The sequence below is a fragment of the Bufo bufo genome, chromosome 2 (assembly GCF_905171765.1).
Source record: "Bufo bufo chromosome 2, aBufBuf1.1, whole genome shotgun sequence".
Taxonomy (NCBI): Eukaryota; Metazoa; Chordata; class Amphibia; order Anura; family Bufonidae; genus Bufo; species Bufo bufo.
This window is the reverse complement of record NC_053390.1, coordinates 417,965,928-418,542,643: the sequence shown is the minus strand read 5'-3', so window position 1 is coordinate 418,542,643 and position 576,716 is coordinate 417,965,928. Positions and strand designations below refer to the sequence as shown.

Genomic DNA, 576,716 nt, shown 5'->3' with positions numbered 1-576,716 from the left:
ATCAAAGCAAAAGGTGGCTACTTTGAAGAACCTAGAATATGACTTATTTTCAGTTGTTTCACACTTGTTTGTTATGTATATAATTCCACATGTGTTAATTCATAGTTTTGATGCCTTCATAGACATGAAAATAAAGAAAACTCTTTGAATGAGAAGGTGTGTCCAAACTTTTGGTCTGTACTGTATATATATATATATATATATATATATATATATATATACAGTACAGACCAAAAGTTTGGACACACCTTCTCATTCAAAGAGTTTTCTTCCAACAGTCTTGAAGGAGTTCCCAGAGATGCTTAGCACTTGTTGGCCCTTTTGCCTTCATTCTGCGGTCCAGCTCACCCCAAACCATCTCGATTGGGGTCAGGTCCGAAGACTGTGGAGGCCAGGTCATCTGGCGCAGCACCCCATCACTCTCCTTCATGGTCAAATAGCCCTTACTTTCAAAGTTTTCCCAAGTTTTCGGCTGACTGACTGACCTTCATTTCTTAAAGTAATGATGGCCACTCGTTTTTCTTTACTTAGCTGCTTTTTTCTTGCCATAATACAAATTCTAACAGTCTATTCAGTAGGACTATCAGCTGTGTATCCACCTGACTTCTCCTCAACGCAACTGATGGTCCCAACCCCATTTATAAGGCAAGAAATCCCACTTATTAAACCTCACAGGGCACACCTGTGAAGTGAAAACCATTTCAGGGGACTACCTCTTGAAGCTCATCAAGAGAATGCCTAGAGTTTGCAAAGCAGTAATCAAAGCAAAAGGTGGCTACTTTGAAGAACCTAGAATATGACATATTTTCAGTTGTTTCACACTTGTTTGTTATGTATATAATTCCACATGTGTTAATTCATAGTTTTGATGCCTTCAGTGTGAATCTACAATTTTCATAGTCATGAAAATAAAGAAAACTCTTTGAATGAGAAGGTGTGTCCAAACTTTTGGTCTGTACTGTATATACATGCAAAAATGTATACATCAATATAGATATCAGTAAATTATACACAGGAAGAATACTAGTGAGGTTTTTAGTCAGAGAAAATCCTCCTATTGCCCATAGTTGGTAAATTTAAATACACAGTGGTGTCCTCGAGCACTATTATTCCCTTACATCCAAACAGCAGCACAACTGGGGTATTACTGCCCCTGTGAACAATCAGGACAGGTGGAACTTTTATTAATTAAGTCAAAACAAAGTGGTAATTAACCAGGAGTGCCCCCTATAAAGCCCACCCCCAACACACAGACTGTGCGTTGTGAGGACCCCCTGGGCTCCCACAGCCTCCCCCCTCCCCATTTTTTTCCTTCCTACCCAGCGGGTTTGGAGACGAGCAGCTACTCCTCTGTCTGGCTACCATAGCCTTTTTGGTACGGGCTGACGGGGTCAGGTGCCTCCATGCATCACTAACATCACCTCGGCGTTCTGTGTAGTAGATACTTCCGGTAAGTCTCTGGACTGGAGGCCGTAGGGTAAGTTGCGCCGTCCGGCCCTGGCAGTGAAAGGTCGAGTCCGCTTCCTTCTCGGCGTCAGACTCCAGTGATCCTCCAACTTCCGGTCGCCGTCGGACCAGAAGCGGAGCGGCACAAAGGGTTAAAGAGTCTGTTTTCCTTAGTTCCAGCTAACAGGTAACTAGGAGCTTTTACACTTTTTTGACAGCTGTAGGCACTAATTTTCTTCCTTCCTCTGTTGGAACTTGAAGCGTCAGTAAAAGTTGGCTCCTCCCCTCTTACCTATTTAAGTAGCCCTTCCCTTCAGCTGTCTCTCAGCCACCCTTGTGCTAAGAGTTGCTAACATTGGTGCAGTCTAGTGAGTACTACAGACGGTTACTCCCCGCTACATTGTCCTTCCAGCCTCTGCTGCTTTAAGCATCCACCTTTTATTTTTTGCAGATGTCCTCTTCAGGCTCTGGCGAAATGCCCTCTTCAGGAAGCAAAACTTCTTCCAAACAGACACCTGTCATGTTGGGAATGTGACTCTCTGCTGCCTGACAATTATCTCTATAATAGGTGTCAGAGTTGTCGCCCCCCTCCTAAGACTGAGACCCAGTCTCTGCATATGATATCCTGGGTAAAGGAGTTTGTAGGGAAGTCCATAGCTGATGCATTCAAATAAAATAGGCGAAAAGTACAGCTTCCAAATAATCGTGGTAACTTTATTAATTCATCCTGTCATAAATAAGGATCAATACTACAAGATCCGAAACGCGCAGACATGGACTGTCTCTGGTTTTTAATGCACTGAATTAATAAAGTTACCACGATTATTTGGAAGCTGGACTTTTCACCTATTTTATTTGGATATCTGCCTTCACGCCTAGGTTCCCGGCGTTGTCCGTGCCTCCTCCCATCTCATAGCCAGGTGAGCGCACCGCCTTTGTTTTTTCATAGCTGATGCAATGGCCCAGAGGAGACCTAGACAGAGTTCTCCTAGGAGATCGTCGTCTCTGGGAGAAGACGATGATTATCGATGAATTTCATTCCTCTGCTTTGGATAGTGAGGAAGAGGAGAACACTACCACCCAGATATTTCCGGTTGAAAAGGTGCAGCAACTTTTAAGATCCATCAGGTCAAGGGACAGGATGTTGATCAAGGGGAAGCTTCTGCATCCACCTCTAGGGGGCCTAGGGCCTTCAAGGTAGAAAGGTCGCTCAGGAGTCTGATGACAACTGAATGGAAGCATCCTGAGAAGGGACCGGTGATATCTAAGAGATTCAAAACCTTATACCCCTTAATCCAGGACCAACTGGGCGACTGGGGTCCGCCTCCTAAAGTGGATCTAGCCATAGCCAAGCTGTTGAGACACACCGTGGTCCCCTCTGAGGATGGGTCTAATCTCCAGGGTCCACTAGATAGAAGAGTGGAATGTACTTTAAGAAGAGCCTATTCTGCCGCTTCCGCCTCCACCTCATTTGCGGTTGCATCATCAGAGGTTGCTAATTTTCTAAGAAAAAAGCTCCTGGAAATTCAGGCAGATTTAGACTCTGGCGTAGCTAGAGCTGGCATCAGTTCCCAGTTCAGGTCTGCTCTCTTAGGTGCGGATTTTCTGTCTCAACAACTTAAGCTGGCTTCTAAGTCCATGGCCCTTTTTTGTAGCCAGTAGAAGGCCCCTCTGGCTTAGACCCTGGAAGGCAGACAATGCCTCCAAATACAATCTTTGTGGTCTCCCTTATAAACCTGGTAGACTATTTGGATCCGAGCTGGATAAGATAATGGAGGGATTCTCCAATAAAAAAGGGATGTGTCACACTTCAACGTGTGCGGTATCAACCCTCCCATGGCTAATGGGCTCTTCAAGCCAGACGTCGTCACACTTGTCCTTCTCTGCTCATCATACCTTTGCAACTTTAGCATCCATTAGTCGTGCGACCTCATTGATTGACCCAAAAGGCCCTCTGGTGCCGGTCACTGACCACCCTAGTTTCCCTCCAGGGCACTCTTCCAAACATTTTCTTCAAAGCTCAAGATCCCGACCGATCAGGTTCTATCAAGTTCTCTCTGGCCCTGCACTAAAACCCTTGCCCCAGATTTTAGAGGCTCCACTAACTCGCAATTCCTTTGAATACCTGCAGCTCCAACATTTTCACACCTCTCTAAGTAGAACTCACACTCTGGCCAGGAAACTCACTGAGTTTGAAAGGATGTGTGTCTCATCCTCAGCGATCTTACACCCCATATCCTCAGTATACAAACTTCTGATACATCAGCGATCCTCGTGCCTTCCTCCATATTGTCAAGCCTGGGAGCGGGATTTGGGGGATCATTATACCCCAGCCCAGTGGAATAGATGCTTCCTTCTAGCACATAAATCTACGGTCTCGGCCAAAGCTCAGGAAACGAGCTACAAAATTATATCTAGATGGTACAGGGTACCTGCGCTACTTCATAGATGGTTCCCGACGGTATCGGACCGTTGTTGGAGATGTCTTACAGAGGAAGGCACGATGATTCATGTGTGGTGGAACTGCAGCGGCTTAAGGCCTTTCTGGAATTTCGTTCATAAAATTATTAAAGAGGTCACGGGTATCCCTATCCAAAACTCCCCAGAAGCTCTCCTACTCTTTGATAGTGTCCTGAATGTCCCAGCATACAAGAAATCCCTTCTAAAATACATGGTTCAGGCAGCGAAGGCGGTGATCCCCAGGCATTGGAAATCCCCTTCTCCCCCTTCGTCTGAGGAGTGGTTTGACGAAATTGCCTTATATCAGAGGTTGGAAGATCTCATTAGCATTACGCCCTCAGACATCACACGATATGTGCAGACTTGGGGCCCCTGGGAAATCTTTCGCTCTTCAACCGCATTTCGTGATGCGCAGGTCTAACCGCTTCAGTAGAATTGTACCCTTTCCCCTTCCTTTCCCTCCCCCTACTCCCCTGTCCAATGTCTTGTCTGTCTATATGTTACTGAGATTTCACATGTCCATTTAGATATGTCTAACTCATATTTTCTCATGAGCCATACTATGTGATAATGGGTATCTACCCAACACAGTTTTGTAGACATGATGTTTAAATTGTTAAACGCTTTTTACATTTGCATATGTCTTTATTTTGGCTGTACCGAAAAATTTCAATAAAAATCTTAATTGGAAAAAAAGGGATGTGTCTCCCTCAGCAATCCTCTAGAGGGAGAAGTAGGCAATTTAGAGGATCTGTTCCCAATCCTACCGTAGATCTCGCAGGGGACAAGGCTTTCGCGGCAGAGGGAATCCGTGCACCCAGGAGCCTAGAGAAAAGAAGCCGAGCCTTTGAGGCCATCTCTACTCCTCTGGCAGACCTTATTGTGGACCTGTATTTTCCCCCCGGCTTGATCACTCCGGTAGGCGGACGTCTCCGCCACTTCCAAGGAGTTTGGGAACACAAAATTTTGGACCTGTGGGTCCTTCAGGTCATAAGAGAAGGGTACAGAATAAGTTTTTCAGCTCCTCCCCCTTCAAGATTTGTGAGGACCTCACTTCTTTCCCCGCTAAAACAAGCATGTTTAGAGCAGACCATCCTTCTTTACATACAGAAGGAAGTGCTGCAGGAGGTACCTTCTCCAGAGAGAGGCTTTGGAGTGTATTCACCAGTGTTTCTTGTTCCCAAACCGGACGGGAGTTGGTGAATGATTTTAGACCTCCACTATCTGAACCAGTTTTTAACTCAAAAGCGATTCAGGATGGAGACTATTCGCTCGGTCATACAAAGTCTGCAACCAGGGAATCTCATGGTCACTATAGACCTCAAAGATGCGTATCTTTATATACCCTTGCATCCAGAGTTCAGACGATACCTACGCATTGCTTTCTCCCTCAGGGGCACTGTCAGACATTTTCAGTTTGCTGTCCTGCCTTTGGAATCTCTTCTGCCCCCCACACCTTCACAAAGGTTGTTGTTGCGGTAGTGGCAGCCCTGAAGTTAGAAGGGTTAGAGATCATACTGTACCTAGATGACTGGCTACTAAAGGCTGCATCTTTAGAGGTCTTGCAGAACCATCTTCATCCAGCTCTTACTTGTCTCCAGCAGTTAGGCTGGATAATAAATTGGGGGAAATCCGAGATCGTGCCGGCAACATCAAGAAGATTTTTGGGGTTCATAATAGACTCCTCTCGGATGACTCTTTCCCTCACTCCGGAGAGGTGCCGAAAGGTAATCAAAGCCGCACAGTTTCTAATGGTCCCCCGTGTGGTTTCCATCAGAACCTTGATGAAGATGTTGGTTCACATGTCAGCAACTGCAGAGGCAGTGCCTTGGGCCCTAGCACACTTGCGCCCTCTTCAGTCAGAAGTGTTGGTCCTGTGGAACCGCAACCCTACTGGGTGGGACAAGAAATGCACCCTGTCTCCTCTAAGTCGCCACTCCCTTGCGTGGTGTAAACAGCTAAAAGATGAGAGGTCATTGATTCCCGGGAGGTCCTTGATTCCACCCCGGTGGATCATGTTGACCACAGATGCATCTCTCTAGGTTGGGGAGCCCATCTGGAAGAAGTTCCAGTACAAGGTACTTGGACTCCCCAAGTGAGCCAGATGTCAAATTTAAGAGAATTGGGAGCGGTCCGGTTGGCACTCCTGCACTTCGCGCCTCAACTCTAGGGCAAAGCAGTGTGTTACATAAACCGACAGGGAGAATCTCTCCAACAGGAAATAGGATGGATCCTAGCTTGGGCAAAGAAGAACCTTACCCACTGGACCGCAGTTCACATCAGAGGAACGCTCAATGTGGTGGCTGATCACCTAAGTCGAAACCTTCCGGAGCCAGGCAAGTGGTCAATAGGCCAGAAGGTCTTCTGTCAGATTACACAATGGTGGGGAACACCAGAGATCGATCATATGGCAACAAGGTTCAACGCCAAGATAACCAGGTTTTGTTCCCTATACAGGGAGGACAATCCCTGGGCAGTGGATGCTCTGTCCATTCCGTGGATGTTCAGGCTGGTCTACATATTCCCTCCAGTTTCCATGATGCCAACTGTATTGATGAAACTCAGGCAGGATCAGACCTCAGTGATCACCATAATACCCTTCTGGCCGAAGAGGTCTTGGTTCACCCAGCTCATGCAGATGAGCCAGGGACAATATTGGAAGCGTCCCCGAGGGAGGACCTAGTTCATCTAGCTGGGTCCTGCCTAGACTTGAAGAGTCTCAACCTGACAGCCTGGAGGTTGATTCCCCCCTTCTAGAATCTAGAGGGTTTTCGGCAGGGGTCCTGAGGACTTTATCTCATTCTAGAGCTGAGTCTACCAACAGAGCCTATTCCAGAATCGGAAGGATTTTTCGGCAGTGGTGTGATCTAAATATGGTGTCTTCTGGGGATCCCCCTGTTATGTCCATAACCCAGTTTCTACAGGATGGATTAGACAAAGGTCTCAGACCATCGACCTTAAGGGCACATACCTCAGCTCTGTCTGAAAATTTGGGGAAACCATTTTCTCAGGACCCTTTAGTAAGAAGGTTCCTTAAGGGGGCCGAAAAACTACATCCCAGGATCCTGAGCCCTATACCTCAGTGGGATCTGTCAGTCGTGCTCAGGGGGTTATGCTCTCCCCCTTTGAGCCCCTTCAGAGTGTGGATTTAAAGTTTCTATCCTGAAAAACCTGTTTTTTGCTGTATGTTACGTCAGTAAAGAGAATCTGAGAATTGCAGGCCTTGGTCGCGGTGGAGCCATACACACTCTTCTTACCGGATAGAGTCCTCCTGCGTTTTCTCCCGACCTTTGTTCCTAAGGTTCCTTCCTTCCACAACGTAAACCAGGTAATTTATTTACCGGTTTTCTATCCAGCTCCAGTATCGGAGCAAGAACAGGTGCTTCAGACCCTAGATGTTGCCAGAAGCATGAAGGTATACTTGGAAAGAACTAAGGACTTTCGGAGATCCGAGAATTTGTTCATTCTCTTTGCCGGAGGGAACAGCGGTCTTAAAGCTTACAAACCGACATTAAGCCGCTGGATCAATGAGGCAATCAGAGTAGCTTTTGTCGCTCAGGGGTTGACTCCCCCGGCTTTTTTCCACGCTCACTCTACGAGAGCTGTCGCTGCCTCGGTGGCTGGGAGATACCTAGTACCATTGGAGCACATTTGCGCTGCGGCCTCATGGTGTTCCCATGGTACATTTGTAAGCCATTATAGGCTTGATCTAAGAAGTTCAGAACATGCCGCTTTTGGCAGGTCTGTCCTGAGTTCAGTTCAGCTGAAGGACCCTCCCTCATAGGGTTTCTTCTTGCTAAATCCCCAGTTGTGCTGCTGTTTGGACGTAAGGGAATTGTTAATTTCTAACTATAATTTGTTTTCCCTTAGTCCTTACAGCAGCACACGTATATCCCACCCTCTAGATTTTTCTTGTTAATACTTACTATTATGTACAGTATGTGTGTTGGGGGTGGGCTTTATAGGGGGCACTCCTGGTTAATTACCACTTTGTTTTGACTTAATAAAAGTTCCACCTGTCCTGATTGTTCACAGGGGCAGTAATACCCCAGTTGTGCTGCTGTTAGGACTAAGGGAAAACAAATTATCGTTAGAAATTAACGAGAATGCATCAGGCTCATCCCTACTTATATCAGAGGGCCCAGTTCTGAATTTTGATTTCTGTGTACGCCTCTTTTCTAAAAACAGATTAGAGAAAAATTAAATTTGTCACTAGCTGGTTTTTAACTGGCAGAAAAAATTATTATCGGTGACACATTACCTTTAACTTGTCATACATGTGCAACAGACGGGTTACTACCATGGGTCCCTTAACCCCTTAGGGACTTAGGGCGTACCGGTACGCCCTGTTTCCCGAGTCCTTAAGGACTCAAGGCATACCGGTACGTCCTAACTTTAAATCGCGATTGTGGCGCGGCGGGGGTTAATCGCAACAGGATGTCCGCTGAAATCATTCAGCGGGCATCCTGTAACAACGCCGGGAGTGTCGCGTGACCCCCCTGTGTCGGCGATCGCCGCAAACCGCAGGTCAATTCAGACCTGCGGTTTGCGGCTTTTACCTTATCCGGCGGGCGGCGATGCCATCGGGTCCCCATGCGGCTGTAAGGGGGACCCGATGGCATGGAAGGCAGCGCGATGCTTTCCTTAGGCATCTGTGCTGCCTTCCGGTGACGAGCCTGTGAGATCCAGCCCCCTGGATCTCACAGGCCGGAAGCTGTATGAGTAATACACACAGTATTACTCATACATCCAATGCATTCCAATACAGAAGTATTGGAATGCATTGTAAAAGGGATTAGACCCCCAAAAGTTGAAGTTCCAAAGTGGGACAAAAAATAAAGTAAAAAAAACGTTGAAAAAATAAAGTTTTCCCCCCAAAAAATTTAAAGTTTTAAGTAAAAATAAACAAAAATGTCATTTTCCCCAAATAAAGTTTAAAAAAATAGGGGAAAAAAAAAGTATACATATTAGGTATCGCCGCGTCCGTTTCGACCGGCTCTATAAACATATCACATGACCTAACCCCTCAGATGAACACTGTAAAAAATAAAAAATAAAAACTGTGCTAAATAAACAATTTTTTTGTCACCTTACTTCACAAAAAGTACAACAGCAAGCGATGAAAAAGGCGTTTGCCCACCAAAATAGTACCAATCTAACCGTCACCTCATCCCGCTAAAAATGAGCCCCTACCTGAGACAATCGCCCAAAAAAAAAAAAAACTATGTCTCAGAATATGGAGACACTAAAACATCATTTTATTTGTTTCAAAAATGATATTATTGTGTAAAACTTACATAAATAAATAAATAAAAAGTATACATATTAGGTATCGCCGCGTCCGTATCGACCGGCTCTATAAAAATATCACATGACCTAACCCCTCAGATAAACACCGTAAAAAATAAAAACTGTGCTAAATAAACAATTTTTTGTCACCTTATATCACAAAAAGTGTAATAGCAAGCGATCAAAAAGTCATATGCACCCCAAAATAGTGCCAATCAAACCGTCATCTCATCCCGCAAAAAATTAGACCCTAACTAAGATAATCGTTCAAAAACTGAAAAAACTATGGCTCTCAGAATATGGAGACACTAAAACATTTTTTTTTTTGTTTCAAAAATGAAATTATTGTGTAAAACTTACATAAATAAAAAAAAAGTATACATATTAGGTATCGCCGCATCTGTGACAACCTGGTCTATAAAAATATCACATGATCTAACCTGTCAGATGAATGTTGTAAATAACAAAAAATAAAAACGGTGCCAAAACAGCTATTTCTTGTTACCTTGCCTCACAAAAAGTGTAATATAGAGCAACCAAAAATCATATGTACCCTAAACTAGTACCAACAAAACTGCCACCCTATCCCGTAGTTTCTAAAATGGGGTCACTTTTTTGGAGTTTCTACTCTAGGGGTGTATCAGGGGGGCTTCAAATGGGACATGATGTCAAAAAAACCAGTCCAGCAAAACCTGCCTTCCAAAAACCGTATGGCATTCCTTTCCTTCTGTGCCCTGCCGTGTGCCCGTACAGCGGTTTACGACCACATATGGGGTGTTTCTGTAAACTACAGAATCAGGGCCATAAATATTGAGTTTTGTTTGGCTGTTAACCCTTGCTTTGTTACTGGGGAAAATGGATTAAAATGGAAAATCTGCCAAAAATGTAAAATTTTGAAATTGTATTTCTATTTTCCATTAATTCTTGTGGAACACTTAAAGGGTTAACGAAGTTAGTAAAATCAGTTTTGAATACCTTGAGAGGTGTAGTTTCTTAGATGGGGTCATTTTTGGGTGGTTTCTATTATGTAAGCCTCGCAAAGTGACTTCAGACCTGAACTGGTCCCTAAAAATTTCTGAAAAATTTCAAGATTTGCTTCTAAACTTCTAAGCCTTGTAACATCCCCAAAAAAATTAATATCATTCCCAAAATGATCCAAACATGAAGTAGACATATGGGGAATGTAAAGTAATAACTATTTTTGGAGGTATTACTAAGTATTATAGAAGTAGAGAAATTGAAACTTGGAAATTTGCAATTTTTTACAAATTTTTGGTAAATTAGTTTTTTTCTAAATAAAAATGAATTTTTTTAACTTCATTTTACCAGTGTCCTGAAGTACAATATGTGACGAAAAGAACAATCTCAGAACGGCCTGGATAAGTCAAAGCGTTTTAAAGTTATCAGCACTTAAAGTGACACTGGTCAGATTTGCAAAAAATGGTTCTTAAGGTGAAATAGGGCTGAGTCCTTAAGGGGATAAAGTGAAAGAGTTTTGTCCTGACGCCAGTTGCATTTCAGCAACAGGAAACTGAGTCCCCTTAAGTAGATGGTGTTGGTGATAGGTGGTACCCAGATGTAACAATGCTAGAGTGGGGCAAGTGTAGCCTATAATGTCCCTTTAGGTGTTGTGGCTGGATATCCTGGAACCCCAGGTGTTGTCATCCGGAGCAGTGCAAACAGTGGAAATAGTTGAGGGATTTGTAGAAATGACTGAGTCCAGACTTTGTATATAGGTGAAAACAGTTTTACTTAATTAAACTTGCATCAGAAAACAATCTTCCAACTGTCTTGGTTACCATCAGGTTTTGGCATAAATTCTGGCAGGCAAACACATCAGGATTAAGTAGAAACTTTTCCTTTCTGCTGAATTTAGCTTTCTGTAGTCTGGTCTGTCTTTATCTTTATCCAGGGAACTTTATTCCTGGCTTGTGAGGCTTACAGTTTGGGCCTCTATGCCCAGCAGAGCTAAAGGTGTGCTCTGCTGGCTTGCACACACCCTTCCCCTTACAGGGGGTAAGCTAGACTGACCTTCAATAACTAAAACTCCTCACTCTCCAGAGTGGGCTAGAATGGCAAGACACGTTCCATTCTCTGTAGGGTAGCTCTGCCATAAGTGCCGCCATCTGCTGGTGCACCAGGTACATTACACTTAAACATCATAAAGTAAGAAATTCAAATACACATTATGTAGGACCTGGAAATAAATACACATGATGACATTACATCAACCATAAAAGATAGTAGAGAGGTGCAAGAAGGTGGTAATGCCAATCTGGGGCGTTACACATATAGCCATAAGTTTTGCACTATGAGGTTAGTAGTATGAATTTATTTTTTCACAAATCAAACTTTCATTCTTACCATACATCCTAGAAATCTATTAAAGGGATTCTGTCACCAGGTTTCACCCCCTCCAGATAAAAATATGGTTATGTTCAGGGAGCTTTAACCATTCCTAATGTGGTCTTATAAATGTAATCTGTAGGCTCATTTTGCTAAAAATACGCTATTACTAACCTGTCATTCATAAAAATAAGGTGCCCAAGAGGATGTAAATGGCTCCAAGGTGCCGCCCGCACCTGCTGCCATTCGTGCCCAGCGCCGCCTCATAATCTTCTGTGACGCCTCCTGCTCTCCCTCCCCCCCTCCTCCTCCTGCTGTAAGATTGCTGTGACGTCTCCTGCTCTCCCTCCCTCCCCCCTCCTCCTGCTGTAACATTGCGATGTTACAACCGAGGTATGCAGCAAAGCATTTGTGAAGCCATAACACGCACAACCTTGAGGCGGATGGGCTACAACAGCAGAAGACCCCACCGGGTACCACTCATCTCCACTACAAATAGGAAAAAGAGGCTACAATTTGCACGAGCTCACCAAAATTGGACTGTTGAAGACTGGAAAAATGTTGCCTGGTCTGATGAGTCTCGATTTCTGTTGAGACATTTAAATTGTAGTGTCCGAATTTGGCGTAAACAGAATGAGAACATTTATCCATCCTCTGATGGCTACTTCCAGCAGGATAATGCACCATGTCACAAAGCTCGAATCATTTCAAATTGGTTTCTTGAACATGACAATGAGTTCACTGTACTAAAATGGCCCCCACAGTCACCAGATCTCAACCCAATAGAGCATCTTTGGGATGTGGTGGAACGGGAGCTTCATGCCCTGGATGTGCATCCCTCAAATCTCCATCAACTGCAAGATGCTATCCTATCAATATGGGCCAACATTTCTAAAGAATGCTATCAGCACCTTGTTGAATCAATGCCACGTAGAATTAAGGCAGTTCTGAAGGCAAAAGGGGTCCAACACCGTATTAGTATGGTGTTCCTAATAATTCTTTAGGTGAGTGTATACCTGACCATGTCCCAATGCTACCGACAATGAGAGGAATGCCCTCTTGAGTAATTGGCTGCACCTTTTTTTTTGCGGGACAAGTTGTACTTTCTAATGGCAACATTTACAGTTGCATACAAAGTAGTGGGAAACGGGAAAAAATTGCAAATGGAGTGGAATTGGAAAAAAACTCAATTCTGCCAGTTTTATGGGGGGATTTTACAGCATTCACTATGCGGTCAAATTGACCTGTTACTTTCATTCTCCAGTTCAGTATGATTGCAACAATACCACACTTGTTTAGTTTTTCTTGCATTTTAATACTGAAAAAAATAAAAATCTTGAAAAAACATGTCATCACCATTTTCTGACCCCTATAATTTTTTTGTAGTTATGTGTATGGAGCTGTATGAGGGCTAATTTTTTTGCAGGGCGATCTTTTCAGTGATACTATTTTGAAGTTTTTTGGGGAGTTGAAGTGACAAAAAATGGCAAATTGTCCGTTACTTATTTATTTTTTCCCGTTACGCCATTCGCCGTATGGGATTAATATTGTTATATTTTAATAGTACAGGAATTTTACACGTGGCGATGCCCATGTGTATTTTTTTTATTTATCGTTATGTATTTTGATTTTGGGGAAAGGGGGGGTGATTTAAAAGTTTATATTTTTTAATTTATATTTTTAAAAACTTTTTTTAAATTTTTTTTAAGTCACATTGGGTGACTCTAACTGGCAATCAGACTGCCCTTTGTGTTCTGTGATGGCTATACAGCCATCATTGAGCACTTCATTTACAATATAACTATACAGTGCTGCCACCTGCTGCACTGTATTAGTAATAGTTACCGAAGCCTGCATGAGGCTTCTGGCTATTATGCTTATGTAACAGGTTCCCAGACCTTATCCACACCTTACCCTCCTCTCTGTACTTCATGTCTCCTCATGAACTCCTTTCCTACAGAGATTCAGCTGAGGATCTTATCATCTTGTAGATTGTAAACCCTCTTGGGAAGGGTCCTCTCTCTTTCTGTACCAGTTTGTAACTCGTCTTGTTCATGCTTATTGCAATTGTTTGTATTATGTATTTATACCCCTTTGCATATGTACAGTGACATGGAATGAATGGCGCTTTAATAATAAATAATAATTACCAATAATCTGTATTCAGGATCATAATCCCTGACAAGTACAGCAGAGAGGAGGATAAGTCAGCTCTTTGGTTCAGTGTAGTAAAGTAACTTGTCCTGCTATGTGATTAGGACAGGTTTTGTGTGTACTAATAGGATGGCGGCTATTTTACGTATTTCCCCGATGCTAGCTCCCTATGCAGTGGCCGTTTTTGGGGTGGCCCCAATGCTACATTGGATCCCCCGGACACCTTTGAGGTGTCACCACGTGTTGCTGCTCTCCGGAAGGGATGGTAAGGTGTGGTGCACCCCAATGGTAAATAAGTCCAGAGAATCAGGGTCTGCAGTAAACCAGTGTGCTTCTTTACTGGAGAGATTCAGGTGCAAAACAATACAGGCAAGGCATAGGGCTGGCTTCTCCAGTCTCCTCGCTGGCCATTGTGGCCAATACCTTTCTACCTTATGATTGGTTGCTTAGGCATTGCAATATCTACAGAAATTGCAGTCGACAAGATTGACATAGAAGATGCTCGTTGGTTCACTAGAGAACAGGTTGTAGAAGCCATAGTCAAAGGAAACCACCAGTACCTCGTAGTGCCACCAAAGCATGCCAGTTGATAAAGCACTGGATTGGTATGAATGCTAATTTATAGTGTCAAGAAAATTACCAGCTTCTTATTCAAAGTCCCAAAAGTAACTTAGTATTCATTAACCCTTTCCACAGAGCCTCGCAAATACAGTGCAAATGAACAGGATATATGAAAACATGTATATAAAATGCAGTTACACAGTATTAAACTGTGCACATTAACCCTTTTAAGTGAAATAAAGTTATAAGTTTATATCTTTGCATAGGGGAAACGGGCAAATGTCCACAAATGTCCAGACTTCATAGTACCCCTGCTCCAGGGCACTACACTCTCCCCTACTTTAACTGTGTCGTCCCTGACACAGTCAGGACTACAAAAGAAAGAAAATTTGTGCAACAGGCACCAACTTTGCACATAGGGTTTGAGATAGTCCATCTCTAGGGGGGCCTTCAATCTTCCCCTAGGGTGCAGGCTCTTAATTGTTACGAACTAGATTAAGCATAAACTTAGTAGTCAACAAGGTTTGTTTTGTTCCACTTCAGATTGCTAGGCTGTTGATGTTTTAATCTGTCTGGCAACTGCTGATGCATCCTGGTAGCTGGTTCTATGGAACATGAGTATAATTGTGCACAAGATATATACATAAAGAGGGGGTTGTATATATGTATATAAAAATGTGTAATAAAAATATATATAGAAAAGTATGTAATAAAAATATATATTAATATAAATGTTAAATTATATTGGACATGTAAAAAAATATATAAAAAATATATCTAAAAAAAAAAAAATATATATATATATATATATATATATATATATATATATAAAATTATAGGGTATATATTAAGGATGTGTTGAAGAAATAGTAAGGATATATAGAAAAAATAAATATGTAAAGCTATGTAAAAAATTATATATATGAAAATATATATGTAAAAGATATACATATATACAGTAAATTTATATTGATTGTAATAAAATGTATGGGGATCCGTATTGGTGTGTTGGAATGAGGATGGTGTGACAGAGGATGAACGTGGAAAGAGTGAATGTATGTGGTAATGTGGGTGGGTGGGTGTGTGTGCAGGGTGGGTTGAAGGTGTTTACAATGGATATATATAAACACATGATAAATTATAAAGATGATGTGATGAGTGTGTAAGGGTGTCAGAGATGGTGTGTGTGATGGTGTGGGTGATTGTGTGATGGAAAATGTGTGTGGGTGCACGTGTGTTGGTGAGTGTTGTTATGGTTGGGTGTGGGTCTGTGTGGGGTGGCTTTAAGGCAGGTGGCGGAGGGGTGGGGGGTGGAGGAGGAGGGGGATGGGAGGGGGGAGGGACTAGTGTTGTTGATTACTGATTGGGAGCTGGTGGTAAATGTCCAATGGTATGTCAGTAGACAAATGTGTTGATTAATAATTGGTATGTTCGAGCATTTCGTTGAGGCCGAAGGGTGTGAGGGTGTTAAGGCGATATATCCAGAACATTTCTTTCTGACAGAGATGTTGGAACGACGATGTTACTTGTTCAAGGGGGGTTACTCTAAGACCTTCATGTACTAAAGAGAAGTGTCGTGATATGCTGTGTGTTTGCATTTTCCTGGTGATGTTGGATCGGTGTTCGTTCATACGTTCGCGGAGGGTTTGTGTGGTGCAGCCGACGTAATAGTTGGTGCAAGGGCATTAGAGCAGATATATGATGTTTCTGCTGCCGCAGTTCATGGATTGTTTTAGGTGTAGTGTTCCTATGGGTTGTGGAAAGACAATTTTTTCTTCTATTGATGTATAGATCATGTGGCAGCATTTGCATTTGCGGACACCACATTTAAACGAACCCCTTGGTTCTGTCTGTATGTTATGATTTTTTGGCAAGATGGGGTTCTGGATCTTTGGACAGGATGGGGCTAACAGATTTTTTAGGGTTTTTGCCCTGCGGAAAGTCAGTTTTGGTTGTTTGGGTATTGATTTCCCTAGAATCGGGTCCTTAAGTATTACAGGCCAGTGTTTTGTGAGAATTGATCTGATGAGTTTGTGGTTCTGGTTGTATCGTGTTTTGAGACCGGGTATGAATAGTTTTTTTTTGGGGTTCAGGGTAGTGGTTTTTGGTTGTAAGTTCATGTTTTGGTCAATTTGTAAGATCCTGGTTCTGGAGGCTTTGATGAGTTGGGGAGGGTAACCTTTGTCGATGAATCTTTTGCTGAGGGTATCTAGTTGTCTGTGCAGTTGCGTCTAATTCTCTTCATCTGACTGAACGGTATGTTAGTCTTCCATTTGTGGTAATGGCTACTTTTGAAGTCCAAGAAGCTGTTGGCGTCTACTTTTTTTTAAATGTGTACATGTGGATATGGTATTATTGCAGCTGATGAGGTGTAGGTCGAGAAAAAGGCTTCTGTGGGATGGGACTCAGAAGTAAAATGTAGGTTCCATTTGTTTTGGTTTAGTGTCTTGATGTATGTGCAGAGGTCAGTGTTGCCTCCCTGCCAAATTAAAATTATGTCGTCGATGTATCTTTTGTAAAAAACGACATTGGGGTGATTTTGTAAGTTGAGTGGGCAGTGGCTGGGTTTGGGGTGACCCCAACGCTACATTGTGTCCCCCAGACACCGTTGAGTCGTCACCATGTGTTCCTGCTCTCCTGAAGGGATGGTAAACTGTGGTGCACCCCTATGGAAAATAAGTCCAGAGAATCAGGGTCTGCAGTAAACCAGTGTGCTTCTTTACTGGATGTATTCAGGTGTAAAACATTACAGGCATAGGGCTGGATTATCCAGTCTCCTCCCTGCCAGAAAAAGGGTTTGATGCTGAGGAAAGGCTTAAGTTAGCTGTCCCTCTGTCTCTCACTCAGAAGGCTGGTACCGTGGTCAAAGGCCCATGGTCTGTAGCTCAATAGTCCGGGTGGCTCCTTCGTCACAGGTCTGGTCACCCATGGTCTGTGGCTCAGCATCCCCATTTTAGCATCTTCTTCTGGTCACTCATGCAGGCTGACATGAGTTTCCCCTCCAAGCACTGGTCCCTAATTGCAGAACACTAGGGGCACTGACTGCTCTCCTTATATTGCAAGAAAATTTAGACTACCACATCCATAGTCACAGGTGCACCTCCATAAAGCTAGCATGCAGACACAAAAAAAAAAAAACGTATGGCAGCACACCATTACACATGCAAACAATAGAACTAAGGATTAGGGATTATTCTGGATTAAAGTGGTACAATACCTACTATACATAAAAAGTGGATGCTCTTTACGCACATTTTTGATCAAACGTGTGTCGTGTGCTGCCATACATTTTTGTTTACTGTCTGCATGCTAGCTTTATGGATGTGCACCTGTGACTATGGATGTGGTAGCCTAAATTTTCTTGCAGTATGTTTGGAGGGTAGCTCCCTCCTTTAGATTGAGCACTCCCCGCCCATCTGCCCAGGGCTTCTGAGCAGAGTATAAATATAGCTGGTTCCTACACCACACTGAATATTGTAGGCTTAGGTTAGGCCCAGGAGAGGCAGTTCTGTTAGTGTTAGGCACCCATCTGCGGAAGCCACCTTGATGCCGGTAGATGGGCCTGACACACGTTTGATCAAAAATGTGCACAAAAAGCTTCCACTTTTTATGTATAGTAGGTATTGTACCCCTTTAATCCAGAATAATCCCTAATCCTTAGTTCTATTGTTTGCATGTGTAATGGTCTGCTGCCATACGTTTTGTTTGCTGTCTGCTCTCCTTATATAACGTTTCTAGCTATACTGGAACCTTCTAGTGGGGGCGGTGGAGTGGAGAAGTTCAGCACAAACAGATACATTTTAACACTTTCTGTCTCTCATAGATTTACATTAGAGCTTCAGTGATGCTCTATGGCAATTTTACTCATGCAGATACCACTAGAAAACCTATTGTGCTGAAGTGTACAGTAGAGTTGCGGTGGGGGTGTATATCTCAACCGGTTTCCAGTTTAGTTAGGTGAGGTAGACAAAATCCAGAGATATGTTTTGCCTGTAGCAAGGCAAAGCTTGCTGGAGATCTTTTGTTAATTTATATGGGCTGGATTTCTTCGTACTGGGAGATAGTTTGGTAGTGGGAGTCTCTCAGTCCACACCCTTAGTCCACTACAGGCATTCCCCTGGCACAAAGTGAGGCCAGTTGCGATAATCACGGAGTGATAAATCAATCCTCAGTGTGTGTCAGTGCAGGAATTAGGAATTGAGAAGGGAGCCTGCAGAGGCTCCGTGTGGACTAATTCAGGAGGGCTGGGGGTCACAAGGCTGAGTAAAACCTGAGTTTGGGGGGCCTGGTGATGCCTGGGACCATATCTCCTCAAGGTATAGCATGGTCACAGTCAGGAGGACTGGTGGATCGAGACTCCAATGTGTCGTGTTGGTCACAGCCGGGAGGCTGCTGGACCGTACGGCTGTGTAAAGACAGATTTCCCATTGTGAACAGCGAGCTTGTTTGATGAGTAGTCTGTCATCGCCGCCCCAAAAAGAGAGAGAGATCCGTACAATATTCTAACATTTAAAGACACATTGACAAATTATATATGCACAGACACTGACAGCATAGAGTCTAGCTTTTATGACTATTTAAAAAATCTTTGTAGAGCGAACCCTATAGATATGACAGCTATTTCGCAGACAATAAAGTGAATGGGATGAGTAGTTGTAATTACATTGTGCCACCTCTAAAAAGGAGACTATGCGTAGGGCGCCATTGCCCATTGCAGAAGATAGAAGGGGATTCTGGGAGTCAGACTCCTTGCAATCTGATATTGATGACTTATCCTGAGCATAGGTCATCGATATTAAACCCTTCCTGACATGGCATTTTCCATTTTAGTTTTTTACTCCCTGCCTTTCTAGAGCCATAACTTTTTATTTTTCCATTCACATAGCCGTAAGAGTGCTTGTTGTTTGTGGAACAAGTTTTATTTTGTAATGTCACCATTTGATACATACTGTATAATGAAGTAGGAAGCTGGAAAAAAAATCCAAATGCTGTGGAATTGGGAATAAAATGCAATTTCACCACAGTTTTATGGGTTTTGTTTTTGCGGCCTTTAATATACGGTAAAACTGACCCATGCCCTTCATGCTCTAGGTCAGTACAATTACAATAATACCACATTTATATAGTTTTCTTGTGTTTTAATACTGAAAAAAATAAACTTTTTATATTTTTAAAAACTTTTTTTAGACCCCCAAGTGGACCCCAACATGCAGTCATTAGATTACCTTTTGTATAAAGCAATGGAATTTTATCCATTATACAGTAGATTACAAAGATCAGTCAGTTCCAATGCAGTGCTGCCACCTGCAGGCCTGCATTTGAATATTACAGTAATAGGCCTAGAAGCCATGTACTATGGAACGCCTTCCCCGATCTCAGCCACAGCATCTGAGGGTTTAAATGTCCACGATCTGTGTTATCGCTGATCACAGACATTAGCCCTGGAAGTCTGCTATGTGAAACAGCAGGCACCCAATAGCTATGGCACTCACTCAGCATTAGAGCGGGCGCCAGATTTAAAGACCTGACATCTGCCGTACTATAACAGCAGATGTCGAGAAGAGGTAAACGCACTGCACAACCCCTTTAAGTATAGAACAGATCTCACTAATTGGGTCTCAAACCAATCCCCGTTCTGTCTATGCTCCAGAACAGGTGAACTTGTCAGGCTACGCCCTCTCCTACCTCTTTGTCTGGCTTCAGGAGTAGATACTGTTATTCCAACCCAGGAGGGTGTCCAATACACAGAAAAGGCACAAACATTTCTATTACATTTTTTCTCTGCAGGGTCCTCTACTGGTTTTGGCTTAAAATAGTGAGGCAAAGTACTAAACAAATACTGACCATGTGAAAGCGGCCTAAAAGGTTGGTTGATGCAGCTTTTCCAGAAATAGATAACACTAAGAAATAGTTTAGTATAACTTTTAGTGCTAGACTGAAGACTGTTATATATGTATTTTTTAATCTAAACTAGAATAACTCTGGTGACAACTGGATTGTTTCACACTGGTAAGCTTAATGTTGTCTGTGATCCTTGCCAGGGTCATACCATGCATTCCCATGAATCTCTAGCACTTTCGGCTGCTGTTCCGTCTTCCCAGACTTTGCCTTAAAAGGTATTTGAATTTATTCAGCAAAGAATGACAACCATTTCAAGTGCCCAGGCTGTTGGGAACAGATGATTGCAAATCTTTCTCTTGGTCTCTGGTGAAAAGACCCTGCTATCACACTTATATCATCACCCTCAGTGATAACGAATAGCTAAAGCATCTCTGAAGCCACATGAATAAACAAAAACCTCATGGCTCATGAATGGACAAATACTTTTAAGACAAGGGTCTTTGAATTTGTTTAGGTAAAGCACCAGTATCAAGCCTCCTCACATATTTCTATTATATTCCCAATGGAGTTACTCCCAGCAAGGGTCTATTTTTGGTTTCCATTACAAACAATGTTATCCCAATCACTCGAACACTGCAAACCCTCTGAAATATTCACCATCTCACATAACAAGCTGTTACAACCCACCCAAGTTTTGTCAACATGGCAAACAAAGCCAAACTAAGTATTATGGTGCAAATTACCGTCATAACTTATCCCAGGTACATGTTTCCTCTGGGCCCGTGGAAGTTTTAAAATGACACTTTAAAATTTTTTTTTGCTTGTTAACAGATTTATCACAGAAAAAAATGTCATACAACTACAATAAGTAAATGGTGATACAGCATTATTGTCAATAGTGGAGTAGTAGTATGTACAGGTGAAACAAAAAAATTACAATATCCTGCAAAAGTCCATTTATTTCAGTAATGCAAATTAAAAGGAATTGCATTAATGCAGCTTAAAATTTTAATTTTTGTGAAAAGCTTCAATATTTTAGGCTCAAAGTGTCACATTCTAGTCAGCTAATTAATTCATACCCCCTGAGCAAAGGGTACCTGAGATTGTGACTTTGGGGTTTTCATAAGCGGTAAGCCATAATCATCCAAATTATACCAAATAAAGGCTTGAAATATCTCGCTTTGCATGTAATGAGTCTCTCTCATATGTTAGTTTCACCTTTTAATTTGCATTACTGAAATAAATAAACTTTGCACGATATTCCAATTTTTCGAGATTCACCTGTATATTGTAAGAACTACAGGGCACATTTATTAAGACTGGTGATTTAGATGCCAGTCTTAACAAAACCCTGCACTGGTAGTGAATCCGCTGAAGTTATGAAGAGGCGCCAGCCTCTAAATAACCAGCGCATCCACCGCCGCCTCTACGTGTAAGACAGCTTTCTAGATGTCTTACATTTAGACCATTTTCTATGCCTAAAACAGGCATAGAAAATGGTAAATGAGACGGGCCTGCCAACCTGTCCCCTTCCCCGCCCACGACACGCCACTTTTTTAGACCTGGTGCGAGTGGGGAAAAGTCTGAGATTGCGGCGCAAAGAAATACGCCTAATTTAGGCTACTTTCGCACTAGCATTTTTAATTCCGTTGTAGAGATCCGTCATAGGATCTCAATAGCAGATGAAAACACTTCAGTTTTTTCCGCATTCATTGTCAATGGGGACAAAATTGAACTGAACAAAACGGAATGCTCCAAAATGCATTTCGTTCCGTTTGGTTGCATCCCCATCGCAGACAGAATAACACTGCAAGCAGTGTTTTTCTGTCCGTGATGTGGTGCGGAGCAAGACGGATCCGTCCTGACACACAATGTAAGTCAATGGGGACACAACAGAAAACAGATCCGTCCCCCATTGACTTTCAATGGTGTTCAAGACGGATCCGTCTATATAAGACATAATACAACAGGATCCGCTCATGACGGATGCATGCAGTTGTATTATTGTAACGGAAGCGTTTTTGCAGATCCATGACGGATCCACAAAAAACGCTAGTGTGAAAGTAGCCTTGGGCTACTTTCACACTGGCGTTTTGGCTTTCCGTTTGTGAGATCCGTTCAGGGCTCTCACAAGCGGTCCAAAACGGATCAGTTTTGCCCTAATGCATTCTGAATGGAAAAGGATCCGCTCAGAATGCATCAGTTTGCCTCCGTTCCGTCTCCATTCAGCTTTGGAGGCGGACACCAAAATCCTGCCTGCAGCGTTTTGGTGTCCGTCTGACGAAACTGAGCCAAGATGGATCCGTCTTGAACACCATTGAAAGTCAATAGAGGACGGATCAGTTTTCTGTTGTGCCAGATTGTGTCAGTGAAAACAGATCCGTCCCCATTGAACTAAAACTAAGAAAAAATGGGAAGGGGAGAAGAAAGCGAGGGAGACTTTTTGCTGTCTTTAATATGAGTGTACTTAAAGAGGACCTTTCACTACAATAAAAAATCTAAACTAAGCGTAGAGACATGGAGAGCGGCGCACAGGGATCTCCCTGCACTTACTATTATCCCTGGGCGCCGCTCCGTTCTCCCGGTATAGGCTCCGGTATCTTCATATGTTTGGCTCAACTGGGTGGAGCCTGCCGGCGTCTCCTTCTCCCAGGCTGTAGCGCTGGCCAATCGTAGCGCTTAGCTCATAGCCTGAGAGTTTTTTTCTCTTTCAAGCTATGAGCTGAGCGCTGCGATTAGCCAGCACTCCAGCCTGGGAGAAGGAGACGCCGGCAGGCTCCACCCAGTTGAGCCGAACATATGAAGATACCGGAGCCTATACCGGGAGAACGGAGCGGCGCCCAGGGATAATAGTAAGTGCAGGGAGATCCCTGGGCGCCGCTCTCCATGTCTGTATGCTTAATTTAGATTTTTTATTGTAGTGAAAGGTCCTCTTTAAATACAATTGAAAAGGTATTAATTTTGTGTATTATATCCAAACCTCAGGCATGATATTAAAGTCAAAGTTATGGGTGAGCACTCAGCATATGGTCTTAATGATAAAAGTTTAATTAAACCACAAAATACTTATTGCATAAGGTAAACACGTGTATAGCATAAATATAAAATACAAGTAAAATACAACTAACTTAAAATCGCATAAATCCACAGAAATTAAAATTCGCAGGTAGGGATGGTCCCTTATGTCCACAATAATTCGCTGAAGATTCTGTACTACTGCAAAGTGATAAAGTGCTTTGCAGTTAATCAAGCTCGAATAAAATGTATAAATATGCACACATATAGACATATAGTCTGGTCTCTGGTTTGCAGACTGTTTCAGATAATAACCTTGCTCCACATGGTATTATGCATCTGTTCGTTTCAGTCTATTGCCAGTGATTTCTAAGTTTTTGTGAGTGAGATCTTCTTACCTTCCTTTCTGTTCTTATCGTTCTTTTATATCTGTATTAAATTTGGCGAGGGTCGAGCGGCGCGGGGCAATGTCGGCGTCTCGCTACGCACTCCTCAAGCCAACTTACCCGGGTCTCGCGGGAATTGAGGCGATATTTCGGCTTTACCTAGCCCAGGTGATTTCCGTCCGGCACGGTAAGAGAGAGAATATCTGTCTCGATTTTTTGATCTCGATTATAATCATTTAGGCATTCATATATTTCAATCTTTCAGCATGGCCATGCTTATCATTGCGGAGGTGCTTCTTCACAGGTGTGCGATCCAGATGATATGAAAGTCAATTGGTTAGAAGTCAGGGCATATTGTATTATTTCTTTTAATTATGAGTGTAGTAACAACATTATGTCAGTGTTATGCAATACATTCCAGACCTCTAAAGGTTACATAGCATCAGAAATCGATATAATGCTATGCGCCCCCGTTAGTGCTGGGAGGTCAGGACTAGTGCTCTCGCTGACACACGCTGCGAGTCCAATGCGTGGAACTTGCTCGTGTGAAAGAGGCCTAATAGCCTAAGTGGATCTTTCACCAGAATATACAGCAGTGTCCTATTAGGCATGTTATCGGGACAGATCCACTAGACAATTTTTAAAATAATTTTTGCCTGTTTTTCACTTTGGCAGTACTATGCAATTGAAAATTAAATACAAAATATTGTCCTTCTGTAGCAGTCATTACAGAGATAAAACTCCTTTGATAGGGAACCCATTGTTAGTTTACTGCTGCTGTGAAGTGGATATGTTATCTGCAAGTATAATAGTAGATTAAAAGAACAGGTATAACAGTATGACAGCTCTGTTGTTTTCTGGATGGGCCTAGATAAAGATAATCTGTACATACAAACTGTGTATAATTATTCTGCAAAGACTGAAAACTAAAACTAAAAATGTATTGCATGCAAAATTGAAGTGAAACCCTCCTACTACATAGATATGCAAAGAGTAGGTCATTTTGGTTGACTTAGCTGACTTAGTTGGCTTAGAGTGAGGTCACACATATTTTTAATGGTGTTTTTGTGTACCTTTGCTGTTTCAGAGGCATCTTTTGCACCTGTTGTTTTGGTGTGCTTTTTGTGGTTAGCTTTATGGGAAATATGAAATGAAAGATACACAAGCATTTTTTTCTTTTGGCATTTTAGTTAATTAGGTGGCATTTGGGGCTTCATGTTTTTTGAAAAATGCAGCATGTTGAAGTTTTTGCAATTTTTTCTAGTGTTTTGATAGGAATTTCCTTCTCTACAGGAAAAGAAATGGCAGAAGAAAAAAACTGTTCACACTGTTGCATAGAAAAAACTCACTAAAAACGCCATAAAAACTACATGCAGGATGAAAAAGAAAATGCAAGTAGTTTCTATGACGTGATTTCTATGCCACAAGAAATTTGTGTGTAAGGTGTCCTTACACTTTACTTTAAAGAGGACCTTTCACTACCATAAAAAATCTAAACTAAGCATACAGACATGGAGAGCGGCGCCCAGGGATCTCCCTGCACTTACTATTATCCCTGGGCGCCGCTCCGTTCTCCCGGTATAGGCTCCGGTATCTTCAGATTTTCGGCTCAACTGGGTGGAGCCTGCCGGCGTCTTCTTCTCCCAGGCTGGAGTGCTGGCCAATTGCAGCGCTCAGCTCATAGCCTGAGAAAAAAAAAAACTCTCAGGCTATGAGCTGAGCGCTGCGATTGGCCAGCGCTACAGCCTGGGAGAAGGTGACGCGGGCAGGCTCCTCCCAGTTGAGCCGAAAATCTGAAGATACCGGAGCCTATACCGGGAGAACAGAGCGGCGCCCAGGGATAATAGTAAGTGCAGGGAGATCCCTGGGCACCGCTCTCCATGTCTGTATGCTTAGTTTAGATTTTGTATTGTAGTGAAGGGTCCTCTTTAAGGTAAACCCTCTGGGTATGGCCACATGGTCAGGTTTCCTGATGCGGTTTTGGAAGCCAAAATCAGGAGTGGATCATAAAGGAAGGGAAGGTATAAAGGACAGATACTTCTCTTTTTTCACTCCTGGCTTTGGTTTCCAAAACTGCATCAGGAAACGTGACCATGCGGTCATATCCTATGTGTAAATAGTACAACTATATGCAGTACTTCAGGTTCCAATACATGCTGGCTGTGGTAGAAACATCAAATCTATCATTATTTCAGGCCACTAGTTGAAGCCTCTATAAGTAATAAAAATAAAAACTGGGCACTAAGACAAAATGTGTTTGAGCTGATCATCTAATCTTCTTAATTCCCTAAAAAAGAGCACCATATGTGTGAACAGATTGAACAATTGCTAAACAATTTATTTTCTTCTAGTGTCTTCTGTATGTAGGTTTATTTTGCGGGGGAAAACAGGGGCAGTTTCAAAAAAGAATTCAGCAATTAGCACATATTATCTACAGATGCAGTTTACTAAGGCTAGTGTCACACTTGTGTTTATCGGATCCGACAGGCTGTTCTGGCAGAGTAAAGCCTACCAAAGTTCACTGGATCTGGCCTAGCTGGATACTGCCGTTGACCACCAAAGCACATTGACTATGATGGGATCTGGCTGCTTTCCAGACAGACAAAACCTGCTGCATGCACTCATGCTGGAAACCTGCCGAATCCCATCATAGTCAATGAGGTCCAGCAGGGAATGTTTTTAGCACAAAATATATGTAAATCAGTAATAGAAAGGATGACTCATAAGTCTATAACTATGTTAAGATTCAGTCTACTTTCACATGAGCGTTTTCAATTCCGCTATTGAGATCCGTCATAGGAAAACGCTTCAGTCCCCATTCATTTTCAATAGGGACAAAACTAAACTGAATAAAACGGAATGCACCAAAATGCATTCCGTTCCGTTTGGTTGCGTCCCCATCGCGGACAGAAAAACGCTGCAAGCAGCGTTTTTCTGTCCGCAATGTGGTGCGGAGCAAGACGTCCTGACACACAATGTACAGTACAGACCAAAAGTTTGGACACACCTTCTCATTCAAAGAGTTTTCTTTATTTTCATGACTATGAAGGCATCAAAACTATGAATTAACACATGTGGAATTATATACATAACAAACAAGTGTGAAACAACTGAAAATATGTCATATTCTAGGTTCTTCAAAGTAGCCACCTTTTGCTTTGATTACTGCTTTGCACACTCTTGGCATTCTCTTGATGAGCTTCAAGAGGTAGTCCCCTGAAATGGTCTTCCAACAGTCTTGAAGGAGTTCCCAGAGATGCTTGGCACTTGTTGGCCCTTTTGCCTTCACTCTGCGGTCCAGCTCACCCCAAACCATCTCGATTGGGTTCAGGTCCAGTGACTGTGGAGGCCAGGTCATCTGGCGCAGCACCCCATCACTCTCCTTCATGGTCAAATAGCCCTTACTTTCAAAGTTTTCCCAAGTTTTCGGCTGACTGACTGACCTTCATTTCTTAAAGTAATGATGGCCACTCGTTTTTCTTTACTTAGCTGCTTTTTTCTTGCTATAATACAAATTCTAACAGTCTATTCAGTAGGACTATCAACTGTGTATCCACCTGACTTCTCCTCAACGCAATTGATGGTCCAAACCCCATTTATAAGGCAAGAAATCCCACTTATTAAACCTGACAGGGCACACCTGTGAAGTGAAAACCATTTCAGGGGACTACCTCTTGAAGCTCATCAAGAGAATGCCAAGAGTGTGCAAAGCAGTAATCAAAGCAAAAGGTGGCTACTTTGAAGAACCTAGAATATGACATATTTTCAGTTGTTTCACACTTGTTTGTTATGAATATAATTCCACACGTGGTAATTCATAGTTTTGATGCCTTCAGTGTGCATCTACAATTTTCATAGTCATGAAAATAAAGAAAACTCTTTGAATGAGAAGGTGTGTCCAAACTTTTGGTCTGTACTGTAAGTCAATGGGGACGGATCCGTTTTCTCTCTGACACAATAGGAAACGGATCCGTCCCCTATTGACTTTCAATGGTGTTCATGACGGATCCGTTATGGCTATAGAAGACGTTCATGACGGATGCATGCGGTTGTATTATTGTAACGGAAGCATTTTTACAGATTTATGACGGATCCGCAAAAAAACGCTAGTGTGAAAGTAGCCTTAGGAATTTAATTTATTGCTGACTTGGTAGCGTATATATACAGTAACAGTTTGACCTAAATGAATACCAGTCCACAGTAAAATGGGCCATACTAGAGAACAGCTAACCAAGAACACAAACTTGACAACGTGTGTTTCCTATTTTATACTATTTTATTTTTCCTGGTTCCCATCTCAATGTCCGCCTCGATGCTGAGGGATATTGTGACAATGATCTTAGAAGTAATCCAATTTGACCATTATGGATTATTATATTACCAAAGCTGCTACCCATACTTGACTAAGAATTCCTCACCCCACTCACAATACAGCAGGATCAATTGCATCGTTTCTGATTCACAGAAATTAACTTATAGATTGTCTGAGAAGACAAATAAATTCAGAGGCGCTACAATTCACCTGACCAACACCAGACTGGACTTACCACATACCATCCACTATTTCCCAGGATATTCCACTCTATTAGAAAACTTGTGTCCCTCTCAGGCCAAGCCGATCCATTCATACTGGAATTTCAATCCCCCTCTCTCACATGTTATAAGAGACCATACAACAGAGTTAGGAAGCAAGATCGCCTGTTTTTCCATATGCAGCGTATGACATTATTCCAGCTAGTCTCCATCCACTTGCTCAGAAAGAAATTATAGACAGATAGAAAGAGGGAAAAAACTACTAAAAGATGCCAGATACAAGTCATATAATGCCCCAAAATAGTGTTATTCCTCATGTACAAACACAGCAGTTTCTTCTGAAAAAATTACCAGAAATGACAGTAACACTTTAAGGCCCTATTGACACAACCGTGGGACTGCCGTGCCTGTGTTGCGGACTGCAATCCGCAGGTCAACTTACCTGGATCGGTCCGCTTTCCGCAAGATGTGGTGAAAGACATGTTCTATCTTTTGCATCTCAGAGGCAAAGGCCCTTCCATGTGTTTCCATGTGCTTCTGGGTCCATGTCTCCATGTTGCAAAAATAAAAACAAGTTCTATCTTTCGCTGTATCTTGTGGATAGCAGTGGGTCCTCACTGCTATGCAGAGTGCACACGGCCGGTGCTTGTATTTTGCAGACCAGCGGAGTCGTGTGAATGGGGCCTAAGGCAGATAGTTGCTTGTACGGCAGCATGTGTGATTGTTCACTATTTACAACAGATCATGGGGACATTTGCTTCCATTACTGTCAGCAGCATATAAACTGTTTACACAGGTAGATGTACTGCTGATAAACAACAATTATTATGCACATCAAACCGAGATTAGCCAATCAGCATTTGCTCTTTTGACGGCTCACCGCTGGGCATGCATACATAGGGCAACGATTGGGAATGAGCTTAGTAACTGTTTACCCGATCATCTGCCTTACAGTAAGTTGCTTATACAAACTGTACACATATATTTTCTAGAAAACATGTTTCTATAGCTGCAGCATACATAGCAAAATGTATTTATCTAGAGTGCAAAATCTTATTAATCAGTTTGTGTGTCCAAAAGTGGTAATCCATGGGGAGACGCTGTTAGAGGTGGAATGAACATGACCACCTGCCAATGCAACCTTTCAAGGGACCACCCTGGCAACGCTCTGACATGACATGGATGGTGCCTAATGAAGACTTGCTGGGCAGGGGCAACGAGGCTGAAATTCCTGGCCAACTTTTTTATGTGTATAGCCAGCATTGGTTTATGAAATGTCATGGCAACATAGAAGTTTCAAGGATTTATAAATGCAGCTTAAGTATTTAGAAAATGTATACCTTTTACAAAAATACTTCTGAAAGTTTATCTTCTACTTTACGTTAGGTCTGCAGCAGACACCTCAATTTCCTATAGACATTTATTAACTGACCTCCCATGCACAATCCATAACACTGTATTTGGAAAGATGGTCTATAAATCCTACAAAATTAAAATGTATGTATTCTAATGAACCTGAATGAAATATATTCAACGATTCAAATACAACAGTGTAATGAACCATAATGTTTGTAAGTAAAATGTTAGTGGGAGACCATACTGCAGTTCCTTCTCTAATTTTCCCTGTAGCGTAACGTCATGCTCAAGTCAGTAGGAGGCAGATTCAGTCATTGATACTGTGAATAATGTAAAGCAGTAGGACTTCTTCTGGTGAGTACATATATTTATGCTACCGGTCACACTTGTTCTTTCACTGTTATCTTCCATTAGGGTTTAGCCACATGGTCAGGTTTCCTGATGCAGTTTTGGAAGCCAAAATCAGGAATGGATAGGAGAGAAAGTATAAAGGACAGATACAACATTTGCTCTTCTTTTAAATTCACTCTTGATTTTGGATTCCAAAACTGCATCTGGAAACCTGAACCTGCGGCTGTATCCTCACAGATAATTCTGAAGTGGGGTTTCCAAAGGAACAAGCTGTTTCTTCAGCTCTATTCACTTCATACACTGATCTGGAATAGCCGTGTCTGTTGCCATACAGCAGTGATTGACAAGAGAGTGGTGCTTACTTCACAGATTCATGACCTCAGTGCGCTGGCTTCTTAGACATTTCTGGCAAAGTGAAGGGTACACTACTCAATTACTGTAATCACAGCTGTCCACAATAATTATACTTCTTAGGGTAAGTGTACATCTGCGCCACAATTCTGGTATTCTGTACCAGATCTTGCATATGCTAGACACTGCTGATGCCCAACACATCCCTATAGTGGGGACCATCAGGTGTCCAATGTGCATAATTGCCATTTTGCTGGACAAAATTCTGCTGCATGCAGCGGTATTCAGCCAATTTTTAGGCTCCTCCTAGAACCTTATGCTGCAGATGTGAACCTAGGCTTACTTAGGTTTTTTGCAGAAATATGTTTGTTATATGTTCTTTTATTTACTAATTGAAATGACATGTATACAAAACTGTAAGACCGAAAAAAAAAAACATTAAATTGTGTAATGTGTCCAAAAGCAGAATACTCAACTTTAGCCAGACAGTCAAACTCTTAAACTATTATATATAACTAATAGAAGTAATATATGGTCATACTGCATAAATTATATATAACTAATAGAAGGATAGGGCCACTGAGGAACGGTCTGTGGATTTGAGGCCAATAAGTGCTATACTATATATCAGTGATACATCGCATAAACTGTATATAATCTATAGAAAGACCAGGCTTCGGGCCAAACTAGTTGGCTATAGAACTAAGCCCACTCGTGAATTACGCGGCTGGTGGGGCTATTGGCTAGTTAAACTATCTATACCCAGTTTGGGGTGTATATCAATCTTTCATCTTGCACATCTAAGACTTATAGTTAATCTGTGTTGTGTTTTGTTTTTTTACCCATTATCTCTCCCTTGATGAACCTTTACTAGGGGAAACGCGTTGGGAGGTTTTAGGGTCATATGAGGAAAAGTTAGGGCAGGTACGAGACCACAGGCCATCCACCATCAGGGTGTTCCTGTGGGTTAAGGCACTAGTGAGGGTCCTCGTAGGGATAGCATGGTCCCTCTCGTGTCTTCTCTATCAGTCCTTTCCCTTAAATTTAATCAAGGTGATAAAAAGATTTGATGTCATAAAAATATTTGTTTCTATGTATCTCATAAAGTGGTTGGATTTATTAACATTAAATATTAAAAGTTACGTTTTATTCATGCCCACTGTGATCCAATTATATATACTGCAGTAATTGACAATTATCTTATATGCATATCCTCGGAGAGGTTAATTAGTAAATCTAAGTTCTCCCCTACGTCCACAGAAGATCTGTGGTTAGTCCTCCAAGATGTTTTTAGAAACCTCCCTGTGTAGAAGTGCACCTAGAACTGATGCTGTGTTGAAGGCAAAGGGTGGTTACATTCACTTTGCATTTTGTTGATTGATAAAATAAACTATTTACACTTCTATTTTTCAAATCATTCTGAATTTGTAGCATTTTCCCCACACCTAAAACTTTTGCACAGTAGTGTATAAAAAGATTATCATTAGTAGTAGTAATAGTCTTATACGGTGTATTCTTTGGCAACTGGCTTTGGGAAGCAGCATCTATAATTAGATAAAGGGGTCTGGCCTGATCCTATTTGAGTCATTAGTAGCTATGTTCCCATGTGAACTCACATGTGGAAAAAGCAGGATACACCAAGCCTAAATACACCAACAAATTCTTGTGTCATTGACATCTGATAAAGCTTTAGATACGAAGCAGCTAGCTATCAAGTAACATAGCAGATATGTGAGGGGCACGTAAAGCAATAACAGAAAACGCAGTGAAGACTTCTTATGCTTCAGTGTTCAAGTTTAAAAGGCTATCTGTCGATACCTATCCAGCTATCTATCTATATGAATCACTGTGAAAAATGTTTATCCCTTTAATGACCAGGACCGAAAAGGCCTTAATGACAAGACACTTTTTTGTGGTTTAACTTTTTGATATTTTTTACTATAAAAATAGTTTTTGTAACATTTTTTTAAGTGACACTTAGAGATTTTTATTATGTTGTTTAGATAATTTTTCCTTCTTTTGTTTTTTTATTGGAAAACTGCAAAAAAGTTTAAAAAATCTTTTTGTTTTCAAACTATAGATTTGTATTTTTTAAATATGCAAACCTAAACCAAAATAAATGATTAATATCAGTTAAATCATTTATCTTCATTTTGTGTTGTTGTTTTGATTTACAGTATAATAGAATAATTTCACATGAAGGGGTCGACTATGGCAACAGTTTTGGTTGTCTGTGCCTTTTTTATTATTATGTTTTCTTTTAGTTGTAATTTATTTATTTTTATTTTTTTTAAAATTAACTGCCACTTTTTATGTATTTTTTTTATTTTTTCACTGCAACTGGGCCAAAGGAGCCACAGTTACAGCGAAAAACATCCCCGTGGGGGAGGGGGGGGGGCAGGGGGCATTGTCCACAGATATAGCTGATTAGGGTCTTCTAAGACCTAGCAGCTCTGTTCTGCCCAAGACACCAGGCAATCACTTCTTCCTCTATTCACTGCATTGTGCTCATTGAGTGGTAGTAAATTACTTCTGTCTTCTCCTCAGAGACCTAACCAGCTCCTGCTATATTGCAGAAGCATTAATCCCACACTGTACATGTACGCCATACATGTGTGCTGGAATTAAAGCCCAGCACCAAGCGCCGTATGTGTACAGCACTTGATCATTATGGAGTTAAAAGGGTATTCCAGTTGTTAAAAGTTATCCCTTATCCACAAGATATGGGATAACTGTTAGATCAATGAGGTCCTACTGCTGGGACTCCCACTTTTATGAGAATTGATACCCCCTACCCCTTGTATTACTCCAGCGCCACTTACTACAGGGAGCCAGCTACAGATTATAGACCGCTGAAGTAGGCCCTGACAGGCCGAAACGTCCGGTCGCCATATTGATTTGTATATGCCTGCCTTATGCCTGCCTTATATACCCTGTAACTGCACTGGATCATGATGATCATATGATTATACAAGATTAAAACATAACCTAACAGCAAAGAAAAATACTGTGTGCTGCAATTTTCTACTACTTGATTACGACTAACAAGTCCTTGTTGGCACCAGCAATAACGGTGTGCAGTACTCCAAATCCTCCGCTCTGGACTTGCAGGAGCGCACGGCATTATCATGATTTATAATGCTATGTGCTTCTGCTTGACCTTATTTCTACAGAATCATACTGACAGCTTTATGTCACTATGATCCTGTGGAAAAAAGGCCATGCAGAGACACATTATAAATCATGATAATGCCGTGCGCTCCTGCAAGTCCAGAGCGGAGGATCACACTCACACACGGAGCGTGATTCCCGCAATGGACTCGCTTGTGTGAAACAGCCCTAAAGCTCCTAATCTTACTTTATGAAATGTATTTCATTTTTAGTATATAAGTACTAAATTTTTCAAAATCTGTTTTATCCATATCCATCTGATTTTTCTTTTAATCCTTTGAGTGCTATAACAGATGCATGATTAGTGAAGCATAAGAAAACATGTGTAGATGCTTCAACTATCTGATTTATTGGAATCATCCCTATGAGATACATTGACTTTGACATACAGGAAATGCATTGAGCACAAAATCAAATATCTAGCAACTGAAGCATCTTATTCATTACACTGTTCATTGTCCTGGCTCACATAAGTATAAAACAAATAACACAGAAAATACACTCTCTGTGTAATAATATTTAATGTTTATTTATGTATTTATAATTCTGATATAGTTTATTTTAAGTTTAAATATAGTGACTCAAGATGCTAATGTATTGTGGTACTGTGTACGGTAAAGTGATGGAAGGCGTGTATATCTCAACCAGGTTCCTCAGCTGGGTAAGACAGATGAAATCCAGAAAGCTGCACTTGTTTCAGCAAAGCATAGTTTGCTGGAGCTGTTTTGTTTAGATTTCATGGGCTGGATTTCATTTGGACTGAGAGGTAGGATTGGCAGAGGGACCTCCCAGTCCACACCCTTCCACTACAGGTATTCCCCCTAGTCTGAGGGATCCTAGGTGTAGGTTGCTGGAATCATTAGTGAGGAATAAAAAGAAATCCCAGACTGACAGTCTGGGGGATTGAAGCCTGGAGAGCTGTGTGGTCAGAGCCTGGAAACTGGCTGACCGTGAGGCTGAGTGAAGCATGATCTCCCCTGGTGTGAACAGGACTCTATAGGTGAGACAGGAATCACCTGTGTATTAGGTAGAGCCCAGACGGGCAGGTATTTATCTTTGCTGGTGCTATAAACGTCACCTCACCAAGTGACGCTATAACTTGTATGCTAACCTGCTATGCTGAAGTGACCAAATAAAGCACAGTTTGGACTTTGAAACCCGCTGTCTCCGTGTAAATCTGTCATTGCCGACCCCACTGCGAGTACAGATCCCTATTGATATGTTTAAACCTGTTCCCTATTCCCTATCTATCTATGCACATGATTAAGTGGGCATGGTCTGCCAAAACATTGCGCGTGATGAGGAATGTTAGCATTCTCTACAGTTGTTATTAAAATGATTATTCAGTAAAAGTAATTTGGATACAAAAATGGAAATAAAGAAATTAATGTACTGTATTGTACCGCAGGAATCATGAGTAAGAAACACTTGGCTCACTCTATTCATGTATTGATTAGCTTTGTGGACTGTGTTTAGACTGTGGATCCTGCCTCTTTACCACAGTCTCTAAGACTGACTGCATATAAATCTTCCCTTAACTGGAGGATCAGAGGCTTTATTACAACTTTTTCCCTGCTACCTTCTGCCAAGATCATATCCACTGGAACACATTTACTATTCTGATTGCTCTTAAATTGTGTTGTATTCTATGCCAACTTTTTTTGTGAAAAAAAATCTGTTGCAATTTATATAAAACTGACTTTGGTATAAAACATGTCTAAGTTCTTGCAAGATGTGCAAGATGTATCACACAGCATTGGCCACTATCCTAAATCTAGCACATCTTTTGACTGCCTGGTATAAGTTTACTCTCTCTAAATATTAGGTAGCATTAGTAAATGTAGGCCAGTGCATAAACCATCCCATATACAGTGTGACACAGTGAAGGGTCTGGTCTGGGAAAACAGGTATTTTCCTCCCAGCGTGTGCTGCTGGGCTGATTTGCAGCCAGGTGGGGTCAAACACTGGACTGGATTTTAAGTGCCAGTCCGGGTTTTGAAGGCACCTAGCTGTCCTTAAAAGATAGCTGGGCTCAGCAGCAATGTGTGTACTGGGATCTGAGGCTTGTGCCATGCTGGAGGGCTGAGACCCGTGTTTAGGGGAAACAGGCCCCCTAAAAGCCTGCTATAAACTGCTGTAGAACTGCCAACAAGGTGATTTTTGCTATGTGGACTTTCCATTGTGTGTGAATTAACACCAAGACTGCAAAGTGACATTTTGTTTTTGCCTTATGTGTGAATAAACACAGAAGTTTGATTTAAGAACTGGTAATTTGCCTCTGTACTGCGTCCCCATACCCTTTCTACCAGAGCAAATTTCCACAATTGGTGGAGGATGCGTGCACGCACCGAGAGGCTGGCGTAAGAGGGGTACGGGTACGGGTTCGGGTACGGCTGGATATCCTGGATTAAACCAGCTAAATTCAAACCTGTGTCACATGACAAAATGGAGGCTGTAATGAAAGCTCTTGTGGAGGCTAACCAACACCAGCAAGAAAAAAACCAGTTACAACACGTGATGGCTTTAAAGACGGCAGGAGCGTCCCAGAGTGTCCATGATGTCTGGAAAGCGGTCCATGCGGCGATCCTCAAGATGACACACTCAGATGACATCGAAACCTACCTGGCGATGTACGAGAAGGTGGCAACAAGGGAGAATCTACCCTGAGATCAGTGGTCGGAGGTCGTCGCTCCGTTCCTGGCATCCGATTCCCAGCGGGTGTATTTCGACTTGCCAGACAATCAAGCAGCCGACTACCAGAAAGTCAAGGGTGAGATTTTGGAAAGAATGGGGGTGAATGTGTTGGTCCGGGCCCAGTGGGTGCATCAGTGGGGGTTCAACCTGGCTGAGCCCATGAGACCCTAGTATTACAACTTACTTCACCTATTGCAAAAGTGGCTACAGCCTGACGTGCTGAGCCCCATTTCTATGTTGGATCGTCTGTTAGCTATGTTCTGGAGGGCTTTGATACCCCCTCTCCAGCACTGGATCGGCCAGATGTCTCCCGGCAATGCCCTTGAGATGGTGGACCTGGTGGAATGAGGCTACCAGGAATCTAAAGGGGGTGTTCTTTCGGGAGGGGGCCAGTCAAACCCCAGAAATCTCCACTCCAGGCCCGGAAGTTTGAGCCGATAAAACCCGCCCAGGATGAACCCACTGCGGACCTGGCTCCCATAGTCTGCTGGCAGTGTCAGAAACCTGGCCATGTAAGGGCTGACTGTCCCTATCGGGTTGAGCCCATGGATGCTAACTATGGCTACCGTCAGTCGCTATATGCCAGGAAGCTGTGTGCAACAGGTACCCCAGAAACTCTAAATCACTTGTGCCAGGTAGAAGTGGGAGACACTCCAACGCAGTGGCGAAGAGTGGGTTGCCAGCACCCGGGGCAAGCAAAGTATTGCGCCCCCCCCCCAACATGTGCCCACGCACATACCTCTTAGATCCAGTAATGTCTCCTTTGATGTAAATGTTCTTTCCTTATCTTCTCCTTTCAGACCAGACCACCATTTTTCAGCCATTTCTTAGTTTACTACTTTTCCATCATCCTCCTATCTTCTGTAAAAGTCATCCTACTGTAATGACCGGCGTCACGCACAGGGAGGGAAAAGGGAAAGCCCTGCCCAAGGGAGAGGGAAAGGTGGTGACCCCTGACTCACCTTGCGGCTGGCACCTGACTGCCCTGACGTCCCTAGACGGGTTCCTCACCCGTGCGGCGATCACGTGCCTAAACCCTGGCTTTCCCTAAAATGAGCCCTAGATAGTGAACGGGCCGGTGGGATCGCTAGTCCGCACCACTGACACTAAGAGGGAAACACCAGGGAGAGGACAGACAATACAGACAAACACATACACCCAGGTGGGCGACCACAGCAGACCACAAAGGTCCAACAGGGATCCGGAGGGTAACGTTCTGGACCAACAACCAGAGAACGCAGCAACACAGCTCCAGAGGGTCATCAGAATAGAAGTCCAGGCAGGAAGCTCTATATCTGGCAACCAGAGAAGTGTGAGAGGGGAATATAAGGAGGTTGGGAGTGCTGGACAAGGAACAGCTGAGGAGAAGGAGCTACGGATCCCTGAGTGAGCCAAAAAGGGTTGCAAAGCAAACCCAGAAAGCTACCATAAGGAAACAGCCCTATCTTACATAGAGCGCGCAGCCAACCGCTGCGACTTCCTGACCCCGGGTATAACGGAGTCAGGCGTGGTTCTTGACACCCTCGTGACAGTACCCCCCTCTCTACGAGGGGCCTCCGGACACTCAGGACCAGGTCTCTCAGGATGAGAGGCATGAAAAGCCCGAACTAGCCTGTCGGCGTTTACCTCAGACGCAGGAACCCACATTCTTTCCTCGGGACCGTAACCTCTCCAATGCACCAGATATTGAAGAGAGCGGCGGACCCGACGAGAATTAACAATTTTGGATATCTGAAACTCTAGATTACCATCCACAACAACAGGAGGGGGTGGCAGCGGTGACAGTTCTAGAGGTGGAACATATTTTTTGAGTAACAACTTATGAAAGACGTTATGGATTTTAAAAGTCTGAGGTAGCTCCAGACGAAAAGCCACGGGGTTGATGATGGCTACAATTTTGTAAGGACCAATAAACCTTGGACCCAGTTTCCAAGAGGGAACCTTCAATTTAATATTCCTAGTAGACAACCACACATAGTCATTCACTCCTAGGTCCGGACCTGGCGACCGTCTCTTATCAGCCATGCATTTGTATTTACCTCCCATATTTTTCAAGTTAGCTTGCACCTTCTGCCATACCGATGAAAGAGATGACGAAAACCGTTCCTCTTCGGGAACCCCAGAAGACCCCCCCTCTTTGAAAGTACAGAATTGGGGATGAAAACCATATGCACCAAGAAATGGTGACTTGCCAGTGGATTCCTGACGACGATTATTTATGGCAAACTCAGCTAACGGTAAATATGATGACCACAACTCTTGGTTTTCAGACACAAAACATCTTAGATATGTCTCCAGGTTTTGGTTGGTACGCTCAGTCTGTCCATTCGACTGAGGATGGAAAGCTGAGGAAAAGGACAAGTGTACCCCCAAACGGGAACAAAAAGCTTTCCAAAATTTAGAAATAAACTGGGTACCCCGATCCGAAACAACATCGGAAGGGACCCCGTGAAGCTTCACGATTTCACTGACGAATACCTGAGCAAGAGTCTTAGCATTAGGTAGTGGGGTTAACGCAATGAAGTGTACCATTTTGCTAAACCTGTCCACTACTACCAAAATAACTGTTTTACCCGCAGAAAAAGGTAAGTCAGTGATAAAATCCATTGACAGATGTGTCCATGGTCTATTGGGAATGACGAGTGGTAATAGAGACCCTGCAGGACGTGTATGCAAAACTTTTGCGCGCGCACAGGTAGAACAAGAAGACACAAAATCCAATACATCCTGACGCAACCTTGGCCACCAAAAACGACGAGACAATAGCTCCAAGGTTGCTTTACTACCCGGGTGCCCAGCAAGTGCCGAATTATGATGTTCCTTAAATAATTCGAAACGCAGGTTCAACGGTACAAACAATTTCTCTGAGGGGCAAGAGACCGGGGCGTCCCCCTGGGCCTCTAACACCTTCCTCTCCAGAGCAGAGTGTACCGCAGAAACAACCACTCCTCTTTGAAGAATGGGTACCGGATCACTCACATTACCCCCTCCAGGGAAACAACGAGATAGTGCATCAGCCTTGGTATTCTTTGCCCCAGGACGATAGGTAATAACAAAGTTAAACCTGGTAAAAAATAGCGACCACCTAGCTTGTCTAGGGGTGAGACGCTTAGCTGATTCGAGGTACAGAAGATTTTTGTGGTCCGTAATCACAGTGACGGGGTGGACTGCCCCCTCTAAAAAGTGGCGCCATTCTTCAAACGCTAGTTTAATAGCTAATAGTTCCCTATTGCCAATATCGTAGTTCTTTTCTGCTGCAGATAGTTTTTTAGAAAAGAAAGCACAAGGACGCCATTTCCAGGAGACGGACCCTGAGACAGCACCGCCCCCACTCCCACCTCTGACGCATCGACTTCAACAATAAAAGGCTGAGAGACATCAGGTTGGACTAGTACAGGTGCCGAGCTAAACCTCTCTTTTAGAGAGGAAAAAGCAACTTTAGCGGCGTCAGACCATTTAGAAAAATCAGTCCCCTTCCTAGTCATGTCAGCAAGGGGTTTTACAATAACTGAATAATTTTTAATGAATTTCCTATAGAAATTCGCGAAGCCCAAGAACCGTTGCAGTGCTTTGAGGTTCTCAGGAAGATCCCAATCTAAAATTGCCTGGACCTTCCTAGGATCCATACGGAAACCTGAAGCAGATAAAAAATAACCTAGGAATTGTATCTCCTGAACGGCGAAGACACATTTTTCAATTTTAGCATATAATTTATTCGTCCGTAGGACCTGCAGTACTTGTCTGACATGCACCTCACGTGTTCTCAGATCAGACGAATAAATTAAAATATCATCTAGGTATATTACCACAAACCTGCCGATTAGATGACTAAAAATGTCATTAACGAAATGTTGAAAGACGGCAGGAGCATTGGTCAGACCGAAAGGCATAACTAGATTTTCATAATGCCCCTCAGGGGTGTTAAAAGCTGTCTTCCACTCATCCCCCTCCTTGATACGAATCAGATTGTAGGCCCCCCTAAGATCAAGTTTGGAGAACCACCTAGCACCCGCAATCTGGTTAAACAGGTCAGGAATGAGAGGAAGAGGGTATGGGTCTCGGATGGTTATCAGATTTAATTTGCGAAAATCTAGGCAAGGACGCAGGCCCCCCTCTTTCTTTTTATCGAAGAAAAACCCTGCAGCCACGGGTGAAGAAGAGGGTCTGATGTGTCCCTTAGCCAAGCTCTCGGAGATATAATCTTTCATGGCTTGTCTCTCTGGACCCGAAAGATTATATAACCTGGTCTTGGGTAATTTTGCGCCGGGAATAAGGTTAACCGGGCAATCATAAGGACGGTGAGGTGGTAACTTCTGACAACCCTTTTCAGAAAAAACGTACTCAAAATCCGAAATAAATGTAGGTAGGGTAGTTATGGAGGCGACTAAGCAATTGTTATTTAAGCAATTTTCTCTGCAATGCTCACTCCACTCCGATATCTCCCTGGCCTGCCAATCCACCACTGGATTGTGCGCTACCAACCAGGGAAGGCCCAGCACTACCGGAGTGGGAAGCCCCTCCAGAACATAACATGAAAGCATCTCGTTATGGTGGTCCCCTACCCGAAGGCGTAAATTATGAACAATGTGGGTGAGGTTTCTCTGAGACAGAGGAGCAGAATCAATAGCGAATATGGGAATAGGTCTCTGTAGCGTACAGAGAGACAAACCCGTAGTGCGGGCAAAATGGGCATCTATCAAATTTACCCCTGCTCCACTGTCTAGAAAGAAAGAAATAGTCTCCGTCTTAACACCAAAAACAATAACCGCTGGCAACACAAATTGCGATGTACGTATGGAGGAAACATATACCCCCCGGCTGACATCCTCCACACAGCCTGGGGTTAGTAGTTTTCCGACGGTCTTTTGTTTCTGAGGAAAGAAGGACAGACATTAATGAAATGACCGCTCTCCCCACAAAAAAAACAAACCCCACGCCTACGGCGAGCCTCAGGAGGACGGACCTGACGAGTAGTTCCTCCTAGCTGCATAGGCTCGTCTAAGTCCGTACAGACTAACTGCTGCTTGGGAGGGGTTACCAATTGCTCCGGTTTTTTCACCCTGTCCCTAAGGTGTCTATCTATTCGGATAGAAAGGGACATAACCGCATCAAGGGAAAAGGGGGTCTCATATAATGCAAGCGCATCCTTAACCCTTTCGGATAACCCAGAGCAGAACTGACTCCTGAGAGCCGGGTCATTCCATTGGGTATCCGTAGCCCACCTACGGAAGTCAGAGAAATACTCCTCTACCGGCCGCTCTCCTTGTAGGAGTCTCCGTAATCTTGATTCAGCCAGTGCGACTCGGTCAGGGTCGTCATATATGAGACCCAAGGCCCCGAAACACTCATCCACTGACCGAAGAGCCTGGGAATCAGTGGGTAAAGAGAACGCCCAGGACTGTGGGTCCCCCTGCAGCAGGGAAATAACAACCCCCACCCGCTGTTCTTCATTACCAGAGGAGTAAGGGCGCAGTTTAAAATATAATTTACAGGCCTCACGGAATGTCAAAAACTTGTCCCTTCCCCCAGAAAATCTGTCAGGGAGAGGGACCTTGGGTTCCGCAACAACTTGGTTACCAGTAGCAACCGCTGGGCTTGCGGTCAGTTGTAATTGCTGCTGTTGCTGGAGGACCGACGCCTTCAATCCTGCCACCTCCAAAGACAGGCCATGAAATTGTTTGGACAGAGCAGCAATTGGATCCAATTGGATTCTAAGTAGGTAAAAAACTATTATTTTTTTTTTACCTACACAAAATAAGGGCCAGATATAATGTAATGACCGGCGTCACGCACAGGGAGGGAAAAGGGAAAGCCCTGCCCAAGGGAGAGGGAAAGGTGGTAACCCCTGACTCACCTTGCGGCTGGCACCTGACTGCCCTGACGTCCCTAGACGGGTTCCTCACCCGTGCGGCGATCACGTGCCTAAACCCTGGCTTTCCCTAAAATGAGCCCTAGATAGTGAACGGGCCGGTGGGATCGCTAGTCCGCACCACTGACACTAAGAGGGAAACACCAGGGAGAGGACAGACAATACAGACAAACACATACACCCAGGTGGGCGACCACAGCAGACCACAAAGGTCCAACAGGGATCCGGAGGGTAACGTTCTGGACCAACAACCAGAGAACGCAGCAACACAGCTCCAGAGGGTCAGAATAGAAGTCCAGGCAGGAAGCTCTATATCTGGCAACCAGAGAAGTGTGAGAGGGGAATATAAGGAGGTTGGGAGTGCTGGACAAGGAACAGCTGAGGAGAAGGAGCTACGGATCCCTGAGTGAGCCAAAAAGGGTTGCAAAGCAAACCCAGAAAGCTACCATAAGGAAACAGCCCTATCTTACATAGAGAACGCAGCCAACCGCTGCGACTTCCTGACCCCGGGTATAACAGAGTCAGGCATGGTTCTTGACACCCTCGTGACACCTACCATCCCCAATACTCTGCCTGCCGTGCTCCCCAATATTATACTGCAGAAACAGATAAACCCCCTGATAATAGTAGTACCATGCAGATAGTGCCCTTTAATAATTATTGGCATACAGTGCCCTAAAATAACTGCTCCTAGCAAATAGTGCCCCTGACACTAATAGTGTAAACCTAACATCCCCCAAAAATAATTGTGGTAAGCTGATACTGTGCCAAGGTGCCCCCACAGTAATAGTGCTCCCAAAAGTCCCACTAATAGGAATAATTCTCTGCTAGAGCACACAGGGTAGTAATAGTGCTCCTACAGTGCCCCCAACATGTCCTCACTGTGTCCCAGAAATAATAATGCTCCCATAGTGCCCATACTAGATTATGTTCCCCCTAGACCCCCAGTAGTAATAAAGCCCACCATAATGCCCCCAGCAGTAATAATTCTCCTTATAATGTGCAAAAAATACCCCCTTTTAATGCCCCCAGTTGAGCTAATAACCCCATAGTGCCCCCATAATGTGCCAGTATAAAATACCCCATAGTACTCCTCTCCCCCCTTCCTCCTAGTGCCCCCCATAATGTACTAGTATAAAATTCCCCATATATAGTGCCCCAGTAGATGCTCTCCGTTTCCCCCATAATTTGCAAGTATAAAATACCCCTTCTTAGTGCCCCGTAGATGACATGAGGTCATGAGGGAACTGTCACGGTCCCTCCTGTGAGAGAGGTGAGAAGATCGGATAGACTTGCTGCACGTGAGGCTATCTGACAGGTCTCTCCATTTTTCTCTATGTATGTTGTTGTTTGGCAGGATCTCACCCCTCCTCAGGTGCTGCTCGTTATCAGTGATGAGGCTCTATTTAGATCCGCCTCACACTGCTGACCATGCGGTTGATAGTTTCTGCTTGGAGTTATCTTCTGCTTCTCCATACATCTCTATGCTAAGTACTTGTTGCCTTCACTGTTTCTCATTATCTGGTGTGCGTTGTTTCTAGGCCTCAGGGAGACGCAGGTTCCTTCATTCTGGAAGAAACCAGCTGTCTCATCCCCTGCTACCTATCCTAGGGCTCGTCAGTTTTAGCAGGGCTTTAGGTATCCGGTGTATGAGTATTTCCACCATCAGGATCAGCTCATACTGGCAGGAGTTAGGGAAAGGCCTAGGGATTACTAGGAGGTCACCATCCCTCTTCCTTAGCTTTTGAGGCCTAGATTGTTGTCTATTCATTGTGGTGTGTATTTAGTGTTTCCCTTCCCTTTAACCTGTGACAGGAACTCTGTAAGTTGCTGCATATCAAACAGTTACGGACGTCCGTGTACCATCCGCAAACAGACAGTCTGGTAGAGAGGTTTAACAAAACATTAAAAAAACATGTTAAAAAGGGTGGTGTCTAAAGATGGGAAGGATTGGGACCTTTTTTTGCCCTATCTCATTTTCGCTGTGCGAGAGGTACCCCAGGCCTCTACTGGGTTCTCCCCCTTCGAACTGCTATATGGCAGACATCCTTGTGGTTTGTTGGATGTAGCCAAAGAGGCGTGGAAACAGCAACCTACTCCACACAAAAGTGTCCTTGAGTAAGTTACCCAGATGCAAGAAAGGATAGAGACAGTGTTACCTCTTTTAGGGAGCATATGGAGGCAGCTCAGCAAGCACAGTCGGATCTATAATTGGCAGGCCCGGGTCCGGATCTTTAACCTGAGTGATCGGGTTTTGGTTCTGGTACCGACCGTGGACAGTAAGTTTCTGGCTAGGTGGCAGGGGCCCTACGAGGTACTCAAGAAAGTTGGAGAGGTAAATTGCAAGGTACACCAGCCAGGGCGGCGAAAGCCGGAGCAGGTCTACCATGTTAATTTACTAAAACCTTGGAAAGATAGGGAGATCTGTACTGAAAACAGACCGCGGCCTGGTTTTCTAGGAGTAGAGGTACCGGCCCCTTTGCTGATGTAAGGGAATCGGTTGCCACAGTAAAAATTGCTGACAGCCTCTCCTTTAAACAGGCTCAGGAGACCAGGGAGTTCGTTAGTTGGAACACGGATGTGTTCTTGGACCTCCCTGGATGCACTTCCGCAATCCAGCATGACATTGTCACTGAGCCTCAGGCAAAAGTACGGATAAAGCCATACCGTGTACTTGAGGCTCGGCGACAAGCCATCTCGGAGGAAGTGCAGCTAATGTTGTGGCTAGATGTCATCGAGGAGTCTAAAAGTGAGTGGGCCAGTCTTAATACCCAACCCGGACGGGACGTTACGGTTTTGTAACAATTTTCTTAAGCTGAACAAGATATCTAAATTCGATGCATATCCCATGCCCCGGGTGTATGAGCTAATCGAACCCCTTAGTTATCAGGACTATAAAAGGAAACCGCGGCACTCCAATTTCTTCAATGTTTTCTTTTGTTTATTCCACTTTGGTGGAATAAACAAAAGAAAACATTAAAGAAATTGGAGTGCCACGGTTTCCTTTTATAATCCTTCATTTATTTAAAGCAAGTATTTAAAGCAAGAGTTTTATTTAGCATTTCACTATATCTACAACATATTTGGCAAAGTCTGTCGTGTTATGGCTACATGCATACAAACGTTGTCTGTTTCTGCGTCTGTTTTTCGCGGATAGGATGAGTACCCATTAATTTCTATGGAGCCGTGGAAAATGCGGTGTAGTCAACCGTTTGTTTTCCATATCCGCTGTCCGTGGTTCCCTTCCGCGAAAAAAGTAATGCATGTCCTTTTCTTGTCCGCAATAAACGGTTTGCGGACCCATTGAAGTCAATGGGTCCGCAAAAAATGCGGATGACCAACGGAAGCAATCCGTATGCCGTCCGAAACCGCATTTTTTTGCGGACGGTTGCTATGAAACCCCACAAGGCCCGTGAATTTGTACAGGAAGTTGAAACTGGCTTTGGCCAGACCGTTTGGAGATACTATCCAGCTTGAAGTTTTTGCCAAGTGCTGCTTTCAAAATGCCCTGCTGGGATGTAGAAAAACTCATAACGCTTGTCCAGGAACGCCCAGAGCTCAAGGACACCAGGACCAATGTACATCATGATAAAATGAAAAAGATGCGTCCTGGGAGAAAGTTGTAAGAAGGTTGAAGCCTGGCGAATGGGACTGAGAAGACAGCAGAGGTCATGCGGATTTAGGTTCGTGCACGCTATGTGGTTTGGTGTCCCTGCCCTTTTGTCCCTGCCCTTGTGTTCTCCATAACTATTTAGAAATCACATGAGGTAATATTGTTCTACATACTTCTGTTTTTCCCTGTGCATGTTTGACATTCATTATGTGTTTTCAAATGTCTGAAGACAAACATGTTTAAAGGGGTATTCCCATCAGCAGTTTTCATACTTACCTGCGGCGAGCGCGACGTTCACTTCCTGGATTCGGCTGGGCGGGCTCAGTCAGCTTGATTGACGTCTTCTCCCGGCCGGGCCGTGCTTGCGCAAAAGACTGCGTTCAGGACATTGCGCCGTCCGGCCGGGAGAAAATCTTCAGGATTCGACAGGCGAGAGGTGGCCGTAACCAGGGGAGACGAAAGACAACAATCAGGTAAGAGGGGACTTATTTTCTCAAAAAGGGTGGGAATTGTGTAATAAAATGTATTTACAAAAATGATCACTGTCAAATCATTAACAGATTTAATAGTGATCATTGTGATGGGAATACCCCTTTAATGCATTTCACCTTTGCTCCAGCACACAATAGTGATGGATACACAGCGTGCACCCTTTTCCAGTTTTGTACATATGTGGGCCTGTTAGAGTTGATATTGATACATCTGTCCCCTTTCCAAACATATTATTATATTATTAAAGGCCTATACACAATATTTACCTCCTTCATCCATGTGGTACACATTAGTATCCATTGGTCCACATCAGTACCACAATATACTGTCCGCCATTGCCCTGGTGTGTATTTTCATAGGCATTTCATGTTAATGTACGTTTTCAAAGACCTGGCCCAACATGTTTTAAAGGACATTATTTTGCTGCTGGGGAGTTTGGTCTGGTGAGGTGACAGTGTAAACGGCGACAATATTAATCCCTGCTAAACGAGGTTGAAAAGCATTAGCTGTGTATACAGACCTAACTCAAACTGGGACATGCCTGGGCCATGTAGTTACAGTGGCCAGCACAGGGACATTTGTGACCGATATGTAGGCTGCGGCCTGTTATTGAGCTATGCCCTACTGTACTATGTGCTATTTATTATCCCCTTTTTAGCATGTATTTCAAGCTATTTCATTTTACGGTCATCAGTTGATGTTACTTTGAATGTGTATTTGTATTTTTACACACAACTTATCTAATGTATTGTTTTTAATGTTTTATGTTTCCACAGTCAAAAAAAACAAGACAAGGTGGAACGGTTGTAGAGACCAGTTCCGGCGGGGAACTTACTGAGAAGGGCCGCAATGGTGAAGCGGGGTGTGATGATGGTGGTGTATTAATATAGTAAACAATAGCACAGCGCCATGATGTTTCGCACACACACAGCCATCTAAATTCAGCTGCATTTCAGGGACAGTGATGTACACTTGCCCCTTGGGAGTTTTAATCTGTCTGGGGAGTTTTAATCTGCACCAGACTGGCAGCCATTTCAGTAAGAGTTTGGTTACCTAGGCAACCTGTCAGAGTCTGTGTGAGCTGGATGCAGGAAGCCATTTTGGTGTTCAGTTGAGAGAGCAGCATTAGAGGAGAGAGCTGTGTGGTAGCAGCTCTGACAAGATACCAAATGTGTGCAGGACTCTAGACATAACCTAAGAGCCTAGATAATACTCATTTATTTTTTTCAATGTTAAACCCCTTTTGTTTACATTTCATGCCCTATGTCTTGTCTACCATTTTTTCTGTAAATCTTTGAAAACGCATCTTGTTATGACTGACTTTGTTTCATTAAAAAGAACTATTTATTTTTAATTATCTGTTTCCTTTTGCTCTGAAATATTAACAGCTTGAGAATCCAACTTCCTTCAGGAGAGAATTGGTATATTCCAATGTTATGGTTAAGATTTAATTGTATGACGATTGTATATGTATGGGGACTGTCCAATCAGATGTGGGTCATTTGAGATGAGATTATTGTGTCCAGGAAAGTGACCAATAGGTCTTTTGGTATAACACCCAAGTGTTACAGTGCAATAGGTCATAGGATATCGATAAGATATCGATCGGCAGGGAGCAAGTTGATGCTTAATTGACGGTAAATTGGCAATTACAGTAGCAAAATCCCTGATCCTCAGGTTTATTGTGGTTCTCTTTAAGAACCTGGTGGCAGCAAATATAGGGTGTGGGGAGTTAATACTTTGATTTATTCTCAGCACCCATTTATTGTCACGGCCCTGTTACACGGACAGGCACTTTGTGTTACCAGTAGCAACTGGAGGTGGTTGCGCCGGAGTTAGTGTCACGGATGGTGTACAGGAAACAAGACAATACCATATAAACAATGTCTCTCTGGATCCACAACTAAGGAACAAAGGGAGACCCCTGCAATAGACCTGCCGCTCTCCCTCACTGCTCAGCCTATGCGAACACCCCAAAGGTGGATGGCCGCATATCCACGTTCCTCGGCTATCTATTACCTGAAGACCCTACAATAGTGAAGGGACACGACCACCGGCTCCCTACACTGACACGGAGGGAGTCAGGGTCACCTGGATCCAGAAAAGACAAAATCATAAATACATAAACAGCACTTATCTTGCAGACGAATGACGACTGACGACTGGGAACAGGGAACTGGGAACAGCATGCACACACACTCCAGGAAGTTGTATCAGCCGCACACTACTGCATTATGGGGAGGAACTAAAAGGGTAGCGATCAGTCCAACTGCATGACAGCTGAGATAGACTAACGAGATGAGAAACTAAACCAAAACAAAGAAATTCAAGGAGGAGGATCTGAGAAGCTCCTGTGAGCGCTTCTCAGCTGTCTGGCTGTGACAGTTAGCTTGACTGTGGGCACGGTTCGTGACAGGGGGTCACATAAAAGCCCTATTTGTATACAGAACAATTGAGGTTCCTTAGACCAGTGATGGATTTAAGGCCATAAGTTTTGATCATCAATCCTAAAGCATGTTTGTAACTGTTGGCAATTGGCCACTATTTGTCGATTTCAGGGATGGGCAACCTGCGGACCTCCAGATGTAGCTAAACTACAACTCCCAGCATGCCTGGGCAGGCTACAGCTATCAGTCTACAGGAGGTCATTGTGGGAGTTGTAGTTTTACAACAGCTGGAGGTAAGCAGGTTGAGCATCCCTAGTCTATGTAAATACCTTTCATAGGGATGTGGTATGAAATCTATGATGGCTTTGGCCTACCCATCTGATCATTTATTATTTTATAAAAGAGGATGCACAGTGTGGTTTAGTGCTCACTTGTACTTGATGATTGCCAGGTATTTTGAATGTAGGATTACAAGCCGTCTGCGCCCAAAAAACACGAAATAACGGTTTATCAAAGTATATATCAAGCAATCTTTTTGGCCCTATCCCTTTATAATAAATAATAAGGTCTCTGTACAGGATATTTGTCCCCTCAAGCGCTGCAAATCCTAGGACAATGTGGGTAAAAAAGTCCGCCAAATAAAGTGAGAGAAAGAAGGATTGCGCTGCAGGAGAAGATTCTTTTCTGTTTAAGTAAATTCTCTTTCCTTTATATTCAAATAGGTCTTCAGTTAATAGAACCACATACACACGACAACTCTCAACAGTGGCATGGAAACCTGAAATGTTGTGAAAAAACGCACTATGGTGTAGTATGCTCCAAACACCTATCGCGCCTTGTGAATGCTATATACTCACAAGACTCCACTTATAAGACGCGTGTATGGAGATCTCATTCGTGTCTTCAATAGGAGAGCTCTGTTGGTAGAGCGGGCATAAGCCGGGAGCCGTCGATTCAGCAGGTCTTGATCCAAACCGCGATCCCACCAGTGAAGTGCCACTTGTAGAGAATAACACCAGACTCCCACTTCCAAAGATCTCAAAGGAAGGAGGGCGCAAGAATAGTGAAGTACATACCGATGTATCAGATAAAAATAATTTAATATACTCACAAAAGTACAGGTATAAAAGCGTGTTAAAAACAATCTGTGTTGCCCGACCCGGGTTTCGCCATAATGCTTCGTCTGGGGCGTTGATTACTGAGTGGATACCACTGAGTTTAAGTTCACGGGGAAACCTCCCCTTGTATGCGTCATAATGACATCTAGATCTCTTGGAATATTTAGTGATTAAAAAGGGGAAACGAAAACCACAAAATAGGTATTCTAACCACACATGTATACAACAGATACAAACAATCTTGTAAAATGGATTAGGTATGGGGATGGGATATAGTAAATTAATGGACCTATGTCTCCTCCTATCATATAAAAGACCCTAAATGAGTGCTTAGACTATACAGGCATTAACATCACATTCAATATTTAACCCCTGAGGCTGAATGGTGTTAAGAAGGTACATCCACTCCACCTCCTTTTTGTTTAATAACGCAATAAAATCTCCTCCACGTATGGGGGTATGCACCATCTCAATACCAGTAAAACGCAGACCCCTAGGTTTTTTTTTTTTGGTGACGAAACTTAAAGTGCAGAGAAACACTGTGCGTCTCAAGCCCTTTTTTAATATTGCGGATATGTTCCTGGACTCGAGTCTTGAGGCTCCGTGTGGTTCTTAGACTTCACAATTAAATGGGTAGCTTATTTGAATTTTAAAACATAACATTTATTAATGTTTGTAGATAAAATAATGGGCCCTACTATACTTAACAATACTAAATAATTGCCACTAGTTACACTGTTCTCCTATAAAAAATGGGCGGAGATGGGAAGGGACCAAAAAGGGACAGTGTTAAAGTAACCAGATAGGGTGAAGGGTAGCCAGATACCAAGGTAGAAAGACACAGCGCTTGGTCAATATCCCTAGACAGCCCTGTCTCTCACTATATCCTCCCTCCTATCTGCCACAGTATCCCTATTTGCACCCTCCCTAGTTGTGGACTGCCCAGCTTTGCCCACGGGACGTTGCTACCAGTTGAATATTTACATTCTTGGTAATTCATGATTTATGATTATATTTTATTGAATCTGCTGAGGCATCACAGGTAACGCTACATCGTCAATTTGCCTGTTCTTGTTTCAGCATACTCACCTTTTGCCAGCTTTCCCTTCCCTTCCCCTTGTGGTTAAGGATACCATCTTCAGGACCATATTCTGGCTATCGGGCAAAGCTGGGCAGTCCACAACTAGGGAGGGTGCAAATAGGGATACTGTGGCAGATAGGAGGGAGGATATAGTGAGAGACAGGGCTGTCTAGGGATATTGACCCAGCGCTGTGTCTTTCTACCTTGGTATCTGGCTACCCTTCACCCTATCTGGTTACTTTAACACTGTCCCTTTTTGGTCCCTTCCCATCTCCGCCCATTTTTTATAGGAGAACAGTGTAACTAGTGGCAATTATTTAGTATTGTTAAGTATAGTAGGGCCCATTATTTTATCTACAAACATTAATAAATGTTATGTTTTAAAATTCAAATAAGCTACCCATTTAATTGTGAAGTCTATTAGTTAATTAAGGGTTTAGCCATATGGTTTCATTATAGTTTGACCAACTACAATTGGTTGTGTAACAATAATCCGTGTGGTTCTTCCCACATATTGGAGGCCACACGGGCACTCCAACAGATAGATGACACCCACATTGTTGCAAGAAATGTTGCCTCTTATTTTGAAGGTTACACCTTTTCTTTTTTTAGATGGTATGATGTCCACAGACCTTTCCCGATCCTTTTGAATGCGGTTTCTGCATGGTATGCAAAAACCGCACCATGTGAATTTGCCCTTGTGGGCAACTGTGCATTTTTTGTTGGTTGCAAAACTAGCGCTATGGACCAATCTATTGGTGAGATTGCTGGCTCTCTTGAAGACTACAGGGGGTTTGTCTGGCAAATCCTTACTGAGAACGGGATCATTCTTGAGTATATGCCACTTCTTATTAATCATGTTCTTGATATAACCCACTTTTTTGTTGTAATTTTTTTGCTGCTCCCTCTTTTTGTTTGTTAGGGGCTTATTAACATCACACTTTCCTTCTACCTCTTCTCTACAGTGGTCTAGATATTCTTCCTCATACCCTTTTTCTAGAAAACTTTCTTTGACCATCTGACCCTGTTCTCTATAGTCTTCTATTTTTGGAGATCCGCTAAAACTGGCTTTTAGGTATGTTCTTAAGCCAGGATGGATGATGGCAACTGTTTAATTCTATATATGTGTTCACGTCCACAGTCTTAAAAAAGGTCTTGGTTTTGAGTCTGCTATCTTCTACAAAAATAACAAAATCAAGGAAATCTACGGAGGTGGCGCTTATATGGCTGGTGAACTTAAGATTGAAATGGTTTTTGTTAATGTCCGCTATGAAGGCCTCTAGACCCTCCTTCTCACCCTGCCAGATGAGAAGGCAGTCATCTATGTACCTTCGCCATACTATTAGTTAGATCTTTGTTGAGGACCGTGTCAATTCTCTCTCTCTCCCACATGGTCATGAACAGGTTGGCGAGGCTGGGGGTGAATTTCGCCCCCATCGCCACACCAGAAGGCTGGAGATAAAAAGAATCGCTGTAGAGAAAATAGTTGTGGATGAGACAGAAAATCACACAGTCCAAGACTAAGTCTTTTTGATCCATCCCCATTTGAGGGTCACTATCTAGTGCTTCTTGGACCCCATTGATACCCAAATCCTGTGGTATACAGGTGTAAAGGGAGGACACATCCACTGTGGCTAACCACATGGTCCCTGGATTTCTCCAATCTCCTCTATAAGATCAATAACACTGGAGGAATTTTTCAAATAGGAGGGGGCCACTGTCACATATTTCTGCAAAAAATAGTCAATATATTCAGAGACTCTACTGTTCAGGGAATTAATCCCTGACACGATAGGTCAGGGATCAATATATATATACAGACTGCCCGAATTTCCACATTTGGTTAGCTCAGGAATGTTATTACATTTCTTAAACTCTGACAGCTCTAAAGACCCATGAAACGACATAATGTTCTTTGGCTATTTTTGTGTTTTATTTCAATTTTTCCAGGCGAACATTTGTAATCCTTCTTGATTCTGGGCAGGCTCACCTTAGATGGGGGACATGCAGCACTATTATTGCCAAAAAATGCATTATATTTGTAATGCTAGTTATGGCTAATGTCCCATATATTTTTTTTCTGATTTTTGCTACAGTACAGTGGACAGCTTGGATGATCCCGAGCAGGAGGACTCGCAGGCGTCTGATCTTGGAGGTGGGGAAACTCCTGCTGTATTTTCGCCAGCATCCAGTCCCAACCCCGGCTGATGAACCACAACCGCAGACAAGTCAAACGTCACGGCCTGCACAAGTTAGCCCTGCACCAGTCCAAAGACCCAGGCGAAGGAGGGTTTGCAGTCATCCTTCTTCTGGTCTAGCTAGTCGGGAACTAATAGATTCCCAATTTGTGGACTACCTAGCCCGGAAGAGGGATGATGTTTAGGAGGAGATCATAGAAACATAGAAACATAGAATGTGTCGGCAGATAAGAACCATTTGGCCCATCTAGTCTGCCCAATATACTAAATACTATGGATAGCCCCTGGCTTTATCTTATATGAAGGATGGCCTTATGCCTATCCCATGCATGCTTAAACTCCTCCACTGTATTTGCAGCTGCCACTTCTGCAGGAAGGCTATTCCATGCATCCACTACTCTCTCAGTAAAGTAATACTTTACTATTACTTTTAAACCTTTGCCCCTCTAATTTAAAACTATGTCCTCTTGTAGCAGTTTTTCTTCTTTTAAATATTCTTTCCTCTTTTACCTTGTTGATTCCCTTTATGTATTTAAAAGTTTCTATCATATCCCCTCTGTCTCATCTTTCTTCCAAGCTATACATGTTAAGGTCCTTTAATCTTTCCTGGTAAGTTTTATCCTGCAATCCATGTACCAGTTTAGTAGCTCTTCTCTGAACTCTCTGCAAAGTATCAATATCCTTCTGGAGATATGGTCTCCAGTACTGAGCACAATACTCCAAATGAGGTCTCACTAGTGCTCTGTAGAGCGGCATGAGCACCTCCCTCTTTCTACTGGTAATTCCTCTTGCTATACACCCAAGCATTCTGCTAGCATTTCCTGCTGCTCTGTGACATTGTCTGCCTACCTTTAAGTCTTCTGAAATAATGATCCCTAAATCCCTTTCCTCAGATACTGAGGTTAGGACTGTATCACTGATTTTATATTCTGCTCTTGGGTTTTTACGTCCTAGGTGCATTATCTTGCACTTATCAACATTAAATTTTAGTTGCCAGATTTTTGACCATTCCTCTAGTTTTCCTAAGTCCTTTTCCATTTGGTGTATTCCTCCAGGAACATGGTGCCGTTGCTGCGGTGTGTACCTCCTGAACGCCAAAGTTGTTGTGTGTCCTCCATAGCTAGTGTCCTCGAAATGTATGCCTCCCCATAGCAAGGGGACATACATTCCTTAATTGATACCCTGCGGTGCCAGGTTATCTTGGCCCCCAGTCAAACCCCCCCCCTTCCACCTTGCCAGCCACCAGTCAGAGGGCCTTCGGTACCACCACAACATTTTCCCGTGCCCCAAAACAGAAACCCCCTCTTCACAACCCACTTTTCAGGGCCATTACACACCAGTGCCCCTGGATCAGGGGAATATTCAGCAGGGACCCTCTTATGGACCAACCTTGTTTACGAGGGATTTTTTTTTTTTTTAACGTTATTCATGTATCTGAAAACATTACTGACATTGTTTATTTTTGGGGCATTTGAGTTTTATTGTATAAGTAAAGAACCTATGTTAAAATCACTTGGCTGTTGGTCTTGCTTGTAAAATCAATTATGTAATCATTTATACCCATTTTAACATAAGAGACACACACACAATATATCAAGTACTATTAGTTTATTAATTCTCAGACTTTATAAAATAATTCTTCTTTCAATGAGGTATTAGAAGTTTTTTTGGCCAAGATTGAAAATATATATCGTGATGTATTACTAAGTACAGTTTGAACTGCATCTGTAGTAATTTAAAGCAGATTTTATTTTTTATTTTTGTGGCCAAAAAAACTCAGCCCACAAGCCCACATCAAGGGTCTACACTCAACTACAACATAAATTCAAGAAGCTATCTATAAAAAATAAAATAAAATACCAAGCCCAGAAGATATCAAACCCCGCCACGAATAGCGTCCAACTGCCAGGGCACGGCCCCCTCTGGGCTGCTGAAATAGTCTGCGTACATTTCCCGAACTGCAATGCCTGCAGTACCAGGTCGTCTATGCAGGGTGAGATCCAAACCCACACCTGATGTGGGAAATTGGTTCTGGTCAACAGCAGAGAAAGGATTGTGCATCCTGGTGAAGTTGTGTAGAACAACACAAGCTTGAATCACCAGGGCAGCATTCTCCGGATCCATCTGTATGGATGAATTAAACACCCTCCACTTGCAGAGTATGCCAAAAGCACACTCAACATACCGACAGGGCATGAGTCAACCGGTAGTTGAAAATACGCTACCTGACATCCAAACCGCTTCTGGGGAAGGGCCGCAAAACATGGGGAGTCAATGCAAACCCTTCATCAGCCACGATGACAAATGGAGCCGGCGGACCTCCATATCCGGGCAGTCTTCTGGGCTCATGCAGGGCAAGCTGGTTGACAAGAAGCCGCTCACCCAATCTAGAAGCACTAAAGATGCGAGCATCTGAAGTGCTTCCATAGGCCCCAATTTTAACCATTATAAACCGGTAGTTGGTATCAGCCAAAGCCAAAAGCGCTACCGAAAAATATTGTTTAGAATTGAAGTATCGGCTGCCAGAGTGAGGCGGCTTCTTAACACGAATGTGCTTGCCATCCAGTACCCCAATGCAGAATGGAAACTGCGCACATTCATTGAAGCCGTCAGCAATCAGAACCCAATCTTCCGCCTTGGGCTGTGGCATCACCGCTGTTCGGAGTTTATGCCAGATAACATGACAAGTATGACACACAATCCGAGAAATCGTTGAGGTTCCCAAAAGAAACTCAAAATGCAGGGATGCAAATAAGTTCCCAGTTGCCAAGAATCTGTGAGAAAAAAAAAAAAAAAAAAAAGGAATAATAGGGGTTAGAAAATTGTTGGTAGTAGACAAAAAATCTAACCATTTGATGTCACTTTTTAGTACATAATTTCATACCAAAAACATTTACAATACAGCTAAACACTACAACACAAATGTTGTTCTGGGCCCTACTCTGACAGACTTTTTTTTACACCTAGTGTGGTCATGGCATTTTCATAATAAATGTATGGTCAACGCAGGATAATGGGAACAGTCTAGCTAAATGCTGTTGCCATCGCCAGACTTAAACAAAAAAATCAAAAAAAAAAATGATTTCCATTTCATTAGCCTATTACAATTACTAACTATATAAATGAAAACTAGCACTAATAAATAAGGGACAAAGAATAGTAAGTTCAGTTTACATTACCACGTGTAACATCATGCACTTAAACAACCATGAAAATAATGACATAAGCCCTATACATTACTGGTAGCAATAAAATAACATATTGCATACCTCAGCGTGACGATGAGCCTTTCCTCTGGAATAATGCTGCGCCTCATATTGGTGTCCTGGAATCTGAGGACAGTACGTAGAGACAACAGCAGGCAATCAAATGTATCTAGACACTGACATCCGACAGAACGACCAGAACTTTTCAGGATGCTGACGAAGATCAGTGTAGAGGGTATGGAAGTGGCCTTTCGTGTACCATTGGGAAATAATGGGATGGACCCAAAGTCTCCTCTTTCTCCTCGGTTCCTCGTCCAGCAGAAGGGACTGCTGTCCGACTCGTAAAAAGCCAGTACACTATGGCCTCATCCTCAGAGTCATCTGCCATGGCAAAACCAAGACATGGCTCTCAAAGACCTGTTACTGTGCCTTTAAAAAGTCCACCTCTACTCCACTCATTAATCTAACTTAGTAGCACCTGTCTGAGCTCTTTAAAGACCCCTGTCCACCCCACAGTCAGTCAGACACCAACTACTACCATGGACAAGACCAAAGAGCTGTCAAAAGACACCAGAGACAAAATTGTGGACCTCTACAAGGCTGGAAAGGGCTACGGGGCAATTCCAAGCAGCTTGGTGAAAATAGATCAACTGTTGTAGCAATTGTTAGAAAATGGAAGAGGCTAAAGAAGACTATCAGTCTCCTTCAGACTGGGGCTCCATGCAAGATCTCACCTCGTGGGGTATCACTGATGATAAGAAAGGTGAGGAATCAGCCCAGAACTACAAGGGAGGAGCTGGTCAATGACGTGAAGAGAGCTGGGACCACAGTTTCAAAGGTCACTGTCGGTAGAACACTACGCTGTCATGGTTTCAAATCATGCATTGCACTGAAGGTTCCCCTGCTCAAGTCCTCACATGTCCAGGCCCGTCTGAAGTTTGCCAATGACCATCTGGATGATCCAGAGGAGGCATGGGAGAAAGTCATGTGGTCAGATGAGACCAAAGTAGAACTTTTTGGTCTAAACTTCACTCGTCGTGTTTGGAGGAAAAAGAAGGATCAGTTGCATCCCAAGAACACCATCCCTACTGTGAAGCATAGGGGTGGTAACATCATGCTTTGGGGGTGCTTTTCTGCAAAGGGGACAGGATGACTGCACTGTATTAAGGAGAGGATGAATGGGGCCATTTATTGTGAGATTTTGAGCAACAACCTCAGTCAGAGCACTGAAGATGGGTCGTGGCTGGGTCTTCCAACATGACAACGACCCGAAGCACACAGCCAGGATAACCAAGGAGTGGCTCCGTAAGAAGCATATCAAGGTTCTGGAGTGGCCTAGCCAGTCTGCAGACCTAAATCCAATAGAACATCTTTGGAGGGAGCTGAAACCCCGTGTTGCTCAGCGACAGCCCCGAAACCTGACAGATTTAGAGGAGATCTGTGTGGAGGAGTGGGACAAAATCCCTGTTGCAGTGTGTGCAAAGCTGGTCAAGAACTACAGGAAACGTTTGACCTCTGTAATTGCAAACAAAGGCTTCTGTACCAAATACTAACACAGATTTTATATCAAGACACGGAGGCTCCTATTGCTTAAAGGGTTTCTGTCACCCCGCAAAACTCATTTTTTTTTTTTTAAATAGTTAGATTCCTCATAGTGCGATATAGCAGAATATAATGCTCTTACTTACTTTCATGCGGCCGATTCTTTATAAAACGAACTTTTATAATATGTAAATGAGGGCTCTACCAGCAAGTAGGGCGTCTACTTGCTGGTAGCCGCAGCAGCAATCCGCCCCCTCGCCGTGTTGATTGACAGGGCCAGCCGTGATCTCCTCCTCCGGCCGGCCCTGTCAGTAATTCAAAAATCGCGCGCCTCGCGTCATTCGGCGCAGGCGCTCTGAGATGAGGAGGCTCGTATCCTCAGCACTCCCTCAGTGCGCCTGCGCCGATGACGTCTTCTCTTTCGGTGATGTCATCGGCGCAGGCGCACTGAGGGAGTGCTGAGGATACGAGCCTCCTCATCTCAGAGCGCCTGCGCCGAATGACGCGAGGCGCGCGATTTTTGAATTACTGACAGGGCCGGCCGGAGGAGGAGATCACGGCTGGCCCTGTCAATCAACACGGCGAGGGGGCGGATTGCTGCTGCGGCTACCAGCAAGTAGACGCCCTACTTGCTGGTAGAGCCCTCATTTACATATTATAAAAGTTCGTTTTATAAAGAATCGGCCGCATGAAAGTAAGTAAGAGCATTATATTCTGCTATATCGCACTATGAGGAATCTAACTATCCCAAAAAAAAAAAATGAGTTTTGCGGGGTGACAGAAACCCTTTAACCCTTTATTTACTGAAACCACATTGCAGCAAAGAGAAAAAAGAAACAAACGGTAACCATGACAATAACTCAGTGTCCCTGTATATATGGACCCTCTCAACTGGGATCCTCCTCTTTCTTTGCTGCTGCCACCCCAGATAAGTACACTCTTGTTATTTTCTCTTGGCGTTTGTCCCCATCTGCTACCTTTATTGTTTTCCTACTCATACAATTGTGGGATATACATGGGGTAGCTTAGGGAACTTTAGTTTAGTTCATTTACTATATAATGTTATTATAGTTAATGGTGTATAATTTTTGTCCCACAGTTTCTGTATTCCCTACACCTTTATCGGAAGCTCCTTCCTTCCCTTTTGCCTGGGGGGGGTTTCCCCTCGCGGTTTTCCTACAACAGCTGCGGCCTCTCAGGCCCCTCCCCCACAACTTAGTTACCTCTGTCCTCCCCGTCTGAGTATGGGCGCCATCTTGCCTGGAACTCCATCTTCTTCTCCTTCTCCACTGCGCCATTCACCGGGCCCCGAGGTCTCGCGTTCTCACGCAAGATTCTCAGACACCATTTTTTCTTCTATATGACTCAGATGAGGATCTGGTAGATATCAGGGTGGATCCTACAACAAAAGGGGACCCCCCTTCAGGTTTGCTGCCTGCTAGTTCAAACCCTGATTTCCCCTTGGGTTCATCTGCTTCCCTTATGGATCCGACGGGTGAACCCTTATTTGATCCAGACACACTGCACCACCCTCGATCCTCTGAGTGGCTCCCCGCCACTCATGTGGCACGTTATCTGGAGGCTATGATCCGTGAGCCCCTCAGTAAGGAATCCCGCAGTAAATTACGAGCAGAGTGCCCACGGCCACTTATCCCCAAAAGGTCTGTGAGACCCCTGTGGTAGATCCTAAGGTGGTACAATTTTGGGCAAAAACGGGTTTTAACCCCTGTAGAGGGTTAGACTCAGCCCTATGGGCCTGCAAAGACAAGCTACTGGACATAACAGGTCCTTTAGCAAAAATATTTGATATGGCGGAGTCCGCTAAAACAAGCAGCGAGCAAGGTGACCCTGACGAACTAAGAGGATGGGTTCAAAGAGCCCTCTGTATTGTGGGGAACGTTAATACGTCCTTAGCTATCGAAAGACGTAAGGCGATCCTTATGAAGATCGACCCCAAGCTGTCTAATCTGGCTTTGACCGAGACGGACAAAGACGCCCAAGGTCTTCTATTTGGTAATTCTTTCATCAAAGAATTAGGCAAATTTGTGGGTGCCTTTACGGCCCTAGACAAAGCACAGTCCTCTATGCGCAAGGTGTTTAGCAACCATTTTTCCTCCAGGGACGGCAGTTCAAGGGGCCGTCTGTCCGTCCGGTCATCTTTTCAGACCCGTGGTACGGGTCGAGGCTCCTTTGCGCACAGAGCATCTCTGCAGGACCAACGGCACCAACCTTCATTTTTCCCTTCCCGAGGCGGAGCAGGCCGATCCAGAGGCTTCAGAGGAAATCCGGCTTCCAGACGACCATACGGTAAGTCCTCATCCTCTTCTGAATTCTTCTGTTGTTCGCGTAGGAGGCAGACTCCATATCTCTTTTCTCATGTTTGGTCAAAGATCACCTCCGACCCCTGGGTACTGTCAACAGTCAGAGGCTTTCAGATAGACCTTGTAACCTCCCCTGTAAACCTGCCTCTCCCACACCCTATGATCCTGCCCGAGCCAGCACGCTCCCTTATCCACACGGAACTGACGGCACTGTACCAGAAAGGGGCAATAGAACTAACCTCCCGTTTACACACAGGAGTTATCAGCAGCATCTTCTTGGTGCAAAAGAAAGGGGGCAAATTGCGGCCTGTGATCAATCTCAAAGCCCTGAGCGCCTTCGTTCGTTACCGCCATTTCAAAATGGAAGGCATCCATCTCCTAAGAGACATGCTTCTCCCAGGGGACTGGATGGTGAAGTTGGATCTCAAGGATGCCTACCTAACGCTTCCGGTATCACCCGATTTACTCCGGTTCTGTTGGAACGGTCAGGTCTGGCGCTTCACGTGCCTACCATTCAGCCTTTGTTCCGCCCCGTGGTGCTTCACCAAGCTGATGCGCCCAGTGGTGGCCTGGCTTCGCAGCAGGGGGGTACGATTAATCATCTATCTGGATGATATCCTCTTCATGGCCCAAAGTCCTTCCGTCCTTCAGGAACATTTGAAGATGTCCATGCCGCTTCTTGCCAGTCTCAGGTTTATCATCAACAGAGAGAAATCATGTTTGAGTCCGTCCACTTCCATGGAATTTCTGTGTTTCACCATAGATTCGATCGGACAAACTCTCAGCCTCCCTCAGAAGAAGGTTCGGGCTATTCACAAGGAGATAAGTGACACGCTTGCTCTTCCTCAAATTTCCCTTCGACATCTGGCTCGAATAATTGGCCTGTTAGCTTCTTCCATTCAAGCTATTTCCCAACGCCTCAAAATCGCTCACCTCTGAGCGGGGGCGTCTTACGCCGATGTGCTCACTTTGGACACGGAAACCAGACACGAGCAAACGTGGTGGATCCACAATCTCTCGGTATGGAATGGCAAGGCGATCCTTGGGCCTCATTGCAATGGGGTCTCTACCGGAGGCCCATGGTCGGCGGACGAATCCCAGCTCCATATCAACGCCTTGGAACTCCTCGCAGGGTCCTTCGCGATGCAGAGTTTCGTCAATGACACAGTCAAAGCTTGCATCAGACTCCGCATGGACAATGTATCAGCGGTCCAGTATGTCAACTGCATGGGCGCACTCGTTCCACCGTTTTAACTCACCTGGCAAAGGATTTTTGGACCTTCTGCTTGGCCAACAACATCACAGTAGTGGCGGAATACCTCCCAGGCCTCCACAACACCCTCGCCGACTGGAGTTCACGATATTTTTCCAACTCCAGCGATTGGAAACTAGACGGGACAATGTTCTCTACCATCTAGTCTCTTTGGGGACCATTCTCCATCGATCTATTTGCGTCACGGTTGAACACCCAACTACCCAGATTCTACAGTTGGCGGCTGGACCCGGAGGCGGAAGCAGTGGACGCCTTTCTCCAACAGTAAACAGGATCCCTCATGTACGCGTTCCCACCTTTTCGCGCTGATCCCTCGAGTGTTAGTCCAGATTCGCCGTCAGTCAGCCGACCTGGTTCTGATTTTACCTTTTTGGACAACCAAATCCTGGTTTCCCCCGTTGTTGGAACTGCTCGTGGAGGAACCCCTTCTTCTACCCTCTTACCCGGAACTCCTCATGGGTCCATCCAACCAACCTCATCCTCTGCTTCAGGAAGGATCCTTGCGACTCCTGGCATGCAGAGTGTCGGGGGTTCCTGGGACATCACGGGCGTTTCGGAGATGACTAGATTCCTATTGGGGAGTGCATGGGCCCACGGTACCAGACGGTCCTATCGAGCAGCCTGGGAAGTTTGGTCTCGCTGGTGCTTCGTTCGGAATCTGGATCCCGTTGACGCTTCTGTGACCTCCGTGTTACAATTCCTTACATCCCTATTCAAAGAAGGTAAAGCTTATCGCACTATTAATCTGTACAGTTCAGCAATATCTTCTAGACATCAGGGTTTTGATGGCTGCCCGGCTGGGCAGCATCCTCTCGTGTGTAGGTTGCTCAGGGGCTCTCGTCTTTCACGACCGCCAAGACCTCGTTTTTCCACGACATGGGACGTCTCGGCTGTCTTACATTTTCTGATCGCCTGGCCCTCTAATGAACAGCTATCGCTTCATCAATTGTCAGCGAAGTTAGTCACATTGTTCTGTCTGATCTCTTGCAAAAGAGTGTCAGATGTACGCACCCTAGATCATGATGCCCATTCATTTACCCCAGAAGGGGTTACTTTCAATATCTCCCATCGAACAAAAACTGATATTAGGTCAGTTTCTTATCCCAGTTTTCCTTCTTCTCCGCAGTTGTGTCCAGTCGCCTGTCTACGGGAATACGAAGCTCGAACGTCTAGTTTGCGCTCGCAAACTCTACCCCAATTGTTTATCTCATTCCGTCGACCTTTTGCCCCGGGTACCAGTGTTACTCTTTCACGGTGGGTTAAGGAAATCCTTTCCCTTTCAGATATAGATACGGCCATATTCACCACGCACTCAGTCCGCAGTGCGGCGGCCACCTCCATGACGGTGTCGGGAGCTCGTTTGGAAGACGTTATGAAATTGGCGGATTGGTCTCGAGTTTCCACCTTCCGGGAATATTATTTTCGACCGGAGTCTCATGCCTTTTCTTCGGTGGTAGCTTGACTTTAAACTTGCCATAGGAGCCTCCGTGTCTTGATATAAAATTGCATGATTTTCCTATTTTATGACGTAAAGTCATGATTTTATGAAAAGACAGATAGATAGAGGCGAGTATTGCCCCACCCGACACCCGCCCACTTATTGTTCTCTTTCCTTTAAATATATTGATATTTGTTGCATATGATTGGTTTACGTTGTTACATATCTCAACAGTTTCGTTTCTATTTATGTTTTACGTTGTTATCTTCTTCAACAGTTTAGTTACGATTTCCCGCAGTCTCAGACACGTATACACAAGGCCTGTTCTTCTCCTTTTCTCCACAGGTTGAAAATACTTGTTGCGGGGAGCAGAATATTACAGATCTCCACCAGTGTTCCAGTTTTCTTCGGTTGCTACGCAACGGTTGAGGTCTAGCAAGTTCAGATTGCACCATTTCTTCCGTCATTGTGTTGGATGGAGTTCCGGTTATCAACAGTTTGGGCGTTTCGTCTAGTCGGTGTCAAGATCACAAAGAAAGAGGAGGATCCCAGTTGAGAGGGTCCATATATACAGGGACACTGGGGAGGAGTTATTGTCATGGTTACCGTTTGTATTTCTTTTTTCTCTTTGCTGCTATGTGGTTTCAGTAAAGAAAGGGTTAAGCAATACTCGCCTCCGTGTCTTTCATAAAATCATTTAAAGTATATATCCACGGCACACTCGTTTATGCTGGTCAAAAAATTGAATTTATTGTATAATCGGCACCAACTGATTGTAGTACATAACAATAGGGATAGGGCCAATGTTTCGGTCCAACCTGGACCTTGATCACGGCCTATAAACAATATAAAGAAAATATATATATATATTACAACAATCGGGTGCTGAAAAGTATAAGAAATAAGAATGGTAGAAAATGAGTAGTCCACATTTATATAGAAATACAGTAATGGTCCACAAGGGTGGGATAGTCTGGCAAGGAACAAAGTAGAAAAAATAATCATAAGAAAGATAAGCAAAATAGAAGCTGAAAGAGGAGTCTAGTCGAATGTATATCATGTATCATATCAAAACTTAGTAGAAAATCCCAATCGAAAATAGGGGATTAGATAAAATCTAATCAACAATGATAGCGATTCTAGTTGTAGTGTAATCACATAAAGAGACTGACTCCAATTGCAGCTCCAATATTCTATCAACAATAGAGTATGCATATAACAAATGGGTCCAGTGAAAGTAAATTGACATGTAAAAGTAAATAGAAGGTAGATCAAAGTATCAAAGCAACCAAAAGAAGATTAAGCAAGAAACATTAGTTCATAATATCAAGAGTATTACCTGATATGTCCGAAGCGATGTGTACTCGTTGGTGGTATAGGGAGAACTGACTGAGAAGCGCCAGTTATAGTAAGTTTCCCTCGTGTTAATCGGCGTCTAACATCACTGTTGGGCGCCGGATGTAGTATTTGGAACGCAAGCATGCGTCGAACTTGTCAGTGGAACGCAAAAGCGTCCCGCGCGCATGTAGATGACGTCAGAGTGATGCGTCTAATAGCGGAATGCAGCGCTAGTCTCTGTGTTTGAAGAATTGGCCTCTATATCACCAACGAGCATGCGCTTCACTAAAGAATATAATAATAACTATAGAATTGTTGCAGGTTAAAGCATCTCATGTGGTCTAATGAGGAATAAATAGATGAATAATATGAAATGGGCATTGTGCTCTCTTCGGATCTCACCAAAGGATCTATATATCATAGATCACATGTCATAATGACAATCATCATTCTTCTGATTATAACATTATCCATCTTGGTGGATGTTGCGCTACATGATGTTGATCTTCTGTCAAGTTGCGTTTCATACTAACAATTATCATCCATCTTGTTAGTCAATCATAATTAGTTACAGGATTCAATATAGACGAGATTAGTATGAATTAGAACATGGAGAATAGTGAATTAATAAGCATACCTGAACCTATAGTTCAGCGTGTCTGAATAGAGAGAAAAAATAAATTTGTTGAAAAATTAATAGTTGATCATAGCATAGAGATAATATAGTTATTACAATTGTTGTAATATTATACAGTATAATGAGTCATGACTAACATTATAGAGAAAGACATCATATTTACATATTATATTCATAATAGTAGATCAAATTCACGGTTTAATCCATATGGTGAGATCGTTTTGAGCTCATAGATCCAGAAGGACTCTCTTTTTTGTAATAGAAGCTTACGATTGCCACCACATCTTGGCATGGGTACATGGTCTATAATTTGAAATTGTAACTGGCTAACAGTGTGGTGCATTTGCAAAAAATGGTGGGGAATAGGAAGTTCTGATTTTTTACATCTAATATCGGACTTATGCTTACTTATCCTATCACGGATAGATTGAGAGGTTTCACCGATGTAAGCTTGCCCGCAGGGGCATTTAATCATATACACCACATAAGATGTTGCACAAGTGTAGTATCCTTTGATATTATAAATTTTACCAGAGTGAGGGTGAGAGAAGGTGTTACCTTTTTTGACATTAGTGCATTGAGCACAATTTAAACATGGAAACGTACCATTTTTCAAAGGAGCTAGAGTGGGTTGGATAAATTTGGGTTTAAATGAGCCGACATCGGCATGTACTAGAGAATCCTTCAGATTTCGTGGTCGTTTATAACACATTCTCATAGGATGTGAAAATTCCGAAATATCGGGATGAAATTTATTGAGGAGAGGCCAGTGTTTACGAATAATTTGGTGTATTTTAGGTATAAATGAATGATAAGTAGTAATAAATGGTAGACGTGGAGGAGAAACAGGTTTAATCAATTTGTCTGTGCTAGTAGTTACTTTTTTAAGCTCGGTGTCTAGGAGTGATTGTGGATAGCCGCGTGCACGGAATCTTTGAGACATTTCTCGTAGACGAATCTCCCTGGTGTGGGGTTCACTCACGATTCGGCCGACCCTCATAAATTGAGATTTAGGCAATGATGTTTTAGTATTCCGAGGATGGTTACTTGAAAAAAGCAGGAGAGTATTTCTATCAGTTGGTTTTTTATAGAGATCTACAGTAAGTCTGCCATCCGAATTTTTTGTTATTACCGTATCTAAGAAATGTACGGTATGTTCACTGATAGTTACAGTGAATTTGAGGTCAGGTATGATATTATTCAAAAAATGAAAAAATTGGTTGAACGAATCGCGAGGGCCCTCCCACACCAGGAAGATATCGTCAATATAACGACGCCATGTTTTACAGTGTTGTTTAAAGCCTGAATGAGGGTATACATGTAATGTCTCAACGTTTGCCATATAGGCATTAGCATATGGGGGGGCTACATTAGCCCCCATTGCTGTGCCCTTCCGCTGAATATAATAGTTATCGCCAAACATAAAGTAATTCCGCCATAGTACCAACTATAATAATTCGATACAGAAATTCTGTTGTTCAATTGATAATGTCGAAGATTGGAGTAAGCTAGATACTGCCTGTACACCCCCATCATGAGGTATGGAGGTGTACAGGCTAGAAACATCCAGTGTTACCAGAAAGGCCTCGTCCGACAATGGGCCAATTTTGGAAATAATATTTAGAAAATGGCTCGTGTCTAGCAAAAATGAATCTGTTTAATCAATGGAGTTAGAATTTTTTCAAGATAAATCGATAGGGGTGATAATAATGAATTAGTAGAGGCCACAATCGGTCGGCCAGGTGGCTGATCTAGATTTTTGTGTATTTTTGGCAGTGTATATAGTACTGGCATTATAGGATGTTCATTATGTAAATAATTGAATGTGGCTTTATCAATAATACCCTGCTGTAGTGATAAATCTAGAAAGGAATTAATTTCCTTTTGAATTTTAAAAGTGGGATTAAAGGAAATTGGCTCATAGGTTTCTGTATCTGAAAGTTGACTCTCTATTTCGTTAATATAGTATTTAGTGTCCATAACGACTATGGCGCCGCCCTTATCGGCGGGTTTAATTGTAATATTGGCATCCTGCATTAGCATGCGGAGGGCTGTAGCTTCTATGCTAGATAAATTACCTGTTGTTGGAAATGTACCTTTCTTCTGTGCATCTAATGTTTGACGTATTTCTCTGTCAACTAAACCAATAAATGCTTCAACACTATGATTAAATTTAGGAGGCATAAAGTTGCTTCTGGATCTAAGGCCCAAATTCGAAATGGATAGGCTATCTTGACTAGTAACTCTATCAGTAGAACCAGATGAACAGAAGTGGACTTTCAACCGCAATGAACGATAAAATCTATTTAAATCTTGCATTAGGTCAAAATGATGTAGAGAGGCAATAGGACAATAAGAGAGTCCTTTGGATAGAACCATTATTTCAGCAGGAGATAGAGTTCTAGAAGAAATGTTGATTACGAGATCACTACCTGTGACCGGGTCTGCATGGGAGGTGTCTCTGTTTCGATTGGAATGTCGTCCCCTCCGTATCCTCTTTGTTTGCGACGGGAGCGGTTGCCTCGCCGATTGAAAAAACGTTGTCTGCGGTATATTGGTTTCTCGCTGCCAGAGGAAGAGGACGCATAGTCCGCATATGAGTAGTGTCCGTAAGTATTCGGTTCTTGCCATTGCCACCTATAGACACGGTTCAGTTGATAGTCTTCTGTATCACGAATATATTTGGATCTTTTGGTCTGTTCTATATATTTGCGATGATCCTCTAAGATTTTTTCAGTTTTGTTTTTGAGGTCAGTGAGGTCCTGGGGAGAGATGGTTGCTGAAAGTTGGGTTTCAATGGCCACAATTTTCTCTTTTGATTCAAAAATAGATTTCTGTAAAAAATCAATGCTAAGGACAATGATGTCCATAGAGCATTTGTTTAATATTGTTTCGAATTTGTCACAATAATCTTTGTTGGTAGAAAAGAGATTAGGTCTTAGATGAACTCTCAGGCCTCGTGGTATCATTCCACTTTTGTAATATGTATTTCTTATACTTTTCAGCACCCGATTGATGTAATATATATATATATTTTCTTTATATTGTTTATAGGCCGTGATCAAGGTCCAGGTTGGACCGAAACGTTGGCCCTATCCCTATTGTTATGTACTACAATCAGTTGGTGCCGATTATACAATAAATTCTATTTTTTGACCAGCATAAACGAGTGTGCCGTGGATATATACTTTAATTGATATAGTGTCGTGACTGTCCCTCCATTGAGCACCTCTCTCTGGGATTTATATTTCCCTCATAGAAACGGTGTGCCTTCCAAAAATTGAATTTATCTATATTTTTTGTGGAATTGTGCACCGGTCCTTATGTCTACCACAACTTTTGCTTATGACAATGCCACAGCAGACGGGATCGTCTCTAAAGTAACAGCCTCCAGTGATTTTTTACACATCTCACACAGTGAGGTTAAATCCAGGGACCTGGAACGGGAATCAAAAAAGCTCATTGGTTCCGAACTTCATTGTGCCACATTGGCCGAATATTACAAAAGTGGACTGATACCACGAGGCAGCGAGAAACCAATATACCGCAGACAACGTTTTTTCAATCGGCGAGGCAACCGCTCCCGTCGCAACAAAGAGGATACGGAGGGGACGACATTCCAATCGAAACAGAGACACCTCCCATGCAGACCCGGTCACAGGTAGTGATCTCGTAATCAACATTTCTTCTAGAACTCTATCTCCTGCTGAAATAATGGTTCTATCCAAAGGACTCTCTTATTGTCCTATTACCTCTCTACATCATTTTGACCTAATGCAAGATTTAAATAGATTTTATCGTTCATTGCGGTTGAAAGTCCACTTCTGTTCATCTGGTTCTACTGATAGAGTTACTAGTCAAGATAGCCTATCCATTTCGAATTTGGGCCTTAGATCCAGAAGCAACTTTATGCCTCCTAAATTTAATCATAGTGTTGAAGCATTTATTGATTTAGTTGACAGAGAAATACGTCAAACATTAGATGCACAGAAGAAAGGTACATTTCCAACAACAGGTAATTTATCTAGCATAGAAACTACAGCCCTCCGCATGCTAATGCAGGATGCCAATATTACAATTAAACCCGCCGATAAGGGCGGCGCCATAGTCGTTATGGACACTAAATAATATATTAACGAAATAGAGAGTCAACTTTCAGATACAGAAACCTATGAGCCAATTTCCTTTAATCCCACTTTTAAAATTCAAAAGGAAATTAATTCCTTTCTAGATTTATCACTACAGCAGGGTATTATTGATAAAGCCACATTCAATTATTTACATAATGAACATCCTATAATGCCAGTACTATATACACTGCCAAAAATACACAAAAATCTAGATCAGCCACCTGGCCGACCGATTGTGGCCTCTACTAATTCATTATTATCACCCCTATCGATTTATCTTGAAAAAATTCTAACTCCATTGATTAAACAAACAGATTAATTTTTGCTAGACACGAGCCATTTTCTAAATATTATTTCCAAAATTGGCCCATTGTCGGACGAGGCCTTTCTGGTAACACTGGATGTTTCTAGCCTGTACACCTCCATACCTCATGATGGGGGTGTACAGGCAGTATCTAGTTTACTCCAATCTTCGACATTATCAATTGAACAACAGAATTTCTGTATCGAATTATTACAGTTGGTACTACGGCGGAATTACTTTATGTTTGGCGATAACTATTATATTCAGCGGAAGGGCACAGCAATGGGGGCTAATGTAGCCCCCCCATATGCTAATGCATATATGGCAAACGTTGAGACATTACATGTATACCCTCATTCAGGCTTTAAACAACACTGTAAAACATGGCGTCGTTATATTGACGATATCTTCCTGGTGTGGGAGGGCCCTCGCGATTCGTTCGACCAATTTTTTCATTTTTTGAATAATATCATACCTGACCTCAAATTCACTGTAACTATCAGTGAACATACCGTACATTTCTTAGATACGGTAATAACTAAAAATTCGGATGGCAGACTTACTGTAGATCTCTATAAAAAACCAACTGATCGAAATACTCTCCTGCTTTTTTCAAGTAACCATCCTCGGAATACTAAAACATCATTGCCTAAATCTCAATTTATGAGGGTCGGCCGAATCGTGAGTGAACCCCACACCAGGGAGATTCGTCTACGAGAAATGTCGTATGGCTATCCACAATCACTCCTAGACACCGAGCTTAAAAAAGTAACTACTAGCACAGACAAATTGATTAAACCTGTTTCTCCTCCACGTCTACCATTTATTACTACTTATCATTCATTTATACCTAAAATACACCAAATTATTCGTAAACACTGGCCTCTCCTCAATAAATTTCATCCCGATATTTCGGAATTTTCACATCCTATGAGAATGTGTTATAAACGACCACGCAATCTGAAGGATTCTCTAGTACATGCCGATGTCGGCTCATTTAAACCCAAATTTATCCAACCCACTCTAGCTCCTTTGAAAAATGGTACGTTTCCATGTTTAAATTGTGCTCAATGCACTAATGTCAAAAAAGGTAACACCTTCTCTCACCCTCACTCTGGTAAAATTTATAATATCAAAGGATACTACACTTGTGCAACATCTTATTGTAACGGTCACGTCCACACACACACAGGGGGAAGGGTAGTGACCACTGCGCTCCACCCTCACCCCTGGCCCTGCCTACTTGCCTCACGAGTCCTGATGACAGGGGACAACTGGACGGCAGTCCCTAACTTAGGATATGTGCAGGGAAGACAGAGAAGACAAAATACGGAACATGAACGGACCGGGTCAGAACCAAGAGAGCTACGCAGTACAACGGATAAAGCAAAGAATGGTCAGGAGAAGCCGGGGTCAAATACCAGGAGAGTAGCGAAGTACAAGAGGAGTCCTAAGAGAGTAGTCAGGTGGGAGCCGAGGTCACAATACCAGGATGTATGCGCAGTACAGGAGGAGCAGGCAGAGGATCGTCAGGGAACAGGATCAGGTAAATATTCAGTAGTCCAACAAATAGCCAGGAACCTAGAAATTAACAGGCAACCTGTAGCCAGCAGGCTGCCTGTATTTATAGTGGGGAGTGAGGGTCATGTGACGTGGCCAGCGTCACATGACCGACAGACCAACCAGTCGAGCACCGAGTGATCAGCTCGGCGCTCAAGGCAGACTAGGAGCAGGGAGCCACCCAGCTAGTAAAGCCGCTCTGGGAATGAGGTCAAACACAGAACCTCATTCCAAAAGCTAAGCAACAGTTCTGCGGGCAATGGGGGACCGAGTGCACCTTCGGAACCCCGTGACAGTACCCCCCCTTTTACGAGGGGCCACCGGACCCAAGACTTCATGCGATGGCTTTTCAAGGTGTTCTAAATGAAATTTACGAACCAGTCTAGGAGCATGAACCTCCCTGGCAGGTACCCAAGATCTCTCTTCAGGTCCATTTCCTTTCCAGTGAATCAGATACTGCAAGGAGTTACGCACCTTCCTGACATCCACTATTTTAGACACGACATACTCGACAGCATCATTAACAAGAACCGGCGGAGGCGAGGCTTTCGATGGTACTACCGGTTCAAAATATTTTTTAAGTAGAGACTTATGGAACACATTATGAATGTGGAATGACTCGGGCAGCTCCAACCTAAATGATACCGGGTTAATCACCTCCGTGATCTTATATGGACCAATAAAACGAGGAGCAAATTTTCTAGAAGCTACCTTGAGAGATAGATTCTTGGAGGACAACCATACTTTATCCCCAACCTGAAAGTTCACCCCCCTTGAACGTCTCCTATCGGCCTTGAGTTTTTGAGAACTTTGAGCCTTTTCTAGGTTCGATTGAACCCGGGCCCAAACTGTGCACAGTTCGGAGGAGAGTTTATCAGCTTCAGGGTTAGAGGAGGAGACGGACGACCCAGAATGAAAACGGGGATGAAAACCATGGTTACAAAAGAAAGGGGAGACCCCAGCAGAAGAATTGACACGGTTATTCAGAGCAAATTCAGCCAACGGAAGGAATTTGACCCATAATTGCTGGTCATCAGCAACATACAACCTCAGGAATTGTTCCACAGACTGATTAAGGCGTTCAGTCTGCCCATTACTCTTAGGATGGTAGGCGGAAGAAAAAGACAACGAAATTTTACATCTTTGACAGAAGGCCCTCCAGAATTTGGACACAAACTGCACACCCCTGTCCGAAACAATATTTTCCGGAATGCCATGTAAACGAACAATCTCTCTCACAAAAATAGACGCCAGGGTCTTAGCATTCGGAAGTTTAGACAGGGGAATGAAATGAACCATCTTGCTAAACCTATCGACCACTACCCAAACCACAGTCTTACCCTCCGCCAGCGGTAGGTCAGTTATAAAGTCCATCGAGATATGGGACCAGGGTCTACTGGGAATGGGTAGGGGTCGTAGGTTACCAGCAGGGCGAGTCCTAGGTGTCTTAGACCTGGCACAAACCTCACAGGCTGACACGTAGGACTTGACATCCCTGGTCAGAGTGGGCCACCAATAAGATCTAGAAACCAGATCCTTAGTGCCCTCAATACCCGGATGTCCACAAAAGGCAGAATCGTGACACTCACCCAACAGCTCGAGACGAAATTGTACGGGAACAAACAACTTATCTGTTGGGGTGGATGCCGGTGCCAGATGTTGTTCAGCCTTAATGCGAGCCGAGATATCCTGGGTTAGAGCCGCTAAGAAGATGTTTGCTGGTAGGATGGATTCAAGCGGCGTCTCAGTGGGTTGAAAAGCATGGAAGCTCCGAGATAATGCGTCTGCCTTCACATTTTTACTTCCCGGCCTGAACGTAATGGAGAAATCAAAACGGGTAAAAAACAGAGCCCATCGGGCTTGTCGGGGATTCAACCTCTTAGCGGACTCGAGAAACATTAGGTTTTTATGGTCAGTGACAACAGTTACTCGATGCTTTGCCCCCTCCAAAAAATGTCTCCACTCCTCAAATGCCCATTTAATGGCCAACAGCTCCCTATTCCCTATGTCGTAGTTTCTCTCCGTGGGAGAGAATTTTCTAGAGAAGAAGGCACACGGTCTCAGGTTAGTGAGGCTAGCAGGACCTTGTGAAAGGACTGCTCCTGCGCCGTCCTCGGACGCATCCACCTCCACAATAAAGGGTCTCTCCTGATCAGGCTGGATCAGAATGGGAGCGCTACTAAATGCCTTTTTTAATGTTTCAAATGAAGAAATGGCCTTGGTAGACCAATTCTCCAAATCCGCCCCTTTCTTAGTAAGGTCGGTCAATGGCTTAGCAATTACAGAAAAATTCATGATAAATTTACGGTAGTAATTAGCAAAACCCAAAAACCGTTGTAAAGCCTTTAAGGATGAAGGCCTTACCCATTCCTTAATTGCTAAAACCTTACCAGGATCCATCTTAAAGGCGTGAGGAGTCAAAACATGCCCTAGAAACAGTATCTCCTGTACACCAAAGACACATTTCTCTTGCTTAGCGGATAGCTGGTTCTCCCTCAACACCTCTAATACTTGTTTGACATGGGACACATGAGATTCGAAATCAGGAGAGAATATCAAAATGTCGTCAAGATAGACAATAATAAATTTACCTAAGAACTCCCTAAGAATATCGTTCATTAAGTTTTGGAACACAGCTGGGGCATTGCTGAGTCCAAAAGGCATCACCTGATATTCAAAGTGTCCTATCGGAGTATTGAACGCTGTCTTCCATTCGTCTCCCTCCTTGATTCGGATTAGATTGTATGCCCCTTTCAGGTCAATCTTGGAAAACCAGTTTGCCCCCAAAACCTGGTTAAATAAATCCGGAATCAATGTGAGAGAGTATCTATTTTGGACAGTGATTTTATTCAATCTCCGGTAATCAATACAAGGCCTAAGACCACCATCCTTCTTTTTAACAAAGAAAAACCCTGCTCCCATAGGAAAGACTGAAGGTCTAATATGCCCTTTAGCAAGGCTCTCCTTAATATAATCTTCCATAGCCTTGCGTTCGGGCCCTGAAAGATTATAAATTCGACCTTTAGGAAATTCGGCACCCTCAATTAGCTCTATGGCGCAATCATAAGGTCTATGGGGGGGTAGAACCTCTGGAGTAAGGGACGAGAACACATCAGAATATTCCTTAATAACAGAGGGTAATGTATTAGACCTTACTGAAACCCCAGCCTGGACCACGGACAAGCATGAGTCACACTTAGGTCCCCATTTCACCAACTCTCCTTTGGACCAATCAATTGTGGGGTTATGTAAACGGAGCAAAGGAAACCCTAGTACCACCTCAACCGGTAGGTTCTCCAGGACTAGAAGAGAACATCTCTCAGAGTGGCACACACCCACGGACAGAGAAATTTCAGAGGTACATGACCTCACCGTACCACCAATCAGGGGAGTAGCATCAATAGCCATGACATGGATAGGTGTAGGTAAAGCAAACATTGGAATACCCAATTTACAAGCAAACTCAAAGTCAATAAAGCTGGCCGCTGAACCGGAGTCAATAAAGGCCTTACCCGGCCACTTATTAACCACCAGAGAAATTGTTATGGGTACCAAAAGCTTACCTTTAGAAAAATCAGGGTGTACCTGGTCTTTAGGTTGTCTTGCCTTAGAAGACTTGTCAGAGAGGTCCCTCTTAGGACACTTGTTGATCCAATGGCCAGAATCTCCACAGTAGAAGCACTCTCCGCGTCTGCGACGAAGATTACCCCGGGTCATGCCAACCTGCATGGGTTCCTCGGTGGAGACCTCAGTGTTGTCCCTGGAAAAGGCCTCTGGCTGGACCACCATCTGAGAACAGAACTGTCGTTCTTGTCGTCTCTCTCTAACTCGTCTGTCAAGTCGGACAACTAGGGTCATCATCTCCTCTAAGGTCTCAGGAATTTGGTAATTGACCAATAGATCTTTTAAATTATCAGATAGACCAGACCTAAACTGACTCTTCAGGGCTGGTTCATTCCATCCTGAGGGGACACACCACCGTCTGAATTGGGTGCAATACTCCTCCGCAGGGAGATGGCCCTGAACCAGTGCCCTAAGAGCTGTCTCGGCTACCAGGGCCCTGTCTGGTTCGTCATAGAGGGTACCCAGGGCCTGAAAAAACCCTGTAGTAGAGAAATGATAATCCCCACGCGTTGGCTCTCGGGACCGGAGGACACGGGCGCAAACGGAAGTAGAGTTTGCAATTCTCCTTAAAGGAGAGAAACCTCTTCCGGTCTCCAGAAAAGGGTTCTGGGAGCTTGATCTGGGGTTCAAAATATGGACTGGAGGACAGAGGAGTGGAAGAACCTTGCCCTAACTCACAAGAACGGAGTTTCTCTCCTAACTCCTGCACCCTCTGTGTCAAGTTAGAGACATGGTCAGTCAGGGTAGTAAGAGGATTCATGATACAGTGGTTATTGGGCCTGTTAATCTGTAACGGTCACGTCCACACACACACAGGGGGAAGGTTAGTGACCACTGCGCTCCACCCTCACCCCTGGCCCTGCCTACTTGCCTCACGAGTCCTGATGACAGGGGACAACTGGACGGCAGTCCCTAACTTAGGATATGTGCAGGGAAGACAGAGAAGACAAAATACGGAACATGAACGGACCGGGTCAGAACCAAGAGAGCTACGCAGTACAACGGATAAAGCAAAGAATGGTCAGGAGAAGCCGGGGTCAAATACCAGGAGAGTAGCGAAGTACAAGAGGAGTCCTAAGAGAGTAGTCAGGTGGGAGCCGAGGTCACAATACCAGGATGTATGCGCAGTACAGGAGGAGCAGGCAGAGGATCGTCAGGGAACAGGATCAGGTAAATATTCAGTAGTCCAACAAATAGCCAGGAACCTAGAAATTAACAGGCAACCTGTAGCCAGCAGGCTGCCTGTATTTATAGTGGGGAGTGAGGGTCATGTGACGTGGCCAGCGTCACATGACCGACAGACCAACCAGTTGAGCACCGAGTGATCAGCTCGGCGCTCAAGGCAGACTAGGAGCAGGGAGCCACCCAGCTAGTAAAGCCGCCCTGGGAATGAGGTCAAACACAGAACCTCATTCCAAAAGCTAAGCAACAGTTCTGCGGGCAATGGGGGACCGAGTGCACCTTCGGAACCCCGTGACACTTATGTGGTGTATATGATTAAATGCCCCTGCGGGCAAGCTTACATCGGTGAAACCTCTCAATCTATCCGTGATAGGATAAGTAAGCATAAGTCCGATATTAGATGTAAAAAATCAGAACTTCCTATTCCCCACCATTTTTTGCAAATGCACCACACTGTTAGCCAGTTACAATTTCAAATTATAGACCATGTACCCATGCCAAGACGTGGTGGCAATCGTAAGCTTCTATTACAAAAAAGAGAGTCCTTCTGGATCTATGAGCTCAAAACGATCTCACCATATGGATTAAACCGTGAATTTGATCTACTATTATGAATATAATATGTAAATATGATGTCTTTCTCTATAATGTTAGTCATGACTCATTATACTGTATAATATTACAACAATTGTAATAACTATATTATCTCTATGCTATGATCAACTATTAATTTTTCAACAAATTTATTTTTTCTCTCTATTCAGACACGCTGAACTATAGGTTCAGGTATGCTTATTAATTCACTATTCTCCATGTTCTAATTCATACTAATCTCGTCTATATTGAATCCTGTAACTAATTATGATTGACTAACAAGATGGATGATAATTGTTAGTATGAAACGCAACTTGACAGAAGATCAACATCATGTAGCGCAACATCCACCAAGATGGATAATGTTATAATCAGAAGAATGATGATTGTCATTATGACATGTGATCTATGATATATAGATCCTTTGGTGAGATCCGAAGAGAGCACAATGCCCATTTCATATTATTCATCTATTTATTCCTCATTAGACCACATGAGATGCTTTAACCTGCAACAATTCTATAGTTATTATTATATTCTTTAGTGAAGCGCATGCTCGTTGGTGATATAGAGGCCAATTCTTCAAACACAGAGACTAGCGCTGCATTCCGCTATTAGACGCATCACTCTGACGTCATCTACATGCGCGCGGGCCGCTTTTGCGTTCCACTGACAAGTTCGACGCATGCTTGCGTTCCAAATACTACATCCGGCGCCCAACAGTGACGTCAGACGCCGATTAACACGAGGGAAACTTACTATAACTGGCGCTTCTCAGTCAGTTCTCCCTATACCACCAACGAGTACACATCGCTTCGGACATATCAGGTAATACTCTTGATATTATGAACTAATGTTTCTTGCTTAATCTTCTTTTGGTTGCTTTGATACTTTGATCTACCTTCTATTTACTTTTACATGTCAATTTACTTTCACTGGACCCATTTGTTATATGCATACTCTATTGTTGATAGAATATTGGAGCTGCAATTGGAGTCAGTCTCTTTATGTGATTACACTACAACTAGAATCGCTATCATTGTTGATTAGATTTTATCTAATCCCCTATTTTCGACTGGGATTTTCTACTAAATTTTGATATGATACATGATATACATTCGACTAGACTCCTCTTTCAGCTTCTATTTTGCTTATCTTTCTTATGATTATTTTTTCTACTTTGTTCCTTGCCAGACTATCCCACCCTTGTGGACCATTACTGTATTTCTATATAAATGTGGACTACTCATTTTCTACCATTCTTATTTCTTATACTTTTCAGCACCCGATTGTTGTAATATATATATATATTTTCTTTATATTGTTTATAGGCCGTGATCACGGTCCAGGTTGGACCGAAACGTTGGCCCTATCCCTATTGTTATGTACTACAATCAGTTGGTGCCGATTATACAATAAATTCTATTTTTTGACCAGCATAAACGAGTGTGCCGTGGATATATACTTTAATTGATATAGTGACGTGACTGTCCCTCCATTGAGCACCTCTCTCTGGGATTTATATTTCCCTCATAGAAACGGTGTGCCTTCCAAAAATTGAATTTTTCATAAAATCATGACTTTAAGTCATAAAATAGGAAAATCATGCAATTTTCTCAGGTGTTCAAATACTTATGTTCAGCAGTGCAAGACAAATAAATTCTTTAAAAATCATACAATGTGATTTCCTGAATTTATTTTTTTAATTCTGTCTATCAGAGTGGGAATGCACCTACAATGTGAATTTCAGACCCCTCCATGATTTCTAAGTGGGAGAACTTGCAAAATTGCAGGGTGTTCAAATACTTATGTTCCTCACTGTATGTACTGTTACTACATGTGTCATTATAACTACGGGGGACATTGTGGCATTATAAGTATTAGGGCTACTACACAAAGCATTTTAAGTACTTGGAGCTACCGTACTACAGGGGGAATTATAACTACTGGGCCACTATAGAGGGCAGTGTAAGGCCTCCTGCACACGACCGTTGTGTGCACCCGTGGCCGTTGTGCCGTTTTCCGTTTTTTTTCGCGGACCCATTGACTTTCAATGGGTCCGTGGAAAAAACGGAAAATGCACCGTTTTTCAGCCGCATCCGTGATCCGTGTTTCCTGGCCGTGAAAAAAATATGACCTGTCCTATTTTTTTCACGGCCAACGGTTCACGGACCCATTCAAGTCAATGGGTCCGTGAAAGAACACGGATGCACACAAGATTGGCATCCGTGTCCGTGATCCGTGGCCGTAGGTTAGTTTTTATACAGACGGATCCGAAGATCCGTCTGCATAAAAGCTTTTTCAAAGCTGAGTTTTCACTTCGTGAAAACTCAGAACCGACAGTATATTCTAACACAGAAGCGTTCCCATGGTGATGGGGACGCTTCTAGTTAGAATACACTACAAACTGTGTACAAGACTGCCCCCTGCTGCCTGGCAGCACCCGATCTCTTACAGGGGGCCGTGATCAGCACAATTAACCCCTTCAGGTGCGGCACCTGAAAGGGTTAATTGTACTATCATATCCCCCTGTAAGAGATCAGGGCTGCCAGGCCCCCCCCCCCCTCCCCAGTTTGAATATCATTGATGGCCAGTGCGGCCCCCCCCCCTCCCCCCTCTATTGTAATAATTCGTTGGTGGCACAGTGTGCGCCCCCCCCCTCTATTGTAATAATTCGTTGGTGGCACAGTGTGCGCCCCCCCCCCCCCTCTATTGTAATAATTCGTTGGTGGCACAGTGTGCGCCCCCCCCCTCTATTGTAATAATTCGTTGGTGGCACAGTGTGCGCCCCCCATCGGCCCCCCCTCCCTCTATAGCATTAACAACATTGGTGGCCAGTGTGCGGCCTCCCATCCCCCCCCATCATTGGTGGCAGCGGAGTTCCGATCGGAGTCCCAGTTTAATCGCTGGGGCTCCGATCGGTAACCATGGCAACCAGGACGCTACTACAGTCCTGGTTACCATGGTTACTTAGCAACAGTACAATAGTCAAAGATTCATACTTACCTGCTGCTGCGATCTCTGCGTCCGGCCGGGAGCTCCACCTACTGGTAAGTGACAGCCTCAGGTCTGTGCGGCGCATTGCTAAATGAACTGTCACTTACCAGTAGGAGGAGCTCCCGGCCGGACGCAGAGATCGCAGCTCCCAGGTAAGTATGAATCATTTACTATTGTACTATTGCTAGTAACCCACTGCCACCAATGATCGGGGGGAAGGGGGGGGGAGAGATGGGAGGCCGCACACTGGCCACCAATGTTGTTAATGCTATAGAGGGAGGGGGGGCCGATGGGGGGCGCACACTGTGCCACCAACGAATTATTACAATAGAGGGGGGGGGGGGGGGCGCACACTGTGCCACCAACGATTTATTACAATAGAGGGAGGGAGGGGGGGGGCACACACTGTGCCACCAACGATTTATTACAATAGAGGGAGGAAGGGGGGGGGGCACACTGGCCACCAATGATATTCAAACTGGGGAGGGGGGGGGGTCTGCCCCCTGCTGCCTGGCAGCCCTGATCTCTTACAGGGGGATATGATAGTACAATTAACCCCTTCAGGTGCGGCACTTGAGGGGTTAATTGTGCTGATCACGGCCCCCTGTAAGAGATCGGATGCTGCCAGGCAGCAGGGGGCAGTCATGTACACAGTTTGTAGTATATTCTAACTAGAAGCGTCCCCATCACCATGGGAACGCCTCTGTGTTAGAATATACTGTCGGAAATGAGGTTTCACGATCTAACTCATATCCGACAGTATATTCTAACATAGAGGCGTTCCCATGGTGATGGGGACGCTTCAAGTTAAAATATACCATCGGATTGGAGAAAACTCCCATCCTATGGTATATTAACTCCTGACTTTACATTGAAAGTCAATGGGGACGGATCCGTTTGAAATGGCACCATATTGTGTCAACGTCAAACGGATCCGTCCCCATTGACTTGCATTGTAATTCAGGACGGATCCGTTTGGCTCCGCACGGCCAGGCAGACACCAAAACGACTTTTTTTTCATGTCCGTGGATCCTCCAAAAATCAAGGAAGACCCACGGATGAAAAAACGGTCACGGATCACGGACCAACGGGACCCGTTTTTGCGGACCGCAAAAAAATACGTTCGTGTGCAGGAGGCCTAACTATTAGGCATACTATAGGGGTGCTTTATAGATGGGGTGTGCACACGGTTTTAGATGTCTGTATTATGACATTTTAAATTTGAGGATCACCTTTCATTTTCCAAAGGAGCTGTCCAAAATGAAAGGTGGAATCTGATTGGTTGCTATGGGCAACTAAGCCAGTTCTACTTCACACCAATTTGATAAATGAACCCATATATCTATTTGAAAATACCATTTATCTTAGATTTGGTTCCACATGAACTCTAGTAACCAATTAACAAAAGATGTAAAACACATGATTTTTACTTACTTCATTTTAAAAAGAACTCCATCCAAACTCAGAAAATTAAATTTGGGGAATGTCTTGTCTTGCAAACAAGTACTGAAAAGAGAATTCCCAGTGTCATTTTTCATTGATCCTTTCTTTCAGGCTACCATATTTGCTTCGCAAAAATAGCCACCTGGTTTGACTTGCCTCTCAAGCTAGAGTGATTATACCGGTACTATGATAACTGATGTGACCTCAGGTTACTAGATTCTATCTACTGCACAAAAATAGAAGTGGTGGTCTGAAACGTTCCTCGTAGACTCTACTGGCACATGTACATGACAGATGTTTCACTAGTGTAGGGAAGTGATAAATGGAAGACTCATGCAATGTCTATTGCTTCTTAAATGCTATCACATTTCACAGAATGTTACCTCTGCTGAAACAGGTAAATGCTGCCTCTAACAGACATGTAGTGTCTTGGATTTAAATAGATGTAAACCTAAATCCAGCTCTGCCCCACTCCGCTTCTTGCTCTAGATCCTCTGCTTCCTTTGCGTGTTGGGTTTCAGTGGCAGCAGTGATGTCATGTGGGCATGTATTTATACCTGCGGCACAATCCCAGTGTAAAAATCAGTCTTCCAGTCTGAGCCGCTTTGATAAATCTGGTGCAGGTCTAGACAGTCTAAGTTTACACCATCCAGCAGTGATGGCTAACCTCCGGCACTCCAGCTGTGGTGAAACTACAACTCCCAGCATGCTCCATTCATTTCTATGGAGTTCTGAGAACAGCCAAGCAAGTGTACATCTTGGGAGTCGTAGTTATACCACAGCTGGAGTGCCGGAGGTTAGCCATCACAGATCTATAGGAGTAGTAAATCTGGGCCACTCTCTAGAGGGCAGGTGGTCACTGTGATTCTTTCTAACATCATTGAGTTTGAAAAATAAAGGTGTAAAACCACAGTTTTTCCTTTTCCTTCTATTTTAGCTTTCTATGTGAGTTGAATGAAGGGGAGGGAGTGGGATACTGGAATTAACTAGAATTAACTGTCACTCTTGAATTTAAAGTGACCCTCTGGTTCAAGAATAAAATCACATTAAATATTGAACAAACAGAACACTTACCAGGAGCCCTCTTTTTCATATTTTTAGCTGCAAATCCACAGATTCCCAGGCTCCTCTGAGGTCATCCAAGATGGCTCCACCGCTTTTCAGACTACCCGATGCACACTGTGGGAGTCGTTTACAAACATTATTACGGCAGTTTTTGGCATTAAAAAAAAGTCACAAGACTGCTTTTTGTGACTTTTTTTAATGCTCGTACGGCAATATTTTGTTGCACGCCAGACAGGAATGGCAAGGGAGTGGCGGGGGCTGGGCTGGGAAATGTACGCTCGGAAACAACTTCCTGTTCCTGTGGACAACACATACCAAGAAGCAGTGTAAACCGCCACTATACAGCATCTTGCTTCATGTTTGCTCTTTTTTTCATGTTGGCTATTTACTTTGGGATATAAGGTTAGGGCCAAACAGGCTGGTTTTATGCAGTTTTGTAAACCAAAATCATGATTGGACCATAAAAAGAGAAAGTGCTAAGGACAAATATCCCTTCTCCTCACTCTACTTCTGAGAGTAAATTACAGCTATACTTGAATATTCAGCTTTTTGAATGGAATACTTTAAATATGGAAAAGCATATGTAACAGTGTTATTCCATATTAGGGTGCATTCACACAGCACAGATGCTTTGTAGAAATGTATGCAACAGAAAAATCTATTCCAGCAATCTAAGGCCCCTTTCACACGGGCGAGAATTCCGTGCGGGTGCAATGCGTGAGGTGAACGCATTGCACCCGCACTGAATCCGGACCCATTCATTTCAATGGGGCGGTTATTTTTACACATCACTTGTGCGTTGCGTGAAAATCGCAGCATGTTCTATATTCTGCGTTTTTCACGAAACGCAGGCCCCATAGAAATGAATGGGTCTGCGTGAAAATCGTAAGCATCCGCAAGCAAGTGCGATTTTCACGCATGGTTGCTAGGAGATTATAGGGATAAAAGCAACCTCGGACCCCATTAAAGTAAATTCACTGTATTATTTTCCCTTATAACATGGTTATAAGGGAAAATAATAGCATTCTTATAACAGAATGCTTACTAAAATGTGGCTTGAGAGGTTAAAAATGTAAAATATTTAACTCACCTCATCCTGTTGTTCGCGCAGCCAGCATCTTCTTCTTGCTTCTTCTTTCAGGACCTGCAAAAGGACCTTTGGTGACGTAATCGCGCTCACCACCTTCTATCTTCATTCAGCAGGACCTGCGCTGATGTCACCACGTGGTGAGCACAATTACGTCATCAAAGGTCCTTTTGCAGGTCCTGAAAGAAGAAGCAAGAAGAGGATGCCGGCTGCGCAATCAAGTGAATGAGGTGAGTAATTTTATTAATTTTTTAACCCCTCAAGCCACAATTTAGTAAGCATTCTGCATTAAGAATGCTATTATTTTCCTTTACAACCATGTTATAAGGGAAAATAATAAAATGAATAGAACACCTGGGTCTGGGTACCACATTCAGTTTTTCTCACGTGTGTGCAAAACGCATTGCACTCGCGCGGAAAAAACTGAACATCGGAACGCAATCGCAGTCAAAACTGACTGCAATTGCGTACCTACTCACGCGGTTTTCCCGCAATGCACACGCGACGCATCCGGAGCAAATCCGGGACGCCTGTGTGAAAGAGGCCTTAGGCTCCATTCACACGTCCGCAAATGGGTCCGCATTCGTTCCGCAATTTTGCGGAACGGGTGCAGACCCATTAATTTTCTATGGGGACGGAATGGATGCAGACAGCACACAGTGTTCTGTCAGCATCCGCATTTGCGGAGCATGGCCCCGATCTTCAGGTCCGCAGCTCCGCAAAAGATAGAACATGTCCTATTCTTGTCCGCAGCTTCCGGACAAGAATAGGAATTTCTATAGGGGTTCCGGGCGGGTGTGTTGCGGATCCGCAATTTGCGGGTCCGCAACACACCACGGACGTGTGAATGGAGCCTGAGTGAGGCAAGCACGATGTTTCTGTAAACTCCATTGATGTGAAGGGATTTCTGCAACAAATCTGCCACATGTAAATTAACCCTTTGCATTCTGTTGCTCTAGAAATAACAATATGTAGGACACATAGAGGGAAATGTTGCCTATGGATTCATGTCTATGACTGCAAATTAACCAATTCAGACATCTAGTTAGACGTGACTGGCCCATATGTATCGTATGGGAGCCAAACCAAATATCAGAATCTGGTTACACTTAAAATACACCAACGAACAGCTGTCTTGTGTTCAAAGTGACATCATTAAAAGAAATCTCATTTTATATTGTTTATGCAGGTGGCATGACATCGGGTATTTTATTATTAATCAGAATGTCTAAGTAAAAAAGCTACTCACCGGTAAGGCTGCATTCACATGGCCGTGGGTGACAGGTACATTTCTGCAGACTGACCACAGCTCATGTGAGCTGATCCCACTGCATCATCGCGATTAATGATGCTATGAGTTCCAGCCCAACTGCGGATCTACTGTCCTGTAGTCAAATGATGCTGCGAGTACAGGACACTAGACCTGTGGAACTTGGGCTGGAACTCACAGATCATTATGATGCAGTGAATTCGGCTCACATGTGCCGCTGTTGGTCTGAGAAATGTATTTACTGGATCACACACAGCCATGTTAATGCAGCTTTAGGCCCCATTCACACAACTATATTTTTGGTCTTCATCCAATCTGCATTTTTTGCAGGTTGGATGCAGACACATTTATTTCAATGGGGATGCAAAAAATGCAGACAGCACACCGTGTGCTGTCCCCGTCAGTATGTCAAGTATGTCTGTTCCACCGTCTCGCAAAAAAGATAGAACATGTCCTATTCTTGATTGTTTTGTGGACAAGAATAGTCATTGTTACAATGGGTCCCCCCAAAAAAACAGATGCAACATGGACTTCATATGGACACCATCCATATTTTTTGCGGATCCACGTTTTATGGACCGCAAAATACATATAATCGTGTGAATGCACCCTTAAATAAGATTTTTCAAGATTTTTATACCAATGACCTCTCCTCTGGATAGGTCATCAGTATCTGATGAATGAGGGCTCTACACCTGGGGCCCCCACCCATCTCTCAGCTTTTCCTAGGCCGATTGACGACACGTTAATCTGTTATGTGGCCTAGGCGCAGCTCAGGCCCATTCAAGTGTATGGGTCTGAGCTCGATACCAAGTACACAGCCGCTATGCAATGTACGGCACTGTGCTTGGTAAGCATAGAGAAGGCAGCGGGGCTCACAGGAGTCCTGGTGCCTTCTCAAAACAGCTGCTCAGGTGTCGGACCCCCACGGATCCGATCCTGAGGATAGGTCATCAGTATCAAAATCTTGGAAAACCCTTTTAAGATATAGCTCTTTAAAGTATAACTGTCATTTTTTATTTTTTTTTGGAGTATTGGATTGTGGTGATTAATATCTCCTTGGTGGCCCTATTTCAACTTTTCACTGTGTATTCAATTACCCCTTAATTCCACATTTTTGTTCCCTGTACTGCCTACTTTTACCTGTGCTTAAAATAAGGTTGCTAGGCATGGTCCGTCTATCCGTTGAAGGACGGAGGACGCAGAAGGACGCAGCCTGCAAGGTCAGATTACAGACAGCCAGGGACTGTAAGTAAATGATTAAAGCCAGGTCCTCCCCAGCAGCTGATAACAGTGTGCACTTCTCCCTGTCCCTGCGCTTGGCAGACGCTCCCTCACTCAGCAGAGCTGGAGAAGCAGAGTTGATGCAGCGCAGACCAGGGAAGGGAGATCTGCCGTCTGCTCAGTGTATAAATGAAAGCAACATGTGGTAAGAGGACCCCTTTGTGCTGCAGGAGATTAACCCTTTAGGGGGAGGGCTCTGGTTACTGACACTTTTGGGGGGCTATTGTTACTGGCTAGTGAGGGCAGGCGGGATTAGCCTCAGGGTAAGGGCAGTGGCGGCCATCATAACTGAATAGTGAAATTGCAGTTTTATGCAGACTGGTTGCTAAGGGCTGAATCTTATTAAATATGGGGTAAGTCAGTCTAATAGTAACTGATTCTGGAATATCATGTTATTAGTAACTACATATATGAAAATTTAAATTAGGGTCTAAGTGTGACAGTTATCCTTTAAGTGTTGCAATGAAGAGCTGGGTTCAGCATTAATAAATTTTACTGCAGTATTTCTACAACTTTTTGAGGAGTATATAATAAGACTAGCCTTTCATATGTAAGTCTTAACCCCTTAGTGGCCACAATGCGCCTTTTTACTGTGGTCACTACAAGGCCTCAGACTAAGTAGCTACCTTTTTACTGCATCTCGTCTAAGCGCTGCACGGGTCTCCCAAGCAGCGAAAAGCAGGAGCCTAGATGTCTGACAGCTGGGCTCCTGCTCTAACGATCCAGATTGGCAGAATCGCTAAGCCTGGCCATTTAACCCCTTAGATGTCACGATCAATAGTGACCGTAGCATCTAAGTGGTTTCAGAGGGAAGGGGCTTCCTCTGTCAGTCATCGGCACCACCACGAATGAGATTGTGGGGTGCAGATGTCTGTACACCGCAGCCAGGGGTCCAGTGAAGGCCACCAGGTCTGCCTTCAGTGTATGCCTTTAGAAAAGTAGTACAGTGTATTATAGAAGTAACCAAAGGATTGCATGTTAAAGTCCTCTTATGGGACTAATAAGTGTAAAACAATGAATGAAATAAAGTTTTATTAGAAAAAATCTCCAAGTTAGATAATAAGACACCTTTTTCCATTAAGAAAATTACTTCTCAATGGAAGAAATTGAAAAAATAATAACCCCTCCACATGTTTGGAATCGCCACAACGAGAACATAATTTATCCCGCATGGGGAATGCTGAAAAAAAAAAAAAAAGGTAAGAATTACTGTTTTTTGCTTATCCGCCACCTAAAATAGTAAAAAGCAATCAAAACATTGTACCGTATGTACCCCCAGAAAACTACAAATTGACCTGCAAAAATCAGGCCCTCACACAGCTCCATACAGAAAAAAAAGAATAAAGTTATGGGTCTTCAGATGTTTGATGCAAAAATATTTTTCTTTTTAAAGGGGTTTAAAGGGGTTTTATTGTACAAAAGTAGTACAACGTAAACAAAAAAGACTATACAGTACCGTATATATCTGGTATCTCTGTAATCATACTGCCCTAGACAGTAAAGTTATCATGTTATTTATGTCGCAAAGTGAATGGCACAAAACAGGCAGGTCACTAAGGGGTTAATATGAAGTACACTGGAATGAGATGTAGCAAATTAGTCTGCCTGAAAAGCAAAAGCAAACCAGCTATAAACTGCCGTAGATTTGTGCTATAAGCTATGCTATGCCTTCCACTAAGCCCTACTTTTTGGTGGAAAAAAAAATCTAGTGGTGAAAAAACCCCAAAAGGCATGATTTCTGTTTGCAAATAATGCTTGCACAAAAGTTGGAGAGTTTTTGACACCTGAAAGACAAAGGCCAGTGGTTTACAGCTACTTCTGTGCTATGATTTTATCTTAGGGTATCTTCAGATTCTGTGCTGAAATCTGTGTGGTATCTGCTCAAAATCCGCCTTTTATTGTTGTCAATGGGAAATCTTCAGAAGACTTGCATCAATCCTTTGCCGCAGTTTACTTTTCAGACTATAAGACATACTTTTCCCCCCAAAGATTGGGGGGGAAATGGCCGTGTGTCTTTATAGTTTGAATGCTGATGACTGCTTCCATTATGGAAGTGATCATTAGCAGGTGGGAGGCACGAGTAGGTGAGGCACCTTCCTTGGTCTTCTTCCGGGTCCCGCTGTGGTGTCCTGACCGTGTACATAGGCACACACTATGACCTGACGCTGTGCGTTGTCAGGTTACAGTACGCATCAGTACCCGGAAGAAGCGATGGAACAGTGTATCCTGGATATAAGGCGCAGTCCGTAGCAAGCGAGGTAAGATTATTTTTTGTAACATCTAATCTAAAGGCTGAGTGGGGCAGGGAGTGCGATCTGAGGCTGATAGGGTCTGATTGGGGGTCTAATGTGAGTCTAATGGGGGCTGGGGGATCCAATCTGAGGCTGGTTGGAGGTCTGATTTGATTGAAAAAAGACTAGAAAGATGATAAAGATAATCTACACGTACCAAATTAATTTAGAAATAAGTAGAACCTAACGTGCTCATTAAAACAATACCTTTATTATTAGCTGGGTTATGGAGCAAAAAATTGTTTCTCAAGTGATATCCTATATATAAGAGATAGATACTCTAAAAAATACTCCTACTATAGATAGCATAGTCATTAGATAGGACCAATAGAACCAATGTTACCAAAGGCAGGGGATAGTTAGGTTAATATATAGGAAATAAATATCTTTCCCTGGATAACCCTATGGGTCTAATAACCTGTGCACAGGGATACCCCCTGATGGTGGAGGTACCCTGCCCCCGTACCTAGGTCTCTCTATTGCCCTAGTAAAGCCCTACTCACATAGATGGATAACATACACTGCTCAAAAAAATAAAGGGAACACTTAAACAACACAATGTAACTCCAAGTCAATCACACTTCTGTGAAATCAAACTGTCCACTTAGGAAGCAACACTGAGTGACAATCAATTTCACATGCTGTTGTGCAAATGGGATAGACAACAGGTGGAAATTATAGGCAATTAACAAGACACCCCAATAAAGGAGTGGTTCTGCAGGTGGTGATCACAGATTACTTCTCAGTTCCTATGCTTCCCGGCTGATGTTTTGGTCACTTTTGAATGCTGGCGGTGCTTTCACTCTAGTGGTAGCATGAGACGGAGTCTACAACCCACACAAGTGGCTCAGGTAGTGCAGCTTATCCAGGATGGCACATCAATGCGAGCTGTGGCAAGAAGGTTTGCTGTGTCTGTCAGCGTAGTGTCCAGAGCATGGAGGCGCTACCAGGAGACAGGCCAGTACATCAGGAGACGTGGAGGAAGCCGTAGGAGGGCAACAACCCAGCAGCAGGACCACTACCTTTGCCTTTGTGCAAGGAGGAACAGGAGGAGCACTGCCAGAGCCCTGCAAAATGACCTCCAGCAGGCCACAAATGTGCATATGTCTGCTCAAACAGTCAGAAACAGACTCCATGAGGGTGATATGAGGGCCCGACGTCCACAGGTGGGGGTTGTGCTTACAGCCCAACACCGTGCAGGACATTTGGCATTTGCCAGAGAACACCAAGATTGGCAAATTCGCCACTGGCGCCCTGTGCTCTTCACAGATGAAAGCAGGTTCACACTGAGCACATGTGACAGACGTGACAGAGTCTGGAGACGCCGTGGAGAACGTTCTGCTGCCTGCAACATCCTCCAGCATGACCGGTTTGGCATTGGGTCAGTAATGGTGTGGGGTGGCATTTCTTTGGAGGGTCGAACAGCCCTCCATGTGCTCGCCAGAGGTAGCCTGACTGCCATTAGGTACCGAGATGAGATCCTCAGACCCCTTGTGAGACCATATGCTGGTGCGGTTGGCCCTGGGTTCCTCCTAATGCAAGACAATGCTAGACCTCATGTGGCTGGAGTGTGTCAGCAGTTCCTGCAAGATGAAGGCATTGATGCTATGGACTGGCCCGCCCGTTCCCCAGACCTGAATCCAATTGAGCACATCTGGGACATCATGTCTCGCTCTATCCACCACAGACTGTCCAGGAGTTGGCAGATGCTTTAGTCCAGGTCTGGGAGGAGATCCCTCAGGAGACCGTCCGCCACCTCATCAGGAGCATGCACAGGCGTTGTAGGGAGGTCATACAGGCACGTGGAGGCCACACACACTACTGAGCCTCATTTTGACTTGTTTTAAGGACATTACATCAAAGTTGGATCAGCCTGTAGTGTGTTTTTCCACTTTAATTTTGAGTGTGACTCCAAATCCAGACCTCCATGGGTTAAAAAATTTGATTTCCATTTTTTTATTTTTGTGTGATTTTGTTGTCAGCACATTCAACTATGTAAAGAACAAAGTATTTCATAAGAATATTTAATTAATTCAGATCTAGGATGTGTTATTTTTGTGTTCCCTTTATTTTTTTGAGCAGTGTATAAATCCAGAAAAGCAAAACACATAAAGATGCCTATATGTATTAACAGAAACTCCAACGCGTTTCACCTGCACACGGCAGCTTATCAGGGGGTGATATAAAGTAAATAAACGTAGGGAATAACAAAAAATAAAGGGATAAATATAGAGATAGCCTGTATGATGTACTGATGATGAGAAAAAGACTCTGTCATTAGATGATTAATCGATCAGAGGGGCCCTTTAGGCAACTAGAACAGGCATCTAGGAAGCTGGAAGGTCTGATTTGAGGCTGTTGGGGGTCTGATGGGGCGGCTGATCTTAGGCTAATGGAGGCTGGGGGGGTCTGATGGGGGTCTGAAGAAGAAGGAATGGCAATACAAGTAGGCAGAGACAACAGAAGTGGGCGAGGCCAGCAATACTGTAGTGCTGCACAAAATACCGCCTCAGCAGAACCAAATACCACAGTGCAGCACAGAATACTACTGCATTTGCTGCAGTATTCAACTGTATCACCATCCTGAGGATTCAAATTAAGGAGAGCACTTGCGGCCGCCGGCCAAGTGCATAAGTACACGATACTATAACTTTTTTTTATTGCTGAGTGCATCAGATCATAATGTACCTGACCTGTGGCATAAGGAGGGCTTGGGTGGCCCCATGGGCATCAGCCCACCGGAGAACTTTTCCTGTAGGATCTATGGCCAGTCCTATATATTGTGCTGCACTGTGGTATTTGGTTCTGCTGGGGCAGTATATTGTGCTGCACTGTGGTATTAGGTTCTGCTGTGGCGGTATATTGTGCTGCACTGTGGTATTTGGTTCTGCTGTGGCAGTATGATGTGCTGCACTTTGGTATTAGGTTCTGCTGGGGCAGTATATTGTGCTGCACTCTGGTATTTGGTTCTGTATGAGTAGTATATGGTGCTGCACTGTGGTGTTTGGTTCTGTTGGGGCAGTATATTGTGCTGCACTGTGGTATTTGGTTCTGCTGGGGCAGTATATTGTGCTGCACTGTGGTATTTGGTTCTGCTGGGGCAGTATATTGTGCTGCACTGTGGTATTAGGTTCTGCTGTGGCGGTATATTGTGCTGCACTGTGGTATTTGGTTCTGCTGTGGCAGTATGATGTGCTGCACTTTGGTATTAGGTTCTGCTGGGGCAGTATATTGTGCTGCACTCTGGTATTTGGTTCTGTATGAGTAGTATATGGTGCTGCACTGTGGTGTTTGGTTCTGTTGGGGCAGTATATTGTGCTGCACTGTGGTATTTGGTTCTGCTGGGGCAGTATATTGTACAACACTGATACTTGGTTCTGCAGGGGCAGTATATTGTGCTGCACTGTGGTATTTGGTTCTGCTGGGACAGTATATTGTACAACACTGTGATACTTGGTTCTGCAGGGGCAGTATATTGTGCTGCACTGTGGTATCTGGTTCTGCTGGGGCAGTATTTTGTTCTGCTGGGGCAGTATATTGTGCTGCACTGTGGTATTTGGTTCTGCTGGGGCAGTATATTGTAATGCAATGTGGTATTTGGTTTTGATGGGGCAGTGTATTGTGCTGCAATGTGGTAATTGGCTCTGCTGGGGCAGTATATTGTGCTGCACTGTGGTATTTGGTTCTGATGGGGCAGTGTATTGTGCTGCAATGTGGTAATTGGTTCTGCTGGGGCAGTATATTGTGCTGCACTGTGGTATTTGGTTCTGCTGGGACAGTATATTGTACAACACTGTGATACTTGGTTCTGCAGGGGCAGTATATTGTGCTGCACTGTGGTATCTGGTTCTGCTGGGGCAGTATTTTGTTCTGCTGGGGCATTATATTGTACAACACTGATACTTGGTTCTGCAGGGGCAGTATATTGTGCTGCACTGTGGTATCTGGTTCTGCTGGGGCAGTATTTTGTTCTGCTGGGGCAGTATATTGTGCTGCACTGTGGTATTTGGTTCTGCTGGGGCAGTATATTGTGCTGCAATGTGGTAATTGGTTCTGCTGGGGCAGTATATTGTGCTGCAATGTGGTAATTGGTTTTGCTGGGGCAGAATATTGTGCTGCACTGTGGTATTTGGATCTGCTGGGGCAGTATTTTGTGCTGCAATGTGGTATTTTGTTCTGCTGGGGCAGTATATTGTACTGCACTGTGGTATTTGGTTCTGCTGGGGCAGTATATTGTACTGAAATGTGGTATTTGGTTCTGCTGGGGAAGTATATTGTGCTACACTGTGGTATTTGGTTCTGCTGGGGCAGTATATTGTGCTGCAATGTGGTATTTGGTTCTGCTGGGGCAGTATATTGTGCTGCACTGTGGTATTTGGTTCTGCTGGGGCAGTATATTGTACTGCAATGTGGTATTTGGTTTTGATGGGGCAGTGTATTGTGCTGCAACGTGGTAATTGGCTCTGCTGGGGCAGTATATTGTGCTGCACTGTGGTATTTGGTTCTGCTGGGGCAGTATATTGTGCTGCACTGTGGTATCTGGTTCTGCTGGGGCAGTATTTTGTGCTGCACTGTGGTATCTGGTTCTGCTGGGGCAGTATTTTGTGCTGTACTGTAGTATTTGGTTCTGCTGGGGCAGTATTTTGTGCTGCACTGTGGTATCTGGTTCTGCTGGGGCAGTATTTTGTGCTGTACTGTAGTATTTGGTTCTGCTGGGGCAGTATTTTGTGCTGCACTGTGGTATCTGGTTCTGCTGGGGCAGTATATTGTGCTGCACTGTGGTAATTGGTTCTGCTGGGGCAGTATTTTGTGCTGCACTGTGGTATCTGGTTCTGCTGGGGCAGTATATTGTGCTGTACTGTAGTATTTGGTTCTGCTGGGGCAGTATTTTGTGCTGCACTGTGGTATCTGGTTCTGCTGGGGCAGTATTTTGTGCTGTACTGTGGTATTTGGTTCTGCTGGGGCAGTATTTTGTGCTGCACTGTGGTATCTGGTTCTGCTGGGGCAGTATATTGTGCTGCACTGTGGTAATTGGTTCTGCTGGGGCAGTATATTGTGCTGCACTGTGGTATCTGGTTCTGCTGGGGCAGTATATTGTGCTGCACTGTGGTAATTGGTTCTGCTGGGGCAGTATATTGTGCTGCACTGTGGTAATTGGTTCTGCTGGGGCAGTATATTGTGCTGCACTGTGGTATCTGGTTCTGCTGGGGCAGTATATTGTACTGCACTGTGGTATCTGGTTCTGCTGGGGCAGTATATTGTGCTGCACTGTGGTATCTGGTTCTGCTGGGGCAGTATATTGTGCTGCAATGTGGTATTTGGTTCTGCTGGGGCAGTATATTGTGCTGCAATGTGGTATTTGGTTCTGCTGGGGCAGTATATTGTGCTGCACTGTGGTATTTGGTTCTGCTGGGGCAGTATATTGTACTGCAATGTGGTATTTGGTTTTGATGGGGCAGTGTATTGTGCTGCAACGTGGTAATTGGCTCTGCTGGGGCAGTATATTGTGCTGCACTGTGGTATTTGGTTCTGCTGGGGCAGTATATTGTGCTGCACTGTGGTATCTGGTTCTGCTGGGGCAGTATTTTGTGCTGCACTGTGGTATCTGGTTCTGCTGGGGCAGTATTTTGTGCTGTACTGTAGTATTTGGTTCTGCTGGGGCAGTATTTTGTGCTGCACTGTGGTATCTGGTTCTGCTGGGGCAGTATTTTGTGCTGTACTGTAGTATTTGGTTCTGCTGGGGCAGTATTTTGTGCTGCACTGTGGTATCTGGTTCTGCTGGGGCAGTATATTGTGCTGCACTGTGGTAATTGGTTCTGCTGGGGCAGTATTTTGTGCTGCACTGTGGTATCTGGTTCTGCTGGGGCAGTATATTGTGCTGTACTGTAGTATTTGGTTCTGCTGGGGCAGTATTTTGTGCTGCACTGTGGTATCTGGTTCTGCTGGGGCAGTATTTTGTGCTGTACTGTGGTATTTGGTTCTGCTGGGGCAGTATTTTGTGCTGCACTGTGGTATCTGGTTCTGCTGGGGCAGTATATTGTGCTGCACTGTGGTAATTGGTTCTGCTGGGGCAGTATATTGTGCTGCACTGTGGTATCTGGTTCTGCTGGGGCAGTATATTGTGCTGCACTGTGGTAATTGGTTCTGCTGGGGCAGTATATTGTGCTGCACTGTGGTAATTGGTTCTGCTGGGGCAGTATATTGTGCTGCACTGTGGTATCTGGTTCTGCTGGGGCAGTATATTGTACTGCACTGTGGTATCTGGTTCTGCTGGGGCAGTATATTGTGCTGCACTGTGGTATCTGGTTCTGCTGGGGCAGTATATTGTGCTGCACTGTGGTATCTGGTTCTGCTGGAGCAGTATATTGTATGTTACTAATAGCCATAGCCCTTGCTGTGGAGCCCAGAGGCTGAGGGGCCCAATCAGGTGCCAGGCCATCGCTCCTTTTTATGGCCGGGTTTTTGCTATAATGTGGGTTTTCAGCTAATTATTCCTGTTTATGCTGCTGTTTTCATGATTTCCCACTAGGTAGTGGGGGCCCCATCTTATTATAGAGTCATATTTCTTGTGGTATAATTTGTATTTCTAATTTTCCCAGACCTGTACCATTCATTTTTCTTCCAGGAGTAACAATAAGAGTACTAGTACTATGAGGTGAAGGCTGTATTTGTGGTTGCCTGCTTAGTCATCGGGCATTGCCAGCCTTCTCCGTGCTGAACCATCTGTAGGAGTGAGCTGCTGATGCCAGGGTCCTCTGGTGACTTGACACCACATAGGAGGAGCAAAGACGTCGAAGTGGCGCAGTGAGCGCTGCCAGGGGGCATGACGGGCCACTGTGACTACAGCAGCAGAGGGATGGGAGGCAGCCCGTCAGTGTGAGGGAGGCTCTCCGGCGCACAGCTCCTCACCGCACACTCTTCTCCCGGGACCTGAGGATGGCGGAGGCAGAGCTGCACAGGGAGCGCCTGCAAGCCATAGCGGTAAGTCAGTGCTCGTACAGTGTGCGGGAGCTTCCCTCACAGCTCCTCCGTAGTAACGGTGCTGAATGGAGGCAGCTTCTCCTGCTGCAGGCGGCGGCGCCTCATCTACTGCTCCTGGAATCATGTACAGGAAATAACGGGCGGTGCAGCTGCTGCAGAACATCTTCAGGCTGCTGTGGTGTATTCCTGGGGGCATGTCTCACCTCTCACATGCCAAGAATAAAGTTGTGAATGGGTGCAGAAGGCGTATACCCCTACCCAGCCTGCGTCCACCCTTACCCATCTATTAGGTGGTATTGTCCATGCCCTATGCAAAGTGTGCCCCTGGTTGGCAGTGGTGGGCGTCTAGCTTTGGTGGGCTCCGGTTTGCCACATACACAGAGATTACTTGATGCCGCCAGATAATTCCTACGCTGAGAGCCAGTTGTTAGGTTGGCGAGCACAGATGTGCGGTCGGGCTATGGTTGGTTGTGTTATTGGCACTCAACGGACGGCTGTTATTTCTGGGGAGCTGGCCATGTGTATAGGACACCGCCAGGTCCTCCAACCTTACAGCCATTATTTGGCTGATAGATGGGTGTCTGGAATGGGCAACCCCCCTCTATTACACACAGAGGTACATATACATGCATTTTCATGGGTACCCAATATATCGATATGGGTACTTACCTGTATTACGTACTTACATCCATATGGGTTACACCCATCTGGTACATCTGTACATCTGTATGGGTAACCCCCAATTACCCTCATACATCTGTATGGGTAACCCCCAATTACCCACATACATCTGTATGGGTAACCCCCAATTACCCACATACATCTGTATGGGTAACCCCCAATTACCCACATACATCTGTATGGGTAAACCCTGTCTATTACATACATAGATCCATATGGGTAACCCCCGTCTATTGTGTACAAACATCCATATGGATACCCCCCCATTATATGCATACATCCCCCATTATATGCATACATCCATATTGATAGGCCCCCTCTTTTACATATATTCATCCATGTGGGTGATCCCCTTGATTACATCCTTCCATATGGGTAACCCCCCTCTTTTACATACACCCCTCTTTTACATCTGTCCATATGGGTAGCCCCCCCTTCACATCCATCCATCCTTATGGGTAACCCCCCCTTTACATACATACATTCTTATTGGTAACCGCCCACTTTTACATCCCTCAATGTGGGTGACCGCCTCTAATACTTACCTCTATCCATAGGGGTGACCGCCTCTAATACTTACCTCTATCCATAGGGGTGACCCCCTCTAATACTTACCTCTATCCATAGGGGTGACCCCCTCTAATACTTACCTCTATCCATATGGGTGACCCCTCTAATACTTACCTCTATCCATATGCGTGACCCCCTCTAATACTTACCTCTATCCATAGGGGCGACCCCCCTCTAATACTTACCTCTATCCATATGGGTGACCCCCTCTAATACTTACCTCTATCCATAGGGGTGACCCCCTCTAATACTTACCTCTATCCATAGGGGCGACCCCCCTCTAATACTTACCTCTATCCATATGGGTGACCCCCTCTAATACTTACCTCTATCCATAGGGGTGACCCCCTCTAATACTTACCTCTATCCATAGGGGTGACCCCCTCTAATACTTACCTCTATCCATATGGGTGACCCCTCTAATACTTACCTCTATCCATATGCGTGACCCCCTCTAATACTTACCTCTATCCATAGGGGCGACCCCCCTCTAATACTTACCTCTATCCATATGGGTGACCCCCTCTAATACTTACCTCTATCCATAGGGGTGAACCCCTCTAATACCTCTATCCATAGGGGTGACCCCCCTCTAATACTTACCTCTATCCATAGGGGCGACCCCCCTCTAATACTTACCTCTATCCATAGGGGTGACCCCCTCTAATACTTACCTCTATCCATAGGGGTGACCCCCTCTAATACTTACCTCTATCCATAGGGGTGACCCCCTCTAATACCTCTATCCATAGGGGTGACCCCCCTCTAATACTTACCTCTATCCATAGGGGCGACCCCCCTCTAATACTTACCTCTATCCATAGGGGCGACCCCCCTCTAATACTTACCTCTATCCATATGGGTGACCCCCTCTAATACTTACCTCTATCCATAGGGGTGACCCCCTCTAATACTTACCTCTATCCATAGGGGTGACCCCCTCTAATACTTACCTCTATCCATAGGGGTGACCCCCTCTAATACTTACCTCTATCCATATGCGTGACCCCCTCTGTTACATATATACATAGACGCCTGTAGGGCACATGGATAAAGTTCCCACAGTCAGACAATCCCTGTAAGTTGCCCGTTTTGTGCTTTTCCGCCAGGCTGCTTCCATCATGGTATCAGGGGTTGTTTTTGTTCCTATTACATGCTTTTAATGGTTTACATGTGTCACTGTTCATATTAGGAGGTCTTCTGCGTATCGCTTAACTGTGTGTCTTGGCAGCAAGTAAAAGCATCAATAATGCAGGCTGAAAGAGTGCGAACAATAAGCCACACAATTGCAGTCTTGTCGAAATGTGATACGTCAGAAATCGCGGACAGAATGGACCATTGTTGTGTCTGTCAGAGCTGTGCCATGACAGTCGTCAGCGGCATGTGCTCGACTCCAACCGCCGCTGCCCAGAGAAGGCTTTACATGGCGACTGCAGAGAAAAGTGGAAATTGCCATTGTTCATTTGGGAATCCATTAGCCTCATTAATGGGTAATTGTGCGGCTCTGCCATGTGTACCCTCTTTGATAAGAATAAGATGTGGTGTGGGCACAAATGATGTGTGTAGTTGTATCAGGCTGATTCAGGCCTCGTTCAGCGAGCTCCATGCCGTCTGTGCACGTGGATGTCGCCCATGTGCGGACTGTTTTTTGCAAATAAGTTCCCTAGAATGGGCGAGTTTTGTGAGGAAATTGGACTTAAGTGCACACTGCATGTGGAAAATGGCGCAGGTGAATTGGCCCATTGAGTATGGTGCTCAGTCCAGGTCCCGTCTGTTCTACGCTTGGACAACACCCAGACGTCAGGCCCTTCATGCTACTTAATGGAGCCATGGCAGGTACAGTAGGGTGCACCTAAAAGAACCACAAACAGGGGGCGCTTCATGGGACATATGATTACTACCCTTCACCTTCTAACTTCGTCCTCACCTTCATAGGTAACAGGGCATGTAATAAATATTCTTTTCTAGTAAATTCTGCAACTGTTTAGGTGCCTTTAACAGGGGTATCTACCATTCATGGAGCTCCAGAGAACACATGAAACCAAGAAGGACCACAGAGCGCTCCTGGTGTGGTGCTGGAAGTGTAGACAAGTGTTCAGGAGGCTCAGGCTCCCAGCTTTTGTGTAACCCATTGCCTGTACAAGTTTGGAGTGATTCCCACAGACAGTAGTCAGCTGGCAGGTTACTTTCACACTAGCGTTGTTTGAAACCGGCGTTCAATTCCGTCACCGGAACTGCCCGCCGGATCCGGAAAAACGTGTGAAAACGGATTACATTTGAATCCTGATCAGGATTTTGATTACAATGAAAAAATGCATTGGAAAAAACGGATCCGCCATTTATGGACTTTAACTTTTTTTTCAAATTTTTCGGGTTTAACATGCAAAAGCCGGATCCGGTTTGACGGAACACACAGCGCCGGATCCGGCGTTAATGCAAGTCAATGGGGAAAAAGGCCGGATCCGGCGTTCAGTCAAAGTGTTCCGGATTTTTGGCCTGAGGTAAAAATACAACATTCTACGGTTTTCTGAAAAGCCTGATCAGTCAAAAAGACTGAACTGAAGACATCCTGAACGGATTACTCTCCATTCAGAATGCATGGGGATAAAACTGATCAGTTCTTTTCCGGATTTGAGCCCCTAGGACGGAACTCAGCGCTGGAAAAGAAAAACGCTAGTGTGAAAGTACCCTAATGCCATCAGTTGGCATACGTTTTGCCAGATCCGGCAGGTAGTTCCGGCGACGGAACTGCTTACCGGATCACTCTGCCGCAAATGTGAAAGTAATGCGTTTCAGGTTGGCTCTTTACCCTTTCCTTAGATGAGAGACACACACTGAAACGTGTTAGGCTCATGTTCATTATCTCTTGTCCATGTCAATTACTGACATTGCCAGTAGACCAGGGTACAGTCAGATGTTCAGTGGCTGCTCCACCTTATTACTTTTCTGTAGCGGCTGCTATATATTGTATCCCACACTGTGCCCTTTAGCAGATTCGCCAGTCTTAGTAAATCCCGTCAGTGTCGCCAACATGAGCTTTATGTTACAGATGTGTTTTAGACTTTGGAAATCCTTTCTGTGGTCACCTTACATCTCCAAAGTTAGATGTTAAAATGTTAAAGGGGTTATCCCACAAATTTAAAATGCGTTTTTAAAAACTCTTACTTATCTGGTGGACCTTCTTTCCTTTCTGTGGGGGAGCAGCAGCTCATCATGCACCTTCATCTCCCAGGATGCATTGCAATTAGCTCTTGTTAAAGGGGTTTTCCAGGCCTTTAATATTGATGTCCTGTCAGATTGGCGGGGTCCTATACTTGACACCCCCGCCGACATGCCTTCTCCCGTCTCTCCTTCTGCCCCCTGCTGCTATATCTATGGTAAGCCGGAAGAGAGAGATGAGAATGCGCATGTGCCTTTTCTTCATAGAGCTGATTGGCAGAGGTGTCGGGTATCGGACCCTTGCCAATCTGATATTGATTACCTATCCTGAGGATGGGTCATCAATATTAAAAGCCTGGACAACCCCTCTAACCCCTTCCTTCCCTGCATAGAAAATAGTCCCTCACTTATAGCTCCAGAGATACGTATGGTATATAATGCCTCACAATTTCCTTCTCCACTGTCTAGAGGGAGATATAGCTGTATATTTCTATGAATTTAGAAGTAGGGATGAATAGATGAAAGGCGCCTGGAGGAGACGCTACTGAGCATGTCAGTCCACCACTGAATACAGAAGAAGGTGGACCAGTAGGATAAACAGCATAAAAACCTTACAATATCTTTATTTCATGTATATTTCAGAAGTGCCCTATTCATTGTGTAGTAATGCTTTTAGTCGGAGACCTCCTTTAAGACCCGTGTTACGGAGACCTCTTATTACCTGTCGATGACTGTATTTCTTTCTGTTGTAGGCGTACTTGCAGATCAGGCTGCGGCATGGGGGGTTATATTCATAAAGAAAGAAAACTGCGGTTTTCTTGTGTTGATTTAGGTCTCCAGTAGTGCCGTACTGTAGTTGGGTTCCACCCCAGCAGTATATTAGGTGTAGATACAGATTTTGGTTTCACCCACGCCTTATTATTTCTATAGAGCTCCATTGACACAGTGGGGGACAGCGCAGAGAAAAAGCAGTGGCGTTGCTATAGTGACAAATTAGATGCTTGCATGCCTTTTCTAACCCTTCCTAAGAAAGTTGGACTCTGGATGGTTTCCATAAGCAACACTTGATTTTTGAGCCATTCTGCTGATTATTGCTGCCTGCTTGCTGTGATGTCCTGGTGGGCAGCGCTGAGCTGAGTGGACGCAGCTACATGTACAGTCAGCAGAGCACCCACCAGGATTTTGACCTCATTCAGCGGTGGGTGTTTGCCTTGAGAGGAAGTATTTGCAGGAAATAAAGGTGCCTAAATAAATCAAAAAGAGTGTCCCATTTGGTCCATTTTACTAAACACAGAAAAGCAAACTGCTAGTATGATATTAGAACCATTGCCTCCTTAAACGGGTTATCTCATGAGTAACATAAAAAATAGAGTGTGGGCTTTCAGATTGATGACCTATCCCTCAGGTAGGTAACCCTAGGAGAGAACATCAATATCAGCAGTTCAGCAGCTGAAATAGGGGCCAGAACTCCATTACTTTGTTATTGAAGTAAATGGGAGCAGCACTGCAGCAACCAGCAATCTCCGCACAGTGGATGGAGCTGTGTAGTTCTTGCCCCTATTTCTTGCCCTGCAGCTACTGCAAAACAGCTGACGGACAAGGGTGCGAGGTGTTAGACCCCTCTAATCTGATATTGATATCAATTGTTAAATCTTGGAGAACCCCTTTAAGCACAGGAACATCTTGATGACAAGGTGTAGGGTTGATGAATTCTTGTGCATTGATGGTTCGTCAGAACGGGTGCAGAGCAGTTTATTTTGTAGATTTGCTACTTAATGAATTATTTCTATTGAAGGAGTTCTCCGGGTTCAGGACTGTACCCAGATATGAGCTCTTCTTTATTCTTTTACTATATATGAATGGGGCATCGCAGCATTTCCTTACTCCCATGCTCCCTCTTGCCTTGCGCCGGTCTGTTTACTGCCGGTGACATACCGGGCTTCTTCTCATTATGTTAGGCGGAGACTTCTTCCTAGCAGTGAGCCCGGTGATGTCACTGGCACAAATGGGCGATCTGTAGCACTGACCTAGGCTGTTTTGGAGGCGTGTACTGTGCAAAGTAGTATAGTAGGACAAGATGCACTTTCTAATGGCACCATTTACTTTTTTTTTACACCATTTCCTATGTGGTAAAACTGACCTGTTACTTTTATTCTCCGGGTCAGTACGATGACAACGATACCACATATGTATAGTTTTCTTGTGTTTTAATACTCAGAAAAAAATTCTAAACTTTATAAAAAGAACTTTTCCTTTGCATCGCCATAATCTGACCCCCATCACTTTTTTATTTTTATGTGTATGAAGCTGTGTGAGAGCTCATTTTTGAGGGACGATCTGTCCTTTTCATTGATACCATTCTGGGGGTGTGTATGGGGTGTAATGCAGAAAATTAACAACTATTCACAAAACAGCTTAAAGGCTATGTACACCTTTGGAAGATATTTTTTTATCATTGCATTTTACTCATTTTGAGCTAAAAATCATTTTGTGGTCTTTATTAAAATGTTTCAACCACTGTCTTTGTGCTGCCTCTAGTAGCAGGATCTGAATTTTTTCTCTGTTCCATCAGCTAGGTCACCTGACCTCTGACCTGATCTCTGACCTTACAAACACTCATTATAGCTCAGGTCTTATCTTACTGATAATAATGTGTCTTTATTATGTGTTTATGACCTTTTAGTAATTTACAGAGTTGAGGGCACAAAGTGAAAGTACCAGTCACACAGCTAGAAAAACTGTTAACCCTTTGTGACAGAATGGCTCAATATTTTTTTTTTTTTTTATAAAGACCAATTGAAAAAATGAATTTAGCCCAAAATGAGTAAAATGCAATCATAGCCTTTAAGATACAATATAATAACAATGATAGATGTAATTTTATTTTAGGCCTCATGCACATGGCAGAGTGAATGGAGCCTTCATGGCTCCTTAGTCACACAGTCACATTTGTGCTGCCTTATGAAGCACTGCTATGCTATAAGTATGCAGGTATTTTCTCCCAGGAGCATTGTTTCTAAGGGGATGCTGTAGGACATAAAGCATTCAAAGGAGTATGCCAGAAGTTTTCATTCCAGTATCAAACAGAAAAATCCTTTGTATGATTCCGAATCAAATCAGAGGCATATGACTTACAGATTTGTATGAACTTAGAGGTTGAGGGGAGCTGTACTACGCCTGTGTACATAAGCCTTACTTTGCTTATGTGTGCATTGTAACACTGTGTATGGTAACTAAAATTGTGTATGGTAAGTACTGGAGGGAGTGTATATCTCATCCAGAGGTAAAAGAATCCAGGAAAGCTGTTGTTTTGGCAAAGTGTAGTTTGCAGAGTTACTTTTCTTTGAAGTATTGGGCCTGGATTTTTATAGAATGGTGGGTGGGTAGGTAGAGGGACTTGCCATTCCATCCCACTCCGTTACGGTATTTCCCCCTAGCCTGAAACGAACCCAGGTGTAATGGCTACGCCCATTAGTAGGGAATAAAAACAAGCCCAAAAGGCTCATTCAGAGTCAGTACCAGGAAGTTGCACTTACTGTGGAGGCTGTGCAGAGCCTAATCCCTCTGTGTTTGGACTTGTAATACATAGGTGAGGTAACCTAATGTATAGTTAGCGCTGATATGGGTAACGTGTTTTATTTTGTGTATGTCACATGTCAATGCTTCAAAAAGTGACTAATTGTTTTTCATGCCACTGTCTTGTGTTGGATGGAAAAGAAAATCTGTTCGGACTATTAACCATCTAAATTTGTGAGTCTGCCATTGCCAACCCCACCACAAGTACACAGACTCGCAACAATTGGTGGAGGATGCGGGCAATGACAGACTAGCATATTTCAGGGGTTAAAAGTCCAAACAGCTTTTATTTTCCATCCAACACAAGACAGTGGCATGCAAATCAATTAGTCACTTATTTACACATCCATACGTGTGTGACATACACAAAATGATATACACCCCCTCCAATACTGTACCATACACAGCGTTACAGCATGTAGTAATGTTTCCATGCATTTTGGCTACATAATGGGGGAGATTTATCAAAACTGGTGCAAGAAAAAGGTGGCTTAATTGCCTATAGCTATCAGATTGATCCTTTCATTTTCCAAAGGAGCTCTGAAAAATGAAAGGTGAATTTTGATTGGTTTTCCCTTACACCAGTTTTTATAAATTTCCCCCAGCGACTTTATATACAGGGACACTAAAGGAGGACTTTACCTATATTTTATCACATTTCTCCAGTCCATCAATAAGCCACCGTTAGGCTTCTTTCACACTTGCGTTTTTGCCTGATCCGGCAGGATTCAGCAAAAACGCTTCCGTTTTTGATAATACAACCGGCTGCATCCATTATAAATGGATCTGGTTGTATGATCATTAACATAGCAATGACAAATCTATCATGAACATCATTGAAAGTCAATGGGTGCCGGATCCGTTTTCTATTGTGTCCGACAAATCGGATCTGCCACCATTGACTTGCATTGTGTATCATTCCGTTTTGCACTGCATCCCATGACGGAAAGAAAACTGCTGCTTGCAACAGAATGCATTTTGAGGCATTCAGTTCAGTTCCGTTTTGTCCCCATTGACAGGGATCTCAATACCGGAAAAGTTAAATGCAAGTGTGAAAGTAGCCTTAGACAAATGTAGTTGATGACATAGAAGATTTGTCACTTGGGAGCTGTTGGGAAGTTTTGCTTCTAGAAAGATTTTCTCTAAAGCAATTTTTCTATGTTCATAGCTCCTATGCAGACGTATGTGTCTCCATGGTAACAGACTAGGGTACACTTTTCTGACTAAGAGACTGCAGGATTAGAATACACTGGGTTTGTTTATTCTCTATTAGACTAATAGACTAATGAAGAATATTTGCAAAGTTGCATAATTGTATTTAAAATGCAAAAAAAAGAAACAAAAAATGATTATCCATTGTACTTATCCTTGAATGGGGTTGTGCCATGATCTACAGCACTTTTCACTGTAAAGTGTATTTTCATCAGTTACTCTAGCACTCAGTTTTCTCTTATCCCCCATGCTTGAATCATATGCCCTTGTTTGTCATGTGACTGCTGTTCCCTTAGGCCTGAGGGCAGTGAGATGTATCCTGACATCAGCAGATCATGTGACACTAACCATGTTTTTACCAATGACGTTCCCTATGTCCTACATTACAAGGCTACATTGCAGGACATAACCTACAGGAACTGAATATCAAAACTGATTTGCCACAGGGTGCAATGGCAGTCTAATGACTGTAGAATAAGGCTGTTTTGATAAATGGTGGTATTTGTGGACAGTGATATCTGTAAAGATACATTTATATTAGTGGCACCACCTCTTTACATTTTCCTTTTTATTTAAGTTGTAAAAAATTCTCTGCATATATTCTGAGTTATTGCTTTCCAGGAAAGGCAAGTTGCAACCAATATTAGAATAGTTAGCACAAGGTTCTTAAAAATCACCTGTCACCTCTCCTGGCATGTCTTTCTTAGTAACTACTTGCATTCCCCATGTAATAGTAATTTTAGAGCATCTTTTCACATAACTGTGTTGTGCCATTCCTCTGTTATTCCTTCTAGAAGTTTATGAATGAATTGCCAGCAGGTCTAGCTGGGTGTTACCAGTTGGGGGGCATGTCTTTGAATAGTGATGGGACTGTGCATGGAAACACCCAAGCAAGTTACTAACACAGACACATGAGGTGATAGGTCCTCTTTAAAGTGGTTGCCTCATTAAGATAACCCTATAAAACATATACTTTATTACAGCATGTGGACATCATAGAGCCAGACTGAAGCGTTGCTCTGCAAAAGTAGGTCCCACATTGTGTGTTACAAGGAATCATCTGTATAGCTGCCAAGTAATACTAGATTTCTCCTGCAGGGGTCGCTGCAGGGGAAATGATAAGCAAGCCACGGATTCCTGCAGGGACACAAGCTGATCGCCCCAGTGGCCACTTTTGGAGATAGTTTGTTGCCAATGGAGTATCTCTTTAATGGAACATATATCAAATTATACAGCTTTACATCCAATACCCTTGAAGAGCAGTAAAATTGGACAGATTTTCCTTGCAAGCATGCGAGAAAGCAGGGTGGTAACCCCACAATTGAGTAAAAATGCTACATTTCTGATAAATTGATACAATAGCACGTTTTATTTTAAGGAGTACAGTGAGGTTTGTATAATTCTTCACTAAGTGTACATCCTGCAGACTAAAGCTACTTTCACACTGGCGTTTTGGCTTTCCGTTAGTGAGATCCGTTCAGGGCTTTCACAAGCGGTCCAAAACGGATCAGTTTTGCCCTAATGGATTCTGAATAGAAAAGGATCCGCTCAGAATGCATCAGTTTGGCTCCGTTTCGTCCATTCCGCTCTGGAGGCGGACACCAAAACGCTGCTTGACGAAACTGAGCCAAACGGATCCGTCCTGACACACAATGTAAGTCAATGGGGATGGATCCGTTTTCTATGACACAATCTGGCACAATAGAAAATTGATCAGTCCTCTATTGACTTTCAATGGAGTTCGTGACAGATCCGTCTTGGCTATGTTACAGATAATACAAACGGATCCGTTCATGACGGATGCATGCTGTTGTATTATCTCAACAGATCCATTTTTGCAGATCCATGACGGATCCACCCAAAACGCGAGTGTGAAAGTAGCCTTAGTGGTGCTGTATCCTGCTTTACTTCAAATACAAGTATGGTTGAAAGCCAGAACTATAAAATTGTAAGGGAAGGCTCAGCGACCCTGAAGAAAGCTGTATGCTTGGCATGGCGAAAGGAAATATATACACTGTGCATTGTGTGTGTACTCGTTCTATTCAAAAAGTCATGCAGCTATATACATGGTTAGAGTTCAAAGCAATAAGCATTTTAAAATGTGCAGCATTCTATATTACAGGACATGTACATATATTAATAATTTAGATCCTTATCTTCCTTGGTTTCTGTATTTTGTCCGTATTTGGGACTACACTTTCAAGGACAATATGCAATGCAGACATGAATAATACAGGACTGACATAAATACAGGACAAAACACTACTGCTGCATAAAAATTACAAAAAAATGGAAAAAAAAAATCTATATATAACACACATGGTTTTACTGTGGTTTGAAGTATTTGGTCAGTATTTTTTCCATCAGTATTTATAAGCCAAAACCAAGCGTGAAACGGAGAATAAGATTAATGGAAAGATTTGTGCCGGTTCTGTGTATTGGACCCGCTGCAAAAACAAGCCACAATGTGTTCCTCTGGTCAGACTGAAGGGGAAGTTCAGGCAGAAGTCATCATACAGAGTGATCTGCTGCAGCGTGATCTCACAAGGTATGCCTAATCTCCTGAGACCATGGTGTATCCTGACCTCAGCCTGGACCTTACCTTCAGGCAGGCTTGAGGGACACCCTGCAGCCAACCAGAAGGGCCTGTAGCCTAGGCTTCACCAGAGACTACAAGGCCGAGGAGAACCTCCAGTACAGCTATGAGCATCCGTGGTGTGGGAAACAGCAGGCCAGTCTGACGCTGACCTCAATGACTGGATACGGTCAGCAGGGAGCATAGTTCTGCTTATAGAGAAGTGAATTGGTTGCCATGCACATGACATTCCACCTCCTATTTTCATGTAGAATGCAGTAAATTTTGGGGAACAACTGCCGTACTGAGTACACAAGAGGGAATTGGGCTACTATTATAAAATGGTGACCGATCCTCTTTAAGCCCAGTTTTACACAAACCTGTTTGGTCTGGAAAATATGGTCTGCAAGATGGCCACATTTCCCAGACTGCCAAGCTGACCCTTTGACTTTTTTTCAAAGGTTGAATATTTTTTATTTTTTTTAAGTAATAAAACAAAATAAAAACTTTGCATGTTTGGTATCGCCATAATCGTATTTAGCTGCAGAATAAGGGGTCATGTTATTTTTACCGCACAGTGAACACCCTGATGTCAAAATCCCAAAAACCTTGTCAGAATTGTTTATTTTTCAATTTTACCCCACAAAGAATTTTTTCCCCATTTTCCAATACAAGATATGGTAAATTGAACGATCGCATTAAAAAATGCATCTTGTCCCGCAAAAAAAGCCCCTAAGGCTATGTTCACATCAGCGTTCAGCCTTTCCGTTCTCCTGCTCCGTTATAGGAGCAGGAAAATGGAAAGGACGGATTCGGCTCATAACTGAGCCGAACGGAGCCTACGGACCTCATAGACCCCGATAGACTATAATGGGGTCCGTTAGGTTTCCGCTCAGAAGATGATTTTGGAGCGGAGACAAAAGTCCCCTTTGCGGTTGAGGCAGAATCATGACCCCAGTAAATGTCTGGGAAGTTAAAATCTCCCATTAAGACTACTGTACCAGCCTGTGCCGCCCGCTCTATTTGGTTATCCAGTTGAGCTTCTGTCTCCTCTGTGATGTTAGGGGGTCTATAGATTACACCGAGTATTATTTTTTCAGCGTTTATATCCCTTTGAAATTCCACCCATATGGTTTTCACATCCTCACCCACAATTGCCTCTTTCACACTTGTCTTGAGATCACAGATCACTCCTCACATGCAGGCACACGCCACCATCTTTTCTATTGACCCAGTCTTTCCTAACTAGTGTAAAACCCACAATATTAACAGCCCAGTCATGCAAAGAGTCCAACCATGTCTCAGCCACACCAACTACATCTATGTGTTCTAGTACCATAGCCTCCATTTTGCTAGCTAGACTTCTGGCATTTTTGAAAATACATTTTAAATTACTATTACCTGTAAAGTGAATATCTGGGATTGTTGGTTTACCTTGGTTGATGTTTGTATGTAACAGGTTCTTGTTACCAGCAGTTCTATTTTTCATCGGTGTATAGTTCTGCCCAGTCTTCTCCCTACTTTCCTCACTAACCCCAGCCCCCCCTAAATCCCCACTGTCCCTTCCTTTATCCCACTCTCTATCTACCCCTTTATAAGTAGGACCTCCCACCAGATTCTAGTTTAAAATCTCCACCTGCCGTCTAACCATTTTTCCCCCCAGGGCAGTTGCACCCTCTCCATTAAGGTGCAGCCCATCCCTACTGTAGAGCCTGTAACCGACAGAAGTCGGCCCAGTTCTCCATGAACCCAAACCCTTCCTTCCTGCACCAGCTTCTGAGACACTTATTTAAATCCCTAAGCTCACGTTGTCTCTCTGGTGACGCTCGTGGCACTGGTACCCTGTTTCCCCAAAAATAAGACAGTGTCTTATATTAATTTTTGCTCCAAAAGGTTCGCTAGGTCTTATTTTCAGGGGATGTCTTATTTTTCCATGAAGAAAAATACGGTACACATTTATTGTTGAACAAAAAAAAAGGAAATCAGGGTGGGGAGGGGGATCACTTAAAATGGCACAGGGGGATCAGAAGGGGGAATCAAAATGGTACAGGAGAATCAGAGGTGGGGGATTACTATAGCATTTTAGTACCCCCTTCTGATCCTCCTGTGTCATTTTGATTCTCCCCTCTGATCCCCCTGTGCCATTTTAAATGATCCCCCTGTGCCATTTTAAATGATCCCCCTGTGCCATTTTAAATGATCCCCCTGTGTCATTTTGATTCCCTTCTCTGATCACCCATGTGTCACTTTTAGTCTCCCTCCCCCCATCTTCACCAGACATCCCCCACCTTCCATCAGATATTCCCCCCCTACCTGTCACCCCGTCCCCTGTGTGTCCGTGCCAGCCAAGTTGTGAGACTCCATCAGGGCAGAGCGAGCTGCGAGCGGAAGAAGGCGGCAGCATGTCCTGGCGGCGGCTGCGGCCAATCAGTGAGCTCCTTACATTCTGGGGTGGCTTGCTTTATAATCGGGGAGGCATTATGTTCGGCCGATGCTTTATAATCGGGGAGGCCTTATTTTCGGGGGATGCTTTATTATCGGTGAGGCCTTATTTTCGGGGGGATGCCTTATATTACAGCGATAGGCAAAACTAGAGGTAGGTCTTATTTTTGGGGGATGTCTTATTTTCGGGGAAACAGGGTAGTATTACTGAAAACACTACCTTGGAGGTCCTGGACTTGAGCTCCCCTACTAGTTCCCTAAAATCATTTTTAAGGACCTTCCATCTCCCCCTGACTTTGTCATTGGTGCCAATGTGTACCATGACAGCCGGGTCTTCTCCAGCCCCACCCAGCAATCTGTCAATCCGATCTGCAATATGCTGAACCCGAGCACCACGAAGACAACATACTGTTTGGTATTCATGGTCTGTCTGACCTTTGCTGCACTCCTTTTCCAATCCTCCCTGCAGGGGGCATCCTCCTGGTTGCTAGAAGTAATGCCCTACTGCAGTGTTGCTGGCCCTGGGCTTTCATCCCTAATATCAGCCAAACAGGCATATATTTACTAGGGCGTTCCAGCTCAGGACAAGCCTCCCTGGCACTTTTCCCTCTACCCCTTCTTCCTACATTAACCCAACTGCTGACTTGGTAGTCCTGAACTTGCCCCCCTCCTCCCATCTCCATTTCACTGACCCCAGTCAGTGCCTGCACAGGGAGGTCTAAGCCTTGCAATTCCCCTAAGTATTTCAAGCTGCTTATTTAGATCCGGGCTTCCAAATATGCAACATGATTGCATCTAGTGCAAATGTATTCACCCTCAAATGGCTCTTCAAGGCACGCATACATTGCACAGGACACACACTTAGGCTTCTTTCACACTAGCGTTGTTTAAATCGGCGTTCAATTCCGACACCGGAACTGCCCGCCGGATCCGGAAAAACGTGTGAAAACGGATTACATTTGAATCCTGATCAGGATTTTGATCACAATGAAAAAATGAATTGGAAAAAACGGATCCGCCTTTATTTGGACTTTAACTTTTTTTTTCACATTTTTCGGGTTTAACATGCATGCAAAAGCCGGATCCGGTTTGACTGAACACACGGCGCCGGATTCGGCGTTAATGCAAGTCAATGGGAAAAAGGCTGGATCCGGCGTTCAGTCAAAGTGTTCAGGATTTTTGGCCGGAGGTAAAAATACAACATGCTACGGTTTTCTGAAAAGCCTGATCAGTCAAAAAGACTGAACTGAAGACATCCTGATGCATCCTGAACGGATTAGGCTACTTTCACACTAGCGTTGTTTTAATCCGGCGTTCAATTCCGACACCGGAACTGCCCGCCGGATCCGGAAAAACGTGTGAAAACGGATTACATTTGAATCCTGATCAGGATTTTGATCACAATGAAAAAATGCATTGGAAAAAACGGATCCGCCATTTATGGACTTTAACTTTTTTTTCACATTTTTCGGGCTTAACATGCAAAAGCCGGATCCGTTTTGACTGAACACACAGTGCCAGATCCGGCGTTAATGCAAGTCAATGGGAAAAAGGCCTGATCAGGCGTTCAGTCAAAGTGTTCAGGCTTTTTGGCCGGAGGTAAAAATACTGCATGCTACGTTTTTCTGAAAAGCCTGATCAGTCAAAAAGACTGAACTGAAGACATCCTGATGCATCCTGAAGGACTGACTCTCCATTCAGAATGCATGGGGATAAAACTGATCAGTTCTTTTCCGGATTTGAGCCCCTAGGACGGAACTCAGCGCCGGAAAAGAAAAACGCTAGTGTGAAAGTAGCCTTACTCTCCATTCAGAATGCATTAGGATAAAAATGATCAGTTCTTTTCCGGATTTGAGCCCCTAGGACGGAACTCAGCGCCGGAAAAGAAAAACGCTAGTGTGAAAGTACCCTAAGTAGCATTTTCCATGGAGCACATGTTTAAATGGGGATGAACAGTAAAGATGGAAAACATTAAATATGAGGTAAGATTTAGACCCTGTCTGCTGTAGTTGGAGGACTAGCTAGAATCAAGGCAACAACACACAGGGAAAATCTATCAAACCTTAGTTTCTTGCTCCTTATCTTAAAATCCGGTTCTTTAAACTCCACTTATTCACAAGACCACTTAGTACAGGAAGCCCAGTAGAGCGAGCTCAGGATGAGTCCAACAGTGCAATTAATACCAGGTACACAGCAGAAAAAAATGGGTTTAAATGTAAGTACCAAAATGCAAGCACTTAAAGGGGTTGTCTCATCATGGACAATGGGGTATATCGCTAGGATATGCCCCCATTGTCTTATAGGTGCGGGTCCCACCACTTGGACCCGCACCTATATCGAGAACGGAGTCCCGCAAGTGAAGGAGGCTACGCAAGCGCAGCCGCCCTCCATTCATTTTCTATGGGGCTGGCGAAAATAGCTGAGCGCTTGGTGGTGGCCGGACTGGAGTCCTCCAGCCACCACCTTGCGGGGCTCCTATAAAACAATGGGGGCCTATCCTAGCAATAGGGCTCCATTGTCTATGATGAGACAACCCCTTTAACTCTCAAGGACCTTTGCTATAAACTATATACAGCTTTTTGCAATCACTCCCACAAAATCACACTCAGCACCAGCACTCCGGTTCTTTAAACTTCACTTCTTAACAAGCCCACTAAGGCTACTTTCACACTGGCGTTTTGGCTTTCCGTTTGGGAGATCCGTTCAGGGCTCTCACAAGCGGTCCAAAACGGATCAGTTTTGCATTCTAATGCATTCTGAATGGAAAAGGATCCGCTCAGAATGCATCAGTTTGCCTCGGTTCAGTCTCCATTCCGTTCTGAAGGCGGACAACAAAATGCTGCCTAGAGCGTTTTGGTGTCCGTCTGATGAAACTGAGCCAAACTGTACACACAATGTAAGTCAATGGGGACGGATCCGTTTTCACTGACACAATCTGGCACAATAGAAAACGGATCCGTCCTCCATTGACTTTCAATGGTGTTCAAGACGGATCTGTCGTGGCTATGTTACAGATAATACAAATGGATCCGTTCTGAACGGATGCAGACGGTTGTATTATCTGAACAGATCCGTCTGTGCAAATCCATGACGGATCCGCACCAAACGCGAGTGTGAAAGTAGCCAGTACAGCAAGCCCAGTAGAGCGAGCTCAGGATGAGTCCAACAGTGCAATTACTGCAAGGGATAAACACAGAATAATTACCATTGTTATATGGAGAAATGTGAATCCAATGTGCACTGGTATACATTTCAACCACAACAGAACCAGTATCTCATGCATCTATTCCTTTGATAATTCAGAAAAGAGGGAAGAAAACAAATGGAAAATAATATGAAAGAGATTTGATTCCACAATCATTATGAAGACATGTCTTTTAAATGATGTAGTGAAGTTTCTCTGCGATGGCCACCTTCTGTGGTAGTGGTCACTATGTATAGTGTATGATGTAACTGATACCGGTCACAGGAAATCTGGTCTAGATAGGTGGATCGTCTGGGGAGGTTTCTTAGTTTGTGAATTAAAAACACCCCACTGCCTCTACCTCTAGTATTTCCGCGATAGTAAGGGTGGTATCTGGGTAGCAGTAGTATCTTATCTGGTAATCATTTTCAATGCATACTGTATATGGATGAGATTGTGAACAGAGGCTTAGATTGAAGCTCTTTTGTCTGTGTGTTAATGATCTACCTGGGCTTCTATCATCTTTGGCATCATGCACAGCTGGCCTCTTGTTTCGGTGTCAAATGTTTTGCTTCTCAGGATTGCAATTTTGTAACTTTATTGTTTCCTTGCTGATAAATGCTGTGAAACTTCACCCCCTTCAGACCAATGATCACATTTTTGAGCAAATTATTTAAATTGGGAACACCTTTGAAAACAAAACATACGGTGGAGATAAAACATTAGAATGACATGTTGCCAGCTGTGCCATTGGACAGCAGAGATCAGGGTCATGCATCATAACAGAAGAGGAAGAAGACGGAATGAATAGCTCACTGAATGGGGGCAGTTCTTCAAGTTTAAAGCGTTGAGATTACAGTACAGTCCATTGCAATCTGCCTAATCTGCAAACCTAACACATTTATTTTTCCTCCGATTATACTGCCAAAGTCACAAGGAGTGTTTTGAGGGACTTATAGCCACCTTCAGACCAAAGATCTGGGGTTTAGTAATGAGAGAGGAAATATTACTGAGGACTAGAAATGTGAGGGAGGCCTGCTGACGACTAGGAATGAAAGGTGGGAGGATTCTGGGGACTAGGAATGAGAGGGGAGGAATGCTGTGATTGAGGAATGAGAGGGGGAACCATGCTGGGGACCAGGAATGAGAGGGGGAGCAATGCTGGTGACCAGGAATGAGAAGGGGAACCATGCTGGGAACCAGAAATGAGAGGGGGAGCCATGCTAAGGACCAGGAATGAGAGGGGGAGCCATGCTAGGGAACCAGGAATGAAAGGGGGAACCATGCTGGGGACTAGATATGAGAGGGGGAGCCATGCTAAGGACCAGGAATGAGAGGGGGAGCCATGCTAGGGAACCAGGAATGAAAGGGGGAACCATGCCGGGGACTAGATATGAGAGGGGGAGCCATGCTAGGGAACCAGGAATGAGAGGGGGAACCATGCTGGGGACCAGGAATGAGAGGGGGAACCATTCTAGGGACCAGGAATGAGAGGGGAAGCCATGCTAGGGAACCAGGAATGAGAAGGGGAACCATGCTGATGACCAGAAATGAGAGGGGAAGCCATGCTGGGGACCAGGAATTTTAGCGATGCATGCTGAGGACTAGGAATGAGAGTGGAAGCCATGCTGGGGACCAGGAATGTGAGCAATGCATGCTGAGGACCAGGAATGAGAGGGGAAGCCATGCTGGGGACCAGGAATGTGAGCAATGCATGCTGAGGACCAGGAATGAGAGGGGAAGCCATGCTGGGGACCAGGAATGTGAGCAATGCATGCTGAGGACCAGGAATGAGAGGGGAAGCCATGCTGGGGACCAGGAATGTGAGTGATGCATGCAGAGGACTAGAAATGAGAGTGGGGATATTCTTGGGACCAAGAATAAAAGGGGAGAAATGGGGGGTGACCAGGAATGAGAAGTGGAGCCATGCTGGGGACTAGGAATGGGGGGGTCCAATGATGGGAACCAGGAATTAGAGACATGATAAAAGATGTGTCTTTGTGGTGTTTCACCATTTGTGTTTCTTTTTTTGCAGTACAATATTGCTGACTCATATGGAACATGTTAAAAGGGGTTGTCTCACTTCATCAAATGGCATTCATCATGTAGAGAAAGTTAATACAAGGCACTTACTAATGTATTGTTATTATCCATATTGCTTCCTTTTCTGGCCTGATTCGTTTTCCATCACATTATACACTGCTCGTTTCCATGGTTATGACCACTCTGCAATCCAGCAGTACTTTTTTCCTATGGTTGTAACCATGGAAATGAGCAGTGTATAATGTGATGGAAAAATGAATCCAGCCAGTAAAGGAAGCAATATGGACACATCACAATACATTAGTAAATGCCTTGTAGCAACTTCCTCTACATGATAAATGCTATTTACTAAAGTGAGACGACCCATTAAACCTGGTCATTTTTGTGTGTAAATGTGTGGTGTCATCTCAAATAGGCTTCACTTGTGACTTACGGTATGTCAGCAAAGTATATGGAACTATTCACCCTTTTCAGTCAGCGTTTCATAGCGGCACCTATTTAGCTGCTAGAGTTTGTGTGCCCTTTTCAGCTATGATAAGTGGACACTGTAATTTTTCCCATTGTGTTGGCAAACTTTCTAATCTCTGGCATGTTACGTAAGGGATGTGGGTTATTTCCCAGTTATTTCTGGTCTCGCCACAAATGATCGTGTGTCTTGCGGTTTGAACTATGACTTGGTCACTCCACTACGATAACATGGCTTTATGTTTGGGGTTGTTGTCTTGTTGGGAAGGACATTTTTTTCTTAATTACAGCTATCTTTCACTAGAATTGAGACTCCCACATGCCTTTTGTCGAGCGGTATGTAGGGCTGCAGTAAACGATTATTTCAGTAATCGAGTATGCTACCGATTTTCTTTTACGATTAATCGAGTAATCTAATAAAAATGAATTAATAGACTGTTTTCCTTTATAAAAACTCATCAGACCCCTGCCATCAGTCCCCAACACCCTTCATTCCCCCTGTGCGATCAGCCCAAGTGCATCAGTTTCCCTAGTGCCATCAGCTCCCCCCACCACTGCCATCAGCTCCATTCCTTCAGTGCCTTCAGCTGTCCCCCACCCAGTGCCTGCAGCTGCACTGCCACAGTGCCATCAGCCCCTCCATGCCATCCATTGCCATGTCCCCCATTCCCCCAGTGCCATCAGATCAACCGCTCCATGTCCCCCAGTGCCATCAGATCAGCCCCTCCATGTCCCCCAGTGCCATCAGATTAGCCCCTCCATGTCCCCTAGTGCAATCAGATTAGCCCCTCCATGTCCCCTAGTGCATCAGATCAGCCACTCCATGTCCCCCAGTGCCATCAGATCAGCCCCTCCATGTCCCCCACTCCCCCATTGCCATCAGATCAGCCCTTACATGTCCCCCAGTGCCATCAGATCAGCCCCTCCATGTCCACCACTCCCCCAGTGCCATCAGATCAGCCCCTCCATGTCCCCCAGTGCCATCAGATCAGCCCCTCCATGTCCCCCACTCCCCCAGTGCCATCAGATCAGCCCCTCCATGTCCCCCAATGCCATCAGATTAGCCCCTCCATGTCCCCCACTCCCCCAGTGCCATCAGATCAGCCCCTCCATGTCCCCCAATGCCATCAGATCAGCCCCTCCATGTCCCCCACTCCCCCAGTGCCATCAGATCAGCCCCTCCATGTCCCCCAGTGCCATCAGATCAGCCCCTCCATGTCCCCCACTCCCCCAGTGCCATCAGATCAGCCCCTCCATGTCCCCCAGTGCCATCAGATCAGCCCCTCCATGTCCCCCAGTGCCATCAGATCAGCCCCTCCATGTCCCCCAGTGCCATAAGATTAGCCACGCCATGTCCCCCAGTGCCATCAAATGAGCGCCCCTCCATGTCCCCCACTCCTCCAGTGCCATCAAATCAGCCCCTCCATGTCCCCCAGTGCCATCAGATTAGCCCCTCCATGTCCCCCACTCCCCCAGTGCCATCAGATCAGCCCCTCCATGTCCCCCAGTGCCACAAGATTAGCACCTCCATGTCCCCCACTCCCCCAGTGCCATCCGATCAGCCCCTCCATGTCCCCCAGTGCCATCAGATCAGCCCCTCCATGTCCCCCAGTGCCATCAGATCAGCCCCTCCATGTCCCCCAGTGCCATCAGATCAGCCTCTCCATGTCCCCCCGTGCCATCAGATTAGCCCCTCCATGTCCCCCAGTGCCATAAGATTAGCCCCTCCATGTCCCCCAGTGCCATAAGATTAGCCACGCCATGTCCCCCAGTGCCATCAAATGAGCGCCCCTCCATGTCCCCCACTCCTCCAGTGCCATCAAATCAGCCCCTCCATGTCCCCCAGTGCCATCAGATTAGCCCCTCCATGTCCCCCACTCCCCCAGTGCCATCAGATCAGCCCCTCCATGTCCCCCAGTGCCACAAGATTAGCACCTCCATGTCCCCCACTCCCCCAGTGCCATCCGATCAGCCCCTCCATGTCCCCCAGTGCCATCAGATCAGCCCCTCCATGTCCCCCAGTGCCATCAGATCAGCCCCTCCATGTCCCCCAGTGCCATCAGATCAGCCCCTCCATGTCCCCCAGTGCCATCAGATCAGCCTCTCCATGTCCCCCCGTGCCATCAGATCAGCCTCTCCATGTCCCCCAGTGCCATAAGATTAGCCCCTCCATGTCCCCCAGTGCCATAAGATTAGCCCCTCCATGTCCCCCAGTGCCATAAGATTAGCCCCTCCATGTCCCCCAGTGCCATAAGATTAGCCCCTCCATGTCCTCCAGTGCCATCAGATTAGCAACTCAATGTCCCCCAGTGCCATCAGATTAGCCCCTCCATGTCCCCCAGTGCCATCAGATCAGCCCCTACATGTCCCCCAGTGCCAACAGATCAGCCCCTCCATGTCCCCCAGTGCCATAAGATTAGCCCCTCCATGTCCCCCAGTGCATCAGATTAGCCCCTCCATGTCCCCCAGTGCCATCAGATCAGCCCCTCCATGGCTCCCTCTCCCCCAGTGCCATCAGATCAGCCCCTCCATTGCCCCCAGTGCCATCAGATCAGCCCCTCCATGGCCCCCAGTGCCATCAGATCAGCCCCTCCATGGCCCCCAGTGCCATCAGATCAGCCCCTCCATGGCCCCCAGTGCCATCAGATCAGCCCCTCCATGGCCCCCAGTGCCATCAGATCAGCCCCTCCATAGCCCCAGTGCCATCAGATTAGCCCCTCCATGTCCCCCAATGCCACCAAATCAGCCCCTCCATGTCCCCCAGTGCCATGAGATCAGTCACTCCATGTCCCCCACTCCCCCAGTGCCATCAGATCAGCCCCTCCATGTCCCCCAATGCCATCAGATCAGCCCATCCATGTCCCCCCAAGGCCCCTGTGGGGGACATGGAGGGGCTAAAACACACAGGAGGAGGCCTAAAACACACAGGAGAAGATTTATCAAAATTGCTATAAAGGAAAACTGGCTCATTTGCCCATAGCAACCTATCAGATTCCACCTCTCATTTTTCAGTGCTCTGTTGGAGAATGAAAGGTTGAATCTGATTGGTTGCTATGGGCAACTGAGGAAATGGACTCTTAAGGACTTTTCAGATGTGTTTATATTATCACTTACATCAGGAAATGTACTCACCTAAAGAATTATTAGGAACACCATACTAATACGGTGTTGGACCCCCTTTTGCCTTCAGAACTGCCTTAATTCTACGTGGCATTGATTCAACAAGGTGCTGATGGCATTCTTTAGAAATGTTGGCCATATTGATAGGATAGCATCTTGCAGTTGATGGAGATTTGAGGGATGCACATCCAGGGCACGAAGCTCCCGTTCCACCACATCCCAAAGATGCTCTATTGGGTTGAGATCTGGTGACTGTGGGGGCCATTTTAGTACAGTGAACTCATTGTCATGTTCAAGAAACCAATTTGAAATGATTCGAGCTTTGTGACATGGTGCATTATCCTGCTGGAAGTAGCCATCAGAGGATGGATACATGTTCTCATTCTGTTTACGCCAAATTCGGACTCTACCATTTGAATGTCTCAACAGAAATCGAGACTCATCAGACCAGGCAACATTTTTCCAGTCTTCAACAGTCCAATTTTGGTGAGCTCGTGCAAATTGTAGCCTCTTTTTCCTATTTGTAGTGGAGATGAGTGGTACCCGGTAGGGTCTTCTGCTGTTGTAGCCCATCCGCCTCAAGGTTGTGAGTGTTGTGGCTTCACAAATGCTTTGCTGCATACCTTGGTTGTAACGAGTGGTTATTTCAGTCAACGTTGCTCTTCTATCAGCTTGAATCAGTCGGCCCATTCTCCTCTGACCTCTAGCATCCACAAGGCATTTTTGCCCACAGGACTGCCGCATACTGGATGTTTTTCCCTTTTCACACCATTCTTTGTAAACCCTAGAAATGGTTGTGCGTGAAAATCCCAGTAACTGAGCAGATTGTGAAATACTCAGACCGGCCGTCTGGCACCAACACTAATGCCACGCTCAAAATTGCTTAAATCACCTTTCTTTCCCATTCTGACATTCAGTTTGGAGTTCAGGAGATTGTCTTGACCAGGACCACCCCCCTAAATGCATTGAAGCAACTGCCATGTGATTGGTTGACTAGATAATTGCATTAATGAGAAATAGAACAGGTGTTCCTAATAATTCTTTAGGTGAGTGTATATTCCTATTGAGCTATAACAGTAAATGTGAGTGGGCGACACTCTTTTCAACCACGTCAGTTCTAAAAGAACAACAGATCTCTCTGCTACCACAAAAAAAAGTAGACTGTCACAATTCCAAATGGCAATGTTAGTAATTCTAGAATTAAATATTTATTATGTTCATTCATGAAAAACCAACTATAATGGCTGTACCATTCTCCTCTGCTTGCATTCCCAATGTGAGAACTGAGAGCCCTTCTGTGCCTGAATCCCTGTGATGACTTCATGTTATATTATTTGTATAAGACAGACTTGCCACATAGTGTTGGCCATAGCGCTGGAGCCACAGAATTCCAGACAGATTAGCAGCACTAACTGCCAGACATTTAACACTTACGGGGACATCTGTATGTTATACAGGATATCGGGTTCCAGGGGTGCCATACTTGGGTCTGTTCTGGGTTTTTGTGCATCATGTGACCATTTATTATACCACTTTGAATGTTGCCTGTTATTATTTTATATGCAATGTATTTTAAAATATCCACAATAAATAAAATCTATAGTTCTATAATATAGTACCAAATGCTATTTTTTAACCCTTAGTAAAGACACCTTGTTATAAGCCCGTACAGAGGATAGACCTCCATGCAAGCCTGAAGGTTGAATTTCTCATTTGGCCATTTTTTACCTGTGCTGAATGCGCTGTGAAAGAATCTGCAGTAAAACCCATTCCAAAGTCTGCCTCAAGAACATCAAGGGAATTTGCAGCATGAAGTGAAAATCTGCAGCATCATTTTGGATGTGAGGTTTTTAGCCACAGTACCTTACTATTCCTCATTCTGAAGGACAACATTTCAGTAAGTGCTGCAGTATTATTAGGAAACTTTCAGCACACAGATAAAATGGCAGTGAATGTACAGATAGCATTTGCAACTGGGCCCTAATATCTGCAGACCATACTTATATGGTGGAGGAGACACGTTATGATCAGACACCCCTAAAGAGCTGCTTATCTCCTGGCAGAACAAAGGATCATCCATGTTGAAATCCAGCATCCTCAGTCCTCATTTACTAAATTCAGAAGACTTACGCCAGGGGGGATTAACCATAGGTGGACCGATAACCAGAGGGCCCCCTGATCCCACCTCACGGCCATAGGCCAGGTACATAACAATCTGATGCTCTCATGCTAGGACTAGCAGGCACTTATGCACCTGTCCAATGGCTCACTGCCCTCAGGACAGTGATACAGTTGAATACTGTGGTGAGGGTGGCATTATTTTATGCTGCACTGTGGTATTTGGTTCTGTTGGGGCAGTATTTTGTGCTACACTGGGGTATTTAGTTCTGTTGGGGCAGTATTTTGTGCTGCACTGTGGTATTTGGTTCTGCTGGGGCAGTATTTTGTGCTGCACTGGGGTATTTGGTTCTGTTGGGGCAGTATATTGTGCTGCACTGTGGTATTTGGTTCTGCTGGGGCAGTATATTGTGCTGCAATGTGGTAATTGGTTCTGTTGGGGCAGTATATTGTGCTGCACTGTGGTATCTGGTTCTGCTGGGGCAGTATTTTGTGCTGAACTGTGGTATTTTGTTCTGCTGGGGCAGTATATTGTGCTGCACTGTGGTATCTGGTTCTGCTGGGGCAGTATTTTGTGCTGCACTGTGGTATTTTGTTCTGCTGGGGCAGTATATTGTGCTGCACTGTGGTAATTGGTTCTGCTGGGGCAGTATATTGTGCTGCACTGTGGTAATTGGTTCTGCTGGGGCAGTATTTTGTGCTGCACTGTGGTATTTGGTTCTGTTGGGGCGGTATTTTGTGCTGCACTGTGATATTTGGCTCTGCTGGGGCAGTATTTTGAGCTGCACTGTGGTATTTGGCTCTGCTGGGGTGGTATTTTGAGCTGCACTGTGGTATTTGGCTCTGCTGGGGCGGTATTTTGTGCTGCACTGTGGTATTTGGCTCTGCTGGGGCAGTATTTTGTGCTGCACTGTGGTATTTGGTTCTGCTGGGGCAGTATTTTGAGCTGCACTGTGGTATTTGGCTCTGCTGGGGCGGTATTTTGTGCTGCACTGTGGTATTTGGCTCTGCTGGGGTGGTATTTTGAGCTGCACTGTGTTATTTGGCTCTGCTGGGGTGGTATTTTGAGCTGCACTGTGTTATTTGGCTCTGCTGGGGTGGTATTTTGAGCTGCACTGTGGTATTTGGCTCTGCTGGGGCGGTATTTTGAGCTGCACTGTGGTATTTGGCTCTGCTGGGGCGGTATTTTGTGCTGCACTGTGGTATTTGGCTCTGCTGGGGTGGTATTTTGAGCTGCACTGTGGTATTTGGCTCTGCTGGGGCAGTATTTTGTGCTGCACTGTGGTATTTGGCTCTGCTGGGGTGGTATTTTGAGCTGCACTGTGGTATTTGGCTCTGCTGGGGCAGTATTTTGTGCTGCACTGTGGTATTTGGCTCTGCTGGGGTGGTATTTTGAGCTGCACTGTGGTATTTGGCTCTGCTGGGGCAGTATTTTGTGCTGCACTGTGGTATTTGGCTCTGCTGGGGCGGTATTTTGTGCTGCACTGTGGTATTTGGCTCTGCTGGGGCAGTATTTTGTGCTGCACTGTGGTATTTGGCTCTGCTGGGGCGGTATTTTGTGCTGCACTGTGGTATTTGGCTCTGCTGGGGCAGTGTATTTTGTGCTGCACTGTGGTATTTGGCTCTGCTGGGGTGGTATTTTGAGCTGCACTGTGGTATTTGGCTCTGCTGGGGCGGTATTTTGTACTGCACTGTGGTATTTGGCTCTGCTGGGGCAGTATTTTGTGCTGCACTGTGGTATTTGGCTCTGCTGGGGCAGTGTATTTTGTGCTGCACTGTGGTATTTGGCTCTGCTGGGGCGGTATTTTGTGCTGCACTGTGGTATTTGGCTCTGCTGGGGCAGTGTATTTTGTGCTGCACTGTGGTATTTGGCTCTGCTGGGGTGGTATTTTGAGCTGCACTACAGTATTGCAGGCCCCACCTACTTCTGTTGTCCCTGCCTACTTGTGATTCCCCACCTTCCGTCAATTTGGGGCCATCTACAACATGGGTTCAATTTTAGTTTATTTTTATTTATTTTTTTGCAAGGCCTTTCTAAATTCCCAGTCTGCCCTTGGCTTACACACACATTAGATCAGGGATCAGCAGCCTTCAGCACTCCAGCTGTTGTGAAACTACAATTCCCAGCGTGCTCCATTCATTTCTATGGGAGTTCTTAGAAGAGCAGAGCAAATATGCATGCTGGGAGTTGTAGTTTCACAGCAGCTGGAGTGTCGGAGGTTGCCTACCCCTATATTAGATTGTTGGCAAATCAGTAAAACGTAGAGGTGGGACGACGAATCCACGAATCCCTCGAATCCCAACGTAATTTAGTCAAATTCGAATCCGACGAATCCCCATATCCGCCGCCATGCCGCACAGCGCGGTGGGCGGGTGTATCAACAGAGGGAGGAGGGGCTGGGGGCCGGCATCTGAATTAGGAATGACAGTGGGGATCGGTGCAGTCCCTATATTCTAATGCACCGGCCCCGCTCACCAGGGGCATAGCTATAGGGGGTGCAGAGGTAGCAGTTGCTACCGGGCCCAGGAGCCTGAGGGGGCCCAAAGACCCTTGTGCCACATAAGAAGACACACAACGCACTGAGGGAAGGGGGGCCCAAGCTGAACTCTTGTACCAGGGCCCATAAGCCGCTAGCTACGCCCCTGCCGCTCACTGTTGTATAATTAGATATGAGTCTTTTGAGTGTATCATCATTTGATGATACTGCTTCCAGGGCATAACATTTGGCCAAACACTTGTTCGGCTGCCAGCCAATCTTCCTGGCTTCCCGAGCTGAGCTTGTGTTCTCAATGGCGGCTGCTTATTTCCCTTTTATAGCAAAATGATCAGGCTTTGATATTCAACATGCCTGATCCTTCTTTCTTCCGACATAATCTGTTGGTGGAGAATCTGCACATTTGCCTACGTATAATTTTCTGTTCTTGCTGAAATTGGCAGGTTTGGCCTACTTTGTTCTTAAGGCTCCATGCACATGACCATATGTTTTGCGGTCTGCAGATCACGGATACTGGGCGTGTGCACGCTGCCATTTTTCCCACCTCATGTAGAAATGTCCTCCAAATGGAGAAGAATAGGACATGTTCTATCTTTTTTGTTGACATAGGGACTGTGTGCTCTCCGTATTGATTGCGGCTCCGTTGAAATCAATGCCTCCGCATCCAGTCTGCAAAAAATGCGGATCAGATGCAGACCAAAAATATGGTTGCGTGCATTGGACCCAATTGTGTTTCACACAACCACGTCCTTACATTGGCCATGACAATGTCTACGTTTGTGTTCTAGCTGTGTGATGTGGTATACACATATTAATGCATGCACTGCTGCTCATGTCAGCATTAAGTTCTTCAGCAAATCACAATTCAAATGAAGCCGAAAATAAAAGGCCAAAATTGTTTCTCTCATCATTTCCAATAAATATTACAGTAAGGTTTACATGAGAAGTGTCGGCGTTTCTTCTTTTATCTTCTTTTTTTTACAGTGAATCGGAGTTGTTTTCAAGTAGCTTAGTGTGATGACCTGAGCTTTTCTGGAAGCCACAGATGGAAAGCTCCTGACCACTTGCCAGCACAGCCAGACCATGTGCAGGCTGATACAATGCACAGCCAGCAATCTGAGGTGTTTACACAGATGACTTTCATTTCAGACCCTCTGCCGCGTGCCAGCATGATTTATCATCTCTTGGACAGAACACTTAAGAGGGTGGAGACACTGTCTGGCCTGAGCGGGGCTAAATATAGTGTAGCTGCCACTTCCCATGCCTGCAGTGAGTAGCATGTACATGTTGCAAGTTATTTTCATTGCTTTTTGCACAGTAAAGTAGTAAATATATATCAGCAACATGAATGAATAGTGACAGAAATCTCCCGCCTAGCTCCCATGTCTGGGAAGCCTACCGGCCGGAATATACAGTGATGTACAAAAAAGTATATATACCCTTAGGATAGGCCAGCATGTGTCATTGCTGGGGGTACAATCCCCATTCCCTCTGGCAACCAGCAGTACAAGTTACCATTGGTGGCCAAGTGATATTACTGGCCATATCTTTTGTACCAGGGTCCTGGAGTCCCAAGCTACAGTTCTTCATTGAATAGAAGAAAGAAACAGATGAATAAAATAGTTTCCTTTTGCACTTTTACTAGCCTGATGAGCCTTACAAAGGTCTTTACCATACTGTACCTTAGGCTATTTTCACATCTGCATTTTCCTTTCCGTCAGATGTGAGATCCGTTAGAGGAGAAAAACGCTTCAGTTTTGCCCCCACTCATTGTCAATGGGGACAAAACGGAACGGAGTGCACCAGATTGCATTCCATTCCCAGGGGCGTAGTTATAGGGGAAGCAGGTGAAGCTGCAACTTTGGGGGCCCTGACCCAGAAGGAGCCCATCCAGGAGGAGGAGGACTAAAGGATTTTGTCAGGACCCCCTCAACAGTATTACACAATGACATTATATACAGTGGCAGTATAAACAGTGTATAAAACGGAAGGAACAGCTGCCGGGCCTGGTCTGAGAGAGCGATCTTTACTAGCCACAGGAATGGGGGCGGCATGAAAGGAAGGGGTTGTGAAAAAATTACTGAGGGAGGGGGGCCCCATTCAACAATTTGCTGTGGGGCCCAGTCATTTCTAGCTACGCCACTGTGCAGAGCTGTATACCTACATACATCTGCATATAAAGAAACACAACTAACCTACAGTACTTTACTCCATGGCAAATAAACATAAGGAAGTGTAGAGGTCGTCTTATTTTGCAGGGCAGAATGAAGCTTTGCAATGCAAAGGACTGCAGGAGGATAGAAATCCCACCCTACTTGTCCTGTCATAGGCACAGTTGCTTGATTTACCGGTGAAAAGGCTATGCATGAACATTTCGGCTACTTACACATCTGCGTTTTTGCTAGATCCGGCAGGGGATCAGCAAACACGCATCTATTTGAATAATTCAACCTTCTGCATCCGTTCAGAAGGAATCAGGCACTAAAACCAAGTCTTGTCCAAAAAAACGGATCCAGCATGAAACACAATCTAAATGCTGCCGGATCAGTTTTTTTCGGACAAGACTTCGTCTTGATCAGTATCCCATAACGCACACAAAAACACTGCTTGTAGCAGTTTTGTGTCCGGCCTTGGAACGCAACAAATTGGAATGAACAGTGGCGTAGCTAGAAATGACTGGGCCCCACAGCAAATTTTTGAACGGGGGCCCCCTCCCTCAGTAATTTTTTCGCAACCCCTTTCTTTCATGCCGCCCCTAATTCCTGTGGCTAGTAAATATCGCTCTCTCAGACCAGGCCGGGCAGCTGTTCCTTCCATTTTCTACACTGTCTATACTGCCACTGTATATAATGTCATAGTGTAATACTGTTGAGGGGGCCCTGACAAAATCCTTTAGTCCTCCTCCTCCTGGATGGGCTCCTTCTGGGTCAGGGCCCCAAAGCAATCGCTTCCCCTGCTTCCCCTATAGCTACGCCCCTGGTTCTGCAGCACAATTCTTCAGTAGGGGGCAGTGGGTTACACTGAAGATGAAAATATGTCTTCAGTTTGCTTCCACCTAGTGGCAGCCTTGTGTTGCAATAAATAAATGTTTTAGCACATATTTCGATACATACCTGTAGATATGATCTCTGTAACAGTTTATCTCCTGTTTCCTATACAACACCGATAAAGTCCACAGCACTGTACAGATATTCTTATCACATCAGTCCCTGTCTCCAATTGAGCTCACAATCTAAATTTCTAAATTGGGGAAAAATAGAAGGTGTAATGCAGCAGCAGATTTATACAGTGAATATGGGAAAACAGCTGAGTACTAGATCCTTGAGCCTTTCACTTAGCAATAGACCTAATGTGATTTAACCCTGAATGCCATTATTTGGAGAGATCTTTTTTCTTCATGTGCTTCCTTCAGGATCCATCAGCTGGTTTGCTGTGTATGGACAGTATGCATCCCTAGAGCCCAGTATGTACCGTATTCCATCTATACAGGCCGGAGTACCTGATAAATCCTATATGAAGCGCATCTTGTTTTCATCAAGGAGAAGAGCGTATGTTTCAGATTTCACTAAACTATGCCACTATGGGACAAACAAGTTAATTGTAGCACATAGTTTGATAACTGTGTTAAAAATGAATTGTCAGTATAGTCTGTGTAATACTATAAAGAAGACAGATGTGCAGAGCAAGGCTGTGACATTACAAGCACAAAAGAGCAATTCACTTGGGCAGTCTTTAATTTCACAGTAAATAAACCTACTTTAGCTTAAGGCATTTCTGGATATCAATGTAGACCCCCAGATCCCTGAAGAATTTTCCCCTAATTATAAAACCTTTCCCCAGCGCAATAGTGTGTGCTGCATTACCGTAAGCAGTGTGTGTGTGTGTGTGTGTATGTGTATATATATACACTGCTCAAAAAAATAAAGGGAACACAAAAATAACACATCCTAGATCTGAATTAATTAAATATTCTTCTGAAATACTTTGTTCTTTACATATTTGAATGTGCTGACAACAAAATCACACAAAAATGAAAAAATGGAAATCAAATTTTTTAACCCATGGAGGTCTGGATTTGGAGTCACACTCAAAATTAAAGTGGAAAAACACACTACAGGCTGATCCAACTTTGATGTAATGTCCTTAAAACAAGTCAAAATGAGGCTCAGTAGTGTGTGTGGCCTCCACGTGCCTGTATGACCTCCCTACAACGCCTGTGCATGCTCCTGATGAGGTGGCGGACGGTCTCCTGAGGGATCTCCTCCCAGACCTGGACTAAAGCATCTGCCAACTCCTGGACAGTCTGTGGTGCAACGTGACGTTGGTGGATAGAGCGAGACATGATGTCCCAGATGTGCTCAATTGGATTCAGGTCTGGGGAACGGGCGGGCCAGTCCATAGCATCAATGCCTTCGTCTTGCAGGAACTGCTGACACACTCCAGCCACATGAGGTCTAGCATTGTCTTGCATTAGGAGGAACCCAGGGCCAACCGCACCAGCATATGGTCTCACAAGGGGTCTGAGGATCTCATCTCGGTACCTAATGGCAGTCAGGCTACCTCTGGCGAGCACATGGAGGGCTGTGCGGCCCTCCAAAGAAATGCCACCCCACACCATTACTGACCCAATGCCAAACCGGTCATGCTGGAGGATGTTGCAGGCAGCAGAACGTTCTCCACGGCGTCTCCAGACTCTGTCACGTCTGTCACATGTGCTCAGTGTGAACCTGCTTTCATCTGTGAAGAGCACAGGGCGCCAGTGGCGAATTTGCCAATCTTGGTGTTCTCTGACAAATGCCAAACGTCCTGCACGGTGTTGGGCTGTAAGCACAACCCCCACCTGTGGACGTCGGGCCCTCATATCACCCTCATGGAGTCTGTTTCTGACCGTTTGAGCAGACACATGCACATTTGTTGCCTGCTGGAGGTCATTTTGCAGGGCTCTGGCAGTGCTCCTCCTGTTCCTCCTTGCACAAAGGCGAAGGGTAGCGGTCCTGCTGCTGGGTTGTTGCCCTCCTACGGCTTCCTCCACGTCTCCTGATGTACTGGCCTGTCTCCTGGTAGCGCCTCCATGCTCTGGACACTACGCTGACAGACACAGCAAACCTTCTTGCCACAGCTCGCATTGATGTGCCATCCTGGATAAGCTGCACTACCTGAGCCACTTGTGTGGGTTGTAGACTCCGTCTCATGCTACCACTAGAGTGAAAGCACCGCAAGCATTCAAAAGTGACCAAAACATCAGCCAGGAAGCATAGAAACTGAGAAGTGGTCTGTGATCACCACCTGCAGAACCACTCCTTTATTGGGGGTGTCTTGCTAATTGCCTATAATTTCCACCTGTTGTCTATCCCATTTGCACAACAGCATGTGAAATTGATTGTCACTCAGTGTTGCTTCCTAAGTGGACAGTTTGATTTCACAGAAGTGTGATTGACTTGGAGTTACATTGTGTTGTTTAAGTGTTCCCTTTATTTTTTTGAGCAGTGTATATATATATATATATATATATATATATATCTACATATATATATATATATATATATATATATATATTACAGTACAGACCAAAAGTTTGGACACACCTTCTCATTCAAAGAGTTTTCTTTATTTTCATGACTATGAAGGCTTTAAAACTATGAATTAACACATGTGGAATTATATACATAACAAAAAAGTGTGAAACAACTGAAAATATGTCATATTCTAGGTTCTTCAAAGTAGCCACCTTTTGCTTTGATTACTGCTTTGCACACTCTTGGCATTCTCTTGATGAGCTTTAAGAGGTAGTCCCCTGAAATGGTCTTCCAACAGTCTTGAAGGAGTTCCCAGAGATGCTTAGCACTTGTTGGCCCTTTTGCCTTCACTCTGCGGTCCAGCTCACCCCAAACCATCTCGATTGGGTTCAGGTCCGGTGACTGTGGAGGCCAGGTCATCTGGCGCAGCACCCCATCACTCTCCTTCATGGTCAAATAGCCCTTACTTTCAAAGTTTTCCCAATTTTTCGGCTGACTGACTGACCTTCATTTCTTAAAGTAATGATGGCCACTCGTTTTTTTTACTTAGCTGCTTTTTTCTTGCCATAATACAAATTCTAACAGTCTATTCAGTAGGACTATCAGCTGTGTATCCACCTGACTTCTCCTCAACGCAACTGATGGTCCCAACCCCATTTATAAGGCAAGAAATCCCACTTATTAAACCTGACAGGGCACACCTGTAAAGTGAAAACCATTTCAGGGGACTACCTCTTGAAGCTCATCAAGAGAATGCCAAGAGTGTGCAAAGCAGTAATCAAAGCAAAAGGTGGCTACTTTGAAGAACCTAGAATATGACATATTTTCAGTTGTTTCACACTTGTTTGTTATGAATATAATTCCACATGTGTTAATTCATAGTTTTGATGTCTTCAGTGTGAATCTACAATTTTCATAGTCATGAAAATAAAGAAAACTCTTTGAATGAGAAGGTGTGTCCAAACTTTTGGTCTGTACTGTGTATATATATATATATATATATATATATACATTATACATATGGACAAAAGTATTGGGACACACTTCCTAATAAATGAACTCAGGTGATTCATTCAGTCCCATTGCCACAGGTGTATAAAATCCAGCTCCTAGCCATGCAGTCTGCCTTTACTAACATTTGTGATAGACTGGCTCACTAAATTCCAGCGTAGCACTGTAATAGGATGTCAATGTTGTAACAAGACAGTTTATGAAATCTATTCCCTCCTAGATATTCTACAGAAACTCAGACACTAAGTAGTAAACTACGTAAAGTTACAGAGCATGCAATACTTACATCGCCAGGCATCAGATGGTGTTGTGTAAGGTATTCCACCACTGGCCTCTGGAGCAGTGGAAACATGTTCTTTGGAGAGATGAATCACAGTTGTCTATCTGGCAGTCTGATGGATGAGTTTGATTTTGGCAATTGCCAGGAGAACATTGGCTGCCTGACTGCATTGTGCCAACTGTAATAATGCTATGGGATTTTTAAGGGGGTGGCGTAGGCCTGGTGAAGGGGAATCTTAATGCTTCAGCTTAATGCTTTGTGTGCTTCCAACTATGTGAAAACTGTTTGGGGAAGGCCCTTCTGTTCCATCAAGACTGTGCTGCAGTGCACAAAGCAAGGTCCATAAAGGCATGGTTGGGTGAGTGTGATCTGCAAGAACATGACTGGCCTGCACAGAGTCCTGATCTCAACCCCACAGAAAACCTTTGGAATGAAGTAGAACAGAGATTGCAAACCAGGCCCTCTTTTCCAACATCAGCGTCTGACCTCGCAAATGCCCTTCTGAATGAATGGGCAAAAAGAAGGCGAATAGAAAAATAGATTTAAAAATATGTATCAAGGTGTGAACATTTGTGTATACTGCAAATGATCTATATAATCAAGAGCTGCAACCTTCAAGATGATACAAGTCTTTGATAAAATCTATATTTTTAAGAAAGTACAAATCATGCAGTAAAAAAAATCCAACTCAGTAATTATAAACGTACAGGCCAGTTATTAATCTTTAACCCGTAGGAAACTGGGACAGTACAGCTATGGTGCTCTGATAGGGCGGGTGCAGGAGCTGCGCCTGTCCAATCAGCTGCAGGGGTCCAGCAGTCACTGATAGCTGGACCCCTGCTGTATGCGCCGACATCGGTGAAAACACAGATGCTGGCGCATTAACCCTTGCACTGCCGCGGTCAGTGCTGACCGCAGCATGTGCGGGATCCTGCCGGGTGCGGGGTGTCTATCGGGTCCCCGCGCTGCTGTGACGGGGACCCACTGGCAGTTAGTAGTGAGTAATACACTTACAGCCAATGCATTACAATACAGAAGTATTGTAATGCATTGTAAAGGGGATCAGACCCCCAAAAGTGGGACAAAAAATAAAGTAAAAAAAGAAGTTAAAAAAAATGAAGTTTTACAAAAAAATTTAAGTTTCAAGTAAAAAAAAGTGTCCTTTTCCCAAAATAAAGTAAAAATAAAATAAAAAAAATATCCATGATCCATCACGTCAGGTGAACGCCGTAAAAAAATTAAATAAATAAAAACAGTGTTAAAAAAGCCATTTTCTGGTCACCTTCCCTCACAAAAAGTGTAATACCAAGTGATTAAAAAGTCTTATTTACCCCAAAATGGTACCAATCAAGTCATCTCATCCCGCAAAAATTTAGCCCCTACCTAAGACAATCGCCCCAAAATAAATAAATAGGGGTGTCACAAAATGGCAACACAAAAACAAGATTTTATTCTGTTCAAAAATGATTTCACTGTGTAAAACTTAACAAAAATAAAAATGATAGACATATTAGGTATCGCTGCGTTCGTAACAACCAGCTCTATAAAATATCACATTATATGCCCCCTCAGGTGAGTGCTGTAAAAAAAATAAAAAAAATAAATGCAATTTTTTTCAAATTGCCTCACAAAAAGCTTAATACCAAGCGATCAAAAGTCTTATGTACCCCAAAATGGTACCAAACAAACCGTCACCTCATCCCGCAAAAAATGAACCCCCACATAAGACAATCACTTAAAAGATAAAAACCAATGGCACCCATAAACCTATCCATCAAAATCTGCGCTGCAAAAGCCATATGGCGCTCCTTCCGTTCTAAGTCCTGTCATGTGCCCCCACAGCAGTTTGCCACCACATATGGGGTGTTGTCGTATTCAGGAGAAAATGAGTAACAAATTATGGGGTGCTTTTTCTCCTGTTACCCCTTGTGAAAAGGAAAAATTTTATTGGAAGAAACGAAACTTTTCATTTTTACAGCCAAGTGTTTCCAAATTCCGTAAAACGCTTAAGGGGTCAAAGTGCTCAGTACCCCCTTAATATATTCTTTAAGGGGTGTATTTTCCAAAATGGGGTCACTTTTTGAGGGTTTCTAGCTCTTCAAATACAAAATGGTGCCTATAATCCATTCTAGCGAAATCTGCCTCCAAAATCCATATGGGTATTTCTGTAAACTTCAGAATCAGAGTAATATATATTGAGGTTTATTTTGCTGTTAACCCTTGCTGTGTTGCAAGAAAAAATTTATTAACATAAAAAATCTACCAAAAAAGTGACATTTTGAAATTTCACCTCCATTTTCCTTTAATTCTTTAATTCAAGGGTTAAAAAAAAGTTAGTGACATCAGTTTTGAATAATTTGAGGTGTGTAGTTTCTAAAATGTGGTGGTTTCCATTATGTAAACCCCTAAAAATCACTGAATTAGTGCTTACAAAAATGGTTTTGGAAATTTTGTTGAAAATTTGAAAATAGCTTCTAAACTTCTAATGTCCTAAAAAAAATTAATGACATTTACAAAATTATGCCAGCATAAAGCAGACATATGGGGAATGTTGATTGATGACCATGTAATGAGGTATTACTATTTGTCTTAAAAGTAGAGAAATTCAAATGTAGAAAATTGAGAATTTTTAAAAATTTTGGGTAAATTTTTGATTATTTTATAAATAAAGGTGAAATATATCAACTCAAATTTACCACTGTCATGAAGTACAATGTGTCATGAGAAAAAATTCTCAGAATGGCCTGGATAAGTAAAAGCGTTCCAAAGTTATTACCACATAAAGTGACACATGTCAGATTTGCAAAAATCGGCCTGGGATTTAAGGTGAAAAGTAGCCTGGTACTGAAAGGGTTAATGGGCTGTGCAGCCTGTTTATATTGATGACCTGTCATCAGAATAAGTCATCAATATCTGATTGGCGCAGGTTCAACACCCGGCACCCACACCAATCAGTTCCATGCGAGCTCTGCTTCCTCTTCATTACACTACACGTTGTCTCCCCTATAGCGGTGGTGAAGTGTAATTACAAGCGCTTGTCCCATTCAACTGTGAGGTTTGACTGCAAGACGATGGGCAGTGTGATGAAAAGGAAGTCGTGCTCGCACCGTCGGGGTTGCCGGGTGTCAGACCCTGGCGATCAGATATTGATGACCTATTCTGAGGAATTTTTACCTGGACAGATCTGAACATTTACAAAAGACATACAGTACTCCATTTTCATATCCAAACTATAAGCTGGCATAGGCAAAAGTGTCTAACATCCCACCATTTTTACCAGCTTGTAAAGCCACGCATCCTAACAGTACTGATCAACCTGGTGTGATTGTGACTGAGCGGCGGGGTGGGCGGACATGGTGCAGCAGGGGCATCATGTCTAAGCGAGGAGGAGGGTGGCTTGGGCTCTGCATGAGGGAGGGCTTGGGCACTAGATGGAGGCGTGCCTGGTCTCCTTCAAGAAAAAATAACGCCCCTCTGGGCACCTTACTGGCTGATTTGCATACTGAACAAAGTGGCTTTTCTGAAGATAGAAAAAAAAGAATCACAGAAAGAAAGGTACATCTGGTACTGTGTACTATCATTATATTTTTACATGAATTACGATGATCCAGGTGGCAGATTTCCTTTAAATGCTCTAGCATGGGGCATTTAGAGCTCATGCACGTAGTTGTATTCAGGATGCCATGGATCTCAATTTGATGTCCTTCAGAAGATATGGGCCTATTGTACACATTCAGCAGGAGTTTTTTTGTTATAACGGAGAGAATTAAGTCCTTCACTTGATATATGGTACCAATATACCAGCTAAGGAGCTAGAAGTGCATCTATCTGCAACCTGTCCAGGAAGGAAGTGAATACAACATAGGGTTGTAATACAAAAATAATTCCGAATCACAAGATGAGTAATGTATTTACTGCTACCCAGCCTTTCAGTTACATTGTATGTGAGCTGCTGTTCCAGAAATATGCTCTGGTGATTTTATTTCATGATTTCATCATGAGGACTCTACGTATTGTATGTGTAGTAACTGTAATGTTGTCCCAACTATACTTCTTTTTGTATTTTTTATTGCAAGAACTAAAGCTTATTACAGTAGTTGATTAGAACCATTTTACTGGACGGCAGGTAAATATGCAATTTCATTTCTTCTTCTGCTCTGGGAGGGTTTCCATTTTTACCATGTCTAGCGAAAACCTTCCATATTTCCATAGCAACACATAATGTTTGCTTTGTCACCGTCAATGACAGTGGCATAACTTGCTGATAGTAGCCAGGCATCAGCTGCCTTAACTGAAACCAGGGAAATTATCTGGATATTGTAACATTGGGGACAGTTGGATGCTAATGTCTGTAAAGCGCTGCGGAATATAGTAGCGCTATATAAGCGCATAAAATAAATAAATTAAATAAATAGTTGATAATGGAAGCAAAATACCAGCACTTGAATTCATTCTTAGGGATATTTTTTTAATAAAACATTTCTTAAATATGCATTATATGGCATACATATTTCTAAGCTGACTATGTCCTTCTCCCCTATGAAATTATTTATTATTTTTAATTTACTGTATTTTACAGACATTTAATTTATGTACCAAGTCATCATTCCAAAGGCAGTTCCTTTTGGTTGAATTTTACCCCCGGTTTAGATTTTTTAGACTAAGTTCCATTATTGATACAGAACTAATAGCATTGCGGCAGACAGCGGTCCCCATTGGAGTTCTGATCATGGTGTCTGTCACCTTACTGGAAAAATGAGTGCATATGTGAACCTAGGCTAACATCATACACAGTAATTTTTTTTATATTGAGGTTTGATTCTGCTGTTACATTTTTACTTGTTTCTTCAGTCAGAAAACACTCTTAAATTTCTTTAAAAACAGCAATGGAGGTTGATCAGTACTGTTAGGCCTCTTTCACACGGGCATTGCGGGAAAAGGTGCGTTGCGGGAACATGCGTGATTTTTCCGCGGGAGTGCAAAACATGGTAATGCGTTTTGCACTCGCGTGAGAAAAATCGGCATGTTTGGTACCCAAACCCGAACTTCACTTGGATCGGTGTTCTGTAGATTGTATTATTTTCCCTTATAACATGGTTATAAGGGAAAATAATAGCATTCTGAATACAGAATGCATAGTAAAATAGGGCTCTAGGGGTTAAAAAAAATAAAAAACAATTAAACTCACCTTAGTCCACTTGATCGCACAGCCCGTCACTCCGACCATGTGATGACCGGAGTGACGTCACCACAGGTACTTTTCCTGCAATCAGCAAAGAAGGAGACAGAAGAGAAGCCGGGCTGCGCGAGCAAGTGGACTAAGGTGAGTTTAATTTTAATTTTATTTTTTAACCCCTCCAGCGCTATTGTACTATGCATTCTGTATTCAGAATGCTATTATTTTCCCTTATAACCATGTTATAAATGAAAATAATAATGATCGGGTCTCCATCCCGATCGTCTCCTAGCAACCGTACGTGAAAATCGCACCGCATCCGCACTTGCTTGCGGATGCTTGCGATTTTCATGCAACCTCATTCATTTCTATGGGGCCTGCGTTACGTGAAAAACGCACAAAGAGGAGCATGCTGCGATTTTCACGCAACACACAAGTAATGCGTGAAAATCACCGCTCGTGTGCACAGCCCCATAGAAATGAATGGGTCATGATTCAGTGCGGGAATACTCGCCCGTGTGAAAGGGGCCTTAGGAGCCATGACTTTACAAGCTGGTAAAAATGGTGGGATGTTAGACACTTTAACCTACGCCAGCTTATAGTTTGGATATGAAATCGGACTATGTCTTTTGTAAATGTTCAGATCTGTCCAGGTAAGGCTGAAAATTCTATCTGTCACTTTTATAAATTTTGTTGGAGTTGATGAATTAAATTGTCTTTGCTCTAACCTGACCACAATAAATATACAGTATCCGCTTCTCCGCTGAAACACTCCACACAGCTGTACTCCCAGTCTATCACACTTCCAGACTAGAAACCACACCACCAGCTCTCCTGGGTTTTCTCGATTATATAGGCCAGCCAAAACCTGGTCTAGATAGTTGGGAGTAGTCATCCCACCCTGCTCTTTGACTACTCCAATGAAATCCGGCCCGGATCAGCTGCAGTCAGCAGCTAAACTACTACTAACAAGTGTCAGTAACCTAGGGTTACTGACAAAACGTTACCGGTTCATTTCACGAGGTCAGGCACCTCGGTGACACGTATCTATTGTCTACTATTGCAACTTGTGCCTTCTCACAAGGCCAATTGAAAATATAATCTTTAGCCAAAAATGAGTAAAATGCAATCATAAACAAAAATTGCCTCTGAAGGTGTACATACTCTTTTCAGGCCCAGTCATTACTCTTCTCAGGTCCTAGTCATTTCTAGTTATGCCACTGCCTCTGACTAAAAATTTGTGAGTTTAGGGCATTCCCATAAAATATGTAAAATTGTACATTGTGTTGGTTCAACCGGATGTATCACAACCTTTCATTGTGCAAGTGGATGCATCCAAGGTGAGGGTAGGAGCAATTTTATCACAAGGCCCGTCACCTGGTAAATTGCGACCATGTGCATTTTTCTAAAAAAAACTCTCTCCGGCTGAGAGAAATTATGATGTTGGTAACAGAGAGTTACTGGCCATTAAGTTGGCTTTTGAGGAGTGGCGTCATTGGTTGAAAGGGGCAATTCATCCGATAACGGTGTTCACTGATCACAAAAATCTAGCTTACAAGCCAGATGGTCATTGTTTTTCACCAGATTCAATTTTACTGTCACCTATCGTCCTGGGGTTAAGAACGTCAAGGCGGATGCCTTGTCACGTAGTTTTCCTGGAGGTGGTGATTTTGAAAATCTGAGTCCAATACTGTCTAAAGGGGTGGTGATATCCACTCTCTACCCTGACCTTGAGGTGAAGGTGTTAGAGGCTCAGGGAGAAGCAACGGATTCGTGTCCCGCTGGGAAACTATTCGTGCCACCGGAATTGCGTCACAAGGTGTTTGAGGAACATCATTGTACGGTTCTTATGGGACACCCTGGGAGCAGATCCACTGCTGACCTCATATCTCATAGATTCTGGTGGCCGGGGTGGCGTAAGTGTGTTAAGGACTATGTGTCAGCCTGTACTACCTGTGCACGTGCTAAGGTGACACATACTCAGCCTTCCGAATCTTTTCTTCCGTTGCCTATCCCGTCCAGACCATGGATTAATATATCCATGGATTTTATCACTGATCTACCTAACTCTTCAGGAAAAACTGTTATTCTGGTGGTAGTTGATCGCTTTAGTAAAATGGTGCACTTTATTGCTTTGCCAGGCCTACCTAATGCTAAAACACTCACACAGGTATTCGTTGACAACATTGTGAATCTCCATTACATTCCCTCTGACGTGGTCTCAGATCGTGGGACTCAGTTTGTTCCCATTTTCTGGATAGCAATCTGTACTCGACTGGGGATACAACTGTCATTTTCTTCGGCTTTTCATCCTCAGTCGAACGGACAGACGGAGCGCACTAATCAGAGTCTGGAGACTTACTTGAGATGTTTTGTATTTAAGTCTTCCTTTTTGTCCTTGGCAGAGTTTGCCATAAACCAACCGTTGTCAGGAGTCCACTGGTGAGTCACCGTTTTTTGGGGCATATGGGTTTCACCCGCAGTTTTTCTGGTTCGGATACTTCCGGTATCCCTGAGGAAGAACGTTTTTCATCATCATTGTCATCGATATGGCAAAAAATTCTAAATAATTTGAATATGGGCAACAATTATAAAGTAGTGTTGAGCGAGCATGCTTGGCCAAATACCAGTTCGGCTCGAGCATCGCTATGCTCTGCACATGGCGGTACTCGGCCGAGTACCGCATGTGCTCGAGCGCCATGCTCGAGTCTCCTCCACACACGTTTCGCAGCTGCTAAGCAGCCAATAAACATGCAGGAAAGTACTGCCCTCACTGTAATGCCAGTAGCCATGTTGGCTACTGGCATTACAGTGATTGGTTGGCCGGAACGCGTCATCGGGTGCTATATAGCACCTAATGACGCGTGTTCGGCTTATTCGAAGTCAGGGAGAGCTGAGGTTAGGAAGGGACAGAGAGTGTAGGGAGTGTCATTGAATATAATTTGTGTAAAAAAACGTTTCAGAGACCCAAAAGTCATTGTAAGGACTATTGTGTGTGACAGCAGCAATATATGTTTGTAGCGTGACAAGCAACTTAAGCAGGGAGGAATCATAACTTCAGATGGAAAAAATGACGAATATATTCGAAAAACAAATATATAGCAATATATTAGAAATATTTGTGAATTCTCGAAGTTGCGATATTCGCGCTCAACACTAGTCCCTGGCCACAAGCACTTGTCCATGTGTCAGTCATTAAGTGGACCTTCCCAGTAATCGCGTTGGTCAGAGCACGGGTGATGTTATGGGACACATGCTGGTGTAAGGCAGGCACGGCACACCTTGAGAAATAGTGGCGGCTGGGGACTGCGTAACCCGGGACGGCCGCCGTCATCAGGCTGCGGAAGGCCTCAGTGTCCACAAGCCTAAATGCCAACATTTCCAGGGCTGCGCATTTTAGTGCTATGGCCTGTGAGTGGGTGCCTGGGTATTTTCACTTGCGTTCAAAGGCCTGGGGTAAGGACATTTGGACGCTGCGCTGGGACATGGAAGTGGATGTGGTCGCTGATGGTGCTTGCGAAGTTCCAGGTGCAGGGCGGGAGGCATCCGGGTCTGCGCCTTCAACAGGGGATTGGCCAGCATGTAACATAGGGGAAGAGGAGGCAGTGGTGTGACCCGCAGACACAGATTAAGGACCCAGGCATTCGTCCCACTTATTATGGTGCTTGGATGCCATGTGGTGGATCATGCTGGTGGTGGTGAGGTTGCTAGTGTTCCCGCCCCGGCTCATTTTTGTATGGCACAGGTTGCAAACTACTATTCTTTTGTCGTCCGCACTTTCCTCAAAAAAGTACCATACTGCGGAACATCTACCCCTTGACAAGGGGGTGCTCCATCGAAGACTTCCGCAAGGGGGTGCTCCATGGAACAGTTGCGGGCCTGTTTGTTGTGGGCCGCCTTCTCCATTTTGGCACCCAACTGCCTCTTCCAGCCTGTTGCGGTGCTGCAGATCCCTCCCCCTCTGTACTGCTGTCCTCGCTCGGCTTGCCATCTTCCCAGGTTGGATCAGTGACCTCATCATCCACCACCTTCTCTTGCACTTCCTCACTCTGATCATCCTCCTGATTTGTTGACCTAACCACAACCTTAGTGATTGCCAACTGTGTCTCATCCACTTCATCAACCTCTTGAGACATTAATTGCTGTTGACTCATTGGCAACTGTGTGTCATCATCATCCACCTCATTAAACACTAATTGGAGTTCCCCACCGTCATGTTCTTGTGACTGTGGATGCTCAAGAGGTTGGGAATCAGGGCACAAGATCTCATGTACCTCTTCAAGCGTGCTTGGCGAGAGGGCCAAATCAAGTAATGGCGATAAAAAGAGGAATATCCGAGTGTGGGATCACTTGTTTGGCCAGACTTTAAATGGTGGGAGGAAGGAGGATCAGGGTGAGGATTGTGTTGACCAGACTCCTGGCTACTGAGACTGGACTTGGTGGAAGACAGTGTGGTGCTTAACCGACTGGAAGCATGCCGCAATCCAACAAGCCTGCTCGCACTAGGTTGACTTCAAGAGTGGTGTCCTGCGCTGCCCTGCAAACTGGGACATGAAGCTAGGTATCTTGGATGATTGTTTTTCTTGTGCTCTGGCAGCAGGCACATTTTCTCCACGCCCAGGAACACAGCCTCTGCGTGCACCATCAACATCACGGTCACTTCCCTGTCCCTTACTGCTCGCCTTCTTCATTTTAAATGTGATATATGCTTGAAAGTATGCTTGAAACATTATACAGGAGATATCCCACAGGTAATGTCACTGTTCGCAATGTCTACGGAAAAAGTGCTCTGGATGTCACTGATATTTTAGGGATGCGCACACTTTAAACAGATGTTGACCCACATCTCCAATAGAGGAGAGACCGATGTTATTAGGGCATGTAGCTTAAAAGGTACCAATGAGAAAGGACCTTGAAACTTGCTTTCTGATATCAACTAGCTGTAGATAAACCATGTGTCAAAGCATAAATACATTCCCTCTGTACTATGGATAGGGAGATGACCAAGTCCTGTTCCCACTCAGTAGGTAAGAAGTAGAATGAATGTCTATGGGGGATACAGGCAATCTATGCTGGATAGGGCATGCCACAGAATACTCCATCCAGTACACATGCATTCAAAGGCCATTTTGTATCTAGTAAAACCCGACGTGGGAGATGTCTAGGTTGTGTAATTTGCCAAGCAGCAAAGGAATAGGATCACTAATTGACTTGAGAGTTTGTGCAGTCAACCACTGTTCCTCCCACAGAAAATACATGGCCCCTAGTCTGTTCGTCCTGAACAGTTCCACCAAAGGTGGAAATGCTGAGTTTCCCATAATGGGATATAACGGGGAAGTGGAAGGATAGATACCGTATCGGCTTTCGAAAAAACCTCAGAAGCAATTTTTAATGTTGGTTCAATTAAGGGATGCATATAAGCTTTCACAGGAATCCAGTTCCCCAACCATGGAGTTTTGACCAAGGGAATGGAGAAAAAGATTAATTCCATAGTCACCCATTGTTTAATCTCCCTATGCCTGCACCAGTTAACGATCCTGAGAAAGTGGGAGGCCTGATGGTAGGAAACTAAGTCCGGTAAAGTGATACCCCTTGTGTGTTTCGGGCAGAAAAGAATATGCAAGCTGGTTGTCACACCCAAATGCATGTAGTCAGGGTGGATAGAGGAGATTAAAAGAATATGTGGGGAATGTGAATCTAAGGAATAAAATCCAAGGTAGTATATTCATTTTAATTATCGAACATCTCCCAAACCAGGTGAAGGTACTAGTTGAAGAAGCAACGTTTGTCTTGATTCGCTGAAGGATGGGGGGATAGTTAATAGTATAAAGGCACGAGAGATCATTGTTCAAATACTAATGAATTCGGTAGTGTTACATTTAATACCTCCAACTTCTGATAATTAATCTAAAGTTTGACAGGGCTGAATATGTGCATATTTCAACTGTAAATTAGGAAGGGAGACTCGAGGAGAGAAAGAGAAGGGGTTCATCGGCATATGCTGGCACCTTAGGCTGTGTTTTCAATAAAGTTATCCTCCTCATGTTAGGATTAGACCAGACACGGCACTGGAATGGCTCCAGACAGATGATAAAAATTAATGGGGTTAGTGGGCACCCCTGATGCGTCCTCTTGGAGATACCAAAGGGGGATGAAAACTGCCCATTAACTTTAACTGATGCCGAAGGAGAGGAGTGTAGACTTGCTATCCAGTTCACCATACCATTCCTGAGATCAAAATATCAGAGTGTCTCTGACATAGAGTCCCAACAAACCCTGATGAAGGCTTTATATGCATCCATAGATAAAAGCAACATGGTCTTGATGAATAAGATTTTGAAGAAGCAGTGATAACTTGGAACCTAATACTTTGGAAAACAGTTTAATTTCAGTGTTTAAGTGTGGGTGGTAGTTCTGGCATTGAGATAGATCCTTCCTTTCCTTTGGCAGGATAGTGATGTGTGCTCATAAGGGAGAGTATGGAATCCTGCAGGAAGTGTAAGGAAAAGGTTCTAAGAAATAAATGAAGGACAGTGCCCAGTGCCTTGCCCGTTGAGAATTCACGAATGGCTGCAATCAGTTCAGCTGCCGTGATAAGTTCTTGTAGGATGTCGATCTCCTCTCTTGGTAGGCAACTAAGTCCAGATACCTCCAGGTAGGAGCACATCTGTTCTTGAAATTGTTCCTTCGCACAGGCAGAGCTTGGTTGGGTCAAATTATAAAGAGACTGAAAATTGAAAAGGAAGGCCTTTGTGATCTGAGATCCAAGAGATAGGCAATGATCCTGTGGAGATGAATATAGGGGATAAACAAAAATACCTTGTTTACACAGTGCTCACAGTAATGTTCTACTCAATTTATTCCCAAAAAATTCCATCGCTATTTCACCAAATTTGCCTGAGTGTGAGATACACATAGGTTACGCACTTTCTCCCTGAGTTGAGACAATTCAACCCATACAGTATCTAAGAATAATTTGTGGGTCTGTTCTAAGAGATGAATCCTGACTAACAAAGCCTTCCAAACCATTGGAGAATGAAATAGTGTCAAATGAGACTGATGACAAAAGGGACAAATAAGAATGGTGTAAAAAGAAGTAATTCAGTCAAAAGAAGGTATTACAGTATAAAGATTGATTTGTGTCATGTTGTAACGTCCATGTAAAATAATTCCTTCAATTCCTTCAAAAACTAAACCGGCATGAGAAGGAGTAATGAGGTGAGCTGTCTATGAGATGTTTCCTTTTATTGTAACACATTGGGCAGATTTATCATCCCCATACACCAGAAAATGGGGCAAAAAGTTGCAAACCCTGGTTTTGCGCCTTTTTAAATGCTATTTGGAAATATATTGTACTGCCGCCCTCTCCACTTTCCGAAAAAGGGGGCTGGCAAAGATTTCATTCTTGTGCACCTGATCATAAATTAAGTGCGTCCTCCAGCAGCGCAAGGGATATCAAGACCAGCATAGAAAATACTAGACTTGAAAACTCCCCCATTGTCTTTGGTCTAAAAAGCCAGAAATGTGATGTTTTATCTCATGAATAAAATAATCCATCTGTATACTGTAAGTAAATAAAGAAGCATTTATAAGAAGACATACGGTACATATGCACTAATGCAAATGAAAATATACACAAATATACAGTTCAACAGTCTGAACCAACATACATTTGTTGCATGTAAATTCAGCAGCAAGACAAAAGCATTGAAAATATTGGGTTGTTGGTTGGATTAGGGACAAATGATTCAGTCTATGGCAATTGCAAGAAATACATCTCTAGTAAGTCACTCAGTTTGACTATCCTATTGGGTACTTTGTACTGGACTATCAAAATGTAAGGACAAAACTTCACAAAGGCTACTAGTGACCTTTTGCCTGGAAATACTGTACATTATTGTCATCTGTCTTACCATTATAGTGCCTAGTTACATCAACCAGATGTTCTTTTCTAGATATGTTAAGTACGAAGGAATTCACTTAGCGTTGGTAGGTCTACTCCAGAACACTGTCTGGTTGTAGCAAAAGCAATTAGAAGCATATAGAGATCCAGAAATGTGAAATAGTTTCCGCTGAAACATTGAAGCCTCTGCCTATTGTGCCCTGTGGTTAGAAGTTCACATATATAAATGCATGGAATTAAGCTGCAAAGATTACACAGAAGCCCAGGAGATTGATGTATCACTTCCTGAGTCTTCGTCTTATGTGTGGATTCATTTTCAAAGGATTTAGCTGCAACAGACTTTTCATTACCAGAGTGATGTTGTGCAGACAAAGCAGCAGACACATAAATGTATGTATGAAATGAAAGTTGTCAAAAACAGGCAAATGTCTACTGATGGTACTTAAAGAAGGACTCTTACAAAAGCATAAAGTATAGGCTTTTGTATATGTCTTGTGTTTATGTACCTGTTTTAGTTGATGTGCCATTTATGGGATGTCTGTTTTGGTTGGTTCCTTCTGATATAATTCCCCAACTTCATTTTACATGATGCCTGTGACTCTTCAGAGACAGAGGAATGGGTCCTCATCACACGGTTTTTGATCTGCTCTGAGTCTTGTCAAAGGGAGAGTTCACATCACAGTTTCATTTTCCGTTCTTCTGATCCGTCATGTAGTACTTTTTTTTTCCCATCTAAAAAAACGTATCTCAGAAGCAAATGGCTTAAATGGATGCCAAATGTACATACCTAAAGCACAGGATCCGTTTTTAAAGGATCCTTTTTTTACAGGATCTGTTTTTTTTTTATAGGATCCTGTTTGTTTGCTTTTCTTTTCTTCTGACGGATCAGAAGAACGGAAAATGAGATGATGATTTCAAATTATCTAAGGGTCCATTCACACGTCCGCAAAATGGGTCCGCATCCTTCCCGCAATTTTGAGGAACCGGTGCGGACCCATTTATTTTCAATGGGACCGGAATGTGCTGTCCACATCTGCGGATCCGCACTTCCAGATCCGCACTGCCAGATCCGCAAAAAAATAGAACATGTCCTATTCTTGTCCGCAATTGCGGACAAGAAAAGGCATTTTCTATGAGAGTGCCGGCGATGTGCGGTCTGCAAAATGCGGAACGCACATTGTCGGTGTCCGTATTTTGCGGATCCGCAAAACACATACAGACGTGTGAATCGACCCTTAGGGTAGCCAGTGATAGATCAGTGACACAGTCCTTAAAATAGTTGTTGCATACAGAATGTTTGTCACTGAAATTGTGACAAAAGAACTTGTTGCAAACATGCAAGCAGCATTTTTTTGTCCGCGATGTGACACAATAGAAAACTGATCCGTCCCCCATTGACTTACAATGGTGTTCATGACGGATCCTTCATGGCTATATAAGACATAATACAACTGGATCCGTTCATGACGGATGCATGCGGTTGTATTATGGTAACGGAAGCGTATTTGCAGATCCATGACTGATCCACAAAAAATGCTAGTTTGAAAGTAGCCTTAAAGAGGACCTTTCACCAGAATAAAGTATCTAAACTGACTATACAGACATGTAGAGCGGCGCCCAGGGATCCCCCTGCACTTACTGTTATCTCCGGGCGCTGCTCCGTTCTCCGGTTATAGCCTCCGGTATAGTCATAGTTAGGCTCCACCCAGGGGAACCTGCCGGCGTCTCTTTCTCCTATGCTGTAGCGCTGGCCAATCGCAGCGCTCAGCTCATAGCCAGGCTATGAGCTGAGCGCTGCGATTGGCCAGCGCTACAGCATAGGAGAAGGAGACCGCGGCAGGTTCCCCATGGTGGAGCCTAACTATGAACATACCGGAGGCTATAACCGGAGAACGGAGCAGCGCCCGGAGATAACAGTAAGTGCAGGGGGATCCCTGGGCGCCGCTCTACACGTCTGTATAGTCAGTTTACGGTAGATACTTTATTCTGGTGAAAGGTCTTCTTTAACAGTTTATTTTTCTAGGGACCTAATATATATCACTGCATTTCTGCTCCGTTGCATAAGGCAAAAATGATATCTTTAGTAGCACTTTGCGTGTGGGGGGCACATACTGTACTGAAGAACAAGGGAGAGAGGAGCTTGGTGGGAAACAGCAATGTCTGAGAGCTACAAGGAGAGATTTGACAGGTAATGTAATCCTGTAGTTTACAGGACGTCAGCCACACAGGAGAGACTGATCTGCTTTCTACACAGTAGAGCAAGGTCTAGACTGGTGTTTCCGTCCCATGATACAGTTGCCCTTTATGAAAAGGTTCAAAATGGATGAATGCAATTGAGCTGGGATGAAACAAATGCAACATTGCAAGTGAATGTGTCTCTAAGTTTCTTAGCAGAAAAAAAATGTGCACCTTTGCAGCAATCACTAAAAAGATCTCAAAACCCCTTGGAAATGAGTACCATAACACGCAGGCAATGCTGCAGAGAAGAGGTCATCAGTAAAAAGAACTGAGAAAACCCTTTTAATGTAGATTGTACTCACAGGGACACATTTATGAAAGTTGTAACTGATACAGTTTATGAGTAGTTGTTGAGTAGATTATACATGTTTGCAACAAGTTCTTTTGTCACAATTTCATTGACATACTGTATGCAACAACTATTTTAAGGACTGTGTCCCCCAATCCAAACTGATACTAAACTAATACAGTAGAGTGAATCTGTCACCAGGGAAATGCACTGTTACAGGGAACCTGGCATCTCGTTTGTGTTTAAAACTGCCCACGGTACCTTTTTCATCCGGTTGTGGTGGTCCAGAAGTGACTCTTGAGTAAGGCTGGGTTCACATCACCGTTTATTTTTCCGTTCTTCTGATCCATCAGGAGAACAGAAAAATAAGGGAAAAAACGGATCCTCTATTTTAAGCATCCGTTATGCTCATTTATGCACATTTGGAATCCGTTTTAGCCATTTCCGTCTGAGATCCATTATTTTAGACGGAAAGAAAACAAATTACAGGATCCGTTTTTTCTAAACACTTTTATTCTTGTTTTTGCCATTTGTAAATTAACTTGTTGTAATCAAGGCGGCTGACACAAACCTTCTGGAAGTCAGGCTTTCCCTGCCTGCACCCATCCCCATGCAGCTTGATTGATGTTCTCCAGGCCAGAGAACATCATCCCTTGTTCTCACAAGATCCCTCACATCCTCCCTTCGCTTTCACTTCCAGCTAATACCCAGTGAACAGTGCTGACAGCAGCTGTAGAGAGTAGAGCGCTTTCACCCTTCGGCGCATGTGCATTGAAGCGTTGAAGCCAAGGGCTGTACAGCACTGTTCACTTGGCATGTGCAGCGAGCCCCCATGGGAGCCGGTGCAGAGGATGGGAGTGGAAGTGGCTATGATGTAATGGTGTAATGGTGTAGTGGTGTAGTGATGTAATGGTGTAGTGTCACTGTCTACTACCTCAGCCATCTCTCCCCGGTGTCCCTGCGGTAAAAGTAGAATAAGGAAGAATGAGGCCAGAGTTGAACACAACAAAGTCTTGTTTACTAGGTGCAATGCAGAATTGACACACATACAGTAGCAGCAGGCTTTGAGTGCAATTCTCCTCTGGCACCAGCTGAAGACTTATGGTGGCCGGTTGGATGGCTGCGGTTCCATACTTAGATTATACTGGCCCAGTGGTTACTCGGTAGGAGATGGGTGGCTTGACTGTTATCCCTCACCTTGCAGAGTCTGTAAGTGTTGTAACTCGCTGATCGCTCTGCAGCCTGCATTTTCAAGGCTTGTCTTGAGAAAGATTTGACGTTCTGGCAGGAGAGATATTATTCGGGTCCTGACCTGTGATATGGTTCCTAGGAGTGGGTGCTCTATGAGCTGCCTCTTCACCCCCCACTATCAGGAGAGGACCTCTCTTGTTCCCTCTCTGCCTAACTCTGACTATAGATTACTGAACTACACTAAACTTCCCCCTCCTGGCAGGAAGTCGGACCAGCCCACTCTACTAGGAGGGGTGGAACAAGGTGGTTAACCCTGTTACAACCAGCCAATACCAACCATTACCTCCCCTGCTGAACAAAATGACATGGAAGCTGCAAAATACACAACATGACATAGCATTGCATATAAAACATACAGAGAATGCAGCAAAAGAGAATACCATTGTAGTACCCGTATGTCTGGGGTACTACACATGTGCTGGAAGTGAAAGCGAACAGTCTGCATGGGATCCCATGAGAACAAGGGATGGCGTTCCCTGACCTGGAGAATGTCAATCAAGCTGCAGTGGGAGGTGGCCAGGTGGGGAAAGCCGGACTTCCAGGAGTTTTGTGCTGGCCTCCTTGACTTCAACAAGTTAAAGGGGTTTTCCAGGATTTTGATCCTGATGACCTATCCTCAGGATAAGTCATAAGTATCTGATTGGTGGGCATCCGACACCTGGGACCTCGACTGATCAGCTGTTTGAGAAGGCAGTGGCACTCCTGTGCACAGCCTTCTCCGTGCTTACCAAGCACAGCGCCGTACATTGTATAGTGGCTGTGCTTTGTATCGTGCCAAACCCCATTCACTTCTACCTGTATGGGGCTGAGCGCGATACCAATCACAGCCGCTATACATAGGATAGGTCATCATCAGTAGGGATGAGCGAAGCGACTTCGGATGAATACTGTAGGGAGCGAGCGGAGCTGTTAAAAACCTTTTACCGAACTCGGTTTCAGTTCCAAGTGGTACTTTGGAACCGAACACGAGTTCGGTAAAAGTTTTTTTACAGTAGAAATTCATTTATGAAGTTATTATGCGAAGTCTCGCGAGACTTCACAAAGTAATAACTTCAGCTCATAGGAGCCAGTACATTCTAATTCTGTACGGAGCTCTCGGTCTGTACAGTATTTTAGCAAAGTTTTATGCGACCGACTTCGGATGTTTCATCCGAAATCGATTTGCTCATCCCTAGTCATCAGTATCAAAATCCCCGAAAACCCCTTTAATTTACATACAAGAACAAGAATAAAAATGCATGTTTTACAGATTTACAAGTTACTCAAAGGAATCAAAAGTCACTTCTGGAGCATCACAACCAGATGAAAAAGGTAATAAGGGCAGTTTCAAACACATGAACGAGATGTCTTGTATGGTTAGCTCAGCTGAATGTAAGGATACCTTTAACTTAGGAATAAGGCTACTTTCACACTAGCGTTTTAGTTTTCCGGTATTGAGATCCGTCATAGGGGCTCAAGACTGGAAAAAAACCGCTTCAGTTTTGTCCCCATTCATTGTCAATGGGGACAAAACTGAACAGAACGGAAAGCTCCAAAATGCATTCTGTTCCGTTTAGTTGCGTTCCCAGACCGGAGAGCAAACCGCAATATATTGTAGTTTTCTTTCCATCCTGGGATGCGGAGCAAGACGCCACAATAGAAAACGGATCCGTCCTCCATTGACTTTCAATAGAGTTCATGACGGATCTGTCTTGGCAATGTTAAAGATAATACAACCGGATCCGTTCATAACAGATGCAGATGGTTGCATTATCAGTAACGGAAGCGTTTTTACTGAACCCTGCCGGATCCAGTAAAAACGCTAGTAAGAAAGTAGCCTTAGTTACTTATTCTACAGAATAAGTAAATATGCAAATGAGCTGTTAAGTGCACTGAGGGTGGGCCGAAGCCACTGTATGCAGTCTTGCTCCTCTACCTTCCTCTGCCAGACTCTCCCTCTCTTTGATTGACAGGGCTAAGCGAGATGAATATGCAGAAACCTGCTCCTGTCAATCATGGAGAGTGAGGGGCTAGCACAAGGATGCACAGACAATATGTAAGTGAAAGTACAGAATAGACCATTTTTATTTTATCAACACCATTAACGCCTCAAACATTTCAGTAAGGCTACTTTCACACTTGCAGCAGAGTGATTAGGCAAGCAGTCCTGTCGCCGGAACTGCTTGCCGGATCCGACAAAACGTATGCCAACTGATGGCATTTGTAAGACTGATAGGATCCTGATCCGTCTTACAAATGCATTGAAATGCCGGATCCGTCTTTCCGGTGTCATCTGGAAAAACGGATCCGGCATAAATTTTTTCTAGATTTTTTTCGATCTGCGCATGCGCAGACTGGAAGGACGGATCCGGAATTCCGGTATTTTGAATACATTTGAATACATTCCTATGGAAAAAAATGCCGGATCCGGCATTCAGGCAAGTGTTCAGTTTTTTTTTGGCCGGAGATAAAACCGTAGCATGCTGCGGTATTATCTCTGTCCTGAGCAGTCAAAAAGACTGAACTGAAGACATCCTGATGCATCCTGAACGGATTTCTCTCCATTCGGAATGCATTAGGATAAAACTGATCAGTTCTTTTCCGGTATTGAGCCCCTAGGACGGAACTCTATGCTGGAAAAGAAAAACGCTAGTGTGAAAGTACCCTTAGAGACTCATCCCCTGACTCCAATTCCTTTACTGAGATTATTATAAAAGAACACTTTTAATTGATATCCTGTTCAGCTTTGCAGGATATGGGTGTTCCTTGTCACTCCTTTAATGTAGAAACTTGGCAGAGTATTGAAGGATATTGCCTTTTACCTACTAAAATGCCACATGCATTAGCTGACTTGTTCCATACTCTGTAGGGGAATTTTTGAATTAATCTCCTTAGACTTGTTCATTGAAATGTAACCTGGTGAACCCAAAATGACAAGGTTTATAATATATTCTCTCTATTGTTCCACCATCTGTATTTTCTGGGAGGTAGTGCGACAAAATGTGCTTTCCCAATTCCTCCAGAAAATAAATATTTTATTTGACTTTGTATATAGTATATGTATTTTTTTTTTGTATATACATAGTAACATAGTACATAAGGCCGAAAAAAGACATCTGTCCATCCAGTTCGGCCTGTTATCCTGCAAGTTGATCCAGAGGAAGGCAAAAAAACCCTGTGAGGTAGAAGCCAATTTTCCTCACTTTAGGGGAATAAAAAATTCCTTCCCGACTCCAATCAGGCAATCAGAATAACTCCCTGGATCAACGACCCCTCTCTAGTAGCTATAGCCTGTAATATTATTACGCTCCAGAAACACATCCAGGCCCCTCTTGAATTCCTTTATTGTACTCACCATCACCACCTCCACAAGGAAGGGAGTGCCATAGTCTCGCTGCTCTTACCGTAAAGAATCCTCTTCTATGTTTGTGTACAAACCTTCTTTCCTCCAGACACAGAGGATGTCCCCTCGTCACAGTCACAGTCCTGGGGATAAATAGATGATGGGAGAGATCTCTGTACTGACCCCTGATATATTTATACATAGTAATTAGATCTCCCCTCAGTCGTCTTTTTTCTAAAGTGAATAACCCTAATTTTGATAATCTTTCAGGGTACTGTAGTTGCCCCATTCCAGTTATTACTTTAGTTGCCCTCCTCTGGACCCTCTCCAGCTCTGCTATGTCTGCCTTGTTCACAGGAGCCCAGAACTGTACACAGTACTCCATGTGTGGTCTGACTAATGATTTGTAAAGTAGTAGGACTATGTTCTCATCACGGGCATCTATGCCCCTTTTGATGCAACCCATTATCCTATTGGCCTTGGCAGCAGCTGCCTGACACTGTTTTTTGCAGCTTAGTTTGCTGTTTATTAAAATTCCTAGATCCTTTTCCATGTGAGTGTTACCGAGTGTTTTACCATTTAGTATGTACGGGTGACTTGCATTATTCCTTCCCATGTGCATAACTTTACATTTGTCAGTGTTAAACCGCATCTGCCACTTATCTGCCCAAGCCTCCAATCTATCCAGATCCCTCTGCAGTAGTATACTGTCCTCTTCAGTGTTAATTACTTTACACAGTTTAGTGTCATTTGCGAAAATTGATACTTTACTATGCAAGCCGTCTACGAGATCATTAATAAATATATTGAAGAGAATAGGGCCCAATACTGACCCCTGAGGTACTCCACTAGTGACAGTGACCCAATCTGAGTGTGTACCGTTAATAACCACCCTCTGTTTTCTATCATTGAGCCAGTTACTTACCCACATACAGACGTTTTCTCCCAGTCCGAGCATTCTCATTTTATATACTAACCTTTTATGTGGTGCAGTGTCAAATGCTTTGGAGAAGTCCAGATATACGACATCCATTGATTCACCGCTGTTAAGTCTAGAACTTACCTCCTCATAGAAACTGATTAAATTAGTTTGGCATGACCGATTCCTCATGAAGCCATGCTGATATGGCGTTATTTGATTATTTCCGTTGAGATGCTCTAAGATAGCATCTCTCCGAAAACCTTCAAACAATTTACCCACAACAGATGTTAAACTTACCGGCCTATAGTTTCCAGGCTCTGTTTTTGGACCCTTTTTGAATATTGGCACCACATTTGCTATGCGCCAATCCTGTGGGACATTCCCTGTCAGTATAGAGTCTGCAAATATCAGAAATAACTATTATTTTTTGTATACAATACTGTATGTACTATCTGCTGCCCATTGTATTGTGGTAGCTATGGGTATATAACAGTGGTTATAAACTATATTGTAACATACCGGATATATAGACCTCTGACATGCACTCTATACTATAGTATGTAGAATTAGTGCAGCACCGTCTTTATACTTGTTGTACTGCTTCTATATTCTGTATACATTACACCGTAGTATGTTCCAGGAGGATTCTATATACTATATTGTAACATACCGGATATATAGACTGCTGCCATGCACTCTATACTGTAGTATATAGAATTAGTGCAGCACAGTCTTTATACTTGTACTGCTTCTATATTCTGTATACATTAGACTGTAGCATGTTCCAGGAGGATTCTATATACTATATTGTAACATACCGGATATATAGACTGCTGACATGCACTCTATACTGTAGTATATAGAATTAGTGCAGCACAGTCTTTATACTTGTTGTACTGCTTCTATATTCTGTATACATTAGACTGTAGCATGTTCCAGGAGGATTCTATATACTGTATTGTAACATACCGGATATATAGACTGCTGACATGCACTCTATACGGTAGTATATAGAATTAGTGCAGCACAGTCTTTATACTTGTACTGCTTCTATATTCTGTATACATTAGACTGTAGCATGTTTCAGGAGGATTCTATATACTATATTGTAACATACCGGATATATAGACTGCTGACATGCACTCTATACTGTAGTATATAGAATTAGTGCAGCACCGTCTTTATACTTGTTGTACTGCTTCTATATTCTGTATACATTATACCGTAGCATGTTCCAGGAGGATTCTATATACTATATTGTAACATACAGGATATATAGACTGCTGCCATGCACTCTATACTGTAGTATATAGAATTAGTGCAGCACAGTCTTTATACTTGTTGTACTGCTTCTATATCCTGTATACATTACACCGTAGCATGTTCCAGGAGGATTCTATATACTGTATTGTAACATACCGGATATATAGACTGCTGCCATGCACTCTATACTGTAGTATATAGAATTAGTGCAGCACAGTCTTTATACTTGTTGTACTGCTTCTATATTCTGTATACATTATACCGTAGCATGTTCCAGGAGGATTCTATATACTATATTGTAACATACCGGATATATAGACTGCTGCCATGCACTCTATACTGTAGTATATAGAATTAGTGCAGCACAGTCTTTATACTTGTTGTACTGCTTCTATATTCTGTATACATTAGACAGTAGCATGTTCCAGGAGGATTCTATATACTGTATTGTAACATACCGGATATATAGACTGCTGCCATGCACTCTATACTGTAGTATATAGAATTAGTGCAGCACAGTCTTTATACTTGTACTGCTTCTATATTCTGTATACATTATACCGTAGGATGTTCCAGGAGGATTCTGGTGGCTTGCACGTGAGGTTCTGTAACGATCCAGGCCTGTCATTTCTTCCTAGAATATGTTGCGTTTCTTGGCAGCGTCTCTAAAATCTGGGCCATTCAGAATTCCGCCACATGGTGCATTCCTGGATTTCATCCTGTCTGGGGCACTGGCTGAGGTGAGTGCAGTGCAGCTGGAATCCAGCTGGGTTTCATTTTGTGCAGAAGAACAGGGCTTCTTTGTCTGCATCGGCACTAAGTCATCGCTCCAGTGAAATTGTAGTCTGTCTGTCTGGAGCACGTTACCATTAATAGGTTATTTTACTTTTACAGTGATTAAACAATACAGGGGACAAATGAAGTCGTCTAAAGTGAACAGGCGTTTTGGAAATCAGGATGTGATTACATCATTTCTACAGCAGCTTGTGAGCTAGCACGTGGTACGCACCGAAAACTACTTCCCCAGTCTATGGCAAACAGGCATAGAGATGTGCATTTTTTTCTTTTAATATACCGTGCACTTCTAGAACTACAGTACATTGTATACATAATATAGCATTTTTGTGATTCCTAAAGGAGTATTCCCGTTATTAAAAGTTCTCTCCATCCACAAGATATTAGATTGTTGGGTATTTGACTGCTGGGACCCTCACAGATCTCGAGAACAGAAGCCCCTTACTCCAAAATGATTGGACCAGCTAGTCGAGTATGCGCTGCAGCACTCCATTCATTCTCTATGGGACCCTGGTTAGGCGATCATTTCTTATACCCATAAGGAGATAAATTACGGTAATCATTGCTGTAATGACATGATTTTTTGTTCCATTGTAATTAATTTCGCCCTCTATGTGTAATGCTGTATAATGTAGGACAACAGTTTTCATTCAGATTTCTGGAGAACCCTAAGCTTCCACCAAGGGGCTTCAGTGTTTTCTAAAATAAAACATGATAGTAGCCAGTGAGGTTCTGGATTGGTAATCGCAAAGGGTGGCCCAGTCAGACATCCCCTACTGAAAACGATCATTGGATTGTCGCAGCTGACTCAGTCCAGCCATGTATTGGATGTGTGCAGGAAATGTGTGGCTGTGTGCAGTTTCCACTGGTGATATCAGGTCATTGGCTTTCTTTTGAGGGGGTTGTTCATGTGGGATTTTATTTAAAGGGGTTCTCCAGGATTTTCATATTGATAGCCTATCCTCCTGGGTGACATGACCTGTGCTTGCCTGCTGGGCAGATAGTCCTAGATAGGACTAAAGGGTGTATTAGACACTGAGATGCTGCTAGCGATTGTTAGGAGGGAATCGTTACTTCCCAGCAATCGCTCACTAGTGGAGGAGACCCCTGCTATTACATGCAGCAATGTCCTCCACAGCATGGGGAGGAACGATCGTTATGCTATCTGCCATGACGGATCCGCATCAAACGCGAGTGTGAAAGTAGCCTTACTTTACCTTTTATGTGGCAATCCATCCATTCATTCCAGGTCTGCGCTTTTTTTCTGTAATCTCTCATGCCTGCACTCCTTTTACAGCTGCTGTTCTTGGAAGGGCTAAAGGTACGAGCAGAGGCATTTGAGCAATTGCTTAGAAAACAAAAGTCCTTTAAAGGGTTTCTGTCATGAGAAATAACATTATGTAGCTGACTGACATTGGCGATGTGCTAATGTCAGCAGTACATAACATTATGCTTTATAACTCCCTGCCTGCCGCCGTTCTCTTAAAATAAAGACTTTTATAATATGCTAATGAGCCTCCAGGTGCTAGTGGGGCATTGCTGCAGCACCTAGAGGCTCCGTCTACGCACCCTTTGGCATGCCCATGTTGGTTGATTGACGTCCGAGTTCTCCTCAGTGTCCCATAAATCCCGCGCCTGCGCCGTCCCGTTTATTATTCGGCTCAGGCGCAGTGAGTGAAGGACGTGCTCCTGTTGCCGGCTTCCTTCCTCTGGCGCAGGCGCGGGATTTACAGGACACTGAGGGGAGCTCGGACGTCAATCAACTATACATGGGCATGCCAAAGGGTGAGAAGACGGAGCCTCTAGGTGCTGCAGCAATGCCCTAATAGCACCTAGAGGCTCATTAGCATATTATAAAAGTCATTATTTTAAGAGAACGGCGGCAGGCAGGGAGTTATAAAGCATACTGTTATGTACTGCTGACATTAGCACATCGCCAATGTCAGTCAGCTACATAACGTTATTCCTCATGACAGAAACCCTTTAAATGTCATTGTGTTTGTACAGGAATTAGAGGTGGGCTGCTGATATCCTTTAGGAAGAAGATAACTTCTTATCCATGGAACTTTCTTTCTGGTATCTGAAAGTCTTTTCATTCTCTCCTTTGCACAGTATCAACATCAGTAATGGAATTAAGCATTACCAGACTACAGGTCTTGTATCTTCAATACTGATTTGATTAGAGCAATGGATAAACTTCTCAGAAGAAAAAACAAATGCACCTAAGCGCTACAAATTGTAGAAAACCACAGAACAAGAATCACACGTACATAGGATAAATATGTGGCATCAAATCATTTCTGTATGTTGTAATTTTTATTTTATTTTTTTAAAGTTAATAAAAATTATCTGATTAAAAAAAAGGCAAAATATCATCAAAACATAGGTGTCAAGTAACACCCTGTATTAAACCACCCTCTTTTTACCCAAGTAGGCCTAGCGGGTACTTTTTGTTAGGCTGGTTGCAGCCTTAGGCCTCTTGAACACTAACGTGTGCGCCCCATGGCCATGCTGCGACCCGCAAACTGCGGGCCACAATGCACGAACACCAACCGTGGGGCACCCGCAGCGGATCGCGGACCCATTCACTTTAATGGACATGTTCTATCTTTTTGCGGAATGGAAGTACGGGACGAAACCCCACAGAAGCACTCCGTAGGGTTCCGTTCCGTGCCTCCGTTCCGCGCCATTCCGCGCCATTCCGCATCTCCGGATTTGCAGACCCATTCAAGTGAACACAAAATGCGGTCCACAATACGGCCACGGAGCGCACGCGTTCGTGTAAAAGAGGCTTAAATGGGTCTGCGATCCGGCCGTTCCGCAAAAAGATAGGACATGTTCTATCTTTTTGCGCAACGGAAGTACAGGACGAAACCCCATGGAAGCACTCCGTAGGGTTCCGTTCCGTGCTTCCGTTCCGCGCCATTCCGCATCTCCGGATTTGCGGACCCATTCTGTGATGCGGAATGCCCAGGAAATGCGGTCTGCAATACGGCCACGGAGCGCACACATTCGTGTGAAAGAGACCTTATAAACAGACAGGATGATTGTAGCTGTGGATAAAGCCCAGATTCAGGGCCGGCGTCAGCACCTGGCAAACCCGGGCAAGTGCCGGGGCCCACTGTTCCTTAGGGGGCCCACTCGTTTCCGCGGTCCCAAACATTTTGACATACTTTACTGCTGCTGCGCTGCTGCCATCTCACAGGATCTCCAGGCCTGCGAGACAGATCGGAGGAGGACTGGAGTACCGTGGTCACGAATCACAGCAGGGGCGGAGCGGAGCTGATCAGCAGTGCAGCTGCAGAAGACAGCACAGCATAGCAGCCGAGCCGAAGAAGAAACCAGGAGATTAGACAGGTGGCAGTAATATGAGGGGGCGGCTCCGCGGCAACTGACTAATGTATGGTGTGGCCTCCACTCCACTAATAGAAGAATAATGAGCAACAAAATACAAACCTCTTTGAGGGGCAATTCAGACACCCTTTCCTCCCCAGTATACCTCAGGCTACCACATACTATGTACATACATTGTGGATGAGGAAAAGAAATGCACAGCAAGCAGTAAAGCAAATATTCCAAAAGGTTCAGTCAGCATGTCCACTTGTCCAGCCTCAGTCAGCAGATAAGTTATCAGTAATGACAGACTCACTGCTGACTGAGGCTGGACATGCTGACTGAGCCTTTAGGAATATTTGCTTTACTGCTTGCTATGCATTTCTTTTCCTCATCCATATACATGGAGGGGGGGTTTCTAAGGAATCCCCCCACAAAGAGGTTTGTTGCTCATTATTCTCCTATAAGTGGAGGCTGGGGGGGGGGGGGAAATCCCTCGCCAAAAACACCAAAACACCACACCATGTAGCATTAGTACGTGGTATTTGGTAGCAGACACACACACCATGCAAACTCCTGTATGAGTCTGGTCTGGGGTCCTAATAATTTATATTTATCTGGTCTGGGGTCTGAATAATTTATCTATACATGGTCTGGGGGTCTGAATTTAGAAGACTGGGGTAAGAGTTAATTTAGGGGTTCTGGTCTAAGTTCCGAATTTAGGAGTCTAGTCTGGGGCTCTGATTTTATTTAGGATCTTGTCTGGGGTCTAAACTAATTTAGGGATCTAATCTGGGGTCTGAATATAAGGTTCTGAATTTAGGGGTCTAATTTGGTGTTTCCATTTATTAAGGAAATCTGCAGGCAGAATTTATTTTCTGTGTTGTGTGTTGTGCAAAATGCCACAAGGGGCCCACTGAGGCTTTATCGCCCAAGGGCCTACATGAACCTGGAGCCGGCCCTGCCCAGATTGCTTGCTTTCAATGGGGGCAGGGGAGGGTCGTTATTAAAAGCATTTCTGCATATTAAGAGATTCGAAATAGTAAGGGCTCTGTAAGACTCAACAGCCAGGCTGTGAAGGGAGGCAGGCAGTCAGCCGGAAGAACACACACGATAGCAAAGTCCCAACTCTACTTCTTGTAGTCTGTCTGACTTGTCTCTGCTGTTTGAAGTGGATTTGGCATGACAACAGGCAGTGGACTGCACATTAGAAGAAAATGAGACCCCTGGTGGCTGGGACTTTAAAGCATTTTTGGTAAATAAACTGATTTGCACTTTTGATACTGATCACATTGGTTATCATATGAGCTCAAGTTAGTTGTGACCATACATGAGCCAATATACGTGCAAATTACAATAATGACCAGTCCCTCGTATGAAGTGCTATAGTGCAGCAGCTGATCACAGCGCCAGGAGACACATTCAGCTCACATAGGAGGGAGGCGGACTTGCTGTGCAGCAACCCTATGACTACAAGTGTCATGCCTTCAGTGGAATAGCTGCCTCAATAGGTGCGATCCCACTCAGGAACCTTTAGTTCCTAAATTAAAGTGGTCCCTGCGGCAGTAATATAGAATCATATGTTTCATTCACCGGGTAGCTAATTGCAGGTGAAGTGGACAGGTCGAGTAGTCATACTAGTCGGGGTCAAAAACAGAGCGCAAATGGCCAATAGCAACAATGGAAACAAGCCACAACCAAGAGAGATAAAGGTACAGAGATGCAAAGGCAGGAGAGCGGCCGCTAAACAGTCCAAGGTCAAACACAGCAGCAGACAAGAAGAAGGCATAGAGTGAGCGGATAAACAAACCAGGTCAAAAAGAATAGTCACAAAATGCACAGAGAAATCTAGCACACAGGAACTATGTAGGAAATATATATAACTGGCATTGAGCAAGGATTTACATCGAGCACAGATGACAACTCTCAGACTACGCCCTCCCCTACCTCTTTGCCTGGCATCTGGAGCAGACATTGTCACACTGTATGCAAGTCCATACTACTTTCAGTATACTACCAGCACTGATATTACTTTTGATTTAGTCACCACTGTGCCTGGGCTATGCTTATCTTGGCTGACTGAATGGCTCAAGCCCTATATCTGTTCCCTTACTGAGTACTGTAGTTATTAGGCACTGATTCCATTGTAGGGATTTTTGAGGTATAACAGGGAATATGTTGTGTTGCATTATCCCTGTGTACGCCACGGACCCAGTTTCGTAAGAATGTCTAGGGGAGCACAGCTAGGCCCCATGTCTGTGCAGAGCACAGAATGTCTGTGCAGAGCACAGCTTGGCCCCATGTTTTTTGGTGTCTTGATTTTGTTTTAAAAAAGGTTTCCCATGATTATCTCCCTGGCTGTGACAGCGGAGAGCGTCACAGCCAGGGAGAAAAAAAACTCACCTTCTCCCTGGCTGTGACGCTCTCCGCTATGATTGGATCGCGGCACAGCGAGTGAGAAGGAGACACCCATTGAGAAACCCTGGCGTTTCCTTCTGCCCTGTACCAATGCTCAATATTAGCATACTGAGCTGGAAAACTATGGGGGAACACAGCGGGGCGCGGGAGCGATATTTTAAAAAATGAGACAGAGTGGCAGCATCAAGTAAAGGTATTTATCTCCGTTAATAAAAAATAAAAAAAACATGAAAGGTCCTCTTTAATATGCAATAATCTGATCACTTCTGCTGTAGACTGCAATGATTTACCAATGCAGTCTATAGGAGAATCAGTGCATTCCTATGAAACCCTGCCATGAGAAGGGCTTGATAAGAACTTTGCTATGCTATGCCTTAAGAAGACCCCAGACTGCCATAGCAACTTGATCGCTCATGTGATCTTGTCAGAAGGGAGCTATTTGGTCACCAGCAGAGCAACAGTCCTGGTAAATGACAACTCGGATGCTGTGGTCACAATTGACCACGGGATCTGAGGAGTTAGAAGTCTGTCTTCGGAGTTGTCTCTGATCACCAACTCTGCCACCGGGTGTCTGCTTTGTAAGAGAGCAGGTGCAGCAAGCCCACGTAAAGGATGGTGGTGGTAGTGGCCCTGATGTATTATTGTAGTGTCATATAGTCCTACCTCAGGCCGTCACTCCCTGGTGTCCGTTGCAGTGAAAGATTTAGCATTGAAGGATGAGGCCAGAGTTGAACGTAACAGTCTTTTTTCCTAAGGGAATTGTAGAGCTTGAAAACACATACCGTAGCAGCAGGCTTTAGTGCAGTTCTTCTCTGGCACCAATAAGGATATTGAGACAGTTTGGTTGGTGGCAATTCAGCACATAGGTGATATTGGCCTAGTGGTTGTTTGGTGATGAGGGTGTCTTTAGCCATATTCCCTCACTTCACAGCAATGTCTGTAGAAGCTGAATATAGCAGTTTACTGTGCTGTCTTTATTTTCTCAAGGGTTTACTTGAGGCAGTTTAGTAATGGTTCTCTCCGGAGAAATCTGTAACAGGAGTAGGAGCACTGCAGGCTGTAGCTACATAGGTCCTCCCCTGGCATGTCGAGCCCACTCAGTACCTGGTTCATGTCCTCCAGGCTTTGTCGAGACAGACCATAGGAATTCCCTGACCCAGTGGAAATGGAGATCACTGAATACTTATAGCGTGCCCTGCTCCTAGGATGTAGACTGGAGGAAGCAGCAGGTCTGCTGCTGTTTCCGGCTCCTTCAGCATGGTTAACTCTGCCTGTATCCCCATCGGACAGTTAATCAGGCCTGGGATATCCATTGCCGTCTGGAAGATCCCATGTCCATTCCTGGTGCAATCCGTTGCAGAGACCTGGCCTAGGTGTCACGCCTGGGCAGCCATGGCCCGATGCTATAATGAATCACGTGTGAAAGATGGTTATGCGGCTGGTCATGTATGTATATATATAAATGTGGAGTGAGGCAGAGAGGGCAGCAGCAGTCAGTGTGGAGCGTGTCTCCACAGTTAAGTAAGTAAAAGATAGGGAGCGTTACTAAGGCACAAAATGGGCCACTTTACAGCTATTCTTCTAATAGAAATATATGATTTCTGCAATTATAATACAATACAAAAATGGCCAGTATCCCTGCCAATAAACATTAAGAAAAAATAATGACAGTTATATTTTAACCCCTTAAGGACACAGCCTTATTTCACCTTAAGGACCAGGTCATTTTTTGCAAATCTGACCAGTGTCACTTTAAGTGCGGATAACTTTAAAACGCTTTGACTTATCCAGGCCATTCTGAGATTGTTTTTTCGTCACATATTGTACTTCATGACACTGGTAAAATGAAGTAAAATTTTTTTAATTTTTTTTTGCATAAAAAAATACCTCATTTACCAAAATTTTTGAAAAATTAGCATTTTTCAAAGTTTCAGTTTCTCTACTTCTGTAATACATAGTAATACCCCCAAAAATTGTGATGACTTTACATTCCCCATATGTCTACTTCATGTTTGAATTATTTTGGGAATGATATTTTATTTTTTGGGGATGTTACAAGGCTTAGAAGTTTAGAAGCAAATCTTGAAATTTTTCAGAAATCCAATTTTTAGGGACCACTACAGGTCTGAAGTCACTTTGCAAGGCTTACATAATAGAAACCACCCATTCTATAAACTACACCCCTCAAGGTATTCAAAACTGATTTTACAAACTTCGTTAACCCTTTAGGTGTTGCACAAGAGTTATTGGCAAATGGGGATGAAATTTGTGAATTTAATTTTTTTGCCTATTTTTCCATTTTAACCCATTTTTTCCACTAACAAAGCAAGGGTTAACAGCCAAACAAGACTGTATCTTTATTGCCCTGACTCTGCCGTTTACAGAAACACCCTATATGTGGCCGTAAACTACTGTACGGCCACACAGCGGGGCGTAGAGTGAAAGGTGCGCCGTTTTGTTTTTGGAAGGCAGATTTTGCTGGACTGGTTTTTTGACACCATGTCCCATTTGAAGCCCCCCTGATCGACCCCTAGAGTAGAAACTCGATAAAAGTGACCCCATCTAAGAAACTACACCCCTCAAGGTATTCAAAACTGATTTTACAAACTTTGTTAACCCTTTAGGTGTTGCACAAGATTTAATGGAAAATAGAGATACAATTTCCAAATTTCACTTTTTTAGCAGATTTTCCATTTTAATATTTTTTTTCCAGTTACAAAGCAAGGGTTAACAGCCAAACAAAACTCATTATTTATGGCCCTAATTCTGTAGTTTGCAGAAACACCCCATATGAGGTCGTAAACAGCTGTACGGTCACACGGCAGGGCGCAGAAGGAAAGGAATTTTGCTGGACTGGTTCATGTCCCATTTGAAGCCCCCCTGATGCACCCTTAGAGTAGAAACTCCAAAAAAGTGACCCAGTTTTGTTGGTACTAGTTTCGGGTACATATGATTTTTGGTTGCTCTATATTACACTTTTTGTGCGGCAAGGTAACAAGAAATAGCTTTTTTGGCACAGTTTTTTTTTTTTTGTTATTTACAACATTCATCTGACAGGTTAGATCATGTGGTAATTTTATAGAGCATGTTGTCACGGACGCGGCGATACCTAATATGTATACAATTTTTTTTATTTATGTAAGTTTTACACAATGATTTCATTTTTAAAACAAAAAAAAGTTTTAGTGTCTCTATAGTCTAAGAGCCATAGTTTTTTCAGTTTTTGGGCGATTATCTTAAGTAGGGTCTCATTTTTTGCGGGATGAGATGACGGTTTGATTGGCACTATTTTGGGGTGCATATGACTTTTTGATCGCTTGCTATTACACTTTTTGTGATGTAAGATGACAAAAAATTTCCGTTTTTATTTTTATTTTTTTACGGTGGTCATCTGAGGGGTTAGGTCATGTGATATTTTTTTAGAGCCGGTCGATACGGACGCGGCGATACCTAATATGTATACTTTTTTTAAATTTATGTAACTTTTACACAATGATTTCATTTTTGAAACAAAAAAAATTATGTTTTAGTGTTTCCATAGTCTAAGAGCCATAGTTTTTTCAGTTTTTGGGCGATTATCTTGGGTAGGGTATGATTTTTGCGGGATGAGATGGCGGTTTGATTGTTACAATTTTGGCGTACATGCGACTTTTTTGATCACTTTTACTACCTTTTTTTGGAAAGTAAGGTGGGCAAAATTTCAATTTTATCATAGTTTTTTATTTTTTATTTTTATGGCGTTCACCGTTCGGGTAAAGTAACATGACCGTTTTATAGATCAGGTCGTTACGGACGCGGCGATACCAAACATGTGTAGAAAATTGTATTTTTTTCATTTTTAATCAGTGATAAATGTGTTTTTTGATTTTTACTTTTTTTTCCCTTTTTTTAACTTTTTTTTGGACCCAGACCCACTTGGTTCTTGAAGATCCAGTGGGTCTGATGTCTGTATAATACAGTACAGTACAATATATAGTGTACTGTACTGTATTTTACTTACACTTTGTCTGAACGGATCTCTGCCTTTAGCACAGATCTGTTCAGCACCATGGACAGCAGGATGCCTGAGAAAGCATCCTGTTGCCATGGGAACCTTCCCCGTCTGCCACAACTTCGCAGACGGGGAAGGGTAAGGACGGGTCTGTCGGGGGGCTGTCTGGGGGCTCTCTCCCTCTCCATCGGGGGGCTGCAAAGGCACAGCAGCCCCCCGATGGGAGAGGGAGGGAGCTCCCTGCGCTGTTAACCTTTTCCATACAGCGGTCCGTTTGGACCGCGGTATGGAAAGGGTTAAACGGCTGACAGATGTCAGCCGTTTATACCAGGGTGCCAGCAATGTGCTGGCACCCTGGTATACCCACTGTACACCAACGATTATTCAATGGGAGGCGGGCGGGGATCGCGATCCCGCCTGCCGCACCGCCCGCCTCCCGCACCGCCCGCAACCCTCCCCCTGCACCTCCCACCAGGCTAAAATCATTCAGGGGTGCAGGGGGAGGTGAAATTTATATATTTTGGCCATTATAAAGTTTCTGATCTCCGCGGTCAGGGGCCGTGGGGATCAGAAACTGCAAAAAGCGCATCAAACCGCAGGTCTGAATTGACCTGCGGTTTGTTGCGATCGCCGACATGGGGGGGTCACGGGACCCCCCCGCGCATTTAGCCTAGGTGCCTGCTCAATGATTTGAGCAGGCACCTTGTTCCGATCACCGCCGGCCGGGCGGCAGTGATTGGAACAACATATGACGTACCGGTACGTCATGTGTCCTTAAGGACTCGGGAAACATGCCGTACCGATATGTCATGTGTCCTTAAGGGGTTAAATATTATATATTGCTCCTCAAGGAATTCCATTATTGAAGTAACATTATTGGCATATATGCCAGACACTCCTGTTCAGCACATTTACATTGTTTAGTCTATTACATACCATGTGCATTTTACTTAGGCCTGTAATTTCCTATGGTTAAAGACATTCTTCTTATACACCACATGCTTCACTTCAAAGCAAGATGGATTACTATGTTTTCCTCCAAGATGACTAGCACCGTCCATCATATTAAAGTCTTCTTTTACTATTGGGTATGTGATCCATGTTTTAATAGCGTAAATGTTACCTAGCAAGAACCTCAGAGTCGTATGCATGACATTTTGAAAGGGATATCAATATACTAAAGAATAAACTTTCTCTGGATAGTAAAGTAGTAGGTAAGCCTATGACTAGCAGGCAGTTATCTGTATAGGAACGCTATGTACATATCTTATGGGAATAAAGGGTTAAGGAACAAGAAGAAACCAATGTGGATAAATAGAACTGTAAAGAAAGCAATAAATGACAAAAAGAAAGCATTTAAATCACTAAAACAGGAGGGGACAGGAAGCACTGAAAAACTATAAGGAAAAAAATAGAATATGTAATAAACAAATAAAAGCCGCCAAACTAGAGACCGAGATATTACTTGCCAAAGAGAGCAAAACTAACCCTAAAATGTTCTTCAATTATATAAATGGTAAAAAGTTTAAATCTGAAGGTGTCGGCCCTCTACAGAGCAATGAGGAGGGAGTTGCAGAGAGCGGCGAGGAGAAAACAAAGCTATTAAATATTTTTTTCTCCACTGTATTCACTGAGGAAAATAAACTGTCAGATGAAATGCAGACTGTAAAAGTAAATTCCCCATTTAAAGTGCCCTGTCTGTCCCAGGAAGAAGTACAACAGCGACTTAAAAAGATTAAAATAGACAAATTGCCAGGACCAGATGACATACACCCCCATATCCTAAGAGAATTAAGAAATGTCATAGCCAGACCCTTATTTCTGATATTTACATAATCTATACTGACAGGGAGTATTCCACAGGATTGGCGCATAGCAAATGTGGTGCCAATATTCAAAAACGGTGCAAAAACAGAGCCCTGAAACTATAGGCCGGTAAGTTTAACATCTGTTGTGGGTAAACTGTTTGAAGGTTTTCTGAGAGATGCTATCTTGGAGGATCTCAATGAAAATAAGCAAATAACGCCATATCAGCATGGCTTCATGAGGGATCGATCATGTCAAACTAATTAATCAGTTTCTATGAGGAGGTAAGTTCTAGACTTAACAGCGGTGAATCAATGGATGTCGTATATCTGGACTTCTCCAAAGCATTTGACACTGTACCACATAAAAGGTTAGTATATAAAATGAGAATGCTCGGACTGGGAGAAAACGTCTGTATGTGGGTAAGTAACTGGCTCAATGATAGAAAACAGAGGGTGGTTATTAACGGTACACACTCAGATTGGGTCACTGTCACTAGTGGAGTACCTTAGGGGTCAGTATTGGACCCTATTCTCTTCAATATATTTATTAATGATCTTGTAGAAGGCTTGCACAGTAAAATATACATTTTTGCAGATGACACTAAACTGTGTAAAGTAATTAACACTGAAGAGGACAATATACTGCTACAGATGGATCTGGATAGATTAGAGGCTTGGGCAGATAAGTGGCAGATGAGATTTAACACTGACAAATGTAAAGTTATGCACATGGGAAGGAATAATGCAAGTCACCCATACATACTAAATGGTAAAACACTGGGTAACACTCACATGGAAAAGGACCTAGGAATTTTACTGAACAGCAAACTAAGCAGTAGAAACCAGTGTCAGGCAGCTGCTGCCAAGGCCAATAAGATAATGGGTTGCATCAAAAGGGGCATAGATGCCCATGATGAGAACGTAGCCCTGCCACTTTACAAATCACTAGTCAGACCACACATGGAGTACTGTGTACTGTTCTGGGCTCCTGTGAACAAGGCAGACATAGCAGAGCTGGAGAGGGTCCAGAGGAGGGCAACTAAAGTAATAACTGGAATGGGGCAACTACAGTACCCAGAAAGATTATCAACATTAGGGTTATTCACTTTAGAAAGTGAGGGGAGATCTAATTACTATGTATAAATATATCAGGGGTCAGTACACCCACCGCCGTTCGTGCCCAGCGCCGCCTTTCCAGACTTCTGCACCTCCTCCTAATCCTCTGTGCCGCCTCTCGCTCTCCCCCACCCCGCCCCTCCACCTGCTGTAAGGTCTCGCGCGTGCGCACAGGGCTCTGAAAGGCTGGCGCCAGAGTGCAGGTCATACCTGGGTTGAGCGAAGTGCCGGCGCATGCGCAATTCGCTTTAAGAAGCCAAATCGAGAAGTCCGCACGGGCGCATCAGGCAGAGCCCTGTGCGCACGCGTGAGATCTTACAGCAGGAGGAGGGGGGAGGGAGGGAGAGCGAGAGGTGGCACAGAGGATTAGGAGGCGGTGCAGAAGTCTGGAAAGGCGGCGCTGGGCACGAACGGCCGTGGGTGCGGCTGGCACCTTGCATCCCTTGACATCCCCTTGGGCACCTTATTTCTTTGAGTGACAGGTTAGTAAAACCTGTTTTTTAGCAAAATAAGGCTACGGATCACATTTAGAAGCCCACATTAGGAATCCTGATGAGGCCCTGAACATCAGCATATGTTTAGCTGACAGGGGTGAAACCTGGTGACAGAATCCCTTTAAGTCCTCATGGGAAGGGTCCTCTCTCCTTCTGTACCAGTTAGCTTATTCATGCTTATTGCAATTGTTTTCTATTATGTATGTACAACACTTTTCCTATGTACTTAATAGCGCTTTAATAATCTATATCATATGTAACGGAACGCCTAGCACCCCGACCGGGTACCTCCGCCGATAGGTGCTCCTAGTGCTTCCAGAGGACTCCAAGCACTCCACTCGACACCGTCAGCACTGCAGACCCCACGAACCGCCGAAGCTTGGTGGAGGTCTCGCCGTCTCCTACCCACCCTGGACCTACAACAAGGCTCCAGGCTCCAGTGGGTGAACCTCTCCTAAATCCAGAGACAGGGACCAGGAGCAAGCTCTTACAAGAGCTTATACTCAGGGGAGTATTATGATATAGCAATCCCCAAGAGTGTAGTTATCCCATGAGCCAAACATGAGCCAAGACTTCATGAAGGTATAAAACAGGAACTCTCTTTATTTTAACACACAAGCATTTTATACACATCTTCCAACAAAGTTACCACCCCAGGGTTTTGTAAAAACAGCCAATAACCACGTACAATACACTCAGACACTCCCACACAAAATCCTCCCCTCTGTCCGTGATAGAATTACCTCACACTGGGTTGATTCAATCATCACAGGCAGACGAATACACAATATCCTCTGTCATGGAGACAACCGAGAAGTAATTCAATTATCTCTCAGGACAAAGGACATCGCCAATACACACAGAGAGACAATGGAACAGACCTCCCTACTCAACGTATACAATGTCCCACCCTTTTCAATACACATAGACATTTAACATCCCAAAATGGCACAAATTAGACCAGGGTTCAAGTTAGTCCAAGTCCTTTGTGAACAAATGAGGCCTGGCTGATGAGAGGGCCCATAATCCTGGGGCAAGAGGCTAGTACCCAGGCCCCTCCAAAACCCAGTGGCGAGGTTGGTTTCGCCACACATCTCCCCCTCCCAGGGAAGACTAACCAGATACCTGACCTCACGGTCAGTACCTGAGTTAGTCTGGCAGTCCAACCACAACCCAATACTGGACCTGTTGAATTTTGTATGTTCCCAGCTGTTGAGTGGGCATCTGCGACTCCTTGCTCCCTTGTGGTTCTCTAGCTTGGAGCTGTAGGTACTTGGTGGGCAGAGGCCGACTGCGCTCTGCCCAGATGCCAGCTCTTCCGCTGGGGTAGACTGTGGGAAGTCCGGCTCTGGAGAAGAGGATAGGGGAGGGCAGAGGCCAGCGGCGCTCTGCCCTGATGCCAGCGCTTCAGCTGGGGTGCATGGTGCCAACTCCTGCTGGGTAGTAAATGAATGGTTAGGGCAGAGGCCAGCGGCGCTCTGCTCTGATGCCAGCTCTTCTACTGGAGAGGGGTCAGTGGGGTTTAAAGCCTTACCCACTACACTCAGTATTGGGCTGGGAGAGAGCTGTGGAGGGGGGCTATCACTTACCCCCTCCTCTGGATACCCCATCTGCCGCTGGGGAGAGAGACCAACTGTCTCCTCTCCCTGTAGAGTATACTGCCGCTGGGTAGTGAGACCAGCTGTCTCCACTACCAGTGATTCTGGTTGTTGCAGAGATGAGGGACCGACAATCTCCTCTCCCTGTACTCCCAGTGGCAGTTGGGGATCTTGGCTGCCTGACCAGCCACCCTGTTGGGACGGTGGAGTGACTACGGTCCCATCTCCACCTGCCGACTGGGGTTCCTCCCAGTACCAGTCTATGAAGTCCCCTACTTCCACAGTTCGTGAGGAAGTAGGGGATACCTCAGCTGTGACTTGCCAGGGGTAGGGCTGCAGGTCTGGGCCTGGTATCCAACTGTCTTGTATCTTGCACTGGGCTTGAATGGAGCGAAACAACTGTTGATAATCTTGCTCCAGCTCCCACTCACTTTGGACCAGAAAGGTCAGATCTGCCCTCACCCCACTAGTTGTAGGCCAATTGTGCAAGTCCCCCCTGTAGTCAGTAATGTCCCAAAATCTAGACTCTTCTGTGCTCCCAAAGTCAATGTCTTCAAAAGACTCCCACAATAACCCAGGGCAATTATATTCCTCACCTTCGGGCTTGGCGTACTCCTCCATCCATGGAGACTGTCGTACTGTGTCCCACCATAGTGCTTGGTAAGCGTCATCCAGCCAGGTTTCCTGCCATACCAGTGTCTCAAGCTCTGACACCCACTCCGTCAATGGTTGCTCTCCCAGTAGAGGTAGTCGCAGCGCCAATCGCATTCGCAATCTCTGCTCCTCACTGGGAAGACTCTCACCCCTCCGACGCTGCACGTCCTCCAGGGCCTGGTGCCATACGCCTTTCCGCTCTGCATCCCTGTAATCCGGGTGATCTTCCTCATGGAATGCTGTGCAGGAACCAACGGCATCCATATTGCTGTAGCCAGGGGCGCTGTACGAATACTAGCGTTGCCCTCAATATACTCCATGAACGGTGTCTCCGAGCTGCTTCTCCTCACACTAGGACGCCATCCCACTGCTTGCCACCAACGTAACGAAATGCCTAGCACCCCGACCGGGTACATCCGTCGATAGGTGCTCCTAGTGCTTCCAGAGGACTCCAAGCACTCCACTCTACACCGTCAGCACTGCAGACCCCACGAACCGCCGAAGCTTGGTGGAGGTCTCGCCGTCTCCTACCCACCCTGGACCTACAACAAGGCTCCAGGCTCCAGTGGGTGAACCTCTCCTAAATCCAGAGACAGGGACCAGGAGCAAGCTCTTACAAGAGCTTATACTCAGGAAAGATTATGATATAGCAATCCCCAAGAGTGTAGTTATCCCATGAGCCAAACATGAGCCAAGACTTCATGAAGGTATAAAACAGGAACTCTCTTTATTTTAACACACAAGCATTTTATACACATCTTCCAACAAAGTTACCACCCCAGGGTTTTGTAAAAACAGCCAATAACCACGTACAATACACTCAGACACTCCCACACAAAATCCTCCCCTCTGTCCGTGATAGAATTACCTCACACTGGGTTGATGCAATCATCACAGGCAGACGAATACACAATATCCTCTGTCCTGGAGACAACCGAGAAGTAATTCAATTATCTCTCAGGACAAAGGACATCGCCAATACACACAGAGAGACAATGGAACAGACCTCCCTACTCAACGTATACAATGTCCCACCCTTTTCAATACACATAGACATTTAACATCCCAAAATGGCACGAATTAGACCAGGGTTCAAGTTAGTCCAAGTCCTTTGTGAACAAATGAGGCCTGGCTGATGAGAGGGCCCATAATCCTGGGGCAAGAGGCTAGTACCCAGGCCCCTCCAAAACCCAGTGGCGAGGTTGGTTTCGCCACATCATATATATAAAGAAGGACGTATATATGTGTGTGTGTATGTATGTATGTTCCGCGATCACTCAAAAACGCAACCATCGATTTCAACAAAACTTGGTATCCACATCCCTTGCTACCTGGAAAGAAATCTTCTGGGGTCACAGCTCTCTAGGACGTACCGTTCCAGAGATATTCCCAAAAAATGACCTGCATTAGCCAATACAAGCCTGCAAGTCTTTATCTTCATATCCATACACACGGTCACATGTCCCTTATCAGCCAATAGAAGCTTGCAGGCCCTTAGTCTCCACATACACACAGTTTTACTTCAGGTTTCCATAACAACCCAGCCATTTTTTTTCCACTGCTGTAGGTCAGCTTTAGGCTAGGGCTACACAACAAAAAGTCGCAGGACACATAGGGCACAACTACACTGCTACATGTGTCGTGCGACATTGATGTCGCACCAATGTCGCGCGACAATTTTTATCATGATAGTCTATGGTGTTGCACTGCGGCATGTGACATGCTGCGACTGTGACGCGACAGTCGCAGAAAAATCCATCTTGAATGGATTTTTTGCAACTGTCGTGTCAAAGTCACAGCATGTCACATGTCGCAGTGCGACACCATAGCCTATCATTATAAAAATTGTTGAGACAAAATGTTGTGTGACACATGTCGTCATGTAGCCCTAGCATTAAAGGGGCAGGGCGCTGTGGAGGTCACTGTTAAAGGGGCGGGCACTGTGGAGGTCACTGTTAAAGAGGCGTTTACTGTAGATGTTACTGTTAAGGGGGCAGGCCGCTTTGGAGGTCACTGTTAAAGGGGCAGACACTGTGGAGGTCACTGTTAAGGGGGCTGGGGCCACTATTAAAGGGGCAACTGCTGTGCAGATCACTGTTAAGGGATCAGGGTACTGTGAGGTCACTGTTAAGGCAGTGGGGTACTGTGGAGGTCACTGTTAAGGGGGCGGGCCCCTGAGGAGGTCACTGTCAAGGGAATGGGGTGCTGTGAAACTCACTGTTAAAGGAGCCGGCTGCTATGAAGGTCAAAGTTAAGGGGATGGGCTGCTGTGGAGGTCCCATTTTAAAGTGGGGGTGCACTGTGGGGGGGAAGGGGGTCAGTGTTAAGGGGTGGGGGACTGTGGAGTTTACTGTTAAAGGGGTGGGGTGCTGTTGAGGTCACTGTTATGGGGGATACTGTTTATATCTTTTAATGACACACACAAACATTAAATGAAATAGATAAAATATACCCGTGTGATGCTGGGTCCTTCTGCTAGTAAATAATAATAATAATTTGTAATGATATCTGTTCAAGAACAATCACATAGGACTATAGGTTTTACACGCATTAATATCAATGTCAGACCTTTAGGTTGAAGGGTCCCCAGGGAGTATATCCAAAATGTCTCCCTCCTATTGATGTACTCCATCGGGTCAATTTTCCCCCTTGACATTTAGTTTGAGCCAATTCTATACTTTTAAACTTCAGGCCTTTTCAGAACAATTGTAGTGTTTCTTAAAGTGTGCGGAGACACTGTGAATGTCTAAACCTATTTTGTTAATATATATATAATCCTGAATTCTGCTCTTTACATGTACAGCGCTGGGAGGATCGTTAAACATGGCACCCACTTGCACGTGCAGCGGGTGTCATAGCTGGCGGGTCTCTGCTGCTTCAAACAGAAGAGGCCCTCAGGTAATATGCACAATGGGCATTAATGTCAAACGCAGTCATTAAAGCCTTTAGATGCTGTGGTCAAGCACGAACACGGCATCTAAATGGTGAAAAACCCTGATGCGAGCACTTCCTGGTTAAGACCGGCACCCCCATGCGGTGATCAGGGATGCCGGTCATTAATTCTAATATGCTGAGTCTCTCTGAAGAGACACAGTATATATGAGCTGCAGTTCCTATGTTGGCCTGCAGGTGTTAGAGATTAGAGATTTTACTATGCTCCTATGGTACTCCTATGGTCTGAAAACGCGCATACTATTAAAATAAAAAATAAAAAATTCCAATGTGGCAAATGGCTTAATGTAAAAAAGTATCAAAATGGCCGATTCACCATTTTTTCATTGCTTCTCTTACCCCAAATTTTTTTATAAGATGTGATCAAAAAGACACACTCCAAAATGGTATCAATAAAAACTACAGATCATCACGCAAAAAATGAGCCCCCACATAGCTCAGTAGACATACAGTACAGACCAAAAGTTTGGACATACCTTCTCATTCAAAGAGTTTTCTTTATTTTCATGACTATGAAGGCATCAAAACTATGAATTAACACATGTGGAATTATATACATAACAAACAAGTGTGAAACAACTGAAAATATGTCATATTCTAGGTTCTTCAAAGTAGCCACCTTTTGCTTTGATTACTGCTTTGCACACTCTTGGCATTCTCTTGATGAGCTTCAAGAGGTAGTCCCCTGAAATGGACTTCCAACAGTCTTGAAGGAGTTCCCAGAGATGCTTAGCACTTGTTGACCCTTTTGCCTTCACTCTGCGGTCCAGCTCACCCCAAACCATCTCGATTGGGTTCAGGTCCGGTGACTGTGGAGGCCAGGTCATCTGGCGCAGCACCCCATCACTCTCCTTCATGGTCAAATAGCCCTTACTTTCAAAGTTTTCCCAATTTTTCGGCTGACTGACTGACCTTCATTTCTTAAAGTAATGATGGCCACTCGTTTTTCTTTACTTAGCTGCTTTTTTCTTGCCATAATACAAATTCTAACAGTCTATTCAGTAGGACTATCAGCTGTGTATCCACCTGACTTCTCCTCAACGCAACTGATGGTCCCAACCCCATTTATAAGGCAAGAAATCCCACTTATTAAACCTGACAGGGCACACCTGTGAAGTGAAAACCATTTCAGGGGACTACCTCTTGAAGCTCATCAAGAGAATGCCAAGAGTGTGCAAAGCAGTAATCAAAGCAAAAGGTGGCTACTTTGAAGAACCTAGAATATGACATATTTTCAGTTGTTTCACACTTGTTTGTTATGTATATAATTCCACATGTGTTAATTCATAGTTTTGAAGCCTTCAGTGTGAATCTACATAGTCATGAAAATAAAGAAAACTCTTTGAATGAGAAGGTGTGTCCAAACTTTTGGTCTGTACTGTAATTATAAAAAATATATGAATATGGTGATATAAATAAAATAATTTTTTAATGTTTTTATTTATTTTTTCAGTATTTAAGCATATGAAACCTATACACATGTGGTATCAATGTAATCATACTGACCCAGAGAATAAAGAGCACAGGTCAGTTTTGCCGCATGGGGAAAGCCATAGGGACACAACTGTAAAACTGTGGAAGAATTGCGTTTTTTTCCAATTCCACGCCAGTTGGATTTTTTTCCCGCTTCCCTAAGGGTTAATTTCCTCAGGGTTCATCCCACAAACTGGAGGCTACAAGAGCACTCAGCATGTAGACGCCTGAGTGCTCACAGGAGATAGCACTATTCTATCTTCATGATCACGATTTTTGCATGGTTTGCAACAGCTCTGAACTAATCTATCTTTAATAGTGGGAGCCTTGGAAAAGCTAAATCCAATATAGGATCATTTTGTAATGTTACCCAATTATGTTTAAAAATCCTTTCCAATTCATTCACATTTTTCTTATACTTGGTAAGAAATGAATACTTAGAGCTATCCTATCCTTACAAGACACCTTATTGGTTTCTTTTCTCTGTCCAACTTCCTCAATAATTGTATGCAAATTTACAGAATCATAGCTCTTTTTAACAAATCTCTTTATAATTAACTGACTCTGGTCCACATAGTCATTCTAATCTGTGCAGTTCCTGTATATTCTCTTAAATTGACCCCTTGGGATCAATTATCCAAGAGGCATGATGACAGCTGGTAGTTTTTATATAGGAATTAGTATCCTTGGGCTTGAAATAAGTTCTAGTTTTAATATTATTTCCTAAAACAGATATCTCCAAGTCAAGAAACTGTATGGACTCCTGGCTGATCGTATTGAAGTGTAAATTCCAATCATTATCATTAATTTTATGAAGGAAGGTCTCTAATTCCTTTTTCTCCCTTTTCCAGTAATGGGGTCATTTTGTCACGTTACCCAATTACATTTAAAGGGAATCTGTCAGCTCCAAAACACCCCTAAACTAGAGTAAGTGGTGAATAGTGTAAGTAACGCTGAGTCCGGTTATGTAATTTTTATCTTAATACTCACTTGAATTTTGATGCTGTACTCCGACAAACCAGCAGTAAAATGCATTGAGAGTACTCTCGTGCTCCTACACATAATGGAGAAGACTCAAAAAGAAGTCCTCTCAATGCATTGTACTGCTGGTTTGTGGGAGCACAGTGTCAGAATGCGAGTAAGTATGATGATGAAAATTACATAATCGGACTCAGCATCATTTATATTATACATTGCATACTCTAGTTTGAGGGGTATTTTGGGGCTGACAATCCCTTTAAAGAGGACCTTTCACTGGTCCTAACATTACAATATTATTACCTGACAATGTATGACTTTATTAGGAGATGTCAGGGCGCTTTTTCTTTTTCACATTGCCTGCTCCGTTCCCATACTGTGCTCTGTTCACGGCAAGGCCGGAGTAGGTGAGCTTTTTTTTCTCCCTGGCTGTGAGCTGCCCAATCGCAGAGGAGAGCGTCACAGAAGGAGACACCCATTGAGAAACCGTCTCCTCTTCCCTGTACCGATGCTGCTAATTAGCATACAGGGTGGCAAAAGTGAACGGGGGCCACAGCAAAAGTGTGGATATGCCTTCAATATTTCAAATGGCATATGAACTATTTGTGTTTGGGTAGAACCATTTTAAAATCTTTTTATTTCCCTTATGCTATAAAAATATTTCTTAATATCTTTATATCTATAAAGGTGGAAAGAAGGGACGGTCCCCAAAAAAGTGCAGAGTGTGTAACAGGAGGGGGATACGGAAGGACACCACCTGTCAGTGTGACACGTGCCCCGATCTTCCGGGCCTCTGCATTGACGGTTGCTTCAGGGAGTACCACACTTCCATGGAGTACTAAATTTATATTCCCCTTCCCCTATTTTAATTCCATTTAGCCACTGACAATCAAAAAAAAAACTATCTTTCTTTTTGTAAAACTAACATAAATAAAAAAAGTTAACATATTAGGTATCGCCGCATCCGTAAGAATCTGCTCTGTAAAAATACCCCATGACCTAACCCCTCAGATGAACACGGTCAAAAGAATAAAATAAAAACAGTATTTTTTTTTTGTCACCTTACATCACAAAAAGTGTAATAGCAAGCGATCAAAAAGTCATATGCCCCCCTAAATAGTGCCAATAAAACCGTCCTCTCATCCCGCAAAACATTAGCCCCTACCTAAGATAATCGGCTAAAAACTAAAAAAAAAACCTGACTCTTAGACTATGGAGATGAACAATGTTTCTTTTTTTTTGTTTATAAAAGGATAACATAGTGTAAAACCTAAATAAATTTTAAAAAAGTAGACATATTAGGTATCGCTGCGTCCATAAGAATCTGCTCTATAAAAATACCCCATGAGCTAACCCCTCAGATGAACACGGTCAAAAAAATAAAATAAAAACGGTGCCAAAACAGCTATTTTTTGGCAAATTTTCCATTTTAAACCGTTTTTTCCAGCAACAAAGCAAGGGTTAACAGCCAAACGAAACTTAATATTTATTACCCTGATTCTGCTGTTTACAGAAACAGCCTATATGTGGTTGTAAACTGCTGTATGACCAAACGGCAGGGCGCAGAAGGAAAGGCAGATTTTGATGGCCTTTTTTTAGGCACCATGTCCCATTTGAAGAACCCCCTGATGCACCCCTAGAGTAGAAACTCCATAAAAGTGACTTTATCTAAGAAACTACACCCCTCAAGGTATTCAAAACTGATTTTACAAACTTTATTAACCCTTTAGGTGTTCCTCAAAAGTTTATGGCAAATGGAGATGGAATTTCAGAATTTCAATTTTTGGTAACCTTGCCTCACAAAAATGTAATATAGAGCAACCAAAAATCATATGTACCCTAAAAATAGTCCCAACAAAACTGCCACCTTATCCCGTAGTTTCCAAAATGGGGTCATTTTTATGGAGTTTCTACTCTAGGGGTGCATCAGGGGGGCTTCAAATGGGACATGGTGTAAATAAACCAGTCCAGCAAAATCTGCCTTCCAAAAACCACACTGCGCACCTTTCCCTCTACGCCCTACTGTGTGCCCGTACAGTAGTTTACGGCCACATATGGGGTGTTTCTGAAAACTATTGAATCAGGGCAATAAATGTTGAGTTTTGTTTGGCTGTTTACCCTTGGTTTGTTACTGGAAAAAATTTATTAAAATGGAAAATTTGCCAAAAAATCGAAATTCTGAAATTTTATCTCTATTTGCCATTAAATCTTGTGGAACACCTAAAGGGTTAACAACGTTTGTAAAATCAGTTTTGAATATCTTGAGGGGTCATTTTTGGGTGGTTTCTATTATGTAAGCCTCACAAAGTGACTTCAGACCTGAACTGGTCCCTAAAAAGTGGGTTTGTGAAAATTTCTTAAAAATTTCAAGTCTTGTAACAAACCCCAAAAATAAAATATTATTCCCAAATTAATCCAAACATGAAGTAGACATATGGGGAATTTAAAGTAATAACTATTTTTGTAGGTATTACTATGTATTATAGAAGTAGGGAAATTGAAACTTGGAAATTTGCAATTTTTTACAAATTTTTGGTAAATTTGGTATTTTTTTTATAAATAAAAATGAATTTTTTTGACTTCATTTTACCAGTTTCATGAAGTACAATATGTGACGAAAAAACAATCTCAGAATGGCCTGGATAAGTCAAAGTGTTTTAAAGTTATCACCACTTAAAATGACACTGGTCAGATTTGCAAAAAATGGCCTGGTCCTTAAAGAGGACCTTTCACTACTGTACAAACTAAAAACTAACTATATCAGTGGGCAGAGCAGCGCCCAGGGGTCCCCCTGCACTTACTAGTATGTCTGGGCGCCACTCCGTTCGCCCGGTATAGGCTCCGGTGTCTGCGCTCCCTCTGTTGTACTGGAGTGATTTCTTGTATGAGGCGTGTCCCTTGCTGCAGCGCTGGCCAATCGCAGTGCACAGATCAGAGCCGTACTGGAGTGATTTTTTGTATGAGGCGTGTCCCTTGCTGCAGCGCTGGCCAATTGCAGCGCACAGCTCATAGCCAGGCTATGAGCTGTGCGCTGCGATTGGCCAGCGCTGCAGCAAGGGACACGCCTCATACAAAAAATCACTCCAGTACAACAGAGGGAGCGCAGACACCGGAGCCTATACCGGGCGAACGGAGCGGCGCCCAGACATACTAGTAAGTGCAGGGGGACCCCTGGGCGCCACTCTGCCCACTGATATAGTTAGTTTTTAGTTTGTACAGTAGTGAAAGGTCCTCTTTAAGGTGAAATAAGGCTGTGTCCTTAAGGGGTTAAGGAGTTAAACCACCACTCCACCCCTTGAACACTAATGTGCACTTTATGGCAGTCTATGTTGTTTCATACATTCCCTGCCTTTCTCAAGGAAGCATAGCCAGTAACCACTGTGTTTTGGAATCCAATGATGGTAATGAAATGTGTTCAGCTAATAAATGGTCCATCTGTAGAAATGGATCTAGACTGTGCAAAACATAGATATACCGTAGATAAATTCTACAATTTCTGACAGATTTCTAATTTTACCCAGCTACAGCCACGTACATTTGTAACCACTTTACTGATCTAACTGGTTCACAATGCAATTAAAAATAAATAATTGTAGGAAAAGGAGCTAATTATAGCCACACATTTCCTTGTGCCCTTTATTTACTGCTGACGGCCAAACGATCGTTTGCATGAAGAACAATAGTTTGCTTTTTCGTTGGCTGATCACATCTTTTATGACGACAAAAATAAAAATAAAATTTCAGCAGCACATGACGTCTTGTAAATAGGGGATCTTCTGTCAACAATAATAAAAGCCATTTTTGGGGTGGTGGGAGGAGGAAGAGCGATTGTATTTACAAAAAAGGGCTGATAATTAAAATCTATAATTGCAACTAAATGAGAGCCAGTCGACTCGCTGTATCATTGATTGTCACTTGTTACTGGAAATCTTTCTGTCCATGTGCCCTTATTATCTAGAGCTTTCAGACAGTACAGTAAGGTGGAAATCATTGACAACCAATTGTGGAAATTGGCCTAGAGAGGTACTGGTGATTTGTAATGCCATGCTCATTGCTACGTGTGCCACGTTTGTTTTGGATTATGCCATTGAAGATGCAGAATACTTTCCACTGCAAACGATTTGTTTAATAGTCTTTGGAAAAAAACATCCAGCAAAATGTTTGGCCATACACGTATTTCATGAAGGAATAGAAGGCAGCAAGCCAGACCTACTGATGCAATGTAAAATAATCACATGTAGTGCTGTTTTTGGATGAAGGTATGCTGCCTGCATGTCAACTTCCCCTTTTTACTGCAAAATATAGTTATAGCTATTCGCTCTTATAAAACGGCATACAGTTCAAGAAAAACTTCACAAATTTGAATAAAAGTAAAGATGAAGGAATAAAATAAATGTAAGAAACCTTACCTTAATATCTAACACTGGATAGCGTGTGGATGCCTAAAATGATAAACTACCGTATGTGGCCAGTTCAAATGATCACAACCTGTGTGTTACTTTATGTAAAATATAAGAGTGAAACTGGATCGCACATCCTCAATACTATGGTTTTATCTAGTAACTGCTTCTCAGCATAATTAACATCGCTTCTCAGTGCAATTTATAGTATACCTATCCCTATGTTGCATACTGTACATGAGGCATTGGTACACAATTTGATCAAAAAGCATAGGCCCACTCACCACGACAAGGTTGCATCCTCAAGTGGGAACCTACTCTAAATTTGGCGCGGCGCTGTGCGGCGACCAGTATTGAGGATGTGCGATCCAGTTTCACTCTTACATTTTACATGTGTCTTACTTTACCCTTCTAGATGGGTGTTTATAAATACTGTCAACCTCCTTGTGGGTTTTCCGGTTTCTAGATATTGATGACCTGTCCCCAGAATAATTTATACCCACAGAACCCAATCAATAGGCCACTAGGCATCCACGATTTAGGCTACTTTCACACTAGCGTTAATATTTTCCGATATAGAGATCCGTCATAGGGTCTCAATACCGGAAAAAAAACGCTTCTGTTTTATCCCCATTCATTGTCAATGGGAACAAAACGTAACTGAACAGAACAGAATGCTCCAAAATGCATTCTGTTCTGTTCTCATACCGGATAGCAAACCGCAGCATGCTGCGGTTCGCTTTCCGTCCTGGTTACGACCTACAATGCAAGTCAATGGGGACGGATCCATTTTCTCTGACACAATAGAAAACAGATCCGTCCCCCGTTGACTTTTAATGGATCCCTCTTGGCAATGTTAAAGATGATACAACTGAATCTGTTCATAACGGATGCAGACGGTTGTATTATCAGTAACGGAAGCTTTTTTGCTGAACCCAGCCGGATCCAGCAAAAACACTAGTGGGAAAGTAGCCTTACCAAGGAAAAGGAAAACGTAAACTTTATTATAAGTGAAAATAAAAATCCCAAATGCTGAGTACCCCAATGGTATGAATTCCTAAAATCAGCCTGGGTGCCCCTACCTAAAGTGAAATCCCACTGTCTTTGGGAACTCTCCCTAGAACACCCTAAACTAAGTTCATTGGGATGTGCTGAACTAAAAAGGTACAGTAGTGGGACCACTGATATCTAGGAGGGTTTGAATCTTGATATACTAATCTCCTAGTAATGAGACAGAAATATACACCACCATTTAGTGTACTGATATACAATAATCCAAAATGAAACCCAGTGCCACCCCCCCCCCATTCCAAAAATGGGGTTTATCAGGAGCTGTGGTGAGAATTAATAATAAATACCCAAGGAGAAAGATATCACACAAAGCTATAATACAATGCGGGTGCAAAGGAGACACCATAGTCGACAGTAGGGATCCTTATTGTTATACAGTCCTCCACTCAAAATATAAGGGGGACTTCAACAAAGATGGCAGCCAAAAAACACTCAACCCTCAGGAATCACAATAAGGCTGTTATCTGCAGGCACTTTGTCTGCTAGTAAGGCTACCGCTGTTAAGAGGGCAGCAGTGTGGGCAGTGATGTAGGAACAGTACCGGTACCAATGATGCTCACCTTCCATTTATATAAGCTGCCCGAACAAAATGCCAAGGGTTGCGTCAGTGCGTAGCTACAGTAGTGCTGCACCATACTAAGGGTGGAAATGTCCTGCACTGTGACTGACGGTGAATCCAATCCATCTTTCATGCAGATACTACAGGGTGGGCCATTTATATGGATACACCTTAATAAAATGGGAATGGTTGGTGATATTAACTTCCTGTTTGTGGCACATTAGTATATGTGAGGGGGGAAACTTTTCAAGATGGGTGGTGACCATGGCGGCCATTTTGAAGTCGGCCATTTTGAATCCAACTTTTGTTTTTTTTATAGGAAGAGGGTCATGTGACACATCAAACTTATTGGGAATTTCACAAGAAAAACAATGGTGTGCTTGGTTTTAACGTAACTTTATTATTTCATTTTATTAAGGTGTATCCATATAAATGGCCCACCCTGTACAATCATTGTTTCTGCAATCTGCTTCCCAGAAACAACTAACCTGTATGAGGACGAGCGATGGCAGTAGCAATCATTCATCTCCATACAGTGGAGGTGATTCCTGCATGTAAAAAGTCCCTTCCTGATAATTGTCAGCTTCGTCTAAATCCACTTGCATGGAAATCCTTCTTGTGTGTTGATCCAGAGCTCCTAATATTTCTCTGAGCTTTCTGCCAAGTCTCTCATTAAAATTTGTGGTTCAGTGTAAATCAGTGCAATGTAAGATTAAATAGCAATTTCCAGCATGCATGTACAAATACAGGTCTTCATGTAGCTTTCTCCTTATGCTTATTCTGTTTTAGCCTTTTGTCTTACTTCATCCTGTTTCTTGATGTGGATAATTATATACCAGCTTTACTGCTCTATTGAATGAAGTAACTTCTTTTGTTATACTTTTGCCATTTTCTGTATTAGGATTAGCACCCACACAATTTACATCACTCTGTACAACATTCTGCACAAAGTTGAAGGAAGTGGAGACACGATAATAGCTGTGACGTTATCATTATCAACACCATTACTATTCTTGCCTTTCAGCTATTTAAAGCTGTCTCGCCACTGGCATTTGCCACGTATTGTATCTTGCTGTTATCATTTGGACCAAGTCTTATTTTCAACACGTACATTCAGTGGCCATTGTGTTAGAGTAGTTGGTGGTGCCCTACAATGGCCCCAGAACAATGAGATATTTATGTAGATAGTGACATGGAAAACAATTTTAACAATCACCAAAAATTCTAAATCACGTTTTTATGTTAAACATATTTTTTAAACAATAGATCTTTTTCTGATGACACATTCCCTTAATAGAAAGCTGTAAAAAAAAATCTCTGCACCGAGCTCCCCCAGTGGTGACTGTTGGAAAACCCCATGGATGTATGTTGTGAAGCAGTAGGAGCCCGACACAGGGGCCTCACCATGGGCCCCATAGCAATTGCCATATAAGCACACCACTAGTGGCCAAGTTCCCACATAAGTGTATTACATATGTGTAGAATACAAGTGTATGTGGTGACAGACTGACTGTTTCTAATCAATGTCTTCACTGGAGGTTCTAATGACTGCTTATGTGTTAGCATGAAGTCTTGAATAATTTAAGGGATGATATGTTTGGTCCGTTCTTAGGTGGAGGATCAGTAACATAGAACTTCTGTTTGCCTAATAGTCATACACTATAATTTTTAACATAGGGGTAACTGGCTCTATTTGCTTGTTCAAAGGGGTTTTCTCAGAATGACAACAATCCACCAGATACAGTAGGTGATAAGTATCTGATTGGTCTACTAGGCCATCTTTGGCAGTCCTATAGACTTGGGTGCTGTAGTGCACATGCTCAACCGCCTGTCACTGATTACAAGTACAAGGATCCAATGTTTGTATGTTTCTGTGCTGGCTTTAAATTTGTCCACTCAGGCCTAGATTTATTAATCGTAAAGATGGCGTAAGCTTAGACAGTTTGTCTAGACGTGCTCGAGATTTATTACAGGGGCTGAGGCTGGATAATAAATCTAGTACAGGGATAGACACTTTTCACTGACTCGATACCAACTATTGGTTGGCTTACTTTGAAACAGATTTTTATGTAAGAAATTGAATTGAGGCACAACTTTAGCACAAAATGGCACATAGTAGACCCGCCCCCCTTCCCACTAAGTTCCACCCCCTTATCGAGCATGTCGCTACAACGTGTACAAACCCTAAGGCCCTGATTCATCAAGACCGGCATCTGTGCCTGTGCTACCAGAGAAGCCATGTAATTTATGAAGTGCTACCGGAATGAAGTCTACGGAAGCTTGGAGCTGCTGAAGATTTCAGTTGTCATTCAGTCATCCACCAGTTTGACGTAAAATGATGATGAATGAGCTGGGGGTGATGGCCCCGACCACACTTCACCCTCGCCATGCTCCTTTTTTGTAAAATTAGCGAGAGTCGCTTAAGAGAATCAAGCTCTTACACAGCTCCATAGAAAGGACAATTAAAAATGATGGGTCTTAAAAAGCTTTTTTTGTCATAGTTTTATTCCGGCCGTCTCTCTACATGTTTGCCGTGCTGCCGCCGGAACTCCGGCTCGCCCCCATCATAGTCATTGGGGCCGGAGCGGTAGTCCGGGGGCACGCGTGCTGTAGCAGCAGCACAGATCCGACAGGCTGTTCACCCGCCGAAACAGCCTGCCGGAGTTCCTTGCCGCTAGCGTGAAACTAGCCTAACAGACCTGACCCAGAGAATGAAGTTGTCATGTTACTTATTGTTGAAAAACTTAAAAACTCAGCGGCAGCATTGCTGTTTTTCTCACCCCCCCCTCCAGAAACAGTTAATCAATGCAATTAAAACTACAACTTGTCCCACCAAAACAAGCCCTCATACGACTAGATCAATGGAAGAGTAAAAAAGTTTTCTAGGAATGCGACGATGAAAAGAATTGCTTGGTCACTATGGACAAAAGCAGTCTGGTCACTAAGAAGTTAAGCAAATGAAACTGTGTTGTAGTTTCTGCACAGTGAGTGGCCGAGCATCAGTTACCTAGCTCTGTGGCCCCTTCATTCTGATGATCAGGGGGCCCAACTGTTGAGTCTCCACCAATGAGGAATTTGCTAATGATATACCATCACTTTCAGTAGCAAAAAAAAACTTTGAGGGAAATTCATCATGAAGTTAATGTTTGAAGTCAGTTTTGAAGTAGTCTGTGTTGGCGTACTTTATCAGATATCACATGGTGTTTGTTAAATTTAGTGCATCTTTAAATGTAACACTTTGGTCTAGAAATGTTACTCCAGTGTTCATACAGCACTCTTGAGACTTTTTTTGCGAATTTTTAAAAATCTGGAGTGAACCTCAGTTGCATAGCTAACCTCTTCACTTAATCACCCAATTTTCAAAACTTGAGTGAGTGGTGTAAAAAGTGGCAAAATGTATGTGCAATGGACACAAAAATTTGCAACGCCTCTATTGTGTGACTTTTTAAATCCATTATTCTGGAGTGCAAGGCACGATAAATTCCCTTGGCTTCCTGTCATGGGTTAATTACTATACAGCAATAAGACTGAAGATAATGATCGTGAAAATATGATTATAGCATCAATCTCTCATGAATTGAATATAGACTGTTTCATGTAAACTAATACTAAGGCATTTTAATGTTTTTAACCCCTTAATGACGGGTAATTTTCCTTTTTTTTTCATTTTGGTTTTTTACTCCCAGCCTTCCCAAAGCCATACCTTTTTTCTTTTTCCATTTACATAAATATATGAGAAGGAGAACGGAAAGCCAGAACGGTGATGTGAACGAAGCCTTACTTTCATTGTCCGTATGATTACAATGATACTACATGTATAGTTTTTCTTGTGTTTTAATACTGAAAAAAATAAAAACTTTGATAAATCCCCCCCTCTTAGGCCTCTTTCACACGGGCGAGATTTCCGCGCAGGTGCAATGCGTGAGGTGAACGCATTGCACCCGCACTGAATCCGGACCCATTAATTTCTATGGGGCTGTGCACATGAGCGGTGATTTTCACGCATCACTTGTGCGTTGCGTGAAAATCGCAGCATGCTCTACTTTGTGCGTTTTTCACGCAACGCAGGCCCCATAGAAGTGAATGGGGCTGCGTGAAAATCGCAAGCATCCGCGAGCAAGTGCGGATGCGGTGCGATTTTCACGCACGGTTGCTAGGAGACGATCGGGATGGGGACCTGATCATTATTATTTTCCCTTATAACATGGTTATAAGGGAAAATAATAGCATTCTTAATACAGAATGCATAGTACAATAGGGCTGGAGGGGTTAAAAAAATAAAATAAAATTTAACTCACCTTACTCCACTTGTTCGCGAAGCCCTGCTTCTCTTCTGTCTTCATCTTTGCTGTGCAGTAGGAAAAGGACCTGTGGTGACGTCACTGCGTTCATCACATGGTCCGTCACATGATCCATCACCATGGTAAAAGATCATGTGATGGACCATGTGACGAGCGCAGTGACGTCATCAAAGGTCCTATTCCTCAAAGAAGAAGACAGAAGAGAAGCCGGGCTGCGCGAACAAGTAGATTAAGGTGAGTTAAATAATTTTTTATTTTTTTAACCCCTCCAGCCCTATTGTACTAAGCATTCTGTATTAAGAATGCTATTATTTTCCCTTATAACCATGTTATAAGGGAAAATAATGCAATCTACACAACACCTAACCCAAACCCGAACTTCTGTGAAGAAGTCCGGGTTTGGGTACCAAGCATGCCGATTTTTCCACGACGCATTTTCCCACGATGCACCCGCATCTTATCTGGCCCAAAACCATGACGCCTGTGTGAAAGAGGCCTTAGTTTTTTCCAAACCGGTGTAAGGTAGAACTTTGCCCATAGCAACCAATCAGATTCCATAGCAACCACTCAGATTCCAAACTCATTTTTCACATCTCCTTTGGAAAATGAAAGGTGGAATCTGAACGGTTGCTGTGAGCAACTAAGCCAGTTCTACTTTACACCAGTTTGATAAATCTCCCCCTAAATATTTCTATGCATCACCATATTCTAACCCCCATAACTTTTTATTTTTATGTGTACAGAGCTGTGTGAGGGCTCATTTTTTTACAGGGTGATCTGTACTTTTCCATTTTGAGGTGATCATTTTTTATTCACTGCTTAAAACAGCAGGCACCCCGCGGGTTTTTCACACACTGCACGCGTGAGCGGGCACCGTATTCAAAGTCACGACCGCCGACGTATATATATGTAGTATATATATGTAGGGCGGTTAGGAATGGGTTAACTGCCTCTGTTTAAACAGTATGACAGAATATTGTATTTTCATCCATTCCCTAAAATGTATGTCATATGAATTGCTCTCTTTATCAATCGATACACAGTAGCAGGGCCCCTGATGAAGCTGGTGTACTTACTACAAGTCAGGATCCCTTTTTTTTTACCCAGCTCTTGCCGGACTTATAAAATGCATATTTTTATTTCAGGCATAAAAACTTTCAGAAAGGATTATCCAGCCAATCCGACATGGATTTTCATAGTATGTACGCCAGCCTCATCAGGTCTAAGAGATCTATATAATAATGTATGCAGCTTGGATTGTGAAATCTAGAGACAGGTTCCCTGTAAATTTCAAACAAAATCTGCCTTCATCTTGTCAGGTTGCTATTCTGCTTTTTATTAGATGACGACTGGAGAAAGTACTTATTCATCTAATAAAAAATGGTCATGTTTCATGTCCAGTGTATGATCTTTAGATATTTTAGCCTCCCTTTACTGCGCAGTGATATGCAATGCACTGCACCTGTTGGGAGAGGAATACTCAGACTGGTACCTACGAAGCAAGAGTTGTCACTGTGGGAAGCCACACCCAAACCATTGATCATCACTGTAATTACGGGTTTGCTTTATATAGATTTCTTGTAGATGTGTCAATTTCATGCTTTATTGATATGCAGACCTTTGCTGCTGCCTTTTTCATTTTGCCATTGTGGTTGTAATTTAAGGAGGGCTGTAATACAGGATCATGGCAATGATGGGAAAAGTCTAGGTGACATATTATATGAATGTCCCTTTAAATTGGGAGTGCAGCAGCTATCAGTGAGAGGGAGCTGCTGGCTTCCTTTCTATGTCAGTGTGTAGCACTTAGTCTTCTTCATAGCATGTTATGTCCCTCAGCACTCAGGAACAGCAGAGCTAGCACATGCTAACAGCAGCTGATCGGCAGCCACAGCATTTTCTCATCTCTGCCTTTTCTTTCCTTCTCTTACAAAGGAAAAAAGAAAACGCCAGGCTGCAATTGAGGACAAAAGACAACAGCTTGAAGACCAAATTCTCCAACTGCAGCACCTAAAGGTAAGAGCTGGCAGCAGAGGAGAGGCACCTCCACACATCATCCATGTTATACATGATGCCAGCATGTCTTTCTCGAATGCAGCACCATACACAGCACTGACAATGGAGGGAAGGAAGCTCCTGCCTTATTCAGGATGACACTGTCAAATGTATGAGCATCCATACTATTCAGATGGCATCTTATATACACTGCTAACATGACAGATGATAGCTGTTCATTTTACGGATGTGTGTTATGTAATGAGACCAACATCAGTTTCAAGGGACAATTGAGCTGCATACGTAACAGCAACTTTTTTATAACCCGAACGCACAAATGTTTTGGGGTGTTTTCATAAAACAGCATGTCAGAGTCTATAGGGATCCTTTGAAGATGCTATGATTTCCAGGGGGATAGAAATGCTCATTATATGAGCTTGTCACCCAGACACTGTTTGAAATAATATGTATTTAAGGACGCTGTAGAAGCAAGGGCGGGTTATACACCTCTGTTAGTGGTGGCAGCTGGGTAAGAGGAAAGCTGTTTTGCACACACCAGCAGCTTTGCAGTAATGGATGTGCAGCCTAAACATATCTAGGGTGTCTGTAGCAATCCGTGATTGCAAAAATCATCTCATCTTAAATATCCAGTAGTCTAGAGTGTCTTAAAGGGGTTTTTGAGACTTAGAAATCCTCAGGTTAAGTCTTAAGTGCCGGTCCGACACCCGACTCTCCCACCGATCAGCTGTGTCGCCGTCCACCAGCACCCGATGCTTCACAGTGGACAGAGCCAGAAGCAGAAGGTTCCATCCACATTATAGTGGCTGTGCCACGGTACTGCAGCTCAGTATCCATTCAGATGAATGGAAGCCAAGCTGTAGCACGCCGGAAACTACAGTGTGTGAAACAGCTGATCGTGTCAGACCCTCTCCTGATATTCGTGATGCAGATTTCAAACAACAGCATGAATGGCAGTGGGACGCAGATTAAACATGGATTTGGGCATGGAATACGCCCCCAAAGTCCTCATGAAGAAACTGGCATGCGACAATACCTTTATTCCTACTAGTTTTTTTGGGCCCTACACTGTCTGTCAATCTGAGCAGGGATACAACCAATTGACAAGGGGAATAGCAACATCCAGTTGTCAATTGTATACATAAATTTCTAAGACCAATAACAGAGGAACTACACAATGTAGGTTAGATTATTATTTCACAGAGCATGCAAGTATTAACTAAAAGAGGTTCTCTCTAAAGGGTTTCTCCAGTCTTTTACTAAAATCCTCTAACCTGTGGAGGCAATATTGTTTCAGCAGTACTTAGCCATCTGTGGCGCCACCTATTCCACCATCACTGCTGCTCCGTGCACATGGGGACTGGGGTTCACCTGGCAATCATACATTTATTACCTATCTTGCGATCTAACGAATATTAATCTAATATGAAACAGAATATTTCCTTCCTTGCAGCAAAAGGTTAAAAGTCGAAGCCGAATTCATGTTGTGTTGTCATGGTAACTTAGATTCCCTTATTTTAAAGCTGTAATTAAGACAGTAAATAAAAAAGCATCCAAGATAGTTGTCACAAATGCTAAGCATTAGAGAAAAAAAGCAATAATCTTTGCTGAATATAGTGCTTTACCAGAGAATTGCATATTACTTTATGCATGGCAATCTATTTCTTAAAACGGTGCATGCTTATAATGTTATGCAAAATAACTTATATATATAAATGGACAAGGCCTAGACAAAACTTATCCCTGGCTATCAGTCAGGATATGAGGGCACCTTTTCACTCTAGTTGTCACAGCTGAGCCCTTCTTCCCCCCAATTGTAACATTTGTGCTCCTACTGAGTAGTCACAGTGCTCTCCAAAGCAGTCACACCTTGGGAGAACACTACAAAAGATCTAAGAGAGAGGCAGAACTCCTCATTGTAACATAGGCTGAAAAAAGACATCTGTCCATCCAGTTGGGCTGTTATCCTGCAAGTTGAACCAGAGGAAGGAAAAAAAAAACTCATGAGGTAGAAACCATTTTTTTTTTTTTTCATTTTAGCGGGAAAAAAATTCCTTCCCGACTCCAATCAGAATAACTCCCTGGATCAACGACGCCTCTCTAGTAGCTATAGCCTGTAATATTATTACGCTCCAGAAATACATCCAGGCCCCTCTTGAATTCCTTTATTGTACTCACCATCACCACCTCCTCAGGCAGAGAGTTCCATAGTCTCACTGCTCTTACCGTAAAGAATCCTTTTCTATGTTTGTGTACAAACCTTCTTTCCTCCAGACGCAGAGGATGTCCCCTCGTCACAGTTACAGTCCTGGGGATAAATAGATGATGGGATAGATCTCTGTACTGACCCCTGATATATTTATACATATTAATTAGATCTCCCCTGAGTCGTCCTTTTTCTTAAGTGAATAACCCTAATTTTGATAATCTTTCTGGGTACTGTAGTTGCCCCATTCCAGTTATTACTTTAGTTGCCCTTCTCTGAACCCTCTCCAGCTCTGCTATGTCTGCCTTGTTCACAGGAGCCCAGAACTGTACACAGTACTCCATGTGTGGTCTGACTAATGATTTGTAAAGTGGCAGGACTATGTTCTCATCACGGGCATCTATGCCCCTTTTGATGCATCTTATAATCTTATTGGCCTTGGCAGCAGCTGCCTGACACTGGTTTCTACAGCTTAGTTTGCTTTCCACTAAAATTCCTAGGTCCTTTTCTATGTGAGTGTTACCCAATGTTTTACTATTTAGTATGTACTGGTGACTTGCATTATTCTTTCCCATGTGCATAACCTTACATTTGTCAGTGTTAAACCTCATCTGCCACTTATCTGCCCAAGCCTCCAATCTATCCAGATCCCTCTGTAGTAGTATACTGTCCTCTTCAGTGTAAATTACTTTACACAGTTTAGTGTCATCTGCTAAAATTTATATTTTACTGTGCAAGCCTTCTACAAGATCATTAATAAATATATTGAAGAGAATACTGACCCCTGAGGTACACCACTAGTGACGGTAACCCAATCTGAGTGTGTACCGTTAATAACCACCCTCAGTTACTTACCCACATACAGACATTTTATCCCAGTCCAAGCATTCTCATTTTATATACTAACCTTTTATGTGGCACTGTATCAAATGCTTTGGAGAAGTCAAGATATACGACATCCATTGAGTCACCCCGGTAAGGGGCATAGCTATAGGGGGTGCAGAGGTTGCAGTCGCTACCGGGCCCAGGAGCCTGAGGGGGCCCAAAGATGCTTGTGCCACATAAGTAGACACCGGTATTATAGAAAGTGCATGCTGGTCAAGTTACACCTCTGGCTGGAGGGAAGGGGTTAGGTCAGGAATGTGGTATGGATGGGGGAGGGGGCGTTTCAATTTTTACCTCAGGCAGCATGAAAACTATGTGCTTCCCTGCCCCTGGCCACAAAGCACTGAGGGAAGGGGGGCCCAAGCTCAACTCTTGCACCAGGGCCCATGAGCCTTTAGCTACGCCCCCTAAACCCGGTCAAGTCTAGAATTTACCTCCTCATAGAAACTGATTAAATTAGTTTGACATGACCATGATCATGAAGCCATGCTGATATGGCGTTATTTGCTTGTTTTCATTGAGGTACTCCAAGATAGCATCTCTTAGGCCTCTTTCAGACGGGCGTTGCGGGAAAAGGTGCGGGTGTGTTGCGGGAACATGCGCGATTTTTCCGCGCGAGTGCAAAACATTGTATATATATATATATATATATATATATATATATATATATATATATTGTAATGCGTTTTGCACTCGCGTGAGAAAAATCGCGCATGTTTGGTACCCAAACTTCTTCACAGAAGTTCGGGCCTGGGATCGGTGTGTTCTGTAGATTGTATTATTTTCCCTTATAACATGGTTATAAGGGAAAATAATAGCATTCTGAATATAGAATGCATAGTAAACTAGCGCTGGAGGGGTTAAAGAAAATATAATAATATTTAACTCACCTTAATCCACTTGATCGCGTAGCCGGCATCTCCTTCTGTCTTCATCTTGGCTGTGTGGAGTAACAGGACCTGTGGTGACGTCACTCCGGTCATCACATGATCCATCACCATGGTAAAAGATCATGTGACGTACCATGTGATGACCGGAGTGACGTCATCAAAGGTCCTGTTGCTGCACAGAGATCAGATGAAGACAGAAGGAGATGCCGGCATCGCGAACAAGTGGATTAAGGTGAGTTAAATTATTTATTTATTTTAACCCCTCCAGCGCTAGTTTACTATGCATTCTGTATTCAGAATGCTATTATTTTCCCTTATAACCATAGTTTCCAGGCTGTGTTTTTGACCCCTTTGGGTCTCAGATGTATAGATAGTTTGCATAAAAAGCTTTGGATTCATGCAACCCACTTACAGATTTTCCTAAACACAATCCATGTGTTATATAAATTTAGTGTTATTAGTCTCAATGGTACCAATGCGCTTTGATGTAAAAACCTCTTACTCACTCAGGTAAAATTTAGAAGAGGTTTACACCTCAAAACATATTATTGCTATTGAGACTAATAAAAGTCTAACATTTATTGAACACTTGGATTGTGTTTACCAAAATCTTTTAAACTGGGTTGTCCCAAGCCTTTGCTTTTCATGCAATATACTTCCAGCGGATACAGATGTACTGCCCCTAAATATATTAACCTGTCTAAGGAAGAGAATACTGTTTTTCTTTACAAGGCTGTTTGTATTGAAGTCTATCTGTCTGATCTGTTCAAACTCCCCCTCTAGCTTATAGATGGATGGATAGATAGATATGAGATAGATAGGTAGATAGATAGATAGATTGATTGATTGATTGATTGATTGATAGATATGAGACAGATATGAGATAGATAGATAGATAGATAGATAGATAGATAGATAGATAGATAGATCACAGCTTCAAGATGCCCTCCAAGATAACTCCTTCTGGGAACTATGGAACCACCGAGGCACAAATGAGAAGAAAAACAACCTCCATATTCAGAACGGCAACATCTGGCTCCAGTATTTCAGAGACCTCTACAGAGACATCCCAAAAGGAGAATGTAACCCAGACCAAGAACAAATGAGGTCAAAACTGAAGAGCATGTAAGAGATACTTAAAGATTTCCAAAACCCGCTATACTCACCCATAACACTGCAGGAGATATCAGAGAGAATATCAACCATAAGAGGTAGCCATAGCAAAACTGTACAACTGTACATGGTGCTAAGCGCTGGCTACTTCCCCCAAGCCAGGAAACAAGGTGTCATAACCCCAATACACAAGAGCGGGGACAGGTATGACCTGGCCAACTACCGAGGGATATGTGTCAGCAGCAATCTGGGAAAACTATTTAACAGTATCCTGAACCAGAGAATGCTTTGCTTTCTCACCCAGCACAGTGTACTCAGTAAAAGCCAAACCACCGCACCACAGACCACGTCTACACCCTGCACCACCTCATCCAGAGCCATGTCCACAACACAAAGCAGGGAAAGACATATGCTTGTTTTGTCGACTTCAAAAAGGCCTGTGACTCGGTGTGGCACCCAGGATTGCTCCTGAAGCTATTGGAGAGCGGAATAGGAGGAAAGACATACAACGTCATCAAAAGCTCCTACACCGAAAACCGATGCAGAGTTAAGGTAAAAATGAAAAGAACAGATTACTTCAACAGAGCCGAGGAGTCAGACAGGGTTGCAGCCTCAGTACAACTCTCTTTAACATTTACATCAACGAGCTGGCAGCGGCTCTGGAGTCCTCCTCAACACCAGGTCTCATCCTCCATGACACTGAGGTTAAATTTCTCCTGTATGCGGATGACCTTCTCCTACTATCAACAACTGAGAAAGGTCTCCAAGACCAGCTAGTCATTCTGGAGAAATTCAGCACCACATGGGCCCTTCCTATCAATTTAAAAAAGACCAACACTGTGGTGTTCCAGAGAAGAAAAACAAAGTCAGCCAGGCCCCCTACCTTCACACTACACAACCGCCCTCTTACAGCCACCAACAGGTACACCTACCTGGGCCTGACAATTGACCAAACTGGGAGCTTCAAACCAGCAATTAAGAAGTTGAAAGACAAAGCATGCAAGACTTTATACAACATCAGAAGACGACTGTACCACTTAAAGCACCTGTGAGGGTCTGGCTTAAATTTTTTGACTCCATCTTTGCACCAATCCTCCTGTATGGCAGTGAAGTCTGGGGCCCTCACACATACCCCGACTGGTCAAACTAGGATTCCAGCCCAACAGAAATATTCCACCTGGAATTCTGTAAGCATCTCCTCCAGGTCCATCGGAGCACCTCTAACAGTGCCTGTCAAGGGGAGCTGGGCAGATTCCCTATACACTTTACAATCCAGAAGAGGGCGCTATCATTCTGGGGCCATCTACATGGTAGTAGTGAAGGGTCCCATCACCATAAAGCTTTGATACACCAAGGGATCCCAGGCTAGGCAAAGCCCCAAAATCAACTTACTGAAACCCAGCCCGACCAGAAAACTACCCCGCATCACCTCACAAAAGCCGGGATCAGGAACACAGTAAACAAGAGGAATGCGTCAGTGAATGGAGGAAAGAGGTGAGAGCATCCCAGAAGCTGATGGTGTACCAGAGCCTGCAGAGAGACTACAAACTGGCCCCATATCTGGAGAAACTAGGGTACCCCAGAGACTGGAAAATCCTGAGTCGCTACAGACTGGCCGTCGAATCCAGACAGAGCTAAATGGCCAGGTGGCCAGCAGTGCCATCTGGAGGTGGTGGAGGATGAGGCCCACTTCCTGATATACTGTCCCAAATACTCAGCAGTGAGGGACATCCACTTTAGGAGACTCTCTGATCTACTTCCAGACTTCAGCTCCATGGAGGAGGAAGAGAAACTGCCCATCCTGCTGGGAGAGGAAGAGAACACAGTGGACATAGCAGCACAATATATCAGTGCCTGCCACAGACTGAGAGGAGCGTGATATGCCATTGACTCCCATACCCTGACCCGGGGTGTGTCCGCACCCCTTCCCCCTGTCATTATAGGCCACGGACTCCTATACACCAACCCCGGGTGTGTCCCCATTTCTCAACCCCCTATTTCCCACATGCTTTGGCAATGCTAATGTATAATTTTAGACCTGCCAATAAAGCTGTATTGATTGATAGATAGATATTAGATAGATATGATATAGATAGATAGATAGAAAGATAGATATGAGAGATAGATAGATAGATAGATAGATAGATATGAGATAGATAGATAGAACGACAGATATGAGATAGATAGATTAATTATATACATATAACTCTAGTCAAAGTCTTTTTTACTCAGTTTGTGAAGGAATATACAGGAACTTACTTGACCGTTGACCTAGACCAGGGGTCTGCAACCTTTAAGACATAAAGAGCCACTTGGACCCGTTTCCGAAGGAAAAAAAAAACCTGGGAGCCGCAAAACCATTGCGACATTTAAAACAAATATAACACTGCATATATTGTTTCTTACCTTAATGCTATATACAGGATCGTGCAGTCAGCTGTCAATCTGAAGAAAAAAAGGACTTTTTCACTTAACAATGTAAAATATATTTTTGTAAATTAATAGCTAATTAAAATATTTAATTTACCTTTACCAGACCCCCCTCCAATCATGTGCCAGTAATACCAGACCCCCCTCCAATCATGTGCCAGTAATACCAGACCCCCAATCATGTGTAGTAATACAAGACCCCCCAATCATGTGCCAGTAATACAAGACCCCCCATCATGTGCCAGTAATACCAGACCCCCCTCCAATCATGTGCCAGTAATACCAGACCCCCAATCATGTGTAGTAATACAAGACCCCCCAATCATGTGCCAGTAATACAAGACCCCCCATCATGTGCCAGTAATACCAGACCCCCCTCCAATCATGTGCCAGTAATACCAGACCCCCCTCCAATCATGTGCCAGTAATACCAGACCCCCCCAATCATGTGCCAGTAATACCAGACCCCCCTCTAATCATGTGCCAGTAATACCAGACCCCCCTCCAATCATGTGCCAGTAATACCAGATCCCCCTCCAATAATGTGCCAGTAATACCAAACCCCCCTCCAATCATGTGCCAGTAATACCAGACCCCCCTCCAATCATGTGCCAGTAATACCAGACCCCCCTCCAATCATGTGCCAGTAATACCAGATCCCCCTCCAATCATGTGCCAGTAATACCAAACCCCCCTCCAATCATGTGCCAGTAATACCAAACCCCCCTCCAATCATGTGCCAGTAATACCAGACCCCCCTCCAATCATGTGCCAGTAATACCAGACCCCCCTCCAATCATGTGCCAGTAATACCAGACCACCCTCCAATCATATGCCAGTAATACCAGACCCCCCTCCAATCATGTGCCAGTAATACCAGACCCCCCTCCAATCATGTGCCAGTAATACCAGACCTCCCCAATCATGTGCCAGTAGTAATACCAGACCCCCCCAATCATGTGCCAGTAGTAATACCAGACCCCCCCAATCATGTGCCAGTAGTAATACCAGACCCCCCCCCCAATCATGTGCCAGTAGTAATACCAGACCCCCCCCAATCATGTGCCAGTAATTCCAGGGGCCCCCCCAAATTCCCCAATCATGTGCCAGTATAATACCATTATGTGCCAGACTGCCAGTTAAAAAAATAAATAATTAACACTTATACTTACCTCTTTGGAGCGATGCAGGCCTCTTCCGGCCTGTGTCCCGACTCCAGCGTTGTACGGCTCAGGTGGCGCGATGAAGTCATCGCGCCGCCTACGCCGGCCTCTGATAGGCTGCCGGCCTAGTAGTGCCGGCAGCTTATTAGAGGAACAGGAAAGGGACACACCTCCCTGCCCTGCTCATCCGCACAGCCTTCTGTTTGTATTGCTGTCCTGAGGACGGCGATGCAAACAGATCACTATGGAGATGAGCGCTTCGCTTCCACAATGGAAGCGCTCATCTCAGTGCCTGCCCAGCCGCCGCCGCACAGTGCCTGCCCCGCCGCCGCACACACACTGCTCATGCCGCACATACACTGCTCATGCCCATGCCGGAGCCGCGGCAAAGGTTCAAAAGAGCCGCATTCGGCTCCGGAGCCGCGGGTTGCTGACCACTGACCTAGACCACCACTAATAAAACTTGCAGGCAGGTCTGTATAGACACTGTTAGAGCACGTAGTCAGGACTGTCTGCAAGCAGCATACAGACCGTACAGATTGTTCTCCATGATTAATATGCTCCTTGATTCTCAGATTAAAATGTTTAATATGTAACTTGTCATCTTTGTTACAGTCCAAATCACTCAGAGAGAAATGGCTTATGCAAGGAGCACCGGCTGGCTCAGTGGAAGAGGAAGAGGCTAAAAAGAGACAATGTGAGGAGGATGAAGAGAAATTAAAGTTATTTGAAGAAAATGTCCAAAGGTAAGTGTTGTGATGTATAATGAAGTATGTGTTCTTTCATCTTCTGCTCCTGTTTTCACAGTTATAATTCTGAACCGTAAATCAGCAAGAAATCATAATATATTGTACCCAAAGTCTTTCCCTAAACTCTCCCTCTCTTTAGAGTCTACTGTGTGAACCTGGCCTAACAGATTATTTCCATTCGATGCATTTTATTGTTTCTGTTGTTTAATTTATTTGTTTTCCTTGATTATCTTCTAACGTCACCTGAATCAAGGAGTTACTAGGATCCGGTTTATATTGTGTAAGGAAAAAAGATTGCCCCGAGATAAAATCAGTGCTGAAATTAATTACTGCCAGCGGATGCTAGTGTTCACTATATGACTGTCTGCTACACTTGAAGTGCTTCAGTGAATTTATCAGCCTGCCTACATTACACTGCCCACGCCAACAAATGCCTTCTGCTAACAGCTGAATCTCTCTCAGCCAGATATGAAGGTTTGCTCCTCACCATACATATGATAGCCTCCTTGGGCACATAGTATCAGGGAGCTAAATAAATTATACTGTATAAAAGTGCACGTTGTTTGAAAGGAAGGTTTTGTGCCACATGTTCACTAGTATATCCACTGGATCAAAACTACAGTAGTAATGCTTTTCAGTGGGCATCCGTAATAGTGTTTTTATATGGCAGTCTATGCAAATCAAAGTATGCCCCCTTGCATGCTTGTACCCTCTTCTCCCCTAGGAGTTCTGTTTTTAGTTATTCTAAGGGGAATACAGTATGTTTCGAGAATTAGCAACCATTATGGAACAACATTGCTGGGCCCCCCAGCAAACACAAATAACAGAGGTCCCAAAGTGGATGTGAAGGACCACTACTCCATTCACTTCAGTGGGAATGCAAAGTACGGCACCTAGCGCCATATCTGGCTGTTCCATGGAAGTGAATACAGTAGTGGCCATGCATGTGCACCACTGCTCTATTCTCATAGGGGACTTTGGGACCCCTTTTTTCATGATTGCAGGGTTGGTCCCCCAAATATGAGACCCTTATCGTCTATCCTGTGGATAGGCATACACATAATCAGTCAGGGGAGTTTTATTACTCTTCAGCTAATCACTGTATGAACGCATCTATTATATCTCTGCACTTCTGGACTCTTATACCAGATAGAAATGATATCTCCAGTACCACATAAAGAAGAAGGGTAGAGCTAAGTGGGGAAGTGTCAGAGAGATGGATAGAGAACTCAGTCACACAGGAGAGACTGGCAACCTGTCTGCACAGGAAGGTAAGCTCTGTACTGGTGGTCAGACTGGGGATCACTTTACACAGCTGACTATATTGATAAGGTTCAAAATGTATGGATTCGGATGAGGTGGGGTGAAACAAATCACACTGCTTTAAGCCTTAGACTTTTTCCAGGGAGTCACACGGGCCGCATGACACAGCTTCGCGGGCCGTAGGTTGGGCATCACTGACCTACACCTCAGCTGCATTTATTAAAACTCTGTTTTTCACAATTCCTGACATTTAATCCTAGTACATCATTTCATCTCGGAGGTTAGTTAGGACCACTACTATATTTCAAAAATGTGAAATGTCATAATACTAGAGACAATGATTTATTTTAGCTTTTATTGCTTTCATCACATTCCCAGTGGGTCAGAAGTTTATAATAACCAAGTTGATTAGGCTTTTAAATTGCTTGAAAAAGTCCAGAAAACATTGACATAGCTTCAGAAGCTTCTGAGTTGATTAGAGGTTTACCTGTGGCATTGTTTTAAGGACTACTTGACTGTTTGCTTGACATCATAGAAACATCAAAAGAAATCAGTCAAGACACCAGAAAAATAATTGTCGACCTCCATAAGTCTGGTACATCCTTTGGAGAAATGTCCAAGCACCTGAAAGTACCACCGTCATCTGTTTAAATGATAAACATAGAAACATAGAATGTGTCGGCAGATAAGAACCATTTGGCCCATCTAGTCTGCCCAATATACTGAATACTATGGATAGCCCCTGGCCCTATCTTATATGAAGGATGGCCTTATGCCTATCCCATGCATGCTTAAACTCCTTCACTGTATTTGCAGCTACCACTTCTGCAGGAAGGCTATTCCATGCATCCACTACTCTCTCAGTAAAGTAATACTTCCTGATATTACTTTTGAACCTTTGCCCCTCTAATTTAAAACTATGTCCTCTTGTAGCAGTTTTTCTTCTTTTAAATATTCTTTCCTCTTTTACCTTGTTGATTCCCTTTATGTATTTAAAAGTTTCTATCATATCCCCTCTGCCTGTCTTTCTTCCAAGCTATACATGTTAAGGTCCTTTAATCTTTCCTGGTAAGTTTTGTCCTGCAATCCATGTACCAGTTTAGTAGCTCTTCTCTGAACTCTCTCCAAAGTAACAATATCCTTCTGGAGATATGGTCTCCAGTACTGAGCACAATACTCCAAATGAGGTCTCACTAGTGCTCTGTAGAGCGGCATGAGCACCTCCCTCTTTCTACTGGTAATGCCTCTCCCTATACACCCAAGCATTCTTCTAGCATTTCCTGCTGCTCTATGACATTGTCTGCCTACCTTTAAGTCTTCTGAAATAATGACCCCTAAATCCCTTTCCTCAGATACTGAGGTTAGGACTGTATCACTGATTTTATATTCTGCTCTTGGGTTTTTACGCCCCAGGTGCATTATCTTGCACTTATCAACATTAAATTTTAGTTGCCAGATTTTTGACCATTCCTCTAGTTTTCCTAAGTCCTTTTCCATTTGGTGTATCCCTCCAGAAACATCAACCCTGTTACAAATAATATGCAGGTTTAAACATTGTGGAACCACACAGCAATCAAACATGTCCTGTCTCCTATAAATGAATGTAGATTGGAATGAAAAATGCAAATCCATCCAACAACAGAAAAATACTTTGTGAAGATGCTGGAGGAAACAGGTAGAAAAGTATCTATATCAACAGTAAAACATGTCCTATACAGACATGACCTGCTCAGCAAAGAAACCACTGCACCGCAACTTTTGGAGAAATGTTCAAAAAAGAACTGTTTGGCCAAAATGACTATTGTTATGTATGAAGGAAAAAGGGGGAGGCCTGCAAGTCAAAGAACACCATCCCAGCCATAAAGCATGATCTTTTATGGGTGCTTTCTTCGAGGGACTGGTGCACTTCACAAAATAGATGGCATTATGAGAAAGACATATTATGTGGAGATATTGAAGCCACATCTGAAGTCATCAGCCATGAAGGTAAAGCAGAAATTCCAACTGGACAATGAACCCAAACATCCAAAGTTGTTGCAGAATGGCAACAAAGTGAAGGTAATAGAGTGGCCATCACAAAGCCCTGACAATACCATAGAAAATATTTGGGCAGAACTGGAAAAGTGTGTGCAAGCAAGGAGGCCTACAAACCTTACCCAGTTACACCACGCCTTGTGGAAGGCTACCTAAAATGTTAGACCCAAGTTAGACAATTGGAAGGCATTGCTACCAAATATGAACCTCATGTATGTAAACGTCTGAGCCACTGGGAGTGTTAGGAAAGAAATACAAGTTGAAATAAATCTTAATGTTTCTAGTATTATATATAGTAGTGATCTGGTATGTCTATGTAGTAGTCATCTGAACTGATCTAAGAAAAGGAATGTATAATAGGAGTAAATGTCCAGAATTGTGAGTTTGGTCTGGCTGAGGTATATGTAAATGTATAACTTCAATGGTATAATATTACCATTTGGTATTATATGTTATCCCTTGTTACCCTTGGATTCTTCCTTGACAGTTTACCAACTTTGTCTAAGTCCAGTACATACAGTACATTCAAGGGTCGGTACCCAGTAGACCAATAAGCATATGAGATCTAAGAAGGTGTGTAAGGAATTCTGGAAGTTATTCTGATCTTCTATGAAGATAGACAGAATCTAGATGTCTTCATCTACATTAACCAATGTAGTTCTTTGTTGCACATTTAGATATACCGATGATCTTCCAAACAATTTTATCATTGCCTTGTGTAAACATGTCCAGCAATCCTATCTATAATGTGCCGTAAAGATCATTGTTTTTCAGCAGCACAAACAGGGGATATGCTGCTTGAAACTGTACGTGGATGAGCAATCATTGGCCACCGATGACCGATACATTTACATGCAACTAAACTAGTGTCAGTCGAATTATTGTATGGACAATAAGCGCTCATCGTGGGCAGGTCATCAGGTTACCGCCACACGTTTAGGCTTTTTGATGCAGTTTTTGTAAATTAGGAGTGGATTATAGGAAAAGGAAATATGAAATGCAGATACTACTTCTCCTCTTGTTTTTTTTTAATCCACTCCTGGTTTTGGCTTTAAAACTGCATAAAAAAAACTTGAACATTTGGCCATACCCTAAGACTACACTGAGGATTTTGCACCACTTTTGGTTGATTTTAACTATCGAGTGACAGCTGCAGGCACAAGACTGGATATAAGTCAGTTTATTGCTTATTGCTTTGGACTGCAGCTCAGTGTGTTCTCTACATAGTTTAGACATTTTGATAAATTTGAAGTATGACACTGGTCCAGCAAGTCCAAGCTATAACCCTACCTTGCATTACTTTGCTCTACTTTCTTTTTCCACCTTTGCTGTCATGGATGAATAGCCCATGTATAAGCACAGCACCTACTAATACGTCTCTCTAGTAATATTACTAAATTGTGTGTTTAACAGGTGCAATGGATTTGCACTAAACAAGTTGATTGTTCAGAACTCATTGCTAATGGCTCATTTAGACAAGTAGATAATCATTCAGTCGATCGATGACATGAGTGACCTACTGACACAACACCAATGATAACGACAAGCATTTACATACAGGGAGTACAGTGTACAAATATGTTCATATTTGATTGTATACTCGCTTAAACGATGGTCGTTGATTGTGTTCAGGCAGGTCTAGTCATCGTGCCTGTCGGCGAAATGTCCCACAATGCACATTTACATTACCACAATTCATTAACCACAAAGGATAACGATTTTGCAAGCTTGAACTAGCGTTTTTAGTAAAATGTTCAATCGCCACATACATTTACATAACGCGATTATCATCCACCACAAATTTACTAGCATTCGATTCGTAACGATGATCTACTTGTCTAAATGAGTCTTCCGTTTTACCTTACAGATCTTCTTCTTCGTGGTTTGCTTTTTTTTTCACGTTGTTTTATTAATAATACCTTTAATTACACATAGATAAACATTTTTCTCATCAAAATGTCTTTAACTCCCTGGAGGAGTTGAGCTCATGTGACTAACTCAATTAAAAACTAAGGCAGATCCCTAGTTTGGCATGGTGGTCCAACATGTTATCATCTCTGAGGACGTTACTGGGAGGATTTTCCCTGACTACAGATAATAACGGCTTATGTCTAATTAACACAGATCTCTAGATAATCCTGTTTCTGTTAACATTGGAGCTGCTGGTTTAAAGGGGTTGTCTCACCTCCTATCTTCAGAGAGCCAGGCCCGGACTTCTGGTGTTCTAGGGGGCGGTGCCTGCGAACATGACGGGCAGCACAGGCCAGTGGTGCCGCGAAGCTGTAATTCCCTATGTGTCTGTGTGTGCTTGCTCCCGCACTGTGAGAGATTCATAGGACATACAGAGACAGGAGCATGGGAGACTAAGCGCGCTCACTCCCGCTATCCCGGCCACAAGAAAGGCCGGCTTTGTTTCATTTCACAGTGCTAGCACGGCCACCGCTGATGTATTTTAATGGTGGCCATAACCCCTAGAGACGAGCAGTGTATAAAGACAAGGAAAATGATTGTAACATAAAGCATATTAGGTAAGTTACTTGTATTAGGTTAGTACACATTATAAATGTCACTTTATGTGATGAAACATCTCCTTTAATGCTATTGGAACATTGTAATATTGACTATTTTCATAAATGTCAAAATCCATGAACTTTTCAAAATATCTGACAAGGGTCGCATGATGCACCATATGATTCTACAGAACCAGGAAGTCTTCTGGTCATTTAGTGGTTGCGATTGTGTAACTTTTTCAGGGCATCATACTGCTGTTATATTAAAGGTCTCTTTAAGATGGCCTTGTACCGCTGCTTGTCGCGGGGGATATGGCTCCAGGCTGGCGTTGTAACACAGTGCTATGTGCTGGACCAGATGCGCTGCATGTGTTTATGCTCTTTAATAACCCTGTTCCTTTGTAGCACTTGTTCCCTAGCAGACACGGTGCAGACACGTTCATTTGCTTACACAATTAATAATCCTCATACTGGAGTCTCATAAACTCTTTTCCTTTGAAACCTGTTTCCTTTACAGGAAGCTGAGTATAAAACAGCCTCACAGCATCCACCTTAGGAAGGACATTCTACTTTTATTATTATACAGAACATTCTCCCTTTTTCTGATGGTCACACTGGCACACAGTCCCCTGTTCACACCTGTGTTGTGGCCTCCATCGATGGTGAAAATCACAACACCGTGCTGGTTTCATCATACAATGGTTGCAGCTGCTCCCAACAGACTAATGATGGGTTCCGTCAAGATTATGTGACTTTGATGGCAGTAATCGTGCTGCCACAACACCGTGCTGGCTTTTAATTCAAATAGTTTTTTATTAGTTTTCAAGAAAATTGAACAGATTAGCGGACGCAGCCGCCCAATAGCAACATTTTCATCTTATACGCCAACAATTAGGCGTTTATACAATATGGGAGCACTTCGTTATTAATTCGTGGGTGAACTCCAGGGCATCCGCCTGGATGCTGCCAACCTGGAATTCATTATTGGTGTCTACGATCACTGAAATGTGATCGAGCTGACATCACCTAAAGCTCAGCTCCCATGCAGGAAGCATAAAGACCTTGGCAGTGAATTGATATAGTCAGATTACATATTACATTGGTGCAAAGATAATACATTATTATAATAATGTAGAGAAGTTACTAAACAACAACAACAAAGTAAACCGGTGAGGGTTAAGACCAATTTCATAACAGAGCTGGTGTTAGGTTATTGCATAGTAAATGGCATAAAAACAAAACCTGAAATGCCATGGCAAAAAACTTTTTATTTTTTTTCTATTTCACCCAAAAAAGAATATTTTTCGATACAGGATAAAGTGATTTAAATGGTACCTTTATACAATACATCTTGTCCTGCAAAAAATAAGCCCTCTTAAGTCTGTGTGAAAAGAAAAGTAAAAAAGTTATGGGTCTTGGAATACGGGGAAGAAATTATGAAAATACAAAAAGGAAAATAGCCTGGTCCTTGAGAAATGAAAGGTAGAAAAAAATATAATTAACAGTATTTCCATTTATGTGTGTCATAGTGCACAAGTCAGTTGTGAAGCTGTACCGGATAGGTAGAGCTGTTTTAGTGAACATCTAAGCTGAGATGACACAGTGTCTTATAAATAGGGTTTACTTTAGTAAACCCATTGTATTTGGAATGCACAGCTGAGGACCGGGCTTTATCGGCTTTGATGTGAGTGACAGACACCACATGGACAAATATCCTTGTGTGTTGTACCGCTTTAACCGTGCCATCTGCGTGCTGTCGAGACAGTGGATGTGCTGTGTGTGTGCTTGTTTACTTAGGAGTTGGGGTTTGCGTTTTTCCATGAACAGCGTCACCCCTGCCCATCAACTGTCTCTAGTATTACAGTTTTCCCCCACTGAATTAAATAGGTCTGAGTTTCAATACCATATAATATATGAGGTGGACGGGCACCACAACATTAGAGAAAAAAAATAAGAAAAAAAGAGCTGCTACACATGACTTTGGAGGATACACATAACCATATAGCAAAGCAACTCATAAAAAAGGCTGCACAGACAACAATTGATGTATCAACTATATTACTATACATGAGAAAATATAAGACCTGAGGGTCCTAGACAATAATCTATGTGACTCTCATGAAGCACAGATCTACAGTAAGGTTAGATCCAAGCAAGGACAAGATTCGATCTTTGCAAAGTGGACAAAACAATCACAAACATAAGAAATCATGTATAATTCCTGAATAAAGTACCTAACAATAAAGTACCTCTCAGAGATGATCGAAAGAAATGGGAGACCCAAGTGCAAATTTTTTTGCTCTTTTAAATAAATTTGCAAAAAATGTCTAAAATTCTGTTCACGTACACTTTCTCTATGGAGTATTAAGTGCAGATTGATGGTGGAAAACATTCATTTTTTTATTTTAGTACAAGGCCTCAACATAACAAAATGTAAAAAAGTGAAAGGGTCCTAACATTTCACAAATGCATTGCGTATCTGTGCCATTCTCCTGGTCACCAATAAGGCCCCTTTCACATTGCGGGTGCAATGCGTGATGTGAATGCATTGCACCCGCACTGAATCCGGACCCATTCATTTCAATGGGTCTGTGTACATAAGCGTTGTTTTTCACGCATCACTTGTGCGTTGCGTGAAAATTGCAGCATGTTCTATATTCTGCGTTTTTCACGCAACGCAGGCCCCTTGGAAGTGAATGGGGCTGCGTGAAAAACGCAAGCATCTACAAGCAAGTGCAGATGCGATGTGTTTTTCACGGATGGTTGCTAGGAGATGTTTGTGAACCTTCTGTTTTTTATCACGCGTGTGAACAGCTGAACGCAAAACTGAATGAACTTGCTTGCGAAATCGCGCATTTTTAACCTAATGCATCCGGAATGCATCTGGACCTAATCCGTATCTCTCGTCTGCAGGGGGCATAAGGGCTCCAAACTGCCGACAAACTTCCTTTACATTTACTGCAAAGTGAACTTTCACTTCATGTACTGTCAAGCACTTTCAAGGACTAATAGTTCTGTAGACAGAATTCTACAAAACTGAAAAAAATACTAAACTAACTATGAATCATATTTTGTGACTAATGGTTGACATTCAATTAAAATCTGAGCAACCAATCCTGTAAATGGAGAGCAGGCGTAACAGGTTACAGTTCACTAATGACGTCATCATGAAAATGAATAGCACAGTGTCATGGCATGTAGCTTCCACGCCGGAAAATATGCAGCCAAAGGTCTGGTAATTGGTCAGCCCTGGAAAAAAGCATTCTAATTAACCTTTTGATTACAGATTCAAATAACAGCTACAGTACATATGCATTGCATCACTGTATTGCACATAATATGTTTAGTAAAGTACATTATTTGTACTGATACTATTTAAGGTCAACCAAAGACAGGAAGACATTCCTAAAAGGATAAGGCTACTTTCACACTCGCGTTTTGGTTTCCGTTTGTGAGATCCGTTCAGGGCTCTCACAAGCGGTCCAAAACGAATCAGTTTTGCCCTTAATGCATTCTGAATGGATAAGGATCCACACAGAATGCATCAGTTTGGCTCCGTTCTGCTTGCAGCGTTTTGGTGTCTGTCTGACGAAACTGAGCCAAACGGATCCGTCCTAACACACAATGTAAGTCAATGGGGACGGTTTTTTACTGACACAATATGGCAATATGTAAATCAATGGGGACAGTTTTCACTGACACAATATGGCACAATAGAAAACGGATCCGTTCCCAATTGACTTTCAATGGTGTTCAAGACGGATCCGTTTTGGCTTTGTTACAGATAATACAAACGGATCCGTTCTGAACGGATGCATGCGGTTGTATTATCTGAACTGATGCATGCGGTAGTATTATCTGTGCAGATCCATGACGGATCCGCACCAAACGCGAGTGTGAAAGTAGCCTAACTTGTGAACATTTTCCCTTATCAGGGAAATTGTTATATCCAGCTCACCCGTATCAATCCTGTAGATAGGTGCACGGAACAGACCCAAGCAAAGATTAAGATTAAGAACAGAAGTGTTCGAAACGCGTAAATCTGGGAAGAGTGGGAGAAGGTGCCACTGTACTTGTATATGTTGCTTTTGGTGAAATAAAGACCTGGACCGGAAAACAGGTGCTGGATCGTTTTCTTTCCGCATATGAACATTTTCCCTTATCACCTGTGCTGGGACACTTATTTTTAATGGAAAGGAAGGGTGTATACATGCACTTTGGTCCAGCTTTTAGCCATTTGTAACTTTTGCTAGCAGTGTTCTCTGTGTGTTGAAAAACTCATACTCCTCTGCTCCCTAATTCTCTGTTGCGGCTCCGTGGCTCCATTTAGCAGTCCTGCGGTCCCCAATGACTGACCACAGCGGTGATGTTTCTCCTAGTGGCATGTAACCATGCATTACTCCATAATTGCTGAGTCTGTAACAAATATTGTATATAGTGACTGAATACAAAGGAGCACAGTCAGTTTTTACTATTTGGTTGGAAGTATGATATAAGCAGCCACAAGCTGGTCAGATCCCTGTTCAGATAATATGCAGTTGCAGGAAAGGGAATCCAGATGGTCTTTGGCGAACTACAGACAACCCTCAGGTTTTTTTCGTTTTTTTGAACAGTAGAGGCTTTCTATATCACCATGATTTGCACCCAGTAAATTCCACTTATGTCCACAAGGTGTCCTGCAATACTAAAAATACACCTGCTCTGTTTGTTCAGATTTTGTCTTATACTAGGTCTTCGTGGTTGTGTGTAGTATATGCTCCTTTGTTTACATACAGAATAGTTTACCTCACAATTGTACCAGTAAGAAAAAAGATAAGTAAATTGACAAAATAATGATACGTTCCATAATCAAATATGATTCATGTTCTACTCCAGTCCTCATACAGGATACTTGTCTGTCCTCATCTTTTTCCAGCTATTTTTACTAATTATTTGTGATTGAGTAGTGGGTATTCTGTGCAGAAAATCTGTTTAGTTTGTGTCCTCCTTCCTATGGGCTCCATAGCATCTGCAAGACTTCTTCTTGCCTTTATCCACAGACTATGCTTGTTTAGCATTCTGCATGTGAAACACATCAACCTCAGACATACAGACCTTTGTATCAATGATATTACTTGATTCACACTTCTGAGATTCCAAACACTTTCAGATCACATATTAAACAGTCCTTTAGGGTCCATTCACACGTCCGTAATTTGATCCGCATCCGTTTTTTCGGGATCCGTTTTTTCGGAATCCACAATTTCGTTCAGGAAAAAAATAGAACATGTCCTATTCTTGTCCGCAATTGCGGACCAGAAAAGGCATTTTCTATTATAGTGTCTGTGATGTGCGGTCCGCAAATTGCGGATCGCACATTGCAGGTGTCCGTGTTTTGCAATTTGCGGATCCGCAAAACACTTACGGACGTGTGAATGGACCCTTACTTGTGAGCATTGAAAAACTGACTTTCTCATTTAAAGAGACCCTGTCACCGTGAAATGCAGTGCAATCTGTAGGCTGCATGTTATAGAGCAGGAGAAGCTGAGCAGATTGATATATAGCTTTGTAGGAAAATATTCAGTAAAACTTGTATTTAAGGCTGTGTTTTTGCTGGATTCGTCAGGGGATCAGCAAAAACGCATCCGTTCAATAATGCAACCATCTGGATCCGGTTGTATTATTTCCAAAATGAACAAGACGATTCCATTTCCATTGACTTACATTGTGTTTCATGACAGATCCGTCTTGCTCAGTATCCCATGATGCACACATGCTTGCAGCGTTTTTGTGTGCGCCATGGGAACGCAACGGTACGGAATGCATTCTGGTCCACTCCTTTCAAGTTCGTTCATCTTTGTCCCCATTGAAAATGAATATGGAGAAAACGGAATCGTTGTGCTGCGGTTTTGAGATCCAGTGGCGGATCTTAAAGAGGACCTATCATCTGTTTAACCCTAGTCTAATTAGGGTCTTACCTTATAGGGCGGCCCCCACTGATGTCATCGCACTTTTTTTTTTTTTTTTTCAATCAGAGCGCACCGCTCATAGCCAGGGAGAATGAGCTCCTCCCTGCTATGAGCGGTGCGCTCTGATTGGATGCGCTCACAGCCAGGGAGAAGAGAACAGCTCCAGTCTCCGCCTAGTATAACCAAGTCGGCTAATTAGAATATAAGGCGCCGAAATCAATGGGGGACAACAGCGGACGAAAAAAAGTGCGATGACATCAGTGGGGGGCCTCCCTATAAGGTAAGACCCTAATTAGACTAGGGCTAAACAGAGGAAAGGTACTCTTTAAAACGGTTCAGCAAAACACAGATGTGAAAGTAGCCTTATACATTTAAACCTCTGCTGAATCTTTTCCCAAGCTATATATCAATCTGCTCAGCTCCTCCTGCTCTATAATCTGCAGGCCGCAGATTACACTGCATTTTGTGGTGACAGGTCCTCTTTACCAGCAGTAGTTTACCCTGGCTTTATTCTATGTCCCTAGATGAGAAGGTGGTGTTAAATCATTTCATCTCTATTTTGTACGTCTGGAAATAACTTTAAAGGGGTTATCTGGAGTCTAGATATTGATGATCTATTATTAGGACAGACCCTCCGTATCACATCAGTGGGGGTCCAGCACCCTCATCAATCGGCTGTTCTCCACTGGCACTGGAAATGACATAGTGGACAAGACCGAATGCAGACAGCTTCGTCCTCTGTATAGTGGCTATACCTGATTACTGCAGCTCAGCTCCCATTTAAAGAAGTTTTCCAGGACTTTTAGGGAGCATTCACACGACCGTGTTGGTTTTGCGGTCCGTAAATCACGGATCCTTGTGTTCCGTATGTCTTCAGTTATCTTTCCTTTTCCGTTCCGCAAGTCCGTATAATACGGACGTGGTGCTTCCGTGTGTCATCCGTTTTTCACGGTCCGCAAAAAACTGAAATGGGACTGAAATGGGGTTTCCTAGAATGTTTTCAGCCCAGGGGTCCGTTAAAAACGGATGACACACGGATGCATTTCCGTGTGCTATCCGTTTTTCACGGACCCAATGACTTTCTATGGGGCCACGGACCGTGATTTGCGGCCAAGTATAGGACATGTTCTAAAAAAAAAGGAACGGTCACACGGAACGGACACGGAACGGACAGCACACGGATGAGAATAAAAGGCATACCGCAATTTTCACGGACCCATAGAAATGAATGGGTCTGTGCATTGTCCGTCAAAATTGCGGAACGGACGCGGAACAGACACGGAAGAAAAACACGGTCGTGTGAATGCTCCCTTAGGGAGCATTCACACGACCGTGTTGGTTTTGCGGTCCGTAAATCACGGATCCGTGTGTTCCGTATGTCTTCAGTTATCTTTCCTTTTCCTTTCCGCAAGTCCGTATAATACGGACGTGGTGCTTCCGTGTGTCATCCGTTTTTCACGGTCTGCAAAAAACAGAAATGGTACTGAAATGGGGTTTCCTAGAATGTTTTCAGTCCAGGGGTCCGTTAAAAACGGATGACACACGGATGCATTTCCGTGTGCTATCCGTTTTTCACGGACCCAATGACTTTCTATGGGGCCACGGACTGTGATTTGCGGCCAAGTATAGGACATGTTCTAAAAAAAAAGGAACGGACACGGAACGGACACGGAACGGACAGCACACGGATGAGAATAAAAGGCATACCGCAATTTTCACGGACCCATAGAAATGAATGGGTCTGTGCATTGTCCGTCAAAATTGCGGAACGGACGCGGAACGGACACGGAAGAAAAACACGGTCGTGTGAATGCTCCCTTGATGAACTGTCCTCCGAGACTTTTATGCTGGTGACCTATTCTCTGAATAGGTCATCAGTATCTGATCATGGAGGTCCGACAACCGGAACCCCAGCCGATCAGCTGTTTGAGAAGTCACCAGAGCTTGCAGTAGCACCACGGCCTTCTCTCAGCTCACCAAGCACACTGTTTCCTTTAGTGGAGCTGAGCTGCACCTAGGCCATGTGACCGGATGAACGTGACTTCAAATGGCCTAGGCAAAGCAGCGAGTGCTGGTGCGTTCTCAAACAGCATATCAGTGGGGGTCCTGGGAGTCGGACCCCCATGATCAGATACTGATGACCTTTCCAGAAAATAGAGAACTCTCGAAAAAAAACTTTAACTGAGTCATTTTTTCATTTGGCAAAGTTTCTGAAACAAAAAGAGGAAGTGGTATCAGAACTCTTCCTACATTCATTTTTCTTGATGAGAAACAACTCAGACATCCAAGACAAATCCCACATAAAACTGTATCTTGTTCTAATTGTCCATGAAACAAACACAAATTTGTAGCTATGTCCTTTTATAGTATGCCTGCTCTGTTTTACTGACCCCCACCACCTGTGGAAATGATATTCATGCTCTCTACAGACACTCTGTAGTACATACTATACACCACATAAAGTAAAAGAACTTTTTGTTGTCTGTGAAGGAGGCTGGGATGCTCAGGCAGAGTTTTTGTCATGCTTTCAACTCACCCCAAATATTTCATGCGGTTAAGATCTGAACAGCTGTAACCAGATTTGAATTGCAGTATATGCAATAAGGCATAGAGCAGGATAGCCAGGACTTGCCTGTGTAAATCACTTGCAACATTCATTTAGTATTGCAGTACAACAATATTCTAAGTGAAACTTGGGATGTGTTCAAACAGTGCAGTGGCTCTGTGATTTGTAGCCAACGGGGGCTCTCCTAACTGGACAATTAGAGCATACGGACATCATAGAAGCGGTCCCGTGGTTTAAACTCCCTTTTGTAGAATAAAGTGGAGAGCCATTGTGTAGTCGACATGGCCCTGTAGGGAACAAGGCAGCCTATTCATTTCAATGGGTACCATATACTTCAGGGAATATTTGTGGCTCTCTGCAGCTTTCTTTTAGGGTCCATTCACACGTCCGTTTTTTCTTTCCTGATCTGTTCCGTTTTATGCGGAACAGATCTGGACCAGTTCTGTACCCATTCATTTTCAATGGGTCCTGGAAAAAATCGGACAGCACAATGTGTGCTGTCAGTTTCCGTTGTTCCGTTCCGCATGTCCGAAAAAATATAAAACTTGTCCTATTCTTTTCCGCAAAAATCGAATCCTGGACCAATACAAAGTCAATGGATCCGCAAAAAACGGAAGACATTCGTATGTCATTACGTATGTCATCCGTTTTGTGCGGATTCCGTTCCTGGAAATTAAATGGCACCTGAGGTAACACATAACTAGACTTTTATTCACTTTTTTTTTTTTTTTTTTTCAAAGAAATCCAAACAACTTTATTTGCTTATTGAAATTTATACATGTTTCCGTTTTTTGTGGATCCGCAAAAAACGGATGACATACTGAAACATTTTCAGGAACAACGGATCCGCAAAAAACGGACCGATAATCGGGATATAGAAAAATACTGACGTGTGAATGTATCCTTAGTGATAATTGTTGAGGGTTCAGCATCTGCACCTTCAACAATCAAATGGATGGAACAAAGTGGGAGCACCATACATTTGCTGCCTATTTCTCATTTTTGATACCTAAATACATTATTTGCACTTTTACTATAGCAATTGTTTTGACTTGTTTTCCTTTGAATAATTTTTTTTACCACCAATCCTATGTCTTATAAGTAATAATCAGAATTCCTAATGTCTAACACCGCAAATACTTAGTAGTATACAACCCCAATTCCAACAAAGTTGGGGCGGTGTGTAAACTGTTAAAAGAATGTAAAAAAAAAAACAGAATGCAATGATTTGCAAATCTCATAGACCCACATTTTATTCACAATAGAGCACATGAAAATGAGACATTTTACCATTTCATGAAAAAATTTATGGCAATTGATGGCAGAAACACATCTCAAAAAAGTTGGGGCGGAGCAATATAAGGCTTGAAAAGTGGTACTAATAGAAAAGCAACTGGAGGAGCAATTTGCTACTAAGTCACATGACTGGGTATCAAAAGAGCATGTTAGAGAGGCAGAGACTCTCAGACGCAATTCATTAATCTGTGAAAACCAGAATCTAAAAATTGTGGAACAATTTGAGAAAAATGTTCCTCAACACAAAATTGCAAAGACTTTGCAAAGCCAACCATCTACAGTACAAGATTCAGAGAATCTGGAGAAATCCTTGTGCGCAAGGGACAAGGCCGACATGACAATATTGGATGCTCGTGATCTACGGCCCTCAGACAGCACTGCTTTAAAAACAGGCATGATTCTCTATTGGAAATCATTGCATGGGCTCAGTAACACTTCCAGAAATCATTGTCTGTGAACACAGTTTGCTGTGCAGTCCACAAATGCAAGTTACAGCTGTATCATGAAAGAAGAAGCTACATGTCAACACGATCCAAAAATGCTGCCATTTTACCTGGGCCAGAGCTCATTTAAAAATGGACTGAGGCAAAATGGAAAACTGTTCTGTGGTCTTATGAATCAAAAGTTGAAATTCTTTTTGGAAACCACAGATGCCGTATACTGCAGACTAAAGAGGAGAGGGACCATCCAGCTTGTTATCAGCACACAGTTCAAAAGCCTTCATCTCCCATGATATGGGGTTGCATTAGTGCCTATGGTGTGGGCAGCTTAAACATCAGAAAAAGGCACTATCAATGCTGAACAGTATATAGAGGGTTTAAAACAACATATCCTCCCATCCAGACAATGTCTCTTTCAGGAAAGGCCTTGCATATTACAGCAAGATGACGGTAAACCACATACTGCATCCATCATAACAGCTTCGCAGAAGAGGAGTCCAGGTGCTGAACTGGTCTGCCTGCAGTCCAGCCCTTTCACAACTAGAAAACATTTGGCGCATAATGAAATGAAATATCTGGCCAAGAAGACCCAGGGCTAGAATCTACATGAGACAATAATGGTACAACATTCTTCTCCCAAAACCCCAATAATTATTCCTCTCACTTTCCAGGTGTTTACAGACTGTTGTTAAATGAAGAGAGGATGCTACACAATGGTAGACATGGCCCTGTCCCAACCTTTTTCAGATGTGTTGCTTCCATCAAGTTCTAAATGAGTTTTTTTTTTTTTTTTTCATGAAATGTCTCATTTTCAACATCTGATATGGGTTTCATGATCTATAAAATATGGGTCTATGAGATTTGAAAATCATTGCATTTGGTTTTATTTACATTATTTTAAATTGTACATGGCGCCCCAACTTTTTTGGAATTGGGGTTGTACTTTATAAATGAGATGCGGAGTTTATAAATGGTGCCTGCTGCGCTCGCATTTTTAACAGCAGAGGCCCGGGGCAAATATCTGTAATCTGCTATAATGCCGACTGCAGGCATTTAATCCCTCAGATGACTTGGTGACCACAGCATCTGAGGTGCCTTTCCCTCGGAGCACTGTGCTCTCGGTGCCAAAACAGCTTCTCCGAGCTGGGATCAATTCACTGCCATTTCCCTATAATAAAAAGAAACAGTGAAAAAAAAAATAATGAAGCTTATTTACACCTCCACATCCCAAAACACTCAAACTATTAAAATGTGAACAGTGTAAAGGAGGAAAAATCTAAATGGTCAAAATTCTTCATTATTTCATCACTTCACCTCATAAAAAGTGATCAAAAAGGCATACACACGCCAAAAAAGTATCAATAAAATCTACAGATTGTCCCCAAAAAAAATTAGCCCCACACAGCTCTGTAGTTATAAAGGGTCAGAATATGGCGATGCAAAACAAAAATAAGTTATTTTTTTAAGCATTAAAACACAAGAAAAAAGATACAAATGTGGTATCACTCCAATCGTACTGACCCTCAGAGTGAAGTTAACAGGTCAGGTTTACTGCATAGGGGACGCCGTGAAAACGAAACCCATAAAACTATGGTGAAATTGCATCTTTTTTCCAATTCCACCCCTTAGAATTTTTTTTCCAGCTTCCCACTACATTGTAATACATGCAATATTAAATTATGCCATTAGAAAGTACCACTTGTCCCGAATAACCAAGCCCTCATACGGTATGTAAACAGAAAAATAAAAAAATTATGGCTCCTAGAAGGTCGGGAGTGAAAACCGGAAACACAAAAACAGAAAGTTGCCCAGTCCTGAAAGGGTTAAAGTCTTGAATGTAGTAGAATTAGTCCCTGCAGAATCCCTTTCCAATTCTTAAGTCTTGCTTGACAGATGAAAAGGCCAGAGTTTGAGTGCCCAGACTCTGACAATATAGCCATACACTGGTGGATATTACCACAATAACAGGAAACCAGTGAGGGTGGATACCATAAAACCAACACATCCCACAATGTCTGATATTTCCTGATTAGGCTGATTTTCCCAGAGTCACTTCAGCTAACCTTGATTCTGTCCCACAGGAATGACACATCCCTGCATCTCTGACAGAGCAAAGCTGCTTTCTGCATTTTCTTGTACCGTTTTTTCAATTGCAGTGATTTTTATAGAATCAACAACTCACATTGCACAAGACTTGCAGTAAATATCTCTTTTATTGTATATCATGAAGGCAGATTTACACCATTTTCTGTTTTCTGTAGTCACCTTAAATAATCACATCATGTAATTACCCAGTATTGAACTTTTTAATAACTTACAGACATGACATCAGTACTGACAGTGCACTAAATATATGATGATTGTATGTGTGACTTAGTGCAATAGTCTGCAGAGCCATATTGTAAGTGCTGTGTATCACTGTCATGGGGCATACACTGACAAGCTTTGTATCATGGTATGGTTATTTGGTAATGCAGTGCACCTAAGACATTTTGCACCACGTTTTACAGGGCCATAAAATGGTAACTATGAATACAGCAGTACTATACCTTTGTCTATGTGTATCTTCAATTTCATAGAGGTATAAAGCAGATTTCCTCTGTCAAACTGCATATGAAGCTGACAGAAAATAAATTGTGGCATTCTTCGTTAGATGGTGCATTATAGAGATCCAATTAGCAATGGCTAAGAACTGTTTAAATATGGCATTTGTTAAATTCAACCATCAAAATGTAATTTGGGTCACTTGCCTCTAATGCTACATGCCATCTTGAATTCTGATTGTAAAATACAACTCTCTGCATGGAAGGACCATGTTTCCCTACAGTGAAATTTTCCAGTGGGCCGATGCCCACGGGGCCACCCAAAGCCTCCTCGTGACCACCAGCCAGGTACATAAGGATCTGATGCTCTCAGCATTAATTAATGTAGGAGCATCAGGCACTTATGCACCTGGCCAGTGGCAGCAGATGCCCTCCAGAATTCAACCGTATTGCCGTACTCTGGACGATGATTCAGTTTAATACTGTGGTTCTGTTGGGGCAGTATTTTATTTGGCACTACAGTATTGCAGGCCCTACCTACTTAAGTTGTCCCTGCCTACATGTGTGGGCCATGCCTACTTGTGTTGCCCCACCTTCTGTCAGTTTGGACCCACCTACAACATAGGGCCACATTTAGGTTTTTTTCCAGGGCCACTTTAAGTTCCCAGTCTGCCCCTGGCTCTCTCTCATGAAAGAGTCTGTCAGGAGTTCATGCTGCCCTTTAGAGTGTTGGACCCCCACCGATTTTCATTTATGACCTAGGCGGCAGATATGCCATCAATATCTGAAAGGTAGAAAGCCCTCTTTAAGTAAAGGACACGTTATGTTTTCACATGAGTTATATAGGTATTTCCTAAGGGTACTTTCACACTAGCGGTTTTCTTTTCCGGCATAGAGTTCTGTCCTAGGGGCTCAATACCGGAAAAGAACTGATCAGTTTTATCCCCATTCATTCTGAATCGAGAGTAATTCGTTCAGGATGCATCAGGATGTCTTCCGGTCAGTCATTTTGACTGATCAGGACAGAGATAAAACCGCAGCATGCTACGGTTTTATCTCCGGCCCAAAAAAAACGCACACTTGCCTGAATGCTGGATCCGACATTCAAAATACCGTAATGCCGGATCTGTCCTTCCGGTCTGGGCAAAATGTGAAAAAATAAATGCCGGATCAGTTTTTTCCGAATGACACCGGAAAGACGGATCCGGCATTTCAGTCATTTGTAAGATGGATCAGGATCCTGATCAGTCTAACAAATGCCATCAGTTGGCATACGTTTTGACGGATCCGGCAGGCAGTTCCGGCGACAGAACTGCTTGCCGGATCACTCTGCCGCAAGTGTGAAAGTAGCCTAAGTTATTAAGTAATAATGTGACTGGAAGACTTCACATCTTTTCACATCATTATACAAAAAAGTAGTAAGGATATTTGAACGTAGATTGTTCTTATACCGGATGACTAAAATGGAAGGGAAACCAAATGGCCTGTCATTACGTAATGGTTTCCATCAAGATCTCTGAGTTTCCATTTTAAGGCCCACCCTGTATGGAGACTAATGATGTAGATTACAAAGATGTCATAATGACATCATTAATTACTTCCTCTGGGAAACAGCCTTCACCCACTTATTATTACAAGGCTTTGACTAATGTGCCAATCCTAGTAATAAAGGGAAACAAACTTATCTTGCATTAAAGGAAAACCACCGAGGGAAGGCTAAACAAGCTTTTTAAAGAGAATGTGACCAATGACCCTACTGACCTAGCACAATGAATGATGCGATTCATTTGCTTTATACAGTACATGTCAGTGAGAAATATTACAATGTAGACCTTTGAAAAATCTGTACTTGTTGGATTGTTTAACCTTTTAAACTATTACTGTTTTACTTAGATGGCCTGAAGATTTTATTATTATCAAACGTGACAAAGAATATACCCCCAACAGCACTGGACAATACAAACAACACTTGTGAGCACTTTTTTGACCAATGTGGGATGGCAACAGATGGTTTAAATCTGTCACTCGAAATTATTAGAATCACTGGTTTATGGTCAAGCCATTCCTCTAAGGCTACTTTCACACTGGCGTTTTGGCTTTCCGTTTGTGAGATCCGTTCAGGGCTCTCACAAGCGGTCCAAAACAGATCAGTTTGCATTCTGATACATTCTGAATGGAAAAGGATCCGCTCAGAATGCATCAGTTTGCCTCCGTTCAGTCTCCATTCTGCTTTGGAGACGGACGCCAAAATCCTGCCTGCAGCGTTTTGCTTTCCGTCTGATGAAACTGATCCAAACGGATCCGTCCTGACACACAATGTAAGTCAATGGGGACGGATCCGTTTTCACTGACACAATCTGGCACAATAGAAAACGGATCCGTTCTCCATTCAATGGTGTTCAAGACGGATCCATCTTGACTATGTTACAGATAATACAAACGGATCTGTTCTGAACGGATGCACAAAAGGCGAGTTTGAAAGTAGCCTAAAATGAGTTGTCCTATCATTACAATACATGTCATATGATAAAAATGTAAGCCTTTGCATGCTGTTAAAAAATACATATAGGGGGGCGTGGCCTAAGAGCGCATGGAGTAGGTCGCACCGCTCACTGCTCCTGCTAGCATCCTGTTTAATCGAGTGGTAGCACTCCTCGAATCGCTGATTTAACCTTGCCTGGTGGAAGGGAAGTTACCGGAGGGTGCTGTGGTGACTTTGTGAGCTAGTAAAGTGCCGAGGTCCGACAGGCCGGAGGTGAGCCAGCATGGCGCCGATGGAGGAGAGGGGAAGGCGCTGCAGCAGCAGACGATGAGTCAGAGTGCGGCTGCTAAACTGAGCAAGTATGCTCGTACTGACAGCGGAGTGGGCGATTGGGCTGAGGGAAAGGAGACAGATATGCATACCTCCTCTGAACAGGAGGACGGATCCCTTGATGGTGAGGCCCTGGATGCGGTGAATTGGCCGCCACTGACCCCTGCATGTTCACACAGTAGGCCCTAAGGCCGCGGCCAATGAGGAGCCCACTTTGAAAGATATCATGGCCGCTGTGGCCAGCTGCAACAGCACCCTGAAAGTGCTCACAGTGCAAGTCGGCAGCCTGAGATTAGATGTGTCTATAATTAGACATGACCTACATAAGATTTCTGAGCGCACCTCTGAATTGGAGAAGAGGGTGTCCACGATAGAAGATGTAGTTCAACCTTTGCAAATGGCGGCAAAAACAACTGCTAAGGACATTGCTGCTTTATATGCCAAAACGGATGATCTGGAGAATAGGTCCAGAAGGAATAACCTGCGGATTGTGGGAATGCCAGAGAAGGCGGAGGGGGCCAATGCCACAGAGTTTGTGGAGAAATGGTTGCATCAGTTGTTCCATGAGAAAGGCCTATCTTCCCTGTATGCGGTGGAGCGGGCGCACAGAGTGCCCATGCGGCCGCTCCCGCCAGGCAGGCCTCCTCGCCCTATACTGGCAAAGATTCTGCATTTCAAGGACCAGGACACTATTCTGCGGCAGTCCAGGGACAATGAGGAGATGGTCCTGAATGGGGTTAAAGTGTCCATATTCCCGGACTATTCTAATGAGGTGCAGCGGAGAAGGAGTAGATTTATGGATATAAAGAAAAGGCTGAGAGGTCTACAAGTCCAGTATGCTATGCTGTTCCCTGCTAAACTGCGTGGGGTGGCTTTGGGATCCACCAGATTTTTTGAGGATCCGGAGGAAGCGGCGCAGTGGCTGGACGTCCACGAGCGGCAATTGAGGAGTGGGGCCCTGGACACTTGAAGGAGGCAGAGATATGGTTTCTTATGTTTGCTCTATATATGTGTTTGCACTTTAAGGTCGCTTTAAATGTTGCACCAGTTAAGAAGTGTATTATGCAATGCTACCGTATGGTAGATCCTGAGGAGGGAGTAGGTGGTTGAGAGAGTAAAATGTATTTCTCAGCTGTGGGGAGGATTCTCTACCTGAGGAAGTGTGTTGTAATCTGTTATGATTATTATAAGTTTGGGGACAAGTTGCTCTCGGATTGCCCTGTTTTAATGATTGAGGTTGATAAAAGGGGGACTGCGATCCCCAGTTACAGTAACCTGATTATGGGTGGGGGGGAAGGGAGACAGTTGGGGGGAGGGGATAGGGTCGTGAACTTTGAGTGGATGGAGTTTGAGTGGGTTGTGAGATTCAAGTATGGCTTAATGTTCTACCATGTCACAGGTGATTAGAGTTTTAAGTTGGAATGTGAGAGGGATGGCAGATGCACGGAAGCGACAGTGTATTTTCCAATACTTGGGGCGGTTTCAGCCGGCTATATGTTGTCTTCAGGAAACGCATTTGATTGGCGATAATCTCCACTGGCTGAGTAAAAATTGGGTGATTCATGCGATACATTCAACTCATTCCTCTCACTCTAGAGGTGTAAGTATGATTGTGCATAGTAGTATTAGGTATGAACATATACAGGAATGTGTGGATGCTGTTGGCAGATATGTTTGTGTCGTGTGTAAGGTGGATGGGATACAGATGGTGCTTGTGTCGGTGTACGTGCCTCCAACGTTTGCTTCGCCATTGATAAGGGAGATTATGGACTTTGTGGCGGACTTCCCTGAGTTACCGTGGCTACTGGTAGGGGACTTCAATTGCACGCTGAATGACTCCTTAGAGAGATGCCGGGTGGAAGGGTCAGGTGGTTCATCGGGGAGTGTGGCTCTAAAGAATATTATGTGTGAAATTGGTGTATATGACGTATGGAGAATGCGTAACCCTAATAAGCGTGGATTCTTGTGCAGATCAGCCACGCATCACTCGCTATCGCGCATTGATTTGGCCCTTGTTAATGATGTTATGCTGCCACTGGTTAGGGATGTTGTCTATAATCCTCGGTCGTTGTCTGACCACTCTCTGGTGCAGATTGACTTGTGCCTGGGGGTGCTCAGGCAGGGACCGAGGCTGTGGAAATGTAACTCACACTGGCTGAATGTGCTGGGTGACCTATCCGAGATTTCTCTAGAGATCAAGGAATTTTTCGCTATCAATACGGGGACGGCTTCAGTACCAGGTGTCTGGGATGCCATGAAAGCATTCTTGAGGGGAGTCCTGATGAAAGAAATTAGCAAACATAAATCTAGGTCTAGAGAGGCGGATGTTAAAGCTCATGTCCTAGTGGCTGAGGCTGAGAGGGAGTTTGGTAGATCCCCTACCCTGATTAATAGTGAGGCGCTGGCGGTAGCTCAGGAGCAGCTGAGGTGTCAGTTAGTGCAGGCCGCAGAAAGGAAGAGAAGTTTCTATCGCCAGAGATCTTTTGAAGAGGGTGAGAAGGTGGGTCAGATCATGACTAAGGACAACATCGTCCGAAACGCGTAGATCGTGGGGACAAGTGGGTCATTGTGTCACTGTCGCTGTATGCACCGATATGCTGGTGATTTGAATAAAGACCGGGAATTTTTTCATTACGTCCTTCTGGTGCTGGAGCATTTCTTTTATCGAGAAGGTGGGTCATCTGCTGTCTGTTGTTTCCCAGGCCCAGAGAGGCTCCTCTTGTATTCAGGAATTAAGAGATGGCATGGGGAACAGTAGTCAGGACACGAAAGGAATATTAGATATTTTAAAAAGTTTTTATGTGTCTCTGTATGCTTCTACTGTCTCTAGTTCTGAGGAGGCTTTAAATGCTTTTCTGGTGGAGGCACAGTTATCGGTGCTGTCAGAAGAGGATAGAGAAAGGTTGGAGGAGCCGATTTCACTTGAAGAATTGGAAGCTGCGCTTGGGGATATGGCGAATGGTAAGGCGCCGGGGGCTGATGGCCTACCGGTAGAAGTATATAAAAAGTTGCAGGGGATACTCCTTCCTGTATTACTTAAGGTGCTTGAGCACTCATTGGAGGCAGGTTCGCTACCACATTCGATGCAGGAGTCTATAATTGTGGTTATGCCTAAACCCGGGAAGGATCCCAAGTTACCGGATTCCTATAGACCAATTTCGCTTCTAACGGCGGATGTAAAGCTCCTGGCGAAGGTGCTGGCGAACAGGTTGTCCAGGGTGATTCTGACCATTGTGCACCCGGATCAGACGGGTTTTATGCCTGGGAAATCGACCGCTATTAATCTCCGTAGACTATATGCTAGTTTGAATATTCCGGCAGATAATTGTGGAGACAGGGCCTTGCTTGCTCTTGACGCCGCCAAGGCGTTTGATAGTGTGGAGTGGAACTACCTGTGGGGGGTCTTGAGAATCATGGGCTTTGGCGCGCGGTTTATTCAGTGGGTAAAGGTATTGTACTTGAGTCCCATGGCAAGAATTAGAGCTAATGGGGGGTTGTCAGACTGTTTTGCCTTGGCTAGGGGCACCAGACAGGGATGCCCATTGTCGCCCTTGCTGTTTGCTCTTGCAATAGAGCCGCTTGCGGCTTTTATTCGCCTGTCATCAAATATTGAGGGGTTTCGATATGGTGGGCTGCACAATAAAGTGGCTATGTACGTGGATGATACTCTGCTTTTTTTTGGGCGATACTAGTGCATCCCTGGATGCGGCCATGGCATTGATTGACAGATTCGGTAGCTTCTCTGGGCTTCAGATAAATTGGCAGAAGTCTGCTTTGATGCCAGTTGATGGACAGGCCCTGTCAGGCAGGCAAGTTGATAGTTTGGTTCCTTGGGTGGATAAATTCAAATATTTAGGGCTAGATATATCACCTAGACTGTCGGAATTCGAAGACCTTAATCTGTCTCCGCTGCTGGCTACTTTTAGACTAAAGGTGAGGACATCATGTAGACTTTTTCTTTCAGTGGTGGGTAGAGTGAATCTTTTAAAAATGGTTATGATGCCCCAGCTGCTCTACGTATTGAATAATGCTCCCGTGTGGATCCCCCTGGATAGATTTAGGAAAATACATTCTATGTTTAGGGATCTTATTTGGAAGTATGGTCAGGCTAGGATTAGACTGGAGACGTTGCAATACCCTAAGTCTGAAGGTGGTCTGGCTGTTCCTAACGCATGGATTTATTTTTTAGCTTCCCAATGTCAGCATTTTAAGGGATGGATTAGCTTCCAATTGCCGGATATGACGGGGCAGATACTGCAACACTGGTTGGGCAGTCGTGACCTCATGGGTATTCTGGAGGGGTCGGGAATGCATGTTGGGAGTGAGAAGCTCCTCCTTATTGAGCTTATGTAAAAAGTTTGGGCAAAGGTGAAGCAGCTGAGAGGTGTAGGTGGTGTTTGTGAGCTTTCCCCTATTAGGAATAATCACCTATTGCCTGAGTTCATAACCATGTCAGGACTCCGGAATTGGGAATCTCATGGAGTGATGAGGATTGGCCAATTAACTGAGGGCAAGATATTTAAATCGTTCCAGAGCCTGCAGCAGGAATTCAATATCCCCAGGGGATGGTTTTATAAATATCTTCAATTGAGGCATGCCTTTGAGGTCACGATGGGGAAAGGATGTACAATAGCCCAAATGGAGGTGGTCCATAAACTTGTTCTCCCGACAGGGGGGGGGGGGGGAAGAGGACTGATATCACAGGTATACACTCTCCTACTAGATAAATTCTTGGAAGGATTTCCGCTCTCAAGAATGAAGAAGTGGGAGGCTGACCTGGGGAATATCTCTAAGGATAAGTGGGATGACATACTGGAAGGAGTTCCCAAAGTGTCCCTGAGTGAACAGGGCAAGTTGTCCCAATTATTTATTATACATAGAGTGTATAAAACGCCAGTGTTCCTAAAAAAGGTTGGAGTAAGAATGGATGACAAGTGTCCAAAGTGTATGGAAGACGGTGCGGATCTGCTGCATATGCTTTGGTCTTGGTCTAGGTAATTACTGGGAAGGAGTACTGAATATGATCAACAGTAAAATGGCGTTGAGAATTCAAAAAGATCCCAAGGTGTGTGTATTGGGGTATGTGTCTGAGATTGGAGGGACTGAACTGGTTAAGATAGCGGTGGGGAGGCTGTTGTACGTGGCCAGGAAATTGGTGGCTCTGAGGTGGATTCAGGGAAGTCTGCCCACATTGGATGAGTTTGTGCGGAAGGTGCATGACATGCTGATGCTGGAAAAAGGGGTGTATGTGAAGAGAGGTTGTCCTCAGAAATTTCGAGAAATTATGGAGTGATTGGTTATCTCATACTCATGTGGTTATTTAGGTTCTTAATGGGTTCACGACTTGTTTATGGGGAGAGGAGGGGGGGGGATATGGGTGGGGGGGTGGGAGGGTGTTAGAGGCTGTTAATATATATGCGCCTTTTGTCTTAATGTTTGATCCTATATGTATACAAGCTATGTACAGCTATATGATGATATTGTGTGATGTTACCATTGGATATCGCTGTACACTGATTTCACACTTTGAAAGAAAAAGAAAAAGGCAATGTAATGTTTTGAAATATGATGCATTTATTGGATCAATAAAAACGATTTGATTAAAAAAAAAAAAATACATATAGGGTTCTTACATTTACTTACATAGTATGGCACCACCTGGTGTTCATTGTGTATAGCAATGGGCACATCCATCTACAGAGCTTTGTATTGCTGGTCAGGCATGCTCAGTCACTCTGCCTACAGCCAGCTCTCTGCATAGGGATCCTCTGTTCACTGCCCAATGGAAATAGATTTAACCACCGTACATTGTAAGTAAACCACCATACATTGTAAGTAAATGTGCTTTACTCTGGATAATTGTTTTATAGCATTTACATTGCAGATATGATTTATGTTTTATGATCTACAGAATTAATATTACTATGGGGAGACAACCTCTTTAATAAGGAAGACTTCAAAGGATCAGGGCAATACAATTTTTGTGTTTGGTCAGTTAAGAGCTTCATAAAGCAAATCATTGAATAACCATAATATACTTAGGAAAGTGAAGGCATATTTGTCTAATCTCCATGTATAGAAGCACAAGTTGAGCACAGTCCTGTAATTCGTGTTGATGGAAATTGTTCATGGTTCCTGCACGTGCCAAAATATAATTCTGTAAGAGAAAAACAAAGTATACTTGTTTCTTTCCCTGGAAAATAAAGTTAGTTTCATGTTAAATTCAACAGATGACTATTATAACTAAAATAAAGCTCTTTCACAAAATATGAAATACATCGGCAGTCTGTGCGTCTGAACTGAAATCTACTCCAGTCCCTGGCTGGCTTACATTTCAGTCTTCTTCTATGCCTGAAAGCTGGTGTAAAAGAAGATAAATGTGGCTTTTCAAGAAAGTGTTGAAGGCAGCAGAGAAGCACACACAAGTTGTGTTGAAAAAGTCGCAAATACACAGTTTGCAACTTTCTAACACCAGGAAACTGGTGTATATTAACCCCTTCAACCACTGAGACATAGTTTTACGTCATCGTGGTTGAGGTAATGTATGGAACGGGCTGCTGCTGTGAGCCCGCTCCATACGCTGTGTGTGCTGGCTGTATCATACAGCCTGAAAATGGCCGCAATGACAGGGAACGCCGATTCAACACCAATCGCTCCAACTGTGAAGTAAAGCACAGGGATTCAGCTTCCTCTGCCTTCCGATCGGAGCCCTTGCAGTGAAATGGCAGCCTGGCCGCTTCTGAAGCCTTCCAGGCCTGGCATGGTAAGCTCCCTGCTGCTGTATACGCAAAGCACAGCGCAGCAGGGAGCATGTGAAAATCCTATTCACCCTAATTGATCTCTATTAGGCCTCTTGTACACGACCGTATGTATTTTGCGGTCCGCAAACGGAACAGCTGGCCCCTAATAGAACAGTACTATCCTTATCCGTAATGCGGAGAATAATTGGACATGTTCTATTTTTTGCGGAACGGAGATACAGACCTACGGAAACGGAATGCACACAGAGTAACTTCGGGGTTTTTTTGCGGACCCATTAAAGTTTATGGTTCCGCATACGGTCCGCAAAAAACCCGGAACGGACACGAAAAGAAAATATGTTCGTGTGCAAGAGGCCTCAGGGTGTATAGGACAAGGGATCAAAAGATCGCAGGTTCTAGCTCAATAAGGGGGCTAAAAGTTATTAAATAAAAAGTAAAAAATATATATATATATATATATATTTTAAAAGTTTAAATCACCCCTCTTTCCCTATTGTATGTAAAAATATATTAATAAAAAAACTAAACATATCAGGTATCACCATGTAAGAAAATATCTGAACTATTAAAATTATCTTTTTTTAAATTCCTGTGTGGTGAACACCGTAACGGAAAAAAAAAATAAAAGCTGTTTGTCCCGCAAAAACAAGCCCTTATACAGCTCTGTGGATGGAAATATAAAAAAGTTATGGCTGTCAGAAAAGGTTTTTTTACAAGTAGTAAAACAAAAAAAGAACTATACAAGTTTAGTATCACTGTATTTGTATTGAGCCGCAGAATAAGAATGTCATCAAATTTTTAGCGCTCAGTGAATGCCATGATGTCAAAACCCCAAAAACCTTGGCTTTTTTTTATTTAACCCCACAAAGAATTTTTTCCCCATTTTCCAATAGCAGGCATGGTAAATTAAATGGTGCCCTTAAAAAATACAACTTATCCCGCAAAAAATATTCCCTCATATGGCTATATGAACAGAAAATTAAAAAGTTATGGCTATTGTAACCTGCTACTTAAAGAGTTAGTGATAAATTAAGCCCACACTGCTCCTGCGCTCGTTGTAGAGGCTTTGACCTGCGCTTACATCTGGGACCTGTACATGCACAGATCAAAGCATCTACAAAGCGTCCAAGGAACTAGCGCATGTACAAAGTTTTTTATGGAAGTCACTTTAGATTACTGATGGATAGGCCCAGGTGAGGCCATCTTTTGCATGTGATCGACGGTGCTGTCAGACAACAAGGCATAGATAACTAGGGAGCATTCTGTTACAGCGGGAATTAATTGTGCAGAACTGTTGATGAACATATATTTGTAAATTGGATGGATCCCCTTTGCCCACAAATGAGTCAGTATTAGAGGTTGGACGAATCCGATAAATCAGAATCCAAAAAGGTTCTCGAATATATCGAATCTTTCTAATCTCGAATCCTATGAATCCTGTACATAAAAATTATGGTGATCTGTGGGTGACACTGTTATGGAGGGGGATCTGTGGATGACACTGTTATGGAGGGGGATCTGTGGATGATACTGTTATGGAGGGGATCTGTGGATGACACTGTTATGGAGGGGGATCTGTGGATGACACTGTTATGGAGGGGGATCTGTGGATGACACTGTTATGGAGGGGGATCTGTGGATGACACTGTTATGGTGGGGGATCTGTGGATGACACTTATGGGGGGATCTGTGGATGACACTGTTATGGAGGGGTATCTGTGGATGTCACTGCTATGGGGGGATCTGTGGATGACACATACCGTATATAGCATCTTATGCTATAGGTGTCATCCACAGATCCACCCCATGACATTGTCATCCACAGATCCCCCCCACCATAACAGTGTCATCCACAGATCCCCCTCCTTATAACAGTGTCATCCACAGATCCCACCCCATAACAGTGTCATCCACAGATCCCCCTCCCTATAACAGTGTCATGCACAGATAGCCCCCCCATAACAGTGTCATCCACAGATCCCCTCCTTATAACAGTGTCATACACAGATCCCACCCCATAACAGTGTCATCCACAGATCCCCCTCCCCGCCACTCACAGGAGTGTACATTTGACAGTCACATTTCTAAACTGTATTCCATATCCTGCAGTAACTTTAACTTTATAAAAGCGGACGCTCATCTCTACTAGTAACTTACACCACTCCTCAGCTAGCTTTGGTAACAGGGCCAGGCTACAGCCTACAGGCAGTGCGCGGGTGGCGCTCACAGTGACGTCTGCGTCGCCTAGTGGGAGGAGCAGGCGCGCCGCCTGCACTGCCTGTTAGTTGTTACCAAGCGAGCACTGATTTAAAGTTAAAGTTACTGCAGGACCATGTCAGAGGATACCGATTACAGTTTAGAAGAAATGTACACTCCTGTGAGCGGTCAAAATGAATGGGGGCACATTTCAGTTGGGGGGGCACAGCATGATGTAGGGGGGGCCGTGGCCCCCTCTGGCCCCCCCTTGGCGACGCCACTGGGGAAATAGCAAGCGTCTCGGGAGGCGCTGGGACGTAACGTCGCGGCGGGATTCGTCGGATTCGAATCTCGGAAATTACGTCTGGATTCGAGTCCATGAATCCCACGAATACAGCAAAATTCAAGGGATTTGTGGATTCGTCGTCCCACCTCTAGTCGGTATTATATATAGAGTGGCAAATTTCTTTAACTAAAGACCAGCTCCTTTAATTAAAAGAAACCTGTCACCAGAATGGACTACTGTAAATATGCTCGTTGTCATTTCTATTTTCTGGTGGGCGGCTTATGTACAGTATTATGTACATGTATTTACTGAACATGACAATTGCCTACCACTGATCTTTCATTTACATTAGCAGTGCTTGGGAGATCCTTTTAAAGAAGATCAACAGCCCCATGGTGTAAAATTTTATGGGTTTAGAAAAAGCTTAGAGTGGGTTCACATCAAGTTTTTGCCATCCGTTTAATATGTATTTTTGGGGAAAAAAAGCATTCAAAAGTGTAGCACACCATGATTTTGTATCCTGTAGAGTCCAGTAAAAAAAAAGTGTACTTTCACACTTGCGTTTTTCTTTTCCAGTATAGAGTTCCATCCTAGGGGCTCTATACCGAAAAAGAACTGATCAGTTTTATCCCCCTGCATTCTGAATAGAGAGCATATCGTTCAGGATGTCTTTCATCTTTCTGGATGACACTGGAATTACGGATCCGGCATTTCAAAGCATTTGTAAGATGGATCAGGATTCTGATAAGTCTTAGAAATGCCATCAGTTGGCATACGTTTTGACGGATCCGGCAGGCAGTTCTGGCGACGGAACTGTCTGCTGGAATCCTCTGCCGCAAGTGTGAAAGTACCCTAATGTATACTTTTTTTTTTACAATAGAACTCTATGGTGAACGGATGCCACCGTATGGCATCAGTCTTAGGCATCTTCTAACGTATACATTTTTTCTATATGTTAAACTGATGGGAAAAACGTGATGTAAACCAAGCCTTAGGCCGAGTTCACACGAACGTGTGTGACTCGTGCCTGTGCTGCGGCCCGCAAATAGCGGGCCGCAATGCACGATCGCCGGCCGTAGGTCTGCCGCATCGGATCGCGGACCCATTCACTTTAATGGGTCCACGATCCAGCTGTTCCGCTAAAATATAGGACTTGTTCTATCTTTTAGCGGAACGGAAGTACGGGACGTAACCCCACGGAGGCACTCCGTAGTGCTTCCGAGGGGTGCCGTTCCGCGATTCCGGATTTGTGGACCCATTGAAGTGAATGGGTCCGCATCCGTGATGCGGAATTCACACGGAACTGTGGCCGTGTATTACGGAACTGTGGCCGTGTATTATGGAACTGTGGCTGTGTATTGCGGCCCGCGATTTGCGGGCCGCAATACGGCCACAGATCACACACGTTCGTGTGAACTTAGCCTTAGTAAAAGAAATTGACTTGACTTGTCAGGATTCCTAGTTAGTAACATTCTATGGACAGAAAGGTATATTAAGTCTGATTTCCTACAAGATGGCCCCGATTCGGCTGCTGTGTGGGGCTGAATTCTTACCCATAGCAGCCAATGGCTGCACAAATTTGCAGGTTAGAAGAATTATTAACAGATCGCAGCTGCCTTGAGGAAACCCAGACTAAAGCTACAGCTGTCTGTATCTTGTCCTCTCTTCACATTTATACTAAGAATAAAAATTTACTGGCGCTCAAGTCACCCACAACATAAGTCTATAATACTAATTTATTAAAAAGACCAAGCCCAGTCTGAGACAATCATCCAAATAAAAACCATAATAAAACACGGGAAACTTAAAATCCCACGTCTAAATAGTATGGTCCTGGTCTGGTAAACAGATCAGTTGATACATACAGTATATTGTGTGTCATGGGCCCCTCTCGTGCACACTGAACCTCAATTCACACCTGATACGTTTGTATCCGACATAAAATCACTGAAACAGCCAATTATCTTGAAGGAAGCATATCTTCCAGACAACCGGCTGCTCGTTCAGAGAGGTGAAGAACTGCATTTACATGCAGTGATCACCTCTACAGTATGATAACAAGGGATGGCTATTGTGATTACCGTAAGTGTAGGCTCCAATCCTGGTTTTGGCTCACTATTCCTGATGGAAATACCAGACCAAAACACTGACGTGGGCTTTAGATGGGCAGATTGTCAGGAACGAGCGTATCAGGTGTGAATTGAGGTTTAGTGTGAACACAAAGACCCTGCAGCACACAATATATGTCTCAATTGATCTGTTTACCAGACCAGGACTATACTGTTTAGACGTGGGATTTTATGTTTTAAGTGTTTTATTATGGTTTCTATTTAGATTATTGTCTCAGACAGTGACTTGGTCTTTTTAATAAATTAGTATTACAGATGTATGTTGGGGGTTACTTAAAGAGGATCTTTCACGGATCCTGACATTGTGAACTAAGTATACAGACATGGAGAGCGGCGCCCGGGGATCTCACTGCACTTACTATTATTCCTTGGCGCCGCTCCGTTCTGCCGCTATGCCCTCCGGTATCTTCGGTCACTAAGTTATGGTAGGCGGAGACTAAGTTATGGTAGGCAGAGTCTGCCCTTGTTCTGCTGTAGCGCTGGCCAATCGCAGCGCAGAGCTCACAGCCTGGGAGAAAAGAACCTCCCAGGCTGTGAGCTCTGCGCTGCGATTGGCCAGCACTACAGCAGAACAAGGGCAGACTCCGCCTACCATAACTTAGTGACCGAAATCTCCGCCTACCATAACTTAGTGACTGAAGATACCGGAGGGCATAGCGGCAGAACGGAGCGGCGCCAAGGAATAATAGTAAGTGCAGTGAGATCCCCGGGCGCCGCTCTCCATGTCTGTATACTTAGTTCACAATGTCATAATAGGTGAAAGGTCCTCTTTAAGTGCCACTACATTCTTTTTCTTAGCATTTATTTAATTTTACAGAGAATTGATACTCTGTAGTACAGAGACTGAACACCTCTATTCAAACCAGTGAACCACCCTTGTCCAATACTCTTTATATTTTTGATTATAGCTCTACAAACATTTTTTAACTAAGGACAAACAAAGAAAACAGAGGAAAATAAAGATGAAGTATCCAGTGTGTGCTTTTTTTATAACACCCCATCAGCTGTTTCATACCTTATACCTACATAGTCCATTCATCTACCAGTCCAGAAAATTCAAGTACGGTAGATACATTTCCAATACTTTCAGATTCTAGGAGAAAAGAACGTGAGCAGTAGGAGGTCAGTGGCAAGAAAACATTCAGAATGGTCTATTCAGTCACCAGTTATCTCTTGATTATCAATTAATATTAATAGTTTTTCTTGCTTTTAAGGTCCAGCTCTCACATTCATATGGAGCCTAACAATATACATTAATTATGTTAATAATTGGTCTACTACTTCTGTCACTTAACAGTCCTTAGGTCTTAATTATTTTCAACTCCATACTGATTGTAGTGTCATCTTAACTAGTCTTCAGTTCTCATTAGTCTAGGTTCAGTGTTGTTTATCTCATTATTTAATTAATTTAATTATTGAATATTGAAAGGAAGTAGTCTTGTCTGACTTATTTGCCAATATTGAATTTTGTCTTTCCATTTTATGCATGTTGTTTATAACCCTTTAAATCTACTTGATTGATTTTACAATGTACACTTTTTAATTGTCTTACAGATTGGCGCAGGACATTGAGAAACTAGAAAGTGAAGAATCACTAATATCTGCCAAAGAACAAGTACTGAGAGAGAAACTAAAAGAAACAGAAATTTCCTTTGTAGATTTGCAAAAGGTAAGCAAAAACCAGTTTTATGGGCAGTTCTGTAGCCTCCACAAAGTTTGTGTCTGATACAGATTTCACTGGGAAGGGATGAACTGGGAGTTGGAGCACGCTTTGTTGTTTAGAAAGGGATCTAAAGAATTATAGAGGTATTCCAGTCCTAAAGGGGGTGTCCCATCAGACCTAGCCATGTTCAGAATGTAGTTCCCCCTGGTCAGGGAAAGCCATGGCTTGTCAGGCATTTGTAGTATTACGGGTATGCCAATAAAATACATGGTCTCATGTCTGCCAGAATGAGAGATGCTTCCACAGAGTGGCTCCCTGTTGTGGTTCATAGAGGGGGATCCCAAGCAGGAGACATCCTCTGACTTAAATATGCCATAATAGATTATATGAACAGGGGTTGTCTTCATGAGATAAAGCCTTTAAACATGTGTAGCATATCCAAAGGATATGCTGTAAATGTTTACACCAGCCACTTTCCCCGTATAAGTCAATGGAAGGCTGCCATTTTAGTCTGAGTACATTTTTATGTATAAGGTCAAAATTTGAAGTCAGTTTTGCATTGACGTACTTTGTGCCAAATTTGTTTCTCATGTTTGTAAAATTTCATCTTTTAAAAATAATTGCATGACACATTCCCATATTAAACACTTGGGAATTCATCACAACCTGCACTCCTGAATTTTACAAGTCAAAAATAGGGTTTTGTGAGTTTTTGAGGTCACTTGCACACATTTTGCATTTTTACACCACTCACTTCAGTTTTGAAAGGTGGGTGAGGAAGTGGGTGTGGCTAGCTATGTTAATCAGTTCCACTTCAGATTTATCACTGCGACTATTTAACACCTAAGTCTAGGGCTACACGGCGATGCTGTCGTAGCCACGATCTCTTAGTAGCGGTGAGCCCATAGAAATGAATAGGATTGCCTTGACAGTTGCTAGAAATCCAGCCCACTTCCTCACCCACCTTTCAAAACAGGGGTAAGTGGTGTAAAAATGCAAAATGTGTGCGAGTGACCCCTAAAAACTCACAAAACCCTATTTTTGACTTGTGAAGCCAGAATTCAGGAGTGCAGGACGTGATAAATTCCCCCCGTAAGTGTTTAATATGGGAATATGTCATGCAATTTTTTTTAAAGATGAAATCATTGTCAATTTTCTTTGCTATTTTTTACATTTTTTATTTTATGTTTCTCTTGTCCAGAAATGTGAAAAATGAAGTGATAATATTTCATATTTCCCACAAGTGATCATGCTCAAATTCTCATATATGGCATACGCTACTAAAATAAAATGTTTTTTTTATTTATTATTGTCTTTTCTTCTAACTGGATTTTATAACTGGAAAATGTGTGTTTAATTATAATAAATTAAACTGTGTAAGTTCTGAAATATTTTTTTATTTCTTGTAGAGCTTGTCAAATCAGCAGAAAGGTAAGACATTCACATTTTAAAGTCTGCTAAACACTTATTGTTCCTGGTAAAGGTTAACATATTTAGACTTGATTAGATAGTGATTTGAACAAATACGTTCTGGATACAGACAAGTGACATAAGCCCGAATCCAGTGATCCAACTTTGCAATTATGCAATTTTTCTCCCTCTGTGATTCACATTTCAGTAGAAGTAATTGCTAAGACCCCATGCACACGACCATATCTGTTTTGCAGTCCTTGTTGCATCCGCAGATTACGGAATCGGCGGCGGAATGGAAGGGTTTTAACTGCTGAAACTTTGTCTCACACAGGTTATCTGATACACAGAATTTAGGAAAAGCCCGGAAAACCTCTTTAATATTGAGTTATGATAACAACAGTAATAATTATAAAGACTATGTGTAAGGCAGAACCTTTGCATCACGATTAAATAAACACTTAACTAATGAGGATATACAGATACTATGGATGCTGCCCTTTATTTTTCATTTTGTGAAAGAGCTCATAGACCACATAAGAAATTCTGAAATAAATGACAAGTTGGAATTCCTTTTAATTTTCTTGAAAACACAATTCTTGTAATTCAGAGTTGAAGACCAAGGACTACGCAAGAATATGATTATGTTGTGCTATTTTTAGCAGTAATCCAATTTAAAATGAATCTCCTAAGTATATGTGTATATGTTTTGAATGCAGTTAATAAATCTACATGCCAACAGATTAGTGGTAGCCCTCTGTGTTTGAGGCTTTTATGGAGCTTAAGAAGAACCACTTTGATTATAAACAGTACTATTTTCAACAAAAATCTAAAAAACGTTTTTATCTGTAATACCATCCTATGTCATCTCAAGTCCTCTGACATCCTTGACCCCCCCCCCCAATCAGCTGTTTGAGAAGGCACTGGTGCTTGCAGAAGCTTAGCAGCCTTCTTGCAGCTCTGTCTAGGCCATGTGATGTCATGCGGTACAATGTTCAGTGCGGTGCTTGGTGAGCTGCTCTGGTCGCATTTGTATAGGGGGAAGAAGAAACTGAGTTCTCTGTTGGCATTTGTATAGGGGGATAAAGAAAGTGAGTTCTCTGTTGGCATTTGTATAGGGGTAGGAAGAAGCTGAGTTTCTGGTGGCATTTGTATAGGGGGAAGAAGAAGCTGAGTTCTCTGTTGGCATTTGTATAGGGGGAAGAAGAAGCTGAGTTCTCTGTTGGCATTTGTATAGGGGGAAGAAGAAGCTGAGTTCTCTGTTGGCCTGTATAGGGGGAAGAAGAAGCTGAGTTCTCTGTTGGCATTTGTATAGGGGGAAGAAGAAGCTGAGTTCTCTGTTGGCATTTGTATAGGGGGAAGAAGAAGCTGAATTCTCTGTTGGCCTGTATAGGGGGAAGAAGAAGCTGAGTTCTCTGTTGGCATTTGTATAGGGGGAAGAAGAAGCTGAATTCTCTGTTGGCCTGTATAGGGGGAAGAAGAAGCTGAGTTCTCTGGTGGCATTTGTATGGGGAGAAGTATAAGCTGAGTACTCTGGAGGCATTGTTATGAGGAGAAGTACAAACTAAGTACTCTGGAGGCATTTCTATAGAGGGAAGAGGAAGCTGAATACTCTGGATGTACTGGTATGGGGAGAAGAAGAATCTGAGTACTCTGGAGGCATTGTTATGGGGATAAGTAAAAACTAAGTACTCTCAAGGCATTTGTATAGAGGGAAGAAGAAGCTGAATACTCTGGATGTACTGGTATGGGGAGAAGAAGAATCCGAGTACTCTGGAGGCATTGTTATGGGGAGAAGTATAAACTAAGTACCATATTTTTCCCTTTATAAGATGCACCCAATAATAAGACACACCGCAGGTTTAAGAGGAGGAAAATAAGAAAAAAATATTTTTTCATCAGACCTCATATCAGATCCTCAGATCAGACCCCCATAAATATCAGGACATCAGATCAGGCCCCCATAAATATCAGGACATCAGATCAGGCCCCCATATCAGGACATCACATCTGATTCCCTTATCAGGACATCACATGAGCCCACATAGTGAGACCCCATCAGACCTTATATCAGCCCACATAGTGAGACCCCATCAGACCTTATATCAGCCCACATAGTGAGACCCCTCATCAGACCTTATGTCAGCCCACATAGTGAGACCCCCATCAGACCTTATATCAGCCAACATAGTGAGACCCCCATCAGACCTCAGATCAGCCCACAATGTCAGACCCCCATTAGACCTTATATCAGCCCACATAGTGAGACCCCCATCAGACCTCAGATCGGCCCACATAGTGAGACCCCCATCAGACCTGATATCAGCCCACATAGTGAGACCCCCATCAGATTAAAATAAAAACCATCTCTTACCTGTCCTGCGCCACAGCTCCTCTCCACCTCCGGCAGAAGTCGCGCTCCCCTGTCTTCCCGGCCTGCGCTGCCCTGTCATCTGACTGCGTGCAGCGTCAGGTCATAGTGCGCGCACTATGTCCTGACGCTGTACGCGGTCAGGACAGTTCAGCGCCGGCCCCAGGGATGAAGACCGGGAGGGTGAGTGTTACAAGCGCTTGCAGCGCTTCACTCCCTACTCCCGGCACCTAAAGCATACTAGTGAGCGCTTCCATAATGGAAGCGCTCACTAGTATTCACTTTATAAGATGCACAGCCATTTTACCCCCACGGTACTCTGGCGGCATTTGTATAGAGGGAAGAAGAAGCTGAATACTCTGAAAGTACTGGTATGGGAAGAAGAAGAAGCTGAGTACTCTGGAGGCATTTGTATAGGGAGAAGGATAAACTGAGTACTCTGGTAGCATTGGTGTGGGGAGAAGAAGAAACTACGTATTCTGGCGGCATTTGTATGGGAAGAAGAAAAAATTGAGTATACTCTGAAGGCACTGGTATAGGGGAAAGAAGAAGTTGAGTAGTCTGGAGGTCTTGGTATGGGGAGGCAAGGCATTTAGTGTACACATGAGAACAGACAGTGAAGAGAATTAAAAAGGTGCAGAAGAGGCATGACACAGAGGGGATTGGTCAGGCTTTGTACAGGGAGCTGTTAATGAGGGGTGATATGAATGGGGGTAATTACAGTAAATATAAGACCTGATTTATCTAAAACCTTGAGTCTGAAGGATATTTCGAATAGACTTACGGTATGTTTACTGTGCAGTTTCTTTCTTAGGAAAATGTCAGTCGGCTTACATGTCAAACACTATTTGTACAACCTTTGCAGGCTTATCTCAGGCCTACATCTTTGGTGCCCTCAGATATTATATTCTGTTTTTTAATATAAAATTATTTTATTAAACCAGTAGTAGCATTGTTCGGTGTTGCCGCTAATTGTATAAATCCAGAAATTCCCCAAAACTCTATGAACCTATTGCAAAGCTTAAGAGACCTGGATGTGTTCCCTCCTGCCTCAGCTAGTCTATTGAACTCCAATCACAAGGCAATGATTCTGCACTTTGTGTCCTCTGATCCAGCTGTTCAGTAGAATGCTCTGATGTACATTGTGCCGGCTGATAAGTTAACTCTCTGCTGCTGTCTAAGCACAGCTCCGACTGTGGGGCTCCACAATGCTGCTAACCTAACCTTATTTGCTCTCTCTTAAAGCAGATGCAGTAAACTATATCTACTCCCAGATCCCTGAAATCACAAAACTCTACTCGAATCAACCGGAAACAAGGACACCTGGTAAGTACATCATAGATTATGTGGATACTTACATTGTTTCTAAATTCTTAAAAGTTATTGGGAAACTGGTTATTAAAGTGGTTCCTCCTATTGGTTAATTTGGTAGCTAAAAAATTAAGATTTGTGGTCTCTGAGGCCCATGAGAAAATCTGCACTGAAAGCTGCATTTTTAACATATTTATTCAACCAAGGAAATGTATCAGTTATACTGATCTTTCTACCTCCACCCTCCTAGTTGAAGAAATAGTACATGATGTACAATCTCTTTTGTGTTTTTGAAAAACCTGTGTATATACATATATATATGGTCAGACTTGGCTCAGATGAGGTCTTGACTTGCTTTCTCATGTCCAAACCGTGATATATACCTGTATGCATACATGGGGAGCACATTCGTGAGTGTATAGCCCTCAACATCAAGTTATAATCTTCTATCACTAGTGTAAGTAAAGACGATTTATCAATAAGTTACTACCCTTTACCCTTAGCCTTATTCTAGACATTTTCTGAAACGGTGGAGGTAGGTATAAAAATGTAATAAAAATGTATGGACTACATTTTTGGCTTACTTTTGCTTCGTAAATTTCCCCTTATTATTTCTGCTTGCCTAACCATAAACTAAGAACTAACAAAAGGTGTATTTGACTTGTTAAAAAAAAAATCCACAAATGTGTATTGACAATTGGATTTACTGCTTTTCAACGAACCAGCATACACTCAGGGGGAATTTTCTAGGCAGTTTTGCTTGAGTCTGGTTCTGCATACTTGTGCCAAATTTATCAAACATCACATGGTGTTTGTTAAAATTGAGGCATCTTTTAACCTAACACTCTTGTCGAAAAATGCTACTCCAGTTTATCTACACCATATCGCTTTGTGACTTTGCAACTTTTTTGCTACTTTTTCAAAAAGTCGCAAATTATGTATCTGCTTTCAAAGTTGAATAAGCAGAAAACAAGACCACTTTTGTACTCCAAATCCAAAAGTGGCACCACAAGGTACTGAGGTCAAATCACCTGCTACATTTTGATGCATAGATACTGGCACACCAGGTTTCATAAATGTCCCTCTGAATGTTTGGTGTTTTTTTTTGTTAAACCAGCACCATAATTTTGCATCACTTTTTCATATATATGATTTCAATTATAAAGAAAATATGTAAGTATTACTATTCACAACAGTGAGGGGTTCTGATGCTAATTCTGTACTTTTCTGTCTTTACCTTTTTATTATCAGTATTGTAATATAGTGCATTCAAGCATTGTAGGAATAAAGTTCTGAAAAATTAAGTGATACATTAAGGCTATTTTCACACTTGCGGCAGTGTGATCCGGCAAGCATGTTCCGTCGGCGATCTGGATGTGACTGAAAGCATTTGTGAGATGCATCCGGATGCGGATCCGTCTTACAAATGCATTGCAAGAATGGTGCCCCCTTACTATGTCAGCAACAGTACCTTGTCATATTAGCAGCCATAATGCCCCCCAACTATGCCCGTGTGAGATTAGTAAGCAGATAATAAACAGATTTTATGTCCACAGAGCATAGTATATACAGTATCCTCACAACTGCACTGTCAGGACCTTTCAGTCAATAATGGAGGTCAGTCTGCTGCCTCTAATGCCGGCATTTGGACTATTAGACACACCAGGAAATGGCTGCACAAGATCAAGAAGAAAAAGTGTGTCTAATAGTCTGAAAAATATGTTAGTTTCTTACACCCTTAAATACCTTAAAAGGCTTCTCTGGGGCTGTAAATTCTTTGTTTCAGCTAACCTGTGGAGGGAAGAGAGTTTTTAGAAGTACTTACCATTCCATTGTACGCCGCTGTGATCACCGGCTGTGGGCTCTTCTGTTGAAGCCTCGACCAGATGTGCTACTGTTTCTTCCTGTTCAGTCGCATGTACCGGTACATTATGCTGCTGAAAAAGAAGTTATAGGAGCACATTCTTGGGTGGAGAAGCAGGAGTAAAGAAATAAGATTCTCTGTGGCTGGTCTCCCAACTGCTCAAGTACTGTTAGTAGAATAGGTCATTTAAAGTAGAACTGGTGTCTTGGGATGTTGTCCTATGTAAGGGCAACATATTACATTAAGGTAGCCTTCACACACGACAGATTTTGTTGCAGAAGATTTTCTGCCACTAATCAGTTTCATTAATCTGAATGGGATTGCCGTGGCAGGAAGCACACTGCCTTCTCGAAGCTTACCAAGCACCATGCTGTACATTATACAGTGTCTGTGCTTGGTATCGCACTCAGCCCCATTCACTTGAATAGGGCTGAGCTGATCACAGGCCACATGACACATGAACGTGCCTTCACTGGCTTAGGAAAAGCAGAGAGAAGGCCGAGGCACTCACAGGAGTGCCGGTGCCTTCTCAAATAGCTGATCAGCGAGAGTCCTGTGTGTCGGACCCCCATTATTTCGATACTGATGACCTATCCTGAGGAAAGTAGAAGAAGGAATGAAAGCAGCACACACGGTCTCATCGGGTCACCAGAATGCAACAGCTGCCAAGAGGACCACGGATCCACAGCGGTCACACCAGAAAGTTGAAGTAGAAAAGCCGCAGCAGCATCTCAGTTTTTTTCTTTTTATTGCGAAAAATTCACAGCATATACACAAATAAAGTGCAACGTTTCGGCTGTTACCAGCCTTTATCAAGCATAATCAGAAAGTAACATATGCCAACATTAAATAGGGTAACCACCACCCTCCTCAAAACCATCCTCCAATAATATGCGTCCACCTGCAGTACCTAGCCAATCATGACTGTTCACAATTACATTCCCTCTTTTGCATATATCAGCAATTTCACCTGTGTAAAATTCGCCATGTTCTTACACGCTCCCACCCGACGTTCGCGTCTCTGCTTCCACACTGCGCAAACTCGCGCTACTAGTTGTTTACATATCACCCAGGCGCAATAACGCTACAAATCTCGCGGAAATCCCGCGTGATCGCGTCACAATACGTCTCTAATCGTGTCACACAGCCGGCGCCGGGACTAACAGCCGTGCATGGATATGACATCACTATGTATCCGGTTGCCAGGGTAATGCACAAAACAGATTGCAGACACAGCGAAAGCGGAACTAAAGGAGTGAGGATCTATTTGCACATTTGTTCATGTCATATATATATCCACATCCAATAAATTGTGTCAGGACATGTATATAACCTGGTGATGTACATTTATCTGGGGACTAAACATATAATTATGGAAAAAAGTTACATATATCATTCTTGAGGATATAACAGACATAATTAAAAACAATAAAAAAAAATCACTAAGATTATATGGGATACAGAGGATGATCTCAATAAAGTGCATTTATACATCATAACTTGGGGGTCACCTTATTCAATCCCTGCCACACTAAACTCTAAATTAAGACCATATGGTTGCAGGGATCGCAGGGTATATATCCACTTGAGTTCTTTTTTCCTTAAAATTTTTTCTCTGTCTCCACCCCTTCTAAGGAAACCCACTGCATCAATGACTCTAAAGCGTAACTGATTAATCGAGTGTCCCTGCTCAATGAAGTGTCTGGCGACTGGTTTGTCCAACGCACCTTTCCTTATTGTGCTCTTATGTTTATTAATCCTTTCTCTCACCTCCATTGTAGTCTCACCCACATAGATGAGACTACAAGGACATTGTATCATGTAAATAACATCTCTTGATCGGCAGGTGAAGAAACCATTAATTTTGAATACTTTACCACTGTAAGGGTGTGTAAATGTATCCCCCTTCATTATATTACAGCATTTGCAGCATGACAAGCACGGGAAATTACCGTTCTTTTTGGGTGCTAGATACGATTGCCGATCCAACTTTGGACAACCAACATCACATTTCACCAGCTTATCCCGTAGGTTGGCATTCCTTTTGTAAGCCATGATTGGAGTGACAGAAAATTCTTTAATCTCGGGTAACCCCCATTGTGAAATATGCCACTCCTTTCTAAGGATATTGGCAATTTTACCACTGTCCTGTCCAAAATGGAAACAAAAGGAATCCTTTCCATGGTCCTGTCGCCAGATGACTCAATGAGCGTGGACTCCCTATCAATTCCCATGATCCTTTTCTTTGTTCTCAATAGCAGCTGTCTAGGGTAACCTGTATCAACAAACGTATTACACATTTCATCAACTCTACTGGAAAAGTTCCCTTCTTGTGAGACAATCCTTCTCACTCTCAGCAGTTGACTCCATGGTAAGGAGTCAACCATGCGTCGCGGGTGGTAACTATTATAAACCAGTGGATTATTTCTATCTGTCGGTTTTTGATAGATATCTATGTGTATAACACCATCAATGATGTGTACCCTGACATCGAGAAATTGTAATTCATTTTCTGACACTGTGACTGTAAACTGTAGTCCAGGAACCCCCCTATTAAGGTGAGTATGGAAATCATGCAATTCCTCCCTAGTCCCACCCCATATCATAAAAATGTTGTTGATGTAGCGCAACCAGCACAGGACCCTCCCAAAGAATGCAGATTGATAAACAAGCCTATCCTCCACCTCGGCCATGAACATGTTGGCATAAGTTGGGGCCACATTGGTAAAAGGTGTCCTCAAAGAGAAAACAGTTTCTCCTCAGGACAACAGATTGTTGCGGGTCCACGCAGCCTCGGCCCCCTCCTATGTCAAAGACACTGGATATTTTTTGTGTAAATTAAGGCAAATTCAATTACCCACACAGTTTTTGCTTGTCAGCTTTGATGTGGTCTCGTTATATACGTCAATTGACCACACTTATGGGTTGAATGTTGTCGATGTGGCCTTGACCAGCACCGGATTCTCCCCGGCTTGTCCTCCACCTTTTGAAAGTTGTCCTGAGGAGAAACTATTTTCTCTTTGAGGACACCTTTTACCAACAGAAGCGTGGCGTGGCCATGGGGTCCAATATGGCCCCAACTTATGCCAACATCTCGGAAAACCCCTCTAAGTACTAAGTACCATCTAGCTTTGCAACACCTTAAATTTAATCATTATGGATGTGCTAAAATCTGGAAGTGCGTGCTTCCAGGTGTGCTCTGGCTCCCCCTGGCAGGGATTGGGGGAGTGTGTTTGGCAGCCCTGGTCATTCGGTGTGACAGGAGGCTGCTGCACATTAGTTCCTATGGAGCCCCTGCCTGTGTCAGAGCTCCATAGGAACATAGTATAATTTCCATAGACTCCAATGCTTATGCATTTAAGTCTACGAAAGACTAATCTACGAAAGACTAGTCTACGAAAGACTAATCTAAATATAAAAATCAAATCACCCCCTTTCCCCAAAATGAAAATAAAAAATCATAATAAATAAAAAAAATACAGTTTCTTAGGATTCGCTGTTTTTTGGCTGCTTCTCCTCCCACAAAAATTTAATAAAAAGTGATCAAAAAGTCATACACACCCCAAAATGGTATCAATGAAAAGTACAGATCGCCCCACAAAAAATGAGCCCTCACACAGCTCCATACACATAATTACAAAAAAGTTATAGGGGTCAGAATATGGTGACGAAAAGAAAAAACACATTTTTTCAAGATTTTTATTTCATTTCAGTATAAAAGCTATACATATATGGTTTCACTGTAATATTACTGACCTGGAGAATGAAAGTAACTGGTCAGTTTTACAATATAAGAAATGCTGTAAAAACAAAACACATAAAACTGTTTTTCCAATTTCGCCCCATTTGGACTTTCTTCCAGCTCCCTGCTATATTGTGTGCAATATTAAATGGTGGAATTAGAAAGTGCAGCTTGTTCCGCAAAAAACAAGCCCTTATACGGCTATATGAACTGAAAAATAAAAAAGTTATGGTCCCGGAAAGGCAGGGAGTGAAAAATATAAATGAAAAAACCTCCGGGACTGAAAGGGTTAAGCATTTGTCACATCCACTGGATCTCCCATGAATACCTGGTGCTCACCCTACCTCTGGGACCTTACCCTCAGTAGAACAGTGGTGCAGCTTGCAAAACTGTCCATAAAGTTCAATGGAGGGGTGACTGTACATTGCCATCTGCTTGGTCAACCATTTTCATACCTCATACTTCAATGGAGAGGGTTGGAGGTGCGGCCAGTTCTCCATTGAACTTTATGGAGAATTCATAGGCGTGTGCCATTTTTCAAACATATTTACACTTATATTTACACATATATGTTCTGGTGTTTTATCTTTCCAAGGAATCAAACTGTACATCTCTTGGTGAGTTTTTTTTGTCATACTCAATATATGACAGCATTTTATTACTTTAAGTAAATTTAATGCAGCTTTTATAAAACAGACCCATCTTACTTTCGGTAAAAAAGAATAATAGTAAATACAGCTGATGGAAATACGAAGGGAAATAGCATACGAATCATTTTTAGTGACAACTTTTTATGGTGATCGAGTATGGTTCTATATGTTATATTAATAATGGCTGCCTCCTGCTGTCACATGCTCTTTTCATGAAAGCCTTTCTATTCCTTTATCGCCTCCCAGGCTTGGTCCCTTTACTGACCTGGAATTCTTGGTCTGACTTTTGCTGTCTCTATATTATCTATATTTTTTGTGTCTTTGCTCCAGACAAGGGATGTCAGATATGTTTAACATCATGTTGTGTCTTTTCTCTAACATGTCTGTCTCTGTAAATATCCTTAACACAAGGGATGCATTAAAGGTGGACTGAAGCCCTTCTCAGTATGAATGAAGACTGAAAATTAAGCTACTCAAATGCCATGTATGCTGTCCTTTCCATTACTGTGTTACTTGTAACAAATCAAAGTCTGTTCTGTTTTCCTGACTAATAAAACCAAGATGGACATGTCAGTCATAAGACAGAAGGACTACATCATATTAAGTGGTTTCTCTGAACAATTAGGCATACGTATGAACATAATACAGTAAGTGAGGAATAGTCTGCTGTACCTCAGTGCTACTATGTAAGATATTAAAATAGTTAAGAAAAAAAATCATCAGTCTGATATAGACAAGCTGAAGGGAGCAGAACAATAGATATTTTGGTTTTTCAAGTCAGTCCATTTCCCTGCTCCAGAAAAGATGGGATAACCATCCTGAAAAGAGCAGGATCTCACTCTGTATTCCTTTGGCTATCTCAATCCAGACCAGAGCCATGTCATGGTACACACACTTTGAAAAGCATAAGGCTAAGTGCACATCTACGCTTAGATTACAGTATTCTGTTCTGGCATAGGACCAGAACACCGGAACCACCTGGTCCAGCATATGCTGGACACTGCCGGTGCCCAATAGATCCCATTGACTATCATGAGTTCTGCTGTGACTAAAGACATTATGCTGGACAAAATACTGGTATTTCATCTTTTTTTGGAACCTCTGCCACAGATGTGAACCTAGCCTAACTTTACATTAGGGCACTACAACTCTGTAGTCACTTGAGTTAATCTGCAAACATTGAAGTTGTGTGTGGCTTAATGGGTACAAATGGACAATACCTGCAAGATTTTCAAATTAGGACTAAAAAGAGAAACACAAGAGTGCACCATGGTGCATTACCCTGTGGATAATGGTGCTTACCAAGTAGAGTTGTGTGGTGTCAGGCACAACTGGCATCCATGTGGGATACTAGTCCACTACAGGCATGATAGCTACTGCCTACTCCCTCTGGACAGAGGAGATCACAGTGTATAAAGTATTTGTGGACAATGCAGTGCATTTCAGAAGCGTTCAGCTTCCTTCATCAACCAAAACTGATGTCTGATGAATGAAGCTAAACTCTTCTGAAACGCACTTCATTGTTTATAGATGCTTTATTTATATTTTTTAATAAGTTTTAACTGTTTTAGCAGGGCTCCTGTACCATTTTTTTAAAATCAAAATTAGAACTAAAGATACAGAACATTTACTATATTTTTATGTCTCCATTCCTCCGACTGTGTAATCCAGAAATGTCATAATACTGGATAAACAGTATACCCTACTGTCAGCCGCTTGGTAAATGCTATGAAGTTTATTCTGACTCAACATTGAGAATACTGGACCTCTAGTTAGAAATCTGACTGCACTATATTAAAAGGCATTACAATACATAATTCTTTTTCTGGTGTACCCATGATTTAGTAGTGCAGCCATTTCACAATCCGAGCATGCAGTCATGAGCGCCACCATTTCTAAATGTAAAACGAACCACCTGACCGATGGCCATAACTGCATATTTTAACAAAAAGAATTATGGTTTTTCAAAGCCTTGTCACTATTACTAACCTCACACAACAGACATATGGTCATCTAATATCCTATGACACCACATGGATTCATCAAGTATAACAGTATTGCAAGAATTAGTGGCTTTTAGATTTTGGTAGAGGAAATTATTGAGGGAATGAATGTGTGTGCAAAATGTTAATCATTAGTTTATGCTACTACATACACCATTTGTTACCTCCCAAACGAAGTCACCATGAAAAAGCCCAATTCATTAAATGATGACTAGCATAAATGACAATCTTGCTTTACCAGTAAATTTCCTAAGACTAGGTTTCACTTCACAAATTGAAATACTTCTATAGGTAGAGAACTATAAACCACCATTTGCCTTGTTCACGGTTCTGCTTTAAGCCAACAATTGCATGTCACGGAAATCTACGCAATGTTACTCGTCATGTGGCAAGATCACATTGCTTCTCATTTGAACTTGTAAATGTAACAATCCACAGTTGATATATGTTATTTTCTATCAATGTGTCTGTCTTATGTTTGCTCACAACCTTCCTGTCGGACAGACTCTTTAACACACTGTGCTTTTTATGTAATGATGTTGTACTATTAGTGCACACACATTACAGTGTATGTTTGCCAATTAACCATTCACTTGCTTTATGTGTTGTAACATACACCTCCTTTCTTGTTTCTGTTTAAGCATTGTACGCCATGGAAATAAATGTGGAGAAAGACAGAAAGACAGGAGAGACCAAGATTCTCTCAACAGCTGCAATTGACCCAGAGGTGGTTCAACAGAGAGGAGTAAAGGTCTATGATGGTGGTAACAAAGTAGTTTATGAGATCAACCATTCAGGTGCTGTGGTAGAAAATGGCTTCCATAACTTAAGTACAAGGGATGTAGATGAACTTATACACAAATCTACACATCCAAACTTAGTAGCAGGGCAAGGCACTTTACCTGGGAGAACTCTGATCACTGAAGGAACCCCTAGTAACTTGAAGGATCAATTGCATTTTAAAGAAGCAAAATTAGAAGTGGTGCACAAGTCAACAAAAGGGCTTTCTTTAAAATCTGGACAGCAACCAGTAAGAAGTAGCGGAAGTGGTGTCGCTGATGCCACATCAGAACAACCAGTAACTATGATCTTCATGGGCTACCAGAATATTGATGATGATGAGGAGACTAAAAAGGTGCTAGGCTATGATGACATCATTAAAGCTGAGCTTGTTCTCATTGATGAAGATGATGAGAAGTCATTGCGGGAGAAGACAGTTACTGATGTCTCCACCATGGATGGCAATGCTGCAGAACTAGTCTCTGGCAAGCTTCTCACCGACACCACAGAGCCTTCCTCTCCTGAGGGGAAAGAAGATAGTCTAGTCACAGAACCAATAACAGGTACAGATAAGAAAGCGCGATGCAAATGCTGTGTTGTCATGTGATTATCCCTCTCTCTTTAGTCTAAACAGCACAGTCACTGCCAACTTTGTATCATGTACCTTTCTTGAGTTTTACAATACTGTGAACTGGGAGTGGATACCTACAGTGCATAGAAGTTGGTTTAGTTTATATATAGACACAAGCAAGTTTTATCACTCATGACATATCTGCTAAATCAAGATTGCTGTTGACAGGGTTCATAGATGCCATGAAAATGAGGACGAACAGATAATAATATTTAGCCCATTTTACATATAGTAATTATATGAAACCAAAACTATTGAATAGTTTTTAAATTATATTACACTTAAACTATAGCCAGCTATAGCGATCTACACGATAAAGTTTTATGTTTAATTCCCAACAAAGTTGATATTTCTAGGTTTAACAGAACACATTATTTATATTACTGATATGTTATATTTCGTTTTTTTCCTTTTCTGAAATATTGTGGAAGTTTTGCCTAGCTATAGTTGCTTGCCTTAAAGGAAATGTCTGCCTCTGCAACCTAATTTTTTTTGCTCATTGTTTAAAAATTGAAGCATATATTGCTTTAAAATATCCAAGCTCCTACAGAGAATTTAATTGTTAGGCTGTTAGGCTGTGCTCACATGTTGAAGCCATACCCTGGGTGAGCTACACCTCGTAGGCATGCAGATCAGCTGGGTTTTCAAATTAAGTGCAGCTAAAAGCAGTTCCATTGTTAATGGCTCTATGGACACAACATGTGAACCCAACCTTACGGACCTTACAAGACCCTGTGAAGTCCGATCCTTCAGTCATATTTGTTACTTCCTTCCATCTGCCCACTCTTGCACTATATATAGGTAACCAAGAACTTGGGCACAGATGCAACAGAGTGACTAGTAATTGTGAGATCACACTACACATAGGCATTTGTTATTGTTTGTAATCATTTTCTCTAATTATGGATTCCTTTGAGCAATAAAAAAATGTTGCAAAAGTGGATCTTCCCTTCAATTCTAATACTTTATGGTCTTGTTCAGCTGTTGTATGCAAGGCATGTACCCTTGCATGTACAAATGTAACACTTTTATTGGGTTCGTAGGAACCACAAACCAAGGGGCCATACCACGTGGACTGTCTTTCAGTCTAGTTATGCACTGAAACGTTCAACCGGAAATATAAGATTTTCTTTCAGTAACAACTGTGAAATTAACATTTAATTTTTTTATTTATTTACTTCTTTTAATTATAATTGGCCCCATTGGCTCAAAAACCAATATAGAAAGAGGTAAAGAAGTAGTCTGATTAGATAGAATGATAACTGTTTTTCATGGCGTCTATATTTTATTGGTTGTTTTTAAGTCTCATAATTTACATTTATTTTTTAGCTTTCTAGTTCTCGTGTTTCTGATGCTATAGTCATAACCGTGCATACATATAGTATTGTTTCGTTATTCATAGGCACAGCAGACTTTAAGAGCTGTTGAGATTCATTCTTTTTACGAGTTTACTTTAGTATACATACATACTGTAGACTACATCACAGACAATGTTTACTGAACGGTCTTGGAAGTGTATGGTTATATATGAGATTCAAATAAAATCCCAGATTTGCTAGTGGTAAGTGAAAAATATATTAACATACCTAAAGTTAATGAGTCTTAAAACTCAGGCCCATTCATTCGAATAGTATTGTAAAAAACAATATTATAAACTTAAATAAACGAGTCCTAAGGTACCTTTACATGGGGCGATGATTGGTAGGATTGAGCGATGAACGAAACGTTTCCTGGTGTAGTGAACGTTTCAACAATAACCCTTTAGACGCGCGGATTATCGTTCACAAAACTGTAATTTCAATCGCATTTTCCATCGTTTGTAAAGCAGTTTTGTCTGTAATCATACATGCAGTGAGTGATTCATGTTTACATGTATGAAATCGTTAACATCCAACGATAATATTTGTGCCCACACAAACGATCGAACGAACGAGAAATCTACCGATTGTCGGTTGTCACTCGATCGTTTATTGCTTTTACACTGCTCGATAATCTTGCAGTTTAGCTCTATGTAACGATAATTTACACGATAATCGGCTCATGTAAAGGTACCTTGACAACTGCTGTGTCTTTGAATTCTTTTGGCAAACAGCTTTGCTTAAATTTCACATGGCAATGTGACAAAGGAATGCAAGATTGTGAGTTCCACTATTGCTAGTGTATAACTGCTCTGTATTTTATATTATAAAGCACAATATGATCTTCAGTGATATACAAGAATAATATACTTTCTTTCACCCTTTTTCTCAATATATTAGGCCCCTGTTTTATCAACTTATGTGTTGAGAGGGGCCCATCTTGCTGCTTTCTGTCTGTATCATGGACAGTCCTCTATGCTGCACATAACTGGTGATAACCAGAAATTATGCCTACTAATCTTTTAGATGGAGTGGGTACATTTACCATTGACAGCAGGTGACATTGGAACATGTAGAATAGGGTTCTGCGTTGAATGGTGCCGAATATTTTGTTATTGGTTTATGAAAAGTGTTTTTTCAAGTGCAATTAGGATTTCCCAATTTAAGGGAGATATTCTTAGAATTTTAAAGTTATTTATATGGTAAAAGGAATCTCCAGGCTTTAAAAAGAATCTGTCTGCCTTCTTCTCTTTTGTGGGAAGAGAGTTTGGTCAGAATTTCCCCCTCCATCGGGAAGCTGATTCCTCCTTCTCCACTGCACCTACACTGGCTCTTCTGCTCAGGTCCTGACCCAATGTATTTCCAAGTCTTCCTGTTCAACTGCATATACTGTATATGTGTGAGTGGAAGAGCCTGCTGCTAGTGTGATGACTCAGCAAGCACTGACCAAACTCTCTTCCCACAACAGCACAGAAGCTGGCCAGATTGTTTTTAAACCTGGGGAACCCCTTAAATTTTTAGTTATTAGTAATAATGGCAATATAATACAACTTAGCTGACTTCAGGAAAACTCCACATGGCACTTAAAGGGAACCTGTCACCAGGTCCCTCCCTATCAAACTGATTGCATAGACACTTTTTTAAATTAGCAAATTAGATCTTGGGTGCAATGAAGGCATCACCATTGCTCTTGTTCCTCCAAGCTGCACTCCTTACTGTAGCCAGCGCTTCCCTGGCTGTCTTGATTGACAGGGCCAGGCAGTGGTAAAGCAGTGATGGAGGTGCTGGCCACAGAACGAAGTGGAGCTTGGGTGCAACAAGAGCAATGGTTACGCCCTTATTGCACCAAAGACCTTTGCAAATTAAGAAAAAGTATCAGAACTTGGGAACGGAGCCTCGGATCAACAAAAGAAAAACAACGTTCTAATCAGGTGAACCACAGCATGTGTCTATGGAAGTATTTTGATAGGGAGGTCTCTGGTGAGAGATTCCCTTTAAGTAGACCTTAGATTGTATAACTTCAGTGAAGACCACTGCCACTTTCCCACTCTCTGTTGCCAGGGCTTCATACAGTCATAACTATATATGAAAGATATGAATTGTTTTCTTGATCACCCTTGAGGGTGTAGATGCCACTAGATTCTGTGATTAAAATAATCCTATAATTTATTTACAGTTAATGAGATTATGAGGCATATATCCTTAGGCACACCCCAGTACACTCGAGCAGCAGGCCACTTACAAGCCTAACATAAGATGCTGGTCATTACATAAAGCATGCAGATTATTCCAGAGGACCAAATCTCTGGGCCATCTGTGGTTTCATCAGGTCATCAATAGGAGTGTAAGATCTAGTCTGTATTAATAGCGCAATTCCCTATTAAAGGGGTTATCCTATGAATAAAGTGAAAAATGAAAATCAGACATCATACAGTACATGACAACCTCTTTCTAACAAAGCTAGAACCTGCCCTGTACCTCACATGGATCCAGATATCTACCCATTCATTGTCCTGCTAGATTAATATCAAGCTGGCAGCTCAAGGGGAGTGTCTTTTCTGCTGCAGCTAAGGGGGCGTGTCCATCCTCTCCCTATCACAGGTCAGGAGGCAGTTGAAGGATGACACTGAGCATGTGTGGCCTTCTCAGTGAGCAGGACAAAGAAATAAGAAAAAGAACAAACTGCAGGTGGCGATATTCAAATACATTTTATTGAATAACTCTTTGACTATACAAAATGTTCAATTACATGCAATTACAAAGTATTCAGATCCAGGCGCTGGTTTGAAAATTGTAAATTATTTTTCGTGGGACAACCCCTTTAACTTTGACTTGCAGACCAAGGCGGTATTGTAGGACACTTGGGAAGTAGAGATATTTTCCGCTGCACAGTCTTCTCCATAGCTATTTTTGATAACCTTGAAAAGACTCCCTGTTATCATTTTACTGTTTTACCTATCACTGTTTGATCAAACACATCTAAGACCGGCCTCATTTGCACAGAAGACATCAATTCAAATCTCTCTCAGAAGATAAATACTGATGAATTATTTAACATGCTTTTAATATTCCTGCAGTTTGCTTTTATTAGAACCGTCAAGCCAAGTGTTTGTGCTCTCTTTCATACCTGAATAGGAAAATCACAATAATACAGAATATTTTACAGTTCAGAAATTCATGCACCATATATACAAGCATGTATTTCACAGATATATAAACTAGTCCATATATACTTGTGTGTTGTTTTTTTGATTTTGTATGTCTTACACTTTATAGCTGCCTTGTGTTAAAAGTAACTGTGTTGGTCACTATGGACGACATCTCCAATTTAATTTCTAGTGGTTTTTATAGTCCTCATTGTTCATTTATCAGAACATTTTACTCACGCACTACATGCTGAGATTTACCTATAAAACTTGAAAAACTAGCTAGACAGTTTAGCACCATGTGCAAATTCATCTTTCTATCATCGCAGCTACAGCACCAGGTCTTTAGCTTGTCAGAGTTCTAAACTTGCCTGTTAGACCCCGTTCATAGGTGTGTCGGCATTCCGGTAGGCAATTCCATAAATGCCGACTGTCAGCCGGACAAAAAAAATGCATGAAACAGTATTTGTCTGGCTGAAACCTGACATTTATGCCGGAAAAGCATTCGGAACACTTTCAGATCCCATTATAGTTGCAGCTTCCACCCTCTAGTAACTTTCCATGTTTCCATTCCATGGAACTGCAGTCCTAGAGGCTTTGATGTTTTCTGCACATAGATTTAAAGTACTGTAGCATCACAAAAACAAACCATTGCAAACTTTTTTTTTCTTCATATTATCAGCAAACAATAAGCCATTGAAATAGAGGACTAGAGGATTCCTGGCCTGTTTTGTCACATTAACAGCAGGCATCTAGCAAGGAAACCCAAAGTAAATGTAAATTAGTCATCGGGTTTGTTTAGTTGGTTCTTTTTGTTGCTTCAAGTGAACAAATATACTCTTTTGGAAAAGCAGAGTCAAGAACTAATGTAACATTAACATCAAAAAACGATTTTCCTATTAAATGGCACTTGTAGCTTTGTTTTAAAAATGTGGTACTAGTTTACTCCTTCAGCTGCCCCTTTCACCTGACCCCATCACAGGCATTTATGTATGCATATTTGAAAGGCGAGAGCAGTATAAGCTGCTGCCAGGTGACCTCTTTCACTTGATATCCTTCAATGGAGAAAAGTTAGGAGTACCCTATACATGAAAGATAGTCGGCAGTTCCCACTGTAAGCAATGGGCTTGGCCAACTTTTATTTGATGTGTATGAACATCTATACTTTACCTACTATTAGCTAGTTATGTAGCTAGTGTGATTTTGATTGAATTCACTACGGGTATGGTCACACATTCAGGTTTCCTGATGCAGTTTTGGAAGTCAAAATCAGGAGTGGATAATAAAAGGAGAGAAAGTATAAAGGGCAGATACAACTCAGGCTACTTTCACACTCGTGTTTGGTGCGGAACCGTCATGGATCTGCACAGACAGATCCATTCAGATAATACAACCGTCTGCATCCGTTCAGAACGGATCTGTTTGTATTATCTGTAACATAGCCATGACGGATCCGTCTTGAACACGATTGAAAGTCAATGGAGGACGGATCCGTTTTCTATTGTGCCAGATTGTGTCATAGAAAACGGATCCGTCCCCATCTACTTACATTGTGTGCCAGGGCGGATGCGTTTGGCTCAGTTTTGTCAAGCAGCGTTTTGGTGTCCGCCTCCAAAACGGAATGGAGTCTGAACTGATGCAAACTGAGGCAAACTGATGCATTCTGAGCGGATCCTTTTCCATTCAGAATGCATTAGGGCAAAACTGATCAATTTTGGACCGCTTGTGAGAGCCCTGAACGGATCTCGCAAATGGAAAGCGAAAACGCCAGTGTGAAAGTAGCCTTATCCTCTCTTATTTTTTTTTATTCACTCCTGGTAGTCTAAAGGCGCCCAAACACATAAGACCAATGTAGGCCAAAACTGGCAATTTCAAGAACCAGTCCACTATCTTATGCATGTGAGGGGGCCCACCCTCCCCCAACAGATGATGTTTTGGAAAAGAAGGATCAAGCATCTTGGGTTTCAGCATGCTTGATCCTATCTTCTCATTGGAGATGAGCCATCAGCAGAGGTGTTGGCTAGTGACTTCGATTCGATATTCGATTGACAATGAGAACACATGCTCTTTTAGGATTATGAAAGAATAGCTGTTCTCCAAACAAGAATTTGGATGACAGCTATTTATGCTGCATGGGCACATTAATGCCAGTAAATCCTACTAGACTCTTGGCCAAAGAAAATGGCGATGGGACAAGATGAGAGGGAGCGGCAGTTGCAGAGAGAGCTGAGCCTCTAGGTGTAATGACAACTCCCCCATTGCTCCTAGAGGCTAATTTACATATATCAAAGCATCATTTTTCTCAGCAATGTGGGCACATATGAACATGGGACCAACTCAGATGCCTTCAGCTGCCAAGCACATGCAGCAGGTGAGTCAGTTTCATAGATACAAATCTGCTTACCGAAGCGTTAAGAAATATTTTTCAATTTAGTCAAATCTAGTTTAACCAAATGAAGTAGTGAGGTAGTGGTTGACAGCTGTAGCCCAGTAAAAAAGTTCCAATATCTCACCTTAAATCATGTCCCATAATCACATCAGATTTGGAATCCCCTAGTATATGATTGTTACCAATATAACATGTACCAAGGCCATAGTCTATAGGTCCATAAAATAAGTTATCCAAATACTTAGTAGAACAGCAGCCAGTGATCAGTTTAAATGTATTCATGGGTATGTAATTATTGTTCCTTGTACAGACATACTGTAGTAATCGGACTGTCAAGAGATAGCAGCACAGATGTGTTATGTATGGGCTCAACAGCCTACAAAAAAGGAGAAAACAACTATATTACTCAGTCTGTAACAGTAAAATAGTAACTTTTTACATAGAAATGTTCATAAAATCTTTTGATACACTGTTTATGAGTTAAAGGGGTTGTCCGAGTTATTTTTTTGTTCTTTGTATGTTTCTAACTAGGCAAATGAAAGGACTTTACAATTCACTTACTTTATCTCCAGTTGCTGGTTTCTCAGATTTCACTGAGGGTCACATGACATATGATGTCAGCTTCTCTCCCTGCTCTGATGATGATTCGTGCACAAGCCTGAAAGAGCAGATGTGTGTCTATACAAATGAGACATCACAGTGCTGGCCATGCCCCCTTCACTGCTGTCTGCTCTCTCCCTGGATACTTAACCCCTTCAGCTGCACAGACTCAGGGATGAAGGCTTTACTGAGTAGCTGCAGGCAGTGAGGAGACAAATGCTGGGCACAGGAGCTCACAGACTAGAGGAGTTCTGCACAAAAACAGGTAGGGGGAAGATCCTGTCTGTATCAGCAGTGCCATTGTACAGCTGGGACTTGTAGTCCTACACATACAATATGCTGCTGAGTCTTCCAGCAGGCAGACATGTCACTTGGGGCAGCACTTGTATTCACTCCCTTTGCAGAGCAGGGGGAAGGGCAGAGATTGTTGTTATTGCAGGAAAACAAAGAGTCAGAAGAAAACCAGGGAAATGAGGAAACATTTTTTTTTTTTACCTAAAACTTGCTTAGCTTAGTTATATATTGCTGCCCATCAGATTTACAGTGCTATATTTATTTTTTTCATAACTCGGACAACCCTTTTAAGCATATTTTTCTATTTTGTCATATGATATGATTACCCTTGATTTGCATTTTAACTGCATATGTTAATTCAATGAACCGTTTTCTCATAGTTTTAAGATATGATAGTTTTGATTCTCTTTGACACAGAATAGAACATTACAGGGTTTCAGGTCTAGGCTGGTATTTTTTTCTATATCTATAACTTATTAACATCTGTGTGTGGATGATTTATCGTATGTGTATTAGATTTTTATTGTTATTTCTTCTACGAAAAATAATTATTACAACAAGCTATTTTATACTGTATACTCAAGTATTGTTTATTATCCTGTATCTTTCACTGCTTCTTTTTCTGTTTTCCAAATTCTGTACAAGCACAACATTCTCTTTGAAGCCTTATTTTCTGAAACTGAACGTATACAAAGAAATGTATTACTCTGAAGATTAATACAGAAAGTTCAGAATAAGAATACATTTACTTAGATATATTTTTAGATACTTAAAAGGCATGAAATGTATTAAAATGAATGTATGAGTACATATTGAATGGTAGCATAGATGTAGCACTCCATTGGTTAAATCAGAGACAGAAGTATGTATTACCTCCTGTCCCCTGCCCCTATCTGTATTGACAAAACTGCTGAGTGCCACTAATTATTTTCAATAAGTAGGCCCGTTTGGATCAACAAACACTACATCAGTTTAGTGTAGTGAGCATTAAAGTATATTAAGGTTTGGTGAGCATTTCTATGGCATTTTACACAATGTATTTAGCGTAGAGGTAAAACTGAATATATAAATGATAGATGTTATAATTGGACTAGCATTAGAGATGTTCTCCCAGGAAAGTCATGGACCATTGGCAATACAATTGCCCCATTTCAACAGTTTTACTTGAATATGATATGTGATATGTAAATTATCTCTCCCCCAAAAGGAAGAAAACTACCACATACCAGCCAAACCAGAGACATCTTCAAAATGAAGAGACTCCAGTTTCTGATTTGGCTGGTATGAAGTACTTTTATTTGCTTTGGTAAAGCGCTAGTGAAGAGCTATTGCCTGAACTAAGGTTCCATCCTAGATCTCTTCAGTCAGAGCAAGTTCACTAGGGCCGAGTAGTGTGTAAAGGAATCTTCCTATTTAGAAGTAAATTGGTATATACATCTTGTACATCATTGCTTGTAAAAACAGCATGCCTTGTGCCTTATTATTTCTATATTGTTTATCAATATGTAGAACCTTTTCACAACGGCACTTTGAAAATAAAATTACACTTTGCCCTTAATGTCATTGCCATAGAATGCCTTTCTCAAGCAAACATGCACTATCTGGGTATGCTAGACATTTCTATATTATTTTTGCCAGAGAGTGATAAAGTTGGGCAGTAGGAATGCTGCCAATGATGATATTTGACTATTCAATATCACTGAATTATGCCAGTTAGAAAACCCACAGGTCCAGCATAAATCTTTCTCAGCTATAAAACACACTAGATTTCTGGACCTGGCACTGCCAGATGCTACCTAATACCCGCCGGCCCTATTAACTTCAATGGGGACCGGAGGAGATCCAGCTGCAGCCCGGCAAACATGACGAGAATTGCCAAAATAAAACTGCTGCACAATGTGGTTTTAGTCCAGGCCGATTCCGAGCATATTTGCTGGGTTGTGGCCAGATCTCCGTCGGTCCCCTTCAAAGTTAAGGGGGCTGGACGGTAAAGTGGTAGCTCCCGGCGATGCCACAATGCAGAGAAATCCGGCAAGCTGTTCCCTGCTGGATCTAAAAGCGCTAAATCGGTAAAGAAAAATAAACTCTTTCATGCCAGAGGTGTTTTTTAGGGGCAACTGCTATGCAGCCTATCTTCAGTTGGTTCCATCTCACTCCATGGGCCATGTGAACCTGCACTGGGTTCTTCCTCACCAAGGTAGTAAGATCATGATTTCCTTCTATCCTAGAATGCCCCAGAATGGGGATTTGTGATGGCATGACTTGACTTCAGTAGAGGGCCCAATTTTGATTTTTTTTTTTCCCCTATGAGAACCTTTTATGCCTCTTATTCACAATATGCCGCTTGATGTCTTTCTTTAGCTTGTGCCTTTGCACCTAATTAGTAATCAATGGAACCAATGAACAAATCATTTTGGTAGAGACAATTAACTATGCAGTCATGCTTTGCTTCATCCCTGTCTACTGTTAGAAATGTGTATCTCGCTCTTCTTACTTTTGCTTTGTCTCCATCATTTTATCACATATGTTTGCTATCTATAACTTAGTGAGGTTATATAGTTCACCACTATACAGGCATAGCAGTGATAACACAAATTTACCATGGGACAGCAGTCCCATGACAAACCAGGAAGTAGGAAGCATGGGGGATAAGAGAAACGGCAAATTAGGTACATTTGAAAAAAGATATACCAAAAATACATTGAACTAAAGAGGGCTATTGTTTTCTATGCAGCACATAAATAGGTGTACATTATAGATGTAACTCCATGTAACCTCTAGTGCAAAATGCTGCAGCAAACTGGTAAAATATTTCCTTTGAGGCCAAAGACAATGTTGTGTGTCTTATCACTGCTGTGTAGTGAATGTACGTTTTGGGTGAGAATTGTATCGGAGGCATTTAATCAGTGTGTGACTACATGTATGTACACTAGTGGAGTGCTGTTCTGTTATTTTACATACTGAACCTGCTGGAATATCTGATTATATCTGATGTCATTTGTACTATTAATTTATTACTTTGGAATTTTTTCTTTGTTAAATTCACATGTAAAAGATTTAAAAGAAACTGCCGACAGCACACTGTGCTGTAATTGTGGCTTATCTTTTTTCTCTGTATAGTATTATTATTATAGGAAATAAACTTGCTTTTCACTGCTATTGTCTCTTTTCTGCTTTTCTTTATTATGCACCCTTTAACTGCCATGAATCTTCCATTGCATGGATCCTCTTTGTTCTCATGACTCTGCACTCTGGTACTAACCCAGCAACTTACTATTTGGCACTATGGATAAGTCAATGATTACTATCTTTCTCCTGTGAGCACACAATATTTTATTATATTTCTTAATTGTCAGCTTTTTAACTATTTTGTGTATAAACCTTCTGAACATAACTTTTTAATGAACTATGGGATAACAAATTGTCTTATGGTCCTAGGGGACAGACATCAGAACAAGAAGCAGTAGTGTCTGAGATATACTACAGGGGAATAGTTTTGCATTATATGTATAGCATCAGACGCTACTATTGTCACTTGTTCATTTTAGTAACCTGAAGTATGGTGCAATTAGTTTTGTCAGTTGATAGAATTTATGACATAGTGAAAATGTAGCTGTGTTAAATACCATGCATTTATAAATCTACATACCGAAACCTTATTTTATAACGAAAATGTATAATTATTGCTATCAGTGTTAAAGGGGTTGTCATATTTGTGTCCCACCCTCATGATAAGTCATCAATATGAGATCATTAGGGGTCTAACTCCCGGCACCCCCACCGATCAGCTGTAGCCGCTGCGCTGGGCTATGCAATGTCACATTCATTGGTCACATGGCCTAGTCCGGGTTCAGTCCCATTCAAGTGAATGGGACTGAGCTGCAATACCAAGCACAACCATTATAGCGCTTGGTAAGCTGCTAGGAGGTCACAGCAATCACCGGAACTCGTGCTTCCTCAAGCAGCTGACCCGTGGGGGAGCCAGGAGTCAGAAGATAGGCCCTCAATATGAAAATCCAGGAGAACCCCTTTTAAGTAAGAATAGTGATTTGTTATTGGGCTTGTGACTTAAAGGCCTGAAAACATGACAGAGGGCTAAACTAACAAAACATTCCTCTTTATACAGTTAAAGACGGCAACACCAATTTTAACCTCTGAATATCACTTCACACTCTGGGAATGTTGACTTGTGTATTTTCCATCCATATTTGCACATTACAGTGGATGAGATTTTACCAATTCTCATTCACAAGCTGCAGAAAACATTTTTGCGTTAATTGACCAGCTTTCGCAGATTTTAAATCCACAGCATGTTAATTCATTGTGTGGCTTTTACCACCTATTTCACCCCTTTCAATGTGCATGTGAAATCTGGGGTGAATCCACAGCAAAATCGGCATGTAATACATGTAGATTTTGCCACAGATTCGCTGCAGAATTTATAGCCATATTCATTGTAGATTTTTTTGGCATGTGTGATTGTACCTTTTTTATGCCTACCCCAGAAATTAGTTGGTGCAGAGGAATATTGAAAATGTCACTGCTACAAAGACTGTTATAAGATACATCCACGTACACAGGGAAGCAATGCCCTATTTTATTAAGTGTACTTTCACACTAGCGTTATTCTTTTCCGGCGCTGAGTTCCGTCCTAGGGGCTCTATACCGGAAAAGAACTGATCAGTTTTATCCTAATGCATTCGGAATGGAGAGCAATCCGTTCAGGATGTCTTCAGTTCAGGCTTTTTACCTTTTCAGGACGGAGATAATACCACAGCATGCTGCGGTTTTATCTCCATCCAAAATTCCGGAACACTTGCCGGGTGCCGGATCTGGCATTTTTTCCCATTGACATGAGAGTGTTGATCCGGCATTGCGGTCTGCGCATGCTCAGACCGCAAAAAATGTGAAAAAAATAAGTGACGGATCCGTTTTTCCGGATGACACCGGAGAGACGGATCCAGCATTTCAATGCATTTGTCATACGGATTAGGATCCTGATCCGTCTGACAAATGCCATCAGTTTGCATACGTTTTGACGGATCCGGCAGGCAGTTCCGGTGATGGAACTGCCTGCCGGAACCCTCTGCCGCAAGTGTGAAAGTACCCTAAGCCGGTTTAAAGGGAAACCTTAAAAAATATATTGAACATTGTTAAAACTAGAAAAATTTAAAGAGATGTGCCAACAGGGCGATTCTATTTCCTATGCCTTACTACGTCAAAGTTACCAGAGGCTTCAGCTGCCAGACTCACCAACAATCCTGCATTTGGAAAAGAGTTGTCTTGGTGGGACTTTTAATAAATCAGTTGCTCTCTCATAGGGGGTCGGCAATGACAGACTTCTCACCAAACAGGGTTTTCAAGCTCAAACCGTGCTTTATTTGTCACACAGCACATCACACTTCCAAGTTTGGCATCACTTGGCCCAATGAAGTTGCAGCTTCACATCACAATGTGTTACATCAACACAAAGAACTAAATCCTTGCCAGGCTAGGCTCTCACTATACAGAGGTTTTCCCTAACTCACCTCCAGCTCAGTGTTCACTCAGCCATGTGGTCAGACAGCTTCCTAGCTGTGACCTATGCAACCCATTGGGGTCTCGAACCACCACTCCTCCTACCTACCTTGTCCTTCCAGTCCTTCCTACCTATCTTGGGGGGATATGGTCCAACAGTCCTCCCGACTCTGACCGTGCAACACCTCTTTTCTTCAGGAGTCGCTGGGCCCCCCAAAACTCAGGCTTTCTTAGCCTTGAGGCCCCCAGCCCTCCTGGCTGGGACCAGACAGAGCCTCTGCAGGTTTCCTCTTCAATTCCTCCACTCTCACACACTGAGGATTGATTTATCCCTCAGTGATTATCCCAGATGGCCTCACCTCAGGCCAGGTAAATACCTGTAGTGGACTAGGGGTTTGGACTGATATATACACCCCCTCCACACCTCTACCCTGCACTTTACCACACAGTCCATAAATAAATGTTTCTCCCAAGAGTAACTGAAGCTAAAACCTTATACATAACCAATCCATATTACACTAATATAAATAGGTGGGGGGGGGGGGGTTTACCACGTTTTAAATTCTTGATTTTTTTCACTGTTTCTTTAACTTAAATCTTTATAAATCGCACTACTACTTAGAAATATGAAAGACAAAATCAATGGTGAACATTCCAGAAAGCATCATGATATTGACAAAGTTATCCAGTAATATCCTCAGAAATAATCTAGTATTCAAATCATTATGGTGCAGTTATTGCATTTATTTTTTGTCCAAAAACCATGAGTAGACCCTAGACAGGAAAAGGATAGATTGAAAGGTGTATACTATTCTTCTATTTTGGATCCTGGTTTTGTGCTATCTTGTGTATGTACTCCCCAAGTAGATAAATGCATTTTGGTTCAGTCTAAACATTTGATTTATCCATTTTTTCCAAATATCAGACAGTGCAAACTGTACAGCTGGCAATGTAACAGTCCACAACAGAACCCCCCCTGCCTAGAGGCTACTGATTGTAGTCTTGTTCCTTTAGACTCCTTTTGCAATTTTCTTCTTAAACAAAGAGCGTTTTTTGTGGATCCGTCATGTATCTGCAAAAACGCTTCCGTTACAATAATACAACCGCATGCATCCATCATGAACGGATCCGGTTGTATTATGTGTTCTATAGCCATGACGGATCCGTCATGAACACCATTGAATGGCATTAAGTTGAGTTTCATGAAGAAGTATAAGGCTACTTTCACATCTACGGCAACAACTCAGGTAGTCTGTTTCGGCAGAGGAATGGACTACCAGAGTTTACAGTATCCAGTATAGCTGCATACTCCTGCACACCGTTGGATCCCCATTGACTATAATGGAATCCAACAGGGATCCGGCAGCTTTCCAGCATAAATGCCGGCTTTCAACTGGACAAATACCATTGCATACAGTGGTATTTGTCTGGCTGACGTCTGGCATTTATGCTGGAAAGCTGTTGGATCCCATTATAGTTCAAAGGGAACCAGCAGTGTGTGGCAATATCTGGTTATGTTGGATACGGTAAACACCGGTAGTCTGTTCCTCTGACTACCCTAAGACCTACCCTAAGACTGGTTGATTTCCACCTAAAATTGTAAGATTGTTTGGTGTAAGCATTGATCTTAGTAAGTGAATCCTTCATGGCTGTAATTTGTTCACATAGAAAAACAAAGTGTAGCTGTGTGTAATTTGCTGTTGCTCAGGATTCATTGCATGAGACTTTGATGACAGAGCAGATATTTAAGGCAAAGAATCCAAGAAGAGGATGTGTGGATGGTTTGAATAGTGGTCAAAGAAAATAAAGGTCATGATATATGCACATGTAGGAGGACAGAGGCTAGTCCAGATGAGTAAATGGTGGGGGAGAAACTAGAATAACATTTAGTGAGCAAATGCTGGTTATGGGCTGTACAGTAAGATCTAGTTATGCATGGCTTGGCATTGTCTATGTGGCTATATGACCTTGTTTCCATATAGTTATTGGTTATTCTAAAGGCTTTACTAACATTCCCCTTGGAATTCAGAAATTAATTTCCAACCTTCCAGACGGTAGCACCAACCACTGATCAGATCTTTGGGCCAAATAATACTGAAGTTGCACAAATCAAATCACAGATTCGGTCATTTGGGGGAATTTATGAAGGCTTCTATTGTTAGTGCAAGCCCCCTTTTGCCAACAATTTGTGACTTTTTTTTTCAATTCATGCCTTTTGTGTCTCTTTACTACAAACTGGAGGGGGTGGAATGGGACCTGTGCATCCCAAAAGATTTTGGATTATTTATGCCAGAAACCTGTCTTAATTTACACCTCAAATCTATGCCAACTCTTAGCATCTTACACCATCGGACTTTATACTAAGACCAATAGTGAGGCTGGTCTAATTTATCAATCATATGATAGTATAAAGAAGGAAAAACAGGATTGTATTCTGCTTTGATGATCCGCATTTTTCTCATTCCTGTCCGCAGTACTGAAAACAATAGGACATGTTCTATAACTTGTGGAACGGTAACATGGTTGCGCAGAACTCACAAATGACATCTTAAATGGCATCCGTGTGCTGTCAAATTTGTATTATTTTTGTGGGCCCATAGAAATGAATGGGTCTGTGTGCAATCAACAAACAATATGGATCGGACAGGGATACAAAATACGGTCGTGTGCATAAGGCTTTCAGTAGGAGAGAAAGCCCCTTTCCCCGCCCACACCACGCCCACTTTTTTAGACCTGGCGTGAGTGGGGAAAAGTCGCAGATTGCTGTGCAAAGAAGCTTTGCGCCACAGTCTGCGCCAGAAATACGCCTAATCTTTTTAATAAATGACTCCCTTAAATACTAAGAATATATATGCAAAAGATTTAGCAGATGGATAAAAAAGCTTAAAATTACTGCTAATGACAAAATGAGCACCACTGGGTGTATACCAATATATAGACCAATACTAAATACCAGTGCAAGTAATTTCATACAAACACTGATGTGAAGGATGCCATACAACTGAATCCCATAGACAAAAAATAAATATAAACTATAATAATAATAACACTAATCATAAAGTCCATATGGCAAACACACTTACAATCTTACAATCACTGATAGATCAAAAGATAAATTCTAGAATATACTCACATCAACCAGCATAAAAAGTCACAACACTGTAGATAGTATTATCCCCTTGCCACAACTAGATGTAGTTGTACGTCCAGATTGCATGTAAGTTTCTGCAATCGGATATACAGCTACCCCTAAACTGTTACTGGAGGATCAAGTGTGACAGCGCTGAAGTCTCTGCTGTCACGGACAGCGGACACACTGGAGCAGCTGGCAAGGGACCAATCAGAGTGGTCACTTGGCGGCAATCACAATGATTAGTTAGTCTGTACAGACTAACCAATCAGAGCGTATAACAGTTAAAAATGCTGGTTTCAGGCTCTGATCCCCACCATTTGTGACAATGGAGATCAGAGCCTGAATAAAAATAATGCTTGCGCCCTCTGTGTCCCCTACAGCCCCCTCATTGCCTCCTTTGTGCCCTCTCAGTGTCTTCTGTGTGCCCTATTTTTGCACCATGCTGCCCCCACAGTAACAGAGCCGCTGCCATCAGCAGCAGGTGTTAGCTATAACATACAACAGACACTCTGCTGGCACCGATCCTGGCCATTTATCCTATTAGATGCCGCGGTCAGTAGTCACACGGCATCCATGGGGTTTATAAATAATGGAATTCTCTCCCCCATTGGGCCCCTACAATGCAATTGCATGGTCTTGATGGTTGCCATGGCAGCCTGAAGCCATCCTGGCCCTGCCAGAGTCTGATCAGGCCAGATGTCAGTGTAAAACTGACAATACAATATGCTGCAATTGATGACTATTGCAGTGTATTGTCATGTACAGTCATCAGACCCACTGGATCTTCAAGAACCAAGCAGAACTTGGTAAAAAAAAGTGTGGAAAAAAAGTAAAAAATAAATAATAAAAATAAATAAATAAATAGCTTTTTCCCATATCCGCTCATTTAAAAAAAAGAAAAGAAAAGATTACATTACCTGTCCCGAGTGGTGAACAACGTAAAAAGAAAATTATAAAGCAATGGTGGAATTGCTGTTTCTGTCACCTCACCTCTCAAAAAATGGTATAAAAGCAATCAAAAAGTCATATGTACCCCAAAATGGTACCAATAGAAACTACAGCCTGTCCTGCAAAACACAAGCCCTCAGACAGCTACGTTGGTGGAAAAATAAAAAATGTTGTGGTTCTTAGATATGGTGATGCGAACAGGGCCGTTTGAAGGAATTTGGGGGCCCCAAGCAAAATAGACATGGAGGCCCCCCCCCTCCACGCCCTCCCCACCTTACGCACGCAAAGCCTACAGGAACCACAGTATAGCCATACAGTTTAAGTTCACCCACACTTTATATAAATAAAAAAGGAGGTTTACAGTGCAAATACTGCTGTTGCATTTAATGTGCATGAAATTTGAACATTTTCAACAAATGTCCTACTTACTCTCCCCCTCCCTGTTTTTTTTTTTTTTTTTTACTCCCTACCTTACCTTAGATAAGTTCCTAAGTTAATTCAGTCCTCCGGCTCCTTCCCTGGACCCTGTAGCGTGGCCGAGCTCCTCGCTCTCTACCTCCAGTCCTGGCTGTCACTCAGTGCGGCCGGGAACCGTGTGGTACAGGTCAGGAGATTCAGTTTCCTGTTCCCGGCCGCGGCCGGACTAAAAGGAAGTGAGCACTCAGTGTACACTTCCTGTCAGTCCGGCCGGGAACAGGAAACTGAATCCCCTGTTCCTGTACCGCGCGGTACCCGGCCGGACTGAGTGACAGCCAGGAGGTAGAAGAGGAGAGCTCGGCCACGCTACAGAGCAGCAGTCAGCAGAGGAGGAACTCGGGAGGTAACCAGGAGTGCTGCAGCTGCCTGAGGCTCTCTATAGAGCGCTCAGGCGGCTGCAGTCTTAAAGGAAGCAAAACAAGCACCGGCTCTGCTTGGCCCCAGGCCAGCTCGGGGCCCCAAGCAATTGCTTGTTTTGCCTGTCTGTTAGCGACGGGCCTGGATGCGAAATACAACTTATTTTTAATAAAAAAGTGATTTTATGATGCAAAAGTATTAAAAACATTTTAAAAACTATATAAATTTTGTATCACCATAATCGTATCAACCTGCAGAGTAAAGTTATTATATCATATATACTGCATAGAGAACCCCATAAAAAATATACTGCCATGTCCCCAAACAGCAGTTTAGGAGTACATATGGGGTGTTGCCATATTCAGGAAAAAATGCATAACAAATTGTGGGGTGCATTTTCTCCTGTTACCCTTTGTGAAAATGAAAACCTTAGGGCTAAAACATTTTATTTGGAAAAAATGAAATTTTTCATTTTTACAGCCAAGTGTTTCTAAATTCTATAAAATGCTTGTTAGGTCAAAGCGCTCACTACACCCCTCAATAAATTCCTTGGGGGGTGTAGTTTCCAAAATGAGGTCACTTTTTGAGAGTTTCCATTTTTCTTAAAAATGATAAAAATTGGTTTTAAAATTCTAAGCCTTTTAGCGTCCTAAAATATAAAATCACATTTACAAAATGATGCCAAAATAAAGTAGACATATGGTGAATGTAACTTAATAACTATTTTATAAGTTATCACTCTCTGTCTTAACAGCAGAGAAATTCAAATCTCACAAATTGCTAATTTTTCTAAATTTTCTTTTAATTTTGGTGTTTTTTTTAAATAAATAAAGGTAACACATATTGACTCAAATTTACACTAACATGAAGTACAATGTGTCATGAGAAAACAATCTCAGAATGTCTTGGATAAGTAAAAGCGTTCCTAAGTTATTACCACATAAAGTGACAATTCAGATTTGAAAATTAGGGCTTGGTCATTAAGGCCAACCCTATCTGTGGAGGGTAAGGGTTATACACACACTGGCAAACAAAACTCTCCAGGGCAGGAAAGTATTGCATGCAGTTATAATAATTAATAAAACAAATTTTTATACAGATCTATAGGGTTACTGGTACTCAATAAACAAAATGCATGTAGATCTGTAAGATGTATAGACATAACCCATGGAAGATTTGGTCATCACCCAGTTACAAAACCCTTCGATGTTCGTTTCACCAGCAAATGGGCTTCGGCAAAACATAAGAACTAGGAAAGGAATGGTGTGGAATCAGAGCAGTAAGAAATAGTGGTCTGGCACAGCAGTAGAGTAAATATAGGAAAGGTATCTTATTGAGAAGACATTGAGTGATACAATACTATTAAGAGATGCAGAGGGTTGGGAGGTAGGACTGCTTATGCCTCATAGACAATGATACAAAGGAAAGTGGGTTGTGGCAAGTTTTGAAGCTATTCCCTAGTCACAGGATAGGGGAGAACTACTGTAACTGATCATGGGGGTCCTACCATTGGAACCTCCACCAATCCTGAGAACAGGGGGTCCCATTTCTCCGATCTGATGGAGCAGCATGCTCTATGCCATTCCATTCATTCTCTTTGATACCGTAGTAAATAACCGAGTGCTGTACTCAGCTATCTCCGGCTTTAATATGGCTGGAGCTGCCATCTTAAGCAAAAACCATGCACATAAGATGAACAAGCAAACAAAAGGTAATGAGCACATCTACCAAATCAATTGGAGATAATGTCGTCACAATAAACCCTTGGAAATGCCAGCTTTTCTGGAGTAGTCAACTAATAAATAGTTTGTCAGTGTGTGATCCTTAAATGTCATTTAAATGTCATTTCCTTCACCAAACATTTGCAGTATCTGCTCAGAAAACAATTGAAAAGACATTTCTACAGGACCAGATGTTATGTGTGACCTTTCTTTCCATGTTGAATATCAACTTATATTTCATGACTAGAGATATTGTACAAAAGAAATTAAAAGGAATTGCGTACATGTTTTATTTAAAAAAAAAGCGTGAGTGCTGGCATAAAATATTAACAATGTTTAGGGCAACTCAGAAACGCTATACAAGTGTATGTGTGCTTTAGTCTGCCCCTATTATTAATGTGTTAGACAACACCCCTTTAAGGGGTTTTCCAGCAAGGAAAAATTATAGGGAAAGGGCTCGGAAATGGTCAAGACAAAAGATGTGAAGCTCACCTCACCAGATGCTTACTACTTCTTAGGGTGGGTTCACATCAGCTTTATGTATTCCGTTATGGCTTTCCGTTATAAAATGGTTATAACGAAAAATAATGGAATCCATAAGACGGAAGTCAAAACGGAAGCTTTTAAGAGGCATAATAGAAGTCTATGGGAATCATAACGGATCCGTCTGGTTCCCATTATCAGAATCAGCTTTATTCGCCAAACACGACACAATCGATCGTGTCCGGAATTGGGTTAGGCACAGGTACAGGCATAGTACTAGTGGTTGACAAGAGTCGGTGGGGAACACGGGGGGGGGGTAAGGGTCTGCGATGGGCACAGCAGGGGCGAGGGGTTATAAGTGGGTGATGGGGCGTGGTGAGTTCAGCAGTCTGACGGCCGTTGGGAAGAAAGTGTTCAGCCTCCTCGATGTCCTTGCAGGGATGGCCTGATACCTGCGGCCGGACTTTAGACGTCTGAAGAGATGATGGCCCGGATGAGAGTGGTCATTGGATATTTTCAGAGCCCTGGAGCGCAGTCTGTCGGAGAAGATAGAGTCAAGGGGTGGTAGTGGCAGTCGGGTAGTTCTCTCCGCCGAGCTGATGACCCTTTGTAGTTTGCGCTTGTCACTGGCTGATGAGACGGCATACCAAACCAGGAGCGACGAGCACAGGACCGACTCGATGGTGCAGGAGTAGAAGGACTTCAGTAGGTCCTGTGCCATGCCGAACTTCTTCAGTTGTCGAAGGAAGAAGAGCCGCTGGTGAGCCTACTTTATGATAGACGAGATGTTGGGACGCCAGGATAGGTCCTCAGAGATTGTCGTGCCTAGGAGGCGGACGCTGGTTACCCTTGTGACTTCAGATCCGTCAATGTAGGTCGGGGGCGGATTTGCCTTTCTCTTCCTGAAGTTGATGACCAGCTCGACCGTCTTTGTGGTGTTTAGGACCAGATTGTGCGCGCCACACCAGTTGCTGACCCTGTCGATTTCCTTACGGTAGGCCTGCTCGTCGTTGTCGCTAATCAGGCCCACGAGTGTGGTGTCATCTGCATTATGCAAGACAGAAAACAAAGTCCTGTCGACAGGACTTTTTTGTCCGTTCTGCATAACGGGAACCAGATGTTATAATTCCCATAGACTTCTATTATGACGGAAAGCAAAACGGAATGCCTTTTAAAGGCTTCCGTTTGGCATTCCGTCATAATACAAGTCTATTGGCAGCATAACAGATCTGTCCTGGTTTCCGTTATGCAGGACTGGACTCCTGTATAATCGATCTGTTATGCTGCCCATAGACTTGTATTATGAAGGATTAAAACAGAATGCGTCTTAAAGGCTTCCGTTTTGACTTCGTCTTATGGATTCCGTTATTTTCCGTTATAACCATGTTATAACGGAAAGCCATAACAGACTCCATAACGCTAGTGTAAACCCACCCTTAGTTCTGTCTCATGGCTGGAAATGTCCGCTCAGCTAGTGACTGGCCAGACACCGCTGCGGGCATTAATTTGCCATTTCCTGCCATTTCTTCTATGTCAAGATGACACTAGGGGTTGTAGACCTGCAAGGACCCAGTGATAGTCAAAATGGGAGTAGTAGGGATTCAGTGAGGTGAGTATCAGATCTCTTATTTATTTTTTTACCCACTCTAAGCCCTTTCCCTTTTTTTTTTATCTATGACTAGAGGTAAGCGAATTTCCTGAATTTCATTTTGAGTTTGATTCTGTCAATGTGGCTGTCAGATTGATGTGGTCTGAAATTCAACCAAATTATGGGACACTTTTTATTCGACCTCAATAGAAAGTGTTCTGATTGCCCTGAAAAGTTGTGCATAACACTCTGAGGTATCCTAGGACTGTATCCAACCCATTCCACGGTCTTTAACGCCAAGAGAGCATTAGTGGCGTCAAAGTGACAGCGACATATATTGTTATGGACTGTAGTAAAAAACAGCCTGTATAAAAACACACTGCACTGTTGGACTTGTTTTGGGGGCAGATACCACACACAGTGGTATCAGAAGCAGCAATGGCTTGTTTTGAATTTAGAAACAGTGGGGGGGATTTATCAAACTGGTGTAAAGTAGAACTGGCTTAGTTGCCCATAGCAACTAATCAGATTACACCTTCCATTTTCCAAAGGAGTTGTGAAAAATTAAAGGCGGAATCTGATTGGTTGCTATGGGCAACTAAACCAGTTCTACTTTACACCAGTTTGATAAATCTCAGCCAGTGTCCTAGAAAAATATAGTCAGTTGGACAGAGTTCACTATGAGGCACAAACACAATAGGTCAGGCTGCAGACACGCTCTTAAGAAATGATGAATTGTTTTTAATTAAATTTAAATAAAAAAAAGTCAATTGGGCAGAGTCCACCATAATTGTGATACATATAACTATGAAACAGCACCCAATAAAATGGCCGACAACCTTCCTAATGCAGCCTGTCTGTAATGGTAAATTACATGATGAAGATTGGGGTGATTCATGTTAATAATGAATTGAGTACTGTATCTTTAATTGATGTGGCTCACCGCAGGGATCTTTTAAAGCATAACCAGGGGTGCCACATACACCCAAAGCAGTTATGGGTGCCATCGATCCATGCGGTGATCTCCTCTAATCCGAATATCTCATCTACTTTATTTATCCATTGACACCTTCCTTTCATTCTCGCATAAAAGGTAGGGGGTATGGATATTCCCTTTCGAAGTGGCTTATTGACAGCTATGGCTTGCTCGAACCAAGTGAGATGACGAGGGTGGGAATAAATCCTTAGGAATTTGTGACATATCGACCGAAGCGGTAGTAATGCAGGCTCTGTAACCCAGAGACTCCTAGAATCTTTTCTAAGGCTGGGAGAGAGGGGATTGTGCCATCACTGAGGAGAGAGAAGAGGTAGCTCCATCTGACGCCAAAACTCTGCCAAGTTGTCCAGTTTCAGATTAGTGAGTAGATAGAGTAAGTACTTGGCAGGGGTAAGAGGCGAGGGGGAGGGAGCAAGCACTGGGGATCTGCGTTGCTTCCGCCAAACACCTAGCATCCCTCTGGTGAGAAGATTCGAGATATTTTGTAGGCAATAAAGATGTGAAGTAACCCATAGTAGATCATGCAGAGAGGTATCTACAAGGGATTTCTCCAGCTCTGTTGAAAGTAAGTGGGTTTGTGGTTGAACCAATTCTGACCATCTACACATCTTGATGGCCGTATAGCACCTGTGTACATCTGGGAGGCCGGCACCTCCCAAACCTTTGGGGACAGTAAGATATCTGTAGGATATCCTGGGTCAGGAACCTCCCCAGAGAAAGTGTGAGAACAGACGCCTTACAGTAGTAAAAAAGGAGGGGGGAAAGTGAATTGGTGCTGTCTGCATGAGGTATAGAAACGTCAGCATGATTAAGGTGGTGAGGGTTGCTTTTTGACCTAGCCATGAAACATAAGGGGCTTTAATGTTCTGAAGTTGGGCAGAAACTGAGGTCAGGAGGGGTTGATAATTAAGGGAGTAGATCGCAGAGAGATCATTAGAAAGGCGAATTCCTAAATATGTAATATGTGGGAGCCAAGCAAAGGGTACTAGGGCCTGGACAGTAGACACCTCCAAAGATGGTAGGGATACATTTAGTACTGTAGATTTAGCATAATTGATCTTGAAATTTGAGTACATTCCAAATTGTTGCAGAAGGGAAAGGATATGAGGAAATGCTTCAGTGGGGTTTTTAGTAATGAAGAGAAGCAGATCATCTGCATATGTGGCTGCGGTATGTGTTCTGTGAGGAGTAGAGAGTCCTCGGATATGCTCAGGTTGATGAATAGCTTGAATAAGGGGTTCCATACAGAGGACAAACAAACTAGGTAAGAGGGGGAACCCCCTGATGAGTGCCGTTAGATATAGGGAAGGGACTTGATAGTGAGCCATTTACTTTAACTCTAGCAGAGCTAGAATATAAAGAAAAAATAGATAACATAAATAGAGGGGGGAATCTATGTAATACTGCCTTCATGTACAACCAGTCTATTCTATAGAAACGCTTTTCAGCGTCTGTGCTGAGAAGAATCAGCGGTATATTGTGACATTTTGCATAATGAATGGCATTGATGACCTTAGTAGAGTTGTATTTAAAATCGTTGCCCATAGCTTCACGTCACAATTGAGCAAAGAGATGGGTTGGTAGCTGCTGCAAAGAGTGCTATCTTTCCTTTGCCAAGACTGAGACATGTGCTTTAAGTGCCTGTGGGGGCAGTGAAGAGCCGGATTGGAGACAGCGACACCATTTTTGGAGGTAAGGGGCCAGTACTGAAAATAACTTTTTAAAATACACATCAGTAAGGCCATCTGGGCCTGGGCTCTTGCCCGATGGGGTTGTTTTAAGGGCCAGTCTAATCTCCGATATTGTCACTGGATCTGTTAGAGATGTAAACTTGGAGGCGTCTACAGTGTTCAGGGAGAGTGAGTTAAGGAAAGATTGGATACTCGATAATCGGGTTTGTTTATCTGAAGTTGTTTCTTCAGCTGTGAGGTTGTAAAGAGTTCTGTAAAACGTTCTGAACTGCTCAGCTATCTGCTCCGTCTTGGTAAGGGAGGCACTGGTTTCCGAGCGCACAGCATCTATGGTAGTGGAAGATTTAGCAGATTTAACCAGTGCTGCCATGTACTTGCTCTCTTTATCCCCATGAACATAAACTTTCTGCTTAGTATACATCAGGTTTTTGGCAGTACGGGCGTTAAGTAAAGACTTCAAAGGTCCCATAGGTCATCTTGATGACAGAGAGCCGTGGACCTTTTATAATAACACCTACATATGCCCATATGAAACGTGAGAAGTCTTGCTCCACACCATATACAGAACCACAACAGAAAAATCAAGCAAGGCGAAATATAAAAATATCAATTAATTTATTAGTCCAAAAACTCCATTAAAATATATATCTCAAAAGCATGCTGGATATTGTTAGAGATAGCCCTAATAATACAGATTACACATAGGATGCAGTCCACCATCAATGTCGTAACAGGTAAGTGTAGTGCAGAATGATAAAAACTCAAAAATAAGGAAAAATTTACACAGTAGAGAATTATGGTATAGTGAATTGGTCAGGAAACGTGCTAAATAATCTACTAATAAATGGAAAGAAACCATCTATGGTGCTGAATGATAATAGTAACCAATAAATGGTATATATACAACAATATAGATATATGCACATTTCCTGACCAACCTACTGTTGGGGATCAGAAAATATTCTGATATCTGCAACTACATACTGTAAGTAAAAATGGAGAAAGAATTACATGCACAATATCAGTGATGCCTACCCTGTGACATGATGGAGAACACAACGCTAGACTGACAAGTCTACCTCGACACGCGTTTCACCTACTGGCTTCGTCAGGAGGTGCATGTGTAATAAAAAGTCAGGCATATATAAGTCTCCAAACAGGTGCAAACACATATACACCCAATTATGCTCACCTGTACATTTTGAATAACTTTATTGCTATAATCACGTTTTTGAAATCGCTTAGAAAGGAGAGACGCCTGTTTCTCAAAGTTGGTATCAGTAGAACAGACACGCCTGAGTCTAATAAGTTGACCCACTGGAATTGCTTTTTGAATCTTAGGCTAATGAGAAGAGGTCGCATGCAGAAAGGAATTGGTCGCCGTCATCTTCCTAAAAATGTCAGTAGAGAGAAAACCCTCATCATTTTTGGTAACCAAAATGTCCAGGAATTACACCTGATGTTGACTGATATGCCAAGTTAATCTGCTAATTAAATTATTCTTGTTTAGTTCTTTCAGCCCCAGGAAAAGGTTAGCATATGAGGGCGCGCAAGTCGCCCCCATAGCAACCCCCCAGAGCTGCAGGAAAAAACCATTAAATAGAAAAAAATTATGTGGGAGAGCAAATTTTAACAATATCAGAATAAATGAAATAAGATCATTGTCTAGGTCAGTGCTCTGCAAAAATATCTGCATGCACATGGTCCGTGGTCATGTCGAATAGAGGTGTACAGGACTCGACATCTCAAGTAACCAAAAACATATCATTATCCAATTGCACATCATCAAGGCGTCTAAGAATATCAGTGGAATTCTGGACATACGAAGGTAAAGTGATTGCCAATTTTTGTAAATAAAAATCAACAAATCTGCAGACCTGTTCGCATAGTCCCCCTATGCTGGAAACAATTGGACGACCAGGTGGTGTGTCTGCATTTTTGTGGATCTTATGGAGTAGATATAAAGTGGGCCTAACTTGAAAATCAACCATCAATCCCTCACTTAGTTTTTTTTATTAATAATGCCTCTCTCCACTGCCCCTAGCAGAATACTGTCCAATAAAATTTTTTAATTTCTCAGCTTAATTTTCGATAACACTCTTTTTCATTGAGTTGTCGCATGGCCTCCTTTTCATACATTGCCACTGGGCAAATGACAACGTTACCACCCTTGTCGGCTTTTTTAATGACAATATCAGGCAAGGCTCGCAGTTCCCGGACCGCTCTCCTTTGTAAATAAGTGAGATTGTTCCAGCAAGTGTGGAAGTTTCATGTGTAATAAAAAGCCAGGCATATATAGGCCTCCAAACAGTAGAAAACACATATGCATACAATTATGCTCACCTGTATTGGTGATGCGGTCCAAAGGCTTGTGCGCACATCGCCTCGTACTTCTGGGTCACGTGACATTGACGCGATCCGAAATGCACGGCGCGTGCCAGCCGATGGAACGCAGCGCACCAGTGATGTGCATCTGTGCAAATACGTGAGGTGTATATTATCCGAACTATTGCTAGTGCTGAAGTGCATATATATTGGAAAAAGAAATTATGTATAATATATTTAAAAAAGGGGAAAAAGAAAGTGAACAAATGCTATATGGTAAATGTCATAGATATCAGACCATAATCAAACATGAAAATTATGATAATAATGTGATAATCCGTAAAATACATAACTAGTACAAAATACATGATTCCATTAAACATAATTCATAAATATAATGTACTAAATTTGATACCAACATGATTAACTGTAAATTACAAAATCCTGATTGAATGTAGGCATATCCATGATAAAGTGACAGTGATAAAATCCATGAGGATTACAGAATAATGTACAGTGCTAAAAAACAATATGAAAATACATGCAAAGAAAATAATGTGCAAAAAAAAGAAAGAAAAGCAAACAAAAATAAATCTGTGAAAATTGAATAATACAAATCACACGATGATCAGATAGTGCTGCATACAAAGCTTCACAATGGACCATAGAGCAATAGATCCAAAAATAGCAGGAGGCCACAAAACTAAGAGAAAAAAGAAAAAATGATTAAAATAATGTCTGACAATAAAGCTAAAATAACGCTATTTATAAGAAGGATTTGAAATTGATTGCTTCATTGTGTCCATTTTTCCCCTTTTTTAATATATTATACATAATTTATTTTTCTAGTATACACTCACCTAAAGAATTATTAGGAACAACATACTAATACGGTGTTGGACCCCCTTTTGCCTTCAGAACTGCCTTAATTCTACGTGGCATTGATTCAACAAGGTGCTGATAGCATTCTTTAGAAATGTTGGCCCATATTGATAGGATAGCATCTTGCAGTTGATGGAGATTTGAGGGATGCACATCCAGGGCACGAAGCTCCCGTTCCACCACATCCCAAATATGCTCTATTGGGTTGAGATCTATTGACTGTGGGGGCCATTTTAGTACAGTGAACTCATTGTCATGTTCAAGAAACCAATTTAAAATGTTACAAGCTTTGTGACATGGTGCATTATCCTGCTGGAAGTAGCCATCAGAGGATGGGTACATGGTGGTCATGAAGGGATGGACATGGTCAGAAACAATGCTCAGGTAGCCCCTGGCATTTAAACGATGCCCAATTGGCACTAAGGGGCCTAAAGTGTGCCCAGAAAACATCCCCCACACCATTACACCACCACCACCAGCCTGCACAGTGGTAACAAGGCATGATGGATACATGTTCTCATTCTGTTTACGCCAAATTCGGACTCTACCATTTGAATGTCTCAACAGAAATCGAGACTCATCAGACCAGGCAACATTTTTCCAGTCTTCAACAGTCCAATTTTGGGGAGCTCGTGCAAATTGTAGCCTCTTTTTCCTATTTGTAGTGGAGATGAGTGGTACCCGGTGGGGTCTTCTGCTGTTGTAGCCCATCCGCCTCAAGGTTGTGCGTGTTGTGGCTTCACAAATGCTTTGCTGCATACTTCGGTTGTAACGAGTGTTTATTTCAGTCAACGTTGCTCTTCTATCAGCTTGAATCAGTCGGCCCATTCTCCTCTGACCTCTAGCATCCACAAGGCATTTTTGCCCACAGGACTGCCGCATACTGGATGTTTTTCCCTTTTCACACCATGCTTTGTAAACCCTAGAAATGGCTGTGCGTGAAAATCCCAGTAACTGAGCAGATTGTGAAATACTCAGACCGGCCCGTCTGGCACCAACAACCATGCCACGCTCAAAATTGCTTAAATCACCTTTCTTTCCCATCCTGACATTCAGTTTGGCGTTCAGGAGATTGTCTTGACCAGGACCACCCCCCTAAATGCATTGAAGCAACTGCCATGTGATTGGTTGACTAGATAATTGCATTAATGAGAAATAGAACAGGTGTTCCTAATAATTCTTTAGGTGAGTGTATATGCACTTCAGCACTTTATATTTTTGCTAATAGTTCGGATAATATACACCTTCTCACGTATTTGCACAGACGCACATCACTGGTGCGCAGCGTTCCATCGGCTGGCGCGTGCCGTGTTGACGTACGTTCCGGATCACGTCAATGTCACGTGACCCGGAAGTAGGAGGCGGTGTGCTCGCAAGCCTTTGGACCGCATCACCATGCTGCTGCGCCGCTTCGCACAATACAGGTGAGCATAATTGGGTGCATATGTGTTTGCACCAGTTTGGAGGCCTATTTATGCATGGCTTTTTATTACACACACACCTCCTGACGAAGCCAGTAGGTGAAACGCGTGTTGAGGTGGACTTGTCAGTCTAGCGGTGTGTTCTAAATCATGTCACAGGGTAGGCATCACTGATATTGTGTATGTAATCTTTTCTCCATTTTTACTTATATAGTTGCGGATATCAGTTTATTTTCTTATCCCCAACAGTAGGTTGGTCAGGAAATGTGCATATATCTATATTGTTGTGTGTGTATATATATATATATATTGTAGGAAGGCGCAAGGGTCCGTCATTGACGGAAGGTACGTGTCACTGAGGTTCCTGGCCTCGGTGAGATAAGAACCGGTTATTTTATGTGTCAGCCGCAGCTAGTGCTTGCTGACACTGTTTATTCTTAGTGTGGCTGAAAAGCCGATCCGGGCCGGTTCTTATTGGGAGCAGCCAAAGAGCAGGGTGGGTGGCTGTTCCCCACGTCCAGGCCAGGTTTTGGGCTGGGGTTTAAAAACCCAGCCAGCAGCTCAGCTGGGGGTGGATTATCCTCCATGGCAGAGGAGCTGAGGAGTCTGTGGTTTGAGACACTGAGGCATTTATTTGTGAGAGCCATAGGCTGGGGAAACAGGCCTCTAAAGCCTGCTGCGGACTGTGGGTGAAAATCATCTGCTGACCAGGTGAAGTCTTTTTGCACTGTGAACTTTGTGTGGTGTGAACAGGCACCAAAAAAATGAACACTTACTTTTGGCTTGTTTTCTTTCTGTGTGAGAATAAACACTGAACTTTGATTTACAACCTTGTTTTTGCCTCTGTACTGCGTCCGCTTACCCTGCCTACCAGAGCGAATCCCCACAATTGGTGGCTTGGAGCGGGCAAGCGCAGTGAGGCTGGCGTGAACGCCGAAATTAAATTTTTTCTCTCACGGTTGTATGTCATTTATCAAACCGGCTAGATTCAAACCGGTGTCAAGAGACGAAATGGAGGCTGTTATGAAGGCCCTCGTGGAGGCTAACCTGCAACAACGCGAGGCTAATAAGCAGCAGCAGGAGACCAACCAGTTTCTGCTACAACATGTAATGGCGTTACAGTCAGCAGGAGCAACCCCAAGCGTACACGATGCCCGGAAAGCAGTACGTGCAGCGATCCCTAAAATGACCCCCGCAGACGACATCGAGACCTACCTGGCGATGTATGAAAAAGTGGCCACCAGGGAAAAGCTGCCCCAAGACCAGTGGGCTGAGATCGTCGCTCCTTTTCTGACATCAGAGTCCCAGCAGGTGTTTTTGACTTGCCTGATGATCAAGCGGCCGACTACCCAAAGGTAAAGGGGGAGATTTTGGCAAGACTGGGGGTGAATGTGCTGGTCCGGGCCCAGCGGGTGCATCAGTGGTGGTTCAACCCGGCGGAGCCTGTGAGACCCCAGTATTATGACCTGCTTAACCTGTTACAAAAGTGGCTACAACCTGACGTGTTGAGCCCCACGGTTATGTTGGACCGGTTATTAGCAGACAGGTTCTGGAGGGCTCTGCCACCCCCTCTCCAGCAATGGATTGGCCAGGTCTCCCCAGGGAATGCGCTGGAGATGGTCGACCTGGTGGAGCGCTATGAGGCTACCCGGAACTTACAGGGGGGTTCTGTTGGGAGGGGGGCAGTCAGATCCCGTAACTCTCCACGCCGGACCCAACAACCGGTGCCCATCAAACCTGCCCGGGATATAACCCCTGTGGACCCCGCTCCAATAATCTGCTGGCGGTGTCGAGAGCCAGGCCATGTTCGAGCGGACTGCCCACGTCAGGGGGAACCCATGGACACAAACTGTGGCTTCCGTCAATTATTATATGCCAGGAAACTGTGTGCAGTGGGTGCTCCAGAGTCTCTGAACCACCTGTGCCAGGTTGAGGTGGGAGACACTCCAGCGGAGGCTCTGTTGGACTCAGGAAGTCTGGTGACCCTGGTAAGGGCTTCCCTAGTACGCTCCGCTGAGTACACCGGCGTAAGGTTGGAGTCATGTGTATCCATGGGGACTTAAAAGACTATCCTACTGCTATAGTGTCTCTGTCTACGGTTTCCGGCAGGTGGATCCACGAGGTGGCTGTTGCAACCCACCTCCACTATGAACTTATAGTAGGGAGAGACTTCCCGGGTTTCACGGCACTGTGGCCGGTTCCGAGAGTGACTGATACGCATGATACAGGTGTAACCCTAGCAGAATGGCCCGGCTCAGGGGGGAGACCAGAACCCTGGGAACCTGAGTCCGAAGGTCCCGCGGTAGGGGTTACCGCCACTTCGGTGGAAGAGGGGGAAACAACCCCGCTAAGTGTAATGGTTGGAGACATGGAGGACTCGCCTGAGCTGGCAGACCTCAATGTCTCAGGGGATAATTTTGGTACCGCACAACACCGGGATCCAACCTTATCCCGAGCCTGGGAAAATGTACTAATAATAGATGGTGAACCACAACAACCAGGGGCAGAATCAGTGTTTCCCCGTTTTGTGGTTCATCAGGATATGTTGTATCGGGTAAATCAGCTGCGAGGTGAATCCATTGAACAGTTGGTGGTGCCCCAGGCTTATCGCAAACTCGTGTTAGAGTTAGCCCACCAGCATGTTCTTGGGGGTCATCTGGGAATGCAAAAAACACAGGACCGGATACTACAACGGTTTTACTGGCCCAGTGTGTTTAAAGAGGTGGACGAGTTCTGTAAGTCTTGCCCGACCTGCCAGGCAACTAGCCCCCAGCACCTTTTCCGCAGTCCCTTGGTACCCCTCTCGATCATTGAGGTACCGTTTGAGCGAATCGCTATGGACCTAGTAGGTCCTGTACCAAAGTCCGCTAGGGGACACCAACACATCTTGGTTGTCCTTGATTACGCTACTCGGTACCCGGAGGCAGTGCCACTGCGACATACTTCAGCAAAACTTATAGCTAAAGAGCTAATGGAGATGTTCTCCCGAGTGGGGCTACCTAAAGAGGTCCTGACTGATCAGGGGACCCCTTTTATGTCCAAGGTCATGAGGGAACTCTGCAAGTTGCTGTGTATAAAACAGTTACGGACGTCCGTGTATCATCCACAAACGGACATACTGGTGGAAAGGTTTAATAAAACTCTAAAAACCATGTTAAAAAGGGTGGTGACCAAAGATGGGAAGGATTGGGACCTTCTTCTGCCCTATCTCATGTTCGCAGTGCGAGAGGTGCCCCAGGCCTCTACTGGGTTCTCGCCCTTCGAATTGCTATATGGCAGACATCCTCGTGGCTTGTTGGATGTAGCCAAAGAGGCGTGGGAACAACAACCCACTCCGCATAAAAGCGTCCTGGAATATGTTACTAAGATGCAACAGCGGATAGAGACCGTTTTGCCTCTTGTCAGGGAACATATGGAGGCCGCTCAGCGAGCCCAGAGTCGGATCTATAATCGGCAGGCTCGGGTCCGGAACTTTAACCCGGGTGATCGGGTTTTGGTTCTGGTGCCGACAGTGGACAGTAAGTTCCTAGCCAGGTGGCAGGGGCCCTACGAGGTACGTGAAAAAATAGGAGAAGTAAATTACAAAGTACACCAGCCGGGGAGGCGAAAGCCGGAGCAGGTTTACCATGTTAATTTGCTAAAACTTTGGAAGGATAGGGAAACCTGTACGGAAGACTTGGACAAGAGATTCCGGCTCCTAGGTCTGAAGCGGTTGCCAACATAAAAATTGCTGACAGCCTCTCCTCTAAACAGGCTCAGGAAACCAGGGAGTTCGTTAGTCGGAACACGGATGTGTTCTCAGACCTCCCTGGACGCACTTCCGTAATCAAACATGACATTGTCACTGAGCCTCAGGCAAAAATCCGGTTAAAGCCATACCGAGTACCCGAGGCTCGGCGAAAAGCCATCTCGGAGGAAGTGCAACTCATGTTGCGGCTAGATGTCATTGAGGAGTCTAAAAGTGAGTGGGCTAGTCCTATAGTCTTAATTCCCAAGCCAGACGGGTCGTTACGATTTTGTAACGATTTTCGGAAATTAAACGAGATATCAAAGTTCGATGCATATCCAATGCCTCGGGTGGATGAACTAATTGAGAAATTAGGTCAAGCCAGGTATTTTTCTGTTCTGGACCTCACCAAAGGGTACTGGCAGGTACCCTTGACAGAGGCTGCCAAAGAGAAAACTGCCTTCATTACACCAGAGTGTTACCCTTTGGCCTGCATGGCGCCCCCGCCACTTTCCAACGTCAAATGGATATTGTACTTCGTCCTCATCGGAGGTACGCCTCGGCTTACCTGGACGATATTATCATCCACATTACAGACTGGGAAAGTAACCTGCCCAAAGTACAGGTCGTAGTGGACTCCCTTTGAAAGGCGGGGCTAACGGCTAACCCAAAGAAATGTGCGATAGGGTTAGAGGAGACTAAATACCTTGGGTATGTCATTGGGCACGGAGTCATTAAACCCCAAGTGAGCAAGATAGAGGCGATACGGAATTGGCCCCGACCTGCCACCTCTAGACAAATAAAGTCGTTCCTGGGAATGGTGGTCTATTACATGAGGTTTGTCCCCCATTTTGCCACTTTAGCGGCTCCGTTGACAGGGCTCTTAAAGGGACGTAAGTCCGTGATAGTCCACTGGAATGACCAGGCGGAAGACGCTTTCTCCGCTTTGAAGTCGGCACTGTGTGGGTCCCCGGTTTTGGTGACGCCCGACTTCAAGAGGGAATTTGTGGTACAGACCGATGCCTCCGAAGTGGGCCTCGGTGCGGTACTCTCTCAGGAAGTCAACGGGGAGGAGCATCCCGTTGTCTTCCTCAGCCGTAAGCTCACTCCAGCGGAGACCCGGTACAGTATAGTGGAGAGAGAGTGCCTGGCCATCAAGTGGGCACTCGAGTCTCTACGCTATTATCTGTTGGGGAGGAAATTCTGTCTGGTGACCGATCACTGACCTCTCAAGTGGATGAGCCAGGCCAAAGAGAGGAATGCTCGGGTCACCAGGTGGTTCTTATCGCTGCAAAACTTTAAGTTCACAGTAGAACACAGGGCAGGCCGGTTACAGGGAAACGCGGATGCCCTATCCCGAGTACACTGTCTGGCGTGTATTCACCCCCTCAGGGTTGAACAAAGGGGGGAGGTATGTAGGAAGGCGCAAGGGTCCGTCATTGACGGAAGGTACGTGTCACTGAGGTTCCTGGCCTCGGTGAGATAAGAACCGGTTATTTTATGTGTCACCCGCAGCTAGTGCTTGCTGACACTGTTTATTCTTAGTGTGGCTGAAAAGCCAATCCGGGCCGGTTCTTATTGGGAGCAGCCAAAGAGCAGGGTGGGTGGCTGTTCCCCACGTCCAGGCCAGGTTTTGGGCTGGGGTTTAAAAACCCAGCCAGCAGCTCAGCTGGGGGTGGATTATCCTCCATGGCAGAGGAGCTGAGGAGTCTGTGGTTTGAGACACTGAGGCATTTATTTGTGAGAGCCATAGGCTGGGGAAACAGGCCTCTAAAGCCTGCTGCGGACTGTGGGTGAAAATCATCTGCTGACCAGGTGAAGTCTTTTTGCACTGTGAACTTTGTGTGGTGTGAACAGGCACCAAAAAATGAACACTTACTTTTGGCTTGTTTTCTTTCTGTGTGAGAATAAGCACTGAACTTTGATTCACAACCTTGTTTTTGCCTCTGTACTGCGTCCGCTTACCCTGCCTACCAGAGCGAATCCCCACAATATATATATATATATATATATATATATATATATACAGTACAGACCAAAAGTTTGGACACACCTTCTCATTCAAAGAGTTTTCTTTATTTTCATGACTATGAAAATTGTAGATTCACACTGAAGGCATCAAAACTATGAATTAACACATGTGGAATTATATACATAACAAACAAGTGTGAAACAACTGAAAATATGTCATATTCTAGGTTCTTCAAAGTAGCCACCTACTGCTTTGCACACTCTTGGCATTCTCTTGATGAGTTTCAAGAGGTAGTCCCCTGAAATGGTTTTCACTTCACAGGTGTGCCCTGTCAGGTTTAATAAGTGGGATTTCTTGCCTTATAAATGGGGTTGGGACCATCAGTTGCGTTGGAGAGAAGTCAGGTGGATACACAGCTGATAGTCCTACTGAATAGACTGTTAGAATTTGTATTATGGCAAGAAAAAAGCAGCTAAGTAAAGAAAAACGAGTGGCCATCATTACTTTAAGAAATGAAGGTCAGTCAGTCAGCCGAAAAATTGGGAAAACTTTGAAAGTAAGGGCTTTTTGACCGTGAAGGAGAGTGATGGGGGGCTGCGCCAGATGACCTGGCCTCCACAGTCACCGGACCTGAACCCAATCGAGATGGTTTGGGGTGAGCTGGACCGCAGAGTGAAGGCAAAAGGGCCAACAAGTGCTAAGCATCTCTGGGAACTCCTTCAAGACTGTTGGAAGACCATTTCAGGGGACTACCTCTTGAAGCTCATCAAGAGAATGCCAAGAGTGTGCAAAGCAGTAATCAAAGCAAAAGGTGGCTACTTTGAAGAACCTAGAATATGACATATTTTCTGTTGTTTCACACTTGTTTGTTATGTATATAATTCCACATGTGTTAATTCATAGTTTTGATGCCTTCATAGTCATGAAAATAAAGAAAACTCTTTGAATGAGAAGGTGTGTCCAAACTTTTGGTCTGTACTGTATATATATTCCATTTATTGGTTACTATTAGAGATGAGCGAATTTCCGCTTATGAAATTCGTTCACACTTCGTTTGTTGGGTAAAGGTGAATTGCATTATGGATTCTGTTACCACGGACAATAACGCAATTCTATGACGGAATGCATAGCGGAATGCCTTTAGAGGCATTCTGTTATTCATTCCGTCATAATAGAAGTCTTTGGGCTGCAAAACGGATCCGTCCCATTTTCGTTATGCAGGGGAGTCCTCTCCTGCATAACGGAAAACGGGACAGATCCGTTTTGCAACCCATAGACTTCTATTTTGACGGAATGAATAACGGAATGCCTCTAAAGGCATTCCGCTATGCATTCCGTCATAGAATTGCGTTATGGTCCGTGGTAACAGAATCCATAATGCAATTCACCTTTACCCAACAAACGAAGTGTGAACGAATTTCAAAATATGAAATTCGCTCATCTCTAGTTACTATTACCATTCAGCACCATAGATGGTTTCTTTCCATTTATTAGTACATTATTTAGCACGTTTCCTGACCAATTTAGTATACCATAATTTTCCTTATTTTGGCGTTTTTATCATTCTGCACTACACTTACCTGGTATGACATTGATGGTGGACTGCATCCTATGTGTACTCTATATTGTTAAGGCTATCTCTAACAATATCCAGCATGCTTTTAAGATATATGTTTTAATGGAGATTTTGGACTAATAAACGAATTGATATTTTTATATTTCTCCTTGCTCGGTTTTTTCAGTTGTAGCCATGGGCTTTTTCCTTATTTTCTCCACGGTTGTGATCTGGTCTAATAGTGAGTCTGTCTGCTTATTTCTAAGTTTTTTTAAAGTTGGGACCCCAGGGCTATGAATTCACCACAAATATATGTCTTATGGGTTTCCCAGACCGTAGGAAAGGGAACCTCCGCAGTATCATTAGTTTAAAATAAAAATGACAGTTTGGAGCAAAAGCTTGTGAGCGTCTCCTCACTGCCCAGTAGAGTCTCGTTTAGTCTCCAAGAATAACCTCTCCTCCCCACATCCAGTAAGTTACATCTTAGTGTCACCGGTGCATGGTCCAAGATATTCCCTATATTAGTCCTAGAGATCGAGGGTAGGAGGGATTGAGAGACCAGTAAGTAGTCGAGTCTCTGAAAGCTATGTATGCGCTCGATAATTATTCCTTGAGTACATTCAGGTCCCAGAAGGGATCCAAAAATGTCTGCCACAGTATGGCATAAGGAGTCATGCAACACCTCTTCATGTAGGCCCTTGATGCGGAGGTTTTGGCATCGGCTTTGATTTTCTTGGTCCTCAATATAGTTAAACGCCGTGTTCAGCTGACGTTGTTGTTCTAGGAACTTTTGGCGGACCACTTTATCAAAGGGGAGTATGGAAGACTGCCCTGTCTCGATGTTGTCCACCCGCTGACCCATCTGGCGGAGGTCAGACTTGATGTCGTTGAGCTCCTTCATGACTGGTGAAATAACTTGGAGAATGGTCTGCTTAATAAATGCCCTAGAGACTGGTTCTGAGTCTTCTGTGCCACTTGCAATATTGTGCTCAGCTAAGCTCTCGTCTCCTGAGTCTTCTGTTTGTTCGAAGTCCTGGGTGGGAAGCGGCGCCATCTTGGGTGCTCCGTCTGAGGGAACTGCATGGTGCTTTCGTATAAATTTATCAATGTCTGGTGAGTTTGTGAGCTTTTGGGTGTGCCAGTGGCTTCTCTGTAGCGGTCTCTGCCAACTTTGACCATTATGTCAGCGGACGAAAACTCTAAACGCTTAGACCAGCGAGATATAGGAGAGGAGCATTAAATCATGTTGCCATCTCCCAGCGTGCCAAGCTCCGCCCCCCCGCAAAGGGGCCATTTTTAATGGCTTATTATTTTTTTTTCTTAGAAAGGCACTAATATCAAGCAACTAAAAAAGAATATATGGATCGCACATCCACATGCAATGCATTGATCTATTGCCTCTCAGCACAATTCACATTGCTTCTTAGCATAATTGATTGCATTTGTATACATTTTGATCAAAAAGCATAAGCCCACTCACCACGCTAAGGTTGCCTCCCTCAAGTGGATACCTACTGTAATCTGGTGCAGCACCATGTGGTGACCACCGCTGCTGCAACACAGCGCCCACAGGTTGCACGAACCAGCAGTCCAGCAGCACCCCTGCTGCCAGAGTAAAGGGTGCTTTACACTGTCCAATGGTTGAGCAGATTGGCAGTAATCTGCCTGTGTAAAGGTGCCGCATATTACCCGATGAGCGAGCGAAAGACTCATTCATCAGGTAATAGAAACGTTGGTGCAACACCTAAATAATCATTTGCTGGCAGTAGATCGTGCCGTCTAAACAGTACTCTGCTGCCGACAAACAATGATTCTGTATGGGGACGAGCAATGGCATTAACTATCACTCCTCCCAATACTGTGGACGAGATCACTGCATGTAAATACAGCAGTCTCCTCCACTGACGAGCAGGCAATTGTTGGGAAGGAACGCTTCCTTCTTGACAATTGTGTGCTCAATTGAGTAGTGTACCAAGCCAAAGACACAACACTGCAGAGACAATGCTGAAAAGCAATGTGAATTGTGCTGAGAGCAGTGAGACTATGGAACTCTGCCTGAGGAGGTGGTGATGGTGAGTACAATAAAGGAATTCAAGAGGGGCCTGGATGTATTTCTGGAGTGTAATAATATTACAGGCTATAGCTACTAGAGAGGGGTCGTTGATCCAGGGAGTTATTCTGATTGCCTGATTGGAGTCGGGAAGGAATTTTATTCCCCTAAAAAGAGGAAAATTGGCTTCTACCTCACAGGTTGTTGTTTTTTTGCCTTCCTCTGGATCAACTTGCAGGATAACAGGCCGAACTGCATGGACAGATGTCTTTTTTCGGGCTTACATACTATGTTACTATGTAACTTGAAGCAATAAATCTATGCATAGCTTGTGGATGTACGAGCCATATCCTCTTTTTTGAATCCTCATCAAAAAATTACCTTTTTGCCCTTTTTAGTAGCTGTAGGGTAAATTTAGCCTAACAAGGCTACAACTTCATCCTAATGTTTCTTAATACAATATGTATTACACACAATCACAATCTTCGTGCACTGTTTCTTACTATGACTAGCTAGTTTGCAGAGTTGTGATACAAACCATGGCGCTGTGGGTTTCCTGGCCTGCCCACTGCTTGTTTGTGCTGCTCTCCAGTTCCAGAGTCTGAATTAAAGAGCAGTTCAAAGAAAACGGCAGCATCAGCACAATGTCACAAAGGATGGAAACCGGAGCACATGGAAAGCATCTGTCCTCAAATGCTGACTTGACTTTTCATGCTGCTGATTGTCTGAAAGACCTTGTGAGGGCATGGCACAGAGCTGGGCATACGGCTTTATTTACATTTTACTGACAGTTCTACTATGAGTATTAATCATTGCACTGAACTCATTTAGTGGAAATGGTTTTGTATGAAATCTCTAGGTTTCGTTTTGTAGGGGTTTTATCAGTCATTTGAGATACAGATTACTATAGTTTGAGTGCCACTTGTCTGACATCATGTTCTTTTACACTTGTTTCCAGGGCTGTATTAACACATTGCCGCCCCCCTTCCTCCCCCTCATCCTCAACATGGTTTATTATCTCCCATTATCTACACAATCAATTAAATGATATAAAAACAATTCTATCTGTTTCTGGGAATTGTTTAGACACATTCTTGGGAAAATATTGTCTCAAGTGATGTCTTCACTCATTGGAATTTTTCACTTTACCTTTTCTTTTGTATCAACAACCATGATGTCTTCTCCTGGCCACAATTCATCTCTGCAGAGTTTGCTCTCCAGGCATCTTCGACTCCCAGCACCCACCCTCTACAACTTCTCATCCTATTGCTCCCCTTGATGCTGTGCCTGTAGCTGCCCCAATACTGTACCTGTTGTACTAAGAAATAAATCATAGCGACCACAAAATAATAGTCCTAGGCAGATCATTCCCCCAATCTGGAAACATACTGTCTAGCCTACTGGCTTCCTGTGAAAGTGAGAGTAGGTCTATGTGTGCCTAGTTAAAAAAATAAATGATAATTATTAAGCTTGTTTAAAAAAAAAATCAGCAGCAGGACAACCACTTTAGTGCTCCAGCAGAATCTGGAAAAAAAAGTTTGCTTGTTTGCACACATTACAACTAACCAAGTTTGCAGAAAGATGAGCAGCTATTTGTCCCAAATTTTACAAGTTTCTAGGAATAATGTAAAATTAATAGTTAAGGTATTATTAGCATGGCGGTCTGTGTGTCATCCTTCGTGCTCTGCCCGGTGGCCTTGAACTGCTGTCCCTCCACTTCTTCACCCACAGTGGGCTTGCAGCCTGCACTTTCCTGTCCTGACAGTTCTCCCCGCCCGTAGGACACACGTGCTTCCTGGCTCTTAAAGGGCCAGCGCACATACATCCTAATTCTTTCCCAGCCTATGGCTGGCTGTCTCAGGGTAGATAGGTGAACTTCCTCAGTGGGAGGGTTCTTAGCTTGCTAGTTTACCAGTGAAAGTGTACCATTTTTATTGTCTGTCCATGTACTATAGCTCTACCTGTTAACCAACTCTGATACTCAGCTGCCTACCCTGACCTTAGCCTGTCTACCATACTGACCATTTGCTGCCTGCCTTGAACTCTGATTAGTTTCACAGAATCTCACAAGCTATGACTGCCCTGACCTCGGCCTATTTACTGACTAAAAGGCCTGCCTGATACCTTGGTACTGTGCACCAGTGTTTCTGAACCCTGTGGGTCAGCTGTCAACTACAAGGGGACTATTTCAATAGGCAGCAGCCACATGGCTTCCCTGCAGCGAAGACCAGATCCTTGTATAAGGGTTAAAGGGTGACAACCAAGAGTATGCCAGGATAACACCCTTGGGTCTAGCCCACAGTAAAACCGGTTAGTTGGTACAATAGGTCCACACCAACTGCTCTTTACAGATATATTTAGAAATGTATTTACTATTTTAAAAGACGTCCTTTTTATGTGTTTAGTTATATTTAAGTAGTATAGAATAATTTAGTAATATATATTAGTAAGGCTACATTCACACGACCATGGTGTTTTGCGGATCCACAAATTGCGAATCCACAAAACCGGCCCATGTGCTTTTATCAATTTTCAGACCGGACATGCTGCCACTATCATAGAAAAAGCATGTTCTATTTTTTTTGCGGGGCCGCGGAACAGGATGCAGAACAGATGTAGACTCATGCAGTCGTGCAAATGCAGGCTAATAGTAATATTCCAGACTTTTGGCTTATTTATAGACTGTTCCAGAACTGGCCAAATATGTCAAATTCCAACATTTTGCACATGTTACTTGTCTTTAAATTTTTGGGAGGAGAGTGGAAATCATTGAAATGTACTCAAATATAACTTTTGCAAACAGGCTTGCCATATATATCATGTAGACATATATAGTCCTGATCAAAAGTTTAAGAACACTTGAAAAATGGCAAAACATCATATTTAGCATGGCTGGATCTTAACAAGGTTCCAAGTAGAGCTTCAACATGCAACAAGAAGAAATGGGAGTGAGACAAAACATTTTTTGAGCATTCAATTTAATGAAAACAACGAATAAACTGAAACAGGCTGTTTTTCAGCTGATCAAAAGTTTAGGACCACACCTCCAAAAAAAAAAAAAAAAACAAACCCCATAACAGAAATCCAATTTTCAAAGATGAACTCAGTAATGAGTAGCTCCGCCGTTATTGTTTATCACTTCAAAAATTCGTTTCGGCATGCTTGATACAAGCGTTTCCATGAGGTGAGTGGGAACTGTCCTGAACTGTTGTCTATTTTTGTAAACTTCCCTTGCCATCCATCCCCAAAGGTTCTCAATTGGATTTAGATCAGGGGAACACGCAGGATGGGCCAAAAGAGTGATGTTATTCTCCTGGAAGAAGTCCCTTGTCCTGCGGGCATTGTATACTGTAGCGTTGTCCTGTTGAAAAACTCAGTCGTTACCACACAGACGAGGGCCCTCAGTCATGAGGAATGCTCTCTGCAACATCTGGACATAGCCAGCGGCCGTTTGACGCCCCTGCACTTCCTGAAGCTCCATTTTTCCACTGAAGGAAAAAGCACCCCAGACCATTATGGCGCCCCCTCGACTGTGGCGCGTAGAAAACATCTCAGGTGGGATCTGCTTCTCATGCCAGTAACGTTGGAAACCATCAGGACCATCAAGGTTAAATTTTTTCTCATCAGAGAATAAAACTTTCTTGCACCTTTGAATGTCCCATGTTTGGTGCTCTCTTGCAAAGTCCAAACAAGCAGTTCTGTGGCGTTCAAGGAGACGAGGTCTTTGAAGACGTTTTTTGTTTTTGAAGCCCTTCAGACTCAGATGCTGTCTGATGGTTATGGGCCTGCAGTCAGCACCAGTAAGGGCCTTAATTTGGGTCGAGGATCGTCCAGTGTCTTGACGGACTGCCAATTGGATCCTCCGGCTCAGTGCTGATGAAATTATTTTGGGTCTTCCACTTGACTTTTTTGTTTCATAACCCTCAGGATCATTTAAGAAATTCCAAATGACTGTCTTACTGCGTCCCACCTCAGCAGCGATGGCGCGCTGTGAGAGACCCTTCTTATGCAGTTCAACAACCCAACCACGTTCAAAAAGGGAGAGTTTTTTTTGCCCTTGCCATCACAACGTGTGACTACCTGACAGAAAATGACAATGAATCCACATCTTTGCACAGATTTGGCCTTTTAAAGGCATGTGGTCCTAAAATTTGGATCAGCTGGAAAACAGCCTGTTTCAGTTTAATCGTTATTTTCAATTAATTGAATGCTCAAAAAATGTTTTGTCTCACTCTCATTTCTTCTTGTTGCATGTTGAAGCTCTACTTGGAACCTTGTTAAGATCCAACAATGTAAAATATGATTTTTTGCCATTTTTCAAGTGGTCTTAAACTTTTGATCAGGACTGTATCATTGTAAACTTGGGGCTGCCACTGTCTTGCTCACCAGGTCAGGTGGTGCAAATCCACCTCCTGGTCTCTTTACTCTCTCAGCTGCCACATTAGCTTTGTCCCTCCACACAGGCTAGGGCTTGCTTGCCAGCCTAGTCTCACTCTGCCCCTAGGGCGCTTGCTTGTGCTCGCTCTGGCTCTTAAAGGGCTTAAAGGATAACTGTCATATTTTTATTTTATTTGCTAGTTTATTAGAGCTAGGCATGTATACCTGAGTAAGGCTACTTATGAGATCCGTTTCAGGGCTCTCACAAGCGGCCCAAAACGGATCAGTTCAGCCCCAATGCATTCTGAATGGATAAGGATCCGTTCAGAATGCATCAGTTTGGCTGCGTTTGGTCTCCGTTGCATTTTTTAGACGGTCACTAAAACGCAGCTTGCAGCGTTTTGGTGACCGTCTGACGATGCGGAGCCCAACGGATCCATCCTGACTTACAGTGTAAGTCAATGGGGACGGATCCGTTTTTCACTGACAAAATATGGTGCAATTGAAAATGGATCTGTCCCCCATTGACTTTTAATGTAAGTCAAGACGGATCCGTTTTGACTTAGACTTTTTTTTTATGAATAATGCAAACGGATCGGTTATGAACGGATACAAGCGTTTGCATTATCGGTGCGGATACGTCTGTGCAGATACAAGATTACAAGATGGATTCGCACCAAACGCGAATGTGAAAGTAGCCTTAGTCTGTCAATGATTACCAAAAGATCTGTAATTACCTTATTTTTATTGAACTTGAGAAGGTCAAAGTATAATAAGACAATTAAACACTTTTTAATTAAGTGTTCAGAGCAAGTGTAAAAAGACTGCTATATCAGTGATAATTAAGGTATATTATACCAAATTAAATAGCATAAAATAACATGCTTTATCAAATCTCGATGTAACCCAGTAAACTAATTTGCCTTCAAACCATTAATATGGAAACGAAGAAGAAAGGGACAAGGTAGAGAGTGGAAAGAAATAGAAAGAAAGAAAGAAAGAAAGAAAGGGAAGATAAAGGGGAAAGCGGAGCAAGGGAGGGATGAGGGAGAGGGGGGGGGAGTAAGTCTCAATTGAGTATTGTATAATATATTTTGATATCTCAGCTCAACTGAGAGCAGATTAGACAGCCAATAAAGAAAGGAAGTCCGGAGATTCCTGTGCATCTATCCAACATGCCCAAGTCTTGCAGTATTTGAAAGACAAGTCTGAGGCTTCAGCCGCAATTTCCTCCATCCTAGCTATCTGCTGCATTTCCTGGAACCACTCTCTCATGGTGGGCACATGTGCCGAACGCCAATGCCTAGGAATCACTGTTCTAGCAGCCGTAATAAAGAATCTCAGCAGGTTCCCTTTTTGGGATGAAATAGAGCCAGGAAGGATGGAGAGAAGCGCTATTTGAGCGGAATTATCAACTGTTTTTCCTGAGATTTTGTTAAAAGCTTTAAATATAGAGTCCCAAAAGGGTTTAATTAAGTCGCACCCCCACCAAACGTCCAATACACCCGGCACTCCAATACACCTATCATTACACATAAAGGAGGGCATCATACACACCCTTGAAAAATTATGATTGATGGCCTGATGGTGACCCTCAAAAACATTAGGAGCAAGGGCCTGCTGGTGACCCTCTAAAACATTAGGGGCGAGGGCCTGCTGCTGATCTGACCGTCTAAAACATTAGGGGTGAGGGTTTGCTGCTAAGCTGGCCCTCTAAAACATTAGGGGCGAGGCCTGCTGCTGATCTGACCATCTAAAAAATTAGAGGTGAGGGTCTGCTACTGAGCTGACCCTCTAAAACATTAGGGGCGAGGGCCTGCTGCTGATCTGACCATCTAAAACAATAAGGGTGGGGTCTGCTGCTGAGCTGACCCTCTAAAACATTAGGGGCGAGTGCCTGCTGCTGATCTGACTATCTAAAACGTTATGGGCGAGGGCCTGCTGGTGACCCTCTAAAACATTAGGGGTGAGGGTCTGCTGCTGAGCTGACCCTCTAAAACATTAGGGGCGAGGACCTGCGGTTGATCTGACCATCTAAAACATTATGGGCGAGGGCCTGCTGGTGACCCTCTAAAACATTAGGGGTGAGGGTCTGCTGCTGAGCTGACCCTCTAAAACATAAGGAGCGAGGGCAGCCTAATAAGCATGTTGATATGATGGAGGAGGAGGATGAGAAAAGGAAGATTGAACCATATACCCTTTTTTGTGGTGGAAGGGGTGCATGGGAATACAGTGTATTTAATACACAATAAAAGGCACATTTAAAGTGTCTTTATGTTCAGCCGCTTTCCTCTGGTGGAGTAAAGAAGTCAGGGGCAATCCAGGCCTTGTTCATTTTGATTTCAGTTGACAGGCGGATGCGCTTATCAGTTATTATGCCCCCAGCAACACTAAATACCCGCTCTGACAAAACGCTGGCGGCAGGGCAGGCCAGCACCTCCAAGGCATAGAGCGCCAGTTAGTGCCACGTGTCCAGCTTGGACACCCAATAGTTGTAAGGCACAGAGGAATCATTGAGGACGCTGACACGGTCTGCTACGTACTCCTTCACCATCTTCCAAAACTTTTCCCTCCTTTTGACACTAGGCCGCACATCAGGGTGAGGGTGCTAGCGGGGTGTCATGAAACTGTCCCAGGCCTTGGAGAGTGTTTCCCTGCCTCTGTTGGAACTGCTGTGTGTTCCCCTCCCCTCCTCGGTTACCCAAGGAACTACGTACTCTGCTACCAGCGTAGTCAGCTGGAAATTTTTGGAGCAATTTTTCCACAAGGACCTTCTGGTATTGCACCATTTTGCTAGTCCTCTCCACCACAGGAATAAGAGATGAGAAGTCGTCTTTGTAGGGGTGGTCGAGAAGGGTGAAAAACTATCCTCTTCCTCCTCTTCGGCCAATCCACGCTGAACAGATGGAATAAACCTGCTATAGGTACTACCTCTGTAGCGGAGGCAACCATCTCCTGCTCCTCATCATCATCCAATTTGCGCTGAGAAGACGAACTGAGGGTGGTTTGGCTATCACCCTGTGTACTGTCTTCCCCCATTTCCACCTCTTACACATGCAAAGCGCCCGCCTTCATTGTGAGCAGCGAGCGTTTCAGTAGACACAGAAGTGGGATGGTTACGCTTATAATAGCAACATCGCCACTCACCATCTGTGTTGATTCCTTAAAGTTGCGTAAAAAACTCACAGAGGTCAGATATCCATGCCCACTTGTCGCTTGTGAAGAGCGGAAGCTGACTGGAAAGGCGACGACCATGTTGCAGCTGGTATTCCACTACTGCCCTCTGCTGCTCACAAAGCCTGGCCAACATGTGGAACGTGGAGTTCCAGCGTGTCCTCACGTTGCACAACAGTCGGTGAGCTGGCATTTGCAAGCGCTGCGTTGGCAGACCGTCGGCAGCTGTAGATGACTTTTGAAAATGGGCACACACACGGCGCACCTTCACCAGTAGCTCAGGCAAATTGGGGTAGGTTTTGAGAAACCGCTGATCCACTAAGTTGAACACGTGGGCTAGGCATGGTATGTACACTGCTCAAAAAAATAAAGGGAACACTTAAACAACACAATGTAACTCCAAGTCAATCACACTTCTGTGAAATCAAACTGTCCACTTAGGAAGCAACACTGAGTGACAATCAATTTCACATGCTGTTGTCCTAATGGGATAGACAACAGGTGGAAATTATAGGCAATTAGCAAGACACCCCCAATAAAGGAGTGGTTCTTGTGGTGACCACAGACCACTTCTCAGTTCCTATGCTTCCTGGCGGATGTTTTGGTCACTTTTGAATGCTGGCGGTGCTTTCACTCTAGTGGTAGCATGAGACTGAGTCTACAACCCACACAAGTGGCTCAGGTAGTGCAGCTTATCCAGGATGGCACATCAATGCGAGCTGTGGCAAGAAGGTTTGCTGTGTCTGTCAGCGTAGTGTTTAGAGCATGGAGGCGCTACCAGGAGACAGGCCAGTACATCAGGATACATGGAGGAGGCTGTAGGAGGGCAACAACCCAGCAGCAGGACCGCTACCTCCGCCTTTGTGCAAGGAGGAACAGGAGGAGCACTGCCAGAGCCCTGCAAAATGACCTCCAGCAGGCCACAAATGTGCATGTGTCTGCTCAAACGGTCAGAAACAGACTCCATGAGGGTGATATGAGGGCCCGACGTCCACAGGTGGGGGTTGTGCTTACAGCCCAACACCTTGCAGGACGTTTGGCATTTGCCTGAGAACACCAAGGTTGGCAAATTCGCCACTGGCGCCCTGTGCTCTTCACAGATGAAAGCAGGTTCACACTGAGCACATGTGACAGACATGACAGAGTCTGGAGACGCCGTGGAGAACGTTCTGCTGCCTGCAACATCCTCCAGCATGACCGGTTTGGCATTGGGTCAGTAATGGTGTGGGGTGGCATTTCTTTGGAGGGCCGCACAGCCCTCCATGTGCTCGCCAGAGGTAGCCTGACTGCCATTAGGTACCGAGATGAGATCCTCAGACCCCTTGTGAGACCATATGCTAGTGTGGTTGGCCCTGGGTTCCTCCTAATGCAAGACAATGCTAGACAACATGTGGCTGGAGTGTGTCAGCAGTTCCTGCAAGACGAAGGCATTGATGCTATGGACTGGCCCGCCCGTTCCCCAGACCTGAATCCAATTGAGCACATCTGAGACATCATGTCTCGCTCTATCCACCAACGTCACGTTGCACCACAGACTGTCCAGGAGTTGGCAGATGCTTTAGTCCAGGTCTGGGAGGAGATCCCTCAGGAGACCGTCCGCCACCTCATCAGGAGCATGCACAGGCGTTGTAGGGAGGTCATACAGGCACGTGGAGGCCACACACACTACTGAGCCTCATTTTGACTTGTTTTAAGGACATTACATTAAAGTTGGATCAGCCTGTAGTGTGTTTTTCCACGTTAATTTTGAGTGTGACTCCAAATCCAGACCTCCATGGGTTGAAAAATTTGATTTCCATTTTTTAATTTTTGTGTGATTTTGTTGTCAGCACATTCAACTATGTAAAGAACAAAGTATTTCAGAAGAATATTTAATTAACTCAGATCTAGGATGTGTTATTTTTGTGTTCCCTTTATTTTTTTGAGCAGTGTATGTGAGCTTGCCGAGCTCCAAAGCCGCCACCAAGTTACGGCCATTATCAGACACAACCATGCCTGGTTGTAGGTTGAGTGGTGAGAGCCACAGCTCAGTCTGGTCCCTTATACCCTGCCACAGCTCTGCGGCGGTGTGCTGTTTGTCACCTAAGCAAATTAGTTTCAGCACAGCCTGTTGCTGCTTTCCCACTGCAGTGCTACACTGCTTCCAGCTACTGACCGATGGCTGACTGGTGCTGCAAGATGATAATTCAGAGGTGGAAGTGGAGGATGAGGTGGAGGAGGAGAAGGGGGGGTTGCAGCCACTAATGTAGGTGGTGGCGGAAATCCTGATGGAAGTAGGTCCCACAATCCTTTGCGTCGGTAGCACCTGTGCCATCCCAGGGTACGACTCGCTCCCATCCTCCACAACGTTCACCCAGTGTGCTGTCAGGGAAATGTAGTGTTCCTGGCCAAAAGCACTTGTCCATGTGTCAGTCGTTAAGTGGACCTTCCCAATAACTGTGTTGGTCAGGGCATGGGTGATGTTACGGGACACATGCTGGTGTAAGGCGGGGACGGCACACCGGGAAAAATAGTGGCGGCTGGGGACTGAGTAACCAGAGACGGCCGCCGCCATCAGGCTGCGGAAAGCCTCAGTGTCCACAAGCCTAAATGGCAACATTTCCAGGGCCAGCAATTTGGAAAGGTGCGTATTTAGTGCTATGGCCTGTGGGTGGGTGGCTGGGTATTTGCGATTTCATTCAAAGGCCTGGGGTATGGACATCTGTACGCTGCACTGGGACACAGAAGTGGATGTGCTAGCTGATGGTTCTTGCGAAGGTCCAGGTGCAGGGTCGGAGGCATCCGGGCCTGCGTCTTGGACAGGGGATTGGCTAGCACATAACACAGGGGAAGAGGAGGCAGTGGTGGGTCCCGCAGACACTAATTGTGGACCCAGGCGTTTGGCCCATCTGTTAGGGTGCTTTGATGCCATGTGGCGGATTATGCTGGTGATGGTGAGGTTGCTAGTGTTCACGCCCCTACTCATTTTGGTATGGCACAGGTTGCAAAGGACAATTCTTTTATCGGCCGCACTTTCCTCAAAAAAGCGCCAGACTGCGAAACACCTACCCCATGGCAAGGGAGATTTCCGCAAGGGGGTGCTCCGGGGAACATTTGCGGGCCTGTTTGGTGTGGCCTGCCTTCTACCTTTTGCCACCCCACTGCCTCTTCCAGCATGTTGCGGTGCTGCGGATCCCTCCCCCTCTGTACTGCTGTCCTCGCTCGGCTTGCCACCTTCCCAGGTTGGGTCAGTGATTTCATCGTCCTCCACATCATCTTCCACTTCCTCACTCTGGTCATCCTCCTGACTTGTTGACCTAACAAGAACCTTACTTATTGACAACTGTGTCTCATCTTCATCATCAACCTCTTGAGACACTAATTACCGTTGACTTATTGGCAACTGTGTTCATCATCCACCTTGTGAAACACTAATTGCCGTTGCCCACCGTCATCTTCTTCTGACTGTTGATGCTCAAGAGTTTGGGAATCAGTGTACTTGATCTCCTCATGTCCCTCTTCAAGCGGGCTTGGCGAGAGGCCCAAATCAAGGAATGGCGATGAAATGAGATCCTCGGAATATCCGAGTGTGGGATCACTTGTTTGCCAAGACTCTCCATGGTGGGAGGAAGGAGGATCAGGGTGACGATTCTGTTGACTAGACTCTTGGCTACTGAGACTGGACTTTCTGGAAGACATGGTGGCGCTTAACCATCTGGAAGCATTATCTGCTGCAATCCAACCGACCACCTGGTCACACTGGTGTGACTTTGAGAGTGGTGTCCTGCGCCACCCTGCAAACTGGGACCTGAAGCTAGGTATCGTGGATGAGTGTGTTTCTTGTGCTCTGGCAGGAGGCTCAGTTTCACCACGCCCAGGGCCACGGCCTCTGCGTGCACCATCAGCAGCATGGCCACTTCCCCGTCCCTTACTGCTTGACTTGAGCATATTAAATGGTATATCTGCTTGCAAGTATGTCACACGTACAGTAGCGCAGGTTTTGTAAGTGTATGCGCAAATAAATTACACTGAATGTCACAGATATTTAGGATGCGCAAATGTTATACAGGAGATGTAGCGTAGGTAATGTCACTGTCACCAGCGACTAAGAAAAAATTACACTGAATGTCACAGATATTTAGGATGCGCAAACGTTATACAGGATATGTAGCGCAGGTAATGTCGCTGTCACCAGCGGCGAAAAAATTACACTGAATGTCACAGATATTTAGGATGCGCAAACGTTATACAGGATATGTAGCGCAGGTAATGTCGCTGTCACCAGCGGCGAAAAAATTACACTGAATGTCAGATATTTAGGATGTGCAAACGTTATACAGGAGATGTAGCGCAGGTAATGTCGTTGTCACCAGCGTCTAAGAAAAAATTACTGAATGCACAGATATTTAGGATGTGCAAACGTTATACAGGAGATGTAGCACAGGTAATGTTGCTTTCACCAGCGGCTAAGAAAGAATTACACTGAATGTCACAGATATTTATGATGCGCAAACGTTATACAGGAGATGTAGCGCAGGTAATGTTGCTGTCAGCAGCGGCCAAACAATTGCGCTGAATGCCACAGATATTTAGGATGCGCAAATGTAGCACAACAGATGTAGCAGAGGTGGTGTCACTGTCAGCAGCGGCCAAACAATTGCATGCAATTTAGCGCAGGTTGCACTAATAATATATATTGCAGCCAGATAAAACAATAGTCCTTAAAAGGACTTTTGGGTCTCTAACACCTTTCGACACTAAACCCTGTCTAAAAAATAAAACAATTCCTGTCCCTACACTATCTGTCCCTTCTGCAGCGGCTCACCCTGTCTAAGAATGAGCCGAACCACGTGTCATCGGTTGCTATATAGCGTTCTGGCCAGCCAATCACTGTAATGCCAGTAACCAACATGGCTACGGCATTACAGTGAGTGCCAGTACTTCCCCGCACATTTATTGGCTGTGTAGCAGCCAACAAATGTGCAGGGAGGAGACTCGAGCATCGCGCTGGAGCACACACCGCGATGTGCAGAGCATCGCGATGCTCGAGTCAAAATGGTGTTCGGCCGAGCATGCTCGCCCAACAGTAGTAAGTATGTGAATTTCCATTATATTAGGTAATTATTGATGATGAATTAGTCTTAAACATAAGTTATATTTATGGCAACCGGAATACCCCTTTAATCCCATATGGTGAATAGCGTAACAGAAAAAAAAAAAAAAAAAATATCGCAATTTTTTGTCACTTCAACTCCCCAAAATCTTTTTTTATAAAAAGTGATCCAAAAGTCCCACACCCTTCAAAATGGTATCTCTAAAAAGTAAAGATCATCCCACAAAAAATGAGCCCTCACACAGCTCCATACGCATACCGTATTTTTCGCTTTATAAGACGCACACGGATGATAAGACTTTTTTTAGAAGGAAATTAAGAAAATATAATATTTTTAACTAAATGGTGTGCTTTTGTTGGGTTTTGAACTAATGGGGGGTCTGTGGATGGCACACTGTTATAAAGGATCTGTGGATGACACTGTTATGGGGATCTGTGGATGACACTGTTATGGGGATCTGTGGATGACACTGTTATGGGGATCTGTGGATGACACTGTTATGGGGATCTGTGGAGGAAACTTATGGGGATCTGTAGAGGACAGTCTTATGGGGATCTGTGGAGGACACTTATAGGGGGATCTGTGGAGGACACTTATAGGGGGATCTGTGGAGGACACCTATTGGGGATCTGTGGATGACTCTGTTATGGGGGGATCTGACCCCATAACATTGGGCTCTAGTCATAGCAGCCATCACTTATAAAGTGTATGCAGAAGCCCCTAGCAGTGCTGCTTTGCTAAACTTTCAGTAATCACTTATCTGTAAGCAGTACTCGCCTCACTCAGTCATGCCCATACCCCGCCCACTTCATTAATGAAGTGGGCGGGGCCGGAGTGTGACTGAGCGAGCGACATGCGCTGCCGGCCTGCCCTCTCTGTGCATGGCGAGTACTGCTTACAGATAAGTGATTACTGCAAGTTTAACAAAGCAGCACTGCTAGGGGCTGCTGCATACACTTTATATATGATGGCTGCTCTTACCGGGGCCCAGCTTAATGAAGTTCAGTGACTGCGCCGGTCCCCGCAACTACCCTGATAGCGTCCCTGTTTACATGTCACTGGTACATCGCAGGCTGCTACGCTATTTTGGAGGGAAAAAAGTCTTATAAAGCGGAAAATACGGGGTAACTACAAAAAAGTTATAGGGGTCAGGGTTTTTTGGTATTTAGACAAGAAAAACAATACAAGTGGTATCATTGTAATCATACTGACCTTGAGAATGAAGGTAACAGGTCAATTTTACCGCCTAGTGAACACCATAAAAAAAAAAATGTGGCAGAATTGTGTTTTTTTTTTTCTAATTCCACCCCATTTGGAATATTTTTCCTGCCTCCCTATACACTGTATGCAATCGTAAAGGGAGGCGTTATAAAATAAGCCCTTATAAAGCTATGTGAACGTAAAAATAAAAAAGTTAGGACTCAGGGAAGGTGGGGAGTGAAAAAGAAAAGTGAAAAATTTTAAATCGCCCTGTCCTCTGAGGCGTTAACTGGCAGCTGCTAGGTGTGCGCTAGCTCCACCTAGTGGGGAAGCAGTAGAGTGTTGTGCAGGCTGTGATTGACTGAACACCAGGAGCCCTGTGAGCAGCCAGCAAAGCAATGGCATATGTACCTGCCCCTGAGGGAAGGAACTGATGGAAATAACAGAAAGTTTAGCATCCATACAAGGAGAGTGCTGAGTATCTGTCAGATCAGGTATACTATACTATAGACTTCCCTGCTATATTAAAGAGACAGACTGGACGTCTGTTAGGAGGACTGCACCCCACTGAAGGTACTGTGGAAATACAGAGAAAGAGGGTGAGAAACAGAAAGACATTGGGAAGATTGTACAAATTAGCCTGGGTTCACAACATATTTTTTGTCTTATATTTAACATTGGGAAAAAAGGATGTAGAGTGTATTGCACTATGCTTATCAATCCTGCAGATTCCAGAAAAAAAAACGTGTTTGTTAAAGTATACTTTTTTTTTTTTTACAGTTTACAGCAGAACTCTAGGGTGATGGATGCCACTGTATGGCATCAGTCTGAGACATATTTCTAATGTATACATTAGGGTACTTTCACACTAGCGTTAGTGTGATCCGGAAGGCAGTTCCATCGTCGGAGCTGCCTGCCGGATCCGCCGATCAGTGTGACAACTGACAGCATTTGTAGACGGATTCAGGTGCGGATCCGTCTACAAATGCATTGCAAGAACGGATCCGTCTCTCCGCTTGTCATGCGGATGGACGGATCCGTCTTGCAGTCTTTTTCACCGATTTCCCGGTCTGCGCATGCGCAGACTGGAAGGACGGATCCGTCCTTCAGTTGTTTTGCAATGCCGGATCCGGCACTAATGCAAGTCATGGGGAATTAATACCAGATCCGGCATTCCGGCGACTGATCAGGCATTTTGGACGGACATAATACCGCAGCATGCTGCGGTATTATGTCCGGCCAAAACGCCTGACAGTGACTGAATGGAAGGCATACTGATGCAAACTGAACGGATTTCTGCCCATTCAGAATGCATTGGGCTATGCCTGATCAGTTCTTTTCCGGCATAGAGCCCTTTTGACGGAACTCTATGCCGGAAAAGATTAACGCAAGTGTGAAAGTACACTTATTTGTACGACAAAAATGTGATGTGAACCCAGCCTTATCTGTAAAGTAACTGAGAGGCAACTTCATGCTGTTTGAACCCCTCATACACAGCCTTGGGGAGAGCTGCCTGTACGTTGTGTGTGTGATAAGATCTGCGTGTACCTCTGTCAGCCCTCATATTTGTGCACTGCTAAAGTTGCTAGCAAACCGGTTGATCTGTAACCTCAAACAAGCCTTGGTATCTCATGAACCAACACCTGCATTGCCACCTCTACTGGAACCCTGCCTTGCACCCTTAAAATCCATTGACATCAAGGCACCTCGAATTACCAGCAGGCAGGAGACTCCCCAACCCAGGGTGTGCCGTGAGGGCAGGAAAGGGTGCGCCTCTCCAATTACTGCATGGCCCAGGGAGCATCAGAGTGAGGGTTACCACCGTACTACTAATCCTATCATTTCCACCAGTGCCACTCTCATCTTGCACTCTCACCGATCGAGCTCACTGCATACTGGCTTTCCCAAATTGAAGATTGAGAGCCAGATTCTGATTGGTGGCTTTGGGTAACTCCTCTATTCATCTCTTGTTGGCATTGCACCATCATATTATCATATAATTTAATCATTCACATCAGTCCCTGTTGCTAATTGTGCTCACAGTTTAAGGCCTCATGCACACGACAGTATTTTTTCGCGGTCCGCAAAACGGGGTTCCGTGATCCGTTTCCGTTTTTTTTTCCGTGTGTCTTCCTTGATTTTTGGAGGATCACCAGACATGAAAAGTGAAAAAAAATATCTAAGTCAAGTTTGCCTTGCAAATGATAGGAAAAAAACGGACGCGCATGACAATCTTGTGTGCCTCCGTGTTTTTTCACGGACCCATTGACTTGAATGGGTCTGCGAACCGTTGTCAGTGAAAAAGATAGGACAGGTCATATTTTTTTGACGGACTGGAAACACGGATCACGGACGCGGATGACAAACGGTGCATTATCCGAGTTTTCAACGGACCCATTGAAAGTCAATGGGTCCGCAGAAAATAACGGAAAACGAAACAACGGACACGGAACACAACAACGGTCGTGTGCATGAGGCCTAATTTCTCAGATACACATTCACACCCAAGTACCTGGAGGTATTCCACAGAAACACGTGGAGAACATACACAGTCTATGCACATGTTGTCAGATTCAAACCCAGGAACTTAGTGCTTCAATAGAACAATGCTAACCACTGACCCTTCATTTCTATGGGGCTGTTCACATGAGCGGTGATTTTCACGCATCACTTGTGCGTTGCGTGAAAATCGCAGCATGCTCTATATTCAGCGTTTTTCACGCAACGCAGGCCCCATAGAAGTGAATGGGGTTGCGTGAAAATCGCAAGCATCCGCAAGCAAGTGCGGATGCAGTGCGATTTTCACGCACGGTTGCTAGGAGACGATCGGGATGGAGACCCGATCATTATTATTTTCCCTTATAACATGGTTATAAGGGAAAATAATAGCATTCTGAATACAGAATGCATAGTACAATAGGGCTGGAGGGGTTAAAAAAAAATATAATAATAATTTAACTCACCTTAGTCCACTTGATCACGCTGCTGGCTTCTCGTCTGTCTCCTTCTTTGCTGAACAAGACCTGTGGTGAGCATTCATTGCAGGAACAGGACCTGTGGGGACGTCACTCCGGTCATCACATGGTCCATCACATGATCTTTTACCATGGTGATGGATCATGTGATGACCGGAGTGATGTCACCACAGGTCCTGTTCCTGCAATGAATGCTCACCACAGGTCCTGTTCAGCAAAGAAGGAGACAGACAGCCGGCAGCGCGATCAAGTGGACTAAGGTGAGTTAAATTTTTTTAATTTTTTTTTTAACCCCTCCAGCGCTATTTTACTATGCATTCTGTATTCAGAATGCTATTATTTTCCCTTATAACCATGTTATAAGGGAAAATAATACAATCTACACAACCCTGATCCCAAGCCCGAACTTCTGTGAAGAAGTTCGGGTTTGGGTACCAAACATGCGCGATTTTTCTCATGCGAGTGCAAAACGCATTACAATGTTTTGCACTCGCGCAGAAAAATCGTGCGTGTTCCCGCAACGCACCCGCACATTTTCCCGCAACGCCCGTGTGAAAGGGGCCTTAATCTCCCCATCAGGTTTAGGTAGCTCCTTATTCATAACTTTTTGAAGTGATCTGAAGTGATCATTAGCGATGAGCGGCAGGGGCAATATTCGAATTCGCAATATTTTGTAGAATATTCGTCGAATATTCACGAATTCGATTATTCGTTATATTCTACATTCTTTTTTTTTTTTACTCGAAAATCGGCAACGTAATGATCGCGTAATATGCGAATATTACGTGATCAATACAGGCGTGGGTCAAAAACTAATATATAGCACTATAGAATATAGTGCTATATATTCGTTTTTAGAATATTCGTAATTTTTTCGATCTGAACACATGATTGGCCCAAAAGCAATTTAAGCAGGGAGGAATCATGACTTCAGATGGAAAAAAATGACGAATATTCTAAAAAATGAATATTTATCATCACTATATTCAAAATATTCGTGAATTCTCGAAGTTGCTATATTTGAGATAAAAATTCACTTTTCGAATATTCGCGCTCAACACTAGTGATCATTTGTAGACTACACAACACTGGCCCCAAAAGGTTGTGGGCTCCTATAAACCATATATTCTTTCTGTCAACATACGTTCAGAAACTTGACAACATGAAGTATATATTGAGGGATTGTCCAGGCTACAGATATTGGAGACCTATCCACAGGACCCAGCACCCTTGCCATTCCGCCGTGCTTATACTAGTGCTGCATCCTCTTCCATGTTTACCTGCATACCCTCTCCCTTGTAGTAGAGGTGCAGTGTGATTACAGTTTCCTCTCTCATTCACTTGAATGGGACTAACAACTGTAATTACACTGCACCGCTGCTACAAGGGCCTCTTCAACCAGCTGATGGGCGGGGGTGCTGGAATTTGGACTGATTTGATATTGATGAATTGTCCTGGGGATAGGTCATCAAGGACAACCCGTTTAACATTTGTCATAGCTTTTTTTTGTGTAATTCTGTATTTGATAGTTTCCTTTATATTTTATTATTCCTGTAGAAATAAAGAAGAAAGACCTGGAAGAATTTGAAGAAAAAGAAGAGGGCAGCTTGCAAATGACTGTAAGTCAAATTTAAAATATTTACCTTCACTAGTAATGGACGAACATCGGCCGGGACGATTCGCGAACGCGCGTTCACGATCAAATGTTCGCGAACCACGCTTTCGCGGCGGGCTCCGTTCACTTTAATGGCAGGCAAACCTGAAAAACCTTCAGGTCATATTTGCAGCCAGCAAACACTTAGGGCTGTTTCACACGAGCGAGTCCATTGCGGGAATCACGCTCCGTGTGTGAGTGTGATCCTCCGCTCTGGACTTGCAGGAGCACACGGCATTATCATGATTTATAATGTCTCTGCATGGCCTTTTTTCCACAGAATCATACTGACATAAAGCTGTCAGTATGATTCTGTAGAAATAAGGTCAAGCGAGACACATAGCATTATAAATCATGATAATGCCGTGCGCGCCTGCAAGTCCAGAGCAGAGGATCACACTCACACACGGAGCGTGATTCCCGCAATGGACTCGCTTGTGTGAAACAGCCTTTAGGCTCAGTTCACACCTGAGCGTTCTGAAAGGAGCGCTCTGTATGCGCGATTGTACGGGCGTTTACAAGCGCGCATACAGAGACAAGTGAGCACACATTGTCGCGCGTTCCCGAAAGTCTATGTACGGGAACGCGCGACAAACGCCCAAAAAAACGCTCCCGAACTTGTGTATGCGTCTGGCGTTTTACAGCGCGTTCGAACGCGCTGTAAAACGCTCAGGTGTGAACTGAGCCTCAGGCCTCCTGCACACGACCGTATGGCTTTTTCAGTGTTTTGTGGTCCGTTTTTCACGGATCCGTTGTTCCGTTTTTTGTTTCCGTTGTGTTTCCGTTTCTGTTCCGTTTTTCCGTTCCGTTTTTCCGTATGGCATATACAGTATACAGTAGTTACATAGATAAAATTGGGCTGGGCATAACATTTTCAATAGATGGTTCCGCAAAAATTGGAACGGAAACGGAAGACATATGGATGCATTTCCGTATGTGTTCCGTTTTTTTGCGGACCCATTGACTTGAATGGAGCCACGGAACGTGATTTGCGGGCAATAATAGGACATGTTCTATCTTTAAACGGAACGGAAAAACGGTAATACGGAAACGGAATGCATACGGAGTACATTCCATTTTTTTTGCGGAACCATTGAAATGAATGGTTCCGTATACGGACCTTATACGGAACGCAAAAAACGGCCAGTAAACGGGGGGGAAAAAACGGTCGTGTGCAGGAGGCCTTACTAGAAGTACACAACTAGTCCCACAACATGGACAGTGATATACCAGAGGGGGATCATTGGCAAAAATTCCCACAAAAAAGATGTATTTTAATCAGGGGCCATTTTTATGCGTCTTAAAGGGAAACTCTCAAAAATGTCCCCAGCTGGAGCCTAGAAATTTTTTATTTCCTATCGGTTTGATGTATACACGTTTTTGTATCCTGCAGAGTCCTTTAAAACAATGCATACGTTAACGTAAATTTGTTTTCTACCATGGAACTGTATGGTGAACGGATGCCACTGTACAGCATCAGTCTGAGGCATCTGTTAACGCATACATTTTTGGTATGCATTAAAATGATGGCAAAAATAGGATGTGAACCCAGCCCTAGTGTCAGAATAAGCACAAGTACACAGCGGAGCAGCGTGGCGGAGAGGGGATGCCGCCATGTACTGACAGAGTGCTACCTGGTCCTGGTGGTCAGGGATGAGGACTGTGTTTCCCAAGGATCATTTTCTACTGGGAAATACAGGGCACAGTATAATACATTAGAATCTATATAATATAAAGATATTAACCCTACCCCCGAATAATAATACAATTAGGTGGTCATTTATTATATAGAAATACATCTATGTTAGGCGTATTTCTGACACAGATTGTGGCGCAAACGTCCTTAGCACCGCAATCTGCATATTTTTCCCGCTCATGCCATGTCTAAAAAATGATGGTGTGGGCAGGGAAAAGGATACAGTTATGGCCATCCAGTTATTGGATACCACCACCATACATTGACCAGATAACACCTATGTACAGTGACCGGATTACACCGCCATACCGTGACCGGATAAAAGGGTATAAAAGGGCACAGTACAGGGAATGACTAGGGACACTGCACAGGGTGTGGTAAGAGGGCACAATGCAGGTTATAAGGGGGCACAGTACGGGATAGGGGGCACAGTCACATGACCCTGTGACATTAGAAGGTCCTTATGGTGAATGCGGTTCACACGCCACCATGAGAGGCAGTGGAGTGAGACAGGGGTGTGATTATGTGGCTAGAGATAAAAAAATGTAACTGTCGGCCAGTAAAGGCCACAAAAAGGCAATAGGCATTCACCTGACAGCAAAGAACTTTGGATTCTGTGGCTGGAGGTATATTAGGCGTTCACAGGATAAAAATTTAACTGTTGGCCAGTACAGGCCCCAAAAATTAGCCAATAGGCATTCACCTGACAGCAAAGAACTTTGAATAATGTGTCTGGAGGTACATTAGGCGGTCACAGGATAAATATGTAACTGTAGGCCAGTACAGGCCCCAAAAATTTGCCAATAGGCATTCACCTGACAGCAAAGAACTTTGGATTCTGTGGCTGGAGGTACATTAGGTGGTCACAGGATAAATATGTAACTGTCTTCCAGTATAGGCCCCAAAAATTAGACAATAGGCATTCACCTGACAGCAAAGAACTTTGGATTCTGTGGTTGGAGGTACATTAGGCGGTCACAGGATAAATATGTAACTGTTGGCCAGTACAGACCCCACAAATTTGCCAATAGACATTCACCTGACAGCAAAGAACTTTGAATAATGTGGCTGAAGGTGCATTAGGCGGTCACAGGATAAATATGTAACTGTCGGCCAGTATAGGCCTCAAAAATTTGGCATTCACCTGACATAAAAGGCCTTTTATGCCGCTTTATATACATAAGGCAAGGACCATTCTTTGTTCTGGGTGGTGGCGGATATGTGTGGGCTGGCATGAGGACATTCAATTACATGTGGTCATCACAGGAGTTGAATTCCTCCGAGATCCATGCCTCATTAATTTAAAAAAATGTGAGGTAGTCCACACTGTCGTGAGCTAGGCGAGTGCGCTTATAGGTCACGATCCCCCCTGCTGCTCTGAACGTCCTTTCGGACAGGACACTCAACGAGGGGCAAGCCAAGAGTTCCATGGCAAATTGTGCCAGCTCTGGCCACAGGTCAAGCCTGCACACCCAGTAGTCAAGGGGTTCCTCGCTTCTCAGAGCGTCCACATTGGCCGTTAACCCGATGTAGTCGGACACCTGTCTGTCTAGGCGTTCCCTGAGGCTGTATCCAGAGGGCGGCTCTCGATGGGTTGACGGCAAGAATGATCTCATATCCGAAGTGACCAACACATCTTCAAACCGCCCTCTTTTTGCAGGCGCGGTATGATTGGTACCTACACCTGTTTTTGTTGTGGGTGGAAATTCCTCTGCCAGTGACCGCAAAAGCAGAATGCAGCATCTCTCGCAGCAAGGCCTGGAAATGCTGCATTTTGACAGCCCTCTGTGATGCTGGTAACATGTCCATCATTTTGTGTTTGTACCGGGGTCTAAGTACGTTGTCACCATTACAGGTCCTTGACTTTTATGCTTTTTATACGGGGGTCCCTCTTCAAACACTGGAGCATGAAGGCCCCCATTTGCACTAATTTGTAAGTGGTGGAGCGCCCTGGCTCCTGCTCATCGCCCAGGAGAATGTCGTCCTCGGTCTCCCCCCCCCCCCAGCCACAGACAACACCAGGGATCCCCGAAAAGTTTAAAGCCTACTCTTCTTGCTCCTCCTTCCCCCAGCCACCATCCTCCTCTGACTCCTCTTCAGACTCCTGCTGACTTGTCTCAGATGGAGTAGCCCCCCCTGGGAATTCATTCAGCATTGCAACTTCCTCATCTTCCAGCTCCTGCTCCTCAACGGCTTGATCAATGACACGATGCAATGCATGCTACAGAAAGAAAGCGTAAGCCACGATGTCACTGATGGCGCCCTGGCTGCGACTGACCAGTTTGGTGATCTCATCAAATGGGCGCAGAAGTCTGCATGCGTCGCGCATGAGCAGCCACTGGCGCAGTGAAAAGAAACCAAGCTCCCCAGAACCTGTCCTGCCGCAGAGTTCGTACAGGTAGTCGTTAATGGCACGTTTTTGCTGGAGCAGCCTATCAAGCATATACAAGGTGGAGTTCCAGCGCGTCGGGCAGTCACAAATCAGACGTCTGACATGTAAGTGGTGTCGCCACTGAACGTCAGCAAGGGGAGCCATGGCCGTGTAAGATCTTCTAAAATGGCCAGAGATTTTCCTGGCCTGCCGGAAGACGTCCTGAACCCCGGGGTATTTGACAACGAATCGCTGCATGACTAAGTTCATGACGTGTGCCATGCACGACACGTGTGTAATTTTGCCCTGTTTTAGCGCGCTCAGCAGATTGGCACCATTGTCGCACACCACTTTACCAACTGTCAAATTGAGCGGGGTTAGCCACTGATCGGCCTGTGACCGCAGAGCTGAAAGCAGTGCAGGACCAGTGTGGTTCTTGCCTTCCAGGCACAACAGCCTCAGCACAGCATGGCAACGTCTCACCTGGCTTGGTGGGTGCAGCGGAAGAGGCAGTAGCAGTGGAAAAGGAGGAGTCAGCCGAGGAGGAGACGGAAGATGGAGTAGGAGGAGGAGGAGGAGAAGAAGAGGCAGGCCTGCATGCAATCTGTGGGGGTAACACCAAATCCACACGGGTGCCAAGGCTTACATGCTTGACAGCCGTCAGAAGGTTCACCCAGTGGGCAGTAAAAGTTATGTACCTTCCCTGCCCGTGCTTGCTAGACCACGTGTCTGTGATGAGATGTATCTTGGCACCGACACTGTGTGCCAGAGATATATTAACTTGCCGCTGAACGTGGCCATATAGTTTAGAGATGCCCTTCTGGGAGAAATATTTCCTTTCAGGGACCTTCCATTGCGTTGTGCCAATGGCCACAAATTTTCTAAAGGCCTCCGAGTCCACCAATTTATATGGCAGTAGTTGGCGGGCTAGCAGTTCTGACAAGCCAGCGGTCAGCCGTTGGGCAAGAGGATTATCCGGCGGCGTCATTTTTTTTACGCTCGAACATTTGGGCCACGGAAGGCTGCCTTGTGCCAGATGAACGCGACGACAGCATGGTGGAAGGTGGAGTGGAGGATAAATGAGAGGAGAAGGAGAAGAGGCAGGACATGGAGGACCGGGAGTGTGGCTTTGTGGGTTCTGACGCGTTGCTCCCACTGGGCTCGGTGATGGGAGGCCAGGTGCCTTCTTAAAGGGCTTCTGTCACCCCCAAAACACATTTTTCATTTTTGGTCTTGTTAAAATCTTTATTGAACGACTATTTCCTATATAGGGCTCTTACCTTTGTCTGTGGCTTCGTTTCATTAAAAATCGATCTTTTAAAATATGCAAATGACTTCACTACCAGCAAGTAGGTCTACTTGCTGGTAGCCGCCGCAAAAAACCGCCCCCTCCTCCTGTTGATTGACAGGGCCAGCGAGCGCTCTCCTCCTCCGGCTGGCCCTGTCAGCATTTCAAATCCCGCGCCTGTCTTCATTCGGCGCAGGCGCTCTGAGAGAAGGACGCTCGCCTCCTCAGCACTCCCTCAGTGCGCCTGCGCCGATGACGTCACTGAAAGAGAAGATGTCATCGGCGCAGGCGCACTGAGGGAGTGCTGAGGAGGTGAGCGTCCTTCTCTCAGGGCGCCTGCGTCGAATGAAGACAGGCGCGGGATTTGAAACAGATACTTATTGAACAGATACTTGTTCAATAAGAATTTTAACAAGCCCAAAAATGAAAAATGTGTTTTGGGGTGACAGAAGCCCTTTAAGGCGGTCATCCCTAGGTGAGTGTTGGGCTTACTGCGACTTATGCATTGAAAGCACAGGCTGCAGATGGCAACACTATTATCAGCAGCTGATACGTAAAAAAAAAGTCCACACTGCGGAGCCATGTGCCGGCGTCCTGGGAGCGCAAGATGTGACCGTGCATGGTGGATGGCTTGCTTCAGATACATTTGCAGTCTGCTTTTTGCCTCCTGTACACTGCGAGTTCTGCCTGCTTCTCCTCCTTCTACTCCCTATCTGCTGCTCAGTCTCTCCATCTGAACTCCCCTCCTCTTCCTCTCTTGTGGGCACCCACATGACGTCCATCGACACCTCATCATCGTCACCTTCACCACCACTGACATTAGAGATCTCGGAGTAGGCAGCAATAGTGGGGACCACCCTCCTTGGGCTGATCTGGGTACTGTCGTCAGACTGCTGGGTGGCGGCCGTTGCTACCTCCTCATCCAAAGCCAAGAATGGCTGCGCATCGGTAAGGTCTGGGAATGGATGGGAAAATAATTACTCTGACTTGAGTGGAGGGGCTATGGTGGTGGTGTCTTTGGAGGTGCACACAGCAGAGAGTGAGGAGGGTGCAGATACAGAGGATGAGAAGCGGAAGGCTTAGTAAGCCACTCAACCAACTCTGGTGCGCCCTTAGTAGTTATCGCACGCGCCTTCGCCAAATTCCCACTTAGGCTCCTTCCTGGTGCACCTGCCCGACCCCTACCATCCCTGCGGAACGGCCTGCCTCTTCCTCTGCCTGTCATTTTCTAAATTACCCTCTGCCTACGTCCGTAGAGAAGAGCAGTATTTGTGGAAGAAGGTTTGTCGCAGCCCTCAATCAGTATTTAGTGGAAAAAGGTATATAGCAATAGCACCCCTCCATCAGTATTTTGTGGAAGAAGGTATATGTCACCATTCAATCAGTATTTGGTGGAAACAGGTATATAGCACCCCTCAATCAGTATTTGTTGGAAACAGATATATGGCACCCCTCAATCAGTATTTTGTGGAAGCAGGTGTATCGCAGCCCTTAATCAGTATTTGGTGGAAGAAGGTATATAGCAATAGCACCCCTCAATCAGTATTTTGTGGAAGAAGGTATATGGCACCCCTCAATCAGTATTTGGCGGGAACAGGTATATAGCACTTCTCAATCAGTATTTGGCGGAAACAGATATATAGCACCCCTCAATCAGTATTTGGCGGAAACAGGTATATGGCACCCCTCAATCAGTATTGTGTGGAAGCAGGTGTATCGCAGCCCTCAATCAGTATTTGGTGGAAGAAGATATATAGCAATAGCACCCCTCAATCAGTATTTTGTGGAAGAAGGTATATGGAACTCCTCAATCAGTATTTGGCGGAAACAGGTATATAGCACCCCTCAATCAGTATTTGGCGGAAACAGGTATTTAGCACCCCTCAATCAGTATTTGGCGGAAACAGGTATATAGCACCCCTCAATCAGTATTTGGTGGAAACAGGTATATGGCACCCCTCAATCAGTATTTTGTAGAAGAAGCTATATGTCACCCCTCAATCAGTATTTGGCGGAAACAGGTATATAGCACCCCTCAATCAGTATTTGTCGGAAACAGGTATATTGTACCTCTCAATCAGTATTTTGTGGAAGCAGGTGTATCGCAGCCCTCAATCAGTATTTGGTGGAAGAAGGTATTTAGCAATAGCACCCCTCAATCAGTATTTTGTGGAAGAAGGTATATAGCACCCCTCAATCAGTATTTTGGCTGAAACTGGTATATAGCACCCCTCAATCAGTATTTGGCGAAAACAGTTATATATGACCCCTCAATCAGGATTTTGTGGAAAAAGGTATATGGCACCCCTCAATCAGTATTTTGTAGAAGAAGGTATATGGCACCCCTCAATCAGTATTTGGCGGAAACAGGTATATAGCACCCCTCAATCAGTATTTGTCGGAAACAGGTATATTGCACCCTTCAATCAGTATTTTGTGGAAGCAGGTGTATCGCAGCCCTCAATCAGTATTTGGTGGTAGAAGATATATAGCAATAGCACCCCTCAATCAGTTTTTTGTGGAAGAAGGTATATGGCACCCCTCAATCAGTATTTGGCGGAAACAGGTATATAGCACTTCTCAATCAGTATTTGGCGGAAACAGGTATATAGCACCCCTCAATCAGTATTTGGTGGAAACAGGTATATGGCACCCCTCAATCAGTATTTTGTGGAAGCAGGTGTATCGCAGCCCTCAATCAGTATTTGGTGGAAGAAGGTATTTAGCAATAGCACCCCTCAATCAGTATTTGGCGGAAACAGGTATATAGCACCCCTCAATCAGGAATTTGTGGAAGAAGGTATATGGCACCCCTCAATCAGTATTTGGCGGAAACAGGTATATAGCACTTCTCAATCAGTATTTGGCGGAAACAGGTATATAGCACCCCTCAATCAGTATTTGGTGGAAACAGGTATATGGCACCCCTCAATCAGTATTTTGTGGAAGCAGGTGTATCGCAGCCTTCAATCAGTATTTGGTAGAAGAAGGTATATAGCACCCCTCAATCAGTATTTGGTGGAAACAGGTATATGGCACCCCTCAATCAGTATTTTGTGGAAGCAGGTGTATCGCAGCCTTCAATCAGTATTTGGTAGAAGAAGGTATATAGCACCCCTCAATCAATATTTGGCGGAAACAGGTATATAGCACTTCTCAATCAGTATTTGGCGGAAACTGGTATATAACACCCCTCAATCAGTATTTGGCGGAAACAGGTATATAGCACCCCACAATCAGGATTTTGTGGAAGAAGGTATATTGCAGCCCTCAAGCAGTTTTTTTGGGGCAACAGGTATATCACACGAGTTGCAATTAGTTACTCCAATAGCGTTTGTCCCTCTATCTAGCTGCAGTATCGCAGCAGAACCGCACACAACTGCTGCACAATACAAATACACTATAATATAATTTCTATGTTAGAAAGTATATTATAGGTATATCACACCCCTCTATATCACACCTATCGATAGCACACCTATACCAGTCCTTAAAAGGACTTTTGTGGCCCTAGCTAGCGTTTGGTGTCCTTAACTGTCCCTGCTCCAAAATGCAACCTCTCCCTACACTGGCAAAACACATAATGTAAAATGGCTGCCAGATCCGGTTCTGTTATAGGGTTGGGGGTGTGTCCATGTGCTGAAATGTCTCAATTGGCTGTTCTGTCCCACCTGATGGATGTGTCATGGGTCAAAGTTCGGCGCTATGCAAAAAAAATGGCGAATCGCGAACGAGAATAGTTCGCCGCAAAGTGACCGCCGGGCGCACCGCAAGGCCATCTCTACCTATGACCATGTAACTTAAAAGTTTCACTCAGTTCCCTGAATATTAAAGGGGTTGTCTGGCTCAGTTTAATAGCTAATGCGGTCCTCTTCTATGTATCAGCCATGGGAGTAATTTAGCCAGTCCCCTTCTTCGTCTAATCAGCCATGGGAATAGCTAACCCAATCCCCTTCTCTGTCTGTTTGTCATCAATGGGAGTAGCTAAGCCAATCCCCCTCTCTGTCTATGTATCATCCATGAGAGTAGCTAAGCCAATCCCCTTCTCTGTCTATGTATCATCCATGAGAGTAGCTAAGCCAATCCCCTTCTCTGTCTATGTATCAACCATGGGAGTAACTAATCCAATCGCCTTCTCTGTCTATGTATCAACCATGGGAGTAGCTAAGCCAATCCCCTTCTCTGTCTAATCAGCCATAGGAATAGCTAAGCCAGTCTACTTCTCTGTCTATGTTTCATCCATGGGAGTAATTATAATTAAGCCAGTCCCCTTCTCCGTCTAATCAGCCATGAGAATAGCTAAGCCAATCCCCTTCTCTGTCTATGTATCAACCATGGGAGTAGCTAAGCCAATCTCCTTCTCTGTCTAAGTATCAATCATGGGAGTAGCTAAGCCAATCCCCTTCTCTGTCTATGTATCAACAATGGGAGTAGCTAAGCCAATCCCCTTCTCTGTCTAATCAGCCATAGGAATAGCTAAGCCAGTCCCTTTTTCCGTCTATGTATCAGCCATAACAGAGAAAGGGGCAGGTGCCACCACTGAACCAGAGAAGACAGCCAGTCCCCTGCATATATATCGAAAGCACAGCCTGTGCTGAAACATAGATGGCAGTGGAGCTGCCAGGACCAGGAGAGACATTCTGAATTTGATGGTTTGAACAGATTTGGGTAATAAAGTATATTAGTAAGTTCAATTTTTTACATTTCATAAAAATAAATACATTTTTCTGTCACTGGACAACCCCTTGAAGTGCATTTGATTGTGTTAACAGTGTGACCTGTGTCAACTCATGGCTTCTCTGTTTAAACTCTTGGGAGAACTATTGTTCTCACTGAAGTTAGTTTTCAGTGCATGCAAAATATGCAGGACCATAATAAAACTAGTGGAACTAGAATCACAGCTCTGCATGATAAGATCACTGCTAATCACCAGAAGAGCATTGAACCTCAAGTGTACCTGCCTAGTAAACATACATTCTTATTGCATGGGTAGGCTGGAGTAATGTAACGGGCACTTACAGTATATAGTTATTTGTCCTTTACTGGGCTACAGTGCATGACGTATATATTTATGCTACTTCTTGAGTTTGATGGCTGATTTCTGCATCTGAGGTGATATCTCTTCCTGTGCAGCTCATGTTTGGGGATCATTTACCAGGTTTATTATAGTAAAAAAAAAAATGGTCCATATTTGCTTAGATTTGAATCTTGCTTTGTTTTTGCATCCATAGTGCCTTCTGTGTTGATTACCATCTTATTATTACTGTATCATTACTCCTTTCACTTCAAATAGTATATTTTCATCAAGAAAATTAAGTACTTGACGTTCCATGATGGGTGGCAGGACAGCTCTAATTGACAACCACTCTCACATGCTGCTCTTGCACACAAAAGTATATATTTTTTTGTCCACATCCAATCTGCATTTGTGGGTCGGATGCAGACCCATTGACTTCAATGGGGCCACAAAAGATGCAGACAGCTTTGTTAGGAGTGCAAGACCAAAGTGGAGACACCGACACCTCCAGATACAAGAGCTGAAGTTAATCAACACATCCTGTAAAGTGAAGTCATTTTGATCCAAATCATTTGTGCCCAGGACAAGCTGACTTCTTTTAGTTGGGACCCTACTCTATAAGGACTCCTCTCTTTGTGCCGACAGGTCTCATGGTCTGTAACCTGTAAACACGGATTACTATTTTTATAATTTTATTTTAATTATGCCCTCATTTCATTTGGACTTTCTTTTGCAGTAATGTTTCCACATCGCGTTACTTCGCGTTAAAATGCTGGTGCCGTTAGTAAGTGGGATCCACTTCTGTTTGCACACAGATGCTCCTGAATTTCATGGAACCCATATTCAAATTTTAGGTGAAAGCACCACTGATCTACTAGGGTACGGCCACATGGTCAGGTTTCCTGATGCCGTTTTGGTAGCCAAAATCAGGAGTAGATCATAAAAGGAGGGAAGGTATAAGATGTAAGACAGATATAAGTTCTCCTCTTTTTTGAACTCACTCCTGGTTTTGGCTTCCAAAACTGCATTCAGAAACCTTACTGTGTGGCGGTACCCTTAGTTTTCCCCTTTGATGTGAATAAGAAATAATTAGAATTAACTGGAATACCTCTTTAAGGATGGAATTGACTTTGTTCTTAAGAGATTATCCTTATGCAACTAAGTAGCAGACTGAATGTTAACAGCCTTTGCTTTGCTCTTCTCCCTTTAATAGTTGTCTATGAAGTAATAGCTGTACAATGCAGCAATGCTTCCTCTGACAAGCCTCCTGTAATGTGAGCAGCCTTGGATCTCATCCCACTGTGTACATCCACTCCTTCTTGTTGGGATCACACAGCCTGATTGCACTGGAATGAGCGTGAAACCTCTAGCCAGCCCATTCATTTATTTATTAGTCAGTAGGAGAGGCAGGGAGCTAGTGAAGAGATAGGCGAGCTCAATGTCATAGCAGTCACAGTGCTGCTGCATGTGCCACAGCAACATCCACACCCACCGATGATGGGCTGCAACTAAATAACTGTGGCTGGAGGAGTTGAAACAACATTAAGTGGAAGGCTGCCTGCTGCTGCCGTACTTCTTGAGTTCTTTTTTTTTTTACATCTCCGAGACAGGAATCCTTATCATGTTTTAAGAGATACCAAAGGATACAGAACATCTTTTCAGAGACGACACAAATATCAAGGACTAAGGTACAGCACTTTTAGCAGAATGCAGCAAACGTCTTGCAGCATCTGCAGCTTCTTGTACCAAAACTAGACTGCTGAGTCCAGGTAGGTTTGGGATGCAATGACAATAGAGGACGAGGGGGACTTTTTTAAATTTCACCATTAAGAAAATCACATCTAATGTTATTGTTGTTATACTATTCATGGCCTTGCAATTTTATAGCGTAAACATTTAACCCTTTAATAAGTGACATGAAGGATGCCAAACTTCTTTCAAGTTATTTTTTAGGAATCCAATCATTGAAAATAGTGAAGGTATAGAATACATGTATCGTTACTGATGTGGATTTCATTTGTTCTCATGGTAAGTTTGGCTGTTCTATCACAACATCCTTGCAGGCTGCAGAGTTCTGCAGCGTCATGTCACGGATGCTCGCTGGAGGATGCTGTAATGTTCTTCTGTCTCAGATGGAAATATATGTTCACATTGCAAGCCTACAGGGGGTGATTGAAGGACGTATTTTTAGAAACCGCATAGTTATGGCAGCTTCAGCTGGGAAGGAGTCAGCAATTACTTCTTGTATTAGCGTCTTGCACTTGACAACACTTTGACCTTCTTAATTTAATGAAATGCATACAGCTGGAATACGATGTTAACCCTTCAGCAGACGTAAATTATTTAGCTTGGTTAAAGTGCTTGTAAGTCAATGTACTTTGATAATACTATATAATAAGGTTGGATCTAGAGGCTTAAAATCAGTTGCGCCCTTACAATGTTCTCAGCATATACCAACTTAATAATCATACTTGTTTGCCTAAGGGTTTACTGGTGATATTGACTTTGCATATGACTATAGACTTTTGAATTGCATTAGAAGTTGTAAGCTTTCCTTGGAGAAACATCAGGATAACTTTATTTGAATGTTAGTATGTCTCAGAATGCTCAGGTGTTATCCTTCAATGGCCGTGTTCATGAAGTAAGCAGAGAACTGTCTAGGGGTCTGGGTAGAAGTTTAGTTGAAGGCTAACTGAAACCTTCTCTATATCAGTACTACCCAACATGCTGTTCTTCTCCCAAGACTACTAGTAGAATGTTCAACCACATTCCCGAACCATCAGTCTCTGGCATAATAATCAGACCACCACTTACTAGATTATAATTATTAATTATTTTAAAAAGGTTGTCAGAGAATATTTAAAATTCCTTCCCCCAAGCCAGCAGCACCTTTGAAGAGAACCATACTTACCTGCTCCCCTCCACTTGGTTCTGGCTCCCTAGTTCCCCAGCTGTCTTTACTGCATTTCCAGTCCCCACCTGTCAACTTCCACAGTGATTGGGGTCACCTGCACCACTGCAGCCAATGACTGGCCTATGCAGTGATGTGTCCTCAAGTGACATGTGACCCTGTCCATGTGGATGTTGACAGATGAGGACCACAAGTGCCATTCTGAGCAGCAGGGAACAGGTAAATATGTTCTCTTCACAGGTCTCTCTGGCAGGGGGGGAAGTTAAAAAAAAAAGAAAAATCACGAGAACCCCTTTGAAAGCACCATTAATTCCAGGGAGCTGTATATAGCAGGTTACAAGTAAGTATGTTCTCTTCACAGATCCTGCTGGTTGGGGCTAGGTTTAAAAAAACAATCACAGACAACTCCTTTAAATGCACCATTAATTCCAGGTAGCTGTACATATCTAACTGGTACAAAGGGAGAGAAGACCCTGCCCATTACAGTCTACCAGTCATCTAAGGATGAAGAAGACAGTAAAATTGGCTGTTTCACACGAGCGGATGCCGTGCGTGACATCCGCTCCGTGAATGACAGCCAAGACCCGATGCAGACTACAGAAGCACGGAGCATTAACATGACTGATAATGCTCCGTTTCTCTCTGTGATCTCTTTACTACGAAATCACAGGGAGATAAAGTTGTCACTGTGATTTCGTAGTAAAGAGATCACAGAGAGGCACGGAGCATTATCAATCATGTTACTGCTCTGTGCTTCTGCAGTCTGCATCGGGTCTTGGCTGTCATTCACGGAGCGGATGTCACGCACGGCATCCGCTCGTGTGAAACAGCCAATTGAGGCAGCGTTATTGTAGCTTGAAGGCATTCATAGAGGTGAGTTTTCAGGATACTTTTGATAGTTTGAATGGCTGGGGGGGGGGGGGGGGGGGGGTGAGCCTGATATGCTGGAGTAGTGAGTTCCAGACTATAGGGATGCACAGGAGAAATCTTTGCAAGAACTATGTGAAGGATGATAAGAAGAGCGCAAAAAAGGGTAAATGGATGTCACAGGTGGGGAAAGACAAACAAAATGACACAAAGTAAGAATGGCTCCCTCTCTAGCGGACCTGCTGTGTCCATTTAGTACATGGGAGGCCATTCATTTATGTGACTGGCATGTAATGGAACGCTTTACTTGTAGCAGCTTCTGTGTGGAAAATGCATATCTAGATGAGGCTTCCTACACTGATTGTTGGAGGAAAGAGCAGACAGACATGTAGCTTTTTTCTTAAACAGTCTTTTTTACGGAAACAACCTCCTTAAGTAACCAATAAGACTGTCATACACTTGTAACGTTACTTAAAGAGGTTGTGCTGCCAGTACATATTGATGACCTATCCTCAGGATAGTGGTGGTTCCGACTCCCAGCAACCCCGCCTATCAGCTGTTTGTAGACAAGGTGGCACTTGTGAGAGTGCTGCTTCCTCTTCAAGATTACACTGCACAACGTCTCATTGCAGCAGCAGCGCAGTGTAATTACAAGTGCTCCTCCCATTCAAGTGAATAGAACATGCACTTGTAATTACACTGCGCTGGGGAGACTTCCTATCACTGGTGTAACTATAGGGGTCGCAGCGGACGCAGTTGCGACTGGGCCCGTGGTGCTGTATATTTCCCTTAATAAGATGCAGTGCATCTTATAAAGGGAATACTAGTGAGCAGGAGGAGGGGGAGAAAAGCGCTGTACAGTACTTAACCCTCCTCCTGCTTGCTCTTCCTGGGGCCTGCCCTGTTGTGCCCTGGCCGCCTGCAGCGTCAGGACGTACATAGCGTACTCTGTCCTGATGCTGCAGGGGGTCAGGTGAAGAGATGAGAGCTGGGAAGACAGCCTGACTGGGAGAGGAGAGGCAGAGCAGGAGTTGTAAGTTTGTTTATTTATTTTATAGTCTGATCTGAGGTCTGATTGGGGGTCTGAAGGATCTGATTAGGAGCCTGATTGGGGGTTTGATTAGGGATCTGAAGGGTCTGATTTGGGGCCTGATGGGTCTGATTGGGGGCCTGAAGGGTCTGATTTTGGGCCTGAAGGGTCTGATTTTGGGTCTGAAGGGTCTGATTGAGGGTCTAAAGGGTCTGATTGGGGGCCTAGAGAGGTCTAATGGGGGCCTGATTGGGGGTCTGTAGATCTAATGGAGGTCCGATTGGGGGTCTGGAAGTCTAATAGGGGTCTGATTGGGGGTCTAGAGGTCTAATGGGGGTTTGATTGGGTGTCTGGAGGTCTAATGGGGGTTTGATTGGCTGCTGGAGGTCTAATAGGGGTCTGATTGGGATCTGGAGGTCTAATGGGGGTCAGATATGGGATTTTGGAGGTCTAATGGGGGTCTGGTCTGAGGTCTAATGGGGGTCTGGAGGGTCTGATTGAGGGTCTAAAGGGTATGACTGGGGATCTAGAGAGGTATAATAGGGGCCTGAAGGGTCTGATTGGGGGTCTGATTAGGGGTCTAAAGGGTCTGACTGTGGGTCTAGAGAGGTCTAATGGGGTTCTGGAGGTCTAATGGGGGCCTGATTGGGGTCTGTAGATCTAATGGGGGTCCGATTGGGGGTCTGGAAGTCTAATGGGGGTCTGATTGGGTGTCTGAAGGTCTAATGGGGGTCTGATTGGGGTCTGGAGGACTAATAGGGGTCTTTCTTATATGGCGGTCTGGAGGTCTAATGGGGGTCTTATATGGAGGTCTGGAGGTTTAACGGGGGTCTTATCTGAGGTCTTATATTGGAGCGGGGTCTGACATAGAGGTCTAATGGAGGTCTGATATGGGGTCTGACAGAGTCTAAAGGGGGTCTGGTCTGAGATGTGGGGGGGGGGTCTCATCTGGGGTTTGATATGGGGGTCTGATCTGAAAGGTAAGGGGGTATTTATTGTACTGGCACACTTTCTGTGTGGTACCAGTATTTTCAGGGGGACTGTTTCTGCAGTATAGTATGGGGGGGGGGGGGGGGGGGGGTCAGGATGGGGTGTTGTTGAGAAGGTGAGGATGATGGAAAAGTAGGAAAGTAAGATGTCTGTTAAACTCTGCAGAGACAAGACGCGGCTAAAATAAATCATCATGGCGGTCTAGTCTGAAAGGAGAAGATGAGGAAAGAGAACATCTACATCAGAGGAGACATCACTGGATGTAAGAGGTACATATGTGGCACTGTATTACCCTGTATGTTCTGTAGCGCTGTATGTAATGTTTTTGTAAAGTATGTCTTTTAAGGGGTTGTCCACTTTTATTTCGTATGAGCACTGCCTTCTCTGCTCTGTTTACATGCTCACCACTGTAATTGTAGCGGCAAGCAGATGAACAGAGCAGAGAAAGCAGCTCTCATATGAGTGCTGCCCTCTCTTAAAACAGCTGATCGGTGGGGGTGCCGGGAGATGCCCGCCGGTCTGATATTGATGACCTATCTTGAGGATAGGTCATCAGTAGTAAAAAGAGGAAACCCCCTTTAACAGCAGGACTGGAGGGAATGGGTTAGATTGAGAATTTGGCATGGGGGGCGGAACGTTTCAATGTTTGCCTCAGGCAGCAGAAAGGCTAGGTGCACCCCTGCCCCTTGCCATAAAGCAGTGAGGGAAGGTGGGGGGAGGGGTCCCAAGCTGAACTCTTGCACCAGGGCCCATGAGCCTTTCGCTATGCCCCTGCTTCCGATCCTGAGGTTAGGTCATCAATATGTACTGGCTGCACAGTGTGTACTATCATATCTATTAACCTAAAATGTAAGCCACTGTGAGTAAAAAAATACTCTGGAATCTGGTGCTTCAGAATTGCTTCAAAGCACCCCAGTTGCAGCAGAATACAACCAATGATCTCCATTTAGTTTCATTTCATTGAAGATTTGGAATAACTTTACAAGGATAATCTACAACATTGGTATAGCAGTTAAATGAACTCTAGATATGTAGATATTGATGACCTATTCTTCAGCTAGGTCATCAATATCAGATCGGTGGGGCTCCAACACCCCACACCAGGGGTGTACTGGGAACTTAAAGTGGCCCTGAAAAAAAATAAAGTGGCCCCATTTTGTAGGCAGTTCAAAATTAATAGAAGGTAGGGCAACACAAGTAGGCTTTGTCAACAATAGCATAGTGCAAAAATACCATTCCAGCAGAACCAAATAACATAGTGTAGCACAATATACTGCCCCAAAAGCTGTCTCTCTGTGGTGGCCATCAATAGCTACCATCTTCTGTACTCCTCCTCCAGTTGTCTATGGAGCAGGGGCTTGTGAGGTGTGGGCCACAGCGGTTGAATTCAGGAGGGCATGTGCGGTCACTAGCTGGGTATATGAGTACCTAATTCTCACAGTGTTTATTACCGCTGAGGACTCATTATGCTCCCGGGCAGTGGCAGAGAGGAGGACTTGGTTGGCCCCTCAGGCATCGGCCCACCGGTAAATTTCCCTGTAAGGGTCTATGGCCAAACCGCCCCTGCCCCACACCTAGGACTAAAACGATTACTTGATTGAATCAAGTAATTAGACACAAAAAATCCTCGATGCAATTTTTTTGCATCGAGGATTCGTTTGTGTCATGTGACCACGGAGCGGTAGTGAAACGCTTGCTATTACTCACCGCTCCGTGGTCACCTGCTGGCACGCACCGCGATGCTCTGTATCCTGACACATCATCAGGTCATAGTGCACGTAAGCGCGCACTGTGACCCGACGCTGTGTGACATCAGGACGACAGTGCAGAGCGCGGGAGAAGAAGATGAAGGAGCTGTGGAGCGGCTCCCATACAGGAAAGGTAAATACTGGTGCAGCGGACATAGCTAGGAGGGGGAGATGGTGGCACTAGGGGGGCAAGCTTGTGGCACTGGGGGGCAAGCTTGTGGCACTGGGGGGCAAGCTTGTGGCACTGGGGGGCAAGCTGGTGGCACTGGGGGGGCAACTGGTGGAGATGGTGGCACTGGGGGACAAGCTGGTGGCACTGGAGGGGCAGCTGGTGGCACTAGGGGGCAGCTCGTGGCATTGGGAGGCAAGCTGATGGTACTGGGGGGCAGCTGGGGGCACTGGGGCCAACCTGCTGGCACGGGGGCAGCTGATGGCACTGGGAGGCAAGCTGATGGCACTGGGGGGCATCTGGTGGGCACTGGGGAGCATCTGGTGGCACTGGGGGGTAGCTAATGAGACTGGGGGGGGCACCTGATGGCACTGGGGGAAGCTGAGGGCACTGGGGGGCAGCTAAGGGCACTGGGTGGCAACTAAGCGCACTCGGGGGGCAGTTGATGGCACTGGGGGGCAGCTGATGGCACTTGGGGAAAGCTGATGGCACTGGGGGGGGGGAACCTGATGGCATGGGGAGGCAGCTGATGGCACTGGGGGGCTGATGAGTTTTTATGAAGAAAAACGTTCTTTTAATTAGTTTTTTATTATTAGAGTACTCAATTAATCGTTGGATTTATCGATAGAATACTCGATTACAAAAATAGTTGATAGCTGCCGCCCTACCCACACCCCTGCCAATTTGCCAAATGGGGGCTGAGATGCAGTACATTTGTATGGCCACTACACAATGATGGAGCCTTTAACTTCCAGCTCTGTCCACTGTTTTGTCTCTGACAGCTACTGAAACTAGTTTATTGGTGTTGCTTCAGACCCCTATTGATCTGATATTGATGACCTACAGTATTTAAGGTCATTAATATCTACAGGCTGGAAAATTCCTTTAAGAAATGTCAGCTTGGGAAACTCATGGCAGAATTACTATTCTCACATAATATCACATTGTTCTTTGACATTTAGAAGCAATTATGTCTATACAGTTACTATTAAAGGGGCAGAGCAAAATTTTAAAAACTTGGCTCATTTCTTCTACAAGCTAATTGCCATAGTCGAGTAGGCACCACCTATTAAAGGGGTTGTCCAGGTTCAGAGCTGAACACGGACACACCTCCATTTTCACCCCGGCAGCCCCCCTGACTTGAGCATTGGAGCAGTTCATGCTCCGATTCTCTCCTTTGCCCTGCGCTAAATCGCACATGGCAAAGGCATTTTCAGGAGTGACGAACCGGGCTCTCCATGGGGCTGACAGGAAGACCGGTGATGTCACCGGCACTGAGGGGCGTGCTTAAGGCAATCATGGGGTGCCTGTATGTGCTGATTCACAACATATCCACCAGCAAATATAAAAAGCACACCTAACCGTATAAAAAATTATTAATGCTTTATTAAAGCAGATGACATGGACAAAAACATTAAACAATTAAAACATCTAAGAACTATAGACTTCCCCAGGAGACAAATGCATTTTGAGTATATGTAATTTTCACCATATTAGGGGTGACATCATGTACAGGAACATATTTATATTTATTGTCTCCTGGGAAAATCTGTTTAGTTTTTAGTTATTTTTGCCCATGTCATCTGCTTTAATAAAGTACTGTATATCCTGTATATGGTAAGGTCTGCCTTTTATATATGTGCTGTCTCTTTTTGGTAGATAATTTCTTCTACAAGCAACGCCACACCTGTCCATGGGTTATGTCTTATATTGCAGGGCTCCAGATGGCGACCAAAATGGTCGCCAATGTGACTTAGAATTGCTAAAAGGCAACAAGACTACAAAGTCTTGTTGCCATTTGCGCCTAGACACTCCACTGCTCTGCCTCTTTCACACATGAGGAACTGACATGGGACGCGCTGCTGTCAGCGCGTGCCATGTTCTCCCCCCTGTACCGCTGCTGCCGCTGCCACTGCCACCAATGGGCTGATAGAAGCAAGGAGGAGGGGAGGGGCTGTGGCCACTGCACCACCAATGAATATAGTAATATAGTTTGGGTTGGGGGGAGGGGCTGTGGCCACTGTGCCACCAATGAATATACAGGGTGGGCCATTTATATGGATACACCTTAATAAAATGGGAATGGTTGGTGATATTAACTTCCTGTTTGTGGCACATTAGTATATGTGAGGGGGGAAACTTTTCAAGATGGGTGGTGACCATGGCGGCCATTTTGAAGTCGGCCATTTTGAATCCAATTTAGTTTTTTCAATAGGAAGAGGGTCATGTGACACATCAAACTTATTGGGAATTTCACAAGAAAAATAATGGTGTGCTTGATTTTAACGTAACTTTATTCTTTCATGAGTTATTTACAAGTTTCGGACCACTAATAAAATGTGTTCAATGTGCTGCCCATTGTGTTGGATTATCAATGCAACCCTCCTCTCCCACTCTTCACACACTGATAGCAACACCGCAGGAGAAATGCTAGCACAGGCTTCCAGTATCCGTAGTTTCAGGTGCTGCACATCTTGTATCTTCACAGCATAGACAATTGCCTTCAGATGACCCCAAAGATAAAAGTCTAAGGGGGTCAGATCGGGAGACCTTAGGGGCCATTCAACTGGCCCACGAAGACCAATCCACTTTCCAGGAAACTGTTCATCTAGGAATGCTCGGACCTGGGAACGTGCCAGCTTCAGTGCATAAAGAGGGAAACACATCATCATGTAGCAATTTTGCATATCCAGTGGCATTGAGGTTTCCATTGATGAAGAATGGCCCCACTATCTTTGTACCCCATATACCACACCATACCATACATTTTTTTGTTCCAACAGTCTTGGAGGGATCTATCCAATGTGGGTTAGTGTCAGACCAATAGCGGTGGTTTTGTTTGTTAACTTCACCATTCACATTAAAGTTTGCCTCATCACTGAACAAAATCTTCTGCGTAAACTGAGGGTCCTGTTCCAATTTTTGTTTTGCCCATTCTGCAAATTCAGTGCGCCGATCTGGGTCATCCTCGTTGAGATGCTGCAGTAGCTGGAGTTTGTAAGGGTGCCATTTGTGAGTAGCTAATATCCACCAAAGGGATGTTCGACTAATGCCACTCTCCAGTGACATGCGGCGAGTGCTACGCTGTGGGATCTTGCTGAATGACGCTAGGACAGCCACTGATGTTTCTTCATTAGAGACAGATTTCATGCGTCCACATTTTGGCAAATCCAACACTGAACCAGTTTCACGAAACTTAGCAAGCAGTTTGCTAACTGTAGCATGGGAGATGGGTGGTCTCGTAGGGTGTCTTGCATTGAAATCTTCTGCAATGACCCGGTTACTGCGTTCACCAGACATCAACACAATTTCTATCCGCTCCTCACGTGTTAACTTTAAAAGAATAAAGTTACGTTAAAACCAAGCACACCATTGTTTTTCGTGTGAAATTCCCAATAAGTTTGATGTGTCACATGACCCTCTTCCTATTGAAAAAACAAAAGTTGGATTCAAAATGGCCAACTTCAAAATGGCCGCCATTGTCACCACTCATCTTGAAAAGTTTCCCCCCTCACATATACTAATGTGCCACAAACAGGAAGTTAATATCACCAACCATTCCCATTTTATTAAGGTGTATCCATATAAATGGCCCACCCTGTAGTTTATGCCTGAATACAAACGCAGGCTGCGGGTGCCGGCCATATCCCATACCCGGCACCCAGCCTCTATGACTGCACACTGCGATCCGCCGCTATTAAACCGTCAGGTGCGGCACCTGAGGGGTTAATTGCGGCGGATCGCAGTGCGCAGTCATAGGAGGCCGGGTATGGGATATGGCCGGCACCCGCAGCCTGCGTTTGTATTCAGGCATAAACTATATTTATTGGTGGTGCAGTGGCCACAGCCCCTCTCCCCCAACCCCTGTATTATAAAGTATAATCATTGGTGGCGCAGTGCACCCCCCCTACCCAGTATTATAACTATTATAATCATTGGTGGCAGTGGTCCCCTCCCCCCTCCTCATTGATGGCAGTGGCAGCTTCTGATCGGAGCCCCAGCAGTGTAATCCTGGGGCTCCGATTGGTTACCATGGCAGCCAGGACGCTACTGAAGCACTGGCTGCCATAGTCGGCTCCCTGCTGCTGTGTGTTCTATGCACAGAGCAGCAGGGAGAGCTCTATCAGAGTGAATAGGACAAGGGATGAAAAGATTCCAGGTTCTAGCCCCTAAGGGGGTAAATAGAAAAAAAAAAAGGTTAAAAAAAACAAACACCAAAATATTAAGTTTAAATCACCCCCTTGCCCAATTTTATATATAAACAATAAATAAATATTACATACCGCCATGCCCGAAAAAGTGCGAACTATTAAAATATTGAAAAATATCTCCTATGCGGTGAACGCCGCAACAGAAAAAAAGAAAACTTGCAATTTGCCATTTTTTTGTCACCTTGTCCCGACAAAAATTAGGATCAGACTGTTCTATTATGGTCCAGGCGTTCTATAAAATGTGGAATACACACGGCTTTTTTGGTGTTTTATTTTTTTTACGAGGTATCGAGTATTGCAATACTTTTTTATGGTATCGAAATCGAGTCAAAATTTTGGTATCATGACAACCCTAGGTAAGACATGTGTTTTTTTTATTATTATACCGTAATTACGGTATATGTATTTTACATTTGGCGACTAAAAATTTAAATTTGGCGACTAAATTTTTCAGGTTAGGAGCCAACGGCTCCTTGATATTTTTTTTAGTCTGGGGCCCTGTATTGGAGCTCAACCCCATGGGTGTAAGTAGGACAAAGCTATAATACAACACACAACCTGTGGACAGGCTTGGTGCTGTTTTAGAAGATTGCAACCACATTTTTCTAATCATGCACAATCCCTTTAATACAAAGACCTGAAGTTGGATATCACTTTTCTCTCACTGATATTATTTCTATGAAGTTCCTTGAGCTTCCTGTATTAAAACTATCTCTTTAGCAGATAGGAACCAGAGTTTAGCTTCCGTTTTATGAAACTGCACTGGAAAAATAAAATTTAGACTGCTAGGTTGGTTTGCTAGGGATAGTAGCGACACATTTTCTATGGAGATGAGGCCTGTTGTAATAAAACAGGAAATAGCACAGATGTTACATTTGAAAATTCCTGGAATATTTGGAGATACATTTTTGCACCATCCAGCAATATTTCTAGCAGCATGTTGTGTGTGGGCCTGTGTTCTATTAGGAAGTTGCCTTATTCTTTGTAAAGTATGAATCCTCCATGGTAGTAATGTAAACCTGACTAACTGTAGAGGCTGCTTTTAACTTCAAAATTGTTCCCACACTCAGTTTTGTATAGTGGGAACCAAGAGACAATTAACATTATTTTTAAAACTTCTGTTAATGTGGCCTATCCCTGTGTCAATTCATTTCTATCACAAGATTTTTTACTTTACTTGAAAACTGGTTTATTCACATATAACAGAGCTGATTACACATCACTCATATCGAACTATGACTATTGTTTTATATAAAGAGGATGTAAAAAAAGGAGAATTAGAACTCAAAACATAAAAAGATGAAGGATTGCTGCATTTCTTAATAAACCTTATTTTCAAAGAAGATGAAAGACGTGAAAGATTGTGCAAAGCACCATTAAATTATTTAATCAGACAAGTCAAGTATCAAATAGGGATCCTTCTGTGGGGACCCCCAACATCCTCAAAAATGATGAGTCCCTTTTTAAGTAGAAAGTTGGCTGTTCATATATGCTCTCTCTTTGCTGATATCAACTGGAGCTATAGAAATTTGAAAATTACCTTTTAGGTTTGCATCACTCCTTTTGAAGTCATTGGAAAGAATCCACAAATGTCCATGTATTGAAAACACCAGCCAGAACCGTGTGGGCCTCAAGATTGCTGGATGTCCCAGCTGATGGACCTGCAGAGGTTTACTGGATGATGTGTCATAAATGTTAATTCTAGTAAAATCTCATCCATGTATAAAAGAGATAGATGTAAATATGAATGTTTGTAAGTTGTACCTCTTAAGGTTGTTTATTAGATGACTTAGACAGTTTCAGCATATTGATGGCTTAGGATAGCTCAGAATAGGCTATCAATATCAGATAGCTGGGGGTCCGACTCTCAACACCTCCACCATCAGCTATTTGAAAGAGCCATGGTGCGTTGTGTGAGTGCTGCAGACTCTTCATTATTTACATGGGACCATCTACCTGTACTGTGTCTACTTAGTAGATGGGCCAACATAAGGTGAGGTCAGCAATATCATAGTGCAGCTCAAAATAATGTCCAAGCAGAACTTAATGTTACAGCGCAGGACAATATACTGCCTCAGCAGAAGCAAATACCACAAAGCAGCACAAAATACCTTCCCAGAAGCTGTCCTTCTGTGGTGGCATCAATAGCTGCTACGTTCTGTCCTCCTCCTCCTGTTGTCTCTAATTAAGATATGGAGCTGAGGGCTTAGTAGGAGAGATGTGGGCCATTCCACCTCTGAGCCAGTCCTATCAACAGCATGCTGCCTGGACTGCCCCTAGTACTGGCCCTATAGTGCCCCAGTAGTATGCTCTCCAAGTGGCCAAGGAAAGAAGAAGAAAAAACATCTGAGTGCTGTTCCAAGTTGTTATTTTTGGTGCAGGCCACAGTTATTGTACAGCCTGCAGCCTGAGACTTCTTTATTCCTGTTTCATTTGTACACTACCTCATATAGTGGCCTCTGGAATATGAGGGTGAACAGCAGGACAAGAAGTCATGGGCTCCCATGCCCGTCACAGTATTCATCTGTATCACCATCTTGAAAACAGCAATACAATTGAATTTAGAAGGGCACCTGTGGCCACTGGCTAGTTATATAAGTACCTTATGCTCTGAGTGTCAATTACTGCATAGAGCATCAGATCATTATGTACCCATTCAGTGGCAGAAAGGAGGGCTTGGACGACACCCTAGGCATCAGACTACCAAGAAATTTCCCTGTGCACCTAGCCTTTGTGCCTCCTGAGGCGAAAACTGAAACACCGGGCTCAGCAGCGCGATAATGATGACAATGGCCTCTGAAGGGATACAGGAACTAGGACTAAAGCCTATTAGAGGAAACGGTGGGCCAGAGAAACATCACTGCCGTTGCAGCATTCAACTGTATTGCTGTCCTGAGTACAACAATGCAGTTGAATATTTAGAGATGACCGTTTCCACAAAGAAAGAGCTCTTTGCCCATGGCCCTTCTTCTGCCCCCCTCTTGCCCCTACCTGGTGCTGCCTGAGGCGATCGCTTCACCTGGCCTCAATGGTGGTGCACCCCTGGAGCCTATGGCTGGTCTACCTCTGGCTGCAGATTTTAAAAAATGCAGCATGCTTTGAAGTCAAAAAATCTGAGACAAATCTGCCATGTTTAAATGTGCTCTATTGGGAACCATATCTTCTGATCATGGGAAGCACTCATTCGTTAGCCATTGTGATACGAATCAATTTTTTGACCAATGATCAGCATCTAATTGTGTGCTAACCTTTGGAAACATTACTTAAGTCATTAGCTCTATGTATGCTTCTTGGGTCAGCAGCAGTAAAGAAAATCCCACCCATGATCCTCTGTTCCTTGTGGTGTTTGAAGTGTAACTTTAACCCAGCTTTATACACAGATGTAAACAATTTACGGCATATCCTTTTCCTGAAAGGAATGAGTTTGTTCCAATTTAAAAAAAAAAATATTCATTCCCAGCAGATAAAATCATATCCTGTGGTGGTCATACATGAAATAGAACTTGTTACAATAAGTCCCTCAACTAACACATTCCAGGGAGTTGTTGCACAAAGTATTTGTCGGAGTGCATGGCAGGCTATCTGTCAAAGTTCCAACTTTTTGAGGAAATTCCACCCTCCAACTTCCCAGCAAAACACTAGCACTCATCTGCAATATCACTTAGGAATTCTCACTTCTCGTGTAGCATACGCAGACATCTGCTTCTTACAGCATATCAACTGTGGGTACAGTTGAAAGCCAGACAGTATGACATTACTTGAACTACGCAAGTTTTTCTGGAAGGTTTCTACAAATCCAGCTAAAACCTCATGTCATGGGCAAAGTGCCCTGTAGAGTTCCTGGAGTAGAGTACTAGTGACTTTTGACAACACTAGGGAGGGGGTTACTCATTGAAATGTGCCAGAATATGCAACTTTTTGCTTTTTTTGGAGTGTCTTCTTCATTTATAAGGAAGTTTTTCGACAAAATTACAAAATGTCATGCTTCCATTTTTTCAGTTTGTCACATAAAATACCTATGGATTCTTTAATCTAATCTCTAGACATTTTTATTAAAAAGCTCCATCAGCTTGTACGTCAGCAGGGGACTAATGTACCCTTGTGACTTTTTTGCAACTTGTATCTCTCAAAAGTGAGTACACCCCTCACATTTTTGTAAATATTTTATTATATCTTTTCATGGGACAACACAGAAGATATGACACTTTGATACAATGTAAAGTAGTCGGTGTACAGCTTGTATAACAGTGTAAATTTGGTGTGCCCTCAAAACAACTCAACACAGCCATTAAACCACTGCCAACAAAAGTGAGTACACATCTAAGTGAAAATGGCCAGATTATGCCCAAAGTGTCACTATTTTGTGTGGCCACCATTATTTTCCAGCACTGCCTTAACTCTCTTGGGTATGAAGTTCACTAGAGCTTCACAGGTTGCCACTAGAATCCTCCTCCATGACAACATCACGTAGCTGGTGGATGTTAGAGACCTTGTGCTCCTCCACCTTCCATTTGTGGATGCCTCACAGATGCTCAATACGGTTTAGGTCTGAAGAAATGCTTGGCCAGTGCAGCACCTTTACCCTCAGTTTCTTTAGCAAGGCAGTGGTTGTCTTGGAGGTGTGTTTGGGGTCGTTATCACGCTGGAATACTGCCCTGCGGCCAAGTTTCCGAAGGGAGGGGATCATGCTCTGCTTATTTGTCACAGTACATGTTGGCATTCATGGTTTCCTCAATGAACTGTAACACCGCACAGCTGGCAGCACTCATGCAGCCCAAAACCATGACACTCCCACCACCATACTTGACTGTAGGCAAGACACACTTGTCTTTGTACTCCTCACCTGGTTGCCGCCACACACGCTTGACACCATCTGAACCAAATAAGGTTATCTTGGTCTTATCAGACCTCAGGACATGGTTCCAGTAATCCATCTCCTTAGTCTGCTTGTCTTCAGCAAACTGTTTGTGGGCTTTTTTGTGCATCACCTTTAGAAGAGGTTTCCTTCTGGGACCAATTTGATGTGGTGTATGGTCTGATCACTGACAGGCTGACCCCCCCACCCCTTTAGGCTACTTTCACACCTGCGTTAGGTGCGAATCCATCTGATATCTGCACAGACGGATCCGCACCTATAATGCAAACGATTGTATCCGTTCAGAACGGATCCGTTTGCATTATGAAGAACAAAGTCAAAACGGATCCGTCCTGACTTACATTGAAAGTCAATGGGGGACGGATCCTTTTTTAATTGCACCATATTGTGTCAGTGAAAACGGACCCACCCCCATTGACTTACATTGTAAGTCAGGACAGATCAGTTTGGCTCCGCATCGCCAGGTGGACACCAAAACGCGGCAAGCAGCGTTTTGGTGTCTGCATCCAGAGCGGAATGAAGGCGGAACAGAGGCAAACTGATGCATTCTGAACGGATCCTTATCCATTCAGAGTGCATTAGGGCTGAACTGATCTGTTTTGAACCGTTTGTGAGATCCCTGTAACGGATCTCACAAACGGAATTCAAAACACGCCAGTGTGAAAGTAGCCTTAGCCTGTGCAGCAATGCTTTTATTTTGATTAGACAACCTTCACAGACATCTTTACGGTTAAAACATTGTCTTATCAAGGACATGGAAGTGTGAAGGGTTTCAAGCGTAGTCAATATTAGAATTATGCTTTGTATAGATGTGTACTATAGGAACCCCTGACTGCTATGTGCTATACTGTACTGTTTATTGGTAGTGATCCACCATGGTTTGACTAGAGGTCCTTGGAGTCTCCACATGCTGTCTGTGCACAAGAGATTTTTTCCTTTGGTATTCACCGTATTTTTTACCCTATAAGACGCACCTGCCCAAAAAACGCACCTAGGTTTTAGAGGAGGAAAATTAGAAAAAAATACCCTAATCAAACCCTCAATGTTAATCAGACCTCAGCTCAGAGCCCCAATGTTAATCAGACCCCCAATGTTAATAAGACCCCCAGCACGGTGGGGTCCTAGGTTCGAATCCAACCAAGGACAACATCTGCATGGAGTTTGTATGTTCTCCCTATGTTTGCGTGGGTTTCCTCCGGGTTGTCCGGTTTCCTTCCACACTCCGAAGACATACTAATAGGAACCTTAGATTGTGAGCCCCATTGGGGACAGTGTGATGCTTATGTCTGTAAAGTGCTGCAGAATATAGTAGCGCTATATAAGTGCATAAAATAAATAAATTAATCAGACCTCAGATCAGACCTCCATGTTAATGAGATTCCCAATCAGACCTTAGATCAGACCTCCATGTTAATAAGTCCCCCAATCAGACCACAGATCAGACCTCCATGTTAATAAGTCCCCCCAATTAGACCTCAGATCAGACCTCTATGTTAATAAGTCCCCCATGTAAAGCAGACCTCAGATCAAACCCCATGTTAATCAGACCTCAGATCAGAGAAAAAAATATCTTTTTACCTCTCCTGATCTGGACGCCTCCCCCACTCCTGAGACCCAACACTCTTCCTGGTCTTCCTGTCGCACTGTGCTGTGACCAAGTGCTGCACAGCATGAGGTCACAGAGTGCCAACGTCCTCACGCTGTGAGGTGGACACAGCACGCAGCCAAGAAAGACCAGGAAACGGTGAGTACGGAGTCCAGGGAGTGCTGCATTGTTTGGCAGCAGCTTTCTCCCCTCTCTCCGTTCAGGACCCATGTATACTATATACAAAGTTTTTGGTGGTTGCCTCAAACTGTTCAATCAGTGCTTTTTCATTATAAGATTTTTTTTATCTATTGCTGTGCTTGTGTCCTCACATAATGCTTCTCTGAAAAAGAGATATGCAAGCTAGTCTCTTTTCCAAAAGGAAAGGAAAACAGAATGTCTCATATCAGGAACCCATCTCTTTCTAGACTCTTCAATAGACCTGAGTAAAAAAATTTTGCTTGGCTGCCTGAGAGGCCTTGGTTGGCGTACTATTTCTCCTTATGAAGGGCACTGAGTATGGATGAGGAGTATTGTAAACCAGTCAACACTCATCTTTTCACTTTCTGGAAAAAAAATTAAGAAAATTAGCACGTTACATCTGCCAGCATCAGATAGGCTTAGGAAACTAAATTCGAATATCTTTCCCAGAAACCTACGAGAACATTGCCTGGCTTACAATACTCCGCACACATGCTACGCATACTAGGTGATTTCCATAATGAGAAAGAGTAACCCCCAAACAACGCTGACTTAAGCCTCTCTCCCAGTTAAGCTAGTACTCTCTGCTCTGCACTGATGAGGGGCAATCACCCCGAAGCAGCTGTCTGCAGATGAGGTGCCTGGCTTATTTAATATCCGAGTCATGTATAGATAAATAAATAAATTAATCAGACCTCAGATCAGACCTCCATGTTAATGAGATTCTCGGCCTTTTGGCTAAGATCAAGTGTAGTATCTGTTCTTCAGTCCTGTAGAGCTACGCTCCAGCCTGTACTCCTTCCATGACTTGCCATGGTTGTCGAGCGGAACGGAGAACCACACAGCAACCCTGGGTGGCGGAGCATGGGAGGAGGACCGAGAATCCCATGTGAAGCCACCTTTGAGCTCTGCTGGATCGATGCCATCTAGGTCGAGGTGTGTTGAAAGCCCAAAGTGCGAGTGCCCCAGGGGGTGGTGCCCCTGGGGTGCCTAAACTCACGGGTGCCCTGACCCACTGAGTTATGGCACATTTGCACAGCACTTTCTTTCTCACAATTTTAGCACACACCTCTATTTGCTCGGCTTCGGCCTTGAAGATACAAGGAATTTTTATAATTCCGGCCGAATGTCTGGGCCTTAAGGGCAAAACATTTTACTTATTTATTTTTTATGTCACTGTGTGCACTTTACACGTTGTGTGTTCACTAGGATTTTCAAGGGTTGCGGCGCCCTAACGGGTACCCCCTCCTTGAGGTCTAGGGGGGGGGTGTGGCCATTTTGGTTCCTCACCCCCCTGCCAAACCCCTTGGGCTCTCCCTCCGGGGAGAGTCCAGACCTTGTTGAAGCTCCTGGCTGACGCCTTGGGTGTCAGCCTAGGCGAAAGCCGGGAGCATAGATGGGCGTACCCTTGGCTTCGGCTGAGGGTTGCCACTTGTCCCAGTCCCTTGCAGGAGCTTAACGGCCCCGGAGGGATTGGGAATGGTTTGTGGGGGGCTCTTCTCTTCGGAGAGGGCCTGCGATAGACCGCGACCTAGTGCACTATTTTTGTGTGGCACGCTGCACGATTTTGATGCACGAGGTGAGAGCACGACTTTGGGCTTTCGATAAGAAAAAATTAAAAATCCGAGTCATGTCTCAAGGCCAAGTTAAAAAGATTGAACATTGACTTATAGGATAGCTGCCTTAAATCTGGTGGCATTAGAGGCAAAGTGTCACATCTGTCTCAGGTCTCAGAAGGTCTGAAAGATTATCTACGCATTAGTGATCTGACAACCTCTTTTTGTTTCACTTTGTGTGTTGCTGGTATGTCCGAACCTTCTGTTCAGGTATGGATCATGTGAGCTTTACCTCGCCCTATTTAGTCTGACTTTTCCCATCACTCCTTGCTTGGGATAGCTTCATTTGGTCTTCGAACAGCTGGAGTGTGGTTCGTGTTGAAGTCCTGTTCATCCTTCATCCTCTGAAGTTAAGTGTTCCGCTTGTCGTGTTTTGTATTCTTCCCCCCCCGGTTGTTTACTAGGCCTCAGTGAGACGCTAGTTCCTTCACCAGGGAAGGAACAGGTGGTCTCTGCCCTGTCATTATCTTTAGGGCATCTGAGGGTCACCAGGGTTTTCTAGGTTCCCGTGTATGGGTATCTCTACCATCAATAGGTGCCCATACGGATAGGAGTTAGGGCCAGGAGCAGGGTTTTACAGGTGGTGACCCTTTTCCTTCCCTAGCGGTGAGGCCTAGTGTCTTTCCCCTTCCTTCTTGATTGTCTTTTGGTATTCTCCCCTACTACATCCGTGACACAAAGCTTGTTAAGAGCTCATTTGCATCCCTTTCTTCCCAGAATTCCAGAGGAGCATGAATGGCCTATAAATCTCATCACGCCAATTAAGGCATTCTTTCCCCAAGGAGAGAGAGTACCCTCCAAAATCCTTATATATTGCACAGAAACTCATACTAGACTCTCTATCATTTGCCCAAAATAAATCACAAAAAAATTGGGTTTGTTAGAATCCGACCTTTTTAGGAAATCTGTGCCGAGTTACGATTCAGTATAATCGATTTGCTTAGGTTTAGTATATATAGTCTAGAGTCTAGACAAGTAAGCAACAGCAGTTGTTTGGGCTAAGGCCTGATTCACACGATGGTGCTCACGGGCCCTGTGTCTGCGTATCTCCTGGACCATGGCTCCTCTAACCTGAACTGACTGCATCATAGTGATTTATGATTCAGTCAGTTCTTATCTAATTGCGGGTCTGTAATCACATACTTTCTCAAACTGAGCACTGTCATGTCAATCAGGCCTAATTCTTTCCACAGATCATTATGTATATGAGATTTGTCTAATCTCATACACTTTGCTGGTACTGTAATTACGCTGCAGTTTTCCTGCATGTGAATCTGCTCTGAAAAAATTTGGGATAATGTGGCCTAATGAAGCATAATTACATACATGTGAATGAACATCAGATAAGGTATACTGTATGTTCTGACATAGTTTGGTATTTTTTTTAATTTTTGGTCAGTAGCATCATTAAAAAGAGAATGGCAAGTATATAAATTGTATTCAAGTATAAGCCGTAGTATGGGGTATATATTCAGCAGTGAGACAAAAGCCTTTAGCTTAAACATAGGTGTAAATGGGGATGAGAAAACTGGCCTTTTACTGTAATCCCATCCCTTCCCACTATAGGCCTTTGAAGGTTTTCATAGATATACTATGTATTCTATGCACCTCAGTGATAATAACCATATAGCACAGCATCAGCACAGGTTTATGAGGCATAAGTCCTGTCAAACTAATCTGATCAACTTCTATGAGTAGGTAAATTCCAGACTGGGTAGGGTAATGCTGTGGATACCATGCATATCAAAAGTGTTTGCTGCTGTGCAACATAAATTGGTACATTAAATGAGAATACTTGGACTTGGGGAGAATATAATTTCATGGGTTAACAACTGGCCCAGTAATAGAAAAGAGAGGATGGTTATTCTTTATCTTTTTACCAAAGGAATTTGCGGGCAGGACAATACACGCCCAATAATCTGCTTGTGTGCCAACTGAACTTCTACTTGGCCAAGTTGCTGGCGGTACATGTGCTACCATACAACGTAGTTCATTCCATTGCCTTTAGTCAACCAATGGCATGCGCTCAGCCTCGATGGAGGATACCTAGCTGCAATTATTTCTCAAAGAAAGCCAATACCTGCCCTTTACTTTCACGTGGCAGAGAAGGTGGGATGCTCCTTGCAATTGTCGCTGTGCGGCAAGGAGCACACCACCAGCAATCCCTGGAGAAGCTATTACCGGCAGGGACAGTATGTCTTTCATGGCCCACTGGGTCAATGTTTTGCCTGGCAGTAGAAACGCAGCACCATAGCAACAAGACCAGTTACTACTGACACTTCCACAATTGTGAAGGTCTGGTTTGGACACCAGGCACTTATCTACCTCCTCCAGATCCCCCTCAATGGACATCTTCCTGTCCTGAATAGCAACAGGGCAGAGCATGGCTTCCACTCCCCCTCCCTTTTTCATATGTTTAAACGAGAGTAGCCACACAGGAGATCAGTTGCTGTTCTGTATCTCCCCGCCAATTACAACTGGGCAACATAGCAACAATGGCAGGAACATTGTGGCTGCACTGCATTTGGGGAATATAACACATGTTCCCTGCATGGCGCACATCATTAATTTAATGGTGCAACATATTTTAACAACTTGACGTGGCTTGCAGAACGTGTTGGCCATGTCCACGAGAGTTTTGGCACATTTCAGCAGTTCCTATGTGGCTAAGAATACCCTTCTGTGTTTGCACTGCTTAGTCTGCGATGTTCCAACTCGTTGGGATTCCATCTTCCATATGCTGGAGCGTCTGTCAGAGTGTATCAATGATTACCACATACAGAAGAGGCGGGTACCACCCAAATAATTGTAGGGCACTTCCCTGTGTAAAACAGTAGTATCCATTAGGGATCGACGATATTGATTTTTTAGGGCCGATACCAATACCGATAATTTGTGAACTTTCAGGCCGATAGCCGATAATTTATACCGATATTCTGGTCATTTTCATTTTTAAAAAATAAAATAAAATCCTACACAAATCTGCTGAAAATTAATATGTTTATTGTTAACGTGTATTTTTTTTATTTTATTTAATCTTTCTTTCATTTATACTTAATATTTTGGTTTTTCTTCTTTTTTTTTTACTAACTTTTAGCCCCCTTAGGGACTAGAACCCTTGTCCTATTCACCCTGATAGATCTCTATCAGGGTGAATAGGAGCTCACACTGTCCCTGCTGCTCTGTGCTTTCTGCACACAGCAGCATGGAGCTTACCATGGCAGCCAGGGCTTCAATAGCGTCCTGGCTGCCATGGTAACCGATCGGAGCCCCAGGATTACACTGCTTGGGCTCTGATCGGAGGAGGGGACCCTGTGGCCACTGCCACCAATGATTAATACTGGGGGAGGGCTTGGGTGGGGGGGGCGCACTGCGCCACCAATGTTTTTAATACTGGGATGGGGGTGGGGGGCGCACTGCGCCACCAATGATTAATGCTTGGGGGGGCGCACTGCGCCACCATTGATTAATACTGGGGGGCTTGGGGGGGGCACACTGCGCCACCAATGAAGAGAAATCTCTCATTCATTCATATACAGGAGGCGGGAGCTGGCTGCAGAATCACATAGCCGGCTCCCGACCTCTATGAGCGGTAGCTGCGATCCGCGGCACCTGAGGGGTTAACTACCGCAGATCGCAGCTATTGCTCATAGAGGCCGGGAGCCGGCTATGTGATTCTTCAGCCAGCTCCCGCCTCCTGTATATGAATTAATGAGAGATTTCTCTTCATTGGTGGCGCAGTGGCCACAGCCCCTCCCCTCCTCATGTCCTCCTTCCTCTCATTGGCGGCAGCGGCAGCAGCACAGGGGGAGGGAGACACGGCTTCCTTCTCCCCTGTGCTGCTGAGGGAACACGGAGAGCGCTGACAGCAGCGTGATCTGTGCTCCCCATAAGTTATCGGTATATCGGCAAAATAGATGCCGATACCGATAATGGTCAAAATACTGAATATCGGCCAATAATATCGGTAAAACCAATAATCGGTCGATCCCTAGTATCCATACAAAAAGACAAAAGACACAGGTACTAAAAGCACACCAAAATGATATACAAAACCACAATAACTTATTAAGGATACAAAGACGAAACAAGCAGACAAACATTAAAAAAATTTAAATGCATCCACAACAGGACACACAAATCCACCACAATGAACAGCACAAATCCTGAATAGGGAAATATATGGCGACCAAAAGTGCTCTAAAAAATCAATTATATAACATAATGATAATGTGAAAATCAAAGGAAAGAGCAGGACATCGCAAAAAAAAACAATAAAGATTTAAAGAACATGTGCTCTGGGGATGGAAGTCCCATGTTGAAGAAGGGCCTGGATGCCTTTATTTAATCCTATGTCCAGTATAGTCAGTTTACTAAACTTATATGGATTACTGATACATGCCATATAGCAAGTATGTCAGCGACACACAGACAAATATATATTATTTTTCTTTTAGCTCTTTTTGCTTTATTACTTTTCCATCCTTTTTCTTTCTTGTCCCTTGTGGTGTGCCATCAAATCCGTAAATGTCATCTCCATTGGCATGGCTACATCCACATTCTCACAGTGTCATAGAAATGCTCCACCATTGAATGAGCGTAGGCTAGAAGTACTGGCATAGACTAGGAATGGATACTCTCTTACGGGACAGACTGTACCGTCTTCCCTGAAGCACAAAGCACATTATACAGGAGAAAGATTTTATTATTTGGAGTCAGCACACATTAAAAAAGCTTTCCATCTTCCCTGCATTTTCAATCTCCTGTCACTTACTATTCCTTTATTTAATGCATTAATAAAAAGGTTTTATAATGCTGGAGAAGTCACCACTGCTGTCATTGTCTATTATAACTCTGCATAGATGCGCTAACCAGCGGTGTGCATAGTAGAGTGCCAGTATACTTCCATACCTCCATTTTCTGAAAAGTTGTGCTAATAAGGGCCAATCAAACACTTTTCAGAAAATGGAGGCAGATGTACTTTTCAAACCGGGAAATATTTACCCCTTAATGGCGCAGCCTAGTTTAGTACATGGGGATGTGGCAGGAGCAGATGCAAAGACGTTTTCACTGTCTGGCCCTGTCAATCAAAGTGGAGAGAGCACGGCAGTTGCTGAGAGAGCAGAGCCTCCAGGAGTAATGGCAACGCCCCCGTTGCTCCTAGTGACTCATTTGCATATATTAAAACATAATTTTTCTCAGAAATGTGGACGCATATGAACATTGGGACCAACACAGATGTCTTCATCTGCCAAGCGCACATGTAACAGGTCAGCCAGTGTCATAGCTACAAATCTGCTGACAGATGCCCTTTAACTGTTTATGGGGGGAATATAAAAACACCAATTCTGACTTTTTTTATACTTAAAAAACTGCAATTCTGGAATTTTTTGGGCGTGTTCCATGTAGGATAAGTAAGGTGATAATTTTATATCAGATCAGCGGAGTGTCGGCAGTTGCAACATATTCATTATTATTAGTGTTCACATGGTGGGTTATTTACCTCTAATTTGGTGTTTTTTAAATACATACCGCTCATTTGTCTTAAAGGGGTTGTTCTACTTTAGTGAACTTATCAACAGAGCCCACAGTGTTGCTGGACTTTCACTGGTAATCATACGTACCTGATCCCTACCACTAGGTTCCGGTTTCATCCCTCCCTCACAATCGCTGCCTCATCGGCTCTGCAGGTCCTGGGTCTCCCCGCGTTAGCATCCATTTTGACATTGGGTCATGTTACCACTGCAGCCAATAACTAACTGTACGTGACCCAGAAGCCACAATGTGGGGTCTGTAGAAAAGGTTACTAAAGGTGAACAACCCCTTTAATATTGATAACGGACACAGATTACACAGAATGAATTTATTTCTGTTTCTGATGCGCTGCTGTTTTCTGTTGTGTCCAGACTGTAAAAATCAGTCTCTAAGGCAGCAGTAAGTAGTTTAACAGATGTACCTTGTCTTTCAAGTCTAAGGTGCAACATGAAGATTTTGACAATAAAGCAGATGCATGAAGTCTGTAAAAGAGTCAATGTTAGAATATCATGCCAATGTTTAGTTTAAATGGACAGTAGACCTTATATCTACCATATGTATAAAGGTCAGATTATATATCTGTATGTGAATGTAGGATTTTCTGGGCTTCCCCTAATAAATAACGTTGAATTGTTGCTTTGCCAGCTTCGGAAAATGACAACCTGATATTTGTTTTGTTACACTGTACATTTATATCAATTATGAAAATGAAACTTCCATTCTGAAATCTGAATTTCAAAGAAAGGCAGAAGTTCCCTTTATACTACCAGTCAATCACCTGCAGATGAATTGTCTGGAATTCCCCATCATCAACCGAATTGTCCCTAATTATTCTAAAGAACTCAGTGAAGCTTATTGCTTCACTTCAGAACAACTCATCTGACTTCCAGTAGATAAGTTACCATATAATGCTGATAACTGGACTGGCTGAAAACTACTGAACTGCAGGGAATTACATCTATTTGATATTAGTTTTATGGATCAAGTACACAGAAGAGCAATAATGCTTAAAGGCTATGTACACCTTTGATGGCAATTTTTTTTATTTTTATTAATGCATTGTACTCATTTTGAGCTAAAAAAATCATTTTTCAGTTGGTCTTTAGTAAAAATGTTGAGCCATTTTCCCTGCACAGCTTTCAGTTTATCTAGTAGATGGTTATGAATTTCCCTCTGCTCCATCACAGGCTCCTTATCTCTGCTCTCTGACATTATAAACACTCATTATAGCTTTAAAGGGAATTTTACCATGCAAAACTGCTGACAGACATAGGTAGGGGCATGGGAGAGGAGGTAATACATCCATCCTTGCTTTTGATCAATAGAGTGGTGTAAGAATGAACTGTGAATGCTGCGGGCGACAGTCCCTGTGTATTTGTGGGAGCATTGTATCCAGTGTATTCAGTGTTCATTTTTTTCAGCACTCCACTGAGCAATAGCAGGAACAGAGGTATGTATTACTACTGTCTGTCACCAGTTTTACATTGACAAATTTGCTGACAGACTCATTCATTTTTTTAAAATGTTGCAGCTTTTAATTTGTATAAGCCTTTTTGAAACACACATTTCCTTCCTAAATTGTCTGTATGGACAGACAGCAGGGTATATGGACTTCAAGTTAACCATCAGAAAGGTGCCCACAGACTTAAGGCCAGAGATATGTATTACTACCTATGTCTTTACCAGTTATGTTTTGACAGAACTGCTGACAGACTCGTATTATGTTTTTGAATTTTGTAGCTTTTATTTGTTTAATCATTTTGGAGACACTCATTTCCTTCCCCATATTGTCTGTATAGACAGATAGCAGAGTATATGCACTTCATATTAAGGGTCAGAAAGGTGTCTACAACTTAGGGTAAAGCCAGAGGGGTCACCTGCTGAGTGTCTATGATACAGCCAAAAACTGTGTGGCCATATATGCTGCTGCACTGTTATTGGCCACATGGTTTTGCAAGTTTGCTGCTGTGGCATGCATGACCAATCAGTTTTTGTGTGGGGGCTTTACTAAGATATCCTTCCAGGAACCCAGAGACCAGTGAGGCAGTGGTGATGCAGAGTCATATCTGTATGTATAGTGTTACTATCTTGCCTTATCCAATGTTTGTTATTCAGCTGTGTGCTTCAGAAGTACTGGAGGCACATATACTGTATCAAATGTGTGAACTCTGTGAACATTTGAGCAACTCACTTTGAAAACAGTGGGCAATCTAAATAAGTGGTGGAAGGCAACATTGTCATAATTCAATCATAGAAATAACCACCATAAATGGTTTCCTTAAAGGGGTTATCCGAGTTATGGGGGAAAAAATTAAAACCTCATAAAACTCATCAGGACATACATATACATTGGTTAAGCTTGATTTCTTAAGAGAAAAACCTATACTTACACCTTTTCATGGTTCTGTTTCTGCTGTATTTACATGCTGAAGTACATGCTGAGGGGGCGTATAACAACAATGCCTGAGCTCTCCTTCATGAATATTTGTGGGCGTGAACAATCTGACCTTCCCCTCACCCTGCTTTGCACATCCTAACTTTGCATAAAAAAAGCTGTCACATGATCATCTCCTAGCTCACACAGACAGATCTTCCTGTCACATAACTGTATCTAAGCTATTTCTCTATCTAAGCAATATCTGTACCTAAGCTATATCTGTACCTAAGCTATTTCTTTATCTAAGCAATATATGTATCTAAGCAATATATGTATCTAAGCTATATCTGTATCTAAGCTATATCTATATTAGATATATAGCTTATTTATATACAGTACAGACCAAAAGTTTGGACACACCTTCTCATTCAAAGAGTTTTCTTTATTTTCATGACTATGAAGGCATCAAAACTATGAATTAACACATGTGGAATTATACACATAACAAACAAGTGTGAAACAACTGAAAATATGTCATATTCTAGGTTCTTCAAAGTAGCCAACTTTTTCTTTGATTACTGCTTTGCACACTCTTGGCATTCTCTTGATGAGCTTCAAGAGGTAGTCCCCTGAAATGGTCTTCCAACAGTCTTGAAGGAGTTCCCAGAGATGCTTAGCACTTGTTGGCACTTTTGCCTTCACTCTGCGGTCCAGCTCACCCCAAACGATTGGGTTCAGGTCCGGTGACTGTGGAGGCCAGGTCATCTGGCGCAGCACCCCATCACTCTCCTTCATGGTCAAATAGCCCTTACTTTCAAAGTTTTCCCAATTTTTCGGCTGACTGACTGACCTTCATTTCTTAAAGTAATGATGGCCACTCATTTTTCTTTACTTAGCTGCGTTTTTCTTGCCATAATACAAATTCTAACAGTCTATTCAGTAGGACTATCAGCTGTGTATCCACCTGACTTCTCCTCAACGCAATTGATGGTCCCAACCCCATTTATAAGGCAAGAAATCCCACTTATTAAACCTGACAGGGCACACCTGTGAAGTGAAAACCATTTCAGGGGACTACCTCTTGAAGCTCATCAAGAGAATGCCAAGAGTGTGAAAAGCAGCAATCAAAGCAAAATGTGGCTACTTTGAAGAACCTAGAATATGACATATTTTCAGTTGTTTCACACTTGTGGAATTATATACATAACAAACATGTATTCATAGTTTTGATGCCTTCAGTGTGAATCTACAATTTTCATAGTCATGAAAATAAAGAAAACTCTTTGAATGAGAAGGTGTGTCCAAACTTTTGGTCTGTACTGTATATAACTTAGATACATATATATCTTAGATACAGTTCAAGCTTAGATGCAGATATACCTTAGATACGGATATAGCTTAAATACAGTTCAAGCTTAGATACAGATGTAGCTTAGATATAGCTATAGCTATATCTATAAGATGGACATATATCTGTATCTAAGCTGTATCTGTATTGAAGCTATATCTGTATCTAAGCTATATCTGTATCTAAGCTATATCTGTATCTAAGCTATATCTATCTAAGCTATATATATATATATACACTGCTCAAAAAAATAAAGGGAACACAAAAATAACACATCCTAGATCTGAATTAATTAAATATTCTTCTGAAATACTTTGTTCTTTACATAGTTGAATGTGCTGACAACAAAATCACACAAAAAAAAAAAATGGAAATCAAATTTTTTAACCCATGGAGGTCTGGATTTGGAGTCACCCTCAAAATTAAAGTGGAAAAACACACTACAGGCTGATCCAACTTTGATGTAATGTCCTTAAAACAAGTCAAAATGAGGCTCAGTAGTGTGTGTGGCCTCCACGTGCCTGTATGACCTCCCTACAACGCCTGTGCATGCTTCTGATGAGGTGGCGGACGGTCTCCTGAGGGATCTCCTCCCAGACCTGGACTAAAGCAACTGCCAACTCCAGGACAGTCTGTGGTGCAAAGTGACGTTGGTGGATAGAGCGAGACGTGATGTCCCAGATGTGCTCAATTGGATTCAGGTCTGGGGAACGGGCGGGCCAGTCCATAGCATCAATGCCTTCGTCTTCCAGGAACTGCTGACACACTCCAGCCACATGAGGTCTAGCATTGTCTTGCATTAGGAGGAACCCAGGGCCAACCGCACCATCATATGGTCTCACAAGGGGTCTGAGGATCTCATCTCGGTACCTAATGGCAGTCAGGCTACCTCTGGCGAGCACATGGAGGGCTGTGCGGCCCTCCAAAGAAATGTCACCCCACACCATTACTGACCTAATGCCAAACCGGTCATGCTAGAGGATGTTGTAGGCAGCAGAACGTTCTCCACGGCGTCTCCAGACTCTGTCACGTCTGTCACATGTGCTCAGTGTGAACCTGCTTTCATCTGTGAAGAGCACAGGTCGCCAGTGGCGAATTTGTCAATCTTGGTGTTTTCTGGCAAATGCCAAACGTCCTCCACGGTGTTGGGCTGTAAGCACAACCCCCACCTGTGGACGTCGGGCCCTCATATCACCCTCATGGAGTCTGTTTCTGACCGTTTGAGCAGACACATGCACATTTGTGGCCTGCTGGAGGTCATTTTGCAGGGCTCTGGCAGTTCTCCTCCTGTTCCTCCTTGCACAAAGGCGGAGGTAGCGGTCCTGCTGCTGGGTTGTTGCCCTCCTACGGCCTCCTACACGTCTCCTGATGTACTGGCCTGTCTCCTGGTAGCGCCTCCATGCTCTGGACACTACGCTGACAGACACAGCAAACCTTCTTGCCACAGCTCGCATTGATGTGCCATCCTGGATAAGCTGCACTACCTGAGCCACTTGTGTGGGTTGTAGACTCCGTCTCACGCTACCACTAGAGTGAAAGCACCGCCAGCATTCAAAAGTGACCAAAACATCAGCCAGGAAGCATAGGAACTGAGAAGTGGTCAGGTCACCACCTGCAGAACCACTCCTTTATTGGGGGTGTCTTGCTAATTGCCTATAATTTCCACCTGTTGTCTATCCCATTTGCACAACAGCATGTGAAATTGATTGTCACTCAGTGTTGCTTCCTAAGTGAACAGTTTGATTTCACAGGAGTGTGATTGACTTGGAGTTACATTGTGTTGTTTAAGTGTTCCCTTTATTTTTTTGAGCAGTGTATATTAGATAGATATAGCTTAGTTATATATATAACTTAGATACATATATATCTTGGATACAGTTCAAGCTTAGATACAGATATAGCTTTAATACGGATACAGCTTAGATAAAGATATAGCTTAGATAAAGATATAGCTTAGATAAAGATATAGCTTAGATACAGATATATTTTAGATGCAGATATATCTTAGATGCAGATATAGCTTCGATATAGCTATAGCGTATATATAGCTATATCTATATGATGGACATATATCTGTATCTAAGCTATGTATGTATCTAAGCTATATCTGTATCTAAGCTATATATGTATCTAAGCTAGATCCATCTAAGTAATATCTATATTAGATAGATATAGCTTAGTTATATATATATAACTTCGATACAGATATATCTTAGAAACAGTTCAAGCTTATATACTGCTATAGCTATATCTATATGATGGACAATTATTTACTTTTTGTGTCCTGGGGGTGGTATAAGCAGTGTAATGTGGACTTATTGAGGGGGCCAGGGCTCTAATAACGATCCCCAGACGCGGGAGGAAAACGGGTAAACTGGCCCATGGAAGTGAGGGAAGAAGCCAGACACATACCCTGCTGCCGACTCAATCTATCACCACGGCTCTGGTAAGGATCGAGCATGCGCGATCGCTTACAATCGCTGAGGCTGTGTAAGGAGAGAGAGAGAGGGGCAGGCACCAAAGGCTCTGACGTCTCGTTTATAGAGCCGGGCCACTCCCTCAAGCAGGGAGAAGCTTGTAAACGAGACGTCAGCGCCTGAGCAGGGTTGATGACGTCGGGGGTCACATGACCCAAATCGGCAGTGGCGAAACAGTGCAAGATCAATAAAGTAAGTGATTTAGAAAAGAGTTTAAAATAGTAATATAATAGCTCTTAGCATACATTTATATAACTCGGATAACCCCTTTAATGTATAAAAAAATATATTTGTATTTTTGGTAACATATCAGAAAATTATTTATTATGTTAAATATATTTTTAAGAATTTGTGGTGATGTTATTTTACATTTTTTTTAGTGTCACTGTTTACATAAGACTTAAAATCCTGCAGTTTTCACAAGCACACTATGCATAGTAAGAGGATGCCACCACTTGTTGATTGGCTGGATGCCCCCATAATAATGTACAGAAAGTATAATAGAAAAATGTACAATTGGCAAATAAAAATGGATTAGAAAAAAGGAATATTTAACAGTCTGGTTTTAATTAGTAAAAAAATATATGTAATACATTCCATTTAAGTAGGGCTGGTTTTAGACAAAATATGGCCCTGGGCAAATTCAAAAGAGGGGGCCCACATCTTGTAATAATCTGCTAAAATCATAGTCCAACACCCCCGCCGATCAGCTGTTTGAAGAGACAGCGCATGCTGTTCACTGCTGTTGTCCCATAGACCTACAGCAGCAGAGCAGGAAGAGAGAAGGGAGACGGCACATGCGCACAGCGCACGCTGTCTCCTCAAACAGCTGATCGTCGGGAGTGCAGGGTGTTAGACTCCCGCCGATTAAATATTGATGACCTATCCTAAGGTTAGGTCATCAATATGAAAAAACCCAGAGAACCTCTTGAAGCTGCTACCCCCAATACTGTGCCTGTTCTGCTCCCCCCCCATGTCCACAAACACTATACTATACTATACACCCAAACTGCCCTCATTAGTAATGGTGCCAACAATAGTGATAATACTCCCCAAGATAGCCCCCATTAGTAGCAATGCCCTCCATATTGCATCAAATAATAATGACGCCCCTACACAGTACTCTAGTAGTAATAATATAACCATAATGCTCCCAGTCCCCCTGTAGTGCCCCCAATAGTTCCAATATATAATGCTTCCTCCCATAGTGCCAATATATATATAATGTTCCACCGTAGTGCCAGTATGTACACTGCTCAAAAAAATAAAGGGAACACAAAAATAACACATCCTAGATCTGAATTAATTAAATATTCTTCTGAAATACTTTGTTCTTTACATAGTTGAATGTGCTGACAACAAAATCACACAAAAATAAAAAATGGAAATCAAATTTTTCAACCCATGGAGGTCTGGATTTGGAGTCACACTCAAAATTAAAGTGGAAAAACACACTACAGGCTGATCCAACTTTGATGTAATGTCCTTAAAACAAGTCAAAATGAGGCTCAGTAGTGTGTGTGGCCTCCACGTGCCTGTATGACCTCCCTACAACGCCTGTGCATGCTCCTGATGAGGTGGCGGACGGTCTCCTGAGGGATCTCCTCCCAGACCTGGACTAAAGCATCTGCCAACTCCTGGACAGTCTGTGGTGCAACGTGACGTTGGTGGATAGAGCGAGACATGATGTCCCAGATGTGCTCAATTGGATTCAGGTCTGGGGAACGGGCGGGCCAGTCCATAGCATCAATGCCTTCGTCTTGCAGGAACTGCTGACACACTCCAGCCACATGAGGTCTAGCATTGTCTTGCATTAGGAGGAACCCAGGGCCAACCGCACCAGCATATGGTCTCACAAGGGGTCTGAGGATCTCATCTCGGTACCTAATGGCAGTCAGGCTACTTCTGGCGAGCACATGGAGGGCTGTGCGGCCCTCCAAAGAAATGCCACCCCACACCATTACTGACCCAATGCCAAACCGGTCATGCTGCAGGATGTTGCAGGCAGCAGAACGTTCTCCACGGCGTCTCCAGACTCTGTCACGTCTGTCACATGTGCTCAGTGTGAACCTGCTTTCATCTGTGACGAGCAAAGGGCGCCAGTGGCGAATTTGCCAATCTTTGTGTTCTCTGGCAAATGCCAAACGTCCTGCACGGTGTTGGGCTGTAAGCACAACCCCCACATGTGGACGTCGGGCCCTCATATCACCCTCATGGAGTCTGTTTCTGACCGTTTGAGCAGACACATGCACATTTGTGGCCTGCTGGAGGTCATTTTGCAGGGCTTTGGCAGTGCTCCTCCTGCTCCTCCTTGCACAAAGGCAGAGGTAGCGGTCCTGCTGCTGGGTTGTTGCCCTCCTACGGCCTCCTCCACGTCTCCTGATGTACTGGCCTGTCTCCTGGTAGCGCCTCCATGCTCTGGACACTACGCTGACAGACACAGCAAACCTTCTTGCCACAGCTCGCATTGATGTGCCATCCTGGATAAGCTGCACTACCTGAGCCACTTGTGTGGGTTGTAGACTCTGTCTCATGCTACCACTAGAGTGAAAGCACCGCCAGCATTCAAAAGTGACCAAAACATCAGCCAGGAAGCATAGGAACTGAGAAGTGGTCTGTGATCACCACCTGCAGAACCACTCCTTTATTGGGGGTGTCTTGCTAATTGCTTATAATTTCCACCTGTTGTCTATCCCATTTGCACAACAGCATGTGAAATTGATTGTCACTCAGTGTTTCTTCCTAAGTGGACAGTTTGATTTCACAGAAGTGTGATTGACTTGGAGTTACATTGTGTTGTTTAAGTGTTCCCTTTATTTTTTTGAGCAGTGTATATAATGCTCCTCAGTGCTCCTCAATGCAGTCCCAATGACATCACCACTCCTGGTCCGGGTCTCACATGATGACGTCATCATGCGAGACCCAGAGCAGGAGATTGCAGTGATGTCATTTCGGCTTCTTGCTCTGTTCTAACGCCTCACAGGCTTGAGGCCTAGCGGCCTGAGGCTTGTGAAGTTGGACCGCCATGAGTGCGCCCCCTTTATGGGTAGCGAAGTGGCACCCTAGACGGATGACTACCCTCCCCTATCCATCGTCCCAGTGTTCTGTCAGAAAACCTTACTTCGTCAGATTCCCTTACCCCACGGATGGTGAGTCAATGATCACTGTAATGTTACCTTACCAATGCCCTGGTACTGCGCTTGCGTGGAGGCGCCGTGCCGTGGTACTGTACTTGCGCGGAGGCGCACACCCCCGGAAGTCACGTGGGGTAAGGGAATCTGACGAGGTAAGGTTTTCTGACAGAACACCAGCCCTAATTCAGAGCACATTACTGCAGGAGGTATAACAGGAGAGGGACGTATAAGAGGATAGGACTACAACTCCCAGCATGTCCAAGCCGTTATTATGTAATATCAGAGTACATTATACGAGGAGGTATAAGAGAAGACTACAACTCCCAGTATGTTCAAGCAGTTATTATCTAATATCAGAGTACATTATAATAGGAGGTAGAAGAGAAGACTACAACTCCCAAAGCCTTTATTATGCAATATTAGAGTACATTGTAAGAGGAGGTATACAACTCCCAGCATATCCAGGGTGTTGTAATGTACCCTATTATTATATAGTAATGGCCTGGACATGCTGAGAGTTGTAGTCCTCTCCTCTTATACCTCCTTTGTAATGTACTCTGATATACCCTGCATTCAGGCAACAGTAGACAGATGGATGACTCCAGTTTGTAAGTCTGGACCTTCAATCTAGCATTACCTTTCTGGAGCTGGCTGTTGAGGGAGCATACATTTAGAAATCTACAAAAATGAAAAGGGTTATTAGAATCTTTCACACTGATCCAGATTGTTTATGTTAAATGGAATAAGATTTCCATCACTCAGGACAAATAATTTTAGTAACATTCATATAAAAATAACGGAGTATTCCAATGATTTTGAGTTTTCCCCTTCCTATAGGAGAAGGGATAACTTTTAGATTGGTTGGGATCCTACTGCTGGGCCCACCACCAATCACAAGAACAGAGGCTCCCATATCCCTTAGGGCACCCGAAATGAATGAAAGGGTGCTTGTACTTGGCTGTCTCCAGCAGTCTAATAAAAATGAATGGCGCTGCAGTGGGCATGCTCTACCTACATATCCATTCATTTTAGAGAGTCCTGTGGGGTAGGGGTCCCCCATTCTTGTGATAGATGGGGGGTCCTAGTGGTAGGACCCCAACCTATCTAATTGTTATCCCCTATTCTGTGGATAGGGGATAACTTGAAATTACCAGAATACCACTTTGCAGTAGCAAACTTTTTTTTTAAATGTGTGCATGTTTTATATGTTCCTTTTATGGTGTTGTCTTGGTCACACATTTTTGTGCAGGTTTTTGTCAGGCGTTTTTTTTCCCTATAGCGAAGTCTACAGAGAAACAACTGAAAAAAACAAAATACTCAGAGCATAAATAATTTCCTTTTGACTGGCAAACATCTGGCAGCAACATTTTTTACTAAAAAGGCTCTGTGTGAAACCAGCTTTAAAGAGGTTGACTGCCTTATTTTTATTTAACTAATGTGTAGGAAAAGGGACAACATGCAAGTTACTAATATATTCTTATTAAATATAGTAGTACTGTATAGTATGTACTGATTTCTTACAGTACCTTGCTAAGTGCACTACCTTGTCAAGCAAGGCATTATCGTCTTGTCTTGAGATGGGCAATGAGGGAGGGCCATGTGACTAGACCCTACTCACACTCAGCCTATGCTAGTTTCCCATTTGGAGTGCTTTTCAGTGCAGGAGACTGATGGATGGGTCTCATCCCATGACCTTCCACCAGCGGCTATGTAAGACAGGAACAGAATGCTTTGCCTAACAAAGGGGCGGCACTTAAATGAAAACATTGATGCAGAACTTTTAATAAGTTATATTAGTATATTAGTCCCATTTCTTACACATTGGTTGCAAAAACCTAAAGTGGCCAACCCCTCTGAGGGCTCAATCAGAAGAACAATTTTCACATCTGTGTGCTGTTCAAGTTTAGGACAGTACACAGACTGAAGACTGACCGGTTATAGTCAAAAGGCCAATTCGAATGTCTAGTTTTCTTCACAGACCACCAGTCTTTCTTGAGGATTTTGCAGCATGCACCATTTAGATCCAATTTTCTACACTAGACTCACCCATTCAAATCAATGGGTTCATGAAAAAATAACAGACAGCAAATGGACATGTGTGGTCCATTATTCATGGATGGTTGCTGATTGAGCATTCTTCCACAGAGAACACTGTCACAATACTGACAGTACTGCAATTCTACATGAGGATTGTCCATTTTCAGCGGATGGCACACAGATTAGTTTTACATCGCTCATCTGGATAAGCCTTTACATATGAGTTTTAAAGGGGTTGTCCGAGTTATGAAAAAAAGAAATATTGCACTGTAAATCTGATGGTCAGCAATATATAACTGAGCTAGGCAAGTTTTTGACAAAAAAATATCTATTTTCTCATTTCCCTGGTTCTCTTCTGGCCCATTGTTTACCTGCAATAACAACAATCTCTGCCCCTCCCCCTGCTCTGCAAAGGGAGTGAATACAAGTGCAGCCCTGAGTGACATGTCTGCCTGCTGGGAGACTCAGCAGTATGTTGTATGTGTAGAACTACAAGTCCCAGCTGTACAATGACACTGCTGATACACACAGGATCATCCCCCTACCTGTTCTTGTGCAATGCTCTGCAGAACTCCTCTGTCAGCTCCTGTGTCCAGCATTTGTCTCCTCACTGCCTGCAGCTACTCAGTAAACCTTTCATCCCTGAGTCTGTGCTGCTGAAGGGGTTAAGAATCCAGGGAGAGAGCAGACAGCAGCAGCCGGCAGTGAATGGGGCGTAACCAGCACAGTGAAGTCTAGTGTACAGACTAGGGCTGCAACGATTAATCGAAGTTATCGATAATATTCGACGAATCCCGTTATCGAATAATCGTCCGTTTCGTTGCTATGCGGGCGGTAGCGGGCGGTCAGGCGCTATGCCTGCGGTTCCTTAACCGGCAGTAACTTTTACTTGAACTTTAAATTAGCGCATATTTATTACCTTACAATAAAGCTCCGGTAACAGGCAGAGCGGACGGTGACGTAACATCACTTACTCACGTGACGCACCTGCTCCGCCTGCTTCATTCATAATAGTGTCATCCACAGATCCCCCATAACAGTGTCATCCACAGATCCTCCATAATAGTGTCATCCACAGATCCTCCATAATAGTGTCATCCACAGATCCCCCATAACAGTGTGTCATCCACAGATCCCCCATAACAGTGTGTCATCCACAGATCCCCCATAACAGTGTCATCCACAGATCCCCCATAACAGTGTCATCCACAGATCCTCCATAGTAGTGTCATCCACAGATCCCCCATAACAGTGTGTCATCCACAGATCCCCCATAACAGTGTGTCATCACACAGATCCCCCATAACAGTGTGTCATCCACAGATCCCCCATAACAGTGTGTCATCCACAGATCCCCTCCATAACAGTGTGTCATCCACAGATCCCCTCCATAACAGTGTGTCATCCACAGATCCCCTCCATAACAGTGTGTCATCCACAGATCCCCTCCATAACAGTGTGTCATCCACAGATCCCCTCCATAACAGTGTGTCATCCACAGATCCCCAATAACAGTGTGTCATCCACAGATCCCCAATAACAGTGTGTCATCCACAGATCCCCCCCATGACAGTGCCATCCACAGATCCCCCATAACAGTGCCATCCACAGATCCCCCATAATAGTGTCATCCACAGAGCCCCCATAACTTGTCTTTTTTACATTGTAATGCAAAATTTTTATATTTATGTAACTCCTAAATTTGTTTTAATATGGCCCTTGAACATAATTTTTCAAGTTAAATCATATAAACCCTTTTTTTTGTCATGTTGGTGTTTTTTCCCGATTAATTGATTAATCGATGAAATTATCGAAAACGAATCGATTATTCAAATAATCGTTAGCTGCAGCCTTAGACACATGTCTGCTCATTCAGGCTCATGCACAAAACATCATCAGAGTAAGGAGAGAAGCTGACATCACAGGTCATATGACCCTCAGTGAACTCTGAGAAAGCAGCAACTGGAGATAAAGTAAGTGAATTGTAAAGTCCTTACATTTGCCTAGTTAGAAACATACAAAGAACAAAAAAATAACTCAGACAACCCCTTTAAGTATTTTTTAATGATTGCCTGATAATCCAGAAGGGGATTAATCATTATATTTGAAAGTGTGAAATATTATATAGCTTTACTGCTCTGACCCAAACCTATCCAACTTATATTACATTTCAATAAAGGGGTTTTCTGGGACCTAACAAGCCCTGTAAATGCAACTTATTTACATCTTAACTCGCCTGCAGAAAAAACTTTGTGATACACTTACCATCTAGAAGTTGTGTGGATCGACTGCTCAGGAACCCGGTCAAGTAACACTTTAGTTATGAAACCTGCTTCTACCAACATCATGTCCTTTATCAATTTTCCTGCCTGGGTTATGGACAGGATGTTACTGCCTGACTTTGTGGACAGGGCCCGAACAGTTCCTCTCCCTGGAACATAAGCAGTTGAGGTAGAATAAGGATCTTGCTCATGTATGAGGGTGAAGGATTGTTCTAGCCCTGACCACAGCACCTTCCTATCCTGGACTGCAGAAGTCATTGCCCCTATTATAAAAATTGCATTGACATATATTAGTTTTGTAGTAGCCCACATATTACAACTCTAAAAGTAAGACATCCGGATATAAATTTGTAACAGTTGTGTGGCAAAAATACACACTTGTTGTACATCTGCCTAATCACATTCTATGGATATGCCATAGCATACATCTGGATAATTAAAAAAATACGCCCTAGAAGCTAGTGATTAACACCAAATGAGGTTGTCTTCTGTTGTACCTTTCTGGTCAGTTTCTAGTAAAGGTTCATTATTGTTATTGTGTAACAAGATGGACAATTCCACCCCGTGGCCCCTGATCTTTGTATTTTAAAGAAAATGTGTCACAGAAAATGACGTATAGTTTAAATCATGTTTTATGTTAAACATATTTGAAAGAATTTTTTGTGGTTATTTTTGATTTTCCATGTAACTATGTAAACAAAAAATATAAAATCTTGGAGTTTTCGCCCTGGCTACCAAGACTAACAACAGGTGCCACTTCTGGATCTGTACAGATCACTTTACTGCAGCTATCTGCTTATTATTATAGGCAGGATTAGAATGACAGATATCACCTATACATCATGCACAACAGGTGATTGTCAGAGCTTATCTGCTCCCTCTGCACAGGTCACAAAACATGTCTAGAAACTCTCCTATAGAGATCACGGAGTTCCCTCCAGACTGTTGTGTCTATGACCCATGGTGACTGCTGTAAAGCATATCTCTAAATGCTGTTAAGAACAGCTCAGGCAAGATGGCCTCCCCCATAATCATGTTCAGGAAATTGAATTCAAAAGGTCTGCAATCAGAAACTAAAAACAGATTAGAAAAATGGATGTGTCGGTTTTAACTGGTAGAAAAAAATGTTGGCAACACATTCCCTTTAAAGTTGTGTCCACAACTGGAAATTCCTTGTCATTCCATTTGCCACCTCTTGAAACTTTTAAATGAGAGGAACTCCGTGTTGAATACAAATGATGGTGTCTTTTGTTTAATTTGCTGTCACATCTAAACACTGCACATGATACTTCCTTCCTGGATAAAAGGGTGAGAATTGTTTCTAGAAGCGCAGTGGAAACTTCAGATGCTCTCTGTCACTTGTCCCTAGTTCACAAGAATGTGTCAATACAAAATCCAAAGCAGGGAGGAAAGAGCAAGTAGCTTTGTTTAGGTCTACTTGGTTAGGTTTTCAGTTTGATGCTAGTCTGATTATCGCACATGTATTTAAAAAGAAAAGCTAGCTATATGGGTAAAGATCCCCCCGATGCAGAAACATTCTTATTTGTCTTTTTCGATCTGAGGACCTGTCAGTAAAGTGGATTGAATAGATGTTTCCCATTACATAAATATTTTCACCATAAAAGATTGTATAATTAAACAATAGGGCAGATTTCTATAAGTTAGAACCATCAGCTTAGTGGTGGTTATTTACTAACTATCTGCAAATATTATCACATATTTTTGTGCAATCGACATTATGTGCAAAATTTTGCAGCTTTTTAGGTTTTACCGTCACTCTTGCCACCTTCTGAAAATGTGGGCAGAGCTTAATGGAAGGGGGTGGGCCACCATGGTCCAACTAATTTACTATAATATACATAAAAAATTGTAAAAATTATAAATAAAATCTACTCCAGCTCCTAGGGGGTCATTTACAAACTGATATAAGCCAGTTTTCTGGTGAATATTTGTTGCAGATTATGATGCAAAGGTTATTTGTGCTACAATCAGACTTTTTTCCCGCTCAAGCCAGGTCCAAAAAAGGAGGCGGGCCGCCAGGCCCGTCTCATTTATCATTTCCTACGCCTGTTTTAGGCATATAAAATGTTCTAAATCTACGCCAACAAGGGTGCTGGCACAGATTTAACTGGCGCAGGAGTTGTTAAGACCGGGATCTAAAACACTGGTCTTAATAAATGACCCCCTTAGTCATTAAATGACAACCAATGGTTATTAATAAAATTACTCAATTTATAAAAAAAAAATTATCTGACTATTGAATGCTGGGTAATTAAAAGACTCTTTAAGGCTACATTCACACGAATGCACAGAAACCGGCCCATGTGAGTTCCGCAATTTGCGGACCGCACATGCCGCAGCTGTCATAGAAAATGCCTATTCTTGTCCGCAATTGTGGACAAGAAAAGGACATGTTCTATTTTTTTTGCGGGGCCGCGGCATGGAGCAACAGTGAGATTACGGCGATCTGACTTTGTGAGCAAGGAGGAGATTCCTAGATACAGGCGGTGCTAGGCTCCTTCACAGCGGGACGTGGCTGGGCCCCAGAAAGGTTAGTACAGCCCCTTGGGCTCTGTACCAGGCTGATTTACATATATATAAAATCATTTTTTACACTCAATAAAACCACTTAGAGATATGGGACAGGTATATTGCGGACATGCTAGCGGCGATCTAGCCGTGCATATCCGCATCTCTATAGGGTAAAAAGAGGTGACAGAATCCCTTTAAACAAATTGCAGTAGGCGACACTAAGAGAAGGTTCTACCAGTCCACAAAGACAGACCTTAGGGTGCAATATTTTTGGTAAGGTCAAATATGTCTCCACAAATCCCAACACATCCCACCAATATTCCTGCAAGACTCTACAATCCCAGAACATGCGCATTACGATACCATCAGCCACTTGGCACCTAGGGCATTCCGCTGAGGGCAAAACATCATTCGCAAAGAGTCTGTGAGGAGTGTAGTATATTCTATGAGTGAATTTGACCTGCACTAACTTGTCCCTAGCACTAATTAAAGGGGGACCCAAAATAGCTAAAAGATTATTACAGTCATCCTCATCCAAATCAGAAAGGTCCCTCTGCCACTTTATCTCGCATCGAAGTGAAATTCTTAGTTACTTCATGAAAGGCAAAAAGTGGCTTCATGAGATCCCCATTCTGAGCCATGCATTCTACAAGCAGGGGGGTTCAAGATAAACTTCCAGATTGTGCCCTAAAAGCATGTTTCGGCTGATAATAATTGTACAGTGCATTATCTGGAAAGTGGATTGCAGGTACTTTAAAGAAAATAAAGATCCCTTATCTAGAATGTTCAACAGTGCAATGATACCATGACTCTTCTAGATCTGAGAATTGGGAAGTTGAATAAAGTAAGGGCTGTGTTACATTAAGGCTAAGTTCACACCTGAGCGTTTTACAGCGCGTTCCTACGCGCTGTAAAACGCTCAACAGGCAAAAAACAATGTTTCCCTATGGGCATGGTTCTCACCTGAGCGTTTTACAGCGCGTACGAACGCGCTGTAAAACACCCACGCCCCAAGAACAGGTACAGGAGCTTCTTTGGGGCGTATTGTCGCGCGTAACACCTCTGTTTTTCATTGTACGCCTCTGTCGTCAATAGCAAGAACGCGCGTTTCCAAAATACAAAAACACCCCAAAATACGCCTGTAAACAGCGATTATCGAATACGCTCAGGTGTGAACCCAGCCTAAAAGATCAGGCAGAGGATTGTCCTGGCAATCGTCTGCTTGTCAGCGGAGGAGACCGCTGCTATTACATGCATCGATCTCCTCCAGAGTATGGGTATAAGCGATTTGATATGCCATCGATTGCTTAAAAATCTGGATTGCAGGATGAATGAACGTTTGCTCCTTCATTGGGTAATCAGCAGTATTACACTGCCAGATCATCGCTAACGGGCGCTCGTTAGCGATGACCTGGAAGACAATCTGCCAGTATAATACAACCCTAAGGAAGTCTGGGATTAAGACAAAAAAGGATTTTAGAATTGCCGCTTAGGCCTTTTAGCTTTCTTCTGATCCGTCAGAAAAAGAAGCATAAATTTAAAAAACGGATCCGTTATTCTGAGCTATGATCAGTTATAATCAGTTTGTGTCACTTCCGTCAGAGATCAGTTATTTTTGAACGGACAAAAAGTACTGCATCCAGGACTTTTTCTCCTGGCAAAAATAACTGATCTCTGACGGAAGCGACACAAACTGATCATAATGGATGTTCAAAAAAAGATAGATCAGTTATTTTTAGTGCAAACTGATGCTAACTGAGCATAACTGATGCTCAAATGAAAGTATAATTTATTTATTTTTTCTGATAAGAAGAACGGAAAGCTAAACGGTGATGTGAACCTTACATATACTTAACATGGGATCCAGTGGAGCAATTTTGCTATTACAGTTGTTGTACCTACCTACACAACAGGAACAGATGTGCACATGTATATTAGAGTCACCTACTATATGTTGGACTAGCAATCCTGCACATAAAGCTCTCCCCTTCTGTGTTTTGAATTTTGTTTGGACCTACATGAATCTTAGGCATGGTCCTGGCTCTCCTTAAAGAGACCTGTCCTGTATGGAGACTAATTGGCAATTCTCCTTGGTAAACGATTATCCATATCCCATAAGAGGTATCTGGCTTGGCTATATTCCCTTGTGAAATCCCAAGGCTAGTTGGAAAGTCTGATTTTGACCCCTGGGGAGCCACTTCCAGGAGGTGGTGCTGACGAGATGATTCTCTTCCTTGGGAGATACCTCTTGACCTACATGAGAGAAATAGTCATTCAAAATGAGGTCTTCTGTTCAGTTCTACCAAGTGTTCAAGATACAAAGGATATTTTCAGGGCACTATTTGTTCCTGTAAGATTTTGTTTTTCACTCCAGTGCACTATACTATATTAGTTTTTTCAGCTTTCAGTTTGGCAAGGTTGTTCAAATATTTCCAAATGTTTCTGTTCATTGATTATGGGACCTTATATTGTTTCATACTTGGATACTATTCCCTTTATAGTGTATTATTATCTTTTTCTCTTCCATGCAGTGGTGTATAGCCATTAATGGAGTTTTTTGGTTTCAAAATGAAATATTTTTAATCTGCCCATATACAGTACCTATTTTTCATGTCAGCACTTTTCTTCCCCTTTTTTTCAGCTTCATTGAATCCTGGCAGGATGTCTACATGCACAACTTTCTGTTTTCATCAGCTTCCTTCTGGGTTTTCTAACCAATCCCAGCATGCTTTGCTCTGTAATGTTTTACAAGGCTTTCTCTGGCTAGTTATCATGGAGAAAAAAGGTGTAGGGGGCTTGATTAGGGGCAGACTGAGTAGTGTGGCAGGAGGAGCAAGCCCTAAGAAATATTACAGGGCAAAGCATGCTGGGTGTGGTTAGAAACCCAAGCAGGAAGCAGATGAAACAGGAAATCCTCTATGTAAACATTATGCCAGGGTGAAATGATGTATAAAACAGGAGAAGTGCCGACATGAAACACAGGTAGATGCGGCAAAATATGTTTTGGTGTTGATAAAAAAAAAGAAAAAAATCATTATGAAACTAGACAAGCCATTTAAGCCCCAAATTGGTGGGAAATGTCCTGCCTACCATGGATAAGTCTATATTATCTCTTATATATATAAAAATTAGTGTCTGTCTAGACGTCTGTCTGGACGTTCTTTATGCGTAACCAAACGACCAGACCGAACTTCACCAAATTTGGCACACAGGTACATTAGGTGTACGGGAAGGTTTTAGACCGGGTCTCCGCTCTCTAGGACTTACCGTTCCTGAGATATTCCCAAAAATGACCTGCATTAGCCAATAGAAGCCGGCAAGCCTTTTGCTTAAATCCGAACTGCCATTTACATGGTCACATGTCCCTTATTAGCCAATAGAAGCTTGCAGGTCAACCTCAAGGTTGCCATAACAGCTGATCACAGGTTTTAGCAGTTCGCAGGTCCTTAAATATTCAGTCATGATGTATGACGGCACAACTACACTGCTACATGCATGGGAGGAAGGGGCCACTATTAAACGGACTGCCGCTGTGGAGTTCACTGTTAAAGGGGCGGGCACTGTGGAGGGCACTATTAAAGGGGCAGTCAATGTTAAAGGAGCGGGCACTGTGGAGGTCACTGTTAAAGGAGCGGTCACTATTAAAGGGACGGGCAGTGTGGAGGTCACTGTTAAAGGGGCGGGCCCTATGGAGGTCACTGTTAAAGGGGCGGTCTCTGTTAAAAGGGCGGGCATTGTGAAGGTCACTGTTAAAGAAGCGGACACTGTGGAGGTCACTGTTAAAGGGGCAGTCACTGTTAAAGGGGCAGGCACTATGGAGGTCACTGTTAAAGGGGCGGCCACTGTGGAAGTCATTATTAAAGAGGCGGCCATTATGAAGGTCACTGTTAAAGGAGTGGTCAAGGCGGGCACTGTGAAGGTCATTGTTAAAGGGGCGGGCACTGTGGAGGTCACTGTTAAAGGGGCGGGCACAGTGGAGGTCACTGTTAAAGGGGCGGGCACTGTGGAGGTCACTGTTAAAGGGGCAGGCACTGTGGAGGTCACTGTTAAAGGGGCAGGCACTGTGGAGGTCACTGTTAAAGGGGCGGCCACTAAAGGACGCTGTTAAAGGGGTGGTCAATGTTAAATGGGCGGGCACTGTGGGGGTCACTGTTAAAGGGGCAGGCACTGTGGGGGTCACTGTTAAAGGGGCAGGCACTGTGGAGGTCACTGTTAAAGGGGAAGTCATTGTGCAGGTCACTGTTAAAGATGCGGTCACTGTTAAAGGGGCGGGCACTGTGGAGATCACTGTTAAAGGGGCGGCCACTGTGAAGGTTAATGTTGAAGGGGAGGCCACTGTGGAGGTCACTATTAAAGGGGCGGCCACTGTGGAAGTCACTGTTAAAGAGGCGGCCATTATGAAGGTCACTGTTAAAGGAGTGGTCAAGGCGGGCACTGTGGAAGTCACTGTTAAAGGGGCAGGTACTGTGGATGTCACTGTTAAAGGGGCAGGTACTGCGGAGGTCACTGTTAAAGGGGCGGGCACTGTGGAAGTCACTGTTAAAGGGACGGGCACTGTAGAGGTCACTGTTAAAGGGCGGCCACTATGAAGGACACTGTTAAAGGGGTGGTCAATGTTAAAGGGGCGGGCACTGTGGGGGTCACTTTTAAAGGGGTGGGCACTGTGGAGGTCACTATTAAAGAGGTGGTCACTGTTAAAGGGGCGGGCACTGTGGAGGTCACTGTTACAGGGGAAGTCACTGTGCAGGTCACTGTTAAAGGGTGGACACTCTGGAGGTCACTATTAAAGAGGTGGTCACTGTTAAAGGGGCGGGCACTGTGGAGGTCACTGTTACAGGGGAAGTCACTGTGCAGGTCACTGTTAAAGGGTGGACACTCTGGAGGTCACTATTAAAGAGGTGGTCACTGTTAAAGGGGTGGGCACTGTGGAGATCACTGTTAAAGGGGCGGCCACTGTGAAGGTTAATGTTAAAGGGGAGGCCACTGTGGAGGTCACTGTTAAAGGGGCGGGCACTGTGGAGGTCATTGTTATGGGGGATACTGTTGATATCTTTTTACAACACACGGAAACATGAAATGAAATAGATTAAATATACCCGTGCGAAGCCGTGTCCTTCTGCTAGTGTACTAGTAAATGTAAGGAATGTTTATTTCCAATGGGAATTTATATCATGAATTAATGTTTGTCTGACGTCTTTTGCATGTACTGCAAGGTTTCCATCAGTCATAATTTTAAAGTTTATGGCAGTATCACAATGTTTTTGGCTATTATGTCTATCTTTTGGATGCCACTGTCAATAAGTAAGTGAACAAAGGTTCTTTTGGTATTTTAGGTGAGTCTAGTCCCTCTATTGCAATACGTCCTTGAGTTATAACCTTGGTTCAGCCAATGTGAACTGCTTCCTTGTTATACCTAGTGGAAGTTTACGGCTGTGTGTACTGCATATTGTTCTATCCTGCAGAACACTGTGCTGTAACCTGCCCAGCCTGTTGCTCAGTAATGTCATTCTGAGCACCATGAATTCATACTTGGTGTAATACTGGAATGTCTTTATTAGAAGCAAAGCATTGTGAGAGAGAAAAGCATTATGATCGCTGTGTGGATGCTTTGGACTCTACTCAAGGTAGGGGCAAGCCGTCTTCTGCTTTTTACTCAGTAGTTAGGATTTAGTTTGATTTCAGTCTTGCTTAGTAAACATTTGCAGCATTGCTATACTATGTATATTGATTAATTGTTCTCAGGACAATATATTTAACTGCTATGATCTAGCAAAACTTCAATACCAAATCTACTAAAAGGGGTATGTTCTATGAATGGAACAATAATGCCCTCCAGTAACCTGTCCTAAAATGTGACTCAGAAGGGTTGCCTCCACTTCTACAGCTATTTAGGGGGATGAGGGGCAGGGCCTCACACTCCCGAGATGTCTGTACGGCTACTCAGCCTGACAGCGTATCATATATACAATTGTTCCATGACTATTGTCAAGCTGCTCAGCCATGATCGCATCATTACTATCTACTGTAGAGCAAAGTTCCTGCTCTACAATAGGCAGTAATGCAGCAATCGTACATGAGATATGCTGTCTTGCTGAGCAGCCTGACAGCACATCTCAGCATTGTAAAGTGAACACAGTGCTGACAGCGGATCTCAGTGTAGTGAGGCCTTGTCCACCTCACGACTCCTAAGCAGCAGTAGAAGTGGAGGCAACACATCCTAGTCACATTCTAGGACCGGTAGCTATAAGACCTTATTGTTCCATTCCTTGTGTAGGTGCTAGCATCTTATTGATACAGAATACAGCTTGTTTTTGGTTCAAGGTAAAAGATGTATTTATGTGCCAAAATGCTAAGGTATGTGTATTGTGTGTTGTATCTACACTGATGAACCATAAAATTAAAACCACCTGAGAAATATTGTGTAGGTATTCCTTATGCTACCAAAACAGCTCTGACCTGTGGAAGTACGGAGGCCACAAGACTGCTGAAGGTATCCTGTGGTGACTGGCACATACACGTTATTAGGAATGCTTCAAGTCCTGTAAGGTGTGAGCTGGGGCCTCCATGGACTGGGGCCTCCACAGCCCACAGATACTCAATTGTTTTGAAATCTGGGGATTTTAGAGGCCAGGTTAAGACCGTGAGCTCTTTATCATGTCCCTCAAACAATTCCTGAACAATTTTTGCAGTGTGGTGGGAGCACTATCCTGCTGAAAAAAGCAATTGCCATTAAAGGGGTTGTCCGGGTTCAGAGCTGAACCCGGACATACCTCCATTTTCACCCAGGCAACCCCCCTGACTAGAGCATCGGAGCAGTTCATGCTCCGATGCTCTCCTTTGCCGTGCGCTAAATCACGCAGGGCAAAGGCATTTTTTTTTGATCCGGTGACGTACCAGGCTCTCTATGGGGCTGCCAGGAAGCCCGGTGATGTCACCGGCACTGATGGGTGGGCTTTAGCACCACCCTAGTCAGTAAAACGGCTAGGGAAGCGCTAAAGCACGCCTATCACAGCTGGTGATGTCACCGAACACACTGCCAGGCGGAAGCTTCCTCCCAGCAGTGTGTGATTGTAAACAAAAGAGCCCTTGCCCTGTGCAATTTAGTGCAGGGCAAAGGAGAGCATCAGAGCATGAACTGCTTCGATGCTCAAATCAGGGGGGCTGCCTGGGTGAAATTATGGGTATGGGGACAACCCCTTTAAAGGGGTAATCCCATTTCAGACAAGGTCACATCCACATAAATGCAAGGACACAAGGTTTCCCAAAAGACCATTGCCCAGAGTATCACACTGCTTGCCTACCTCCTATAGTGCATCTCGGTGGCATCTTTTCTCTAGTAACTGAAACGCACCCACCTGACTTTCTACATGACGAAAAACTGAATTATTTAATCCAGGCTGCCTTTTTCTATTGCTCCATTGTCCAGTTCCGATTCTCAGGTGCGAATTCTAGGTATTTTTGGCAGTCAACAGGGGTCAGCATGGCTACTGACCAGTCTGCAGCTACGCAGCTCATTACACAGCAATATAGCTTGCTTATTGAAGAGTGGGAAATATGTGTGACCAGTCTTCTTATTCCTTATTGTGTGTAGTGTATGGTTCACTAGAACTGCACAAGATGAAGGTTTTCATGCCTGTTGCAGACTATAAAATGTAGCTGTATTATGGGAATCTTAAACTGACCTTACTAATAATATTATAACCTATTATAACATTATGCATGTATTATTAAAAGATCGTTTTTGATGGATTGACACCAGCACTCCTGAGGTAGTTATGGTGCCAGTGGTAGGTTAGAACTAATTGTAATAAAATGGATGTTCCACCACACTCGATAGCTCATATATTCAGAAGATAATTTTATGGATGCACATCATGTGATAATAAAATTATCTTCTGAATATATGAGATATCGAGTGCCGTGGTATGTCCATTTTATTATTAAAAGATAATTACATTAAAAAAAGCAAGCTTTAATGTATTATCAATCGTTTTTTGCATTGTGACCCAAAACATAGGATGTTGCATTTCTTGGGATCTAAACACAGATACTAACTAGAAGGACTTTGCACCAGTAGTTTCCATATAAAAGAAACTAATTTAACTGTGTATTTTTTCTTATTTTTTTCTGATATTTGTAACCTATTAATATTTTCTTGACCCTGTATTAAAAAAGCTTACCAAATATCACCAGAGGCCATTATTTCTGTTGCTATGTTGAAATCCGGAGTTGTTCAATGTCATCATTTGTATCCTGTACAAATTGGTCTTCTGCCATATCCGATCTGATAGTATAAACACATCTGAAAAGAACAGAAGGAAGCTTAAAATGACAAGTGATATATCTTTAATGGAAACAGATAATGAGAACCCTTTCTGGTCAGCACTACTTTTATTTACACTTTTTTTGATAGTTTTTAGGGTACCTTTGTGGTGCTGAGTAATATGGCATCATTGTAATAGATTACGTTTAATTTTTTGTTATGTAATAGATGCCCCAAAGTTATTTGACAGATGTAGTCCTCAGGAATCCGCAGGTAAATTTGCAATGGCACATCTGGACCAAATCTTGCAGATTTCGGTGCAGATTAGCGGATTTCAACTGCAGAAAACAGGTGACTGGAAAAAATAAAGAACGCTAAAATCACCTCCTCAGGCACTTATGTGGCTCCCTTGCCTGGTCCTATGAAGGTCAATGTAGAACTCTTCCTGCGTTGATGTCTTGTCCCATGTACAAGATGTCATTAGAAGAAACCAGGTTGTACAGAGACTGGCATAGTACCAGGCAAAGGAGCCAAAGAAGCATCAGGGGAGGTGAGTATAATGTTTATTTTATTTTGAAAAGTAGGGGTTTATTTTAGGATTTGCAGATTTTGCCTTACCTGTTGAACTCAATGGAGAAAATCTGGAACAAACCCAAGAAAATTCTATCAGAAATTTCTAACACAGCGAGTTTGGAACCACTGTGTCACTGAACAGATTTGACTTAGGACTACTTCTAAAGAGGTTATGTAAGTGCCTCCCCTGGTCTTCACCCTTTAACCCTGGTATAGGGATCTGGACTCCACTGCAGGGGAACCATCAGGATGCTACCTCGTGTAGTAGTCTGTGTCCAGTGACAGCTGAGCCAGGTGATTTGAGAAACACTGGAGCATGGTATCAAGAAAGCAGATGAGAGCTAGGACAAGTTGAGGTCAAGGCGGGCAAAGTTCGTTCACTATGATAGACAGGCAAAGGGTCCTATTGCTTTGGTACTTCCTATAGAGTAAAGTGCCTTAAATAATCCAGGAAAGGCTGCCACTGGCTGGGGACCTATCTGGTCATGCATACCTTGACTATTGCAGACGGTACAGGGTCAATCCAGTAAACAGGCAGACTTTAGGCATGAGAAGTCATGACAATACTACAGCACACCTTTGCAGAACTAGACAGGCTAAGAACCTAATTTTCAAGCACCTGCCCATAGGGGAAGACACATTAAATAATCCAAGGAAGGCTGACATTGGCTGGAGACCAATTAGGCTTTTGATGCACTGTCGAGGACGAGGAGAGTCAAGGACAGTGCACATGCACATCCTTCTGGAGCAAAGAAATTAGCCAGGTGGAGGGGAGGCCAGAAGAGGCCTACAGTGTGGAGCAGGCAGAACTACACACATTTCAACGATTGAGCCTCCAGGGCGAAACCAGAGAGATGCCAGTGGTCCGTGGCCACCAACATCACAGTGCTGGTGGAGGGTATTTTGGTGTTCATGCCCACGGGAATGTTTCCTCGGCATTACAAAACTAACACGCTGCAGATTTAAAAATCCACATACGGTAGCTGGTAATTTTTGTTCAGAAAATTTACTTAGCGCATAGATGAGATTTGTACAAATCTTCATTCACTTTGCTGATACTATAATCCACTGCAAATTTTACCAGTACAACTGCAGATAGAAAATCAGGAGAAATTCCATTATAAGTGGAAGAACCATACTATTCACAGCATAAAAATAATAATTAAGGTGGTTTTGTGAAAGTTTAACCTTTTCCTTTGTTAATTTTTCACATAGGCACACTACACAGGTTTTGAAACTTTTATGGGAAGCCTAACACTTAATTTGGTCTCCAAACTTCATTCCAAGATACACAAGATAGCCTTCAGCTGCCAAGTGCCCATGTAACAGGTCAGCCAGTTTCATAGGTACAAATCTGCTGACAGATGCCCTTAAATGAGTATAATAAATATAAAATAAGTGTATTGGGGTGTTCCAGCACTCCGACAATGAAGACGCTGAGGGAAAGAAGGATCTGCATGATTGTCTTTGTCATTGATTGCACTTGTATGAGCAAAGCTTTAAAAACATTACAAATACTGTCTCTGTAGAGATTAATTTTAGCTGACATTACCAAACACTTACATCAGCCTGTGCAATGGACCAAATAAGGATTTAAACCCAAAATAGCAGTGTGATATAGATTAGAAAGAGAAGGCAGCAACTGGAAGGCTTTGATGTGTTACGTGCCTGGGCCCACGTGTGCTCAGCAGGTATTATTGTGTATCTGTAGACAGTACAGCTGTTTTGTGTTTTGTCTTGGATACAGAAAGAATGTCTTCCTCTCTGGCTCACTTACAGCTTTCTAAACAGAACAGTATTCTCATAGTGGCCATTTCCTTCACTAGCAGAAGGGACGTCAGTGGACCTCCCACCACATCTAATACTGTACTCCATTTATCGCTGTTGTAGAATTCAAATCTGTTATTTCACTGGTTTCCTGATACTAATAGCATACCTGAGGATGCCTGAGACCCTTGGAAATACAGGCATTAAAGGCATTCTCAAACTTTTTATTTGGCTTGTATGTGTCTTGCACAAGGTATTCAGCATTATAATAATCTTCTTATGTAATGTCTGTTTCAAATCTTGGAGGCTTCCATTTTTATCTAACAAGATCCAAGTAATAGAGGCATGTAGTCAAGCTGCACTCCAAATGGTGCAAGTCATTACCCTGCAAAGATCTGCCCCATGGTGTATATTATTTTACATTTTCTATAAAAAGACAGGAAGCCAGAAAAATATGTACTCCCATGATTACTTATTTCTCTCATATCTCTCAGATTCTGAGAACATCCAGAAAGTTTTACAAACATATTTGTCAATATTACAAAAAGTGTCATATACTTCTATCTATCTATCTATCTATCTATCTATCTATCTATCTATCTATCTATCTATCATCATCTCATATCTACAGTATCTATTTATTATCTATCTGCCTGTCTGTCATCATCTCTTATCTACAGTATCTATCTATCTATCTATCTTCATCTCTTATCTACAGTATCTATCTATCATCATCATCTCTTATCTACAGTATCTATCTACCATCATCATCTCTTATCTATAGTATTTATCTATTATCGTCTCATATCTACAGTATCTATCTATCATCATCTCTTATCTACAGTATCTATCTATCTCCATCTCTTATCTACAGTATCTATCTATCTCCATCTCTTATCTACAGTATCTATCTTTCTATCTACCATCATCATCTCTTATCTACAGTATTTATCTATCGTCTCATATCTACAGTATCTCTCTATCATCATCTCATATCTACAGTATATCAATATATCTATCTATCTATCATTTCTCTGATATTGTCTAGTAGTACACATCGAGTTGCGTCTCTATAATTTACAGGACATAATTCTGATAATATTTTAAAATAACACACGTAGGGGACATTGAAGAATTTATATATTAATATAATATAAAAAACTGAAGATCATTGTGTGTCTTCTCCGACTAGTTTATATACTGAAGTGACTTTTGTCAAACTCACTAAATGACATAAAAGTGTGTCAATCTCTCTCATGTGAGTATATCCAGGACACATCTATCAAGGACATATTTTTATGCAAACCAGAATGTTATCAAGTTCCTTTGGTTTCTTAGCTTCACTTATCCTTCAGACTTTTGAAGGTAGTGCGAATAAGTTCAATTAATTTTAATAAATGTTACCACATCACTATTCAATCATCAACACACAGTTTCACAGACACTATTCTGGAGTTGCTCCCAAGTGTATACCACGTTTAATGATGTATGCTTCAACCCAGAGCTACAGTACATTCTCTGCCTGCATTAACACTTTGAACTTCTGATCCTCAGGCTGCTACTGTTCATCATTTGTTACAATCCCAGTGATAAGAAGTAGTATATAATCCATTTTCATAGTTTACTTTGGAAATGAAGCTGGCTGTATACATAAGATTATAATTGAGCAGAATGTGGTCAACTGCTCGCTGGATCTCTTATATGAATGGTCCAATCATCAACATATCGAGACTAAACTAGCAGCTCAGGGAGAGAGTTAGAAAAATTACAGTGATTGGCTGAATTTGACTAATCCACACACAAGTTTTATCAGCCAACAATGACTGAAAAAATACAACCTAGCAGATCACGTTTTTAAATACTGCAAATACCGGTGGTCTAAAATTGGGCTTTTCATCCAACTTGTATTTTTTGCGTATGGGCAATATTAAACCTTAGGCACTCTCAATCTTTGCAAAAAAAATTTAATAGCTAATAAATTTTTTCCCGAGAACTAAGCAGCATAAAAGTGTCCAGGAAGCATTCCAGGAAAAACACAAATATATTCCGTACCCTGGCTAAAGTTTAATAGCTCAGATGGCACCTATGTCAAAGTGGGACTAGATCAGGATGAGTTTCTAGTTGCTTATTTTGACAAAAAATATTTCCATTCACTGAGAGCAAGTAAAACTTGAAAATGGTAGTGTCAAAGAGACACCGTCACCGCTGTAAACGAAGAGTGGCAGGACACTGGCACTGAGGGGTTGGGGCTGGATAGATCAGTACTATGAAATGTTTTTTTATTGTATTTTTTTGCCCTAAAATAAGTGCTTTCTAAATCCTCAAAAAACTTATAGGCCAAACAATGCCTATAATAGGAGTGTTATAGGTCAGGCAATGCCCAGGCTGTAAGAATTCCAGAGGATCATTACATGGCCTATAAGACTCCTCACTGTTTAGGCACTCTCCATATTGAGATACAGTCGTCCCTCAAGTTACAATATTACTTGGTTGCAGGACAACCATTGGATGTTGAAACCATCGTAAGCTGAGGAATCGGTTCCAAAGCCCCCAAAAAGTCATCCAAGATAACAGAAAATGAAGATTTAAGAAAAATAAGCAGAAAACTTAGACAAATAAAACAATTCTTTACATATACCATTCAGGGATAGCTGCTAACTAGCAACTTATACAGCTATTTTACCAGAGAAGGGGCCTTGATTGGTTGGATCTGGGTCTGAGACATTGTATGTTGAGTCTGGTTTCAACTTACGATGGGTCAGAAAAGACCATTGTATGTTAAAAATATTGTATCCTGAGGCCATTGTATCTTGAGGGATCACTGTATAGTATCCCCCGAATCCTGCACATTATATAGTAACCAAAGGGGCTGGAAGGAAAGGAAGGAGAAATAGGTAGCAAGCTAGGGCATAGCTGTCTTGGAGATGGCATTCTTAATCCATTTCAAGTGCATAACACCCACTTTTATAAAAATGAATACCTAAAAATACTACTGTGTGAGGAATGTTGCTCTACACAATTAAATCTCTGAGTATTTGCTGTATCATGTCTTTTGTTTAATCTCAGCCAGCATAGCTGGATACAATCTTGGGAATGTTAAGGAACTAAATCCTGAGTAAATCTGTAAGTCACATGCCATTAAAGGTTTTATCCTATGCCAAAAATGGCAAAAATTTTAGTTTCACTAAAGCTAAGTATATAAGCTATAGTGTTAAATAGTCCTTTGAAGCAGGATTAAAAAATGCATGACTTTTGTTTTTCATTGTACATTTTGTAGAATTTCACTAAAAACATAACTTTTTTATGTTATTGGTGATTTTAAGGTAGTGCTCCACAGAGTTGTATGGGTTTCGATGTGGAGATATATGGGATTATTTATTAAACTGGTGTAAAGTAGAACTGGCTTAGTTGCCCTTAGCAACCAATCAGATTCCACCTTCCACTTTGGAAAGCTCTTTAGGAAAATGAATGGAGGAATCTGATTGCTTGCTATGGGCAACTAAGCCAGTTCTACTTTACACCAGTTTGATAAATGACCCCAATAGTTGCAAAAAGTTGTTTTATCCACAATATAATGTTTTCCATTTTCCATAAGAAATTATAGAATTCACAAGCAAGCCCACTATTCCCTATTGTGTGCCTAGCTTACCGCTTCGACAGATATTCCCCATAATATGCAGAAGGTTGTCTCTACCGTCAGCAGTTGCAATATCAGTTGCATATAATCTATAGCTCTGAGGAAATGGTTCTCTCAGAATAACTGCAATTTTCAGTATGGTGTCCTGTCCTAAAGTGCAGTGGTCCTGAATTCTGAGGTAATGAAAAATACGTGAGGGCCAATTCAATAAAAAATGATTGCCTGGAACAAACAGGAATTTATGAACCAGTCATTCCTACTAGTAGAAGATCATAGAGACCCTTATTGGAATACTAGAATGGGCAGCACGGTGGCTCAGTTAGCACTGGTGACCAAGGACAACACCTGCATGGAGTTTGTATGTTCTCCCCGTGTTTGCGTGGGTTTCCTCCGGGTTCTCCGGTTTCCTCCCACACTCCAAAGACATACTGATAGGGACCTTAGATTGTGAGCCCTATTGGGGACAGTGTGATACTAATGTCTGTAAAGTGCTGCGGAATATAGTAGCGCTATATAAGTGTATAAAATAAATAAATGGCTTCCTAGTGAGGCGCTTCCCAATAAAGTACATATTAAAATGGCAGGATGTCTCTTATAACATCGACAAGCCTCTTATCCCGATGCTGTGATTTTTGGCCCTCCAAAAGGCCATCAGTCAGACCATTAAACACTGTCATGTCGCCTGTCATTAAGTGAGGCTAATGATGATCAATATTTAACACCAGTGTCACATGGAATGAACAAGGTCGGCATTATCATGTGCAAATGTTATTGATGTTTTCAGTGGGAGTAAGGAACGGGAATCTTGACTCCTTTCAACATATAAAGCTGCCCTCCATGACCTCAAGCATTCCTTCCAAGGAATGTTAGTTTAAAGGTGGCCACTTGAATGCAGCTGCTAGTAAAATATATCCCAAAGTTACTTCCCACACTTGTTGGTGAGAAGGATACAACTGCACAGCCGTTCAGCAGGCAAGCCTGGCATTATGCTCTGTGCTAGGCGTTAGTGGCAAACGGGCCTCCTAACAAACCTGCAAGGGCATCTGCCCCTACCGTGTAACTGCAATTCCAATAAGCAGTCACAGGTAGCTCTGTCAGGGAGGTATTGGGTAATAGTGGAATGATAGTAACATATCTAAAGGAGATTTTCATTGAATGTCTCCTATAAATACACTGCGTGCAGAATTATTAGGCAAATGAGTATTTTGACCACATCATCCTCTTTATGCATGTTGTCTTACTCCAAGCTGTATAGGCTCGAAAGCCTACTACCAATTAAGCATATTAGGTGATGTGCATCTCTGTAATGAGAAGGGGTGTGGTCTAATGACATCAACACCCTATATTAGGTGTGCATAATTATTAGGCAAAATGGGTCAAAAGAAGGACTTGACAGGCTCAGAAAAGTCAAAAATAGTGAGATATCTTGCAGAGGGATGCAGCACTCTTAAAATTGCAAAGCTTCTGAAGTGTGATCATCGAACAATCAAGCGTTTCATTCAAAATAGTCAACAGGGTCGCAAGAAGCGTGTGGAAAAACCAAGGCGCAAAATAACTGCCCATGAACTGAGAAAAGTCAAGCGTGCAGCTGCCAAGATGCCACTTGCCACCAGTTTGGCCATATTTCAGAGCTGCAACATCACTGGAGTGCCCAAAAGCACAAGGTGTGCAATACTCACAGACATGGCCAAGGTAAGAAAGGCTGAAAGACGACCACCACTGAACAAGACACACAAGCTGAAACGTCAAGACTGGGCCAAGAAATATCTCAAGACTGATTTTTCTAAGGTTTTATGGACTGATGAAATGAGAGTGAGTCTTGATGGGCCAGATGGATGGGCCCGTGGCTGGATTGGTAAAGGGCAGAGAGCTCCAGTCCGACTCAGACGCCAGCAAGGTGGAGGTGGAGTACTGGTTTGGGCTGGTATCATCAAAGATGAGCTTGTGGGGCCTTTTCGGGTTGAGGATGGAGTCAAGCTCAACTCCCAGTCCTACTGTCAGTTTCTGGAAGACACCTTCTTCAAGCAGTGGTACAGGAAGAAGTCTGCATCCTTCAAGAAAAACATGATTTTCATGCAGGACAATGCTCCATCACACGCGTCCAAGTACTCCACAGCGTGGCTGGCAAGAAAGGGTATAAAAGAAGAAAATCTAATGACATGGCCTCCTTGTTCCCCTGATCTGAACCCCATTGAGAACCTGTGGTCCATCATCAAATGTGAGATATACAAGGATGGAAAACAGTACACCTCTCTGAACAGTGTCTGGGAGGCTGTGGTTGCTGCTGCACGCAATGTTGATGGTGAACAGATCAAAACACTGACAGAATCCATGGATGGCAGGCTTTTGAGTGTCCTTGCAAAGAAAGGTGGCTATATTGGTCACTGATTTGTTTTTGTTTTGTTTTTGAATGTCAGAAATGTATATTTGTGAATGTTGAGATGTTATATTGGTTTCACTGGTAAAAATAAATAATTGAAATGGGTATATATTTGTTTTTTGTTAAGTTGCCTAATAATTATGCACAGCAATAGTCACCTGCACACACAGATATCCCCCTAAAATAGCTAAAACTAAAAACAAACTAAAAACTACTTCCAAAAATATTCAGCTTTGATATTAATGAGTTTTTTGGGTTCATTGAGAACATGGTTGTTGTTCAATAATAAAATTAATCCTCAAAAATACAACTTGCCTAATAATTCTGCACTCCCTGTATATCAGTGGTCAAGCGGTGATTCGGCCTCTTTCCATCTGTTGCATGAAACAGTTTGTGGTGCGGGCAACAGCTGACATTTGTGCCGGATCAGGCTGCCAGATTAGCTTGCCGCAGATGTGAACATACTCTGGACTGGCTCATGAGCGAGACTATGCACATGCTATGTAGTCTTTAGAGTTTGGGATTATAAAACCACATTCCTATGAATGGACATGAAACCTTCCATCCTCATCAGTACATTACAGCCACTGTTGGATTGTCAAGGGCAGGGATGCTCAACATGCGACCCTCCAGCTTTTACAAAACTACAACTCCCAGCATGCCTGGACAGTCTACAGTTATTAGTGCATGCTGGGAGTTGTAGTTTTTCAACTGACTGCTGGAGGGGTTCAGGTTGAGCATCCCTGGTCAAGAGTATTCAGTAGATTTCCCTTTGTTAAAAAAATTCAATAGAAATGGACAAGGCTAAGAGAATTTGTAAAAGTGATATTACTGAAGTTCGCCTTTTTGCTGCAAAATATCGGTTTACTTGAGTATATTTTGACACGTGCAGTATTTTGACAATTTTGTTGCAGTTTGTGCCGGACAATTCCTAAATGTATTCTCCCAGAGTGCTTCACGGAAAATGTAGACAATGTTTAAAAATCCATCCATGGCCTTTCTGCAATCTAAAGATAGAACTGTGTCATTCAGCAAAAGAGACCAAGATTGCTTGCATACGCAGTATACCATTCTGCTTCTAACAGCGGTTATCTTGTGATGCAATTCTAGATGAACAATGGCTGGCTTAAAGACTAAAGGCACATTTACACAGGACTGCTATGCAGCCAATTATCAGGAATAAGGGGGAGATTTATCAAACGGGTGTAAAGTAGAACTGGCTTAGTTTCTTATAGCAAAGGGTCTCTGAAAAATGAAAGGTGAAATCTGATTGGTTGCTATGGGCAACTAAGTCAGTTCTGCTTTACACCAGTTTGATAAATCTCCCCCTAAATGTTCATAGTTTATGCAGACACCTAAAACTTATTTTAGGACCATCGGATCATGCTGTGTGAACAGTGATCTGCTGCCAAAAAATAATGGATCTGTATGGGGATAAGCGATTACAATCGTCATCTCTTATCCCCATCTAGTGGAGGTGATCGCTGCATGTAAGTGTAGCTCTTTATCTCCACTGACGACCAAGCAGTTATCGGGAAGGAACAGTTCTTTCCCGATAATTGCCTGCTCAGTCGGCATGTGTAAATACGCCTTAACACAGGCTGACACAGCAGGCAATTATCGTGAATGTTTGTTCCCAATAATTTCCTGCTCATCGTAGGAGGTAAGAGCTGCATTTATATGCAGCAATCATCTCCTCTGTATGGGGACTAGCGATCACAAATGAGAGAGACATACATAGAAATACATAACTGCTAAGCTAGAAATTATTCTGAGATAAACATATATGTCATCAAATAGCAATACTTTGTTTTCTGCAAGCCAGAAACATGGTGACTTGTTCAGAGCCGCCTTTCTTACACTGATGGCCCTCTTGGACTTTATTAGCACTTGTTAGCACTGTCAACAGAAACTTGTCAGTAAACAATACAAACAATGGTGGAATTCGTGTCTGCTTCCTTTATATTGAATTGGGAGATACGGGTTTTGCTAATGTACTTTGAACCTAGTTTCAGAACAGTTGTTCACATTGCATGGGTACTTTAAGAACCCTTACTTGCATGGTTTTCACTCATTAGTATGGTTTTGGTGGCTGTAATAGAGTATATTTGAATAATGTTTAATTGAACCAAGCTCATCGTGACCTTGTCTTAACTGTTTAATCTATTACATTCACTCATCCACAACAAAATAGAATAGATGCTCATATACTCTATAATTAGATCTTTAAAGGGATTTCTGAGATTTTAATATTGATTGCCTCCCACCCTAAATCATCCATATCCGATTGGCAAGGATCAGATTTCTGTTTGAAGTTGTTTGAAGAAACTGTGGCACTCCAGTGAGTGTGTTTATCGATTACGTGGCATAGGCTCAGCTCCCATTCAAGTGAACAGAGCTGAGATGCAATACCCTGCACAACCATTATCCAATGGTCGGCGCTGTGCTTGGTAAGCTCCTCAAAAAGCCTGGAGTCGGACCCCCACAATCTGATATTGATGATCTATCCTGAGGATATGCCATCGATATCAAACTCTTGGAAAACCCCTTTAAAAAAAAAGACTTAAAACTGTACACAACCACTATATGGCCACATAAACTAAAAGTATTACCTTGAGAACAGAAATAAGGATTATTATTTAGACAGCAGCCTACTCCATATGGCACCATCAGAATTACTAATATGTACTGTCTCACCGACACAGTGGTCTTTGTTCTCCCTGATGGTGTAGGAATGAATGACGTAATCAATAACACTTAGGAAATCATGTAAGGTTGGGTTTCCTCATTCAGGTTTTTTAATGCAGTTTTGAAGCCAAAGCCAGCACATTTAGAAATAGAAGATAACTCAGTCCTACCTATATGGTCCTGCCTTTGGCCTCAACTGTAAAGCCAGCCTTATACTGTATTCCCCAAACCTCATTAGTTAAAGGGAATTTCTTATCAGAAAATGACCTATTGTTTAAATCACGTTTTTATGTTAAACACATTTTTATGATGGTTATTTTTAATTTTCCATGTCAATATCCACAAAAATATTCTTTTCTATTAGAGGGTGTCTCTAGTCTGGTGCCACTCTTTTGGATCCACATGTATATACTTTGCACCTAGGGGTGGGCGATATGGCCTAAAATCGATATTGCAATATAATTTTAAGCATGTGCGATATGCAATATATTCTATATTTCGGGGGGGTTAAACTTTTTTTTTACTTTTCATTTAATAACTATTAGCCTCCTTAGAACCCTTGTCCTATTCACCATAATAGAGCTCTATTAGGCTGGTTTCACACGGGCGTTGCGGGAAAAGGTGCGGGTGCGTTGCGGGAACATGCACAATTTTTCCGCGCGAGTGCAAAGCATTGTAATGCGTTTTGCACGCGCGTGAGAAAAATCGGCATGTTTGGTACCCAAACACGAACTTCTTCACAGAAGTTCGGGTTTGGGATCGGGGTTGTGTAGATTGTATTATTTTCCCTTATAACATGGTTATAAGGGAAAATAATAGCATTCTGAATACAGAATGCATAGTACAATAGTGCTGGAGGGGTTAAAAAATAAATAAATAATAATTTAACTCACCTTAATACACTTGCTCGCGCAGCTCGGCTTCTCTTCTGTCTCCTTTGCTGATTGCAGGAAAAGGACCTGTGGTGACGTCACTCCGGTCATCACATGGTCTATCACATGATCTTTTACCATGGTGATGGACCATGTGATGACCTGAGTGACGTCACCACAGGTCCTTTTCCTGCAATCAGCAAAGAAGGAGACAGAAGAGAAGCCGGGCTGCGCGAGCAAGTGGATTAAGGTGAGTTAAATTGAAAAAAAAAAAATTTTTAACCCCTCCAGCACTATTGTACTATGCATTCTGTATTCAGAATGCTATTATTTTCCCTTATAACCATGGTTTAAGGGAAAATACCCTGTTTCCCCGAAAATAAGACAGTGTCTTATATTAATTTTTGCTCCAAAAGATGCGCTAGGTCTTATTTTCAGGGGATGTCTTATTTTTCCATGACACAGGGGGATCAGAGGGGAGAATCAAAATGACACAGGAGAATCTGAGGGAAGATTACAATTTTAGTACCCTTTCTTATCCTCCTGTGTCATTTTGATTCCCCCCTCTGATCCCCCTGTGTCATTTTAAGTGATCCCCCTCCCCTGTGCCAGCGGACAGTGGATTATTTAGTCTCTCCCCCCTCCCACCTTCACCAGACATCCCCCACCACTTTATCAGACATTTCCCCCCCCCTTCCCATACCTCAGTCACCCCTGTATGTCCGTGCCGGCCAGATTCCACACAATGTGCCCGATTCCTGCCCTGCGCAACTCACTCACATTTAGACAGTGAGTCAGCCAGACTCCGTCAGGGCAGAGCGAGCAGCAGGCGGCAGCTTGTCCTGGCAGTGGCGCGGGCTCTCTGATTTAAAGAGACCTCGCACCGCCTGAACAGCTCTGGCTGTGCTGCGGCCAATCAGTGAGCTGCGCGGCGGCGCCCGCCGCTACGATCGGGAGGAGTCAGATGCCTTGCAGTAACTTCTGGGACCTTATATTCCGGGGGACCTTATTATCGGGGAGGCCTTATTTTCGGGGGGATGCCTTATATTTCAGCAAGAGGCAAAACTAGAGGTAGGTCTTATTTTCGGGGGATGTCTTATTTTCGGGGAAAGACGGTAATAAAATGATTGGGTCCCCATCCCGATCGTCTCCTAGCAACCGTGCGTGAAAATCGCACCGCATCCGCACTTGCTTGGGGATGCTTGCGATTTTCACTCAGCCCCGTTCACTTCTATGGGGTCTGCATTGCGTGGAAATCGCACAATATAGAACATGCTGCGATTTACACGCAACGCAGAAGTGATGCGTGAAAATCACCGCTCATGTGCACAGCCCCATAGAAATGAATGGGTCCGGATTCAGTGCGGGTGCAATGCGTTCACATCATGCATTGCACCCGCGCGGAAATCTCGCCCGTGTGAAAGGGGCCTTAGGGTGAATAGGACTTCACACTCTCCCTGTTGCCCTGTGCATAGTACACACAGCAGCAGGGAGCTGACTATGGCAGCCAGGGCTTGAGTAGCATCCTGGCTGCCATGGTAACCGGTCGGAGCCCTGCGATTACACTGCTGGGGCTACGATCAGAAGCTGCCACCCTGGGGCCACTGCTACCAATGATTTAATCATGTGGAGGGGGGGGGGCTGCAATTAATCTAATACTTACAAGAGGGGGAGTAGAAGGGAGGGGCTGTGGCCACTGCGCCACCAATGAATATAGTAAATATGTCTGAATACAAACGTAGCCTGCATGTGCCGGCCATATCCCATACCTGGCCTCTATTACTGCGCACCGTGATCCGCCGCAATTAACCCCTCAGGACCTGGCAAAATCTCTATCGTTGGCCAAATTTATATTGTTTATATCGCATATCGTCTATATCGCCCACCCCTGCCATAAATATTAAGGGGCATTTGCCAAGCTATTTACACCACTTTTTTGGTGTAACAAGTCACATATTATGGTGCATGCCATATTTGTGCCATAGCATGCTGGATCAGGACTTAGCACAGACGCCTTGTATTGCTGGGTTCGAATTCAACCAGAGACAAGATCTACGTGGAGTTTGTATGTTCTACCCGTGTTTGCGTGGGTTTCCTCCCATACTTAAAAAAAATAGGCTAATTGGCTTCCTAAAAAACTGACTCTAGTGCCTGTTGGGGTCAAGCGCCTATATATGGGAGCCACTGACTTCCCAGGGAGTCACCACAGTCACACAACTACAGTATCTCTGCACTTTGAGTACTTGTTGGAACAGTGCATTACAAATATTTGTTGTAATTTGCAACTTTTTGAGATTTTTGCCACTTTTCTGACTGCGGGATCACTTTTGCCACTTTTCTGACTGCACACATGACTGCAGGATCAGTCTACAAAGAATAGTATTAGTTGTCTATACCAGAGAGTCACATAGATCTGTACAGGAGCTGTATACACAAAACAGCATTGTCGCGGTTGTCGATTCAACAGTAAAGCAGTCCTGTCCTGTATTTCAGCTTGATTTGATTATCCCTGAGTAATGTTATGTCTATGTCACTTGGTGCAATAGCCCACGTGCTGAAGTTCAAAACTGAGGACAAGCATGAGCAAATGTCTAATGTTTTTTAGCAGGAAGAATATAACAGATAAAATGCTGACCATTTGACGTTACCCATGTATAAGGAAGATAACCAGGGGCAACCTTCTATACCCTTCAGTGTCCATTCTGGAATTCTGGGAGGAATGAGCATATTAATAAGTGAGGCTTGAAACGGTACACAAATGTGAAGCCTGTGATGCTGCCATAGTGATGGCATTCTTGTCTTAATGGACCTGCACTGGAATGCAGACGTCATTTTACTAGAAGTTTACTTGGACAATTAAACATATGGCAACACTGTAACCTGCAGGTTTCTATCTATCTATCTATCTATCTATCTATCTCCTATCTATCTATCTATCTCTCATATTTTTCATTACACCTCAGGTCAGACCACCAATCAGACCCCCAATGTTAATAAGACCCCAATAAGACCTCAGATCAGACCCCTATGCCTCATATCAGTCCTCCATACCTTTAATCATCCCCCAGCCATATATATCATCAGGCCCCAGCTATATATATCATCAGCCCCCAGCCATATATATCAGCAGCCCCCAGCCATATATATCAGCAGCCCCCAGCCATATATATCAGCAGCCCCCAGCCATATATATCAGCAGCCCCCAGCTTCAGATCACAAAATTAATAAACCACTTACCTCTCCTGCTCCTGGACGCCTCTGCTCCTCTCCTCCGGCACGATCCTCTTCCTCCTGCTGTCGGCTGTGCTGTGAACTGACACCCACAGCCAACAGCCGAGGATCAAGAAGCGGTGAGTACAGAACCTCTACCGCTTCCTGGTCCTACGGTACTAATGAGCGCTTCCATAATGGAAGCACTCATTAGTATTCGCCCCATAAGACGCAGGGGGGGAAGTGCGTCTTATGGGGCAAAAAATACTGTATATCTATCTATCTCCTATCTATCTATCTCATATCTATCTATCTCATATCTATCTATCTATCTATCTATCTATCTATCTCTAGTTCTTTTTATTGCACTGATGGTGGAAAATTGAATAATTAGCTGAACACCAGGAAACAAAGGCCTGGGCATTAGCATCACCTGCCATTGTGAGAATTAGAGCTTGTGTGAGAGGCGAGCAGGTTCAAGGGGTTATGGTAATTGAGTTTGATCTAAGCTCCTCCTGAGAGAAAGCTCCTTATCTTGCATTACTTTCACAGTCTCTCTCTTGCTTCAGTGCATACAGAAGTTTTGTTCCCGTAGGCTGTAAAATTCTCGGTAAATGTACTGGAAGGCATCACTTTTTGCAGCCGATTGTGCAGAGGGAGCTGTATCCAAGGCAATGTGCATCTACAACAGATAGTCCTGATAAGCACTTGGATCCATCTACAGTGTCTTCCAGTATATTTGAATATTGCAAGCAATGTTCAGGTACACAGCTCCTTGGCAAGTGCTATGCTTCAATATGGATCAAGGTGTGCGGGTAAGATACCTCATTCATGTTCTGTGTGGTGCTGTAGGTTAGATGCTGTATGGTATCCCTTTGTAATCTTTGCCAGTCATGCGACAAAGTGAAAGGTGATAATCCCAGTAACTGTCTATGTCATCAGACTGTCTAAAGCCAGCTCAGGGTGACCATTAGGCTCTGTCAACCTAAATCTGTCTTCACTAATGTCCAGCCCTTTAACGCATTTCCTACAAGTGGATAAAACATATGTGTCTTCAGTCGCTGTAGGATTTTCTAGCTAAAATTACATTACATAGTCATTTTGCACATAGATTTTTCATTTATTTTTGGACTTTAGGAGGTTTTACCCAATAGGCACTAGAATAGTTTCAAATGAGTACTGGTTTTGCATTCATGATGTATTTTTAATAATAACTCCAGCCTGATACTGAGGTTGTATTCATTTGAAACGGTTTTGCAGCCAAACCACTATGACTGGGCAGCCACGTACCTGTATGGGTTAATTTCAGCTGTAACATTATCAGTATACATTGGGTGTTTGTTCCCCCCCAGATATTTTCAACAGTTATCTGGTACCAGTTAGAGGCAGGCTATACATAAAGGCTCATTTAAACAGGGCATTGATTGGTCAATTGTTTGTACAACAGTTTGTCGACCATATATTTCAACTTCGTAAATGGGAGATTCGCTGCTGACAAGCAATGTAACTACAAGGGGGGGGGGGGGCATTGAGCGAACAATCACAAGAGCAATCGTTCATTCAAACCTCTACCAATAGATGCCCAGTGAGGAGGAAAGTGAACAAGCGCTGATTGACTTGCCATATCATTAATCGGGAAGCATGATGTACTCTTGTGGTATGTGCAGACGGCTCTGTGGCCACCTACAGCTTATACTTTATAAGGTATACTAAAGGAGTATTATTATAAACTGAGTATTCAAAGAATATATATATATATATATATATATATATATATTTTTTTTTTTTCTTTTTCAATTTTGGCAGTACTATGCCATTAAAAACTCAGTGCAAAACATTGTCCTTCTCTAGAACTAATGAGGATGACAGTCCTGAAAGGGACAGGAGCAATCTCAGTTTATGACACTGCTGTACAGTGGAAGAGATTATCTCCAAGGTAGTCTCATTAGAATAGTAGGTGGAGGATTGTAATGACTGACGGAATGATGACTGCTATTTTAGTCTTTTCATAAGCCTAGATAAACATTTAGTAGACAGAAAAAGACCTCAAAATAGAACTTCTAAGTCAGCAGTTCATCATGACACTAATCATGGAACTAAGAAAAAACACTGTGGTAACCACAAACTTAAATGGGTTCTCCGAGGGTTTTAAAAAACCCATGCTTCCTTCTGACTTCTGGATAAAAGACAGTTTAGTTAGTACTTATTCCTCTGTTGCTTTGTTGATGCCACCATCTCCATTGTACCCACACAGGCTATGGGCTTTTCAGCTCGGGCCCTGACAGGATGTGTGCCCTTCTATTCCTGTTCAGCTGCATTTACTATTATATGGAAGGATTCCCTAATGAACCAGAGTAATGGAAATCACTGTTTGGCCTCATGCACACGACCGTTGTGTGCATCCGTGGCCGTTGTGCCGTTTTCAGTCTTTTTTCGCGGACCCATTGACTTTCAATGGGTCCATGGAAAAATCGTAAAATGCACCGTTTTGCAGCCGCATCCATGATCCGTGTTTCCTGTCCGTCAAAAAAATAGGACCTGTCCTATTTTTTTGACGGACAACGGTTCACGGACCCATTCAAGTCAATGGGTCCGTGGAAGAACACGGATGCACACAAGATTGGCATCCGTGATCCGTGGCCGTAGGTTACTTTCATACAGACGGATCTGAAGATCCGTCCGCATAAAAGATTTTTCAGAGATGAGTTTTCACTTTGTGAAAACTCATATCCGACAGTATATTCTAACACAGAGGCGTTCCCATAGTGATGGGGACGCTTCTAGTTAGAATATACTACGAACTGTGTACATGACTGCCCCCTGCTGCCTGGCAGCACCCGATCTCTTACAGGGGGCTGTGATCCGCACAATTAACCCCTCAGGTGCTGCGCCTGAGGGGTTAATTGTGCATATCATAGCCCCCTATAAGAGATCAGGGGCTGCCAGGCAGCAGGGGCAGACCCCCCTCCCTCCCCAGTTTAAATATCATTGGTGGCCAGTGTGCGCCCCCCCTGCCCCCCCTCCCTCTATTGTAATATCATTGGTGGCCAGTGTGCGGCCTCCCCCCGGCCCCCCCTCCCTCCCTCTATTGTAATATCATTAGTGGCCAGTGTGCGGCCTCCGTCGGCCCCCCCTCCCTCCCTTTATTGCAATATCATTGGTGGCCAGTGTGCGGCCCCCCCGGCCCCCCCTCTATTGTATTAATATCATTGGTGGCCAGTGTGCGGCCTCCCCTCTCCCCCCCCCCCCGATCATTGGTGGCAGCGGAGAGTTCCGATCGGAGTCCCAGTTTAATTGCTGGCCTGGGGCTCCGATCGGTAACCATGGCAACCAGGACGCTATTGCAGGCCTGGTTGCCATGGTTACTTAGCAATATTACAATATTAGAAGCATCATACTTACCTGCTGCACTGTCTGTGACCGGCCGGGAGCTCCTCCTACTGGTAAGTGACAGATCATTAAGCAATGCGCCGCACAGACCTGTCACTTACCAGTAGGAGGAGCTCCCGGCCGGTCACAGACAGCGCAGCAGGTAAGTATGATGCTTCTAATATTGTAATATTGCTAAGTAACCATGGCAACCAGGCCTGCAGTAGCGTCCTGGTTGCCATGGTTACCGATCGGAGCCCAAGCGATTAAACTGGGACTCCGATCGGAACTCTCCGCTGCCACCAATGATCGGGGGGGAGAGGGGAGGCCGCACACTGGCCACCAATGATATTAATACAATAGAGGGGAGGCCGGGGGGGGCGCACACTGGCCACCAATGATATTACAATAGAGGGAGGGGGTGCCGCACGCTGGCCACCAATGATATTACAATAAAGGGAGGGAGGGGGGCCGGAGGAGGCCGCACACTGGCCACCAATGATATTACAATAAAGGGGGGGTGCACGCTGGCCACCAATGATATTACAATAAAGGGAGGGAGGGGGGACGACGGAGGCCGCACACTGGCCACCAATGATATTACAATAGAGGGGGGGCCGGGGGGGCGCACACTGGCCACCAATGATATTCAAACTGGGGAGGGAAGGGGGTCTGCCCCCTGCTGCCTGGCAGCCCCTGATCTCTTACAGGGGGCTATGATACCCACAATTAACCCCTTCAGGTGCGGCACCTGAAGGGTTAATTGTGCTGATCACAGCCCCCTGTAAAAGATCGGGTGCTGCCAGGCAGCAGGGGGCAGTCATGTACACAGTTCGTAGTATATTCTAACTAGAAGCGTCCCCATCACTATGGGAACACCTCTGTGTTAGAATATACTGTCGGATCTGAGTTTCACGATGTAACTCAAATCCGATGGTATATTCTAACATAGAGGCGTTCCCATGGTGATGGGGACGCTTCAAGTTAAAATATACCATCGGATTGGAGAAAACTCCGATCCTATGGTATATTAACTCCTGACTTTACATTGAAAGTCAATTTCAAATCCGTTTGAAATTGCACCATATTGTGTCAACGTCAAACGGATCCGTCCCCATTGACTTGCATTGTAATTCAGGACGGATCCGTTTGGCTCCGCACGGCCAGGCGGACACCAAAACGACTTTTTTTTCATGTCCGTGGATCCTCCAAAAATCAAGGAAGACCCACGGACGAAAAAACGGTCACGGATCACGGACCAACGGAACCCCGTTTTGCAGACCGTGAAAAAATACGGTCGTGTGCATGAGGCCTTTCATTAATTTCCTTTTCATAACTTAGTATATTGTTTCTCAACCACTTTCTTATTCTGGCCTCTTCCGACTTTGTTTACTTCCTGTAGCCCCCCTGGCATTTCATCAGATTGTGAAATATTCTCCACAAATACTGCACTGAGTATGGAACCCTCCACATACACCCACTCCCACAAAAGATGAAAATACATGTAACTAATATAGGGGTTACCAATTTGGTAACAATCCGTGCAATAATCCAGTGGCTGGGGTAAAAAGATCCAATGCAGTGGACCCAACACTGCAGTGGGGATGGGGTTAGATCCCCATATAAAAAAAGCCCTTCACTCTTTAGTCACTGTTGGACACAGAGGAAGGGAAGGAGAAAATCCCCATATACAGTACAGACCAAAAGTTTGGACACACCTCATTCAAAGAGTTTTCTTTATTTTCATGACTATAAAGGCATCAAAACTATGAATTAACACATGTGGAATTATATACATAACAAACAAGTGTGAAACAACTGAAAACATGTCATATTCTAGGTTCTTCAAAGTAGCCACCTTTTGCTTTGATTACTGCTTTGCACACTCTTGGCATTCTCTTGATGAGCTTCAAGAGGTAGTCCCCTGAAATGGTCTTCCAACAGTCTTGAAGGAGTTCCCAGAGATGCTTAGCACTTGTTGGCCCTTTTGCCTTCACTCTGCGGTCCAGCTCACCCCAAACCATCTCGATTGGGTTCAGGTCCGGTGACTGTGGAGGCCAGGTCATCTGGCGCAGCACCCCATCACTCTCCTTCATGGTCAAATAGCCCTTACTTTCAAAGTTTTCCCAATTTTTCGGCTGACTGACTGACCTTCATTTCTTAAAGTAATGATGGCCACTCGTTTTTCTTTACTTAGCTGCTTTTTTCTTGCCATAATACAAATTCTAACAGTCTATTCAGTAGGCCTATCAGCTGTGTATCCACCTGACTTCTCCTCAACGCAACTGATGGTCCCAACCCCATTTATAAGGCAAGAAATCCCACTTATTAAACCTGACAGGGCACACCTGTGAAGTGAAAACCTTTTCAGGGGACTACCTCTTGAAGCTCATCAAGAGAATGCCAAGAGTGTGCAAAGCAGTAATCAAAGCAAAAGGTGGCTACTTTGAAGAACCTAGAATATGACATATTTTCAGTTGTTTCACACTTGTTTGTTATGTATATAATTCCACATGTGTTAATTCATAGTTTTGATGCCTTCAGTGTGAATCTACAATTTTCATAGTCATGAAAATAAAGAAAACTCTTTGAATGAGAAGGTGTGTCCAAACTTTTGGTCTGTACTGTATATCACACAAAACATATAAAGATATAACAAACCTGTAGTCATGTTTGAAGGAGAGTGAAGCAGAGGGTCGAAGACACACCTCAACACGCGTTTCACATCAGCTTCAACAGGAGGACATTTTTTTTCCCCCCAAATACTTCTCTATGGGAAAAATAAATTAAAAAAACTACACCACAAAACCATGTAACTAAGAAAGGCCCCCTTAAACAAAATATGCATTAATTTAATGGTGTTTTTTCTTTATATTTCCCCTTCCTGTTAAATTTACTGCATCAAAAATTGCATTGCCCTTATTGCAAAAAATGCTGGGGCCCAGATTTACTAATATGTCTGCACCTAGAGTTCTGGCTTAAAATTCTGTCTCAAAGTAAGCCAACCAATTGTTGGTATGGAGCTAGATAAACGTGTCTTTCCCTGCTGATACATGTATCATCCAGCCATTGTGAGAAATCAGGTGCAGGTCTAGACCGCCAGTCTAAGGCTTGTATTAGACCAGTAGATGTCTTACAGATAACGATTGTAGATCAAAGATTTTGCGACTCGTTAGCGACCAGTAATGTACTTATTACATAGAGCGATGTTCGTTCATACTTTTGCTCGTTAATCGTTCGCTAAAAAGTACCATGCCTCTATGTGGTTTGTAAGCGAGTAGACGACTCCATATTATACAAACGGATCTGTGACCAAGGAACGATAATTGTTTAGCAGCATGAAAGATCTGGATTGGTGAGAAACGAGCGATTCTCCCCATTTAATCGCTTATGCTTATTACATCTCGCAAGTCTCGTTCAATTTTGTTTGCATTAACGACATTTGGTACGATATTCTCTCCGTCTAATATAGGCTTAAAGGGATTCTATCACCTCTTTTTACCCTATAGAGATGCGGACATGCACGGCTAGATCGCCGCTAGCATGTCCGCAATATACCTGTCCCATATCTCCGAGTGGTTTTATTGAGTGTAAAAAATGATTTTATATACATGTAAATCCGCCTGGTAGGGAGCCCAGCACAGTGAAGGAACACTATGCCGCCACTGCGCATGTGCGAGCTCGCGCATCGCGAGATTACGGCGATCTGACTTTGTGAGCTAGGGGGAGATTGCTGGTTACAGGCGGTGCTGGGCTCCTTCACAAGGGGCGTGGCTGGGCCCCAGAACGGTTAGTACAGCCCCTTGGGCTCCTTACCAGGCTGATTTACATATATCTAAAATCATTTTTTCCCCTAAATAAAACTACACAGAGATATGAGACAGGTAAATTGCGGACATGCTAGCGGCGATCTAGCCGTGCATGTCCCCATCTCTATAGGGTAAAAAGAGGTGACAGAATCCCTTTAAGTTTATGCCATATATAGGATCTGGGCCAATGTGTGAAATCAGCCTTATAGGCATAAAAATGTGCTGTGAAAGGTGATCTGGGGGTAACCCCTTTGTAGGGAGCAGCAGAGATTATTTTTATTACTGCAGTATATCTCTTTGGGTAAATAGTCTACAAAACCCTACAATTTATTACATGGAAGTGCACTTGATGGGAAAAATCTGAGCCTCATACTGGTTCCCACACAGAGGCAATATTGGTACATTTTGTTTCATAACCAGGATCATATCCAAAATCATAGAGCATTCTGTTATACATACCGTACCATACTATTAACCCTGTAGTCTCCTTATATCACTCATAGTTGTATGGTATGTGTAGAAGGCAAGCACACATGCAGTGGCGTAACTAGAAATGACTGGACCCATAGCAACTTTTTGAATGTGCCCACCCCCCAAAAAATACTTCTCTGCAACCTCCTCCTCCTGTGCAACACCCAATCCTGTGGCTAGTCAAGATTGCTCTCTCAGACCAGGCCCAGTAGCTGCTCTGTCCATTTCCTACAGTGCCACTGTATATTATGTCATTGTATAATACTGATGAGGGTGTCCTGACAATAAAATCTTTTAGTCCTCCTCCTGATGGGGCCCTGACAATAAAATCTTTTAGTCCTCCTCCTGATGGGGCCCTGACAATAAAATCTTTTAGTCCTCCTCCTGATGGGGCCCTGACAATAAAATCTTTTAGTCCTCCTCCTGGGTGGGCCCCTTCTGATTTTGGGCCCCAAAGCAGCCGCTTCCCCCGATTCCCCTATAGCTACACCCCTGTACACATGTCTAGTGCACTTATACATTAACATACGTCAGATAAGCAAATAGTTTCTTCTGCCTTTAAACAAAAAAGCATGCTATATCCTATTTCTAGTCACTGTGCAGGGAGTGGGGTAGCTAAGCTGTGATATCACTTATTGTGAATGGTGGATCCTGTATTATGTATATACAGGTGTTACCTGTGTTTGTAGCCCTGCCTGTGATGATAATGAGATGACTGCTGAAAAGTGATCTGTACAGAACAGAGTCTCAACATATTGGTAGACTTAGTGTCCAGTGCGAAAACTGACAGATTTTGAGATTTAAAAAAAATATATAGATGGAAAATTTTTATAAAAATTCCAAAAATATGTTTAACATTAAAACTTGAATTTTCAGAAATTGAAATTTCTGTTACAATTTACGCCAGTTTCTGGAGTAAATTACAATAAAAGTGTCAGGCAGTGGGTTGCTATGCCCCCTCTTGTTAAGCACCACCCATTTTTCCACAACTTTTCAAAAATGGTTAAGAGCTAAAAATTTACCCAATTATGGCTCATTGCACCATAATCTACTACTTTTTTACACCTCTGTTGTAGAGTAGAAACATTGAGAAACCTCCCCCACTATGTCACATGTACTGGAATATCCATGGAGCATTGTAATACAGTGAACTGTTGAATTCTGAGTGTCCTTCGTCTCGCGTGAGAATTGTGTGATTTTATGGTATTATTTATGGGACTTACATTTTATGTAATCCATTCAACATTAGCACAAATCATACAAGATATTTTTACAGGAAATGTTTTGAGTCTCTTAGACCAGATGTTCAGCCTGTAGTTCATGACATTAAGCAGGGTGGCAGACTTAGATTTTTTAAGGCCTTTCATTTTCAGATATTCAACTTATTTTCTTTGCTGGCAGCACTGACATGAGATATGAGACTGCCTTGACATGTAGGTTTTTGCAGCATTTTTTTGCTGTAAAAACTCCTGCTCGAGATGTTAGCTGAAGGTCTATGGGAAATATGCAACGCAGTACACAAAATTGTTTATTTGGTACTGGCATTTTTTTCTTTCTGGCTTTTTAAAAAAAATGCAGCATGCTAAGCTCTTGGAGTTTTTTTCGGGCATTTTGTCTACACCTTCTCTATAGGGAATGGTAGTGGTAATACACGCTACACTGTGTAGGTTGTCAGTTGAACATTCATGATACAAACAGTTGTTACACAACCGATTTCCTCGTACACACTTTAGTCCCTATTGCCTATTATACTAATTTGAGTAGTCCATGCATGAACAATTATAGTAATGAGTAATGAACTGGTCTTGACCCTCCTTTTTTGGGTGGCATCTACCAAACGTTCAATGAAATTTCACTCAGTTGCACCATACACATTCAACCATCTATCACATAAAATAATAATAATGCGTAACTTGTTTCTAAAATATTGGGTTGCTTACCTGACGATAGTCCATGTTACTTGAAATAGTTTGTTCTGAACAACGTTTTGCTAATGAGTATGGCCGCCTTTAGAAAAGAGGTTGGTTGAAGCCAGAGTTGGGACCCTGCATCCTAAAGCCAACCCGTCACCATGAAAATGCAGTGCAATCTGCAGGTAACATGTTGTAGAACAGAAGGGGCTTAGCAGATTTATGTATAGCAGGGATGCACAACCTACAGCCCAGGACCCACATGTCATCCGGTATGCCATTCTGTGTGGCCCTTAACCATCTCTAACACCCCTATGTATGTAAATCCCCCTCTGTTCAGTATTTCAGAGAGAAAAAGATGTCTCTCTCCATTGCAGTTTACTGGGGATGTGAAACGTTTGGATGCTCCTGCAACGGTCATAAATTACAATGGATATAAAGTGCAAGTGCAGTCAGCAGCAGAAGTTGATGAAAAGGATCCGTATATTCATCAACAATGATGTAGTCATTTATTTGGTCAATAAAAAGCAAAGAAGAAAATATATACACCAAAACAGTGTATACCACTGGCGCCACAATATGGCACACAGAGGGTATATGGTCATACAGTGTGAAAAAAGCACAAGCTAAGTGAGACTGATATGAGTCACCAGTAATCAGTGACATATAGAGAAAAGAAAAACCAGTGAGAGCATATTGCAATGTATACTGACCACAAATTTGACCTCAAACCATCCAGGCACCACCAGTCCACTCCCACCAGTCTTGGTTTTGGTGATCCTTTCTAAACAGACTAACTCTGTACATTAACCGCCCAGTCATAGCTATCATCCAGCCATGTCTCCGTTATTCCCACTATGTCATAGTCCTCCTCACGCATCACTAATTCCAGCTCCCCAGTTTTATTAGTCAGGCTTCTGGCTTTAGTATACATACATTTAAGAGGTTTATATATATTTTTTGTATCCTACACTTTTCCTTTTGAACTGTTCTAGTCCCTCCTTCCATTTATCCCCTAGTCCCATTACCTTGTCCCAGGTCTCTATCTGCACTATCGTCCCATCCTTTAACGTGATTACCCTCCCCCAGTCCTTAGTTTAAACACTTCTCCAACCTTCTAGCCATCTTCTCCCCCAACACAGCTGCCCCCTCCCCATTGAGGTGCAGCCCATCCCTACGATAGAGCCTGTAGCCAACAGAGAAGTCGGCCCAGTTCTCCAGGAACCCAAACCCCTCCTTCCTACACCAGTTCTTGAGCCACTTGTTAACCTCCCTAATCTCCCGCTGCCTTTCTTGTGTGGCTCGTGGTACGGGTAGTATTTCGGAAAATACTACCTTTGAGTTCCTTGCCCTAAGCTTTTGACCTAAATCCCTAAAATAATTTTAAAGGGCACTCCACCTACCTCTAACTTTGTCATTGGTTCCTATATGGACCATGACCGATGGATCTTCTCCAGCCCCTCCCAGTAATCTGTCAACTCGATCCGCGATGTTTCGAACTCGAGCGCCAGGAAGACAACACACCGTTGGACGATCCCAGTCTTTGTGACAGATTGCCCTATCTGTTCCCCTAATAATTGAGTCTCCCACTACCAGCACCTGTATAGCCTGCCCTGCACTCCTGGTCCCCTGCTTACTGGAGCTGACATTCCCCTGACTGGCAGAGGAAGTGTCTGGCTACAGAATTGCTCTCCCTGAACGGACATCCCCCTCATCTGCCAACCTTGCAAACTTGTTGGGGTGTGTCAGATCAGGGCTAGCCTCCCTGGCATTCTCCCCTCTACCCCGCTTTCTAACTGTTACCCAGCTAGCTACCTCACTTTCCTGAGCCTCCTCGCTACCACCCTCCCCCACATCTACCCCAAAGAGTGCTTGCTCAGCTGAGCAGCAAACTCTTTTCCAAATTGTAAACGCTTCTCAGTGTTGAAATTCGCCCGTTTAGATACTCGATGTGCGATTCCAAACGGGCAATTTGCTCACATTTTTAACAAAGATATGCACCCTCAAATGGCTGTTCGAGGACTGTATACATTAGACAAGATGTGCACTGGACTGCGCTGTCAATAATGGAACACATACTAAGTGGGGATTATGCAAGAAAAGAGAAAAATACAATATAGTGCAGTGATAAGAATCTAACTTACTGTAGTCCCCTCCTAAAGGCCCTGAATCTCAAGTCACGTAATCTAAAGTCACACACTTAATACAAACACACACTTGAACTCAAACATGCGAATGCTCACAAACTCACGTTATTTGCTTGCTTGTATAAATGCAGCTCTCAAACCAACCTGCTTTTTTTCCTCTGGATTTGACAGAGGTGTCACTTTAAATATGTTGTTACTTTGAAATCGGTCGCCCCAGTCAGAGATGTCACTCATAGTTAGGTAGGGACGACCTAGTGGCAAGTAGTGAGAAAATAAGCTGTACCGCTGCAGCATTCTTTGACTGCATACTACATGAATGTATGTTCTTGTAGCTCTGTGGCTACAAGCTCATATAGTGGAATAGATACAGAGACAGCTCTGTTCCCAGATATGAAGAGGAAGGAATGAAAATAAACCAGGAACCTCTGTCACGAAGACAGATTGAATTCCTCTGTAACCAGACATTAACTTAGTTATCACCAGACACACACTATGCATAGTCAGATGCATCATTAAAATGCTGCAACGTTGTCGCATGGTCAGTCATGTGAATTACAGCTTATGAAAATGGCAATTTATATTTAATCAGTATATATATGTAAATCAGCCTATTTAGCCACGTCTAAAGAATCGCACAGATTATCTCTAACGAGTGTTCATAGGAACGTTCGTTAGCAATGATAGGGCGGTGTAACACTCGTTCATCGGGTAATCCAATTATTTGCACACACGCAAAAATGATTGTTTACTTGCAGCAGATCGGGTCATGTAAACACGATATCTGTCGGCAAACAATGAGTCAGCATGGGGAAAAGCAATGGCATTAGTGATCACTCCTCCCCATACTCTGGAGAAGATCGCTGCATTTAAATGCACAGGTCTCCTCCACCAGGGATCAGCAGATTGTCGAAAAGGAGCGCTGTAATATCATCCAGTGTAAAGGGACCTTAACAGAAATTTAATCCAGTGTTAAGAACAAAAGATATTGTCCAGCTCCAAGAAGAGTCACTTTATCAAGGCTTTATTTGTAGAAATAATGATGACAACAATCTTTGTGCAGCGCTACAGAATATGTGAGCGTCATACAATATTAATGAATAAAATAAAGCCATAATAAAAACATACATACATACACACACGTTTCAGACACTCGCTGCATCCTTAGTGATAGCATATGTGTTTGTATTTTGTGCTCTATTTTAAATCTAAAATTAACCAATTAAGTAACCATTTCCCTTTATGAGTCATAGAGAATGCAGCAGGTAGGGAAAAAACAATAGGTTAGGTTTACCACAAGTCATTCTACTTCATCTGGAATTCCTTGAGTTTCAGATGTGCATGATAACAGGCATTAGTAATGATTCTGAAAATCTGACATATGGAAGTCTTCCTAAGAAATTGCCAACCCAAAACACCATGGGGGAGATTCATTAAAACTAACAGAAAAAACTGCCCCTGGCAACGAATCTCAGCGTGGCTCAGCACCATAAAAGCATTATTACCATGTCACGGTCTCTCCCGTGACAGGGGTCAGAAGATCTAAGACACTGGCTGCACGTGATGTGATCTGACAGCCTCTTTGGTTTTACTTGTTTCTGTGTTGTTGCTGGTTATGACCACACCTCTTGTCTTACGTATAGCTTAACTGGTCATTCCAACTCCTCTATTTAGTCTGGTCTCACCCATCATGCTATGCGGTTGATAGCTCCTTTCTGGTTGTGGAAGTGCTGCTGTTTGGTTCTCCTCTGAGTTTCAGATGTGCATGATAACAGGCATTAGTAATGATTCTGAAAATCTGACATATGGAAGTCTTCCTAAGAAATTGCCAACCCAAAACACCATGGGGGAGATTCATTAAAACTAACAGAAAAAACTGCCCCTGGCAACGAATCTCAGCGTGGCTCAGCACCATAAAAGCATTATTACCATGTCACGGTCTCTCCCGTGACAGGGGTCAGAAGATCTAAGACACTGGCTGCACGTGATGTGATCTGACAGCCTCTTTGGTTTTACTTGTTTCTGTGTTGTTGTTGGTTATGACCACACCTCTTGTCTTACGTATAGCTTAACTGGTCATTCCAACTCCTCTATTTAGTCTGGTCTCACCCATCATGCTATGCGGTTGATAGCTCCTTTCTGGTTGTGGAAGTGCTGCTGTTTGGTTCTCCTCTGAGTTCCTGCTCGTCTGCGTACTTCGAAGTTAAGTGTCTTTTCCCTATTTTTAGCTTGTTGTATTCCCCTATCTTTTGGTATTAGGCCTGAGGGAGTCTCCTGTTCCTTCAGCTGGGAAGGAACAGGTCATCTTTTGTCCTGACACTATTTCCAGGGCCCTTTAGGGTCAGATAGGGCTCTAGGTTCCGGCGTATGAGCATTCCTACCCTCGAGGTCTGCTCATACTGATAGTAGTCAGGGCTCGGTTTAGGGATTCACTAGGTGGTAACCTTTCCCTAGTTTCCAGGCCTAGTACCTTTTCCCTTTCCTCCTGCGTTCGGTGTGGAGTTTACCTCCCACACTGCACCGTGACATACCATTAGATACGTTTCATGAAAATCCCTCTGAGGTTTCTGTATTTTAAAAGCATGTTCACATCCAGTAATCTGGAAAATCTACCAGTCTTGAGGACATGACAGTTTTCCTTGTCTAAGGTGACACGTCATGTTCCATCAGCAAGGAGCAACTGTCAACTATATTAGATTCTCTGTTGTAATGGAACAGAGGGAAAGACAGCTGCTATGCTGATTTCTTCCTACATTGATCTCATAGGTGTAGGAGGCTTTATTCAGACAGCCATCATGCTGTTCCTATGAATCCCACGTAATACTACAATAACAGAACCTCATTAATTAAACCAACAGAACCTTCTATTGTAACATTAGTCTTCGAGTGCTTGGTAGAGTTTTCTCCCACTCTTCAGAAACATTATTCAGGGCAGGTGGTCTTTAAAGTAGAGCAATCAGCCAAACATAAAGCCCTTATAAGTAAAGACACATGCAGTTTGCATATGAAGGTGATGCAGTCTAGAGGAGAGGGATATATGTTCATACAGTTTATCCCTTGGCATTTGAAAAAGACAACTGACTCTTTGTAAGTCCAGTTAATGTCCATCTCTAAGGGCAACATATTATTAGAAATCAATATATAGGAAGGCTTTCATCTGAATGGTACACACAAAGTAACTAAGTGGATCAACCAAAGGTGGAAAAAAATTACCAAAAGCTTACACTGCAATAAAATGATATTTGCCCTACTGATCGACTGCTGGTTAGCTGCAGTAGTCACATCTTCATATCAGGATGTCATTGCTGGAGGTCTGGGTGTTCAGGCAATTGAGTGGTGTTCCAGAAGGAATACAATGTATGCAAATTAGCTCTGTTTCCAAAAAGAGAAAAGAAAGCATGTCTCTCTGGAACTACCAGTTGGAAGGCAGTTATCCTACAAGTCAATGTTCGGCCTTGTAAACTGGCCTTAAGATATAATTTAGGATTACAGCCAATTCAGAACCTCATCTACAGCTATGTTGGGGTGATTGCCTGTCTCCAGAACAGAGCAGAGACAACTGAACTACAGTAGCTGGGTGAGGGGCATTTGTCGGAGATCCAAAGGGTACCATTTCCTATTGTGGAGTGCATCTACTGGGAATAAGGAGTTTTGTAGACCATGCAATACTCCTCTATATACATTAGCTAAAAAAGAAAAAAAAAAAAAAGGACAAATGTGCTTCTGGACTGTAGTAATAAATTTTATTCAGACTTTTACTAGAACTGTTTTTAAACCACTTGGCTGACGGACGGTTTACTAATCATAAGTACCCAGCATATGTCATTCTATTCTTTAGGGCCTCTGGGCTCAAGATAGTTGCAGACACATTAGCTCTCAGCCATTCAAACCCACAATAATTGCACTTGTGTGCACATTTCCTAATGGCCTGGATTTCTGTTGAAGAACATAGATTGAGACTAATAAGAGACAATTGTGAGAACTTCTATTGGTAGTCGTAGTCCTTTTTGTTCCCGCATGATGAATTATTATTCATTATTTTGCTTGGTTGGAAAAAGATAACCTCAGGGTCAGACTTTAGAAAGATTTTATAGTTAGAGCCAAAAGTGGTTATGCTTCAAGTTAATTTTAGCCTTCTCAGCTGGAATCAAACATAGTGAACATTATAAAGCAGCCTACCACACCGCAGATGGACTTTTACTGTACGGCCACATGTCAGGTTTCCTGATGCGTTTTTGGAAGCCAAAACCAGGAGTGAATTAAAAAATTTGTAGTACCTGTCCTTTATAATATCTTTCGTTTTATGATCCACTCCTGATTTTGGCTTCCAAAAATGCATCAGGAAACCTGACCATGTGGCTGTACCCTCAGTGAAATTCAGTGAGTCATTAGAGGGCACTCCTGCCGACACCCCCTGCCAATCAACTGTTTGTAGAGAAGGCCGCGTTCATGCGAGCACTGCCTTCCCTGCTCGCCGTTGCAACCACAGTGGTGAGCACCACTTCAATGGGACGGCTCCTTCCTATACACTTGAATAAGAAGTGAATGGAATGGGTTAGGTGTAATTACACTGCTCACCACTGTGATCTCGACGGCGAGCAGGTAAACAATGAAGGGAAGGTAGCGTTCGCACGAGCATGGCCTTCTCTTCAAACAGCTGATCTTCGGGGGTCAGACCACCACCAATCTGGAGCACCCAGGGGCTGGCTAGAGCCCAGTTTGTAAATACACCCTATTCCTCTAGCCCTTCCCCTAGATGTCTAGCCCTATTGTTTTGTGCCTGTGCCGTAGCTCTCTTTCTTGACGCATGTGCAGTGGATCAGTTACTGCTTCCCAAGTAGTGCATATACCATCTGTGCACATGCCAATGATGCGCAAGTACAAAATGTCTGTGTCCCCTACAAGCCTGATTAGGATTAGAATTTAGAAGGATAAAGGATGTATAATACTTCTCTTTTTTTAATCCACTTGGCTTCAAAAACTGCATAAAAAAATCTGAACATGTGGCAGCACTCAGTGTATATGTATGCAAGACTGTTTTATCAGAGGTTTTGCCATGATTTTACACACCCTTTATTACTGATGTTTATTGCAAGACTATGTTAGGGTGTGGCCCTTCCATGGGTACTGTAGCCTGATTACTGCTAATTGCGAAGCAGCACCAGTAATTGATTTCCAGTGGCAAGTACTGGTGCACCCTGGCGATAACCCTGGTGTAGATTCTGTGACTCAAATAATCTATTGAATTGCCTTTCCCTGGGGGTGGCGGGTGAAGATGAGGGTGTGTACATGCTGGCCCTTTAAGAGCTAGAGAGAGTGACTGCTGCACTCTATGGGCAGAAAGGAAAGGTTGCATCCTGCATGCTCGACTCCCCCGGGAAGAAGATAACGGGAAGCGGGTCCGGACCGCCAGGAGAGGTAACCAGAAGAGCAGCAGCTGCGAATTGCTGCTGTAACAGGTGCCTCTACCATAGAATTTAAGGGTTCTTATCATTTATGTTGACTTCTACAGAAGAAAAATACGTATGTTGTATGTCATTTTCAATAGTAAAATACTGTCAAAATGGAAAACAAAAACAGCCCAATATTCTAAAACACTTTGCTTTCTATGGATATTGAGTTTAAAAGAATGGCTCTTTCAGACGGAACTGCCCCTTTAAAAGGAAATTGAGGCAATTAACTCTGCACCCTGAAACACTTACCCACCAGTCAAGATATAAACCATAGTAATATTTAACAAAGTAGGAGTTGGTTGTACTTTATTAGACTGCCTTCTGGTTAAAACATAGGGACCCATTACTATCCTAAGTTTGCTTGTGACCTTGAGAATTCAGATGACATTTGTCAATTTGCTTTGAGAATGTACTCACAATTCCACTAACACAGAGGCTGTCAGGGCACCAGGACCCATGATTTTCTTATAATAGCGGGAAATGAATAGGACTTTTTAATTATTTTTTATTTTTGCAGAACATCTATTTTTATGTAAAGTTTTAACTAAAGAGGAAACAAGACATGATGACAACACTGGAAATAGTGCTTGGTGGATGTATTGTATTGTAAGTCTGTGATGTAGTCTGCAATATTTTATTCAGATGTGCCATTATCTTGGTCTCCTCTATTGAGGAAGTCACTAAAGGCAGCCGTTATAAGGTTCATAATAAACATGTCACCCAAGACTGCTCATGGCTTATATATCCTGTATCTTCAAGGTGCAGTTACATTATCCATCCACCCCTTTTCTCCTCTTGTAAGGCTCATGCCCTAGGAATTACAAACCGGATTCCAAAAAAGTTGGGACGCTAAACAAATTGTGAATAAAAACTGAATGCAATGATGTGGAGATGGCAAATGTCAATATTTTATTTCTAATAGAACGTAGATGACAGATCAAACGTTTAATCCGAGTAAATGTATCATTTTAAAGGAAAAATACGTTGATTCCAATTTTCACGGTGTCAACAAATCCCCAAAAAGTTGGGACAAGTAGCAATAAGAGGCTGGAAAAAGTAAATTTGAGCATAACGAAGAGCTGGAAGACCAATTAACACTAATTAGGTCAATTGGCAACATGATTGGGTATAAAAAGAGCTTCTCAGAGTGGCAGTGTCTCTCAGAAGCCAAGATGGGTAGAGGATCACCAATTCCCACAATGTTGCGCAGAAAGATAGTGGAGCAATATCAGAAAGGTGTTACCCAGCGAAAAATTGCAAAGACTTTGTATCTATCATCATCAACTGTGCATAACATCATCCTAAGATTCAGAGAATCTGGAAAAATCTCTGTGCGTAAGGGTCAAGGCCGTAAAACCATACTGGATGCCCGTGATCTCCGGGCCCTTAAACGACACTGCACCACAAACAGGAATGCTACTGTAAAGGAAATCACAGAATGGGCTCAGGAATACTTCCAGAAACCATTGTCAGTAAACACAATCCACCGTGCCATCCGCCGTTGCCAGCTGAAACTCTACAGTGCAAAGAAGAAGTCATTTCTAAGCAAGATCCACAAGCTCAGGCGTTTTCACTGGGCCAGGGATCATTTAAAATGGAGTGTGGCAAAATGGAAGACTGTTCTGTGGTCAGACGAGTCACGATTTGAAGTTCTTTTTGGAAATCTGGGACGCCATGTCATCCGGACCAAAGAGGACAAGGACAACCCAAGTTGTTATCAACGCTCAGTTCAGAAGCCTGCATCTCTGATGGTATGGGGTTGCATGAGTGCGTGTGGCATGGGCAGCTTGCATGTCTGGAAAGGCACCATCAATGCAGAAAAATATATTCAGGTTCTAGAACAACATATGCTCCCATCCAGACGTCATCTCTTTCAGGGAAGACCCTGCATTTTTCAACAAGATAATGCCAGACCACATTCTGCATCAATCAGAACATCATGGCTGCGTAGGAGAAGGATCCGGGTACTGAAATGGCCAGTCTGCAGTCCAGATCTTTCACCTATAGAGAACATTTGGCGCATCATAAAGAGGAAGGTGCAACAAAGAAGGCCCAAGACGATTGAACAGTTAGAGGCCTGTATTAGACAAGAATGGGAGAGCATTCCTATTTCTAAACTTGAGAAACTGGTCTCCTCGGTCCCCAGACGTCTGTTGAGTGTTGTAAGAAGAAGGTGATGCCACACAGTGGTGAAAATGGCCTTGTCCCAACTTTCTGGGGATTTGTTGACACCATGAAATTCTGATTCAACATATTTTTCCCTTTAAAATGGTACATTTTCTCAGTTTAAACTTTTGTTCCGTGATTTATGTTCTATTCTGAATAAAATATTAGAAGTTGGCACCTCCACATTATTGCATTCAGTTTTTATTCACGATTTGTATAGTGTCCCAACTTTTTTGGAATCCGGTTTGTATATCACTGTGGTAGTGTTGGCATTATATTAATAAACCAATCTATTCAGTATTTGGAAAATTCCCTACGCCAACAACAATCTCAGAGCGTGGTTACCTCTTTTAGGCCTCAGCCCTACGTGCTGAGAGTAACAGAGGTAGGAACTTACCAGGGTTCTCTGGGCGGGAACCTAAACATTCTCTTTCAGCAAACCTATGGAAAGAAAACACATTGAGCAGTGCTTATTCTTCAGTCTCTCCCTGATACCACGATCCTGGCTGGGATCATGTGATAGCAGGTTCTCCTCTCAAATCGGGAACAGATATGTTCCTCCTTCTTCCAGTTCATTTACTGTACATCCTCATTATACTGCTGTATAGGAAGAAAGAGGAGCACATCCAGTTGCAACATCAGAGTATCAATCTGATTCCCTGTATAAAGAACTCCATGTCCAAGAGATCCATCGAAAATTCAGGGTGCAAGGGTAGGCGGGACATTATGAAACCATTTTGTCCCACTCCTGAAATAAGACATATAGCTTTACCAAACTGGAATGGCTGATATGTTTTGTCCATCAGTTTTCTATTCTGTGCTTCACAGAGGACTATGTAAAACCACTGTAAGGACTAGGGCTTCAGTATTTTACCTGGGAAGAACAGCAGAAGATGGGATGCTATGCTACCCCTATTAATTCAATACATACTAACTATTCATATATTTTAGACTTGACCATGAGCTGTTACTCTCCATGTTTCTATCATTCTTTTAAAAGTAAACTGGTGACTGGTGCTCATTTATATACGCTGACCTAGGCACCTTTCTGCTTCATTTATATGGTAAGTATGTTAGGCATGGAAACCAGTAAAATACTAGTTAGTCACATGCCTGTCCATACAGTGAAACACGTTTCATGTTTTTTAATTAGCCAAAAAACTACTCGATGTCAGAAAATTCATACAGTTCAGTCCCCTTGTTTGAAAACCTTGTAGCTGAATATTTCTGTACATAAGTACTTTAATGTCCATGATCTATCCCTTCCATATTTCATTGTGATTTGGGGCCTTAAAGGGATTGTCTCAAAAAGTCAACTTCTGTCAACATAAACTATTAGCAAATATGGATATTTTCAGACCTCCCTCGATTAGTCAAAGCAGACAGCAAATAAAGGTTTTTTTAACACTCTCAGATGCATTGCCCATACTGAGTGCCAATTGACCATATAGAAAGTCGTCAAATGTACATTTGCTTTCTTTTTTACAAGACAATCATTGGAAGGGATTTAAATGACTGACTGTTCTTGTCAGTGTTGGATTAGGGTTCCTTGGGTCCACCAGGGAAAATTATTCTCAGGGCACAACCCCTATAAAATCAATAAAATCTAACAGGTTTTTAATCAAAGACATAGACCTTAGTGAGAAATGTTTAGCTTCAAAGGCAGCGACAAATGGGATTGTTCTCTTGGACCCTTGGGGGGCCTCAATGGCTATAAAAACTGCGCCCACCGAATGATCCTCTGGGACTCTTGTGGGCCAGTCCAACCATGTTTCTTGTCGTTATATATTTTGCATATTCTTGTATATTATATTGTTTGTCAGCATCACATCTGTTGTTTACAAGAGGGAATATGCTGCCCATAAATGATGATTTCTATGCCCATATAAAAGATGTGATTATCATCAATCAGCCATTTGATGGCTGATTGTTGGGCATGTCTACTACATTGGGAAATGTTGGCAGACTTGGACTGGCTATATATATTACGAGGTTGATCATTAAAATTTTTAACCTGTAATGCTGTATTTCCCATGGAGGAAGGATGTGTGGTTGAGTTCCAGAGATATCAGGTGATTGCCTCGGTGGCGTCCATTAAAAAGGAGGTGTGCTGTTAAGACAAGACATTTTGGATAATTTAGATAATCTATTTAATACTGGGTACATTTTAGTGCTATACATATAATGTTTGTACATTGTCAGCATTCACAAACTATATCCAGGAATACCCATGTTCTCATGTGACCAAAGTACAAGTACAGTGTTCAAAAAATACAGCAGAATGTTGGTCCATCATTGCCATTGCTCCTAAGTTCATAGGGAGTCATTTACAAAAGCTTTATACCAGGTTTTGGTGTAATAAAGTTGCAATATTTTGTGCAAATGGCATTCAAAAAAGTGTACAAAGCTTAAAGAAATGTGATGCGGTAACTGCAGCTCCAGACATTTACTATTATTTACACTAGAAAAATGGCATCAATTATAACTAATATCTACACCAGCTTATAGCAGGCCTAGATTTCAGCTTCTGGTAAACAAACAGGAAAGATACGAATTAAAAAATGAATTAAAATGAATTAAAAGGCTTAAACCTCTTGGCCACATCTTTCTCCAGCCTTTTAATGGCAAATAGCAGTCTGCAATGGGCAGGCACCAGCCGTGTGGCCGCCCATTGTGGATGTGGACCCATTCACTTGAATGGGTCCCCGATACCCAAGATTCAGTCTGCAGCGCAAAAAAATAGATGCTTCTATGGGCTTCCGCTCGAAGCCTCCACTTCGCACCGCTCCCTATCTTGCAGATTGTGGACCCATTCAGGTGAATGGGTCCGCATCTGTGATACCTGTACATTGCGGACCTGCTGTTCGTAAGCCCCAACACGGGCTGCACACGTTCGTGTGCATGAGCCCTAAGACTGACGTGTGAAATGTCAGACTTTAGTAAATGAACCAACTAAGCCACACTTTAAGCACAACCTCTTTAGATAAATAGACAGACAAATTACATAGCGACATGCAGTGTTCTAATAATGATGGTCATAGTACCCAAATAATCACCATACAGTGCTCTCTTAATTGGTACAACACCAATGTTTTCAGACTTCAACCCCTGAGGCTACACAACCCAAACCACTCCTGTGTCAGTAATATAATGAAGCTAGCAGAAGGACCCGGCTTCGCACGAGTATATTTCATCTATTTCATTTCATGTTTGTATGTGTTGTTAAAAGATATTGACAGTATCCCCCATAACAGTGATCTTTACAGTACCCTGCCCCCTTAACAGTGAACTCCATAGCTCCTCACCCCTTAACACTGACCCCCCCCCCACAGTGCCGCGCCTCCTTAAAATAGGACCGCCACAGCAGTCCATCCCCTTAACTTTGACCTTCAGAGCAGCCCGCCCCTTTAACAGTGAGTTTCACAGCACCCCACTCCCTTGACATTGACCTCCTTAGGGGCCCTCCCCCTTAACAGTGACCTATACAGCACGCCACCCCTTAACACTGACCTCCATAGGGGACTGTCCCCTTATCTGTGACCTCCACTGTTCCCTGCCCCCTTAACAGAGACCTCCACAGCACCCGTCACTTTAACAGTGACTGCCACGGTACCCCGTTCCCTTAACAGTGACCTCCACAGTACCCCGTTCTCTTAACAGTGACCTCCACAGTACCCCATTCTCTTAACAGTGACCTCCACAGTCCCCGCTGCCTTAACAGTGACCTCACAGTACCCTGCTGCCTTAACAGTGACCTCCACAGCAGTTGCCCCTTTAATAGTGGCCCCTGCCCCCTTAACAGTGACCTCCACAGTGCCCGCCCCTTTAACAGTGACATCAGCTCTATTCAGCACCCTTATGCCACAGCAGTATAGTTCTTACATTATAGTGCCAGACAGTGCCCATATAAGATTATTGGACATTTATGTCTGTGAAGGTTCTCATTTATCCAGGTCATGGTATATCTGTAAAGAATAAATCAAGGCAACTGGACTTACTGTAGATTTCTTAAAAACGTTTCACTCGTCCTGTCTCAATTCTGAGTGACTGTACAAGATTCTGTGGGAATAAATATGTAACTGAATCAACATCTGGTAATTATACCCAGCATGGGGTCAGAGGTCATTATACCCAGCATGGGGTCAAAGGTGTTGATTCCATTATCCTAATCGGAGTCAGTAGGTGACAATGACCTCCCAGAAAAAAGTGTCAAGACAGCATTGTATGTGGCAGAACAACAAACTGGCGTTTCTGGACTGTCTTATAACAGTGGAAGAGGAAAGAAAGCTGGGAATAGAGGTCTATCGAAAACCAACACACACAGACCAGTACCTACTATTTGATTTCCACCATCCTCTAGACTACAAACTGGGAGTCATCCAGACTCTTCACCACCGGGCAGGGAAAATCCCCACCAGCACAGAGGCCAAGGCGAAGGAATTCAAATACCTCAGAGGGGCACTTAAAACTTGTGGGTATCCAGATTGGGCCTTTGTCAAAACAGAAGGAAGGAGAAGAAAGAGCACCAAGACTACCAGTGAGGGCGAGAAGCATGACAAACGCAAGAATATGGCTATCCCATATGTAGCTGGAGTGTCTGAGAAACTCAAAAGGATTTTTAATAAACATCACATCCCTGTCTGCTTTAAATCCAGCAACACACTGAGACAACAACTGGTTCACCCAAAAGACCCAACGCCTAAACACAAGATGTACAACATTGTGTACGCAGTCCAGTGCAATGAGGAATGCTCAGAACTGTATATCGGCGAAACAAAACAACAACTACATCAGCGTATGGCTCAGCATAGAAGAGCCAAAACCTCTGGTCAAGATTCACCCGTGTACTTACATCTAAAAGAAACAGGTCACACCTTTGAAGACAGTCAAGTGCGTGTTTTGGATAAGGAGGCCGATTGGTACAAACGAGGTGTGAAGGAGGCCATCTACGTAAAAATGGAGAAGCCAAGCTTAAATAGAGGCGGGGGGGTTAGACATCTATTGTCTGCCACATACAATGCTGTCTTGACACCTTTTTTCTTGGAGTTCATTGTCACCTACTGACTCCAATTAGGATAATGGAATCAACACCTTTGACCCCATGCTGGGTATAATGACCTCTGACCCCCTGCTGGGTATAATTACCAGATGTTGATTCAGTTACATATTTATTCCCAGAGAATCTTGTACAGTCACTCAGAATTGAGAAAGCTCGTTGGAAGAACGAGTGAAACGTTTTCAAGAAATCTATAGTAAGTCCAGTTGCCTTGATTTATTCTTTACAGATATTGGACATTTAGTTCACTGCATTTGCCAACACCCAAGACAGGAAACATGTGCTTATCAGATAGAGCATTCGTTGTTTGCATTCTTTGTAAATTGTCTACTTCTTAATGTGTATAAAATGAGTATTCTTTAAAGAGAATGTGTCATCAGAAAATTATCTATTGTTTAACCACTTAAGGACCACAGGTTTATACCCCCCCTAGTGACCAGGCCCTTTTTTACAAATCGGCACTTCACAACTTTAGCGGTTTATTGCTCGGTCATGCAACTTACCACCCAAATGAATTTTACCTCCTTTTCTTCTCACTAATAGAGCTTTCATTTGGTGGTATTTCATTGCTGCTGACATTTTTACTTTTTTTGTTATTAATCGAAATTTAACGATTTTTTTGCAAAAAAATGACATTTTTCACTTTCAGTTGCAAAATTTTGCAAAAAAAAACGACATCCATATATAAATTTTTCTCTAAATTTATTGTTCTACATGTCTTTGATAAAAAAAAATGTTTGGGTAAAAAAAAAAAATGGTTTGGGTAAAAGTTATAGCGTTTACAAACTATGGTACAAAAATGTGAATTTCCGCTTTTTGAAGCAGCTCTGACTTTCTGAGCACCTGTCATGTTTCCTGAGGTTCTACAATGGCCAGACAGTACAAACACCCCACAAATGACCCCATTTCGGAAAGTAGACACCCTAAGGTATTCGCTGATGGGCATAGTGAGTTCATAGAACTTTTTATTTTTTGTCACAAGTTAGTGGAAAATGATGATTTTTTTTTTTTCTTACAAAGTCTCATATTCCACTAACTAGGCTGCAAAAAAGTGTCACACATGTGGTATCGCCGTACTCAGGAGAAGTTGGGGAATGTGTTTTGGGGTGTCATTTTACATATACCCATGCTGGGTGAGATAAATATCTTGGTCAAATGCCAACTTTGTATAAAAAAATGGGAAAAGTACGGAGATACCACATGTGTGACACTTTTTTGCAGCCTAGGTGGGCAAAGGGGCCCATATTCCAAAGAGCACCTTTCGGATTTCACCGGTCATTTTTTACACATTTTGATTTCAAACTTCTTACCACACATTTGGGCCCCTAGAATGCCAGGGCAGTATAACTACCCCACAAGTGACCCCATTTTGGAAAGAAGACACCCCCAGGTATTTCGTGATGGGCATAGTGAGTTCATGGAAGTTTTTATTTTTTGTCACAAGTTAGTGGAATATGAGACTTTGTAAGGAAAAAAAAAATAAAAAATAAAAAAATCATCATTTTCCGCTAACTTGTGACAAAAAATATAAAATTCTAGGAACTCGCCATGCCCCTCACGAAATACCTTGGGGTGTCTTCTTTCCAAAATGGGGTCACTTGTGGGGTAGTTATACTGCCCTGGCATTTTACAGGGGCCCTAATGTGTGGTAAGTAGGTAAATGACCTGTGAAATCCTAAAGGTGCTCTTTGGAATGTGGGCCCCTTTGCCCACCTAGGCTGCAAAAAAGTGTCACACATGTGGTATCGCCGTATTCAGGAGAAGTTGGGCAATGTGTTTTGGGGTGTCTTTTTACATATGCTCATGCTGGGTGAGAGAAATATCTCGGCAAAAGACAACTTTTCCCATTTTTTTATACAAAGTTGGCATTTGACCAAGATATTTATCTCACCCAGCATGGGTATATGTAAAATGACACCCCAAAACACATTGCCCAACTTCTCCTGAGTACGGCGATACCAGATGTGTGACACTTTTTTGCAGCCTAGATGTGCAAAGGGGCCCACATTCCTTTTATGAGGGCATTTTTAGACATTTGGATCCCAGACTTCTTCTCACGCTTTAGGGCCCCTAAAATGCCAGGGCAGTATAAATACCCCACATGTGACCCTATTTTGGAAAGAAGACACCCCAAGGTATTCAATGAGGGGCATGGCGAGTTCATAGAATTTTTTTTTTTTGGCACAAGTTAGCGGAAATTGATTTTATTTATTTTTTTCTCACAAAGTCTCCCGTTCCGCTAACTTGGGACAAAAATTTTAATCTTTCATGGACTCAATATGCCCCTCACGGAATACCTGGGGGTGTCTTCTTTCCGAAATGGGGTCACATGTGGGGTATTTATACTGCCCTGGCATTCTAGGGGCCCTAAAGCGTGAGAAGAAGTCTGGAATATAAATGTCTAAAAATTTTTACGCATTTGGATTCCGTGAGGGGTATGGTGAGTTCATGTGAGATTTAATTTTTTGACACAAGTTAGTGGAATATGAGACTTTGTAAGAAAAAAAAAATAATTTCCGCTACCTTGGGCCAAAAAAATGTCTGAATGGAGCCTTACAGGGGGGTGATCAATGACAGGGGGGTGATCAATGACAGGGGGGTGATCAGGGAGTCTATATGGGGTGATCATCCCCCTGTCATTGATCACCCCCCTATAAGGCTCCATTCAGATGTCCGTATGTGTTTTGCGGATCCGATCCATGTATCCGTGGATCCGTAAAAATCATACGGACATCTGAATGCAGCCTGACAGGGGGGGGTGATCAATGACAGGGGGGGTAATCAATGACAGGGGGGTGATCAATGACAGGGGGGTGATCAGGGAGTCTATATGGGGTGATCACCCCCCCTGGAAGGCTCCAGGAAGACGCCTGTATGTGTTTTGCGGATCCGATCCATCTATCAGTGGATCCGTAAAAATCATGCGGATGTCTGAATGGAGCTTTACAGGGGGGTGATCAATGACAGGGGGGTAATCAATGACAGGGGGGTGATCAGGGAGTCTATATGGGGTGATCACCACAGTCATTGATCACGCCCCTGTAAGGCTCCATTCAGACGTCCGTATGCGTTTTGCGGATCCGATCCATCTATCAGTGGATCCGTAAAAATCATGCGGACGTCTGAATGGAGCTTTACAGGGGTGTGATCAATGACAGGGGGGTAATCAATGACAGGGGGGTGATCAGGGAGTCTATATGGGGTGATCACCACAGTCATTGATCACGCCCCTGTAAGGCTCCATTCAGACGTCCGTATGCGTTTTGCGGATCCGATCCTTCAGTGGATCCGTAAAAATCATGCGTACGTCTGAATGGAGCTTTACAGGGAGGTGATCAATGACAGGGGGGTAATCAATGACAGGGGGGTGATCAGGGAGTCTATATGGGGTGATCACCACAGTCATTGATCACGCCCCTGTAAGGCTCCATTCAGACGTCCGTATGCGTTTTGCGAATCCGATCCATGTATCAGTGGATCCGTAAAAATCATGCGGACGTCTGAATGGAGCTTTATAGGGGGGTGATCAATGACAGGGGGGTAATCAATGACAGGGGGTGATCACGGAGTCTACAGGGGGTGATCAGGGAGTCTATATGGGGTGATCAGGGGCTAATAAGGGGTTAATAAGTGACGGGGGGGTGTAGTGTAGCGTAGTGGTGTTTGGTGCTACTTTACTGAGCTACCTGTGTCCTCTGGTGGTCGATCCAAACAAAGGGGACCACCAGAGGACCAGGTAACAGGTATATTAGACGCTGTTATCAAAACAGCGTCTAATATACCTGTTAGGGGTTCAAAAAATCACATCTCCAGCCTGCCAGCGAACGATCGCCGCTGGCAGGCTGGAGATCCACTCTCTTACCTTCCGTTCCTGTGAGCGCGCGCGCCTGTGTGCGCGCGTTCACAGGAAATCTCGGCTCACGCGAGATGACGCCAATCGGCGTTAGCGTAGCCTGAGGGAGCCGCCGCGATGACGCCTTTCGGCGTTACAGTTGCAGCAAGAGGTTAAATCACGTTTTATGTAAAATATATTTACGTAGAATTTTTGGTGAGGTGCTTTTTAAATTTTCCATGTCTCCATCTATATATATTTTTTTTAGATTTCACACTGGCCACTAGGCCTCATAATAAGTTATGTTTTCCTGTTCTGTACAGGTAACTTTTCAGTAGCCATTTCGTTATCACCACACGTAGAATTAATATGACAAGTAATACCTCTGTATATAGATAACACAGGATTTGCAATTCACAATATGTGATATCACAAAATCAGGATGTTTTGACATATTTCAGCCCTCCATTGCGTCACTCCAGTTGGTCGTGTGACGCAATGGAGGAAGATAACCGCTGCAGGCCAGTCATTAGCTGCAGTAGCATCAAATGGATGTTGACAGTAGACGACCTGATCGCTGCAACGGTGGTGGAGGAGGAGAGTAGGAACCCAGTGGCAGGGAGCAGCTAATTATGCTTTCTTACACAACTCCAGTTATGGGGGCAGGGGGGTTCTGCCAAGATGAACAACCCATTTAACCTGCCCCCTCCCCAAGATGAACAACCCCTTTACAAATAAAATAAATATTGTAAGACATGTAAGAATAAAAAAATTCTGAAAAATATGTTTAACAGAAAAACTGGGTTAAAGCAATAGGGCATTTTCTATTTTCTTTAAACAATTGTAACCTGTAAGGGCTAATTCGCACAATCAACTTAATATTTATTAACATGATGTTTTTTTCCCATGAAAATGTAATTAGATCATGGAGTAGAATGAAAATATTCCTTAAACTGAAGGGTTTCCTTCTTACTTCCGTTGGGTTATGTTTCCTTTTTGTTAAAAATACAGAACGAATATAAATTCTTGTGAATGAGGCTTAATTTTCAATCATGAAAATCATTCCTACTAGAAGACTTCTAAAATGTGTTTATTACTATCTTAGGCTGGTTCAGCATATTCTTTTCTTATATAACTGTTACATAAATCTTTTTAATGGTATTTTTGTACTGTTTATCTGTAGCTGGGATTGACTGATATCTTTATGACATTATATGACTCAGTAGCATGGACTCCTTTGATCAGTTGACTGTTAAGGTGTGAAAACAAGATGTAATGATACTGTATCATGCTGATAGAAACTGAGAGATCAGAAGTGACAAAAAGAACACTTCCATATTGTCTGTCACTGTAGCCAATCCTCATTTCCGTGGCCTATGCACATAAAAATATTGAACTGGGTGTTTGGTAATGGGTTAACTAGGCTCACATTGCCTGTATACCACAATGACCAAGATGTGCTAGAAATTCGGGTATGTTAATCCAGTATCTGGATTGACAAATGTTATTGTATTTGACAATGGCAAGTTCCAAGTAAACAGAGGTGTGGTATAATTGTTTTCTGAAAGCGTCATTGTGTATCTCTGTAGGAGACGTGGGCACACATTGTGAAGTTTCACTCTACTTGGTTTCTCAGGGAGGAATACAAACCTGAGCACTCTATTTATTTAATATGCGTTTTCACCTTTTGCAAGCATCCTACCAGAGAATCTTCAATTTGCCCATAGATAACAGATAACTGGTCGGCACCCAGCGTCAGACTATGGGCCCACCAGAGAAAATTATTTTCTGAGCCCAACCCTCATATCATCAATAAAGGCTAACTGATTCAAAGACATAGACACTAGTGGCCAGTGATTGGCTCCAAAGACAGCTCCAAATGTATATTTTCTCTTGGACCTTTGGGGCTCATTATAGCTTCATAGACTGGGCCCACCTGAAGATCCTCTGGTACTCTGATGGGCCAGTCCGACCCTGTCAGCACCTCTAATGACCTTTATCACCAGGAGAATTGGACAGGAAAAAATCCATCCTGATAGGCTTTTATTTCCTCCACAATCTGCCCCGAGGTATGAGTTTGGAGGTATGGATTGGTGGTGAATCCCATCAAAATGGTCAGGTTCTGGAGGCAAAAAATGCATTTCTATAGCCAGTATAAGTCTGCAGTTTAGTTACAATAGCTCTTCTTAACCAGGCCATTTACCCCCCTTTCTGACCAGTCACATTTTAAGTTTTTAATACATGGTCTTTTAGAGCCATAACTTTTTTCAGTTTGGTTATGTAAATAATTTTACATCATTCTCCGGTGATACATGGGATTTTTATTATATGTTATTCTTATTTTTAGCATTTTTAGTATTTTTTGTTGTTTTTTTTCTTTACACCCAGAAAATGTAAAAAAAATTGTGAAAATGGCCTGTTTTTCACATTTTTGTTAATTTCCCTTTGTTTTATGCTTTGTGCCTTTTTTGTATTATTGCTGATTTGTCCTGTAACTCGGACTGATATTGTAGCTCAAGTTTCAGGGGGAATACAGCCATCAAAGGGGTTGTACAGGGGGGCACAACCTCACTGCAGAGATGATCTGGGTTAGATAAGACCCAGCTGCGAAATGTCCATGCAGCGATAAGTGATAAGTGATGTATATAGTCAGTGGGCGGATGGCAAGCGGTTAAAGTGATTCTCCAAGTAACAGCTGATATAGTTCTACTTTTGCCCCAAAGTTATATTTACCTGGTTCCTGCCATTTCCAAGACTATTCAGGGTCCTCATAAGGGTGACTCCTTCATCACGTCTGCAAATTCAGTTTGCACACACTCCGAGTTACCTCTTACATGTTCTCTAGTAGTGCATCATAACTGCTGTTCAGGACTTGAACATGAAGGAGTCACGGTATAAGGACCTCCCTAGACCTCTTGAATGGTGGGGATTAGGTAAATATAACTTTGGGGGATATAACGCACACAACTGAAAATACCAACCTAGCATTGTCCATCAAGACTTTTGTGTTTCATAAAGACCACTTGAGACAACAAAAAAGCCCTGTTTTTCTGATTTACTTAAGAAGAAATGCCAGAAATGTAGTTCTAAATAATTAATTGATAAATGCATGCTATAAAATCTATTTATTATTATTTACTTATATAGTGCCATCACCTCCTGTAGAGCTTCAAATAGCACATTACTGGGGTAGCACATTGTAACAAATACTAAAGTAATCTACAATGTGGTCGCCACCTACAAGATGCATTCGGTAGGAGCCCTGCCCATACAAGCTCACAATCTGTAAGGAAATAGACGTAGATACGAGAGGTCTGCCTAGTTTAAAGCTGCCTGTATACATTAGAGGCTAGCAATCAATCATCTCTATAAGGCTGGCAAACCATTGTTCACCCCTGGGTAGGTCAGACAGGTTTGACTATTCCTATCACAATTTGATTATTTTCTTAAAGATAAATGGTGCCAAATGTGTCTGGCAGCCACTCATCTCCTCTCATTTCAAGAAATAACACACTTCTACATAAGAGCAAATTCAGGTACAGGCTGTGTCTCCAAATTTATTACAATGCGAACATACAGGATGCATCTGTATCAGCGTGAGAGAATAATGTGTGATTTGTTTAGTTTTAAGTAATGATCGGGAAGCCAGTATTGTTTCAAAGTTTTAAAATATAATCAGAATTAGGCTACTTTCACACTAGCGTTCGGAGCAGATCCGTCTGATGTTTCATCAGACGGATCCGCTCCGATAATGCAGACGTTCGCATCCGTTCAGAACGGATCCGTCTGCATTAAAACTTAGAAAATTTTCTAAGTATGAAAGTAGCCTGAGCGGATCCGTTCAGACTTTACATTGTAAGTCAATGGGGAACGGATCCGCTTGAAGATTGAGCCATTTGGTGTCATCTTCAAGCGGATCCGTCCCCATTGACTTACATTGTAAGTCTGGACGGATCCGCTCGCCTCCGCACGGCCAGGCGGACACCCGAACGCTGCAAGCAGCGTTCAGGTGTCCGCTCACTGAGCGGAGCGGAGGCTGAGCGCTGGCAGGCGGATGCATTCTCAGTGGATCCGCCTCCATTGAGAATGCATTGCGGCCGGGCGGCTGCGTTCAGGACCGCTCGTGAGCTCCTTCAAACGGAGCTCACGAGCGGACACCTGAACGCAGGTGTGAAAGTAGCCTTATGTGCTGTATATTATCGAGACACAACTCAATGTGTACTACCAATGTCAGAGAGATGATAGATATATAGATAGATAGATAGATAGATAGATAGATAGATAGATATGAAATAAGTAGATAGGGGATAGATCCCCCCACCCCCTTCTATACCCTGACCCTGGATGTGTCCCTATTCCCATCCCTAACCAATTATTTCAAACTTGCTTTAGAAATGCTAATAGGTACTTAGTCCTGCTAATATAGCTTATTTGAATTGAATAGCTAGATGATAGATAGATAGATAGATAGACATATATATATATATATATATATATATATATATAAAATATAAGATAGATAGATATGAGATAGATGATAGATAGATGATAAATAGTAGATAGATAGATAGATAGATAGATATGATATAGACAGATACATATGAGATGAATAGCTAGATAGATTAGATAGATTATAGCAATATTATGGATAGATGGATTCATAGATAGATATGAGATAGATATTAGATAGATAGATATGAGATAGATAGATATGAGATAGAAGATAGATAGACCACCTCCATAGCAGCAGTCCCAGCTCCTACCATCACAAAGCCTTGCTGCACCAAGAAGCCCCCCGTAAAACGAAGCACCACGGAACAAATCTCCCAAACCCAGCCTGACCAAGCCACCAACTTGGTCAGGCTGGCATTAGCTGCAAGTACTACCTTCAAGTACTACATTAAGTATAGTAAAGAGATATTGCAGGAGATAGTCAGGAGGTAGGCTGGAAGGTGGAAACAATACAAAAAAAGAAAAAAGGTAAGATTTGTTTGATTTAAACTTACAATTTTTTTTTTTCCTCTTTAAAATGGCAGACTTGGTTCAGTGCAGGAATTGTTGTGCATTTATTTCATGTTCCACTCTTTGGAGATTCGGATGCTGTCAGATCTGTAGACAGTTCTCCTTACTGCAGCAGGAAATTTCATTTTTGAAATCTGAAATATTTAAATTATCTGTTAAACAAACTCCAGCTAGGACTGCTGCAATGCCACTGCCACAGAGGACCCCCAGAAATGGCAGATGGGTTAATGTAGGTTCTGGAAGACTTAGAGTGGTGGATAGAAGACATGTCCCACAGTCGGTGGTTCTCCATAATTCATTTGCAGCACTCTCAGAATGTAAGGGCAACATGGATATGGACTCAAGCACAGAGGGTGAGAAACCATCGACTCCTATGTCTAATGTATGCAACAAAAAAGATAAAGTGAAGTCTCAAAGGAAGCAGCTGTTGCTGGGTGATTCAATCATAAGAAGTGTGGAGCTTAAAGAAAATGGTTTTGTGAGATGTCTCCCTGGGGCTACTGCTAGAAGAGATAGAAGACGTATTATTAATATTGTTAAGCAAGCAAAGCAGGAAGGGGACGTGGATGTTCTTGTCCATCTAGGGATGAAGTGTCAGAGGTGAAAAAATCTTTTATCACACTTGGTAATGACGTACAGGATTTTGCATCCACCATTTCATTTTCTGAAGTTCTGCCTGTGCATAATGTTCAGAATGATAGGCAGAGGCGCATAAAGGAGTTCAACATATGGCTTGGTAAATGGTGTCAAGAGCAAGGATTTGGCTTTGTTTCTCATGATAGCTCTACTTGGAATAGAAAGGAACTGTACAAAAAAGATGGTTTGCATCTTTCTCTCAAAGGAACAAATGTACTCAGTGAACAACTCCAAGAATTTGCGAAAGAGTATTTAAACTAGGAAGGGGGGGCAAAAGAGTGAAAATAAAAGAGTCCAATTGCCCCCCGAAACAATGCCAGAACAGGTCAGAAGCACAGAGGTTAAGAAATGATAAGCTCAGAGTCCTGTCTACAAATGCTCGCAGTTTAGGTAAAAAAATCAATGAACTTGGGTCAATAATGGCATCTGAGAATGTAGATTTAGTGGCTGTTACGGAGACATGGTTTAATGAAAGAAATGACTGGGACATAACCATACCAGGGTACTCTTTATACAGAAGAGACAGAGAAGGCAAGAAAGGAGGAGGAGTGGCCCTGTATGTGAAAGATAGCATTAAATCTAACCTAATACAAGTTGGTGAGGCCAACATAGAGTCAGTTTGGGTTACGTTGCAGTTTGCTAACCATGCAGTAACTCGTGTAGGTGTGATATGTAGACCACCTGGTCAAGTTAAAGAACTAGATGATCTACTAGTTGAAGAAATAGCTAAAATGACAATGAAATGAGAAGTTATCATTATGGGAGATTTCAATCTTCCAGATATAAACTGGAAAACCAAAATACAAGTTCTACCAGGAGTACAGATATTCTATATTCCCTACTGGGGTTATCTCTACAACAAGTGGTTGAGGAGCCAACCCGGAGGGAGGCCATTTTGGATTTGGTATTCACAAATGGGGATTCGGTATATGATGTCATTGTAGGCGAAACCTTGGGATCTAGTGATCACCAGTCAGTGTGGTTTAATATAAGAACTGTGAAAGAGTCTCACCACACAAAAACAAAAGTTTTAGATTTTAGAAAAACAGACTTTTCAAAAATGAAATTAGTCATAAATGAGTCCTTATCAGACTGGAACGGATTACATGGAGTCCAGGAGAAATGGGACTACTTAAAAGGTGCATTATTGAAGGCAACAGAAAATTGCATTAGACTTGTCAGTAAAAGCAAAAAAAGGAAGAGACCACTGTGGTACTCAGCAGAAGTGGCCCAAATCATTAAAAATAAAAAGCTAGCATTTTGTAATTATAAAAAAAACCAGAGCAATGAAGATAAGGAAATCTACAAGATTAGGCAGAGAGAGGCCAAGCAAGTTATAAGAACTTCTAAAGCGCAGGCAGAAGAAAAACTAGCTCAGTCTATGAAAAAAGGGGATAAGACATTCTTCAGATATATAAATGAAAAAAGGAAATTAAAACAGGGAATAACTAAATTAAAAACAAAGGACGGAAGGTATGTAGAAGAGAATAAAGGGCTAGCCGACTGCCTTAATGAATACTTCTGTTCAGTTTTTACAAAAGAAAAAGGAGAAGGACCTCCACTAGAAAGGATGACTAATAAATCATTTGATGCATGTATCTTTACAGAGGAAGATGTTCTAAGTTTGCTGTCTAAGGTGAAGACAAATAAGTCACAGGGGCCTGATGAGATACACCCAAAATTATTAAAAGAGCTTAGTGGTGAGCTGGCAAAACCGCTAACAGATTTATTTAACCAATCATTAGTAACAGGAGTCGTCCCGGAAGATTGGAAATTGGCAAATGTCGTGCCCATTCACAAGAAAGGTAGTAGGGAGGAATCGAGCAACTATAGACCAGTGAGTCTGACATCAATAGTAGGCAAATTAATGGAAACCCTATTAAAGGATAGGATTGTGGAACATCTAAAATCCCATGGATTGCAAGATGAAAAACAACATGGGTTTACTTCAGGGAGATCATGTCAAACAAATCTTATAGATTTTTTTGACTGGGTGACTAAAATAATAGACGGTGGAGGTGCAGTAGACATCACATATCTAGATTTTAGTAAGGCTTTTGACACTGTCCCACATAGAAGACTTATCAATAAACTGCAGTCATTGAGCATGGACTCCCATATTGTTGAGTGGATTAGGCAGTGGCTGAGTGACAGACAGCAGAGGGTTGTAGTCAATGGAGAACATTCAAAACAAGGTCATGTTACCAGTGGGGTTCCACAGGGATCTGTACTGGGACCAATTTTGTTTAATATCTTCATAAGTGATATTGCAAAAGGCCTCGATGGTAAGGTTTGTCTTTTTGCTGATGACACAAAGATATGTAACAGGGTTGATGTTCCTGGAGGGAAACGCCAAATGGAAAAGGATTTAGGAAAACTAGAAGAATGGTCAGAACTCTGGCAACTGAAATTTAATGTGGATAAGTGCAAGATAATGCACCTGGGGCGTAAAAACCCAAGGGCAGGATATAGAATATTTGACACAGTCCTGACCTCAGTATCTGAGGAAAGGGATTTAGGAGTAATTATTTCAGAAGACTTAAAGGTGGGAAGACAATGTAATAGAGCAGCACGAAATGCCAGCAGAATGCTTGGATGTATAGGGAGAGGTATAAGCAGTAGAAAGAGTGAAGTGCTTATGCCGCTGTACAGAACACTGGTGAGACCTCACTTGGAGTATTGTGCGCAGTACTGGAGGCCATATCTCCAGAAGGATATAGATACTCTAGAGAGAGTTCAGAGAAGAGCTACTAAACTAGTACATGGATTGCAGGATAAAACTTACCAGGAAAGGTTAAAGGACCTTAACATGTACAGCTTGGAAGAAAGAAGAGACAGAGGGGATATGATAGAAACTTTTAAATACATAAAGGGAATCAACTCGGTAAAGGAGGAGAGCATATTTAAAAGAAGAAAAACTACCACAAGAGGACACAGTTTTAAATTAGAGGGGCAAAGGTTTTAAAGTAATATAAGGAAGTATTACTTTACTGAGAGAGTAGTGGATGCATGTAATAGCCTTCCTGCAGAAGTGGTAGCTGCAAATACAGTGAAGGGGTTTAAGCATGCATGGGATATGCATAAGGCTATCCTTCATATAAGATAGGGCCAGGGACTATTAATAGGATTCAGATATATTGGGCAGACTAGATGGGCCAAATGGTTCTTATCTGCCGACACATTCTATGTTTCTATGTTTCTGACAAAGAGGGAAATCCAGGAGACAATACACAAGAGCGGAGAGGAGTATATCAGCATCTGGAGGAATGACATATGAAATCACAGAAGCTGACCAGAGCCTACAGAGGGAATACAAACTGGCCCCATATCTGGAGAAACTCCCAAACCCCAGAGATTAACAGATCCTGAACCACTACAGACTGAGCACCTACAACCTGCTCATCGAATCCGGGTGGCACAGACAGAACTACAAGACCAGGGAGAGCAGACTGTGCCAGAATTGCGACCAGGAGGCTGTGGAGGATGAGGCCCACTTCCTGCTGCATTGCCCAAAATACTCAGCAGTGAGGGATGCTCACTTTGGGAGACTGATCTCCTCCCAGACTTTACCTCCATGGAGGAGGAAGAGAGACTCTCCATATTGCTGGGGGAGGAGGAGAACACAGGGCCTATAGCAGCCCAATATGTCAGTGTGTGCCATAGACTGAAAGGAGTCTGATATGTCACGGACTCTTATATCCCCACCCTGAATGTGTCCCTGTCCCCATCCCCCACCCCTACCAATTTACGTCCCACTTGTTTTGGCAATGCTAATATTTATTTAGTCCTGCCAATGAAGCTGATTTGAAATTGATAGATAGATAGATAGATCATAGATAGATAGATAGATAGATAGATAGATAGATAGATAGATAGATAGGAGATAGATAGATAGATAGATAGATAGATAGATAGATATGAGATAATGTAGATAGATAGATATGAGATAGATAGATAGATAGATAGATAGATAGATAGATAGATAGGAGATAGATAGATATGGGATAGATAGATAGATAGATAGATAGATATGAGATAGATAGATAGATAGATAGATATGAGATAGATATGAGATAGATAGATATGGGATTGATAGATAGATAGATAGATAGATAGATAGATAGATAGATAGATATGAGATGGATGGATCATAGATAGATAGGAGATAGATGGACAGATAGATAGGAGATAGATAGATAGATAGATAGATAGATAGGAGATAGATGGATCATAGATAGATAGGAGATAGATGGATAGATAGATAGGAGATAGATAGATAGATAGATAGATAGATATGGGATTGATAGATAGATAGATAGATAGATAGATAGATATGAGATGGATGGATCATAGATAGATAGGAGATAGATGGATAGATAGATAGGAGATAGATGGATATTAGATAGATAGATAGATAGATAGATAGGAGATAGATGGATCATAGATAGATAGGAGATAGATGGATAGATAGATAGGAGATAGATAGATAGATAGATAGATAGATAGATCATAGAAGATAGATAGATCATAGATAGATAGATCATAGATAGAAGATAAAGTAACAAAAAGGCAGCACTCCAAAATCAGTAAAAATAAAGAAAACATTTTATTCACCCATGTGGATACGCGACGTTTCTAGAGCCTTTCTCAAGCTCTAGGGTTGAGCCTAAACGCCACGTATCCACATGGGTGAATAAAGTATTTTCTTTATGTTTACTGATTTTGAAGTGCTGCCTTTTTGCTACTTTGTATACTGGGCAATAGTCTAGTCCCCTCACGCGTGCACCCCTTTTTTTGTTCAAGTTTGATTTAGTGCTTTCAGTTTCTTGCCTTATAGAGAGATAGATATAGATCAGAGATAGATCAGAGATAGATATAGATCAGAGATAGATCAGAGATAGATATAGATCAGAGATAGATCAGAGATAGATATGGCAGTAGAGTTAGCCCAGTCTATATCCTTCCTAAGCCCCCGATCACAATAGCATTTTCTGCTGAACTTCCTTTCCTCCACCCTCCTGGCTCTGGGATATATATTTTAGACTGCGCCTTGGTCATTTCCACATTGCAGAGAAATCTCGGTTCCTCTCTGGGACGCGAGAGGGTATAGAATTCAGCCAGGGGCTAACACTCCGCCTTGTGTATGTGAAGCAGAGGCCTGGGTTTCCTTTGCCCTCCCCGCCCCTCACACACACTGCTCTTTTTTTAGAAGTTTTAGAAGGGTCTCATTGTGTAAACTGACTTGAAGGCAGGGCTGCCCTCCTTTCGCATATCCCAGCCCCCATTCCTGTGACATCATTCCTTGCAAGAAAGCAGGGATGGAATTTTGATTTGGAAGTCTAGAGAAGAGGCTTTTGTGGGAGTCGAGGGCTGGGGCTGCCTGGAAAGTGGATATATTCCAAGATCTGGGGTAAGTTTGACTTTTCTTACATGATCTTCTTTCACTCTTTGCTTAATGTGAGGAGTAAGGGCTTCTCCCCATGTGTCTTCAGATGAGACGATGAGTTCTTAGTAACTGTACAGTAGCTGAGGGCGTGGGTCCTTGCATTGGCTTATGCAGGATGTCAAAGAAGACTTGTGTATAGATGTCTTATCATGAGTGTCCTTGTGGTATTGGTATACTTTATTATCTTTATTATGCGGCTTTGATCAGATGGTCGACAGTCACTCCTCACTGCTTAGTCCATTTTCACTGGAATCTATAGGAAATCCGCTCTTTTTAGCACAGACTACCAAGCAGATACTGATGTACTGCAAGATTTAGTTCAATTTCCAGATACAGAAAGTGAAAATGAGCATCTATGGCGTTCTATCCTCTGTGCTCTGGGTAGACATCAGTCTGAGGCTTAGTCACACTAACAGTGAAACATCAGCTGAGTGATATCACTGGGGGACACTTATAGACGTATCTCCGAAGCGGCCAAGACTATAAAAAGAGATGGAAAGTGACGCCACCTTAAATACAAGGGCTCGTAATCCGTCCATGCCGGGGTCAGTGCACTCCAGCTGTCGTGAAACTACATTTCCCAGCAGGCACACTTGCTTGGCTGTTCTCTGAACTTCCACAGAAATGAACGGAGCATGCTGGGAGTTGTAGTTTCACAATCGCTGGAGTGCCAGAGGTTGCTGACCCATACAGTGATCTACTTGGGTAAAGCCTTTAACGGACTGTGATGCGTGTGATCATGGACTCTGTAGTTAGACATCTAATTCTTTTTACCACATATTGTGAATTCAAATGCCTTAGGTAACTGTGTGGCTCAGTTTACGCATGTAGCAGTGCTGAGTTTGTCATTGAACGGTTTGAGACCGCAGCGTTTGTAATTCATTATAGCATCTGGCAGTGATGTAATGCAGTAGATTCAGCTGCTTTCCCTGTATAAAGAGCATTACTGTAGATAACACACTGCTAGGCCAGGAGAGGCGCCAAATCTTGTTTGAATTCTTCTGTATCTCCCTTAAACTGTAATGGACAGTAGGACTAGACTTGTCCATCAAGAAAGGCGACCCAATACCTCTGTTTGTAGGATGTGTGTGCTCCCCTAGGGCAAATCCCCATCGCTGAATTTTTGGAGGATATAAATTGGCTTTGTCATAAGGGTCAGTCTTTGGATGCGTCATATAACGCATGATTAACCTCCCTCTTATTAAAATATGAATGGCCAAATTATCTGACTGCCTACTGGGGCATTAAGGCCATAATAACCCTGTGAAACCCACACCTTCTTCAGCACAAGCCACTATGATGTATTATTATATCTATGATACAAGTCCGGTAACTGCAGCTTACTGGAGGTTTTCATGTAAGAACAGAAGCTTTCTTGCTTTGTATATGGTGTAAGTTGGTAGCTATGTACAGGGTCAGACTGGTCCACCAGAGTACAAGAGGATCTTCTGGTGGGCCGAAGCTCTGCCAATAATGGACCCCTAATAAACCAAGGCCCTTAAGGTCTTTTACACACAGAAGGTGGGCCCTCTGAATCATTTCTTCTGGTGGGCCCAGGACTTCAGTCTGACACTGGCCATATAGTCAATGATAATGAAAGGTGGGACTTTGCTGGTGATCTGAACATACAGATGTTTCTCAGACACCTCCCATATGTGGCTAGCAGCTACATGAATGACACCTGGGACGGTCGGTCGAGCATTACTGATATTTTGGCACCAGGATTAGAGCCATGTGACTGGGAGGTGACACCTTCATGGGCAGGACAATACAACAGGTACTTGGCACCACAGCTGAACTTCACACCAGCACAACATCATTGCTTGTGCTTGGTTATCTCACATATGATTCATTTTTTGTATATTGCTCTTCTTGTTCTTACAGTTTGTTTTCTGTAATACCGAAAATGTTTCTGTGGCCACATTAAACGAGAGATGGTTGATGCCCTCTTCATGAGGCTTGTACTGCTCCTTATTTGAAGACAAGGTCCCTGTTCTACATGTCGTCTGGCTCATTAAAAAGCAATTAAGAACAAACTAGGCTGATGTGAGGTCCCAAGCCAGGGAATGTTAATGGATCTTTAATGACTTGTGTGTACTGGAATGTATAATATGCAGCATATACATAGAAATGCCTACAAAGCAGTATCAAATGATATAAAGGCTAAAATAAAAACCTTCTGTAGAAATAAAGGCCCTGTTAGACTGCACGATTATTGGCAACTGATTGACAGTGTACAGGGAGAAATCTACCAATCAGATGGGGAGCGGAGCAGGGAAGCCAGATGTTCATTAATAAAGTACCTTCATATTGGTTGTGACCTTTCCTTATTCACATTTCATTGATCAAATGACCTGAAAACTTCAGCTTTCAATAGATCATAGCAAAAACAGTTTTGGGGTGATATAATTGTAATAAATTGATTTGAAATCAATCTTCCCAAACTAGTTTAGGATCTAGGTTTTTAGATTCAGATTGTTGTCCCAGCCCAGTATCTAAACACACTTATAGTGGCTTGTAGGCTCCCCCATTTCCTGGGATCCAGGGTCTATTCCTTGCTATCTTTCCCCTAGGTATGCCCCTGATACAAACCTAAATGCCTGAGCAGCGGTCTTCTTTTTCTGCTGCGTTGCGGACGGACGTGAATGCTGTGGCAATGCTGGAGCCAGAGAGACCTGGCAGGCTGTTCCCTGCCAGAACAGCCTGCGGATCTCACCACATGTGAAACCAGCCTAAGGAAATGAGCAGACCTTTATCTAGAGAGCGGTTATCTGTAATCAGATTATGGCACTGGGGTCTTCTGCAGGTGCCTCTTTAGCTACTGCTCTGTAGTGGCCATGCACAGTCGATAGCTGTTAGCCAAATGATAACAATGATGACAATCTCTCTGGACTTTGGGTTGGCCAAGCTTTTATTTATTGTCAATAAGGAGAGAGCAGAGAGCTGCTGCCAGACACCTAGACTCATCTTGTATGAGAACAAAAGGATTGGGTAAAAAAAATGTACTTTGTCCCATCCTTCTCTCCCATGATATCATCTATCGGGAAGGGTCAGGAGTTGTCCCTACACATAAGACTGTCATTCTTGGAGGACTGTCCTTGGCGGATTTATAGTTTAACTTACCTCTATCATACAAAAGAAGACCCCCTCTGTGTCCTGTGAAAACACCTACAATCCTCCAGCAGTGCATCCATAGGGCGCAAGATGAGATTGGTGATGTGCCTCACCCACATCACCACTTTCTGTGCTGTCCCTGGATAGATGTTCTTCAGTGCATGCGCTGTACAGTAAGTAATCATATTCATTGCAAACAAGTAACCCAGGGGACCTTCTGCTGCATGGTAAGGGGTATGTTATCATGTGACATACAGCTGTATATCACATCAAAAATAGATTAAGGGCTATTGCAAAACATTTTTACAAACTGGTCAATCCCCTTAATCTATATATACACAAGTTACAATATAGTGACAGTATCCTTGCATTTTTGTTTGGGTAGACGTGTGCAACAAGCTTTGTGTTCTCTGGGCAGGGGAGTGACTACCATAGCGGCAGACCATGCGACTGCTATGGAGCCCAGGGCAAGAGGGGGCCCAGTTGGGATCATCTTCTGTGCAGCCTGTAGGCATAGAAATGACTGTTAGGGCCAGTTCACATGGCAGAAGCGCTTCATTAGTATTCGCCCCCTAAGACCCAGGGGCGAAAAATACGGGGTATTTAAAAAAAAAAATTTGTTTCATTTTTCCGCTTGGTCTGCCTTATTATAGCGCCGGCCCTGGGTCTATGAGATTTGCATTTGGTTTTTATTTACATTTAAGGCTACTTTCACACTAGCGTTTTTTGCAGATCTGTCATGGATTCCGCTTCCATTACAATAATACGACCGCATGCATCCATCATGAACGGATCCAGTTCTATTATGTCTTCTATAGCCATGACGGATCTGTCATTAACACCATTAAAAGTCAATAGGAGACAGATCCGTTTTCTATTGTGCCAGATCGTGTCAGAGAAAACGGATTCGTCTCCATTGACTTACATTGTGTGCCAGGACGGATCCGTTTGGCTCAGCTTCGTCAGGCGGACACCAAAACGCTGCAGGCAGTGTTTTGGTGTCCGCCTCCAGAGCGAAATGGTGACTGAACGGAGGCAAACTGATGCATTATGAGCGGACCCTTTTCCATTCAGAATGTATTAGGGCAAAACTGATCCGTTTTGGAGCCCTGAAACGCTAGTGTGAAAGTAGCCTTATCCAGAGGCCCAACTTTTTTTGGAACTGGTGTTGTACAAAATACAGTACATTTGGAAAATTGTAATGTTGTGTTTGTACAATATTTAGTCATAGGGTATAAATATATTTATTTTCTTGGAAAAGTTCAGAAAAAACATAGCAGAATTGCACACTTTGATAATACAATAAGTATTTAAACTGTGCCTAACTAGGGTTTGGAGTCTGGAATTTGTGAGAAACTCCAGGATATAAAGGGAAATTGAATAATGATCTTTATTTCTCTGTATTCCCAGAGGTACAGTGACATCTGGACATTGACTTATGTGTGACTTATGCCATTGCTAAGAAAATGACCCCGGCTGCAGCATATGTTTGTGAGAGAATAGGGGCCAGGAAAGATGTAAAAATTTCCTGAAAGTGTGTAAAATAATGGGACATACACCAGCCTTAGCATACACCAGTCTCAGCATACACCAGCCTTAGCATACACCAGCATGAGCATACACCAGCATGAGCATACACCAGCATGAGCATACACCAGCATGAGCATACACCAGTCTCAGCATACACCAGTCTCAGCATACACCAGCCTTAGCATACACCAGTCTCAGCATACACCAGTCTCAGCATACACCAGTCTCAGCATACACCAGTCTCAGCATACACCAGTCTCAGCATACACCAGTCTCAGCATACACCAGTCGTAGTATACACCATTCGTAGCATACACCAGTCGTAGCATACACCAGTCGTAGCATACACCAGTCGTAGCATACACCAGTCTTAGGCCTCATGCACACGACCGTTGTGTGCATCCGCGGCCGTTGTTCCGTTTTCCGTTTTTTTTCGCGGACCCATTGACTTTCAATGGGTCCGTGGAAAAATTGGAAAATACACCGTTTGGCTTCCGCGTCCGTGATCCGTTTTTCCAGTCCGTGAAAAAAATATGACCTGTCCTATTTTTTTCACGGACAACGGTTCACGGACCCATTCAAGTCAATGGGTCCGTGAAAAATCACGGATGCACACAAGATAGTCATCCGCGTCCGTGATCCGTGTCCGTGATCCGTGTCCGTTTTTCCTATCATTTTCAATGCAAACTTGACTTAGTTTATTTTTTCACTTTTCATGTCCGTGGATCCTCCAAAAATCAAGGAAGACCCATGGAAGAAAAAACGGTCACGGATCACGGAACAACGGAAATCCGTTTTGCGGACCGCAAAAAAAAACGGTCGTGTGCATGAGGCCTTAGTATGCACCAGTCTTAGGCCTCTTTCACACGACAGTATGTCTTTTTCAGTGTTTTGCGGTCCGTTTTAAACAGATCCGTTGTTCCGTTTTTTGTTTCCGTTGTGTTTCCGTTTCCGTTCCGTTTGTCCGTTCCGTTTTTCCGTATGGCAAATACAGTATACAGTAATTTCATAGAAAAGATTGGGCTGGGCATAACATTTTCAATAGATGGATCCGCAAAAAACGGAACGGATACGGAAGACATACGGATGCACTTCCGTATGCATTCCGTTTTTTTGCGGACCCATAGACTTTAATGGAGCAACGGAACGTGATTTGCGGCCAAATATAGGACATGTTCTATATTTAAACGGAACGGAAAAACGGAAACGGAATGCATACGGAACACATTCCGTTTTTTTTGCGGAACCATTGAAATCAATGGTTCCGTATACGGACCGCAAAAAACGGAAAAAAAAAACGGCCGTGTGAAAGAGGCCTTAGTATGCACCAGTCTCAGCATACACAGCATCTTAGGAGTACAATCATGGGGAACAGCGCTATCGCATCTCCCTATCATTGCACCCGCTACTTACAAGAAAATGCACTCGTCACAAAGCTATTTTTTTTGTAAAATTCTCTACTCTCCATCATCCTGTGGTTGCCAAGGACAATACAATCGTTTTACTCTCTGTTAGTCTTCATTTTGTTTAAAGGGGTTTACCAGGACTAACTTACTGATGGTCTATCATTAGGATATGTCAGCAATATCAGATGAGCAAGGGTCCGACTCCTGGCACTGGCTGTATTGGCGCCAGAACTACACAGCTCCATACACTGTGTAGTGGCCTTGCCTTTTTTTGGCTCCAAAACAGCTTATTGTCAAAGGTATGGACAGGTCATCAATATCTTAGTCCTGGAAAATACCTTTTATATTAGGGCTAAGTAGCACTGCATGATATATATCACTATTAATCCTGAAAATAGCCATATTTTAGTAAATTAGAAAGCCACCATTTAGTAATTATATCTATTTTTGCTTACAGAGATATTGAAATTTTTCTGTTTTGTTGTGGAGGCCATTTTTGCTAAAGTGCCAACTGGAAGTGCAGCCATATTGGTTGTCACCAGTATCTGATGGGGAACTGTTGTCAGTTTCTGAAACCACTGTAATTTAATAGTGGCAACCAATAAGGCTTCATATCCTGTTGTCAGTTTTGCAAAACAGGCCCCCGAAACAAATCAGAATCACTTACATGGTGCAGTGGAAATACCATGTATGACCAAGAGCTGCTTCCCTTCATAATGCCAGCTAATGGTCACAGGGTTCTTCATGGGACAATCCCTTAAGATTAATGCTTAAAATCTACATAGGGATCTCTTATCAGTGCCTTTTGTGGACTGCTGAGTAAATGCATCTACTTTTAGCTCCTTTTTGAAAGCTAAATCCATTAAGATTTCTTGTTGTAAAAAACATGTCTCAGACTGTTTTCTTCTCCTGCATCCCTATGATGCTGTGTCTTTCTATAAAGCAATTAACAGACACCAAATCTTCTGGAGGCATATGCCGCCATTGAAGGATCACTCATCACTCCAACAATGTGTCAGCAGAACCTATATTCTATTCTGGGAAGAAGGAATATTCAGCCATAACTAAACAAAGCCTGCACAACACCAGACAGAAGACAGCAAGAAAATATAAATTATACATTGAATGCTAAAGAGTCAGATTTGCATTATTTAAAAACATGCCCATGCATAGGTATATTTAGCCAGAGCGATATGAATATGGAGGACTATGTTCAGCGTTAAGCTAGCCATACATATTAGAAAGTTGTCAGCTATCTCAACCCAACACTCCCCCCTCCGCTTACCCATGCACACTTGGCCCAGCCATTGCCATGCATTTTAGAAAGTGTTGGCTATCCCTCTCGAATCTGTCGCATACACATACACGTTTGGTCCAGCCAATGCAATACATTTTAGAAAGCTGTCAACTGTCTCTCCTGAATCCGCCTCATACACATGCACGCCCAGCTTGACCAAGCGTGCATGTGTTCTGAGCAATCATACAATACTCACCTCATCCCTGTTGTAATTGTTGCCTTCAAGCTTCTTTGGTCCCCTCCTGTAGATCCTTCAGTACTGTACAGACTATGGACTCCATTATAGTCAGTGGGGTCTAAACGTTCCTCCCCCTCTCCCAAAATTCCCAGTTTTTTTATGTCATGCATTGCAGAAGGCTTTGTAGACTAGTAAAAGAGGCAAAATATGTAATTACGAACAGAGATTAAAGGCATTAGTATAACAAAAATACTGACATGACTGCTGAATTCATGTTTTTGTCTTAGCAATAAATTATTAATTTTACATCAACCAATAACATACCAATATCTGTTTTAGACCTTTACTGCATTTCCCTATATATCTTATATGTATTATTTTCTTATTTTTTAGAGACCACAGATCCCAGAGGATGAACTTAAGCTGAAGAAGGATAAAGATCAAAACAGTGCCAATTATTCACAACCTATAAATATCATTCTAACCAATACTGAAACTATGGAGTTGGAGGTCCAGGCCACAGAGTGTAAAGGAGTTGTGTTAATTACCCCAGATGTTGTAACAGACAATCAAAATGTTCTACTGTCTACACCAACAAACCAGAATGGACTTAAAGGCAGACATGAATCATTAGATAGCGACGTTGCAAAAGAGATAAGATATTTAGATGAAGTTCTGGAAGCCAGCTGTTGTGATACTGCAACAGATAACTCTTTTAATGGATCCCTTTCTTCTGAATCAGCAGTTTATGCTTCTACGATAATTGTGGATGGCTCAGGTCCTTGTGTCAGTGTTACAAATGAATGTACCACTCCTGAAATGGATATAATAGCAGTGGACCGTAGACCCCTGCCAGTTGTGGAATTAAGTGAATCTATGGAGAACATGGAACCAATTAAAATTAATGGTTACTCCAAAGGGGAATTGAAAGATGATCACACTGATGTATTTACATATCCAGCAAGCCCAAATTCTTCAAACAGTTCACGGAGGTCATCTAGGGATGGTGACAATCTACCAAAGGTTATTAAAAAGGAAGCAAAGTTTGAGCTTCGAGCATTCCATGAGGAAAAAAAGCCATCAAAATTATTTGAAGATCTAAATGAGAAGGAACACTACAGAGTTAAGAAAGTAAGGCCTTCAGAAGAAGTTATTGAACTAGAAAAGGAAAGAATTGAACTGATCAAAAGTCAAGCTGTGAAAAAGAATCCCAGCATTGCAACCAAGTGGTGGAACCCACCACAGGAAAAAACTATAGAGGAACAACTAGATTCTGAGCATCTGGAATCACATCTGAGATATAAAGAGAGGAAACAAAAACAGCAACAAGGAACATCTCCACCAGCTTTTAAAAGTAACCCTCCAACATTTGTACATACAGACACAATTTCTGTCAACAAGGAAGACATTGTTACTGAGCAAATAGACTTCTCAGCTGCAAGGAAACAGTTTTTGAACATAGAAAATGCAAGCCAGACTAATATAAAAGGACCACCAAAAAGATCTGTTGCATCAAATCTTTTTTCAGTGAAGCCATTCTATAAAGTGAACCAAACCAATAAACCTCAGTCATCTGTCATTGTGACTAGCGCATCAAGTTCATCTGTTGAAATGGTCAGACCTGATGAGATTTCATTGGTGAAAGTGGAAAAAGTGGACTGCACTCCTGAGGACCAATCATCAGCAGAGCAATCTAGGAAAACATCAGCAGAAGACCCTGATTTTGAAAATGCCACAACAACATTTACAATAGTAAAAGATGATGACATTGATATTTCAGACCATTTTGTAAAGTCAGTGACTGTATCTTCTCTGCCAGAGGAGCTGGACTCCGGTTTAGATGATTTGTCCATTAAATCTCAGGACACTACAGTCATGGAAACACTTTCAAATGATTTTAGTATGGACAATATCAGTGACAGTGGGGCATCAAATGAAACTATTAATACCCTCCATGACCATTCACTAGGAGAATTTTCACAACCCCAAACACCCCTTAAGGACACCCTATCTGATTACTCAATAGAAGGGGTCTCCAAATCATTTAGTGATCAAGGTTTTTATTCTCCATCATCCATGCTGAATGACTCTGTTGTTTCAGATGATCAATTGGAATACCAAGCTGGTATATTTGTACATAATGTAATCCAGCAAGCTCTTGCTGAAAAAGTAGGCTTGGCAGACTGTGGAAAACAAGATTGCTTGATAGAGAAGATGGATGAAACCAAAGAGATGCCAGAAGGACAAAAAGTGATAGTAAGTGATACTACAAGACCACTAAGCCCGGAGAGGAAGGATGGCAATTTATTTGAGCCACCTCAGGTTTCTTCACCAGTGCAAGACACAGGAGTTACAGTGACACCAAAGATTCCAGAGCAACTTAAAACCCATCAAGTTAAAGCTTTAGAACCTTTACCTATTCCACCTGTAATGGATGAAGATCCTATTGAAGAAAACAAGCATGAAAGTTACTTCAGCAAGTACTCCCAAGCTGCTGATCTAAGAAGCACTGCTTCCATCTTGGCAACACAAGAACCTGAGATAACAGTAGGACCTTTTAAATTGAGATCAAAGAAGCAGAGAACACTGTCAATGATTGAAGAGGAGATACGAGCTGCACAAGAAAGAGAACAGGAATTGAAAAAGCAGAGACAGAGACAAAGCTTGCAAGGTCCACCAAGTCCATCAAGCCAAAATGCCCCTGTAGTGTCAACAAGAACCGCATCCTACAAAACTGCACCAGGTAAGCATGCATGAAAACCTTGCCAAAATCTCTATCCTCAGTTATTATTGGTGTTTCTAATCCCTCTCTCTTTAAAACTTAAAAGAGTTGTTCACTTGCAGGAGTCTTTTGGTAGACAATTACCCCCCCCCCCCCCCCGCCCCCCTCCAGTCACCGGACCTGTAGAGGGAAGCATACTTATGTCACATGACTATGACCAATTGCTGTGATCCACTGCAGCCAGTCACTGGTACTGCAACAGCGGCTGGGGAATGAAGACCAAGTGATGGGTAGCAGATATATATGCTTCCATTAGCAAGTCCGGCCATAAGGGGAGTCTGTTGGATGTATGGAATATACATTATACTGGGTAGAATAGGTCATGCTTAAGATTATAGTTTAGAGTAGTAGTCTCTGGCCCCCATTATGCCATAAATTAGAAGTTCCCAACCTTTTGTATGTTTTAATTCACAGTCAACCCAGTGTGTTGGTTGAGAGCCAGATTAGAAATTTAGAATCTGCACTGAGGCTTTCAGTCGTGATCTCTTCAGTCACACTGGCAGAAATGTCAAAAGTAGTACAAGTAAGTCTTCATGTTTCAAGCAGTGTATACAAAATAAAATAGATATAAGGGGTTTGGACATTTTTGGGGGGGATACATTTGCTGTATTGTCAGTGGCTATTGAACTGTAGCCACAAAGTATGTGCCCTGTCATCCAATCCATGAAGGTGAGCCTCATATGTTTGGAGACCCCTGAAGCAGAAAGTTGTTAAATGTACATTATGTTATTTTATAACTTGATGACTTGGAAAAGATTTCAATGCAATCAGAAAGTCTTCAGACACTTTCCTCACATTTTGTGATTATGGTCATGTGCTAAAATAAAATAAAAAAATCTAGTTTTCCCCATCATTCTGCACTCAATACTGCATAATGACAAAGTGCATAGAGAATTTTAGAACTTTTTGTAAATTTATTAAAAAAAGAAAAATTTAATATTGCACGGGCATAAGTATTTAGACCCTTTGCTATGACACTTGAAATGTCGCTCTGGGGGCCTTCCATTTCTCTTGATCATCTTTGAGATGTTTCTGCACCTTAATTTGAATCCTCCTGTGGTATATTCAGTTTGTTTGGACATGATTTGAAAAGATATACCCATGTCTGTATGAGGTCTTACAGCTGACCATATCAGAGCAAAGACTAAGCCATGAGGAGGAAAGAACTGCCCGTAGAGCCCAGAGACAGGGTTGTGTGGAGGCACAGATCTGGAGAAGGATACAAAAAACTATTTTTCTGCACTGAAAATTCCTAAAGGCCCAGTGGCGTCTATAATTCATAAATGGAAGAGATTTAGAACAACCAGGAATCTAATTAGGGCTGGCTGCCCCATCAAACTAAGTAATTGGGGATCAAGGGCCTTGGTAACAGAGGTGACCAAGAACCCAATGGTCACTCTAGCCGAGCTCCAAGCATACTTTGTTCTGATGGGAGAAACTTTTAGAAGGTCAATCATCACAGAAGCACTCCACCAATCTGGGCTTTATGGCAGAGTGGCCAGAAAGAAGCCTCTCCTCAGTAAAAGACACATACACCTAAATGACTCTGACTATCAGGAACAAGATTCTCTGGTCTGATTAAACCAATATTGAATTGACTCAATTCTAAGTGTCATGTCTGGAGGAAACCAGGCACTGCTCATCACCTGCCCATTACCATCCCTACAGTGAAGCATGTTGGTGGCAGCATCATGCTGTGGGGGTGTTTTTAGTAGCTGGGACAGGGAGACTGGTCAGGGTGTGGGAAAGCTGAATGGAGCAAAGTACAAAGATATTCTTAATAAAAACCTGATTCAGAATGCTCTGGACCTCAGACTGGGCTGAAAGCTCACCTTCCAAAAAGACAATGACCATAGGAACACAGCCAAGAGAGTGAAAATGGCTGTCTACTGATTGTTCCCATTCAACCTGATAGAGCTTGAGAGGATCTGCAGAGCAGAAAAGCAGAAAATCCCCAAATCCAGGTATGCAAACCTTGTGGAATGATACCTAAGAAGAATGGAGACTGTAAACACTGCAAAAGGTGCTTCAACTCCGTAATGAGTAAAGGGTCTAAATAATTAATTTTAGTTTATTATTTTCAAAAAATTAGCAAACAGGATCAGATTGGCCCACCAGAGTACCAGAGGATCCTCCGGTGGGCCCAATCTCTGACAATAATAGACCCTTAATAAAACAGAGCCCTTAAGGTTCTATATACACAGAATGTGGGACCTCAGAATCATTTCATCTGGTGGGCTCAAGGGACTTCAATCCGACACTGTTAGCAAAGATTTCATTTTCTCATTATAGGGTATTAAGGGTACTTTCACACTTGCTGCAGAGGATTCTGGCGGGCAGTTCCGTCGCTGGAACTGCCTGCCGGATCCGGCAATCCGGACGCAAACTGATGGCATTTATCAGACTGATCTGACAAATGCATTGAAATACCAGATCCGTATCCGGTATAATTTTTTTTTGCATTTTTAAAGGTCTGCGCAAGCCGGATCCGTTTTGCCGGAACACTTAATGCCGGATCCGGCACTAATGCACTTCAATGTAAACTAATGCCGGATCCGGCATTCCGGCAATTGATCAGTATTTTTGGGCGGAGAGAAAACTGCAGCATGCTGCGGTATTTTCTCCATCCAAAAAACGTAAGAGGGACTGAACCGATGCATCCTGAACGGAATGCTCTCTATTCAGAATACATTAGGATAAAACTGATCCTCTAGGACGGAACTCAATACCGGAAAACAAAAACGCTAGTGTGAAAGTACCCTGAGTGCAGAATGGTGGGGAAAAACTTGATTTTAGTACAAGACTACAACATAACATGTGAAAAAAGTGAAAGGGTCTAAAGAGTTTCTAAATGCACTGTATATTACAGACCCAATACACTATAGTATTTCTTTTTTTAAATCAGTCCCCATGCCCCATTTATAGTCCCTCCCACTACCCGTTGCTGGCCAGTATATACAGCAGTGTACTGATATGTGAGGTATGAGGTATAAATTACAGCTCATACCTCACATATCAGTACACTGCTGTATATCCTACATATTAACACACTGTATCTATTATGCCTCGTACCTCATGTCAGTACACTGCTGTATATACTATATATCTTAACTAACTTAATCTATTGTACCTTGTAACTCGTTAATCAGTACACTGTTGTATATAATATGTATCTGTACACACTGCATCTATTATACCTTATACCTAACATATCAGTTCACTGCTGGGTATACTACATACCTGTGTCCACTATATCTAGTATACTGTATAATAGATGCGGTGTGTGTATGTATGTATGTATAGCAGTGTACTGATGTGACACATAGAAGGTATAATAGTGCAGTGTGTACAGATATATGTGGTCAGTTATGGTATATATATTATGGTTATTGTGTGAGGTACATGATGTAATAGTGGTTGTAACCGTCAGTACTGTATATATGAGTGAGATATAAGTAAAAATAGGGAATGGGGTGCAAATGAAGAGAAAGGAGGAAGACCTCCTCTTACCATTCCATTCTAGTCTTAGGGTACGTAAGTTTTCCGGTATTGAGTTACGTTACAGGGGCTCAATACCGGAAAAAAACGTATCAGTTTTATCCTAATGCATTCTGAATGGAGAGCAATCCGTTCAGGATGCATCAGGATGTCTTCAGTTCAGTCACTCTTACGGTATTTGGCCGGAGAAAACACTGCAGCGTGCTGTGGTATTTTCTCAGTCCAAAATTCCGGAACACTTGCCGGATCCGGCATTATTTTCCTTTGAAATGCATTCATGACGGATCTGGCAAAACGGATCCGGTTTTCCGGTCTACGCATGCGAAGACCTTTAAAAATGCAAAAAAATAAATACCGGATTCGTTTTTCCGGATGACACCAGAGAGACAGATCCGGTGTTTCAATGCATTTGTTAGACGGATCCGCATCCGGATCTGTCTACAAATGCTATCCGTTTGCACACGGATTTCCGGATTCGGCAGGCAGTTCCGGCGACTGAACTGCCTGCCGGATCTTCACAACGCAAGTGTGAAAGCACCCTTAGTGGAGAGCTCATCCTGCAGTTCATTTCCCTGTTGTTGGGGGTTTAAGGACCTGTGATGATACTCTGTGCAGTTCCTTTAATAGCTGTACAGGACCTGTGATGATGATGTCACCACAGGTCCTGGCAGATGCTTCTATCTAACCTTGGAACTACACCATGCTCTGTGCAGTTCCTTAACTAGATGACATCATCACGGGTCCTTTAACCTTCTCTACTGATGATAGGGATACTATACTAGAGCTGGACAGCAATGAGTGTAATTGGGGGGGGGCTTTGGTTCACTGTGGGCCCCTTTTTCCCATGGGACAATAACAGCTGCGTGGTCTGCCTGTATTGGAGGTACGCCACTGGGTGAGGGTCCTCCAATCAGCTTTTTGAAGAGGAGCAGTGCAGGTTTTCACAATCTGTTATGGATTGTATGTCAGTTGTTGCTAGCAAATGGATTTTCCTATAATAGCAAAACAACTTCCTTTCTAAAATGGAATATTTTTTGCTGTTTGAAGGGGTGCATTATTACTCCACCCAACTGGATATAGATTTGAACCTCGTTCTAATACATGATAGAGCAAGAATAAAAGCAGTCACTACTTGGAGGCACTGATGGAGTTAGAAATGGTGACTTGTGTTTAATTTCAATCATGTATAATCTTAAAGGGGTTGGACACATTTTGGGGGAGGATTTTGGCAGACTCCTCTCCTGAGGAGACCTGCAAAGTGAAGAATACTTACCTGATCTCCAGCCTCAGCTGCCTTGTTCGAGTCCCCTGCTGTCAAGGTCCTCCTTAAAGCTGCGGCAGCCAATTGCTGGCCACAGCAGTGACCTGCTCCCCTTGCATCATATCAATTGGTCACATGATGCAAGGACAGGGCACTGCTACAGCCAGGGATTGACAGCAGTGGCGAAAAAGTGGATGTTGAGGAGAGGGGACCAGGGCTAGGCAGCCAAGGCTGGGGACTGAAGGAATTAGGACCCAGTGGTGTGTAGCAGGTAAGTATGTTTCCCTTGGCCGGTTTGCCAAAACCCCCCCAATTGGCTTTGCGCAAAATTGACAACTTTTTAGCGTCACTATACTGTTGCAGGAGGCTTGATACGTCTCCCCTATAGTATATTAAAGGGAGTCTGTCAATGGTTTTGACCCCTCAAAACTACTGACAGCATTGTATAGGTGATTGTGAGAGCAGTATAAACATACGTTGTCTAATGGTCATGTTGATTTTGTGACAGAGAAATCGAGGTTTTAATCCCCCTGGCACCATGACAGCAAGATTATACTAGGTGGTCTCTTCATGTTTAGTGCCTGGGGCTCTCTCCACTGACTGTTTCCAAACCGCTCCCTTAAGCATTGAGTGATGGCTGTCAGGAGACCACAAGAGCAGAGGGAAAGGCCTGGAAGTATTCAGCGCACAAAGCCCAGGGCACTGAACATTAAGGGACCAACTAATGGGTCTTGTGGTCATGGTGCCAGGGGGATTAAAACGGAGCCATGCAGGTTAAATGACAGAAAAATCTATCACACAATGTATGTTCACTTTGCTTTCCCCATCACCTATACAGTGCTTTCAGCAATACTGCTGCCTTTAAAGGGGTTGTCCTCAGGATAGGTCATTGATATCAGATAGGCGGGGTCCGACACCCAGGACTCCTGCCAATCAGCTGGTTGAAGAGAAGGTCACGGGCTGTCCCAGTGAAGCCTTCCCTTCAACATCCCAACGTCAGAATCATAATTACAAGAAGCCGATCTGATATTGATGACCTTTCATGACCCTTTTAAGCTACGGACCTGTGCCCCGAATATAAAAAAGACTCACCTTCCACGGACCCGCCTCTGTGCTGTTTATGGTGGGACCAGGAAGCGACTGGGTGCTGTGACCGCTGCGGCCAATCAAAGGCCTCAGCAGACGTTTGAACGGTGCTTTACTAGTGTGACGTATCGTTCCATGGGACCTGCAAGCAGCTGGGAATAGATCAGCGGTGGGACCACGTGCAGTTGAGTCTTCTTTTTTAAGTTCAAGGGCAAAAGTCTAAAGCATAGGGGTTCTCGGCTGCAATGTCGGACAACCCCTTTAAGGTGAGTCATAGGCATTCATAATGTAAACCTACATTTACTATATTGTAAGCTGATGTTTCCCATGAAAGGGCTGAATGTCCTGCATATTATGTCATTCTCTTACTGGGTCCCTGCCATCTGTTGGAAATTTCAAACCAATTAGCTCACTGGGAAAGCGTGCACAAAACAAATGCACTTTATGTACATAAGTATTGTCAGCTAAATCTCCTCTCAATAGAGGCTTTTCTACAAAGCTCCAGTGGATAAGCTCACATTGAACTAATATGAAGGGGGAAAAACAGTCATCAACAAAATGTGAAGCCAGTCTTCTAGTGCCAAGTATGTTCTCTCTGAGAGCGCGTAATCTGGGATTATTGTTCATTAATACTGGCAACTTCACAATTGCAAGGAATACCTTGTCCGCAATAAATAATGATAGGCTTTCCTATGAATGGTTAATCATTTTACAAGAAGCATTTGGAAAACCTTGCTTTTTGTGAAGGGTAAGACCCTATATCCCGGAGAATATGTACTGTCAGTCCAACATGTGCTTTATACAGAGTAAGGCCCCTTGCACATGACCATATGGCTTTTTCAGTATTTTGCAGTCCGCAAAAAAACGGATCCGCAAAAAGTACGGATGACGTTCGTGTGCATTCAGTTTTTTTGCGGAACAGAACAGATGGCCCCTGATAGAACAGTACTATCCTTGTCCGTTATACGGACAATAATAGGACATGTTCTATGTTGGAACGGAAATACAGAAACGGAAGGCATACGGAGTACCTTCCGTTCTTTTTGCGGATCCATTGAAATGAATGGTTCCGTATACGGTCTGTATACAGAACGCAAAAAAAGGAACTTAAATGGGAAAAAAAAAACGTTCATGTGCAAGAGGCCTTAGGCCGCTTTCACACCGTGTTTAGTCAGTGTTTGATCAATTATTTCCATCAGTGATCCAGAACCAAAACCAGGAGTGGAGAATACACAGAGATAAGGGATAATGGAAAGATTTGCACCTGTTCTGGACTTTTCACCCGCACCTAGTTTTAGCTCACAATAACTGATGGAAATCACTGATCAAACACTGACCAAGCACCGACTGTATGAAAGCACTCTAACTTTTGCACATTTATGTTCTTTCTCTAAATGACATTTTTCACTAGGATCTAACAAAAAATCCTAATTTAAAGGGGTTATCCGGTAAATTAATATTGATGACCTATCCTCTGGATAAGTCATCAATATCAGATCAGCATCGGGCCAACACCTGGGACCCCTGCCGATCATGGACTCTTCCATGTGGTGTCACCATACATCGGCCACATGGCCTAATTGTAGCTCAGTACCATTCAAGTCAGTGGGGCTTAGCTGCAGTAACAAGCAAAGTTCCGTACATCATATATGGACTGTGCTTGGTAAGTGCCCGGGAAGCCGCTGTGCTCACCAAAGCACCACTGAGCTCCTCATCTTTCCAGAGCAGCTGATCGGCGAGGGTGCCGCTCTTCAAACCGCCAGCCGATGTGATAATGATGACCTATCATGTGGATAGGTCATCAATATTATTTCCTGGATAACCCCTTTACGGGAAAACTTGATTTATTGGTTTTCATTCCAATTTTCTTGTATTTCCTATAAAGCGTCAGCATACATTTTTCTTATTTTATTAAAAATGTCAACAGAATACAACACATCATCAAATCAAAAAGAAGCAGCAATACACAAGTACTCATTTGACACTTATTCACTCAATGTACTGGCAACATTTCAGTCCCTCATTGGAACCATGTTTAATGATGTGATCATTTTCATATACTCTAAAGCTATATATTTCATGTAAATGGAGCCATGAGAGCTTTGACAGACCTGGTGTGAAAATCTAGCAGTGTATAGACAAAATACTATGAATCTCAGCAAAGGGGCACAATAAGTTACAATATGCCACAATCTGGACTGTTGACTGGTACTACTATTAGGCACTGAGTACTCACCTATACTGCAAAGGTTTACGAATAGCTTTTGTGGCATCTTGATTATTTGTATTGCCATGGAGAGTATATCTCTTCTTTCTTTCGTTCCTAGGCTCTATGTAGTGCAGCTACAGAAAAATTACCTGTCCCCCCCCCCCTTCCTTTATATATTCCTACATACATTGTTTTTCAGTGGTAGTCAGTATTCTGCTGACTTGCTCTTGCCTTGGACTAAGGGCTCATGCACACGACAGTATTTTGCGTTCAGTATACTGGCCGTTTTTGTAGTTCAGTATGCGGAACATATACTGAACCATTCATTTCAATGGTTCAGCAAAAAATACTGAAGTGTCTCCGTGTGCATTCCGTTTCAGTATTTCAGTATTTCCGTACCGTGAAAAGATAGAACATGTCCTATTCTTGTCCGCAAATCACGGTGCTTGGCTCCATTCAAGTCAATGGGTCCGCAAAAAAACGGAACACATACGGAAATGCATCCGTATGTCTTCCGTTTCCGTTCCGTTTTTTGCTGAACCATCTATTGAAAATGTTATGCCCAGCCCAATTTCATCTATGTAATTACTGTATACTGTATATGCCATACGGAAAAACGGAACGGAAAAACGGAACAGAAACGGAAACACAACGGAAACAAAAAACGGAACAACGGATCCGTGAAAAACGGACCGCAAAACACTGAAAAAGCCATACGGTCGTGTGCATGAGGCCTAAGGCTACTTTCACACCTGCGTTAGGTGCGGATCCGTCTTGTATCTGCACAGACGGATCCGCACCTATAATGCAAACGCTTGTATCCATTCAGAACGGATCCGTTTGCATTGCCATGAAAAAAAAGAAAAAAAATGAAATATATATATTTTTTTTCATGATAATGCAAACGGATCCGTTTCGACTTACACTGAAAGTCAATGGGAGGCAGATTTGTTTTCAATTGCACCATATTGTGTCAGTAAAAACGGATCCATCCCCATTGTAAGTCAGGACGGATCCGTTTGGCTCCGCATTGTCAGGCGGACATCAAAACGCTGCAAGCAGCGTTTTGGTGTCCTCCTCAAGAGCGGAATGGAGGCTGAACGGAGGCAAACTGATGTATTCTGAACGGATCCTTAACCATTCAGAATGCATTGGGGCTAAACTGATCCGTTTTGGGCCGCTTGTGAGAGCCCTGAAACGGATCTCACAGGCGGACCCAGAAACGCCAGTGTGAAAGTAGCCTAAAGCCTGTATTACACCTGCAGATTTTTTGGAGGATGATCGCTAACGAGCGTTCAGAGTAATGCTCATTAGCGACCATTTGGCAGTCTAATACTGCCGCCGATTGCCGATGAACGAGCAAACGCTCGTTCATTGGGCAATCCAAATCTTTTGACAGGTTAAAAAAAATCATCATAACAATCTGCTGTCGGCAATCAATAATTCAGTATGGGAAGAGCGATGGTATAACGATGGCTCCTCACTATACTGAGGAGGAGATCGCTGTATGTAAGAGCATCAGTCTCCTTCACTAGTGAGTGGGTGATTGCCGGCAAGGAATGCTTCCTTTCCAACAATCACCTGTTAAATCAGGATGTGTAATACAGCCATAAGACCCTCTTAGGTAAGCCAGGAACACATTGTCACACATTGGCAGGAGCAACAAGATGACTGATGATGGGGGCTTGTCCTGAGACTTCGAGAAGGCGGGTAACTAGTCAAAGAAAATAATGGCTGGACCGCTTCTGTGTCTAAGGGTTCTCTAAGCCACCTGATACATAATAAACTCGGGCTTCCCAGGATAGGTCATCAATATTAGATCTATGGGGGGGGGGGGGGGGTGACACCCAGCACTGCCATCAACCAGCTGTTTTAGACAGCCACCAGTGCTGGATATTAGGCAGTACCCCCGCATGGCAACTACACAGTGGACAGAACCTTCTACATCCAGCTCCATTCACTGTAACAGCTGATCAGTGTGGTGCAGGGTGCAGGGCTCTGGCCAATCTGATATTGATGGCCTATCCTCAGGATAGCTCATTAATATCTAAGCCCCAAAAATTCCCTTTAATCCACCCAGTTTTTTTATACAGATGCATAGGCTGGTTGAGATGCTGCATGTTGTCTGTATGTATTGCAATCAGTATACTGTGCCATGTTTGCAAAGGGTGATGAACTAGGGCCCCACCCTGTGTTAGGTCCCAAAGAGAGATTCACCTGCTAGACTGGAGTACTGGAGATAGTAATGGGGCTATAGCTTCATAGGACTACTAAGGGGTGAGGCATCCTGTGCGTCTCCATTCATAGTGAGTACAGTAATGCCAGGTAGCTGTGAGTTACTGATATCTGTTCCTTAAAGTGGTCCTTTAAATTGAAAAGCTGACATTGCTAGGGGAGGCAGCAGTCAGCAGGTCTGCAGCTTCCGTACCCCTTTAAAGTTTATTGCAGCCCCATGAGAGTTGGGAAGTTTTGCAGTCCTAGGACCCGGACATGTGCACCCTTGTGTAGAGGGTACAAGCATAGTTTTTTTTCTATGTTAGTTGGGTGACACCTTGTGGTCATTTATTATTTTGTGCAAGAAAAAAGTTCTGTCATTTAAGCACATGGGGGAGGATGATCAGGCTCTGTACTCCAAAGCTGTGGTATCAGAAAGTCACTGTCCATATAGCCAATAAAAGTGAAAAATATTATAGGTTACTTGTGTTTTCATTTGTGATGATGATTAAAAGGGTTTACAAGGTTAGAAAACAGCCAAAGAGTTAAACCAGCACTGGTTACAATTCTTGATGATTCTTTATTTGATATTACAGCATTGCACAAACAGGAAAACACGGCACCCCAACTGTAGAAGTGTTTCGGACAAGTTCCATGTCCTTAGTCATTAATGACTAAGGACATGTAATGACTAAGGACATGGAACTTGTCCGAAACACCTCTACAGTTGGGGTGCCGTCTTTTCCTGTTTGTGCAATGCTGTAATATCAAATAAAGAATCATCAAGAATTGTAACCAGTGCTGGTTTAACTCTTTGGCTGTTCTAGGAGCTCGGGAATTGGACCGTGCATAATTAGTAGCCAAGAGGCAGGAGAGTTGGGGTCTACCATAAGATGAAAACCAACACTTTGACCTCCTGGGATTAGAGGTTTCATACAAAGTAGTGTGCACTATGTATAAGCGAGAATATCTGACACTGCTATGTGACACTGCTGTTAATACTGTTGTTGCTTTAATCTTTTCAGGTAAAATAGAGAAAGTCAAATCGTCACCTTCGCTGAAAGTAGAAAGCTTCCCTGAACAAAGTGATCCACAGCTCGAAGATGCCACAGGATCCCAACGTCCTAAAACTCTCATGCAAACACTCATGGACGATTATGAGAGCCATAAAAGTAAGAGACGTGACCGAGTGGATGATTCTAGTGTAAGTTTTCCTTTTCTTCATGCTTTCATGTAACTTTTCTGCAGATCTACGTAACACATACTAATGTTTGCATAATCTTACATCAACCTGAAAAAGAAATCAACCAAATAACGCAGTAACCCATAGGCATTTATGTACTACAGTATTTCATCCTTCATCTTCTGCAGGGGTGGAGTGACATTGTAAGAGAGAACCGGTAGTCCATTAATCAGAACCCATTAGGCTGGTTTCACACGGGCGAGATTTCCGCGCGGGTGCAATGCGTGAGGTGAACGCATTGCACCCGCATTAAATCCGGACCCATTCATTTCTATGGGGCTGTGCAGATGAGCAGTGATTTTCACGCATCACTTGTGCGTTGCGTGAAAATTGCAGCATGTTCTATATTCTGCGTTTTCCACGCAACGCAGGCCCCTTAGAAGTGAATGGGGCTGCGTGAAAATCGCAAGCATCCGCAAGCAAGTGCGGATGCGGTGCGATTTTCACGCACGGTTGCTAGGAGACGATCGAGATGGAGACCTGATCATTATTATTTTCCCTTATAACATGGTTATAAGGGAAAATAATATCATTCTTAATACAGAAGGCATAGTACAATAGGGCTGGAGGGGTTAAAAAAAAAAAAAAAAAAATTTTTAACTCACCTTAATCCACTTGTTCGCGCAGCCCGGCTTCTCTTCTGTCTTCATCTTTGCTGTGCACAGGAAAAGGACCTGTGATGAGCGTAGTGACGTCATCAAAGATCCTATTCCTCAAAGAAGAAGACGGGCTGCGCAAACAAGTGGATTAAGGTGAGTTTAATTATTTTTTATTTTTTTAACCCCTCCAGCCCTATTGTACTATGCATTCTGTATTAAGAATGCTATTATTTTCCCTTATTACCATGTTATAAGGGAAAATAATACAATCTACACAACACCTAACCCAAACCCTGTTTGGGTACCAAACATGCCGATTTTTCTCACACGCGTGCAAAACGCATTAAAATGTTTTGCTAGCGCGGAAATATTGCGCATGTTCCCGCAACGCACCAGCATCTTTTTCCGCAACGCCCGTGTGAAACCAGCCTTAAAGGGACACTGACAGGCCCAAAAAGAATATTTAGGTATATATATGACAGTACAGGTCTTATAAAGTGTATGAGAATCATCTAAGTATCCCCCCTGTCGACCTTATAAATACAGTAAAATGAAGTTTTATAACCTGCTTGAATCGTGTTCAATCTGCCCAAGGGGCGGTGTTTCATCTCAACTTGCGCCCAGCCAGCCTCGCCACAACTGCCGTTTGAAGCGCCGCCCAGCTCATCAATATTCACTTCGCTGGGCGGCTACTCTGAAGCGCTGCTCTGAACTGTGCCCGGCGCATGCGCATAAAGCAGAGGTTGCATCGGCCTCTGAGAATCAGACTGTGCGCAGGCGCGATGCGATCCCGGCCAGTGAGGGTGTCGGGCGCATGCGCTGAAGATGACCGGGGACACTAGTAGCCGCCCAGCGAAGTGAATATTGATGGCGCTTCAAACGGCAGTTGGGGCAAGGCTGGCTGGGCGCAAGTTGAGATGAAACGCCGCCCCTTGGGCAGATTGAACACGATTCAAGCAGGTTATAAAACTTCATTTTACTGTAGTTATAAGGTGGACAGGGGGGATACTTAGATGATTCTAATACACTTTATAAGACCTGTACTGTCATATCTACCTAAATATGCTTATTGGGCCTGTCAGTGTCCCTTTAAAGTTAAAGCTTAGGATTGAATAAAAATTGCAAGTACTACGTAAAAAATTCTAGTATTAACCCAGATCAAGTGTATTATCAAGTCAAAGTCTGCTTTAGGGCTTATGCACACAAACGTATTCTCTTTACGTGTCCGTTCCGTTTTTTTTGTGGAACGTATACGGAACCATTCATTTCAATGGGTCCTGCAAAAAAAAAACGAAAGTTACTCCGTGTGCATTCCATTTCCGTATGTCCGTATTTCCGTTCTGCAAAAAATAGAACATGTCCTATTATTATCCGCATTACGGATGAGGATAGTTGAGGCCAGCTGTTTCGTTCTGAAAAATACGGAATGCGCACGGATGTCAAAATACATGCGGTTGTGTGCATGAGCCCTTATTGTCAATACTGCAGTATGTACAAGACATACAGAGGATCGAAATTTCATATCTCTCTCAACCCATGATGTAACCCATACAATTGACAAGAACACAACATATGCAATCCATATGCAATATAATAATGCAATCCAATAAAAAAATTTAATCCTATATAAATATATAAAAGAATACAGATTCGAAATTAGTTAAAAGATGGCAAAGCACTTAAAGGGGTTTTGTCATCACATACAATGGGGGCATATCACTAAGATATGCCTCCATTGTCTGATAGTTGTGGGTCCCACTTCTGGGACCCGCACCCACAACGAGAACGGAGCTGGGAAATTAATGGAGGGCACACTGCGCATGCGCAGCCGCCCCCCATTCATTTTAACGGGTCAGCCGAAAATAGCCGAGTGCTGGCTCGGCTATTTCTGTCTGCCCCATAGAAATGAATGGGAGCAGGGGCCGCATGTGCGCGGTGCGCTCCTGTTCACTTGTATGGGAGCAGCACTAGGTGGTGGACAGTCCCTGGAAAACCTGGGGTCCTCCAGCCACAGCTCTCCCTGCTCCATTCTCTTTGTAGGTGTGGGTCCCTCAGACAATGGGGGCATATCCTAGCGATATGCCCCTATTGTATGTGATGGGCATACCCCTTTAATGAGTTTAGCATTTTTAACAGTCTGGTAGACAGAACTATCTCTTAATGCTAGTTCTAGCTCAAAGACTCCTTAATCTTCTCCCTGGATGAAAACATACTAAAAAAGTCATATAGCTGATCAGTAGTGCACCTGGCCATGCCAATGGCCCTGCGAGTTGGATGGGTATTATATATCTCCTAAAGAGAGGGCAAAGGGGTACCAACAATCTTCGCAGCTGTTTTTACAATATGCTGTAGAGTATTACGACAAGACACAGTACGGGCTCCATACCACACTATAATGCCACTTAGAATGTTTTCAGTAGCACCTCTGTAAAACGTACACATAATTGGAGGTGGGACTCTAGAAGGAAATAAGACGTTTAATGGGTCTTGTTTGCTAATGCCATTGTATTGTTAACCCAGGACAAATCCTCATAAACATACACTCCCAAAAACTTGGTGCTACTCACCCTCTCCACAGCAACCCCATTGGTAGTTATAATCCCATTATGGTTATATTGGTTATTATAGGCCTTGTAATTTTAATTTCATGGGCTCGAGCCTCGGGTCACTGTTAATTCCACCCCTCCTCTATTATCAGTGTTTCTATTTTTTTGCAGTCCACTGCTTCTCCATAGATTCACAGAGCTTACTGCCCCATTCATTAACCTGATGCTAATGTGTTGTGCATGCTAATATTACTTTCAGGAAAATTAAAGTAGAGGCCCAGCACCTGCTATTACTATTCTGCCTAAACATTTTTTTTCTTCATTGCTCGAGCTTCATCTTCCTACATTTCACTCCTTTTCTGTATTAAAAAGTGAACCTTCCTGGTTCTCAGTAAAATGTCAATATACACGCAGATTGTATAGTTAATTCATGGCCTAGCTGATCGATGGGGGGCTGACACCCCGCTCCCCCACGGATCAGCTGTTTGGGTGAATTACATGTGTTTTCATGTGCAGATCTCTCTCTCTCTCTTATATTGCTCTAAATGGATTGTAAAAAAAATTGGGTTCATTAGAAGCTGCGATTTGAAAAGAAAAAAAAATTCGCTCGATTTGCTCATCTCTAGTATGTATATTTATACACACCTTCTTGTGCTTCCTAGATCAATTTTCCCTTATCTTTTGATCCCCTAAGTTTGTGTTGGTAGCCTCAAACTGTTCAATTAGTGCTTTTTCATAAGATTTTTTATCTATCCCCACATAATGCTTCTCTGGAAAAAGGACATGCAAGCTAGAAAAGGGAAACAGAGTGTCTCATACCAGGAACCTAGCTCTTTCTGGGTAACTACCCTTTAACAGAATTGAGCTACGGAAATTTGCTTGGCTGCCTTAGAGACCTTGGTTGGGGTACTATTTCTCCTTATGGAGAGCACAGAGTACACATGAGGAGTATTGTAAGACGGTCAATGCTTGCTGGGTTTCTCTAAAAATATATAAAAATTAGCACATAGTACTTCTGTTGGCATTAAATAGGCTTAGCTTATTTGACAGCTAACTTGAATATATTTCCAAGAAATCAAGTGGAGAGTTGCCTGGCCTACAATACTCCCCACACATACTGGGTGCTCTCCCTAATGAGAAAGAGCCCCCCCCCCCCCCAACAGCATATATATTGCCTAGAAACCCAAAGTAGCATACTAGCCTCTCTTTCTTTCATAGAATGCTGTATACCAATTTTCAGGGCGATTGGAGCATATTTGATTCGCCCCAAACAAATCACAAGAAATTTGGGTTCGATAGAATCCAAATTTTGTTAGGAAATTCCGGACGAATTATTGAATAGGTAGAATTGATTCGCTCATCTCTAATACAAATGTCTTCATTTTTATTCATCTGGTTTAACATAGCATTCCATTACAGTGGTTTTCTAGGAGTACAATATTGATGGCCTATTCTCAGGATAGGTCATCAATATAAGAGGAGTCGGGGCCCAACTCCCGGCACTCCTTCCGATTAGCTGTTTGAAGAGGCCACAACATTTCACGTTCTCAGAAGCATACCGTACTTCATGTTTTGAGAAGCATTCGGCTGCCATGATGCCTTGGCAAGGATTTTAAACACCATGAGTTATAGTGGAGATTCTGTGGGTGGCTGTACTCTTTTGAGTAGACACTTCATGCTCTTTGATACAGTGGTAATAAGACAGTAGAACACTTACCAAACACAATAGAGAGAGATGTTATCTTACAATGTTCTGTATGACCCTGCTGCCTTACATCTGAAATACCATCCACATGCTGCTTTTACTGTGTCTCATGTCTGTCAGTGTCTAGTGTACTAATACTCTTCTTTTCCTTCTCTCTCACCAGTACACCTGTAAATTACTGTCTTACAGAGTGACTACTGAGGTACCTGTGATCTGACTGTATTCCCATGGTTGCATGGATATTCTTCACTGCATGGTTTCCTTGTCATTATGTTTGTGATTTGTCTGTATATGGTCTGTACGTACATACAGTGAAAACTCTTCTACAACCTCTCTCTCTCTCTCTCTCTATATATATATATATATATATATATATATATATCATACTTACCAATGTTTTGGTTGGTAAAATAGGGAGCCTTCCCCTGAGAACGGCCAAATTCTGCATGGTAACGCCCATTCGAGGGTGCGGTTATCGTTAGTCCTGTCCATTTTTGGCCTGGGGAAGCCCACATTTGGCGGGACTGTCTTTGAAAATCAGAGACAGTTCCTGTAAATTTGGGTCAGTTGGCAACTATTATATATATATATATATATATATATATATATATATATATATATATATACACTCACCTAAAGAATTATTAAGAACACCTGTTCTATTTCTCATTAATGCAATTATCTAGTCAACCAATCACATGGCAGTTGCTTCAATGCATTTAGGGGTGTGGTCCTGGTCAAGACAATCTCCTGAACTCCAAACTGAATGTCAGAATGGGAAAGAAAGGTGATTTAAGCAATTTTGAGCATGGCATGGTTGTTGGTGCCAGACGGGCCGGGCTGAGTATTTCACAATCTGCTCAGTTACTGGGATTTTCACGTACAACCATTTCTAGGGTTTACAAAGAATGGTGTGAAAAGGAAAAAACATCCAGTATGCGGCAGTCCTGTGGGCAAAAATGCCTTGTGGATGCTAGAGGTTAGAGGAGAATGGGCCGACTGATTCAAGCTGATAGAAGAGCAACGTTGACTGAAATAACCACTCGTTACAACTGAGGTATGCAGCAAAGCATTTGTGAAGCCACAACACGCACAACCTTGAGGCGGATGGGCTACAACAGCAGAAGACCCCACCAGGTACCACTCATCTCCACTACAAATAGGAAAAAGAGGCTACAATTTGCACGAGCTCACCAAAATTGGACTGTTGAAGACTGGAAAAATGTTGCCTGGTCTGATGAGTCTCGATTTCTGTTAAGACATTCAAATGGTAGAGTCCGAATTTGGCGTAAACAGAATGAGAACATGTATCCATCATCTGATGGCTACTTCCAGCAGGATAATGCACCATGTCACAAAGCTCGAATCATTTCAAATTGGTTTCTTGAACATGACAATGAGTTCACTGTACTAAAATGGCCCCCACAGTCACCAGATCTCAACCCAATAGAGCATCTTTGGGATGTGGTGGAACGGGAGCTTCGTGCCCTGGATGTGCATCCCTCAAATCTCCATCAACTGCAAGATGCTATCCTATCAATATGGGCCGACATTTCTAAAGAATGCTATCAGCACCTTGTTGAATCAATGCCACGTAGAATTAAGGCAGTTCTGAAGGCAAAAGGGGGTCCAACACCGTATTAGTATGGTGTTCCTAATAATTCTTTAGGTGAGTATATATATATATATATATATATATATATATATATATATATACACAGTATATACACATGCACGCACACTTACTGTATATTAAATATTGGTGCAGACCAGGATAAGCTGTTTAAAGGTAAACCTGCACCGCATTATTACTAGATATTTTGTGGTTTGTGAAGCCATCATATCTTTATGTTCTTGTTCTTTTTCCGCCTATTGCAACAATGGGACACAGCTTATCGGAAAAGGGGGCATGGCTTAAGATGTGCCAAAACTGCACCAGAATTTTGGTTCAAAAATGTAGCATACACTAAGCCAGTTTAATAGGTAGCATAAAATTAGGAGGTAATGTTTTTAAGTGTGCTGGGCCACTGGAGAGGGCATTTTTAGGGTGGTTTGTGCCATAGCCAGCAGTTTACATTTAGGCCTCATGCACACGACAGTATGTATTTTGCAGTATGCAAAAGGTGAATCTGCTAAATACGGATACCGTCCGCAGGGCCGGTTTTAGACAAAATGTGGCCCTGGGCAAAATCAAAAGAGGGGGCCCACATCTTGTAATAATGTGCTAAAAACAGAGTCCGACATCCAAAACCCCCGCCGATCAGCTGTTTGAGGAGATGGCGCGTGCTGTTCACTGCTGCTGTCCCACAAACATACAGCAGCAGAGCAGGAAGAGAGAAGGGAGACGGCACATGTGCACAGCGCCCCGCGTCTCCTCAAACAGCTGATCGTCGGGAGGGAGGAGTGTCAGACCCCCGCCGATCTAATATTGTTGACCTATCCTAAGGATAGGTTATCAATATGAAAAAACCCGGAGAACCTCTTGAAGCTACCCCCAGTACTGTGCCTGTTGTGCTCCCCCCCATGTCCACAAACACTATACTATACTATACACCCAGACTGCCCTCATTAGTAATGATGCCCCCAATAGTGATAATACTCCCCAAGAAAGATAGCCCCCATTAGTAGCAATGCCCTCCATTTTGCATCAAATAATAATAGCGCCCCTACAGTACTCTAGAAGTAATAATATAAACATAATGCTCCCAGTGGCTCTAATGTCCCACTGTAGTGCCGCCCAATATATAATGCTTCCCCCCGTAGTGCCAATATATATATATAATGTTCCACCGTAGTGCCAGTATAGGCTACTTTCACACTCGCGTTTTGTGCGGATCCGTCATGTACGCATCCGTTCAGATAATACAACCGTCTGCATCTGTTCAGAACGGATCAGTTTGTATTATCTTTAACATAGCCAAGACGGATCCGTCATGAACACCATTGAAAGTCAATGGAGGACGGATCCGTTTACTATTGTGCTAGAATGTGTCAGTGAAAACGGATCCGTCCCCATTGACTTACATTGTGTGCCAGGACGGATCCGTTTTGCTCAGTTTCATCAGACAGACACCAAAACGCTGCAAACAGCGTTTTGGTGTCCGCCTCCAAAGCGGAATGAAGACTGAACTGATGCAAACTGATGCATTCTGAGCGGATTCTTTTCCATTCAGAATGCATTAGAATACAAACTGATCCGTTTTGGACCGCTTGTGAGAGCCCTGAACGGATTTCACAAACGGAAAGCCAAAACGCGAGTGTGAAAGTAGACTAATGCTTCTCCATTCCTCCCCAGTAGTGCCAGGTATATATAATGATCTCCTTCCCCCTTTCCTGGTGCCCCCAGCAGTGTGGACATTTAGTATAAAAAAAAAAAAGCCTTCCTCACGCCCCCAGTTTTATCTGTGGCTTGTGTTGCTGCGTCCTGATGCATGCGGTCCCAATGACATCACCACTCCTGCTCCGGGTCCACGTGATGACGTCATAATGTGAGACAGAGCAGGAGGTTGCAGTGATGTCATTGTGGCTTCTTGCTCTGTTCTAATGCCTCACAGGCTTGAGGCCTAGTGGCCTCAGGCTTGTGAAGTTGGACGGCCATGAGTGCGCCCCCCCTATCCATCGTCCTAGTCCTAATTCAGAGCACATTACTGCAGAAGGTATAACAGGAGAGGACTATAACTCCCAGTATGTCTAAGCCATTATTATTTAATATCAGAGCACATTACTGGGGGAGGTATAAGAGAAGACTACAACTCCCAGCATGCCCAAGCAGTTATTATGTAATATCAGAGTACATTGTAAGAGGAGGTATACAACTCCCAGCATATCCAGGATGTTGTAATGTACCCTGATATTATATAATAATGGCCTGAACATGCTGAGAGTTGTAGTCCTCTCCTCTTATACCTCCTCTTGTAATGTACTCTGATATTACATAACAAGCTGGACATGCTGGGAGTTATAGTTCTCTCCTCATACCTCCACTTCTAATGTACTCTGATATTACATAACAGGAGGTATAAGAGGAGAGAACTACAACTCCCAGCATTTCCCTTGCACTTACATTGAATCCATACTTCTTCACATGCATGCCTGTCTTCTTCTTCATTACATTACTGCACTGCTGAGCTCCGCCTCCTGTTCTGGTCACATGATGGTGAGGTCATTGCAGGTCCTTCATCCCCTCTTCTCTGCTGAGCTCCACCTCCTGCATCTGACATTATCGCAGGTCCTGTCAGCACTGATTTCTCTTATATTTGAGGGAGGGCACCTTACACTGCATTGTAAAGTGCAGCTGTTCAGCTGTCCACCCGTTTGCTTCCTCGGACATTCAGCTGAACAGCAGCACTGAAGCAGGGGGCCCCTTAGACAATGGGGGCCCTGGGCAGTTGCCCAGTTTGCCCGCCCCCACATTTTCCGCGTACCCATTGACCTCAATGGGACCATGGTCCACATTTTGCAGCCAAGTAGATTATCCGTGTGCTTTCGGCATCCATATGTCCGTTCCACAAAAGGATAGAATATATCGGCTGAATGCAGCCCAAGGACCCATTGAAATCAAATTTTAAAAAATGCGGATGGCACACAGACTGCATTCGTATTTTTCAGATCCTCGGTCTGTGGACCACAAAATGGATATGGTAAGGTTCAAGAGGCGGCCAGATGGTTTTATGCTGAGCTACATTTTTAGCTACATTTTATTTTTATTTTTTTAAACTTTCTTTATTAAAGTTCCAATTTCAACAATCAGTTTTATAAAAACATATAAATATTAACATCTTTTTTTCAACCAAAATACCCCCCCCCCCAGTCCCTCCCCCTTCCCTCCTATGATGTGTCCTCCCTCCACCACCACCCCTCCGTAACCAGACCGAGGAGAGATGGAGAAGGATGGAAAAAACGGAGGAAGCTCTAGGGCAGGGATGGCCAGCCTGAGGCTCTCCAGCTGTTGCAAAACTACAACTCCCAGCATGCTCAGACTGCCTACAGCTATAGGCCTACAGCAGGGCATGGTGGGAGTTGTAGTTTTACAACAGCTGGAGAGCCACAGGTTGGCCATGCCTGCTCTAGGGATTCAAATCTCCCCAGATTCTAAGCCATTTTAACTCAATATTTCTATTATACAAAATATATTGGAGGAGTGTTTAAACTAGGGACTGGGGGGGAGGGTAATTACACTATAGAAGGGGAAGATAGTGCAGATAGAGACCGGGGGCAAGGTAGTGGGACTGGGGGAGAAATGGAAGGAGGGACAAGAACAGTTCAGAAGGAAAGGTGTAGGGTAAAAAATATACATAAACCTCTCATATGTATGTATACTAATGCCAGAAGTCTGACTAATAAAACTGGTGAACTGGAATTAGTGATGTGTGAGGAGGACTATGACATAGTGGGAATAACTGAGACATGGCTGGATGATAGCTATGACTGGGCAGTTAATGTACAAGGTTACAGTCTGTTCAGAAAGGATCGTCAAAACCGGAGAGGGGGAGGGGTCTGCCTTTATGTAAAATCTTGTCTAAAGCCCACACTCCGTGAAGATATAAGTGAGGGACATGAACATGTGGAGTCACTGTGGGTAGAGATACATGGAGCTAAAAACAACAATAAATTACTAATAGGAGTCTACTATAAACCACCTAATATACCAGAGTCCACAGAAAATCTACTACTAAACGAGATAGACAAGGCGGCAAATCATAATGAGGTGGTTATTATGGGGGACTTCAACTACCCAGATATAGACTGGGAAACTGAAACTTGTATATCTCATAAAGGAAACAGATTCTTGGCAATAACCAAAGACCATTATCTCTCCCAACTGGTTCAGGACCCGACTAGAGGGACGGCCATACTGGACTTAATATTAACCAATAGACCTGACAGAACAACAGACGTGCAGGTTGGGGGACACCTGGGAAATAGTGACCATAAAGTAATAACCTTCCAATTATCATTCAAAAGAGCGTTTCTACAGGGAGAAACAAAAATACCAAACTTCAAAAAAGCTAAATTTAGCCAACTAAGAGAGGCCATAGGCCTAACTAACTGGGACAAAGTCCTCAAAAATAAAAATACAGCCAAAAAATGGGATATCTTTAAAAACATCCTAAAATCTCATTGTGAGAGGTACATACCGTATGGGAATAAAAGGTTAAGGAACAAAAAGAAACCAATGTGGATAAACAGAACTGTAAAGAAAGCAATAAATGACAAAAAGAAAGCATATAAAACCCTAAAACAGAAGGGTAGCACGGAAGCACTGAAAAACTATAAGGAAAAAAACAGAACATGTAAAAAACAAATAAAAGCGGCCAAACTAGAGACCGAGAGATTAATTGCCAAACAGAGTAAAACTAACCCTAAAATGTTCTTCAATTATATAAATGTTAAAAAGTATAAATCTGAAGGTGTCGGCCCTTTAAAGAGTAATGAGGGGGGAGTCGCAGAGAGCGACGAGGAGAAAGCAAAGCTGTTAAATATTTTTTTCTCCAATGTATTCACTGAGGAAAATAAACTGTCAGATGAAATGCTGAATGCTGAAATAAATTCGCCATTAAAAGTGTCCTGTCTGACCCAGGAAGAAGTACAACAGCGACTTAAAAAAATCAAAATAGACAAATCGCCAGGACCGGATGGCATACACCCCCGTATCCTAAGGGAATTAAGTAATGTCATAGCCAGACCCTTATTTCTGATATTTGCGGACTCTGTACTAACAGGGAATGTCCCACAGGATTGGCGCATGGCAAATGTGGTGCCAATATTCAAAAAGGGTCCAAAAACAGAGCCTGGAAACTATAGGCCGGTAAGTTTAACATCTGTTGTGGGTAAACTGTTTGAAGGTTTTCTGAGAGATGCTATGTTAGAGCATCTTATGGGAAATAAGCAAATAACGCCATATCAGCATGGCTTCGTGAGGGATCGGTCATGTCAAACTAATTTAATCAGTTTCTATGAGGAGGTAAGTACTAGACTTGACAGCGGCAAATCAATGGATGTCGTGTATCTGGACTTCTCCAAAGCATTTGACACTGTACCTCATAAAAGGTTAGTATATAAAATGAGAATGCTCGGACTCGGAGAAAACGTCTGTAAGTGGGTAAGTAACTGGCTCAATGATAGAAAACAGAGGGTGGTTATTAACGGTACATACTCAGATTGGGTCACTGTCACTAGTGGAGTACCTCAGGGGTCAGTATTGGGCCCTATTCTCTTCAATATATTTATTAATGATCTTGTAGAAGGCTTGCATAGTAAAATATCAATTTTCGCAGATGACACTAAACTGTGTAAAGTAATTAACACTGAAGAGGACAGTATACTACTACAGAGGGATCTGGATAGATTGGAGGCTTGGGCAGATAAGTGGCAGATGAGGTTTAACACTGAGAAATGTAAAGTTATGCACATGGGAAGGAATAATGCAAGTCACCCGTACATACTAAATGGTAAAACACTCGGTAACACTGACATGGAAAAGGATCTAGGAATTTTAATAAACAGCAAACTAAGCTGCAAAAAACAGTGTCAGGCAGCGGCTGCCAAGGCCAATAAGATAATGGGTTGCATCAAAAGGGGCATAGATGCCCGTGATGAGAACATATTCCTACTACTTTACAAATCACTGGTCAGACCACACATGGAGTACTGTGTACAGTTCTGGGCTCCTGTAAACAAGGCAGACATAGCAGAGCTGGAGAGGGTCCAGAGGAGGGCAACTAAAGTAATAACTGGAATGGGGCAACTACAGTACCCTGAAAGATTATCAAAATTAGGGTTATTCACGTTAGAAAAAAGACGACTGAGGGGAGATCTAATTACTATGTATAAATATATCAGGGGGCAGTACAGAGATCTATCCCATCATCTATTTATCCCCAGGACTGTGACTGTGACGAGGGGACATCCTCTGCGTTTGGAGGAAAGAAGGTTTGTACACAAACATAGAAAAGGGTTCTTTACGGTAAGAGCAGTGAGACTATGGAACTCTCTGCCTGAGGAGGTGGTGATGGTGAGTACAATAAAGGAATTCAAGAGGGGCCTGGATGTATTTCTGGAGTGTAATAATATTACAGGCTATAGCTACTAGAGAGGGGTCGTTGATCCAGGGAGTTATTCTGATTGCCTGATTGGAGTCGGGAAGGAATTTTTTATTCCCCTAAAGTGAGGAAAATTGGCTTCTACCTCACAGGGTTTTTTTTGCCTTCCTCTGGATCAACTTGTAGGATGACAGGCCGAACTGGATGGACAAATGTCTTTTTTCGGCCTTATGTACTATGTTACTATGTTACTATGTTACTATGTTACTATGTTACTATGTTACTATGTTACTATCTGTTATTAGTATTTACCAAATTTAGCCATGTATTCATACTGGGAGCATCTCGCGCAAACCAAGAACGTGCTATTATCTTAAACAAAAGATTTTTTTTATATTGCTGACAGCCCACCTTGGTAAGATCACCCAATACCAAACATTCAGCAGTAAAAGGTATCCGCACATTCAGTTTTCCCTCTATGTAATTATGAATAGCCCCCCAGTATTATTTCAGCTCTACACAGAACCAGAACATATGCAAATAATCTGCATCAGGAACATCACACCTAGGGCAATTGGAGTCGCTCCTAATACCACATCTCTTAAGCCAAAAAGGTGTAACGTAAAGTCTATGTAGAATATTAAACTGCACCACAACGTGATTAAAATTGTGTGAAACCAATTTTAAATCCTGAAGTTCCTTCTCCTGGTCATCCAAGTAAGGCCTCATGCACACGACCGGTTTTTTTTGCGGTCCGCAAAAACAGGTTCCGTAGTTCCGTGATCCATGTCCGGTTTTTCTTCCGGGGGTCTTCCATGATTTTAGGAGGATCCACGGGCATGAAGGAAAGTAAAAAAAAAAGTCGTTTTGGTGTCCGCCTGGCCATGCGGAGCCAAACGGATCCGTCCTGACTTACAATGCAAGTCAATGGGGACGGATCCGTTTGACCTTGACACAATATGGTGCAATTGCAAACGGATCCGTCCCCCATTGACTTTCAATGTAAAGTCAGAAGTCCCTATTATACCATCGGATCTGAGTTTTCTCCAATCCGATGGTATATTTTAACTTAAAGCGTCCCCATCACCATGGGAACGCCTCTATGTTAAAATATACCATCGGATTTGAGTTATATCGTGAAAACTCAGATCCGACAGTATATTCTAACAAAGAGGCGTTCCCATAGTGATGGGGACGCTTCAAGTTAGAATATACTAAGAACTGTGTACATGACTGCCCCCTGCTGCCTGGCAGCACCTGATCTCTTACAGGGGGCTGTGATCCGCACAATTAACCCCTCAGGTGCGGCACCTCAGGGGTTAATTGTGCATATCATAGCCCCCTGTAAGAGATCAGGTGCTGCCAGGCAGGAGGGGGCAGACCCCACTCCCTCCCCAGTTTTAAATTCATTGGTGGCCAGTGCGGCCCCCCCTCCCTCTCTCCCCTGTATTTAATTCATTGGTGGCCAGTGCGGCCCCCCTCCCTCCCTCCCCTGTATTTAATTCATTGGTGGCCAGTGCGGCCCCCCTCCCTCCCCTATATTTAATTCATTGGTGGCCAGTGCGGCCTCCCCTCTCCCCCCTCCTAATTAAAATCCCCCCCCCCATCATTGGTGGCAGCCGTTCTGCACTGATGCGTTATTGAGGGGCTGCACCCCACCTGGGGGGTGGACATACAACGAGGGGGTTTGGAGCAGCCGAATTCTCAGAACTGAATAGGACAATGAGAAACAGCCAGGGTTCAGGCGGTTCGCAATTTTCTGCTTGAAAGGCTGTATAAAAGCCACGCTGAATATTAGCAGGGGGCTATGGTATGCACAATTAACCCCTCAGGTGCGGCACCTGAGGGGTTAATTGTGCGGATCACAGCCCCCTGTAAGAGATCAGGTGCAGCCAGGCAGCAGGGGGCAGTCATGTACACAGTTCGTAGTATATTCTAACTTGAAGCGTCCCCATCACTATGGGAACGCCTCTGTGTTAGGATCTGAAAAAGCTTTTATGCAGACGGATCTGCGGATCCGTCTGTGTGAAAGTAGCCACGGACACGGATCACGGACACGGATGACAATCTTGTGTGCATCCGTGTTTTTTCACTGACCCATTGACTTGAATGGGGCCGTGAACCGTTGTCCGTCTAAAAAATAGGACAGGTCCTATTTTTTTGACGGACAGGAAACACGGATCACGGACGCGGATGAACAACGGTGCATTTTCCGAGTTTTCAACGGACCCATTGAAAGTCAATGGGTCCGCAGAAAATCACGGAAAATGGAACAACGGACACGGATGCACACAACGGTCGTGTGCATGAGGCCTTAATCGTTGAACATTCATTTTGCCAAGCCCTCTGTCCAGGGGAGCAGGTATCTCCAAATCGTGGTATAAGTAAATTTTTAGAAAGTTGGGAAATCTTCATCCTTTGCCCCAAGTTCCCTATCAAATCATTAAATTGTATACAAATGTGTATTTCAAGTCTATTTTTTTTTTAATACTTAAAAGTGCCGATCTTAACTAAGTACTGAAACCATAATAGTTTCTGTGACTTTTCTCTTTGTGATAATACCGTGAATGGAACAATATCTCCATTACCTACTACCTGTGTCACATACAAAATATTACCTTTTTGCCAATATGGATCTCTGCCTAATTCAACTAAAGTTTGCAAGTGCTTATTATACCACAAAGGAGTACATCCCATTGAACCATTCACTCCACACCAAAGTCTAATAGAGTACCATGACCTCATAAAAAGATTCCTTGCGGATTTAAATTCCTTATCGGAGTCGGTCAATTGATCAGACTCCAATAACGTAAAAAAATTATCATATGGAGATCTATTCACTAAATACTTACAGAGTGGGCTATCATTCCACTCCCGGAAAAAACAAAACTGTGCAGCTAAAAAATAGCCCTTGAAGCAAGGGAGATTAAGTCCTCCCCTCTCCAACTTCTTATACGTAGCTTTTAGCTACATTTATCATTGGGACATTTTTTTTTTTAAATCCAAAAAAAAGTTTCAAGTATACATCAGTCCCCTAGTGAAGTAAAAGCAGACAGAAGTTTTGTAATAAATATGATTAGGTTTTAGGCTGCTTGTACAGTATTTGTTCAGTGTTTGATCAATGATTTTCATCAGTTATTGTGAGACAAAACCAGGTGTGGGTCAAAAACATAGAACAGGTACAGATCTTTCCCTTATACCTTATGGCGCACGGATCGGAACCCCATGGAATCATTACGGAGTGCTTCGTGGTGTCTCTGGCCATGCCTCGCACCACAAAAAAATAGAACATGTTATTTATTTTTTTTGCGGTGCGGACGGATCACGGACCCATTCAAGTTGAATAGGTCTCGATCCGTCCCGGCCGCCGCACGGATGTTGCCCGTGCATTGGGGACCGCAAATTGCATGAGCCCTATGTCTGGGGAGGCTCCACACCTGGTTTTAGCTCACAATCACTGATGGAAATCACTGATCAAACACTGACGTGTGAAAGTGGCCTTAGACGAATACAGAGGTATTTCATGCAAATAATTTAACAAATGCAATTCAACATTTTGTAAATTTTAACGCTAAAAATAACTTGAAACCAAGCAGACGCTCCAAGAAAGGCAAAACAATTGCATATTGATACATTACCCCTTTGACTAGACAGTCTAAGGCCTCATGCACACGACCGTATGTATTTTGCATTCCGTATTTTGCGGAACGGAACAGCTGGCCCCTAATAGAACAGTCCTATCCTTGTCCGTAATGCGGACAATAATAGGACATGTTCTATTTTTTTGCGTAACGGAAATAAGGACATATGGAAACGGAATGCACACGGAGTACCTTCCATTTTTTGCTGACCCATTGAAGTGAATGGTTCCGTATACGGTCCGCAGAAAAAACGGAACTGACACGGAATGAAAATACGTTCGTGTGCATGAGGCCTTAGCCTAATAGTACCTAGTACCTTATTTTCAGATGTGCCTTTGTTTCAGCAATAGATGTTTTCTATCTTCTAAAAATCCAGTTTATTTGGTATGCAAATGAGCCAGTAAGGTGCCCAGAGGGGCGTCACTCTTGCAGGAAGGAGCCCAGGCACGCCTCCTGCTCGTGCCCAAGCTCACCCTCATGCTGAAAGCAGGGAAAAGGGGGGCAGAGTTATGGCTTGAATGTGATGTAGGAGGGGTGGGTGGACACATTGTGGCAGGAGGCGTGCCTGGGTTCCTTCCTACAAGAGTGACGCCCCTCTGGGCACTTTACTGGCTCATTTGTATACCAAATAAACTGGATTTTAAGAAGATAGAAAACATCTTTTGCTGGAACAAAGGCACATCTGGAAATAAGGTACTAAGTGCTATTAGGCTATGGCTTTACTTCAATAGCGATTATCCTGGTGACAGATTTCCTTTAACCCTGGGCGCCATAGCCGCCGGGTGCCTGCTGTTTTAAATAGCAGACACCTGGGCCTAATGACTTTTAAGCCCTCAGATGATGTGGTCAAACATGACCACAGCATCTGGAGGTGCAAAACCCTGGAAATGCGCACTTCCAGGTGTGTTCTGGCTCCTCCTGGCGAGGATCAAGGGAGCTGGAGTGTGTGTGCAGCAGCCTCTTTATTCCTCAGTGATACGAGGCTGCGGTGTATTAATTCCTGGGGAGCCCCTGCCTGTGACAGGGCTCCATAGGAACTTAGTGGGGCACATTTACTAAAGTTTTTGGGTCTGTTTTTAGTCTAAAAAATGCTGGTTTAGACAGTCGTATTTATAAGATGCATTTACTACTGAAATTGCACCTGTTTTGGAGGTTGTTTGACTATTTCGATTTTTTTAGACCCATTCAGAATTTTTGAGGCTTTTTCCCGACCTATTTATGTAGGTGCGCCTTTTTTGCGCCTGAATTTGTCATAAAAACACTCTAATTTCAAAGCCACCCCAGGGCTGGCGTACTTTTCTTCGCCTGTTTTGAGTGGTGAAGTCCAACTTTTTTTTGTGTCCCGGAGACATGCAACTTTTTGGTGCAAACATGCAACTTTTTTCATGCGCAATTAAATTAGACCAGTGTATGTGAATATAACCTGTGTAACTGAGAAATAAGCCTAGTCTAATTCATCAACGGCAGTATGACTTTTAATAAATACTCAGCAAAAGAAAGACAGCTGAATTAAATACACCTGTCTAATTTTATGGCCAAAAACGGGCAAGCATGATAAATGTGCCCCAGTGTATTTCTTATAGGCCTCTTTCACACGGGCGTTGCGGGAAAAGGTGCGGGTGCGTTACGGGAACACCCGCGATTTTTCCGCGCGAGTGCAAAACATTGTAATGCGTTTTGCACTCGCGTGAGAAAAATCGCGCGTGTTTGGTACCCAAACCCGAACTTCTTCACAGAAGTTCGGGCTTGGGATCGGTGTTCTGTAAATAGTATTATTTTCCTTTATAACATGGTTATAAGGGAAAATAATAGCATTCTGAATACAGAATGCATAGTAAAACATCGCTGGAGGGGTTAAAAAAAAAAACAAACATTTTTTAACTCACCTTAGTCCACTTGTTCGCGGCCCGGCATCTCCTTCTGGCTTCATCTGATCTCTGTGCAGCAACAGGACCTGTGGTGACGTCATTCCGGTCATCACATGGTACGTCACATGATCTTTTACCATAGTGATTCACCATGGTAAAAGATCATGTGACGTACCATGTGATGACCGGAGTGACGTCATTAAAGGTCCTTGAACTATAATTAATGCTCACCACAGGTCCTATTCAGTAAAGCGGACAGAAGGAGATGCCGACATCGCGATCAAGTGGATTAAGGTGAGTTAAATGATTTTTTATTTTTTTTAACCCCTCCAGCGCTGTTTTACTTTGCATTCTGTATTCAGAATGCTATTATTTTCCCTTATAACCATGTTATAAGGGAAAATAATAATGATCGGGTCTCCATCCCGATCGTCTCCTAGCAACCATGCGTGAAAATCGCACCACATCCGCACTTGCTTGCGGATGCTTGCGATTTTCACGCAACCCCATTCATTTCTATGGAGCTTGCGTTACGTGAAAAACGCACAAAGAGGAGCATGCTGCAATTTTCACGCAACGCACAAGTGATGCGTGAAAATCACCGCTCATGTGAACAGCCCCATAGAAATGAATGGGTCAGGATTCCGTGCGGATGCAATGCGTTCACCTCCCGCAACGCATCCGCGCGGAAAACTCGCTCGTGTGAAAGGGGCCATAGACTCCAATGCTAATGCATTGGAGTCTATGTGAGAAGTAATCTGATGATTGCTTGTTATAGTTCCCTATGGGAACTATAAAAAAATGATTACAAAATAAATAAATGTTTTAAAAAATATAAAAAAAATTACAAAATATAAAAATTTAAATCACCCCCCTTTCTCCAAAATGAAAAAAAAAAACATAAACAATAAAAAAAATACACATCATAGGCATCACTGCGTGCAAAAATGCCCATACTATTAAAATATCAAAATATTTATCCCAAAACGGTGAAATGTAAAAAGACATCAAAATAGTCAATTCACCATTTTTAGGTTGCTTTACCAAAAAAATGTAATAAAAAATTTGCAAAAAAGTCGTACAAGCCCCAAATTGGTATCAATGAAAAATACAGCTCACCCCACAAAAAACTAACCCCACACAGCTCCATACACATAACTACAAAAAAGTCATAGGGGTCAGAATATGGCAGCAAAAAGACAAAAATACATTTTTCAAGGTTTTAATTTTTTTTCAGTATTAAAACTATACATATGTGGTATCGCTCTAATCGTACTAACCTGGAGAATAAAAGTAACAGGTCAGTTTTACCGCCTTGGGAACGCCATAAAAAGAAAATGTCCAACATGTCACAGAAATGTGGCAAAAATGTTGCAATTCGCATGTTGTGTAACATTTTTACACCAAAACCTGACGTACCTGATATGAAAATGTCCCCCTAAGTTGCTAATATATCAATATTGTTCTGTTTTTATACAGTGTCTGCCTGACAGGTTTACAAAACATTGCACATCATTATTTTAAATTTGTCGCATACTGGAAATAATCAATATTTGAGTCTAAGGGCTCATGCACACGACTGCATGTATTTTGCAGTCCACAAAAAATGGATCTGCAAATAAAACGGATGACGTCTGTGTGCATCCCGTATCTTGTGGAACAGAACAGCTGGTCCCTATCCTTGACCGTAATGCAGACAATAATAGGACATGTTCTATTTTTTTGTGAAACGAACATATGGAAATGGAATATGCAGTAGCTTCCGTTTTTTTTTGCGGACCCATTGAAATGAATGGTTTTGCATACGGTCCACAAAAGAAAATAACAGAACAATACGGAAAGAAAATACGTTCGTGTGCATGAGCCCTAAAGTCTAGTCTTTATAACAACGGCTCCATTAGTTTGTAGGCCACCAGGGGGCTGGAGTACATTTGTGACTTTTTTGAGATTTCTTGCAAAAAGTCTCAATGATAACCATACATTTGGCTGAATTTGGCTAAAGCTCTGCTCACAAAGCATGGTCACGTTAGTAAATGCAAGCCATCAGGCATGGCACAAACCACCCTAAATACGGTGCAAATGCGTAATAAATTTGGCACAAGCTCCTACTCCACCGACAAAATCACTCCCTAAATTACTTATGATGCTAATTTATTAATAATATTATTATTTATCAATAATTTACACTGCAAAATCTGGTTTATATGCAGATTTGCCATGGATTTCACTCTATACATTGCAAAATATGAAATCCGCATGCTGCAGATCTAACATCTGCTCCGCAGGTCAATTTACAATGCATATTTTTTAAATTTCTTAAAATGTCATCCACACTGCTGGTTCTGTAAAACGGTGCGGATTTGCCATGCAGAAATCTGCAGGAATTACGCTCTATGTGGACCCACCCTAAGGGTCCATTCACACTTTTGCGGAGCTGCGGACCGGAGGTTCGGGGCCAAAACCCGGAACTTCGGGGCCGCGCTCAGCAAATGCGGAAGCGGAGAGCACATAGTGTGCTCTCCGCTTCACGTCCGGGCCTATAGAGAATGAATGGGTCCGCACCCGTTCTGCAAAATTGCGGAACGGGTGTGGACCCTTTTGCGGACGTGTGAATGGACCCTAAGGGATACAGCCACACTGTCAACTTCCCTGATGCAGTTTTGGAAGCCAAACAAAGGAGTGAATTCAAGAAAGAGGAAGTCATTTAGGCCTCTTTCACTTCTGGTTTTGGCTTACAAATACTGACCAAATACTGATGCAAAATACTTAGGGCTCATTCATGAATAGGTCTGCATCTAATCTGCGAAAAAACTGATCCACTTTTTTGTGGACAGCATACGGCTGTCTGAATGAGCCCTTACCGTGTGAAACAGACCTTATACTTTCTCTCCTTTTATGATCCACTCCTGATTCTGGCTTCCAAAACCTAGCCATGTGGCCGTGCCCTTAGGCCTCATGCACACGACCGTTGTTTGCTTCCGCGTCCGTACTGCCGATTTTAGCGTTTCAGGTGTGGACCCATTCATTTCTATGGAGCCGTTGAATATGCGGATAGTGCACCGTTTGCCGTCCGCGTCCGTGATCCGTGGTTCCAGTCCGTCAAAAAAATATAACCTGTCCTATTATTTACGCGGAAAACGGTTCACGGACCCATTGAAGTCAATGGGAACGCTAAAAAACGTGGAGGCACACAAGATTGTCATCCACGTCCGTGCGTCTGCGCCCGTTTTATTCCTATCATTGTCTTAGACTTTTTTTTACATTCCTTTATGATTGGTGGTCCTCCAAAAATAAAGGAAGACACACGGAATCAAAAACGGAAACGGATCACGGAACAACGGAACCCCATTTTGCGGAACGAAACACAACAACGGTCGTGTGCATGAGGCCTTAGAGTATGATTCCACATAGTGACTGCGGCATGTGGGTGAAAGCCCCAATGGACAGGCTTTTCAAATAGTACGTAGGCTTGCGTTTTAGCAATCTTGTTAATGTGCATGCTGTTTTGCAGTTAAAACTATGGCATAATGAGAAATATAATGGATCCATTAACTATTAGTATGGGATCTGTGCCCACCGAATATAGCCGTGGCATTTCAGCCATATGCAGCCACCATTACATGGCACTGTACCCTTAAAGGCAACTCTTCACCTGTACATGTTCTCTTTAGATTAGCATATGTATGCAATGGTGTGACAAAACTGAACTAGCAGGTGCAATTTCACCGGCTATATATTCCTATGAACCAAGGTGCGAGCAGTAAGTAGTTAGAAACAGAGGTCTTCCTGTGCTTCATGTGCAGTTATATGTGACCAGTGATGGTCAGTTCGCAGTGTTCGCCAACGAACACATGCGGGCTGCCATCTTTAGTAAGGTAGACTCACCCGTCCGGCGATGCACAGGTAAGCCCTTACCTGTGCCTGTGCCAGTCTGAAATCCAATGCAGTCACCGGGAGCAGGCAGTTCTGAGAACAGCCCGATGAAGGCCCCCGGCGGCTGTTCTCGGAACTGCCTGCTCCCGGTGACCGCATTTGATTTCAGACCGGCTCCCGGCACAGGTAAGGGCTTACCTGTGTATCGCCGGACTTGTGAGTTAAGATGGCAGCTCGCATGTGTTCGCTGGCGAACACGGCGAACTGGCAATCACTGCTGGCGAACACTGCGAACTGACCATCATCACTGTATGTGACGTGATCTTTCAGCGTCTGGGTAGTAGGTGCCATGTAGTTAAGGTATCTGGATAAAGTCCTAAAATAAAAGGTCCCGTACTGATGACAGGGTCCATTTATTAACCCTGTATATTTTGTCAGGTTTTATCAGAAATATTAATGTCATTATTGCAGGGTTAGGACATGGTTTATGGTAATAATATCACTGGTCTCCTATGCAGTTATAGATATATATTGCTCAGTTCTCACTTTATGAATAACCGTTGATTGGAAATGTAAGTGAATGTCTTTTGTGAAGAGTAAAATGTAAAGGACCATAGTGAACCGTTTTCAGTAAATAGCCATCCCCTGATAAAGTAGTACAGAACCACAAAATAACTTTGATTCTTCTCATCCCAGGTCCTTGAGGCGGTAAGAGTGGGTCGCAGGAAGAGCGCACTGGCACTGCGTTGGGAAGCAGGGATATATGCCAACCGTGACGAGGATGAATAAGAACACTTTCATGGAAAATATACAAACCAAAAAATGAATCATTTAACCATATATTTATTGAGAAATAAGCAGCCTCTGCAATCCATATAGAGACAATGAAGACCGCATTTATGAGACAGACTAATAGACATGCTTGAACTGATGGGCACTGGCAGCCATGTAAGACAAGGAAAGAAAGGTGATCCCACGCAACTAGGATGACATGCCAAGCCAAAAATGGCATGCAATTGCTTTCTTCATAAATGCAGCTTTGAATTACTTTTTGACACCATATACCCTCCTCTTACCATAGCATGTTGGGAGCACCACTGCCCTAATGAAGGAGCACCTCCTCTTTTGTGGGTCTACTCTGCAAAGTCATGTACATACAGGGTACAACCAACCATTAGAAAACTCTTCAGCTCAGTCGCACTGTATTATTGGTCTGTGGCTTCCTGCACTACATGGCTATGAGAAGACGGCGAAATGAAAGAAAAATAACCTTGAACCATATTAAGATATATATTTCTGCTAAATAATCCAATTATTCCATGAAGATGGCCAAGTTAACCTGTAGATATATGGGCGGAGAACAGCCCTCACAGGAAAATACTAAAGTGCAACATTGGGAGGTTCATATTTAAAGCACAACATTTATCACAAACTGTGGGCATGTTCACATTTGTGGCTCTCAGGGAGGAAAGTTTTTTGTTTTTTTAATGAATATAGCTTTACGCAAAGACGCACATCATCACCCTGGCCCCTTCACATTATCTATCTATTTATCTATCTATCTATCTGATATCCATCTATTTATCTATCTATTCTCTCTCTCTATATATATATATACACACACACACCTAACACATGCAGTTGCACATTTTCATTGGATAATTAGTGACAGCGCCACTTCTTGAGCAAAGCTTTTCATTGAGTTACACCGCAAGTTATTGTTGGCAAAGCTTTTTTTTTTTTTTTTAAAACTCTTTGTAAAGCTTTGCCACTTGACCGGATGAAATTGAGGATGTGATTTGTGATAAATGTGTTTTATTGAAATACTACGGAATGGTTACAGGCACATTTCATAAGCTATAATATTCTTTTCATGTATCTATGAATAAAACCAAACAACCAGCTGCTTGAGGGTGAGTTTTTCTGCTATCAGGGTAATGATTAACATAGCTAGAGGTGGTCTTCCCATTCTAGTGTACATGTAAGACCTATGACATCACCCGCTTCACTAGTGTGTTTTATTAACAGATCTTTGTAGAAAGTTTTCACTTTTAAAAGCTATGGACACCTTTGACATGTAAAAAAGTATTTTTACATGTTAGTGGATACCATGATTAAAAAAAAAAAAGTTGCACTAAGTTTTAGGCTGCAATCTTCATTCATTTTGTGATCCCCCGATATTCAGTTTACAACCTGCTCCTAGTTTCAGACTTTTCCCAGTAATAAATGTGGTTTATATTACACAGCTTATGTGACTATTGTGTTTGCTGCCCATCTCTGCACTGATCTTCTCTGTTCAACCTCCTCCTCCTCCCTGCTGCTATCTCTAGCACTGAGAGAATAGAGGGGTACACAGATTCAGCTGTCAGGAACAGGAGCTGGTTTCTGGGGGATTTATGTCAGATTCAGAAGTACAACCAGGTAGGTGAAGGACACTAGCTCTGCTAAAGTAAAAGGCTGTCCAGCCTGTCCACAGGATAGGCCATCATTAGCTGATCCTTGGCAACATCCCACACCACCACTGATCAGCTATTTAGATGTAGCTCAGATGCCAGAATTCAGCGCTGGAACTACACAGCTCCATTAACCATCCCTGAGAATAGGACATCGCATATAAAAGGCTGGACAACCCCTTTAATGAATACATTTTATTTATAAAGTTGCTTAATTTTGCATTTGGCAAGAAAAGTAACAGTTCAATTACTGCGCAATGACCATAGTTTTTAAGGAACTTAAAAAAGTTTGAAAAAAGTTCTGTACATCCGTTTCAGCGAATATAGGTTATTCATTGTGTAATGACGTTATAACACCTTCCAATATACTTTCTGTTAATTCCCAATGACTATTAAGATCTATTTGTGCTAACATACAACAGATGCTTTCCTGTGGACATAAATCTGTCCTTGCCATGATATGTCCAACACTCACAGCTCACTGATCTATTCATACATATCTCATAGGAGCCCTCTAGTGGAGAAACATAGACAGCACTCAAAGGATTTTGATGCAATTTGTGGTATTTTGATTACTGAATGTACAATATTCACAGCACTTGAGCAATGTTTCAGGGTGTGTTGTCACCCATCTTCAGGCAGATGCAGCTGAAAGGAGGCTTGTAAAGGTGGTGCTCCATGAGAACTTGATACAGGAAGGAAATTGGGAAGTTAGATACCCATTGAATAATATTTACTTAGTAAATCTGAAATACCCCTTTAAGTTTGAGGTCTGAGAAATAATATTCAAACTTAGAATCCAAACAAGCAGATTCCTGTATGACCTTTGGGACAATTTTTCACTCCTTGTGAATGTGGTTGCTGTGGAGGAGGGCATCCTGCACATGTTCTTCAGACCTAGTAGCAAGGGGCACAGGACCAACCAGGGCTGGGCCCTATTTCTCCAAGGACCCAATAGCATGGTCTGCCACTGTGGTATGTATTGTACATACGTGTAGAAAAACCCCCAAGACATGTTCATGTTGTTTTTTGCAGTTTCCAGGAGAGATATAATGAATATAATTTCTGTGTTTGATTTTAGATTTTTGTATTATACAGTTGTGATATCCTTTATTATGCAGTGTTAATGGGATGGATAAAGCAAAATTTATTTTATAGACACAATACATGGTTGGCAGCAAGAATTAGCCTAAATATTAGGTAATGGTATTATCTTCTGAAATATGTCCACTAGCTATAAGAAACTGGAAGACTGTAGGGAAATTTCCATTAATAGGTTGTAGACTATCTATAGCAGTGATGCCCAACCTGCGTCTCTCCAGCTGTTGCAAAACTACAACTCCCCCCATGCCCTGCTGTAGGCTGATAGCTGTAGCCTGTCCAGACATGCTGGGAGTTGTAGTTTTGCAACAGCTGGAGGGCCGCAGGTTGGGCATCCCTCATCTATAGTCTTCATCCCATTTGTGTATTCAGGGGGCTTCTGCTTACAGCTGGAATTCTTTATCTTAAGAACGTATATTGGGAATTGCATAAGATGTCAAATGTAAAGCTTATGGTCACTTTTTTAGATATACACTGCATGGGTATTTTAGGTAGTCTTCCAGGATTAGAGAAATCAGCTTTTTCCAGAAACATCACCACTATTGTCTATGGGCTGTGTCTGATATTGCAGCTCATTCCCATACGAGCCGACGGGGCTGAGCTGCAATACCAGACACAGCACATGGGACGAGTGATGCTGTTTCTGGCCAGCATTCTAATGCCCTTTGAAGTCTAGGTGCCTCAAACCAGAGGCACACTTTATGTTATAAGATATATGAGTGTATAGGGGTGAGAGGCAATTGCATATATTTTAGTACTATCTAATGACTATTGGATCACTAGTGGATGGGAGCCCAAAGTGACATATCTATAGACTGGTGTGACTGAGGCCCCAAGATACTGTGAGACCTTCCTAAATTGCCACTCTTACCATAAGCATCTACTATTCCAAAGAATCCCTATGGGATTGGGTATGCCAAACAGACTTTTCTTAAACATCTCCCTCATGAAAGACTGCATGCTTAATAATTATAGTAAACCTATCGATCTATTGGGCATAAATGGTCTCATGAAATTATCCCATATGATGTCACTGTTAAGCTGGTTATACACATTAGATCAATGTCAGCCTGACATTTGGTGGGACTGACCAAAAATCTAATGTATATGGCAGTTTCTCAACATTTCCCAAACAGTGGATGTCAGGGGAATAAGGATCAGGCTGTTGGATTTAGACATGCCTATTCATTATTTTATCAAGCGTGCTAAGCCACTAGAGGTTTCTGGCAGCAGCTTGCTCCGCAGACTTGCTCGGTTGGCCAAGCTGAGCCTGCATGTGCATTAGAGGAATATCTGTAGGCCAAACGTCTATCTAAAGTGTATGGGAAGCTTTAGGATGAGTGGTACAATGTGAGTGGTTGCGCAACATTCCTGCTTCGTTGGATTTTTTTGGTAGTGGTCACTAGTGGTCAGTGGGTATTGTACTAAGTGCCATAAATTCTTCAAAGGCATCTGTGATCTGTACAAAGTGTCGGTGGCTTCAGCTTATTTTAGGAGATGGTTCAGTGTTTATCATATGCTGCCAATCATTTATTTAGGAACCAGTGACATGACTGAAGTGTTCAGTGATAGGATGGGCTATTGTGTATATCTGAGACGTCTGCCTTTTCTGTGCGCAGGAAATATACACTTGAAATGTTCTCCTGTAGCTCAGTACTTGGGGGTTACCTGACAAATGTTTCCATATTTGCACAAGCCGCACATTTAGCAATGATTTTTATTTATCTTGTGCTATATAATCAGATTGTTATACCTGTCTCTTAAATCAATATGGTGGTTACTATAAGATTTTTTTTGTGTAAAGGTGTTTCTTATGCATCTATCATATGCATATTTATACTTAATTTTTTTTTTGTACAAATAAGGCTTCACAGTGAATCCATTACTATGTAAAAAAGTAATGCCTGTCTGAGTAAGGAGAACTTGATTACAATTTTTTTGACCTTCGTCTAAGTAGGCATAAACCCTAATAAGAGACTTTTCACATTTTGTTTTTGCTGTATGTCAAGCGGATGTTTTTTTATCCGAAAAAAACGTAAAGAAACGTATGGCTTGATATACCCATAGACTATAATTGGGCAAACATAGTACATACTTTTGTCTTGGTTTGTAATTTTTTACGTTTTTTACGTTTGTTTTTTTTCCGGGCAGATTAGCATAACATGCCACACTTTTCTATCCTGGAAAAAAAAACGGATAGAAACATATGCGTTTTTTTTACATTGCAATGAATGGGAGACGGATGGAAACATAATATAATACATTTCCATCCATTAAACCTATAAAAAAAATTTTCAGGTAATGCCTTTAAATCTTTCGTTTAAAAAAGAAAGGTTTTTCTTACAAAAAACAGACACAAATGTACAGGGGCGGACTGGCCATAGACCCTACAGGGAAATTTCCCGGTGGGCCGATACCCAGAGGGCCACCTAAACCCTCCTCTTGGCCAAAAGCCAGGTACATAAAGACCTGATGCTTTTAATTAATTTAGGCAGTATTTTCTTCTTCACTCTGGTATCTTGGGCTACTTTTAGTTTTTTCCAGGGCCACTTTAAGTTCCCAGACTGCCCCTGCAAATGTATGGAAACATATGCGCATCTGTCAAACATATAGGTTAAAAAAAGGATAGATAACCACAACATTGCATGTGTTTGTGTACGTTTTTTTTTACTGTATGTCTAAACGTATCTGCCTGACGTACAGCAAAAACGAGATGTGAACAGCCCCTTAATCTGCCATTTAGGTTCTATGTGCTGAATGTTTAAAGTTTAACTGTCGTTTCATTTACTTTTATTTTTTTTTATGCGTAAGGCAAGTGATTCTAATTTTTGCAATATAATTTATTGATTTTGTTTTTTCATGACAAAACTGACCCAGAAGTAATCTTTTTGGGAGTAAGTTGCCATAGAGATCCTCTCTTCAGTGTTCAGCGCAGCTCAGTACTGAAGAGTAAAGACGTCCTTGCTCACTGCTGCTGCCTTTACTGCCTCCCTAACATACAGTACAGACCAAAAGTTTGGACACACCTTCTCATTCAAAGAGTTTTCTTTATTTTCATGACTATGAAGGCATCAAAACTATGAATTAACACATGTGGAATTATATACATAACAAACAAGTGTGAAACAACTGAAAATATGTCATATTCTAGGTTCTTCAAAGTAGCCACCTTTTGCTTTGATTACTGCTTTGCACACTCTTGGCATTCTCTTGATGAGCTTCAAGAGGTAGTCCCCTGAAATGGTCTTCCAACAGTCTTGAAGGAGTTCCCAGAGATGCTTAGCACTTGTTGGCCCTTTTGCCTTCACTCTGCGGTCCAGCTCACCCCAAACCATCTCGATTGGGTTCAGGTCCGGTGACTGTGGAGGCCAGGTCATCTGGCGCAGCACCCCATCACTCTCCTTCATGGTCAAAAAGCCCTTACTTTCAAAGTTTTTCCAATTTTTCGGCCGACTGACTGACCTTCATTTCTTAAAGTAATGATGGCCACTTGTTTTTCTTTACTTAGCTGCTTTTTTCTTGCCATAATACAAATTCTAACAGTCTATTCAGTAGGACTATCAGCTGTGTATCCACCTGACGTCTCCTCAACGCAACTGATGGTCCCAACCCCATTTATAAGGCAAGAAATCCCACTTATTAAACCTGACAGGGCACACCTGTGAAGTGAAAACCATTTCAGGGGACTACCTCTTGAAGCTCATCAAGAGAATGCCAAGAGTGTGCAAAGCAGTAATCAAAGCAAAAGGTGGCTACTTTGAAGAACCTAGAATATGACATATTTCCAGTTGTTTCACACTTGTTTGTTATGTATATAATTCCACATGTGTTAATTCATAGTTTTGATGCCTTCAGTGTGAATCTACAATTTTCATAGTCATGAAAATAAAGAAAACTCTTTAATGAGAAGGTGTGTCCAAACTTTTGGTCTGTACTGTATATATATATATATATATATATATACTGCCCTCTCTTGCTGATATCAGTACACTGTTAGTGTAATCTGTATGCCCGGCATGCTGACTAAAGAGCCACCAAGAAATGCAGGGAGTTGCATCTCCCAGCAGCTAGTTAGTATTTATGGCCAGTTGTAGCGATATATTAGGGAGGAAGTGAGGGCAGTAGGGAGGAAGTGAGGGCAGTAGGGAGGAAGTGAGGGCAGTAGCAGTGAGGCAGGAGCGTCTTCATTTCGCTGTGAAGATGGATTAGGTCAGTGGCGTAACACAATTGACTGGACCACACATCAAATTTTTGAACCTTCCCCCGCCAGCAACTACTTTGCAACCCCCAACTCACATTCAAACCCCACTCCTGTGGCTAGTCAAGATTGAGCTCTCAGCCAAGGACCGGTAGCTACTCCGTCCATTTCCTACAGTGTCACTGTATATAATGCCATTGTATAATACTTTTGAGGGGGCCCTAACAATAAAATATTTTAGTCTTCCTCCTGAGGGGCGCCCGAAGCAACTGCTTCCCCTGCTTCCCCTATAGCTATGCCACTGGATTAGGTAAAGCTTCAAATACATTTTATTATGAAAAAGTACAAAATCAATAAAGTATATTTCAAAAATTATTAGTATCACTTGCCCTACACATTTAAGAAAAAAAAAAGAAACAACTGTTACTCTTTAAGGCCAAAGTAGTGCTTTCCGTTTATTTTATCTTCCTGCAACACATGTTCTTTTATATGCTATATAAAGAACATATGGGAGTGTTTGTAGTGCAATGTAACGTGGGTGTATTCAGTGGCCCTAGACAGAATGTAAGGTGTTCAGCTGCTGCATAAACACACATCTATAGCAGTACTATATTGATGTATTAGTCCAAGGAAAAGGTAAAAATCTGTTCCCCTTTCACTTAATAGTTATATTTGTAAAAATGAAAGACAATGTTCATTTTTAAAGACTCTTAGGGGGTCATTTACGAAAAAAATATACGCCACTTTTTGGCATATTAAAGGCGCTGATTTTGTTGTAAGGGCGTTTTTTGCGGCAAAATCGGCGCCTTTTTCCCTATGTATGCCACTTACGCCTCTTTTCTCAAGTTAAGAGAAAAGGGGGCATGGTGTGGTTGGGGAACAGGGCAGGCCAGCAGGCCCATCTCATTCATAATTTTTTACACCTGTTTTTGACATAGAAAATGACTTAAATCTACTCCATCAAGGGAGCTGGCGTAGATTTAATCTTGTTGAATGCCGTCCAGATCATGCGCTAAAGTTATGTACAGGCCGGCGCCTCTACATAACCTAGGCATATCAAGCTGCAGCGGATAGGGACTAAGATCAGTCTTAGAAATTGTCCCCCTTCGTTTTTAGAGTATATAGACATTATTTACTTTAAAAATAGTATTATCTTGTATGGTCCTTATATAACAGATCTGCACTCATAATTCTGCTCCATGCCTCAGTTCCGCACAGCACCACATCTCTGGATTTGCGGACCCATTCGGGTGAATGGGTCCACATCCGTGATGCGGAATGCACAGGCCGGTGCCCCGTGTATTGTTGAACCGCTGTATGCGGCCTGCAATAAGGCCACGGGAGCAAAACGGCCGTGTGCAAGAGGCCATAATCTTATTCATCTTAATGTGACATCTCCTGGTGACTCTTGTTGGAATCAACACATTGGCATAGGGAAATACTAGGAATAGGTTGCTGCGAATTCTCAAATTTCACAAGGTGAATTTGGGGATTTCATTTCCCAATTAATTGTCTTTGAGATATTTGGACATAAGTCTGTTCCTTCAGTGGTCACTATTGTTTCAACAGACTTTATACAAATCAACAATGTTTAGAAGAGGTACTACCTGGAAGGCCTTAAAAGGGCCATCTAATGAAGACAAACCATGTCCATATGACCTATTAGGATATATAGATGCCATATACATTGGCAGTATTAGCCAATCTGGTAGCCATTGCAGAAAGGTTCTAATAAAGAGGGGATGATCCTCTGGCTGGACTGACTTGATAATGTATCAATTTGAAAAAGCGGCTATCATGATGATCCCAATGCCTTATTTAACAGGTATAAATTGGTCTTTTTGTTAGCCTGAATTTTACAGTGATTGCTAACCATCTTGGGATTCGTAGTTTTTCCACAGCTGGAGTTCCTGAGGTTAGCCATCACAGCACTAGACTGCTAACATTGTATGCTTGGTAGTAACGGTCATATACGTTATTGAGTTGAAGTTACATTTTTTAATAAGCTCCCTAGAAAAGTTAAGCACAACGGCCAATAACCCACAGGAACCAGATGTATTTGTATGGGATTGTATGGTTTACAATGATGAACCCCCTTAGAAAGTTCTCTGGTTTTCAGCAACAGTAACTCGTTACACAAGTAAAAACCACCACAGTGTATTTCCTATGTTATAAATAAGACACATTTTACACTATGGATATATCTTTTAAATATAAAATGGACCACTGCTGCAGAATTAATACATCTTCACACATTTTGGTTTAAAGCATTATATTTTAGCAAAAAAATGAGCACATCGTTTGAAAAAGTTCCTTTAGATTGTAAATGAGATCTGTCACAGAGCAATTTACAGAAAGCTGCTAAAAACTCCTTGTGGCTCTCTGTTTTTATAGTGTGATATATAAATGTAATGGTGGCTGTGTTTTAATGGCAGACATTCATATTGTATTTAGCTTTATATATATATATATGTGTGTGTTAACCACTTACATGCTATTCTGCTTTTGTTTATAGTGTTTGTGAAGCATATAAGTATATAATTATTTTCTCATTAAAACGCAAACTGGAGTCATGGTGTTTCCTATACATCACTTCTGAAATGTCTGGAAGACCAATTGAAACAATGAATACAAGAATAAATAATTTTTCAGATTTATCCTCTTTAAAGGAAACTTATAGTAAGGCAATGAGGATAGCTTGGGTGCTCTGTTTCAAGCTTCTGCCAGCATTTTCCTCAGATTTGACAGAAAGAATAGCACAGCATACATTACTACACCACATTTGGACTCATGATTAATGGCTATTACTTTTTAAATTACATTCAGCGCTACCAAACATACAGGAGAATACAGCACTACATACCTATTACATCCCGTCCAGTGACGTCTCCTCTATGGTAGCACAAGCCCCATTCCCAAAATAACATAAATAATATACGTGAAAAACAGGTTGGATGAATAAGGCTGTGTAGTATATTAAAGGTAACCAATATATAGTACACAAATGATCAACTCAAGATCATAAATAGATCAATCAATCATAAACTGAACTGTAATCAATAATAATCTATGTAAAATAGAACATTACAGATCCAGTGAATTAAGGTTTAAACTAGTCCACCCAGCATAAGGAGGGTGACCAAAGCTCCACTGATAAACACTGCAACAATTAGAGTAGTAAAAGGGGTTGGAGGGCCAGCGCAGATCAGTTTCCTTCTTGTATATTCTGTTTTCTGCGGCTTGACCACGGAGAACGCTGCAACATAAAGGCCCAATCTTCCCGCCATTGGACACAGCAAGCCAATTCTGTAAATGAATGCCACAGTCTGCCCAAAGATAAGACATCAACCACACGCAAGGTAAGCACCATTTTGAACACACACAGGGGGGAAAGACGGGGCAAGGACAAGTGGGAAAAGAGAGGGGAGCAGCAATTATGAATAACCAACAGTGGGACAAATATGTCACCCTAATCATAGGGGCTGTGCGACCTTGGGTCCCCCAAGCTATTGTGATCTGGGGGGGAGGCTTACTTTCTATTTCCTTTTCTCCATTTGGCTCAGACTGCCATCATGACTTCTACACACTATAATGCCCTCCTGTAGTAATAATGGTCACCTACAGTTCCCAGTAGAAGTAATGCCTTCTATTGTGCCGCCAGTAGTATGAATGTCCCCCTATAGTGTCCCCAATAGTAAAAAATACCACATAGTGCCCCAGTAGTCAAAATGCCCTTCTATGGTGCCTTTAGTAGTACTAATGCCCTCCTATAGTGTTCCCCATAAGTAATAAAGCCCCAATAATGACCCCAATAATAATAATGACCCGCTATAGTGGCCTAATAGTAGGCAAATAACAAAATCAAATGCTCATCTCACTCCCATTCCATGGCGCTGTCCTAAATGCAATGCAGGACACGGCTGGCCTGTGTCTTGAGATGCTTTGTTCCCAGCTCAGAGAGTTGCTGTGACGTTGACATCTGCATGCCGCCTGTGCTATTCTCTTATGGGCTTCAGGCCTAGTAGCCTATAGCTTATCAAGGGGAATGGCAGTGGCAGAGAGCTATTGGTTTCCATGCCCCACCACAGTATTCAACTGTATCACTGTCCTGAGAACAAATGTTGAATGGCCCCATGTCAGTGCTCTAGCCATCAGCAATAAAATGTTGCGTGCCCCTGACCCTGCAACATGTACCCCCTGGGGTCTATGCACTGGATGTTGAGAATCACTGGTCTAGCCTGTATACTGCCATGCTCAGCAGCTCGTACAGCGGGTGATGTTCCCTATAAGCTTTTGTAGTTAGTGAGCCTTTCTAGCCAGTCAGGATGCAGAGCAGCATATTCTAAAGTTATGCATGGAATGTAATTTGGAAATTTAAGGGGTTTTCATCAGGAACTGATAACCCATGCAGAAGATAAGTCACCAGTTAAAAAAAATCCTGGAAAACCCCTTTAATGTATCCAGAAACATCCCCTGTCGTCAATTCAAACAAGTGCAGAGACAAAATCAATAACGATTGTTGGCAGCATTTTTGTGGTGTGACATAATGGACAGCGTACTGAAAAACAATCAGGATATTGCAACGGTATAAACAACAAATGATAACTTACTTGGGGGAATAAAATTGTTTTAGAACTTGGGTAAATGAAAATCTATAAAAAAATAAAACTAAGCAACATCACATAAAGTATATGTCCCAGCAACACCTTACCCACTAGTATTATAAATAAATAAAAAAAAATCTACTGTTTGTTTAACATCCTGGAAATTCACTTTTACATGATATTTGAAAATACTATTCTCATGCACAAACTCTGTTTTACAAGAGTGAAGTCCATTTACTCAAAGTACCGTATTTCCCCTGTGTGGTGAATGCAGTGAATTTCAAGTGTCCGAATACTGTGTTCATTTAGAATTTCCCCCCAAAAATTAGACTTCCTAGCAAATCAGAAGCTTTTGTGAATCAATTCAAGTGAACCCCTCAAAATGACCTTGCTATGCCTCTTTCACACGGGTGTCATGTTTTTAGCCCGGATAAGATGCGGATGCGTCGCGGGAAAATGCACGATTTTTCCGCGCGAGTGCAAAACATTTTATTGCGTTTTGCACGCACGCGTTTTGCACTCTCTTCACAGAAGTTTAGGTTTGGGTTCGGTGTTCTGTAGATTGTATTATTTTCCCTTATAAAATGGTTATAAGGGAAAATAATAGCATTCTTAATACAGAATGCATAGTACAATAGGGCTGGAGGGGTTAAAAAAAAAACCAACATTTTTACTCACCTTAATCCACTTGTTTGCGCAGCCCGGCTTCTCTTCTGTCTTCTTCTTTGAGGAATAGGACCTTTGATGACGTCACTGCGCTTATCACATGGTCCATCACATGCTCTTTTACCATGGTGATGGATCATGTGACGGACCATGTGATGAGCGTAGTGACGTCACCACAGGTCCTTTTCCTGTGCACAGCAAAGATGAAGACAGAAGAGAAGACGGGCTGCGCGAACAAGTGGATTAAGGTGAGTTTAATTATTTATTTATTTTTTTAACCCCTCCAGCCCTATTGTACTATGCATTCTGTAATAAGAATGCTATTATTTTCCCTTATAACCATGTTATAAGGGAAAATAATAATAATCGGGTCTCCATCCCGATCGTCTCCTAGCAACCGTGCGTGAAAATCGCACCGCATCCGCACTTGCTTGCGGATGCATGCGATTTTCATGCAGCCCCATTCACTTCTAAGGGGCCTGCGTTGCGTAAAAAAAACACACAATATAGAACATGCTGCGATTTTCACGTAACGCACAAGTGATGAGTGAAAAAAAACGCTCATGTGCACAGCCCCATAGAAATGAATGGGTCCAGATTCAGTGCGGGTTCAATGCGTTCACCTCATGCATTGCACCCGCGCGGAAATCTCGCCCGTGTGAAAGGGGCCTTACTGCAGTGGGTATGGAACCACTGTGTTAACTAACAGATTTGACTTTGGGATAATCCTAAAGGCATTATTCTGGTAGTTCACTGGTATTCATCTTTTAACTCCTAAACAGGGATCTGGACTTCGCTGCAGGGGAGCTACCAAGCCACTACCTCCTGGAGTAGTCCCTGTGTGGTTGACAGCTGACCTAAGGGGGTCAGAGCCAGTGGTGCAGAGCACCAAGGGGTCAGAAAAATCATAGTCAAGGACAAGCCAAGGTCAAGGTAGGTGTAGTATGTTAAAACTGTAGGAAATCAGGCCAGAAAGCAAATGGTCAATATGGAGGTCAGGCACAAGTCAACTTGGACAGCAAAAGGTCAGATTTCAGGAATCAGGCAGAAGTTGGTACAAAGGTAAACAGATACAGACCATCTTTGCAGGAACTAGCAAGCAAGATTGGTCAGGCACCATCCCATGGGGAAAGTTGCTTTAAGTACTCCAGGACTGCCAGCCATTGGCTGGTGAAGATTAGGGTGCGCTGTCCCTTTAAGAGCTGGAGGGAGTGTTGCGTGCCCTACAGGCACAGAAGGAGATGATGAGCTGGCCAGCAGGCCGCAGCCTGGGGGGAGTAATAGAGCGAACCCTTGTGGCTGGACCCACTGGAAAGAAGACGGCAGGAGGTGGGTCTGGGCCGCCGGGCAAGATAAGTGGAGCAATGGCGCTGTAACAGTTAGCCTGACAGGTATGCTCACCGATGTCTAGTACATCCGATTGCCAGTGCGTAGTGGGAGGCCCTCCATGCAGTTCTGCAAGTGGAGGCAACCAATTCTGCTCACATTCTAGGACAGGTTGCCTGTGGCTATTTGAAATCATTCCGAGAAAATCCCTTTTGAACACCACTAGGTTGAGGAAGGAGACATGGAATTAATTTGGCATACATAAAGAGACTGGAAAGCGCAGCTTGTAACAGACTGGATTCAACTGTTTCAGCACCAGAAAGGGGTCAATGAAGTACGATGCAAACTTGTACAAGGGTGTTTTTTGTGGAAAGCTAGACCATGTTCCAGGAGAAAATTGAGGTGGAATCCTACACTTGTGATCAGCGGCCTTCTTCATGCAAGCAGAGAAATTTTGGTTTCTTGCCAAAGCTAGGTAAAGTTATTGATAGTAGAATCAGCTGCAGGGACTCCAGCAGAGACAGTCACAGGAAGAGGAACCCTTAAAGGGAGTCTGTCACAATTTTGGACCATTATCTGCAGTAATACATGAGTAATACTGCAGATATAGACTCCAGATCACTATTTTTTATTTTCCTACTGCCTCCCATTCCCCCTCTGTCTCCGTTATGTTAGAATAGCAACCCAGACTGTGTATTTCACTTCAGCTTTGAGTGCTGACAGTGGGGTAATTGGGGGCAGTATAAAATAGTGATCTGGACTCCTCATTTGCAGTATTACTCATGAATTACTGTAGATAATAGTCCAAAATCGGGGTGACAGATTTCCTTTAAGTGATTACCAAATACAGTGAAGAAAAGACTCATACTAGAAGACTAGCTAGAACGGTTGTAAGAAAATTATATCATGGGAAGTAAAGTAGCAGGTGGGATGTCTTTCAGATAAACTGGAGCAAAAGAAATAATGGAGACAGTATTGATGATTTGCTGGAACTCTTTTCTTCTATCAAAAGAACATCTGCCTTGGTATTTTTGTCACTCGGACAAAAATGTAGAATGAAATTGAGGCATGCAAAGAATAATGACTACTGGATTGGTGAGGGTTGAGTCATTGATCTAACTGCAGATAAGTTAAAGAGAGTCTGTCACCAACCTGACCGGTTTTAAACCGATCACATAGTTCAGTGGGACACAAAGACATGACAAGGATGTTACCTTTGTTTCGTTTTTCAGATCATCCAAATCGCCCAAAAAGTAGTTTTTATGATATGCTAATGAGACGTCGCAAGTGCCCAGGGGCAGAGAGTTTGCTGAAAGTGCCCAAGTTCCCCCGCCTCACTCGCGCCTAACTCCGCCCCTCAGTAAGCTCAGGCTAGCCCTGTGGCTCTGTGACATCATATATCCCTATAGGCCGTTCGTGCATCGCAGAGGCACAGAGATATGCAGTGCGCATGCGCCGATTTTACGCTAGTAACTGGCGCATGCGCACTGCATATCTCTGTGCCTCTTCCCACTGTGGGCAGAACACTGCGCATGCCCGGGCCCGGCAGCGATGCGCAAACGGCCTATACGGATATATGATGTCACAGAGCCACAGGGCTGGCTGGAATTTACTGAGGGGCGGAGTTAGGCGCGAGTGAGGCAGGGGAACTTGGGCACTTTCAGCAAACTCTCCGCCCCTGGGCACTTGCGACGGCTCATTAGCATATCATAAAAACAACTTTTTGGGCGATTTGGATGATCTGAAAAACGAAACAAAGGTAACATCTGTGTCATGTCTTTGTGTCCCACTGAACTATGTGATCGGTTTAAAACCGGTCAGGTTGGTGACAGGCTCCCTTTAAGTTCTTGTGGTCAGTATAAATAATGGCAGGATGACAGGCACTCTCCAACAGATGATGCCACTCTTCAAGGGCCAACTTGATAGCAAGCAACTCCATGTCACCAATAGAATAATTTCATTCTGCCACAGAGAGGGCCTTCAAGAAGTAGCCACTTATGCCCTTCTGAGAGAGGACAGCTCCCATTCCAAAAGAGCATGCACCCAGGAGAAGAGTTGCTTGAGAGACTGTAAAGCATATTCGGCTTCACCAAAGGGCAATTTGGAAGGTTTGGAAGCTGCCTACCATCAGTTTTCTGATGTATTTGACAAGAAGGAGGCAGAGGTCTTGCCACCCAACCGTCCATACAATTGCCCTATTGATCTCTTTCCAGGAACTACTCCCCCTAGAGGTCGTGTATATCCATTCTTGGTACCTGAGACCCAAGCCATGTCTGAATTCATTAAAGAGAACCTGGAGTGAGGTTTCATCTGAAAGTCCTCATCTCCGGCTAGAGCCTGGTTTTACTTCATAAAAAAAAAAGATGGATCCCTCCGACCCTGTATTGATTATCGGGGATTGAACAAGATCACTGTCAAAAATAGATATAATACCTCTAACCTCTGAACTATTTGATCAGCTCCAGGGTGCCAGAGTTTTTTCCAAGCTGGATTTGTGAGGCGCCTACAATTTTTTATGGATCTGGGAGTGCAATGAGTGGAAGACCGCCTTTAACACGAGTAATTGGTTGGGCTCAGCAATGCCCCAGCAGTCTTCCAGGACTTTGTGAATGACATCTTCCGAGACCTCCTGTACACCTGTGTAATTGTTTATCTGGATGACATCCTAATTTATACTCCAAAGTTATCTAGCCATCGCAGACAGATACGTATTGCTTTGTGACGCGCCTACAATTTGATAAGGATGCGGGAGGGCGACGAGTGGAAGACCGCCTTTAAAACATAGTTACATATGGTAGTTAATACGGTTGAAAAAAGACATAAGTCCATCAAGTTCAACCAAGGGATAAGTGGGGACGCAAATCCTAGAAAGAAAATGAGACTCAGATTTCTACACGTTTTCGTAAGCATTAATGTTGTTTACTTATGAGAATTCATCTAAACCCTTGTTAAAACTGTCCACTGTTCCTCTTGTGACCACGTCCTGAGGAAGTCTATTCCACAGATTCACAGTTCTTACAGTAAAGAAGTTTTGACGCTTCTGGATACTGAACTTTTTCTTCTCCATTCAGAGGCAGTGCCCCTTTGTCTTTTTAGGGCATTTTACATGGTACAGTTTTTCTCTGTATTTCTTGTATGGCCCAGTTATATATTTGTATAGGTTAATCATGGCCCCCCCCCCCCCTTAGACGTCTCTTCTCAAGACTAAATAAATTCAATTATTTTGAACTTTCTTCATAATTAAGACCCTTCATGCCCCTTATCAGTTTAGTCTGTCTCCTCTGTACTTTTTCCAACTGCAGTGTGTCCTTTCTAGGTACTGGTGCCCGGAATTGAACTGCATATTCCAGATGAGGCCGCACCAACGCTTTGTAAAGTGGTAATATTACATCCCTGCCCCGTGAGTCCATGCCTCGTTTAATGCATGACAATAGCCTGGTGGCCTTAGAAGCAGCTGATTGACATTGTATGCTGTTATTTAATCTACAATCTACAAGGACGCCCAAATCCTTCTCTATAAGTGAATCTCCCTGTGTTACATCACCTAGGACATATGATGCCCAGAGATTATTACTACCAAGATGCATAACTTTACATTTTTCAACATTGAACCTCATTTACCAAGTTGATGCCCAATCACTCAGAGTGTTCAAGTCTGTAGTTTATGGACACCTTCCATAGACTGCACAGTACTACATAGCTTAGTGTCATCTGCAAAATTAGAAATGGTGCTATTAGTCTCGTCCTTAATATCATTAATAAATAAATTCAATAATAGAGGACCCAGCACTGAATCTTGGGGTACACCACTTATAACCCAGGACCATTTTGAATAGGAATCATTGACCTCAACTCTCTGGACACGGTCCTTCAACCAGTTTTCAATCCAATTAAAGACTATACTTTCCAAGCCTATAGACCTTACTTTACCTATTAAACGTCTATGAGGGACAGTATCAAAAGCCTTTGACCAGGCTTCTACTCACCTCCTCATAAAAACAAATCAGGTTAGTCTGACAACTTCTGTTCTTGGTAAACCCATGTTGGTTATCACTTCTAATATTATTTATAATATTAAAGGGGTTGTCCGGGATAAAAAAAAAATAAAAAGATAATAGTTTACTCACTATTACTAGCCGAGTCAAGGTTCCCCCGATGTTTTTAGGTGTTTTTTTACACTGCAAGGCTCCTACAGTCCCCAACAGATTGTTGACATTGATGTTTATGTGCGGGATGACTTCCTGCCGCACTGCACTGTGGTTCCCAGCGCAGCGCGGCATCTCCCGGTTTCTACTGTCTTTCAACTCGTCCCTGCACCTGCCCCCCTCATACATATTCAGGCTCCTGCCGCACATCGTCCCCTCCTCTATCTATCCACCCCCCTCATACATATTCATCCTCCTGCCGCACATCGTCCACTCCTCCATCTATCCGCCCCCCTCATACATATCCTGCCTCCAGCCGCACATATATTACTTTGGTGAAAGTAATTCCTCCTTTCTCCAGCCTTCTGCCTATTAGCCAATATTTTACATGGGAGGAGTTTTCTACGCTAAGTATCATAGTGATCTGCCTCCATTCATTAAAAATCTCTATGCCCGGTGATGTCACCGGACCGGAGGGGCATGGCTTAGTGCAATGTCTGCCAGCCTAGTTACCGCCCCTCCGTGCGCTCTGCATAATGACTTAGGCTGCTGGTGACATCATCGGGCTCCCTGTGAAGCGGAAGAAGAGGCTTCACTCACCTGCAAGGGACCCGGTACGTCACTGATTTTACAAAAATAGTCACTTCCGGCCAATAATTTGCTGTATCAAAACGGGGCTTCAGAAATGTGTGGCAAAGGTAGGACATGCCTTCAAACATTTTTCCCACAACAGAAGTTAAACTAACTGGTCTATAATTACGTGTGGAGGACCTAGATGCTTTTTTGAATATGGGCACCACATTTGCCTTGCGCCAATCACTTGGCACTGTACCAGTACCTAGAGAATTATAAACAGGGGCACAGCAATGACTGAACTGAGCTCTTTAAGGTCTCTTGAGTGTAATCCATCTGGACCCAGAGCCTTGTTCACATTTACCTTATTTAAATACACCCAAATACACCCTTATTGAGATACACCCAAAATTATTAAAAGAGCTTAGTGGTGAGCTGGCAAAACCGCTAAACAGATTTATTTAACCAATCATTAGTAACAGGAGTCGTCCCGGAAGATTGGAAATTGGCTAATGTTGTGCCCATTCACAAGAAAGGTAGTAGGGAGGAATCGAGCAACTATAGACCAGTGAGTCTGACATCAATAGTAGGCAAATTAATGGAAACCCTATTAAAGGATAGGATTGTGGAACATCTAAAATCCCATGGATTGCAAGATGAAAAACAACATGGGTTTACTTCAGGGAGATCATGTCAAACAAATCTTATAGATTTTTTTGACTGGGTGAATAAAATAATAGACGGTGGAGGTGCAGTAGACATCGCATATCTAGATTTTAGTAAGGCTTTTGACACTGTCCCACATAGAAGACTTATCAATAAACTGCAGTCATTGAGCATGGACTCCCATATTGTTGAGTGGATTAGGCAGTGGCTGAGTGACAGACAACAGAGGGTGGTAGTCAATGGAGAACATTCAAAACAAGGTCATGTTACCAGTGGGGTTCCACAGGGATCTGTACTGGGACCAATTTTGTTTAATATCTTCATAAGTGATATTGCAAAAGGCCTCGATGGTAAGGTTTGTCTTTTTGCTGATGACACAAAGATAGGTAACAGGGTTGATGTTCCTGGAGGGAAACGCCAAATGGAAAAGGATTTAGGAAAACTAGAAGAATGGTCAGAACTCTGGCAACTGAAATTTAATGTGGATAAGTGCAAGATAATGCACCTGGGGCGTAAAAACCCAAGGGCAGAATATAGAATATTTGACACAGTCCTGACCTCAGTATCTGAGGAAAGGGATTTAGGAGTAATTATTTCAGAAAACTTAAAGGTGGGAAGACAATGTAATAGAGCAGCACAAAATGCCAGCAGAATGCTTGGATGTATAGGGAGAGGTATAAGCAGTAGAAAGAGTGAAGTGCTTATGCCGCTGTACAGAACACTGGTGAGACCTCACTTGGAGTATTGTGCGCAGTACTGGAGGCCATATCTCCAGAAGGATATAGATACTCTAGAGAGAGTTCAGAGAAGAGCTACTAAACTAGTACATGGATTGCAGGATAAAACTTACCAGGAAAGGTTAAAGGACCTTAATATGTATAGCTTGGAAGAAAGAAGAGACAGAGGGGATATGATAGAAACTTTTAAATACATAAAGGGAATCAACTCGGTAAAGGAGGAGAGCATATTTATAAGAAGAAAAACTACCACAAGAGGACACAGTTTTAAATTAGAGGGGCAAAGGTTTAAAAGTAATATAAGGAAGTATTACTTTACTGAGAGAGTAGTGGATGCATGGAATAGCCTTCCTGCAGAAGTGGTAGCTGCAAATACAGTGAAGGGGTTTAAGCATGCATGGGATAGGCATAAGGCTATCCTTCATATAAGATAGGGCCAGGGACTATTCATAGGATTCAGATATATTGGGCAGACTAGATGGGACAAATGGTTCTTATCTGCCAACACATTCTATGTTTCTATGTTTCTATAACTTTGCTTGGATATTTACAGTTAGCCAATTGAGTATATTACTGGGTGTACTAAGAGCCCAGCACCACAGATATCAGCTCCTTTCTCTTCTTTTGTACACTCACCTAAAGAATTATTGGGAACACCATACTAATACGGTGTTGGACCCCCTTTTGCCTTCAGAACTGCCTTAATTCTACGTGGCATTGATTCAACAAGGTGCTGATAGCATTTTTTAGAAATGTTGGCCCATATTGATAGGATAGCATCTTGCAGTTGATGGAGATTTGAGGGATGCACATCCAGGGCACGAAGCTCCCGTTCCACCACATCCCAAAGATGCTCTATTGGGTTGAGATCTGGTGAATGTGGGGGCCATTTTAGCACAGTGAACTCATTGTCATGTTCAAGAAACCAATTTGAAATTATTCGAGCTTTGTGACATGGTGCATAATCCTGCTGGAAGTAGCCATCAGAGGATGGATACATGTTCTCATTCTGTTTACGCCAAATTCGGACTCTACCATTTGAATGTCTCAACAGAAATCGAGACTCATCTGACCAGGCAACATTTTTACAGTCTTCAACAGTCCAATTTTGGTGAGCTCGTGCAAATTGTAGCCTCTTTTTCCAATTTGTAGTGGAGATGAGTGGTACCCGGTGGGGTCTTCTGCTGTTGTAGCCCATCCGCCTCAAGGTTGTGCGTGTTGTGGCTTCACAAATGCTTTGCTGCATACCTCGGTTGTAACAAGTGGTTATTTTAGTCAACGTTTCTCTTCTATCAGCTTGAATCAGTCGGCCCATTCTCCTCTGACCTCTAGCATCCACAAGGCATTTTTGCCCACAGGACTGCCGCATACTGGATGTTTTTCCCTTTGCACACCATTCTTTGTAAATCCTAGAAATGGTTGTGCGTGAAAATCCCAGTAACTGAGCAGATTGTGAAATACTCAGACCGGCCCGTCTGGCACCAACAACTATGCCACGCTTAAAATTGCTTAAATCACCTTTTTTTCCCATTCTAAAAATAATTTTGGAGTTCAGGAGATTGTCTTGACCAGGACAACACCCCTAAATGCATTGAAGCAACTGCCATGTGATTGGTTGACTAGATAATTGCATTAATGAGAAATAGAACAGGTGTTCCTAATAATTCTTTAGGTGAGTGTATATACAGAGCTAAAAAAAAACTAGTAACTCTGCCTTTTCCTTATCTTCAGTGACTAACCCCCCTTTACCATTATTTAGGGACCTACCTGCTCAGACCTTGGTTTTTTAGCATTTATATATTTAAAGAATTTTTGGGGATTTGTTTTGCTCTCTTTTGCCACCTGCTGTATGTTTTGTATTTTTTGCTAATTTTATCTCCTTTTTACAGATTTTATGAAGCCCTTTGTAAACTTCAAACGCTACAGCTGACCCCTCAGATTTGTATTCTTTAAATGCCCTTTTTTTGTCTTTTTTTGCCCTTTTTACAGTAGCTGTAATCCATGGGTGAGGGGGGGGGGGTAATTTTAGCCATTTATACTTGTTACCTAAAGGAATACTTTTTTTGTGCAATTACTCAATATAGATTTAAAGCTCTCCCATTTATCCTCAGTATTAATATGTGACAGTAGTTGCTCCCAGTCTATGCCCTGAAATGCTGCCCTCAACCCAGGGAAATTAGCCCTTTTAAAGTTCTGTGTCTTTACTCTGCTTGACAGAGTTTGCTTCTTATAGTTTAGGGGGAATATAATTATATTGTGGTCACTATTACCTAGTGTTTCTCGAACAGTAACATTTCCAACAAGCTCTACATCATTAGAAATTACCTGATCCAACAGAGTATTGCCCTTAGTGGGAGCTTCTACAAACTGGCCCATAAAGTGGTCCTGCAGCAAGTTGAGGAATCTTCTCCCCGAGTAATTGGTCATGCCCTTTGGGCTCAGCAATGCCCCAGCAGTCTTCCAGGAATTTGTGAATGATATCTTCCGAGACCTCCTGTACACCTGTGTAATTGTTTATCTGGATGACATCCTGATTTATTCTCCAAACTTATCTAGCCATTGCAGGCACATACACATGGCGGTCCAGAATCGGTTGTATTCCAGATTCTAGAAAAGTATATTAGAGGACCTCCTTTCTGTTTTTAGGCTACATCATATCCGACCAGGGTGCACAGATGGACCCAGAGAAGCTATCTGCTGTATTGAACTGGCCTCAACTCACCGGCCTGCGGGCCATACAGCACTTTATAGGGTTTGCACCTATCTCTGCACTGACCAGGAAAGGATGAATTCTAAGGCTGAAATCGCTTTTCAAACACTAAAACAGGCATTCACAAAAGCTCCAGCACTCTATCGTCCTGACATGTCTAAATAGTTCTTCCTGGAGGTGGACACATCCTCAATTGGAGCTGGAGCTATTCTTGCACAGAAAAACTCCACAGGCAAAATGGTCACCCGTGGCTATTTCTTGAAGGCCTCCTCTAATGCTGAATGCAACTACTCCATTGGAGACAGGTAGTTGTTGACCATCAAGTTAGGCTTGGAAGAGCGGGGTCATTTGCTGGAGGGTGCCTTTCATCCCATCATTATATATACAGATCATAAAAACTTGATATATCTGCAATCAGCTCGGAGACAGATGTTAGGCTTGTTGGTCCTTGTTTTTTGCTTGTTTTAGTTATCAGTTGCATTTCTGCCCTGCATACAAGAACGTGAAAGTGGATGCCTTGTCTAGATGCTTTGACTCCTTAGATCAGAAGGAACCTCCTCAACATATAGACACGGCTTGTATCTCCGTTGCTCCAGTACAAATTAAAGATATTCCTCCAGGAAAGACTTATGTTCACTTAGCTAGGTGGAAGAAAATTCATGGGTCCAGGTTGGCAGGACATCCTGCAGTGCGGAAAGCATTGCGGTTCATTTCTAGATACTACTGGTGGCCATCCCTGCTCCAAGATATTTAGAGTTTATGTATCTGCCTGCCCAGACTTTGCCCAGAGTAAGTCATCCAGACAGAGGCCTGCTGGCCTACTTCTTCCCTTGCAGGTACCCATGGCAACATATTGGAATCTATTTTGTTACTGATCTTCCTTCCTCATCTAGCTGCCCCATGATCTGGGTGGTGGTTGATCGCTTCTCTAAGATGACACGTTTTGTTCCTTTACCTGGATTACCCTCTGCTGTACAACTGGCCCACTTATTTACTAAGCACATTTTCCATCTGCATTGCCTTCCTAAACACATTGGGGGAGATATTAACAAACTGGTGTAAAGGAAAACTAGCTTTTTTGCCCACTGCAACCATTTAGATTCCACCTTTCATTTCCCAAAGGAGCTCTGAGAAATAAATGGTGGAATTTGATTAGTTGCTATGGGCAACTAAGCTAGTTTTCCTTTACACTAGTTTGATAAATGTTCCCCATTGTTTCTGATAGAGGAGTACAGTTCACTTCTAAATTCTGGAAGTCCCTCTGCAAGTTGCAACAAATAAAATTGGATTTCTCCTCTGCATATCATCCACAGACTAACGGGCAGGTAGAAAGAATTAGCCAGGTTCGGGAAAACTATCTACACTTCTTTATTTCTGCCAAGCAACACAACTTGGTTATCTCTCTGCTCCCATCACTGGCGGATCCAGGGGGGGGCAACGGGTCAATTTCCCCCCCCCCCCGTGAAAATATAGTGAGAGAATGGGCACCTCTCCATTCGCCCGCTGTGGCCCCATTACCTTCTCCCGCGCTGTATGGTAATTGCTGCTATCGGAACACCATGGAGGAGTCTGCCCTGTCCAATCACAGCTTAGAGCACACAGCCAGGGAGAAAAAAAACTCCCAGGCTGTGAGCTCTGCGCTGCAATTGGACAGCGCTACAGCCAGGGAGAAGGAACGCCCAGGGAGAAACAGGGCAGATTCCTCCCTGGTGTTCCGATAGTAGCAATTACCATACAGCGCAGGAGAAGGTAACGGGGCCACAGCGGGCGAACGGAGCGGCGCCCAGGGATAATAGTAAGTGCAGTGAGATCCCTGGGTGCTGCGCTACATATACAGATAGTTATCTTACAATGTTTGGACCCATGAAAGGTCCTCTTTAATACGTTTTTCAAGGCCCCTTCACATACACTGGTGCGGCAGCGCTGGCGAAATTGGTGGCCCACCCTGTCCCTTCCACTCCACCCCCCGTGCATCTTGCTGCCTGCCAGCCAGCCAGAATCAAGCCGGTACAAGCCGGCGCCATTCTAATTAGGCCCGCCCACCAAGTTACGGGCCCGGGAACTGGAAGTCCAGAACAGAGGAGCACGAGACGGGACAGGGACGGGACCTCATGGGTTGCGGACAACTGCGGCGGTGCCAGTGACAGTCTGACAGACTGTGCCCCTCCCGAGATCAGGATCTGGATCTGCCACTGGCTCCCATGGGCTGAATTCTGCCATAACAATCACTCCTGTGACAAGTCTCCTTTCTTTGTTGTTTATGGTCAATATCCTGGGGTGCCTAAACCTTATCAGCTATCCACTGATGTCCCAGCTGCATATGCCAAAGCCAGGGACCTTTTCCAGATCTGACAGGAGACCAACGTTTCTCTTTCTTGGCCCTCGATATCAATGAAGAAAAAAGGGATAACAGAAGAAGAGATCCCCCACAATTCTCACCCGGTGAAAAGGACTGGTTGTCGTCTAAAAATATTACTACTTGATTTTTGGGACCTTTCGAGACTATATCTTATGTCAACCCTGTCTGTTACGAGGTCCGTCTGCCACCTTTTCTCCACATTATCAATTCCTTTCATGTATCTCTTCTCAGACCTCTGGTATTAAAACAGTACTCTAAGTCTTCTGTTGCTGCTCTTGTCCCTGTTGATGCTGAAGATGAATTTTAAGCAGTATTTTTGATAGGAAGAAGGGGAAGTGCGAGACCTTTTATCTTGTGGATTGGAAGGGTATTGGCCCTGAGGAGAGGTGAGAGCCTGCAGAGAACATCAATGCTCCAGTCATCCTGCAGAAATTCCTGTCACAAACAGATCTTAAGGGTCATGTTGGCAGTTCGTGCCTGCCACTGACTTGCTGTCCCAGGCAGGTGCGGACGTTGCTCTGCTCTCCATGTGTGTCATGCCGGCAGTCCATGTGCGGCGCTGACTTGCTGTACCAGGCAGGCGCGGACGTCACTCTTCTGTACCAGTGTAAATTGGGATTAGTGCTCAGTGAAATTTCCCTCAACAATGAGAGAGTTAATGCTTTCCTCCTGCCCCTGTCCAAACTTACTATTTAGTGGACTGGAAAGGTGTTGGTTCAGAGAAGAGGTTTTGGAAGCCCCTGCAAAATATTGAGGCACTTCTTCTGATAGGTTTTTGAAAAGATCTGGCTTAAAGAAGAGGGGGTACTGTTTACTGTTAGGCTTGTGGCTCATGTCCACAGTTGTCCCAGGCAAGCACAGGCATCGCTCCATTTTCCCTGTGCGTACTGGGACTAGTGCTCAGTGAACTTCTTCCAGCACTAGGAAAGTTAATCCCTTTCTCCTTCCCCTGTCCAAGTGCTGGTTAAGTTGCTGATCAGCCTCCCTATTTAGCTGGGCTGTGGATCCACCTTCTCGTCTGAGCTTCGATGTTATCTATTCGCAAGTAACCAGTGAAGGTGTTCTCATTTGAATATCCGTGTACCAAACCTTGTCTGTCTACCGATTCTGCTCCTTGCTGCCTCTCCCAACCTTGTACTCAGCCTGCCCTGACCCTAGAATCGCTATTTGGTATACCCAAGTACTCAGCCTGCCCTGACCATTGGACTGTGTTCTGACTACTCTTTTGCCTGAGTCTTTGGCGCTTCACACTGGAGTCTGTGGACCCCATGGGTCAGCAGCCAACTACACCAGGAATACTCCAGAAGGTAGCGGCCTGGTTGGTTCTTTGCGGTGAAGTCCAGATCCCTGTATAGGGGTTAAAGGGTTAATACCAGGGAATCGCCAGAACAACCCCCTTAGGTTTAGGCCAAAGCCGAACTGGTTAGTTGGCACAGTGGGTCCACACCCACTGACCGTAACAATCAGCAGTACACACTGAATTAATTGCAGATTATTTTGCACTATACGTGGATAGGGTTTTAAAACCTCTTCCGCATCTATTGTACCTTGAACAGTCGTGGCATTTGGTATGGTATTGTGTGCATCCACCTTTGAAGATGCTAAATTAGTCTATCGTCATCTGTATGTGATCAAGGTGTTTTATATGACTGTGGTCCAAATAGAGTTGTATCTGGATGGTGCCAGTGCTAGGATAGTTATACAACTGAGATTATTAAAGTGTATCTGTCAACTGCTGAGCCCTCTGCACTTTAATTAACACAGCAAGGCAGTGAAAACAACATAACACATGGCCCTGTCAATCAAAGTGGAGAGGGTGCGGCAGCTGCAGAGAGAGCAGAACCTCTAGGTGTAACTGCAATGCCCCCGTTGCTCCTAGTGGCTCATATGCATATATTAAAACATTTTTAAAAAAAACTAAACATTTTTCTCAGCAATACATATGAACATGGGACCAACACAGATGCCTTCAGCTGTCAAGCACACATGCAACAGGTCAGCCAGTTTCATAGGTACAAAGCTGCTGACAGACACCCTTTAAAATTATTTTCAAGGTGGAGGTCATTCATGCCTTAAATACTTTCTGTACATATGAGAAAATTCTACTGGAAACTATGGTGAACCCTGTAATTAAAGATAGCACATGGGCCCTATAGTTGTTAAACACACATTTCACCCCATGACGCATACAACCTGCAACATTCTAGCTGCTGCCCTTCCTGAGTGTCCTCTTGTTAGTCTAGTAGTGTTGAATGGTGTGACTTCAGCAGTGGATGTCCTCCTCTGCTTCCGGACGCCTGTGGTCCTTTCAGTCCAAGAATAGCCGACTGTACTACTTGATTCATTATGTTATTGCCTTTATGCCTTTACACCATATTACTGGATTCAATGTTTTCCACGTTTGTAATTGAAAAAAACAATAAAAAAAAATATTTATAAAATTATTTTCAAGTTACCCCTCAGAGAACAGTGAAGACAGACCCAGGCAGTTGTTCATAACATTGACTACCATCTATATATTTTATAATATATCCGGTAAATGTTTTCAGTTTTTTTTTTGTTTTTATTTGCTTACAGCTGTATTGAAAAATTCACATTCTAATTTGGCTAATCTAAGATTATGGGCAAATTAGACATATCACTGGAAGAATTTGACAATGCATACTGTACATCCAATGTAGTTTCCAAATATGGTATGAACATTGCCTTATTGACCTTTATACTTTTTTTTTTTTTTTACGGTTTACCATATGCTAACCTCTGTACAGGGAGATCTTTTACACACTGTGACCATAGTGGACATACAGTAAGTGTACAATAATATACTCCAAAATACAGGTCCAAATCATTTATATTATCTGAGTATAACTGAAAACATATAACATTTTCAACATTATGGTGTATGTAACTATATATATATATATTGTGGTAACTCCATATGTTATATGAGTAAAGACTAAGGGTTAATCTCTGAACAGTTTCCTCAATTTTGAAACTCACTGTTCCTGCATTGCCTAAACTGATCTGGAAAGTGCAAACAAAACTTGGTTCCGCCTACATTTTATTAGTTCAGCTGATATAAGGAAGTATCTGCAGCTAGCTTGTCCCTTTTATTACGTGCCAGTTACTTTGGGTATGCCAGTTATCTGGTCGATTTTACGCAGTGTGTGCAATGACAAACTTATCGTCTGAGAGATACAGATGCGGCATAGCTTGTATTCAGGATTTGGATTGTCATCCAGGAAGTTACTTTATTCAAAGCCTATACTCGTTCATCGCCTGACTGACTGATACTGGTACATAAACCATGCTGCAGGTGAGGACCTGGATTGAGCCAGTAGTTGCTGCAGCTGAGTTGGCCAGCTCTTTCTATGACACCGCACTGCTTTTTGCAGTAAAAAATTACTATAACCAATCTATTGCATCTCTAAATACCTCTGATAGCAACAAACTACAGATCTACTTATCAAACTTCTTCATCATCCACAACTTCATCTTGAGATTAGCACCTTTGCTTTCTGCCTATATTTTGGCTAAAATTGGTGACCGGCAGAGAAGGAAGGTCACCATATGTGTGCCACTATTTGGGTACCTGCTATCCCGGAGCCTTTTGCTGCCTGTCATCCTTTTGGAGTGGCCTGTTGAAGTAATGTTTGGGTCTGCTGCTATAAATGGTATAACAGGATGGTTCACAACCTACTGGGTTGGTGTTATGGCCTTGGCTTCTGAAGGTTCATCAGAACAGACACGCTCTCTGAAGTTCATCGTCATTGAGCTGGTGTATGGAATAGCTGGCTTTATTGGTAGTTTATCCTCTGGACATATTTTTGTGAGCTGGGAAATGACAAGCCACCAAGGTACAACCTTAGTAATATGCAGCCTTCTGCTTTATGTCTTCTGTTTAGTGTATGCTATTTTTGTATTAAAAGTACCCCAGCATGGAAACCCAGGAGTCAATACAGGAAATCTTCGACGTACCTCCTCTGCAGAGCCTACTGAAAGTTCAAATCTTCTGGGAGAAAGAGGTGAAGAGTCATCATTCTTTGGGACACTACCACAAGGCTTTATCGCACTTTTTTTCACTAGTGCCATATTGTACAATATTGCTGTTGACGGATCTGTTGACGTGCTTTCTTTCTTTTTGCTGGACACACCTTTTAGCTTCAACCCTAAATACATTGGTTATGCTAATGCAGCTGGCTATATGATATTTATCACCAGCTTTTTAGCAGTGTTCATTTTATCCAGGTGGTTTAAGGATGTCACTCTGATTCTTATTGGCATAATATCCTTCTCGTTTGGAGTATTCATTATGGCATTTGTGCGAAAGACATTCTTATATTTTATAGGTAGGTAGAAATGTTATTGTACTTAACACCACCCTTGGGGCACTTCATTTCTCTTATGAGGGGACTGCATGAACAGAGACTTATATAATGTTATTGAACTTGAAGCTTCAAAAAATTAGGAGTTAACAAATAATAATAAGGGTGACACTGAATTTCAGATAACTGGGTCTTTTATAAAAAAAATCAGTAATAATTAATACGTCCAGTGTGTAGTTTGCAGACTTTTGGAAAATAGAGTAAAATAATGAGGCACATCAGGGTTGTAGATTGAAGGTGGCTGCCAGGGCATGTGCCCTCAGTGCTGAGCGCCAAAAGGGCAGCCATATGCCACTCTGCCTTGGCGTTTAAATAAAGGACTAGTGAAAAAATTAAATCTTTGTCCCAAGTGAATGGTGACCTAAATACAGTTTCGAGGCACAATATTATATTTTTGAACCAGTTGAAAGCTAATTAATCTTTTTTTTTTTTTTTTAGCCCGTGGCGTAATGATGTTTGCACTAATACCAATTCCAACTATAAGGTCTGTCTTATCTAAACATATACAAGTATCATCTTATGGTAAGTAAAAAACTAATGAGCCTTCTAGAAAACAAACACGTTCAATTCAAGTACATGAAGGAAAACACAAACCTGAATTTTAGTCCAATCTCGATAATGATGCTTTGTACTATATGTCCATCTGCTTGCCTGGCTTCTGAATTTCTATATTCCTTTGCATCTATATGGCAAGGAGAGTATATATTGGGTGCAGTTCTTCCCAGCTGTATCGGATCGCTACCAATGGACTATAAATTGGCACATGCTCATACAAGGGTTGGAAATAGCCTTAGCTCCTCTTACAAAGAACAGCTGAATCCTTTATGTTTGGCATGGCTGCTATGGGTTACCTCTGACCATGTTCAGGTGGTCAGTCCATTTAAGTTGAACTGTTGGATTAATCTAAGACTGGAACCTGCCTAATTATATCATATATCTTGAGTGGGCAGGATGCATTGGACATTGCAGGTGAGCCACAGTGGGGACATCATAGGGTTATTCGGAGACCAAACGACTGATAGGTCATCAGTATCTGATCGATGGGGGCCCAACACCCGGGACCCCCATGATCAGCTGTTTGGGAAGGCACCAGCACTCGCAGTAGAGCCACAGCCTTCTTTCAGCTTTCCCTAGGCCATGTGATGTTACGTTCATCAGTCACATGGCCTAGGCGCTGCTTAGCCCCATTGAAGTGAAAAGGGCTGAGTTGTGATACCAAGCATAGCCGCTAGGGATGAGCAAATCGACTTTAGATGCTTCATCCGAAGTTAATTCGCATAAAACTTTGTTTAAATACTGTACGGAGAGAGCGCTTCATACAGTATTAGAATGTATTGGCTCAAATGAGCCGCAGTTATTACTTGGCGAAGTCTTGCGCTTGCTCCATACAGTATTCAAATAAAGTTTAATGTGAATCAACTTCGGATGAGCATCCGAAATTGATTCGCTCTTCCCTAATAGCTGCTATCAAATGGATAGCACTGTGCTTGGTGAGCAGGGAGAAGGTCATAGAGCCTTCTCAAACAGGTGATAGATGGGGGTCCTGGGTGGCGGTCCCCCACCGATCAGATATTGAAGACTCCTGTGGGGCTGTGGTAATGTAGCAGAGTGCACATAAGCGCTGCTGCTCATTAGCCACACGCCCCACCTTTCCGTCTTCTCTGTACTTTCACTTTGTTCCAGCACACACAGCTGTAGATGTTATAAGCTATGTTATCAGCCGTGTGTAGAATCTTAATCCTTTCAGTCAGAAGCCAGTTTGTTCTAAATGTCGAAGCCTCATTTTTCAAATCTGACATGTGTCACTTTAACTGGTAATAACTTTGAAACGCTTTTACTTATCTAGGACATTCTGAGAATGTTTTCTCGTGACACATTAGGGGAGAGTTATCAAAACTGGTCTAAAGGAAAACTGGCCTAGTTGCCTATAGAAACCAATTCCACTTTTCATTTTCCATATTGTTAACCCTTTAGGTGTCCCACAGAAATGAAAGCAAAATGGAGGTGAAATTTAAAGATTTCTGGGGTAATTTATTAAGACTGGCATTTTAGACGCCGGTCTTATTAACCCTGCGCTGCCGCTTGATGCTGTGCGACTTGCTTCAATCTACACCGACTCCCTTCATGGCATAGATTGAAGTAATTTTCTACGACAAAAACAGGCGTAGAAAATGATAAATAAAAACAGGCAGGCCAGCACTTGGCTGTGAAAATGAAAAATTACATTTTGTTCCAATAAAATATTGCTTTAGCCCCAAATGTTTCATTTTCACAAGGGGTAACAGGAGAAAATGCACAACACAATTTGTTATGCATTTTTTCCTGAATACAGCAACACCCCATATGTTGTTGTAAACTGCTGTTTGGAGATACGCCAGGGCTCAGAAGTGAACGGCATCTGAAATTTGCTGATAAGGTTTTTAAGAGCCATAACTGTTTAGAGGGACAAGTTGTAGTTTTTATTAGTATAATTTTGGGGTACATATTACTTTTTTGATCGCTTTTTATTTCATTTTTTGGGAGGTGAGGTGGGCAAAAATTCCAATTCTGTCAGTGTTTTTTTTTTTTTTTTAATGGTTTTCTCCATGCAGTATATATGACATGATAACTTAATTTTGTGGGTCAATATGATTATGGTGATACCAAATTTATATTGTTTTTTTTTATCTTATTCTACTCCTGCATCATAAAATATTTTTTTTTATTAAAAATAAGTTATATTTGCATCGCTATATACCAACATCCATAACATTTATCTTTTTCCGCTAATGTAGCTCTCTGAGGGCTTGTTTTCTTTGCGGGACGGGTTGTAGTTTTCATTTGTACCATTTTGGGTTACATATGAGTTTTTGATCACTTTTTATTCAATTTCGAGTGAGGAGAGTTGACAAAATCAGCAATTCCATCATTGCTTTTGAATTTTTTTGGTTTATGACGTTCACACCACGAGGTATAAGTAAAATGATCCTTTTATAGATCAGGTAATTATGGATGCGGCAAAACCAATTATGTGTAGTTTATTTTATTTTTCCATTTTTTTTATTATAAATGAGCAGATACCACCGGGACTCTGCCTTTGCAACGCTGCAGCCCACTGAGGGAGAGAGGGAGCTCAAATGCCTCTGTTGTGCTGATGCAGCAGAGTGTCAGCTGTATGTTACAGCTGATACCTGCTGCCATGAAGAATATTTTAATGACACGGGTGGCAGGCAGACTGAGGGGGCTGCAGAGGGCACAGATTTCACAAAGGGGGCACAATGGGAGCTCAGAGCAGTACCTTTTTGCAGGCTCTAATCTTCATGGTTAGGAACTGTGGAGATCAGAGCCTTCAAACTGCATTTACAGCCCAAGTACACTCTGACTGGCTAGACTGTACAGAAAGATCGCTGACAAAGGACCACTCTGATCCCTTGCGAGCTGGTCCTGAGTCTCCTCTGTACGGGACAAAAGAGAATCCACTGCTGGGACACTATAAAGTAACAGTAACTATATCTCCGTTTGCAGAAACTCACATGCAATCTGGACATACAGTTACATCTGTATGTGAGAAGGGGTTAATTCATGACAATCAGAACAGGGAGAAGGGCTGAGACAGCTCTTTAGCTCACTGCTCTGAAGTAGCCTGTCCTGCTGTGAGATTAGGACAGGTTTTGTGTGTGATAATATGGCAGAGCCCATTCCTTTGATGATTGCCCCCTAGAGAAAATGAGCCATTATAAATACGGTAATATAAGCCATTTGGGAATATTTTATACATAAATATATTATATTAAATATAATAAAGTAATATTTAGGTATTTTCAGTCATTTTAATTAATTCCCAAAGAACCCCTTAGGTTGGTTTCACACAAGCGAGTGTCACGCTCCAGACTCGGAGTGAGTATCCGTCAGCTCCCGTCCTGAACTCTCAGCACTGCCGGGGTCATATAGCATTATATTGATTTATGATGCAATGTAACCCTTAGGCCTCTTTCACACTTTCAGGGTACGTTCAGTGAAACTCGCACCATTTGGCAAGCAAGTTCAGTCAGTTTGTCTGCATTTGCATTCAGTGTTTACATTTTTTCCACGCGGCTGCAATCTAAACTAAAGGTTTACAAACAACATCTCCTAGCAACCATCAGTGAAAAACGCATTGCACCCGGACTGAAGCCCCATTAACTTCTATGGGGTCAGGGCTGCGTGAAAAACGCAGAATATAGAACATGCTGCGATTCTCATGCAATTCAGATCTGATGTGTAAAAAAAAGCTCATGTACACAGACCCATTGAAATGAATGGGTCAGGATTCAGTGCGAGTGCTACTTCACGCATCGCACCCTTGTGGAAAACTCGCTCATGTGAAAGGGGCCTTACAGTTCTGGAATGTATTGTATAACACTGACATAATGCTAATGCATAAGTAGTTCAGATGTTTTACATACTGCCATGTTCTTTTTAGAAAGAAGAGGCTTTCTTTTGGCAACTTCTAATTGTATGTTTAACATGCTGAGGCCGCGATCAATTGGACTAAGGTGAGTTAAATTATTTTTTATTATTTTTTAACCCCTCCAGCGCTGTTTTACTATGCATTCTGTATTCAGAATGCTATTATTTTCCCTTATAACCATGTTATAAGGGAAAATAATACAATCTACAGAACACGATCCCAAGCCCGAACTTCTGTGAAGAAGTTCGGGTTTGGGTACCAAACATGTGCGATTTTTCTCACGCGAGTGCAAAACGCATTACAATGTTTTGCACTCGCGCGGAAAAAATCGCGGGTCTTCCCGGAAAGCACCCGCACATTTTTCCGCAACGCCCATGTGAAAGAGGCCTTAAACGATCAGCGGAGTGCAAAGCAATGGAAGTGAACATCTCCAGTTGCTCTGCTGCCACCAGAGCACCGGATCAGGACTCAGCCGGTAACACGGTTCTCCGATCCAGTTGTAATTTTAACAATTGGATCTGGAGAACTGGAGGGACCTGACTGAATCCCATGCCTGATTAAGGGTCTACTTCATTTATAGATTGTGGGGGTCAGCTCATTAGTGGTAGGCACAGTAGTCAGAGATAGTGACACCAAGGTACAGTTCACACAGGGATTTGCCTGTTTTCTTTATTTTCATGCATAAATAAAAATATAAGGCCTTAACATTCAGGTAAAAACACACAAATAAATTCCTGCTCGGCTGAGCTCTAACTGAACACAAGATCACCCTTGCTATACGGGCGGCCTACTACCAACCACACGACACAAGGTAAACTTACAGTGTCCTTTTTGTTGTTTTAGCAGACTTCCAGCGGTAAGGATGAAAGACAGTCTGTTCAACCAGTCCTCCACCCACACACCAGTCCCCCACCCACACATGTTCATAGTGCAGACCTTTATAGCCCAGAAATGAGCTGAGCTCCATTACCTGGCTGAGAGCTCTATAGGAAACCTGTTCTGGACAGGAAGGGAATAAGGAGCCCTGCTACCAACTTGCTCATCATTCCATAAAAATCCAGGCCCAACAACACCATTAACCAAAGTCCTCAGCAAACAATGTTTTGCTAAGGCAACCCATCCTTCCTGGATTTCTGATATCTCATCCAGCTTTCCTAGTTGAGATATCCACTTCCTGTAGCCTAGTACATTGTATATGAAAGAAACCTAGGCGAAATATAGTCGCATCCCACAGCAAAAGCCATGGTCCACAGAGAGCTTCCAAAGCATCAGAGGGATCTCATTGTTAAAAGGTATCAGTCAGGAGAAGGGTACAAAAGAATTTCCAAGGCATTAGATTTACCATGGAACACAGTGAAGACAGTCACCATCAAGTGGAGAAAATATGGCACAACAGTGACATTGCCAAGAACTGTACGACCCTCCAAAATTGATGAAAAGACGAGAAGAAAACTGGTCTGGGAGGCTACCAAGAGGCCTACAGCAACATTAAAGGAGTTGCAGGAATATCTGGTAAGTACTGGCTGTGTGGTACATGTGACAACAATCTCCCGTATTCTTCATATGTCTGGGCAATGGGGTACAGTGGCAAGACGAAAGCCTTTTCTTACGAAGAAAAACATCCAAGCCAGGCTACATTTTGGAAAAACACATCTGAAATCTCCCAAAAGCATGTGGGAAAAGGTGTTATGGTCTGATGAAACCAAGGTTGAACTTTTTAGCCATAATTCCAAAAGATATGTTTGACGCAAAAACAACACTGCACATCACCAAAAGAACACCATACCCACAGTAAAGCTTGGTGGTGACAGCATCATGCTTTGGGGTTGTTTTTCTTCAGCTGGAACTGGGGCCTTAGTTAAGCTAGAGGAAATTATGAACAGTTCCAACTACCAGTCAGTATTGGCACAAAACCTTCAGGCTTCTGCTAGAAAGCTGAACATGAAGAGGAACTTCATCTTTCAGCATGACAACGACCCAAAGCATACATCCAAATCAACAAAGGAATGGCTTCACCAGAAGAAGATTAAAGTTTTGGAATTGCCCAGCCAGAGCCCAGACACGAATCCGATTGAAAATCTGTGGGGTGATCTGAAGAGGGCTGTGCACAGGAGATGCCCTTGCAATCTGACAGATTTGGAGTGTTTTTGCAAAGAAGAGTGAGCAAATCTTGCCAAGTCAAAATGTGCCATGCTGATAGACTCATACCCAAAAAGACTGAGTGCTGTAATAAAATCAAAAGGTGCTTCAACAAAGTATTAGTTTAAGGGTATGCACATTTATGCAACCACATTATTTTATTTTTATATATTTTTTTCCCTCTACCTAAAAGATTTCAATTTGTTTTTCAATTGAGTTGTACAGTTTATAGGTCACATTAAAGGAGGAAAAAGTTCTGAAATGATTTATCTTTGTCTCATTTTTTTTACATCACAGAAACCTGACATTTTAACAGGGGTGTGTAGACTTTTTATATCCACTGTATATATATATATATATATATATATATATATATATATATATTGGGGGTTTTTGCTCTGGTAGACAGGCTAGCGGACGCAGTATAGAGGCAACCTGTATATTTCCGATCACCGCCTCCCGGCGGGCGGTGATCGGAACCAGGTGCCTGCTCAAATCATTGAGCAGGCACCTTGGCTAAATGCAAGGGGGGGTCCCGTGACCCCCCCGTGTCGGCGATCGCCGCAAACCGCAGGTCAATTCAGACCTGCGGTTTGCGGCTTTACCTGCGGTTGCGGCGGCGATGCCATCGTGTCCCCATGCGGCTGTAGGGGGGACCCGATGGCATGGAAGGCAGCGCGATGCCTAAGGAAGGCATCGCGCTGCCTTCCGGTGACGAGCCTGTGAAATCCAGCCCCCTGGATCTCACAGGCCGGAAGCTGTATGAGTAATACACACAGTATTACTCATACAGCCAATACAGAAGTATTGGAATGCATTGTAAAGGATTAGACCCCCAAAAGTTCAAGTCCCAAAATGGGACAAAAAAATAAAGTTAATTTTTTTTTGAAAAAATAAAGTTTTCCCCCCAAAAAATTAAAAGTTTTAAGTAAAAATAAACAAAAACGTCATTTTCCCCAAATAAAGTTAAAGAAAATTGGTAAAAAATAGGGGGGAAAAAATGTATACATATTAGGTATCGCCGCATCCGTATCGACCGGCTCTACAAACATATGACATGACCTAACCCCTCAGATGAACACAGTAAAAAAAAAAAAAAAAAAAAAAACTGTGCTAAATAAACCATTTTTTATCACCTTACATCACAAAAAATGTAATAGCAAGCGATCAAAAAGTCATATGCACACCAAAATAGTGCCAATCAAACCGTCATCTCATCCCACAAAAAATGAGACCCTACCTAAGGTAATCGCCCAAAAACTGAAAAAACTATGGTTGTCAGAATATGGAGACACTAAAACATGATTTTTTTTTGTTTCAAAAATGATATTATTGTGTAAAACTTACATAAATAAAAAAAAGTATACATATTAGGTATCGCCGCCTCCGTATCGACCGGCTCTATAAAAATATCACATGACCTAACCCTTTAGATGAACACCGTAAAAAATGTAAAATAAAAACGGTGTAAAAAAAGCAATTTTTTGTCACCTTACATCACAAAAAGTGTAATAGCAAGCGATCAAAAAGTTACACGCACCCCAAAATAGTGTCAATAAAACCGCTATCTCATCTCGCAAAAATCATACCCTACCCAAGGTAATCGCCCAAAAACGGAAAAAATTATGGCTCTCAGACTATGGAAACACTAAAACATGACTTTTTTTGTTTCAAAAAAGAAATCATTGTGTAAAACTTACATAAATAAAAAAATGTATACATATTAGGTATCGCCGCATCCGTGACAACCTGGTCTATAAAAATATCTAACCTGTCAGATGAATGTTGTAAAAAACAAAACATAAAAACGGTGCCAAAACAGCTATTTCTTGTTACCTTGCCTCACAAAAAGTGTAATATAGAGCAACCAAAAATCATATGTACCCTAAACTAGTACCAACAATACTGCCACCCTATCCCGTAGTTTCTAAAATGGGGTCACTTTTTTGGAGTTTCTACTCCAGGGGTGCATCAGGGGGGCTTCAAATGGGACATGGTGTAAAAAAAAACAGTCCAGCAAAATCTGCCTTCCTAAAACCGTATATGGCATTCCTTTCCTTCTGCGCCCTGCCGTGTGCCCGTACAGCAGTTTACGACCACATATGGGGTGCTTCTGTAAACTACAGAATCAGGGCCATAAATATTGAGTTTTGTTTGGCTGTTAACCCTTGCTTTGTTACTGGGAAAAATGGATTAAAATGGAAAATTTGCCAGAAAATTAAAATTCAGAAATTTCATCTCCATTTGCCAATAACTCTTGTGGAACACCTAAAGGGTTAACGACGTTTGTAAAATCTGTTTTCAATACCTTGAGGGGTGTAGTTTCTTAGATGGGGTCACTTTTATGGAGTTTCTACTCTAGGGGTGCATCAGGGGGGCTTCAAATAGGAAATGGTGTCAAAAAAACCAGTCCAGCAAAATCTGCCTTCCAAAAACCGTATGGCATTCCTTTCCTTCTGCGCCCTGCCGTGTGCCCGTACAGCAGTTTACGACCACATATGGGGTGTTTCAGTAAACTACAGAATCAGGGCCATAAATATTGAGTTTTGTTTGGCTGTTAACCCTTGCTTTGTAACTGGAAAAAAATTAATAAAATGGAAAATCCGCCAAAAAAGTGAAATTTTGAAATTGTATCTCTATATTCCATTAATTCTTGTGGACCACCTAAAGGGTTAACAACGTTTGTAAAATCAGTTTTGAATACCTTGAGGGGTGTAGTTTATAGAATGGGGTCATTTTTGGGTGGTTTCTATTATCTAAGCCCCGCAAAGTGACTTCAGACCTGAACTGGTCCCTAAAAATTGGGTTTTTGAAAATTTCTGAAAAATTTCAAGATTTGCTTCTAAGCCTTGTAACATCCCCAAAAAATAAAATAGCATTCCCAAAATGATCCAAACATGAAGTAGACATATGGGGAATGTAAAGTAATAACTATTTTTGGAGGTATTACTATGTATTATAGAAGTAGAGAAATCAAACTTGGAAATTTGTAATTTAAAAAAAAAATTTGGTAAATTTGGTATTTTTTTTATAAATAAAAATGTTTTTTTTTTACTTCATTTTACCAGTGTCATGAAGTACAATATGTGACGAAAAAACTATCTCAGAATGGCCTGGATAAGTCAAAACATTTTAAAGTTATCAGCACTTAAAGTGACACTGGTCAGATTTGCAAAAAATGGCCTGGTCCTTAAGGTGAAATAAGGCTGTGTCCTGAAGGGGTTAAACAGTTTGGTGTTTATTCACACATAAGGAAAAACAAAATGACCGTTCACAGTCTTGGTGTTTTGTTCACACCATGCAATGTCCATAGAACAAAATCTTCACCTGGTAAGCAGTTTTCATCCGCAGTCCACAGCAGGCTTTAGGGGCCTGTTTCCCGGCATGCGGCTCTCAGCCTCTTAGCACGGCACAAATTCACAGGTCCCAAAACACAGAGACTCCCCAGCTTCTCTGTCAGATGGAGGATAAACCACACCCAGCTGAGACTGCCGGCTGAGTTTTATATAGGCCAAGAAAGACCCGGACTGGAGCGTGGGGGGATGAAGCCACCCACCCAGCACTTTGGCTACTTCCAGTAAGAGCCGGCCTGGATCGGCTTTACAGCCATACTAACAACAAACAGTGCCAGTCAGTCTGCCGCTGACACTTAAAACTACCGGCTCTTATCTCACCGAGGTCAGGAACCTCGGTGACACAAACGTTCCATCAATGACGGCCCCTTGCGCCCTCCTACAATATACACTCACCTAAAGAATTATTAGGAACACCTGTTCTATTTCTCATTAATGCAATTATCTAGTCAACAATCACATGGCAGTTGCTTCAATGCATTTAGGGGTGTGGTCCTGGTCAAGACAATCTCCTGAACTCCAAACTGAATGTCTGAATGGGAAAGAAAGGTGATTTAAGCAATTTTGAGCGTGGCATGGTTGTTGGTGCCAGACGGGCCGGTCTGAGTATTTCACAATCTGTTCAGTTACTGGGATTTTCACGCACAACCATTTCTAGGGTTTACAAAGAATGGTGTGAAAAGGGAAAAACATCCAGTATGCGGCAGTCCTGTGGGTGAAAATGCCTTGTGGATGCTAGAGGTTAGAGGAGAATGGGCCAACTGATTCAAGTTGATAGAAGAGCAACGTTGACTGAAATAACCACTCGTTACTACCGAGGTATGCAGCAAAGTATTTGTGAAGCCACAACACGCACAACCTTGAGGCGGATGGGCTACAACAGCAGAAGACCCCACCGGGTACCACTCATCTCCACTACAAATAGGAAAAAGAGGCTACAATTTGCACGAGCTCACCAAAATTGGACTGTTGAAGACTGGAAAAATGTTGCCTGGTCTGATGAGTCTCGATTTCTGTTGAGACATTCAAATGGTAGAGTCCGAATTTGGCGTAAACAGAATGAGAACATGTATCCATCATGCCTTGTTACCACTGTGCAGGCTGGTGGTGTAATGGTGTGGGGGATGTTTTCTGGGCACACTTTAGGCCTTAGTGCCAATTGGGCATCGTTTAAATGCCACGGGCTACCTGAGCATTGTTTCTGACCATGTCCATCCCTTCATGACCACCATGTACCCATCCTCTGATGGCTACTTCCAGCAGGATAATGCACCATGTTACAAAGCTCGAATCATTTCAAATTGGTTTCTTGAACATGACAATGAGTTCACTGTACTAAAATGGCCCCCACAGTCACCAGATCTCAACCCAATAGAGCATCTTTGGGATGTAGTGGAACGGGAGCTTCGTGCCCTGGATGTGCATCCCTCAAATCTCCATCAACTGCAAGATGCTATCCTATCAATATGGGCCAACATTTCTAAAGAATGCTATCAGCACCTTGTTGAATCAATGCCACGTAGAATTAAGGCAGTTCTGAAGGCAAATGAGAAATAGAACAGGTGTTCCTAATAATTCTTTAGGTAAGTGTATATACAGTGCATTGAAAAAGTATTCACCCCCCTTTTTGTGTTTTTTTACATTACAGTCTTAAGTTCAATGTTTTGTTCATCTGAATTTTATGTGATGGATCAGAACACAATAGTCTAAGTTGGTGAAGTGAAATTAGAAAAATATATAAATAAAACTATTGCTTAGAAATAGAAAGCAGAAAATTGGCATGTGCGTATGTATTCACCCCCTTTTTTAGGAAGCCCATAAAAAAACTCTGGTGCAACAAATTACCTTCAGAAGTCACATAATTAGTGAAATGATGTTCGCCTATGTGCAATCTAAGTGTCACATGATCTGTCATTACATATACACACCTTTTTTGAAAGGCCCCAGAGGCTGCAACAGCTAAGCAAGAGGCATCACTAACCAAACACTGCCATGAAGACCAAGGAACTCTCCAAACAAGTAAGGGACAATGTTGTTGAGAAGTACAAGTCAGGGTTAGGTTATAAAAAAAATATCCAAGTCGTTGATGATTCCCAGGAGCACCATCAAATCTATCATAACCAAATGGACATGGCACAACAGCAAACCTGCCAAGAGACGGCCACCCACCAAAGATCTCAGACAGGGCAGGAAAGGCATTAATCAGAGAGGCAGCACAGAGACCTAAGGTAACCCTGGAGGAGCTGCAGAGTTCCACAGCAGAGACTGGAGTATCTGTACATAGGACGACAATAAGCCATACGCTCTATAGATTTGAGCTTTATTGCAGAAGAAAGCCATTACTTTCAGCTAAAAACAAAAAGGCACGTTTTGATTTTGCGAAAAGGCATGTGGGAGACTCCCAAAATGTATGGAGGAAGGTGCTTTGGTCTGATGAGACTAAAATTGAACTTTTCGGCCATCAAAGAAAACGCTACGTCTGGCGCAAACCCAACACATCACATCCCCCAAAGAACACCATCCCCACAATGAAACATGGTAGTGGCAGCATCATGCTGTGGGGATGTTTTTCAGCAGCCAGGACTGGGAAACTTGTCAGAGTTAAAGGGATTCTGTCACCAGGTTGACCCCTGTCAGCTAAACATATGCTGATGTTCAGGGCCTCATCAGGATTCCTAATGTGGGCTTCTAAATGTGATCTGTAGCCTTATTTTGCTAAAAAACAGGTTTTACTAACCTGTCACTCAAAGAAATAAGGTGCCCAAGGGGATGTCAAGGGATGCAAGGTGCCGGCCGCACCCACCGGCGTTCGTGCCCAGCGCCGCCTTTCCAGACTTCTGCACCGCCTCCTAATCCTCTGTGCCGCCTCTCGCTCTCTCTCCCTGCCTCCCTCCCCCCCTCCTCCTGCTGTTGTAAGATCTCGCGCGTGCGCACAGGGCTCTGCCTGATGCGCCCGTGCGGACTTCTCGATTTGGCTTCTTAAAGCGAAGTGCGCATGCGCCGGCACTTCGCTCAAACCAGGTATGACCTGCACTCTGGCGCCAGCCTCTCAGAGCCCTGTGCGCACGCGCGAGATCTTACAGCAGGAGGAGGGGGGAGGGAGGGAGAGCGAGAGGCGGCACAGAGGATTAGGAGGCGGTGCAGAAGTCTGGAAAGGTGGCGCTGGGCACGAACGGCGGTGGGTGCGGCCGGCACCTTGCATCCCTTGACATCCCCTTGGGCACCTTATTTATTTGAGTGACAGGTTAGTAAAACCTGTTTTTTAGCAAAATAAGGCTACGGATCACATTTAGAAGCCCACATTAGGAATCCTGATGAGGCCCTGAACATCAGCATATGTTTAGCTGACAGGGGTGAAACCTGGTGACAGAATCCCTTTAAGGGACAGATGGATGGTGCTAAATACAGGGATATTCTTGAGCAAAACCTTTACCACTCTGTGCGTGATTTGAGGCTAGGACGAAGGTTCACCTTCCAGTAGGACAATGACCCCAAACACACTGCTAATGCAACACTTGAGTGGTTTAAGGGGAAACATGTAAGTGTGTCGGAATGTCCTAGTCAAAGCCGAGATCTCAAACCTACAAGTAGAACGGAGCAGAGAAAGCATGCGCAGCCGCCCCCTCCATTCATTTCTATGGACCCGCCGAAAATAGCCGAGCCATTTCCGTCAGCCCCATAGAAATGAATGGGAACGGTGGCAGCGCATGCGCGGTGCGCTCCCATTCACTTCAATGGGAGAGGTGGGGAGCTTCACCTGGTGGTGGACAGGGTCCTCCAGCCACAACGGCTCTGTTCTCCTTGTAGGTGCGGGTCCCAGAGGTGGGTCCCGCACATATCAGACAATGGGGGCATATCCTAGCGATATGCCCCCATTGTCTAAGCTGGGATAACCCCTTTAAAGATTGCTGTTTACAAGCACAAACCATCCAACTTGGAGCAGTTTTGCAAAGAAGAATGGGATAAAATACCAGTGGTAAGATGTGGCAAGCTCATAGAGATTTATCCAAAGTGACTTGGAGCTGTGATTGCCGCAAAAGGGGCTCTACAAAGTATTGACTTTAGAGGTGTGAAGTTTTCTGTTATTTTGTCCTATTTGTTGTTTGCTTTACAATGAAAGAAAACCAACATCTTTAAAGTTGTGGGCATGTTCTGTAAATTAAATGCTGCAAATCCTCAATCCATGTTAATTCCAGGTTGTGAGGGACCAAAGCACGAAAAAAGTCAAGGGGGTGAATACTTTTGCAAGGCACTGTATATACAGGGTGTTTTACTTTTTCTTTCGGTACATTATTTGCAGTGTCTATTACATCCTACCCAAGGTATATCTTCCATGTGTCTGTACACTGTCACATTCCCGCCATGGTTCAATACTTACAGGGTATCTCACTCAAAGTAGTGCAGCCTACAGGCACAGTACATGGTACATCACATATTAAAACCTTGGCATATCATCATGGGTGCAAGTCAAATGGCACACCTACAGTAGGTCCTGGGAGATATAATGGCATGCAGAAACACAACATTATAACAATTTTGGTATGTTCTAGAAAGTTCAACAGTTCAACTAGGTGGTACAGTATTGTCACTGCAACAAGGTCAAATGGTAACACACGGCCATAGTTATTGTAAAGGATACAGTCTTCTTTGTAAGAGGTGCAAGGCTGAATTCCAATCCTCCTACAAACCCATTTTACAATTTATAATACACAAGTAGGTATTTGCTCCTGGGTCATGCCCTTCATGAGGCAAGATTAGCATCTTTTCTCACATACTGGTCTGACAAGACTGCAGGAGTCAGAAACTTATGCTCTAGCCCTGTATTGTTTCACATCCATTCACATATTCATTGTAATCTTGGCAAAAACGTGACAAAAAGGCACCCAAATGCCATTCTCAAAGGCACCAATGTGTGCAGGAGCTGCAGAAGGACCTGCAGAGACATGGTTACAGGGGAGAAAATGTGAGCTGTTCTAGTGTCTGGACTTATTTTGGAGTCTGGCCTGGGGTCTTGGATCAGGAGTCTGGCCTGGGGTCTTGGATCAGGGGCCTGGCCTGGGGTCTTGGATCAGGGGCCTGGCCTGGGGTCTTGGATCAGGGGCCTGGCCTGGGGTCTTGGATCAGGGGCCTGGCCTGGGGTCTTGGATCAGGGGCCTGGCCTGGGGTCTTGGATCAGGGGCCTGGCCTGGGGTCTTGGATCAGGGGCCTGGCCTGGGGTCTTGGATCAGGGGCCTGGCCTGGGGTCTTGGATCAGGGGTCAGGTATTTGCAATTTTATGGTGCAATGAACAAGATGTATGCGCTGCTGCATACAGTGATTCTGTACATTGCCAGCATACAGGATGAGAATGTATACCAAATATTGATTTATTTTGTTTATTTAGTTATAATAGTTGTTAATTCATATGTTTAATTTCAGGTAAAGTATTTGTTGCTCTCCAGCTGCCATTAACCATTTCAGGGCTGTTGACATCAGTTGTATTCATTAAGATTTATCAAGCCACTCTAAACACATTCAGTGGAACCTGTTTTATTCTATCTGGGATCATAGCAATTGCCAGCCTCATTCCTATCAGGTATGTGATGTATGGATGAAAATAGTTCCCTGTAGAAAATTGCTATTGTGCTGTGACTGTCACTGTGTGCATTATTCTTTTGCTTTATCTTAAAGGATATGCCATAAATGTCCAATAGGTGCTCCTATCTCGGGAACTCAGGCCCTATCTAATGACCACATAAGCACCATAATTTGCGACTTTTTAAGCTTCTTGGTACTTTTCCGAAGTGTCAAGAAAAGAGGCGTGGCTTCGTACAAGGGAGCGGCCTTCATACTGCCTGGCAGATTTGTTTATAAACTGTACTGAGTGTGCCTTATTGTATTTAATTTAAGATTTAACTTTTAATTTTTATATATAAAATAAATGAGACTGTGGAATATAGTGAATTCCTGCCTACTTAGGGAAAGAAGGATGGGTACTATATTAATAGGGTATGGGCCTACTAAAGAGACTATAGGGGGTATATACTGCATATAGAGGATGGGCCTACATGGACCAGTAACTTTCCCTATATGCTATCCCTACTTGGCCTAGTCTGGTCAATAGGAAAGCCTCACTGGCTGTAGTCGGGGCACTCGTCCTTAGAAGGACGACCCCCAGCCTCAGGAACCTCGGGCCTAGATTAAATGTCCCTATGCTCTTACCTCCCTAATTGGTGTGATCTGTGTCCTCCTCCTCACAGATCACACCAATTAGGGAGGTAAGAGCATAGGGACATTTAATCTAGGCCCGAGGTTCCTGAGGCTGGGGGTCGTCCTTCTAAGGACGAGTGCCCCGACTACAGCCAGTGAGGCTTTCCCATTGACCAGACTAGGCCAAGTAGGGATAGCATATAGGGAAAGTTACTGGTCCATGTAGGCCCATCCTCTATATGCAGTATATACCCCCTATAGTCTCTTTAGTAGGCCCATACCCTATTAATATAGTACCCATCCTTCTTTCCCTAAGTAGGCAGGAATTCACTATATTCCACAGTCTCATTTATTTTATATATAAAAATTAAAAGTTAAATCTTAAATTAAATACAATAAGGCACACTCAGTACAGTTTATAAACATTTTGAGACTACTGAGGTTTTTCTATGAGAGGGTCTACCTATACTTAGACACCAATCATAAACGTATTAAATGCCTGGCAGATTTACTTTAACTTTTGCCAAAGGTTGCCATAAGTTATAGCGGAAGTTTACTCCAGTCTGTAGTCAGCATAGACCTCAGTATCTGGTACATGGCAGGGCAGAGATGTGCCTGATTTATTTAATAAACTAGGCTCATCTCACCCCAGTGCAGGGGGATCAAGACTGGGGTACGGGTACTCCAGTCTTGATAAACATCACTCAATGTGTTCTGTGTAATTCTACAGTCCCTTCTTTTTTGCAGAAAATACTGTCAATGGCCACTCCTAATCTAGAAAGGCTAAGTGAATGGCTTATGCCACAAATAGAGGAAGATCTGCCAAAAGTAGTCTCCTCCTTATTTCCAGTTGCGTGTTTGCCAATACCTGAATGAAACTACTGAAACATTGGATCGGCCATGCTGGAATTAGGGTACTTTCACACTTGCGTTGTTTGATTCCGGCAGGCATTTTCGTTGCCTGTATGCAAACGCATGTCATTTTTTCTAAATGATCAGACATTTTTCAGACTGATCAGGATCCTGATCAGTCTAAAAATGCCTGATCAGTCAGAAAAATGCATTGCAATACCGGATCAGTTTTTTCGGTGTCATCAGGCAAAACGGATCCGGTATTTATTTTTTTCTCATTTTTAAATGTCTGTGCATGCGCAGACCGGAAGGACGGATCCGGCATTCCGGTATTTTGAATGCCGGATCTGGCACTAATACATTCCTAAGGGCTCTTTCACACTTGCGTTGTCCGGATCCGGCGTGTACTCCACTTGCCGGAATTACACGCCGGATCCGGAAAAACGCAAGTGTACTGAAAGCATTTGAAGACGGAGCCGTCTTCAAAATGCGTTCAGTGTTACTATGGCAGCCAGGATGCTATTAAAGTCCTGGTTGCCATAGTAGGAGCGGGGAGCGGGGGAGCGGTATACTTACAGTCCGTGCGGCTCCCGGGGCGCTCCAGAATGACGTCAGAGCGCCCCATGCGCATGGATGACGTTATCCATGCGATCACATGATCCATGCGCATGGGGCGCCCTGACGTCACTCTGGAGCGCCCCGGGAGCCGCACGGACGGTAAGTATGCTGCTCCCCCGCTCCCCACTACACTTTACCATGGCTGCCAGGACTTTAGCGTCCCGGCAGCCATGGTAACCATTCAGAAAAAGCTAAACGTCGGGTCCGGCAATGCGCCGAAACGACGTTTAGCTTAAGGCCGGATCCGGATCAATGCCTTTCAATGGGCATTAATTCCGGATCCGGCCTTGCGGCAAGTCTTCAGGATTTTTGGCCGGAGCAAAAAGCGCAGCATGCTGCGGTATTTTCTCCGGCCAAAAAACGTTCCGTTCCGGAACTGAAGACATCCTGAACGGATTTCACTCCATTCAGAATGCATTAGGATAAAACTGATCAGGATTCTTCCGGCATAGAGCCCCGACGACGGAACTCTATGCCGGAAGAAAAGAACGCAGGTGTGAAAGAGCCCTAAGGAAAAAAATGCCGGATCAAGGCATTCAGGCAAGTCTTCAGTTTTTTTCGCCGGAGATAAAACCGTAGCATGCTACGGTTTTCTATTTTGCCTGATCAGTCAAAAAGACTGAACTGAAGACATCTTGATGCATCCTGAACGGATTGCTCTCCATTCAGAATGCATGAGGAAATGCCTGATCAGTTCTTTTCCAGTATAGAGCCCCTGTGACGGAACTCTATGCCGGAAAAGAAAAACGCTAATGTGAAAGTAGCCTGAGGCTGGGTTCACACTTGAGCGTATTTGATATGCTCGTTTAATGCGCGTTTTTTGTCGCGCGTTTTAATGCGCGTTTTTGTCCATAGTCAACGCGCGTATTTGACAGCAGTGTTGTCCAATGAAAATACAGCCCTGTCTATAGGGTGTGGCCTTTTATTGCCTGTTGCTATGTGCCAAACGCGCGTTTTTCTGGTCACAAACGCGCAAAAGAACATATTTGCGCGTTCCTATGCAATCCTATGGCCGCAAACGCGCGACAAAACGCACCAAAGAAGCTCAAGAACTTTTTTGAGCGTAGGGCATTTTTCAGCGCGTTGAAACGCGCTGTAAAACGCTCAAGTGAGAACCAGGGCCATAGGGAAGCATTGGTTTTCATGTGTTGAGCGTTTTACAGCGCGTTTGAACGCGCTGTAAAACGCTCAATTGTGAACCCAGCCTAAACGATTCAGCAATGTTTCTCTGGCCTCCATGATCACCAGATCCACCTTGCAATTTCTTTCTGTGAGGCTACATCCTGTATCTGCACCCCAGCCACAGGATCTGACGCATCACTAAAAAGTGTAGTTTATATCCAAGGAGATGCTGACATGTAGGAAACAGAGATAAAGGACGGCTCACCTCTGATTTGTGATGGCAAGGTGCACCAAACAGATGTTGTACCCAATCATCAAAAAACAATAGTAATAAAAATAGAATGGGCACTCATATATCCGGTACACAAAGTAGGCAAAGCGACTCGGGTGATGTGATAATAATATATTAATTTATTATAGCAATATGTATGTGCCAATGAATATCAATAATATTATAACCATACACTATTGATATTATAACCTGAACAGAGCAATATCCCCAATATATCCTAAATGAATAAAACTTACATAAAATACACGATATATAAAATGCACAATATGTATAACAATCCACTGTTGTAGCTAATAGAAATCCGGTGCAAATAGTTGGGCTAAATAGATTATTGCTGTTATCTAAAACAGTGGCTGGCAGCAAATATATCTCCAGAGATAAATAAAGTGAATAATAATTAAATGGTGTATCCTGTGATATAAAACAGTTTAGTGTATATTATACCTCTATATACAATATATAAAGATAGTGAATATAGAAAAAAATGGTGTACAATCAGTGCAAAATATGAATATAAATATATAGATATATAAATAATGTGAAAGGGTCTCTAGAGAGTCAACGGTAATTTGCTGCGTCCTACTGATATAGTCTTTCTTTGATATTAGGAAATGTGGTCTGAATATCAACTGGATCCACACAATTCCTAGAGGTAGACTTGATTCCAGCAGATATCAGCCTAAACAGGTTTGAACGTAGTCAGCCACAACAAGCGCGGCAATATAAATGTATCCAGCAATGTTGCAAGGTAATTGAGCAGCAATACAATTTTCTCCGGCAATGTTACAAAGACAGTGCAGATGTATCTGACAGTGTTGCGCCGGTTCAATTGTAGCCAGCAATATTACTCCGGTTCAGATATAGCAGTGTCGAATCGGTTTTACTCACATGCAGTCCTGCTCCCACCGTGGCGTCCCACGTGGTATGGGTTCAGGAGGACTCGCCTTTAGGTAGCACGATCAGAGTCTGTCTTGTTATCCGCTGGTAATGCTGTGTATACCCGACTGTGAACGGGAGCGCTGTCTATCTCAGGCTGTGACCCTATCTGGGTCAATTCTGGTGATAGAAGGTCTCACTCGCTGAACTATATCCAAAGGGATCCACAGTTCGGTTAGCCGCAATTCGGATGTCCTTTTTTGGAAAGCGCTTTCTCAATTCAGTCAATAGTAGAAAACTGTAGCCGGTCTCCTGTCAGGTCCAATTGCTCCTCACCAGACGCGTTTCGAAGGCTAACTGCCTTCTTCCTCAGTGGCTAATTTGGATCTGGCTGACTTGCCGGCTATTTATCCATTTTGCCTCCAAAGGGCTCCTTATTAAACCTGGGATGGGCCCAAGAGGTCTGGATTCTCATGAGTCTAATTAACATGTGTTGCGGTATTCCTGCGGTATATCTGCTGTTTTTATACACACATGCGTTTTTTATATTGTGTGTTCTTAAATCCGCTAAGATCCTTAGACATGTCCAATTTTATTATAGCAAATTGCATTTGGATCATATAAACAAGATTTCATCCAATATCATATATTAATAAAAACACATTTTTATTTTTTTAAAAATATATAAGATTTATACATAAAAAAAATATATAAATATATAAGATATATATAAAAACTGAACACCTTGATTAAGAACATATTAAATAGTGGGGAGCTTCTGTATAAGGTCTAAAAATATATATAAAACTCTTTATAAAATCCTTTATATAAAATAAATTATATAATTATTTTATTCTCCATGATTTTGTGGGGTATTATATCTACTACAGGTATATATAAATATTTTTATAAGGTTTATATCAACATTTTTAATAGACAGCAGGATATATCTGATGGGGCTCGTCCCCTGAAATGATTCGGGCAGACTCTATAGAAGAATGGTAGATGATGGTATGGGGCCGGCTCAATCATCAATCAGACGATTACGAACCACAACAGAGGACTCATCCCCCTCAGAATTACAGACAGTCATATACACCCAAACATCTGAGAGAGGGAACCCACAGACATCAACACAATCTAGACCCAAAAGAAAGATACGAAGATCCCAAAGAAAAAAGAGGGACTTACAACAGACACAGATAAAAAATTCAGACGCTGTGGTGAACCTAAGTTCGGTCGTCTTGACTGACTCTCAGACAAGACTGCTGAACAGGGGTCTTAAATTTGCACCTACAGCGAAACTGAATAAATTTGATACGTATGTAGGCATAGAAAAATTTGTGAGGAAACTCTGTTTGAAAAAATATTTTTTTAAAAATCCGATATTAACAAGTACAGATGAACATGTGGATAGTGAGGTTCGACATACAATTTTGAAACCAAAATCAAAAAAATTTCCAAGACAAGAAATAGGTGTAGAGATAGCTACCTTTAGGAAAAATATAGAGACAGATTTGAGGAAGGTATCTGATAAACAGTTGAGGAGAAATAATTTGACCTCACACGAGATTAAAGCAATCAAGGAATTACAAAAAATCAATAACCTGACTATTCGCCCTGCCGATAAAGGCGGAGCTATTGTTCTCCTTGAAACTATTAAATATAATGCAGAATGTTTGAGGCAGCTTGCGGATACAACAACATACAAGAAACTGAGGAAGGATCCAATAGAAGAATTTTCAGAATTATTAAGTCAATACTGTAATGGAGGACTGGAGGACGGACTACTTTCCAAACAGGAATTTGATTTTATCTTGGGGACACAACAGAGACTACCTGTGTTTTATTGCCTGCCCAAGATACATAAAAGTATGTCGGATCCACCAGGTCGCCCCATAATCTCGGGTATAAAGTCCTTGTCATCCAATATGTCCCAATATATAGACCAACTAATTCAGCCTACAGTGAAGAACACTCCATCCTATCTTAAAGACACCACACAGATTGTCCAGATATTGGAAAATCTGAAGGTGGAGCCACATTGGCTTATAGGGACATTGGATGTACAGTCACTCTATACCGTGATTGATCATGAACAGGGCATAAACAGTATGAAGTTACAGCTGAGGAATTATGGTAATTTTAGAGATAGACAAATAGAATTCTTGGCAGAAGGTGTGAGATATATCTTAACGCACAACTATTTCTTTTTTGAGGGGGCATAATAACCTCCAGACTCGAGGCACTGCCATGGGCACCAGATTCGCCCCCAGCTATGCTAATTTATTTATGGCGCAATGGGAACAAGAGACCATCTTACCCAGGCTGGGGTCTGATCTGGTGCTCTGGCAGCGCTATATCGATGATATTATTTTTGTTTGGCAGGGAGATATATCTAGTCTCCACACCTTCTTGGAGGACATTAACAAAAATGAATTTAATTTAAAATTCTCCTCTAATATCAATCAAGAATATACAGAATTCCTAGATATTCGGATCACTACCCAGATGGAACACTATATCTGTACCACATTTCAGAAAGAGGTAGCCAAGAACAGCTTCATCCTCTTTTCTAGCTGTCATTTGCCCTCTTGGTTATTGAATATACCCACAGGACAGTTCCGCAGAATAAAGAGGAACTGCACAAACCAGACAGAGTTTGAGGATGAAGCTGTTATTATGAGGAACAAATTCTTGGAGAAGGAATATCCAGAGATGGTTGTTGAAAAAGCTTTATGTAAGGTTAGAAAAATGGATAGAAAATTGTTTTTTGAAACTAAACAAAAGGATGATAAACCCATTGATGACAACAAATTCCGTATAGTACTGCCTTATAATGCACAACACAAAAAAATAGAGCAGAGCATCAAAAACAACTGGCATCTTATCCAGAAGGATAAAACCATAGGCTCTTTAATCCCACCAACACCGGAGATAGTGTATACAAAGGCCCCTAATTTGGGCCTGAAGATAGCACCATCTATTAAAAGTCAGACAAGAGAAACCGGACCCATTAATAAATGGTTAAAAAGGAGTGGGTTTCATAGATGTGGATGCTGCATAAATTGTAGGAATACATCTTTTGCAAAAAAGACTACACGAGTGACCTCAACACAAAATAATTTTTCAGTTGAGATAAAAGATCTTCTCACTTGTAATAGTGCAAATGTAATCTACATCATTGAATGCTCATGTGCTAAACAATACATTGGCAGGACTAAAAGACCCTTAAAAATTAGGATAGCGGAACATATAAATAATATTAAGAAAGGGTATGAAAAACATATACTATCAAAACATTTTAAATTGATACATAATCAAGATCCAAAATTTCTAACTTTCGCAGCATTCGAACAGATAGAAAGGCATTGGAGAGGGGGCAATCATATTGCCCGAATGTCTAGGGCAGAGTCTAGGAAGATTTTCGAATTCGGCAGTTTGGCCCCAGCAGGGCTGAATGCCGAGTTGGAAATATTTGGTTTTTTGTGATGGGTCGGGTGTCTTCGGCCCATGGGGGGTACTAGTCGGGCTGTTTAGCAGCACTATGACCCCCCCTGCGCTGTGGATCTCCGGCCCCATACCATCATCTACCATTCTTCTATAGAGTCTGCCCGAATCATTTCAGGGGATGAGCCCCATCAGATATATCCTGCTGTCTATTAAAAATGTTGATATAAACCTTATAAAAATATTTATATATACCTGTAGTAGATATAATACCCCACAAAATCATGGAGAATAAAATAATTATATAATTTATTTTATATAAAGGATTTTATAAAGAGTTTTATATATATTTTTAGACGTTATACAGAAGCTCCCCACTATTTAATATGTTCTTAATCAAGGTGTTCAGTTTTTATATATATCTTATATATTTATATATTTTTTTTATGTATATATCTTATATATTTTTAAAAAAATAAAAATGTGTTTTTATTAATATATGATATTGGATGAAATCTTGTTTATATGATCCAAATGCAATTTGCTATAATAAAATTGGACATGTCTAAGGATCTTAGCGGATTTAAGAACACACAATATAAAAAACGCATGTGTGTATAAAAACAGCAGATATACCGCAGGAATACCGCAACACATGTTAATTAGACTCATGAGAATCCAGACCTCTTGGGCCCATCCCAGGTTTAATAAGGAGCCCTTTGGAGGCAAAATGGATAAATAGCCGGCAAGTCAGCCAGATCCAAATTAGCCACTGAGGAAGAAGGCAGTTAGCCTTCGAAATGCGTCTGGTGAGGAGCAATTGGACCTGACAGGAGACCGGCTACAGTTTTCTACTATTGACTGAATTGAGAAAGCGCTTTCCAAAAAAGGACATCCGAATTGCGGCTAACCGAACTGTGGATCCCTTTGGATATAGTTCAGCGAGTGAGACCTTCTATCACCAGAATTGACCCAGATAGGGTCACAGCCTGAGATAGACAGCGCTCCCGTTCACAGTCGGGTATACACAGCATTACCAGCGGATAACAAGACAGACTCTGATCGTGCTACCTAAAGGCGAGTCCTCCTGAACCCATACCACGTGGGACGCCACGGTGGGAGCAGGACTGCATGTGAGTAAAACCGATTCGACACTGCTATATCTGAACCGGAGTAATATTGCTGGCTACAATTGAACCGGCGCAACACTGTCAGATACATCTGCACTGTCTTTGTAACATTGCCGGAGAAAATTGTATTGCTGCTCAATTACCTTGCAACATTGCTGGATACATTTATATTGCCGCGCTTGTTGTGGCTGACTACGTTCAAACCTGTTTAGGCTGATATCTGCTGGAATCAAGTCTACCTCTAGGAATTGTGTGGATCCAGTTGATATTCAGACCACATTTCCTAATATCAAAGAAAGACTATATCAGTAGGACGCAGCAAATTACTGTTGACTCTCTAGAGACCCTTTCACATTATTTATATATCTATATATTTATATTCATATTTTGCACTGATTGTACACCATTTTTTTCTATATTCACTATCTTTATATATTGTATATAGAGGTATAATATACACTAAACTGTTTTATATCACAGGATACACCATTTAATTATTATTCACTTTATTTATCTCTGGAGATATATTTGCTGCCAGCCACTGTTTTAGATAACAGCAATAATCTATTTAGCCCAACTATTTGCACCGGATTTCTATTAGCTACAACAGTGGATTGTTATACATATTGTGCATTTTATATATCGTGTATTTTATGTAAGTTTTATTCATTTAGGATATATTGGGGATATTGCTCTGTTCAGGTTATAATATCAATAGTGATAAAAAGAAAAAGAAAACAAAACGAGCGGCACTCACCGTTGATAGGCAGGTTACTTTATTCCATGGCAGGAGGGGGGTGCAAGGGTTGCAGATACAGCAGCAAATAAGTAACAGCCGTTTCGCGCGTGTATGCGCTTCTTCTGGCTTTCCAACACTGAAGAGGTCACGGCACCTTCTTATAGTGCACAGGAAGCCGCATCATCACAGTAATATGCTTAATTACTAAGTAATCAACACCTGGCCTCTCAAGAGGGAGGGCAGGGATTACAGTCAGGCGGGACCTCTTCAATGATGTAAGGTGCATATGTGAACATACATAAACCAATAAGAACAAATCAAAATACGAAAATACAATAAGCAAGAGTGGTTCATTACAAAAATACGCTCATATCTATTTTTTCATTTAGTCCCAGCGGACCCAATGCATCCGTGCGTAGGATCCATATAGTTTCTCTTCTCAGAAGCTCCCTTTCTCTGTCACCACCTCTTTCAGTGCGGTTAACTACTTCAAGGCCAGCAAAAGTCAGCACATTGGGATTTCCACTATGTGCCTTATTCACATGATCTATTAACCGCGGAACACCCTTTCCTGTTTTTAAGGAGTTTAGGTGTTCGCGGAATCTTTCAAATAAGCAGCGGATAGTTTTTCCGATGTAGAAGCGTCCGCATCTACATAAAATTATATAAACCACAAATTTGCTGCGGCAGGTAATAAGTGGAAAAACCCTATGTTCTATCCCTGCAAAAGAGATCACTTGTAGTTGGGAATTGAAGCTGCAGAAGGAACAGTTTCTGCAACTCCTATTCCCTTTTGGTCTCTGTTCAGACAGCCATGTGAGACGTTTTTTCCTGAAATGGCTAGTTACCACTTGATCGCGTATAGTATGGCATCTTCTAAACGCTATCACTGGTTTCATATCTTTCAATTGTTTTAGGGAATCGTCCCTCACTAGGATACTCCAATTTTTCTTTATGACCTGTTTTATCTTATCGGCCATAGGACTGAATTTAAAGGAAAAGGCGAAGGGTGGGGGCCCTTTTATTGAGGGTTTACCCTCCCTTACTTCTGTCTGATGTACTTGTGACGCTTTTGTCATAGCTTGATTCAACAAGTCTGGGGGATACCCTCTACGTCTCAGCCTAGCGCGCAGATCCTGCGCCTGTTTATCATAACTCATTGAGGTGGTATTTATACGTGCAAGTCTTCTGAATTGGCCATATGGCACTGATTGTTTTACTGTGCTTGGGTGATAGCTGGAGAAATGGAGGAGGGAGTTGGCGGCGGTCGGCTTGCGAAAACCTTCCGTCACCAACTCCCCCTCCACCACTGATACCACTACATCCAGAAACTCGATTTTATTGCCCCCAAACTGGTAAGTAAATCGCATGTTCATGTCATTCTGTGTATTCAAGTAATCCACGAAAGCCCGGAAATGTGCCTCGTCGCTGGACCATATGATGAAAACATCATCCACGAATCTGTAATAGGCATGCATATATTTCAGAAATGGATTAAAACTCGAGTACACAAAACGGTCTTCGAACCGGGCCAGGTACAGATTGGCAAAAGTACACGCCACTGGGGTCCCCATCGCGGTACCGACCCTTTGTTTATACCAGGAATCTCCGAACATAAAGGCATTGTTAGTGAGAATTAGTTTCAGGCCTTCCGTGATGAACATCTTGAAGTCCTCACTTCTATCTGTGTTCTGTAGGACTTCCATCACTGCCTCAATGCCCTTATCCTGAGGGATCCGGGTATAGAGACTCTCCACATCGAGGGACACGAGTCGGAACTCCTCCTGCCGCTGAATATCGGTCAGTGACCGGAGGAGGTCCGACGTGTCCCTAAAATGTGAGGGTATCATCTTAACGATAGGTCTCAACAGCCAGTCTATGTACCTGGACACCGGTTCGGTCACTGACCCAGTCCCGGAGACAATAGGTCGCCCAGGGGGCTGGGTCAGTGACTTGTGTATTTTAGGCAAAAAATACCAGGTGGGCCGTCTCGGAAAAATCGGAAGCAGTTTTTCTGCCTGCTGGCGTGGTACTACATTTTTCTCTACGTATGTATGTAAAAAACTGCGCAGAATATTTTGGATTTTCCAAGTGGGATCAGTACACAATTTCTCATACACCTGTCTGTCATCCAATTGTCTAAGTGCTTCGGAAACATAGTAAGACTTGCTCAGTATCACTATATTACCCCCCTTGTCCGCCGGCTTCACCACTAGATCCTCTCTGTTTTTCAGCCACTTTAAGGCTTTTTTCTCTGCATCTGTGAGATTATTTTCAGCACGGGGATATACTAAAGCCTTAACCTCTTCCAACACTCTTTGCTGGAAGAGGTCAATGCTAGAGCCGGCGGGCAAGGGGGGACAATAGGTGGAGCGAATGCCCCCTGTAAACGCAGGGCATTCAATATCCTGTGCCTGATCCCTCAACACGGAATCTGTCAAGGCCTCAAGGCAAGAGATTTCTTCATCGCTAAAGTTAGCATTGATGCTGAAACCTAGAGGGCCGATACTCATAGGTCGTTCCCCTTCAAGGTGGATAGGAGGTATTTTGGGAGCTATAGGGTTCTCATATATTCTTTTAAGGTTAAGTTTTCTGGTGGCTTTAAATAGGTCTATCTCGAATTGTACTGGATCGAACTGTTCCGTGAGACTGTAATTGAGGCCCTTATTGAGCACGCGTTCACAGTCTCGGGGCAATTCGATCCCGGACAAATTAACCACCAGGGTCTCCTCACTGACAGGTTCCTCCTCTATCGTTTCCAGGATACCTGTTTGCGTTTGTAACCTTGCTTCCCTATATTTTTGTTTTTGTTTCTTACTATTCCCTCTTCCCCTTCTAGTGCCCTGTCTAAAGGGCTCATGTCCATAGAAGAGTTGTCGGTATCATCATGGGCACTAGAGTCCGAATCTGATGTCCAGTAGTCGCTCTTCCTTCTTTTTGGACGTATCCTTGTCTGTTGTCTGTTGCCCCAGTTGAACATTTTGCCTGCGTCGTAATCTAGCTTATCACGTAAAAACTTGTCACGTTTATTTTCTTTTATGCTATTTTGTATTATGGTCAGTTTTTTATCCATTCGTTTCAAAAAGGCTTGCGATTGGCTGTCAGTATGGCGGGATGCCAAAACGGTCTTTGCTTTCTGTAATTCAGTTGTTATTTTAGCGTATTCTTTCTCATTTTGTTTTAGCACTGTGTCCATAATGGTGAGGGAAAATTCCTGGTGGATCCGATGCCATTCAGTGACAAAAAGTGGGTCCTCTTGGAACTGGGATATTTCCTTGAAAATTCTTAAACCTCTTGGCACTCTTTTGCTTTCCTGGTAGGATTTAAGCGAGCTGACTGTCCAATAAATACGGACTTCTTTTGCAGCCATTTGTATCACTTTTCCCTCCAGAGCTTTTGTGCTGAGTATTTCGTAAATATCTTTTTGGTTGCACTGCAAGAAATATGCGTCTGCCCCCTCTCTGCCTTCCATTACTCCCGGTTTAAGTTCAGACTCTGCTGAACTGTCCATCATATTTGGTACAGAACCAATTTGATCCATATGAGTAGGTTGCGTGTGTGCTCTACCGGAGCCAATAAGGAGCAAAGTTCAAAAAGTTCATGTAAAATGTAGAGCAGATAACCAGTGGCACTACACCGAACCTTGAGGGACACGTCGGACCTCCTCCGGTCACTGACCGATATTCAGTGGCAGGAGGAGTTCCGACTCGTGTCCCTCGATGTGGAGAGTCTCTATACCCGGATCCCTCAGGATAAGGGCATTGAGGCAGTGATGGAAGTCCTACAGAACACAGATAGAAGTGAGGACTTCAAGATGTTCATCACGGAAGGCCTGAAACTAATTCTCACTAACAATGCCTTTATGTTCGGAGATTCCTGGTATAAACAAAGGGTCGGTACCGCGATGGGGACCCCAGTGGCGTGTACTTTTGCCAATCTGTACCTGGCCCGGTTCGAAGACCGTTTTGTGTACTCGAGTTTTAATCCATTTCTGAAATATATGCATGCCTATTACAGATTCGTGGATGATGTTTTCATCATATGGTCCAGCGACGAGGCACATTTCCGGGCTTTCGTGGATTACTTGAATACACAGAATGACATGAACATGCGATTTACTTACCAGTTTGGGGGCAATAAAATCGAGTTTCTGGATGTAGTGGTATCAGTGGTGGAGGGGGAGTTGGTGACGGAAGGTTTTCGCAAGCCGACCGCCGCCAACTCCCTCCTCCATTTCTCCAGCTATCACCCAAGCACAGTAAAACAATCAGTGCCATATGGCCAATTCAGAAGACTTGCACGTATAAATACCACCTCAATGAGTTATGATAAACAGGCGCAGGATCTGCGCGCTAGGCTGAGACGTAGAGGGTATCCCCCAGACTTGTTGAATCAAGCTATGACAAAAGCGTCACAAGTACATCAGACAGAAGTAAGGGAGGGTAAACCCTCAATAAAAGGGCCCCCACCCTTCGCCTTTTCCTTTAAATTCAGTCCTATGGCCGATAAGATAAAACAGGTCATAAAGAAAAATTGGAGTATCCTAGTGAGGGACGATTCCCTAAAACAATTGAAAGATATGAAACCAGTGATAGCGTTTAGAAGATGCCATACTATACGCGATCAAGTGGTAACTAGCCATTTCAGGAAAAAACGTCTCACATGGCTGTCTGAACAGAGACCAAAAGGGAATAGGAGTTGCAGAAACTGTTCCTTCTGCAGCTTCAATTCCCAACTACAAGTGATCTCTTTTGCAGGGATAGAACATAGGGTTTTTCCACTTATTACCTGCCGCAGCAAATTTGTGGTTTATATAATTTTATGTAGATGCGGACGCTTCTACATCGGAAAAACTATCCGCTGCTTATTTGAAAGATTCCGCGAACACCTAAACTCCTTAAAAACAGGAAAGGGTGTTCCGCGGTTAATAGATCATGTGAATAAGGCACATAGTGGAAATCCCAATGTGCTGACTTTTGCTGGCCTTGAAGTAGTTAACCGCACTGAAAGAGGTGGTGACAGAGAAAGGGAGCTTCTGAGAAGAGAAACTATATGGATCCTACGCACGGATGCATTGGGTCCGCTGGGACTAAATGAAAAAATAGATATGAGCGTATTTTTGTAATGAACCACTCTTGCTTATTGTATTTTCGTATTTTGATTTGTTCTTATTGGTTTATGTATGTTCACATATGCACCTTACATCATTGAAGAGGTCCCGCCTGACTGTAATCCCTGCCCTCCCTCTTGAGAGGCCAGGTGTTGATTACTTAGTAATTAAGCATATTACTGTGATGATGCGGCTTCCTGTGCACTATAAGAAGGTGCCGTGACCTCTTCAGTGTTGGAAAGCCAGAAGAAGCGCATACACGCGCGAAACGGCTGTTGCTTATTTGCTGCTGTATCTGCAACCCTTGCACCCCCCTCCTGCCATGGAATAAAGTAACCTGCCTATCAACGGTGAGTGCCGCTCGTTTTGTTTTCTTTTTCTTTTTATCACATATGCTCACTGCAGCTACAAGCTGAGCACCTCCGTGAGGCACCACTCCTCGGCAGTCGCATCCTGACAATTTTAGGTTTGGTGTAGTGCCACTGGTTATCTGCTCTACATTTTACATATAATATCAATAGTGTATGGTTATAATATTATTGATATTCATTGGCACATACATATTGCTATAATAAATTAATATATTATTATCACATCACCCGAGTCGCTTTGCCTACTTTGTGTACCGGATATATGAGTGCCCATTCTATTTTTATTACAGATGCTGACATGTGTCTGGACAGAGCTGGGCTACCGCTTAGACATCTGCCATGTATGGAGCTTACATAGATAAAACGTGGATAGATAGTGTCTTTTTCATGTGAGTGAATAAATTTATGTTTAAACAATTGTGAATACAGAGGCTATCATTTTGCACCATTCTTTTTGAATTACCCTGTATAGGTTAAATGAATTTAGTGTATTTTTTGGACTATAGGATGCACCCCAGTTTTAGGCAACATGGAATGAAAAATATTATCTACTTACTAAACTTTCACTGGCCGTTTAAATATAAAATATGCCTATGTATTATTTTTTATAGGTTTATTTGATATGTACATAAAAATATTCTGTTGTACTGTGAATTTATAATGTAAAATGCTTACATTGTTACAAATAATTATATCTTTTCTTTTGTTTTAGTGTTTCTGCATATAAATATTCAATGCTCCATGCCATCAGAAGAGACTGAACAGAATGCACCGAATTCTATAAATATTACAAACTTATCATTTGTATGTACGGTACATTTTGATGTGTATTATAATGTGATGTACTAAACATGTATATGAAAAATGGATGTAAGAAATCTTTGTATATATTTCATGCCAATAATGTGAAATAAGAGAATAAAAGACATACACGCCTTTGAAATCTCATGTCTTCACTATGTGGGGTTTCTGAGGTAAATGTTTCATGTTTAATCCCAAATGAACTATTACTTTTAATCTTGATTCAAAAATAGCACCTAATAATGACAGAAGTATATAATACCTGTCAAACTGTGATGGTTACAGCCATAGTATATATCCAATAACAGTAATCCATATACAATTATAAAAGTGTCTGTTGTAGTGCACGTATAATGATACAAGCCTATTAAATTGAGCCAGCCTTACTTTACCACTATGCATAATGTCGCTATAATATAAGAAATAATAAGCACCATAGGGACCATAAATTAGTACAAGACTTAATGCCAATATAATACCAGTTAAACTAGTCATACAAGAGAAGAAAACACAAATTATTCCTTATCCCAAGGGTGGTGTAAATGTAAATGGTCCATGTAAATGTAAGGGCAACTGTTATTCACTTATAACGATTTTTGTTATTGTGTGGCTAACCTTTAAAAACAAGTTTATTAAAAATATTCTAAATGCCCATATAATTATTTTTTGTAATATTCTTTTTTTGTACTATTACTGTCATCCCCTCCCCCAATTTTACTTACTTACATGGTGTCTATAGCGCTTTGGAATCCATACACCGCTGACATGTCAACAGTGTATAGGTGTACAGATTCCACTGCAGGCATAGAGGCCCCACTGAGTGCTGTACTGGCAGAGGCATACATTGCTGCTTCTAGGGTTGCAACTGGTATTGAAATTTTGATACCCAATTGATACTTTTGTACCCGGATCGATACGATACAGGGATTTGCTTTTTTTACAGTGGAGAAGGAGAGAGCCCCTCCCAGGAGCCCTTCTCTCCCCATTATGACACGGCTGTCACTGCCACCAATGAGAAGAGAGGGGAGGGGCTGTGGAGCTGACACTGCCACCAATGAAAATAATTAACATTATTATAATACTGAGGAGGGGAAACTGTTAACACTGCGCCACCAATGCATATAATTAACCCTTAAAGCCTTAAATTAACCCTACAAATGTAGGCTGCAGGTGCCGGCTGTATCACACAGCCGGCACCCAGCCTCAATGACTGGGAGCCGCGATCCTGCCGAACCCCGTCAATTAACCCCTCAGGTGTGGCACATTTGTATTTAAGGGTTAATTATATGGTTGCACAATGTTAACAGTTCCCCCTCCTCAGTACTATAATAATGTTAATTATCTTCATTGGTGGTGCAGTGACCACAGGCCCCCCTCCTCTCCTCAGTGTTATCTTCATTGGTGGCGCAGTGGCCACAGGGCCCCCCCTCAGTATTATCTTCATTGGTGGCGCAGTGGCCACAGGGCCCCCCTCCTCAGTATTATCTTCATTGGTGGCGCAGTGGCCACAAGGTCCCCTCCCCTCCTCCTCAGTAAATTCATTGGTGGCAGTGGCAGCTTCCGATTGGAGCCCCAGCATTGAAATCCGATAACTTACCCTGGCAGCCAGGACACTACTAAAGCCATCCATGGCTGCTATGGTGAGCTCCCTGCTGGGTGCACAAAGCAGGGACAGTGTAAAGTCCTATTCACCCTAATAGATCTCTATTAGGGTGAATAGGAAAAGGGTTCCATAAGGGGGATAATAGTTAATAAATAAAAAGTTCAAATAAAGTTTCCCAATTTTACATATAAAAAGACATAAACAATATCAAAGACATATTAGGTATCGCCACATCCAAAAAAGTCTGAACTATTAAAAAATATCTCTTATGCAGTGAACACATGATTTGTCATATTTTTGTCACCTTGTCCCCACCAAAAATAGGATAGGACTGTTCTATTTTGGGCCGGGCGTTCCATAAAATGCGGGATGCGCGCAGCTTTCTGGGAGTTTTACTTTTCTTTCACGTGGTATTGAATGGTATCACGTATCGCCATACTTTTTTATGGTATCGAAATCAAATCAAAATGTTCGTATCGTGACGACCCTAACTGCTTCTTTCCTCTCCAGCTTTGCTCTGCTAAAGCCTGGCATACAACCAAAACAAAAAATGGAGCTCGCAAACTACCCATAAAAAATTGTATTTTATTAAGTTACAATGTATAACAAAATATACTGTTAAAAAGGACAAAGGCACGCCGAAACGCGCGTCGGGGTAGCGCCATCCTGGTACACACCACTCTGCATCTCGGGTCAGTCGGGTTCAGATTTTGGTCTTTTTGGAGATTTGGTTTAGATTTTTTGCAGGACCGGTCCGCATATAACATGTTTAGTCTTCCAATATCCCCATATTATGTATTTGTGGTCGTGGCAACTAAGAGACCCGTCCCACCTGAGACTACCCTGCCCCTAAGCGGTTAGAGTTATGCCGCAACCGCGCCGTAGTAGGGACACCTGAAAGAGGGCATCCCCTTTAAGAGTAGTGGATAGTAAGGGTGGGTGAGTGGGGAAACGCTGTAACGACGTACAAGTTGGGAGGGACGCTGGCCGTTGAAGTAGGCAGCCATGCCCCTCCCACAAATACAGGCCAATGAATCGGCCTTACACTTGTGGTCGTGGCAACCAAGAGAATGAACCCCGTCCCACCTGAGACTACCCTGCCCCGAAGCGGTTAGAGTTATGCCGCAACCGAGCCGTAGTAGGGACACCTGAAAGAGGGCAAAAGACATACTGAGTAGCAGGAGTAATTATTACAGCATAAATCACAAAACCAGACTTCGGAAAGCCATTGACATCTCAGTTTTGGGGTAAGGTATATAGCGGCTAAAACACGAGGAGCGCCAACGACCCAACTTCTGGATGGCATGCGCCGGTACCCGATTCTTGGAGGCCTTGGATGCTGCACCTATACGGAATGGATATCCTGAGATCGTAGCTGGGTCACCGCCCAACTGGCAACTAAGGAGCGTATGTGAGACACGAACTGATGAGTAGCGAGTGGTACAACCCCGAAAGTCAATAGTGGACTATCTGGCCTGAACCCAGCTAAGGCTGTCTGCAACTGATGAAGAACTCTGACAGGGCACCATTGATGAGACATAGGGAAATAGAACACTGGGACTGGGGGACCAATCTGCGAGGTCTTGGACGTCCTCAGCAGCAGCACGTAACCCTCGGGATCCTGGACCAACTGGCTGACTGAGAAACTTGCTACTATTAGGGGAACAAGTAAACTCCCCAGGCCTCGAGAAACCATAGGCGGCTAAATAAACAGCGGATTTAAGCACCAGGCTGGCAAAACCCCGGAAGGGTTCCTATCCAGGATGTCAGATAGGTTACGAAAAGCAGTCCAGTAACAGCTTGTCTGCGTACTTGGCCTCCTGGTCCACATCTGCTCAAGCCCCTTAACGTAGCTTTGACAGCATGCACAGAAAACACTGATGCCCGTTCAGGATGACTGACAGAGAAGAAATGCTGAACCCCCGACAAGTATGACTTCACTGTGTTGTGGGACAGCTTGAGCTCCGAGTGGCAGTATCCAATGAAGGTAAGGATGTATTCCACAAAACGAGACTCCCTTTGAGGGCATATTCCCTGAAACCTGCAAAATGCCCTCTACCCAGTGCGATACGCCCTAGCCGAATACGGCAAAAGGGACTTGGCTAGTAAGGAGTGGGCCATCTCTAGGTGACCAGTTAAACCAGTATTAGTGACTCGTGAAGGGGGACAGTAGCGCCCACAACATCTGCCTCTGGCATGACCTGCGGAAAGGGGGAAATTAGCCCTCAATGAAGCGTCAGCTGCCACATTTTGAGAACCTGGCACATGCGTACTACTAACATAAAATGATGTTGCAAGGAGAGTTGAACTAGACCTCTCAAGAGACATGTAACATAAGACGACTTAGACAACCCATTAGTTAAGATATCTACCACCGCAGCGTTGTCGGTTACAAACAAACAGTGCGATTTACCCAGCGGCTGCCCCCAAACACGGGTGGCCACCACAATGGGGTACAGCTCGAAAAGTGCTGAGGTTTGCAGGAAACCTGGGATCTGTCTCACCTCAGCGGGCCACTCGCCTGCGACCCAGTGGGTGCCAAAAATAGCAGCGAAACCTGAGCTAGCAGCTGCGTCCGAAAAGACTACAGGAGATTGGCTAGACAACTCGGGGATAACAAGGACATCCCGTTCCACTGGCAAAGAAAGTGGTCCCACATGTGTAGGTCAGCTAGGCCTGACTATCCGGACACACTGGGCTGTCCTGTTTCGGAGCTGTGTCCAGGAGCGCCAGCAAGCGGGAGATGAACGACCTACCTAGCGGCATGATACGAACGGCGGATTTCAACATACCCAGTAACGACTGTAAATCAGCCTTAGTGACCACGGTTGTGACAGTTGTGTAAGGAGTGGGCCATCTCTAGGTGACCAGTTAAACCAGTATTAGTGACTCGTGAAGAGGGACAGTAGCGCCCACAACATCTGCCTCTGGCATGACCTGCGGAAAGGGGGAAATTAGCCCTCAATGAAGCGTCAGCTGCCACATTTTGAGAACCTAGCACATGCGTACTACTAACATAAAATGATGTTGCAAGGAGAGTTGAACTAGACCTCTCAAGAGACATGTAACATAGGACGACTTAGACAACCCATTAGTTAAGATATCTACCACCGCAGCGTTGTCGGTTACAAACAAACAGTGCGATTTACCCAGCGGCTGCCCCCAAACACGGGCGGCCACCACAATGGGGTACAGCTCGAAAAGTGCTGAGGTTTGCAGGAAACCTGGGATCTGTCTCACCTCAGCGGGCCACTCGCCTGCGACCCAGTGGGTGCCAAAAATAGCAGCGAAACCTGAGCTAGCAGCTGCGTCCGAAAAGACTACAGGAGATTGGCTAGACAACTCGGGGATAACAAGGACATCCCGTTCCACTGGCAAAGAAAGTGGTCCCACATGTGTAGGTCAGCTAGGCCTGACTATCCGGACACACTGGGCTGTCCTGTTTCGGAGCTGTGTCCAGGAGCGCCAGCAAGCGGGAGATGAACGACCTACCTAGCAGCATGATACGTACGGCGGATTTCAATATACCCAGTAACGACTGTAAATCAGCCTTAGTGACCACGGTTGTGACAGAAACCTGTGAATGACTTCCCTGATCCTAACTAGTTTACCGACACCCAGAAAGTAACACACAGAGGGTAAGACCACGCACTTACCCGCTCAGAATACCTACGGACTGACAACCGCAGAACGGTAGTAATACAGCACGACCTGGACGTGAGACAGTGCATGAGACACAAACCAAGCTTGTGACTTCTCTCCTCCCCCCTCCCCGACGTGTGCCCCTACTACCTTGCTGATAAGCCAAAATTCAGGATGTAACTTGAGACAAGGTTTGGACCTAGAAGCAAAAACAATTAAGGCATCAACACTGGATTGTGCACACGTCGTGAGGAAACCATTCAAATGTGTAAAACGTGAATGATGGAACAAGAGCAGCATTTTTTAAATTTTTTTTAATTAAATTTACAAATTAACCCTTTGCAAATAAAAAATTTCTTAACCTGGTAACCTAGGGAGGGTAAAATACCACGGCAAGCCGCACCTACTAAGCCCCCGTACTGGCTTAACACTGACACAAGCAAACCTAGGCCCCTGACCTGCAGCCTCCGCTAGGATTGCTCACGGTGGACCAGGCCTGTAGACCGTGCGGTACTCTGTAACCGCTCTTCCCCGGAGACCTTGCTTCACCAACTACGAATTCTCGCCCCCCCCCCTTTTTTTATTCTTTTTTTTAATTAATTCATTTATTTTTATTATATCCCGTCCCTACCAAACCAGACCCAACACACCCGCCTTAGGCTACTTTCACACTAGCGTCGGGGCTCCGCTTGTGAGCTCCGTTTGAAGGGTCTCACAAGCGGCCCCGAACGCATCCGTCCAGCCCCTGTCACAGCTGTATGTGAGCAACAAGAGCATACACAGTAAATAGAGCTACTGACCGGACCCAAACTAGGGAGGATAAAGGGTGACCCCTGTCAGACCCTCAAAGCTCTCCCTATGCTGCTAAAGCACATGCCCGGATCCAAATGGTGGAACGAGGCATGCCCGCGTACCTAAGACTGATGACCACTGTAACCCCTACAATAGTGGAAGGGGCACGGCCACCGGTGCCCTGCTCAGTATATGGAGGGAACCGTGGTCGCCTCAGATCCAGTCAGAAAATAAACAGATACACTACAATGTCTGCACACTTAGCTGAAGGAGCTGCAGCAGCAGAGAAGACGGATCCAAAGACAGCTGGCAATCTCCGGAGTACTTGCTGCAGCAGAACACAGGTCCAGTGAAATGATAGCTTACAAGTGAAGATACTCAAGCAAGAGCTACAACTCAAATGAGAAATATAATCCACACCCTACAAAGGAGGAGGGGTGATTTAAAGGCAGGGAAATCAAACGCAGGAGGAACAGCTGGGAGGAAGGAAACAGAGAGTAAAAACCTCATCACAGGGGCGGAGAAACAGAGCAGTGAGAACTCCTCCAAGCTCTAGTAGTGACATCATCACAGGGGTGGAGAAACAGAGCTGTGAGAACGTCTCAAAGCTCTGGTAGTGACAGTACCCCCCATTTCTACGGGTGGACTCCGGACACCCAGGACCCACCTTCTCAGGATGAGCCCTATGAAATGCCCTGATGAGGCGAGTGGCTTTAATGTCCGACACCGGAACCCACATCCTCTCCTCAGGACCATAACCCTTCCAATGAACAAGGTACTGAAGAGAACCGCGGACAATGCGAGAGTCCACAATTCTGGAAACCTCAAACTCCAGATTGCCATCAACCAAAATCGGAGGAGGAGGCAAAGAGGAGGGTACCGTGGGCTGGACATATGGTTTTAAGAGAGATCTGTGAAATACATTATGTATCTTCCAAACCCGTGGAAGATCAAGACGGAAGGCAACAGGATTGATGACTGACAAGATTTTATAAGGCCCAATAAACTTGGGACCCAATTTCCAGGAGGGAACCTTCAGTTTAATATTTCTTGTAGACAACCACACCAGATCACCCACATTCAGGTCCGGACCAGGCACACGTCTCTTATCAGCCACACGCTTATACTTCTCACTCATCTTTCTAAGATTACTCTGAATCTTTTGCCAAATGGTAGACAAAGACGAGGAAAATCTCTCCTCCTCAGGTAAACCAGAAAGAGCCCCTCCCGAGAATGTCCCAAACTGCGGATGGAACCCATATGCACCAAAGAATGGTGACTTATCAGAAGATTCCTGACGACGGTTGTTCAGAGCAAACTCAGCAAGAGGGAGAAATGAACACCAATCCTCCTGGTTCTCTGCCACAAAACAGCGCAAATATGTCTCCAGATTCTGATTGAGGCGCTCAGTCTGACCATTCGACTGCGGGTGAAAAGCAGAAGAGAAGGACAGCCGAACCCCCAGGCGAGAACAGAAAGCCTTCCAGAACCTGGACACAAACTGCGTGCCTCTATCGGAAACAATATCAGAGGGAATGCCACGCAATTTAACAATATGGTCGACAAAAGCTTGCGCCAACGTTTTAGCATTGGGTAAACCAGGGAAAGGTACGAAATGAGCCATCTTGCTAAAACAGTCCACCACCACCAGGATCACCGACTTCCCTGAGGAACGAGGAAGATCCGTGATAAAATCCATGGACAGGTGTGTCCAAGGACGGGAAGGTATGGGTAACGGGAGAAGGGAACCTGAAGGCCGTGAACGAGGGACCTTAGCGCGAGCGCACGTCTCACAAGCAGCCACAAAACCCTCCACCGACTTACGAAGAGCCGGCCACCAAAATCTCCGAGCAATGAGATCTACCGTGGCTCTACTCCCGGGGTGACCAGCAAGAACAGTATCATGATGCTCCTTGAAGAGTTTGTGACGTAGCTCAGGAGGCACAAACAACTTCCCAGAAGGACAACGGGCAGGTGCCTCAGTCTGGGCAGCCTGGACCTCGGCCTCCAAATCAGAATATAGAGCAGAAACAACTACCCCCTCCGCCAAAATGGGACCCAGGTCCTCGGAGTTTCCTCCTCCCGGAAAACAGCGAGAGAGAGCATCAGCCTTCACATTTTTGATCCCAGGGCGGAATGTAACAACAAAATTGAATCTGGAGAAGAACAGAGACCATCTGGCCTGTCTCGGATTCATACGCCTGGCCGACTCCAAGTATGCCAGATTCTTATGGTCGGTAAAAACGGTGATAGGGTGCCTGGCCTCCTCCAACCAATGGCGCCATTCCTCGAAAGCCAACTTGATGGCCAACAACTCCCTATCTCCCACATCATAGTTTTTCTCTGCCGGGGAGAGTTTTTTAGCGAAAAAGGCACAGGGTCGCCATTTGGCAGGAGAAGGGCCCTGGGACAAAACCGCACCCACACCCACCTCGGAAGCATCCACCTCAACAATAAAAGGTAAGGAAACATCGGGATGCACCAAGACGGGAGCAGACGCAAAACTCTCTTTAATCTTAGAAAAAGCTGCAAGCGCCTCCTCCGACCAAGAGGAAAAATCCGCCCCCTTTTTTGTCATGTCAGTAAGGGGTTTGACAACAGAGGAATAATTCAAAATGAACTTTCTGTAATAGTTCGCAAAACCCAGAAAGCGCATCAATGCCTTCTGATTCTCAGGAAGCTCCCACTCAAGTACAGCACGGACCTTCTCCGGATCCATGCGAAAACCAGAAGCAGAGAGGAGAAAACCCAGAAATTGAATCTCTGATACCATAAAAAGACATTTCTCCAGCTTGGCGTACAATTTATTTTCCCGCAGAATCTGCAGAACCTGAAAAAGATGATCCTGATGGGTCTGAACATCAGGGGAAAAAATCAAAATATCATCAAGATACACCAATACAAATTTCCCCATTAATTGGTAGAAAATACTATTAACAAAACGCTGAAAGACGGCCGGAGCATTCATCAGGCCGAAAGGCATAACGAGATTCTCGAAATGCCCGTTAGGGGTATTAAAGGCCGTTTTCCATTCATCCCCCTCTCTGACCCTGACCAGGTTGTACGCGCCTCTCAAATCCAATTTGGAAAAAACCTTGGCCCCAACAATTTGGTTGAAGAGGTCCGGGATCAGAGGAAGGGGATAGGGATCGCGAATCGGGATACGAGGCAAGGTCTCAGAGAGCCATCTTTTTTTTTAACAAAAAAAAAACCTGCGGCAACAGGTGATTTTGAGGGACGAATATGCCCCTTATCGAGACTCTCGGAGATATAGGTTCGCATTGCGATTCTTTCCGGTTGTGAGAGATTGTAGAGGGGTGCTTTTGGCAGCTTGGCGCCGGGAATGAGGTTAATGGGACAGTCAAACTCCCGGTGAGGAGGTAGCTCCTGAACACCGCTCTCGGAAAACACGTCCGAGAAATCAGAGAGAAATGATGGCACAGTTTTAGTAGACACCTCTGCAAAAGTCGCTGTGAGACAATTCTCTCTACAAAAGTCACTCCACTCATTTATTTGCCTTCCTTGCCAATCAATAGTGGGGTTATGTCTAGTGAGCCAGGGTAACCCCAAAACTAGAGGAGAAGGCAATCCGTTAAGGACAAAACAAGATATATCCTCCACATGAGTGTCACCTACAGCTAGCCGGATATTGTGAACAATGCCCTTCAGAGATCTCTGTGAGAGTGGAGCAGAGTCAATAGCAAAAACAGGTATATCCTTTTCTAATGTGCAAACCTGAAAACCATGCATGGCTACAAATTGAGTGTCAATAAGATTGACGGCCGCTCCACTATCGACAAAAATCTCACAAGAAATGACTTTGCCAGGGTGGCGCTAGAGAGCAGACAGGAGAAAACGGGAACTGCAGGTCAGAGGAAAAGCATCAATTCCTACATCAACTTTGCCCAAAGTAGCAGATGAAACAGAATTTTAGGATTTACCTTTTGAGGTTTTTCTCTTAGTATCGCTCTTAGTACAGTTCAAGAATCTCCTAGACGGACAAACATTTGCCAAATGACCTATGCCCCCACAATAAAAACACACCATACTCTGAGGACTAAATCCTCTTTTATCAGGGGCAAGTCGACCTAGCTGCATGGGCTCCTCCTCAGAGGGGAGTGAGACAGGATGAGGCCCCTGCACACTGAATGAGTCCGCACCACTGCCCCTAGACTGACAATGGCTGGACAGAGAGGTCTCGTTTCTTTCTCTTAGACGCCTGTCAAGGCGTACCGCCAATGACATGGCAGACTCTAAGGACGTTGGTCTCTCATGGAAAGCAAACGCATCTTTCAATCTCTCTGAGAGACCATGACAGAACTGACTCCGGAGTGCAGCATCATTCCAACCTGAATCAGCTGCCCATCTCCGAAATTCAGAACAATAAAGCTCCGCAGACAGTTTGTTCTGGCATAAAAAACGTAAGTTAGATTCGGCCAGAGCAACACGATCCGGGTCATCATATATCTGCCCCAGGGCCACAAAAAATCTTTCCACGGATCGAAGGGAGGGATCCCCTGATGGCAGCGAAAAAGCCCAAGTCTGAGCATTACCCCTGAGCAGGGAGATGACAATCCTCACCCTCTGCTCCTCATTACCAGAGTAGTGGGGACACAAGCAAAAATGGAGTTTGCATGCCTCTCTGAAGCGAACAAAATTCTCACTGCCCCCAGAGAACGTTTCCGGAAGTGAGACCTTTGGCTTGCAACAGACTCCATGGGCCGGAGCAGAGCCCAATGCTTGAAGCTGAGTCATAGATTGACGGAGATCCGCTACCTCCAAAGAAAGACCCTGCATGCGGTCAACCAGGCCAGAAAGCGGATCCATGTCAAAAAGGACGGTTTTGGTGGATTATAATGTCACGGCTGTATGTGAGCAACAAGAGCATACACAGTAAATAGAGCTACTGACCGGACCCAAACTAGGGAGGATAAAGGGTGACCCCTGTCAGACCCTCAAAGCTCTCCCTATGCTGCTAAAGCACATGCCCGGATCCAAATGGTGGAACGAGGCATGCCCGCGTACCTAAGACTGATGACCACTGTAACCCCTACAATAGTGGAAGGGGCACGGCCACCGGTGCCCTGCTCAGTATATGGAGGGAACCGTGGTCGCCTCAGATCCAGTCAGAAAATAAACAGATACACTACAATGTCTGCACACTTAGCTGAAGGAGCTGCAGCAGCAGAGAAGACGGATCCAAAGACAGCTGGCAATCTCCGGAGTACTTGCTGCAGCAGAACACAGGTCCAGTGAAATGATAGCTTACAAGTGAAGATACTCAAGCAAGAGCTACAACTCAAATGAGAAATATAATCCACACCCTACAAAGGAGGAGGGGTGATTTAAAGGCAGGGAAATCAAACGCAGGAGGAACAGCTGGGAGGAAGGAAACAGAAAGTAAAAACCTCATCACAGGGGCGGAGAAACAGAGCAGTGAGAACTCCTCCAAGCTCTAGTAGTGACATCATCACAGGGGTGGAGAAACAGAGCTGTGAGAACGTCTCAAAGCTCTGATAGTGACAGCCCCAATGCATTCTGAGTGGATGCGGATCCGCTCAGAATGCATCAGTCTGGCAGCATTCAGCCTCCGCTCCGCTCAGCAGGCGGACACCCGAACGCGAACGTGCGGAGGCAAACGAATCCATCCAGACTTACAATGTAAGACAATGGGGATGGATCCGTTTGAAGTTGACTCAATATGGCTCAATTTTCAAACGGATCCGTCCCCCATTGACTTTCAATGTAAAGTCTGGACGGATCTGTCTGAACAACTTTCAGACTTAGAATTTTTTTTAAACTATAATGCAGACGGATCCGTTCTGAACGGATCCAAACGTCTGCATTATAGGAGAGGATCCGTCTGTGCAGACACCAGACGGATCCTCTCTGAACGCTAGTGTGAAAGTAGCCTAAGATCCCTGGTAATCACCTGCATGGACTCATTAACACCCTGTACCTAAATAACCCCCTGGGAAACCTTATGTACGGGCGGCAGAAGGAAGCCAGCCACCGCCTATGAGCTGTTCCCCCTGACAGAGCCTAGTTCTCCCACCCCCGATCCCTGCCTAACTAATGGCACGGCGGCCCGTGCCAGACTTTATTGAAGACGAGGAGCGGGGACACGCTGTCCCCTGTACTTTTACACAATTGCCGCGTGGGGAGCTTGCGCTGCTCCCTGGCAGAGTGCACCAGTGCGGGCAGCATTATTATTTTTTTTATATATATATATATATATATATATATATATATATATTTTTTTATTTTTTTTTTGTTCCCTGTACTGCCTACTTTTACCTGTGCTTAAAATTAGGTTGCTAGGCATGGTCCGGAGGACACAGAAGCAGGCTGCGTGCAAGGTCAGATTACTGACAGCCAGGGACTGAAAGTAAATAATTAAAGCCATGTCCTCCCCAGCAGCTGATAACAGTGCCTGGGCTGTGTGCACTTCTCCCTGTCCCTGCGCTTGGCAGACGCTCCCTCACTCAGCAGACTGGGACAATGCAGAGTGAAGCAGCACAGAGCAGGGAAGGGAGATCTGCCATCTGCTCAGTGTATAAATGAAAGCAACATGTGGTAAGAGGACCCCTTTGTGCTGCAGGAGATTAACCCTTTAGGGGGAGGGCTCTGGTTATTGACACTTTTGGGGGCTATTGCTACTGACTAGTAAGGGCAGGCGGGATTAGCCTCAGGGTGAGGGCAGCGGCGGCCATCTTAACTGAATAGTGAGATTGCAGTTTTATGCAGACTGGTTGCTAAGGGCTGAATCTTATTAACCCCTTAAGGACACAGGGCGTACAGGTACGCCCTTGTGCCCTGTGTATTTTCGATCACCGCCGCGCGGCGGGCGGTGATCGGAACCCCGTGCCTGCTCAAATCATTGAGCAGGCACTTGGGGCAAATGCACCGGGGGGGTCCGGTGACCCCCCCCCCATGTATGCGATCGCAGAAAACCGCAGGTCAATTCAGACCTGCGGTTTTCTGCGTTTCCGGGTTATTCGGGTCTCTGAAGACCCGATAACCCGGAACAGGATGGTGATGGTGGTGTGATTTCACCCCACCAATCACCATCCAGCGATCCTGAGTGGTGATGGTGACATCACCACTCAGGATCGCTTTCTGATTGGTCTGTGGGCGGTCCGGCGGCAGATTCAAAAGAGGCAGGCGCTCCTCTCCTCCTCCTTTTGTGTTCCGGAGCCGGAGGAGAGAGGAGCTGCCTGCACGTGTGTCCGCCATCGCTGCCAGCACCCCCAGGACCCGATCTCTGCCCCCAGGACCTGATCTGTGCCCCAGCACCCCCATCAGGTACATAGGGAAAGTTTGGTTTAGGCAGGAAAAAAAAAGGGAAAGTTAGTTTCTGAACTTTGATTGCATCACCCTAAGTTAGGGTGTCTGGGGTCCACAGCACAGCTGTGTGACCCTAGACCCTCCAGGGGTGCTGCCACTTGATCCCCCCCGCCCACCCCCCACATTCCTGTTGTCATCCGCGTCCTCCTCATCATCTAGCGATGATGATGAGCCCCCAAGGCGGCGGAGACGCCGCCAGGTGGAGCAAGGGGACCGCCATGTTAGGGACCCTGTGGCCCACACTAGTACGAGCAGCTCTGGGGCTCGTACTGGTTTCCTGGCCCACTAGTTAAATCCACCGGAGCACCCTTCCGGTGAACTAGTCTGGTGTAGCCCAGAGCGATACGAGCCCGTGATTCCTGATTTTGTAGGCCAATCAGGAATCCAGATTTCCACAGTGGGCTACACTGGATATGACTTTTTTTGTCATTTTTTCAGTGACCCACTGGTAAATCTGATGGTGGAGCAGACGAATCTGTACGACCAACAGTTCGTCGCTCAACACCCGGGCTCCTTTTTGGCCAGGCCCAGTGGCTGGATGCCGGTCAGTGCAGCCGAAATGAGGACATTTTGGGGCCTCGTGCTGCATATGGGCCTGGTCAAGAAACCCAGTGTCAGGCTGTACTGAAGTGGGGACGTCCTATACCAGACCCCACTTTACAGTACGGCCATGACACGCTCCCGGTTTGAGGCCATCCGGAAATGTCTGCATTATTCCGATAATGCAGCATGTCCCCTTCCCCCTCGAGGTGATCCTGCCCATGACCGTCTGTATAAGATACGGCCGGTCATCGATCACTTTGGGGCCAAATTCATGGAGGCCTATGTACCTGGAAGGGAGGTCGTGGTTGATGAGTCTCTCATTGCGTTCAAGGGGAGACTCATTTTCCGCCAGTATGTGCCCTCCAAGCGGGCGAGGTATGGCGTGAAGCTATACAAAATTTGTGAGAGTACCTCAGGGTACACTTACAAATTTTGTGTATACGAGGGGTGAGATTCCCGGATTCAACCCCCAGAATGTCCCCCCACTCTGGGTGTTACCGGGAAACTTGTGTGGGACCTTATGTACCCACTGCTGGATAAGGGTTACCACCTTTACGTGGATAACTTTTATACCAGTATCCCCTTGTTCCAGTCCCTTGCCGCCAGATCCACGTCCGCTTGTGGGACCGTGCGGAAAAATCAATGCGGCCTCCCTGCCCACCCCCTCCAGGTACCTATCCCCAGGGGTGAGACCCGTGCCCTTACCACTGGAAACCTGTTGCTGGTCAGGTATAAGGACAAGAGGGATGCCCTTATGCTGTCCACTATTCATGGTAACGGCATCACCCCTGTCCATGTGCGAGGTACCGCGGCAACGGTCCTCAAGCCCGATTGTATCGTCGACTACAATCGGTATATGGGAGGATTTGATCTCTCGGATCAAGTCATCAAGCCATATAACGCCATGCGCAAAACCCGGGCATGGTACAAAAAAGTTGCGGTCTACTTGGTACAAGTTGCCATGTACAACTCTTTTGTACTATCCTGAAGCGCTGGCAGCACAGGGACATTCCCCCAGTTCAATGAGGCAGTCCTCAAGGCCCTGATCTTTTCGGCCCGGGAAAGAGCAGGCCGGAGTACCTCGGGAACTGTAGGTGCCCGGATCGTCCCTGGCCAACACTTTCCAGGTGTGGTCCCCCATACTGGAAAGAAGGGACGAACCCCAAAAAAGTGCAGAGTGTGTCGTAGGAGGGGGATACAGAAGGACACGACTACTCAGTGCGACACGTGCCCCGATCATCCGGGCCTCTGCATTGACGGTTGCTTCAGGGAGTATCACACTTCCATGGAGTACTAAATTTATATCCCAATTTAGCACTGACATCGGATAAAAAAAACTGGTTCTCAGACTTGAGACACCCAAAAAAACTAAAATAATTTATTAAAAGTAGACATATTAGGTATCGCCGCGTCCATAAGAATCTCCTTTATAAAAATACCCCATGACCCAACCCCCCAGATTAACACGGTCAAAAAAATAAATAAAAATAGGTGCAAAAAAAGTTTTTTTTTGTCACCTTACATAATAAAAAGTTTAATAGCAAGCGATCAAAAAGTCATATAGCCCCCAAAATAGTGCCAATAAAACCATCCGCTCATCCCGCAAAAAATGAGCCCCCACATAAGATAATCAGATAAAATGAAAAATAAAAAAATGACTCTTAGACTTTAGAGATACCCAAAAAAATAATTTGTATCAAAAAGGATAATATAGTCTAAAACCTAAATAATTGTAAAAAAAAAGTAGACTTATTGGGTATTGCCGCGTCCGCAAGAGGCCGCAAAAGGAAAGGACCGACATGGTTTCTGGAAGGCCGATTTTGATGGCCTTTTTTATTGACACCATGTCCCTTTTGAAGCCCCCCTGATGCCCCCCTAGAGTAAAAACTCCCTAAAAGTGACCCCATCCAAGAAACTAATCCCCTCAAGGTATTCAAAACTGATTATACAAACTTTATTAACCCTTTAGGTGTTCCTCAACAGTTAATGGCAAATGGAGATGAAATTTCAGAATTTCAATTTTTGGTAACCTTGCCTCACAAAAATGTAATATAAAGCAACCAAAAATCATATTTACCCTAAAAATAGTCCCCAAAAAAATGCCACCTTATCCCGTAGTTTCCAAAATGGGCTCACTTTTAGGGAGTTTCAACTCCAGGGGTGCATCAGAGGGGTTGAAACAGGACACGGTGTAAATAAACCGGTCCATAAAAATCAGCCCTCCAAAAACCAAACAGCGCACCTTTCACTCTACGCCCCGCTGTGTGGCCGTACAGTAGTTTACGGCCACATATTGGGTGTCTCTGTAAACGGCAGAGTCAGGGCAATAAAGATACAGTCTTGTTTGGCTATTAACCCTTGCTTTGTTAGTGGAAAAAATGGGTTAAAATGAAAAATTAGACAAAAAAATGAAATTCTCAAATTTCATCCCCATTTGCCAATAACTCTTGTGCAACACCTAAAGGGTTAACGACGTATGTAAAATCAGTTTTGAATACCTTGAGGGGTGTAGTTTCTTAGATGGGGTCACTTTTAGGGAGTTTCTACTCCAGGGGTGCATCAGGGGGCTTCAAATGGGACATGGTGTAAATAAACCAGTCCATAAAAATCAGCCCTCCAAAAACCAAACGGCGCACCTTTCACTCTACGCCCCGCTGTGTGGCCGTACAGTAGTTTACGGCCACATATTGGGTGTTTTTGTAAATGGCAGAGTCAGGGCAATAAAGATACAGTCTTGTTTGGCTGTTAACCCTTGCTTTGTTAGTGGAAAAAATGGGTTAAAATGAAAAATTAGACAAAAAAATGAAATTCTCAAATTTCATCCCCATTTGCCAATAACTCTTGTGCAACACCTAAAGGGTTAACAACAGATGTAAAATCAGTTTTGAATACCTTGAGGGGTGTAGTTTCTTAGATGGGGTCATTTTGGGGTGGTTTCTATTATGTAAGCCTCGCAAAGTAACTTCAGACCTGAACTGGTCCCTAAAAATTAAGTTTTTGTAAATTTCTGAAAAATTTCAAGATTTGCTTCTAAACTTATAAGCCTTATAACATCCCCAAAAAATAAAATATCATTCCCAAAATAATTCAAACATGAAGTAGACATATGGGGAATGTAAAGTCATCACAATTTTTGGGGGTATTACTATGTATTACAGAAGTAGAGAAACTGAAACTTAGAAATTTGCAAATTTTTCCAAATTTTTGTTAAATTAGGTATTTTTTGGTGCAAAAAAAAGATTTTTTTTTACTTCATTTTACCAGTGTCATGAAGTACAATATGTGATGAAAAAACAATCTCAGAACAGCCTGGATAAGTCAAAGCGTTTTGAAGTTATCAGCACTTAAAGTGACACTGGTCAGATTTGCAAAAAAATGGCCTGGTCCTAAGGTGTAATAAGGCTGTGTCCTTAAGGGGTTAAATATGGGGTAAGTCAGTCTGGAATATCATGTTATTAGTAACTACATATATGAAAATTTACATTAGGGTCTAAGTGTGACAGTTACCCTTTAATGAAATGAACCCTTTGCAAACTAAAATAAATCACCTGCATGGACTCATTAACACCCTGTGATGGGGTATAAGTAACTCCATTTTGTCCTTTCAGCAACGTGTATTACGATTACATTTGGCCAATGCACTTTTCTAAAATCCCCCTTCCCCCCTTTGGAATGTGAGAAACTTCCTGTGCGGTTTTAAGATACCCATACATTCCTTAGTTTGTAGTTTGAACAGTCTTACCTTATAGGGTCATCTTGGCTCAAATGTATACTGGCCTATGTGTCTATACCTGATTGGTCAAATGCTGTTACTATGAGTAATCTATTATGTTAATGCAGAGCTCATGTGTGTTCATGCTATAGGTTAAACAAATGCTAACATATGATTAGATGTCAAGAAAGCTCAACCCCCTCTATTATAACTGTTTGCCAACGGTGAATAAACCAGAATGGATTGGAACAAGACACGTGTTTAAGTGTTTCACCCTGATTCATTCTCCTGGTACCGGATAAGACTTAATTCAAGCTTGCCGCCGAAAAGTCTGGAGTCAGGGACACTATATAGGCAAAGAGTCCAGATTGCCTTACAGCTTTGGGGGCTCAGTCTCGGGATCGAGAGGGTCATCCTCGGGTCTACGGTGAAAGACATAAATTTTTGTCCTCCTCGGACCTGGGGGCACTGACCAAAATCTCGACCCAAGTAAGTTGAACCATCTATTTATGATTTCGGTGGGTTGTTGTGTCCAGGAGACACAGGCAATAGCTCAGGGAGCTAAGATGATTATAAGAGACTCAGGGAGTCCATATCGGTAGGTTGCAGTGTCCGGGGCACAGGCAAAAGCTCAGGGAGCTAAGTTGATTATAAGAGGCTCAGGGAGTCCATATCATTAGAGATAAATAAGTGCACTATGAATAAATCCAGTTCAGGGAACAGAAGATTACAAGCTTGGATTAACTCTTATGTATATATAGTATAAGTATTTTAGAAGTGATAAGATTATCTGTCTGTGTGAGATGTTGACCGGGTGGTAAGTGTACGGTCACATCCCACTGTGAAATCATTCTGTTTCCATCACTGCCAACATGTAAACTTTATATTGCACGGTCTAGTCCCACAAATTACTTCCTAGTTAACCCATGGGTAGACAATTTGGCAGGATGTGAGAATTGACAGTTAAAATGTGAAACAGAATGTTATGTCCGGCTTGCAACAGGGATGAAAATCTGTAAGAATCTGTGAAGTTAGAGCTTACAGACTGTGTACATCAGAACTCCTGTGATGGTAAAGGGGGGCTCTGGTGAGTGAGAAAACAGAGCAGTGTCCGGAAGTTAATTGATGGCAAGGAAAAAAGTGCCCCAGTGTCTGCAATCAGAAAGGGCTTGTGTTAAATGTTCAGAAATGAACTGGTTAAGTTTTGTTGCCCTAATGATATGTGTGTGTTTAAATAGGGACGATCCATAGCCCTAGAATTAGAGATTACAGCAGTAAAAGATGGTCAGTTAATGGATAAGTGTATTGAAGGAAAAGAGAAGTTGGTTGAAGGATAATAATAGGCTGGTGCATACTGAGTTATGGTTTAAAGTGTCCATGGAAGTAACTGAGAGAAATTGAAAGTTGGAGAAATGAGTAGCATTTCTTATTACAAGATGGAGGATTTTGAATCCTACAGAGAACAAAGAAGTTGCCATGTGGCATCCCTTCCCCCACCACATCTGCTGTAACATTCAAAAGTAATTATTGTACTTGTAGTTCGACAAGAACTTTTCCTGTTTTCTTTTTGAGAGCACATTCCAGAGAGAACTCCCTCCCATCTCACATCCCCCTCCTGAGCTCAGGAATTCAACTACCCTCCATATGGGGGTTGGGGGGGAGGGGGCTGGTAATTGGTAATGCATCTGCAGACTGTGAAGATACTAATGTATGTTATCTATAGATCTTACAGACAGGGCTCCAGCATTGGATTAGATCCAATGATGTTTGCAAATCCACTAGTTAAGAAAGTGCCCACAGTGATTGTGCTATGATGCCAATTGGAAGTGTCCAATCCTATCAATCTAAGGTTGCACCCATTCTAAGTCCTTATTCAGATATGAGTAAAAGTTTGAGGAATATTTAACCACCTCCCGACCGCCTAACGCACGGATGCGTCCGGAAGGTAAGAGGAACGGAAGGTAAGAGAGTGGATCTCCAGCCTGCCAGCGGCGATCGTTCGCTGGCAGGCTGGAGATGTGATTTTTTTAACCCCTAACAGGTATATTAGACGCTGTTATGATAACAGCGTCTAATATACCTGCTACTTGGTCCTCTGGTGGTCCCCTTTGTTTGGATCGACCACCAGAGGACACAGGTAGCTCAGTAAAGTAGCACCAACCACCACTACACTACACTACACCCCCCCGTCACTTATTAACCCCTTATTCACCCCTGATCACCCCAGATCACCCTGTCATTGATAACCCCCTGTAAGGCTCCATTCAGAGGTCCGTATGAATTTTACGGATCCACTGATAGATGGATCGGATCCGCAAAACACATACGGACGTCTGAATGGAGCCTTACAGGGGAGTGATCAATGACGGAGGTGATCACCCCATATAGACTCCCTGATCACCCCCCTGTCATTGATCACCCCCCTGTCATTGATAACCCCCTGTAAGGCTCCATTCAGAGGTCCGTATGAATTTTACGGATCCACTGATAGATGGATCGGATCCGCAAAACACATACGGACGTCTGAATGGAGCCTTACAGGGGAGTGATCAATGGCGGAGGTGATCACCCCATATAGACTCCCTGATCACCCCCCTGTCATTGATCACCCCCCTGTCATTGATCACCCCCCTGTCATTGATCACCCCCCTGTAAGGCTGAATTCAGACGTCCGTATGAATTTTACGGATCCACTGATACATGGATCGGATCCGCAAAACACATACGGACATCTGAATAGAGCCTTACAGGGGGGTGATCACCCCATATAGACTCCCTGATCACCCCCCTGTCATTGATCACCCCCCTGTCATTGATCACCCCCCTGTAAGGCTGCATTCAGATGTCCGTATGATTTTTACGGATCCACTGATACATGGATCGGATCCGCAAAACACATACGGACATCTGAATGGAGCCTTACAGGGGGGTGATCACCCCATATAGACTCCATGATCACCCCCCTGTCATTGATCACCCCCCTGTCATTGATCACCCCCCTGTCATTGATCACCCCCCTGTCAGGCTGCATTCAGATGTCCGTATGATTTTTACGGATCCACTGATACATGGATCGGATCCGCAAAACACATACGGACATCTGAATGGAGCCTTATAGGGGGGTGATCAATGACAGGGGGGTGATCACCCCATATAGACTCCCTGATCACCCCCCTGTCATTGATCACCCCCCTGTCATTGATCACCCCCCTGTCATTGATCACACCCCTGTCAGGCTGCATTCAGATGATACATGGATCGGATCCGCAAAACACATACGGACATCTGAATGCAGCCTTACAGGGGGGTGATCAATGACAGGGGGTGATCAATGACAGGGGGGTGATCACCCCATATAGACTCCCTGATCACCCCCCTGTCATTGATCACCCCCCTGTCATTGATCACCCCCCTGTAAGGCTCCATTCAGACATTTTTTTGGCCCAAGTTAGCGGAAATTTTTTTTTTTTTCTTACAAAGTCTCATATTCCACTAACTTGTGTCAAAAAATAAAATCTCACATGAACTCACCATACCCCTCACGGAATCCAAATGCGTAAAATTTTTTAGACATTTGTATTCCAGACTTCTTCTCACGCTTTAGGGCCCCTAGAATGCCAGGGCAGTATAAATACCCCACATGTGACCCCATTTCGGAAAGAAGACACCCCCAGGTATTCCATGAGGGGCATATTGAGTCCATGAAAGATTGAAATTTTTGTCCCAAGTTAGCGAAAAGGGAGACTTTGTGAGAAAAAAAAAATAATGTAAATTTCCGCTAACTTGTGCCAAAAAAAAAAATTTCTATGAACTCGCCATGCCCCTCATTGAATACCTTGGGGTGTCTTCTTTCCAAAATGGGGTCACATGTGGGGTATTTATACTGCCCTGGCATTTTAGGAGCCCCAAAGCGTGAGAAGAAGTCTGGTATCCAAATGTCTAAAAATGCCCTCCTAAAAGGAATGTGGGCCCCTTTGCGCATCTAGGCTGCAAAAAAGTGTCACACATCTGGTATCGCCGTACTCAGGAGAAGTTGGGCAATGTGTTTTGGGGTGTCATTTTACATATACCCATGCTGGGTGAGAGAAATATCTTGGTCAAATGCCAATTTTGTATAAAAAAAATGGGAAAAGTTGTCATTTGCCAAGATATTTCTCTCACCCAGCATGGGTATATGTAAAATGACACCCCAAAACACATTCCCCAACTTCTCCTGAATACGGAGATACCACATGTGTGACACTTTTTTGCAGCCTAGGTGGGCAAAGGGGCCCACATTCCAAAGAGCACCTTTAGGATTTCACAGGTCATTTACCTACTTACCACACATTAGGGCCCCTGGAAAATGCCAGGGCAGTATAACTACCCCACAAGTGACCCCATTTTGGAAAGAAGACACCCCAAGGTATTCCGTGAGGGGCATGGCGAGTTTATTTTTTGTCATAAGTTAGTGGAAAATGATGATTTTATTTTTTTTCTTACAAAGTCTCATATTCCACTAACTTGTGACAAAAAATAAAAACTTCCATGAACTCACTATGCCCATCAGCGAATACCTTGGGGTGTCTTCTTTCCAAAATGGGGTCACTTGTGGGGTAGTTATACTGCCCTGGCATTCTAGGGGCCCAAATGTGTGGTAAGGAGTTTGAAATCAAATTCTGTAAAAAATGGCCGGTGAAATCCGAAAGGTGCTCTTTGGAATGTGGGCCCCTTTGCCCACCTAGGCTGCAAAAAAGTGTCACACATGTGGTATCCCCGTATTCAGGAGAAGTTGGGGAATATGTTTTGGGGTGTCATTTTACATATACCCATGCTGGGTGAGAGAAATATCTTGGCAAAAGACAACTTTGTATAAAAAAATGGGAAAAGTTGTCTTTTGCCAAGATATTTCTCTCACCCAGCATGGGTATATGTAAAATGACACCCCAAAACACATTCCCCAACTTCTCCTGAATATGGAGATACCAGATGTGTGACACTTTTTTGCAGCCTAGGTGGGCAAAGGGGCCCACATTCCAAAGAGCACCTTTCGGATTTCACTGGCCATTTTTTACAGAATTTGATTTCAAACTCCTTACCACACATTTGGGCCCCTAGAATGCCAGGGCAGTATAACTACCCCACAAGTGACCCCATTTTGGAAAGAAGACACCCCAAGGTATTCGCTGATGGGCATAGTGAGTTCATGGAAGTTTTTATTTTTTGTCACAAGTTAGTGGAATATGAGACTTTGTAAGAAAAAAAATAAAATAAAAAAAATCATCATTTTCCGCTAACTTGTGACAAAAAATAAAAAGTTCTATGAACTCACTATGCCCATCAGCGAATACCTTAGGGTGTCTACTTTCCGAAATGGGGTCATTTGTGGGGTGTTTGTACTGTCTGGGCATTGTAGAACCTCAGGAAACATGACAGGTGCTCAGAAAGTCAGAGCTGCTTCAAAAAGCGGAAATTCACATTTTTGTACCATAGTTTGTAAACGCTATAACTTTTACCCAAACCATTTTTTTTTTTTTACCCAAACATTTTTTTTTTATCAAAGACATGTAGAACAATAAATTTAGAGCAAAATTTATATATGGATGTCGTTTTTTTTGCAAAATTTTACAACTGAAAGTGAAAAATGTCATTTTTTTGCAAAAAAATCTTTAAATTTTGATTAATAACAAAAAAAGTTAAAATGTCAGCAGCAATGAAATACCACCAAATGAAAGCTCTATTAGTGAGAAGAAAAGGAGGTAAAATTCATTTGGGTGGTAAGTTGCATGACCGAGCAATAAACGGTGAAAGTAGTGTAGGTCAGAAGTGTAAAAAGTGGCCTGGTCTTTCAGGGTGTTTAAGCCATAGGGGCTGAGGTGGTTAAGTAGAACGTTCTGTGATGGACGGATTTACTTCTCCTGCCTTAAACAAAGAAACATTCTTGAGATAAGAGACGCAAGGCAAAGGAAATGGGGGAAGGGGAATTATATAGAGTAAGTGACGATGTGTGCAACACTAAACTAAAACCACATGGCATATAAGATGATTTGGGTTTTAACAAAATTACTGTATGATTATAACATGTATATTGTCTTCTTATAAGAGTGAAGACCAGAAGATATTGGAAAAAGCAGCACAAACAGTGACAGACCATTAGCAATTCTGGGTGTGGTGTGGATATCTGTTTCCAGGAAAGCTGTGTTTGTCTGTGCTGCAAGTTTTGGAATGAAACAAAGAAATTGTGTGACTGGGTTGAAAGATACATGATTCAGTGGAATGTGAATGGGTGTGGCTTTGAGTTGTAGTGGGGTTGAAAATGTGAAGACTAATGGATGCTTTTAGCAAAGCTGTGTGTGCAATTCAGTTTTTATGTGTAAGGGTGTGGTTATGAGCTGTTTGTGAAAATGAGTACATGAAAATGTGAATAATATGCGCATTGAGAATTTTATTTTACTTTTCTTGGAAGTTTTTGGTTTTTATTGGTACCAACAGCATTGATCAAGCTGTACATTTTTTTTTATTGAAGTCAATGAAAAGTTTTTATGGGCCCTTTGTGTGTTCATGTCTGTATTGTCAGATCTGTTTGTTTCAATGTTTGCAGTTACGTGTTACATGTTAAGTGTTGTGCTTAACATCTGAGCTCTGTTCTTATGGGCAGCTGGGACACTAATGACAGACAGAAGGAGGACCACAGTGTCTGACTAAAAGGGTGGACTTAGATGACTCAGAGTGGGAGGAAGGAAGTGTGAGCCTTCTATGTGAATTAATGGGGTTTTGACAAAACCTTTCAAAACTGACTCACTACCACTCGAGACCATGGACAGGTAATACATCACAGATCATGTATTTAGCATTATACTAGATTGCCCAGTCAGCCTGTTAGGGAAAGGTTTGTTCATTAAGCTTGACTTGCAAGTATCAGCAAAGAATCAGGGCATAAGAGTACACTCAGGTCTTATTCCAATCTCTACACCTGTGCCACTGATTCTTGCAAACATACAGGACCACCCAGAACTTAATAACATTAACCCTGCATTATGGTCTTCAAATGAATATGACACAGGATTCATAGATTGCACACTTTACAAAGCTACTGTGAAACCAGGTGTCATCTCAGTGTTCCAGAAACAATACCCGTTGTCAAAAGAGAAACTTGATGGACTTAGGCCAATGATAGAAGAATTCCTACAAAAGGGAATCCTGGCAGAGGTGATTTCACCCTACAGCACGCCCGTGAATCCAGTGACAAAGGCAGATGGTACTGCCCGCTTTGTACAGGATTTAAGGGCCATCAACAACATCATTGTGCCTATAGCCCCTGTTGTACCTGATGTCACTTAATTATTATCTGCCATTCCAGCAGATGCTGTTTGGTTCAGTGTGATAGATCTGAAAAATGCATTCTTTTCTATCCCAGTTGATAAGATAACCAGACTTCTTTTTGCTTTTTTCTTTGACAGACGTCAACTGACCTGGTGCAGAAATGCCCCAGGGATATGCTGATTCACCTGTAGTGTACAGCATAGTCCTCCAAGCGATGTTAGAACCATGCTACCCCCCCCAAGGTTCTGTGCTGCTGCAATATGTCGATGATTTGTTACTGTGTAGCATGTCAGCGGAGGCCAGCATTCAGGATGGTTTATCACTGTTAACATGATGTGGTCACAAAGTTACATTTAAGAAAATGCAATGGTGTAAAATGCAGGTTGAATACTTGGGCTTTGTCCTCACAAAAGGTGAAAGGAGAATCAGCGCAGAAAGAGTCCAGTCTATTGCGGGTTTGGTCACCCCACACACCAAGAAAGAAATGTTATCTTTCCTTAGTATGATAAACTACTGTAGACAATGGATTCCTGATTGCTCCTATTATGACAATGTTTTCAGGCAAGCCACTCTGGAAGAAAATCCAGATTTGATTAAATGGTCTTCTGAAAATGTACAATGCATTTGATTATCTGAAATGTTTACGTCGAGTCCAGGGCTGGGCCTCCCTGACTATAATATGCCCTTCCACATGTTTGCATGCCAAAATTGTAAAACCATGGCGGGTGTACTGACACAAGAAAACGGAGGCAAGTTGCGTCCTTGTGTATTTTTCTCAAAAGGTAATGCCCACCCCTGTTCAAGGGATGCCGGCATGTCTGTGTTCTCTTGCAGCCTGTGCTATGATGGTAGAGTTGGCAACTTCTTTCACAATGTGACATTACACCATTTTGCACACCACTCATGATGTTGTAGGCCTACTCAAGGGCATCCACACTCAACACAGCAGGCAGCTGAGCTTATTGCACTCACTAGTCCATTTATTCTACATACTGATAGACCTTCACAATTTATACTGAGAGTAGGTACACACATGGGGTAGTGTGGGACCATGGTATGATCTGGTAGAGGAGAGGATTCACGGCAGCAGATGGTAAGGATCATGTCTCACAGGGCAATGCGCTGGCAGATAAGGTGGCGAAATGAGTGGCCAAATGCAACCTCACAGGTTTGTGTAACCATTGGGAGATGCCATGTCTGGCACCTCCAACCCCTGAGATGTTGCAAATGCTTACTGATCTTCAGTGGTATGCCACTGAACAGGAACAGTAAGACTGGCATTATCCAGTATTGCAGAAAAATCCTAAGATAGGATTAGTCTGCGAAGAGGGGAAGCTATGCATTCCCCAACACAGTGCTTCCATCTTAATAGCACATTTCCACGGAGTAGGACATAAACAGCATTGAGAAACTCATGGGGAGGTCTTTCCCCACCCCCTGGGCCCAATGATAGTGTAGGAAGGAGACCTTGATTTAATAAGGGAAGACTATGTCACCAAATTGATACAGGTACTTATACAAAACTGAAAAATAAAATAAAAAGTTGCTTGTAAGTCTCCCTCTCTTCCACAGGAACCCACCCACCCATACAGGGTGGGGGATGAGGTGGTGGTCGAAACACTGAAGAAAGGAAGAGCTCAAGGTGATTTCGTATATGGCCCACCTACTACCGTCGTTGTAGTAACCAGAACAGCTGTGCTGACTGAACAATCTCCAATTTGGATCCACGCCACCCGAGTGAAGCTTGTGAGAGAAAGAGAGGAGGCAGGAACGGAGGCAGACAGCCTTGGCCTTGAAGAAGGACAGAAGGTACTAACGGAGGCAGACAGCCTTGACCTCAAAGAAGATACAGAAGGGGTACTAATGGAGGCAGACAGCCTTGACCCCCACTGAGATGACGCAGTCGGGAAATTCCTCGAGATGGCTGAAATGTAGTGCCTTGATAATTGCAGTTTTGTGTCTCCTATTCACTGTCCAATGGCTGTGGAACAGACAGACATACCTGAAAACGGAATGCAGGGGGGAAGACAATCTGTGCAAGACAAAGGAGAACTTATGGCGGTACCTGGCCAAAACTCTGAACTTAACTGATTTCTGTCTCCGAACCACTTTATCTGCATCTAACATTTTGGAGACATGTCTGGTAGAAGTCCCCACCCCAGTAGATGTATGGACGGGGCTCCTACGTTCCCAATGGAATGACACAGATTTGGAGGATCATGATGTTAACTATGGATATATAAATCCTTATCATGCTTGTTATGACTGTCCTACATATGAGACTCTGCAAAGTAATATGATAGAAATAATTACAGGTCTTGTTACAGCCATAGAAATATGTTACAAGTTCTCCTGCGATTAGAAACTATTGACCCCATACTCTTCCCCACCTACTGCTCTTCGCATATTCCCTCCTTCCCTCCCCCTTCCTTGTTATTTTCCTACCGTACCTTTACTTTTGTTGTTATTGTTTCTATGTTTTAATTCCGGAATGCAGTCACTAGCAATTTGTCTGTCCAACTATTTACAGCATTTTTCTCTTCTAATCTAAGCAAGAGTCCATCTGCTCTCATAGTGTGCTTGAGCAGTTTTGCAGATTTGCGGTAAAGATGATCTGGATATCTATTGTAGGTGAATCCATTGATATGGATCTCACCATATTGCTATAACAGCAACCCTTATAAAGGTGCCTATCAGATTGCGATTTATTTGTACCGCTCGTTAGCCAGATCTCACATATTTTGCTGTATTAGCCCTGTCATAAGGTGTCAATATATGTGCTCTGTACAAAGAACGGTCTTGTATTCCTTGTTTGTACACTTATTTTTCATCTTTATAAAATCAATAAAAAGATTAAAAAAAAAAAAAAAAAAAAGAAACTATTGACCCCTGCATACAAGCAAAAATGCAGAACAAGACTAAGCCAAATATTTGTGATAGAGATCTAGGTAGCTGTAAAAAGATAGTATCAGGAAAGAATATGCAATGTAATATTACAAAAACAGTACCATCCCTAGACAAACATGTACCTCTACCAATAGGATGGGTATTGGCCTGTGGGAATACTAGTTACACATGCATACCGGCCAATATTACAGAGGGACCCTGTACAATAGCTAGGTTGACATTAGCAATGATACCACTAGTCCCAGCAATACAGGCGCGACATACGAGAGACACTTCCCTACAGCTACCAGAAAATTGTGATTATAATGTGAATCTCCTCTCTAGAGCAGAATACATGAGTTAAGGGGTATCTTTGATAGGGGTACCGGGGTTGGCCATATATAACCACAGGACAATATCAAAACTTGCCTGTTTTATGGTAAAACAGATAAATGTCACTAGTGCAGTTCTGCAAGATATGCTGCTGGATAAAAAAGCTATCTTGCAGAATAGGGCAACTATTGGCTATTTATTGCTCCAACATGGTATAGGATGCTCAGCGTTCGCAGGGATGTGTTGTTTCAATTTATCAGATCACTCCCGTGGAATAAAAGATAAAATAGGCCAACTAGAAGAGATGATAAAACATATGAAGCAAGATGTTGACCAAGTTTGGTGGGACTGGCTTTTTGGCTGGATATCTGACTTTGGTCAAATAAGATATGTTTTAGGAGTGGCACTCGCCGTGGTCGCTGCAATAGTGTGTCTCTGCTGTTGTCTACAGTGTGTGCCCTCCCTTCTTGCCCTACGTAAAAATGTGGCCGAAAGAGGGCTACACTCAACATTCCTCTATACTCCGGTAGAGGTAGAAGAGGTAAACGCAACCTCAACAAAGCCTGAGGATTATACTCCTGAAGGGTATATGGAATACCTAAAGGCTTACAAGCAAACCAAGGGAGAGCAGAGAAAGAACCATATAGTATAAGGTATATATATAAGGTTCTAAGAGGGGATTGATGGGGTATAAGTAACTCCATTTTGTCCTTTCAGCAACGTGTATTACGATTACATTTGGCCAGTGCACTTTTCTAAAATCCCCCTTCCCCCCTTTGGAATGTGAGAATTTTCCTGTGCGGTTTCAAGATACCCATACATTCCTTAGTTTGTAGTTTGAACAGTCTTACCTTATAGGGTCATCTTGGCTCAAATGTATACTGGCCTATGTGTCTATACCTGATTGGTCAAATGCTGTTACTATGAGTGATCTATTATGTTAATGCAGAGCTCATGTGTGTTCATGCTATAGGTTAAACAAATGCTAACATATGATTGGATGTCAAGGAAGCTCAACCCCCTCTATTATAACTGTTTGCCAATGGTGAATAAACCAGAATGGATTGGAACAAGACACGTGTTTAAGTGTTTCACCCTGATTCATTCTCCTGGTACCGGATAAGACAATTCAAGATTGCCGCCGAAAAGTCTGGAGTCAGGGACACTATATAGGCAAAGAGTCCAGATTGCCTTACACCCAGTAACTAAATAACCCCCTGGGAAACCTTATGTACGGCCGGCAGAAGGAAGGCAGCCACCGCCTATAACCTGCTCACCCTGACCAAGCCTAGTTCTCCCACCCCTGAACCCTGCCTAACTAACGGCACGGCGGCCCGTGCCAGACTTTATTGAAAACGAGGAGCGGGGACACACTGTCCCCTGCACCTATACCCAATTGCCGCGTGGGGAGCTCACGCTGCTCCCTGGCAGAGTGCACCAGTGCGGGGGAGCCCCCCTTCAGCCAGGGGCCGACCCACCGCCGGCTGGACACCCGTACCACATGGTGAGCAGCGCAGCTCCGTGGCATAGTGCACCGGGGCAGGGGAGCCCTTCCTTTACCATGGGCTCCGCCCCCCGCCGGCTTGACTCGTGTGCCGCGTGGGGAGCCTCACAGCTCCCTGGCAGAGTGCACCAGTGCGGGGGAGCCCCCCTTCAGCCAGGGGCCGACCCACCGCCGGCTGGACACCCGCACCGCGTGGGGAGCCGCGCAACTCCCTGGCATTATGCTCCGGTGCGGGGGAGCCCCCCCTCACCTAGGGGGGGCGAGCCCCTGTAGTGTCCCACTAGGTAAAGGTGGGCACTACACAAGGGTTAACATGTCTTTTGCATTACTGTGATGTTTAATTATGCATTTCCCTGTGTTATCTGGGTGTCAGGCCTGTTAGGGTGTAGTTTAGCCTCCTAGACATTAGAGGGAGCTAGAGAGCCCTGTGTATATATAGGTAGGCCCAGACAGGGAAGAGTTAGTTCAGTCCAGGTGGCTAGAAGTGTAACCTAGTGAGCCTGAAGTTCCTGAGTCTAAGCTTAGCTCAGAAGAGTCACCCCAGAAGAAGAACTTTCCTCCTGGGAGAAACCGGCAGACACCCTCCAACCAAGCAGTGCCAGTACAACCAGCTCAGATAAGAAAGCTGATCGGCAGAGGTACTATAAAGTGAGAGCAATGGTCAATACGGGAGGAAGATTTATTACCAAGGATTAAAAGCCAACATTTAGGCATCCGGGCCTTGGGATACAGCCAGCCAGAATAGCTGTAACAGTCCTACAGGCTCACCTGAGTCAGAGGACCGCTTGCTGGAGGTAGGAGTGGAGCCCAGTGGCAAGGACCGCAGGCAGGTAGTAGGTGCAGGAAGTCTGGCAGAGGCGTAGTCGGTAGGCAGGCGGTGGGTCAGGGCAGGCGGCAGTAAGCGTGGTCAGACAATCTGGATGGCAACGGTGGAGGCAGTTCAGTAGGTAGGGACAAAGCAGAAGAGTAGTCAGCAGGCAGGCGGTGGGTCAGGGCAGGCGGCAGTAAGCGTGGTCAGACAATCCGGATGGCAACGGTAGTAGCAGTTCAGTAGGTAGGGACAAAGCAGAAGAGTAGTCGGTAGGCAATTCCTGGTCAGCAGTGGACTTCCAGCAGTAGCAAGAGCAGCAGATGAGGAGAAGCTTGATCAAGGCTCAGGAGCTCAATAATCAGCAAACTGGAGTGCAAGGGGCTGGACTTATATAGGGAAGTACCAGGTGTGGGGAATCAAGGGTAATGAGCAAGGCTTGGCAAGACTGAGGTTAACTAATAGGCTTCAGGGAGGAATGTCCAGAGAGGACGGTAGCCTAGTAAGCAAGGCTACCGCCTGGGATGTGGCTGGTCACGGGTTCGAATCCCGACAGTACTCCCCCCCTTCCAAGGTGACCTCCGGGCACCGCAGGGGCAGGCTTACCGGGGTGCCATTGGTGGAACTCTTTTACCAGTCTGGGGGCGTGGACATTTTCTTCTCGCTCCCAGGAGTTATCCTCGGGAGGGTAACCCTCCCACCCAATTAGGTATTGTAGTCTTCCCCGGTGGATCCTGGAGTCGAGAATCTTTGCGACAACGTATTCTTCTTCACCCTGTACCCTCACGGGTGGTGGAGGGGGCGAGTGGCGGCCTGTGAAGGTGTTCTCCACGTATGGCTTCAGGAGAGAGCAATGGAAGACAGGGTGCACCCTAATGGAGTCCGGAAGGTCGAGCCGGAACATGACCTCGTTAATTTGTGCGGTGATCCGGAACGGACCCATGTATCTTTGGGCAAATTTTTTGGAGGGGACCTTCAATCTGAGGTTCCTGGTGGACAGCCACACCTTGTCTCCCACATGGAAGTCCGGGGTGGGTTTGCGACATCTGTCTGCTTCCTGTTTAAAGCGCCTCTGGGCAAGCTGGAGGTTGTCTATAATGTTCTTTTGTGCCTCCTGTAGGGTTGTTAGGCGTTCGGCCACTGCTGGGAGGGTGGAGGCGACGGGTAGGTGGGGAATGAACACCGGGTGCGAGCCTGTGTTAGCAAAGAAGGGGCTGTGCTTGGTTGAGCTGTGCTCAGCATTGTTGTAGGCGAACTCGGCCGTGGGGAGATGATCAAGCCAGTCATCCTGCAGGTGGGAGCTGAAACAGCGTAGGTATTGCTCTAGGGTCTGATTAGTTCTCTCCGTCTGCCCGTTTGACTGAGGGTGGAAAGCAGAGGACAGGTTCACTTTAACCCTGAGCGCCAGGCAGAAGTTCTTCCAGAACTTTGAGGCAAATTGTACGCCTCGGTCGGAGACCACGTGGTCCGGGATCCCATGCAGCCTGAAGACCTCTCTGAGAATAAGATCGGCCGTCTGTTTGGCTGTGGGTAGGCCTTTGTAGGGGATGAAATGGGCCATCTTATTGAGACGGTCAACCACGACCAGGATGGTGTTCATCCCTTTTTGAAGGAGGAAGGTCTACCACAAAGTCCATGGAGATCGAGCCCCAGGGGCGGGAGGGAATCGGCAGGGGTTGTAACAGACCCACGGGAGAGGAACGAGGAGTCTTATTGCGGGCACAGACCGTGCACGAGGAGATGTACCTCTTGATGTCCTCCTTGTATGTTGGCCACCAGAAGGAGCGGGAGAGAAGCTCCTGGGTCTTTCTTGTGCCAAAATGGCCGGCCACCTTGGAGTCATGGTTGAGTTTGAGCACTTCGAGCCGTGCGATTTCTGGTACATATAGTTGTAGGTCCTGATGAAACCAATGACCGTTCATAAACGTAAGGCTGACATTCCCTGTGGGGTGGGAGAGGAAGGGGTCATTTTCATATCCTTCTTTGATTGTGCCCAGGAGTTCTTTAGAGTAGGTGGCCCCTACAACCCTTCTCTCGGGTAGGATGTTATTTTGGCCCTTGTTACTCTGTGAGGGCTCGGAAAACATTCTGGAGAGGGCGTCAGCCTTGCCGTTTTTTGATCTGGGGCGATAGGTGATGAGAAAGTTGAAGCGGGAGAAGAATAGGCTCCATCTGGCCTGTCTGGCTGAGAGTCTCTTAGCGCTGCGGATGAACTCGAGGTTCTTGTGGTCAGTTAGTACGATTATGGGGTTGGTGGCTCCCTCCAGCAGGTGTCTCCACTCGGAGAAGGCATCCTTGATCGCCAGTAGTTCTTTGTTCCCGATGTCATAGTTCTTCTCGGAGGGGGACATCTGGCGGGAGAAATATGCGCACGGGTGTAATAGCATCCTCTCCCCTGTCCGTAGTGACAAAACTGCCCCCACCGCGGAGTCTGATGCATCCACTTCGACTGTAAATGGTAGCTCGGGGTTTGGGTGGATTAGGATTGAAGCAGAAGTGAAGAGGAGTTTCAACTTGGTGAAGGCCTCCTGGGCCTTGAGTGTCCAGGAGAAGGGGACTGCCTTCTTGGTGAGTTGGGTGATTGGTGCTATGACCCTGGAGAAGTTCCGGATAAACTTCCGATAGAAGTTGGCGAAGCCAATGAATCTTTGTATCTCCTTCTCGTTTCTCGGAATGGGCCAGTTCATCACAGCTTGGACCTTCCCCGGATCCATACTTAGGCCCTCAGGGGAGATGATGTATCCGAGGAACTGAGTGGTGGTTCGCTCAAACTCGCATTTCTCTAGCTTGATATAGAGAGAGTTCTGTTGGAGTCTCTGCAGTACCCTGCAGACGTGTTCGCGGTGCTGCTCGAGGTCTTCAGAGAAGATCAAGATGTCGTCCAGGTAAACGACTACAAACAGATCCAGCATGTCCCTGAGGACGTCGTTAATGAAGTGCTGGAAGGTGGCAGGAGCATTGCAGAGTCCGAAAGGCATGACCAGGTACTCGAAATGACCATAACGTGTCCGGAAGGCGGTCTTCCATTCGTCCCCAGGGCGGATTCGGACGAGGTTGTAGGCCCCTCGAAGGTCGAGTTTAGTGAAGATCTTCGCTGCCCGGAGTCTCTCGAGAAGTTCTGAAATTAGTGGGAGCGGGTACCGTTTTTTTACGGTTATGTTGTTAAGCTTTCTGTAGTCTATGCAGGGACGCAGGGAGGAGTCTTTTTTCTCTACGAAGAAAAAGGGGGCTCCCGCTGGGGAGGTGGAGGGCCGGATGAACCCCTTCCTCAGGTCCTCGTCCAGGTACTCTTTCAGAGCCTTGAGTTCAGGCTCTGAGAGGGGGTAGATACTGCCAAAGGGTATTTCGGCCCTGGGCAACAGTTCTATAGGGCAGTCGTAAGGGGTGGGTGTGGTGGCAGCTTGTCTGCGTTTTTCTTGTCGCAGACATCCTAGAACTCGCTGTATTGAGGGGGTAGCAGATCCTTGACGGATAGTTTTGAGATGGTGGTGTCTTCGGGTGGAAGGACGGGTTTGTGGGAGCAATTTAGCGAGCAGAACTCGGACGGGAATCGTATGCAGCGGGTTTCCCAGTCCACCGAGGGGTTGTGGGGGGCCAACCAAGGGATGCCCAAGATCACCGGGAACTTCGGGGAAGCGATCAGCGAGAAGTGGATCTTTTCGCGGTGATCGGGTTCTATGAGGAGTTGTAGTTCGGTGGTCTCGTGAGTGGCCAGCCCCGAGGAGAGTGGGGATCTGTCGACGGTTTCCAGGTCAACAGGGGCTGCCTTGATTGTCAGTGGAATGTTCTTTTCGCGGGCGAAGGTTAGGTCCATGAAGTTGCCTCCCGCCCCGGAGTCTAACATCGCTGAACAGGGGAGTTGTCGCCCCTCAATGTCGATGAGGATGGGAACGATGAAGTGGGATCCATGAGCCGCCGTGTTGTTATTTTCCGGGGCTGCTGGCAGGGTTGGAGTCTGTGGTTGCTCCTTTAGTTCCGTGACGGCAATAGTCTTTCGGATCTTATGAGGACATTTGATGGCAAAATGACCTGGCTCCCCACAGTAGAGGCAGAGGTTTTCGGCCAGCCGTCTCTCCTTCTCAGCTGTAGATAGAGACCTACGTAGAGCGTCGACCTGCATAGGTTCAGTTGCTGATTGGGGGTCGCGCTGGGCGTTGGAAGAGAAGGAGTAAGTGGGTCTGTGGTCCGAGGACCAGAGTCTTTCTTTCTTCCTCTCGGAGAGTCTTTGATCTATCCGGATGCATAACTGAATGAAGTCATCCAGATCGTCCGGGGCCTCAACTCTGGCGAGTTCGTCCTTTATTAATTCTGACAGGCCTCGCTGGAATTGGCTCCTCTGTGCCGCTGGGTTCCAAGTGGTGTCCGTGACCCAACGGCGAAACTCGGCGGTGTATTCGGCGACGGAGCGTCTCCCTTGCCGCAGACCATGTAGTCGCGCCTCAGCTGTCGCACAGCGGTTGGGGTCGTCGAAGACTTGGCTCATGGCGGTGATGAAGTTGTTTAGGTTGTCCAGGAGCTGACTGTTAGTCTCCACGTAAGGTGATGCCCATGCTAATGCTTCTTCCGTCAGGAGATTGACCATGAATAGCACCTTCTTTTTCTCGGTGGTGAAGGGGGCCGGGTACATCTGAAAATAAATGTGGCATTGGTTTAGAAACCCCCGATACTGGCGTCTGTCGCCGCCGAATCTTGATGGGAGTGGCATGCGGGTGTCTGCGGCCGCGCCGCGGACGTCCAGGTGTTGCCTCTGTAGTTCAATAATCTCCCTTTGCTGGCTTTGGACTACGCCTTGGAGCTGGGCAAATTTCTCCTGATATGTAGTACCAAATTCTTGAAGTTCGGAGACCTGCTTAAGCAGAGTGGCCATTGCGGACTCCATAGTGTGGCTGATTATTCTGTAACAGCCCTACAGGCTCACCTGAGTCAGAGGACCGCTTGCTGGAGGTAGGAGTGGAGCCCAGTGGCAAGGACCGCATGCAGGTAGTAGGTGCAGGAAGTCTGGCAGAGGCGTAGTCGGTAGGCAGGCGGTGGGTCAGGGTAGGCGGCAGTAAGCGTGGTCAGACAATCCGGATGGCAACGGTGGTAGCAGTTCAGTAGGTAGGGACAAAGCAGAAGAGTAGTCGGTAGGCAATTCCTGGTCAGCAGTGGACTTCCAGCAGTAGCAAGAGCAGCAGATGAGGAGAAGCTTGATCAAAGCTCAGGAGCTCAATAATCAGCAAACTGGAGTGCAAGGGGCTGGACTTATATAGGGAAGTACCAGGTGTGGGGAATCAAGGGTAATGAGCAAGGCTTGGCAAGACTGAGGTTAACTAATAGGCTTCAGGGAGGAATGTCCAGAGAGGACGGTAGCCTAGTAAGCAGGGCTACCGCCTGGGATGTGGCTGGTCACGGGTTCGAATCCCGACAATAGCTGTGGAGATAGTGCAGCCTGGTCTGTGAAGCATTGTTTACCCTCCAAGTATCTTGCAAGATTATTACCTGCCATTATTGAATGTAAGCCTGCTTGTGGAACATATGCTCAAAGGGACTGCATCATTATCAACTGTATGTACAAAGTTGGACTGTTTAAAGTAAAGCAACGTTTGGTTCACTATACCACCTGTGTACCTCACTTATTGCTACTGGAAACCGGTGTGCCACCGTTACAGGCACTGGCGTCACAATCCTTAAAGGGACCTTGCCCCAGGCACTCAAAACACCTGCAACATCCAGGGCACCTCATCCACCATCAGGCCTGGTCCCTACATACAGAGTGTGCCCCAGAGGAACTTTGTGTCAGCCTCTCCTTCACTGCCACATGCCTGCCCAGGGTCCTCCAAACAGTGAGTAACCCTTGATTGCCCATAACCGTGACCTCACTTCGCAATACCCTGCAGGTCTGGCGTGCTGCACCCCCGCCGGCCGGACCCTAACACTGCGCGCTGCAGAGAAGCAGCTTCTTACCCTCGCCGACGTCAGGATATCCAGGTGTGGCTCCTCAAACGCTGTAACGACGTACAAGGTGGGAGGGACGCTGGCCGTTGAAGTAGGCAGCCATGCCCCTCCCACAAATACAGGCCAATGAATCGGCCTTACACTTGTTTATGTTTTCTGCCACTATTGACTCACCCCAGTATTAAGTATAAATTTTTATCATTATATGTATTTATTCACATGGATAATTGATATTTCATGACACAATTCTGTAGTGTGTGTAGTGCCAGGATGGTGCCTGTTCTGTCACTTCCCCCCTTTTTAATGGTATATTTTGTTATACATTGTAACTTAATAAAATACAATTTTTATGGGTACTTTGCAAGCTCCATTTTTTTTTTGGGTTGTTTGGTATACTTGGGAGTTTGTACCGGGTTATTTGAATTGGTTGATCCCTTTACCAGCCACAACAATTCGTTGATACACTAGGTTTTGGTGTTCAATAAGTTTTTATTGAGTTATAACAAAAGAGGACAGCACAGTATACATAGGCGCGAATAGCGCAATTGCAGTATTACAACTAATAACAATATAGTGCAAAAGAAAAGAAAAGAAAAGAAAAGGCGTACATGATAAAACATGTGCAGCACAGTCTGAGTACATATATATGGAGCAACATAGACAGTGAGAACTTCAGTAACAATGCAACACTATCAAAGTATAGAGGCCGGTAGAGGAGTAGCATAGTGACTGGATAACCACGTGACCCACTGATTATGTATTCGTATTCTGGAACGTACATTTTCTGCAAAAACCATTTCACAATGCATATGTTCATTAACAGATTGCACCACCGCAGCTACCTCCGGAGACTGCGCCAACTTCCATTGGCGGGCTATAACATTCCTGGAAGCGCTAAGTACATGCGCTACAGTCTCCCTTATCTTGGGAGGGGAGTTTTCCAATCCCATACCTAGGATAGACAGTTCAGGGGAGAGATCTATTTGTGTGGCAGTGACTTCTCTAAGGAGGGATCTAACATCTGACCAAAAAGAGGTGACTGAGGGACATGACCACCACATGTGTGTGCAAGGGGGTGCCCACCATCCCGCAACCTCTCCAGCAAAGGGGGGAGTAACCTGGAACCAGGTGGGCCAGTCTATTGGGCGTCAGGTACCAGCGTAATTGAATACGCCTGGCCTGCTCAACATGGTTAATACATCTGGTGCATTTGTAGGACCAATGTAAAGCTGCGTTCCATTGCCGTACAGAGAATACTTTCCCCAATTCCAATTCCCACCGATGGGCAAAGGGTTGCTTAACCGCCAATTCCGCAGGAAGAATGGCAGCATAAAATGTAGAGATTTTGGGCCTAAGGGGGCAAGACTCCCTGATAAAGAGCTGGAAGGAATTAGGAGTGGGCAGTCGGCGATCGGCCAATGAGTTTAGAAAATGCCGGATTTGCAAGAATTGATAAAAGCAGGTATTTGGGAGCGCGTACTTGGTGTGTAGAGTGGTAAATTCCACTAGAACAGACCTAGAGTACAAGCAACCGAGGTGTTTGATACCTCTAGTCCTCCATATTTCTAGGGACAGATCAGGAATATGATATTCCAGCGCAGTTAAAGGGGCAGCAGTTAGGGGCACATTGAATAACTGAAAAGAATCTATGAGCTGCTTCCAAATATGCATCATAGCCCGAGTGGTGCAGAGTAAGGGGGAAAATTGAACAGCTTTCAGACTACAGGCTGCAAGCAAAGCTCTCAAAGAGCGGGATTTTACAAAGGATTCTTCTATCTCATGCCATTTTTGGGGAGAGGTTGGGGACCAGGATTCAAATGCCTGTTCCGCCAGGTTTGCCAGGTAATATTTGTATAGGTCAGGTACTCCTAGCCCTCCACTTCTAATAGGGGGGTGCAATGCATCTTTAGATATTCTGGGTTTTTTACCGTCCCAGATAAACGTCAAAAGGTCACACTGGAGCTGAGCAATCTGGGCTTTGGGGACCAGAACTGGTAAGCACCTGAAACAATACAATATTTTGGGAAGGGATAGCATCTTAGCAGCATTAATTCTAGCTATCCACGATAAGTGGACTTGGGACATTTTCGTATAATCCTTCTTGAGATCAGCCCTCAAGTTGGACAAATTAATGGAGAGGGTTTTGGGAACAGAGCGTGCCAGCTCCACTCCAAGATAAGTAATTGAAGTGGCAGCCCACTGAAAGGGATATCGCAGTTGAAGGTCAGATCTGGTCTCGTCATTAACATGGAAATCCAAAAAATTGGTTTTCTTCTCATTCAGTTTGTAGTAGGAGCATTGTGAATATAGCCGGACAACGTTTGACAAAGCAGCTAACGAGCCTTCTAAATTTGTTATGGTCAGGATTACGTCATCAGCATAAAGTCCTATGACATGTGTGGAATTGCCATCTGAAACTCCTCGTATTTGAGGACAGGTGCATATACGGGCTGCTAGGGGCTCTATAACCAGAGAAAATATGAGCGGGGACAAGGGGCACCCCTGGTGGGTACCATTCGTTATTGGGAACGAGTCGGAGATGAAACCAGAAGCCAAGACTCTTGCAGAAGGCACAGAGTATAATCCTAATATCGCCTCACATATAGGTCCGTGAAACCCAAATTTACCTAGAACTTGTTCCAGGAACCCCCAATGCACCCTGTCAAATGCTTTTTCAGCATCAAGAGAGAGAAACAATGTGGGGCTCCTGGAACTGTCCGCGAGCTGGATCAGGTCAAGCATTCTTCTGGTTCCATCTCGACATTGCCTCCCAGGAACGAAGCCCACCTGGTCCGGATCTACTAAACATGGGAGATAAGTATTAATACGAGATGCCAAAATTTTAGCAAAAAGCTTTAAATCTGCATTTAATAATGAAATAGGTCTAAAGTTCGCCGGTTCATCAGGGGTCTTGCCTGGTTTTGGGATGGTTACCACCGTAGCGACTAACATTTCTGGGGGTATGGCTCTAGAGGTAAAAAAGCTATTAAAAAGTGTGGTCAGGTAAGGTACCAACTGTTGCTGAAATATCCTATAATAATTAGAGATGAAGCCGTCCGGACCAGGGGCCCTACCCAGGGGGGTATTGCGAATAGCAAGATGAATTTCTTCACTCGTTATGGGTAAGTTCAGGGTATCTAACTGCTCTCTGGTTAGTGCAGGTAGGTGAACTGAATCCAAGAAAGCCTTTATTTTATCAGAGGTAGGCTGAGAGACAGAAGCGTCCTCCCCTAAGTTATATAGATGTTTATAATATGCAGCAAATGCGTTAGCTATCTCTTGGGGGTGCGTGTGGGTGACATTATCATGACATAGTTTTCCTATCTTGGACTCAGCCACTCTACGATGCTACCTACGCGCCAAGAGTGCCCCTGCCCTATCGCCCATATGATAAAAGGTGGTGCGAAGTCTTCGTAACGTCCTCTCATGCTTGTAAAGAAGGAGGGACTTCACCAAAGAACGGGCATCTTGAAGGACTTTTAGGTTAGCAGGCATTGAGACCTGCTTACACAACTGATCTGCCGCATTTAAAGCAGATAATGCCGCTGTCAGCTGCTGGTCCCTACACTTCTTGAGACGAGCAGCTGACTGCAATAGAATCCCCCTCATATATGCCTTGTGAGAGAGCCACAAAGTCGAGGAGGAGATTTCAGGACTCACATTCAATGAAAAGAAATCACAGATTTTGGATCTGAATTCCTCAACTCTTTGTTCACTCTTAAGTAGGTAGGGGTTAAGTCTCCACTGAGCAGGGGAGCAGCCGGGTAGCCCTGTGTCCAGTTCCAGAGTTATGGGGGCGTGGTCGGACCAAGTGGCACACCCAATATCAGACCTAGTCGCCTTATGCAGGAGATCCCGAGAGATCAGAAAGTAGTCAACAGTGGGACAAGTGAGCTGGGGAAACATAGGTAAAATCTCGCTCATCTCCGTGATGATACCGCCATATATCATGATAGGGCAAAGTGCTTAAAGTGAACCTCAAGTCATCCCGTTTGACCCCTGGGGCTGTGTGACAATCAATATCCGCATTTACCGGTATGTTAAAATCACCTCCTATTATTACTGCTCCTTTCGCTACCTTGCTGAGCTTTCTAAAGAACTTGTTGAGGAAGGCCTTCTGTCTGATATTGGGTGCGTACACTGAAGCAATGGTATATAAAACATCATTAATAGAACATACTAATATAACAAACCTACCATGTGAATCTGACACAGAGTGATGAAGAGTGAATGTTACCGAGGCTCTGACCCCAATAAACGTACCAGCTTTACGCCGTTTAACTGAGGGAGAAAAGAACATATGAGGAAAGAGCCTGTGAGCACATCTATGCTGATCCCTCTCCATCAAGTGAGACTCCTGCACCAGAACCACATCACAGCGAGCTTTTACAATATCAGACCAAAGTTGAGATCGCCTGAAGGGAGAGTTCAGGCCTCTCACATTGTTAGTGAGGATCTTTAGCCCCATAGAACCCAATTATAGGATACAGTGTGAAATAAAGACTGACTTCTGCTGTACAGGTGTTCAATATTAGAGCCCCAAGAATGTAATTATTCCAAACATAGTACGCCTTAGAACAAACAATAAAGAGTAGGAGAATACAAGTACAACTTAAACATTTGCAAACAAAAGCGGTGTCCATAACGGTTAACGAGGAGGTCTGCAGAGATGTTATGACAGACCGCAGGGGGGGGAGAAGTAAAAATGCGGATGACAATCTCGCATGCGTACCGCTTCCCTAGAACCCTGATGAATCAGTAGGGACAGGACATGAAAAGTTTCAAACAGTTTCCCAATCAGGGGAGATCTTATCTGGCTTGTTGGAGTCTCCATTCCTTTTCTGCTGGAAATCCGGTAGTAGACCCCATTTTTGCAAAATGAGCGCCGCTTCTTGAGGGGAGCTCCAGAGGTGCTAGGCGCCTTTATGCATCACTAATAATTTTACTGGAAAACCCCATCGGTACCGAATCTGCTGATCCCGCAGGACTTTCGTTACTTGAGAGAACTCCCTCCTCTTAGCCATGGTGGCTGCTGATAGATCAGGATAAATTGTGATCCCTGCAAAGGACGGAGATGGAGCAGGATTGTGCCGCAGAGCTCTGAGAAACTGATCCTTGATGTGGTAGAAGTGGATCCTTGCTATCACATCGCGGGAAAGAGATGGATCCAGATTTTTAGGTTTAGGAACCCGATGGATGCGGTCCACAATGAGATCTGCTTCTGAGACATCAGGTAGTGCTTCTTTAATCAGTCCCTTGAGAAGGGGGCCCAATCCCTCAGGGCCAACTGCCTCCGGTACACCCCTTATTCTCACATTGTTTCGCCTGTGGCGATCCTCCAAATCTTGCATCTTTGCTCTCAGGGCTACCACCTCCTCCTCTAGTGCCTCATGCGCTTCTATTAGTGAGTTATGCGAGGTGGCAAACTCAGACATCTTTCCCTCCATGTGCGCAGTGCGGTCTCCCAGGCTGTGGAGTTCGCGCCTTAACTCTTTCAAGGCGCATGAAATATCCTCCTTTATGGAGGAACGGAGTGACTCCAGCATGATGCGCATGAAGTCAGTGGTAAGTGGCTCGGTAGGGGGTAGAAGCCGAGGGGATTCAGCAGGGCCCAAGGAGGCTCTCGAGGATGATGCCGGGGAGGAGGCTGCAGGAGAGGACAGGGTCGGCGCGCTTACTTGTGCCGGGCTGCATGACGCCGCCAGGGAGAAGAATTCTGTAAGTTTCTTCGGCGCTTGCCGCTTCCGTAGCTTGCCCATGATAGCAGCACTGCAGAGGGACTCTGTATGACACAAATGCCGTCCAGATAGTTGCTGTGAGAGCCGGTGTAGGGTACTAGGAGCGGAGCTTCAGCTCTAAGCGTCCGGCGCCATTAGCGAGCAGGCCACGCCCCCCGATACACTAGGTTTTGGCAATAGGGACATCTATGGTCGTTTTATGCTATTGATTTAAAGCCTGGCATAGCAAATCTGATGTGCTATGCCATGCTTGAGGGGAGCCTCAAGGAGATTTTCAAAACTGTTGCAAAGGAAAACTGGCTTAGTTGCCAGTAGCAACAATCAGATTGATCCTTTTATTTTCCAAAGTATTTCCGAAAAATGAAAGGGGGGATATGATTGGTTGCTATGGGAAACTAAGCCATTTTTCTTTTGCACTAGTTTTGATAAATCTACTGATAAGTATATTACAAAAAGTAATGATATGGCATTTAGAATAGTTTTTGATAAACTTGTTCAAAAGATTAGGCGCACTTTAAAAATATCTGGACTCCTATTGTATACCCAGCAGCCCACAAACCAGTGAGGTACTTTCAATCTAAATGGACCATGCAACTGCTATGGGGCCTGGGGGAAGGTGGTCCCAGCAAGGAACGCCTTCTTCCTCTTTACCATGAAAAAAACACAGCATTTTCAGGTATCTGCCACGAGGGGAAGCTGAATGCAAAGAGATGACTTCAACTTCCAGTAAATTGTAATTATATAAATTCCAGCGCACCGAGTTCCCCCTAGTGGTGGCTACAAGCAGCCAGCTGGCATTATAATAGCAGGAGACCTAAAGGGGTTGTCTCTTCTGAGACATTGGGGGCATATTGCTAGGATCACTATATCGAGAACAGAGAGGGCCAAAGTGGCGATCAACACCAAGCGCTCTCCCCACAGAAGTAAATGAAAGCGCACCGCGCACGACCAGCCACCGCTCCCATTCACTTCTATAGGCCCGACGGAAATAGCCGAGCCGGTGATCGGCTATTTTCGATGGCCCCATAGAAATGAACGGAGGGCGGCTGCACCAAGGTATGGTTTTTGTCTGTGTCATCAGCCCTACCAGGCTATATGCCTGGTAGGGTAGGCTTGAACCAGCCTCTTTAAAGCCTTCAGGGGTTAATCAGGGGTCAAAAACAAAAAAATGACACCACAGGTCAGCGCGCGTGAGATTTGGAACGTTTTCTTCAATCAAGATGACTTTGACGGCCTCTCCACAAGCAAACAGATGAGGTCATGGGTGTCCGCAGGAGGGGGCAAGGGGGGGCAAGCGCCCCCCCCCTGGAAATATTGCCCCCCCCCCGAGCTGCTCAGAAGTGGGAGGGCGGCGGCGGGGCACAGGGAAATGAACGCTTCCATTGTGGAAGCGTTCATCTCCATAGTCATCTGTATCGCGTCCTCAGGACAGCGATACAGATGACTGTGCTGAGGCAGCGGAGGGAGAGGCGTGTCCCTTTCCCTTCCTCTGATAGGCTGCAGGCACTAGGCCGGCAGCCTATCAGAGGCCCGGTGCAGGCGGCGCGATGACGTCATCATGCCGCCTGAGCCATACAGCGCGGGACACTGGCCGGAAGAGGCCTGCATCGCTGCCAAGGAGGTAAGTATAAGTGTTTATTTTTTTTTGTGTACAATACTGGTGGCTACTGGCACATAATGGGGGTCTCTGGATACTGGCACATAATGGGGGTCTCTGGCTACTGGCACATAATGGGGGTCTCTGGCTACTGGCACATAATGGGGGGCTCTGGCTACTGGCACATAATGAGGGGCTCTGGCTACTGGCACATAATGGGGGGCTTTGGCTACTGGGACATAATGGGGGGCTCTGGCTACTGGCACATAATGGGGGTCTCTGGCTACTGGCACATAATGGGGGGCTCTGGCTACTGGCACATAATGGGGGTCTCTGGCTACTGGCACATAATGGGGGGCTCTGGCAACTGGCACATAATGGGGGGGCTGTCATTACTGGCACATAATGGGGGCTGTCATTACTGTCACATAATTGGGGCTGTCATTACTGTCACATAATGGGGGGCTGTCATTACTGTCACATAATGGGGGGCTGTCATTACTGGCACATAATGGGGGGCTGTCATTACTGGCACATAATGGGGGGCTGTCATTACTGGCACATAATGGGGGGCTGTCATTACTGGCACATGATGGGGCGGGGCTGTTATTACTGGCACATGATGGGGGGCTGTTATTACTGGCACATGATGGGGGGCTATTACTGGCACATGATGGGGGGCTGTTATTACTCGCACTTGATGGGGGGGGGGGGGGGGATATTACTAGCACATGATGGGGGGCTGTTATTACTGGCACATGATGGGGGGGCTGTTATTACTGGCACATGATGGGGGGCTGTTATTACTGGCACATGATGGGGGGGCTGTTATTACTGGCACATTATTTGGGGAATCTACTGAGGCCACAAAGAAGGGGTGTTTTATATGGGGGGCTCTGTACAGTAGAATTTTATACTGGGACACATTATGGTGGGTACTATGAGGAAGGGGGAGAGGAGTACTATGGAGTCATCTATGGGGGCACTAAAAAGAGGTATTTTATACTTGCAAATTATGGGGGACACTGAGGGCATCTACTGGGGCATTTTATACTGGTACATTATGGGGGGCACTAGGAGGAAGGGGGGAGAGGAGCACTATGGAGGCATTTACTGAGGGGACTATATAGGGGTATTTTATACTGGCACATTATGGGGGCACTATGGGGACATTAGCTCAACTGGGGGCATTACAAGGGGGTATTTTTATGGTATATTTATGGTGGGCTTTATTACTCCCACATGGTATGACCCCCCGAGTAGCAGCACCATCCTCTCCCTGCTCTGCTATTCCTCTGCCCCTTCTCCAAATCCTTATTATGAAATCTTTCTCATTAGGATAAAACACAACATCAGCTCCGCCGAGCCCCCCAGCCAAGTGTTGAAGTGGTGTCCGAGATCCCCAAGGGCCAAGCCAAGTAATTGTAAGTTTTCATGTGAAATATGTTTGTTTATGTTATACACATATAGCATACACTGTGCCACACAATATACAATATACCGCTACACTGTGTAGTCTGTTCTATAAGCACCATTGTTTTGTGGCGGCAGACAGAAAATAATCTGGAAGTGCCCCTCCTGAGACCAGGCTCTGGATCCGCCACTGCACAGCTCATGCGTTATTATACTTTGTGATAATGAATATGCCCCTCCCCTTCATTACATTCTCAGAAACAAGCAGAGCATGGATGTCAATAAAATTTTGCCCCCCCCCCGGAAAAATTTCTGCGGACGCCCATGGATGAGGTGAATATTTTTTGTTTTTTACCACCATTTTAGAAAAAATTTATGTGTTACCACGAGTGCAAGAAAATCTGGCTTAGCGACTAATCTAATATTTCCTAATAATCGGATGGAAGTCCACTTCAGATACTTCGATTTGCTCAACACTAATTATGACCACCCTGTAATCCAACAGCGGTGGCTGTGCTTTTCACAATATAGGAAAAAGTGCTGGCCTGTATGGTGGCTGGGAGCATGGGAGTGTGCATAGACATGCATGTGCAGCAGCTCCCATCCCGACCCTCTTGTATATGTTCTGCAGCATTGGCCGTAACCCCTGGAACTGAGCAGTGTACAATCCGATGGAAAAATGAATCCAGCCAGTAAAGGAGACAAAATGGATAATAACAATATATTAGTAAGTGCCTTGTATTAACTTTATCTACATGATGCCATTTGCTGAAGTCAGACAACACATTTAAAGCAGTTGCTTCATGAAAAATCTACATTTTTAGACTAGCACTTGTATCTAAAATCTTTTGTAAGTTCATGTATTTAAAAATAGTATAGTCACAGTTACGGTATTTAATAAATTGTATCTGTATATCGCCACCTGTTGTTTGTTCTTCTCCTTATTTCTCTGTCCTGAGGAGGACGCACATGCTCAGTTCCATCTTTCAGTTGCCACCAGCCGTATCTGCTGCCAGAAGCTGCAATAGTTACAGCGAATCGAAATATCCAAAGTGAACTTCAATCCGAATTTCAGGAAAAATTCGAATTTCCTTGTGCTTCGTGGTACCGAATCAATTCTCCCTGAAATGGTGCGAAGAAGCTACCGCGGCCATGTTATTTGAGGATCCCCCATGAAATCTCGTGCGCGGTGATGTATGACGCACAATGTGAGATTTCGCCTGGGCGATCTTCAATCAAGATGGCCACGGAGGCATTTTCACACTCAAATAAATAAGGTGAGTATTATTATTTTTTAACTGATTAACCCCTGAAAGCCCTCATTTTTCATCTCAGATGCCGCGATCAGCGATGAATGTGGCATCTGAGGGGTTCAATTATGGGGTGCAGTGCAATCGCTGTTCCCCGTCATTGAGCCTTCTACTTACAAAGAAATGCGCTTTTTGACTAAGTAATTTGTCACAAAGCAAATTTTATTGTGAAATTCTGCAAAGTAGCTGAATCAAATTTTTGTAAACTTGGCTCATCACTAGTTACAGAGAGTACTGCAGCAGAAAGGACATGTCTCCCGAACTCTGATAGGAAGAGAACAATAGCAGAAAGGACATGCGCCCTGATCAAAGATGCCCCCTGCTTGGCTGTAGCAGAAAGTTCACGTCCCCTCCTGAGTTACCAGCTTGAAATAAATCTAGAGCAGGGATGCTCAACCTGCGGCCCTCCAGCTGTTATAAAACTCCCACTATGCCCTGCAGTAGGCTGATAGCTGTACGCTGTCCGGGCATGCTGGGAGTTGTAGTTATGCAACAGCCGGAGGGCTGCAGGCTGGGCATCCCTGATCTAGAGGAACAATTGGAGCAATACATGCGGAGATCTCTGAATCCAAGTAAGGTACACGGCTGGTTCTAGCTTTGTTAGAGCTCATGCACACGACCGTTGGCTGTTTTGCGGTCCATAAATTGTGGATATGCAAAACACAGATACCAGCTATGTGCATTCAGCATTTTGGGGAACGGAATGTTCGGGCCCCTAACAGAACAGTCCTATCCTTGTCTGTAAATCGGAAAAGAATAGGACATGTTCTATTTTTTTACATTGAAGTGAATGGGTCTGCATCTGACCCGCAAACAAATGTGGATCAAATGCAGACCGAAAATGCTGTACGTTCATGTGCATGAGCCCATATAAAGATGCCATCATTTACTACATGATCTCTCATTTTTATTGTTTTACATTATTATGGGATAACCCCTTTAACTTGCTTCAACGTTAGGGCTTTTGGCCACGAATTTTAGCTCCTTACTTGCTTTCTCCTTAGTTTCCGGGAATGCTTGGAAAAAAGATTAGTGCACATCACTTAAGGGGGAGGGATTTTCTTCAGCTTTTTTTTTTGTTAAGGAAACCAGAAGTAGGAAAGCACAGTGTGGTTTCCGTCTGCTCCAAGCTGCCTTCTCATACCATAAAAAGATCATCTCTGACCTGCATAGAAGCAGTTTCTTCTCTACCTACAATCATCTAAGCAGATGGAAGTAAGTACTCTCATGTCCTACTGATTAGGTGCTATAGATGATTCTATCACAACGCTGCCTCACTGTGTCATTTATACACGTAGACAAGGGATCAACGTCTAGCACGCCAGCTGTTCTAAAGCTATAAGTCCCAGAATCCTCTATTCACTTCTATAAGAACAGCTGTGCATGCTGGGACCTGTAGCTTCACAGCAACTGCAGTGTCAAAGGCTGCTAACCCGTCACGTAGACACGCAGATAAATGATAATGAATAGTTTGCTGTACTTTTAAAGATGTGTAAAACAACGTTAAGAAATCACTGATGAATGAAGGATGATAGAAATCCCATAAAATAAGAAAAAAGAGAGATACAGTATAACTACCTAGACTAGAACACTGTATACTTGAGGAATGGTTAGCAATTTTGATAACGTGTCTTTACTATTACTGTATATTAATACTTATTCGGCTGTTTGTCTCATGCTGTAAAGACAAACACATAATTTCCTCCACCTACAATGTTTAGCAGGTGGAACTGCATTTTATTGTTCTCTATTATCTTTTATTGATGTTAAACCAATAAAAAACTATTGAAACAGAAATCACTGATGAGCACTGTATTCCTTTCTAGCTATACGTTTATCTTCATGCAGGGCTATAGGGTAAGGTATTTTGGTGCTATAGGCAGATAAGGAATATATCTCCCTCCCCAAACTATAGAAATAATTAAAAATGATAGTGCCTGGATCACTGGTAGAGAAGAGGTTAATATAAACTTCACTGGTGGTCTATGTACCGTAAGTTAAAGGGGTTGTCTCATTTGAAACATTGGTGGCATGTCTCTAGAGGATATGCCACCAATGTAGGATAGGTGTGGGTCCCACCTCTGCAACCTGCACCTATCTCCAAAATGGGACACCCTAAGTGTTCCAGTGCTGGCTTGGCTCTCTCCAGTAGTCCTACAGAGGTAAATGGAGAGGTGGCAGTGCTTGCACGGTGTGCTCTCCATTCATTTCTATGGGACTTCTGAAAATAGACAAGTGTGCACGGTCAGCTATTTTCGCACTCCCACAGGAATGATATGCCATTAAAGTCCCAGATGAGACAAGCCCTTTAGGTGGTTAGTCTATGACCAGTATCTGGTGGTTTACACACCTCATCAGGTTCCAGGGCTCTTTTGTACTCCAATCATTGGTTCACAACTTAGCCATGTGCGATTATCCTGTCATTTGGATAGCCAGTTTGAGTAGCAATATCAGGCTCTGAGATTTCAGGACTCCATTATAAACACTGAAGTCAAAATAAATACAGACCCCAGGATATATACAGATCCTAGTTATAGACCCCAGAGCAGGCTCTTTAAATAAATACAGACCCCAGACCCGTCCTAAATAAATACAGACCTTGGATATATACAGAACCTAGTTATAGACCCCAGGCCAGACTCCTTAAATAAATACAGACCCCACACCCGTCCTAAATGAATACAGACCCGGATATATACAGAACCTAGTTATAGACACCAGACTCCCCTAAATAAATACAAACCCCAGATATATGTAGACCCACACCAGACTCCTTAAATAAATACAGACCCCAGGCCCACCCTAAATCACTACAGATCCCGGAGATAAAGAGGTCCTGGTTACAGACCCCACACCAGATACCTAGGCCACACATAAATATATATCCCAGAATAAATGCATACCTCAGGTTAGACCACCAGATACAGACCCCTGTATAAAAATAGACCCCTCAATGAATAAAGACTACAGATCAGAGCTCAAAATAAATAATAACAAAAAATAAATAAATAAATAACATAATAAAAACAAATCTAATAATAAATACAGACTCAAAATAGTTCTAGATTCTAGTCCAGATCCATAAACAGATACAGACCCCATAACAGATCCCTTAAACATATGACGACCGTAGAACAGACCAAAATATGTATCTGTTCATACAAAAGCTTCATATTTCAGATTGGACCACAGAATACAGACTCCTAATAACAAAAGACCACAGACCAGAATCCCTAATAATTATCTTTATATTTGTTTTCCACAGCACTTTACAGCCGGCGGGTACATGTACAAACAAATATCAGCAATTTAGTCAAACTATAAGAATGAGGGCCCTGCTTGCGAGAGCTTACAATCTCTGAGGAAATAAGGTGGCACAAAAGTGTGGTAAGGGTTTGTATGTGGCTTGAAGGACAGGACAGAAATAAATGTTATCCCCAGACAGCGGACGTGTGAGACTGGAAAAAGCATAGTGTTGTTCACTGTAATGGATAGGTCTAGTAGGGAGTGTGGGTAGCTGAGTGACATGGTGGAAAGATAATGAATTCTGTTTTCTCCATGTTGAGATTTAAGAAGCGGTAGGTGAAGAATGAAGATATAAATGATAGACATGCTGGGATTCTGGATAAAATGGGCTGGGCCAGAGAGGTAGATACAAGTGCCATCAGCATAGAGGTGTTATCGGAAGCCATGGTACTGTGTGAGCTGTCATAAATGGAGAAAATCCTCGAGGGTGGTGTATGGATGGGAAACGCTGAAGGTTCTGTTGATGATCTATGAAGAGATTCAGGAGAGGGCCAGGTCTCTGATGCTGAAGGATGAGAGGTTTTGCAACAGGAGAGAGTGGTCGACTGTTTCAAAAGCAGAGCATAGGTCAAGAAGTGCACAGTAATGAAATTTAGCTTTGGCAGCTAGCAGATCATTGGAAACTTTGGTTATGGTGGTTTCAGTGGAGTAATTGGGATGGAAGTCAGATAGTTCCTATGGAAGTAGTGACATGCTGGCTAAATAGAATGGGTCCAGGAAAGTCTTCCTGAGTATGGGTGGGATGGTGTCACGTTTAAAAGGAAGATGCCAGTGGTTAATGATAGATTGAAGAGGTGGTTTGGGATAACTATAGTGCAATGCATAGGGTGAAATCTGTTGTATATCTGCAACAAAATCCTCAGAATTTCCACTGCAGAAATGCTGCAAAATCTGCAGCTGAAATTCTGCTGCAGAAAATTCCCCAGTGTGTCCATACCCTTATGGCTTTTTTATTCAGGGGATAGAAATTGTTCCACTACAGTTATCGGGGCTGTGTCTTGTAACAAGTTGTGCACTGGTGCTTCCAACAGCACAGATTTTTAGCCAATCTTGGAGATTTGGGGAGTACAGATAGTAGACAATTTTCCATTATGCAATGAATAACATTGATTTACAATATATGTTTTCTTCAAGGACACAATCAGCCAAGACTGCAGAGATGAATAGGATGTCCATTGTTCCAGTAGTTGCAGGAGCTCAGATTGCCAGCTCATTCTATGACACTGCACTGCTTATGGTGGTAAGGAATCATTATAACAAATCAATTAACAGCCAAGAATCTCCTTCCAACTCTAGTAACGATGACATGTTACAGAAGGCCATCTCAAACTTCTACATTATTTATAATGTCATCATGGGATTAACGCCTCTTCTGTCTGCCTATACCATAGCAAAAATTGGAGACAAGACCAGCAGGAAGGTCACAATATGCGTGCCATTATTTGGATACCTCATATCAAGAATGTTTTTACTGTTTGTCATCATCTGGGATTGGCCAGTGGAAGTGATGTTTGGCTCCGCAGCACTGAATGGTTTAACTGGTTGGTTCACAACTTATTGGGCTGGTGTAGCAGCTTGGGCTTCCTTATGCTCTTCTGAAACGAGACGATCTCTACGACTTATTCACATTGAACTGGTGTACGGGCTGGCAGGATTTGTAGGCAGCTTGGCTTCAGGACATTTATTTGTTATCTTACATATAACAAGCCATCAAGGAACTATCCTTATGATTTGTAGCATGGTTTGCTATGCACTTTGTGTTATATACTGCATTTTTATTCTGAGAACCCCAGAAGAACATGATAATACAGAGTCCACCAGACTTTTAAAAGAATCTAGAAATACAACAATACAAGGGAATGAAATTGAAAATTTAGTTATTGAATCGACATCCAATCTTATCCTTACTTCAATGTTTGTCAGTGCTATCGTGTTTAATGTGGCTTTTACAGCAACTGATGACGTAGCCAATGTGTTTGTACTAAAGAAGCCTCTGAATTGGGGTCCAGTAGATGTTGGCTATGGCAATGCTGCATTCTACATGACCTACATCACCAGCTTTCTAGGGGTTTTTATTTTCTCCCGATTTACAGGTGATCTGGGAATGATTTCTATTGGAATCCTTTCATTTGGTTCTGGACTCCTGATAATGGGCTTTGTGCGCTCAACCTATATGTATTATATTGGTAAGTATATATTACTGAATCAGTAGAATAATAATATGTAGCTGTTCACTCATAAACCATATTAATATGATGACCTGCATGGAAATACTGGAACTGGTACTGATCAAATTGAACCTGATATTTAGCTTTTTTCTAGAAAGACTTTACTTACTGTACATGCCAATAGACAACCTTTTACATTTATAAAGTTGCAAGAAAAAGTATGCGAACCCTTTGGAATAATATGGATTTCTGCACAAATTGGTTATAAAATGTGATCTGATCTTCATCTAAGTCACAACAATAGACAATCACAGTCTGCTTACACTAATAACACACAAAGAATTAAATGTTACAATTTTTTTATTGAACACACTATGTAAACATTCACAGTGCAGGTGGAACAAGTATGTGAACCTCTAGACTAATGACATCTTCAAGAGCTAATTGGAGTGAGGTGTCAGCCATCTGGAGTCCAATCAATGAGATGAGATTGGAGGTGTTGGTTACAGCTGCCCTGCCCTATAAAAAAGCACACCCCAGTTCTGGGTTTGCTTTTCACAAGAAACATTGCCTGATGTGAATGATGCCTCGCACAAAAGAGCTCTCAGAAGACCTACGATTAAGAATTGTTAAAGCTGGAAAGGGTTATAAAAGTATCTCCAAAAGCCTTGATGTTCATCAGTCCACGGTAAGATAAATTGTCTATAAATGGAGAAAGTTCAGCACTGCTGCTACTCTCGCTAGGAGTGGCCGTCCTGTAAAGATGACTGCAAGAGCACAGCGCAGACTGCTCAATGAGGTGAAGAAGAATCCTAGAGTGTCAGCTAAAGACTTACAAAAGTCTCTGGCATATGCTAACATCCCTGTTAGCGAATCTACGATACGTAAAACACTAAACAAGAATGGATTTCATGGGAGGATACCACAGAGGAAGCCACTGCTGTCCAATAAAAACATTGCTGCATGTTTACAGTTTGCACAAGAGCACCTGGATGTTCCACAGCAGTACTGGCAAAATATTCTGTGGACAGATGAAACCAAAGTTGAGTTGTTTGGAAGAAACACACAACACTATGTGTGGAGAAAGAGAGGCACAGCACACCAACATCAAAACCTCATCCCAACTGTGAAGTATTATGGTAGGGGCATCATGGCTTGGGACTGCTTTGCTGCGTCAGGGCCTGGACGGATTGATATCATCTAAGGAAAAATGAATTCCCAAGTTTATCAAGACATTTTGCAGGAGAACATAAGGCCATCTGTCCACCAGCTGAAGCTTAACAGATGATGGGTGTTGCAACAGGACAACGACCCAAAGCATAGAAGTAAATCAACAACAGAATGGCTTAAACAGAAGAAAATACGCATTCTGGAGTGGCCCAGTTAGAGTCCTGACCTCAACCCGATTGAGATGCTGTGGCATGACCTCAAGAAAGTGATTCACACCAGACATCCCAAGAATATTGCTGAACTGAAACAGTTCTGTAAAGAGGAATGGTCAAGAATTACTCCTGACCGTTGTGCACGTCTGATCTGCAATTACAGGAAACGTTTGGTTGAAGTTATTGCTGCCAAAGGAGGTTCAACCAGGTATTAAATCAAAAGATTCACATACTTTTTCCACCTGCACTGTGAATGTTTACATGGTGTGTTCAATAAAAACATGGTAACATTTAATTCTTTGTGTGTTATTAGTTTAAGCAGACTGTGATTGTCTATTGTTGTGACTTAGATGAAGATCAGATCACATTTTATGACCAATTTGTGCAGAAATCCATATCATTCCAAAGGGGTCACATACTTTTTCTTGCAACTGTATATCATCCCTTTTATCTACAGTAAATATAGTTTGAATAGCTTTTAATGCAATGCTGTAATATAATGCTCTGTACTTAGCTACCTCTAGCAGTCCCATAGACAATGAAAGGAGTGTCAGGACGCATGCCCGACCTGACCCTTCATCAGATCAGGGGAATAGGACCCCTGTTTGCTGGATCATGGGGGTCTTAGTAGTTCGACCCCCACGATCAGTTAGTTATTCGCTATCCCGTGGATAGAGAATAACGGAAAAACTGGCGCAATGCTTCTTAATGCATGTTGACACATTATATCCTGCACTTTCCTTCTGAAATACTTTTTGTATACCTTTATTTTAAACATATTTTTCAGCTCGAGTGGTGATGATTTTTTCATTAATCCCAACACCAACCATCAGATCAGTTATATCTAAGCATATTCAAGGATCCTCATATGGTAAGATGTCACAATTCTAAACATAAACTAAAAATAAAGAAATTGATAGTTATAATCGAGCAGATACTGACAGTATGTCTGGACCCATGGTGCACTCTGCAATGATTTTTTTCCCTTTGGATATTGTATTACCGTATTTGTATTTAGCACTTTCCCTTTTATTATGGAGAGCTGTTCACAGAGATTACAGTTTACACTAAAATTTGAGGACAGTCATGTCCCACAGAAGTACACCTCCCGGCTCCCTGTACACCGTTGCAGCCATATCTTCCTGGTTTTTTTTCTATACTAGTTTGCTCCGTTTTGCAGGTATCAGTACTTTTGTTTTGGCAGCCAGTAGCGAAGAATTATCAGGTGGGAGGTCCCCAGTGTCAATGGTTGAGCACTGTAGATCGCCATTTCTTTATATTTGCCTCTTTTTTTTTACAGTGTAAAACGTAACTTTTATTCACTATTATTTAAAAGAAGAAACAGGGAAATTTGCTTAAAACTTCTAGCTGATATGTGCTGCATATTTGATACTGTTTGATAAGCTCTAACAGCCTCAGATCAGACCCCCATCACCATTCAGATCAGACCCCCCCATCAGACCTCAGACATTAAAAAAAATAAACCTACCTAGCCTGCTCCAGACAGCGCTGCCAGTGTGCAGATCCAGGGCTCACCACTGCCTGGTCTTCTTGATGCTGTGCAGAGTCAGGACACAGTGTAGAGCGGGGCACGGAAGAAGACCAGGTAGGGTGAGTACAGCCAAACCAGTGGTGTCCTCACTGCTCCCTGTGCCCCCTGCATACTAATGCTTGCATAATGGAAGCGGTCATTAGCATTCAGACTATAAGATGTACTGCTATTTTTCCCACACTCTAGATCACTCTGTGTGTGATGAATCTATAGAATATGAGTTTCACTTTTTGAGTTGAATTACTGAAATAAATAAACTTTTCAAAGATATTCTAATATATTGAAATGCATCTATACATTAAACGGATTCCTCAAACAGATGTCATACAGTGGCTTCCGTTACCATAGGGTTCCATTGTATAAAAAGCATGTATCAAATCCATTAATGTGTACTTTTTTTTTGGTGTGTGTGCTGAACTCTGCAGGATTGAAAAACATAGTGTACTAAAAACGTGATATGAACAGCCCATTAGATCTTCTAATATGTCTTTGTAGGCAAAGTATTTGCTGTACTACAGTTGGCGATAGAAATTGTAGCAGTGAGTTCATCTGCAGGATTCAACAAG

General features: G+C 43.4%; 3 protein-coding genes and 1 pseudogene across 13 annotated transcripts in view; all 4 read left to right on the top strand.

The window, feature by feature from the left end:
• Positions 1-94,116: 94,116 nt before the first annotated feature.
• Positions 94,117-466,045, top strand: PALM2AKAP2 (PALM2 and AKAP2 fusion). 10 transcript variants are annotated; one of them, XM_040417327.1, is made up of 11 exons: positions 94,117-94,279; positions 184,964-185,044; positions 194,344-194,474; positions 228,816-228,930; positions 230,334-230,355; positions 233,951-234,031; positions 242,917-243,618; positions 300,694-300,755; positions 423,711-426,060; positions 437,393-437,539; positions 460,581-466,045. In XM_040417327.1, the coding sequence occupies exons 1-11, from the start codon at positions 94,235-94,237 to the stop codon at positions 460,586-460,588; spliced, it is 3,744 nt and encodes a 1,247-aa protein (XP_040273261.1). In that variant the 5' UTR covers positions 94,117-94,234; the 3' UTR covers positions 460,589-466,045. The 10 variants fall into 10 exon arrangements, with proteins under 10 accessions (XP_040273261.1, XP_040273260.1, XP_040273259.1 ...); XM_040417326.1 differs by having other exon boundaries at positions 94,118-94,279; positions 233,954-234,031; positions 437,393-437,571; XM_040417325.1 differs by having other exon boundaries at positions 94,118-94,279; positions 437,393-437,571.
• LOC120992967 lies at positions 330,469-330,551 on the top strand (annotated as a pseudogene).
• A 22,488-nt stretch (positions 466,046-488,533) lies between the features above and the next one.
• Positions 488,534-521,405, top strand: LOC120989308 (thymic stromal cotransporter homolog). The gene is made up of 4 exons (XM_040417324.1): positions 488,534-489,771; positions 490,246-490,329; positions 505,147-505,303; positions 521,190-521,405. The coding sequence occupies exons 1-4, from the start codon at positions 488,730-488,732 to the stop codon at positions 521,236-521,238; spliced, it is 1,332 nt and encodes a 443-aa protein (XP_040273258.1). The 5' UTR covers positions 488,534-488,729; the 3' UTR covers positions 521,239-521,405.
• Positions 521,406-568,849: 47,444 nt separating this feature from the next.
• The window catches only part of LOC120989307 (thymic stromal cotransporter homolog), a 15,360-nt gene continuing 7,493 nt past the window's right edge, over positions 568,850-576,716 (top strand). The window contains exons 1-4 of one of the 2 annotated variants that reach the window (XM_040417322.1): positions 568,850-568,957; positions 572,183-573,234; positions 575,386-575,469; positions 576,646-576,716. The exon at positions 576,646-576,716 is cut by the window's right edge and continues 86 nt beyond it. In XM_040417322.1, coding sequence (XP_040273256.1) covers positions 572,208-573,234; positions 575,386-575,469; positions 576,646-576,716 — 1,182 coding nt within the window. In that variant the 5' untranslated portion in view covers positions 568,850-568,957; positions 572,183-572,207. The remainder of the gene's footprint in view (positions 568,958-572,182; positions 573,235-575,385; positions 575,470-576,645) is intronic. The other variant, XM_040417323.1, reaches the window with a different exon arrangement.

Excerpts from the sequence above, each read along its gene's own strand:
- PALM2AKAP2 (XM_040417325.1), top strand. The coding sequence starts at position 94,235 with ATGGCGGAGGCAGAGCTGCACAGGGAGCGCCTGCAAGCCATAGCG. Across the intron at positions 94,280-184,963 it reads AGCGCCTGCAAGCCATAGCG|GAAAAAAGAAAACGCCAGGC; the intron begins GTAAGTCAGTGC and ends TCTCTTACAAAG. Across the intron at positions 234,032-242,916 it reads ACCGGAAACAAGGACACCTG|CATTGTACGCCATGGAAATA; the intron begins GTAAGTACATCA and ends TTTCTGTTTAAG.
- LOC120989308 (XM_040417324.1), top strand. The coding sequence starts at position 488,730 with ATGCTGCAGGTGAGGACCTGGATTGAGCCAGTAGTTGCTGCAGCTGAG. Across the intron at positions 489,772-490,245 it reads GACATTCTTATATTTTATAG|CCCGTGGCGTAATGATGTTT; the intron begins GTAGGTAGAAAT and ends TTTTTTTTTTAG. Across the intron at positions 490,330-505,146 it reads TATACAAGTATCATCTTATG|GTAAAGTATTTGTTGCTCTC; the intron begins GTAAGTAAAAAA and ends GTTTAATTTCAG.